General features: G+C 45.8%; 4 protein-coding genes and 1 long non-coding RNA gene across 13 annotated transcripts in view; 3 read left to right on the top strand and 2 right to left on the bottom strand.

Moving 5' to 3' along the window:
• The window catches only part of PGLYRP2 (peptidoglycan recognition protein 2), a 23601-nt gene extending 95 nt beyond the window's left edge, over positions 1–23506 (top strand). Inside the window, exons 1-3 of the mRNA XM_078682094.1 lie at positions 1–437; positions 5496–5790; positions 23247–23506. The exon at positions 1–437 is cut by the window's left edge and continues 95 nt beyond it. Of these exons, the coding sequence (XP_078538220.1) occupies positions 253–437; positions 5496–5790; positions 23247–23255 (489 nt within the window). The 5' untranslated portion in view covers positions 1–252 and the 3' untranslated portion in view covers positions 23256–23506. The remainder of the gene's footprint in view (positions 438–5495; positions 5791–23246) is intronic.
• An 84817-nt stretch (positions 23507–108323) lies between these two features.
• Positions 108324–394419, top strand: RASAL3 (RAS protein activator like 3). Of its 2 annotated transcripts, none has more exons than XM_078682087.1 (18): positions 108324–108888; positions 185035–185153; positions 272434–272515; positions 296706–296803; positions 297922–298004; positions 308417–308555; positions 315558–315656; positions 323858–324418; positions 326026–326170; positions 328314–328458; positions 338127–338363; positions 348366–348567; positions 354437–354540; positions 357308–357635; positions 359698–359823; positions 370700–370887; positions 372125–372206; positions 391849–394419. In XM_078682087.1, the coding sequence occupies exons 1-18, from the start codon at positions 108435–108437 to the stop codon at positions 392008–392010; spliced, it is 3354 nt and encodes a 1117-aa protein (XP_078538213.1). In that variant the 5' UTR covers positions 108324–108434; the 3' UTR covers positions 392011–394419. The 2 variants fall into 2 exon arrangements, with proteins under 2 accessions (XP_078538213.1, XP_078538205.1); XM_078682079.1 differs by having other exon boundaries at positions 357305–357635.
• Positions 139321–140571, bottom strand: LOC144793355 (uncharacterized). The gene has a single exon (XM_078668187.1). The coding sequence runs from the start codon at positions 140569–140571 to the stop codon at positions 139321–139323; it is 1251 nt and encodes a 416-aa protein (XP_078524313.1).
• A 64543-nt stretch (positions 394420–458962) lies between the features above and the next one.
• Positions 458963–554360, bottom strand: LOC144823496 (uncharacterized). Its single transcript, XR_013608805.1, has 4 exons — positions 554102–554360; positions 526489–526552; positions 510064–510192; positions 458963–459092 (listed from the first exon to the last, which is right to left on the bottom strand). It is a non-coding gene; the product is annotated as an uncharacterized LOC144823496 (long non-coding RNA).
• WIZ (WIZ zinc finger) overlaps positions 533720–576716 on the top strand; it is a 731163-nt gene continuing 688166 nt past the window's right edge. For all 8 annotated transcript variants that reach the window (XM_078681999.1, XM_078681984.1, XM_078682013.1 and 5 more), the window contains exon 1: positions 533720–534021. The gene's annotated coding sequence lies outside the window, so the exon portion shown is untranslated. The remainder of the gene's footprint in view (positions 534022–576716) is intronic.

Genomic DNA, 576716 nt, shown 5'->3' with positions numbered 1-576716 from the left:
GACGATATTTGAGAAGAAGTGGTGTGGGAAAATGAGGAACTATATTCAGTGAATGAACTATTGTTTAGTCATAGCCAGTGAGAAGTCTGTGGCGCTGCAAAGAGTGTAGGTGGCCAAGAGAAACCAACTGGTTCAGATGGGGCACCGGGATCTCTCTATACGTTCTTCTCTGTCCAGTCACTACATTTGCTCACCATTGTATAATCTAATTATGTTTTTTTTGCAGAGTGTCCAGCTGTGATTCCACGGTGCATGTGGGAGGCTAAGCCCTACAGAGGAACTCCTACTCTTCTCAACACACCGTTGGCCTTTGTGTACATCCACCACACCTACGAGCCCGGCCAGCCATGCCTAACGTTCGCACAGTGCGCGGCAGACATGCGGAGCATGCAGAGGTTCCACCAGGATGACCGCGGCTGGGATGATATCGGCTACAAGTGAGAGGGGGGCTGGTGCACATGGGTCTGAAGGGAAACACTGATCCATCAGGTATTGTGAGAGCAGAGGCTAAGGTTTTCATTGCATCTGAAGCTGAGAACCTTACCTGGCCATAGAGGAAAACATGAGGCACATTGATGAGCATGGAGCACGCCTATGGCTTCCGTCCAGCAATGCAGCCAAGGGGGTGTGGTTTCATGGACTGGCAATATCCTTGAGCCAAACACTCTGCCAGGACAATCAAAGAATAGCAGAAACCAGACACATTGGTACTGTCTGTGGCCACTAGACTTCTTTAGTAGTCCGGCGTTAGAAAACAACTGCCTCTGGAAAGATGTGCATGAAACACGTTGGCAAAAATGGAACTTAAATAATAATAGGGGGCACTTTGTCCAGCAGGACAATGTCATTTTCTTCAGGGTTGTACCTACTGGGATCAATTTTGTCTTTGTTTACATTAATGCAACGTGGTTCATTCTTGCATACTCACCTCCTATCTTCACTATTTTTGCTAAAGCCACCTGGAATCATGCAATATGGCATCATCTGCATATGGTTAAATTGATACATAGATTTTGGGGTGGAACTGCAGCGGTTTGGAAAAAAGGTTCAAGTGAGTGTGCAACCCTAGCGAAGACCATTTAAGGTCTTTGTTTCTGACATCCTAGCTGCCAAACACAACTGTTGCTAACAATTTATATAGGCCCTGACTATGAGTAAGTCGCTGTTTTCCATCCCCTGTGCAAACTCCTGTTTGCACAGGGTTTGGATTAGAGAGTTGTGTTGTGTTTAACGCAGCCAGTAATTAATAAGTGTGTTAAATATCACACCCTTCCTTGAATTTCGACATCTAAAAATTTAACAGGTGAAAAGTGTACGGCACTTACTGTACCATGCAGATTCTGTTGAACCAAAATCCACATTTTATTCCCCAAATACTCAGAATAGGAGCTATTTATCGCACTCATAAATAGCATAATCTTGGGTATTGTCATTTGTGAGGTATGATAAATAGCACATTAATTCCGACGAACTTGGATTCCGGGCCACAGAGTGTGGTTTGGGTTCGCCCTTTTCAATTATTGGTTTTCTTCTACCAGCCTCTTTCAACCACTGGCTTGAGACTTTGACAATCATTTCTTGGCTCAGTCCAATGGACTATTCATATCTCACCTAATGTTATTGGCAGTTTGTGTGTCCTTCCACCTCCACTTCAGCACTTACCCAGAACTGCATGAGGAAATACTTTCCAACTATACCCCTCTCTGTCTGCTTCTGCTGGCTCCCTCCCTTGTATCTCGCTTAATCTGCTAAAGCAGCATGTGTTAGCACATTAATTGTAGACTTTGCCAATGCTTGTTGCTCTCATTTTTTAGGGAGACAGACCTTTCCTTATGTTCCTTCTATGTAATCCTTCTTCTATGACTTGAGCCAATCAGAACGTTGTTTAGCAGAAGTCCAGAATTTTTATGCCTAGGCCCTCTTTCCAAGTGTTATTATCTGTTCTGATAGGGCCGGTAACAGGAGTTACTGACCCCATCAAAATTATGAGATCCATAGTCGCTCTAAGGATCTTGTGTCTTTCACCAGAGGGGTCCACCTGGTAAAATCCTTTTAATTCACATAGGACACATAACAGAAGTTACTGGCCCCCTGGAGCTATGAGATCCATAGTAATTCTGCTGTTCCTTCAGGTGGAGTTCCTGGGGGAATACCAGGGGAAAATGAGGAACTGGTGCTAAAATTACAGCTTCCCCTTATAATTCCTAATTTCTGAGAGGAGCCTCACCATCCCACCTGTATTCCCTGGTAACTCTGTGGTATCCCAGTAACTCCTGGGGCAGTGTTGCTGGGGGAAATAAGGGTATTTTCTTATTGAGGTCATTAGTGTCTGCCATAGTACTACCATTGCCCAGTGGTCTGCATATTAGGGCAAGCCTAGGACTCCTGCATTCTGTATTGTGCTGCATGGCAGCATTTATATGGCGCTTACTACACCTATGTTGGTCGACGAAGTGCTTGCCTATTTGGGTATCATGCTACACTGACTAGGGTACTTGGTCGAAAGGGTGGTGTATTTGATCCTTTATGGGAACCGCATCCATGGTGTGCCTGAGGACCATCAAAGTGCGGCTACAGTGGGTTGTATGGCAGAGCCACACATGCCGAAACTACGTGTCCCTTAACAACGCAGTCTGAACAACAACTGCATCGTTACCACACTTTTCATTAGCATGTAAGTCATTACAACAACTTCCCTTAGGGAAGCGCTGGACTTTGGAACAGAATATTTTACTATTCCAACTCCAATCTGTGTATCAGTAGGGAAGGTGATGGACTTAAAATCCAACACCAATCAAGCACAGAGTTCCCTAAAGCAAGTTGTTGTAATGATTTGAGTGCTAAAGGAATGCGTGGTAAAGACTCAGTCGTGGTTCACACTGCGTTGTAAAGGCACTGTATGATTCAGACTGCGTGGCAAATGATGTTTCCCCTATAGTGCTATGGGACGCCGCGCTTAGCAGTGTGATGAATAAAGTTTTAGAGATAGGTGCTAAATTTATAGTTTTCAGTAAACTTACGGCTTTAAACAGGTTTGTAAGTCTCTTTATGGTATTCTTATGATCACAGTCCACTAAGCTGGCAGCCACTCCAGGTTGTCAATCAATCAATCAATTTTTATTATGGTTTAGAATTCCGAACAATTCCACATAAAATGCATAATTAAAACACGTTTCCATACACCAAAAAATTCAATTAAAATTACAGATTCTCATTTTCATTTAAAAATACATGAGCTTTAGGTAATAAAGTTGCCGTATATGGATTGTTACCAATTTATGCAGATTGTTTAAGCTAATTCTGTTCCAAAAGCATTCATTAAAAGAGAACAATTTTTCTATTCACTAAACTATACTCTGCGGTGGTCAACTTAATTACAATGCAGATGGTCTTTCAACATATACATGCTTATTTCAGTTACAGCACTCTATAGTTTATCGGAGAAACCTGATTAAGTAAGGTACGCAGAAAAAATTAATATAAAGTTATAATCTAAAAATAAATATCAAACAACACACGACATTGAAATGATGTACATGTTTGGTTGTAAACATAAGAGCCTAAACTTAGGGGCTGACGTGCAAGTGCTCTGTGCATCTTCTTTTGGAAACGCTATCCCAACTAATACTAGCAGCAAAAAGTTTTTATAAGGTGCGCAATAAAGTGCTAATGCTCTAAGCATCCTCTATGGAACACTCTATACCAACAATTAACTAGCAGCAAAAACACCAGGTTGTCCATTCTGAAATTTTTAGTTTAAAGTTTATGGTCCTCATCAGGCATAGTTTGGAGGGAGAAAAGGGGGAGAGATCTGCTGGGATAGTCTTTGTTCATATCATCCCATAACTGCTTGTATTTGTGAGATGTCAAGAAGCGGTCATAGAAAGTAGCTTGTTGGAAGATGCAGTGGTCCTAAATGAAAGTCCTCCATCAGCCAGCGGCTTGAGGCAGATCTTTGTCATTTGGGAGCGTAAGCATGTGAAGCTGCATAAGAGTACTACTATGCAGTCTGTATCAACTACAGGCCCGCCCCCTGAGTGTCATGGTATTAGTGACGGCCAGGAGGGTTATACATGAACTGACATTGCTATATACTACCTAGGCTAAATATAGGTCAGCCTTGGACAACTTACCTGGACATAGAAAGCAGTGTATATTTCATCGTTCACCAGCTACAAAGAACACAACAATAAATGTAGGGTCAATTAGCTGTTATTTTTCACAATTCTTGAGTTATGTAAAGCTAGCGAGGAGTTCTGTTGCATCATATAGGGTGAGGTTGCAGTCCGAGTGTGGCGTAAAGCAGCATGAGGCCGCAGCCTGAGTGTGGAATCCTATAGTTTTGGGTTTGCTGTCCTCATTGAACATCACAGATGATAATACCGCAGGCCACGCCCTCTGGAACACTGCTGAGTCCTGGGTAACAGATGCAGACTGAGCTGGGGCTGTATGACCGTAAGAGCGCACAGTCTATGCGCGCCGGGCACAAGCAATGGACAGTGTGCCCCATCAGGGGCGTAACACAGGACCCTGCAGCCCGCGCAGTGAGGGGGGGCCCTCACCCTAAGGGGGGCCCCGTCAGCACCGCACTTCTGCTGGGGAGCTCTAGATTGAGTCCGGAGGCGGCCCCTTCACGTACCCTGCAGGGGGCCCCCTCAAGGTTCGTTACGCCACTGTGCCCCATTACTGATAATGTGCTGCTCCGAAACTCACGCTGCCAAGGGGGCAGAACGTTAGTGCTGACTGAAGCAGCCGGTCCAACTTTAATAGTGCAGGTGGCACCTGGACTGGAGTTTTAAAGGGGACAGAGATCCCCTGTAGGCGGGTACAATGAGAAACTTTAGCCCCCTCAAGGTAATGCCTGGGGGGGTAAGGGGACTACAATTACTCCCTTCTGAAGGGGCGCCCTCAGGTGGCTCACTAACTGTGTGCCACCTCTTTCTGGTGCATAGTCAATGCCCCTGTGCCTCTGCGCCAATGTCCATAATACAGCACCTTGCAGAGGCAAAGCATTCACTCATTTGTGTAGGGCCATGCCCCCATGCACACGAGGGAATGCCTTGTGTATTACACCATGCTCACAAGGACCCTCATGTGAGTGAGCATGTGAACACGCACATGCACACACACAAATTTAAATTAGAGATGCACCTTTCACACATCAGTGCCCGGGGCGTAACAGCCCCCCCCGCAGCGATCAGTGCTCGTGAATAAACAGCCATGGAGAGAGTGGCTGATGCATAGTAGACGTGCTGCCGAGCAGAGCCAGCCTTATACCTAAAGCAAACTGTGGGATGTGTGGAAGAGTGCTTGTGCCTTGTATGCATAGCTCACCACCGGCTGTCAGGAAAAGGTCGAGAAGCACTGTGTCTGTGTAGCTGAGTTATGTATGTATTTCAGACTGACTCAGCTCAGTTTCACCAGCTGTGATTTTATCTTGAAATGCCTCTCACAATGTTATTATGTTACAATAACAGAGTGTTCATTTTTTACAGCTTTGTGGTAGGGGCTGATGGGTACCTTTATGAAGGCCGCGGCTGGACATGGCAGGGAGCCCACACCAAGGGCCACAATGCTGTGGGCTACGGCGTCAGCTTCATTGGGGATTACACCTCCCAGCTCCCTCCGGCCCACGCCCTGGACCTGATGAGGGACCACTTCCTGCAGTGCGCTGTGGGCGCTGGATACCTACTTCCAGGATACACCATATATGGCCACCGCCAGCTGGGGCAGACCACCTGTCCAGGAGACGCGCTCTTTCACGAGATCCAGACTTGGAAGGGATTCCAGGTGAGTCCATCTCCAGAGTAAAATAGGAATCACTTCTGGTACAGGCCAGGCCATGCATAGCCAAATGCTTGAGACTGAAATGTGTTCTGAGGTAACATACACATCATCAGTGTATTGTTTTGCCTTGTGAATGGTGACACCACACATACATTGCAGCCATTTCCTTTCAAAGGACGGACTGCATAGTTGCCAACATTTGGAAACAAATCCTGGGACACTTTGCAGCACAGGGTTGCTGCAGATAGAAAGTTCTTGTTTGTGTACCTGTGTGTAATAAAGAGGAACAGTTTCTGCAACAATATTACCCGGGACAGTCTCCAACTTGCCAGGACTGTTCCTGCAGAAGGGGACAGTTGGCAACTTAGGGACGGGGCTGGGTCTTATCATGATTGATGATCTGCTGTGTGTGCATCACATAAGTATTCACTGCTTGCTGGTCCAAACAGCTAGGAAACAGATAATTGAATGAACGAGCAAAGGACCCAGCACCCTAGAAGAGCAGGAATAGCATGTTTTGCTTGTTTTGAAGGGCGTCAGGCATTTTACTACGTCCAGTTATGAAGTAGGCAAAACGTAGATCAAACTACTGCTTTTAGACAACGTTCACAGTTTACAAAGCAAATATTGAAGCAAAACAAAAAATGCCGTTCCCATTTCAAATATGAAGGACAAGTTTAGGTTCAGGCATGATATATTTTGTCTCTTCTGTGTTCAACCAGATCCACAATCTATTGTTTTAAGCTTCGCCATGGTTTAAGACTGCATCAGGTACATGCCCCTATGCTGACCTCCATTCTACAATCACTGCACCTACATGAAAATAATTAGCACACACTCACCAACAGTTTGACCGTTAGTCAAGGGCATAGCCAATTTTGTGACCCACTGCAAAAGGGGATACACCTTTTTCTAACCAGATACAACAAGAATAGAAAAAGGACATGCCAAGCTAATGTATCACATGCTTGGCGTTAGTGCTGCTTCTCTGAGTGTTCCTAAAACAAACGTAACCTGAGGTGAGTAATGTAAGAGACTACGTACGACCTGAGCCTCATCAGGTGAGTTGATCTTTCCCAACCTCGTCGCCTAAACTTTCAAGTTGGAGGGCAGGGTCTTCATAGCAGCAGCTAGCGAGGACAGGAATCTTCCTGTTATCACTGGCACAGATTGAGCCCTTTTAACAATGCCAGAGGCGAGGAGGAGCTTCGCGCGCAACCAAGATGGCCGCGTGAGCAGAGGGCTCCCGAGACCCTCGCAACCTCCCGCATCTATCCTGACAATTATCCTGATTACGTTGACGGGTTATTGAAGATGAGCCATAGCTGAGGCGATAACCGTTGTCTAAATTTGAATCGGACCTCCGGAACCGGAATAATAACGATTTGAATATTGCGGCCTGCCCCTCGGAGTTGCCCGGAGCTCGAGTTGGCATGGTGCCCGGGCAGAAGTTGAACAACAGCGGCCTCAGGGGATACGGACTGTCGTACTGATTTGGACTTTCACTTTCGCTTTTGAGGCTCCAGTCTGATCCTGTCTGAGAGCGTGCCTATGCGAGCCGAAAGCTATTGGACTGCGTGGCGTTCATGGGTGCTGTCCTGTGTGTGTACACTGGGCCTGGACGGGCTGTGCCCTCTGGTTTCTGCGGATAGTTTGGTTGCGGTCCCGGTGGGGCCATTTTCTCTCGTTGCCCACTGCTTCTGGGGGTCTCCTAATCCATGATGGCGGCCAGACTTGATGGAGACAGGCAAAAGTCCAAGATCACTCGGCGAGGTGGATATACCCAAGCAAACAACATGGATCGGTATGCCCAATCTAAAGGATGCCCCAGTGGACCGAGTAGATCACTTGGAAGTACTGGGGAGGACCCGGCCTCATCGGCGGAATTGACTTTGCAAGACATCATAGGCGCCCTTGACGGGAAGAAGGCCTCCATCGGCAAACAATTTGAGACTCTTGCCCACAAGCTGGACACTGTTTCGATCGATGTCAATTTGATCCGCACAGATTTATCCAAAACTAATGAGAAGGTCAAATCTTTAGATCTGAAGACTTCCAGCCTGACGGGCGATGTGTCCGACTTGCAGACGGAGGCCCGCAACCTGCGAACCTCCAATGATCTTTTTGCCCGCCGGTTGGAGGACTTTGAAAGTAGGGCCCGGCGTAACAATGTACACATTATTGGTGTCCCGGAGAAGTCGGAGGATCCGGCGGCCGATCTCTTTGTTGAGGATCTCATAACTAAGCACCTTGCACCTAAAGGACTGAGCAAGTTCTTTGCTGTTGAACGCGCCCACAGAGTACCGGGTGATAAACCGAAGTTGGGTGCCCCGCCGCGGCCCATCATCGCCAGAATCTTTAACTTTAGAGATAGAGACGCTATCCTGCAGGCTTCGCGGGTGGGTGGACCCATGAAATACGAAAACACCACTGTAAGTTTCTACCCGGACTTTACACAGACAGTCCAAAAGCAAAGACTAGGATTTCTGGGTGTTAAACGACGACTGAGGGAGATGGGACTGAAATACGCAATGCTTTTTCCAGCCAAGTTACGCATTGAATTTGAGGAACGGACATATTTCTTTGATCGTCCAGAGGTGGTGGGAGACTGGCTCGACACCTTGCCTCACCAACGTGGCCGGGAGGAACATTCTGGAGGAGCGGAGGGCGGACCGACGGAGCAGGAATAGGAGCATTGTTTCCGGTCTCTGAACTTTGCTGATAGCCCAGACTGTAGTTCGATGACTTTTTATTGTATCCATTGATGTGTCATACCCGGGGTGGCGAGGCGATTGATGGGACTCTTTCCTCCTTTGGGGTTCTTTTTGTAGATTAGTTTGATGTCAGGGCGACAGGCACACTGCAAGTTGGGGTGGCTATTTAGTCTTACGCAGGGGTGCAGGGAGGGGGGTTAGTAACGGGGTTTTGGTTCGGGGGTGGGGGGGTGGTCCTATGGGTGTGTTTTGTTTCCGTACAAGGCAACGTATTGTTCTATCATTTGATTTGGATGCTGAGCTCCGAGGGGGGTTGGATCTACTTTCACTTTTGGGATGGGGGGTAGGGGATTGAGACTAATGAGTTGGAATGTGAATGGGTTGGGGGACAGGATAAAACGAGGGGTGGTGCTACAGCTATTGAAACGGCTTTCCCCTGACGTGGTATTATTGCAGGAAACACATTTGATCGGTAACACCTGTCATGCCATGAACCGGAGAGGGTATCGTCTGGTTGCTCATGCGGGGTTCTCCTCTGGATCCAGAGGGGTGGGTATCCTAGTCAGGAGTACTCTCCCCTTGGAAATAGATGCAACAGTCCTCGATGATAGGGGGCGCTACGTAGCTCACTGGACGATGGGAGGGTAGAATTGTATCCTTTCTCTCTGTTTACGTCCCCCCGGGTTTACAATCGACAACTTTTGCGGACTTGGGGCGAGTAGTATTGGGACTTCCTGAGGGGACTCTGGTCATGGGCGGAGATTTTAACTCTGTTGTCTCTGGTAGGAAGGATCGGCACCCACCCAGGGACCTCACAGGATCACAGAATTGGCTTAGCGGTTTTATAGATACACTGGGGTTGCTGGACTGTTGGAGATTGCTCCATCCTGCCCAGAACCAATACACTTTCCACTCGGGTGCACACGGTAGCTTCTCCAGGATTGATTACATCTTGATGCCAGCTGCGCAGGCCCCTTCAGTTACTGAGGTTCGACATCTGGCTCGGGGAACATCCGATCACTCTCCTCTGTGGCTTCGGATGGAGTCGAGTGTAGGTGCAGAGGGACGAGTAGCCCCGATCAATCCATGGTATTTCCGTAACCCTAAGACCCGCGCTGCGTTGGTCAAATCCCGTGACCAGTATTTTGTTGAGAATGAGGGATCAGTGTCTTCGGCAGTGTCGCTCTGGGAAGCTTTTAAGACTGTCATCCGAGGTCAGGCTTTGTCATTGATTGCTGGTGCTAAAAAGAGTATAAATGAGGAAGTGGTTGGCCTTGAGGCAGAGATTATTGAACTGGAGCGTGAACTGGAACTGGGTGTCACCCGTGGGAAGATGCATGTTTTGCGTCTTAAACAACTTGAATACAAGGCTTTGGTGACGGATGCTGCGAAAGTCATGAGCAGGGAGCAGCAGGGCCGATTGTATGATGTCGGGGATAAAGCGGGTAAACTGATAGCTTGGTTAGATAAGAAAGAGAGGGCGAGTCGTGTGGTTCTTGTGATTGAGAGAGTGAATGGTATGCGTGTGACTGAACCCGAGGAGATAGTACAGAGTTTTGCGGAGCATTTCCAGGAAGTGTACTCCCCCGTATCTGAGAGGCCGGAGGAAGATTCACATTTATTATTGCGCGACATCGCATTGCCCAGTTTGTCTGATTCCGATAAAGAGTTGATGGATGAAGTAATAACCGCTGATGAGGTGGCTCTCGCTATCCGTTCTATTCGTTCGGGGAAACCGATGGGTCCTAATGGTCTCCCCATTGAACTGTATAAATTGCGCCCGACAAAATGGCGCCGTATCTTCGTGACATGTTTCTAGAATCGCGAGATAGGGGCTCCCTTCCTCGTGATCAGCGTCTTGCGACCATTGTGGTGATTCATGAGGAAGGGAAGCCAAGAGACCGCTGTGCCTCTTATAGGCCGATATCCCTCCTTATCGCAGAACCCAAGATTCTTGGTAAATTATTGGCCAACCGTGTAATAAAGGTGATTAGTGACTTGATTCATCCGGATCAATCCGGTTTCATTCCGCATCGTAATACAGCCCTGAATCTGCGACGTTTGCATGGTGTCCTCGCGAGGACTGCGTCATTGCGTGAGCTGGCCATCTTGGCTTCCTTGGATGCCACAATGGCTTTTGATACTGTGGAGTGGCCATATTTGTGGGCCGTACTTGCTAAGTTTGGTTTTGGTCCTGGCTTTATTAGCTGGGTGAGACTCCTCTATGAGGACCCGTTGGCGCAGATTGTGGGGAACGGTCGGGTCTCCGAGCCTTTCATTCTCGGGAGAGGTACGCTTCAGGGTTGTCCATTGTCGCCGCTCCTGTTTGCCCTCGCCCTTGAGCCCCTTGGTGCCTGGATTAGATGGGAACCGTCGATGAGGGGTATTCAGTGGGCCCCAGACTTTGAAGATCGTATCTCGCTCTACGCAGATGATATACTGCTGTACCTAACGTCGCCCCGGAAATCATTAATTGTTTTGTTTGATGTCCTCACTTCTTTTGGTAGGAATTCTGGCCTAGTTATCAACTGGACTAAATCTTACTTGTACGTCCTCTCGGGAGATGTCCCCCTTTTGCCGCGCGGTTGTCCCATCCAGGTTGCACAGACGGGTTTTAAATATCTTGGGATTTATGTATCGTTGAACCCAGTTGTCCGATATGAACGGAATTTGCTCCCACCGCTAAATCGGTTAAAACTAGACGTGGTGGGCTGGCGCAAGCTGCCGCTTTCGCCGCTCGGCCGTGCGGCGCTTTTTAAGATGATGTCATTGCCACGCTTTCTGTATGCTCTTCAGAACACCTTTGATGTAATTCCTGCGAGCTATTTTCGGGCGGTGGAGGGTCTACAGAGAAAGTTGATCTGGGATGGGCGATCGCGTATCGCCCTCGCCAAGCTGACGCTTCCATGGTATGATGGTGGTATCGCTCTCCCTGACATCAAACGATATTACTGGGCGTCTCAATTGGGGGCCATTAATCATGGTATGTATGGTCCCGAATTGAACCCCGCGTTTGCAATGAACGGTAGTCAGACAAAATATCGAAATTAAAATATCGATATACAATAATATCGATGTTTTAATATCGATGGTATAGTATATCGATGTGCCATAATATCGACAGACAGAATATCGAGATTAAGGTATGTATGTTAGTAATATCGAAATTTTGTTGTTTAGTGTTAAGTATTTTATTATGTTGTTTATATGTTTGCTAAATATGTTTAGAAATGTATGTTTGAAAATTAGTAATTATGTTAACATTTTGCGTTTTAGTATTAGAGCGGGTTGTGGGTTTATAGGGGAATAGGGTGGGAAGTAATTTAATAATAATTAAATAATTAATATATATTTTAACTATTTTTTAATTAATAATTAATTTGTAATTGATTAAGACTAATTAGTTAATTACATTAATTAGATTTATTGTGGTAATATATTTAATTTGGTGTTATTGTTAATTAATAATTAATTGGTAATTAATTAATATTAATTAGTTAATTAAATTAATTAGATTTAATGTGCTAAGATATATAATTTATTGTTATTGTTAATTAATTGGTAATTAATTAATGTTAATTAGTTAATTACATTAATTAGATTTATTGTGCTAATATATTTAATTTAGTGTAATTGTTAATTAATAATTAATTTGTAATTAAATAATATTAAGTAGTAAATTGAAATAATTAGAGTTAATGTGTTAATATGTTTAATTTATTAATTTTTGATATTGTTAATTAATAATTAATTGGTAATTATTAATTATTAAGTGATTAAATGATTTCATTTATTTATGTGTAGTGGGTTGTGTGTTTATAGGGGAGTAGGGTGTTATATAATTACATGTAATTAATTAAAGAGATTGTATTTATTTATTGGTATTTATTGTTAATTAATTGGTAATTAATAAGTGTTAAATAGTTCATTTATAATTACATTAATTTAATAATATTTATTGTTATTAATTGATTAATTGAAACTTGTATTAATTGTGTTTTTTTATAATGTGTAGTGTGTTGTGTGTTACAGGGGGAGTAGTGTGGGAAGTAATTTAAACCCTACGCAATCCAACGCTTTCCCTACTGTTGCACCCTCTGGAGTGGGAATAGTAATTTTTACCCCTACGCTATCTAACGCTTTCCCTACTGTTGCACCATCTGGAGTGGGAATAGTAATTTTTACCCCTACACTATCCTACGCTTTCCCTACTGTTGCACCGTCTGGAGTGGGAATAGTAATTTTGACCCCTACACTATCCAACGCTTTCCCTACTGTTGCACCCTCTGGAGTAGGAATAGTAATTTTTAACCCTACGCTATCCAACGTTTTCCCTACTGTTGCACTCTCTGGAGTGGGAATAGTAATTTAAACCTCTACGCTATCCAACGCTTTCCCTACTGTTGCACCATCTGGAGTGGGAATAGTAATTGTTACCCCTACGCTATCCAACGTTTTCCCTACTGTTGCACTCTCTGGAGTGGGAATAGTAATTTTTACCCCTACGCTATCCAACGCTTTCCCTACTGTTGCACTCTCTGGAGTGGGAATAGTAATTTTTACCCCTACGCTATCCAACGCTTTCCCTACTGTTGCACCCTCTGGAGTGGGAATAGTAATTTTTACCCCTACGCTATCCAACGCTTTCCCTACTGTTGCACTCTCTGGAGTGGGAATAGTAATTTTTACCCCTACGCTATCCAACGCTTTCCCTACTGTTGCACCCTCTGGAGTGGAAATAGTAATTGTTACCCCTACGCTATCCAACACTTTCCCTACTGTTGCACTCTCTGGAGTTGGAATAGTAATTGTTACCCCTACGCTATCCAACACTTTCCCTACTGTTGCACCCTCTGGAGTGGGAATAGTAATTTTTACCCCTACGCTATCCAACGCTTTCCCTACTGTTGCACTCTCTGGAGTGGGAATAGTAATTTTTACCCCTACGCTATCCAACGCTTTCCCTACTGTTGCACCCTCTGGAGTGGGAATAGTAATTGTTACCCCTACGCTATCCAACACTTTCCCTACTGTTGCACTCTCTGGAGTTGGAATAGTAATTGTTACCCCTACGCTATCCAACACTTTCCCTACTGTTGCACTCTCTGGAGTGGGAATAGTAATTTTTACTCATACACTATCTAAAATGTATTTAGCTTTTTTATTAGTATTATGTTGTTATTAATTGTTATTTATGTGATTATTTTATGTATATAAATGTATTAGTAATTTATTTTTTTTTTATTTTTTTATAAGTTATGAAAATAATTAATTCAGAGTTAATATTAATAAAAAAATATATTATGTATTATATATTTATTAATATTAATTTGTATTACATTATGAATTAATTTTAAATATTATAGTACATTTTTAAATATGTTTATTACATTTATAAGTATTATTTTGTTAATATTAGATTTTTATTTAATAAAAAAAACCGATATTTTACAAAAAACGATATTTTTGTCATTCTATATTTTTTTTTCGATATATTTGCACTTACCTTGTTAGGGATAGGATTCCTATATTTTTGATTTGGATAATTTTGTTCCGATATTTTTGTATATCGATATTTGTGATATCGATATTTTGTCAGACATTCGCAATGAACAGGTGGTTGTTACCAGGGGGCGATTATTATAGAGCGCTCTATTCGAGATTGGCCGGAGGGAAGCTCTCGGGGCCTACAAAGATTGCGGAACGGGTATGGAACTGTGCAAATAGTGCGATGGGTTGGAAGGATCGATTGACCCGAGTGACCCCGCTTTTTGCTTCCGAGAAGCTGGGTAACTTGTGGAAAACGAAAGGATTTGAGAAATGGGATATGATTGGTGTTAGTAAGGTGAGTGACCGCTGCGTTAAGGGCAAGATTAAAACCTTTGGGGAATTGAGTTCCAACTGAGGGAAAGGGAATATTTTTGGTATGCTCAGGTCCGCCATGCCTTGCAGTCGGTTTTTCCTGAGGGTGTGAAGATTCCGGAGTCCTCTCCGCTAGAGGATAGAATACTGGACGGTCATGTACCAGATAGTACTATCTCCTTGATCTAGAAAAAACTGATTAACGATCGGACTGATCTGTTGGTGCAGCTCCGGGACGTGTGGACCAGAGATGGCCTTGAATTGAATGATGAGGATTGGCAGTCTGCGGTCTCTTCTCCTAAGGAGGTTGCGATTTCTGCCCGTCTTCGGTTGGTGCAGGTTAAAATCCTACACAGAATTTATGTGACTGGCCCCCGTTTGCTTAGAATGGGTTATTCAGAGGATGGATTGTGCAAGCCTGGTTGTGGGCTGCTTGGGACGTTTCTGCATATAATCTGTGAGTGTCCTGAAGTAGCTGCTTTTTGGACCGGGAAACACAATAAGATGAAGGAAGCTACCGGCGTTGCCCTGCAGCCCGAGGCCAGACGTTGTCTCCTGAATGTTTGGGAGTCAACTGACTATGATGTAACGCAGATGCAGTGGGCGACCTTGGGAAATATGGTAGCTAAGAGAGACATAGCGCAGTTGTGGGGTTCCCAAAGGACGCCCATGGTTTAGGCATGGATGGAAAACATGGATTGGTGCATGTTCAGGGAGAAGACGGTCTATGTGGCACGAGGGCGACCTAGGAAATGGGGTAAGATCTGGGGTCATTGGAACATTTACCGTGGAGACATTTGCACTCCTCCCCTTGTGGATATCCCTGAAGTTCCACTTTCCCCCTGACCTGCCATTCCTTGTATTATATCATGCATATTTTGTTTGACCTCGTCTCTCCCCTGCTTCCCTCTCCTAATATTGTTCGTATACCTTACTGTATTGCTTTTTCCCTCCTCATTTGGACAGATATCCTACTGTATCGTGTTTATTGCCTTGTTTGTTTATTTAATTTTCAATAAAAAGAAATGTAAAAAAAAAACAATGCCAGAGGCTCCACTGACCTTAATCTGTGACCGCTCCCTAGTCCCCACCTAACCTCCACCTATGATACAAAACCAAAACCACAGAAATTCACCAGTTATAATTATCTCAAGTAACTGTAACTCACGCCCAAGGTGATCATGACACGCTCCCACCGCCATGCACAGTCTCATTATCAATTATGTCATTTCAGATGTTACTGTCATGCTATCAATGAAATCGTTGATCATGCCATGAGTGATGTAATATGTGGGGTAATTTGAAGTGCATGGCGGGGGCGAGTTGTAGTTATCTTAGGGCATGATTTATAGTTGTTTGAGATAACTATATCTGGTGAATTTAGAGATTCTGTTAGTTTCAAATGGTATGTTTTAACTGACATTTTCATTTAACTAGAACGTCCCTTTAACCTTTATTTTTTCAGTGAATTCCTAGGGTTTTTACATAAAACCCTCGAACTTACCTGCACCAGGACCTGCGTCCAATCCGTGGGCTGCCAACCCCAAGCCGTGCACACCCTTTGTCTGTGCATAGCACAAGGGTTTACACACGGCCTGGCAATACCACCCCCAGGGGGCCTCAGGGTACCCGCTGCCACACCGGCTCCCTTGTCAGCACTTATCCTGGGTGTCAGCAAGAGCCAGCAAATCTTTTTTTAATTAAAAATGTTGGCAAAGGGGCATGTGGCCCCCCTCACTCAAGCGTTTACATGCCTTGGGGACCCCATCTCCCGCAGCTGTATTATTTTGTTTGGAGAGTAGGGCATGCGTTCCCCTCCCTAAGTCTTTAAGGCCCCGGGGTCCCTATCCCTCAGACATTTTTATTTTTATGGGGAAAGGGTACCGAGGAACCCTATCCTCTGGGGCTTTTATTTAAAAAAAGGGGAGGGAGCGTGCAGCCCCCTCCCTGAGCCACAGCATGCCCCAGAGACCCCATACCCCAGGTTCTTTTTTCTTTAAGGGGAGGGGAGCGTCTGGCCTCCCCTTCTCCTAGACTTTGGGGGCTCAGGGACACCATCCTCCATGGCTTTTATTTCTTATTAAGGGAAAGGTGCACACAGCCCCCCTCCCCGAGACACTATGGGCCCCTGGTATGCCATTCCTTGGGGCCTTTCTTATGTATTAAGGAGAGGAGGATTTAGAAATGCCCCTTTCCAATCCAATACTGGCCCCGGGGACCCCATCCCAAGGGGCCTTTGGTGGGCGCCTCAGTGCCTACCTGGAGCTCCCACAAAACACTACGTTGGAGGCTGCGGGGGCAGCTACAGTGCCCCAGCGGCCCCACCGTATCCCTGCATGCACCCTTTTGTAGTGCATCGGGAGCTGGCACAACTCCCCCAAGGCAGGATCAGCTGTTTGTCTATGCTCCCACCGGGCGGGAGCAATCTTTGTTTCTCTACCTACAAGGGCCCGGGCAAGGAAACACATATCTGCTCCCACCTGGTTGAATGCTCCTGCCGGGTGGGTACACTCATGCCCTCTCTGTTCGCACGCTCACAGGCAGGGAAACTGAATGAATGGCTTTATTTCGATATAAAAATATCATAAAAGCAGAAATACAACAATTTTAAGATCAGTAAGAACAGTTACATTCTGTTTACAGAGATAAAATCATGTAAAAACAGATAATACAAGCATTAAATAGTCACAGAAAGCCTATTCAAACGAATTAGCCATGCCCATTTAAAAAACTTAGACACACCACAAGCAACCAGGGTGCGAGTGTCAGATTTTAAAATACGCAGCGCCTCTCTATACTGCCGAGTACCTAACTGTCTGCATAGGGGTTTGAGCCATCTCCGCCTTGGCAGTACATATGCAGGACATTCAAAGAAGATGTGGGCGACCGACTCTACACATGATGGGCAGGTCGCACAGGATGAGGAGCGCAGGTGAGAAAGTTTCCAACGGGCAGTAAAATCGCCTACAGGTAGTGTCCCTACTCTGAATTTAAAATACAAGGCCCTATCAATTGGGTTGGAGATAATGTCAAGATAGGGTTAGTAAGCCACCACATCCTTCATCTTCACAAATTCATCTGTGGATTTACAATGTTTCACATCAGTGGAGTTGTTACAAAGGATCCGGCTCCAATACAGCTTCTTGAGAACAGCTTTGGGGGGGGGGGGCGGTCCTTGCTTCCCAAGCATCCCAGAGACCCAAAGCTCCTAGCAGCCGTTTCACATCCCTCAGCCACTTGATCTTGGACCAGCCCTCCAATGACATGACCTCTGCTAAAGCCTCTGCATAGGAGGCCCACTCGGGCACTCGCCACAGTCGCGCCCAGAGCAGCAAAGGGCGAATTTGGGCTTGATCCTTGATCGATCTGCAACACAAGTCCATTAGTATGGGTACTGTTGGGGTGCTCTGCGGGAGAGCCATCAGGTCTTTCAGAAATTTACTCTCTGATCTGGCTAACACTTCAAGATTACATGTGCCCCACAGTTCTGCCCCATACAAAGCAGCACTAACCCCTCTTGCTTTGTAGATCTCCAAGACTGGGGCAATAGGCTTAATTGTGGAGGAGCGTTGCTCCTTGAGTAAAGCGCCGCCCACCCTTTTGTGGCTTAAGAGCATCTTTTGAATGTGCGAGTTCCAATGCATTGAGTCTGAGAGACGGATGCCTAAATAGTCAAATTCAGACACCCTCTCCAGAGTCACGGAATTCAGCACCGGGGGGCGGCCCATTTTTTTGGGCTGATTCAAAACCAGGAACTTTGTTTTGTTGGTGTTTATTAACAGGACCCTTTGCGAGCAAAACTCCTGGTAACTATTAAGGAGACTCTGCAGGCCCACGGGGGTCTTTGAAATGAGGAGGGTGTCGTCGGCAAAAAGCAAGGTGGGGATGCGCTTGCCCGCCAGAGAGGGTGCATCTGCAGGATGTTTTAGCAGATGCTCCACCACTCCGTTCACGTAAAGAGAGAACAGTGTGGGGGCAAGCACACATCCGTGGCGGACACCTCTTTCTACTGGGATCCTGCCGTTTTTTTCGCCATTCTTGCCCCACCGCACCTGTGCATAGTTATCAGCATGTAACCTGACCAAAAGGGACAGGATATACGAGGGCAACCCCATCTCAGACAATACTCTCCATAACCCCTCCCGTGGTACTAGGTCAAAGGCAGTCTTCAGGTCTATGAAGGCCAGATAAAGACTGCCCTTGCCCAGCACCACCACCTTCCAGTAGAGAAGAACCAGTCTGAAGGCCTGTTCTATAGTCCCTGTAACGGAACGAAATCCGGCCTGAAGGTCTGATAGGATGTCATTCTCGTCTATCCACTGGAGGACCCTTCCCAGTATTACTTTCCCCGCTACCTTTTGGGATGAATCAATTAGGCTTATGGGCCTATAATTGGCTGGGTCGTCCCGGCACCCCTTTTTAAATATCGGGACGACCTCAGCCCCTATCCAGGACTCTGGGACAGGTGCACCATTATTGATAGCATTTAGCAAGGATGAAACCAGCTTTCGCCACACCTTCGTGTTGGCGCGCAACAAATCCCATCGGGCCCAGCTGCTTTGAGGGCACCAGCGACTTCATTACGCTTTCGACCTCTCTTGGGGTAAAGGGATCGCCCAATGTGTCTCCCAAGGGGTCGACTGGCGAGAAACTACTGTGAATGGTCGCCGGGGAATGCCCCTCCATGGAGGTGTAGAGGGACAGAAAGTGATTGTACCATGTGTGGGCTGAAATGTTACACGTGATAAGGGTACAGTCTGGTCTATCCCTTGTCCTTATCAGATTCCAGAACCCTCTAGCATCTCTGCCTTCACTTGCTGCCATTAAATCAGTCCAGTACCTATCCTCCCATTCTTTCTTTGCTGCACTGATGGTCTGTTTGTACTCCTTTCTGGCGAACCTGATCTCCACCGGGGATTTGCTTTTAACAGCTAAAATCAGGGCAGATTTTGTCACCCTACATTTCTTGGTGAACCAGCCTGGTTGGTTCTTGGGTCTGTTAGCTCCACCCACTGCGAGAGACCTATTTGAGAGTAGGAAGAGATTGCCCAAGGTCTTAGTTATATTACAAAAGAGGCTTGACACTTCACTGTTCGTCAGGGCGGGAGAATCCAGAATAGACAGAGAAGCTACTAAAAGAGCCTCCATGGCTATCATTCTCTCCCCATCCATAACTACTTTGCTCCATCTCAGGCGCCTCCCACAGTTAGAGGGCCGTACTTCCAGAGTGGGAGACGATTTTGGCAACATGTGTACTCCCTGCTCCCCACCCCACAAGGGGAGCAGGGCCAAAGAGAGGGGGTTATGGTCGCTATCGGCTGAGGTAAGGACTACCATGTCATACACAAAAGTCCAGAGCTTAAAGTCGAGGAGAATATAATGTATCCTCGAGGTGTCTGAGGTCGTCCTCCCATTCGCTGCCCTCAGACCAAATTCCAGGGCCAGGGAATTAAGTTGTACAACCCGCTGGGACCACCTCCGGATAGGCGGAATAGTTAAAATGGGAATACCTCTCTTAGCATCTTCATCGGCAGTGTCCAGGATGTCTTCCGTCGCCAGGGGCTCGAACGTACAGTTGAAGTCCCCGGCGACCAGGACATGTGACCTGTCAGGGCACTGCCTAAGAAGATCCTCCAGGCCTGCAACAATGGGGGACTGAGATCCTCCTTTCGTGCCCCTAGCATAGATGTTGATAATATCAAGGGTAAGCCCTCTCCTGGGCCCCTTAAGTGAGATTCTAAGAAGGTCAGGGGAATTAGTCTCGTGCTGCAGAATTTGGCACCCAAGCGTGACATCAACCCATATAAGAAGACCACCAGAGGGGCGACCCTTCCCTGAAGAGGGGGGAACTGCTGGTTTGAAAAACGTTGCGTACCCCACCTTGTGGCAGGACTCCTTGCTCCAAGTTTCTTGGAATATGCAGATTGAGTGAGCCTCCACTAAGGAATTCCAGTCAGGTAAATCCAGCTTCCTGGTGATACCTGCAACGTTCCAACTAAGAATCCTAAGAACAGGAGCCACCACGGCCGGCCCCCCTCGGGGCTCAGTCCTTAGGGCACCCGCCCTCCCCGGAGTAGTTAGAGGAGAACCCTCCCTCGTGGGCCCACCAATGCTAGTTGCGAGATGAGTGGGTATCAGATCCGACAACTGCCTGGGGCTAAAATTTAAAGCAATAGGAGAACTATCTGGATCAGACTGTGATGGAAAGTTAGGACTGGTCGCCACACGTTCACTAGAGCGCAGGGGCGCTGTTGGGGCGATAACTTTAGGGGCACTAGGCGGGGGATCTTGGTTAAACATCTCGGCCCTGATGACAGCATTCTGTCTCTCCTTAACCAATCTCTTGGTTCTGCACAGTACCGGCTCACCTCTGCCGGCAACTCCGGCCTTAAATGAGCAGGTCTGTGCAGGACCGGTGGTATGTCTCATCACCTGAGTTGGATCGCCTACACTGTCCGGGAGTCAGTCGACTCCCTCTAGGCCCGAGAGGGACTCGAACCTGTTGAACAATGGAGGAAAATATGGGAAATGAGACACCCTATCAGGAGGAGGACCTCTAGTGTGGTTACTCCTCCGTGGCCTAAGTGTGTGGAGAGGGGGATCACTGCATCTTTGGTGGTAAAAATATGGGAGACCTAAGATTTGAACATCACCCACTCTTCCAAATCTAGGTTCTCTACAGATAAAATCTACCACCCACGGGTCCCTAAAGTTGATAATGACGCAGTCACCTTCCAAATCCTTAGGGCAGTAACCCACCCAGCTAACTCTTCTAACGTTTAAGATCTCAGTTTTGGACTGGGGAGGGGAGAGCTCTGTTCTTATTTAGCCAAAAAATGACTTTGTTCTTTAACTCCCTAGATGTTTCAGTTTTCCCTTTCCCCGATAGTTGTAACTCCAGTCAAAATGATAGTATAAGGGGCGGACTCTGGTGGAAGATTAACACAAGGCAGCATCTGCTTAGCACATTCGTTGCCCTGTGTGCCCCTCCCCGAGGACTGTCTGTCTTTGGCAGGTACATGGGAGGCTGGCTGAGCTCTTGAAGGCGGACCTTCCTTAAGGGACCTGCCCTTGGCAGACGTCAAGGGGTTATTACCATCAGAGGATTTCTCCATTTGTGGACGTTTTAGTAATGTAGACGAATGGTTATTAGCAACAGTCGGGGCCATCCTCGATGTAACACTAGACCCCTTTTCCTGGCAACCCGTGGGATTCTCCATTATGTTGTCAGGGGCTTTTGCTAATTTTCCCAGCATAATCGAATTGGCTGTAGCCAAATTCTCTAACTGGTCCAGTTTGGAGTTAATCAACCTAGTGCGTTCCAATAAGGGTAACATCAGGGATGTAATAAGAATTTCTATTTTGCCCAAAAGCTCTTCAGCCGTACTATGGGTCGAGCATAGGTCGTGTAGATCCGTAGGGACCTCAGTGGGATTTTGTGAGAATGTTGGGACAGAATGGGGTAGAACTGTATTGTGGCTTTTTTTAAAAATCTTTGCAACCCCCCCCTTGATGTGTAATGTCCCCTCTTTTCCTTTTACTAGTTTTGGGATTAGATGGGCCACTCGCGGGTAAGGATTCTAATACAGGGCTGGATGGTTTGGACAAGACACCGATGCTATCTGATGAACTATTTGTAGGTGAACAAGATATAGAATCTATATCAAAGCTGCCAACCACAGCATCCGGGACCATGGACGCCAAATCATTGCTTAGGTGGTAGTTATCAATCGGAGCTAGGTTACTTGGGGGTGGGGGGGAGACTACCAGCCCAATTTTGCCCAGAGACGAACGTTTGCCCGATAAAAGATCAATGGATAAGCGTTTCTCGGCAAAAGCAATTTCCTTTTCAAGAATACCTGTAGCCCGCTTAAAGAAATGATCAAGGGTTCCGGTTACCACCCCACTCTTTGTTGAGACTTGTACAATTCTTTCTTTCCCGAAGTGTAAAGACATGGTTGCTGCAGGGCACAAAATTGTGAATAAAAAAGTTACTCCTTGCTCTTTACCAGGGGAATTGATGGAATTGGCCAGGACCCCCTGTGGTACTGGATTAACTCTACTTGGTCCGTGTATCAGATGAAATAGAAGGGGCCCAGCCCAGCCTCGTCCTGCCCCGGACGGCCACAGACGGGCCCGCCCTTGGCCCGGGCTTAGCCCGGCTGCTCCCACGCGCGACTCGCGGGGCGAGAGGCGCTCCTCGCTTTTCTGGTGCCTCCTGGCGCAGTGATGGCGTCAGGGACGCGACCTGGCCGCCGGGGCACCTGGGGGTTGTAGTTCGGGCCCCCGCGGTAGTTGTAGGCTGTGTTGCGGCCTCTGATGCAGCCGTTCCCCACACGGCGCCTGCTGGAGCCCGCTGGTGCAGAGAAATGCTGAGCCGTTTACCTCACGGCAGGATGTAGGTACGTCCGTGTATTTTAACAAGTGTCAGGCAGGGAAACTACTGTGTCCCATGGGTGGGCTCACCTGAACACAATTAGTGAGCCAGCCCCAGGGATGGGGTCCCCGAGGGCCGCGTACCTTGCGTACCTCTTTCATACACCGTCCTACACTTCATATATAATTAGCTAGCTTTTGCAGTCTCTTTTTCATTCCTTCCTTCTCCTCTTATCACTTTTCTCAGATTTTCTCTACTTCATTCTGTCACTTTTCTTCTTTTCTCATTTGCTTTAAGTCAAAAGTTTGCTTATGAAAAAGAAGCCCTCATCCCTGTAACCTCCAGCACAAATTCAGCACTGTGTAAGTCAGCCCACCTTGGCATGTATATGGTCAGCAGAACTGCAATAAAACCGATAAAGGGTTCTCAGATGAAAGCGCCAGACCTTCAACGCTCTTATTTTGTGCATTTCTTCTGATAATGGTTGCCTTTTATTTCTGCTGCAGGAGGTGTGAAGAATTCAGAAAAATATCCCCAAGGCGAGAACAAATCCCATCCGACTTGGCCTCGTTGCCTCAGCCGCTCGATATTTTATTAAATGTTCAGCTTTCTGAAATATCTGCTATGTACTGATCTGTGCAAAGTAAAAATGACTTCGTGACAAAGACATTGAAAGAGTGTTTTTTTAATGCCAATAGTAATCCATGCTAATTCAATGTTTCATAATTTAGAAATGAAATTTCTAATAACAATAAATCTATTTTGCCCATAGGTTATTCACACAACGTACTAAAACAGCCCAGCAAATAAACACCACTGCAGAGGGACGCTGGCAAATCAGTCCCAACTGGTAAAAAAATAACCTGAGACACAGGGAGGTAGACAAGGCAATTGGTCTGTGAGTGCCTGGGCACACCTCCATTTTATTGTATCTCTTTTTTGCAGTTTTATATAGTGCGAACTTGAGCCGCAGTTGTTGGAGAGCTTTATATGAGCACCCGTACATTACACAAGGACACATTATGTTTTTAGGCACTGGGACAATAAATAATTTGCCTAAAATCACAAGATGTAGAGCCAACAGCGAGACTCCAACCTGGTTCCCCAGTTCGAAAGCTGGAAGCTCCGGCCATTAGGCCACATCCTCTCCCCTTCTCAAGGATTTGGTAAATAGGCGCTAACACCAGTCCAGGAACATCTGTATGCATAGATGTGTGTATGTAAAGGTATTTATTTAAATCAATCTTAGATGGGTTCAGTGGAGCACTTTGCAGGGCAGGATTGGGGTATAGCGAAGGGATACAATGCATGGATGTTGACTAGGGGTCACCAGGAGTATCAGCTGCTTCCAGTGGCTTACATTTTTGTACTACTGGCACTGTCCATGCTACCCCAAAAACCAGGGGTCATGAAGGCAGAGTCAGGAACAGAAACAGCGATGTTTACATTCTATAATCCGCACCCCCTGTCTGTTTAGTCCTTCAGTAGCACACAAGACGGTGTGTAATTGCTAAAGATGGGGCATAGGGTTAATTCCTTGATGTCATCAAAGGGTCAAAGAGTAATTGGTGTCACTGCTGCTATTCCTGCCATTTTGGTGAATTGCTCTATGCAAGAGTACAGGACGGTGAATATTGCCATGGGGAAGAGAATATGGGTTAATAGCAGCATATTAAATGTATCTTGTGCACGGAAGCCATGCTGGCCAAAGTTACCGACGGTCTCAGACTCGTCATGGAAGGTGGAGTGGCAGCCCTGATTTTATTGGACCTATTGGCAGCTTTAGATACCATCTCTGACTCCATCCTTCTAAAACGATTGACGAATGCTGGGTTCTCAGATCAAGTGTATGACTTGTTCTCCTTATTTCTGCCAGAATGATTCCAAATGGTGGCTTTGTCGGAATATAATTTCTCACCTAGACTCATCGACCTCGAAGTTCCTCAGGGCTCTGTTCTGAGTCCAAATCTTTTTAATTCATATGTTGCCCCTCTTGCGCCTCTGATTGAACCTTTCAGCATTTCGTTTTCTACCTATGTCGATGGTATACAGATGATTGTTAGACTGGATGGTAATTCAGTCGATGCAGCACTTAACCTAAGATATAGGCCCAGATTCTCGTGACTGTCAGGCAATGCTGTGCAGCACCCAAAAGAGGCTGTGAAGCGTTGCATGACAGGGCAAGAGCAAGAGAGCACCATATTCACAGAGATATGGCAATCTCTTCCTGTTATATTTCATATCGGTACCCTGATAAAGGTCTAGGAATCATCGTACACTTTCCCTACATCATCTCCCTGTCATTTCATATGAACGAGCCTTATAAGGACATAACTCCAAGTAAGGACAGACTGCCTTGTATGGACATAAACTCTTATAAGGACTGTAGCCTTTTATGGACTAAACCTTTCACCTAGTTCCATGCAAAGGGTGGGTTTTTCCCAATCAATATTGCTAAGACGTCATTGTTAGCACATATGAATAATTTATGAGTACACTCTACAGGACGCCCACTTCACCTCCCAACGCACAAGGTTTAATCTCCAAGGTCATCCTCATACTAAATAATGGGGAACATACGCACAAAGACTGTATAAAAACAGCAACTCTTGCTATCAGTAAGCAGGAGGGAACCAAGACTTCAAGGCCGACACACTAACTAGAGACGCTGCGGCACCGGCATGTCATTGCTCCAGCTGACAGTGGTATGACGATCCCTTGCGGGGTGTCCAGCTCAAGTCCAGGACGAAGTCCCACACACTCACTCTTCAGGTATGGGGGTTCAACTAAAGCCTAGTGGGATTCTTGGCTCTTAGACTTAGGCTCTTAGACTTAGGCTCTTAGACTTAGGCTATTTCGCACCTACTTACATGCTAGATGCACATAGGTACATCTATACAGGCATCTTAGGAGTACGCACTTTATTTTATGAATGCATTTTATGTTCATGTATCTGTTCATGACTATTGCAAAATGGTAGAACAATACTATTCCTTTTTAATCACTGTACTGCTAGTTCTATATCCCTGCTACTGTGTTACAGTTGTAACAGCGCACTTATTTTACATGAGAAGAACAACGGTTCAATAAATTCTTATTGTAACCTGCTCAACTGTTTCTTCTGTGAATCTCTCTGAGAGCAAAACAAGCAAGCACAAGTGACTGAGTGAAAAGTAGTATATTGTTTCCACGAGTCTGAGGTTATGTTCTGAAGTTGCAAAACCGAATCTCTCTGATAACAGGAGATTCTAGTAGCACAGCGAGCTAGCTAATGCGAAAACATAGGCTGACATATTCGGTGGGGGTGTACCGACTCAGTTTGCCACCAAGCCCACAGTATATGTTATCCGTAAACAGCGTAGGTCCTGCATGGAAGGGTACTATAGGAACTACACTACACTCCCCTCTCCATAGCATTGGCGCTGATTTCATGCACCAGGCACACACCTTAGTGCCTTAGCTCTAGGGTGAGTGCCTGAGCCTACCATAGGTTTTGTACTGGAAGAATAACCTTCCAGTAACAAATACTATGGGGGAGATTTACCAAATCTCCACGTAACGCAGCATAACCTCCCACGAGGCTGTGCTGCATTGCGCAACAAGGAAGGAGCAGGAGATCGACATATTTTTAAGTATATGGCTCTCACCTCCCCTGGCGCTGGCGCAGATTACAGCTGCCGTGCGCCATGCATACACCTTAGCAGCATAGCGCTAGGGTGTGTTTGTGTGTGTGTGAGTCTAGCATAGGTTTTGTACAGGAAGGGTACCCTTCCTGTACAAAATACTATGCCTAGACATGAGGGAAAGCTTTTCACACTTTGTATGCGTGCTGCACAGTACACCATTCATGCAAAGTTGGAAAAGGAAGGAGAAATGAAAACATTTCTCTTTCCTTACGCCTAGTTTAAAAGGGCACAGTTTTCTCACGCTAAACCCAATCTACTGAATTTAGTAAATTGGGTTTAGCGTGAGAAACCTTGGGTGGTTGCATGGGAACACCCATGCACCACCCTTGGTAGGCCCCCATGGCACAAAGTAATGTGAAGCAGCACTAAGCGCTGCTCCGCATTACTTTTCCGTTATTTCCAGCATTAAGCAAGTTTAGCGCTAGAAAGAAAGATTAAAAAAGATTTTGCACCATTTTGCGTCACTTTTATATCACAAAGACAGCGCAAAATCTTAGTAAATCTTCCCCTATGTGTAGACACACTTCAAAGTTTTTCTTACTTTGTATGTGTGCTACACAGTGTAGCACGCATACAAAGTCAGAAAAGCAGGAAGAAATTACATATTTCCTTTTAACACCTGCTTTCCAGCTGTGTTAAATGTTGGCACTAAACCTGTATGCCAATGTTAGTAGCTAGAGTTTAGCGTAAAAAAGCATAGGTGGTCGCATGGGAAAACCCATTCACCACCCATGTAATTGACCAGTGACGCAAAGTAATGCAAAGCACCGTTTCACGCTGCTATGCGTTACTTTTCCATACAAACCAATGCAAATACCAATTTGTGTTGGTTTGTTAATTCTAAAACAAGATTAGCATCAGGTTTGCGTTAAAAAGTTACACTAACCTGACGCTAAACTTTTGAGAATATGAGCCATAGTCTCCAGGAAGTGGCACCCTTGGCTGGACCTTAACTCCCTTTCTTTGAATGGTAAAGAGACGGAAATCATTATATTCGGATCAGAATCTACCTGGGCAATGGATTGGTGGCTAGAAATGGTGGGACCTTTGCCATCTTTCTCATCCCATGCTCCTAACCTGGGGGTGATGATGCATAAAAAACTGAATTTTACATACCATTTTAAAGCCATCGGTTCCACTGGTTTCCATCTCATATACAATTTTGAAAGTCCTTCTTCGAACGCCAGAAAGGATTAGATACAAATACTTATTATATCAAGAATAGATTACTGTAACTCCTTAATGGTTGGTTCCCCCAAACATCTTATCCTGTGCTTGCAGCTACTCCAAAACGCCTCGGCCAGGAAAGTCTTGGGATTAAGAAGAGACTCATCTATCTCACAGCATTTAAAAAATATGGATTGGCTGTCAGTTCAAAAGAGATGCTACTTCAAGACGTTATGCCTGTATCATAGGTCCACAAGTCAGAATCCCTTTATGACATGTCTTTTCCCCTGGTGTACGTCAACCCAGGATTTAGGATCCAAACACAGTTGTCTGGTTAAAAGTCCTAGAGTATGGAAATCTAGACAACGAGGCCGCTCACTGGCGACAGTCACTTCTAGAGCAGGGATCTCCTTGAAGTTGGATCTTTGTTCGCAAACTAACCTGCTGATTTTCAGGAAACAGCTTAAACCTTTCCTGTGAAGGCATAGTCTTCAGTCAGATGGATAAATTGAGGATAGGCTAAATATTTGGGATTCTACATTCTGCATCTTAACTTCTTCATGTTTTCCTCTTTCTGGAACTTGGAGGGCACCCCCACTGTTTTTCCTTATAAGCGCATTAACACTTCTTGTGAAGTAGCAGTTTGCACTCTATAAATGGTTTGAATTAATCAATTGAAAAAGTGTTTTCCAATCTTGCCTGATTGCAGGAGTGATGAGGCGACCCTTGAGCTGTTTCTTTACACACACTCAGATACATTCAGATGGAGAAAGGGGCAAGTGCACAGGTGCTCCTCATCAGCTAGGGGAGCTAATCAAATCAAGGTGCAAAACGTTAAAAAATGAACGAATCGAGATGCATCGATTTATTTTTGTTCTTCTGGAGCTGTCTCTCCTAGGAATCCAATATGACGAGGACTTTAGTCATATATTTATTTATTTATTTATTTATGCATTTTTATATCGCATGAACTTTACCAGAAGATATCAGAGCATTTTACAATAGAACCAGTTACATTACATAAGGACTTCAGAGTACATGAATTACATAAAAAGATACAAACAGATAAATTGTAAATTCACATAAGAATTTTTAGTAAGTACATAGGTCTACTGCAGATACTAGTGGTTAGAGTTACATATATACAAGTTGCAAATTCACTCAAGGTTACATTTTAAGTTGAAGCGATTAGGGTTGGACAAATATAAATTACATATTTACACAGCATGATCTTCTCACCATTGCTGGGGTTCTTGTTTTCAGTTTTACATGTAGCTTGCCTTTACGGTCAAATCTTTCTAATTATTTCATCTAATCTGGAGTTTGTCATGTGATCAGCTATTGCCAAATTCATGTCGATAATTCTCTCCAGTTCCTCCAGGAGTTGGTTATTCCGCAACTCTCCAGCAGATGGCAATGCTTCCTAGAAAATAATCAGAGACAACACTCAATCCAGTTGTTCGGTGAGTATTTCGAAGGAGGCCTAAAGCTCGACGTAGAATGCTAAGCATTTGTGGACAATACAAAAAAAACAAGCACTGTCAAAGCCAGTAAATCGCGGACGGGGACAAAGATGGGGAGCAGAACATTGAAAACTGCACGTATCGGGGAATCTGAGAGAAAAGAATGAGAGTGCAGGGAAACGCATGCACGCCCATGGAACAAAATAAAACCAAAGGGGCAAAATTAGGAAAAAGTTGCACAGTGCAGCGCAGCAAGTCACCTTGCTGCCCTACGTAACTGGGAAAAGACAGGAATGCACCGTATTTAAGGCATATGGGGCATTCCTGACTTTTCCCCTTGCGCTGGCACACAACGGGCAAAGATGACAGAAGGGGGAAGAGGAGTAGTGTGCACTGTAAGCATGCATGTTGGTTTGGCCGCTGTCTAAGGACAGCCAAACTGACATGCACACTTAGAGTCCACCCAAGCTGTGTTGCACAGCCGGGCGGAGAAGAGACACAGGCTCTCAGGCCCTGAGCGAGCGTTAAACCAGCCAATCACGGTGCTGCTCTCATGCTGGTAAATAATATTACCAGCATGAAATCAGCATCTTGATTGGCGCCTGGGACCCTGAGCAGTGTGCACCAGCCAGTAGGGAATTGGGAGTCGGGACCGGAGCATAAGAACACTGAGACAGCGGCCTGCAGCGGTAGGTAAGTACTTTTTTTTTTTTGTTATTTACCCATCCACATCCCCCACCCTGCCGCACCACTTGTCATTGTTAGCAGCTGCCACTGCAGGCATCCTAGCACCATGGTGCAAGGGTGTCTGTGCTGTATACAGGATTGTTTTTGTGTGTGGAAGGGACACCTTGCTGCACAAAAACAATCCTGGGAGGCATATTCCTCTTTCTATGTGTGTCACAAAATGCAGTACACATAGAAAGAGGAAGGAATGAGGAGAAATAAAGATATTTCACCTTGTTATGTCTCTCCTGGAGAGGCGTATCGTTTTGGTGCATTCACAGGTTAACACGGTCTTGTAAATCTGGGAATGCATAAATACCCGTTGGAGCTGCATGAGAACACCCACACAACTCCCATCGAATGCCTTCCCAGGGCAGAATAACGCAACACATCGATTTGCGCTACGTTGTTTTACTCCAGATTTTTGGAGACACGCAAAGTGGCTTTGCATGGCTTAAAAAATCTGACTTAGTAGTTTGTGTTACGCATGTGCCATTTTGCTTGGTGCAAATAGCACGTAACCCTCTCATAAATATGCCCAAAAGAGTCAGTTCAATAATTCAGTAGAAGTATACAACTCCACTTAGCATAAAACTGAGAGAAACAAGTACCCCAGGGCAGGACAAACACAAGAATATCGAGGTCATCCTTCAAATTAACCCCTTCCATGCTGATGACGAACCCCAGCCGTCACGCTCCACGGTGCTCGTGTGCTGATGACGGCTGGGGTTCGTCACGGCCCCGCCCTGTTCTTTTGTTTACCGCATAGCGGCGGAATCGGCCCAGCATGGAAGGGGTTAAGAGCAGACAGCTAACATTGACAACAAAGCCATCCAATCAAGAGGTACCGTTTGATCCAAAGCGATCTATAAGTATATATTTATGTATTGGACACAATAAACCAGCATCCAAATAACTGCCAGGACCTAAAACAAATAGTTTCCAAATTACTGTAAAAAACATTTTGTTGTCGCTGACAATCTAAAGAGGCAACAGTCTAATACCACAAACGTATCAGAAACGGAACCATATATTAGCACAGGCCTGAGAAAACTGATTCCTTTGGTACAATAGCCAGAACCAAAACCTTGCAATACTAGAGCAGCGCACAAGGAATAAACCTGTAATACTGCAGTGCCGCCGTCTCCAGAGCAGTGTAATGCCGCACAACTATAGGCTACAGCCTTGTCATAACCTGAACTGTGTAATACCACAATGTTGCCGCACTGTAATTCCACTGCCATGCCATAAATAGTGACATTACAGTCCTGTTGCTTGTGCCCCACAATACCAAGGCGCATCCCTCACTCGAACACTTCAGTACCACAGGCCTTAACCAGGACCATGTAATATCAAAGTCCTCCATTTCTAAAAACATGTAATACTACAATGTTATAATAGTAAAGAACCTTCAGTACCATAGACCAGTCATACCCTGAGCCTTGTAATGCCACAGCACAGCCATTCCCAGCACCATGTAGTACCACACTCCTGAAATAACCAGAGTCCCTGTAATAACACTGCCCTACAATAACCAAAGCCCCTTAATACCACCCCCTGTCATAACTCGAGGGCTGTGAAATACCACAGTCTTGTCATAACCAGAACCTTTCAATAACATAGCCTTACCATAAACAGAATATGTATTACCACAGCATTGCCATAGTCAGAACGAATGTATGTCATTACAACGCATGCTTTCACAACGCATGCCTTTACCACGCAAGTTTTACAACGCAAGTCGTTACAACGACTTGCGTTGGGGGGTGCTGGATAGTGAGTAGTTTAATTTACTATTCCAACTCCAGTCCCCGTGGATAGTAGGGAAGGTGTTGGATAGTAAATTTAACTATTCCCTATCCTAGAGCGCCCCCCAGCGCAAGTCGTTGTAATGACTTGCGTTGTAATTGTTGCGTGGTAATGGTATGTCATTGTAATAGTTGCGCTGTAATGGTTGTTCACCGTCAGAACCCACATCCCTGTCTATTTTTATTTTATTTTATTTTTGTGTTTTATAGAGCGCAAACTTGACCCGTGAAGGTATCAGAGCGTGAGGTTGTCAGAACCCTGTATTAACCTGTAATACCGCAGTCTACCAACAAGCTCACGACCAGGAGAACAGAGACCGTGAGCAAAGGCAAGGCGATGAGAGACAGTAAACCCACAGCCTGAGGAAGAGAAGCCGCAGTCCATGGCCAGTCGTTTCTTAGACTGCCTGCCGACATGGAGGATGTGTGCACAGGGCCCTCTTTCAAGCAATATCCGTCTGTGGCTAAGGAATGTTAAAAAGCAGAACTGTGCCTGGTTCCAGGGAACACCCTCGCCTCAGAAGAGAGCTGTCTGACACGTGGGTGCGCCGTCTGTCCCCCCCACCCCGCTCACCCAAGTGGATGAGCTGAGTCTGCAGATAAGAAGACAGGGCTGTGCGTAGTACCCTAGGGAGGAGGGAGCAGAGCTGCTTACCCCTAAGCTTGAATGTGATTTATTTGTTCCAGGGGGGTAGTGTAATGATTTTAATTAATCAAACAATAAAAAATTAACTTGAACTTGTGATTTATTTGGGGCACAGCTGCATTTCAAACTCCTGCGCTTCAACAGTTTATCTAGGCCACACTCCCGCACCCGAGAGGTTCATCTAGCCGTAGCTGAATTTCCTTCCTCTGCTCTTGTGCACTTTATTAGTGTCAATTCCTGCCCCTATCTTTGACAGCTGTTTGTTTAGACCCCTTTTGCCATTTTCCATCTTTGTCACCCAGTGTCCTCATTTAAAGTATAGCTCAACTTCCCGTTTCAGCACTTGAGCACAGGGGAGTAGCTAGAACATTAAAATACTCCCCACTTTGAACCCAAGCTCTGATGGCATTAAGCAAGAGAGGCATGTGAGCCTGAACCTCCCTACAAGAGCTCCCTTGTCTCATCCATGTAAGAATCGATCTGTTCATCCTTTCACACTTCCATCCACCTGCTGACATCAACCATTTCACCTTTACATTTTTTCATCCATCCTTTCTTTTGTCCGTCATTCACCCTTCCACCTTTCCATCCATCCAAACGGCCATTCCATCCATCCATACGTACAGATATCCATTGTCTATGCTTGACCCATGTGTAAATCCATCCACCTACACAGCCATCATTGACGTATCCATCCCTCAATACATCAGGGGCGTAACACAGGCCCCCGCAGCCCACGCGGTGCGGGGGGGGGCCCTAGCTCCAAGGGGCCCCCTCGGCACTGTACTCTGGCCGGGAGAGCCCCTGATTGAGCCAGGAGTGGGCCCCCCTAAGTACCGTGCAGGGAGGCCCCCTCACTTTTCGTTACGCCAGTGCAAAACATCCTTTCATACATCAGTTAATCCTTATGCACTTCCATGCATGCATCGTCTCCAATTTCCATTTACTTTGCCATCCACCCTCTCAGATATCCATTTACTCTGCTATCCATTCGGTCATCCCTTCAGATCCCAATTTATTCTGACATCTTTTCAATCCGCCTACCGATCCATCCTTCCTCAGCTTTCTTTTAATTTTGACAACCTTTCACCCATCCATCAATCCATCCTTCCTCTCAGATTTTAATTTACTCTGCCATCCATCCATCCATCCCAGATTTCCGTTTACTCTGACAACTTTTCACCCACCCATTCATCCTCTCAGACTTCCATTTACTCTGCCATCCTTTCAACCACCCACCTACCCATAATCTTACCCAGTCATCCACCCATCCTCTCACCCAATTAATCTACCCATCCTTTCACCCACTCATCCATCCATTATTTCACCCTTCCATCCTTTTACCCACTTATCCATCCAACCTTTCACACACCCATCCATCCTTTTACCAACTTACCCTTTCACGCACATCCTTCCAATCTTTCATCAATCCATCCTTTCACCCACTCATCCTTCCATTATTTCATCCACCCCCCTGCTTGAGTAAAGATACCCTTCCTATCACTAAACTTTAGCAACTGTATGTATGCATTTGGTATTTATATAGCACGAACACAGCTGAACAACTGTAGAGCAGTGGCAAGTTCCAAAGTCCCCACCACCATGTGATTGGAGAGGTAGCTGGTTTCTGAGAGTGAAAGACGACTGTAACTAGAACATGATGTAATGTTCTTTAAAGAGCTGTATCTTCAGCTCTTGCATGAATTGTAGCAGGGTTCGGGCAGTCCTGATGGATATGGGGTTTCCAAACTTTTCATCTCAAATCAAAGGTGCTTAGATGAAGACAGCCTATTACCCTGTTTTTTGTGGGTGGTATTGCCCTTCTTTATCTTGTGCAGAGAGCAGTGGCGGCCTGCACGGCTCGCAGGTGGTGAAGCAGGGGTGGGCTCATGGGGGGGAGTCGCGGGCACAGGGGAGTCGTGCGAGGATGCACAAAACAAAAAAATTAACTCACCTTCCCGCCAGGTCCCCTGTCTCTGCCACATGCCTCAGCAATCAGGACGGACAGCCAGGCCCCATTGACCAATCACAAGGCTGCAATGCAGCCGTGTGATTGGTAGGCACCCAGGCTCCTCTGACCAATCACAATGCTGCAATGCAGCGTTGTGATTGGTTTTGAGCATCCTGGTTTACGCTCAACCAGGGCATTCCCTGGGCATGTTCTCCATGCAGGCTGTAATGGAGTCTGCATGGAGAAGGGGGAAAGTCCGTATGACTGGTTTGGGCGGCCCGAGAGGGCCGCCCAAACAGTCATTGCGCACTTAAGAGTGGGCAAGTCCCTCCTCCCCTGCTCTGAAAGCAGAGCAACCCTGCCCACCCGCCCGCAAAGCAGCACAAAACACATAAAATGATAACTGAAAGTTATCATTTTAAGTTTTCTCATCTCACACTGCTTGAAAGCAGTGGGGGTGACGCTCCTCCGCCATAGTGGAGGAGCCCCCACTGGCCGAAAGGCAGACTGTATAGTGACCTTGTCAGTCAGATAGACATGGGTGCTGGTTGTGAGGTCTTTGCAGATGATGCAGCTGGTTTTCAAGGTGGTGTGTGCCGGCAAACAGAGCAAGTGGAGGTCGTTTGAAGCTTATCTAGACCATAGCTTGAGTGCATCATTTTTCCATAGTTGAATTTTCCACCGCTGCACTTGTGTACAGTTTATCTTAGGTCCTAGCATCACTGCCCCTCTAATCTGCTTTATCACTCTAACTAGGACATAGCCCCACTGACGCAACTCTGTGCTGGTGTGCAGTTTATCTAAGCCAATGATTGGAAGCCTTGTCTCTCTGCCTGAGCTGTTCTCCTAGGAAATACCTCTGCTGCTCCAGTTGGCGCTCGAGTATGATTTGTGCTCAGAGTATGTCTCCAGACCCAAGACCAAAATGCAGTCTGCAAAATAACCCTCTCAAGAGATTCTGGGCCTCATTTATGAGAAGTGTTGCATCGCTGCATGAAAGGAGCAATGTGATACTTCTCAGTATGCCCTCCTTGCAACATGATCGATGAGTCATATTTACAGTATGATGCATCATTTCGCAAGGAAGGACAGATACGTCAGTATTACTGATGTATCGATCGCGCAAAAGTGGAGCATTGCTGGAGTTGGAAGATTGACGCAACTCCAGCAATGTTCCCCATGTGAAAGGGCCTGTGTCAACCCTATGCGTGCCATGAGGCAGGCGTAAGATATTGACGCATTGGCGTCCTAGAAAGGGGGCAGTGAAATCTTATAGATTTCACTGCATCACTCCTATGACCCTTTCTTGCGGGGGAACGCCCACCCTGCATACATTATACCTGACACAGGTATAATGTAGCGCAGGGGTTTACGAACTGACACATCTGCCTAGATGCGTAACTTAGTAAAAATGGCGCAACATGGTGCATTATTTACGGAGACGCTGCGTCACAAAAAGTGAGGCAATGGCAGCGGCGCAAAAGTGACGCAGGGGTGATGCAGGGTCTCATAAATAAGCCCTTCAGTTCTTTCGGAGCTAACGGTCTGACAGGATCGCAATCACCCTGATGCTTGTCTTTTTTTAACTCATTTTTTTTTTTTTTTTCCAAAAACTTTATTGTCAGGAATACAGGATACATATTTTCAATAACATAGGCATTTCACGTTCTAGTATCAGTTTTTGCATATTGAGAAATAAAGGATAAAATAGACCGTACTACAACATATGACTTTTGTTACCTTGAGTATGGCATGAGGTTGTCAGAATCAATTACTACATAGAAAGCATTCAGTTCCATACCTTGATGGTAACGGAGAAGCAGAGTATTAATAGGCACATGTACCCGTCCCTAACAATTTCAACGTGTAGTAAACATCAAAAAACTATAAAACCCAACTAAAGTCATCACTCGACAATGAAGCACATATTCTCACAGTCAATGGTAGGCCTCGTCATACATTCTTCACTGTATCCCAGGTACAGTGGCAACCCGGTCCCTCCCCGCACATCTCATTGTACGGTGTACGTATCCATACTGTTTAGTCATCGTCCTCTTCGGACTCCGAATCCTCACCTTCCGGCAAGGGTGCACACGGCTCTCCCCTATATTTGTTCCACGGTAACCAAACCTTATTCCATTTACGGGGGCAAGCCCGTAGCACATAAACTGCCCTTTCCTTCACCATTAAGAGGTCCATATATCTGATCCAGCCAGCCACCGTAGGCAGTTCCGGGGCACCCCACTTTTGTGCGATGTCACGTTTCGCCACAGTCACAGCTAAAGTAACCCACAGCTGTCCATACCTGTTCAGGTCAGTAGGGTCCCAGATGTTCAACAGGCATTTACGGGGTTCAGGTAGGACCGACACTTCTATGGCCTGAGAGACTGTGCGCATGATCTGTCTCCACACTTCTTGGATTTGAGGGCATTCCCACAATGTGTGAAACAGAGTACCTTCTTCCCCGCATCCCCTGAGGCAGTAAGGGTGTGGTGCCCTTTGTATTTTGTGGAGAAGTGTTCTGGTGTAGTAGGTGCGATGTAAGATCTTGAGTTGCACTAAACGGAACCGTGCCGATATGCCTACCTCTCGCGGCGATGCAAGGGCTTCGTTCCACTCTGTGTCATCCATCTCACCCAATTCCTCAACCCACCTCTCCTTAAGCTTCCGAGTGGGCTCTGGCAGGTTGTTAATCAGTTTTTTATAAGTGAGAGAGGTCGCTTTTTGCTCCATAAATTCCGTCAGCAACCTGTCCTCTAGGGGTGACGAATCAGGGAGTGTGGTTTCGGGTGGAATTGCCTGCATTAGAGCGTGCCTGATCTGCCCATATCGGAATGCCTCAGTGGAGCCCATGCCATATTGTTGTTGGATTTGTGTAAATGCAATCACCGCGCCCTTGTCCCAGAGGTCCCCAACCACTGAGATCCCGATGTGGTCCCATTGCGTGAAGCCCCTACATGACCGCAAGTTACCCAGCGCTCTAGTGTCCCACAGTGGCGTCATCCTGGTTATCTTCCCCTTCCAGCCCAGTCGGGATTGTGCTGTGTGCCATAGTGTCGCTGTATGAAATGTTGGGCCGAGTAGGTCCCTCACACGCGACGGATTGTATAACACTGCAAGCATGCCGTCTGTTCCCAGTTGTGCCCAGTCAGCCTTGTATGCGGGGTCCCCCCGCGGGGTGTGTATCCAGTGATTAATTATTTTAAGTTGGGATGCCCAATAATATAATTGGAGATTGGGTAACGCAATCCCTCCCTCGTACCAGCTTTTCACCAGTTTTTCCTGCGCTATCCTTGCTGGGCCATTGCTCCACAGCAAGCTGGAGAGCAGTGCAGCAACCTGCTTAAAATATCGCTGGTGCACTATATATGGAGAGTTTTCCAGCACATATAGGAACCTCGGGAGAGCCATCATTTTGTACAGTGCCGCTCGCCCAAGGAGGGTTAACGGTAGAGTAGCCCAGTATTTAACGTCTGCACGTAAGCGCGCAAGAGGTGGCAGTAGGTTTTTGGTATAAAATTCCGCGGCATCAGTGGTAATGAAAATTCCCAAATACTTAAAGGAGGTGGTTGTTACTGATAGGGGGCATTCGTCATGTAGAAGTGGGTTCGGGCCCTTAAGTACGTATATTATGGATTTGGACCAATTCAGGGTATACCCTGACGCCCGGCCGTGCCCATCGCACAGCGCCAGTAGGGCTGGGACTCCCTCGGTTGGATTGACCATGTATATTAGCATATCGTCCGCATATAAGGAGACTTTGTCTTCCCAGCCGCTCTCCCAGGTAATGCCTCGGAATAGTGGCGTTGCCCTAAGCAGAATTGCCAACGGCTCTAGCACCAATGCAAAGAGAAGGGGTGACAGTGGGCACCCCTGCCTAGTTCCGCGCCCCAGTGGGAATGGAGGCGAAATGTGACCATTCGCAGCCACCTGCGCGACCGGTGACGTGTAGAGCAACCGCACCCACGCAAGATATTTTGGGCCGAAGCCCATGCGGGTCAAGACCGCGAATAAGTATTCCCACTCCACCATGTCGAACGCCATTTTGGCGTCCAGCGATAGAATCACAGCTGGGTCCGAGAGTCGATGTGCCCGAGCCAGCACCCCATGCACCCTCCGTAGGTTCAGAGCCGTACTCCTGTGTGGCATGAAGCCCGATTGATCGGGGTGTATCAGAGTACTCAGGTGCTGGGTTAGGCGACTGGCTAGGAGCTTCGCCAAAATCTTCGCTTCAATGTTCAGTAAGGAAATGGGCCGATAGGAGGTGCATTCAGTAGGTGGTTTGTCTGGTTTCGGGATGGCTACTATCGTGGCCGTGCGCTGATCGAGTGGGAGCAACGCTTTCTCTACGCTGTCAGTGTACATATCCAACAGTGGGCCGGCCGATGCCGAGGCATTCGCTTTATACCACTCTACAGGGATCCCGTTGGGCCCCAGCGCTTTGCCGGACTGTAATGCCTGTATCGCCAACTGGATCTCATCCTTCGTCAAGTCCGTGTCTAGTTCTTGTTGTGCAGTTTGTGGAAGCTCAGGGATATTGATGTGTCCAAGCGAGGCCAGTGCCTCCTGTTCCGTGACGGACCGAACCGGGGTGTATATTTCTTGAAAGTAGCCTGCTAGGGTGCGAACTATGTGGTCCGGGTGTGTCTGCAGCCGGCCCTCACGATCGTATAGTCTCTGTATCCCTCTGTTAGTGCCGCCCCTTTTGTCCAACCACGCCAGCATCTTCCCGGCCTTATCTCCAACGTCATAGATTCGGTGTGCGGTGTTTGCTAAATGACCCTGAATGATCGTCTTGAGGTGCGCCCGGTGTTGCTCCTGTCGTAGGTGTAACGTGTGTGTGTTGTCAGGGGTGGGGTCCGACATGTGGGCAGTGTTCGCTGCATGGAGTGCCAATTCCAAGTTAGCAAGTTCAGCATTGGAGTCCCTCTTATGGCCAGTGATTGCCGCTATGGCTGCGCCGCGCAGAACCGTTTTGTACGCCTCCCAGAGCACCGTGGGTGAGGAGACTGTTCCCGCATTTTCGCTAAAGTAGTGTTTTGTGGCCAATTTAAGTTTTTTCCTGATTCCAGGGACCAGTAAATAATTAGGGTAGATCGGATATGTTCTAGCGCGCTTCTTTTCTCTGGTAGTAAGATGGATGGATATTGGGGAGTGGTCTGAGATGCCCCTGGGTAAAATTTCTAGCTTGTCTATGGACCCCAGTCCCACCCCCAAAAAGAAGAAGTAATCGATACGTGAGAGGCTGTTGTGTGTGGATGAGTAATGCGTATATTGAGTCGCCGCAGGGTTCAATTGTCGCCATACATCTGTGAGACCCAGCGCGCTCAGGAAGCCAGGAAGCGTGGCTGCTCCCCTCGGGCGTGCCCTTATGGGAAAGGTGTCCAGTAAGGGGTCTGTTATAGCATTGAAGTCTCCGCCAATAATTATATCACCCTCCGGGAGGCCAACGAGAAAGTGCCCAAGCGCTGGCAGCGCTGTAGAGTGTAGTGCTGGGGGGATGTATACGGACACCACATTGAGGGTTTTCCCCTCCCACTGTCCAGAGAGCGCAGCAAAACGCCCCTGATCGTCCGTCTTGTGACTATTAACCATAAATGATGAGTTTTTTTTTAGGAGTATCCCAGTGCCTCTGGAGCCCGTGGTGAACTCAGCATGTACCGCCATGGTATACCCGCGCCTATCAAGTGCCTTGCATGTAGTCCCTACCAGGTGTGTTTCTTGAAGCAGGACCAGTTCAGGCCCCTGGCGTTTGATGGTCTGCAATACCAAACCTCTTTTAATTTTATCCCCCAGTCCTCTGACATTCCACATAAGCAGTTTTAGCGGTGGCACCAGTGTCATCGCAGGGGCGCCCTCAGTGCGCGCAACTTGTGTATGTTGTGCCATGTAGAGGCAAGACCAGTGATACTAATGTGCAGCAGTATGGTGTTACCTGCATGTAGTGACACGTTCCGGAGTGCCGGGTATGGACGGCCTGTAGTGTGACTGTGTGTCTAACATAAGTAATGTACGTAGTGATGACCAATAACCATAACAATAACCAGAACCGTAACAGTACTACAACCCTCCCCAACCCCCTCCCTGCTCCCCTGCACCACGGACGAAAACCCGCCCGCATCCCCAACTTGGCAGAGTGCTTAAGTCCCTCCCCGGTCATCTTACTTGCTCGTGGGGTTGGTGAGACCCCTACAGGCACCGGCCAATGCCCGCCCTACTCAGCTCCATCAGCGGCAAGTCCCCAAGGGCTGCAAACCTGCAGTGTCTCGGACATCCCAGTGCGATCAGCCCCTAACAGGTTGTCCAGAGTCAAATGGGTCCCTCTCAAGATCAGAATCCAGCACTGTCACATCTTCTCCATTCGGGGGGTCTCTTGATGGTTGACTCGTCGATTTTCCGCTGCGTTGACGCTGTCGGTCTCTGTGCGGCCGCTGGGGTTGGCCCACCTGCCTCCAGCCATCCAGCCATTCTCTAGCAACCTCAGGCGTGTCAAAGAACCAAGTTTTCCCTTCGGCCACAATGCGCAGCTTGGCGGGGAATAGCATGGAGTATGGCAGGTCTCTGTCTCGCAGGGCCTTTTTCACTTCCGTGAACGATTTTCTACGCCTGGCCACATCCGCCGTGTAGTCAGGAAAGAATGCTAGGGTTGAGTTCTGGATCCGGACAGGTGGGGAGACTCTCGCCGCCTAAAGGATCGCGTCCCTGTCTCTAAAGTTGAAAAGCCTGGCCAGTACAGGCCACGGAGTGGCACCCGGTTTGGCCGTACCTCCAGGAACTCGGTGCGCCCTTTCAACAGAAAAGAAGTGCGAGAGGCCTTTAGGTTTTAGCTGATTTTTGATTAGGTCCTCGACGTATAAGTCCATCGCAGCTTTACCCTCCGTCTCTGGCAGGCCAAGGATTCGGACGTTGTTTCTCCTGGAACGCCCTTCCTGGTCGTCGAGCTTCTCTCGCAACTGCTTAGTGATTCTCTCCATGCGCTCCATAGCCACTTGTAGATCCGAGGTATCCTCCACGAGCGATTTGGTGACTACCTCCACTTGCGACACTCTCTCCGTCATTTTCTGGAAGTCCGCCCGCAGCAGGGTAACCTCGGTGGAGATGGAACCCACAGTCGTTCGGACCTCGTTGAGAGTTTTCATAATGTCCTCTAAGGTCACCTTCGGAACGCCACTCGGTTCCGGAGTCGCGCCAGCCGAATGGCGGCCATTATTCTGTGAATGGGCATGCTGGCCGTATGCGAATTTGTCAAGCTTCGCCTGGGTCGTCGTGCTCCGAGTACCTTTTCCAGCCATGCCGTCGCGACGATGAAGGAACGATGGGCACCTGGTTGCTGGGTAGGTCCTGGCCTATGGGCTGCGGAATCCTCCTTGGTGTCAGGTCTTGCTGCGTGTGCGCCAGACGGTTCAAGGGGGTTCGCTGGGGTCCACCCAGGGCCGAGATGCAGCGTATCAAGTGATCGTGGCGGCCAGGACGTCGGTCTCCGAGGACCGCAGGTGTGGTCTGTGGCGGGACTACTCCGGCAGTCAGCGTGTAATATAGCGCTGCCAACTGTTGCTTTGTTGCGCCGCTGTAGTGGGTCTTATCATGGGGGGGGGGTCCCCTGTGCAGTGTCTCTATCCCCTAAGGTAGATGCGCCAACGCAGGAGCGTGTAGACCAACAGGTCCCTGTGCAGGTCGCCTCCGCTTCTCACACTGAAAGCCGCCTCTGCGCCAGGATGGTGAGGCCGGGACTCGCCTCTCCGTGCAATTGGGGTGAGTCTCGTGTAGTCAGCAGTGCTGGGAGGTGGCGGGGGCTCCGGCTTTCATCTCCTTACCCCGGCGGAAGAGCGGCGGGTTCAGTCGCTCGGCGCCTCCAAAATGGCGCCTGTCGGTGTCCAGTGAAGGATTCTGCCCCTGCCGATGTGTGACGTGCCCCCAGACAGCGCTTGTGTTAGTCCCGGCCTGTAACGCTCCCCTGGGCCACACAGGGGGGGAGAGCCGGAGGCGCGGCGTTGTCCCGCACCTCTCGCGGCAAGAAGGCAGCAGCGACCGGTCAGTGTCTCAGTGCCCGGGCCGGGGATGGTCGACTTCCGCCCGGGCTCCACGGCCACTACAGGCCGGTGCTGGCAGACAGATGCAGGCCTCGGATCGCCGTCCCAGGACGGAGCAGTTCCCGGCGTCAGAGAACCACCGGGGTCGGGGCAATCAGCGCCGCTCGGGTCCCCGAGCCGATGTCGCTCCTTCGAGCGGGCAGAAGTCGGATGGATGTCCGGATAGTTAACGCGGGCCGTTGTGCCTGTAGGAGCTCCCTCTTCAAGCTACCGCCATGCTCGGCAGTCGGCCACGCCCCCAGCTTTTTAACTCATTTTTAATGCTGAAACATCCAAGCATACACGTAACATACCGTGATTTAATGAAGTTCTATGCAAATATAGGCACAGTTTTCAAACTCAGGTGCTTTGTTGTGGCATTGAAATAAAACAAGCCAGAGAAAGACAGCTTGCATGAGTCTTTCTAAGAGGATAACAGGAGGCAGTTGTGTGATGAGACGTGTCCTCCTGTCGCACTTCGCCACCTGTTAAATTGTGAGTTACAGCACTTCTTTTTAATGTCTCTAGCCATGCATCTCCCCAACCTGTAACATCTAGAGAGTCATGATCAATTTACATATAACTATAATTTGTGTTAATAGTGGTCTAGTATCACCCATTTGATTCAATCTGTTCAGATATAAATCCCATTCCTCACATCCCTGTTGCACCATTAGCTAATACAGCTAGGGCCACAAACTCTGCCTTTACCCATTGACATAGCTCCGAGCACCATCCAGTCACGGGGCGGCGCCATCTTATCAACACATTGCTCTTTATCACTTAGCTATTCAATAACGCCAAATATGCCAATTTGCACCCAGCTGTTTGCAGTTTCAAGCTTTTGTTTGCAGTTTCATAAATTTTGCAAATGCATTTGAAGGTGCAAGAGTTGATTTTATGTCAATAAAGAGCATTACGAACTGTGCCTATGCTAACATGAGGGTGTGTTGACACTTTTCTCCATCTTGCACCAATGTTACAACTACTATGTGATGACTAGTGCTGATTTCTGTTCTAAATAGAGTATGGGCAGTGTTCACTTGGGTAAGCAGAGAGTGTTCTCAAAAAAAGCCTTCTCGTTGTATCGAATCAAGGACGCTTCTCACTGTCCCAGGCGAAAGCTAAAACAATGTATCTGTTTAACTGTTCAGCTTCAACTGTGCGAATGACAGAATCTCAATGTGTTACTATCATGAGAGAATCCTCAAATGTATTCTGTAATAAAATGTTTTTTCAGCTTGTCTCTTATTGGTGCAAAGCCTGAGAACAATGTATTCCGACCGAATGTATGAAAATCTTTGTCAAAAGCTTAAAAAAGTGTGTGGATTTCTGTAACCCGTGAGACCCCTCCCCCTCCCTTAAAGGGTGAATCTATGCCAGATTTTTTTAGAACTGCACTGATTTGTACTTACGATTTAGAATCCTGTTCTGCTAAACTTACTCATGGAAACTTTATTATAATCTGCCTATTAATTTTTATATGAAGCATTCAAACAGAAATCTTTTTCTATCATTCTCATGAGAATGTTTCAGCCTTGCTATATGGATTCCCCTAATTAGAATTAGTGACGGCTCCAGTCGGGGAGCACCAAAGTACATTTTGGGACTACACCGCCCCCTGTTCCAGCCATTGGCGTGTCCCATGAATTAGAATTTCAGACTGATTTGTGCGCCGACAAGGTCACAGTCCAGTATGTCATACATCTCAGGCATAACTACAATGGGAAACATCCTTTACAACGAAACTTTTACAACGCACTACCATTACGACGCAACTTTTACAACGCAAACCATTACAACGCATATCGCTGGGGGGCGCTCTAGGATAGGGAATGTGTTTAATGTACTATCCAACACCTTCCCTACTATCCACGGGGACTGGAGTTGGAATAGTAAATTAAACAATTCACTATCCAGCGCCTAAAAGCACTATGCGTTGTAATGGTATGCGTTGTAAAACTTGCGCTGTAAAGGTAGGCGTTGTGAAAGTATGCGTTGTAACGTCATACATCCAACTACAATATATGCATGAATCTGCGCAGTCAACTTACGTCTCAGGCATCTATCAGGGGAATCCTTAAACATTCTATGCAGTCTATTCAGGGTGAGGTATGCACAGTGCAAGGCATTAAACTGTAATAATGTAAATCAAGCATTCAGTGCAACAATACTGGGGTAGGCCACTATATATTCCAATCACTAGCAGATATCAGATCTCTTATGTTGTTGGAGGAGCATAATTTTGGCTCCACCTTTTCATGTTTGACTAGGCTACATATATGTTTACGTTTGGCCTTATATATTTGTATGACTTAATATTATTAATGTAATGTAGTGGGCTTGAACAGTTACAGAAAATGCATTCAATGTGTAATCTCAACATTTATATGAGTGTGCATTTAATGATTTCCCTTACAGTAACAATGAATTGCTTTTCGCACAAATGAATAATATTGCAATTCTTCTATATTTGCGTATTCATATAAACAATACTTTGCATTTATTTTAAATATATATATATATGTATCTGTAATCATGCATTTAATCGTGAAGTGAAATGCCTGCCGCACTAAATTGACCAAAGGCCTTTATCATTTGGATTTCTTAATGTTGAACTTTTAGCGTGAATGTTTGCTTTGGATGCAATGTTCTTCTTTGCCGGTGCATTTGCAAGACCTCCTGGTTAAAGAAAGGTACATTATATGGAATAGAAAGTAAGGCTCAAAAGGACTATCTTTTGGCAAGGACATGTTCCAGTCCAAAAAACCAAGCACTGCCCCCCAGCACAACAGGATCACACAGGTTATGGTATATGTTATGTTATAGGAGCCTTATAACGCGCACAACTACTCAGGAGTATCCTGGCGCGAAACGGACTCAGACGTGTGAAAGAGGAAAATTAAGAGAAAGCTTGATTAAAGAAGTGGGTTTTGAGAAGTCTTTTAAAGGCGCCGAGATCCTTCGTGTGGCGCCTTTAGGGTGCAGTCAGGGAGGGAGCATGGGACCCATACAGCAGGCCTAGCAGCTTGTTTAAGCAAGGTGAGGCTAACTCCACACAATAAGTCAGTTTTTTTTTTTTTTTTAAATATATTTTTATTGCAGAATCAGGAATAAACACAACCAACAAGCCAACCCATACACCAGCGGTACCCATCATACAGCACGATAGCAACACAATACACAGCCGATTAGCCCACATCCCGGAGGCTGGGCGGCGCGTCAATGAGTCAGCTCACCGGAGGTACCTCGGTGCATGCCCTATTCGGGACACAGGTCAAGTGTAGCACTTCGTTTCTGCTTTTATCCCAGAACAACCAACCCACCCCCTCCATCCAATCCTAGGCCACTCCAATGTCATATCACGAAATCAACACGACTACCTTCCTGGGCCATCCGGTTCCGGGAGGTCGCCGCTGGCCGGCAAACCACCCCCTCCTACAACTCCTACTCTGAACCCTCCCCCTCAACTGCTGCTAATGCGGGCATCACCATTCCCCTCCTGCTCTAGGTTGACAACTATCAGGAAGTTGTAACAAACAAGTAGTCACACGGAATCCCTGTTCATAACTGATCAGTGTCGTCGCCTTCAGTTAGGTGGTCCCTTAATGCCTGCACCACCAACTCCCATGACCGTGCTAGGTCCAAGCTCTTTTCATTACCCGTTCTAGTCGCCTGACGCATTCGTGACACACTCTCACAGCTCGACCACTTCACCAATTCATTCCTCCACCTCCGTACAGACGGCCCTTCTTTAGACTTCCAATGCCAAGTGATTTCTCGCTGCGCCAGTATCAGTCCCAACCCAATGAATTTACTCGTTACCTTGGTCTTTTTGGTGTGCGGGAACCAGAGAAGCAGGCACGTGGCCATATCAAAGTCCACCTCCCGATCTGTGACAGCATTCAAGAGGTCCCCCACCTCGGACCAGTAGTCCCCCAACCTCGGGCAACCCCACAGCATGTGGTCAAGATCTGCCTCAGGTTCCAAACATCGCGGGTACATGGCATCAAGCACTTGGAAGTGACGACGTAACCTCTCCGGGGTCAAATATGCCCTATGGAGCACAAAATAATGCACCTGTTGGAATCTCGCATTCCTTGTCTCTTTCCAGGCCCTGTGTAGCACCTGACCCCAAACAGAGTCCGGGATTGGCCTACCGATGCTGGCCTCCCAGCGCGATTTCAACTCGACCAACGGAGCCAGACCTTCGTTTAGCATCCTATTGTGTAGGCAGGTCACCGCCTTGACGGTGCCCGCAGCCATCACCACATATTGGCACACCGCCGTCACCTCCGGTTCAGCCAATCCGCCCCCCCAGTGCTTCTGCAGAGCCGCGACAACCGCCGCATGCAGCAAGAAGGTACCACTCGGCAGGCCGAACTGCTCCTGCAAGGTCTGGAACGGGGCCAGCGTCCCATCCACATAGAGGTCGCCTACCATCTGCAAGCCCAGGTCCTCCCACTCTAACAATTGGGACCAATCACCCCCGTGCGGTAAGGCAGTGAGCATTCCCAACGGAATCTCCGGGGCGTACGGCCGGCGCTTCCCAGCCCTCTTCATGTACCTGTTCCAACACAATCTGATTGTCCATTCCTCCATCGTGACTTCCCTACTGGCCAGTCTCTGTTGCATCACGATAGACGACAAGACATGCCTCTGAACGCCGACCCCCCGGCCATCCTCGGGCCCCCTGAATTCTCTGGCCACGTTCTGCGTCAGGACCTGGAGCTGCGCTGCCAGATAGTATAACTCGTAGTCGGGGACGGCCATCCCTCCCTCACACTTGGGTCTCAGCAGGGTGGTCAATGCCACCCGTCTGCGACCGTGGCCCCAGAGAAAGCCAGTCACCAACGTCTTCAGCTCCCGAAAGACACCCTGCGGGATCCACACCGGCAGCGTTCTAAAATAATAGAGAAGTCTCGGGAGTGCCACCATTTTCAACAGTGCCACTCTGCCCAGTACAGACAGCGGGAGAGAGGCCCAGAAGTCCATACTGCCTCTCAGCGCCCTAATACAGCGCCCCACATTCCCCTCAAGGAGGTCCGCCGTGTCATGGTAGATGCGCACCCCTAAGTAAAGAAAACAAGAGGGTTCCCACACTACCGGCCTCGTGAGCTGCGGGCAGAGCGTGGTCTTCCGCAGCGGAAACACACAAGTCTTAGTCCAGTTCACCCTGAGGCCTGAAAGCCTCCCAAACCTGCCCAGCATATCCACCGCGCCTTCTAGAGCCCTTCCAGCGTCCGCCAGGTACAGTAACAAGTCGTCAGCGTATAACGATATATAATGCGAGTCAAGTCCCTGCACAATCCCGTCGAAAACAACTCCCGTTCTCGCGTGTGTCGCTAAGGGTTCCATCGCTAGAGCAAAGAGCAGAGGGGATAGCGAGCAGCCTTGCCTCGTGCCCCTACAGACCGGATAAACCGAGGAGACCAATGTCCCTAGCCGCACCCGCGCCTTAGCCGATGAATAGAGCACTCTTGTCCAGCCTCGGAACCCCTCCCCAACCCCGAACTTCAACAGCACACCATCTAAAAAATCCCATTCCAAACTATCAAACGCCTTTTCAATATCAACCGTCAGCACTACCGGGCCTGGATCCGCCAAGGCAGCACTATCAATGACCCCAATCAGCCGACGGATATTCATCGAGGTGCTCCTGGAGGGGATGAATCCCGCCTGATCCCTATGCACCAAAGAGGTCATCAGTGGCAGGAGCCGGGTGGCCAGGATTCGGCTCAAAATCTTATAATCCACAGTCAGCATAGACAACGGACGAAAAGAAGCGACATCTAAAGCATCCCTGCCCGGTTTCAGCAGGGGCACAACCAGCGCCTCCGTCATAGAGTCAGGCAACCGCCCCAGTTGTTTCGCCTCCGCATACACAGCCTGCAGCCTGGGCGCCAGCACTTCCATAAATTTGGCGTAGAACTCGATCGGCAACCCATCCACCCCAGGGGTCTTGTTCCGCGCCATATGGCTAATCGCCCCTCTGATTTCGGCCAGGGTGACAGGGCCCCCCAGATCCCGGGCCTCCTCCTCATCCAATACCGGCAAAGGGATCTGATCTAAATAATCGCCAATGTCCGTGGCTTCCACTTCGAGGTGGCTGGCATACAGACCCGTGTAGTAGGATTGAAAGCGCTCCAGGACCGCTGACTGCGAGCAAACCACCACCCCATCCTCCTGTCGCACACTCAGAACCGGACAACCCCTAGGGCTCGGATCAGCCAGCTTCGCAAGGAGCGTGCCCACTTTATCACGTTCCTCATGCACTTTCACCGCATACAACTTATAGTCATAGCACCGCAATCTCTCCGTCTCAGTCGCCACCGCCTCCTTAGCACGCAGCAGGCTGTCCTGCAGCTCCGGCTTCTCTGGACGCTGCTGTTCCACCCCTCTCAGCACTTCCTCCGCTTTCGCAAGGTCAGTCAGCACGGTTCCTCTCACAGTCAGAAACCGGCCCATGCATATCCCCCTCACCACCACTTTCATCGCGTCCCATTCATTCGCTCTGGTCGCCGTCGACCCAGCCATGATCGCGAAGTAGTCGTCAATGCTTTGTCGGACCGTGTCGCAGAACACTGGGTCATCCAGCGTCTCCGGGCGAAGTCTCCATGTGGGGACCGCCGATCTCGCCAACTGCCATTGCACCGAAATCAGCAGTGGGTTATGGTCCGAGATGGTTCTAGACAAGTACTCAGTGTGCCTCACCACCTTCGCCAGAGACTCACAACACAGCACCGAATCCAATCGAACATGCAGATCATGCAGCGCTGAGAAATAGGAGTAATCCCGAGTTTCGGGGTGCTGCGCCCTCCATACATCCACCAAGCCCCACCTCTCCTGCCAGTCCCGTCTATGGGTCGCAAGCCTGCGCACTGGGGAGTCCACCAAAGGCGGGTGTGACCTGTCCAACAGCACATCCGAAATGGAGTTAAAATCCCCCGCCAGGAGGATAGGGCCTGCCAAGTAGTACGCCAGTGAGCGCGACAAGCTCTCAAAGAAGTGGGCCTGCTCAGCGTTGGGGGCATAGATGTTACACAGCACTACTTCCCTTCCACACAGCCGTCCCTCCACCACTACATAACGACCCTCCGGATCTATCTTCTGACTCGTGACTTGGAATGGCGTGCCCGCTCTGATCCATATTAACACCCCCCTGGCAAATGCTGAGTAAGTCGTGCCAAACACCTGACCCCGCCACCTCCTCTGTAATGCCCCACATTCCTGCTGTGTCAAGTGAGTTTCTTGAAGCATTGCTATCTGAACGCCCCGCCTCACCAAGTAGGCATGTACCTTGTGGCGCTTAACCATAGTACGAATACCCCGGACATTCCATGTGATACATTTCAAATTAGGTAACGTCCCCATAGAGCATCAATCCCAACAGTGGCGCATGCCAATAAATGTGACCCGCATCGCAGCAATTGTACAACCCCTTCAAAACATACCCCGCAACTCCCACCCTCCCCCTCCCCAGGACAGGGCCTAGTAACCCAGCTTCAGCCCCGTTCCAAACCTCAAACACCCCACACATCACACTAATCTGTGGTCGACACCACAGAAGACCTTAAGGGTCTGATGGGGACTATGGAGCCCCGAACCAGGACGACAGAGCAACCACCCCGCGCCCATAGCCCCGTACTGCCGATGCAGCCCCATACCTGGCAGTCCAATAGAAGTCAGGAGCGTCCAGGCCATACAAAAAGTTCAGCTTCCACAAGCCTCACCCATTAAAGATACCATCTGACGTTTGTGGAGTAACCTCCGGCCCCTGCGCTCCCCCCACCTCCGAGTCCTCATCGCCAGTCTTCACACCTTCACTCTCCGAAGCCGAACCCCTGGAGGCGTCCTCTTGCTGCGAGCCCATTATGCTCGCCGTGGCCTCCACCGCACTCCGTCTATCGGCCATCATTTGCGCCTCTCGCTCGGCCCGTTGACGCTTATTCCGGGAGCGGATGCGCTGCGACTTCCTGACCCTGATCGGTTGTTCTCGATCCCTGGTTGACCTGTGTGCCCGATCCGTCCCTGCTCGATACAGTTCCAGCCAGGACCAAGCTTCATCGGGTGTTTGGAAAAATTGAGTCTTGTCGTCAACGATGATCCGCAGCTTGGCCGGAAAAAGCAAGGAGTATTGAATCCCCTCCTCTCTCAGCTCTTTTTTCACCGACAGAAAGGAAGCCCTGTTCCGCTGCACCTCCTGCGTATAGTCCGGAAATATTGTCACCTTGCTGTTGTCTACTTGGAAGGGCCCACGATCTCTCGCCTTTTGGATCAGCAGATCCCGATCCTTGTAGTGCAGCAGTCTGGCCACCATCGGTCGGGGCGGTCGGCCCTCCAGGGGAGGCTTCGCGGGCACCCTATGCGCTCTTTCCAGGGAGAAGAAGGGGGATAGGCCCTCCGGCGCCACCACTGTGCGGAACCAGTCCTCCAGGTAGGCCACTGCATCACCCTTCTCAATTTTCTCCGGAAGCCCCACCACCCTCACGTTGTTCCGGCGGTTGCGTCCTTCCGCGTCCTCCACCCGACGCTCCAAAGTCGCCAGTCGATGGACAACGTCATCAAGTTTATGCTCCGCCGTGACCACCGCCGGTTTCAGCTCCTGGAGCATTTGTTCATTGGATTTCACCCGGTCAGAGAGCTTGGCGTGGTCCGCCCTCAGCAGGCCGAGCCCGGACGCCACCTGTGCAATATCCTGGTGCAGCTCATCCTTCGTAGCAGTGATCGCGGCTAAGATTGCATCAAGGCGGAGGTTGAGCCTCTGTTCTTGTGTTGAGGACTCTGTTGGGAAACCGCCAGTCACGTCCTCCGGCCTCCCCTTCCAGATGGCTCGGCGTCGCCATTACCCTGCGCGGCCATCTTGTGCGCAGGTATTCAGCTACTCGAGCAGCCCCTTCGGACAAAGGCTAGGCCCACCAGAAACGCCCAGCGGAGCACCCCAACTAGTGCGGCTCACCAATCCTCCGGACAAGCGGGAGCTCGCGGCGCCAGCCGTACCCCATGCACAATCATCCGACAATATCCAGTCCGGAAGTGCACTCCTCGCTGCCCCACAGTCACTCATAAAACGCCCGCAGGGCCCACGAGGGCTAGGGGGAGCAAATTCCACTGAAGAGGCGGCCAGTGAATCAGACGAGTCCCTGGGCAAGCCGAACTCAGTGCCCCCGGCAACACTGGCCCCCGTGATGCACCATGCGCTGTGGGGCTCAGCACCACGCTGTCAGCCCGGCGTATCCTTGCCTTCCACCGGGCGGGTCCCCCGCCATGGACCGGGCCGACGGCCACCTCCTAGTCTGCCCGTGTCCCGGGATGTCCAGGCGCCTTGGGCGGCCGCCCCCCCAGTGCCCCACCAGCTCACTGCACACCTCTGTGTCCCGTCGGCCCCTACTGCGGGCCAGCCAGTGGGTGGGCGGCCTCCCAGTCCAGCAGTGCCTCTGCCGGTACAGCGCAATTGCAGGCTCCGCTCTCCTGCCGTCCTAGGATCGGGTGGGGGAGGGGCGTCACACTCGCCGGTAAATCCCCGCCGGCCTCCTCCGCAACGCGGGGCCCGCTCCTATGGCCCACCGCTCTGCTCGCCGCCGCACGAGTGCCCCGCAGGAGCCTGCAGCTGCTCCGGTGCCCCACACCGCTCCGCTCCCGGAGCTCTCACGCAGTCGGCGCCGCCATCTTTGCTTTGTTTGCTCGCCAGGTCGAGCCAAGCACCAGGTCCGCCCGCGCTCACCAGCCAGGGTCCCGACCGGAGTCAAACGCTCCTCAGTAGGTCATCGGCCCCTCCGGACCACGATTCCAGCCGCCAGGCGACCCGGGGCGACGTTCAGCAGGAGGAAAGACGGGACATGGCGCGGAGCAACTCGCTCACGCAGCCATCCCGGTCGGCGCTGAAACCACGCCCCCCACACAATAAGTCAGGTTATCCCATCCCCTCCTAAGCCAGCCATTGATTGCGACCAGTTGTTAGGCCAGGTAGTAACAGTAAAGCTCTTCCATGCCCATCCTACCATAACAGGAAGGATGCTGGCAACTCACAAACGCCACATGGGGTGGCCACTGGCCCAAAGGAAGGTACTTATAGTTGAAGCAAGGGACAACCAGTACCGAGGGTTCGGAATCTGAAAGTTTGAAAATACATATAAGGACCTGGGTAGGACCATCATTTTAAAGACGGATACTCTCCCTAGGAAGTGCAACGGCAGGCGATCCCACCACTGCAAGTCATGCTTCATTTTGGTAACCAGTGGGGTCAAACTGAGAATCAAGGCCAGGTCTAAAAGGCACGAAATGTGAATACTTATGTATTTGAAGGACAGGTGGCACAGGGGGATTGTGGACTGCCATGAGCAGGTACTCGCATCACCAGCAATGGGGACCAACAGGGATTTTGCTTCATTAACCCGTAGGCCAGTCACATCCCCATAAATCTGAAGGATTTCCAGACATGTTGGACCTGAGGCCTGGGGGTCTGCAAAGAAAACCAGAAGATTGTCTGTATGTAATACGATATGCTCCTCAGGACCACCATCCCAGGACCACACTTGCATATGTGCAGCACACTGGATGAGGAACGCAAGGGGTTCAATCACCAAGGAGAATAAAAGAGGAGCCATGATGGGTGCCTCAATGATTAGGGATGGAACATGACAAGATATCGTTGACCTGAACCTGAGCAGCAGGGCAAGGGTATAAGAGTCCCACCTAGTAACGAAGGGGGGGTCCTTATCCTATCCGCTTCAGCACTATTTTCATGAAGGACCAGTCCACGGTGTCAAATGCCTTCTCAGTGGCTACCAGGAATAGAGCTGAGGAGCGGTGAAGGCGATGGGGCTGGTTGAGGACCAACTGGACCCTACAAATACAGTGACATGTGCCCCGGGCAGGCCTAGCACCACATTGATCTGGATGGACCAGACAGGACAGAGTACGGCAGAGCCGGTTCGCTAGGACCTTGGCAAACACTTTTAATTCAGCCTTATGGGGAGATATAGACCAATAGGAAGAGCACCTGTCAAGCGGTTGGCCCAGCTTAGGAATCAACACAATCGTGGCCTCATCCAGGCCACCGACAAATGCACTGCTGTGTGACTCCTCCTTCTACATTGCAAGCAGATGGGGGAGCAAAAGACTGTAGAACCTCTGGTAGTACTCAACCGGAAACCCATCTGGGGTAGGAATTTTCCCTGACAGCTCAGTGAGCGCTTCCCTATCTCTTTGATTGTGAGCAGCTGGTACAAGTCTGCAGCCAATGACAGAGGGATTGAGGGCAGCGGGATCTCCTGCAGCACCGGTTGCATCATGTCTCAGGGAGAATGGGGTCTATTCGCATATAGTGAACCATGGTAAGTCACAAAGACTTCCGTGACGTCAAGAGCCAGTTTGTCCACCGGTGTCCCTCATCGGAGGCACCACCCTAGAGGCGGCATCCTAAGTGGCCAACCAGTAGATCAGCCTACCCGACTTGTCACCATGTTCGTAGACCCTCTGTGCTGAGGCCCTCCAGCACTATTGTGCCTCCTCTAGCAAAATCTGAGTACCACTCGGTAGTCTAGCTCGGTGGAAGGTCGTCTCAATGCCCATTGCTCCAGGGAGAGCATCTGAGCCTCTAGGTCCATTGTCTGCTCCATCCTTCGGGCTTCTTGGCACTGAGCATCCCACTTTAACCAGGCCTAGTGAGGTGGATTTACTTGCTTCCCACATTGTACCCTCTGACTCCACCGTGCCCACATTGAGTAGGATCAAATTTCAGCCTCAATAAAATCAGCACATGCGGAATCCGTGAGATACCAGGCTTTAATCTGCCACATAGTCCTTAACACAGTGAGGGTCCGACCAATCTGTAATGAGAGGGGGACATGATCTGAAATACCCCAGGGGAGGACCTCAATACCTGAGACTCATACAACATCCATCGTAGAAAGCTAGTCAATGCAGGACATGGTTTTATGCGGCAGGGCAGGTATGGGTAAAGTTGATTCATGGTGGGGTCATGTATACCACACATAGCAGAGCCCCAGGGACGAAACCGAGGCCATCAACTGACATGAGCACGCCCAACACAGCAGCCGGGAGGGAACAAAGATGTCTAGTTCAGAGTTGGAACCAGATTAAAGTCGCCCCCCACCACAGTGACACCATGTGGAAGGGTCAGAAGAAGGGCCCCAAGGGATTGCAACATGCAATGCAACTGAGGCTATGGTATGTAGAGCAACAGGAAGTTGTAGTGTTGGCTCTCCAGCCGCCCCTCAATCCCCACATACATTTCCTGGGGGTCCACGTGGGACGCAGACACCACCAATGGGAATCTCCTGTGCAGCAAAATGGCCACCCCGAGAGCCTCTGGAGAACCTAGCATGATAGATCCTGTCATACCCAAGCGACCCAGGAAAGGAACGTGTGTGCCCAGTATGTGAGTTTCCTGTAGCATGATGGTCACGACCAGGCATAGCGGAGGATAGCAGAGTTCCTAATGTGATTCAGCAGGCCTCTGACATTCCAGGATAAAACCCTAAGCATCATCATCAAGATGGAAAAGCAGTCAGGCCAGACAGGGGTGACATTGATGGACCCCATGGGGCAAAACCTCAAGGAGGTCAGCAGTGCTACTCATGTAGGCCTCACACGGCCTAAAATGCTGAAAGTTGACTAGTAGTTTTGTGATCAATCAATCATATCATTTGTAAAGCGCACTACTCACCCATGAGGGTCTCAAGGCACTGGGGTGGGGAATGCTGCTACTGCTCGAAAAGCCAGGTCTTGAGGAGTTTTCTGAAGGTCAGCAGGTCTTGGGTCTGCAGAAGGTGGATGGGGAGGGTGTTCCAGGTCTTGGCGGCGAGGTGGGAGCACGATCTGCCACCGGAGGTCGCTCTTCAGAAGCGGGGGTCTGAGGCGAGGGCCAGGTGGGCGAAGCGGAGCTGGCGGGTGGGGGTGTAGAAGCTGAGTCGTCTGTTGAGGTACGTTGGTCTGGTGTTGTGGAGTGCCTTGTGTGCGTGAGTGAGGAGCTTGAAGGTTATCCTCTTGTTGACCAGGAGCCAGTGCAGGTGTCTCAGGTGGGGTGTGATGTGGCTGCGGCGAGGGATGTCGAGGATCAGGCATGCAGAGGCGTTCTGGATGCGTTGGAGCCGTCTCAGGAGTTTGGCCGAGGCTCCTGCGCAAAGGGCGTTTCGGTAGTCTAACCTGCTGCTGACGAGGGCCTGGGTGACCGTTCTTCTCGTTTCAGTGGGGATCCACTTGTAGATCCTGTGGAGCATGCGGAGGGTGTTGAAGCAGGAGGAGGAAAAGGCGTTGACCTGTTTAGTCATAGAGAGGGTGGAGTCGAGGATGACCTCTAGGTTGCATGCGTGGTCGGTGGGTGTTGGAGCAGTTCCCAGTGCGGTCGGCCACCAGGAGTCATCCCAGGCCGAAGGGGTGGATCCGAGGATGAGGACCTCTGTCTTCTCCGAGTTCAGCTTCAGTCGGCTGTTCCTCATCCATTCAGAGACGGCCTTCATTACTTCGTGAAGGTTGGTTTTGGCGGTGTGGTGGTCCTTGGTGAGGGAGAGGATCAGCTGGGTGTCATTGGCATAGGAGATGATGTTGAGGTCATGCCGACAGGCGATGTGGGCGAGCGGTGCCATGTAGATGTTAAACAGAGTTGGGCTGAGGGATGAGCCCTGGGGTACGCCGCAGATGATCTCGGTGGCTTCGGAGTAGAAGGGGGGAAGGCGGACGCTCTGTGTTCTGCCGGAGAGGAAGGAGGTGGTCCAGTCCAGGGCCTTCTCTTGGATCCCGGCGTCGTGGAGGCGTGTTCGTAGTGTGTGACCCTGTCGAAGGCGGCTGACCGGTCCTGGAGGATGAGGGCCGTTGTTTCTCCATTGTCCAGCAGGGACTTGATGTCATCAGTTGCGGCGATGAGGGCATTCTCGGAGCTGTGGTTGCAGCGGGAAACCCGGACTGGGAAGGGTCCAGGATGTTGTTCTCCTCGAGGTAGCAGGTCAGTTGTTCATTGACGGTCTTCTCAATGACCTTTGCCGGGAACGGGAGCAGGGAGATGGGCCGGAAGTTATTGAGGCCCTTGTGGTCCGCCTTGGGTTTCTTGAGTAAGGAGTTGATCTCGGGGTGCTTCCAGCTCTCGGGGAAGGTTGCTGTCTCAAAGGAGGTGTTGATGACTTTCCAGAGATGAGGCGCGATGGATGTGCTGGCTTTGTTGAAGATGTGGTGTGGGCATGGGTCTGACGGAGATCCGGAGTGGATGGTGTTCATGATCTTGATGGTGTCGCCGTTGTTGATGTTGGTCTAGGAGAGCAGGCGATTGGTGCGGATGGTGGTCGTGGGGGGCGGAGATCTCAGTGGTTGTTTGGGCAGTCGTGGCGTTGAAGCTGTCGTGGATGTCTGCGATCTTGCGGTGGAAGAAGGTGGCCAGCGAGTTGCACAGGTCTTGAGAGGGTGGGACATCGTTGGTTTTGGAGCTGGGGTTGGAGAGTTCCTTCACCTGTTGCTGTTGTGCGCATTGTTGTCTAGGCGGTCTTTGAAGGAGGCCCTTTTGGCGGATCTGATATGGTGTTTGGTGTTTGTGGGTGGCGTTCTTGTGGGCTGCATGGCTGTCCGGTGTTCGTTCACGGAGCCAGATCTTCTCCAGCTTTCGGCAGGTTTGCTTGGAGGCCCAGAGGTCTTCAGTGAACCAGCTGGCTTTCTTGTTGGTGTGACTGTTGGAGGATTTCTTGATCGGGGCGAGGGTGCTGGTGCAGTCGTTAATTCACTGTCTGAGTTTGCGGGCGGCGGTGTTGGGTTCGGTAGGGTCGACGGGTGGGCTCTGGGCGAGGGTGGTAGTTAGCTGGTTTTTGGTGACTTTGCTCCAGCAGCGGTGAGGCATCTGTTGGGTGCGGTGGTGCTTGGTGGGTTTCTTGAAGGTGAAGTGGATGTAGCAATGGTCGGTCCAGTGGAGTTCGGTGGTGTGGTTGAAGGAGACGTGGGGGCTTGCGAAGAAGATGGGGACAAGCGTGTGACCGGCGGAGTGGGTGGGTGTTGTGATGAGTTGTCTGAGTCCGAGGTTGGCTAGGTTGTCGATCAGGGTGGTGTAGTTGGTGTCGTTGTTGTGCTCGAGGTGAAAGTTTAGATCCCTGAGGAGGATGTAGTCCCTGTAGGCGAGGGCATGTGTGCTGACGAAGCAATGGAGTCGCTGTACTGTGGTCGGGGGCTGGGGGGTCTGTAGATGAGGGTTCCTCTGAGGGTGGTGTTGGGGTTGGTGTGGATCTGGAAGTGCAGGTGTTCGGCGGTGCTGAGGGTGTCGTCGGTGTTGATCGAGACTCTGAGGGTGTTCCTGTGGACAATTGCGATTCCTCCTCCAGCTCCATTGGTGCGGTCCCTGCGGGTGATCTTGTAGCCTTCCGGGACGGCTATGGCTATGTCGGGTGCCGAGGCGGGGTTCAGCCAGGTCTCCGTCAGGAAGGCGATGTCTGGGGAGGTTAAGTCGTGTGGGTCCCAGAGTTCAACGCCGTGTTTGCGGGCGGAGCGAGTGTTGAGAAGTATGCATCTGAGGTGGTTGGCTTCTTTACTGGTCGGCAGCATGGTGGGGAGGATGCTTGTGAAGCTGCAGTTCCAGCAGGTGATAGCTCCGTGGGTGCGCTTCGGGGCAGCCAGGAAGCAGGTGTGTGATCGTCCGGTGTTGAGTGCATGGAGGGTTCTGGCATCGTAGCGGTGTCGGGCGTCGTGTCGTTCACGGGGTCCAGGGGTCCTGGTGCTGGGCGCGGTCCAGGCGCGGACGGGCGCAGGCGGCGTTGCCTTAGGCACGCCTTTGGCTCGCCAGCGGCACGGCCGCTGCACGCGGCCTCCATTTGAGGGGATGTGGGAGGGAGGAGTAGCTGGGAGGTGGGAGCGGGGCGGCGAATGGGTTTGCAGCGGGGGCGGGCTGCAGGGATGCGGCAGCGGGAAAAACAGGCGGGCCGTGGGAGAACTGGGCACAGGAAAGAAAAACAAGTTTAGGCAAGAAAAGAAGTACAGGCACAGAGGAATAAAAACAAGTCTGGCAAGAAAGCATGTACAGGCACAGGGGAATAAAAACAAGTCTGGGCAAGAAAGCAAGTTAAGTACAGGGGAATAAAAACAAGTCTGGGCAAGAAAGCAAGTACAGGCACAGGGGAATATAAACAAGTCTGGGCAAGAAAGCAAGTACAGGCACAGGGGAATAAAAACAAGTCTGGGCAAGAAAGCAAGTTAGGCACAGGGGAATAAAAACAAGTCTGGGCAAGAAAGCAAGTACAGGCACAGGGAAATAAAAACAAGTCTGGGCAAGAAAGCAAGTACAGGCACAGGGGAGTAAAAAAAAAAGTCTGGGCAAGAAAGCAAGTACAGGCACAGGGGAATAAAAACAAGTCTGGGCAAGAAAGCAAGTTAGGCACAGGAGAAAAATACAAGATTAGGCAAAAACAATACAGGCAGAGCCGTGCAGCAGCGTGGGGAGCGACCTGCCTGCGAGCAGGGTCAGAAGTCGACCTCATAGCAACAAAAAGAGCACCCAAAACCCTTAATTCCCCCACCCTATACTTTTACCCTGCATACTGTTAACAATCAGAATGAAGGCTAACTACCCCTACAGACCTTAAGGTCCTCCACAACAATAGGACCCTGTGGCCTGGCAGCAATCAAATATATAAAGTCCCACAAAAGACCTGCAAGGAAAAGCAGCAAAATAAAACAGCACCAACCAATGCAGGAGCTCAGACAAACCCCACATACACATACTACACAACCCCCCTTACTCCCCAGCATTAGTGAGTCAAGATCAAGACTGGGCCCCTACACGGGCTCACGGGGGAACACCAGGGACATCATCATAATCTCTGTTTCCGAAAAGCTCAGGTGTGCTCGTCAAAGAGCTGTCTGGAGCATTGCCCAGCAGTTCCACACTCCTTCCATCAGAACCAGACAGACCCGAGGCCCATGAGGGTGTGGGCGAGTCCTCCGTGAGCAAGCAAATTTCCTCCTCCAGGGTCAACCTAGGGGGGAGACGCAGGGCGCCCTCCATGCAATATATCTAGATTCTCCTGGTCTGTCCAATCACCGAAGTTCCCTCTTCTCCATCGCCCACTCCCAAGTCTGTTCCGGGGTATCAAGGAAATAGGTGTCTGAGTTGAAGTTCACCTTCTGCAGCATCAGAAGAGGGGCATATATTGCAAGTTAAGTGCTTGGAGTTTCTATCTGGCCTCTTCAAAAGAGTGCCTGCGCTGCTGGACTGATCGGTTATTGTTAGGAATGATCATAATCCTGAAACTAAATCTATGTCCAACCGTGTCTCACGAAGGACAGTGTCCCTGCCATGATAGTTAAGCTGGTGTGCAATGAGTGGGCAGCCAGGCCCCAGGAGGGGGTCGACGGGGCAAGGACCTATGTGCCTCCTCCACTACAAACTAGGGCGAGAGCTTATTGGCTGGGATCCATGAACGCAACCCCTCTTCCAGAAACTGCTCGTTAGCAGTTTCCGTGCCCTCAGGAAATCTAACAAATGGAGATTGTTCCGCCTCCGCTAGCAGTTTTCGGCATCTTCAGTCCTGTTCTCATGCTGTTGTTGAAAGCAGTTAGGAGACCTAGAGTCTAAGGGTGGCCACCTCATCCTCCACCGTGGACATCATGGTCTCCACCTCTGTTACACAGCCGTCAACATTGTGGAGGTCCTGACGCAATAACGAAACATCGGCACGCACCACACCCACCTTAGTCTCAACTGCCTCTCTTGAGTCTTGGATCACATGAAGGATTGTGATGAGGTCTGAGTGTGCGGGAGCAGGTGTAGTCCCTGGGCTCCATCAGCAGTCCTAGATGCGACGGATGTCGGCTTGGTAAACTGCTCAATCTTTGTTTAGGCCGAGGCCAGGGGGGGGGGGGGGGGGGGGCTCTGTCTCGTCCTATCTATACCGAGACATCTCTGACTGGAAGAGAGGCAGGTTGCACTTCACCACCTGTGGCCCACTTACCCCAAGGAGCTGCATGAGTAGCCAGGGCAGCAGCAGTCACTTAAGGCTGTCGATAGCAATCCATGCGAGGACCAGGGAGAGCAGAAAGGTTGGTCACCCGCCAGAAGTCATTGTACCTCAGAAGCAACTTATAACACTAGTCCCCACTGTCGGAGCAGGGCTCACACACGGAGATGCCAAAAGGAAGCTCGAAAGGGGGGATGGGGGGGGGGGAGGGGAGCAAACAGGCAAAGTCCAGGAGGGAAGGGGCAGGCATAGCATAGGTAATGTCAAGGTAAAGCTCAGGAGGACAGGTGCATCCCTTACATCTGGTCAACAGCCAGTCACATCCGTGGCCCGGGAGGAGGTGAGATGGAAGGTGCAGGGGCCCCGTCCAAAGATTTAGGGCAGTGTCACAAACCAGGTTCAGGGTGGAACAAGTATTATCAGCAAGGAGCTATGGCAGCCCCTGTTCTAACATTCTCCTCAGCAGGCCGCGTAAAACGATGAAGAGGGGTGGGGGACGCTGGGTGAATGAGAGGGACTCCCAGTCTCCAATACATTGGGCAGAAGTCATCCGTCAAGGCCAGGCCGAAGCCCAGCCCCCTAACAGCAGTGCATCGATGCCCCGGGGCCTCACCCCGACTCGGAGGCCTCAGCAGCCCCGGCGCCAACTTTGCTTTAGTCCTATGAATCGTCTTTAAGGAAACAAGGGCCACCCTACTCACATGGAATCAGTTTATCTATTATGTAATGAGGAACAGTGGTTCCTGTGGACAATGTATACAATATATAGTGATAAATAGCACAATGGCAATATTCATGGGTGAAGAGATGTCATACAGAGACACAAGAAACCATATACAACAAGACACTTCTAAATATAAGCTGTTTATATAAATGCGCCTTCAAACTATTCAAGACAAGTGCATGGTGTTCCAAGTGAACGTAGAACCTACATATCAAATTAGTGACAGATTGTGACTTAAAAATAGGTTTCAAGAATACAAAAACGACCATAACAAGAATATTCAATAATTAATTACAGTCTCCTAGTACAATGGTAGGTACAAAAATGGCAGTGGCTGGGGAAAACGGCGTACACTCAATACTGGTACAAAATCAATACTCAATGTTTCAAAGAGCCACCGAATCTTCCTCAATTCGGAAAAGAAAACTTCTCCTCAATGTTTCATAGAAGTCTCCGAGCACTCAATGAGTCAAGAATTAATAAATATATTTGTTGTAATGTCCAGTATCTTTTATTCGAACATACAGGCTTTCTTTTCACATTGCCATTATCAATAACGTTCTTCGTCACAAATATCACTCCTTGCCATCAATACAACTCCTTGCCAACACGTGTTTCGTCTGTTTGAGTTAAAACAAGACTTCATCAGGGCATTCCAGTAGTCTCTAATATACTTATCAATTTGAGAAATATTGTTTCCTATAGGTCATCAGAGTATCAAAGTATCTAGCAGCTGAATATAGTTAATGTAGTAATGATTGATCAATGTTTCTGCAACTTAGTGGGTAGAGTCATCCCCGCCGTGTAATCTGTCCATGGCGTTTGTGAATTGCACAAGTAGACAAGATAGGGGAAAGCAGAGTGAGACCATATTTTAGGCATACTCAGGCAATGTAAATGGGTGATTATGATTACAATTTGGTGATTATAAGAGCAGAAGTAACATGTAATATTCCATAAACATGGTTTTAAAGTTTTATCTCCATCACCCCTTACCATAATTTTTATTGACACAAACAAAACCCTGCCGAGCTGGCATTCAATAGGCTGTCACAGCGATCGCAGAGTAGCAGGAGACTAATGCACTTTTCCGTGATCCCCAGCCATGCCTGCCACACCACACCAAACATGGCTGGTAGCGCGCACTTGAACTCTATAAATCACTACCATAGCTGCCCGTGGCTCGAAGTCATTCTACGAGCGGGGACGGACTTTGGCAGTTCTCATTCATTTGATTGTATCACTTTGAACCATATGCTAGGCTGACTACAGCGGCCCCACGCACAGTATATTCTAGAGGAATCCTTTATCTTGTGAAACCGGGAAGTCCCTCTGGACCTCTCCTTCACTTACCGCAATGCTGCCATTTATTGGTAACAGAATGACGGGGCATGTTATCAAGAACGGCGTTAAAATTATCACCGCTTAAGCGTCAGGAAACTGCAGGTAAAGCGGCGATAATGGGCTTGATAATATGCCCTTGAGAATTCCAATAGAAGCCCATGTTCACACCAGAACGCCGTTTCTTGATAATATGGCCCGACCTTCCCTCTCTTCGTATTTATCTATTTTTTTTTTTTCATCTCTCTTCTAGACAAACATCCTTAAACACGGATTGTTGTGTTCTCCAATTTACGGATACTGAAAGTAACAACCAGTTAGCCTAAATGACTGTCAGTCCCCTCCCCTCACAGGGGTAAATTTTACTAAGATTCAGGTCTGCACTAATTGCTCCTCCTAGCACCACAATGAGGCTCAATGTCACTTTTTATTTTCCCTCTCCAACTAGTGCCCGGCAGGGCCCCATGTAAGTATCTCACTTTTTAACTCACTTCCTTGTGATGTACACCATACACTCTGACAGTGGATTCCTAATTTCAGGAATGACCACCAGCCTATTAAGCAACACTTGACCTTTTTCATGCATTCTCCTCCTTGGACTCTATACTGATGCCTTGGTTATCATTTTTCAGGTGTCCCTCCATGTTAGGTCCCTTATTGATGGTGGGGTCGAAACGCCGTAGACAAAATCATAAAGCAAACCATTCCCCAGCCCCTACCATTGTCCTAGAAGGCAGTAATTAATTATTGAATATTCTTGTTATGGTCGCTTTTGTATTCTTAAAACCTATTTTTATGTCACAATCGGTCACTAATTTGATATGTAGGTTCTACGTTCACTTGGGACACCATGCATTTGTCTTGATTAATTTGAAGACGCATTTATATAAACAGCTTATATTCAGAAGTATCTTGTTGTATATGGTTGTTGTGTCTCTCTCTGACATCTCTTCACCCATGTAGTCCAATGAGTGGCAGTCTCCCTCGTTGCTGTCCAGCAGTCTCACCTGTTCCTGGTCCGCAACTGCGTCCTACAGACCCCCACCAATGCTGGATGTTGCATCCGCAATCTCCAATGCACCGCAGCTGGTGCGCCCCTGTGCAGGCCGCCATCTTGGAAATGATTGCAGCAATGAGGAGCTCCTCTGGGGGGCCATGGCACTGCCCAGTAGCTCCCACGCCGCAGCCGTCCAGCTCCATAGCTGAATTAGCCCTTTACACTCAGTGTAGAAAAGTCAGCCCATATCGCACCCGATGCCCAGGCCGCTGGTGCAGGGCGGCTCTTCGTTTGCATCTTGAATAGCTACCAAATAAAGAGACGGGCACTGGAAGTAGGAAAACAAGAACAGGGTTTATTACTCATGAGGAGAGCCTGTCCTTTGGGACACTCGCATAGTGTCTTCGGGAGGTGCTCTAACAAGTTTCTCTGAGGCTTCGTCTTTTATACACAGGTTTATGGCACACAGGCATCCTTTATTACAATCAACACATTGTATAGTATGGAGGTATTCCAACACGTGGCTACAGTAGGGCCCTTATTCTCCATGCAAATAGGAGGGGGCTATCATGCGGCTGAGTGTCCTGCTGATTCCATTGGAATGTGTGTGCCTGATCGAGTCTCAGGGGGTGGGGTGGCCATGATCAATAGTAGCTTCTTCCAAGAGAGACGAGTGCATAAAGTAGTGGGCAATAAACCGTATCCTCGGGCTAAGGGATGACCAGCGGTCCGTGCAAACATTCAGGCTCGGAGGAAGAGGTCATCAAAGGAGGGGTATTCACGGAGGGACAGGAGGTGTTGGTCAGGCGCGGGGTGCGATTCTTAGGGACAGAGTCATGCGGGAGGGGTGGGCTCATGACTCACGCATGTGGGAGAGGGGGCAGTCAGGGTGCATGGGGGAATGCTTGCAGGGTCAGGGAAGTGCGCTGATGAGCGATCGTGAACAGGGAGACCATGGTACCTAAAATGGCTGTCATGTACATGTGTGCATGGATCTATGCTGGCAGAATAACACACTCAGTGCTTTCGCAATATCCGTTCTGCTTACAACAAGGGGTGCTATGAACACAAATGAACGCCGCTTATGTACATACACATTTGCCATTTTTAACAGTCGCCGCTTTTTACATAAGCAAGTTCAATTTCTACCTAGTCGATGTGATTGGCGGAATGCAATACATGTTAATTTACACCTGTCGGGTTCTTCATACAAGCCTAGAGATCGGCATAATGTTTAGTCGGTGTAGAACCAAGAAAAATGTTCCGATACATAAAAATCAGCTTCACATTTTCTCTCTAGTGACATCAACATACAGGAAGAATGCTCTGATACCTTCCGACTTGTCAGTACTATAGGGGATTTTGGAAAACTAACCACATGAGTGACCGACGAAACATTTCTTAAAAGGCAATACAAAATGGTTGAGGGAGGTATTCAATTCGATACAAGTAATTTAGTCAAGGGGCGAATAGAAAGTTCTGGAAAGGGGGAGGGTCTTTGTCGCAATGTCTTTTAACAGAGTCCGTCTTCTTTTGTTGGCGCTGCTGAGCACCGGCGGTGGAGCTATAGGTCCAGCTCGGATTCGTCCTTACACGTTGCAGGGTGCGATCAGTCCTCTGCTGTTAGATCACAGTCCTGTTTCCTAACTTATTGTCTTAGGGGTGCCTTATGCTGGGCACCTGCGTGTCTTTCCTTTTCCGTGACAAAATCCCAGTCCATAGTCAAATTTTATATGAAAAGAGTTTGTTGAACAATCGAGGGAGGAGAGGGCGGAGTGGGGCCAGATCTTCGAACACACCAAGGGACCAAGGGAGCAAAGGACAATGAGCAGGCAGGCCCATCAGTCGGACTCAAAAAGGGACGGGAACTTCAGGCACGAGTGGGTCAGCAAGTCGAGGGCTTCAAGGCAGCCCCTTATTCCTTCATCAGCTGAACATGAAAGTTGTGCCTCGTCCCGCGTCTCGTTGCTCTGCGGCTCCACCTTTGGTCGTCACACGTGCTCCATGATCTGTGGCCAGGCTGTGCGTCACGTCCAGCTCCTCTCCTTTGGCGATTGTATCTTTAAATGGGTGAAAAACAAGTTGTTAGACAAACTGGTCGGGAGAACAGATATACATCTCAATTCCTTCCCTATTCCTGAGTAGGTGGGGGATAGGTTCATCGGTCACAGTCAGAGGTCGTTATTTATGGAGTCTGTAGAAGGGCATTGCATATTGAATTCATAGACTTGTTTGGCGTTCATTCGCGATATATGATAAGAGAAATTGAACTTTTGTACACAATGTATTACGTTACAAAAAATCGAGTCCTTATGGAGAGACTCGTTCTTCCCTTTAACCCAAGTATCGACAATATCACATCTCCCTTCGGGGTTGGCTAATTCTTGCAAGCAGGGGCGTTATCATAGGGTTGATCGGGGGCGCGTGGGTGCTTTTGGACAGGGAGCTGGGGTCGATCGGGAGAAGTGGGGTACTCTGGACATCCGCACTTAGGTGCAAGGGGGTGGGGCAATCGGGGCATTTGGGGATTGCATTTCTAACGAACTGAGAAACAGAAGGCCATTGACGTTATAGTTCCCTTATAAAAGGCCAGATTTAGGGGACATTCGTCGTCTTACCTGTCCTTTCCTTCATTACCAACTCGGGTTCTATCGTTTGCAGAAAGGAGAGGTAGTAATATGGCAAGTCACAATCGCTTTGGTTTTGGTCAATTTTGCTGAACCTTTTTTTCGTTCGAGAAAACCTAATAATGTTTTGTGCCGGAGGGGCACAACGTCTTTATTTTTGAAAAGAGAAAACGGGGTTTTTTTGGAAAGAGAAAAAAAGAGAGAGAGAGAGAGAGAAAAAAGAGAGAGAGAGAAAAAAGAGAGAGAGAGAGAGAGAGAGAGAGAGAGAGAGAGAGAGAGACCGCACCCTAACTGGTCCACTCGGTACACGTATGACACGGGGAGAGAAAGAGAGACGTGTACAATAATGGACCGTTCAGTGCGCGTGCAACACAGAACAACAGGGGTTAAGTAGCACGGAAACACAGGCAGAAGGATGACGTAGATTCATGCATCACGTACATACAAACTCAGACGGGGAAGACAGTACATGTATTATACACAAAAAAATCCAAGACAAAACATGAAACAGTTATTGGCCAAAATTATCCCTTTTCTGTATGCTGTGCATTTTTATCATCCTAAGCTCTTTTTACCTTTTTCTTATCTTTTATTCGTCGGCTGCCTCTTACTGGTGGCTTTGATTGTACACACTTACGCCTTTGGCAACTGGTCGTGAACTAACCTGGTCGGGCTAATGCTCACGGAGGTTTATCCGAGTCATTCTTAGCAAGTGCGTTTCCAGGCTGAGACAACAGTTGGTGTCAATTGGAGAGCAATGGGGCAGCTTTTAGTTATGTGTCTATGAGGATGCGGAAAAGGAGGTAGGAGGTTTTCAAATATTGGCAATATCCCTAGTCCTCTCGGCGGAGGATACTTGTGTAACCCCTACCTCGAAATATACCCTAAACTTTTCCCTATTTAGTTAAGCGTGGAGTGATTAATCATGTGTGCACGTTATTTTTGGTGGTATTATTCGGAGTGCATGGGCACCATAATCGAACGCCTTTTTCCCGTCTTCTTCGTCCGCCAGATCACCATTTTCCTTCTTTGCATTCCTAATCGATGTTCCAAGGTGACCTGCAGAAAGAGGGAAAAAGAAGGGGCGGGGGCAGCATTTAAGAATACAACAGCGCGCATAAACCCGAAAAGGCTTTTACTTACTACATACGCGGTCTATCTCCCCGGAGCGCAGTTCTTGCTAATTCGGCATTTAAGCCCAGATGAACCTTTTAGTGTGCGAGAGATGTTTATCGGAAGCCGGTGGATAGCATAGGTCACCCAAGTGTGGTATTACAGATCGTATGTAGGGAGGCCAGATGGCACTCTTTTGGAGCGACTTAGGGGCATTTTAGTACAATCTTTCTGATACAGGTAGCATATAAAGTATAGACTGAATTCCAGGATCTTTTAGTGGTTGCTTTAAGCTGTACAAAAGTGTGCAAAGTACATACAACAAAAACCCTACCATTCATTTTTGCAGTATCTCTGCGTACTATACCTTTTTAATCTTTAAACAGTGGTCATTTATTCGAAACTTACTAATTCACACGTGACAACTACGTTTGCTTTTTCCAAAAATCTTTAATAAGAATGTCAGTGCAAAAAATATGGGCCTACAACCCCGTGTGCCGGCCACGGAGCAGGCTAGAACTGTAGATGTGGGAATACTTTATTAGAAAAACTTTTAGTGGAGTCCGTTGTCGTTTATTTCATAAAAAGTGCGCCAAGTGCAATAAAAATCATATTGAATCTTTAGTGTGAGCGAATATCATAAGCATCGAAATTTCGAACTTTCAATAATCATGATGCGCCAAATTCAACAACAATTCATTGTCCGAATGTTCAATTAATACCCATCTGATGTCAATTTACCGTCTGAACACATAACCAGTACCCATCCAATATCAATTCTTTGTTCGAACATATAACCCGTACCCATCTCATATCAATTCATTTCCCGAACTGACAGTACACATCCTGAATCCATTAATTGTCCGAACATATAATCTGTACACATCCTATATCAATTCATGTGGTTAAAAAAAAAAACCCTTCATACATATCTCATGACACCAGGGCCGAACAATCGGGGTACAACAAGGAGTTGAAAGTTTCATTTGCATCGGCGCCATTTTGGGTGCAGTCAGGCAGATTCAGGCATAGTCTAAATCTCTACTAAGTCATGGTTGGCCCAGAGCTTCCTTTGGCAGTCCAAAGTTCCGTTAAAGGGAAAAAAAAGGGATCGGTGGTTTGAACCATCAGTCAAAAGGGGAGGGAGGCAACAACCTTTTTCTACCGGGTCATACTGTGCTTTCGCCGGAACTGATCCGAACTGTAGTCTGCAGGATTCTAGTCATTCAACCTGAGGCTGGCGACAGCATGGGAGCGCCGACGTCCTGCGGCTACATTACCGTCGTTCCGAGGGCACTCATGGCAATCATTCCCCATCGGGGGTATTTGAGGGAGTCGGGGACTCCCGCGGCTCCTCTAGAATCTTCAAGGTTGTGGAGAACTATGGTGGTGGAGTCAACTGGTGGCCGGGCCATTCCTTCGTGCTGGGCCCGCTCTTGCCAGGTCGATCGCCATTTTGAAAGTTCGGCAACTACTGGCGATCGCGGGGTCAAAGGAGCGGACGGGCTCCACCCTGTCGGGCGAGGCGTTGCAGTATCGCCACAGTGGAAGAACCCTTATCCGGGCGCCTGGAGCGCTGAGGGTGCAGCTGGGAAGCCTCCCCTGGGGAGGCGGGAGAGGCCTGTTCGCACCGTCTCTCCCTCCCAGTGCACCCCACGGCGTCTCGCTTGACATTTGTTATGGCCGGACCAGGTGATGAGGACGAGGGGGGGGGGGGGGGGGGGGTGGGAGGCATGTGCAAGACATCCCCCCCCAGAGTTGTCGCAGCCATTATACAAGAAAGAAGTGGCGCCTGGCGTGTTGTTGCTGCCATTACGGAAGAAAAAAGAAAGAAGTGGCGCCTGGCGTGTTGTCGCTGCCATTACGAAGGAGAAAAGGAAAAAAATGTCCCGTCCGTCTTTGGGCCGGGCTTCCGGTGGATGTCGGCCGGACGCCCCTTGCTCTGGCCCCATAAACGGGTTCCTTGGCTCATCGGCTGCAGCCGGATCTCGTCGGCCCCAGCCCCCGGCCGTTGGTGGCCGGGCCGGGAGAGAGTGTGGCGGGACTACCTGCAACTCTCAAGGGCCACCGCGGCCGGACTGGGAGAGAGAGGGGAGGGTCGAGGACATAGACATTCCCCCCCCTGCAACTCTCCGGTGTTGTCAAGGTAATCCCCTGGCCGGGTCCCGCGGGCCTCGGTATCTCCTCCGGCTACACCCTACGTGAGGATCCCCAGCCGACTGTTGGCAGCAGGACCCGCCCTATATGTGTTGTTTCCGGCTGGGCGTAGCCGTAAACTTGTTGCACTTTGGAAGTTTCCAGAATGGGGGCGGATGTTCTGCTGACTTGCATTTTCCCCAGTTTACCGTTCTTATTTCTAACGTTTTCTTGTTTCTTAGGGCATTAATAAGTTTTATCATTACGTATTGTTATCGTTTCTTTGTTTGTTATTTATTAAAAAGTTCATCAGTGGCCTACTGGTTTCGTTTTCCTATTCCTCTCTTTCCAGGTCGTTTCATGCTAAAGTTTCTGTTAACAGGATACAGTGATCACTTCGCTATTATTGTATATGTCCTTTTTACTAGGGGTGCTTTCTGGTCGGACCAGATGACCTTCCTCTAGTAAATGGTCCGGGTGAAACTGGCGTATCAACCAGTGGGGAGTAGATAGGCATGACAGATTACAACGGGGGACAAAGGTCCGCATTACCTACCCTTCACTACTTGCAAAGACTAGAGTATGGCGACTTCTGTGCTCGTTTGCAAAATAGAGAATACCTCCAAAAGAACCAATTCCGAACAGTCAATGTTCGGTCAATCAATCAATCAATGAGGAACGAAATAGGTACGACGTGTTAAAGGTTTGCGTTACCTACCCTTCACTCTCTGCAAAGGGAGAGAGAATATTCCTATTCTTCCCCGTTTGCAGGCAGAGAAGATTCCTAAGAGAACCAACTTCGAACAATTCAATGCCCGATTCAATCAATCAATCAATGGGGAGAAAAAAAATAGGCACGACGTGTTAAAGTTTTGCGTTGCCTACCCTTCACTATCTGCAAAGATTAAACAGAGTATGGCGACTCTGTGTTTGTTTGCAAATAGAGAATCTCCCAGAAGCAATCAATAGGCAATACTAGTATTTTCAAACAATCAATCAATTTCGCAATTTGTCGTGTGTCACGACCTTATCCAGACCGGACCATGTGGGCAGTTCTTCGCCTTCCTTTTTCCAGCGCCCGATCGTTCTCTTTCTCCATGTTTTACCGCAGCATTCCTGTGGGATTCCAGTCAGGACAATAGGTCACTTGAGAGAGGTCCGTTCGGAATCGGTGAAGCTCATTCAATCGGCAGCCGGACGAGGGCCCTCTCAAGGCAGGTATACTCCAATCATTTAGATGTTCACCCCATCGTCTGGACCTCTCTTACCGGACCTTATGTCGCTGATGGGCCCCGCGTTTGGGACGCCAATTGTAGAAAAGTCAGCCCATATCGCACCCGATGCCCAGGCCGCTGGTGCAGGGCGGCTCTTCGTTTGCATCTTGAATAGCTACCAAATAAAGAGACGGGCACTGGAAGTAGGAAAACAAGAACAGGGTTTATTACTCATGAGGAGAGCCTGTCCTTTGGGACACTCGCATAGTGTCTTCGGGAGGTGCTCTAACAAGTTTCTCTGAGGCTTCGTCTTTTATACACAGGTTTATGGCACACAGGCATCCTTTATTACAATCAACACATTGTATAGTATGGAGGTATTCCAACACGTGGCTACAGTAGGGCCCTTATTCTCCATGCAAATAGGAGGGGGCTATCATGCGGCTGAGTGTCCTGCTGATTCCATTGGAATGTGTGTGCCTGATCGAGTCTCAGGGGGTGGGGTGGCCATGATCAATAGTAGCTTCTTCCAAGAGAGACGAGTGCATAAAGTAGTGGGCAATAAACCGTATCCTTGGGCTAAGGGATGACCAGCGGTCCGTGCAAACATTCAGGCTCGGAGGAAGAGGTCATCAAAGGAGGGGTATTCACGGAGGGACAGGAGGTGTTGGTCAGGCGCGGGGTGCGATTCTTAGGGACAGAGTCATGCGGGAGGGGTGGGCTCATGACTCGCGCATGTGGGAGAGGGGGCAGTCAGGGTGCATGGGGGAATGCTTGCAGGGTCAGGGAAGTGCGCTGATGAGCGATCGTGAACAGGGAGACCATGGTACCTAAAATGGCTGTCATGTACATGTGTGCATGGATCTATGCTGGCAGAATAACACACTCAGTGCTTTCGCAATATCCGTTCTGCTTACAACAAGGGGTGCTATGAACACAAATGAACGCCGCTTATGTACATACACATTTGCCATTTTTAACAGTCGCCGCTTTTTACATAAGCAAGTTCAATTTCTACCTAGTCGATGTGATTGGCGGAATGCAATACATGTTAATTTACACCTGTCGGGTTCTTCATACAAGCCTAGAGATCGGCATAATGTTTAGTCGGTGTAGAACCAAGAAAAATGTTCCGATACATAAAAATCAGCTTCACATTTTCTCTCTAGTGACATCAACATACAGGAAGAATGCTCTGATACCTTCCGACTTGTCAGTACTATAGGGGATTTTGGAAAACTAACCACATGAGTGACCGACGAAACATTTCTTAAAAGGCAATACAAAATGGTTGAGGGAGGTATTCAATTCGATACAAGTAATTTAGTCAAGGGGCGAATAGAAAGTTCTGGAAAGGGGGAGGGTCTTTGTCGCAATGTATTTTAACAGAGTCCGTCTTCTTTTGTTGGCGCTGCTGAGCACCGGCGGTGGAGCTATAGGTCCAGCTCGGATTCGTCCTTACACGTTGCAGGGTGCGATCAGTCCTCTGCTGTTAGATCACAGTCCTGTTTCCTAACTTATTGTCTTAGGGGTGCCTTATGCTGGGCACCTGCGTGTCTTTCCTTTTCCGTGACAAAATCCCAGTCCATAGTCAAATTTTATATGAAAAGAGTTTGTTGAACAATCGAGGGAGGAGAGGGCGGAGTGGGGCCAGATCTTCGAACACACCAAGGGACCAAGGGAGCAAAGGACAATGAGCAGGCAGGCCCATCAGTCGGACTCAAAAAGGGACGGGAACTTCAGGCACGAGTGGGTCAGCAAGTCGAGGGCTTCAAGGCAGCCCCTTATTCCTTCATCAGCTGAACATGAAAGTTGTGCCTCGTCCCGCGTCTCGTTGCTCTGCGGCTCCACCTTTGGTCGTCACACGTGCTCCATGATCTGTGGCCAGGCTGTGCGTCACGTCCAGCTCCTCTCCTTTGGCGATTGTATCTTTAAATGGGTGAAAAACAAGTTGTTAGACAAACTGGTCGGGAGAACAGATATACATCTCAATTCCTTCCCTATTCCTGAGTAGGTGGGGGATAGGTTCATCGGTCACAGTCAGAGGTCGTTATTTATGGAGTCTGTAGAAGGGCATTGCATATTGAATTCATAGACTTGTTTGGCGTTCATTCGCGATATATGATAAGAGAAATTGAACTTTTGTACACAATGTATTACGTTACAAAAAATCGAGTCCTTATGGAGAGACTCGTTCTTCCCTTTAACCCAAGTATCGACAATATCACATCTCCCTTCGGGGTTGGCTAATTCTTGCAAGCAGGGGCGTTATCATAGGGTTGATCGGGGGCGCGTGGGTGCTTTTGGACAGGGAGCTGGGGTCGATCGGGAGAAGTGGGGTACTCTGGACATCCGCACTTAGGTGCAAGGGGGTGGGGCAATCGGGGCATTTGGGGATCGCATTTCTAACGAACTGAGAAACAGAAGGCCATTGACGTTATAGTTCCCTTATAAAAGGCCAGATTTAGGGGACATTCGTCGTCTTACCTGTCCTTTCCTTCATTACCAACTCGGGTTCTATCGTTTGCAGAAAGGAGAGGTAGTAATATGGCAAGTCACAATCGCTTTGGTTTTGGTCAATTTTGCTGAACCTTTTTTTCGTTCGAGAAAACCTAATAATGTTTTGTGCCGGAGGGGCACAACGTCTTTATTTTTGAAAAGAGAAAACTGGGTTTTTTTGGAAAGAGAAAAAAAGAGAGAGAGAGAGAGAGAAAAAAGAGAGAGAGAGAGAGAGAGAGAGAGAGAGAGAGAGAGAGAGAGAGAGAGACCGCACCCTAAATGGTCCACTCGGTACACGTATGACACGGGGAGAGAAAGAGAGACGTGTACAATAATGGACCGTTCAGTGCGCGTGCAACACAGAACAACAGGGGTTAAGTAGCACGGAAACACAGGCAGAAGGATGACGTAGATTCATGCATCACGTACATACAAACTCAGACAGGGAAGACAGTACATGTATTATACACAAAAAAATCCAAGACAAAACATGAAACAGTTATTGGCCAAAATTATCCCTTTTCTGTATGCTGTGCATTTTTATCATCCTAAGCTCTTTTTACCTTTTTCTTATCTTTTATTCGTCGGCTGCCTCTTACTGGTGGCTTTGATTGTACACACTTACGCCTTTGGCAACTGGTCGTGAACTAACCTGGTCGGGCTAATGCTCACGGAGGTTTATCCGAGTCATTCTTAGCAAGTGCGTTTCCAGGCTGAGACAACAGTTGGTGTCAATTGGAGAGCAATGGGGCAGCTTTTAGTTATGTGTCTATGAGGATGCGGAAAAGGAGGTAGGAGGTTTTCAAATATTGGCAATATCCCTAGTCCTCTCGGCGGAGGATACTTGTGTAACCCCTACCTCGAAATATACCCTAAACTTTTCCCTATTTAGTTAAGCGTGGAGTGATTAATCATGTGTGCACGTTATTTTTGGTGGTATTATTCGGAGTGCATGGGCACCATAATCGAACGCCTTTTTCCCGTCTTCTTCGTCCGCCAGATCACCATTTTCCTTCTTTGCATTCCTAATCGATGTTCCAAGGTGACCTGCAGAAAGAGGGAAAAAGAAGGGGCGGGGGCAGCATTTAAGAATACAACAGCGCGCATAAACCCGAAAAGGCTTTTACTTACTACATACGCGGTCTATCTCCCCGGAGCGCAGTTCTTGCTAATTCGGCATTTAAGCCCAGATGAACCTTTTAGTGTGCGAGAGATGTTTATCGGAAGCCGGTGAATAGCATAGGTCACCCAAGTGTGGTATTACAGATCGTATGTAGGGAGGCCAGATGGCACTCTTTTGGAGCGACTTAGGGGCATTTTAGTACAATCTTTCTGATACAGGTAGCATATAAAGTATAGACTGAATTCCAGGATCTTTTAGAGGTTGCTTTAAGCTGTACAAAAGTGTGCAAAGTACATACAACAAAAACCCTACCATTCATTTTTGCAGTATCTCTGCGTACTATACCTTTTTAATCTTTAAACAGTGGTCATTTATTCGAAACTTACTAATTCACACGTGACAACTACGTTTGCTTTTTCCAAAAATCTTTAATAAGAATGTCAGTGCAAAAAATATGGGCCTACAACCCCGTGTGCCGGCCACGGAGCAGGCTAGAACTGTAGATGTGGGAATACTTTATTAGAAAAACTTTTAGTGGAGTCCGTTGTCGTTTATTTCATAAAAAGTGCGCCAAGTGCAATAAAAATCATATTGAATCTTTAGTGTGAGCGAATATCATAAGCATCGAAATTTCGAACTTTCAATAATCATGATGCGCCAAATTCAACAACAATTCATTGTCCGAATGTTCAATTAATACCCATCTCATGTCAATTTACCGTCTGAACACATAACCAGTACCCATCCAATATCAATTCTTTGTTCGAACATATAACCCGTACCCATCTCATATCAATTCATTTCCCGAACTGACAGTACACATCCTGAATCCATTAATTGTCCGAACATATAATCTGTACACATCCTATATCAATTCATGTGGTTAAAAAAAAAAAACCTTCATACATATCTCATGACACCAGGGCCGAACAATCGGGGTACAACAAGGAGTTGAAAGTTTCATTTGCATCGGCGCCATTTTGGGTGCAGTCAGGCAGATTCAGGCATAGTCTAAATCTCTACTAAGTCATGGTTGGCCCAGAGCTTCCTTTGGCAGTCCAAAGTTCCGTTAAAGGGAAAAAAAAGGGATCGGTGGTTTGAACCATCAGTCAAAAGGGGAGGGAGGCAACAACCTTTTTCTACCGGGTCATACTGTGCTTTCGCCGGAACTGATCCGAACTGTAGTCTGCAGGATTCTAGTCATTCAACCTGAGGCTGGCGACAGCATGGGAGCGCCGACGTCCTGCGGCTACATTACCGTAGTTCCGAGGGCACTCATGGCAATCATTCCCCATCGGGGGTATTTGCAGGAGTCGGGGACTCCCGCGGCTCCTCTAGAATCTTCAAGGTTGTGGAGAACTATGGTGGTGGAGTCAACTGGTGGCCGGGCCATTCCTTCGTGCTGGGCCCGCTCTTGCCAGGTCGATCGCCATTTTGAAAGTTCGGCAACTACTGGCGATCGCGGGGTCAAAGGAGCGGACGGGCTCCACCCTGTCGGGCGAGGCGTTGCAGTATCGCCACAGTGGAAGAACCCTTATCCGGGCGCCTGGAGCGCTGAGGGTGCAGCTGGGAAGCCTCCCCTGGGGAGGCGGGAGAGGCCTGTTCGCACCGTCTCTCCCTCCCAGTGCACCCCACGGCGTCTCGCTTGACATTTGTTATGGCCGGACCAGGTGATGAGGACGAGGGGGGGGGGGGGGGGGGGGGGGGTCAGAGGCATGTGCAAGACATCCCCCCCCCAGAGTTGTCGCAGCCATTATACAAGAAAGAAGTGGCGCCTGGCGTGTTGTTGCTGCCATTACGGAAGAAAAAAGAAAGAAGTGGCGCCTGGCGTGTTGTCGCTGCCATTACGAAGGAGAAAAGGAAAAAAATGTCCCGTCCGTCTTTGGGCCGGGCTTCCGGTGGATGTCGGCCGGACGCCCCTTGCTCTGGCCCCATAAACGGGTTCCTTGGCTCATCGGCTGCAGCCGGATCTCGTCGGCCCCAGCCCCCGGCCGTTGGTGGCCGGGCCGGGAGAGAGTGTGGCGGGACTACCTGTAACTCTCAAGGGCCACCGCGGCCGGACTGGGAGAGAGAGGGGAGGGTCGAGGACATAGACATTCCCCCCCCTGCAACTCTCCGGTGTTGTCAAGGTAATCCCCTGGCCGGGTCCCGCGGGCCTCGGTATCTCCTCCGGCTACACCCTACGTGAGGATCCCCAGCCGACTGTTGGCAGCAGGACCCGCCCTATATGTGTTGTTTCCGGCTGGGCGTAGCCGTAAACTTGTTGCACTTTGGAAGTTTCCAGAATGGGGGCGGATGTTCTGCTGACTTGCATTTTCCCCAGTTTACCGTTCTTATTTCTAACGTTTTCTTGTTTCTTAGGGCATTAATAAGTTTTATCATTACGTATTGTTATCGTTTCTTTGTTTGTTATTTATTAAAAAGTTCATCAGTGGCCTACTGGTTTCGTTTTCCTATTCCTCTCTTTCCAGGTCGTTTCATGCTAAAGTTTCTGTTAACAGGATACAGTGATCACTTCGCTATTATTGTATATGTCCTTTTTACTAGGGGTGCTTTCTGGTCGGACCAGATGACCTTCCTCTAGTAAATGGTCCGGGTGAAACTGGCGTATCAACCAGTGGGGAGTAGATAGGCACGACAGATTACAACGGGGGACAAAGGTCCGCATTACCTACCCTTCAATACTTGCAAAGACTAGAGTATGGCGACTTCTGTGCTCGTTTGCAAAATAGAGAATACCTCCAAAAGAACCAATTCCGAACAGTCAATGTTCGGTCAATCAATCAATCAATGAGGAACGAAATAGGTACGACGTGTTAAAGGTTTGCGTTACCTACCCTTCACTCTCTGCAAAGGGAGAGAGAATATTCCTATTCTTCCCCGTTTGCAGGCAGAGAAGATTCCTAAGAGAACCAACTTCGAACAATTCAATGCCCGATTCAATCAATCAATCAATGGGGAGAAAAAAAATAGGCACGACGTGTTAAAGTTTTGCGTTGCCTACCCTTCACTATCTGCAAAGATTAAACAGAGTATGGCGACTCTGTGTTTGTTTGCAAATAGAGAATCTCCCAGAAGCAATCAATAGGCAATACTAGTATTTTCAAACAATCAATCAATTTCGCAATTTGTCGTGTGTCACGACCTTACCCAGACCGGACCATGTGGGCAGTTCTTCGCCTTCCTTTTTCCAGCGCCCGATCGTTCTCTTTCTCCATGTTTTTACCGCAGCATTCCTGTGGGATTCCAGTCAGGACAATAGGTCACTTGAGAGAGGTCCGTTCGGAATCGGTGAAGCTCATTCAATCGGCAGCCGGACGAGGGCCCTCTCAAGGCAGGTATACTCCAATCATTTAGATGTTCACCCCATCGTCTGGACCTCTCTTACCGGACCTTATGTCGCTGATGGGCCCCGCGTTTGGGACGCCAATTGTAGAAAAGTCAGCCCATATCGCACCCGATGCCCAGGCCGCTGGTGCAGGGCGGCTCTTCGTTTGCATCTTGAATAGCTACCAAATAAAGAGACGGGCACTGGAAGTAGGAAAACAAGAACAGGGTTTATTACTCATGAGGAGAGCCTGTCCTTTGGGACACTCGCATAGTGTCTTCGGGAGGTGCTCTAACAAGTTTCTCTGAGGCTTCGTCTTTTATACACAGGTTTATGGCACACAGGCATCCTTTATTACAATCAACACATTGTATAGTATGGAGGTATTCCAACACGTGGCTACAGTAGGGCCCTTATTCTCCATGCAAATAGGAGGGGGCTATCATGCGGCTGAGTGTCCTGCTGATTCCATTGGAATGTGTGTGCCTGATCGAGTCTCAGGGGGTGGGGTGGCCATGATCAATAGTAGCTTCTTCCAAGAGAGACGAGTGCATAAAGTAGTGGGCAATAAACCGTATCCTTGGGCTAAGGGATGACCAGCGGTCCGTGCAAACATTCAGGCTCGGAGGAAGAGGTCATCAAAGGAGGGGTATTCACGGAGGGACAGGAGGTGTTGGTCAGGCGCGGGGTGCGATTCTTAGGGACAGAGTCATGCGGGAGGGGTGGGCTCATGACTCGCGCATGTGGGAGAGGGGGCAGTCAGGGTGCATGGGGGAATGCTTGCAGGGTCAGGGAAGTGCGCTGATGAGCGATCGTGAACAGGGAGACCATGGTACCTAAAATGGCTGTCATGTACATGCGTGCATGGATCTATGCTGGCAGAATAACACACTCAGTGCTTTCGCAATATCCGTTCTGCTTACAACAAGGGGTGCTATGAACACAAATGAACGCCGCTTATGTACATACACATTTGCCATTTTTAACATCAGCAGGGAGGGAAATTAAAGTTGCTGCTAGGCAGGAAAGGCACCGATAGCATTGAGACCACAGGAGCCAACTTAGCTCACGGCCACCATCTTGGCCGCTGTGGCCACTCCCCCTAAGAGCCCCATATTTTTTTGTTTCACTTTCAGTATATGATAAACATTTCTCAACATCTATTAACATAGTTTCTCAATGTCTGGAATGTGTGCAATTTGCCTTCCTCCATTAGGCAACCGAAGGTCCTCACAATTGCAGTCTCCCAAGCTTTTCATCCGCTTTCCTAGTTAATCTATTGCAAGTAGGCATTGACCATATCAGTAGCTGTGGGGTAAAAGGCATCCTTATTCATAGTGTGCAAAACCATTCTGGTCATTCAGTATCGCATGATCCTCATTAGCTTCACATATTTAGTGTATTTTGTACACTGTTTAACCAGACATTATAGTAGGCCTCTATCTTCATAACCATACATCCTGTATGTCAGATCTGCATTAATAGTGCCCAACACTCCCTAGCCACCCACTGCTGCTGCACACTGTAATACATTAGAGTTCCGTGGTTGCAGCTCCAAGTCCTCCATCCCAAGTAGGGAGTTGTAATTTCTTTAAGAAGCATCTGTGGTACTGAACTCCCCAAATCAGGTCTCACAGCATACCACTGATTCTACCAAACAAACCTTTCAGGAGTTTTACTGGCATTGCAGCAAATAGATTTAACAGTTGTGGTAGACTGAGCTATGCTGCCTTATCCCCTTATGGGGAGGTTTATCCTGGGCCCAGTTAATCCTGCTACCCCCTCCCCCCACCCCAGTGTTTTCTGAATATTCCCATCAATTAAATCTTCTTCTGCTCTATACACATATTCTCCCAAGTAGCCAAGCATTGATTTATCAAACCCAATATATGAGATCATTGCAGATTTGGGGGAAGCTCGATTCAGTTGTTTCAGTGAATAAAGACAAGCCTTGTCTATGTTGATTTTCAGCTCAGATACTTCCGCAAAGTTCCATAGCACCTATAATACCACATCAATGCCCACTATCGCTCTTCTCAGGTAAACAGAATGTCGACTACATACAGCAAACTAAACATGTCTCTTGGTCTATCGATATCCCACAGCATTCAGAATTTTGGCTAAATGTTGTTGCCAGCGGTTCCAGAGCCCGGGCAAATGAGAGGGGAAAGCAGACAGCCCTAATGTGTTCCCCTTCCTGCCTCCCATTTCTCTAATATTATCCTACCCATCCTATTCCTAGCCGTTGGTCGACTATGCATTAAATAGATCCATCTCAACATTTCTGTTCCAACTCCAGGGTTTGCCAACCCCCTAAAAATATATTCCCAATTCGGAGTGTCAAAAGACTTCTCCATATATATGACATCATAAAAGGTGGTGTGTCTCTCTGTGGACACTATTCCAGAACACGGATAAGGCATTCAATGGTCATAGCTGTGCATCTACTGGGTATAAACCCTGTATGGTCATTTTGAACTTGGTCTGTCTTCAGGGACATTAGCCTGTTGGCCAATATCTTGGCCAACACTTTATGGTCTAAGGTAAGCATTGAGAGGGAGCCATACACTTTGTCTGTACTGGGTCCTTTCCTACCTTGGGGGTCGCCACTATAATGGCATTCTTGTTGTTAGTGGTAAGGCCCCAATCATGCAGGCCGGCTCATACAATTTCTGCAGTTTGAGAGCCAGCAACCCGGCATACGCGGTATAAGATTCAGCTGGGAGTCCATCCCTGCCAAACGCCTTCCCTTTATTGAACCTTTAATTTCTTCCATACTGTTAGAAATTGGGTCTCTAGTTTGCAGAGGCATGCACCCTGTCCAAGTAGGGACCACATTCTCAGTCAGGGTTGGTCAGAACGCTAACCTAAATAATCCTCTGCTCACCCTCCAGTAGCTTTTCACAGAGCAGGCTGGCTTAACTCAGAAGGCAATGTGTAAAGTATCTGTATAATAACTCATACAATGACACAGTAAATACCCCACAAAAAGACCCCACATCAGTGTAGAAAAATAGAGAATATTTATCTGAGTAAACAAACTCAAAACAATCAAAATCCATCAAGTTGTAGTTGACATATTGACGGTTGTAGGAATAAATGCAATAAAGTGCTTAGAAGCAGGTTAATTCAGGTGGTGAGGGACAGGTGCAAATTCAAAATTCAGCCAGACTGCGATGGAACATGGGCTGGCTACAGGGACCCACTTGGGCCCGCTGAACACAGTACCTTAGATCCTGGGGGGCAGATCCTGGGGGACAATCTGCTCGGCGAGGCTGGGCGTATTTCGGCATTGGTTCCAAGAGACTGTGCGGCGAGGCTTTGTGCTGCTTCATGTCGGACTTAGCAGAAACTCAGCTGCAGAACCCACTTCAGAGGCCCAGAACTTGGAGGGTATTGAGTTATAACGGGGTGTACCCTAAAAACTCATAGACCTGGGTTAATAAGTAAGTACAAGGAAAAAGGTCAGAGTTTGCACAATTATTCATAAATATTCTGTATTACTTCGAAAAAACGTTCACCACATACATGTATCATTATTCATTGATAAACAACGTGAACAATAAAGCTTGCAATATTCAAAAACTGATTGTATTTATTCTTACAATCGTGTAGGATATAATTACTACATCACAAAAGTAACTTTTACTCTGTAAAGTTTATAAGCGTAATTTTCAAATCATTACAGCGATGGTGCTCTCAGTGAAGAAAGGAGGGGAAGTGATAGGGTTTTGTGACGGACTGGGTAAAGGTAGTGTGACATTGATAGCATCACATTAAAACCAGTAGGCCTTTAAAGTAAAGTTAGTACACATGTTCCTTAATCACATCACACATAGGCTAGACAAATCCATTGCGTTGAGTCCTATAGCGTGTTGGGTTGGTGTAGTCTACATTTCGACCCCTGTATGTGTGTAAGGGTTATTGTTGCCTCATGCTGGGGTCTTCGTGTTTGAATATTGCAAGCTTTATTGTTCACGTTGTTTATCAATGAATAATGATACATGTATGTGGTGAACGTTTTTTCGAAGTAATACAGAATATTTATGAATAATTGTGCAAACTCTGACCCTTTTCCTTGTACTTACAGAACTTGGAGGGGGCACCTCAGGCAAAGGTAGGACTCACAGAAGGCAAAGTCCAGTAGCATCAACAGAACTGCAGGAAGTATTCTGCGTCCCTGAGACTTCGGAAACAGGAAGCAAGCTAACAAGCCCTTGGAGATCACTTTGGAGGAAAGGCAGATTTAAGCTCTTCTTCAGCAGAGTCAGAGAACCACAGGCAGCAGGGCAACAACCTGGCAGCAGTCCTCCAAGGAAAACAATCCAGTTGAGTCCTTTGAGCAGCACCACAGTTATTCTGATAGAGATATGGTGTAGGTGCAGAAGTACACAAAAAACAAAGAGATTCTATCAATGAAAAGGGGCAGTGGTGTATATACTTTTTTGTTTTTTACAGTGGAAAAACAGTGAGAGGAGCTCTCCTTGCGGGTGGCAAATGGAGAGCACTATGTGTTTTTAAAAATACCCCTCACACACTAAGAATCCCTTATTGTCATGCTTCATCATCGGGGTCTTCCCGTCCCTCTACGGGGCGGGGCGTGCTTCGACCTACGGACTACGCGGGAGCACTTGATTCGTGATGGTAGGCTATATGTGGTGTAAGGGTAGTGATAGGTGATGAGTGATATGGGTGTAGGGACCTGAATAAGTGAATGCAAAAAGGGGTTTAAAAATTCCCTGGCTAGTGTAAAAAGATTGATTTAATGGATTCCCTAGTTGGGAACAGTAAAAAGGGGGGCGTGGGGTAGAACAAATTGTGTTAACTACCTGGTCGACATGACATGTTTCGTAAGTAGTCCCCTACTACTTACTCCTCAGGACCTCTAGTGATCCCTACTGAAAAGTACTCAATTCTGAATAAGTATGGTATGCCTACAATCCTAGAACCTAATAGCAAAAATAGGCTAATAAGTTCTGCTGCTGGGCTTGAGTTGGCCCACAGAAAATTTAAAAAAATGGGGTGACCTATTGTGGTCCAGTTAATTCATAAGTGGTGTGCCCCATGAGCCTGCATCCTGGGGTACAATATCTTGCGGTCTAGTGGCCGCTTGTGATATTGTAGCGTAAATCCTACCCCGCGGCAGCTCCGTGGCATGGTTAAGAGGGTCAGAGACCCATTACTTATACTCAAATGTGCCTTTGATGTGGGGGAAACTTCAAAGAGTGGTTTTGAAGTGCCAGGGTACCCCTTTCAAAACAGTCCTGTCTGCCAGATTTTCTACGAGGATCACCAGCCTTTGTGTGGGGTCAGATCATTATTCTTTGCTGTCCCAGTGTGAGCCCCTTTTCCTCCCATCTGCCCAGGCCAGCCATCAGAATGCAGATTGATGCCAATAGGTGTAACCACCCCTGGCCTTTATGTGTTTATGGCTGTATGAGAGGACTGCATGAATGGGAACTGCCACCCCATCCGGATGTGTATTGGGGACATGCTGGAGCACAGAGAGCAAAGTTAAGAGCAGAAAAATGCCCACTCTCTAAAAGCGGCCTTTCTGCACTAGTATTGTTAAGTCCAACCTTACCAGCAAAGCGCATTTATCACTACTATTCCACTCATACCAAACATGATAAGCCATGTATCGGGTCTAGAGATTCATCAGTCCAACAAGTACCGACTTGCACCCACCTGGGTGATCCACTATTGAACTACAAGTGCCAGAATCCTGAGGGGCGATCCGGAGGAGGGGCTAGCGGTGTGCGCTCCATTGCGGTGGTTTCTATTAATTGGCTCCCTTGAGCTTTGAGCCGACGGGCTCCTGGATGCTGCCCTGCGTGCCGGTTCGGGCATCGAGGCCATTGACGGTTGTTTGGCGGCCTTCTCCTCCACCCCTAACCATTTCTCTACTGATGAGGGAAGTTATCCCGAAACCCGAGCCATGTCTCGGGCGATACCCAAAAACCCGGGACATGTATCGGGTCTAGAGATTCATCAGTCCAACAAGTACCGACTTGCACCCACCTGGGTGATCCACTATTGAACTACAAGTGCCAGAATCCTGAGGGGCGATCCGGAGGAGGGGCTAGCGGTGTGCGCTCCATTGCAGTGGTTTCTATTAATTGGCTCCCTTGAGCTTTGAGCCGACGGGCTCCTGGATGCTGCCCTGCGTGCCGGTTCGGGCATCGAGGCCATTGACGGTTGTTTGGCGGCCTTCTCCTCCACCCCTAACCATTTCTCTACTGATGAGGGAAGTTATCCCGAAACCCGAGCCATGTCTCGGGCGATACCCAAAAACCCGGGACATGTATCGGGTCTAGAGATTCATCAGTCCAACAAGTACCGACTTGCACCCACCTGGGTGATCCACTATTGAACTACAAGTGCCAGAATCCTGAGGGGCGATCCGGAGGAGGGGCTAGCGGTGTGCGCTCCATTGCGGTGGTTTCTATTAATTGGCTCCCTTGAGCTTTGAGCCGACGGGCTCCTGGATGCTGCCCTGCGTGCCGGTTCGGGCATCGAGGCCATTGACGGTTGTTTGGCGGCCTTCTCCTCCACCCCTAACCATTTCTCTACTGATGAGGGAAGTTATCCCGAAACCCGAGCCATGTCTCGGGCGATACCCAAAAACCCGGGACATGTATCGGGTCTAGAGATTCATCAGTCCAACAAGTACCGACTTGCACCCACCTGGGTGATCCACTATTGAACTACAAGTGCCAGAATCCTGAGGGGCGATCCGGAGGAGGGGCTAGCGGTGTGCGCTCCATTGCGGTGGTTTCTATTAATTGGCTCTCTTGAGCTTTGAGCCGACGGGCTCCTGGATGCTGCCCTGCGTGCCGGTTCGGGCATCGAGGCCATTGACGGTTGTTTGGCGGCCTTCTCCTCCACCCCTAACCATTTCTCTACTGATGAGGGAAGTTATCCCGAAACCCGAGCCATGTCTCGGGCGATACCCAAAAACCCGGGACATGTATCGGGTCTAGAGATTCATCAGTCCAACAAGTACCGACTTGCACCCACCTGGGTGATCCACTATTGAACTACAAGTGCCAGAATCCTGAGGGGCGATCCGGAGGAGGGGCTAGCGGTGTGCGCTCCATTGCGGTGGTTTCTATTAATTGGCTCCCTTGAGCTTTGAGCCGACGGGCTCCTGGATGCTGCCCTGTGTGCCGGTTCGGGCATCGAGGCCATTGACGGTTGTTTGGCGGCCTTCTCCTCCACCCCTAACCATTTCTCTACTGATGAGGGAAGTTATCCCGAAACCCGAGCCATGTCTCGGGCGATACCCCAAAACCCGGGACATGTATCGGGTCTAGAGATTCATCAGTCCAACAAGTACCGACTTGCACCCACCTGGGTGATCCACTATTGAACTACAAGTGCCAGAATCCTGAGGGGGGATCCGGAGGAGGGGCTAGCGGTGTGCGCTCCATTGCGGTGGTTTCTATGATAAGCCTACGCCCCTGGGATCATGAATTATCACTTAGAAGCATATAAGGGAACTTCCAATACCTAGTCTATGAGAGGAGTGGGCCTCACATTAGTGAAAAATGAAATTGGGTGCCTTTCACTACCAGGACTTGTAAAACATGAAAGTACAGGTCCTATCTTTTACTAACATAGAACCCTGCCTTTTGGGTTATAAAGGGCCTTCCTTACGGGTGACTTATATGTAATAAAAGGGGAGTTTACGGCTTGGCAAGTAGCATTAAATGCCAAGTCGAAGTGGCAGTAAATTGCACACACAGGCACTGCAGTGGCAGGTGGCCTGAGACATGGTTAGAGGGCTACTTATGTAGGTGGCACAAGCAGTGCTCAGACCCACTAGTATCATTTAATTTACAGGCCCGTGGCAAATGTAGTGCACTTTACTAGGGACTTATAAGTAAATTAAATATGCCAATTGGGTATGAGCCAATGTTACCATGATTTAGGGAGAGACCACGTGCACTTTAGCACTGGGTAGCAGTGGTAAAGTGTGCAGAGTCCTAAAACCAGCAAAAATTAGGTCTGAAAAAGAGGAGGAAGGCAAAACATTTGGGGTGACCCTGCAGAGAGGGCCATTTTCCAACACATACCAATTGGTGATTCCAGTTCCTCAGCCTGCAACTCATTCAGAATGCCACCTGCTATAGCTTGCAGGCCGGTATGCACAGCATGCCCAAGTCCCATTTAGATTTACAATTATAGGTGTGTCGTATGAAAGCAGCCTAGTCATATGGTATATCTTCAGTAGGGATCCTGCTAAATGTACAGTAGCACCAGATCCAATCGGGATTGTGTTCTCCTGAATAATGTGTGTAGTCTGTAGCATGTCTTACAGGTTTCAGTTAGTTAACCATGCCACCATCTATCAATGAATTTGTCAGGGACTCTTTTAAAGTCCCCACCGCATAGCGAAGCAACGTGCACTCCGGGCACCAGCTGCTCATAGAGAGAGGAGTAAAAGTCACCCAGGTCAGAGTTGGACTCATAGATTCTAACCATTGTGAGTGTTTTAAAATCTTGAAAATCATCAACAAAACCAAATCTCCCATTGGGATCCATATCTACTTTTTACGCAGCATATGGTGTGCCCTGTTTAATCCAAACCAAAGCAACCCTGGCAAAGGGCAAGTACACTGTGCAATACAAATGCCCTTTTCTCTGATTTTACATCTTTGCTCCCTCTTATTTTCCCTGGTGTGTTTCTTGCAGACATGAAGTCTATACCACACCGACATAAGGTGGAGTATATTTTATATCCTTAAGTCATGTTCCCCATACCACGAACATTCCACGTCACAATCTTGTATTTATGTACATTTGCATTAGCTATTTAAGTCAATATAACATCATTTCATACAGAAGAATGACCAACACAGGGAATATTCCTCATTCAGGTAAGATATCCAACCTCAAGTGACAGCACCACACTTAATTAATGCCACATATGTAACACGCCACAAAAAAGACAGCATATGTTTGCAAACATGCATGTAACAAATGCAGAGCTTGTACATTTCAACAATCTAAAGGCTCAAAACCAATATAGTAACCAGTAACTTTGAAACAACAGTTACCCTTTAGACCTCTTGTGGGCCCGTGTAGGACAGCAGAAAGAAACACAAGAGTGAGAAGAAAAGAGAAGGCATCACAAATGAGAGCACCCGTGCCGGTAATAGAAAGTTGTGAACTAACCATAATGGCAACATCTTGTTTACAACATACAGACTACAGATCCACTAAAGTCTTTTGCTATCATCAGAACAGATCATTTCCCAATCATCCCTCCTTTCCAGGTACCCCTGCAAAATTCCCAGTACTAGTCAAAACAAATCATCAACTATTTTCGGGGTCACAAGAGCTCTCCTGTCAAGCTCAAATTCGGAGTCCCCAATTTCAACACTGGATCCATTTTCCACATTCTCCAGATCTGATTGTTCATTATGTGATTCTTGCTGTATGTTTCCATTTTAATATTTTTTCTATTATCTTCCATTGTTCAGACTTGGCTTGGTTGGATGTGGGTTTGCTTTCCAACCGTCTTGTCAATCTGTTTAGTCTCCTTGTGTGTCTAACACACTCCCATGGAGAGTCTAGTTTGACTTTCCTTTCCATGGCTTTATTCATCATCCAGGAAAAGGTGTCCTTAGGCAACATAAAATAAGTGCAACATCCCATTATCAACAACTCTAAGCTGAGCCAGAAACACCAACATGAATTTGAGGAGAAGTATTTGAAGGTTCTTTTTATCCTCAATGTAGGAAACTTGTTTTTTTCTGGAATCTAACCGTGTAGTCAGGAAATAAAAACACAGTACACCTCCCTACTTCGATTGCCTTTCCCTTGTGTTTGCATCCATAAGAATTTTGAAACCACTGGTCACGAGGAAAGAATTGGTTTTCTGGAAGCCAATGCCACTCTGTGTTCTCTCTCAATTGAGAAAACTATTGATAGGCCCCTGGAGCACACTCGGTTTACTGACCATTTTTCTAAAACTTGTTAGGTGCTGGGGCCCTCTACATTTTCTGGTAGCCCACAATCCTGATATTGTTCCTTCTGAATCATCCCTTTGCTTGTTGTTCCTTCTGAATCAGCTCTTTCCATCTTTGGCCCTTTGTTCCAGAGTTTCCATTTGTCTTCTAAAGTCAGTGAAATGTTGTTGCAATTCCTGCAAGCTGGGTCTTGTACTAGCCATTGCCGATTCCACCTCCATCAGCCTATGTGCAAACTTTGTCTGCTCAGCTCTATTGAGATTTACGTCTATAGCTGTACCATCCATTTTGGTTCCTAATGCTGCTCGTTAGGCTGTTATTGGCTCCAGCATTGCTTCCAATTTGTCAACGGGTTGCAGAGGCATTACCTTAGTGGTTGTTGGCCTTTCTGTTGTATGGCCAGTGGTGGACCTTGCATGTTTTTGCATGAATTGCAAGCTGCTCTTTTGTTTTCCCATCTCAGAAATTATTACAAATGTACACTTAGTTTCTGCTTTGCTGTCCTGCAGCAACAGTACTACTGATCAGCCCGCAAGGTCCTGTCTACAATGATCCAGAAAACAACCAGTTTGTTTAGTTAAATTGAATCAAATATCAGTTTTTCCCCTGGCTATCTCTTGGGGTTGCCATTTCACTGCAAACAGGGGGGTGGAGCCAGAAGATGTTTCAGCACTCCAACTTCTCCAGTTCCGCATAGGTATGTAGCGTAAATAAAGAATAGCCCAAGATTCCGAACAAATCTCAAACTTGTAGCTTCTGAGAATTCAAGTCTTCACCGCCCATGCACAGCTCAGATGTTTACAGGAATGCACACAGTGACTGGGGGAAGGTAGCAGGCACACTTTAATAAGACACCTGAAACCAATGTGTATTCAGGACAAAGTGGCGGTTTCTGTTATCTCCAACACTGGTCCTTAATAGCTCCTGCGGGGTGTGACATCCAATTTTAGAAATGATGGGCCTCATCTATAAGAAAATGACACCGCACTGTGCCGCAACACATTTAGCTGCACCGTGCTGCACAGGGATGAGTCTAATTGACAACAATACAACGCATTCCCGTGATTTACCCTACTCTGGTGCACCATTGGCTGCCCTTGCGCCATTGCCAGTGCAGGCACCCTTGCATCATTTTGCAAGGGTGCCTGCACTGCGGGGATTATTGTTTTGTGCAGGAAGGGACACCTTACTGCACAAAAACAGTCATTAATTGCATTTTCCTCTTTCACATAGAAAGAGAAAAGAAAACAAGGAGAAACAAAAATGCTTCTCGTCATTACACCATTCTTTGGTGGTTCTGACGCATTCTAAGTTTGACTAAATGTTGTAAATCTGGGCATGTGTCAATTTTCATTGATGTTGCTTGGGAACTCTCCTTTCAAGCGGAGTAATGGGTGAAATGGGCCCATATTTACAAGACCATGAAAAGTCATGCAGGGTGACTTTATGATGCCTTGTAAATATGGGCAAGCCAATTGTGCTGCCAGTACCTCAAAAAAGTAACACACCGGAGGCACAATCTGCTTGTAAATAAACTTGCTGCCTTTGAGTAGTGTTCCTGAGTCTACAACAGGACAAGGCAGGGAAATGGAGCATTTCTACCCGTAACTCAAGCTGGCGTGCAGGGCGGGCCCACCACACAGGTCACACGGGCCAGTCCATCAGGGCCGCTTAGCTCACTGCTGGCCATGCGGGGGGCTGCCTTTAGCACTTAAACCCACGATTCAGTAGTTAGTGACCGGCCTCAGCTATCAACCACCATATTCCACTGTCTCACTGAGGAGGGCAGATCTTAAATTCTTATCTGGTCATTCTCTGAAGGCGACGCATTGGCAGATATCTTCACTTCCACCTCAGGCTGAGTAGGGCCGATCCCAAGGCTGCGCTGAGGTCAATCTCTCTCCATAGGCCCCAGCTTCCTCTTCATCACTCCAAGTGGGTTGTGTTCTGCTTACCCCTGCTCCATTGTTCAAGTCGCTGGCAGAGCCTAATGGAGAGTGTCCGTTACGTCCATGAGGCTTGTTGTGTCAGGGTTATATTGCACGGTGCAAGAGCTCTTTCCCCGAGCAACTATGCTGCCATTTTGCCCAGACCAAGCACCCCCACCTGCTAGTCGTGTCATGCCCTGTCAGGATGAACTTATATAGCATTTCAGAGTATATTAAGTACAAGACAAATAGCCTAGTAGATGGAAGAATTGAGCCGGTGAAGGCTGAGCAGCTGAAGCACTGAGGAAGCCCAATATGGAGGCAATTGTGAGTAAAAACTTAAGACAATCACTAACAAGCATTGGCATAGCCAATAGGTCTCGCCTTTGGGACCTTATAAGTGTTTAGTTATCCAGCACAAAATCCTTGGTGCAACAACATCAAGTGCTGCATGGCTAAACACTTATAAGGTCCCCAAGGCGAGACCTAATGGCTATGCAACAACATCAAGTGTTGCATAGCTAAACACTTATAAGGTCCCAAAGACGAGATATAATGGCTATGCCAATGCTTGTTACTTTTTGAAATGACCTTGTCGTGAATATATACTGAATACAGCATGTCTTGAAGAAACCGCTTAAGCACTGCCTAGGCAAGACCTAAAAAGCACTCCAAGAGGCTCACTCGTCCTTGCATGTGCAGCTGAACACCGGTAGCCATTCTGCTGTTTGTTTACGTTGAATTTATTCTTCCAAGTTGGCCAACAGCCTTTTTTTGAATGGCAATCTTTTTAAAAAAAAGAAGAAAATAGGAGTGGGACAAAGAAATAAGCAAGCAGCCTATTAGAAGAGTCATGTTGCAGGAACCTTGGCAAAATCGTTTCATTTAAAAAAAGGTAAATAAGTATAGCGGAAAGTGAAGTGGGAGCAAAGGATGAGCAGACAAGCAAGAACTCAGAGCGCAGGCATATGAGAAAAGTGAGCAGATGGGGAGAGGGAGAAAAACAAACAGATGCACTCCCATACAGTACTAAAACGAAAATAAGGAACTTGTTCCCCGATGTCAGCAGTGGAAGGATACAGGTCCTCCAATCAGAAACATAGTAAAGCAATAATGCTCCAGGGATGGGGCAAACAAAAGAATATGAAGGAAGGCATCAAGACAAGGGGCACTTAACTAAGACAGATAAGAAAACTATTAAGTCACAAGGAAGGGGCAGATGCCAAGCTCTCTGTACGTATTGTACTTTAGACCATACGCTTTCAGGAAAAGGCAGCTAAATCTGACTTTAATTGAGACCTAAAAAGGAGGTTTGTCTACCATAGAACAAAATGAAGAGTAAGAAGGAAATGTTTAACGATTGGATCTAAAAAGGATGGACCACATTGTCATACAAAAATCAATGCAATAAAAATAGGATAAGGGTAGGCAAACGCTCATACTATGTACCTTTATATATAAGAAGGAGTGTTAAGACATTAAAGAGGGACATTATGACATTGCAACCTTCTGACATTAAACCAGGTGCACATGGACATAGCTTATGAAGATAATTGGACACAGACCTGGATACATTTGAATTAAAAGGAAGGAAACTGATATTAGGATATACAAGTCTAAAAAATATAATATCATTACTGGAGTAGTCACATCAAAGAACCAAGGAGTGTTATGCGCTGCACAAACCGTGGCTGAGTGCTGTGAAAAATGTTAAGATTGTCCAGGAGTATAATGAGAAGTTATTAAAAGTGAGAGGATTCCAGCATCAATTTTTTTTTTACTAAAGTAGAATCATTAAATGTGGTACACCAAGTAATAAAAGTTCATATTAGAGGATGAACCCTAAAGGGGTTGGCAAAATATGTCCTAAAAATATATCAAGGAGAAATGTTTGCAGTAGAGCACAACTCTAATATGTGAGAAGGTTAAAAAAACATATATAAATACATATATCTGAGCTTTGTAGACTTAAAATCAAAAATGAAATACATAGGTGGACGTCTATCCATTATATCAAATATAGTTGAGGCGCTGTCAATAGTGTGGTCCTCATCTGAATGCCCAGTATTTTGGGTGACAATACCGCATCCAGTAAATACAGAAATCTGGGGTGCAGTATTTTCCTCCCCATTCCAAGTTTGACCTCACATTAGTGCTGTAATACTGCATGTTTTCTCAATATTTAGAGTTTCAAAACTGTGCATGTGCACTATTTTCTTCACACCGATTATGCAAGCTTTTACCTGGCAAATTGGGATGGGTGAGAAAAGTGATAACTTTTACCACAACGTAGAATTACGATTTGGGTCCAAAACATGTTAGCGCCTATAGAGGGATTACCTCGCCACTGAAATGAGAGGCCTCAAGCAGTGGAAACATTTCCTACTATTCTGTTCGATCTGAAGCATAATATCAGTTTGCACAACGTCCTATGTCGAGACATCAAACATTTTTTGTTGCACCAAAAGATGAATACTGACTATGTGGGGGCCTTTTGGATTAGTGTTCGATTCTGCTATTTCACAAAGAAGTTTCATCAACACTTGAAGGATAAATAGAAGGATGCATGTTTCAAGATCTCATATGAATGATTTCGAAAATGTAAAAAAGAAATAGCACCAAGTACTGCTAGCGCTCAGAAATGGGTTTGACGATCAGAAAGGAAAAGTGCAAAAATGTGGAGGAAGTAACTTACTAAGGGCACACAGTGTCCAAGGATGGTGCCAGGAAAAACAAGCATTGGCCGCGCAGCCGTAAAAGTAACGGCTGTGCGGCCATGAAAGCAAAATTGATTGCGATCTCGATCAAAGCGAAAGACGCGAGAACAGATGGCGGCTGTGTGCGTGCGTGCACGCTCGCGGAAATGCAAGCGCTAGGCCAGCCAGTCGCACTTTGAAAACTCACCTACTAAAGTCTCTCCGAGCAGCGCATGCGCTGGCTCAGCGAGACCTAAAAAGGATGCAGGAACACATATGCCTTTGGTACTGCTCTTAAAAGAGGATATCACTGATTCTCATTTAATTCTCTTACTGAAAGATTCCAGTAGGGGTGTCCCTTGAGTAAAGAAGTGAGTTATGTCTGTCGGGATGAACATGCATGCGTATATTACCTGCTGAACTCAATGTACCCGATTGAGGATGATTGGTTGGGCATCTCTCAATTCTAACAATACAATATCTAGAGCATTTTTTAAGTCTGGTTCAGAACCTCAGGTATTCAAAACTAATCATACAAATAATACACACATACTTATACATACAGAGGGGCTTCGGTCAACCCTCTCCATTTACTGGTGTACTTGTCATTCATGTTTTGCTTCCACCCATGACAAATGCAGCCACATGCAATTTGTCAGCCCACTTAAGTTTTTGGCTCTGTTTCACTGTGAGTGACGGTATGTTGTTTATGTACATTTGCACATCCACCTACAAATGAGCGTGCTCCGGTGCCAGAGCTGGTTGTCCACTCTTTTCCTTTTAGCCTTCCTGTCAGATCTTTCTTTCTCCATTCTAGGCATAGGGGCTGATTTAGCTCATGGTGGCCTTTACTCTGCCAATCAGGGTGGCAGAGGACATTACGTCCTCCAACCTGAGGGACAGAAGATGTACTGGGCCAGCAGTGATCTCTGTGAATGCACTGAAAGCTTGCTGTGCGGCTGCCGTCTTTTAGGTGCCGGTGCATCAAACTTTTTGTTTTTCCAAATTTGTCAAAGCAGAAGTTTGTTTCTAAAACACAGAAAACTAATGGCCCCCACAACCTTTTCTGTGTGTTTATTTGGCAGTGACGACCAGAAAAGAAATTGACATAAGACTGTCAGCAGGCGGTCTAATGTCCTTACTCTGATGGCCCCCTACTCCGACAGTAGACTCTGCGGGACACTACTGTCAGAAAGCTGATGGTCTGCCCAACTCAAAATTGAGTGGGTGGTCTAAGGGTTTTTCAGACAGGGTCTCTGTCATGTTTGTTACAAAGTAACCAGTCAGACAAACTCTAAATCATACCCTTAGTTCTTAGGTCTCACCTGAGACAGCACATGCGCTGTTGCTTGTGAGGCATTTGTTAGCTTAAAGTGGGCTTTGAGCCAGCCCATTCTTAATCATTGGTTGGCTTCATCGTCAATTTTATTTCCATGCTTTTGTTTGGTTAGCACATGCTGGTGTTATTTTCTCTCTGTGTGTTGGTCCCTTCCATGGAGCATGCTTAAGTACTGCTTTTGTTTTTTTTAGAGGAAGTACACCATAATACTGCATCCTGCTGCAAACACTTCACTGTGACAGCAAATGTATTTTCATATTGTGTGTGTTCATTATATTTTTCTTAATTTTATTGCTTTTGTTGTATAAGAGACAACTAATTTTGTGTTGATTTTGCACCCTCCCTCTGTCCCTCCATGGCTGTGGCTTTTGGCCCCTATTTCCGCTACCATACCATACTATAATATATTATACAATGACAGGCTATATCATACCATACTATGCAATGCACAGCAGCCCGCTGCTGTACAACATGGCTGACAAAGTTAATAGATCTCGCATGGTGAAATCTATTGGATTTGTCAATTCTTGTTTTTTATTATTTTCTCTTTAGAGCGATGGTCGCTTACTTTTCAGAGCGGCCTCTAGCTCCCAGTGCTGCTGGGCCACTGATTTCCGTCTGTTCAGAAGAAACACGGTGACCCGCCTGGGACAGTAAAACAAAGAAATATTATAGACAATAACTTTCAAGATTGCTGACTGGTGATACAGTTCTAGCAGTAGTGAAGTGTCACATGATATGATGCTTTATTGGGCCGAGATTCAATAATTCAACTTGTATGGTCAAAAAACATTTTCTCATTTGGTCCGTGCCTGTTTATTTTTTAAAAACACTTTCTGTGTGTTCAATTATAGGTTTCACCTCAACAGCGCGCACACACTGTCAGCAAAATCTATTGTTAATAAAGCAAACTTGAAAATGGGCTTAGGGTCCACCTATTATTTACCAATACTTACCATTTGTTGGTTTCCATGTCACTCTAGTTTCCTTGCTTCTCATTGGTTATGCATCCTGCTTCCTTCCCGACTGCTAGCCCCCTTCTTCTTCCTTCCCAGGGCTTCTGTCCATGATGTGGAGCATTCATCTATCATAGCTTCCTGTTTGCGGCCAGTTGTTTGTTTACTATTAACTGTAGTGTGACAAAGAAGACATATTTTTTTTTTAGCAATAAATTGTGAATTTAAATGTTTTTCACTAAAGATGTTTTTATAATTGTGACTAATTGTTTTTAAATGATGCATAACATGATTCCAGTACTGCACTGATATTTTAACAAGACTTTTAATAAATAATTGAAATTTTAAGCTCATGTGTGATAATGTGCCCCTGTTGAATAATTGTTACAAAGAGTTTTGTAAATTTGGTAACCTGCACAAAGACTTTCTTCACATTGAAGGGTAGGTCGCTATACAGTTTAGCGACTTGCCAGGATCTTTCCATCCTCGAAAAAAACTTTTGAAAAGGAAATTTGTTGTTTTAATATTGTGACCCATTCATTTTCCAGTAAAAGGGTACCTCCCTCCATACTTGGTTTTCCACTGTATATGACAGCATAACATTGCTTCCCAGGTGTAGTGGTATTTGTTTCTTCTTCGGTTTTTGAGCAATATCACTGGTTTGCCTGGGGCTAGTTACAATGAGACTCCATTAAGTTATGAATATTAAGTTATGCTCCATATATCTTGCTTGTGACACTGAGCCGTTCTGTGACCCAGAGAGTCCAGCCCAAGTCTTTCACTCTCTCACTGTCTCTCTCTCTCTCACTGACTCTCTCACTCTCTCTCTGACTGACTCTCTGACTCTCACTGACTCTCTCACTGACTCTCTCACTGTCTCTCTCTCTCTCATTTACTGTCTCTCTCTCTCTCACTGACTGACTCTCTCTTCCTCTGTCTCACTGACTAACTGACTGATTGACTCTCTCACTGACTGATTTACTCTCTCACTGACTGACTCACTCACTCTTTCAATCTCACTCTCACTGACTGACTCTCTCACTGACTGACTGACTCTCTCACTCTCCAACTGACTCACTCTCTCACTGGCTGACTGACTGTCTCTCTCACTGACTGACTCTCTCTCTCACTGACTGATTGACTCTCTCTATCACTGACTGTCTGTCTGACTCTCTCTCTCCCACTGACTGACTCACTAACTGTCTCACTGACTAACTCTCTCACTCTGTCTCACTGACTGACTGACTCTCTCACTGACTGACTAACTCTCTCACTGACTGACTGACTCTCTCTCTCACTGACTGACTGACTCTCTCTCACTGACTGACTCTCTGTCACTGACTAACTCTCTCTCTCACTGACTCTTTTACTCTCACTGACTGACTCTCTCTCTCTCTCACTGACTGACTCTCTCACTCTGTCTCACTGACTGACTGACTGACTCTCACTCTCTGTCTCACTGACTAACTGACTGACTCTCAATCTCTCTCACTGACTGACTGACTCTTTCACTCTCGCTTATCCTACTAGTTTGCATTCATACTTGCTTCCTCTACTTCATTGTTTTGCCTGTTGTCAGTTCCCTCAGTTGTTTGTGTTATACTTTTCTCTGACTATGCTCTGTATTCCTTGTGGACTACCCGTGTCTAACTGTACCTTGGCTTTCCCACTGTATATCAGGGCCGGACTGGGAACACAAATCGGCCCTGACAAAGTGCTGGGCCGGACCCCAGGGGGTGTTGGGGGTGCGGCCGAGCAGTTTGCCACAGCCGGTTTTGTTACAGCGGTCGATATAGCAGCTACGCTGCAAAAACGGCCCTGTAACAAAATCGGCCCCCAGGGGCCCAAAACCGGCCCCTGACCCTGGCGGCCCACCGGGGAAATGTCCGGTGCCCTATACGGCCAGTCCAGCCGTGCTGTAAATGACAGCACATGTAATAGAAACAATGGTTCCAGCGGAAAGTTAAGCTAGTCTATAATGATAATAATATGCACAATCGCAATCACAAAACGGGTTATGGTGATGTTAGAAAGAAAGAGGGCCTTGCAGACTTTGTATTAACATTAATTATTTTTTATCAGAATTGCAAAATTCAAACTGATATATACACAAACTCAAAAAAACAGTGGTGCTTTTGTGTCCCCAAGTGAAATGGAACCATAAAACAGAAAGTGAAAAACATGTGATGTGCACAACTTGGTTTCCACAATAATTTTTTTAGGGACGACCAAAAGTGACTTGGTAATAATTCCAGCTGCTGTATACAATAGTCAGAGCTGTTGAACTGGTTTGCTTTAAAATACAGTAGACAACGTTTCGACCCTTCCACATTACAGGGTCTACTCAGGACCAAGGGATATGGGGACAATCTAATGATCAGAAAAAGAAAAAGACAGCATACGCTTAGAATGCTATATGCTAGCTAAAATCCTTTTGAAGGAATGTGGTGGAATTGAGAGTACCTGATGGCGATTGCTCAGCCTCATAAAACAGTGAGATAAGTGAGACACCGGTAACGTGAGAGAAAGGAAAAGGGGATACTCACACGGGGACCCAGTCGGGTGCTGCACATGTGAGAATACAAAGGCGGTATTAGTTAATAGGCTAAAAGTTATGAGGCAGTGATAAACTGTTAGCTATCGAGTAACTGGCTATCTTACCCCGTATGAGAGACGGACTGGTAGGCTGACAAACGGTCTATTCATAAGTTGCTCAATCTCGGTGGATGGCAGATATGCATGACCACCTGAAATGGTGAGCACGGCGTGTATGAGTATTCAACATTGCATCTCTGAATATATGACCACAATAATATAATATGTGTGCAAGCAGGCTTACCACTTAGTATAGTAGTGATGGAGCAGATTCTTCAACTAATTGAAACAGCCGCGGGACCAATCGTGCCACGGGAAATGTATTACTCTGTGGAGTAATGCCAAAGGTTAATGATAGCCCAACTCCTTCCCATAGTCATAATTAGAATGCAGTGGCGGTGTGTTAATTACGGTGACAGAGGGGGCTTGCAGCGCTATAACTGATACAATGGGTCCGAGGCATGGCATTAACTAACTTTACAACCCGTAGCCAAGGAACTATAAATGGCTGGGGATGTGGACCGCCACAAGTCTATAATGTGGCAATAATATGGGTGACAAGGCGCGTGCTGGCAGCGGGGGCCGCCATGCAGGAAGGGCGCTCACCTTTGGAATGAATCAGCGAAGTTCTCTCAAATCGATCTGCATTGATATAACGATAAAAGTGCACTATCTGTGATTTGCCTTATATATTTTATTCATACATCGTGGGCCACATTTCTAACAATACTTAACTATAGGGAAACACTTATCTCCTATACATTTCCTAAAAGCACAATTTAGGCAAAAGAAAATTAAAAAGATACATTGTGCAGGTATTTACAAGAAGATTTATAGAGACAGTAATAGAGTGGAGTTATTTTGTAGGTGGGCTACATCAAAGTTAAATCAGTTGTGGGGGGACATTAACAGCCATAGCGTGCACCTAGGGCAAATCTTCGAGGGTGTACTGAGTCCAATGTGCTATGTTTCCTCTGAGCAGTGTTGCTAGAGAATCATAGTTGCATCAACCCAGTGTAATTACAAATCCCCGCCATTCTTCGGCGAAATTCAATCCATGAGTTATGGAGTTGGTTCTTTCTATCCAACGGCATTCCAAACATTGTAGGATTTGTGTCATATCCTCACCTCTTGTAGGGATGTTGGCTTTCTCAATGACGCCGTTTAATCTCATCAGGTGTGTAGTTGGCCTCAGAGAAATGTGCTACCAATGGTGCACTTAAGACTGTACACCGTATCCGGCTTCTGTGTTGCCCGATGCGTGCTTTGATAGGCTGTTGCGTCTGTCCTATATATGGCAGGGTGCACGGGCACCATATACAGTAGACCACATTTCGTGTGTTACAGTTAAAAAACGATTGGAGGGTATGTTTTACATTATTGTGTTAAAAAAAAATTCTATTAGATGTAAAGGGGCACGCAACCCAGTTGCCACAGCGAAAATGGCCCTTTATTTCAGGTAGGTTCCACGCTATTGCAACATATTTGTTTGTTGTGTCATCTTTTCTGTAGAGGAGTGGATAAGGTGGCCTTTAACATTTTTACCTCTTTTGAACGCAAAGAGAAGTGCTTCAATGGAAGAGTCAATACTTTTTATTATGTGCCAGTTTTTCATGATCAAACTACGGAACTTATTGGAGTGTACTCCAAAGGTTGTCACACATATAAGTTTGTCCATAGACTTTTTTTCTTTGGGCTTTAGCAATTCTTCTCTGGGACAGAATCACGCTCTTTTTAATGATCGTCGGACTATCCTATTGGGGTATCCTCTTGCCACCAATTTGGAATTGAGTATTTCTGCCTCTGCCATATAATCTTTTTTATATGTGCAATTTCTGTGTAAACGCAAAAATTGACCAAACGGTAAACCGTCTCGCAGTGCTCTTGGATGCTGGCTTTAGTAAGATAGGAGGGTGTTTCTCTCCGTGGGTTTTCTATGCAAGGACGTAAATAAGGAGCCATTCTCATATTGTATCTTAAGGTCTAAGAAGGCAATACATGGTGGAGGTGAAAGTCAAATGTGTCTGAATGGTGTTCAAATACCTCACAAATTTGTCAAAGTGTGTAGGGGTCCCAGACCAAATTACATTTTTTTTATCAATATATTTTTCTAACATCTAATGTTGGAATGGTAGATTTTGTTAGCAGTCAAAAACAAATTTGTTTTCCACATCGTTCATGTAGATATTTGCCAGGTTCAGCGCAAAAACGGCCCCCATACTAGTGCCAGAACATTGCTGGTAATAGACACAGTTAGATACAAAAAAGTTGGATTGCAAGGTGATACGTAGTAGCGAGACGATGTAAGAAGTGGGTACCTGCAGTGGCCTTGGTCTTGTTTCTAATAAATCCTCTATTACCTTGAAGCTTTTGTTTTGAGGGATATTGGTATATAGTGAGGAGATATCTAATGCGGCCAGCCAGTCTGTATCTGTGTTGTAAGGTAAGCCATCTACTAAGTTAATCATAAACATAGTGTCTCTAACATATGTTTCTTGTATGGGCACAAACTCTTTTATAAAAAAGTCTATGTACTTGCTGATGGGTTCCAGGACGTACCCACATCCTGATAGTAGCGGTCGCCCTGGGGGATTAGTAGTGCTCTTATGGATTTTAGGTAGAGTATACAATACTGGGGTTCTGGGATTTTCTGCAATTAAAAATTCTAATTCTTTCTGGCTGATATAGCCCTCATCTTTGCCTTCAGGGGTAATTTTCAAGATTTTTGTTTTGATATCAGGTAATGGATTTGTGGTCATTTTTTGTAATGTTTTTCTTCACTAATTTGTTTGTTGTTCTCTGTATCGTAATCTTTCCTATCTTGAACCACTATTCCACCCCCTTTATCGGCAGGCTTTAGAATTATCGAATTGTCGTTTTTTAAGGACTGTAAGGCATATCTCGCTTGAATGGTTATGTTATATGGTACAAAAGAATGGCTGGTTTTTAGACTGTCTAGTTCTTCCAGTATGATTTTCTTAAATGTCAACAGTTCATGTGGCATCATGGTGTTTGGTGGGGTAAAAAGTGGATGATTCATGTGTCATTGGCTCCTTATTCTTAAAGAATAGTTTAAGACGTATTTTACGAAAAAACTGAAAAAGTTCAGTTTTTAGATCAAAGAAATGTGTACGCTCAGTTATGACAAAGGATAGTCCCTTACTCAATAATGATATTTCAGGTGACGACAATACATGTTGCAACAGGTTGAAGATAGGAATGGCCGTAGATGTGTCTGTGTCCTGACTTAGTATGGTTCAGGGCCCCACTGATAATGTTTCCACCTGGTTTGTCGCTCTCCTGCATATTGGTACCATACTTTCCCTTTGGTTTTCCCACCGCGGTCTAAAAAAGGCTGTCCAGAATGGCCTTCTGAGCGTCTGGGACCTGGTTGGGCGTCTGAGTCGTCAAAGCCACCAGATGATTCAGAAAAGGTGATGGTCTGGTTTCGCCTGAATCTGCCCCTGGTGTTCTGTCTATTTTGGGGTCCTGCTGTTGTGTAGTAGTCTTCCCTCAGGTAGGGGTACGCTCTCTCCTTATTAAAGTTCTTGATATCTTTTGTCACCTTGTCTGCTTTCTTTTTCAGTTCAAATTTATTGAAGTCCTCTATTGTCTTGTGCAGTTTGTCCAGTAGTGTCTTAGCCTCTGCTACACCGTCCCCACCCAGTAACTCTTTTTCTAGATCTGCAATTTCCTGTATTTCTGCTTTTGCGTGTTCTAGGGCTGTTTCCACCCATAACACCATCCAATGGCGTGAACAGATGTTTGAAATGTGGCTGAAATTACAGCACAACATTGCTTCCCAGGTGTAGTGGTATGTTTCTTCTTCGGTGCTTGAGCAATATTAATGGATTGCCTGGGGCTAGTTACAATGAGACTCCAAGTCGCACAGAGATTATTAAATTATGTCCATATATCTTGTTTTTAACACTGCGCCGTTCTGTGACCCAGAGAGTACAGCCCAGGTCTTCCACTCTCTCACTGACTGACTCTCTCTCTCTCACTGACTCTCTCTCACTGACTGACTCTCTCACTCTGTCTCACTGACTGACTAACTGACTGACGGACTCTCTCACTGACTGACTGACTCTCTCTCACTGACTCCCTCTCTCAATCTCTCTCTCTCTCACTGACTGACTCACTCTCTGACTGGCTGACTCTCTCAATCTCTGACTGACTCTCTCAATCTCCGACTGGCTGACTATCTCACTGACTGACTGACTCTCTCTCACTGACTGTCTGACTCTCTCTCTCTCACTGACTAAATCTCTTTCTCTCTCACTGACTGACTCTCTCACTCTGTCTCACTGACTGACTCTCTCAATCTCACTGACTGCATGACATCCTCAATCTCTCTCTCACTGACTGACTGACTCTCTCACTGACTAACTCTCTCGCTGACTGACTGACTCTCTCACTATCTCTCTCACTGACTGACTGACTGTCTGACTCTCTCTCACTGATTGACTCCCTCTCTCACTGACTGACTCTCTTACTGACTGACTGTCATTCTCATTGACTAACTGACTGACTCTCAATCTCTCTCACTGACTGACTGTTTTACTCTCTCACTGACAGACTGACTCTCACTGACTCTCTGACTGACTGATTGACTCTCTCTCTCACTGACTGACTCTCTCACTCTCACTGACCGACTGACTCTCTCACTGACTGAATTACTAACTCTCTCACTCACTGACTAACTGTCTCAATCTCTCTCTCACTGACTGACTCTCTGACTGACTCTCTCACTCTCACTGACTGGCTGACTCTCTCACTGACTGACTGACTGACTCTCTCTCACTGACTCACTCTCTCAATCTCTCTCTCTCACTGACTGACACTCTGACTGACTGACTCTCTCAATCTCCGACTGACTGACTCTCTCACTGACTGACTCTCTCACTGACTGTCATCATTCATCATTATTAGCTTTATTCGATTTTTCAGTATAAAAATCATAAAATCAGCAACAATACATAAATGTACACCAATGCATTTCATTTCATAATAAATAACATCTGTTAAAATGGGATTTAAATCAATAGGATAAATCAGCTCATCATTGAAGAACAATTCCTTACGACGTATAATTAAAAACAGTCATGACAATATACGTGCAATAGCACAAAGTATCAACAGGTTAAAAAAATGTCTCCCCGCCCGTTGGAATAATTTCCTTATTGTTTGCGTGGTTATCACAGGATTGGCATTCACGGTTTTACCGATACATCAGGTTGTCACTTGCTAGAAGCAAATTATTATAACTTTCCATGCTTATTGCTATTGTGCATTGATTCAAATTGATTAGATGCGAAAAAGCTACTACCATTCAGTGCACAGACGCTCTGCCCCTAGAATAATTGTACCCTGTATTTGGTCTTAATAAAGGGGTGTATGACGCACTGGGGTAGAAGTCATGTAAATCCCAGTTGGATATAGGGCCGTCACCTTCTTGAGGCCGCCAGGTTTGCAGGTACGGGACAATATGTGGGTTCCTAAATTTAACTAGCACTAGATCACCAGGAATGTCTTTTGGAAGAGAGCCTAACCAGCCCACCCTTCTGACACTCACTATTCTTCCATTAAGGTTGGTTGGCAAGAGTCTATTTTTTGCTAACCAAAACATAGCCTTATTTAATAGATCTTCTTGTCTTTCCACTTTACCGTATGTGGGTGCTGGTACTCCCGAGAGGACACACACGAATGGTGCGGCCTCCGGTGGTAGGTGTATGTAAGGTGCTTTATTAAACTCTGCTTTAGGAGCGGTATGCTGTGCTAGTACGGGTTTAGAAGAGATCTTAGGAGCATTTGGGGCAGATGTATTGAGGGCTAGTGGCTGAATTTGGACATTAGTATTTTGTGTAGTTGACGTAGGTGCTTCGGAGCCAACAGGTGGCTTTGAGCAGTTAGATGTTACGGAGTTTTTAGTGGGTGGCAAGTTGGCCTTGATCATTTCTTCTAATCCCGTTAGCCTATCCCCTAAAGTGTTTAGTTTTTCCACCAACGGCAATGTAATAGATTTGACCATTAATTCGATCTGGGACAATAAAACCAAGTGGGAGGGAGGTACTAGATGGTCTAATTCTTCTGCAACCTCCAAGGTTAAGGGGAAATTAGTGATGGACAATGAGGGACTTTTGTACAATTTTTGTAGCTTTGGGTGTTTCCCATTGTGTTTGTCCCCTTCGTGCTTCCTTTTAACGGATAAGACCTGGGGGAGTGCTATGCTTTGGGTGTTAGCTTTTTTAGGGGATAGGGAAGCTTCCAGCGGGCAGTCGTTAGGGGATAATGTACCGATACTATGTGCAAGACAAGGTAGGGCACTATTTTGTTCGAAGCTCAGTTCCACTGGGACATACCTAGTTTTGCACAGAATATTTAATTCCTCTTCCAATGAGAGGCTTTGCGCAGTACCGGCTATAAATGAAGGTAAATCTTGGCTAAGTGTGCTATCTACTGGCTGGCGGGAAGCATTTTTGTCAATTTCTCTTGGAATGGGCAATATTATCCAATTTGGGTGGTGAACTTGTGTCTCATGGCACGAACCCCTCTGAGGGATGGTTTTTCTGTTGATCCCTTTAGGAGACATAATATGGCTTGGTTAGGAGTGGGATGTGTATGGGTAATACCAAGCAGCGACAACGTCAGGAAGTTTTAGTGTACATAATTTAAAAGTCCATGAGTAAAGTCAAATATTAGGTAGACCACAAAATATGGAGTCCAAGTCTTTTTACCTCCTCATGTGGAAAGGCCAAGAGGGGTGGCCCGTCCCGTCCTCCTCAGGCCTCTGAGGGCCGTAGAGGGCCCGCCTTTGCCCGGGCGTTGACCCGCGCGCGATCCCGCGACGCGGGGGCTGGACTGCTTTTCAAGCGCCTCCTGGCGCGAGATGTCAATGGGCGGCGTGTCGTGCCGCTATGGCGCCTGGGTAGTGTAGTCTTCAAGGAGTCTGTAAGGGCCGGTATACCCCCCCTCGCTCGGCGGCCGCGGATGAGGCTTGCGGCGGCTGAGGGGAGGTATGGAAGGAAGATGCCCCCCGCCGAAAACTGCAGCAACAAAGGTATGAGCCCCAAAGAAAGTGATGCCCCCCGCACCGCCGGGGCTGGACTGCTTTTCAAGCGCCTCCTGGCGCGAGATGTCTATGGGCGGCGTGTCGCGCCGCTATGGCGCCTGGGTAGTGTAGTCTTCAAGGAGTCTGTAAGGGCCGGTATACCCCCCTCGCTCGGCGGCCGCGGATGAGGCTTGCGGCGGCTGAGGAGAGGTATGGAAGGAAGATGCCCCGCGCCGAAAACTGCAGCAAGAAAGGTATGAGCCCCAAAGAAAGTGATGCCCTCTCACTGACTGACTCTCTCTCTCTCACTGACTGTCTGACTCTCTCTCACTGACTGACTCTCTCACTGACTAACTCTCTTTCTCTCTCACTGACTGACTCTCACTCTGTCTCACTGACTGACTGACTCTATCACTCTCACTGACTGCATGACTTCCTCAATCTCTCTCTCACTGACTGACTAACTCTCTCGCTGACTGACTGACTCTCTCACTATCTCTCTCACTGACTGACTGACTCTCTCTCACTGATTGACTCCCTCTCTCACTGACTGACTCTCTCACTGACTGACTGTCATTCTCATTGACTAACTGACTGACTCTCAATCTCTCTCACTGACTGACTGTTTTACTCTCTCACTGACTGACTGACTCTCACTGACTCTCTGACTGACTCTCTGACTGACTGATTGACTCTCTCACTGACTGACTGACTCTCTCTCTCACTGACTGACTCTCTCACTCTCACTGCCCGACTGACTCTCTCACTGACTGAATGACTAACTCTCTCACTCACTGACTGACTGTCTCAATCTCTCTCTCACTGACTGACTCTCTCACTGACTCTCTCACTCTCACTGACTGGCTGACTCTCTCACTGACTGACTGACTCTCTCACTCACACTCTCTCTCACGGACTGACTCTCTCACTCTCTCTCTCACTGACTGACTGACTGACTCTTGCACTCTCTCTGTCACTGACTGACTAACTGACTCTCTCACTGACTGACTGACTGACTCTCTCACTGACTGGTATACCGGTACTATTTCCCAACCTTCACCCTCCTGTTATTTATGCCCCCATAACAAAACAAAAAAACATAACAAGCAACCATTGGGACAGGCAAATAGAAGTTTCCAGCATTAAAAGGACAAAAAAAAACTCAAGACATTATTTATTGTTAATACTTTTTTAATATGGTCGTTCAGTTGTACATAATGCTTTCTTGGTCATATATAAGGTAACAAAAATGCTTCTGACACTTCGTTATTATAACTTTTCAGCATGCTGCAGACTTCTGGCAAAGTCAATATCTCTGGCTAAAAACTTATAAGGTCCCAAAGGCAAGACCTATTGGCTATGCCAATGCTTGTTTAGACATATTGCACAGCAGCGCAGGCTGCTGTGCAATATGGCTTAAAGAACAAAATCCACTTTGACAGGGTCAACGCTGGCAGCATCATAGTGCTTTTTCCCATTACTTTAAGCAATATTGCACAGCAGCCAGCACTACTGTGCAACATGTCAAACAAATTGACAAAGCAAATAAATATTGCATAGGTTAAACCATTTGGCTTTGCCAATGCTTCCCTCTGTTGCGGGGTGTGCTACTGTTTGCTAAATGTCCCTGAAACTCTTGTTTTCCGTCCCAGTTATCTAATCTCATCTTATTAATGGCATCCTCTTTTGTTCTCCCTGTTACTGCTGGTTTTGCAGTGAAAGTTTCTTTTCTGCGACTCTCTGCGCATGTGTGTGATCACAGCAGTGGTGAATTGTTGGGAAACAGACAGAGACTGTGGTAATGCACTCTAGATGTCATACAGCATAAAGAGTGACGTGCACTCCAGTTATTAAAGATGATATAATACACTGGAATAACCCATCTGTCGGGATTAATCATCGTCAGCTGGAAGGTTTTCACATCACATTGTTTGTCGTCCTAAGAAAACCTTAAGGAGGTGGGTTTAAAATGACAGAACTGTCCACACACATTTCCAGATGAGCTTAAAATGCAATTTCCAGCCACTGCCTCTTTTTAATAACGCCAAAATGCAGCTCTGCTTCAACTCTGCAGTTTCTGTAGATTGAAAGATTGTCTAACACACACATGCACTGCGCAAAAACCAATAACTTTAGAAACGTGTAGTATTAATGATATACTGTTTTATTAACTAAGAATTTGTGTGAGACTGAATTTCCAATTTCTTGACCAAACCCGAGATTTAATATTAAAAAAAGGATTGTAGCATAGTAAGAGGCTGAGTGACAGCAGCCGATGGGTTTTTGAGATCTGGCCTCACAGTCTAGATGGTTACAAATAAAAAATATGCGTATGTGTGAAAAACATACCACACCAGAAGATGTTCAAGGCCAGGCCTATAGGCTTTGGCAGTGCTTGTTTTGCTAGCCTCACCTGTTGTATCCATAATCTCAATTATCTTGTGAGAAAAAACAAACCAAACGAGATCACTGTGTCCGTGTTTAGCAAAGAGCCTCTTGTACAAACATTTTTTCACCCCCTGTTTATTGGCAGTTACAGTTGGCATCTCAAGTGGCCTTGAGGGGAACTTTCACAGCCATGATTAGACTCAATCTGAGCCCTGCACAATGTCCACGCTGTAACACTTGTGAAATTTCATGGGCACTCAAGGGGTCTGATTCACAAAGGGAAACGTACACTTTTGCATGTTACTTTTTTTGGTATTAACAAACTAGGAATTAATAGTAAATTTACGACTGCGGAGACAACCTATCTTTTATGTCCTGAGTTCCCCGTCTGACTGTGGAATCTTCACAGTCATAATCTTACTATTAACTGGTAGTTTGTAAATACCCCAAAAATGTAAACTTACACAAAAGTGTAAGTTCACCTTTGTGAGTTAGGCCAGAGGATCGTGCTTCAAACAATGACAGCACATATGCGACCCAAATCACAATATGGGGTGGTGTGGAGGCCTCTCCTACCAGGATCCAGGGACAGCTTTCCACAAATCTTAAGAACAGAACCACATAGGGCAGTGAGACAAATTCACGGGTCGCTAAAGGCCTACAGACCCTCTTGGAGAGTTCCTTTGCTCCCTCCTTTCTGGGATGAATGGACATGGAGCTATCAAGACCATCAAATTGAAGTTTAAGCATAAGATGCCTGTCTCGCTACGCCTAAGGCACTAGCTCTTTCCTTGAACCAAGGCCGGTGCTTGCTTTAATGGTGTTGCTTCTTCTAGTGGTGGTCACCTCACGCTACCCACAGCCACAGTCCAGATGTTTCTAATTTGCTGCTGCCGCAATGGACCCAGGCATTCCCCTCAATGAAGTGCCATGAGATTTGCAAGCTACCCAGATAATGTAATACCAGCCCTTTGAAGTCCCAGGTGCAGTGTATTGCAAGTTCTTTTAGCTTCAACAGCCAATTGCAACTCCAGTTTAGTCTTAGATAAGAACCACACAGCATATATTTCTGGCTAATCAGAAGGATTTATGAAACATGCCAACCCACAGACAGACGCAGGCCACTAGCCCCCTCGCTCGTATATCCTCCCACCCTGTGGCTTGTATGGTAGATGAACAGCACTAGAACATGAGCTGAGATCCTCTTGCTCTGTATTCCAAAATGTGTTTCAATGAATTGTAAAACTGCTCAGGACAGCATGGAGTCTTAAAGGAGGACAGTGGAGGGCCTGAAATTATTAAGGGGTGGGTGTGTGTGTGTGTGCGCGCGCACAGACACGAAGCCCCCATGTATAAATAAAGCAAGGATTGGGATAGTGTCTGCTAACACAGTTCTTAAAGCACATCCAACTATGTCCTTATACACATAAACACCTAAAGGCACAATGTATTTAAATAAAAATACATATTCAGACCGGTAAGTAATACTACATTCATAGCTGACTTTTTCATAGTTTTAAGAGTAATTTGATATCTAACCTCACCAGAAAGATTATTCATGAGATTTGTAACTGCATACCACATCATGGGAGAGGGGTCATGAGCACTATATTTGGTGTGCAATGTATGGTTTGTATGGCTTTTGTGCGAGCTATGTATTGCTTTGCTAACCATACTTTGCAAAGTTCAGAAGTTTTTCAGTTTTAATTTCCAACCAAAACTGCACTTAAACTGTTTGTTTCTGGTGAATTTCTAAGGTGTGTTAAATTATTATAACCAAAGCTAAACATAGCTTCACTTTAATCAGTTTTTTATGTGTGTACACAGACACACACACACACAGACACACACACACACACACACACACACACACTGTCTGTGGTACAGCAGAGTGGTTCTTTGGGAGTCCTGCAAGGAGCTGTGTGAGATGAGCCAACCCTACTGAATGTTTGAGCAGATTGGAGCTGCGAGGGTTCATCTGCACCCAACCCAAAACAATACCAAATATAATGTGAAAAAGAAGAGCCGTCTCAGGAAGTGAGGAAACCTCCCCCTGCTTCCTCCTTTGAGAAAAAAAACAGGTAGAAGAACGCGAGAAATACAAACCACGAAACTCAAAGGGCACTGGTTTCCTTTCGAACAACAAGTCGGTGGCCCCCATCTTGTGGCGCAGCAGCTCTCGTCCGTTACTGCCCACCATGGAAGATCAGATCCAGCCAGAGGAGGCGGACGGGGCCTGCCAGGCTCAGGCCAAGCCCGAGAACAATGCCCTCCTGGACGCCTACAAGTGGCAGACGACGGCCGAGGGCCACAGGGCGACGCAGAGCCCCACGGGGGCTTCAACTCAAGGCAGCAGAAAGTGGGGCAAGCTCCAGAGCTGGAAGCGGTCGAGAAGTCACCCCAGCACCAACAAGGCTGAGGAGAGCGCCTCCACTCCTGCGGGCAGCAAGCAGCTGGAAGCCACCGCCGTCGCCAAAAGATCCGTCTTCCGCAGGGCCGTCTCCAACCCTGTCAGAGTCAAGGAGACGGACCAGGAGCAGGAGACTGGCGGAAGAGGCGACCGGCTGAGGAGTTACTTCCGGTCCGTTTCCCAGCGGCTCCTGAAGAAGAGCGCGGCCAGCCTGGGCCCAGAGCAGCCGGCGGCGGCTGAAGGTACGGCGGGGGCGCCCCGAGCTCGTGAAGGGAGATGGAGCTTCCGCTGTCTGAGAGGGGGATGAAGGGGGGCCGGGACTGCTAAAGTGGAGGGGTTGAGGTTAAAAAGACCAAGGGACAAATGAGGACGGTCAATTAAAGGAGGCATGGACCTCTGACGAGAGAGGGCTACGTGATGTAGAACGGCCTAAGAAAAGGGGGTAATGGAGACAGGGACATCTGAGATGGGGGTGAAGGCGGCCAGGGTGTTTTGTGGAAATGTAGAGGGGGGCATGGGAAGGCAGGGGCTGGTCAGAAGAGGCAGGGGAAGGAGGGCGTCTCTTTTAAAGAATGGTAAAGGAAAGCGGCGACTGCTGAGGTTACGGAGAACAAGTGCTGCTGAGGAGAGTGAGGAAGGTAGATGAGCGCAAGGCTGGACTGCTAAGAAAGGCGAGGAAGGAGCGCAGGGAATGCTAAATAGAGTACGTTATATAAGAATAGTATGTCTTCCCTGGAGACAATAGGTGAATGAGGGTGAGGGGGGTCAGAAATAGATGAGTAAAAATATAGGCCCGGGCACACTAAAGAAAAAGTGTCCCACGTTTCCGGATTGCGCCTTTTTGCAAACCACTGCTTCAGTGTTATTATAAAAAGAGGGAGGGTGTTTCTCTAAAAGAGGCATCGTTTTTTAACTTCACTGAGATAAAACAAAATGCATCTATTGCCAGGGCTCTTTGTTTCACGGCTTAGTTCACAATGGTGAACCACACCTTGTATAAGTGAGGCCACTTCTGCTCAGGCCCCCTGCCCATGCTCAATCTGTATACATTATTGGTCCAGCCCAGCGAGAGCCCGGGAATTACACTTCTGCCCCATTGGTAAAAGGGAGGTAATAGAGGACCATCTGCCCCAGAAAGGCCGATCAGACCACCACTAGGCCGCTGGCGCCATCTGAACAGCGCAAACAGAGCCCAACTCGGCCACCACGCTGGCTAAAAAAGCAGCCCACGGCTGCAACTCAGATATTGGCCATTGCCCGAGTTTCCGCTTTAACAATCCGACCCTGGTAGGGGGTAAACAATTGCATGCTGAGGAGAGGGCACAGAAGTAAAGGAGTGTGGGGGCTGCAGAGGAGAGAAGATGTAGTAAAGGACTGCTGGGGAGAGGAGAGAGTAAAGGGGGAGAGGTTGTGTTGAGTAAAAAACAAAGAGAAAGTTAACAAAGGCAGAGAATGCTGAATAGAGAGTGAGAGTAAAGAAGGACAGAAGGTGCCAAGAAATAGTGTAGAGCAGTGGTTCCCAAACTTTTGACTCCTGAGGACCCCCACTGAATCACTACTGGAAGCCGGGGACCCCCAAGCAATTTGTACAATTTAAATTTCTTTTTAAAAACACCTTTTGAAGCAGAGGCAATTTCAAGAGGGAGACAGCCTGAATTGGGTCTATTGGCATGGACACATATGCATACAGCAGTGTATTATTTAGTGGTACAAGTCTCCTGCTCTCGGCCATAGCAGCACCTCTACATTCTCATTCCAGAGCCTTGGAGTGGTGACCCTTCCTTACAGCAACAGGTTGAATGATTGTGAATTATTAACATTTTTACCTATTCACAGTTTAAGAAGGTCTAAAATATTATACAATTATGAAGCATTTTATAATAAAGACATGCCCCAAGGAGCAAGGAATATTGTGAAAATTCTAACAAGATAGTGCACAAAGCGATGAGTCCAGTGTACAGAGCAAATTCAGGGTTTATATTAGGAGAGATGACAGGAAGGTATCTGCACAGGAGGCATATTGTTTCAGCAAGATCATGGAACAATGCTATGCCAGTTACCATAAACCCCGGTTAGACATAATCTTTAGTCACAGAGAGAAGAACAACATTTTACCACATAGGGGTGAGCAGTGCAGTTAAGGCATATTTCAGAGAGGCCTCGCGTGGCACCTGACATGACCCTCTCCTGTTAGGATGCCTACTTCCCCGTCCCTTGCCAACAACAAACTGCAAAGGCTACACAGAATAAGAGCTTGATATGTCTGATATATGAAAGCTTGACAGCACACATAATTCACCCAAGGGCTTGTGGAAAGTGAGCAATCGGACAACAGCACGAAAATCCTACTGCTGATCCTGGCTGCATCTATTTTTACCTGCCTGCCAAGTAACGGTAACCTATACACATGTGCCTTTCAACGCTTTATTGCTTTTATTGTATTGCCTGTATTTTCATTGTTGTGTCTGTGACTGCTGTGGTCTGTCTTCCCCCGCTGCCTGTACGTGGTCCGTGACCCTTTTTCTTCCCTCTGTTCCCCTCGCTGTCCCCGTGCTCTCTCTGCCCTCTGTTCTACTCGTTTTTTGTGCCTTTCTGCCCTCTGTTCCACAAGTTTTTGTGCCTTTCTGCCCTCTGTGCCACTCGTTTTCCCCTCGTTTTTTGTGCCCTTCTGCTCTCTGTTCCACTTGTTTTTCCTCGTTTTTTGTGCATTTCTGCCCTCTGTTCCACTGGTTTTTTGTGCCTTCGGTTCCACTAGTTTTTCCTTCGTTTTTTGTGCCTTTCTGTCCTCTGTTCCACTCGTTTTTTGTGCCTTTCTGCCCTCTATGCCACTCCTTTTTCCCTCGTTTTTTGTGCCTTTCTGCCCTCTATTCCACTCATTTCCCGTCGTTTTTGTGCCTTTCTGTCCTCTGTGCCACTCTTTTTCCCCTCTTTTTTTGTGCCTTTCTGCCCTCTGTTCCACTCGTTTTCCCCTCGTTTTTTGTGCCCTCTGCCCTCTCTTCCACTTGTTTTTTGTGCCCTTCTGCCCTCTGTTCCACTTGTTTTTTGTGCCTTTCACCCCTCAATGCCACTTGTTTTCCCCTCGTTTTTTGTGCCTTTCTGCCCTCTGTTCCACTTGTTTTTTGTGCGTTTCTGCCCTTTGTGCCACTTGTTTTTCCCTCGTTTTTTTGCCTTTCCGCCCTCTGTCCCACTCGTTTTTCCCTATTTTTTTGTGCCCTTCTGCCCTCTGTTCCACTCGTTTTTTGTGCCTTTCTGCCCTCTGTTGCACTTGTTTTTGTGCCTTTCTGCCCTCTGTGCCTTTCGTTTTTCCCTCGTTTTTTGTGCCTTTCTGCCCTCTGTTCCACTCGTTTTCCGTTAATTTTTTGTGCCTTTCTGCCCTCTGTTCCACTCGTTTTCCCTCGTTTTTTGTGCATTTCTGCCCTCTGTTCCACTCGTTTTTTGTGCCTTCTGTTCCACTAGTTTTTCCCTCGTTTTTTGTGCCTTTCTGTCCTCTGTTCCACTAGTTTTCCCTTGTTTTTTGTGCCTTTCTGCCCTCTGTTCCACTCGTTTTCCCCTCGTTTTGTGCCTTTCTGTCCTCTGTGCCACTCTTTTTTCCCTAGTTTTTTTGTGCCTTTCTGCCCTCTGTTCCACTCGTTTTTCCCTCGTTTTTTGTGCCCTTCTGCCCTCTGTTCCACTCGTTTTTTGTGCCTTTCTGCAATCTGTGCCACTCGTTTTTCCCTCGTTTTTTGTGCCTTTCTGCCCTCTGTTCCACTCGTTTTTTGTGCCTTTCTGCCTCCTGTGCCACTCGTTTTCCCTCGTTTATTGTGCCCTTCTGCCCTCTGTTCCACTCGTTTTTTGTGCCTTTCTGCCCTCTGTTCCACTTGTTTTTTGTGCCTTTCTGCCCTCTGTGCCACTTGTTTTTCCCTTGTTTTTTGTGCCTTTCTGCCCTCTATTCCACTTGTTTTTTGTGCCTTTCTGCCCTCTGTGCCACTCGTTTTTCTCTCTTTTTTTGTGCCTTTCTGCCCTATGTTCCACTCGTTTTCCCTCATTTTTTGTGCCCTTCTGCCCTCTGTTCTACTCGTTTTTTTGTGCCCTTCTGCCTTCTGTGCCACTTGTTATTTCCTTGTTTTTGTGCCCCTTTTGCCTTCCATTCCACTCGTTTCCCCAGCCGCCGTGCCCCCAGCGGCCCTGCCCCCCTGACTGCCCATTCGCTGCCCCCGCCTCCCGATTGTATTTTTGTGGTCTCGCCGGCCCTGCGCCAACATTCACAGCTCTTGTGTGCTGTGAGGACGCATGGGTGTTTCATTTTTCACTACGACGACAGGCACTCCTGGGAATATCTCACGGACCCCTGGGGGTTCTTCGGACCACAGTTTGGGAAACACTGGTGTAGAGGGTGCCACAGACTGCTGAGAAGAGATGGGAGGGGAAGGAGGAAAGGGTTACTGGAGAGCAGCTACTGCTGAGGAGAGAGTAAGAGCGAAAAGGAGAGCAGGGGCTGCTGAGAGTAGAATGGGCAAGAAAAACAGGAACAGATAAGGAGGGAGAGAGGTTAAGGAGGGCAGGGAGTGGATTGTTGAGGAGAGATGGTGGTAAGAGAAAGTAGGGGAATTTGACGAGAGAATTGATAAGGGTGGGCAGGAACTGCAGGGAAGACAGAAGTGGTAAACTAAAGAAGGGACTCCTGAGGATTCAGAAGAGAGAGAGAGAACGTCTGCAAGGAGCTATAGGCAGGGCACTGTGATTATGCAGCAGTGTTGGAGCAAATTGTGCGACAGGGTTGAGTAAATTATGCAGCAAGAAAGGGCAAATTATGCCGCATGATGTAGCACATTTTACTTCATTACTTTGTCATTTTTACACTTGTTAACACTGTCTGGGAATTGGTTGTACCTCATTAGTAGAAGTTTAACACCCACATTTAGCAATAAGCAACAGAAAGGTGACCAGTCAACCATTGCAAACGACCTTCCGCTGTGCAGCAACACGTGTCACTGAGTTTTGAGAAACTTTCTAAACGTTGAGCTAGAAGGACATTTTTTTTGTTAAAATCTGCAGATTATGCTCCAGATGATAGATTATGTGACAAATGCAGAAAATCAATAATTATGCAAAGAACGCTGCAGCTGCACAATCACATAATTACAGTGGCCCTAGCTATAGGGAAGAGATTGGTGGAGTATAGGAAAGCAGCAGCTGCTGAAGATAGAGCAAGTAAACAGAACAGGAATGTTTGAGGAGAGGGATACATGAGGGCAGGGTCTACATGAGAGGGTGCTGGAGGAGAGCATACTCAAGAGGTTGTAAGGGAGAACAAGGACTGCAAACGATTATAGAGGAGGGCAGGGACAGAGCGAGAGAGAAAGGGTGGAGAGAGAATGCAGTGTTATGGCCATAGCTGTCGACTTTGGAACTGAAGAACCAGGATCCAGTCTCGGCATCGCTCAATAGTCTCTGATTCTGGGCCAATCAGTTATCAGCAATGTGATAAATGATAGAAGAGAATTCACCTCATAATGTTTATAGAGCGCCGGAACGCACGTAATGTCTGAGGCTGAAGAAATATCACCAAACACTCTCCGAGATGTCACTTTCTGTTTGTTTTGAGAGTGTGGGGTACCACAAGTAATGTCAGTACATTGTCCCTTAAATAAACTGAAATTAGTAATATAGAATCAATCCCCTCCCTGAGCCAGAAATCAGTTCAGTGTAACTGATCCTTGCCTTGAGCTGGTAGCAGTGATATGTGGCCAATTCCTTTTTTGCAGAAGTAATAAAAAAAATCGATAAACGACTCCTCCTTGGAGCTCACACTCAGTAATTTGGAATCGATCACTACTGTAAACCAGGTATGGAGCTGATTCCTTATCTGAGATGACTTCAGCAACTTGTACACTTTGTGCATTACTCCTTCTCTGATCCAATAATTAGTAATATGTAATTGATTCATTCTCTGACCTGGGACTCGGTAATCTATAACTGATTCTGCCTCCATGTTGGAAACATTGACCTGGTGTTTTTTTTCTCTGAGTCAACAATCAATAACATTTAACTAATTTATTCCCTGGGCTATGAATAGCTAATCTGTAACCACCTAGTTCTTTGAACTGGGACTTAGTGATCACTAACCAATTTCTTATATAAACTAAGAATCAGTAATCCTAATCCTTTCTTGTAATGTGTAAACATTTTTATCCTCTAATCTGTGCTGCCTGCGTAGCCTATCACCCAGAAGTCCTATCATCCACTTCTTTCAGATGCACAATCCACAGTGTGCTTGTGCAGCTCATTTATGCAGGTGTGGCATAAATCATCGAGTGATTCCGTGCTCAGCCATGTTCTATAATTCTGGTTAGAGGATGTGGTAGAGCTAGCTGTCTGTCACTTTATTTTCCAGTGGTTAGCGTTTCCGCTGGCCCACCTGTGATTTTGGTCTTAGCCACATGCCACTTCACTAGGGGACCATCTGGTCTGGTTGAGATCTCTCTCACTCTCTCTCCTTTTGGTTAAAGCAAAGAGGAAGTTACATAGAAGCCAGGGCGACAAGGCCTGCTCAGCGTCAGAGCAATTGATACATGGTTCACAAAACACGGCAGGATGTTACACCTAGATCTGGGTTAAAAGAGAAGGCTGGCAAGAGAAAAATAATATGTTCAAATTATAAATGTCAAGCAGTCTTCGACACTCAGCTGTCTCTCAGAGCAACGGCTCATAGCTGTCAAATGTTTGCTTAGGTTTAACCAGCAGCTCAGGTTTGATTTGTACACGAGGTGGGCTGAGGTAAAATAGGTTGAGCTATGACCTAAAACATTCCTCTATGAGAAGAGAGACAGGCAAATGTGAGCCTTCAGCTGTGACACTTGCAGACCTGTTCCCACGCGCTGTGCTGACACAGCAGTGGTTCGAGGTCTGAATGTGGGAAATTCATCGCCACAACTTGCAGCAAATAAATCAGCATAAAACAAAAAAAAAGAATCATTTTTTGTCTCAAAAAGAAAAGCAATTGTGTTTTCTCCATCACACCGTACCACGCCTGTACCTGGGAGCGAAATACGAGGACAATTTTTATTTTATCCTGGGTTTAATTTGTGAAAACGTTAGTGCCAAACACTTCTCAGGATGCCACTTGCATCTTCCACCACCCATTGCCCATAACAACAAAGCCACTGCCAGTATCAACACAACTACTAACAACACACTCCTACTAGTGGGACAATTCAGACTGTTCCAGGCCCCAAAGCAATGAGTGTCCTGGACGTCTTGTATTATAAATGTTTATTATATATTGAATTATTAAACACTGTCGATTTGCTCACCTCAAAATTATACAAACAGTGCGACCATGTGGTAGGACTGCCATATGTATCAGTGTTGAGAACAAAGGGCCACATGTACAAATCCTATTCCCGATCGCAAACGGGTCGATCATGAGCGTCAATTCACCAAAATGCTAGGGGTTGTGGAAGTGACATCACATACTCAGTGACCTCAATGACATCAAAGGAATAGACATCATATGACCCTTGACAGTGATTTTTTCCCCCTGGAACGCTTGTCACAGTTCATTAACAGCACACTCGAACTTTCCTACACCCCTTACACTCATTCTTATTCATTCTCACTAGCTCACTCGTATTCACTCCTAATTTCCCACATATTTACTGACACTCAGGCCTAGGTTTACTAACACTTTGCTCTGTATTTGCATCACTTTAGTAATGCAAACCCGGTGCAAAGTGTTAAGGTGGGATTTACTAACCAACACAAATCCTGCTTTGCACTAGAGAGTATCCCAAAAGTAATGTAAAATTGCTCTATGCACTGATTTGCATTATTTTGCATCACAGGGGTGCTCCAATGGTGGTGAATAGATGTTCGCATGCAACCACACATGGATTTAGATGCATTGTACTGGTGCGAGCCTGCCGAAAGGAATATAAGGACTGCCTGGCAAAAAGGAAAGGAAATATGAAGGAAGAGGCCTGGAAAGAGTTGATAGACTCTAGTACCTTGCGGAGTAGCTCCAGGTTCAGGGCATCGTGAACGGCCCCCTTTTTGATCAGGATACAGTGAGGGCCCTTGATTCTCACATTACGGAGGAGGAATGGGAGCTCCATTTTAAATCAATGTTTGAGAGCCCTATGGACCCCCCTCCAGAGGTTGGTCGTGATGTGAATGCCCCATAGTGAACTTTGAATTGGGTGAGGTGGTGGAAGATATTTCAGGTTTAACAAGCAACAAAGCTCCGGATCCGGACGGCATCCCCCCTTACCTAATTAAGTCTGACCCTTTATTCTGGGCACCTATACTTGTGGCAGTGTTTAACGCAGCAGCAAAATGTGGGTGCCGGATCTCTGACATAATATCGAGGGACATAATATCGACTATCAAAAATATCGGCGACAAAATATCGACAGACAGAATATCGACTTTGTATCTACAAACGGGTAAGTACAAAAATATAGAGTAAAAAATATCGTTTACAAAAATATAGTTTATAAAAATATCGACTTTATTAAAAACAATGTTAAATTAAATTAATATTAAAAATTAATTACTAAAATATACTTAAAAATACTTAAATTACCTTATAATAATTAAATAATGAATGAAAGTTATAATTGTTTTTTTTTTAAAATCATATTTGTTAAAAAATATATATATAGTAACATAATATAATTAAATAATATCCAATATTATTACCATAGGATAGCGGAAGTGTAAAAATTACTATTCCCACTCCAGAGAGTGCAACAGTAGGGAAAGCGTTGGATAGCGTAGAGGTAAAAATTACTATTCCCACTCCAGTAAGTGCAACAGTAGGGAAAGCGTTGGATAGCGTAGGGGTAAAAATTACTATTCCCACTCCAGTGGGTGCAACAGTAGGGAAAGCGTTGGATAGCGTAGGGGTAAAAATTACTATTCCCACTCCAAAGAGTGCAACAGTAGGGAAAGCGTTGGATAGCGTAGGGGTTAAAATTACTATTCCCACTCCAAAGAGTGCAACAGTAGGGAAAGCGTTGGATAACGTAGAGGTAAAAATGACTATTCCCACTCCAGTGGGTGCAACAGTAGGGAAAGCGTTGGATAGCGTAGGGGTAAAAATTACTATTCTCACTCCAAAGAGTGCAACAGTAGGGAAAGCGTTGGATAGCGTAGAGGTAAAAATTACTATTCCCACTCCAGTGGGTGCAACAGTAGGTAAAGCGTTGGATAACGTAGGGGTAAAAATTACTATTCCCACTCCAGTGAGTGCAACAGTAGGGAAAGCGTTGGATAGCGTAGGGGTAAAAATTACTATTCCCACTCCAGTGAGTGCAACAGTAGGGAAAGCGTTGGATAGCGTAGGGGTAAACATTACTATTCCCACTCCAGAGAGTGCAACAGTAGGGAAAGTAAATACTTCTTATATTATGTAAAAAAATATTAATTAATATCTATCAAAAATTAATTAAAAGTAATTACCAATTTAATATAATATAATAATTAATCAATTAAAATTACAAATTACAATTAATTGTTACTATTAGTTACCTATTCAAATTAATTACAAATTAACAATTAATTAATTAACAATTAAAAATGAATTAACAATTAATTCAAATTAAATACAATTAAATAACTTAAATTATTTAATTAATTATGAATAAATTATTTCCCACCCTATTCCCCTATAAACTCACAACCCGCTACAGAAAATAAATTAGTAACATTAACATATTTAGCAATTTGTGGAAAAGTAAATTTTGCCATGTTCTGTGTCCCTACGCCTCATCCATCATATGTTATGTGTGCATGACCAATATGCATATGTTATTCCCCATGTCCGATTAAAGACGCAATTACAGTTGTGTCCACCTCTGGTATGTCCTTTCCCAGTCCTCGTGAATACTACGAATATCAGGCCTATGTAAAGTTACGTTGCCACGTTTCCCAGTGTGCACGTTATTCCATTATAAAATCCCCGTTTCTAGGCCTCAAAAGGGCCCGGACATCAGATTCAGCTCCTGTCTCCTGAAAGCCTTGCTGAGGAGCGATACAGCCCCCACCTGTATCCTCGACCCTTCACTTACTTCCTGCCTCGCAGTACCCGGTGCAGCTTGGCTCTGCCTCTGAGTCTGCCAAAAGTATGTTATAGTTCCAGTTATCAGTTCAGTCCTCCTTCTCTGCATTCCTAAGCTACTGAACTGCATCAATAGTTTCCGTCATTGTCTAGCCTTCTCGTCTCCACGTTAAGAGAAATACTGTATTTAATGGTCATTTAATATTCTTCATCACGCACTACATGTAGAATAATGCATGGTCCAGTCTTAGAATCAAGTTAGCTTTTCCCCTCATGACTTCTAGTTTATATCAACATGTTCCCTAAACATCAGATACTAGATAGGGTTTAGGTACATGTCGCTCCGACCCTCCAGACTCTAGTCTCTGCTCCTAGCACAGAGTTCATAGCCCCCAGCCTCTCCTAGTAATACGTCATTGCCAGTTTACGCGCACCATTAGGTTAGAGGTCCCGGCTCCTTAGGTAGCCCCCTCCATGTCCCCGCCCCATTCATGACATATTCTGTTACGTTTGCATCACATGTCTATGTATACGCCCTGTTACACCCATTTTCACCCTTATCTTTCGCGACTGCTATTGACCACACCCACTGCTCCGCCTATCCTATGTACTGTAATGCAACTGTTTTAGTATATATGTTCGTGTATTGTTATTAAAAGTCAGCGCGCTCATCCCAGATCCTGCCCCGGCAGCTGCCGGGCCCTGCCATCCTATTCCTGTGCAGGTTGTCCTGTTCCTGTCCTTATGCTGTATTAAACCTGCAAAACTCCTACTACCTCGAATCTTGACTCTTATTTATTGAGCTATCTGTTATTCATTTAAGCATTCAAAAATAGAGGTATTATTTATTTATTTACCACATAATGGCGCCCGAACAGGGACTTGCCCTTTCCCCACGCGTCGGTGAAGCCACGCCGACCCCCTGACCCTCTGCAGTCGTGACGGAACTCTTCTGCGCACCGGCAGATATTTCTGCTTCAAGTATCCCTCAGGCCCACGGAGGAGACGGAGGAGGCGGTCCAGCATCCAGACGAGACGGTGGAGGAACGCGGCGAGTCCCGACCAGAGCCCAAGCCGAGAGTCCAAGGTCCGAGGTATCCGGAAGCCCACCCATAACAGAAGTCCGAAGTTCGTCCGTCCGGCGTCGAAGCAGTCCAGTCCCGTCCGAGGCCTTCCGTTCTTGCTGCCCGGTGAGTACCGTTGCTGGGGTAGTATCTAGACAGGGTCAGTCTAATTGACTCTGGTCCGTGGGTTGGTGGTACACAGACCCACAAACGAAGTGTTCACTTCGGTGGATGCGGGTCCTGACGTGTCTCTGTATGAGACCGGTAAGTTTCGTACTGTTTCAGCAGTGCATCTAGTTTCTGTTCCAGTCAGTTCTGTTCTCGAGAAAATTCATGTATTCTGTTTTCCGTATTCCAGGTAGTATTCTGTTCGAACTGTTATTCTGAATGTTATTCATGTATTTTAATGTCGTGGTATGAGTGCGAAGTGATTATCGTGTTTATTGTGTATTGTATTGTGTCCAGATTATAGTTCAGTCATGCCACTCTTCTCAAAACTGCGTCAGTTAAAAACCAGAAAAGGTCTGTTAGAAGCAGCAGTTCCTGTCCCGCCTAGGGACAGTCCAGGTCATTTTATGTATCAGAAGCATGGCATAAGCGCCATATTGTATCTAGATTTATGGGTAGAGTATACCAAACAGTTAGAAGAAAAGTATAGATGGCCTGTATCAGGCACATGGGATGCCGAATGCATCATGCGAGTAGAAGAAGCATTATGGAAAAAGAAAGCCAGACAGTCACAGAAAGATGCCATCGAGTTATGGCGCAAAGAATCTCATAAAAGAACCGAAAAAGAAATCAGAAAGTCAGAATTAAGTAGAGAATCCTTGGAACGAGCCCAAGAAAGGGAATTAATCGAGATTGGTGAACGAGTTAAAACCGAACAGTCAGACAGACAGAGGCATGCCCTCATCAAGGGTATGTATCCTCTTCTTGCCGAGGGCTTGCCAAAAGCGACCCCAGAGGCATCCAGTAATTTCCCGCCACCATTAGTTCCGACCAAGCTACGTCACAAATCCACCGCAGCTGATATTTTTATTTCGTCCTATTTGGACGACACAGTCCCCGAATATGCAAATCCTGTCCGCGCTCCGCCTGTCCCTGTAAATCAGGCACTTCCCGCTCCTCCAGACACCGGAGTACCTGTTACGGTACCCCCGGTCCAGCCCGCCATACAAGTCCAGCCTACAGTTCCATTTCCCACTCTGCCAGGACGTAGAGCCTCAGTAGACGACTCCAGTCTAGGGGCCGCAGGAGGAGCTACTCCTCAAACCCCGCCGCCACACAAGCGTTTATCGGCACTCGAATTACATGCTCAAGCATCACAGCGTACTCCTAAAAGTAATAAGTCTGTCACAGAAATCAGACAAGCCCTTGGCGAATGTGTCTATGACGCAGTTCCAGGCGAGTATAATATGGTTTTATATTCCGTACGCGTAAGGAGGGTGACCGAGTATCTAGTCACCTTACCGAATATGAAAGAAGATCTAGACAGAATATATCGTTTCATCCGTACAGGGGATGATCCAGAAAGTATTGGCGAGATTATGTCCCAAAGGAAAGCCGAGATCCAGCTCATGATATTAAAGTTCCTGATCAATTGTCTAATAAGAGAACAAGATTACCCGTCTAAAGATCCCGCCGAAATGAGAATCCTGACAAGGTGGAGTGATAATATAGCCGAGGGTAAGCACAAGACCGTCGGTGCTATGGAGAGTATGTACAAGAAAATCCGTAAAGAGATAATAAAGATACACGAACAACGTAAAGCAGCACAAGTAAGTGAGAAAGAAAGTAACTCCGATACTGAAGAGGTAGACGACGAGAATCCCGCCAGAATAGCGTATGTAGGAAAATCTAGATTTCCAGATCGCCATTTACGCCTAGAACCCAAGTTTATTTTTCATCATTCAGCACCAGAACAAGGTTCTCTAGAACAAGTATTTCAAGCTACCGATCACATTTTGAAATCACGAGTCGGTTACAGTGAGTTAAGTACTATGCATGAACAAGAACTAGCCCGATCAGCAGTCCGATGGATTACTGATTCTACCACTTTTCCAGACGAAATAGTGGCACAAATGTTTCTGAAACTGCCCCCAGCCGAGCAACGACTGGTGGGTATGTATATGATTCAGCACCTCATTACTCTGTATGAGGGTCAACACTCTGATCCAGGTCCGTTACATGATATTCTGAACGAGTTACTCCAGTACAAATGGAGAGGTCTAGGTACCGATTTAATTAGTGTCATTCTAGAACAGCGTCACAAATATAGAACGTTCTTGAACCCGCATTTCGTTCATGTCTCACCTCCAGAAAATAAATCATTTTACATAGACAGACAGAATCCGTTACGAGAAGTCCACCCAGTCAGAGGGACGGGTGGCGAAATGCAACGAGTGTTTGTATACACTCCAATATCAAAGATGGAACTTCTTGAAATGAAGAAATTAATTCCCTGTCATGATAAAGATCCAGCGGGGTTCCATCGAGAATTAAAAGACATGCTCCGTATGGGAGAATACACTTACCCAGATATCATTAAAATGTTAAAGGTCCTGTTACCCGCAGGGGTGTATGAAAAGTTAAAGGAAAAAGAATGGGAGGTGGGAGAGAAAAAGATCGATTGGACAGCTCTAGAAGCTGAAGACAAGGCACGAGTACCAGGTACCGGTCTTGGAGATAAATGTAAAGAATTACCAGAATTATTGATTCAAGTTTTACCCAGATTATTGACAACGAGAAAAGAAGACTGGGATGCAATCTCAGCCTGTAAACAGAAACAAGATGAAGATATTAGTGATTTTTATTCTAGGTTTGAAAAATGTTTCAGTATCAATAGTGGTCTCAAGACAAGTAGTGAGTCATACCCTCACCTTTTTGTTACCAAATTAGTCGAGAATTCAAGTCCACAAATTAAAAATCGAGTTTTGAAAGTCGAAAGCACCTGGCAAGCAAATACTCCGTCCCAAATGCTCCAGATGCTTCAGTATCACCAGAATAGAATCAGGGAAGAGCAAGAACACGAAAGAAAACGTATGAAAGACACGAAAATGAAAGTGCTAGTTGCACAATCTATTCCTCAAGACAGTCAGAAGAGGGGTCCGAATCAAGCCAGTCATCCTGCAGCTCCCGTTAAAGGGAACTGCAATTATTGTAAACAGCCAGGTCATTTTATAAACGAGTGTGCAGTTCTGAATCATAATAGTCTCTACTGGTAAGACTAAAGATAGACCACGTCCGCCTAGACAAGAACAAGTCTCACAGATTCCTCAGTCACAGAATGCACTACAGACAGTTACAGCACCGCAGCCTATCGCTGCAACACAGCATGTTACACAGCAGATGTACCAGTATGCTCAGTCCGAGTATCCAGAGTATCAGCCATATTCATGAAACAGCCTAGAGAGGGAGGTAGGCTTGCCTCTCATCGAGATACCTGTAGATCAAGAAGGTCCCTATTCACAGTCAAGTATTAGGGAAAGACAGAAAGTTTCTGATTGATACAGGGGCAAGTAGGACCACAATTAGTCACGCCGAAGTTCCAGGGGCTCCGCTCTCAGGCTCAAGAAATGTTTCCCTTGGATTTTCAGGAAAGCCAATAGTTAATGAGATATCTAAGCCAGTTACTCTGGAAGTAGGTCCATTGTCCCGTACTACTGATCTGTTACTTACTAAGTCATGTCCAGAAAATTTGTTAGGCATTAAAACACTGAAAGAATTAGGTGCAGTTATTTGCTGTTCCCCGGAGGGAATACGTCTGTTCCTACGTGACTTTAAGGGTCACTATGTATTACGAGATTTTGATTCAAGATTGTCTAATGTTCCGCAGCATTTATGGGCGCAAGGTCCAACTGATGTAGGTTATATGCAAATCACACCCTATCGTGTGACTCTCAAGCCAGGTGTAGTGTTACCACGAATCAGACAGTACAGATTGCCACCTGAGGCTGTAGCAGCCTTATCCAAAATTATTGACGAGCTCATGGCTCAAGGAGTAGTTGTAGAAACTGACTCCAATGTATGTAATTCTCCGATCATTCCAGTCATGAAACGTACTGATCCAAATGCACCCCCAGTATATCGATTAGTGATTGATTTACGAGAGCTTAATAAATGTATTATTCCTCAGTACCCAGTAGTCCCAGATATCTCTTCCCTATTAACAGCCATTGATTCTGAAGCCACGTTCTTCACTGTCATAGACCTCAAGAATGCATTTTTTAGTGTTCCAATTCATCCAGACAGCCAGTTTCTTTTCGGATTTTGTTTTAATGGAAGGAGCTATATGTTCACACGCGCTCCTCAAGGTTTCACAGAAAGCCCTAGTATTTACAGTCAAGCACTCAAGAGACAACTAGACAACATTCATATGCCAACTGACACTGCCCTGCTCCAGTATGTCGATGATCTACTGATCACAGCCCGTTCCGAACGTGCTTGCGAGCGAGCGTCACTTACAGTACTGTATTTCCTAGCCGAGATGGGGCACAAGGTGTCACCTTCGAAGCTTCAATTCTGTGTCCAGCAAGTGGTATACTTAGGACACTTGCTGTCCAAGAGGGGAAGGCAGTTGACACCCGACCGTATCCAGTTAATAGCGAGTCTTCCCCAGCCCAGAACCCAGAAGGAGGTACGTGCCTTTATCGGCCTTACTTCTTATTGTAGACAATGGATTCCCCAGTATGCATTTCTAGCCAAGCCACTGATACAGTTAACGACACAGGAGGCAGCCGTATCGACTGTCCTCCCTTGGACATCTGAACATACACTTAGTTTCAATGAGTTAAAGAAAGCCCTATGTCAAGCTCCAGTTCTAGCAACACCGCACTACAGTAAGTCTTTTACACTTTTCGTCACTGAACGCGAAGGTACAGCATTATCTGTCCTCACACAAGATCAAGCAGGACAATATAAGCCCTGTGCTTATTTTTCGAGCACATTAGATCCTGTAGCCCAGGCTCTGCCTGCGTGCCTCAAGTCAGTTGCAGCCACAGCACTAGCTATCAGACAAAGTGATTCCATAGTATTAGGACACTCCCTGACAGTACAGGTTCCACACTCCGTGGAAGTTCTTTTAAACCGAACACAAACTCAGCACCTGACAATTGCACGTTTAACAGGTTATGAATTGACACTGTTCCAGCCACACATAGAAATCAGACGCTGCAACGTTTTAAATCCTGCTACACTATTACCATCAGTTACTTCGAATTCTGCCACACACGACTGTGTGGAAATAGTTAACATCATGACAAAGCCAAGACAAGATCTGACAGATATTCCATTACCAAATCCAGACCTGACACTTTATGTGGATGGTTCATGTATGAGAACAAGTACAGGAGAACTAGTCGCCGCGTATGCAGTGACTACTGACACTGAAGTTATTGAAACACACCGCATTGACACCCTGTCTGCTCAAGCAGCGGAGCTAGTTGCTCTGACTCAAGCCTGCATACACGCCAAGAACCTGAAAGTTAATGTTTACACCGATTCACGTTACGCATTTGGAGTTGTACACGACTTCGGAGTGCTCTGGCAAGAGAGAGGTTTCATGACTTCTCATGGAACCAAGATTCAGCATGGTCTCCTTATTCAGGCTCTGTTAGATGCCATACATTTACCGACATCTATCGCTATCATGAAGTGCAAAGCACATACGAAAGTTACTGACATTATTTCCCAGGGTAATGATCTAGCAGATCGCACAGCCAAGCTTACAGCTCAGACACCAGACATTCCAGTAAATAAGACACCGACACACACTCCAGATCTGACTACATGTATGACAGTTAAGGACCCTACTCAAGATGTCATAGATATCCAGTTACATGCTACTCCCGATGAAATCAAGAAATGGTCCGAACAAGGAGGGGTCCAGACAGATCAAGGATGGGTAACGAAGGGTAGAACCACATGGTTTCTCCCCGACTCTATGGTTCAAGTCATTATTAATACCGCACATAGTCCAGCACATTTAGGAGAAAAAGCCATGTTAGACAGTATCCAGAACATTTGGTTCAACAAGCATTTACGAGCTGCAGCCAAGCAGAAAGTCCGTACCTGTATGATATGTTGTCAGTTCAATCCAGGTAAAAGTGTCCCGGTGGAACAAGGTGGATTCCAACCTCCTGACCACCCTTTTGAAGTCCTCCAGATGGATTACATTCAGATGGAGCGATGTCGAGGTTTCAAGTATACCCTTGTAGTTGTATGCGCTTTGTCCAGGTGGACGGAGGCATATCCAGTTCCAGATTACACAGCCGCGACCACTGCCAAGCAGTTGGTTCGTGAGTTCTTTCCCCGTTATGGACTCCCTAGAGTCGTATATTCTGATAACGGCCAGCCATTCTCATCTGAACTCATGAAACATGTGTCCCTTTTGTTAGGGTACCAGTGGAAGTTCCATTGTGTACGCCATCCTGAAGCAGCCGGTCTGGTCGAGAGACATAATCAGACTCTGAAAATCCGTATCGCAAAAGTTTGTAAAGACAAAGGTGTGGACTGGCTAGTAGCTCTGCCAGTCGCTTTGTTTTATATGCGCATGGTTGCACATTCCAGATCAGGTCTGTCCCCGTATGAGGTCGTTTTCGGCCGGCCCCCTAACATGTGGGGTACTCCTAGACCCCGAAGTATTACCGATGTTTCATGTAATATGCTGACAGATTACCTAGCTTCCTTGATGTCTGCCCTCAACTCATGTCGTTCACAGGTTGCCGCCGCATTTCCAGACAATACCGAGGTGGCACCGCACGAGATCGTTCCAGGCTCCTTGGTGATGATCAGAAATTTTGACAGATCAAGTCCGCTGGAACCACGTTGGAAGGAGCCACGTCAGGTCCTCTTGACCACCCGTACTGCCGTCAAGTTGGAAGGCAGGAAGGGGTGGGTCCATCTTTCTCATGTAAAACTTTTCAATGGATTGAAACCAGTCTCCAAGAACATTTCCAAGGATTCCCAAGATTCTAAAGACTGCCAAAACATTGTTTTAAAGGACTGTCCCGCAAAAGACATTACTACAACCCCTCCCTTGTTAGAGAAAACTCCGCAACAGGAGTATAAGTTAAAGCTCAGGTCTAGCAAAATAAGTCAGTCAGTTTGATTGTATAAGTCCTCCCCTAGGTGAAACGGTTAGACTGTTTCTGACATGTATAAAATAGACCCCCATAGTGAGAGAGTCAGTCAAAGTTCAATCAGATGTATCGTTTTTCTAAGTTTCATATTATTCATCAGCATTATGATTTCCTGCATCAGCTATGCGTTCTATCTGTATTTTCTAGTTCCTCATGTAAATATGTCTGCTAATGCTACAGTAGAGCACACGTTTAGTGATCTGCCTCCTCACGAATATTCTTACCGCCTCGCTATGCGCAACAACTCATTTATCCGTATGTTACATTACTCACACCAGACCAGCAATGCCACTAATTGTTGGGTGTGTGGTCGACTCCCCCCTTTCCAGACACCGAAGGGAGTTCTGCCACTCTTTCCTTATCCTTTTTCACATAATGGTTCGTGTGGAGCATGGTCCACGTTAACGTCATCCGCAACAGATATGTCTTTTCTTAACAGTACATGTTTTCCAGATAAGCAAGGTTTCCCCCACAGAACAGGTTTAGATCTAGAAAATGAAGTTTATAATTTAGGTAATTATTCGTCGAATTTCATGGTCCTGAATGTTCAGTCTGATACTACTCCAGACTCACCTGCTATTTCAGTACTACCAGTCAAAGGCGAATTATGTGTCCGTAGTTATGGTTCTGTACACGTAGGACATAGTGAATGTACTACTGTTATCAAGTATAGTGACAGTGGGAAATCTATTTTTAAAGCTTCACATCATTCTTATTTTGTTTGTGGTCAAACCGCATATGTTCATCTGCCCCTCGATTGGGAGGGAACCTGTTACATTGCCTTCCTACTGCCACCTGTTTTCCTAGCCCCACCTGACTACCATAGGAATTCCTTCCTAGTACATACTAGACACAAGAGAAATCTCCCGATTGTCGATTATACTGAAACCGCCGCAGAACAATTCATTGATATAGATAAAGGTGTTTTCCCTTATTTAGGTACAGTTGTAAATAGTAAACTAATCCGTAGGTTAACAAGAACCCTTGAAGCAGTAGTAGATGAGACTGCCTCCGCTCTAGGTAACCTAACCGAAGAGCAATCCTTTATGAGAATTGTCGTTTTACAGAATCGTCTCGTCCTTGATGTCATACTGGCCGATAGGGGCGGGGCCTGTAGAGTTCTCGGATCTAGTTGCTGCATTTTCATTCCAAATAACGCGCCGTCTGTTTATTCAGCTATAACCAGACTCCATAAAATTGCCCATCTGTTACATCAAGACCCAGGCACCTGGACATGGTCCGGTTGGTTCTGGAATATAATTTCCGCATGGGGATGGAAATTCCTGTCCTTTCTAGGTATTGCAGTAGCGATCATATTTAGCTGCTGCCTCTGTATACAATGTGGCCCTGCGATTTGCAGCATGTGTGCTACCTCTTGTATTCCTAGTCCTAAGCCCCGTTCTAAATCCCGTTCCAAGACAATTCGAGACGAGCAAATGGTACTGTATGAAATAATAGATGATATCATGAATATTGATGTTTCCTGATGGAAACGTAGTGACAAGGAGGGAATGTGGAAAAGTAAATTTTGCCATGTTCTGTGTCCCTACGCCTCATCCATCATATGTTATGTGTGCATGACCAATATGCATATGTTATTCCCCATGTCCGATTAAAGACGCAATTACAGTTGTGTCCACCTCTGGTATGTCCTTTCCCAGTCCTCGTGAATACTACGAATATCAGGCCTATGTAAAGTTACGTTGCCACGTTTCCCAGTGTGCACGTTATTCCATTATAAAATCCCCGTTTCTAGGCCTCAAAAGGGCCCGGACATCAGATTCAGCTCCTGTCTCCTGAAAGCCTCGCTGAGGAGCGATACAGCCCCCACCTGTATCCTCGACCCTTCACTTACTTCCTGCCTCGCAGTACCCGGTGCAGCTTGGCTCTGCCTCTGAGTCTGCCAAAAGTATGTTATAGTTCCAGTTATCAGTTCAGTCCTCCTTCTCTGCATTCCTAAGCTACTGAACTGCATCAATAGTTTCCGTCATTGTCTAGCCTTCTCGTCTCCACGTTAAGAGAAATACTGTATTTAATGGTCATTTAATATTCTTCATCACGCACTACATGTAGAATAATGCATGGTCCAGTCTTAGAATCAAGTTAGCTTTTCCCCTCATGACTTCTAGTTTATATCAACATGTTCCCTAAACATCAGATACTAGATAGGGTTTAGGTACATGTCGCTCCGACCCTCCAGACTCTAGTCTCTGCTCCTAGCACAGAGTTCATAGCCCCCAGCCTCTCCTAGTAATACGTCATTGCCAGTTTACGCGCACCATTAGGTTAGAGGTCCCGGCTCCTTAGGTAGCCCCCTCCATGTCCCCGCCCCATTCATGACATATTCTGTTACGTTTGCATCACATGTCTATGTATACGCCCTGTTACACCCATTTTCACCCTTATCTTTCGCGACTGCTATTGACCACACCCACTGCTCCGCCTATCCTATGTACTGTAATGCAACTGTTTTAGTATATATGTTCGTGTATTGTTATTAAAAGTCAGCGCGCTCATCCCAGATCCTGCCCCGGCAGCTGCCGGGCCCTGCCATCCTATTCCTGTGCAGGTTGTCCTGTTCCTGTCCTTATGCTGTATTAAACCTGCAAAACTCCTACTACCTCGAATCTTGACTCTTATTTATTGAGCTATCTGTTATTCATTTAAGCATTCAAAAATAGAGGTATTATTTATTTATTTACCACAAATTAATCAATTAAATTAAATTATTGGCAATTAAAATTTAATTAATACCCATAAAAAATTGATTACCAATTAATTCTAAAAAAATACCAATAAATATTTTTACGTATTTAATTAATTATAAATAAATTACTTCCCACCCAATTCCCCTATAAACCCACAACCCGCTACAGAAAAGAAATTAGTAAAATTAACATAATTAGCAATTAATCAATTAATTAACATTAATTGCCAATTAAAATTTAATGAATTACCAAATATAAATTAATTACAAATATATTAAAAATGATTACCAATATATAAATTTACATATTTAATTAATTATAATTAAATTACTTCCCACCCTATTCCCCTATAAACCCACAACCCGCTACAGAATTAAATTACGCAAAATTAAAAACACAAAATTCATTAATTAAAATTAATTATAACATAAATACACACTTTTCACTCATATAATAACATAACAAACACTATAAAGAATTCGAAATTATTAAAAATTCAATAATTTTAATAACCTATATTATATACTTCGATATTTTAACTTTCTATATTTTTAACATTGGATATTACATTACTTACCTTCAAAACGATATTTTTGATGTCTATATTCTGTCCATTCGATATTTTGTCCAGCCTATATTTTGGACTCGATATTATGTCCATTCGATATTTTGTAGTCGATATTATGTCTGTTTACCGTGGGTGCCCTGAGTCTTGGGCGACCTCCACCATTGTCCCTGTTTTCAAGAAGGGGGACCGGAATAGTACCTCTTGCTATAGGCCTATTTCCCTTCTTGATTCAGTCGTCAAGGTCGTGGGTCGTGTAATCCTGGATAGATTGTCTGGCTGGGCGGAGGAGCGTAAAATCCTTTCAGACATCCAGTTTGGGTTCCGTCCTGGGCGTACCACGGTGGCTCAATGCCTCAACCTCTCCCTAATACTGAGTAAATACACAGTTGCTCAGGTACTGTATACCTGACCTGTCCTCAGCTTTTGACTGTGTAAACAGGGGCAAGCTGTGGCAGGCCACGAGGGCAATGGGGGTAAAGAATAGCTTAGTCAACTTCCTGGAAGATCTGCATAGGACATGTAAGGTTCTCGCAGGACCTCAGGGTTACCAGGGACCTGGACATCAAAAAGGGAGTTAGACAGGGATGCATAATGGCCCCATTCTTATTTCACTTATACATAAATGATTTGGACAAAGTCTTAAGTAACCTGGAGGTAGATTTTCCATATGTGGGGTGACGTGGACTTCCTGTTCTACTATATGCGGACGATGCCGTCCTCATAGCGAGGACGGCATTAGGCCTCCAGACTCTACCGGAGGCTTTCTCTAGCTTTATGTCCGATCGGGATCTGGCCATCAACCACACGAAATCGTATGTTATGCAAGTGGGATTGCGCCCCAAAAAAAGCTTCCAATTTAGGGTTGGCTCTTCCCCCATCCCCCATACGAATGTTTTCTCGTACCTAGGGGTTCTCTTCAATGACGAGTTACAATGGGGGCCCCAAATTACCAAGAACTGGGGGGCCTTGACTAGGGCTAATGCGGCAATTTTTAATTTTGCCACCAAGATAGGGAGGAAACCAATAGGTGCCATGTTAAAGGTATATCAGGCTAAAAGCCTGGCTATTGCCAGTTACTGGAGTGAAATCTGGGGTCACACGATGATGAGCCTCTTACAGGTGGCAGAGAACACATTTTTAAAGCGCCTGATGTGCGCCCCACAAAGCCTTTCTGATTTGTCGGCCCACAAAGAACTAGGGGTTCCATTTTTGTGTGATACTCTAGCCTCGCGCCCTATTATATTTTGGTTAAAATGCTGGCTGAATGCCGAGTGAAATCTTACTCCATAATGAGGGAGTGTTTGACTCTGCTTAAAGCACTTCAAATTCCATGGCTTAATTATATCAAAAGAAGCCTGGAAGAGATAGGACGTGTAGAGCTATTTCATAAGCCTGAAACAATCACCAAGAAGGATGTGGAGTCAGTAAAGTTAGCCTATCTGTCTTTAAGGAAACTGGATAGGGATGAGCAGTAACTCAAGATAGTAAGTGTCTGCAGGTTCATAATGCTCAAAACAACCCCACTTACGGAGCCCTATCTCCTGGGGTCTCTTTCCACACGCGAGAAGTTACTCCTAACCAGGTTCAGGATGAATCTCTTCCATCTTTCGCTGGCTAGACAAAGGGCTGTCACAGAGGTCATGTGTTAGCGTCCTGTGGCTGCGACGGTTTGTCTCCACAGGATTTGTTGCACTTTATGTTGTTCTGCAAATTTTACTCTGTTCCACGGAAACATTTCCTGGTCCCTATCTTAAAAAAAAGTTGAATTTTAGACAAGCTCGCCCAGCCCTCTTGTACTTACAACTATTGAATGATGACTGTTTGTTCTTTGTTGTGGGGTATTTCAAATCTATAATGAAATCAAGGGCTTGTATGGATGTATATGTGGGGACTGTTGGTCTACAGACAATTCATAGTATGTTGACCTAGCTTTCTTTGAGGTGTAAATGGAAAGCAAGCCCATTTTTAACTTTTTTTTTAACTGTTATGATGTTTTATGGGGCTTTTGGTCCTTATGAATTAGTAGCTTTGTATATCTTGATACTCTGGCACCTCACACTTTATATCGAGTAGTACTTTTGAGTGGGCTTGTTTTTCACAGTGTTTTTAATAAGTCTGAATCTTTCTAGGTATTGTACATTTTTTACTTTTATGGTTGCCTTTGTGTAACCGAATAAAGTTGGTTTGATTTGATTTGAGATGCAAATCCCTATCTACAAACATTAGTAGGCAGGAATTTGCACCAAAATCTTGCGACTTCTCGAGTCATGACTATCAGCATTGTGCTGCGGCAACAAATGATGGCCAGAATGCTGAATAAATCACACATTCTCCCCAAGTCAAGATCTGGATTAAATCCATTGTTCTTTTGCTCACCATGCCACCCCAGTTTGGACCCAGCCATATGCAAATCAGTCTTGACCCTGTTCCTCATGGAACAGTCCAGCCCGAACTGCCAAACCGAATCCAGTTTAATTTGGAAAAAGGGGATCCCTATATGTCTAATAGACTTGCTACACATAGGGAAGATAACTAGTTTAGGTAAAGGTCTATAGCTAAGCTAGTATCTCATCCTGGATCCGAAATGGCTGCCACGGCAGTCGCAGCTGCCTGAACCTGCCCCTGCGGCCTTGATTGAAGCTACACCTGTGACTGCATCACCGCCTGGGGCGGTTGGGAGCTCCGGAGACCGCTTGACCTGTGGTGCGGGTCCGGTCCTCTTGCTGCTGGCGGCCTTGGGAGCCCGCACTCCTCTCTGGAGAGTATCGCCCGGCGGCCCTCCCCCCGGCGGCTGAGTGCTCCTGCGGCGCATTGGCTGGGCAGGCGCGATCGGGGCCCTCGCTCTACTTCAGCCCCCGTCCTCCCTAACAAACCTGCAGTGCTGGCTGTCATTGGACGCCGCGTTGTCTGCTGACGAACCAGGAACGCTGCCTGTAGTGTTTCCTGCCGCTACAGCACCGGCGGATCCGACGGCGAGAGGCGTGGCCCTGACCCGGTGTGGTCCCCTCCAGCCCTGCTGCGGTGCTTCCCCCTGCTGTACGTGCCTCGGTGAGTCTGCCTGCAGCAGCGGCTGTCTCCCTTTGCCGCAGCGCCCCACACCACTCGTCCGAGGTGCACCACCCCCTTGGGAATCCTCCCTTCTGCTGCGTCCCAGGCCCCACAGCGCCTTCTACTGCCATTGACTAACACGTCTGGGCCCACTCGCCTAGACGCGGACGTGGCCTGGCTCTTCCATTCGGCCTCAGGCCCATAGACCGCCACGCCTGCTGTGCCTCCTCCACAAGACGGCTTGCCCTCTCTGGCCCTCCCACCCTGCTGAGCCCTGTATACTTTCCTCACGACTGCAGGACCCGCGCCCGCTATTGTCGCGAGGCGCCCCCCTGCTGGGGCCAGCACTGCTCCTGCCGATAAAGTTGACTGTCCTCGGGACTCAACTTTGCTCGCCTGCCAACTCCTCATTGCTGATCATATATGACAGCGGTCGCCCCTACTGACTGGCTCTGGAGACCCTCTCTCGCCTATACAAATCCCGCCTCCCTCCTATTACCTGCGCATCTATGTTTGTGGCTGGACTAAGGATGCTCTACTATTAGCCCACTCAAGCTACCGCTCTACACCACTTTCACCTTCCTAACGCCACCAGTAGGACCCACCACCGTCATCATCTGGTACAACGCCAACTCTGGAATTTGCGGCAAGTCACCAGTGATTGTTTCTCGGCTGGCCCTCACGCCTGCCTGCGAAGCCCCAATAACTGTCGCACTCCGTGGCACCGCTCAACGTCAACCTAGTGGGCGCCTCATCGTCTGCCTTCCCCTGACTGGCAGCGGACGCCATGGGCAAAACGGACGGCAAGCAGCCTAAACTCACTTTTGAGGCCCGCAAATCGGCACGTGGAGGGAGAGCAACCTGGCGCCACCGCCCCTGATCCACCCATCTCAACTGAAGATTTGAAAGAACTCCTCCTAATCATGCAATCTAATCTGACATCGATAGAATCCAAAATGGATGCGATGAACGCTCGCATGGACTCCCTCATGCATAAGTGCGAGCGACACGAAGAGCGGATCAAAGAAACGGAGCGCCGCATCTCTGACCTGCAGGACACCTCCACCACAGACAAAACACTCGACATAGAAAAAGTCTTGAGGGTCATAGCTGCACAGAATGAAGATTTAGAATCTCGCTCAAGACGAAAAAACCTGCGGATCCTAGGGGTACCAGAGTCAACCGCCATGGACAAAATGGAGGACAATGAGGAGTGCATGCTCACAACGACCTTTGGCAGGGAGGCCTTCTCGTCGGTCTTCATTTTAGAGAGAGCGCACCAGTCCCTGGCACCCCTGCCCTGTACCTGGAGCCCCTTCTAGCCCCATCATTGCAAGGCTCCTTAACTACAGAGACCGGGACACCGCACTGCGACTCGCCAGGGAGCACGGTGAGGTGCACTTTGACGGCGTTCAGGTGTCCCTATACCCGGACTTCACCATGGCCGTCTAAGAGGCATGTAGGAAATTCCTGTTGATGTTGAGTAATGAGCCCATCTCTCTACTGGGAGCATGCTATGGACGTTGTGCAGCACCTCTAAATGTGATCGACTCGATCAGTCGACCGCTTGCTATGTAATACCCTTCATCAAAGTCAAGACGTCGAATTCCTGATGGACCTCTTCCATGGTGCGAATGAGGCTACCCCACCCGAAGACTACACTGCAACATTTAGGACAAGATGAGACCTTTCACTATTCTCCCCCGAGCACCCTCGCTGATGGGAGGTGGTTCTGGTACGTCCTCTGGCCGCTACCCACTCAGGGAACCCCTATTTTGCTTTGGTTATCTAAATTTGCAGCCCTGTATCTACCCTCCCCTGTTGGGAGCATGGTACATGAGGCATTGGGGTAGGGAGGGAGGGAATCACGTCACAGCAGGATTGGGCTGCTGATGTGGGTGGGGGAGGGAGGATAATTTGTTTACTGCCACTTACTGTTAACCTGACACGACTAGATGTTACTGACACAATTGACCTGCTCGACCACTACCTGATGCACACTAGAGAAATCATGACATGTCATCATGGAGAACCGATCTAGCTCCCCTAAATACAATTTCTTGACATGGAACGTGAGAGTTCTGGTAGACTCTCGCAAACGCCGTCACATCCTTTCCTATCTGGACCAACACAACATACATTGCACTCTGCTCCTGGAGACACATCTTAGCCCCACGACCTCACCCTCCTTTGCTTCCCGATCGGCAACCAGCCGATGCTTCTCCTCATACTCCATCAAACTGATCAAACACGCTGTAAGCGTTTCTCTTCCTGGCGCTTAATTAACCCTTTCAAACAGTCATTGACAGTAGCAACATAAGCTTTTATTTCAGCGTTTTAACAGGATAAATCTTTCATAGAAACTCAGTAGCAATTCAACAAAGCATATCGGGCAGGGTCGCTGGAGTTCAGGGAAGCAGTTCTCGAATTCTCTTGTCTCGGGCTTACTCTTCCTTGCAAGTCACTCGCATCGACGTTCCCAAAAGGCAAACAGAAAGACACTACAGTCACGAACTGTATAAGTTCTTAACGCTCTATGCATGCACCCGTCACCAAGATTCTGGGACACCGAGGCTAGGAATTTCCTAACTTGGATGAAGGGTAAGGGAACCAGGGCCACAGGGAGTGAAGAAAAGAGTGTTCGCATGCAGCGTGCACAACTTTATTTATGCCACAAGCCCAACAGTCCTGAGCCCTCCAACCTCCTCCTCCACCGTTCTCCCCACGTCACTTGCCTGGGGCTACGGTCCCTGGTGACCGTAGCATTGGGTATCGCGGTGTCCTGTTGCTCGGTGGGACAGCCGGATACGAGCACGGTGTGTGTTGGGGAAACCTCCCGTAGGTCAGCTCCGCCGTTCCGTCGACTCCGTGCTTCCTTCGTCTCGGCTCTTTACTCCGATGTCACGAACTTCGTTGTCCGATCTCTGGTACTGCGTAGTCCCGGCCTCTCCCCTGCCGTTGTCCGACGCAGCTGTCTCTCCTCCGGGTCTCCAATCACCAGACGGCCCCCACCTGAACCAACGGTTCCCTTTTAACTCCTGTTCGGGCTTCTTTTCCTCTTGTGCGCCGTAGACTAGACCGCTTGATGTCTCTGGTTGACGTGGACCACTGGACACCATCTTGAAGTGCTCATTAACCTGGGTGATAGGGTGCTCTCTATCACATTGCCTCTCTTCTGGAGATGGACGATCGGGCCATTCAGCTGTCGGAAATCTGGAGAGATAATCTACATTTCCTTGGAACTTTCCTGGCATGTGCAGAGTCTGAAATGAAAAAGGCTGTAAGGCTAAAAACCATCTTAACACTTTAGCATTGGTATCCTTGTGGGTGGCTAACCAAGTTAGAGGAGCATGATCGGTAACTAGAAAGAAAGTTCTGCCCAGCAAATAGTATTGCAAAGATTCCATTGCCCATTTGATGGCCAAGCATTCCTTCTCCATGGTGGCATATCGGGTCTCCCTCTGGAATAATTTGCGACTCAAGAACAGTACTGGCTTAAGCAATCCCTGATTATCGGGTTGAGATAATACAGCTCCCAGTCCTTTATCTGAGGCGTCTGTTTGTAGAACAAAGGTCTTTTTGTAATCGGGACAAGTCAAAAGCTGGGCTTGACACAAGACCGACTTTAGGGTTTCGAAGCTCTTCTCTTATTTTGGACCCCACCCAATTTTTGCTCTTGAAGGTTTTCCTCTCAATAGGTCTGTGAGAGGGCTGGCCACGTCAGATAACTGGGGAATGAATCTTCGATAATATCCAACCAACCCTAAGAAAGCTCGTACTTCTTTTCTGGTGGTTGGTCGGGGAATGTTTTTGATAGCTTCCAATTTGTCTACTTGGGGTTTTAAGGTTCCCTCACTTATGGTGTAGCCTAAGTAATTTATCTGATGAGTACCCAGAGTGGTTTTCTTTGGATTTATGGTTAATCCTGCCTGAGCCAGAGTTCCAAATACATTTTCCAAATGTTTGAGATGAGTTTTCCAATCGGGGCTATACACAACAATGTCATCCAGATAAGCCACGGCATAATTGTGATGGGTTTTTCGTAATATGTCCATAAGTCTCTGAAAGGTAGCCGGGGCTCCATGTAGCCCAAATGGCATCACTTTGAATTGATATAACCCTGAGGGTGTGGAGAAAGCTGTCTTCTCTTGAGCTGTCTCTGTTAGAGGTATTTGCCAATAGCCCTTGGTTAAATCAATGGTGGACATCACTCTAGCCTCCCCCAGTTTCTCAATTAGCTCGTCTACTCGAGACATGGGATAATTGTCAAATTTCGAGTGAGCATTCACTTGGCGGAACTCAATGCAAAAACTGATGCTGCCATCCGGTTTTGGTACCAAAACTATGGGAGATCGCCAATTACTTTGGGAAGGTTCAATGATACCTGCCTGTAACATCTTCTCTATTTCTTGTTCTACTGCCTCTCTCCTAGCCTCAGGTATTCGGTATGGTCTCACATTCACCACTCTTCCTGGAGCGGTAACAATATCATGGGCTACCAGGGACGTCGTTTTTCGTCTATAGTCAATTGAGGACCCATAGCTGGTCGTTCCTCCTGTTCATCCCTCCCCATCTCCTGAGGTAACTCTAAGGGAGTGATGGTCACGTGATTTATGGATTGGACTACTTCTGTCTCTGGAGATCCTGTACTTGGTTCCTCCCATTTCTTCAGTAAGTTAATGTGATATGTCTGCCCCACCTTATTAGTGTGTGGTACTGCTACTCTGTAAGAAACAGGGGTAACTTTCTGGGTAACGGTATAAGGGCCTTGCCAAGTAGCCAATAACTTCTTATCAGAAGAAGGGAGTAAAATCAGGACCTTGTCTCCTACCCTCAATTCCCTTGGCTGACTTGTTTTATCATACTGCTCTTTCTGTCTACTTTGTGCTTTGTCCATGTTTTGGTGCACTGTATCCCATAGGGTAGCTAATGTTTCTTTGAGGGTCTGCATATATCCTAATAGCGGTTTCCCCTCATCCTCTTCCTCAGTCCACTGCTCAGCTGCCATGTCAAGTAAAGTACGGGGTTTTCTCCCAAACAACAGCTCGAATGGAGAGAATCCCGTGGATTTCTGTTCGTGTGTCCTAATAGCAAAGAGTACCAGAGGGAACTTTCTGTCCCAATCCTTCCCTGTCTCACTTATTAACTTCTTCAGGATGGTCTTAATCGTTCGGTTGTATCTTTCCACCAAACCGTCGGTTTGTGGGTGATAGACTGCCGTCCTAATCTGTTGAACTCCCAAAAGGGAACATACTTCCTTCATGAGCTTCGCCATAAAAGGAGTTCCCTGATCGGTCAATAATTCCAAAGGAAATCCTACTCGTGAGAAGAACGATATCATAGCCTGAGCCACAGTCAGCGTAGTCATGCTTGTCAGAGGTATAGCCTCCGGATATCTTGTTGCATAGTCCACTAGCACTAAAATATATTGATGCCCTCTGGCGGAAGGAATTAACGGACCTACGAGGTCCATTCCCACACGCTGAAATGGTACATCGATAATGGGTAAGGGACAAAGGGGTACTTTCTTGTCTCTGGAAGGATTTACCAACTGACATTTTGGACATGTAGCACAAAACCTCGCAGTTTCCCTATACACCCCTGGCCAGTAAAATCGATCCAGCAGATACTTCAAAGTTAACTCCTGCCCGTAGTGACCCCCACCCGTCTGGTTGTGGGCTAATTGCAAAGCTTGTTCCCGAAAAGCTACAGGTACCAATAACTGTTCTACTTTTCCAGTTGCTCCCTCGCTCACTCGATACAGTAACTCTTGTTTTATGCAAAAATAGGGTCCTACCTTCTCTGAGACACTCTCTTGTACTTGACTCCATGCATTCGTGAGGGTGCTGTCATCTTTCTGAGCTGTACGGAATCTTCGTGCAGGAGTATCTCCGTGCTCTGGGGAAGAAAGCAAACATGAAGCTAAGGACTGACATGCACTGTTATATCTCTCTTTGTCTCTTCTCTTCTCATTTTTGGATTTCTGCTCTCGGTCTCTGGGTTGAACTATGTTTTCACTAACAAACGGAGCCTCCTGTAGTCATTCCGCTCTGGCTTCTTGCTCTGAGGCTTCCATTAGATAGTCATGAAATTTAGGCAGGTCTGTTCCTAACAAAATAGTTTCAGGAAGTCGGGAACCACTCCCACTCTCCAGACTTGTGGATAACCGTCTATTTCAAGAAAGACCTCGGCTAAAGGATATTCTTTAATGTCTCCATGTACACAGGACACTAGAACAGACTCTCCCTCACACAGAGAATTCAGGGGTATCAAGTCTTGTACTACTACCGTGTGGTGGCACCCGGTGTCTAACAGAGCATCAATAGGTTTCCCATTCAGTCTGATAGTTTTCTTGTGCGTTTTTCTACCTTGACCTGTGACCAACACCCGCCCTCGGGACCAACCCACTTCCATTGGTTCAGATCCATCATTGTTTAAGGGACAGTTTCGGGTTATATGTCCCCACTCGGCACATCTAAAGCATTGTGGTCCTACCTGAACAGGAGAGTTGGGTTTTGGAAAAGGTTTTTGTGGGGTTCTAATCGTAGGAAAGGGGCGTTTCTCTACATTATCATTGGAAGCTCGTGGGACAGGTTTGGGAAGTATAATGGGGGTCCTTCCAGCAGAAGCTTTGAAGTCGGGGGACCTGTGATATGCACAAGCTAGCTCGATAGCAGATTGGGAAGTTAATCCAGGATGTTGCTTTAACCAGGCTCTGGTATTCACCGGTAACGCCTCTAGATATTGTTCTAGAAAAACTTGTTCTGTAACCTCATCCATGGTGGCAGTACTAGGTTGTAGCCACCGGCTTCCCAAATCTCTGACTCTGTAAAATAATGCTCGGGGATTGTCACCTGTGACCCACTTCTCCTTACGAAAACGGGCCCTATAATATTCTTGGTCACACCCTAGTCTTTTGAGGATTGCTTTCTTTATCTCTGGGTAGGGAGTTACTCCAGCTGGATTAGCTGCTTGGTACGCAGCCTGTAGTTCCCCAGATAATAATGGTGCTATATATTGTCCCCACCTTTCTACCGGCCACGTAGCGGTGGTAGCAACCCTTTCAAAATTGGTAAAGAAGAAGTCAGGATCTTCTCCTTCTTGGAACTTTTGTAACACATTACCGGGAATATTGGGGTGGACCCGGGCATTAGAAATTACATCTGTAAGACGGAGGATAGCCGTGTCTTGCACTTTCTGGTTACTTGTTAACAATGTTGCTTGTTCTTTCAAAGCCGTCTGAAACGCCTCCCTTTCTTTTCGTGCATGCTCATTCTGCTGCTCAAACACTAACTGCAAATGTCTCTGACCCTCCGCCAGCTGCGTTATCATATCTTGCACAGTCACTGGTTGCGTCATTTTGTATCAAATGGCGATATCCCACTTCTGACACCACTGTAAGCGTTTCTCTTCCTGGCGCTTAATTAACCCTTTCAAACAGTCATTGACAGTAGCAACATAAGCTTTTATTTCAGCGTTTTAACAGGATAAATCTTTCATAGAAACTCAGTAGCAATTCAACAAAGCATATCGGGCAGGGTCGCTGGAGTTCAGGGAAACAGTTCTCGAATTCTCTTGTCTCGGGCTTACTCTTCCTTGCAAGTCACTCGCATCGACGTTCCCAAAAGGCAAACAGAAAGACACTACCGTCACGAACTGTATAAGTTCTTAACGCTCTATGCATGCACCCTTCACCAAGATTCTGGGACACCGAGGCTAGGAATTTCCTAACTTGGATGAAGGGTAAGGGAACCAGGGCCACAGGGAGTGAAGAAAAGAGTGTTCGCATGCAGCGTGCACAACTTTATTTATGCCACAAGCCCAACTGTCCTGAGCCCTCCAACCTCCTCCTCCACCGTTCTCCCCACGTCACTTGCCTGGGGCTACGGTCCCTGGTGACCGTAGCATTGGGTATCGCGGTGTCCTGTTGCTCGGTGGGACAGCCGGATACGAGCACGGTGTGTGTTGGGGAAACCTCCCGTATGTCAGCTCCGCCGTTCCGTCGAGTCGTCGACTCCGTGCTTCCTTCGTCTCGGCTCTTCACTCCGATGTCACGAACTTCGTTGTCCGATCTCTGGTCCTGCGTAGTCCCGGCCTCTCCCCTGCCGTTGTCCGACGCAGCTGTCTCTCCTCCGGGTCTCCAATCACCAGACGGCCCCCACCTGAACCAACGGTTCCCTTTTAACTCCTGTTCGGGCTTCTTTTCCTCTCGTGCGCCGTAGACTAGACCGCTTGATGTCTCTGGTTGACGTGGACCACTGGACACCATCTTGAAGTGCTCATTAACCTGGGTGATAGGGTGCTCTCTATCACACGCGCACTCCCCTTTACCCTCAGTGGGGCTTACGCTGACCCGCTGGGCAGGTACAGTATTCAATGGGGAGCTGCTCAATCCATCACGCTTGTATCCTGCTACGGCCCGAACACTGATGACCCCGAATTGTTCTGGGTCCTCTGGGGAAAAGTTCTAGATTCTGGCTCCACCCACGTGGCATGGGGAGAGGATTTTAATGTCACTCTCGATCCAACGCTTGATCGTTGGCACCCGCAACCCCATCACTACTCTACTGCTCACCATACTCTTAACCAGATCATTGCAGACCACAGCCTTGTGGATGCATGGCGCAGCCTTCACCCACTGAACAAAAAGGGAACCTGCTTCTCCACTGTCTACTTCTCCTGGTCCCGTATAGACAGCTGGCTTATCTCTATAGGACTAATCCTATGGCTGCTCCACTCTTCCCATTTGCCACACACCTACTCTGATCATTCCCCGGTCCTTCTCATCCTTGCGCCCCCTCATGGAGAGTCCCCATACCTGTATTGGCGCCTTGCTGCACAGGCCCTGCTGGACCCTGTATTTAAAGCTGAACTCGAACAAGAAATCGAGGATTTCTTCTCCTGAAATGACAATTCGGTGGCACAATACTCCACAGTATGGGAAGCCTTCAAAGTCACCGTGCGCGGAATCTACATGGCCAAAAGCAGAGGGATATTGAGAGACGCAAGTTACACCCACCCTAGAGTTACATACGTGCCTGCGAGAACTACTCAATGACTATCAAGAGACAGCCGAAAGGGAATGTAAGTACAGAGGGAAATATTTTCAAGCTCGCCGGTACGGGGAGAGTGAGAGACCGGGCAAAGCCATGGTAGCCCTGATTCGTCCCCCTAGATTCTCCAACACCATATTAAAAATCACGGATGAAGAAGGACACACACGTAGAGACACCTCGGAATTCTTGCCATTTTAAACACTTTTACAGCACTCTGTACACATCGCACAGAACACACCCTGCCGACTTCACCCCCTTCTTTGACGACACAGCGATTGCTTGGCTTGGGGATAACCAAAGGGAATTCCTCCTGGCCCATTACGAGGACGAGGAGATCACTGCCGCCATAATGCAGCTACAGTCTGGCAAAGCCCCTGGCCCAGACGGCCTCCCAGCTGAATTTGACAAAACCTTCCACCATATCCTTATTCCTGTCCGGCAGCATGTCTACGAGGAGGCTAGAGAGACGGGTATACTCCCCCAGACAATGCGGGAGGCGCTCATAATATCCCTACTGAAACCGGAAAAACCGCCTGCGCACTGCGACTCCTACAGGCCCCTCTCCCTATCAACGGAGACGGCAAAATATTAGCTAAATTAATTGCAAATCGCATTAGCCCCCTCATGACTGCCCTGGTCCTCCCTGACCAGTCGGGGTTTGTGCCCAGCAGAGGCACCCCTCATAATCTTCGTATGCTATTTGCCGTCCTACAAGACATTGATCCTGATATGAACGCGGTGGCTGTCTTCCTTGACGCCACCAAGGCATTTGATTCTCTTGAGTGGGATTATTTAGCGTGTGTCCTCCAACGCATGGGCTTCCCCGCCCCCTTCCTGGCATGGATCAACTTACTCCACACAGGCCCACAGGCTAATGTTCTGATTAATGGTACCAGGTCCTCCCCCTTCACCATAGCCAGAGGCACAAGGCAAGGGTGTCCATTGTCCCCCATTCTTTTTGCCCTAGTCATTGAACCACTGGCCGCCAAGGTTTGCTGACATTATCGCGACCATGCCCTCATTTACCCACGTATAAAGAGATCCTGATCTCTTTAAAAGGCCGACAACCTCACACTCTATCTGTGAAACCCGGAAGAAAGCCTCAATCCCATATTACGGCTGCTCATCCTATTCGGTCACCTCTCTAGCGTTAACATTAACTGGGAGAAATCTTAGATCTTCCCTCTCACTGCGACTACTCCACGGTTCACCCCAGATTACCCCCTTGCATGGTGTGAGTACACTATCAAGTACCTTGGGATAGTCATTACTCGTAACCGCAATGCCTTGATGATGGCAACTATGGGCGCGCCTTGGACCTCCTCACTGATAAAATCACCAGGTGGATCGCCATGCCAAAAACGCAAATTAAAACGCAAATTAACACGGTCACCTCAGCCTGCTTCGCGAAACTTCGCATGATTAAAAAGATTTTTCCTTATCTCCCTTTAGATGTCCGTAGAACTATTACTCAGGCCCTCATCACATCTCATTTAGATTACGCCAACAGCCTATACGCTGGTGCCCCTCAATACTTGATTGATCGTCTCCAGATCGTGCAGAATGCGGCAGCTAGACTGATTGGAAACATCCCTTACCGTCAGTCGGTTGCTTTTTATTGCAAAGAGCTTCACTGGCTCCCCATTGCAAGCCGCATTCAATTCAAGATTCTCACCCTCGCCTTTCGAGCCATCAACGGTCTAGGGCCAGGATATCTGAAAAAGCGAGTGGTAATATCTCAATCAGTGAGAACCCTGAGATCCAATAATCTACGTCTCCTGACTGTACCTCGCTTTCGACGATCCAGAATGGGCGGCAGAGGGTTTAGCGTGACTACTGCTAAACTATGGAACTGTCTCCCACCTGACCTCAGGTTTTGCCCTTCAGAATCCCTTTTCCGCAGTAAATTAAAAACGTGGCTCTTCTCTAGAATATGATCCTAGTCCTCCATTCCTCCTGCTTCCCCTCTTTAGTCGTGAGTACCTGTTTTAGCGCCGGGACACCCCTTCGGGGGTAGCTGCGCGCTGTATAAGCTACTTAAATAAATAAATAAATAAATCTCCATGGCCCTGAGAGCTTCACTTATAAAGATGGTAATCCTCCCCAAGCTGCTCTACCTTTTCATCAACATCCCCTATGGCCCCAGCAGACACTTCTTCCAAGCCCTGAAAACTCAACTCATCTGCCTCATCTGGGGAGGTAAACAAGCTAGGCTGCGCTGGGACACTCTCACTCGACCCTTTAGTGCGTGTTTTTTTTTTAGATCCCTGACCTGGAGCTGTACTTTAGTTGTGCCCAAGCCCACTTTGCGGCATACTGGATGGACACACCAGTATATGCCTCACTTAGCAATCGAGGAAAGCTTCATGGCTCCAACCCCCTGCTCTGCATATTTAAGCGCATCTGCCATCCCGCAACGACTCGCTTTTCCCATGGTATGACCTGGCCTCCAAATCACCACATTCTATTCCCCCTTGCTGCCTCTCCGAGACCGACTGGACCTTCCGGTCGCGCATGAGGGAGGCTGCTGTCTCCTTCGAAAGCTTTCTATCAAGACATGGGGTCAGCTCTACATAAACGGCACATTTCGCACCAGTGAAGAATTCTTCAGCACTACCATATCCACTCCCCTAAAACGCTTCTACTATATCCGCCTGAGGCAAGATGTCAAAACTCTCACTCTGTGCTTCCCACAGGAACCCCCTCCACTGCCTCCACTGCATAACCTCCTGGAGAAAGACACCCTTGCACATGTTATTTCGTTGCTCTACCGCACCACACAAAAAGACTGCATTCACAACCCCCCTTTGGCTAGGACTCGTTCGGAGGAAGAGCTAGAATCACCCATTACCGATGACCAGTGGTCATTTTGCTTTCAACAAACCGGGAAAATATCCGCTAGCAGCCGGCTGCTCATCATTCCATTATAGGTACTTACACCTTCTTTATTATACACCTATGCGCCTGGTGCGCCTTCATCTCCGTGACACTGATCACTGCAACCGCTGTGGGAGGGAGCAGACTTCAGACACTTGGCCCTGGACTGTCCTCCCATCCGACGATACTGGACGGAGGTGTTGGGGGCGCTTGATAAAATGACTAGACTGCACGTACCAGAAGACCCTTTGTCACACTATTAGGGTACACCGAAGCACTGACCGCCTTGCTGCGGAAATACATCACCCTGGCACTCTTGCTTGCAAACTGAAGAGTGGCCTGCAGATGGGGCAGGGGAAGGGCTCCTAAATTGAAAAGCCGATTGAAGGATCGCTTATACTGCCAAGAACAGCTGCACACCTATGCCGAACTCCTACCGCCCTCTTCCCGCCCTAGAGACATTTGGACTCCCCTACAGTCATATCTCCTGGAGCAGGCCGCCATCGCTGATCCAGCTACTGAGCCTTACCCGGATAGCTGATGGGGGCCGAATATGACAGTTGTGTCAAATCATAAATGTCCTAACCAGGTCGCATGGACCGCAACTCACTGTTCAAGCCTGAGCGGCCTATCTCATCTACTACGTAAAGCTCAGGTCTTATCTATACTGTATGATTGGTCAATATGCGATGTCGGCATGATAAGTGGTATTGGTTATTGTTGGATATTGTCACCTATGCTTAAAATGAATAAAGAAAAAGAAAAAAAAAGAATAACAAATCTGGGTCACAATCTCACTCACTCCCTGTCACTAACACCCACTCAGTATTGCTTACACACACAGACACATGCTCACACATACACAGGCTCTCTCACATAAACAAACTCTCATCCACAAGCATGCACATATTACACATTGTAAACCATTTTTACTGCCGCCAAAGGTATTTCACTAATAGTGACTATTCCAATATTATTCACTATTAGTATAATGAAAAATGCACAGAAAATAAGGAATGCAGTGCTGTCGCTATGTTCTTACCACCTCTGAGGCCAGGTGTTGCAGAGGCAGTGCCAGGTGCCACAAGGGGCAAGCCAGTGATCGCAGTTGCAACCCCCTGGCGACCCCTAAATGACATCCATGTGGCCAATTCGCAAAATCGGCCCATTTGCTACTGGAAGAATGCTTTATGAGATGTGAAAACTTAAATTTTAATTCAGTAACCTGTTATCAAATTGCAATTTGGGTTTTGTGATTTGTATTTGGAAGGGGCGTGTTTTGTGCTTCCCTTCCAAGTACTGAATAGAAATGGTATTTACCAATGTTTAGCAACGGAAATGCAGTCGCAAGACATTAGCACTTTAACACCAATTTAAATTTGGTGGTAACCCATTTGCAAAGGGGAAGGAGTCCCCATGGAATCTCTTCTGCTTTGAGAATGGTGGAAAGAATAGTTTAGATGAAAAGAAAACTTTTTTTAAACGCATCCCGTTTTCCTTCAAGGGAAACGGGCTGCATTTAAAAAAAAGATTGCTTTTATTTAAAACCAATCACAGATATGGTAGTCTACTGACCTAGCACACCACTATACTTGATTTTTGCGATTCCCAATCAGTGGAATACAGAGACCTACCTCATTAACAATCATTACGTAGGTCCATTTACAACCCACTGGGAATCACAAAAAAGTTTAAAACTCACTTTAGTACATTACTGTTTGCAATTACCAAATAGCGATTCGCTAAAATTAGCTATTTGGTAATCACAAACACTAAAGCGCTGATTTTATCAAATATATCGAAAGGGGGTTTTCCTGCGATAGACTGGTGCGTGGTTTGAAAGGTTGAATGCAGCTGTTTAACAGAGTATGCACGGAAATATTAATGCATGCACAACTGTCAATGTATTTTCGCTCCAAGTAAAAAATAAAATAACAATGACACACCAAGAGGCAGTCATCCCCGATGGTTAAATTAAAATTGATCAAAAGATACACTACTGTAACGTAGTGTCCATGTGAATCGAACATTAAAACTTATACATAAACAACCTATCGCCTGTTATATTGTGCTGTGTATATTTCCCAATCTTAACAAACCGGCACAGAACATTGAGTGCTGTTTATATATAGCGCTTACTACTGACGAGGCGCTGAAGTATAATGAATTTGATTTGCATGACTTTTCTTTTTGAGGTAAAGGGTTTATTTTCAGTTTGTTTTTAGTATTTTATAGGTTTTTTTTTAGACTTTATTTTCCCTTTTATCATTTGTACAGAAACAACATGTGTGATACATTGCAGAATGTGGGTAATAGCAGGAAGAAGAGCCTGCATTACAAAATACATCCTAGCATGTGGAGAGATTAAGGAACGTCGTACAGGCAAAAGGCGATGACAATGTAGACATGAACAAAACATCAGAAGATCCTGTTATAAAACTGTGATACATGTGAAGCCGGGGCCTTCTCCGGCAACGTAGTAGTGACAGTGAGAGCATAAAGAGACCTGAGGAGAGAATAACAAGAAGAAGAAAAGAAGAAACAAACAGAAAGCATGTATGTAGGCATTTGTAACCCAACAACATATCAGCCGACCCCCTCGGGGACAATACCACTCTCTGGCTGTGACTGATAATCAGCGTTTTCCTTGGCAATGTAGGCCCTGTATGGGCCCTAAATGTCCATCGGTCTGGACGCATTAGGGATCTGAGTGGAGTATTCTTCACAATTAATACTGCAGAAAGCCATGCTGCCAAGCCACGATCTCAGCGTTGGGGATCGCCTACCACCCCATAACAACGCAACTTCCCTCTTGGCTAACAAGAAGCCTAAAGGAGCAAGTTTCCTGACAGCTCGGGGGAAGTTGGCGACATAGCCCTGTAAAGCGATTTCGGGAGTGGGAACCGGTTGCATGCCTAGAATGTCCCCCAGGGCACCATGTATCTGAGACCAATAATCATGAAGGTTGGGGCATGTCCAAGAGAGGTGAGCAAAGTCGGCAAATGGAGCTTTGCATTTTGGACAGTGGTGGGGCCTGCCAGGGTCGATTCTGTGTGAGCGTGCTGGGGTATGGTACAGCCTGCGGAGAAACTTAAAATGAAGGAGTTTGTGCCTACTATTTAGGGAAACATCTTTAGTAGCTCTACAGCATTGCTCCCATTGATCGTCTGTGATAGGTTTTCCCAAGTCCTCCTCCCACGCAGTGCGCACCCTTGAGTCAGAAACAGGAATTGATTCGCTACACAGTTTGTATAATTTGGAGACCATATGCGCCCCGGTGGGGTATTGGATAAGGAGCGTCAGTGGGGGAGTTGGTTCCGGAGCCAGTGGGAAGGTAGCAAACGAGGCCCTGAGCATGGATTGTAATTGAGTCAAGATAAAAGTGTCCATGAAAGAACGCTCGGAAAATCGGGAGTCTTCTGAGATAGAAAAGGCGTGGCCCTCAGGGAAGAGGTCACCGATAGTATGAATGTGAAATGTATCTAATGTACGCGTGACCACTGTTTCCCCTATTATCGGGAACCAAGAGGGATTGGGCAATGGCAAGGCCGGTGAATATAGCTGGGTGACATCCAGTAATCTGCGCAATCTGTCCCAGGCCCAACAGGTGGTCGAGACAGTCTGTATGTCCCGAGGGTCACGCGGGAAACCGGTAGGGAGGACAGTGGAAAGGTGTCGAGGGAGCACCAAATCGGCCTCTGGTTTCAAATATAGGATACAAGCGTCTGGATGGAACCAGGAGTGTGCGTAGCAACATTGTGCTATTAGGAAATATAGATAAAAATCAGGGACCCCAAAGCCTCCTCTGTCATAAGGAAGGGTCAGAACCCACCAGATGACCCATGGAGTCTTACCTCACCATACCAGACGCAATAATAAAGAACGCAACTGAGAAAAAAAGGTTTTGGTGAGCGAAACCGGAATATTGTTGAAAAGGTATAGGAACCACGGGAGGACAATCATTTTAATTATGGCAATTCTCCCAGTCATGGATAATGGAAGACATAACCATCTATCTATCTGGGTCTCCAGTGAGCTGATTGCACTGCCATAGTTCAATCTAATCATGGTGGTGGTATCGAGGTGGATGTGAACGCCCAAGTACTTGACCGCGTCCTGGCACATTCAAGGGGGAAGGAGCAATTCCAAGCGGGCGTGCTGAAGGTAAGCAGAAAGATAACTGACTTGTGCCAGTTGATGTTGAGACCAGAGAATTTGCCAAAGAGAATTATTTCTGAAATAAGAGGTTCAAGATTAAGTTGGGGGAATCCTGACATATAAAATCGTATCGTCAGCGTATAGTGAGATTAAGAGAGGGCCAGTGCGGAACTGTAATCCACGATGTAGGTGTTTTTCTTGAAAATGACGGACCAGGGGGTCCATCGCCAAAATAAAAAGCCATGGGGACAGTGGGCAGCCCTGGCGCGTGCCTCGAGACAATGCATGATGCATACTTGACAACTTTCCAAGACAAAAATTAGGCGAATTCTTGCATGGAGCTGATGACACCCTCAGTGGGTTTAGGACGTACTGGGGTTATTTAAATGGTGCTGATTTTATAAGGCTGAAGCAGCACTTTACATTGGGGTTGGTGGTCATCCCTCAATGCACTTTTCAAAGTTGTATTGGAAACAGAGCACATTAAAGTAAATTGGACCTGTATTATTGGCCAGAAATCGTTTCAAATAAATATGATCACCTAACTGGGTGAGATCTGCTCCAATGAATTGTAGCAAACTGAGTAACTGTACATTTAAAAGACACACTGGACTAATGCTATTGACTAGAACTGAAACAACTTAAAGATTATTTTAAGACGGGGTTGAGGTGTCCCCCCACAAGAACATTCTGTGTAAAATTAGGTTCTTTTAAGTGTATTAAAACAAGTAACATTGGTCATAATTAAGGCTTTCAGTTTTCCGTTTTTACTGTTTTTTTACAGATAAAAACAGACAGAAAACAATCTATTTTCTGCCTGTATTTATTTTTAAAAGCGGAAAAGTACAGAAAATGATGCTTATTGTGAAACTCCATGTAGTCCTTGCTAAGCAGATAGATACCATGTGGATTTAAAAACAGGGTGCAATTCCCTTATTATTATTATTATTATTATGATTTTGAGTTTTGTATTGTGTTAACTAGACCCAAAGGTTTTAGTCCCTTAAATACAGCATATGTTAACATATATTTGTGTATAATGCTAATATTTACCTGTCGGTGGAGTGTTTTGTTATGTAAGGCTGCTTAATTTGCTAAAATGCGGAAGGCATCAAAGTATGAGTGCATGTTTATTTGCTAAATAAAGGTGAAATATATCATTGTGCGACTACATTTATTCTCAAAACATAAAATAGGTATGGATAAATACCAATACAATGGTCCCCAAAAAATTATGGATAAATACAGACAGAAATGTTAAAACAATAAATAGCATAAAATCAGGAGGTCTAGTTATAATTGATATGGTTTAAATATTTCTTTACAGAGTTTGGATGTGAAAGCAGGATCTCCCCTAAGAACCTTCTAGTAAATGTCATGGGAGCCTGTGCATTTTATTACACACCGGACCAGTAAGATTGATCATAACTGGATTCCATGTAAAGCCCGCCTTAAGAGAGCTTGGCCCATACACCCACCCTCACCTCCCACTCTCAAATAAAAAAACTTAATTGCAAAACAGAAGGAAGGCGCAGGTGGGAGAAGCAAAACCAAGGTCACAGGTGTAGGGAGGAAATAGGGAGACAAATATAGGTGAGTGCAACATGCAGGGAGCGGGGAGTAGCCAACCTGCGAAAGAGCAACATGGAATGCAGGGGTAAAGAAGTGCACAACAGAGACCGCCCAAAACTCAAACTCCCATAGAGTGCCTAACACAAAAGAAAAAAGATGTTCGTGAAAAGCAAGCACTGGAAGCCACAAAGGCAACCATTTTAAAGAGATAGAAAGAGGCAATGCTCGACACCAGGGGCAAACACTAGAGTGACAATTTGGACACGAATAAGAAGCAAGCAAACTAGACTCCCAAGGAAAGCCGACCAATGTTAAGCAACGAGCAGGCTCCAAGCCCCTGTATGTTCTTTTTTTTCTCCTCTATATTTTACTTTATTCAGCTGTGTAGGCACACAAAACAGGTACATATCCAAGTCTTATACACTCAAATTTAAGAATAATTCCAGATTTCAGGGTCAGTCGTTAAACATACAGAAAACCCATTCCAGGTCCACAAGGGTATCGATAGAGATAATCATCCTTACAAACCAAACAGCTATAGCAGGCACATAGGTAAGACCATATGGAACAGGCATCAAATCCCTACATCATAGTAACAACATCTTGTTAAATTCCCCGTTTTAGTCTATTATGCATTTGTTACGGTACACAGGTAAGACCGCAGTGCAGACCAAAAAGCTCTAGGTCTTGCCGTGCTAGTAAAAGTTGTGGAATAAGTCTTTGGCCATTCTTTGTAGAGGTTCATATCTGTAAGCCAGTCGTGAAAGCGAGGGATCTTGAACCCCCTCATTTCATGGCCACTCTGCGCTTGCCCAGCACCACCGTCGTAGCAGTCAATTTACGAAATTCCTTTGGAATGTTTTCACACAGCCAAGCAGTGCTGTGCTGGGGGTAATCTGAAATTTGTGTCCCCTCATATTTTCCATAGCATCTATTACTTTCACCCAAACCACAGTTACTTCAGGACAGAGCCACACCATATGCATAAAGTCTGCCTTTTCGACTAAGCATCTTTTGCAACTGATGTATCTCGTGAGACCGTACCTGGCCATGACCATCAGTGTTAGGTATACTCTATTCTGAAAGTTAGAATGAATTAGTATGTATCAACCCTTGAACGGCACCTCCCGTGTTGACTGGCAAAAGAATGTCCTTATTGCATCAGTGATGTCTATTCACAAGTCCACAGACTATTGTTCTTGCATCCGGGAGACCTCTACCTCTATATCCACTTAGTATAGTCTAGTGATTAATTTGATAAGTCGATCATTGGACAGCAAGATTCTTTAGGAAATGTCAGACAGAGTGTGTGTGCTGCCTGCCGACCCTCAAAACAAGTAATGGTGTCTGTTAGCGTATCGGTTATCTCCCCCAGATACTTCTGATATGTCCTAAATACATGATCTGTAAATAGATCCCTCAACGTGTTAATTTATTTGTTATGGAGCTGTGCCATTACGGTGGATGTACAATCTATCTGCAGCAGGTAATAATGTTTGATAAGAATGTGGGGTGAGTAAATTATGGGACGTTACATAATGACGGCAAGCGAGACAAAGCTCATGCAACACAGTTCACTATATGTATCGCTCATGTAGGTCTAGTGATTTGGAGATCCGGGGTACCTTGTATCGGAAGTAGGTGCATCAATCCCTTCTCAAGCGTATCATGCTGTGCATCTTGGCTATTGTGAATCCAGCGATGGATGAATTGTGGCATTAAATATTATGTTTCAAAGTGTGGTGCTGTAAAACCCTCCTCCATCATATGAGAGTAGTAATTTGTTCCAGCTTATTCTAGATTGTTTACTTGCCCATGCCAATTTTATCATAAGCGTGTTCAGCTGCGTACAATATGCCTTGTTGAGAGGGATGGGTATATTTTGGAACTTGTATAGCAGTTTTTGCAACACCACCAATTTCATCAGTGCAATCCTGCTTGGTAATGACAGCAGAAGTTTGATCCATTCGTCTAACAGTGGGCTGCGGTTCATCAGACCTTTCCTGTATTTTCCTCATAAAATAGATTGGATATCTGTTTACTATAACGTATGCCCAGGTAACAGACAGTTTCTGTCTCCCACTGCAGCAGGTATTCAAGTGTAGGTTTGTGTTGTGGTGTCTATAAGGGAGACAGTGATCGATTTTGACCAGTTGATCCATAATACAGACCAACAACCATAATGTATAATCTCACATGTGATTGGGTTCAAATTCACAGCAGGATCTTTCACCACAAACAGAGCATCATCTGCATAAATCAACATAAGGCTATCCCGAAATTCCAGATAAACACCCTGCTGATGATGAAATTCCCTAAGGATATAGGCTAGGGGCTCCATAGAGAGCCAACAATATTGGGGACAGGGGACAGACTTGGAGTGTTCAACAACTAATCTGAAATGCAGCAGAGAGCCCACTGTTTACCATGAATTGAGCCTGGGACTACCAATAAATAAGCTTGACAAATTCAACATGGCATTCCCGAGTCCCATTCTCTCCAGAACTCCTAGCAGAAAAATTAATTCAACAAGCACCGGTATGTTCTTGATGAGACATAATATGTCTTGCAACAGACAGTGCATGCACAGTTTAGTAGGCGTTGACCTAAAAACAGTCCTATTTGTTCCCTCATCCCTGAATGTACACTTACAGCCTACACCATGTTGGATGGCAGGAAGTATTTTCCTGCCCTATCAGTCGTGTTTCTCCCACCCCAGAGCTGTTTTAAACCATGAACAAAGTGGGCAATTGCACAGGACCCCCACCATCCTAAGGGGCTCCCGGTATAGCGATTAGGGCAGTTAGAACTCACTCCATGTCCTCTCTTTTTCTATCTCAACCTCTCTCCCTCACTCTTGACATCTACTTCTGATCTGACTGTGTCCCTCTGCTTATCCCTACTGATCACACAACTCTGTACCTTCCTAGCTACTTCTTTCACTCTCACCTATTTCTCGCTCTATCTTCCCTTTTGCTCTACTTATCTCACCTCTCTTTACCTCTCAGTACTTCTGTCTATTTTCTTCAAACGTACTCCAACCTTCCTGCAAACATATTGCATCTGTCTCTACATCCACCTTTAATTTCTACATTAACTTTCTCTCTCTACCCTCTATCTTGTTGTAAATTATTTCTCAATCTCTGAATATCGCCCATTCTCTTTCCCTCACTTTCTCTCTACCCCTTTCTTTGACTATCTCTATCGCCTCTCTGTAACACCCTCTACAGATGTTTCTGTTCCTCACCTATGTCTTCTATCTTATACCTCTCCCCTTATTTCACCACTTCAACCACACCCCTGTTTACTTCTCTCTACATAGATTGACATCTCAACATCCCTACCCCTATCTCTGTCTTTATTCTGTGACCTCACCTTTATCTACCTCACTTCTCTTTCTATACACTTTTCTCTATTTCACTTCTCCATCTCTCAGGGCCTCATGTCTCTCTTTACCAATCTATTCTCAACTCTACATCTCTACAACAAGGTCCCTCCTCACTCTATTTCAACTCTGTCTACCTTACTCCTCTCTACTTCACTTCTCTCTGCATATCACTGATCACCTGTCTCTCATCCTCATCTATCTTTACCTCACCTCTCTACCTTACAGTTCTCTCACTACCCTATGGTTCTAATCCACCGATTTCTCACTCTGGCTACATAACCTTTCAATTTAACTCACCATTCATTCACTACCTCGCCTATCTACCTCCCTTTTTCCTCTCTTTCTAAATGTTTACTCTACCTCGCCTCTCACGGCCTTACTGCTTTTTAACCCCTTTAGTGCAGGTGTCGGCCTTTGGCTGACACCCATACTACCTCCCAAGTGTGTCTGTCAGCCATTGGCAACTAGGGAGGCACAAAAAGGCCCTCTGGTGCTCTGCACCAAAGGGAGTACTTTATTATTTGTTAACCTCAGGCAGCTCAGAAAGAGCTTCCCAAACAGGTTAAGTCTTTTGTTATGCTTTAGTGTAATGGCGTTCAGCGCACAGGGCGTGTTTACTTCATTACACTAGATTGAAAGTTAAACAAGCCTTTGTGCTCGTTTTACTTTCGCTCTATTAGTGCTCGAGGGGCATATCTCAGCCCCTGAACACTGATTGGGATGGGAGAGGTATAGTTGGAAAGGGGAGAATCTCCCCTTTCCAATAATGTCTCTGCCCAGTGAATCCCAGCTTGGGTATCGCTATAGGAGTGCGATCCCCAAGGACACCATGGACCATCCACAGGACACCAGGGACTTTGGGGGAGTGGTCTCTTGTATAAGGGCTTGTGCTCCCACACCCCTATAATAGAACAATATTTCTGCCCCTCTGGAGGGTAGATGGGTAAGTACCCCAGATCTGCCCCCTGGAGAGGCACAAAGCCCGCGAGACACCAGGGACTATTGTTTAAAAAATATATAGGGATGGGGGCGTTTTGGCATGGCCACGTCCCCCCCCCCACAAAAAATATCCTTCCGGCCTCTCTTATTAATAACTGTAGATACAAAGATTTTAGCTAAACTTATTGCAAAATGCTCCTTCCCATGTTCCCTTTCATGATACGACCTGAACAGGTGGGACTCATGTCAATTGGGTCCACTTCAGACAATTTGTGAACGCTATTGGGGAGAGGGTGTAGTCTTGCAGCTCTGATCGACCTCGTAGCTGGGGAACCACGCTCAACATCCTGTTATTCTGGGCAAATCACTTAATCTCCCTATGCCGTACAAAAATTAACGTGTCCTTCTGTAACGAAACTGGTGCTCATGTAAAGCGCTCCGATACCCGATTTCTCGGGTCTAGTTCGCGCTATATAAAACTATTTCTAAAAAAAATTGCACTACCACATTAAGTCGATCCTGCGTTGGCAGTGGCGGTGGTATTTCTTGATGCGCCCAAAGCCTTTGATTCTCTAGAATGGTCGTATCTCTTGATGGTGTTGGAGAGGATGGGTATTGGTAGGAAACTGGTCCGGTGGGTCACGCTTCTTTGCACAGAGCCTCAGGTTAGGATCAGTGTTAACAGTCTCTTTTCCTCCCCAATTGCAATCACTAGAGGAAAGCCCCTGTTACAGATTTTGCATTAGTGATGGAAACACTGGAAAACATCATTCCCACAGAGGAATAGACATAGTTTAATTATATCTTTGTATGCAGAAAACATCCTGTTGATACTGAAAGATCCCGACAAAAATCTGATTCCGGTGGTGGGGGTGAGTGTTGCCTTTGGGATTCCGTCAGGTTTGCTGATTAACTGGGGATACGTCTATAATTAGACCAGTGACCGAGAAGACTGAAATGCTCAGATTTAGGTGATCCGATACAATAGCAGACGAAGACTATACACAACCTGGGTATCTGGTTTCATCTTGATAGTGAGACACTGTTCTGAGAAAACTATAGAACATGTGTCTCTAAATTTGAACAGCATGTGGACAGAGGGATGAAACTTCCTTTATCTCGCGCGAGTAGGGTGGCAATAATGACAATGGTAATCCTCCCAAAATTACTATACCTCTTTCAGAACCTTCTGATACCACTGTAAGGTCCGTTACTTTCACAGTTAACAGCCCTAATGACCGGACAGAGCTGGGCTGGCAGGCAGGATAGAGTAGAGGCACCCCCCTGGAGGAAGTAATTTGGAGGTCAGGGAAAAGGGGGGGAAGAAAAAGTACAAATTAATATAAGTATATCCCTCTAGACCTATATTTCTTTACTCTTGGCTAAGATAAGCTCATACTAAGGGCACAGAAAAACATTGCTCTGCTACAAAGAAAGATTCTTTTGAAATGTTTTTTAAAATTTTTGTTTTTTATCTTTTAGACTGAAAACATTGCTTTATGAATTACAATCTGTTTTCAACCGTGTACATGGCTTTTTTGTATGTGTAAAATAAAATAAATTACATTTTTACATTTGATTTATACAACCATCTAAAATGTCATTCTATACATACATTGAAAAGATACATGAATATAAATCAGTTAGTCCTAACAATGCAAAAAGATCATTACCAAAAACCTCAATTTATACTACACAGTTTTATCTTCACAGTACAAGTTAATACAAAAATCACTATTAACAATCCCCCAAACTCAATCATACCTCTACACTCTATACTTCCATATCACATGCACCACATACATACACATTTCATACCCCACCAACAACGTACATACACAGATAACTCCCTAGGGGTGAGAAACTCAACGCTCTAATGCTGTGTCGTGAGTGGGGTATCCCATACACTCTGGTCAACGCGCGCTTCAATGGTTTTTTCCTTTCTCATACCATCTTCTTCAGGACCTGCTACTTCAATGATTTGTAACTGGTTGAAGTAAAAAGAGGGGGAGGGAAGAAGGAAAGCTTATATTAAATGGCCACAGATCTTTAAAAAATCAGTTCCAAAAAAAGGGAGGATGTCTTGTCATATACAGCCTGATTCATGAAGCGAAATAGCGCCCGCAATCGCAGCGAAAATGCAATTGCGGGTGCAATTTACGTAATTGGCATTCAAGAACAAAATAGCGAATTCGCTAACACATAATAGCGAATACGCTAACACATAATAGCGATTACGCTATAATAGTCGCAGATTCCCGGTAGTCGAGCATTAGCGATACGGAAAAAGCGACCAACCACGGAATCTGCGAAATAAATAGCGAAACGCAATATATTCTCAATCGGCATTCATGAAAAATCTACAATTGCGAAAAACCCCAAAATCGCAGTTTGCGCGGCGCAAATTAAGGACAACTCAAAGCAGGTGGTAACCATAAAAGCCATGAATAAGTAAAATTTGAAAAACCGTTGGCCAATCACCAACAGGTTCAGGCCTGACCAATCACACATAAGGACATTCAGCAGCAGCATTAGGCGTTCCACAATGCCAGGAATGTACATGGTGGTGAGGCGGCGAAGGCTACAGCGAGCAGCACGGAGGAGACGCATGAGGCAGGAAAGGATTTACCGCCAGCGGGTCACCTTGCTGGGCCAAACCAGAGAACAGATATTTGCTAAATACAGGCTGAATGGGGAAATGATCATCTGGCTGATACATGAACTTGACCCCCTCATGCAGCACCCAACAAGGCGAAACAATTCGGTGCCTACACATGTGCAGGTATTGTGTAGCCTGCACCTCCTGGCCTTCGGGAGTTTCCAGGGCATAGTAGCGGCTGCTGGGGGGATATCCCAGCCCACCATGTCACGCTGCCTCCACACTTTCGTTGACGCCATGCTCACCCAGCTCCACCGTCACATCACATTTCCCACGAGCCAACAGGAATTGGACTTGACAAAACTACAATTTTACAATGTAGCCCATTTTCCCCATGTCCTTGGCTGCATAGACTGTACCCACGTCGCCATCTGCCCACCAGCTGCCACGGAGTATATGTTCCGCAACAGAAAGTCCTACCACTCCCTCAACATACAGATGGTCTGCAATGCCAAGACCATCATCACTGACATTGTCGCCCAGTACCCAGGGAGTACCCATGACTCCTTTATCTTCAGGCACAGCGGACTCCACACACGACTGCTCAGGGGAGAGTTTGGGGAAGGACACCTACTTGGTAAGTACACTTTGTCGACAATGTCACATTGCTATGAAGTAACTGCGCTGCACAGGCAATCAACATCTGCTCCTCTCATTCAGGTGACAGTGGCTACGCCCTACGGGAATACCTCCTGACCCCTTACCTCAACCCTGCCACACCTCAGCAACGGCGCTACAATGTTGCGCACATCCGGACAAGGAACTGTATAGAAAGGACATTTGGCCTGCTCAAGAGCAGGTTCCGTATACTGCACAAGACAGGTGGGGCCATGTATTACAGTCCTGCTGTGTGCTGCCGCATTGTGGCTGTCTGTGCAATGCTTCATAACATTGCAACCAAGTGCCGGATACCTGTTGACATCTCAGGCAGTGAATCAGAAGGGGACGACCGGCCACCAGCACATGCGCACCATGCACGCGGGGAGAACCCAGCTGAAGGCCACAGACGTCGCAACCACATCACAGAGAACAATTTCTAGCCCACCCTCTTCCCTCACCCCACAAATCACAATTGCATGCAAAATGTAATGATTACACAACGCTAATGTGTGCTGCAAAATAAATATATTTGTTTCATTCACAAAAAATGTAATCAGTACAACTATTTACTACTAACAGTATTCCTTCATACTGCAGTGTCAAATGACAGGGCAGGCTTATAGTCAGCCTGTGCCAGTGATTGTCTGAAAGAGTCAATTGCGCCTCCTGCGCGTTATGCCCAAGCGCCTCTGAGGCTCTTCCTCTTCCGGGGCACCTGTACCTGGCGTTGCCCTGGTGCTGCGCCTAAGTGGCGGGACTAGTGTGGCAGATTGGCTGCTGATGCTGGATGCCCCCTCACTGCCATCGTCACCCCCTACAGTGGCAGGTAGAGCAGGAGGGTGTAGTGCCGTAACCGCCGTGGTGAGGTGCTCCAGGACCCTGGTGATGTCCTCACAGCACTGTACAAGTTGGTGCTGCTGTGTTAGTGACCGCCGCGACAACTGTGAAGTGGCATTTGCAGCCACATAATTGGACCTGCTGTAGGAGGCCAGCCGGCTCATGAGCTGGTGGTGGCGCCGGCTTGCTGCACTGCGCTGCTTAATCATCGCAGCAGTGTTGGCCTCCATGGCTGCAGTCATGCGGCCCATGGCCGCCGTCATGCGGTCCATGCGGTCTCCCACTCCGGCCACATTGCGCCCAATCTTGTGTAGCTGGAGCTGAATGGCACCTTGCTGCTGTGACTGGCGCTGATGAATCCTCAACATGCGTCTTTCGACGCTCAAACAGGCATGTCTCTGTCCATTGCCCCTCCTGCTGATTGCAGCAGTGGTGTGATGGCGAGACCTCCCACGCCTGCTCTGCTGGCCTGTCACTGTGGCTGGCCGCTGTGTTGGCGCTGTCGCAGGCCCAGATGTTGTAGCACCAGCTGCAGGTGGTGTCACAGCAGGCGTTGCTGGTGCGGCAGGGACTGGAGGCACATTAGTGGCGTGCCTGGCTTTGGCTGTGGGCGGTCCGCCAGATGCAGGGGGCACAACGGTGGGGGTCCTGGCTTTGGCTGTGGGTGGTCCGCCAAATGCAGGGGGCACAACGGTGGGGGTCCTGGCTTTGGCTGTGGGTGGTCCGCCAGATGCAGGGGGCACAACGGTGGGGGGCCTGGCTGCTGGTGTTGTTGCAGCGGCAGGGGCTGGTGCCTGGGTTTGCGGTGGATAATCCTCCTCCTGGGCCTCCTCATCTATTTGCAGCCTTTCACTGTCGCTGCTTTCTGCGCCACCTGTGAGGGTAAGTGGATACTCATTAGTTGCATGTGACTGTCAGACGTGCTGATGTTTCATGCATGCTGGGTGACATTCCCTGGATGGCTGTGGATTTGCGTACTTTGGAACCTGTCTGGCTGCATTGTGGTACTACTACATTGTGGACAAACTACATCTCCCACAATGCTTCAGGGCATTTCCTGATGCGCAACAAAGGCATGACTAAGGGACATTATGTGAGCCTATTTGGTCAGGGACGGTCATAGGGGACAGGGTCGCAGTCGCATGCCACTTACCTTGGGTGTCTTGGGTGGGGCGGGAGGAGTCCAGAAGTGTGACGCCAACGCACGCCTCCCTCTCCAGGGTGTTCTCCACCTGGTCCTCCAAGGGTGTGTTCGGAGGGACTGTAGGTCCGCCACCTCCAGTGCCCGATGACTCTCCAAGGCGCTCCGCCACCCTCTCCTTGGCACGACCTCGGAGGTCATACCATCGTTTCTTGAGCTCCTCCAGTGACCTATCGGCCACACCCACGGAGTTCACACTGGAGGCTATTCCCAGCCAGATCCTCCTTTTGTCTTGCTCCGGGACCTTCCGGGAGTCTTTCCCAAAGAGTTTGTCGTGGTTGGCCACCACCCCTTCTATCAAATTTTCGAGCTCCTGCTCAGAAAACTTTAGCTTCCTCTTCCGCCCTGTGCTGTTGCTGGGGCCAGGAACATGTTCCTCTGACATGGCAGCAGAGTAGTAGGAATTTCGCAATCACCAGAATAGCTGCTGCTTTCCAACTTGCTCCCTCGAGGTCTGCCTCACTGTGGTGAATGGGGGTGGGAACTGCCTGCTTCCTGGTTGTGATGTCATCACTGAGCTCGAAAAGCGACTTCCCGTTTTCCCGATCGCGCGAGATTGCGATTCGCATTCCCGATCGCACGAGATTGCGATTCGCATTCCCGACGCAGGTAGCCGGAAATAGCGATTATTCTGCGATTATCGTTAGTCGCTAACGGATTTTGCGCCCGCGTGCGAGTCGCTTTTTTTTTCCGGTAATCTTCATGAATTCTGATTTGCGAGTTCTCAATAGCGGTTCGCATTTTATCGCTATTTGAGACTCGCAAATCCCGTTTTCCATGAATCAGGCTGATAGTTCTTCGGTATCACTGCTCTTGTGTACAGGAGAGCTCTTTTCTTTTTTAATGGCAGTGCTCTCAGGATGAAACGGACAGTCGGTCCAAGGTTGTTTGGTCTTTCGTATTATTATTTGGCGTCTGTTGGTTCTCTTTGTGTTTCCACAAGTGTGTCTTTTTCCTCTCTCGGTGTTACTCTACTTCCAACTGCATATAACTGCTTCTGAGGCGAATATTATTTCTCTCTGCTGTGCTTCAGCTCAACTTCTAATTTTCTGCCAACAGCGTGACCTGCTACGAGTCTTTCGATCACATAGTTTAATTATATCCTTGTATGCAGATGACATCCTGTTGATACTGAAAGATCCCGACAAAAATCTGATTCCGGTGGTGGGGGCGAGTGTTGCCTTTGGGATTCAGTCAGGTTTGCTGATTAACTGGGGATACGTCTATTATTAGGCCAGTGAACGAGAAGACTGAAATGCTCAGATTTAGGTGATCCGATACAATGGCAGACGAAGACTATACACTACCTGGGTATCTGGTTTCATCTTGATAGAGAGACACTGTTCTGATAAAACTATAGAACATGTGTCTCTAAATTTGAACAGCATGTGGACAGATGGATGAAACTTCCTTTATCTCAGGCGGGTAGGATGGCAATAATGACAATGGTAATCCTCCCAAAATTACTATACCTCTTTCAGAACCTTCTGATACCACTGTCAGGTCCGTTCCTTTCACAGTTAAGAACCCTAATGACTGTACATGGCTGGGCTGGGCTGGGCTGGCAGGCAGCCTAGAATTGCTTTGACAAATCCAATACTGCCATACGGGAAAGGTGATTTCTCCGCCCCTGACTTTGAGCCTTAGTAACTGATGGCCAAGGCCCAATTAGCAACTCCTAGCTCCCTGATACTCGCCAGTCGTCTCATAGCAATTTAGAGACGGGTCTCATTACCCCTCTTCAACTCAGCAGTCGTGGTCTTGGCACTAGACCCTGGGCCGAAATTCATACGGTGCACCTCACGGCCTGGATCTGATCTTGACTGGTATTGGCTATACTGACATGTACTCACCTCACAGCCCCCTTGCTGATCACCCTAGGCTGTTGATGATGTCTGAATTCAGCATAATCCAACAATTGCTCAGTAAGGCCCTAGAGGAGGTGACAGGTCTGTTTCCTAGCGGACAGTTCCGTTCATTTGAGGAGTTTCTGGTGGGCTCCCCACCCTGTTCCATGCAGACTTGTTGGCTATGGGTACCATGGGGAAACATCCTTTACAACGCAACTTTTACCACGCAGTGCCTTTACAACGCAGGTTTTTCAACGCAAGTCATTACAACGAATTGCGCTGGGGGCGCTCTAGGATAGGTAATAGTTTAATTTACTATCCAACACCTTCCCTACTATCCACGGGGACTGGGGTTGGAATAGTAAATTAAACTATTCACTATCCAGCACCCCCCAACGCAAGTCGTTGTAACAACTTGCGTTGAAAAACCTGCGTTGTAAAAGCATGTGTGGTAAAAAGCATGCGTTGTAACAACGTACATCCGGTACCATGGGTTCTTGGAGAATCTACAAACCCAATATATCCCCACACCCAGAAGGATTTAGCGGATGTAATGATATATTGCTTTTGAAAATCAGCCATTGTTACAAAAAGTTACAGGTGACAAAGTTGTCGCAAAGTGCTGTTTTTTCCTACTCATTTTCAATATTTCTTTATTTTAACACTTAGTTTCTTTGAGAAAGCCTTGAGGGATCTACACACATGACCCTGTGGTAAATTAAAACCTTCTCTATTTTTCAGAAATCTAAGGCTTTTCTGGATCACCCATGTGTTTCACACTGGTTTCCACTGCAAAGTGGAGGTAGGTTGAGAGAACAAAAATTTGAAAAAAGGGGCTACCTCTCTGAAAAATGCCAAAACTGTGGTAAAAAGTGCTTTTTTTGTTCAACTTAGCATTTTCCTGAAAGCTGGGAAGATGGTGACTTTACCACAGCAAACCATTAGTTGATGCCATTTTTATGAAAAAAATACACTTTTATCCAAAGCACTTTTTTCCTCAAAAACTCAAAATGTAGCTATATTTTGCCTATTTTCTCTGTCCCCTCCAGGGAAATCCACAAAACTTGGGTACTTTTAGAATCCCCAGGATGCTGGGAAAAACTGGACACAAATTTGGTATTGATACCTTATGGGGAAAAACATGATGGAGCCCTAAGCACAACAAACAAACCCAAATAGCCAATAAAGGGCTCAGCACAGGGGGTAGCCCCAGCAGTTAAGGGGTTAACCGCACCTCTTTCACTACCTCTAGCTATTTCACTATCATTTCCTCATCTCTCTCTTTACTGCCTTTTCTATTTTAAATCACACTCTCTTCTTCACCTAACCCTCTCTTTATACACATCTGATAAAAGCTCTGAGACAGATAGGTTGTAGAAGAAGCTTTTAATGGTACAACCATCAACAGCAGAAGTTACAGCAAACTGTATTCTCAGCAATTGGAATGTAATCATTCTGACAGTGATGTCACTGTTCAAGACACTCTTAAAGATACAGCAACATAACACATCCCTTATACATAATAAAAGAACGAAATGAATATTGATAAAATTACAAAACAGCATAAAAGGAGAAAGAATAAAGAGTAACAGTGAACATTAATGCATCATATAATCACTGAATATAAGAACAAAGAGTAACAGTGAACATTAATGCATCACATAATCACTGAACTTCTTGGGAAGCTGTAAGGATCTCCTAGGAGTATTCCTTTGGTAACTGGTGGAAGGAGGAACATTGGGAATACTGGGAATACAGGGAAGTTTGGGACCATCACAGCAATGATTCTTGATATCATCACATCTGGCCAGTTTAGACATGTTCCAAGTGCAACCATTGTCTAAAGTGACAACATTTTTCTTAATGAAAACAATGGTGAAAGGACCAATAAAGTTCGACACACCTTTGTGACCAAATTTCGGTTTTTTCACAAGAACATTGTCACCCACATTCCATTTCCTGTGTTTGACAACCATCCTCGTATCATAGCGTTGTTTGTATTTCTGCTGATAATTTGTCAACACAGCTCTCCTTCTCACTTCCCTTTCCACATTGTCCTCAATCAGTTTCTCCGGAAGCCAAGTTGGATTTAGCTTTGAACAAGCTAATCTACCTCTCAAAGCCTCAAATGGAGACCTTTGCATAACAGCATTGGGAGTCGTGCGATGTGCCCACCACGTCTCTCTTAAAACACTGCTGAATGATGTCTTTGACTCTAAAGCCCTTTGAGCACAACTTTTAACAACTCTATTCATTCTCTCCGTGAGACCATTAGCTTGGGGAGAGTAAAGAGCTGTCTTCTGATGAATAATACCGAGGCTTTTCAGGAAGTTGTCCATCTCACTGGAAGTAAATTGTACTCCATTGTCAGTGAGTAAAAACTTGGGAACACCCTCCGATCCAAACACATCTTTCAAGAATTCAATCACAGTTCTTGAGTTAACTACACTCATGCATTTAGATACAACCCACTTTGAAGTGTAGTCAACCAATAAAACAACATATCTCTCATGTGAGGGCATAAGTTCAAAAGGGCCGGCGATATCTAGGCCTAATTTTGTCCAAACAGCTACGGGAACTTCCACAGGTGACAACGGGGAGTGACTGGTGGTACGTGACTTGTCATTCACCGCACACAAATGACAATCTTTAACTACAGTTTCCACCATGCGATCCATTCCAGGCCACCAATATCTTTCCCTGATGCGAGCTTTCGTCAAATTTCTTCCCAAATGTCCCTCATGAGCCAGGTTGACAATCCTCTCTCTCAATTCACTAGGGGGCACAACTCTATCACCCCTCATTAAATTTCCTTGGAAAAAAGTTAAATCATCTCTCACGGTCCAAAAAGGTTTTAACACACTTTCTAGAGTATCATAATCCGGCCAACCATTCCTGATAACATTCCTTAGTAATTGAAAGACAACATCATCATTCACCTTACGTGACCATTCCTCTTCGGAAATGGTAGACTCCAAAACCCAATTTATACACGTGGTAACCTCTGTGACACAATCTCTATCTATGGGAAGACGTGATAAGCAATCAGCAGGTTTGTTGTTCAACCCCGGAATATACTGCACAGAAAAGTTGAATTCTTGCAAACCTTCATTCCATCTTTTCAATCTTGGCGTCATATGATCACTTTGATGACATGAAAAAATTTGAACTAGAGGACGGTGATCTGATTTAACTACAAATGGTATCCCCCATAAGTAAAATTTGAAGTGACATATAGACCAATATACTGCCAACGCTTCTCTTTCAATGCAAGAGTAATTATGCTCAGCTTCCTTTAGGGCTCTTGAAGCGAAAGCAACAACAACTTCTTCACCATTAACAACTTGGGAAAGCACAGAACCTAATCCTTTAAGGCTGGCATCGGTAGTTAATATAGTTTGGAGTTTGGAGTCAAAATGACCTAGAGTTGGCATCTCACCAATCTCTTTCTTAACCAAAACAAAGGCTTTTTCGCAATCACTAGACCAAGAAAAATGTACACCTTTTTTCAAAAGGGACCTAATGGGCTCAACGAGACTAGCAAAACCTTTAACAAATTTGGAATAAAATTCCGCCATCCCTAAAAATGATTTGACTTGATCCTTATCCACTGGAGGAGGTGCCTTAACAATACTCTCAGCTAATTCTAATTTGGGCTGAATTCCGTTCCCCGAGATAACGTGTCCCAAATACGTGACAGACTCTAAGCCAATACAACATTTTTCCCTTTTTACTGTAAGTCCACTCTCGTTTAATTTATCTAACACAGATCTCAACACTTTGTCATGCTCACACATGTCTACACCATGAATCAAAATATCGTCCTGAAAGAACATAACATTGGGGAGACTGCCCAAAACCATTTTCATCACCCTTTGGAAACATGCGGCTGCTGAGGCTAGGCCAAACGGCATTCTTAAAAAATGGTAAGCACCCAGAGGTGTAACAAACGATGTCAAGTGCCTGCAGTCCTTATGCAGCACAACTTGATGGTAAGCAGAAGAGAGATCAAGAACACTAAATACCTTTGCTCCCTTTAGGATGCTGATACTTTCAGTTATGTTAGGCAAAGGCTGACGGTCTACCCAGATCCATTCATTCAAACCGCGAAGATCCACACACATCCTAATTGATTTCCCACCATCCTTGGGTGCTAGAACCACTGGACTCAACCACTCTGATGATTCGATCTCTTCAATCACTCCTAAGTTTTGTAATTTCTCAATTTCAAGTCTAAGTGGCTCCAGCATCATGTTAGGTACTTTCCTGACTCTGTGTACACATGGTCTGGCAGATTTTTTAAGGATAATTTTATGTTCAAATCCTTTCAGACACCCCAATTTGTCAGAAAAAACATTAGGATAATCGTCAAAATATTTACTAGACTCACACACAAGATCTATCTGGGAATGAAGATAACTGGAAATAAAAACTTTCATCAGCATGACTTGATTTTTTGGTTCTTCAGCTCCCGGATTAAGAATAATCCCTAAATCATGTTGATGCCGCCATCCCAGGAGATTGTCACCTCTGACAGCTACATAAACTTTCCCAGATATACACATACCATTAAAAGAAATGTTGGCCACAATATATCCTAAGATCTCTATTTTTGACTTATTGTAGCTAAGGGGAGAGATATCAGATGGTAATAATTGAACATTTTCCAACCCAACTACTTCATCCCAAATCTTATTACCAATTAATGTAAAAGGAGACCCAGAGTCTGCCATGAGCTTAAATACAAATTTGTCAATTTTCACATCACAGAATGGCATAAAAATACGTTCTGTGTCGACCATCGTGTCATTAACATTGGACACTACAAGTGTACGCACAATATCAGAGGTTGGCTCACTAACTTCTCTCTTTTTCCCAGATCTACATACACGTGCATAGTGTCCTTTGATACCACAGTTATTGCAGACACTATCTCTAGCGTAACAATGGGGAAAATTAGAAGAATGAGAGAAACTCCCACATCTGAAACAACGCATCTTTTGGTTACTTATAGGACGTTGTTGGCGAGAGTCACGCTCCTTAGAGAAAGTGGACTCTTTGGACGAAGAAGGGCGATTATCAAGAGTGTTTTTTTGGGCAAACGTCTTTTGGATAGGTTTGCTCTTAGAACTTACACTGACTTTAGCCACTTCTTCATGATATTCACTAAACAGTTCATCATCTTCTAACATATGTACAGAGTCAGAAACTTTCTTTTTTCCATCACTGACAGTATGACTATCATCCTCTTTATTTTTTCTTATTTCTTTTACCCATGTAGAGGTATTCTCCATACCTTCCACTATGTCTAAAGCTTCTTTTAATGTAGGATTTTTGGATAATAACTTCTCTTGAACTCTCGAACTGTTCGTGCATCGAACGAGTTGATCTCTAACTAGAGATTCGGATAAATCACCAAAATCGCAAGTTCGAGAGAGAGTTTTCAGAGCCGCGACATATGTGCCCACACGTTCACGAGAACCTTGGACACGAGTAAAGAACCTATGTCGTTCTAAAACAACATTAATCCTTGGACCGAAATACTGTTCCAACATAGTCATAGACATTTCAAAAATGTCTGCAGGTTCTCCATCAGCCCCACCAACAGGTATGCTGTCCATACTGTCGTAAGTGTGTCTGCCTTCAACTCCTAAATTGTGCAATAAGATGGCTTGTTTTCTAACAGCCGAAAACTTTTCTCCTCCAATGGCAACTAAGTACGAATCAAATAGGTTTCTCCACCTCTTCTAAGGAAGAATGGGTTCACCCTCCTCCGAAAGAAATGGAGGTGGTTGTGACATGCTAGACGTGGTAGCCATAGTGGAGAAATAATACACTTACTCTAATGGTGTCTTAATAAAGATAAAAGAATAAACTCAATTAGGAAATAAAATATTTGCAAATAACAATTATAATCATGTAGACAGAAATGAAGTACAATATAGAAACTGAGGGTGATCCAAACCTTAAAGTGCACAATAGCGTGAAAATATTAATCCATACATATCATTATAATTGTACTTGATGCACAACCATGTGCATCGGTGTGGAAGATAATGATTGATGACGAAGTTTTTTGTTTCGATGTATTGCGCTGCTGTGCGCATCAGCGTGGGCAAAACGAAGTTCTGTTTTGGGCTGCTGTGGTTTAAATGGTTGATATGTGCACTGTGCGCATCGGTGTAGTCCAATCCGTTGTGAAGGTAAATAATGTGCGTTGCCGTGCACATCGGCGTGTTACTGTTTACCAAGGAAATCCAAAATGGCCGCTGCGTGGTGATATCACGCGTAGGACGTCAGACGCCAGACTTCAGAAGTCAGAGTTCACAGCACTCGCGTAATGGTACACGCTCGTCTTAGGCTGTCAGAGCGAGGAAGAGAAGGTTGATGACACTCGCGAAATGACACGTGAAACGGGGACACGCGATGGCACACGCGATACGATTCAAGTGGCAACAAGATAGCGGTAAGCCTCGAGGATGAGGTATTACTAGTGACAGTACCTGTTTTTTTTAAAGTTTTGTATGTTCTCCGTTGGGGCCAAAAAACAGCAAGAAGGCAGAGTAAAAGGCACAGTAAAGTCTGTCACAGTAGGAGTAGAATAAAAACCATGTGGTTTCAAATGTAGATCAAAAACGATTGAGTCAATTTAGTGTTTAAAGTCTTAAAAAATGTAATCCAATCTAAGAAAGGCAATAAAGTTAGACTGTAGAATAATGATCCAGATGGTAGAAACCAAGTCCATAATAAGTATGCTGTGTCCAATGTGTCCAATGCAATCCAATAGTCAGAAAAACGAAAATTTGAAAATCCAAGTCCAATACAAAATTCCAAAGGTAGGGGAATTGATGGTTGTAGGTGCTTGTCCCCAATCAAGCCTTGACCCTCGTCGCCAGTGATAAAAGCTCTGAGACAGATAACTTGTAGAAGGAGCTTTTAATGGTACAACCATCAACAGCAGAAGTTACAGCAAACTGTATTCTCAGCAATTGGAATGTAATCATTCTGACAGTGATGTCACTGTTCAAGACACTCTTAAAGATACAGCAACATAACAACATCCCTATCTCATCTCTGTCTCTACCTCCCTCTCTTTCTTTCTCTCTCTGTACCTCACATCTCTTTCGGTAACTCACCTCTCTGTCACTCAGATGTACCCCTTTTCTATCTACACCTTATGTCTCATTCTTCATCTCACCCCTCTGTAATTTTCTCACTGCCTAACAACTCTCTTTATCTAACCAGTCTAATCAATCCAACCTCACTTCTGATTTTGCCCCTCTGCACCTCATCACGCTCTCTTTTGCTCTCATTTACCCATGTATTTTCTTGTCACCCTCTGCGTCTCTATAATGTACCTTTCTTTCTATTTCAACTCTCTCTCAGCCTCATCCACTGGTGTACCACATCCCTTTCCCCCTACATTTCCTTTTCATTGTATGACGGTCTCTCTACTGCTCTCCCTTACTCTACAACCTTACATCTCTCAACCTCATTTCTCTTACTCAGCACAGCCTGGGATCTATGTCTAGCCAGAGAAGTGTACATGTAGAAAGGTGTGAGGAGGGAAAAGGCACAGGAATAGAATTAAGGACACATTTTTCAGATGTTCCGTAGTGGAATGGGAAAAATTCGCAGTGCACTGCTTTTATTTTCCTTATTGTAGCAAGAATAGCAGTTGTAAAGCGGAAATGTTTGTGATTATGGATATTTGGCAAGGAAAACTTTAACATCATGGGTAATGTGCATATTTGTTTAAATATTATCCTCTAGAACTTCATCAAGTCATTGTGACAGTGTCTTTCCTATGATGGAAGTAAACAGTCTGGGTAGGCACTGAATTTAGCGTAAAATGAAGTTGCTAGGCAAAATATACCTAGATCCTGCCACACCAAGAAATGGTTTCATCAACGAATATTCATGCCGTATTTTGGTACTATTGGCAGGCGAATGCCGGACAGATTGAACTTTTGCCTGTTTTTTAACATATAATTCAATAATATTCAACATCATGAGGGTTGAACTGGCAGAAAGTGGGCAATACATTACAGGTTGTTCCCAACAATGACACTACTTATGAAAATCCTTTGTAAAGTTCTTGCATTGTGGTTGGGCCGGTGATTCCCCGGCTGGTCAACGCGGATCAATGTGGTTTTATTCCAGGCCGGAACACCACCATAAACATTAGGCGTTTAATGCACATTATACATGAAGTAGAGGGCAGAGTGGGAGAAATAGCCTTAGACTCCATTGATATTGCCAAGGCATTTGACACTGTGTATTGCCTAATTGCGGTCCTTGAGGCAATGGGCTCTGAACAAGGTTTTCGCGATTGGGTGAGATTGCTCTACACAGAGCCCACAGCAAGGGTCAGACCTGGCAGTTTTGTGCTCTGCACCCCTGAAGATCCAGAGGGGCACACAGTAGGGGTGCCCTTTGTTGTCCCTGCTGTTTGCTATAGCACGTGAGCATTTGGCCATAACGCTCTTATGGGAAATGGCAAGGTGGCATATCTGAGTGGGAGGACTGGACCATTTCATTTCACTTTACGCTGACGATACACTCTTCTACCTGATGGATTCGAGGGAGTTGCTGCCATTATTACTGGAACACCTGGAAATTTTGGTGACATTTCAGAGTTGCGAATCAATCCAAACAAGTCTCTGGCGTTCCCCTTGGGTGAGATGGCAACACAGGACCCAGCTACACTCCCAGCTTTGCCATTGCACTGGGAAACTGACCAGTTCTGTTATTTGGGAATCCAGGTGTCACACTCAGCCCAGAAACTGAAACAATGTAATATTGACCATGTGACAGATGGTATAGTTCAATCAGTGCAATTTTGGAACACGCTCCCACTAGCTCTAATGGGATGAGTAACAGTGGCGAAGATGGTGTTTTTGCCACGCAGCCTAAACGCTCTCCAGCACTCTTTGGACACCCTACCACGAGCAGTGTTCAAGCGACTACACTCTTTATTGGCAACACTGGGGTGGGCAGGAGGTAGAAGCAGATTCTCCCGGGAAGTTGTTCATCTACCCAGAGAGGATGGTGGGCTGGCATTACCCGTCCTGGAGTTGTACTATCTAGCATCCCAATTGCAACATGCAGCACAATGGTTATCGGATGGAGAAAACTGGGAGATGGAACTCCTCTTAGACGATTCCAGGTAAATGGAACTGCCGCAACTGCTCCATAGTGGTGGGCGAGGTAGTTCGGCAGTGCCATCCATAATCAGGCACACTGCCTTGCTATGGGAGCGTGGGGTGCAAGTGGTACTAAGACCAGCAGCTTTTTCACGCAAGTTTAACTTCTGGGATCTTCCAGAATTCTGCCGGTTGACTACCGTGGTGGACGTTAATGCTTAGAGGGGGGGGTTGTTTGACACTGGGGGATTTATACCCCAATGAAGCTTTCATTACGTTTGAAGCAGCTGAGGAGGCCTTTGATGTCAGCCAGGGTCAGTTCCCACTGTACGCAAGTATCGTAGATATAGTCTAGGATATCTGGCCAACAAATCTGGCAGTCTCAATCCCCTCTGACATGTTTAGTGCACTACTGGACTTTGGTGGGGGTAGGCATTTAATATCCCATCTGTACAAGGCCATGATTGCTGCTAAACAAAGGACCACATTTCAGGCTAAACTGGCCTGCGAGGAGGAAATTGGTACTCCACTAGAGGAAGCACAGTGGAAGGGTATTTGTTCTCTGTTTAAACACGGGACCTGTTATGCACTGTTTAAACTTGAACATTTCAACTACATACACCGTACATATATCACTTCGCTCCTGTTGCACAGAATAGGCCCTACTAAGACAGATGGATGTCCCAGGTGTCAGGGCGGCCCAACCACCATCCTCCACTCGGCTTGGCACTGCCCACTGGTGTGTAATTTCTGGGACCTAGTCATCCAAAGACTGGGGTATATCGAGGGTCTTACATTAGATGCAAACCAGACCAAATGTCTCTTGAGAGACATAGAAAAACAAAAGGGTAGGAAAATGGAATGGAAATGTATGCAAGTTGCCCTGCTACTGGTAAAAAGACAGGTTGCCATCTTGTGGATAGTTCCCTAAGGTCCTAGGGAACAGAGTTGGACGAAGGGTGTTAAAGAATGTAGGGCAGCAGAAGAGCCCTGTCTTCGTCAGTGTATAAGGGATGAGTAGGAGGCAGACAATTTACAAACTTGGGGCATATTACCTAGCAGGGGTTGAACAAACAGGGGAAGGACACGAAGACCACTAACAGGACTCTGATGCTTGAAGACACATTTTTTACCCGTGGAAGGTGGGACGTGTATCTGGGGAGAAGAGGCTTGGACGGTGCTCACTAAAGTGATGTTTTTGTCCTAATTGATTCACTTGTACAGAATTCCTACTGCTGTATAACACATGTGGAGAGATGGCTACATTCTTACAAAAAGTTGATGGTACAGAATTTGTGATGTATTGTATGTTAAAATGCAATAAAATAAAATCTTTTTTTTTTAAAGATGCCACTGTTTCCTCCCACACCACAGTTCTTGCCAATCTTGTTATAGGCTTTTCACTTAAAAGTGGCCCGACTTCAGTCTCACACACAGTGCACGAGGCAGAGGTCGGGAAGTACCTATGGAGGTGGCGTCTCACTTTACAACACTGCGATTTGAGCAGTGCCTTCCCGGCTTCCCGCTTTCTGTAAGACAGTGGTGAATACCGGGAATTAACAGTTTGCCTGTCGTCATATTGTTGCTCGTTGGAGAGAGTTAATGCTCCCAGAGGCAGGAGAAGGTTAGTCCCACTTGAGATCACAGGAGGTCCTGACGTCCGCAATTAATTGTTTCTGCGAGTGAAAGACTCATTTTGCAGGTGTTGAATCGAGAATGTGAGTGGCATTAGTGCGTAAATTGAATGGACTCATTTGTGGGTACTGGGACTTATGTTTCATCATCATACTTTGACTGGGAACAAGAGAGAGAAAGACAAACAAGCTTTGAAAATTCAATATGTCTCGCCTTTTAATAAGTTAAAGCCTTTGCTTTGCTAATGGTATTGTATAGCAAAGCAAATGTCTTTAACTTAATTAAAGGCAAGACCGATTGAACGATTTGTATATGCACAGATACACATACAACGATGTCAAGACACAAAGCAAATGTCACTTTACCTACACACAAAAATACACACAAGCAAACATGCGCACATGCACGCACACAGTCACATATACATACACAGATTATACACACACACACACACGGAAACACGCATCTATAATGGACAAAATACACACTTAACAGTCATTGTGAAATAAGTATCTGCGGCATGTAAGGGGTGAGGCCGGGGATATATAATAGATGAATGTGATGGAACAGGTGAAGAGAACCATTTCATACGTCGTGACACCTTACACTGACCCCTCTGGGTGGCCTTACCATGAAAGTAGCTGCAACCTCCAGCGCAGGACAGAAGAATCTACATCATACATTGCTTGGACTCTCTGTGGAGGTCTATAATAAGTAGACCACTCGAAGTTAGGAGGAGGTAAACTTCTTTATTAGACCCAGAGCGCCGGGAAACACCGCTATACTTTGCTGCGGTCGGCGCCTTACTAAAATGGCCGCCTTCCGCTTCCGCTAGCGCCCTTCCGGTTCCGGCCAGTAAAAGACTAGACCGTCACCACATATCTCCCCCCTTTATGCAACGTTAAACCATAACTACATCTTACAGTTAGTCCATCTCAAAGTCCTTGAACTTCTCAGGCATCCTCACGCATCTTCCAGCTCTCGTCGTTTTCATTCCCTCACTTTGTGCTCCACCTTTCCCTTCTGTTGTCCGTCCCACGGTCCTTGCCTTCACGCTGATCTCCCCAGTTCCTTTTTCTCCTCTATCTTCACCTTTCTCTTCCTTAGGTCCTCTGACCTCCTCGTGCTCACTCCCCATTCCACCTGCCACTTGCTGCATGCCTTCTTCTACTTGCTCGTATCTCTGTCCATTACATCCTTCCTCATTCGTCTCCACATTCTCTGTCTTCTCGCCTCCATCAGTTCCCCAGTTCAAAATCTTTCTACATTTAGCCATCCTGTCCTGCGACCACACCGTACCATCGCAGAGCAGTGCAGATCTGGCGTATGGTTCTAGTACCTGTAGGGGTGGGGTGAACTTGCTTTCCCCCTTTCTTTTGAGCGTAGCTACTTTCACTCTCACCCAATCACCTCTGTCTAATGTCACTCCTTGGACACTGTGTCGTTTGTTGAAATGTTCAGTGTATGTTTCCTGCGCTCTTTCCAGGTTTCTCTTTACCACCGCTGGGGACCATTTGCTCTGTACAACCATCTTCCTCCACACAGCATTGTCCTTTGTGAAGGGTTCTCTTCCCCGTAGCACCTTGAATGGGCTGTAACCGGTGCTACCAGGTGTGATCCGGTAGGCCCATAACATTTTTGGCAACTCCTTCTCCCAGTCCAATCCATCGCTTATGGCCGCTTGAATGGTGCCCATGATCACCCTGTTGAAACGTTCAACTTGCCCATTCCCTGATGGATGATATATAGGCGTGTGTTTGACCTCTATGCCGTTTCTTGACACAAACGCTTCCCATTTCGCAGACGTAAATTGTGGTCCGTTGTCACAAATGACCACTTTCGGAATTCCTTCCTTGAGAAACGCATTTCTTAAGAATGATATGACGGCCTCCGTGTCCATAGATTCCTGCACATCAATCTCCGGCCATTTGGAGTACTTGTCAATCAACACTACCACATATTTTTGTATTCCTTCCGTGTTTAGAATGGGTCCCATTATGTCGACGGACACCATCTCCCAGGGTCCTTCTGGTATAAGGAATCGTCCCAATGGAGGTCTCATAACACTCTGTGATTTGTCTGCCTTGGCGCACGATTCACATTGCCTTACGTATCTCTCCACCTGGGAGTCAATGGCTGGCCACCAGTACATTTGTCAAGCCAGGGCCTTGGTCTTTGTGATTCCCTGATGTCCTTCATGCAGCAATGCCAGTAAATGGTCTATCACCCCTTGGGGGGGCACCACCTGGTCGCCCCTTAACAGGAACACGGGATTCTCTCCCAGTGACATCTCGTCCCGCACTTCCCAGTACCTCCGTAATGTTTCTCTGAGATGTCTCTTCTCGGGCCATCCATGGACAACGTACCCTTTTATTGCTTCCAGATCTTCGTCCAATTTGTACGCCTCTTCCCATTCTTGGGCACTAATCACACCTTCCATGTCCTGAATGGTGGCCACCACATAACCATCCCAGTTCGGGGTCCCTTGCACGTCGGCCCCTTCCTTTGCTGCTGCCCGACTCAGGAAGTCGGCCACCTTATTTTGTGGCCCTGGTATGTGCTCCACATCATACACGAAATCCAAAAGTCTCAGTGTCATTTTGGCTATCCTGGGAGTGGCGTGGGCATGGCCACATGATGTTAATACTTTTACTAAAGGCTTGTGGTCAGTTCTCACTAGGAATTTTGCTCCCACAAATACTGCTGGAATCTCTCCATTCCCCATACTACCGCCAGCATCTCTTTCTCAATGACGCTGAACTTTTCCTCATTCGGCGCCAAGGACCTCGAAGCAAAACTGATGGTAGACATCTCTCCCTTCTCCGACTTCTGCATCAGCACAGCCCCCAGGCCTTTTTCACTGGCGTCGGTGGTGAGGACGGAGTCAGCATCAGGATCAAACCCTGTCAAAGGTATCGTCGTGCTGAGTTCCTACTTCAGCTTGGCGAATTCTTCCTGTTCTGCCTCGTTCCATTTGAAGCCATTCCTCTCCTTCAGTAGTTGGCGCATGCTGTGAGTTTTTGTGGCAGAGTTGGGAATAAATTTGCTGTAGTACTCTGCCATCCCCAGGAACGATCTGACATCCTCCTTCTTCTCTGGGGCTGGCGCGTCCAAGATTGCTTGCATGTTGGCCCTCTTTGGCTCTATACCTCTCTCATTCACCTCATGTCCAAGGTACGTTACCGATGGCACCCCTAGTTTGCACTTGGACCATTCTGCCGTCAATCCGTTTGCCTGCAGTGTGCGTAGTATCTGATGCAACTTATCATTGTGTTCCCGTTTGGACGCTCCCATGATCAGGATGTCATCTTGGAAGAACTGGACGCCACCAATTTTCCTGAAGAGCCTATGCATGAGGTTTTGGAACACGGCAGCTGCAGATGCCAACCCAAATGGCATTCTAACAAATTTGTAGCAACCAAAGGGGGTGATGAAAGACGTGGGGTGGCTACAAGAGGGATGGAGTTTCACCTGGTGGTAGGCCGAGGATAAGTCCAACGTGGAGAACCACTTAATGCCTTTCGTTTTTGCTAACATCTCGTTGATGCGGGGAAGAGGGAATTTGTCGACCAAGATGTTTTTGTTCAATTCCCGCAGATCGATGCACAGCCTCACCTTCCCATTTGGTTTCTGGGCCACCACCAAGGGCGAGAGCCACTCTGAGCTCTCAATGGCTTGTATCACCCCGCTTTTCTCCAGTCTGTCCAGTTCCGCCTGGACCGCCTCCCGACATCTGAGCGGAATGTTCCTTACTTTGTGTACAATTGGCTTTGCTCCCTCCTTCAACTTGATGAGGTGTCGGTATTTGACCAGTTCACCTATTTGCCCCCCGAATACCTTGGGGTACTCCCTGCGCCATGCTTCGGTGTTGCAGTTTTGTTCCATGTCCATCAACAGAATCTTCTCAACTCCCCTATGGGTTAAGTTGTATCCCTAACGCACCCTGGTCCTTCCAACTGAGCACAGACGGTCCTTTCTCCGCAACGTACAACTTGCACATGGCCTGTCGACCCCTGAACTCAAACAGCAAAGGACAGTATCCTAACATGGGTATCCTCTGCCCCGTGACTGGTCGTAGATCCATAGGACGTAGTTCTTCCTTCACCTTCGCCACGAATTCTCTGTCCCACACTTGCCGTTGTATTATGGTGATGGGTGCTCCGCTGTCCGCAATCATTTCTATGGGCACTCCTCCTATCTGCATGTCCAACTTAGGTTTGTCCGATTCTGCGCCTCCTACATCTAATATTTGGGCATCGATGTATAGAAACTCTTGCTGGTCATCCTCATCCGTCCGGCTCGCCTCTTCATCTTGTTGTTCCTGGTCCACATACCTGATTGTGGTCCCTCTAGGCTTACGACGACATACCTTCTCGTAGTGACCGAAAGTACTGCAGTACGCACATTTCGCCCTGAACGCAGGGCATACTTTGTCGTTCCCCAAGTGCGCTTTGCTCCCGCACCGGTAACAACTTGGCTTACCACCTCTGCCTGCTTTCTGGGCTGTTACTCCGGACGGTTGTGGACCTCTCTTGTTGTCTTGACTCCTCGTTGTGTCTTTCTGCTTGGTCTTCTCTCCTCTATAGTTAGTCATGATTCTGCAAACCGTCTGAGCGCCCCCAGTGTCTTTTCTAGCTGCTTGCGCACACCTTTTAGACATCTCCGCTTTCTTCACAATAGCCCAAACCTCCTTCAAGGGTGCATCGCCATTCACCCACAACTTCTCTTGGACGTGCGTGCTCGTCGTGTGCATGGTGATTTGATCACGGACGAGCTCATCATGGAGGGGACCAAATTTGCATGTGAGGGCCAGTTTTTGAAGAGAAGCCACATATTCATCCACTGTCTCACCTGGTCACCTCCTCCCTGCTTCCTGTGGAAGAAACTGTGCCTGTCGATGGCCACGCACACCACGGGTCTGTAGTGCGCATCCAGATCTGAAATGGCGTGGCTGAAAACATCATCATCGTTATCGTCTCTTTGTCTTTTCACAATGGTGTCGAACACTCTGATACCTTCCGGCCCCAAGTTGTGCAACAGAATTTTTAATCTCCACTTACTTGAATAAGCTGCCCCACTTTCCTCTTCAAGCGCCTCCAAATAGTTCTGGAAGTACCTTTTCCAATCTTCCCAGGGCGTCGCAGGCTCTCCTCTGGAAGGAAGAAACGGTACCATCTGCGTGAGGGATGTGGATTGCGCTGCCATTTTCTTGACTAAGTTGGGGTTAGCCGGGGCTGGGGTGTCGCGGTTGGGAGGACTGCACGGGGCTTGCCGTGTGTCTGCGTCCGCCCCACTGCCTCCGCTGGTCGTCGCACTCCCTGACGCTGCAGCTGTAGTTTGCTGGGGCGTGGCCCTGTTCCACTGTCACTCACCGACCGTCCTCTCTGGACCAGTTGCTCCGCCAGCTTTGCACGGAGCGCAATGCCACGAGGTAGAGTGCCTCTTCCCGCCGACCTGCGAGGAGCCTTGTCACCACGCTCCCCTCTAGCTCGACTGTGCCTGGGGCAGACTGTGCAGCACCCTGGGATCGACCGTGTAGACCGTATGTGTGGGCCTGGCACGTCCGGCCACGCTACTGCCTATAGTCCTTATCAATCAGGGTGGAAGCTGCGCGTGTGCTTAACAGCATATCCCTTTCCGATCCCTTCTGGCTGGACTTGATGTTATTTCTGTGTATTGATATTGCTCCGGTGGCCCTAACAGGCTGTAGGCACCGCTGGGCTGTGTGCTCTCATTACCGGCTGTACACGCCGTCCTCTGCCGCGCTCCGGGTCGGTTGGACGCCCCTTGCACGGCCGGGAACGTCCGTTGCGTGATTCTCGATGCCACGGTGGGCTCCGTATAAGCCAAAAGCCGCCGCGGTGTGCACTCCTCGTCGCCACTGTGGAGGTCTATAATAAGTAGACCACTCGAAGTTAGGAGGAGGTAAACTTCTTTATTAGACCCGGAGCGCCGGGAAACACCGCTATACTTTGCTGCGGTCGGCGCCTTACTAAAATGGCCGCCTTCCGCTTCCGCTAGCGCCCTTCCGGTTCTGGCCAGTAAAAGACTAGACCGTCACCACACTCTCTCCACAACCTCTGCTTTTCCCGCGTGCTTGTGCGCCCTTACTGCCCCAGTGCCTTCACAGCTCACTGAGGTGTCCCCTTTTGGCACGGCCTGCCGACCCCGGCGCCCCGTTGGCTAGGACGGCTGTCTGTAAGCCATTGTCCCACAGCCTCTGGAATAACTGCGGAAAAAGAATAACCGAAAACTCCACACCCATGCACACCTCGGCGAAGTAAAAAAAGGGCACAGAAATCTCTTCAGAGCTAGCCCTGCCCACCCCGCCGGCCCTGCTATTGTCTGCTCGGAAGCATAGCTGGTGAGGCAGGAGAGAGCCGGCAAAGCAGGTTCGGATCCAGGTGGACCCACCCCTGACGGTGTCCCGGTGCTCCAAAACACAGCCGCGGCTCTGGCCACTCACCAGAGATTTACAGCCTGATTCATCAAGCCGAAATCGGCTCGCAAAGGGCCAGATTCTGAGAATCTGGCCCTTTGCGAGTGCTATTTTTGCATTTGGGATTCATCATCCCATATGCAAAAATCGGTAATAGCGATTTCGCTATTTTGCGAGGAATTACATTTAAGGAATCTCTATTTGAGATTCCTTAAATGCAATTCATCATCCATTTAAAAATTGCGAATTCGCAAATTTCGGCCCGCTATTTACCGCAAGGTCAAACCTCGTGGTAAATAGCGAAAACTTGCATGTTGCACACACACATGTCCTTTGGACATGTGTGTGCGCAACACCTGTTTCAATTTGCATTTAAGGGGTGCTACAGGGTGTCCTTTGGACACCCCTGGCACCCTTTAAATCGCTATCTTATTTGCGATTAGCTAATTGCTAATCGCAAATAAGGAATACTCCCAATTCATTCCAATGGGCCTTTTGGAATGTGTAGGAATCGCAATTCTTTATGCAATTTCTACATGAATCCCGTTTTGCAAGTCCTTAATAGCGATTCCTTATGAATCGCTATTAGGGGCTCACAAAACGGGAGATTGATGAATCAGGCTGTAAATGCGTTTCCACAAGGCCGCCGTCATCAGGAGCTGCTCGAAGGGGGTCGCCTCCCTTCACATGGCTGGTGTCTGGGTTGGTTCCGCGCACACCGATCGCTCACCGAACATACAGCCTGATTCATCATTCTCCCGTTTTGCGAGCCCCTAATAGCGATTCATAAGGAATCGCTATTAAGGACTTGCAAAACGGGATTCATGTAGGAATTGCAAAAAAATTGAGATTCCTACATGTTCCTTATTTGCGATTAGCAAATTGCTAATCGATTAGCAATTAGCTAATCGCAAATAAGGATGCGATTTCAAGGGTGCAGGGGTGTCCAAAGGACACCCTGTAGCACCCCTGAAATGTAATCTACATTGGTGTTGCGCACACACATGTCCAAAGGACATGTGTGTGTGTAACATGCAACTTAGAAAAATGCATTTAAATGCATTTTTCTAAGTTTTTGCTATTTACCGAGAGGTCTGACCTCTCGGTAAATAGCGGCCCAAAATTGCATTTTCGCAATTTTAAAATGCTTCAGGAATTGCATTTAAGGAATCTCAAATAGAGATTCCTTAAATACAATTCTTCGCAAATGTGCGAATTCTTAAATAGCGAATTTTGCATTTGGGATGATGAATCCCAAATGCAAAAATTGCACTCGTAAAAGGCAAGATTCTGAGAATCTTGCCCTTTGCGAGTGCAATTTAGCTTGATGAATCAGGCTGAAAGTTACTTCCCTTTCCTCTGGTCAGACGGCAGGCCAGGCCCTCGCTGTGACAGGTAGGTGGGAAGGGAGGGAGGGCTCGTGTTTCAAAGTTTCCTGTGGTTATCGGCACATAGGTAGAAAAACGCACAGCCTAGACATGAGACAAAACTGCACAACTAACAAAAATACAATTACATTTAAAAAAACACCTGACAGGCTTCACAAAAGCACTCCGGCTGACTGCGAAAAACATGGTTGCGGAAGGTCGGGGAAGTCGCACAGCTATAGAAACCTGCCAAACCCTTTCCCATGAGAAACTGGGAGCTCCTAATCCTGAGCAACCTCTCTTAATGCAAGACAAACAACACAGAAGAGGGAACAGAGGGTGGTCTCCCGGTCTGGGGTGGGGTGCCTGATAGAGGAAGAGGCCGGAATGTACCTGGAAACGTGTCCTGAAAGTGCTGCTGTGCTGTGCTCCATAGATGTGAGTTTAGGGGCCCCAGGACGGAGGAGGCTTCGGGACTGGGCTCTAGCGCTGCGAAGTACTGGTTGGACGAAGACTGCAAGTGGGGGGCGTGAGGCCCGGTCTGCCGGCTCGCGCTTATTAAGGTGAGATCTGTGGTCACAGAAACAAGGAGAGGCTCCGTTACTAGGATATTGCTGACTCAACATCCTGCACTTGCACAGCCACACGGGTAAACAGAAACCTCCATACACACACACACAAGACAGAAGGCTGGCAGGTGTAAATATGCAGAGGCAAGCGCGGTATTGCAAATGCAGGCATGTGTTTATTCTCGCATCGCGCTTTCACTTTAAGTGAAAGCGCAATGCGAAAATAAACACGAGGCTGACTTTGCCGAAGCCGAATGAGAATAAAAAAGTGCGTACCACCTAATGAGGGAGAGAATGTCACGCCGCTGGTAAAAGATCAAATCCCGGTGGGCGTGGCCAAAAGGAGACAAGGCGGCAACAAGGAGGGACTAAGAAGCCTCCTTTACAATCAGAAGCCAGCGTTTTGCATTGAAGATGATGCTGGCCAATTAAAAAGATGGGCGGGCTTTAACTCCGCCTATGAGAGCTTCGGAATCTGTATTGATTCCAAGAAGATCTCAAATGCCGAGAGCAGCGCATGCGCTGCTCTCGACAGGCGACACCTAAAAAGACAGGAAGAAGGAGGAAGAGAAAGACAGAAAACAGTAACAAAGGATGAAAGCTGGGATGAAAAAAGTACCAGCAAGAGTGAAATAAAGGGTGAGAGGATGGATGGTGATGGATGAAACAGGCATGATGTGGAATCACGGCTTGACAGTCTTACCATTCAATAACCTTGACATTCAGGAGCACAGGATGCAGGTTTCTGAGAAAAACGTTGGGAACCCTGCACTTACTTTAAAAAAAGAGGAGGGCAAGCCAATATATTTGCAGGGCGAGCCGAACCAGAGCTGAGCCAAGGCTTGGATCTTACCTGAAAATGTGTGCTATGTAAATCACACAAAAAACGTTATGTAAAATATGATAAAGTCACTTTAAAATTCAAAAATGTGTATTTCTACAACATGTGAAGCTTTGACATTAATAGGTCACATTAGAGCGCTGCACTGAGAAGTACTAAAAGTAATAGTTTTTAAAGGGGAACATCCTTTACAACGCAACTTTTACAACGCACTACCATTACGACGCAACTTTTACAACGCGAGTTATTACAATGCATTGCGCTGGGGGGCGCTCTAGGATAGGAAATAGTTTAATTACATCTCCAACACCTTCCCTACTATCCACGGGGACTGGAGTTGGAATAGTAAATTAAACTATTCACTATCCAGCGCCCCCCAACGCAAGTCGTTGTAACGACTTGCGTTGTAAAACCTGTGTCGTAATGGCATGCGTTGTAAAAGCATGCGTTGAAATGTCATACATCCGTTTGTAAACATAAGCAATTAGTGCACTAAGAGACCAGACAATTGTCATGTAAAGCCTGTATGTGGCCCAGATTATTTTCCAGGTTTTCTGGTTTCACTTATTTGCCAAGAAATGGGTACCTTTTTGTCTTTCCTTATGTTAAGTCTTTCTTTTTACCTCTTTTTGCATTTTGTATTTAGAATGAACTTGACCTAAAGGCGAAATTGGAGTGCTTTACATGAGCACCAGTTACATTACACAAGGTCACATTCATTGCTTTTAGGCATGGAGGGATTAAGCGATTTGCTCAGAATCATATGATTTTGAGCTCATGCTGAGACTTGAACCAGGTTCCTCAGTTTCAAAGTTGGCATCACTGGCCGTAGTGCCACATCCTGGGTAATGGAAGGATGGCAGGCAGAAGCGGCATGAAAGCTCGACTCGATATGCGCTAGAGGTTCCAGCAGGACCTCCAGCGGAGCCAAGCTCGGCTCGAGCTTTCAGTGGCTCGCCTAGCTCTTTTAAGCACTGAGTGACATCCACACATTATAGGTGACTTGACCATGCATGATGATGGCTCTGGAATCTCAACTGGAACTTCATACTACAAATTATCGAAGTAAGTAAGGGTTTCCACTGTAGGTCCAGATGGATTCACACTATATTTTCAGAGCAGTGGTGGACTATGTATATGTATTTGATGTACATATCCTAAAAATCTGGCATGGATTCGGCCCTCCAGGATCTATGTCAGAAGCCCCAAGCATACAGTCCCTATAAAAAAGTATTAATGGCTCAAGCATAAGTGCCAAAATGTAGGGCTTTGGCGGACATCAACTAAAACTAACATACAAGTGGGTTTTGAAAAATAATGTCAACACACAGAAAATTGCGCTGATACAGATTTGATTTGTAAGGATAGAAAGTGGGTGTAAATTGAAATAGTGACCGTAACAAGGTTCTGAATATGTACTTTAAAAAAAAATTGATGTGTGATGTTACAAACAACTCAATGACCCAAAACAACTTCTACTTGAACTTATTTAAATTAAATTGTTTAGGTTTACTTAGGACTGCAGATAAAGTTTGCAATTGGCAGTACATTAACTCCCTACTTTAAGGTCTGAAGGAATAATAATTTCCCAATCAAGGAAAATATATTTCTCATTCACAATGAGATATTTTTTAACAGGTTTGAACACTTAAAATGTATTTTTTAAATATAAACTAATATTTTTAATATTTAATACCATTGGCATTTTGAAGTTAGGTCATGGTCATGCTTTCTTTCTTTGAAGCTGGAAAATGAGGTCTTTTTCACCTTAATCTCCTCCACCCTGTTCAGATAAGGCAGCTAGATTAGTAGTGTGCCTTCTCGTGAAACTTCACTGCTGATCGGGATCTGTGGCTATGGTAGTGGGTTCCAAAACTAATCGAGTTATGTGAATCTGCTTCTCTCTCTTGGAGGCACAAATCCTTGCAACTTGCTCGAGCCATTTCATCTTGCGGCCCACGTGATCCTGAAGGTCGATGTCTAGAACCTTCTAGATGTTTTTAGATACAGTCACAGACATTAGAGCCTGAAACTACAGTCTCAACGACCATCAGGTTGTTAATTATAGAGTGACACGCTTAGGGGCTTGGCCGTCTGTAGAACTAAGTAGAGATGGCTCAAAGTAGCAATGTGTGCCTCATGCGACCAGCGCATACTACTTACGTTGAATTGTCACTTTTTTTGTGCTTTGGTCACCTGTGCCGTAGACCATGCATTATGATCTGGGCAAGTAAAAAAAAAACTCCCATTCAGAGAGAAAAACCTCGAAAAAACCTAACTGAATGAATCACAGCTCAGCCGGGAAAAGTTCTAAAGGCCCTGACGACAGTGCATAAAACCTACTGCAGCACTGATCTGTTCAACACATTCAGTACGGTGTCAATACTCTACTGGCAACCAGAGCCAGACCTCCACATGTGGAAGCCATGAGTTGGCCAATACCTCTGCAAGGCAGACATTTTTGGGTCAGGCGGCATACCAACCTGGCTAGCACTTCAGAGGCATCAGTCTGTCTCCGGTTTTCCTGTAGACCTGCCAATCTCTGTATAATAAGGTCAAGGGGGAGAGGGCGGGCATAGATGCATTGAGTAAAGGTTGGCACTGCTAGTGGAATTCTGAATTTTTCTAGACGTAGTCGTAGTTGGCACTGAACGTTGTAAGTAACAATGTCTTCTTATCTTCTTTCAGATAAGCCTCCAGCAGTCCACTGCATGCCCCTGACCCCATCTCCAGAGGTCAACGTGTGGGACATCTCCAATTTCACGCTCCTGGATGGGCAGCTAATGTTGACCAACAGAGATGAGGAGGTAAGATAGGTGCTAGTATCAAGGCGGCAAACAGAATGATCATTCTGTCAATCAGGCGGTACTTATATAGCGCTGCTTATCACCTGTGAGAGTATCCAGGCACCGTGCTAAGGTGTCAGTCAAAGAGCGAGGTCTTGAGTTCCTTCCTGAAGTGGGTCACGAGTTAGAGGTATGAAGGTAGAGGGAAAGGGTGTTATAGGACTTGGCAGAGAGGTGGAAGAAGGAGCGTCCTCTGGTGCGGCAGATGCATTGTATCTGTGCGAGTTGTGCAGAGCGGAGGTTCCTAGGAGGTAGGTGGAAATTCAGGCAGGGGTTCATGTAGGCGGGTCCCTGGTCATGGAGGGCTTTGTAGGCATGAGTCAGGAGCTTGGATTGGCATCTTTTCTGGATAGGGAGCCAGTGGAGGATTTTCAGGTGCTGTGTGATGTAGGTCCTCTTTGAGGGGTTGAGGATCAGTCTGGCTGCTACATTCTGGATCGTCTGGAGTCCTTCATAGGGTGCGTTACCATGGACCAACCAGCTGGTGATGAGGGCCTGCGTCACAGTTTATCTAGTGCTAATGGGGAGCCACTTGAAGATTTTGTGGAGCATGCGTAGAGTGTGGAATCAAGAAGAGGAGACGACTTTGACCTGACGTTTCTTGGAGAGTTTGGTGTCCAGGATGATGCCGCGGTTGCGGGCGTTGTCTTTCGGAGTTGTGGTGTGTCTGAGTTCCAATGTCCCCCAGGAGTCGTTGCAGAGGGAGGTGTGTCTGCAGAAGATCAGTTTTGTCCATGTTGGGGTTTAGGCAGTTGTTCTTCATACATCTAAGACTTTCTTTATACAGTTGTGGAAGTTGGTCTTCGTTGTGTTGGGGTCCGCTGAGAGAGAGAGGACGAGCTGGGTGTCGGCAGCATAGGAGACAATGTTGATGTCATGGGTTCTGACAAAGTGCGAGAGTGGTGTCATGTAGATGTTGAAGAGGTTTGGACTGAGGGATGAGCCTTGAGGGATGCCGCAGATGGTGCACTTGGGTTGAGAGATGAATGATGGGAGAAAAATTCTCTGCGTGCACCCGTGAGAAAAGATGCCATCCATTTGAGCATGTTGTCTGTGATTCTGATCTGGTGCAGTCAATCGATGAGAGTGTGGTGGGAGACAGTGTCAAAGGCTGCGGAGAGGTCGAGCAGGATGAGGGCGGCTGATTCTCCTCTGTTGAGTAGGGTGCAGATGTTGTCTGTTGCGGTGATCAGGGCTGTCTCTGTGCTATGATTGGCTCTGAATCCTGATTGGGAAGGGTCCAGTAGGTTGTTTCTCTCCAGGTGTTTGGTGAGTTGGAGGTTGATGGCCTTCTCCAGGACTTTAGCGAGAAACAGGAGCAGTGAGATAGGATGGTAGTTCTGGAGCTCACTGGGGTCTGCAGAGGGTTTCTTGAGGAGGGGTGTGACCTCTGTGTGTTTCTAGGCATCGGGAAAAGTGGCTGTGGGGATGGAGGTATTGAGGATGGTGGTGAGTTGGCGGCTGATCTAGTCTCTTCAGAGGTTGAAAAGTCAGTGGGCCATTCAGAACAGTCATAGTAACATTTGTAATTTCTCTCTTTGGTCATGTAAATAACAATGTGTCCCACATGTCCACATTACACCTAAAGGAACTGAGGTGTGGTTGGGAGGTGGCAGTCAGAAAAAAAGCTTCCCCATCAATACCCATGTGATTTGCTTTACACTACCAAATAAAAGAAATTCAGCACTCCCCAGCAGAGGCATTTGGCAAAGCAAGAAAACACCTGGAATGGGGGGGGCTCCACACTCACCAAATAAGGCACGTCCAAAGACAGCTTCAGAATAAATCATTAGGTTTTATTAGTGCAACACTTTCTAACAGAAAGGTTTTCCCAGATGTCAAATGAATTAGATAAAACAACATTTAAATATAAATATACTTATATATATGTGCAAACCAATAATAATGCAAATGCATGGGATAAAACACAAGCAGATAATTATGGTAAAACACATGCAAATAATAAACACTTAGAAATCAGAAACATTCACAAGTGAAATGCAAGGGAGTAAAACACAAGCAGATAATAATAATAGAAAATTCACAAGTGACATGCAAGGGAGCAAAACCTAAGCAAATAATAAATGTATAGGAGAATAACTGTATGTACATAAATATATAGTTAACAACAGAAATACTTCACAGGCTGGTCACTCAGCACTCAGGCAAAAAACACATAGAGAAATAACTATATAGCTATACATATGTCTCCATACCAATGATTAGAAAAAATAATTCAGCAGCTGCAATATCTCCATCTTAGCCCATACAAGACGGAGGGATCCCACATTACAGAACCTGGGGTCAAGAGACTCCTCAAGCCTGATGCGTCTTCCTTTCAGGAGAGAATCCAGTTTTCGAGCCAAGAAACCCCAGTTTTTACATTATTCTCAATGCATGAGAAGACACCCTCTACGGCAGGGAAACTTACTGGTACTGGCCAAGCTCCTGCAAGCATTCCAAGGCAAAGGATTTCTCACACATTTTCCTCACATTCCCACACTACATGTTCCAGCCACTTAGCTTAGTGAAGCTCGATAAAGTAGAAAACATCTCAAAGAGTACAAAAACACCCTCAAAAAGGAAAACAATCTTGAACGCGGATAATCTAAATAACCATGAGTAATCTGAGTCCTGCTTGTGTGTGCAGAAATTAGGTCAGACAGAGTCAGAATTCAAGATGGAATTAGGTAGGGCGCGTTAAAGATAATAGTTAAAAGTTCTTTTCACAATGTACAACATAATGCACATTTGTGCACCATTGCCTACAGCACTATACTCCGAGACAGAGAAGTACATTTCACACATTCCTCTCTCTCCACGATTTCAAACGCACGTCCCACACGTTCTGTTCCACTCAAGGCTGTTTTGAAACACTCCTACTCTGAAGCTATAAGGAGACACAAAATGAAATCATAAGTTAAAATGCAAGTGCACAAAAATTATGTACATTCCAGATGGAGTAAATTAAAATACAGAGAGTCTATTAAAACAATGATAGTCAAAAATCATCACGTGGTCCCAATACATATGAGTGCATATAGCACTACAACATGTTGTGCCAATATCTACATATACCTTTGTCTGACTGGGGCCCATGGTGTGCATGTTCATGCCTAGAGGAACCTTAATATAGCATTGTTTGGGAGAGGCTTGAACTAAAGCTCTGCTATTCTTGTAGTTAATGTGGGCACCCCCCAAAGACTGACTGGTTCTTTAGAACACGCTACCCATTTTCATACTATTAAACTTTCAGTATCAATCTGCAGCACAGTTGGTATCTACATGGTGTATTTGTGATTATGGAATGTCAGTGTCTGTACAAATTAGAGCTGACTTTAAGATAGGGTGGCAACTTTCCATTATCACTTCTCGGCACACATGCATGTGTGGCGACACATTGGGCATACAGAGACTTTGTGCACCTGTTAACATAGAAAACTGACAACGTTCTTTTGGGGAGCTGGGGACAATGAGTCATGTAGCCCTTTATTAATTGCCTTCTTCTAAATCAGGGCATTTTAAAAGATATAACCCAACCCAAGATTGATATTGTAATCTCCTTAGTACATCCTGGAGTAAGCCTTGACTGCTCGCTACTGAAACCTTTGAGAGACAAGCTGTGAAAATGAGCAACTCTGATATCAAAATAGACAATGGAATGAAATAGTCTTAAGCTTTTAAACACCAGTGGTAAAGATTAGTGCCAAGCCTGCATACTGCCCAGTAAACACCTTCTGCTACCGGACCTGGTTCAGTGGCAACCTTTTAGCTAAGGAACTAGGATACTTATCATATAATCTCAGCTTTATCACTTAACCTAAATAGGCTAGAAATAAACACTGTCTTCTAAAGCTGGGCAGGGCCCAGTGCACAGTGATAGCTCCCTGGGAATGGCAGCCCCTTCGCGTTGCCATCAAAATCACTGCCACCCCAGCTGTGGTCTATTCAGCTGGAAATGCAGAACTAGAAGACATGGTTTATAATCATGGCCTCCCATTTGGCCAAATGGTGTGCTTTTGGGCACTCACTTATTTAATGTATTACTCTGCTCCCTTTTTGGCAAGATTGTGAGTATTAAGCATCAACGTAAAAGCTATTAATTAGTTCGTGTGTGTTTAAAAATGAATTTAATTTGACCTAGGGAAGGAGAGACGTGCCTAGTCTAATGATATATTCAGCAAAAAGCAATACGGTGGTAAATGCATAACGTTTTCAGCAAGAAGCAGCTAGTACTTACCAAACTGCTTGATCCTTGGCAAAGCATACTCTCCCTGTGCTTCTGTCCACGGATCTGACACTGTGTTAGCACTTCGAAACAGACTTAATGGAAGAAATAAAAATCAAGGGCATATTTCAAGGACAAGTCCCCAGCAGTGGATCCATACCCAATTCAGTGCATATTCAGTGCTATTTATCAGCAGATGGCTGGATTTGCATGTCAATAAATGAACGTACCCCTGAAGCTGTATTGTTTAGGACCTGTCTTGCTCCAAGCCACCAATAATAACCTCTTTCACAGCTCATAAAGAGCTGCAAGAGTGAGAATTGTTTCTCTTTTTGGAGAGTTAAATGTGGTGGGGAATCAAAATGTGGGACTATGGGCATTTCGCAGTGCCTCTGTGTGGGCAGCTTGCCAGAAGTCACGACTGCAGGACAAAAAAAAAAGCATACAAAATATTTTGGACCCGATTTAAAGTTTAGTGGACAGAGTAGTATCTCTGCCACCCTGAGGGTACTCCACCTGCCAGATTTAGAGATGACCTTGGACCCTTTAGTCATCTATGTACACTGAAGTGAACCAGCATCATGGTGGTTCCTTTTATTGAACTAAAAACGTGGTGGACAGCCGTATACCAAAGTTTTGACATTTTTAAAAACAACACTGAAGTGGGAGTTTGGGTTTGAAAAACGAATTATCTCCACACTCTCGGAGTTTTTTTTTTTTTAAAAGATCTTTATTGTCAAGACGGCATATTATACAATCATATAAACATACATAGATCTCGTTCATGTAGCATTGGCATTTTCAATCAAGAGAATTGGAGAAACAAAAACATGTCGTGATCCAACAACTTACGGTTGCTACCTTGATTTGTGCATGGGGCATTCTTAAGATTCCGCGAAATACAGGTTTCAAGTCATACCTTCATAACAGTTCCTCACGGCAATCCTCACGTTTCTTACTCGTGGTAGGTTTACCCGCTCCTAACAGGTCAATTTTAAGCATAACAAAAACAATTAACCCAACTAAGGTCATCATATGGCAAGAGGTAATTCCGGATACGGTCAGTAGTCGGCCACTCCACACATGCATTACTAGTCCCAAGATAGCTTCGCCACCCCGCACCCTCTCAGCCCTCCCCAGTTCTCAGTGTGTGGACTCAGTCCATCTAGTCGTCATCCTCCTCAGACTCTGAATCCTGGCCCTCCGGCAATGGTGTACACGGTTCCCCCCTATATTTGTTCCACGGCGACCATACCTTATTCCACTTACGGGGGCAAGCTCTCATCAGATATACTGCCCTTTCTGTTACCATTAAAAGGTCCATGTTCCTGATCCACCCAGCCACTGTAGGCAGTTCCGGGGCACCCCATTTTTGCGCTATATCTCGTTTGGCCACCGTTACAGCCAACGTAACCCACAATTGCCCATACCAGTCCAGGTCAGTAGGTTCCCAAACGTTTAACAGGCACAGACGGGGTTCTGGCAGGACTGACACTTCCATGGCCTGGGAGACAGTACGCATAATCTGCCTCCATACTTCCTGGATTCGTGGGCAATCCCACAGGGTGTGGAGCAGAGTACCCTCCTCCCCGCAGCCCCTGAGGCAGTATGGGTGTGGCGCCCGCTGTATTTTATGTAGGAGTGGTCTAGTGAAATAAGTGCGGTGTAGAATCTTGAGTTGTACTAAGCGGAACCTGGCCGATATGCCTACCTCCCGTGGTGATGCAAGCGCTTCGTTCCATTCCGTCTCGTCCATTTCGCCCAGCTCCCCAACCCATTTCTCTTTGAGCTTCCGTGTGGGGTCCGGTAAGTTGTTAACTAGTTTTTTATATGTGAGAGAGGTAGCCTTTTGTTCCATAAATTCTGTCAGTAGCCTGTCCTCCAGCGGTGATGAGTCTGGGAGTGTGGTGTCAGGTGGAATTGCCCGTAGAAGGGCGTGTCTGATCTGAACATACCTGAATGTCTCCGTGGGGCCCAGTCCATATTGCTGTTGGAGTTGGGAAAACGCAAGCACTGTGCCCCCCTCCCAAAGGTCTCCTACCACTGAGATCCCTATGTTGTCCCACTGTGTGAATCCCTTACATGACCTCAAGTTTCCCAGCGCCTTAGTGTCCCACAACGGTGTTGACCTGGTAATTCTTCCCTTCCACCCCAGACGTGATTGTGCTGTGTGCCATAGTGTTGCTGTGTGAAATGTCGGGCCTAGTAGGGTCTTAACTTGCGAGTAGTTGTATAACACCGCGAGCATGCCTTCCGTTCCCAGCTGAGACCAGTCTGCCTTATATGCGGGATCGTCCCGCGGAGTGTGGATCCAGTGGTTAATTATTTTAAGCTGGGATGCCCAATAATATAATTGAAGATTGGGTAACGCAATCCCCCCCTCATACCAGCTCTTCACCAGTTTATCCTGTGCTATCCGCGCTGGGCCATTACTCCACAACAAGCCAGATACCAGTGCAGCGATTTGCCTAAAGTAGCGTGGGTCCACGATATAGGGGGAATTCTCAAGCACATACAGAAACCTCGGGAGAGCCATCATTTTATACAGTGCTGCCCGCCCAAGGAGGGTCAGCGGCAGTGTAGCCCAGAATTTAACGTCCGCACGTAAGCGAACTAGAGGCGGTAGCAAGTTCTCTGTATAAAATCCCTTAGCATCAGTAGTAACGAAGATTCCCAGGTACTTAAAAGAGGTGGACGTTATTTTTAGGGGACAGTCGTCTTGCAACAACGGGGCTGGGCCCTGGAGCACGTATATGATGGATTTGGACCAATTCAGGGTGTAGCCCGACGCCCTGCCATGCTCATCGCACATTGCCAATAGCGCAGGGACTCCTTCGGCGGGATTGACCATGTAAATTAGCATGTCTTCTGCATACAAGGAGACTTTATCCTCCCATCCTCCCTCCCAGGAGATGCCCCCGAACAGTGGCGTCGCTCTGAGCAGGATTGCCAAGGGTTCCAGCACTAGTGCAAAGAGAAGGGGCGATAGCGGGCACCCTAGTCTAGTTCCCCGCCCCAGTGGGAATGGCGGTGAGATGTGACCATTCGCAACCACCTGCGCGACTGGTGACGTGTACAGTAGCCGTACCCATGCAAGATATTTTGGGCCGAAGCCCATTCGGGTCAGTACAGCGAACAAGTATTCCCATTCAACCAGGTCGAACGCCATCCTAGCATCCAGGGATATTATCACTGCCTGGTCCGTAAGAAGATGTGCCCGCGCCATCACCCCATGCAGTCTTCGTAGGTACAACGCCGTGCTACGGTGCGGCATGAAACCCGACTGGTCTGGGTGTATCAAGGTGTGTAGGTGTTGAGTCAGGCGACTGGCTAGGAGTTTCGCTAATATCTTCGCTTCAATGTTGAGTAGGGAAATGGGTCGGTATGAGCTACAATCAGTTGGTGGCTTGGCTGGTTTGGGAATGGCCACGATCATGGCTGTGCGCTGGTCGAGTGGGAGCATTGCCTTCTCTACGCTTTCAGTGTACATATCCAACAGGGGTCTTGCCAGCACTGAGGCAGTCGCTTTATACCACTCTACAGGTATGCCGTTGGGTCCCAGCGCTTTGCCTGATTGTAATGCCTGTATTGCCAAGTGGATCTCGTCCTCAGTCAGGTCTGCGTCTAGTTCTTGCTGCGTTTCGTTGGACAGCACTGGGATATCAATGTGACTAATCGAGGCCATCGCCTCCTGTTCCGTGACGGACCGCTCCGGGGTGTATATCCCCTGAAAGTGGCGTACTAAGGTGCGTACTATTTGTTCCGGGTGTGTCTGTAGTTGGCCCTCACTGTCGTACAGTCTCTGTATCCCTCTATTACTGCCGCCCCGTTTGTCTAGCCATGCCAACATCCTCCCGGCCTTGTCCCCCACATCGTATATTCGGTGTGCGGTGTTTGCTAAGTGACCCTTAGTGATTGTTGTCAAGTGAGCCTGGTATTGCTGTTGTCGGAGGTGTAATGCATGAGTAGTGTCCGGGGTGGGGTCTGACATGTGAGCAGTGTTCGCTGCGCCAAGCGCCAGTTCTAAATTCGTAAATTCTGTTCTGGAGTCCTTTTTATGTCCAGCGATTGCCGCTATGGCAGCGCCACGTAAGACCGCTTTATACGCCTCCCAGAGTATCGAGGGTGAGGAGACTGTTCCTGCATTTTCGGTAAAGTAATGTGTCGTGGCTAGCTTGAGTTTCTTCCTGATCCCAGGGATCTGTAGGTAGTTGGGATATATCGGGTATATTCTGGCACGCTTTGAATCTTTGGAGGTAAGATGTAGTGATATCGGGGAGTGGTCTGAAATGCCCCTGGGTAGAATCTCTAGCTTATCTATGGAGCCCAAGCCTACCCCTAAAAGAAAGAAGAAATCAATTCGTGAGAGGCTGTTATGTGCGGAGGAGTAGTGCGTGTACTGATGTGCTGTGGGATTGAGTTGACGCCATGCATCTGTGAGGCCCAGTGCGTTCAGGAAGCTGGGAAGAGCAGAGGCCCCTCTCGGGCGGTCCCGTGTGGGAAAAGTGTCTAGCAAGGGATCCGTTATAGCATTAAAGTCCCCCCCGATGATTATGTTCCCCTCCGGAAGCTCTAGAAGAAACTGCCCCAGTGCCGGCAGTGCAGTAGAGTGCAGCGCCGGGGGGATGTATACTGACACCACATTAAAGGTTCTTCCCTCCCATTGGCCAGAGATCGCCGCAAAACGTCCCTGGTCGTCCGCCCTACGGCTGTGAACCAGAAAGGGTGAGTTTTTCTTAATAAGTATCCCAGTGCCCCTGGAGCCCGTAGTAAATTGAGCGTGAACTGCCATGGTGTATCCGCGTCTATTTAAAGCCTTGCATGTATTCCCTGCCAGGTGTGTTTCTTGAAGTAAAACCAGCTCAGGCCCGTGGCGTTTGATGGTGTGCAGTACCAAACCCCTTTTTATTTTATCTCCCAATCCCCTGACGTTCCACGTGAGTAGTTTCAGTGGGGGCACTATTGTTAGTGCGGGGGCGCCCTCAGTGGGCGTAGCTTGTGCTCGTCTTGCCATCCGTATTTAAAACCCGTGACTCCAATGTGCGGCTATGTGGCGCTATCTGTAAGGAATGACGTGTGTCTGTGTGCCAGATGTGGATGGCCCACAGTGTGACCGTTTTCTTTATGGAAGTAGTGATGACCAATAACGACAACCATAACAATAACAGTACAACTTTCCCCCCCCACCCCCTCCCTGCTCCCCTGCTCCACGGACGATGACCCGCCCGCATCCCCAACTTGGCAGAGTGCTTAGTCCCATCCCTAACTATCTTACTTGCTCGTGGGGTCGGTGAGTCCCCCACAGGCATCGGCCAATGCCCGCCCTACTCAGCTCCAACAGCTACAAGGTCCCAACGGCAGCAGATGTGCCGGTCCATATGTATCACAGTCATTCAGCCCCTAGCAGGTTGTCCTGAGCCGAGAGGGTCTCTCTCTAGATCCGAGTCCAGCCCCGCGGCTCCCTCTTCAGTTGTAGGGCTATTGGTTTGGTGCTCTGGCGTCCTTCCGTTACGCTGGTTCTGGCGGTCCCTGTGCGGACGTTGGGGTTGGCCCACCTGCCTCCATCCATCCAGCCATTCTCGTGCCACCTCCGGTGTGTCGAAGAACCATGTCTTGCCCTCGGCCACAATCCGCAATTTGGCGGGGAAAAGCATCGAGTAGGGTATGCCCCTATCGCGTAGCGTCTTTTTCACTTCAGTGAATGATTTCCTGCGCCTAGCAACCTCCGCCGTATAGTCCGGAAAGAAGGCCAAAGTCGAGTTCTGAATTTTTACAGGCGGTGCGACCCTTGCTGCCTGCAAGATGGCGTCTCGATCTCTGAAGTTAAACAGCCTGGCCAGGACAGGCCGAGGCGTTGCTCCCGGTTTGGCCGCACCTCCAGGGACCCGGTGCGCCCTCTCAACAGAGAAAAAATTGGACAGGCCCTTTGGTTGTAGCTTGTTTTTGATAAGGTCTTCTACATACAAGTCCATGGCGCCTTTCCCTTCCGACTCCGGAAGGCCTAGGATGCGAACGTTGTTTCTTCGGGAGCGCCCTTCCTGGTCATCCAGCTTGTCCTGTAGTTGCTTCGCGACCTTTTCCATTCGCTCCATCGCCACTTGCAGGTCTGAAGTGTCTTCAATGAGTGATTTTGTGACCACCTCTACTTGGGACACTCTTTCAGACATCTTCTTAAAGTCCGCCCTCAGCAAATTTACTTCGGAAGAAATAGTGCCCACCGTCGCCTGTACATCAGTGAGCGTTCTCATAATGTCCTCCAGGGTTACTTTCTTCGCCCCTTCTGTGTCCGGAGGTGTACCAGTGGAGTGGCGCCCGCCTCCCTGTGAATGGCCCTGTTGACCATATGCAAATTTATCAAGTTTTGCCTGCGTCGTTGTACTCCTTAAGCCTTTGCCCGCCATGGCGTCGCGTTCTCTGTCGTGCGGCCCGGACCCCTATATATGTCCAACGCAGACTGCTACGTGTGGCCTGACGGGATTCCCACCGTCAGCAGTCTCTCGCACCGTTAGTTACAGTCTTCCAGTTCACCGCGACCGAGGGGTCGTATTCGTTAGAGGACCTGTGTCCGTGCGGCTCACCACATGTGTACACTGCTCCCCTGCGTGCTGCAGCACGCTTACCGTCCGTGCCTCGCGGTGTCTTCCGTGCCCCCAGGACAGGTAGTGTCTTGCAGATAGCGGCAGGATCTCGCTGTGTTTCGAGCCGCAGTGCCGGGGGTGCAGTATCCGGGAGGTCGCAGCCCCCACCAGTAGTGTAAAATGCACAGCACACGCTCTCCCAGGGTAGCGCCCGCTGTCCACGGGACAATGAACAGCGCCAGCCCCCCAGGCGGGCTTGAGCCAGTGGTCGCTGCACGGATCTGTGGGCGCGCTGCCGTCTCACCTCACAACCGGGGCGGCGATATCAGCCTTCCTCTCTCCCCATAGATGGCGCCGCCGATGAACAGGGATTTCCCCGCTTGCGTGGGTGCTCAGCCCGTCCGGGGTAATGCAGCCGATGTCGCTCTCTCAAGGGTTCCGCCTGGCAGCATGAAGCGTCGGAGCGATTCTTTTCTCCGGGCGTCCGCAGGTGCCGGGTGAAGTCAGTGCGCCTCAGCCGCCCAGGGCGCACTTCCGCCCGGGTCCGCCTAGTACGCCAGCCCGGTGCTGCCGGGCAGTGAAAGGCCGCAGCAGTCCGCCTCCGATTGGAGCACCTCTCGGCATCAGATGTTCGCCGGGAGCGGGTCGGTGCGTGCCGCTTGTTACCTCCAGCCGATGTCGCTCCTTCGAGCGGGCGATGTCACGGATGGGTCTACGGATATGTGGTCAGGCCGTTATGCCTGCGGAGCTCCCTCGTTAAGCTGCCGCCATGCTCGGCAGTTGGCCACGCCCCCCCACTCTCGGAGTTTTATTGCTTTGTTTCCTGTCCCCCACCACCAGGGTTTCCAGCTGATGACAGACAGGAGAAATTAGGTATTACACCATCAGCTCTAGATAGGGCACATGCAGCCCCTATGCGGCCGGGCTGTTGGAGAGAGTATTCTGTCATCAGAATCAACAGAGTACTAAATATCGCCCTGAGATTGTAGACAAATGAACATCAACATTCTTACAGCAAAACGATTTGAGTAGAACTATTCAGATATTACAGTTGTCAAACATTAGATTAAATAGGAGCTGCGAGGATCACTGATTCATGTTCGACATTTACCATATCTAAAATTACAGTAAATCAGGTTGGTGCCAAATAATATCAATGCATTGCGGTCAATGGTGATTTTGACACAATAAAAACATGTATTTAGGGTGCGAAACTCAGAGGTGGTTTTACCAATGGGATTCACAGCATTGATTAAAACAGGAGAGGAGCGAGAGGGTGGAATCTGCAGATCAAATGCACCCCATCAGCCCATATTAATGCTCTGACCGCAGAGAGAGCCTGTGGCAAGTGCTTTGCAGTTCTGAGGCACTATACGACAGAGAACAGATCCCGGTGAGGCGAGCCGACCACTGATCAAAATAGCAGCCGCCTTGATCAACCACTTGGGCGGCGGACTGGGGGACCCTATGTGTGATTGGGGAGTGATGTCCTGTTGGTGGCTTGGCAGCTGTGGAGTGGGAGCTGATCCCTCCCCCCCGTGGCCCCCCTTTTTAGGTCGAGCATTCGAGACCTCTTGTATATACTTTAGTATATTCTTATATGTGTATGTACTTTGTGGGCTCTGGAGATCAGCCCTAGGACTTGTCCGCTTAGGGACTTTTTTTCCTGTTTGACTGCCACTATTTAACTGTTTTGACAGAAAACGACCAGCAGAGGTCAGCAACATACCCGAATCCCTTTAGCATTCTCTAGATTCCAGTTCATAGAAATTGTCTTCCACAAGCACTCGTAGACAATAATATTTTTTTCAAATCATATATTTTCAGTGATATGACCACCGAAGGCCCTGATTTTATATTAAAAACAGTTCTTTGGACTATACCATTTCACACTGAAAGGTCATATTTCTCTCCATGTGTTCCCATACCTGGCGTGTCATGCAGTTTGGTGCTTACTTTCCCTCCATGTTAAAGATGCCGACCAACTGCATAAGGAAGGGCAGTGTAGTGTTGCCAGGGGCCTGGCAAGACGGGCCTTGGAGTGGTGGTTGCCCGGAGAGCCAGGAAGAGCCGGGTTGCCTGAAGTCTAAAGGAGGGGATCGTCAGTGATCGCCTGCAACAGGAACTGTGTGTGGCACACCTGATTCCTGCTATGAAGTGTTGTGGAACCATGGCACTGGATCTGCAGAGCCAGGGAAGCGGATAGCTGCGGTAGACGTGGTGGAGGCAGACCCAAGGGGTCAGTCCTGGACCAGATCGGTGCACACCTCCCCCGCAGCCGTTGGGAGTCATGGACCTGATGCAAGGGTGAGCGTGGTGCCGGGGACGGTATATTAATATTTGTGCTCCAGCTGTCCAGCTCCACACATGCTGTACTGAAGCACGTTTACACCATCCCGCTCCATTTTGGCCTTTGTGCTGGGAGACTGTGTAGGTGAATGGTGCCACCCCCGTCAACTGCTTAGCCAACAGGGCCGGACACTGGGTCTGATGCCTGATCACAAGTGAAGCCGCCCCTGCAGATGGACGATTTAAGGGGAGAGAGGAGCAGTGTGCCTGAGCCTCAGACTGTCTCTCACCTGCCTTGTTGTGGCTCCCCTAGGGTCTGTGATTACCATTACATATGTAGACCTCTGGATAAACATTGTGCTAGAGATATATGAGCAAAGTTGAGGAGGCCTTTTCAGACGTTTGCGATAGGACTGGAAGAAGAGATCCTTGTGGTGGTGGTAACGGACCCTTCTTAACCTCTGCTAATCCTGAGACAAAGGTCAGTGCTGGCAACCTTGTTCTGTCTGCCGTTATATACGGATACAATTGGACGTGGAAGTGTGAGACCCTCTGCGGATTTCAACCTCCACATGGGCTTGTGGTGGTGGCCCGCCACACCCGTTTTCCTCCGCAGGGATGGCGAAAGATAAGGATCAGAAGCAGAGCCAACAGGGGAAGATCGACAAATACACTAAACAAGTGGACCCGCACACTGAGAATGCGGAGGATGCCCACCCAGACAACACAGTGATACTGGCCCCAATCCATCAGTCCAGGTCGATGTTGGAGACTATAATTGTTGAAGTGGGTGTCGAGGTCTCCCTCCTCCTGCAAGACCTCCAAAAGGTCGCTGATAGAATCACGGCAACGGAGGAGAGGATAACTAAGCTGTAGGATACAGTGCATAGCACTGGTAAAGACCTGGCTGTGATGAAGGCCCCCACCAAGGACTTGCTATGGAGGGTGTATGCTGCCGAAAATTGGGCAGTGTAATTGTGGGAAAAGCTTGTTCATAGATGAAAAACGTGATCCCCACGAGCACATAAGCGCGCACATGGACACCACGCTCACTGCTACATACAACACATCCTCCTCCTAATTTTTTTTTAATTAATCCATAACGTAATCCTTGAATTTCTCAGGAAGATGATGCCCACGTTTCCTCCCTGACAAGTCATTGTCTAAACGAGAGCAACGAGGAACCAGTCTAGGAGAAGAATTGTTGTGTACATCTCCTGAGTGAGAAATTCCCTTGAACAAAGAAATTCTATATTAATTCCAATCACTTCCTCCCTCAACTCTTACTGCATTTTTAAACACTTCATTAATTTTCTTTGGATCAGCCCAACATTGTGAACCTTGATGAACATTTTCTTTTTTTTTTAAGCGAACAAGATCTCCAATAACAATTTTTTGTTTACTTCCACAACCTCTTTTTTTGTCCATATTTTGTTTCATTTTCTCTTTGTAAGCATTGACCCTATGTTTGACAACATCATAATCAATAACAATCAATTTATCATCATTCACACATTTATTTAGCCACCATGGCACTAAACATGTGCTTGGTTTGCGTCCCCTCAACTGTTCAAAAGGACTAGCTAAAGTGACAGAATTTGGAGAGGTCCTATATGCTAGTAGCATAGATTGTAAAGCATTATACCAATTGAGCCCCCCCTTCATGGACAGTTGAATAGCCTCCTTTACCACACGATTAAACCGTTCTACCTGACCATTAGCCTCTGGGTGGAATACAGCTATTTTCCTATGAATTATGCCACATTTTTCAAAGAACAACTCCATTTCTTTACTAATAAATTGTGGTCCATTCTCTGTGACAATTTCTTGTGGGATACCTTCCCGGCAGAATATATTATCCAAAAATTCAATTACGCTTTGTGAACTTACTTCTTTGACCATCTTAACTTCGGGCCACTTTGAGAAATAATCAATTAAGACAATGCCATAAGAATTATCCTTGGGTAGTACATGGAAAGGGCCAATAATATCTAAACCCAATTTCCTCCATGGCCCTACAGGAAATTCAACAGGATGTGATTCTGCAGACAAAGGTACAGCCAATTTATCACTATTTGAACATTTATTGCACTGACAAACAAAATGTTCAACTGATGAATCTATTCCAGGCCACCAAAATGACTCCTTTATACGTCTCCTAGTAAATGAGATCCCAAGATGACTCTCATGACCTAATTCCATAATAGAATCCCTCAGAGCAAAAGGGGGAATAATTTTATCTTGTCTTAAAATTAAACCATTCTCAATAGCTAACTCATCCTGTATTTTCCATTCTCAATAGCTAACTCATCCTGTATTTTCGAAAAACTCATCATTTCACCAAAGAGTTTCCTTAATTCTGGCCAACCTTCCACAACATATCTCTTTACAGCATTTAATTCAACATCCTTTTCCATTTCTGAGCTCCAAATATCCTCGCGAAGAACAGATTTCCCACCATGTATCAAGTTCACATCATGAGCAGTGAAAGCAACTTCACAATCATCATCCTGATGAACATCTTCGCTGACCACAGGTAGTCTAGACATACAATCAGCGTGCATGTTTGCTTTGCCTGGAACATACTCTATGCTAAACCTGAATGATTGTAATCTCGATGATAATCTGGCTAAGCGTGCAGACATAGATCTACCCCCACCAGGAGGCATTAAAAATACAGTACCCCACAGAAAACTCCTAAAAAGCTCTGCACCCCAAACGCAAGCAAGAAGTTCCCTCTACCATAACTTTGCATTTTTTTCCTGGAATGAAAGGTTTCAAACATGGAGAATGAGTAATATATTTTTTTTAATTTTCAAAAGCTTCTGACATTTCACCTGACCATATAAATGTAGCATTTTTTTTAAGAAGGCATCTAAAAGGATCAACCTTGGCAGAATAATTGGGAATAAACTTTGCATAAAATTCAGTCAATCCAAGAAACGCAACTAACTTTTCCTTTGTAGAAGGCACTGGTGCATTGATAATACTTTCAATGTGTTTTGTTTGGGTCTGATGTCATTCCCACTAATTGTGTGTCCTAAATATTCCACTTCCTTTGCTTTTATTTTGCACTTGTCTAATCGAAGAGTAAGACCTTTTCCAGATAAAGCTGCAATAACATTATGCAAGCCCCGGTCGTGATCATCATCGTCCCTCCCATAAACCAAGATGTCATCCTGGAAGGCAACTGCAACTGGTAAACCTTCCAGCGTCTCTTTCATTAACCTCTGAAACACTGAAGCCACGCTTGCCAATCCAAAAGGCATACGACAGTACCTAAAAAGGCCTTCAGGTGTGATGAAAGCTGTGACATTTTTAGAATTTTCGGACAAAACAACTTGGTGGTATGCGCTTGCCAAATCGATACATGAAAAAACTTTTGCATCAGCTAAAGAGGACATCATTTCGTGTAAATTTGGAAGAGGATGAGCATCAACCCATATGGCACGATTCAGGCTGGGCAAATCCATACACAACCTGAGTTCGCCTGAAGATTTTACCAAAATCACTATGGGAGAAACCCATGGAGAAGACTCTATAGGTTATATAATGCCCTCATTGCAAAGATTCTATAACATGTCTTTCAATTTATCCCTATAGGACATAGGAACATTCCTTACTTTATGTCTAATAGGAATAGTATTCTCATGCAACTTAATCACATGTTCAAAACCTTGGTATTTCCTCAATTTACCACTGAAAACACCTGGGAAAGTTTTGATCAAATTGTCAACAGAAGAATCCTCACGCTGATTGAGTGAGTCAATTACAAAAACGGGGGGATTGGCTCTGGGATTGAGTTTGATGCTCAAATCATGTTGGTGTGGCCAACCAAAAAGTGATTTCTCTGATTTAGCGACATAAATTTAGCTAAAAGTATGTCGTCCAGAGAATTCCAGGTCAGCAGAAAAACAACCAATTAAATCAATCTTGTGTCCAGTGTAACCCCCAGGAGACACATCAGGTTGAGAAAGAGATCTATTGGGCCAATTCTCATTAAAAACCTTAGCAGAGATTATGGAATTCCAAGCACAAGAATCAACTAAAAACCTTAAATCAATTCCATCAACATTGATGATACATGAAGGAAACTTTGACACTTCACCATCACTGCAGATATTAATTACATTATTGATCTCATTTTCATCATTGTCATAAACGGCATCATCATCATTTGCACACTGTATATAATTTACCTTCCTGGAGTTGGTCTTACAAAACTTACTAAAATGTCCTTTCTTATTGCATTTCAAACAAATCTTATCGAAGGCTGGACAAACTTTAAAGTTTGCTAGGTGACTATTGCTGCCACATCTGAAACATAATAGAGTAGGATTGCGTCTTTCAACTCTTGTGTTAGAATTCTTACATTTTCCATCTATTTTGTTCGATGAATTGACCCTTTGATTGAAAATTTTTCTTTTGCTTGTCATTGGAATTGGATTCCTTGTTGATAGCAAACACATCAGATTTATTATTCCCTCTAATCTCTTTTACAAACTTCTCCGAATGTTCAATAGATTTTGCAATGTCAATAGCAGCGTTTAATGACAAGTCAGACGTGGACCACAACTTTTCCTGTACTTTTTTGCTGTTAGTATGCATTAATATTTGGTCTCTCAAGACTTGTTTATATGAAATAGGTTCAAAGGCACATGAGGCTGCAAGAGACCTTAACGCTGACACATATGGGGCCGATTCCGATCCGGTAAAATGCGCTCCGAATCGTCGTACGGAGAGTTTTTTCCCCATACGAATCGTACCCGTAGACGTCCCGTACGTACGACGAAGTACGATCCGTACCAGGTGCCAAACTCCGTACGAGTCGTACAGGACTCCGTACGACTCAAATCTCCGTACGAGTCTCACTCGGAACCGGCTGTACGCGACATCACTACGGTTCGCGGCTGGTTTTTACGACCCAGCAAGTACGATTCGTGTCGGGTACGCGCCGTACGACCCTTTTCCTACGGGAGCCGAAAACAGTCGTAAATGCAGAGTTCGCGCCGAAAAAGGTACGGAACGCCCCCCCCGGGTACGGCACGTACCCCCCATGATCGCAGGGGTACGCGCCGTACCCCTGTGATCATGCGGGGTACGTGCCGTACACCCAGCGTACATGGGGTACGCACCATACCCCATGTACGGTGGGTGTACAGCACGTACCCCATGTACGCTGGGTGTACGGCACGTACCCCGCATGATCACAGGGGTACGGCGCGTACCCCTGCGATCATGGGGGGTACGCGCCGTACGGTGTGTAGGTGATCGTGCGCTTTTCCGTACGAATCAACGTGTACCGTACGAATCGCGTCCGGGTCGGCCGATCGGGATCGGAATCGTCCGGTCGTACGGCGTCCGTACGAGTCGTACGGAAACGGCTCCGGATACGATTCGTACGGACGGGGATTTTACCGGATCGGAATCGACCCCATAGTCTTCAGTTGACTCATCAGGTTGTTGTTTCCGTGAATAAAATATGAATCCTTCCATGACTACATTTTTTTTTCCAAAACGCAGATTAAGTTGTGAAGAGGCTCTTTTAGACCAAATCACCCTAGACAATGTTTTAATAATGACAACTTCCTTTCAGGCTCGCAGTCACCCCCTTCTAAAACCTCAACATACGCGAGAAAAACTGGTTCCCATACCTCCGATGACATTGGAGGTTTACCAGATGAAGTAAGGAATGAAGGAGGTGGAACAATACCTGACATATTGAAGATGATATAATAAATTGAAAGCACAATACAATATAAGTGAATAAACATTCTATAAAGTACATCTATACATGCAATTTTTAATAATAAAAATAATAATAATAATAATAATAATAATAATAATGGTAAAGAAATATCAATGTAAAACCTCTTTTCAATACACTGAATAAAATAATTACCTTCCTGAAACTGTTTTCACAGAAATAAGATGATAGCTGAAATCAGAAAATAGGTCCACAAGGTATTTGCTTCAGAAAAAAAACGTTATTATAAATATATTTGCAGATTTAATATTTGCAGAGTTAATATTTGCCGCGTACACAACTTTGCTGGTTGCTACGAGTTTTGCTGGTTGCTAGGTAGCACGTTGTATGTTGAAAAACAAAATGGAGGCACGCCCGCAAAGCAAGCGTGATGACGTTTGAGTAAAATGATGAAGAGATTACGTGCTGGAATGCTTTGCACTGGAACACTCTAAATGATGCTGGTCGCTGGAATACGACTTCAACAATAATGTAAGAGCGCTATGTGCATACGCGCTTGAAATTATGCTGCATATAAGAATAAACTCCGCGTTAATCTGTTTACTTTTTTTTTTAATGGGAATGAACGATTCACTGTATGATGATGCAGATAGTCACTTTACTCCAAGAATATCACAGCAGTCACTGAAGCTAATCGCACGCACTTATCAAGGCGTGAATGTCTTTGAAATTGTCTTCGCAGAAACGCTAGGTATTGCTTGCGCAAGACTCATTCCAAGTAATATTTATATCTTCATTTCCTTTTAGCAGAAAGTTACAAAAGCACAGTTCAAAGTCATTTAGAAGAAAAGCAGAGCATGTCTGTACTTACAATGTCTTCTCATAAGAAAGTGATGTGCTTGAAATCGATATAGTAGTTAAAGGTATTCCGAGCAGCCCAAAAAAAAATAATCCAATAATGATATCCGATGGTAGGGGATAAAAAAATAATAATATATAGAAATTCTCAATGATAATGGATGGGTTGATCCCCCTTTGTCGCCAATTGTGGGAAAAGCTTGTTCATAGATGAATAAAACACAGAGAATCAAATCAGGTCCGGGGGCAGTTTATTGCATCTCTTCAAGTCGGAAGGTCAATTCATAATGACCATAACGGACACACTAACTGACCCCGTAAACCCCCATGTATTCAAAACACAACATGTTTAACAGAGCGTGACTAAAACGTTACTAACATACAAAAGATACACAAAGGAAAAACATGATCTCCACGAGCACATATGCACGCTCGTGGAAACCACGCTCACTGCTACATACAACAGCAATATTTTTTGATTTATGTGGTTTCCAGAGGGAGTGCAGGGCAACTACGCCTTCTTAGAATGTTGGCTCTGTGACATCTTTACTCGTGGCAGTTTCTCCACCTGCTTTGTCATCGAACACGCTAATAGGGCGCTGACCGCCAGGCCAATGCCAGGGGCCCCATGCGGACACTGATCACATGTTTTTAAATTTCCATGATCGAGAAATAATCCTGAAAGAAGCATGGCAGCTCGGGACACTCAAACATGATTCTTCCACGATAATGCTGTTCCCCGACTATTCTAGAGAAGTGCAAAGGCAAAGAAGATCTTTTGATGCTGTCAAGGCCAAACTCCGGGCGATGCAACTTCAATACAGGCTGCTTTTTCCTGCCAAAGTAAAAGTACTGTTACGTGATAAGGCGCACTTCTTTAAAACCCCTGAGGATGCCTGGAAATGGATTGAGGAAAGACTGATCCTTCGTCCTTTGGAACGAACCCATACCGGAGGCCTTCGGGAGGAACATATCTGGGGCCTGGCCAAAGGTTTGGGCATTGAAGGGCAAGCGATGGAGGCAATCATGGCGAGGCGGGACCAGATCGAGAGGAGGATATGGCGAGAGGGACTTATCGACTGAACGCTCCTCGGAGTCGGACACTGCAATACTGAATCAGGAAAAGTCATGTGATGATCAGGAGGATTTGGAAAACTCGCCTCATCTACTGTCTGGGGAAGAACGGAACGGCACTCCAAATGACTATGTACCAAATACTGTAACTGAGTTGTGCTGAGTAACTTGATTCTCTAAAATGTTGCCACAGGTCTGCAGGGTCAGATGAAGTGCGTAGATGCCTCTGCTCTGGCATCGGGGAGATTGGAGGAGGTCCGCGGAGGAGCTCAATGAGGGCGTAAGGTGGATAAGTGCACAAATCTTAATGCCTTCTTTGCCTTATCCCCCCCCCCCACACGCACAGATTTGTAGTCTGGGAGTATTTCATTTGTTTAGATTAATAGCGTGAGTGAAAGGGCGGCCAAGCCATTTATTTAGGGAGGAAGAGGGGAGTACAGAGTGTAAAATAGTCAATAAACGTAGGTGGGGAGGGTAGAGGATGCAGAAGTCTGCCTTTTCTATTTTCAAGAGCCGCTAAATGAATGGTACAGGTGAGTAAAGAGTGACTGGTATGGTGTTTCCATTTGGGTCATATTGAATTAGTAGGATTTCAATTGTTTTTTGTTGGGATGGGGCTTTAGACGTCACTGACCTGCCCGTGATGCAGTTATCTGTTTGATATGGGGGTGAAAGCACACATGGGTGGTGAGGGGGGTGGGGAATGAGTGATTTGCAGATTTTTGTGAGTCATTGTTATTGTCTTCTTGCGAGGGTTTTGGTACTTGCAACAGCTCTGTATCTAAATGATTACATATGTGGGTGAGAAAAACCCAGTTGAAGTGAAAAGATGACTGAGCAAGAGAGAACAGACCAGGGTATGACCTTTGTATTGTCCTGGAATGTAAATAGACTAGGAAATAAAGTGAAGAGGGGATGGTCACCAGTTACATTAGGATATTGAAACCAGATGTGGTGTTGCTACAAGAGATCCATTTGATAGGATCCCATAGCCGAATACTCAATAAAGGGGCCTACATCACGCTTGCACAAACCAATTTCACTGCAGACTCATGAGGCGTAGCGATCCCGATTAGGAAGATGCCCCCCTTTAATGTTAGTAAGCAGTGGATAGATCCAGATGGGAAATATGTGGCAGTACGGGGTATCTCGGTAGGAGGGATGTTACACTTATTAGTCTTTATGGTCCCACACAACTGCAACAAATTACCCTAGAAAAAATAACTGAGATATTACTAGGATCTGACTCTTCCTTGCACATAGTGGGGGTAACTTCAATGATGTCATGCTACCTAGACTATATAGATCAGGGTCCATATATGGGGAGGCGGACACCCTCTGAGACACATCTCTAGCTAACTTTGCACACACGCTGAGACTCTTGTCTCCCTGGCGCAGACAACACCATGACAAACATCAATACTCCTACTTCTCAGGTGCTCATAAAGTTTTCTCCAGACTAGATTAAATATTCGCCCCAGCTGGAGAGATAGCAACACTACCTGTGGCGGAGTACCTGGCCAGGGGGACATCCGACCACTTGCCATCCTGATCAGACTAGGAAGCTGATCCAGATGACCAGCCCCTTGATGGAGACTGAATGCTTGGGAGCTGCATGACCCACAGTTCTCCAGAGAACTTAGGGTAGATATGGAACTTTATTTTGAAGATTATAATGGCTCGGTAGGCTCGGCAATAATATTGTGGGAGCTTATAAAACGGTTCTAAGGGACAGAGCCAAAGATGTCATAGCGCACAAGTGGAAAAAAAAACATAAGATATGGAGGAGAGTAGAAACAGAGTTGGTGGCTCTTGAAGGTGAAATAGGTCCTACGCCGGAACCCCCAACTATCCATAAAATTGCAGTCCTACGGGAGGAATATCGCACCCTAACTGACAAGAAAGTTTGAGCCCAAATCATAGCCACACAACATAAACTTTACAACACAGGGGACAAGGCGGGTAGGCTCTTAGCGTGGTTGGGACTTAGAGAGTATTGTGGATGAGAGGAATAACACAGTCACCTCCGATATGGAGCTAGCTCAAGTATTTGCCCGCTGCTATGAGGCACTTTACAAAGCACACCCACTGGCCACCGCTCACAGATAAAAGCTTTTCTGGCAGGAATCTTGATACTGATCCTCTCACCTGAGGACCATACGATTCATGAAGAAGATTTTTCCTCTCAGAGATCACCGTAGCCATTTCCTGACTCCGGTCGGGCAATGTCGCTGGCCCTAACGGAATACCAGCTGAGTTCTTCTAAGACAATGCCCGACTCCTAGCACCTCATCCGCTGCAGCTTTATACAGCTACCAGACACGAGGGAAGGCTACCATCAGACCTTCGAAAAGCCTTGATAGTGGTAATTCATAAATCTGGGAATCCGGCCACACGCTGTGGATGCTACTGCCCAATATCATTATTAAACGGTGAGACAAAACTATTAGCGGCAATACTGGCCAAGAGACTGGTGATTGTTATCTCCTCCGTGATCCATGCAGACCACTCTGGCTTCATGCCCGGGAGGTCAACCAGATTTAATCTGCAGAGACTATATAACTTGCTTGAGACAGTTCAAACTAATGAAGTCCCACATGTTTTTATTTTGTTAGAAGCTGAGAAAGCATTCAATACTGTCACTGGTCTTTTGTAATGCAGATACTGACCAAATATGGATTTGGCCCAAAATTCCAGGCATGGATCGGATTCTAATACAGGAACCCGGTAGCAGCAGTGAGGGTCAACGGAGCCCTGTCGAACGAATTTAGAATTGGTAGAGACACTAGACAGGGATGCCCGATATCGCCCCTCCCATTCACCCTAACCCTGGAACCATTAGCGTGTCAGATCCATGTTCATCCTAATATTAGGGGCTTCCAGGCAATAAAAGAGTTTGATGAAGACGAGAACATTTCAGGATATGCAGATGACGTCCTCTTATATGTCTCCCACTCAGCAGATACTATCCCAATCATACTCCAGGTATTTTAAACATATTGGGCTCACTCAGGCTATGTCATTAACTGGGACAAATGTGGTGGGATTGCAAAGGGCTTCAAGGGTCTGCCCCGTTGACTACGTGCAGACAGGAAGGGTTTCATATACTTAAAGATATTTGTCACCCTAGACAGAGATCGCAGTTTGGGCCACAACCTCCGCAGGGTGAATGCTGAGTTCCAGGCGGACATAGATGGAGGAAACTGCCTCGAAGGCTGCTAGGACATGCAGCAAAATTTAAAATGATTACCCTCCCCAAATTCCTATATATGCTTCAAAACAATTATTATACTATCCCCGATGACTATTTCAATAAAATCAATGGGGAACTCTGCAAACTGCTCTGAGACTGGGGACATCCCAGGATTACACTACAAACCCTACAGAGAAATCAGTATAACGGAGGCATTGCCCTCCACGATATCCATTCCTATTACAGCAGCCCACTTGATAGTAATTAATGAATGGCGATTTATGCCTGGGGAGCATCTTACTTATCGGATTGAAAGACAACAATTCCAAACTAAATCCTATATGCAATACTTATATGGGGGTCATGTTATGCAGAAGCTTTTTCCGGTAATGCAGGTGGCCATCGACTCGAGGAATAGGACTAATGGAGTTTTGGGTGGGCCAAAAGATATACCCGCGAGACCCCACTGTGGTTCGAAATGAGGTTTATGGAGCTTGGTAAACTAGGAGGCTTTAGAAGCTGGGATCTTATAGGCATTCCTAAATTGGGAGATCATTTGGGAAGCGGTGAGTTAACCGCTTTTGCCTCTCTTCAGTGCCACTATCAGATAAATTTGACGCAACATTACAAATTTGTTCAATTGAAATAAGCATGGTGGGCCGAGGGCATAGAAGCAACAGACATTCCAGAATGTTTGCCTCTAGAAGGATGGCTATTTCAGGGGGATCTCCTAGAGAAGCAATCTCTTACACTAACAAAACTATAAACAATAACATCCCCAACAATTTGAGAGAGAAATGGGAATCCGATCTGTTAGCATTGGATACAGTTGAGTGAGAGATGGCCTTGATGCACCCAAGGGAAGCGTCCATTAAATCAAAACTGAGACTGAGACTGAGACTGATACAGCTAAAATTGTTACATATAATCTTCTATGACAGGGTGAGATTACACACGTTTGGGAGGGCAGAAACACCAAGTCGCCTTAAATGTGGTGAACAGAGAGGGCCGTTCCTCCACATAATATGGGACTGCCCTGTTATTCATAACTACTGGAGACTAATCCTCGACGAATTGGCAGAATCCTCAAGGTAACCCTGGAAACAGACCCCAAATACGTGCTTCTACGTATTCCTACGGAGATAGACATCCCGAGGGCCCAACTTCTCTTCTGCAACCTGAGTTTGGTGATAGCTAAGAGAGAGATATAGCTGGAAAATGGGCCCCTCCTGATCCATCAACCCTGTAAGACTGGAGAAGGGGACTGGACCTCTACAGGGTGTCAGAAAAAGTCACATATCGATCCAGAGGCTGCCCTAAGAGGTACATTAAGATATGGTGTCCTTGATGTAAATATCACGCCATAGATACATTTGATAAAGTAACTGAGGCTGAGTCAGACTGATCACCGACTATATTGCTGTAACTCAGCACTATCACTTGCAATGTGTGATCTACAAGAAGGTCTGATGTAAGAATCAGATACAATGCATCAATGTAAGTGTTTTATTGTAACTAACTCAATGCAAGTGGCTGTTTTTTTCTTTGAACACACAATACAAATATTTTTTTCAAAAAGATGTTCATTCTACTCCAAGTTTCAATTAACTGTTTTTTTCACAGTTTATAAAGTTAGCAGGCTCACCACTAATTACTAAGGCCTCGAGTATGAGTGCCCTGGAAAATTGCAGTGTGTGCAGTAACATAACTCCTGTTAAGTCCCAAAGGCATAGATCACACCCCTGCAGTTGTCCCCAAGCAAATTTCAGCAAACCAAACCTGCTGATAATAATCAGGGATAAAATAGCCAGTAAATAGCGGAACATGCATATTTTAGTGCAGTAAGCCACATACTCTGCATGTTATTCCCTGTAAGGACACAGGCTTTTCGCAGGCTTACCCCACTCTCCCCCCCCCATTTCTGATTACTGGTTACTGGTGAATTGGTACTGAAATGCCCTGAGCCCTGCTAAACAAGACTCAGTGCATGTTTTCTGACCCTTAAAATGGTGTATGTTTAATTGGCCTGTCCCCAGTTGGCATAGCTCAATTTACCAATAAGTTCCTAGTATATAGTGCCAGGGGTACCTAGAGCCTGTAAGTTGAAGTGGCTCTCAGGGACTGCAGCACTTGTTGTTCCACCACGAGTGTGACAAGGTAAAGCTCACAGTCTGCCACTGCAGAGCGGAAGGGCAGTTTAAAACTGCTAATTCGACTTTGACATTTATAAATGGTAAAGCCAAAACCTCCCATTTTAATATAAGTAAGTCACCTCTAAAGTAGGTCTAACAAGCCTTAATTCAATTCAATTTATTTTATTATGTTTTGGCTCTCAACGAGGGCCACATAAAATTCACAATACAAATTACATAGCAAAGGAAAAATACAATCAACACACACGAAACTAATTGCATCCATTGACAAATAGACAAAAGAGAGCAATGTCAGACCTCTCCTAAACACCTTAATAAATAGCTAAAAAACTTTAAAAAAATTAAAAATGTGGAAGCAAAACATTTCATTTGGAGGACAGTATAGAGATTGTAGAAAAGTATTCACATTAAAAATACCTAGTCGGGGGGGGAGGAGCTTGGCGGGCATCCGAGATGGCCGCTTGAGCACAGCGCTCTCCGGACCCTCGCCGCTCCCGACATTTTATCCTGGCTGAATCCTGATTTCTTGCAAGAATTCGTGTAGGGGACGTTTGGCTGATTACCCTGGCACTTTTCTGAAATCGATTTGGATCTCGTATTCCTGAGATATGGTGCTCTGAACTTTTGGGCTCCGCCCTTGAGGTGCGCCCGGGACGGGGTGCGGTACTGTAGCCGTCCTGCAATTGAACAACAACGGCAGGAGATCTGGCCTTGTGGGTCCCCCCTTCCTAAGTTTCGGTTTCGATTCCGTTCCGACTTGGGCCACGGACGTGGATGTCGTGTTGCGACTGAGACTTGGAGGCAGATCGGCTGTTGGGCTTTCATGTGACCTATTTGCTGGCTTGGCGACCTCTACCCGAGTTGTGCCCCCTTTTTATGTACTTTTGATCCTGTGCTTTGGGTGTCGGGCCCGTCGAACCTGGTGGCTTGTCCTGTGACGCATCTTCAAAATGGCGGGCAGAGGGGACAGAGAGACGCGCAAGACAAAAACACCTCTGCGCGGAGCTCCAGTTCAATCAAATGTCATGGACCGTTATACCCATTCTAAGGGGTCCCCCGGAGCTGCCCTGCCTGGTTCTAGTATAGCGTCCGAACGAATTTTGGAAGAGTCGGCGGAGCCCTCCCTACAGGATATCATGGGCGCCATCTCGGGCGTGAGGGAATCCATCGGCCTGCAGTACGAGGCCTTGGCCCACAAACTTGACACCGTGGCTATTGAGGTGAATCTGATTCGTGCTGATCTCGGCAAGACGAATGAGAGGGTACAATCACTGGATATTAAATCCTCTAGCCTTACGAATGACGTCTCGGAGCTCCAAACAGAGATTGGAAATCTCCGTCGGGGGAACGACTTCATGACCCGTCGCCTGGAGGACTTTGAAAATAGGGCGCGTCGCTGCAATGTTCGCCTGGTTGGTGTACCGGAAAACCCTGAACCTCACTCGGTGGATCTCCTGGTTGAGGATCTGGTCTTGAATCACTTGGCCCCTTCTGGTCTCACAAAATTTTTCACGGTGGAACGTGCACATCGTGTTCCAGGGGGCAAAGTCAAGCCGGGAGCCCCGCCGAGACCCATTGTAGCGAAGCTTTTTCATTATAGAGACCGGGACGCTATCCTGCAGGCCTCGCGGGCGAAGGGCCCGGTGGCCTTTGAGAATGCTACGGTGAACTTTTACCCGGACTTTTCCCAACAGGTTCAGAGACAACGTATGGAGTTTCGTGGTGCCAAGAAACGTCTCCGGGATCGGGGTCTACGTTACGCCATGCTCTTTCCCACTAGACTCCGGGTTGAATACAATGAACGTACCCTTTTCTTTGATCGGCCAGATGCTGTTAATGACTGGCTGGACTCATTGCCTGACCGTCCTCCTGAGACAGACTCCGCCGCTCACCCTGGTGGTGCCGAAGGTGGTGTGGAGATCTAACTGTTCGGCTCTTACGTCTTCTTTTGAATACATTCTCAGGAGTGTTGGCCGGCGTCCCTCTACAATGTGATCGCACTGTCTTTCGTTTGTTATTTTTGTTCTTGCTGAGGTCGGAGGGTGGATGGAACGGAGACCTTTCCTCCTCCGGGGTCTTTGTGTAGAATAGGGGTTCTTGGGCGACAGGCACACTGCAGGTTGGGGTGGCTCTTTAGCTTTTTGCAGGGGTGCAGGGTGGGGGGTGTTTCTCTTCAGTTTGGGGGTGGGGGGTTGGGAAGTTTTTTCTTTTCTGTGTGTTGTTTTCAAGGCGAGTTGCTCCTGTGTTTGCTGCTGTTTCTGATGTCTAGCTCATGGACGAGGGGTCTTGGCTCGGGCGGTTGGGATGGGGGGTAGAGGGTTGAAATTTCTTTCCTGGAACGTTAATGGCCTAGGAGATCGTATTAAGCGCAGTGTGGTCTTAAAATGTATACGACGTTTGTCACCGGACATTGTTTTCATGCAAGAAACCCATTTGATTGGTAATGTTTGTTATGCAATGAATAGATGGGGCTACCGCCTTGTGGCGCACTCGGGGTTTACCTCCGGATCTAGGGGTGTGGGTATTCTTGTTCGAACCTCCCTCCCCCTGGCTATCGATGAGGTGATTCATGATGACCGTGGGAGATATACTGTCCTGGTGGGTAGATATGAAGGCCGCACCCTATCTCTCTTCAATGTTTATGTTCCCCCGGGTTTGCAGGCCTCTACTTTTACTGACTTGGGCCGTGTTTTGTTAGATCTCCCTGATAGCACTCTCTTCCTTGCCGGTGATTTTAATTCGGTGCTTTCTGGCCTTCACGATCGCCATCCCCCTAGAGATACCCCGCAGGCTCAGCAGTGGTTGGGTGGGTTTTTAGATACCTTTGGCCTTGTGGACTGCTGGCGACTGTTGCATCCTACTCAGCTCCAATACACCTTCCATTCTGGGGCCCATGGCAGTCTGTCCCGGCTGGATTATTTCCTGATGCCCGCAGCCCAATCATCGGCGGTTCGCGAGATCTTACATTTGCCGAGGGGTATTTCTGATCACTCGCCGCTCTGGCTTCGTTTTGAGGTTGGGGTAGAGGCGGCGGGCCGAGTGGCTCCCATTAACCCTTGGTATCTTTCCTCCCCTGGGACTCGTACCCTCTTGCTCAAGTCTATGGATGCATATTTCCTGGAAAATGAGGGGTCGGTCTCTTCGGCTGTGTCCCTGTGGGAAGCTTTTAAAACTGTGATTCGTGGTCAGGCCCTTTCCTTGATTGTTGAAGCTAAGAGGGCAGGGAGGAAGGAGGTGGTGGACCTTGAGGGGGAGATCTCTGCTTTGGAGGACGAGTTGGAATCTGGTGTCACGCCTGAGAAACTCCATGCCCTGGGTCTAAAACAGTTTGCATATAAATCTCTGGTCACTGACGCTGCAAAGGTGATGTTTCGTGAACAGCAGGGCAGACTGTACGATGTGGGTGACAAGGCGGGCAAACTCCTAGCGTGGTTGGACAAGAAAGAAAGAGTTAATCGTGTGGTGCCCGTGATTCAGTCTGCGAGTGGTGAGAATGTGATTGATCCGACCGCCATTGTTGATCGTTTCGCGGAATATTTCCGTGTGGTATATGCTCCCGTGTCTGTGAGGGATGTTGCTGACTCCCGCCTTCTTCTGCGTGATATCTCTTTGCCCTGTGTCACCGACGTGGACCGTATTGCTTTGGACTCCCCCTTTACGAATGATGAGATAGCCAATGCACTTCGATCGCTCCGTTCGGGCAAAGCACTGGGCCCGAACGGTTTGCCTATTGAGTTGTACAAATTACGCCCCGATAAGGTGGCGCCGTATCTCCGCGCCATGTTTCTAGAATCTCGTGAGCGGAACATACTTCCTTATGATCAGCGTCTGGCGACAATCGTCGTCATTCCCAAAGAGGGTAAACCGCGTGACCTCTGTTCCTCGTATAGGCCCATATCCCTATTAAATGTTGAACCTAAGGTGTTGGCTAAACTTTTGGCGACCCGTCTCCTTTCGGTTCTTGGGGAGTTGGTCCATCCGGATCAATCTGGCTTTATCCCGCATCGCAACACTGCTCTGAATTTACGTCGCCTTCACGGCGCGCTGGCGAGGGCGGGGCTTTTGACTGAACCGGCCATCTTGGCGTCCCTGGATGCCTCGATGGCCTTTGATACTGTGGAGTGGCCCTATTTATGGGCAACACTTGAGAAATTTGGATTCGGGTGCGAGTTTATTAGCTGGGTTAGGCTGTTGTACGCGGAACCTCTGGCGCAAGTTGTTGTGAACGGTAGAGTGTCGGCCCCCTTCTCCTTGGGCAGGGGTACCCGTCAGGGTTGCCCCTTGTCCCCTCTTTTGTTCGCGCTCGCTCTTGAACCGTTGGCGGCCTGGCTCCGTTGGGAACCGTCCCTTAAAGGTATTCGTTGGGCCCCGGACTTCGAAGACCGCGTCTCGCTTTATGCAGACGACATCCTCTTGTATCTTACTTCTCCTCGCAAGTCTTTATCTGTTTTATTTGACGTTCTTGCGTCCTTTGGCGCGAACTCAGGCCTCGTCATCAACTGGTCTAAATCCTGTGTATACGTTTTATCTGGTATCTTGCCTCCGTTGCCGAGTAGACTTCCTCTTCAGGTGGTCCGGGATGGTTTCAAATACTTGGGGGTTTTCGTTACCTTGGATCCGTCCCTTCGTTTTGATCGTAATCTCCTTCCCCCGTTGCTTAGGCTCCGTTTGGACGTTGCCCGCTGGCGCAAACTTCCCCTGTCTCCACTGGGTCGGGCGGCCCTGTTTAAGATGATGTCACTACCGCGGTTTCTCTACGCTCTCCAGAATTATTATGATCCTGTCCCCAAGACTTATTTTCGGGAGATTGAGAGCCTTCAGAGGCAACTTATTTGGGATGGGCGACCGCGCATTGCTCTCGCGAAACTTTCCATCCCGTGGTACGATGGGGGCATGGCGCTCCCCGATATTAAGAGATACTACTGGGCTTCCCATCTGTCCGCTATTAATCACGCTATGTTCTCTCCGGGTCGTAATCCGGCGTTTGAGATGGATAAACTTCAGCTTCCGGGAGGGGACTTTAATAGAGTGCTCTATTCTCGCTCCGCTGGACGCCATCTTGTGGGACCTACTTTGACTGCCTTGACAGTGTGGCGTGCTGCGAATGTGAGCCTGGGCTGGGAGGATCGCTTGACGTTGGCGACGCCGCTTTATGCTTCGGAACGTCTGGGCGGTCTTTGGTCTTCCAAGGGTTTTGACCGTTGGGACTTGATTGGGATCTCTAAAGTGGGGGATGTATATTCTAAGGGTTCTGTGCGCCCGTTTCAGGCCCTCCAGGCTGACTACGGCCTGAGTAGTCGGGAATTCTTTCGTTATTTACAGGTCAGGCACGCTTTGGTTTCGGTGTTTGCTCCTGGTGAGATTCCGCCTGACTCTTCCCCGCTTGAGGACCGTATCCTTGACGAACATCTTCCTGATAGCACTATCTCCCTGATCTATAAAAAGTTGATTAACAATCGGACTGACTTATTGGCCCGACTTCGGGAACAGTGGATGGGAGATGGGTTGGAACTTGATGATGAGGATTGGCAATCGGCCCTCTCCTCTCCGAAGGAGGTGGCTATACCGGCTCGACTCCGTCTGGTCCAATTGAAGATCCTTCATCGGGTGTACGTGACGGGACCGCGACTGATGGTGATGGGCTTTTCCTCCGATGGACTGTGTAAGCGTGGGTGTGGTTTGCGTGCTACTTTCCTGCATATTCTTTGGGAGTGCCCGATGGTGGCTGCTTATTGGGTAGCCGTGCTTGATCTGATGACTGTGGTGACAGGGATATCCTTGCGACCGGAACCCCGTCGCTGTCTTTTGAATGTTTGGGAGCCCACGGACTATTCGGTGGCGCAGACTAGATGGGCCACCCTGGGCTATATGATTGCGAAGCGAGATGTGGCGCAACTCTGGGGGGCCTCCAGGCCCCCTGCCCTCTCGCAATGGGAGGATAATATGGATTGGTCCATGTTCCGTGAGAAAACTGTCTATGTGGCCAGGGGTAGACCCAGGGCATGGGTGAAGGTGTGGGGTCAATGGAACGAACACCGTGGCGACATTTGTACTCCTCCCCTTGTGGACACTATCGAGGTTACCCTATCTCCTTAGGCTAGCGTTCCCGGAATCTTCATATAGGGACTGAGCTGGTGTCTCCGGCTCTTCCCCCCTTCTTCTTCCTGATCTCTGCCCCCCTCCCCCCCCCCCACTCCATACTCCTTAGTGCTTAGGTTATTACTACTGCACCTCCGCTGCTGTCCCCCCCTCGCGTCCCTTGGGCTGACCTTCAGTGATACACTCTCGCCTTTCTATATGTTTGTTCTTTCATATATATAAAACCTGTTTTGGTCCTGTATATAATGTGGAGTATTGCATTGTTGATTGACGGTTACCTCTGCGGGCATATGTGATATGTGTCTACTCCTTTTTAGCGGCTGGCCCGTGTGGTTGTAGGCCCATCCTTGTACATTTCTGCTTGCTCAAATAAAGGTTTTTAAAAAAAAAAAAAAAAAAAAAAAAAAAATACCTAGTCGAAGACATATTGGTTTTAACCATTTAAGCCGCAATGGGCGGAGTGCAGGGCAAATCAACAAGACATGCATACGATCCTGAATACTCAAGTTACAAAAATTGCACATAGGAGAGGTTCCATACCATTTGGATAAAAGTAAATTTAGGGGCAGTAAATCATATCGTAAAAGAAACCATAATCTGCGAACACCATGTGGCATATTCCATGTGGCATAGGGTTGGGCCAACTTCATAGAGTAAGAATTAAGGAGGAGGTCACAACCCCCTTTTTCTTGTATTGTATTCTTATCTGTTTGAAAACATAGTTCCCACAATGCCTGTTTTAGCAGGAGTTTTAGCTGTGTCGATGAGTGAAGGAACAAAACACTTTCATCTAACTTTAAAAATTACACAGCTCTTCTAAAGTTCCTTACTAATCGTGAGAACTCTTTAAAGTTGCCCAACAATTCATTTTTAAGGAGGGCTCTCATCGACCCTGATTCGGCTCTAGCCAAGCAAACCACCCATCTTACCAGGGCACATAGTCCCTGAACCCAGCTGCTCCTAAGACCGAAATCGAGCCTACATGCGGCCAAAGAACACGCGGTGTTGAGGGTAGATAGGGATCTTAAGAGTTTCCCTTCAATTTTATGACAAAAATCCCAATGCTTCAGCTCTATGAGTTCTATGCCATATAATATCGTAGCAGGAAGGCAGGGTGCCATTCGTTAAAAAGTGGTATATATATGTATGAAATTGTTGTTATAGGCGCATTGGCAAGTACAGAGTTATAGGATGACATCTCAGCCTTGCTAACTTCTGCATGGGACTACTAACTTTGTTACTGTAAGGTATTAAAACAAATCAGTGCATTGAATACGATTTAATGGTTATATCGAATTTAATGTCACTGGTGGGAAAAGTGCAACTTTAGAAGTAGTCACTTTAGTTGCCCGAAGTCTCCAGTGCCCATTTACTGTTGTGCGTGGGTCTTTCCTGCATACAGTTTCTGCCCTCCTGGGGAAACATGCTAATGGCTACCTTGAAAGGAGACAATAGAAGACTGCACTGGAGAGAGGTGTTACCCCCCCTCCTACAGGAACCCACATGGGTGATGGCCCAAAATGCGAGCTTCAATGGAGAAGACGTCTTTGAAGGGCAAATTGATAACACTTGGAAAAGGGGCTGCTCTATTGTCTAGGTAGGCAGGCTGGCACTAGGGCCAAGGAAGGAGAAACAGTTGCCAAACCTGTTTTCGAGGGACGTGTAGCCCCCTTGGTACACATACATCTGGGTTGGGCTAAGAAGCTCCCAACACCAAAATAGAGGTTCTCCCATGTTGGAAGTGGGCAGAATGGTGCATCTTGGGACAGCCAAATGCCACACTTCACAGAAAGTGGTCATCAGGAGGGAGGGAACCTGGCAGCCCATTGGCTACTGACCGCATTCTACCCTAAGCGCATTTTGTTTCTGAGCTTAAACAGGACACCCCTGGCACCCAGAAGTCAGATCTCGTCTGGACAGGAAGAAGGAACAAAGAAGGACTGCCCTGCTGCACCAGTGTGTCTGTGCCTGCTGTGTCCTGCTTGTGGAGACATCATATTCAGAGCTCAGCTGAAGCCAAATACTCCAAGTGTCAGTTGGCTGACCTCCTGTTCGCAGCACAGGGAGACAACAACTGAAGAAGCCTGCTAAGAGCAAGTGGTAGCCCAGATCCCTCAATCACCGCTCCTTGTCGCCGTGCAGCACAAAGGACCAGCACCCGATGCTCAGACCTTGCACCCGAGTCTGCTGCATGTGATGTAGTTGTCAGAGTGCTGTTTGGTCGCCCAGAAGGCAAACTACAGTCCAGGGAGGATTTGGATGTGACCGCAACACCAGATGACGGGTAGCCTAGTGGCGACTAGACTTCTGCTAGGCTCAAGAGGAACTCAAGGGAAGTCAACCCCTGTAGCCAGGACCACCTTGCCAAGCCAGTGAACTGAAGAGTAAATCACTACATTTATATCACAGCTCTGACTTCGACCCCAAATCCCACAATGAACAATCCCTTATTTTCTCCAATAGCTATGCAGTATATAAATAATTCTTTTGCTCCTCATTCATTCCTGAAAGCCCACATTCCATATCTCTCTCTCTCTCTCTCTCTCTCTCTCTCTCTATATATATATATATATATATATATATATATGTCTGAAAGGTTTCTCTCTCGATCACGCCAGAGAAACACAAAAGACTCGCACTCCAGGGTCCGTGTGAAAAATTGGTTTATTGGCGACGCATTTCGACCAGGCGGTCTTCTTCGTTAGCCAGCCACATAAACTTACAATCACCATTTTAAAGTGCACAAGTGAAAAAGTGGAAATAAACATAGGACCACATTTTGAGAGAACTACAATTGAGGTAAAGAAAAGACTCTGTTGTGCAACTGCTTCGTAAACTTAGTTAGTTAATACAAAGACACTTATACTTCCGTAGGCAAATGTTAAATTCATGGCATAATGCAAATTACTTCGAGATCTGTCAAACTATTACGGACAAATTGAAAAGAAAAAATTGAATGAATTTCATGAATGAATTTCGGCCAAGTGGCCTCGTTTAAACAAAAGAGAAGCAGTAATTGTTAAGTTCACATGATCAAGCTCAATAAAATTACAAAGAGCCACATAGATATAGGCCAAGTGGCCTTATTTCACCTCTCGGAAAGGATTGCCACAATATAAACTGTATTCTGAATATAGGTTCTCCAGGAGAAATTATGTGCGTCCTGGCCAAGTGGCCAATTGTCCTCAAACAGTGGGATCTACACTGTTATATCGATTATGTATACATATACACATATATTTATATTTCTATATAGTCACTTAAAAAAAACAAAGGTTAAAAGCATAAAAGCAATGTTATAGTTAGGTGAGAATTTCAGGGACAATGTAACGTTTTATGCTAAAAAAACACTGAAATTCACCAGTTACAGTTATCTTAAGTAACTATAGCGCATGTCCTAAGTTAACTATAACTCACCCCCGGCATGTACAGGTTTCTCATCAATAATTTTATTGCAAATGCTGCACTGATATTATCAATAATGTCACAGAAGATGTTATGAGTGATGTAATATGTGGGGCAATTAGCAGTGCATGGAGGGGGACGGGGTCCCTGGTGCCCTATTAGGGCTTGGTTGGGGGGGGCTGTACTCCCCCTCCCCTTGTTATAGACAGCAGCTTATAGAGGGAGAGCACGTGCCCCCCTCCCAAAAAAACAATATTGTGTGCCACCCCAGGCCCTGCCCCACCTCAGGGTTTTTTTTAAAGATAATCACTGGAACCTGCACTATATTTTGCAGTGGTTTCGCAATTTTGCTGCAAAATTAAACAAAAAATGTTTTTATCCCTAGACCCTGCTTGACAGATCCCCCCCGAAACATTTCATGCACAAAGGAGGCAAAAAAAATGTATATATATATATATATATATATATATATATACCGGACTGCAGAAAGCTAGATCTTTACCAAGAAAGCATATGATATGATTAGCAGAGAGGACTTTTTTTCCTGTTGGCCAAGTGCTCTTGCAGGAGCTCAAGTTCTGATTGGCTGGCCACAACATAAATTGAAATGTTGCATTTAAACATGGTACACTGACAGACTATCGATGTAAAAAATATAGAAGTAAAAAATATCGACGAAAAAATATAGAATGCAAAAATATCAAAACAGGTAAGTACAAAAATATCGGGGGGGGAAATATCAATGTTAAAAATAGAGCCGTACAAAATATCGATTTTTATATGTATATAAAATAAAATAATAAATATTAAAAAATAAAATATATTAAAAAAAATAAAGTGGATTTAATATACATTTTAACAAATATAACAATTAAGCACACATGCATAATAATCAATATATATATATACTTCTTTACTTTAAAACAATTAATAAACTATTAATTTTAATTTATGTTATAATTTTAAAATGATATACAAATATAAACATATATATTAATACACCCTGGTACAAATCGGCACTCACGGCCTTAATAGTATGGGAACACATTGTCTCCAGTAGTGGGGTAGCGGGAGATCTGACTGAGAATATCCCATGGAGATACTCACTTATTCAGTGCACACAAGCTGTATATAATGCACCATTTCTTAACAGCGCGCTATGTGAACAAGGCCGCAGTCTGGCGGCCGGAACGCGTCATTGGGACTTATGATCTTTGAATAAACTACACTTACCTGCATCCTTGCTTACAGAGGAGTCTGTATCCTGGTTTTGCGATGGTCGCGCTTTGGGATTTTGTTGCGGAGATATATATCCTCATCCTCTGCAGAGTCATTGAATTACTTTAAACAGCGAACCTGTACCAAGACAGAGGCGCTGTCATCAAAAGCTGTGCCTCAAAAGACTGTTTGTAAAGACTGAGGTTGGTGGACGAAAGTATGAGGCATGAAGATTTTCTTTAATTAATTACATCGAGTTTCCCACCCCACTGCACGGAATCATTACTCTGCGGCATTATGGGACTGCTAGTCCCCTATTATTCGCGAAGAATGACAAAGTGCAGTGAGCCAACCACCACTAGGCAAGGTGGAGCTAACAAGTGATTAGAGTGGGAGAAGAGATGTCGGGACTGAAAGCATTTGAGAAAGGCGTTCAGCCGAAACCGGTCATGCGAACCTGTTTTAATAAATTCCTGAAAAACGAAGCCCGGCTGTGTCCTGCTTTATCGAATCCAATGGAGGAGATGTTTGAGCTGATGTTATTGTGTTTCCTATAACGCAAAGGCAGGACCCTTTCTGAGAAGCGGCCAGCAAAACATGGGAACAAACTGATGGTAACCGTTGTAGCGGAATATTTTCCTGGCCCTCCACCTCATCCTCTGCAGAGTCATTGAATGACTTTAAACAGCGAACCTGTACCAAGAGCGGAGGCGCTGTCATCAAAAGCTGCGCCTCAAAAGACTGTTTGTAAAGACTGAGGTTGGTGGACGAAAGTAAGGGGATGAAGATTTTCTTTAATTAATTACATCGAATTTCCCACCCCACTGCACGGAATCATTACTCTGCGGCATTTCCCCTGTTATTCGCGAAGAATGACAAAGTGCAGTGAGTCAACCACCACTAGGCAAGGCGGAGCTAACAAGTGATTAGAGTGGGAGAAGAGATGTCGGGACTGAAAGCATTTGAGAAAGGCGTTCAGCTGAAACCGGTAAAGCAAACCTATTTTAATAAATTCCTGAAAAAAGAAGCCCCGCTGTGTCCTGCTTTATCGAATCCAATGGAGGAGATGTTTGAGCTGATGTTATTGCGTTTCCTATGACGCAAAGGCAGGACCCTTTCTGAGAAGCGGCCAGCGAAACATGGGAACAAACTGATGGTAACCGTTGTAGCGGAATATTTTCCTGGCCCTCCACCTCATCCTCTGCAGAGTCATTGAATGACTTTAAACAGCGAACCTGTACCAAGAGCGGAGGCGCTGTCATCAAAAGCTGCGCCTCAAAAGACTGTTTGTAAAGACTGAGGTTGGTGGACGAAAGTATGGGGCATGAAGATTTTCTTTAATTAATTACATCGAATTTCCCACCCCAATGCACGGAATCATTACTCTGCCGCATTATGGGACTGGTAGTCCCCTGTTATTCGCGAAGAATGACAAAGTGCAGTGAGCCAACCACCACTAGGCAAGTCGGAGCTAACAAGTGATTAGAGTGGGAGAAGAGATGTCGGGACTGAAAGCATTTGAGAAAGGCGTTCAGCCGAAACCGGTCATGCGAACCTGTTTTAATAAATTCCTGAAAAACGAGGCCCCGCTGTGTCCTGCTTTATCGAATCCAATGGAGGAGATGTTTGAACTGATATATATATATATATATATATATATATATTACCTACTGGCGATAGCCAGTAGGTATATATAGTTAGGATTTTTTCCTATGGGATTTTTGAAAATTCTATGTCGAATAACTTTGGCGTTTGAGGACAGAATTGGCTGAAATTTTCAGGAAAATGGAACATTTTGTTTCTGAGCAGCCCCTGAAAATTTGGGGGGGTTTCGTCAAGGGGGGGCCGAGAAAAAAGGGGGGTCCCAAAACGTGTTTTTACCATGCAATTTTCCATAGGGCGGTTGGCCTCACTTTTAGCCCGAACGGCTGAATGGATTTACATCAAACTTGGCAAAATTGTAGGGACTGGTAGCCCGATGTGACTTTGCTATATCTCAAGATATAGGCTCCAGTGGTTTTTACGAAAATTAACTTTGAAAAATATATATTGGGCTACATTGGGCTATATATATGTTGGAGCCCAAATGTAGCCCAATGTAACCCAATGTAGCCCAATGTAGCCGAAAGATGGCCACCAGAGACAAAAAAAAACAAATGTAGCCCAAATATCAGCCAGATGTAGCCCAACTATAGCCCAATGACAGAATGTCCCAGAGTGTTCTAAAGAACAACTAGAGTGCTAACAGTCCTACTTATTACAAAGGTATGGCACACCTGAAGCCATCTTGATTGGAATAAAGTGGTAACTCTTAAAACATTTAATTTAAAAAGGAACAAAATGAGGGGGTTCATTTTGCCATAGAAAGTATGATTAGCGAATATATGACGAAATCCCGCATACCATCAGTCCGCAAAAAAAATCCTGCATGTACTATTAGGCCACAAATTAAAATAACGAAAACTTTTAGAACGAATATGCCTTTAGCATACACTAAACAACTAAACTACCCTAAACCCTAAAACACTACCCCCAGCATGACCCTACACTACACAAACAGTACAACACTACCCTAAACCCTAAAACACTACCCCCAGCATGACCCTACACTACACAAACACTACAACACTACCCTAAACCCTAAAACACTACTCCCAGCATGACCCTACACTACGCAAACACTACAACACTACCCAAAACCCTAAAACACTACACCCCAGCATGACCCTACACTACGCAAACACTACAACACTACCCTAAACCCTAAAACACTACCCCCAGCATGACCCTACACTACACAAACACTACAACACAACCCTAAACCCTAAAACACTACCCCCAGCATGACCCTACACTACACAAACACTACAACACTACCCTAAACCCTAAAACACTACCCCCAGCATGACCCTACACTACACAAACACTACAACACAACCCTAAACCCTAAAACACTACACCCCAGCATGACCCTACACTACGCAAACACTACAACACTACCCTAAACCCTAAAACACTACCCCCAGCATGACCCTACACTACGCAAACACTACAACACTACGCAAAACCCTAAAACACTACACCCCAGCATGACCCTACACTACGCAAACACTACAACACTACCCTAAACCCTAAAACACTACCCCCAGCATGACCCTACACTACACAAACACTACAACACTACCCTAAACCCTAAAACACTACCCCCAGCATGACCCTACACTACGCAAACACTACAACACTACCCTAAACCCTAAAACACTACCCCCAGCATGACCCTACACTACGCAAACACTACAACACTACCCAAAACCCTAAAACACTACACCCCAGCATGACCCTACACTACGCAAACACTACAACACTACCCTAAACCCTAAAACACTACCCCCAGCATGACCCTACACTACGCAAACATTACAACACAACCCTAAAACACTACCCCCAGCATGACCCTACACTACGCAAACACTACACTACCCAAAACCCTAAAACACTACACCCCAGCATGACCCTACACTACGCAAACACTACAACACTACCCTAAACCCTAAAACACTACCCCCAGCATGACCCTACACTACGCAAACACTACAACACTACCCTAAACCCTAAAACACTACCCCCAGCATGACCCTACACTACGCAAACACTACAACACTACCCTAAACCCTAAAACACTACCCCCAGCATGACCCTACACTACGCAAACACTACAACACTACCCTAAACCCTAAAACACTACCCCCAGCATGACCCTACACTACGCAAACACTACAACACTACCCTAAACCCTAAAACACTACCCCCAGCATGACCCTACACTACGCAAACACTACAACACTACCCTAAACCCTAAAACACAACCCCCAGCATGACCCTACACTACGCAAACACTACAACACTACCCTAAACCCTAAAACACTACCCCCAGCATGACCCTACACTACGCAAACACTACAACACTACCCTAAACCCTAAAACACTACCCCCAGCATGACCCTACACTACGCAAACACTACAACACTACCCTAAACCCTAAAACACTACACCCCAGCATGACCCTACACTACGCAAACACTACAACACTACCCTAAACCCTAAAACACTACCCCCAGCATGACCCTACACTACGCAAACACTACAACACTACCCTAAACCCTAAAACACTACCCCCCAGCATGACCCTACACTACGCAAACACTACAACACTACCCTAAACCCTAAAACACTACCCCCAGCATGACCCTACACTACGCAAACACTACAACACTACCCTACACCCTAAAACACTACCCCCAGCATGACCCTACACTACGCAAACACTACAACACTACCCTAAACCCTAAAACACTAGCCCCAGCATGACCCTACACTACGCAAACAGTACAACACAACCCTAAACCCTAAAACACTACCCCCAGCATGACCCTACACTAAACAACCACCACAACTCTACACTACACTAACACAACACTACACTACACAACACTACACTACACAATCACTAACCCACGAAAAAATTAACACAAACCCACTTACCTCTCTCGTCATCGTGGTTTTCACAACGCAAATGCATTTACCATACATGCCTTTAAAACGTAATTCTTTGTAAAGGCATGCGCGATAAATGCACATGCGTTTTGAAAAAATGCGGGATAATGGTATGCGAGGTCAATGAGCTTGCGGGATAATGGTATGCGGACTGAAAGTCTGCGGGATAAAAAATGCGGGAAAATGGCTGCAAACCATGATTAGCAGCAGACTTCCCTGGTGAGCACTAGCTTTACTACAGTGATCTAATGAGCAACTAGAGTGCTAACATTCAGAATTTATGGCAAATGTGTGACACATCTGAATGCCTTCTTGATAGAACCAAAGTAAACAAGCATTGAAAATGCAATAGATCTCGCCCTCGTTTAAGTTAAAGCCATTCTGTTTGTAATGAGGTGGCTTTTTAGCTTTGCTTTTATTAGTGTTTTTAAAACTTTCATGTAAATAACATGCATATGTATGCATATATGTATATGTATGCATGCATTTATATTTATATAGATATGCAGATTATATATGTTTATATATGTATATTACCTACTGGCGATAGCCAGTGGGTATATATAGTTAGGATTTTTTCTCTATGGGATTTCTGAAAATTCTATGTCTAATAACTTTGGCGTTTGTGAACGGAATTGGCTGAAATTTTCAGGAAAATGGCACATTTTGTTTCTGAGCAGCCCCTAAAAATTTGGGGGGGGTTTCGTCAAGGGGGGGCCGAGAAAAAAGGGGGGTCCCAAAACGCGTTTTTCACATTCATTTTTCCATAGGGCGGTTGGACTCACTTTTAGCTCGAACGGCTGAATAGATTTACATGAAACTTGGCAAAATTGTAGATATGGTTTGCCCGACGTGCCTTTGCTATGCCTCAATATATGTGCTCCAGTGGATTTTGAGAAATTAACGTTTAAAAAAAAAATATATATCTGTGACAGCGCTCCGGTTAGCGCCCCGGTTCGCGTACCTGACGCGTAACGGAACTTCGCGAAGCGAAGCTGATTGGCTCTCCGGTGTCTGTCAACATTCTAAACAGTCCAGTTGCGATTTTACGCCGTAGAGGCGCGTCCCGGTACGCGAACCGGGCAGCTCACCGGGCAGCTAACCGGCAGCGTAGCTGTCAACATTGTAAACAGTCCGGAGCGGCCGCGATCTTGTCTCTCTGTAGGTTCGAGAGACAAGATGTGGTGAAAAAAGAAGGGGGAAATGAAGGAAAGGGGGCAAGGTAAACCCCTCCTGACCCCCTAGGATTGATGAGGGGGATATTAAAGTCCCCCGCGATTTTTCGCGGTAGAGGCGCTTCCCGGTACGTGAACCGGGCAGCTAACCGGCAGCGTAACGGGAGTCCGCCATCTTGTGTTTTTGTAGCGTTCGGTTCACGTACCGGGTAGCGTCCCGGTAAGCGTAACAAGGGAAAAACCAAGAGAAACAGTAAAAAAAATGAAGGGAATAGATTTCCAGCAAACTTGGCAAAATTGTAGGGATTGTTTGTTTGATGTGCCTTTGCAAGGCCTCAAGATATGTGCACGTGTGGATTTTGTCTAATTAAGGTTAAAAAAAATATATATATCTGTAAGCGTGCTCCGGCACGCTTACGTTACGGGTTTTGTTTGCGCTGCAGAGCCGATACGTCATGGTTATGCGACGCGTCATGAGGCGTCTCACGTGGCTACGTGATACGTCACGTAATAAAGAATATATTTTACAGCTATAGATATTAGCTTTTAAAAAAACAATGAAATTCACTGAAAAAACCATAGGTTATAGACCATATATAGTTAGGAATTTGCATTTACAAAACCTTGAAAATTCACTGAAAAAACCATAGGTTAGAGACCATATATAGTTAGCTGGACATTTTATTGACATAAAACCAATGAAATTCCATATATAGTTAGTTGCACTAACTATATATCGCGCACCCGCAATCCACTGCTGATGATGTCACATATTACATCATTCATGACATGGTCAGTGACATCACTGATGACATCACTGATGACATCTCAAATGACATCACTGATGACATCTCAAATGACATCACTGATGACATCATGACACACCAATACCAGTTACTACATACGCACTCACTGATTCCTACGTCTACACACACATTCACTCATTCACCCATACAATCACTCATACATACAGTCACTCATTATTACAACACTATCATATGCACTCATACACCTAGTCAGTCCTGTGAAGAATCAATCACACTTCGATTTCCTCATCTATACAGTTAAACACAGAACACCATACTTTTTCACACATATACTAACACATACTTACTCTCTTATACAATCACTGATACAAGTACACATTGATATGCACAGAGTCACACACCTCCCAGCCAGCCACACACACACTCAGTCTTCCATACATCCACTCATTCTTCAATATGTAAAACATATTTAAACTTTACAAAAACACACAGACACTAGATGATGTCATCAGTGATGTCATTTGAGATGTCATCAGTGATGTCATCAGTGATGTCATTTGAGATGTCATCAGTGATGTCACTGACCATGTCATGAATGATGTAATATGTGACATCATCAGCAGTGGATTGCGGGTGCGCGATATATAGTTAGTGCAACTAACTATATATGGAATTTCATTGGTTTTATGTCAATAAAATGTCCAGCTAACTATATATGGTCTCTAACCTATGGTTTTTTCAGTGAATTTTCAAGGTTTTGTAAATGCAAATTCCTAACTATATATGGTCTATAACCTATGTTTTTTTCAGTGAATATATATATATATATATATATATATGTATATATATACCAAACAAACCTCCAGAGGAAGTGAAAAGCCGCACACAAGTAGTATATCCGTATACCTTGTTCACGGTGAACAAGGTATACGGATATACCGGAACGCGTGGGTTAATCTGTACTGGCTTCTTAAAATGTATTTATTTATTTACTTTTTGGAAAGAATAATACTGGTGTGCAGCTTTTCACTTCCTCTGGAGGTTTGTTTGGCATATTTTGCGATTTGGTTCAACCGCATTAGCAACGCACCTTAGAAACAGCGCCTGGAGCCGGTGAAAAGGAACCACCTATACATATATATATATGAGAGGAGATTAAAACCTACCTTACTGCAGCCTGGGGTCCGTGTCTTCTATTGCAGGAGTGTTTGCAGTGTTTGGAGACTTGGTTTTCTATATATATATATATATATATATATATGAAGAAACCTCGCTCTTCAACACGATCTCATCCGCAGGAGACAAACAAGACTGAAACCCAAAGTAAGTGCTATTTTAGTTTATTGCTTGGAAAATAGCTCCTCCATGACGCATTTCGGCAGCTCACCTGCTTTGATCACATGACATGACTACTGTGATTCACCATTTTAAAGTGACAGTGCCCAATCACAGAATAAATAGACATAGAAGAAATTGCATTTCGTACACAAAACACATAATATTAGCATCAATGCTTGATATAAATAGTGTTTAAAAGATTTTAAAATATTATTCACTCAAGTATTTTTATACATAATTTTGTACCTTAATGTCTAATGTCAATTACAAATGCCGTGATTTCCCATGATCAAATGATCTATGAAATTCATTGCTCAAATGCAAAAACAGCATTAGTCTTATGTCTCATCTGTAGATTGAAATACTTAAAAAGGTGCCCTAAATATAATTATACATAAATACCCCTAAAGTGCTAAAATATAAAGTGCTAGTGCAAAAAACTATTTAAAATTGTATCCTAATTGATTTGTCCAAAACCTCCTATTTCTGACTAATGTCCTATTCAATATGGTCTTGGTAAATTCAAAACTTTAGGAATTATAATAACAACAAATGGGGCGTGGCTTAGCCAGCGAACGAGATGGCCGCGCTGGGCTGAAGCTCTATGTAACCATCCGGCATCTCCAATGTATGTAGGCGGCCCAAAATTTGCACAACGACGTCGGACCAGCGCGACACCCGCTAGCGTGATCCTGGTACAGAACCCGGCCCGGATACAGTGATTATCCAAGAGTGAAAATCTGGAGAGCCGCGTGGGCGAGGCGAACAAGATGGCGGCCTGGTAGGCGGCTCCAGCGTAGCCTCCCGGCGGCCGACTCTCGGCTCAGCGACGCGGACAGAAGTGGTGCGACCATCCGCTTGCTGCACTCGTGCTCCCACGCAACGCCCAGCATCCCACATCCGGACATCGGACATCCGCCAGGCTGCCACTCTGCTGCCTGGAAGTCAATTGAGGCCGCGGCTGAGGGGGAGGGGAACCCGCGAAGGAGCGCTGTCCCCACAGCCGAAACATCAGCACAAGGTGAGCCACAGTTGATCCTGAGGGCCTCCGGGACTATCCAGCGGCAGCGTCACTGAGTGGATGCCCCCCCCTCCATTACTAGTTGCCACTGACATAACATCCATATCGCCTGCCTGCGCTGCAAGGACTCTGGGCCCGCTACGCCACAAGCGATTTACTCCCACCTTTTGGGACATTATATGCACTGTACCTGGGAACAAGCGCACTATCCTACACAGCGCTAACCACTCTCGCGGTTGACCATACCTCTATTGCGAAACTGTGAATACAACTGCGTGCAGTACTCGACCACTTACCAGCGCGGAGCGGTTCCCCCGCACAGGCTAATACCACTAGAGCCACGGTCAGCCAAAGACTCAAACGGCTACAGTCCAACTGAACATCACCAACGCACAGCTTAAGATACTCGCCCCCCTGCAAAGCCCGCCCCAGACTGGAGCGGCATGGGCCGCAAAGATTTGAAACAAAGCCAGCTCTCATTTGAGAAGCCAGCAGACGCAAATAAGAACCCACCTCCCAGCATGGCAGCGGGTGCCCCACTCCCACCCACAGCTGCAGAAGACACCGGCCAGTTGGGCTCCTTACTCCAGGAGATGCGGGCGGGATTCAAGGCGCTAGATGTCCGCTTCAAAGCCTTAGATAAGCATATAGCGGATCTTGGGGCAAAAATCCAAGTACACGGTAGGCGCCTGGACGTGGTGGAGTCACGCCCATCTGACCTGGAAGACGGCATGGCTCAGTCCCTGAAGAGAGTAGACAGGATGGGGAATACTGAAGGAAGTGGTGATCAAAAACGAGGACTTAGAGTCCAGGAGTCGACGCAACAACATCCGCCTTGTGGGCGTGCCGGAGACCACAGCGACTGGGCGAATGGACACCCTGGTGGAATCCATCCTGGTGGATCTTTTTGGGAGAGAGGCGTTTACCCCGAGTTTTGTGGTGGAGCGCGCCCACAGATCTCTCGACCTCAGACCTAACCCCGGCCTCCCGCCAAGACCCATCATCACCAGGATAATGAACTTCAGAGACAGGGACACTGCGCTGCGGATGGCCAGAGAAAAAGGGGAGCTCTCCTGGCAAGGTTCCAAACTGTCATTGTACCCTGACTTCACCACTATGGTACAAGATGCCAGGAGGAAATTTCAAGGGGTTAAGGCCACTCTACGGAATCTGGGATTGAAATATGGCATGCTATATCCTGCCAGGTTACGAGTGGAAGTTTATGGCCGCTCCCGTATATTTGAAAACCCAACGGAGGTGCAGGAATTCTGCCACACCTACAAGCTTAACAATAAAGGCTCACCCGACGATGTCACCTCCCCCCCCTCTGAGTGGATCTGATGCCAGTGCAGACCTGTTTTCTGCAACGGGCCTCGGCTGACTGTCCGATCAATGTACTTTCCCGCCTCAAAAGACCCTTCATAACATCCTATGATAAGTCGTACTATTAGTTCTTGATTACTAGATTGCTGGATAGCGAACGTCCCCCTATTTGGTGTACACCTATAGATTGTGTTTATAACGTTAGCATATACCATATAAGAGTTGTTTCACAAAAATGCCAAATGTTTTGGGTACTGTGGGATCATACTGGTAAATGGGCATTGCCTTCCCGACTGGGCGAGAAGGCTGGGTGGGGGGAGGACGGAAGGGAACTAATGTTTTTGCATTGCACTGAGTTTGTGTTCTATTTACTCACAGACAAGTTTGTTAGCTGCAGACACAGGCTATTTCTCCTTATCATTCAAAATATGCAGATATGGCGCGGATAGGTTGTAACACAGGCCCCTCCAGCATTACCCTGGTTACGTGGAATGTTCGGGGTTTAAATGATACCCGTAAGAGACGGCAGGTTCTGCATTACTTGGTTCGACATAAAGTTGACATTGTATTGATACAGGAGACCCATCTCCCTCCTCAAGACCGGTCCCACTTTGCATCTTCATGGGGTCCAAACTGCTATTTCGCCAATTATAGCAACTATGCTAGTGGAACAGCCATCCTTATACATAAGCGGCTCCCCTTTAAATGTCACTCTGTTGTACACGACAACTCCGGTAGATTTGTCATTGTAGAAGGCACACTGTACCATTATAAAATTGCGCTGGGATGTGTTTATGGACCCAATACTGACACTCCTGATTTCTTCCATTCTCTCCATGCAAAGTTGCTACAACTGGGCTCCACATCCCTATTGATTGGAGGGGACTTTAACGTTACATTTGATCCTGTCGCGGACAGCACATCGCTAGCCCCTGACCCAAAACCAAGAGCACGCAAAGCTCTACATTTTATGTGCGACCGCCTCTCACTGTTGGACCTGGGACGGATCCGTGACCCAAACCACACTACCCACACGCACCACACTGGCGCAAGCAACACCTGGACGTGACTTGTTTATTGGCTAGCCTCCCCTGAGTTCTCCAACTGGTTCCACAACATACAAACATTACCTAGAACTTACTCTGATCACTCTCTAGTGCTATTGGGACTACTCATCCCCCGCCCGGAGGGGTATGAACGACAATTGAGGTTCCCAGCTGGAGCACTAGATGACAAACTATTCAGACAGGAACTGACTACGGCCATAGAGGACTACTTTGACATAAATACGGGCTCTGTAGATTGTGCAGCGATACTATGGGAGGGCTTTAAGGCTTACATGAGGGGAGTATGCATTTCGAAAAGTGCCGGGGTACTCCGTGACTTACGCACCACACTCTCCCGATTAGAAGCTGAACTGACTACACTTGATGCAACACAGAGGGTAGCTGCAGACCCAGGGTACGATGTGAGAAGGGCTGCTCTGCTTCTGGAATATAGGGCGGTTGCAGACAAGGAAATACTATACATGGGAAAATACCTTAGCGCCAAGGTTTACGGAGAGGGAGACCGCCCCGGTCGGATCTTATCCCAGATGCTTAGGCCGCCCTACGCAAAATCCTACGTTACAGAATTGCACTCCACTTCAGGGAACAAGCTTACGAACCCACTGCTGATCCAGCAAGAGTTTCTGTCCTATTTCAAAACACTATACACCACCAAACTGGGGCCTGACCACACTGGCCAGGAGGAATACCTATTGCAAATAGCATTAGTTTATCTAGAGAAATGTATGCAAGATTTCTTAGCAGAACCCACAACAGCTGACAGCACACATGAGGCCATTAATACCCTAAACACATCCACAGCCCCTGGATTGGATGGGTTCACAACCCAGTTTTATAAAGCTTACAGGGACCTGCTGACCCCGCATTTGTTAGATGTTTATGCCGAAGCCCTGGAGACACAAAAACTCCCCCCTACCTTGAGAGAAGCCGTTATTATATTACTTCCAAAGCCCGGCAAGGATCCCCTTCAATGTAGCTCATATCGCCCACTATCATTGTTGAATTTAGATTACAAAATTCTTGCGAAAGCTTTGGCATGTCGCCTCTCGTTGCTCATGGAATCTATAATCTCCCCTGCCCAGTCGGGGTTCGTCCCACACCGCTCCACTGCTTTTAATCTTAGAACTTTGTTTAATACCCTGCACAGACTAGACCCGGAAATGCCTGCAGCGGCGGTCCCACTGGATACCCAAAAAGCTTTTGACTCCCTAGAATGGCCCTTCTTCCTTTCCATAATGCGACGCATGGGAATGCCTCAGGGCTTTATAGCTACTACGACCTTTCTATATACACAACCCACGGCTAGACTCTGCCTAAATGGCACCCTTTCTGCCCCTTCACCTTATCACGCGGCACGCGGCAGGGTTGCCCCCTCTCTCCCTTTTGTTTATCTTAGCAATGGACCCCTTGATTAGACACATCCAAGAGAAACACTTCCATAGGGGTTTAGTATTTAGAACAGGTCCATTGTTAGTCTCCCTATATGCAGATGACACAATTCTATACATCCACGACCCACAAACAAACCTTGACCCACTACTCAGAGAGATCTTCTGATTTGGTACTTTCTCTGGCCTGGGGATCAACTGGCCTAAGTCAGTTATTTTTCCTCTTACAACAGGGACACCCCGATGTACACCGGAATTTCCATTAGATTACTGACTCGGTGAAGTACTTAGGGATCCATATTCATCGTGATGCCGAACAGATAGTGCGCCACAACTACGGGGTGGCAATATCACAATTGGAGACACGAATCGACTCCTGGCTTAAACTCCCACTCTCCATAGTAGGACGCGTAGCCTTGATGAAAATGATAGTCCTTCCCAAATTCCTATATCTATTTCATAACATTCCAATCCCTCTCACCAACAAGTTCTTCAGTACCCTACGGTCCCTATTAATTAAGCTGGTTTGGGGTAACAAGACGCCTAGGGTGAAATGGCAAGTGATGACACTACCCTATGATCGAGGTGGATTTGGGGTCCCTGATTTACACTTCTTATATTATCTGGCAGCACAGTGTAGTTTCGCACATGCATAGTATCATCCTGATGATAGATCATCTACCTCCGTCCTGAAGCTGACTTTGTCCTCCCTGCATCGCTCACCTCCATCTTACCCACTGGCATCCCTAGAGACCCGAGAGATATACAGCCCGTTTACACCACCGGTTGGGCATGGCTCAAACTGAGCAGGATCACCCACACATAATCTCTGTACTCCTCCTCCCTGCCCCTACCGAATACCCACCTATTACTTATAACTGGTGAGAAATTAGTGCAAAGAACCTGCGCCAAATTCAACATCCACAAACTGGGGGATCTCTTCCCTGCAGGCCATATTTTTGATTTGGAGGATATGTCCACATTTGCAGAGGCTACGTTCATGGACAAATTTATCCTGGCCAGGTTACACGCAACATTGCAAAACAAATTTACAGACTACCACTTGGAAACCCCTTCACCCCCCCTTACATTGGTTATAGACATCAACAAGGGGTTACATCTTATATTCCAGTTGTATAGAGCTTGCTCTGACGTAATACCAGTGGACGACGTTAGTGTGTGCTCTGCCTGGGAGGTAGACCTGGGTGGTCCCATCACGGACGAGCAGTGGCTGGACTGCTGCAGGGTTACTAGAACGGTGTCGTTGAATAGCAAACACAAACTAATACACTTTAAATTCCTGCGTAGACTTGATGCTACACCTGCCCGCACACACAGGATAGACCCCTCCAGACCACACTCCTGCCAACGCTGCCAGGCTCCGGAGGCGGACTTCTCGCATCTAGCCTGGAGTTGCCCATGGATCCACGATTTCTGGGTGGATGTCCATAGGCTTCTAAGCAAAATGATTCAAATCCCGATGGACCCTTTGCCCGAGATAGAGTTGCTGGGGTATGTAACACAAATCCCCTTGAAAGTTCGCAGATTCGCTGCCCTCTCCTTACTCCTAGCTAAGAGGGAGGTCGCAATATGCTGGGGAGGCAAGAGAGTACCAACAACAGCTCCACAGCTTGGCGTCCTGCTCCACAAAAAAGTGATATCTATGCCAACACTGTGCCGGCGCCTTGTAGGCCCAAAGATATATGGGGGCCGTTCCGAGATTTCCTAGCCTTACAGCAGCCAGTCCCCCCTGCGCAACAGGAGCAGGGTCTAGAACCGACGGGAGTGGGGTGACAGGTACTTGTGTATACACGGCATAATAGGATAAAAACAATAAAATAACCAAAGGGATGAAAAGGGCGGAATGGGCGAATGTTGGGTTGGGAGGGGATACCTTCGATTGTAATTCTGCCACGCCGGCTACTGGTGTTTCTTTCTGTTAAAAGGCATTGGTTGTGTCGTGACCAATATTGCGCAGATATGTTGTGCCTTGCTGACTATGCTGGAATGACCATGTTGAAATGTGTTTCCTATGTACTGCACTTGAACTCTGTGCTCTGCTTTCTTGTTTTCAAAACTGCTAAAGAAAGTTAAAAAAAATAATAATAACAAGAAATGCTGAGATGAGGGCCAAGAAAAGAGAGATATTATTATCCTATCTATTGGTTACATTTCATAAGTAATTGATTCCCACTATTGTACTAAAAACCAATATAAATATGTATCTAAATATTAAATACATAAAAATATCAATAAATACAATCCAATTACTAAAATTCCCCATAAAAAAATCATTCTAAAATATACTAATTTCCTTAAGGTGATGTCCAATATATATTAGGTTATCAAACAACTTATTAATAAATTGTTTAAAACCCCTAATAGTATCAAAAAAGTTAAATAATATGAATTCAAATTCCTCTTCGAAGGTTAGGTCTCAGTTGGATTGTAGTATTTTAATAGTTTATATGCAGTATATAAGACCAAGTTATCATGATAAACCCTAATCCAGATAAGTATATAGATCTTCACTTGTGTTAAGACCCCCTGGATGTTTAGTGTCGAGCTCCAGAATATATCTAGTTTCAAGGCATCTCAATTTTAGTTCACGATCCCCACCTCTCTTTTGAGGCGGGAAAGCATCAATAACAAAATATTTTAAATGCTGCAAACTGCTGTCATGATGCACCTTGAAATGCCTTGCTACGGGGTAACTAGGGTCATTGTTGTTAATAGCCCTTATGTGTTGCAGAATGCGCTTATGAACAGATAATTTGGTGCTACCTATGTATAATAAATTACAACTACACTGCAAAACATAGATAGCATAGTCTGTCCGACTTGTAAGATGTTGTTTTATATCCTCTACACTGTCACTAAAAACAGTATAATATGTAGTTCTGTTGGAGCCATATTGGCATGCTTTGCAACTGGAGCCTTTAAAGAAGCATTTCCTTGCTATCAGCCATCCCCCCTGTTCTTGCTCTTCAGGGCTTTTCTTTACTAATGCATTGGCCATTGATGCTGTTTTCCTATACGTTATAGCCGGATATTTAGGGAGTAAATCCCCAATGATTGGGGCATCACGAACTATTGGCCAATTGCGTCTTATGATAACTCTTAACTGTTGTTCCTGTTTTGAGTATGTAAGGATAAGTCTAGTAGGCTCCTTAAGTTCCTTCACTCTGTCAATGCATGCTATCTGGGACTTTCTATTATTCTGCAAAAGATCTTCTCTAGCACGCCTCCTAGATTTAGCTATGGCGGTTTCGGTGGTTGAAGTGTTATAATCAATGTCTAAAAACGGCTTCTTAATTTTCAACTGTTTTATTTTCAAATCCTGTTTCTCACTACATATTCGGCAAATACAAAGCATCTCCCCATACAGGATGCTTTGTATCAGATGCGGAGGATGTGCTCTTGTCGCATGTAGCATAGTGTTACCTGCCGTATCTTTACGGTACAATGATGTAGTCAGAGTGTTATTGACTATATTAATTTGTACATCCAAAAATGTTACACTCTTGTCACTAATACTGGAAGTGAAGTGCAAATTAACATCATTGTTATTCATGAGTTCAACAAATTCTTGGGCTTCATTTTCTGTTCTGTGCCATATAATTAACAAGTCATCAAAAAATCTAAGCCAAGATATAACGTTATTCATGTAAATATTTTCAAATTGTCTTTTGAGGACCAGCTCCTCCCACCAGCCCATGAATAAACAGGCATAGGTGGGGGAGAAGCTGGCCCCCAAAGCTACACCCTGTATTTGTTGGTACATCTGGCTTTTGAACATGAACAAATTGTTCTCAAGGCAAAACGTCAGCATATCCATAAGCATTTTGTTGTGTTGTACATATTTAAGTGGCCTATTCGCTAAAAAATGTTCCACTGCTTTAAGTCCATCTTGATTTCTTATGCACGTATAGAGTGAAGATACATCGAGTGCCATTAAGTACCTCCCTTTTTGCCATTGTATATCCATGATTTTTCTTATAAAATCACTTTTATCCTGTACGTACGATTTAAGATTATGGATATGTTCCTGTAGAAAGAAATCAATATAGCGTGACATGTTCTCTAAAAGTCCATTACATGCCGCAATAATAGGTCTTAGAGAATATGAGAGGTACCCCTTGGTATAGTCAAGGGAAATGAGGTACAAAACCTTAATAAAAGACAATTCCCTTGGCAAAATACAATGTGGTGACAAGTAGTTGGATAAACACTTTTAAAAGAAAATAAACAATATACTTATTCAGTTGGTACATTTATTCTACACATAGCATGTTAAAAACACAAGATAATCAATAAAGCACAATTGTACATAAAAAGAAATCTTTTGCTAAAAAACACAATTACTATTTCTAATCACCGTAGCTCTTGTACTGATGTCATAGAAATTTCTAATCAATGAAAATTATTAAAAATACACAATTTCTAATTATGACCAGCATAAACAGATGAGACAATACAATAGTGTGACGTAACCCCTTGTCAAGTACTAATACACATTCAAAGGAAAATCTGACACCTCCTGCTTGATGTATCTATTTCATAAACATTCTACTAGGATTGGTGTTTCCTTGAATTGTGCCAGACCCTGCGCCAACGCGTTTCGATGGTATTCTCTGATTATACACCCATCTTTTTCAAGACTCAAATTCTTGATTGTCTTTTGTACATTTAATACACAACTGTTCATTGTAGTCCTTGTATTGTATATTCCATAATTTCCTAGGTGATATGGTGCTTTCCGTACCCCTTTATGAATCTTTCCTCGTGTCTCCTTGGGCGCTAGTCTTAATCAATCCTCAGTTCGCGCTCAAAGCCTGTTATTCTTTAGGGTTTCTTTGGTATCACGATAAGAAATCAGAACCAGCATTTTTTGAATGTATCTTTCCGAGGACGGATCTTCTCGGTTTAACCGTCGAGTCCTCCTAGTCCACACTTTAAGTTTTATCTTTCCCCCGGATCAAGGTCGGAGTTATCACGCTACTGCTCACGTTTAGTGTTCCAAAATTTAGCGTTCTAAAGACGTTTTTTCTCAATGGGCCGTCGTTTTCCTATTGTCTGCACCTTGTCGTATCCTCATGAAGCTTATTTCTCTGTTGGGAATCACCCATTGCCTTTATTTATGCATCTAGAGCATCTATTTTTATCTGTAGTTCCCCCCAATCGCTTTCCGCGTACTTCACTAATATCTGGACCAGTCTCCGCGACGAGTCCAGATTAGTTTCCGCCCATTCAGCCATCATCTGGGGGTTTGGGGTGTCATACCTAGGGGCAATCATTATTCTTAGGTCCCTAGGTATCCTGCCCACATCCAAATATCGCTGTAATGATTTTGACTGCCACCACTTGGTCTGCTCTTGGCGCATCAATATCTCCAAAGTACGATATTTTTCTTTTAAGCCTTGTTCCCCTCCACTTGAATCATTGTTGGCACCTCTATTATCGCCAAGCTGCATTGTCGTTGGAGAGTCCGAAAACATCTCCTCCGCAGCTGATTCCCGATTCCGTAACGTTGCGGCGGACATTTTCCATTCAAGATAGCCTGGCTGATGAGGATTATGAATCCGAAACCGGTCCCAGGATGCTTGTTTCCGGTCCATGGAAGACATGGCTTGGCAGTTCGGGCTGGACTGTTCCCATGAGGCACAGGGTCAGACTGATTTGCATATGGCCATGTCTGAAATGGGGTGGCTGAGTGGGCTAAAGAATGGTGATGGATTAAACCCAGATCAGTTGACTGGGGGTGAGTGTTTGATTTTCTCAAACGCTCCATCCATCATCCCCTTTTGTATCGCTTTGTTCGCCATAAGTGTGGCAGGGTATGCTCAGACGTGAGTCCCTTGTTCACTTGGCCACTGGATTCAAGATAGCCTGGCTGATGAGGATTATGAATCCGAAACCGGTCCCAGGATGCTTGTTTCCGGTCCATGGAAGACATGGCTTGGCACTTCGGGCTGGACTGTTCCCATGAGGCACAGGGTCAGACTGATTTGCATATGGCCATGTCTGAAATGGGGTGGATGAGTGGGCTAAAGAATGGTGATGGATTAAACCCAGATCAGTTGACTGGGGGTGAGTGTTTGATTTGCTCAAACGCTCCGTCCATCATCCCCTTTTGTATCGCTTTGTTCGCCCTAAGTGTGGCAGGGTATGCTCAGACGTGAGTCCCTTGTTCACTTGGCCACTGGATTCAAGATAGCCTGGCTGATGAGGATTATGAATCCGAAACCGATCCCAGGATGCTTGTTTCCGGTCCATGGAAGACATGGCTTGGCAGTTCGGGCTGGACTGTTCTCATGAGGCACAGGGTCAGACTGATTTGCATATGGCCATGTCTGAAATGGGGTGGCTGAGTGGGCTAAAGAATGGTGATGGATTAAACCCAGATCAGTTGACTGGGGGTGAGTGTTTGATTTGCTCAAACGCTCCGTCCATCATCCCCTTTTGTATCGCTTTGTTCGCCCTAAGTGTGGCAGGGTATGCTCAGACGTGAGTCCCTTGTTCACTTGGCCACTGGATTCAAGATAGCCTGGCTGATGAGGATTATGAATCCGAAACCGGTCCCAGGATGCTTGTTTCCAGTCCATGGAAGACATGGCTTGGCAGTTCGGGCTGGACTGTTCCCATGAGGCACAGGGTCAGACTGATTTGCATATGGCCATGTCTGAAATGGGGTGGCTGAGTGGGCTAAAGAATGGTGATGGATTAAACCCAGATCAGTTGACTGGGGGTGAGTGTTTGATTTGCTCAAACGCTCCGTCCATCATCCCCTTTTGTATCGCTCTGTTCGCCCTAAGTGTGGCAGGGTATGCTCAGACGTGAGTCCCTTGTTCACTTGGCCACTGGATTCAAGATAGCCTGGCTGATGAGGATTATGAATCCGAAACCGGTCCCAGGATGCTTGTTTCCGGTCCATGGAAGACATGGCTTGGCAGTTCGGGCTGGACTGTTCCCATGAGGCACTGGGTCAGACTGATTTGCATATGGCCATGTCTGAAATGGGGTGGCTGAGTGGGCTAAAGAATGGTGATGGATTAAACCCAGATCAGTTGACTGGGGGTGAGTGTTTGATTTGCTCAAACGCTCCGTCCATCATCCCCTTTTGTATCGCTTTGTTCGCCCTAAGTGTGGCAGGGTATGCTCAGACGTGAGTCCCTTGTTCACTTGGCCACTGGATTCAAGATAGCCTGGCTGATGAGGATTATGAATCCGAAACCGGTCCCAGGATGCTTGTTTCCGGTCCATGGAAGACATGGCTTGGCAGTTCGGGCTGGACTGTTCCCGTGAGGCACAGGGTCAGCCTCATTTGCATATGGCCATGTCTGAAATGGGGTGGCTGAGTGGGCTAAAGAATGGTGATGGATTAAACCCAGATCAGTTGACTCGGGGTGAGTGTTTGATTTGCTCAAACGCTCCGTCCATCATCCCCTTTTGTATCGCTTTGTTCGTCCTAAGTGTGGCAGGGTATGCTCAGACGTGAGTCCCTTGTTCACTTGGCCACTGGATTCAAGATAGCCTGGCTGATGAGGATTATGAATCCGAAACGGGTCCCAGGATGCTTGTTTCCGGTCCATGGAAGACATGGCTTGGCAGTTCGGGCTGGACTGTTCCCATGAGGCACAGGGTCAGACTGATTTGCATATGGCCATGTCTGAAATGGGGTGGCTGAGTGGGCTAAAGAATGGTGATGGATTAAACCCAGATCAGTTGACTGGGGGTGAGTGTTTGATTTGCTCAAACGCTCCGTCCATCATCCCCTTTTGTATCGCTTTGTTCGCCCTAAGTGTGGCAGGGTATGCTCAGACGTGAGTCCCTTGTTCACTTGGCCACTGGATTCAAGATAGCCTGGCTGATGAGGATTATGAATCCGAAACCGGTCCCAGGATGCTTGTTTCCGGTCCATGGAAGAAATGGCTTGGCAGTTCGGGCTGGACTGTTCCCATGAGGCACAGGGTCAGACTGATTTGCATATGGCCATGTCTGAAATGGGGTGGCTGAGTGGGCTAAAGAATGGTGATGGATTAAACCCAGATCAGTTGACTGGGGGTGAGTGTTTGATTTGCTCAAACGCTCTGTCCATCATCCCCTTTTGTATCGCTTTGTTCGCCCTAAGTGTGGCAGGGTATGCTCAGACGTGAGTCCCTTGTTCACTTGGCCACTGGATTCAAGATAGCCTGGCTGATGAGGATTATGAATCCGAAACCGGTCCCAGGATGCTTGTTTCCGGTCCATGGAAGACATGGCTTGGCAGTTCGGGCTGGACTGTTCCCATGAGGCACAGGGTCAGACTGATTTGCATATGGCCATGTCTGAAATGGGGTGGCTGAGTGGGCTAAAGAATGGTGATGGATTAAACCCAGATCAGTTGACTGGGGGTGAGTGTTTGATTTGCTCAAACGCTCCGTCCATCATCCCCTTTTGTATCGGACATTTTCCAGAAGCAGTAATTGTCTAACAATAAAGTTCCATCAGGTCGCCTAACCCACTTTTCCTTTTTCTTTTGGGGCAGACTCCTCACCTCCCCACCTGCTGCTCTAATTGCAGATGCCTTCGTACCTCCGTACCTGGTTTCGAGCTGGTTGTTGCAATGCTTCCTCCTCGCTAAGCACAACTCCTCCGAGTCCGCTCCACTGGACGAGCTCGGCTCCATGCCAACCACCTTTCCGCATTTCCGTTTCCCGAATGTAACCAGGTCGCTTCCGGGTCAGCAGCTCCCTCGAAGCCTCGAGGGTTACCAGATCCTCCAAAGCTACGACTTTACCATCCACGGAGCCAACTTCACGGAGAGGGGGTCCACTACACCGGGGAAAGTCAATCCGGTGAATATATGAAGAAACCTCACTCTTCAACACGATCTCATCCGCAGGAGACAAACGAGAGTGGACCCAAAGTAAGTGCTATTTTAGTTTGTTGCTTGGAAAATAGCTCCACCGTGACGCGTTTCGGCAGCTCACCTGCCTTGATCACATGACAGCGTTACCCACTGTGATTCACCATTTTAAAGTGACTGTGCCCAATCACAGAATAAATAGACAAAGAAGAAATTGCATTTCGACATTTAAATAGTACACAAAACACATAATATTAGCATCAATGCTTGATATAAATAGTGTTTAAAAGATTTTAAAATATTGTTCACTCAAGTATTTTTATACATAATTTTGTACCTTAATGTCAAATGTCAATTACAAATGCCGTGTTTTCCCGCGATCAAATGATCTATGAAATATACCAATAGCATAAACTCTATAAAAAAAACATTCTATTATAAATTAAAACACACTAAACTATTGAAAAATCTTTAAACTTAAATGTACTACTCCAGTCAGTGCAACATATGGGAAAGTGTTGGATAGCTGAGGTGTAAAAATTACTATTCCCACTCCAGTGAGTGCAACAGTAGAGAAAGTGCTGGTTAGCAGAGGGGTAAAACATACTATTCCCACTCCAGTGAGTGTAACAGTAGGGAATGTGTTGGATAGTGGAGGGGTAAAACTTACTATTCCCACTCCAGTAAGTGTAACAGTAGGGAAAGTGTTGGATAGCGGAGAGGTAAAACTTACTATTCCCCCTTAAGCCAGTGCAACAGTAGGGAAAGTGTTGGATTGCGTAGGGGTAAAAATTGAACCCCCACTCCAGTGAGTGCAATAGTAGGGAAAGTGTTGGATAGCGGAGGGGTAAAACTTACTATTCCCACTCCAGTGAGTGCAGCAGTAGGGAAAGTGTTAGATAGTAGCAGGATAAAATTTACTATTCCCACTCCAATCAGTGCAACAGTAGGGAAAATGTTGGATTGCAAAGGGGTGACAATTAATAGTCTCACTCCAGTCAGTTTAAAAGTAAAAACAACAAAATATTTAAAACAAAAATAGTTAAAAAAACAAAATAAATAACCAATTTATAAATATATTAAAAAGTAAAATACAAATATATATATATTTTTTTCAATTCAATAAAGTCTTTATTTTGATTATTCATCATAAACGACAGAAAAATAAAATTACAAAAGTGTACAAAGCTCAGAATTCATCATAAAACTGTCTAATAAAAGAACCATAATTAAAAATATAAATAACAAAGATACTTTAAAACCATACTAAGAAAAGATTAAATCTGGTATAATCACAAGACTTTATATGAAGACAAAAAGGCAACGCCTATAAAAATGCTCAGTCAAGCCAATTAATACAATAATTCATTTAGCTCAAAGAGCCCACTCTTTTTTCCCGAATAGCCCAAGCCCAGCTCAGAAATTTGGACACCCCAATAACAGCAGTGTCATTGCAGCCTGTTTTTAATAGCCTTTTGGCGGCCATTGCAAGACAGGTGCCCAAGGATCTACATATAGGTTTGAGCCACTTACTTCGGGGGAGGTGGTAGGCTGGACAAACATAGAGAAGGTGGTTAATATCTTCAGTATGCTCGGGACAAAACGGACACATGGGACTTGAGCCGTGGGACCATTTACTAATACATTTCCTTGTTGGAAGAGTCTCGACACGGAACTGATGGTAAAGCTTGCGATCTCTAGGTTTAGTTATTAGATCCCAATAAATCACAGTAGGCTCTGGTTAAAGATGAACGGGTCAGAAACGAGAACCACTCAATTTTAATGAGGTTCCAATATGCGGCTTTAAATGCAGATTTGGTTGGAAATTACCCAGTTTCAGGGCACTCCCACAAATCTCTTATCCCCATACTGCTAAGCAGGGATTTAATACTGCTTAGCCATACGATTTTATTTGCCTTGTCCAACCCCCTAACTTCAATCAAGCCCCTGGCGAATAAGAAAAGTTCAGGAGTGATCCAGAGTCTTCTCCAAAACGCCAGCATCCTAAACCGGGCAATATCCTCAATTGGCTGGCAACCTAGGTCTAGCAAAAGGGGGATCCGAGGGGTTGATTTGGGGAGGCCTACAATAGATCTCAGAAATTTATTCTGGGCCTGTGCTAACTGGAATAAATTACACGCGCCCCATATCTCTGCCCCGTACAAAATAGCGGGAATAATTTTGGCGGTGTACATTTTGACAACTGGAACAATGGGCTTAGTAATTGATAAGCAATGTTCCTTTAGCAGGACCCCAGCTAGTTGGGAGTGCTTCAACACCAATAATTTCAGCTGAGGAGACCAGCTCAGTCTATCGCCAAAAGTAACTCCCAGGTAGGTGAAGACATTGGTTTGCTCCAAGAGTTTCCCGCTCATGAAAACTCTTGAAGAAACTGGCCAAGCCCCGTGAAGGACCATAAACTTTGTCTTCTCAATGTTTACTAACAGTTCATGGTCGTGGCAGAACTCCTCAAAATGAGACAGAGCTAATTGGAGCCCCTGTCTCGTCTTGGATAAAATCAGCGTAGTGTCCGCGAACATGAGAAGGGGGACTCTTTGGCCTGCTAGCATGGGTGCATCCGTTGGCTGGTTGTCAAAGTACCGCACCACCCCATTGATAAAAAGGGAAAACAGTGTGGGGGCCAGCACACAGCCTTGCCTGACACCCTTTCCCACTGTGAATTTGTCGTTAACCTCTCCTGGCTTTCCCCAGCGGACTTGTGCAAAGTTGGACCTATGGAGCCTGACCACCAGAGCAACCAGTTCTTTGGGCATTCCCAGATTCAGCAGAACATCCCAAAGTTTAGATCGTGGGACTAAATCAAACGCAGATTTTAAATCCACAAATGCAGCGAAAATCATGCCCTTACCTATCAGAACCTCCTTCCAGTAGAGCATAACGAATCTAAAGGCTTGATCCAATGTCCCCGTATGGGGACGAAACCCAGCTTGTAACGGGGAAAGGATGCACTCCTCGTCCATCCAAAGCTGGATCCTGCCCAAGATGACTCTCGCTACAACTTTCTGGAGGGCATCGATAAGGCTTATAGGCCTGTAATTGGCCGCAGCAGAACGATCACCCTTCTTATAAATAGGGATAATATCTGCGCCGCAAAAGGACGATGGGATCGGCGCTCCCCTAGCTATCCCATTAATAAGGTTCGTAATGTAGGGGATCCATAAGTCAGGGTCCTGCTTGAATAAATCCGCCGGGATACAATCAGGCCCCAGAGCCTTACCACTAGGAATGACCTTCAAGACTGCCTCAACCTCTTTTGTATTAAAAAGCAGAGGTGAATCTGGGAGGATGGGAACGGGGTCGGGAGCCTTATTGTTGTTATTATTCTTGAATTCGGCTTCGAAGAAGGCAACCCAACGATGGGGCTCTACGTTGTTAATGGGAATTGTTGAGTGTTCCCGTTACCCCATTTAACCAGTTCCCAAAACCGGGTCATGTTTCTACCTTTGCATGCTATCCGAAGATCCTGCCTTCGCCCCTCATCCCAGTCCCTCTTAGCCTTTTTCAGGACAGATTTATAAGCCAGACGGGATTGTTTAGTAATACTGTGGTTCCTTGCCTTAATTGCTGCCACTAACTCCTTGTGGGCGGCTCTACACGTGTCATTGTACCACGAGTTTGGTTTCAAGGTGTAAATCTTTTTAATTGGCTTGATATTTATAAAATAGTTTTTTAAGCTTAAAAAAAGGTCATTATGGACCCTAGTTATGTGAGCCTTGCAGTCTTCCTGAATTTTAAAGCTGTTAAATTTCTTTAACGACCCAGAGACAAGGGCCCTGATCTCTTGCACTTTCTTTTCATCGATAGCAACCTTGGCCCAACGTACCCTCCTCATGTCATTGGCCACAATTACTTGGTTAAGGCCGGGCTCGGCTACAGGTTCGCATGGGCTACAAAAACTCATATCCTTCAGTGTAAGGACCAGAGGGTTATGGTCACTCTCGGGGAGACTTTGGACTACCATATCTTGAACTAAATGCCAGAACTCGACTTTCACTAGGATATAGTCAATTCTACTTTTTGATCGGCCATTATCAAAGGTCACCTCTCCCCCAGCATCGGACCCTGTTCTACCGTTTGTTGCCCTTAGACCCCATTCTAAGCACAGCCCTTTTAGTTGTAGGGCTGCTTCAGACCATATTTTAATGGGGGGAAGATTCAGTTGGGAAATGCCCCAAATTTCATCCACCTCAGCACTGAGACTACTATCATCACTATCTAAGGGCTCAAAGCAGGTATTCGGCCAAGAATGACTCTAGGGTAGAAACAACCTGTGAAGATCTCCCTCCCGAAAGGCCTCTAGCATATACGTTGAGCAGGAGCAAGTCAAGACCTTTAACGGATTTGACTCTAATAGCTTGTATATCCGGACTATCCAGTACTAGCTCCTCTACTGTGATCCCCTCGCACTGCCTAACCCAGCACATTAGACCCCCCAGTGGCCTTCCTCTGTGCCCTCTTAAAGCTGGTTTTGTAAAATTTAGGTAACCATCATGGAACACAGGGTTAATAGACCACGTTTCCTGGAAGGCCCAGATATCCACTCCCTTGACAAAAGAGGCCCACTCATCAGAGGCCGCCCTTGATTCTAGGCCTGCTATATTCCAGGAGGCAAGAACCAAGGTTGGCCTCTGCTTATGAGGGTCAATCTGGCCGTTGCTTGTTACTTCAACCTCAAGATGTTCCTCAGGGATCGGGACTACATAGCGTGTGGGGCTAGAAAATACATTAGCCAGTGGTGGGATGGGGCTATCGTGTAACAAAATGGAAGCATCACCTCCTAAACCAACCCCTCCAACCAGATTCGCCTGCGGATGTGAACCCTGTTAGTCATTGACTTCAAGCGATGAAAGGACCTCATAACGATTATTGAGCTGGAATGTAAGATCGGGTCTTAAATAATCGTTTTGAGGACCTCCTACTCCCCTTTGTCTAGGATGGTTGCTCTGTTTGGTGAAAGGCAATTCAGACCAATTCCGTGGGAGCAGAGGGATACCTGTGGTAGATCGAGGGTAAAAATAACTCAAATGAAGCGTTTTAATCATACCCTCCCTACAATATTCCCTTCCATCACAGATAAACCTAACTGCTCTGGGATCTCTAAAATTAACAATTATACAATCCCCTGCCTGGTCCTTACATCCACTACCCAACCAGCTCACCCTCCTTACAAGTAATATTTCGCCGTTGATATGGGCAGGGAGTGGTCTAAAGTTACCAAGCCAAAAAATGACTTTGTTCATCAGCTCTCTGTGACTTTCCATCTTATCATGTGGAATCTCGGGTACTCCTGCCAGAACCACAGTATAAGGAGTCCTCTTCCACCACTGTGGATCTTTCCGATACCTTCTTGTCTTTACCCCCCAATACTTCAACTCTGTTGCCAATTGGGGGATTTAACTTGCTGGGCTCAGCATTACCCCGGCTGACAAATTGGGAGGTGTGCAAGGGGGGAATAGGGAGCTTAAGATTGGAACTAACTACAGGGGTTTCACCAAGAACTATCACTGGCCCTCCCTGGACTGGATAATTGGGGACTATCACACGGTCCAAGCCTTTTTCTATAACAACAGAATTAGCCTCCACAATTTTTTTTAATTTCCCCAAGTTTTCAAGAACTAATTTAATTCTTTCAAAGAGGGGGAGCATCAGTGACTTCATCAAGTGCTCAATCTGGCCAAATAAGTTGTCAGGGAGCTGTGCCGTTAGCGACAGATGCTGAACCAGTTCGGGAGGCTGCTTCCCTCGAACCTCACTAGAGTGAGACGTACTATCTATAGCGGGCTGGAAGAATGTAGCAGCAGCCCTACTAGAGTTGGAGGTTTTAATAACTTTCGGGCACCTGCCCCTTTGTACACCCCGCTTCCTTTTCCCCCGCTTGCTGGGTGCGGTGTGTTTTTTTTTGGAGCTAACCTCAAATAATGGACTCGTAGTGGGGGTAGCCACTGTGGAGCAATCATCAGATAGGTCAATAGCCTCCACCGACCTACTAGAATCCATCCTGTTTTCTACCAGGGGGGTATTGGAACATAACTGCTCAGGGGTAACTACATCCCTTATAGTGCCGAGAGAGGAACGCTTGAGAAAAGAGGGATCGTCGACAATCTCTTCTCGGTGTAAGCTATCTCGCGTTCCAGCACATTTGCAGCCCTGGTTATGAATTCGTCCATGGTCCTAGTTATAGACCCACCTGTGCAGCTGGTCGCACTTTTTTTCCGTTTCCCTACGGTCGACATCTTAACAGTTATAACACAGATAAACCAGTTACAACAGACAAGGGATATATGCAGAACAATATATCACTCTTAGCTGTAAAAAGTTCAAGCCACAACATATAATACACTTCACCAGCCCCATCTACCAGAAGCAGCTATCGGGCAGCTAATTAGATCAACGAGAAGTGAAACTAACCCACTGACCCGAACTAATGGTAATATCAATCCACTCTATGTTCCAAGACTTAGGGGGGTGGCCCAGCCCGGCCTCCTCCGGTCTGTGACGGCCTTGGACGGTCCCGCCCTTGTCCCGGGCTTGTCCCGGGACGCTCCAGTGCAGCGGGTACCTCAGTCTCCTTTTTATGACGTGTAGCTGCCTGTGGGCGGGGCTGACAGCCGAACGCGGACCAGGTGTGATGGGTCAGACAGAGGCTCCTGGTACTTCGAGTCCCTGTCGTCGTTCAGCGCTCGCTCTCCTTTTCCCAATCACCCCAGAAGCCCAGGCTGCAGGAGAAGCACAGGTAGGGACACAGTTCTCGAAGCGGCACCCGCGGAGCGGGTGCGGCGAGTCGTGGGTTCCGAGAAAATTCACCTTTCCTCCCACAGCGTTTAGGACAGAAACAGCAGGGCTCTCCTTACACCTCGTGTCAAAGCGGCTCCCAGAAAGCAAGGGCTACACGGAGATTAAATGTATGTAGCTGCCTGTGGTCGGGGCTGATATCCGAACGCGGACCAGGTGTGATGGGTCAGGCAGGGGCTCCTGTACTTCGAGTCCCTGTCGTCGTTCAGCGCTCGCTCTCCTTTTCCCAATCGCCCCAGAAGCCCAGGCTGCAGGAGAAGCACAGCTAGGGACACAGTTCTCGAAGCGGCACCCGCGGAGCGGGTGCGGCGAGTCGTGGGTTCCGAGCAAATTCACCTTTCCTCCCACAGCGTTTAGGACAGAAACAGCAGGGCTCTCCTTACACCTCGTGTCAAAGCGGCTCCCCAAATATATTTAATATTACAAATTTCAAAAAAACATATTATAATGTTGAATGCTTTTGACAAATACCTACAAATATTATATAAAATAAAATAACAAATAATTTTCAAACAAATAAATATTTTAATTAGATATTATTTAGAATCAAAAAACATTAATTATTACATAAATTTACTTTTTTTATTTCCTGCCCTATAACACCACACAATTCACAACCCACATGTAAAATGTTCTTACATAATTAACGTAATTAATTATCCATTAAAGAAATATTAATTAAAAAACAAATTAAAACTCATACAAATTACTAAACTTCCCATACTGTACACCTATAATCCCCACAAACCACTGGTAAAGTTAAATTGTAAATACATTAATTACACAGTTAAAACATATTTTCAATAAAAAAACTAATAGTATACCCTTTACCCCATAAAAGTAAAACTCACACACACAAAAATATAAACTACACTAATTAAATATCAATTAATTAATTAACATTAATGATCAACAAATTATTAATTAATTAAACATAAATTACTTCCCACACTTTACCCCTATAGACCTCATAATACACACCTACAATTAATTACACAAATGCCATATTTAATTTTCAATTAATTAGTTAATATAAATTAATAACTAAATATTATTTAATTAAATATCAATTACTTTACACCCTTTACCCCTATAAACCCCACAACCTGCACCTAAAATGAATTACAATCAATTTCCATAATTAATTTGTAATCAATTAATTAATATTAATCAAGAGCTAATTATTAATTCATTAAAAATGAATTACTTCCCACCCTTTACCCATAAATCCCACAACCAACACCTAAATAAAATCACACAATTACCATAATTAATTATCAATTAATTAGTTAATATAGATTAATAACTAATTATTAATTAAACATAAATTACTTCCCACCCATTACCCCTATAAACCCCACAACCAGCATCTAAAATGAATTACACAGTTTCCATAATTAATTTCCAATTATGTAATATAAATTAACAACTAATTATTAATTAATCAAAAAGAAATTACTTCCCACCCTTTACCCCTATAAACCCCACAACCCGCACCTAAAAAAATTACACAATTACCATAATTGAATATCAAATACTTAATTAATATTAATTGACAACCAATTAATAATTAATTACAAATAAATTACTTCTGACAATTAACACTATAAAATCTCAATTAAATAAAAAATAATCATTACATTATTATAGTTAAATTACTTCCTGCCCTATTCTCCTATAAACCCACAACCCGCTACAGAACTTAAAATAAAATTGATAACGATTAAAAATTTAACACATATATTAAAAAACATAAACAATACTTATACAAAAAAACATACATATCATTTAAAATATACTCTAAAATACATAACACTAATTAAAAAATCGATATTTTAAACAGCTATATTTTTGCAAACAATATTAATGACTTCTATATTTTTAAAAACGATATTTCTTACCTTAAATTCGATATTCTTGGCCACAATAGTCTTGCTGTCGCTATTTCTGAATCATGATATTTCCAACTCGATATTTGTGTAAGTCGACATTTCCGATATTCTGTCTCAACACCTTTAAACATATAAGGTATGAGGGGGCAGGCCAGGCGTACCCTGACCCCCAGGACCTTGTGATGGGTCTCAGAGGGACACTCCGGGCCAAATTTTAAAAAATTTGGGTTGCCACAATCCTGCAGGGCTATCACAGGATCTAGCGTGACCCTCTTACTCCTGCAAGAGTTCAGACGGGAGCCCAGGAGCTTATTGTGGAGTCCCACTTTATCGTAAACCATTAAAAAAAAAGAAGTAGGGGCCCGGACTGCAGGTCTCAAATAGATACACTACTAAACACAGTTCCACTAGAGAACAAGTGTCCAAGGGAAAAGTTTACCTACCCACTACAGATTCAATCCCCAATTCCATACTAGTACAAAACACAAAAAGAAACTGGTGGTCAAAGAAAGACTAAAAGAAGAAAGGAAATGCAACCGCTGAACAAACAATCTCCAACACATGTTTTACACCAAGGACAATTACTTATTCATATAGACCCCTTACACACTAGGAAAGTGGCTCTAAGATTTCCATCAACTGCCCTTCGTGGCCAGTGTCATAATCTGGAATTCCAGCTTTCCTGCCACAGCACCTCATGAACAAGAGAGGTGCCTCTGTGGGTTGAGTGGCATACCCTTCAGTCAACAGGAACCTATTAGGTCACCAGTATAGACAGTATACGCCTATGATCCTATGTACAAGGCAGTCAATGAAAGGTTGAAAAAGTGCAGTGCAAAATAGTGTGAAAATTTAAAAAGGATATGGAGGCAAACAAACACCTTTATTCTAACCTTGCTTCCAAACCTATTAAAATAAGTGCAGGAACGGCTTCTACCAAATATGCCGCTATTTCTAATCGGTCTACTAGTTTCAGCCAGAATGGGCCTCTCGCCCTGCCTTTCTTCAGGACCCTATCGAATATAAGCTACTGCAATATTTATTTATTTATTTATAAAAACATTTGTAAAGCGCGAAACGAAGGCCCGTGGGCATCTCGGCGCTAAGTAACTGCAATGTTTAGCCAGCAAGGGGGGACTGAGGTTCATTGGTTAAAAAGCCAGGTTTTAAGGTTTTTGCGGAAAGACCACAGAGAAGGACTGGTCTTGATAGAATGGGGCAATGTGTTCCACAATTTTGGAGCGGCTACGAGAAATCTTCTGTCACCCCAGTTGACAGATTTAGTTCGGGGGACCACCAGTTCCAAGGAGCTGGAAGAACGCAGTGTTCTGGACGGGCAGTAAGGGGTTAGGTTCTGAGTAAAGAACACTGGTCCGGCATTGTGTAAAGCCTTGTATACTAAACACAGGGATTTAAACTTAATCCTTTTCTTCACCGGAAGCCAGTGAAGTTGTCTTATGGTGGGTGAAACCGGTTGGTGTTTGGAGATTCGCCCTAGGAGCCTGGCGGCCGCGTTCTGGATAGCCTGCATTTTCGATAACACTCTCTCCTGGGCACCTAGAAACAGAGCGTTACAATAGTCTAGGGTGGAGAGTACCAGGGAGCTTACCAATGTTTTAACGGTGTTTTCAGGTAGAAAGGGCAGAATTTTCTTAATGATCCTTAATTTAAAGAAGGCAGAAGAGGATATCTGGTTGGCATGTGGTAAAAAGTTCAGACGGTTGTCGAACACGACTCCCAGGTTCCTCACTTTGTTAACCGGGTCTGGGGGCTGGCCCATAGGTGAAGGCCACCAAAGGGGGGACCACTCCGGGGAGAGATTGCCAAAAATTACAACTTCCGATTTGTCGGTGTTTAATTTCAGGCAGTTGTGTGCCATCCAATTCCCGATAGCCACCATGCCCTGGTTGAACAAATTGGCTTTCTGAGGCCCGTCATTTTTGACGGCAAGGACCAATTGAGTGTCGTCAGCGTATGACGTGAGGCTCATCCCGTGTGCCCTGATGACATTGGCAAGGTCCGACACATAAATGTTAAAAAGTGTCGGACTAAGGGATGAGCCTTGGGGGACTCCACATGGTAGTGACAGGGGGAAAGATTCAAAAGGTCCTACAGTGACGACCTGGGTCCTATTGGCCAGGAAGGAAGCAAGAAGATTTTTAGCATTACCTCGAATGCCTAGGCTCTCGACACGGTCGACCAAGGTGGTATGGTCGACCGTGTTGAAGGCCGCTGAGAGATCCAATAGTATCAGGACAGCAGTGCCTCCCGCATCCCGGATGGATCTGATGTCGTCCGCCGCTTTGACCAAGGCCGTCTCAGTTCCATGGAACCGGCGGAAGCCAAACTGCGATTCGTCCAGGCATTTGTTTTCCTCGATAAAGGCGGAGAGTTGGGCGTTCATGATTTTTTCCACTATTTTCGCTAATAGTGGGAGACTGGCGATGGGGCGGTAACTTTTAAGTTCTTCTTTATCAAGGGTAGGTTTTTTGAGAAGCGGTTTTATCAAAGTTTTCTTCAGGGTCTCGGGATAAATACCGGTGCTAAACATAGAATTGCAGATATCGGTTATGGTCGGTAGAACTGCATCCATAATTGGCCGCAGGACCTTCAAGGGACAGGGGTCCAGGGCCGAGCCCGATTTGATGGAGGATACAATGTTTAGCACCTGCGAACAAGTTACCTCTCTAAACTGAGGGAAAATTGGTCCATCAAGTTGAGTTGATGGCCTGTGGGCAGGGATTACATTATTGGCAAAAACACGGTAAATGTCTTCCACTTTACTGAAGAAGAACTTTGATAGAGCGTCGCAGAGAGTTTGTGACGGGGGAGGTGTGAGATCCACAGAGAGACCAGCTAATTGTTTAGTCGTCTCATATAGGGATTTATTTGAATTTTGTGCAGTTTCTATTTTGTTGCAGTAATACTTTTTTTTTGCGTCAAAAATAAGATGTTTGTATTTTGCTACAGACTCCTTGTACAAGAATTTGGCTTCGGGAGTGTAATCCTTCCGCCAATGTCTTTCTCTGTTTCGACACTGTTGCTTTTGTGTACGCAACTCCACCGTATACCACGGGGCCGAAGGAGTGGGCCTGTTGCGTGACCGTTGTTTAACTGGGACCAAGTCTTTTGCTGCCGAGCTTACCCAGTTGTGAAATTGGGAGGTAGCATTATTAGGGTCGTAAGATAGCGTGGGGAGGGTGTCATTGAGCAAGGTTTTCAACCTGCATACATCTATGTCATCCCATGCCAGATAGGGTTGACGGGGATTGGGGTAAGGTTTGTTGACCCGGGGGTCGTCCACTTGTAACGATGCCAAGATGAGATGGTGGTCCGACCAAGTTAAGGGGAGAATTTCTATGAGTTGGAGGCCCGTGGCGTTGGAAAAAATGCCATCTAACGTGTGACCTCCTTCGTGCGTAGGGGAAAGAACCAGGGGAAGTAGGCCAAAGGTGGACATGTCAGCTAAGAGCGTAGCAGTATCAGAATTGTCAGGCACGTCAAAATGAAAATTAAAATCACCTAGAATAGTGAAGGAGTTGTCCAGCGCGGATGTTTCCAGAAAAGACCTATGAGCCCCAAGGAAGTCATTCCTGGGTCCCGGAGGTCGATAGAGGAGGATCCCTTTGAAGGTGTAAGATGGGGACAGTTTGATGGCAAATTCTAAGGCTTCACAGGAGGTCTGTGGAATCATCGTGTACCTTACAGTATAAGTGTCACGAGCAATGATGGCAATACCACCACCTTTTTCTTGGTTTGCCTATCCAGTCTATAGGTGGTGAACCCCGCTGGAACGGCTATGACTAGGTCCGGGTCGGACGCTTGGCCCATCCATGTTTCTGTCATAAACATGATATCTATTTTATGATCCCGGATCAGCTCATGGATGTCTTGACTGTGTTTGCCAAGCGAGCGAACGTTCGCAAGTGCGATGGTGTAAGATTCCATGGAGTAGCGCTTGCCACCTCGAGATGATTTGTGGGTGGACGGTATCCTGGTGTGACAGCCTGGGCAGTATACTACTGGACTAGTGGACAAAGAGTTTGGGTGAGATATGACACATGATTGACTAGTCGTAGGTCGAAGAAGCTGTAGCTGGGCAGCCGAGTATTGGATACGTGGGGAAGGAAGGGGCAGACCAGGGGGGGTGGCCCTAGGCCCGGGCCAGGCGCGGACGGGCGCAGACGGGCTTGCCTTTGGCGCGCCCGATGCGCGGTCGGGCGAACCAGTTGTTAATATACACTGTTGGGCGGGGCGGGAGGAGGGTGGGAGGGGCGCAGAGCAAACCGGCCAGCCTTCCCAGCTAAAGATGGCGGCCAAAGTAGTGGTGAGAGCTTCCCAGCTCCTGAGTCCAGCGACGCTGTGGGAAGATAAGGTACCAGAGCCTCGGCGAAGTAATCTCGCCTTGAGGTGGGGGGGCGGGAATCTAAAATAGCACCTAATAAAATATTATACAAATTTTAAAAACGAGTAGTAAATCAATCGTTTTTTTCCACAAATAACAAGTAAACAGAGCAGACCTCCGGCTTCCGCCTCAGAGGGAAAACATTGTCAGATATAGTGAAAAACATGTAAACACAAATAGTGATTTGATCAAATACCTCCATACAGGCAGGATGAACTTCACGCCTATAAGAGATAATAACACAAAATAGAATTGAGACAATAACGATTAAAACAGCAATTGCATTCCTCTACCTCATCTACAAAGTATCAGGACAGATGCACTCACCTGTCCCGTGCGAGGTAATGGCCTCACCTCACCTGGTATCCACTCAGGTATTAGGAGACCCCACCCTGTGAACAAAATCAATGTATTTCCTTCAGTTAGAGTCTCCTCAGTCATGCCGCTGGAATCATTAGAATCAAGCACCCTGTCACTTCACGCCTACTTGGCACTATCATCTTGTAATACCACCACTATACCTGTGGGATCCCGGCTTTGCAGATACCAAAGCTGGCCTATGATATGTACAAGGAGCTGTATAGTATGTTAAAAGTGAGCGATCCACTCAAAGTTCTCAAAGGTGCATCTCTTGCTTCACCTGCCGTATGAGTCTGTCTATAGATCAGCACAACCGTGCGTACACTGTAGCAGCTTGTGTTCTATAGGATTGACCTTTGTCAGACCCACAAGACCATGGAACTAATCATGTCACTAAAAATGGGGACACCTTAAGAAGACCATCGTAAAACGAACAAAGTCCTATTGCGCTGAATATATACTGATCATAACGTGCTCCATAACATTTTCATGACACTGACGTCCAGTGCACTTACCTTTCCGTCGGTGCCTCGGTCCCGACCCAAGTTCGTGGGAGGTACCGAGGTATCGGGGAAAGCCGTATTTACTAGGCGGCATCCTCACGCACGTAGCCCACGTCTCCTCGCGTGGCGTTGCCTCCCTGAACACGTAATGATTTCACGTCCGGCGCCATGGACTACAGAATGACATCATAATCAGGCGTCTAGTAGTCCCGGTATTCGTAGTTCTAAAAAAGTCACACAATGGTTTACTTAAAACACTCGTACCTGAACACAAAGTAAGCGCCATAATTCTAGTACATGTTTGTAGTTCTCAGGTCAAATTTATATCTCAGTACCTGTGCATAAAAACGGTACGGTCTATTCTGAAAAGATGAACTACATAATGACCTCATCGAGTGTCAAACTGTAGTTCCTTAATGTAGAGCCAGAAGAGATTAAAACCTTTATTGACAAATACCAGTATCGACACTGGTAATACTGGATCTACCCCTCAAAGAGAGATATATTAGAAGACCAGGAGATGTAATATGTACTAGTTTCTTGATTTGACAAAGTATTGGTCATTCAAAAAAAGGAGGATTTTTAATTCTATGTATTATAGGTCTTATATTCAATGAATCTATGTCCCGATTGTCATTAAAATCAAGTGTTGCCAGAGCAAAAAAAGCAAAGTGCCATTAACTCGTGGCCAGATAGTTTCACCGCAAATAATGTAATCACACTCTTTATACAGTAGGTTTAGGATGCTTCACAAACTATACTGTTAGAATAGCAAGAAACATGGTTCTAGTGATAGTGATAACATAAAATGCTGGGTGGAACTACAAAAGGGTCCAGGGAATCCCATCATTCAATCACCGGGTGTTACTATGTAACTTAAACACCCATTTCTGTTCTTTCTGGAAAAGGAATTTAGCTTTGTTGCTAACATGAGGTGGTATGTAAGGCTTCTCCAACACCGTCCAGGAAAAGTCATCTGGACTGTGATTGAACTCAGTGTAGTGTCTCGTTAGTTTGGTATTGCTCTTTCTACATCGGAATGTACTTTTGTGTTCTGACATACGCAGGCGCACCTTGCGAGTTGTCATTCCGACGTATTGGTAACCACACCGACACTCTATTAGATAAATCAACTACCTGCTGTTACAATTGGAGAAACTCGATTGTATCGAAGGTTTAGATGTCCCAATGTTTACTGTTTTTGATTGCCTCGTCTGGGGGCAGACCGCACGGATAATGACCTTGGATATGAGGTAAATCCCATAACGTATTGCTTTTACTTGGAAATGATTGTCTTGGGCGTGTATGTACCAAAGCATCACGTAAGTTGCGCCCCCGCTTGAAAGCAAAGAGAGGTATTGGTAGCCTCTCTTTCTTTGCATTCAAGAAGCGCCAATTCTTACGAATACATTTCTGTATACCGTTACTGAGGGTACTGAATGTGTTGACAAAAGTCAAACGACCCAACTGAGGTTTTTCAATCTTAGCTTCCAGGAGGGCCTCTCTATGGTTGTTTGAGGCACGTTTACAAGCCTGCTTGACCAATCGCCGAGGATACATTTTGTCATAAAGCTGGTTTGAAAGATTACTCGCATGATGTTTGTAGTTGTCCATTGTTGAACAATTGCGTCTCAGCCTTAAAAATTGGCCAAATGGTAAATTGTCTCTCAATGACTTGGGGTGTTGGCTATCGTATCGTAATAGTGAATTGCATGCCATAGGTTTAAGAAACAATTCACTTGCCAGTCCATTCGACGTTACATTGATGGATAGATCTAGGAATGAGTTTACTGGACTTGTTCAGTTGATGGAAATACTAGAACCACTTTCCTAGTGTGTAAGGGGTCTATATGAATAATTGCCCTTGGTGTAACACATGTGTTGGAGATTGTTTGTTCAGCGGTTGCATTTCCTCTCTTCTTTTAGTCTTTCTTTGACCACCAGATTCCTTTTGTGTTTTGTACTCAAATAGATACACACTATGGCCACTCCATTATATCTCACAATGACAAGCAGATATGAGATGATAGTAACAAAGTCCATCCCAGCAGATCTCCCCAAAAGTTGTTCGTCTTCAAATCTATGCCTGCTCAGGACCATAAACTCTACACAAGATTTCTCAGAATAGACAACCGAATGTAGTAACCAGAAAGTGGACTATGATCTTAAGTAATACCACAGAGGTTGCTACTCAAATACGTCAACCGTGTGCCTATCTATCACTTTTCTTCATCCATCACACTGCTAAGCGCCACACCCTATCACATGATAACTGTACCTCGGTGGTCATCATGCATGACATGGAAATACTTCACTTACAAGATCAAATCAAAGACAACACCCTCCTAATAACACACCCTCTTTGGTGTAGCTTGCTGCCAATATAGGCAAGCACTTCAGTGCCCCCACACAGGGGTTGCAAATGCTATATAAATGCTACAATGCAATACAATACAAATATTACAAATTACTGTATGCAGCTAAGGTACATTTGCCTGCACCTGCACAGTAATAAAAAATACAGATTGGTGCTGATCAACCCTAAAGCTTAGCTACCACAAGAGGCTTCCACAAAAAGCATATTTGATAAAGAAGTTTTGTAGGGCAAAGCACTCAGATAAATGTGTTCATTGATTAATACTACAAGCACTCCAACTGTTCATGCATTATCCTTAATCAGAGAGTTTAAAACTAATCAATTCCCTTGTAATCTCCAAATCACTCTAAATACTTCTCCATCCATTATATTTATTCCTCATACAAAATGTTTAAAAACAGGAATCAACCCAGCCTATGCGTTTCTATCCCAACTGGAACTTCATCAGAGTTTACAGATGTTTGTTTTTTCAAGAACTACCATTACCACAATGTATTTCTGCTGTATACTAAAAAGCTCAACAAACCCAAGCACTTGTTGCGAATTTCAAAGCTCATAACATGCTTCCTTACAACTCAATTGCTGGAGGGTGCGGGTTGCTGGCACCGAGCAGATCTGTGATCTGAAAAAAGCTGGCAAGTTTCCCAGGACTTTGCATGATGAGCTGCTCCAGTGCTGGCACACGCAGCCCATGCCCGCCAGCAGTTGGTGGACCTGTTCAACTGTTGACACTACAGCAGCAATGAATTGTGGCGATCATGGTTCGTGAAAAATAGAAAACTTTAAACCCTGATGAAATTCCGTTGGCTGGGCCGATTCCTTAAAAAAAATGTATCAAGAATAAAAATATTGAAATACAGGATGAAGATGGATTCAAAGTGATTTGTGGACTTCAAGTGAATTCATTAGTCTTAAGATCTTTTGCTGAGGATCATGTATGAGCAGTTGGGGGACTTCTACTATTAGTCAAAGAATAATTGAATATGAGTGCTTCGCATACAAAGATTTTTAAACAATACAATACAATGTGGGATGCCAAGGGATGTAAGTGTGTCCCTTACCTCAGCCCCTTGTCAATACCCATTTATTGCCAGTTGCACCCTCACTTCAATGCAGGGTTTGCAAGTCTTTACTTAATTTCAGAAACCTTCTCAACTAGCCTAGTTTCTGTTGAAATCAAATATATACACACTCATCCAGGCAAGCAATAAATTAAATGTTCTAGTTAAAGTAGTTGCTTTTGTTACATTCCAGAGTTAGGACCATGTACCACAGTAGCTTATTTCTTACATTGCCCTCATAAATAGCATTTCCAGCTGTGACCTTTGCATACATTTGCATGCACGACAATGTTGGGTTCGTTTTTCTGAAACTAAACTTGTTTTTATATCTAGACTAGCAGCCCGTCCCGACGTTATCCAGGAATCCCCGCTGTTACGCTGACTCTCTTCAGCCTCTTGAGAGTTCAGTGAGTGACAGCGTGCACGCGACGCTGCGCATGTGTGAAAGAGCAGCCTGTTTATTTTTTTTTATCCCCGCTGGTACGCTGACTCTCCTCAGCCCCCGCCAGAGCACCGCTGGTACGCTGACTCACCTCAGCCCCCGCCTGAGCACCGTAGACGCTGCGCGTGTGTGAAAGAGCAGCCTGTTTATTTTTTTTATCTCAGCTGGTACGCTGACTCTCCTCAGCACCCGCCTGAGCACCGCTGGTACGCTACTCACCTCAGCCCCCGCCTGAGCACCATAGCAATATGTTATGGTGTGTGGCGGCTCCAGAACGCATCCAGGATTTCCGGCCCATTTTCCGCGAATGCCTTGGCCATCGCTGTATGCCCACGCCCCGTCAGAACGCACACGCCCACAAGGAAGTAGTGTGAAGGCTTTGTTTTTCCGCGAATGCCTTGCCCATCGCTGTATGGCCACGCCTCCGGCAGAACACACACGCCCACAAGGAAGTAGTGTGAAGGCTTTGTTTTTCTGAATGCCGTTTTGATGTCGGAATGCCGCGCCCATCGCTGTATGCACACGCCCCAGCACACCGCCCCGAGCAGAACTCCCACGCCCACAAGGGACTACTTTGCCCCTAAGGTTCTTTTACCCTTCTAATGTATATGGTGGTCAGCTGTATAGCCTATGTCCATCTACTGCAACTGTCCTTTCCAATGCTGTATTGGGTGTTATGATTGATACTGTGGTTCCTGAGATTACCCGCCTCAAAGGTTTGGGCTCTCTTTATAATATTAGTATAGATATAGATTCGCACAACATTATCACAACACCCTGAACATCATGTACAAGGCTCGTTTCACACTACGTACAAATGTCATCACTATCTTCATCCAAGGGGCGACAGGGCTATCTGCATATCTATAACATCACTAGTCTATGAGTAGATCACAAGGCTGCTTTCTAATAGAAAAGATGAGTATGCTGATAGATTAGGAGAAGACGTACTTCCACTGACACCGAGGGTCCTTGCATGCTGAGAAATCACCACGCAGTGGTCTGAAATCTTGTGAGGGGTGTCCAGTTCATGACCAAGATGGAGTCCTTCACTCTATCCCATCAGGTAATGGGGTTGGATCGTCCCTTGGGGGGATTCTTGGCTCGAAACCAACACACACACTAGGTACACTTAGAGTAGGGTTCGCAAAGTAGGAGTACGCTAGACTACTGCCTTGTTTTATATGCTTGCATATATACATTGCATCAGCACCATGGTAGAACTATATCTACTATTTACGCTTTTGGTGTTTGTAATCACGTTTCTCTTCCAGGGGATACTCATTAATAGTCATAAGCACTGAATAATCTCCGCCCGTGAGCGGGAACCCGGAACATATAACAAAATACATATATATGTGTAAATATACAATAATTAGTACATAGTACTAAACCAAAATATACACATATACATATATAAACACATAATATGCAGCTCAACATAATGTATAGGCTAATAAAACCTTATTACACACTTTCTGCAGTATGAAAATACTCCATACATCAATGCAATAAACAGGCTAGAGCCTAGAAATGCATTTCATAACATAAATACCCTTTATTTTCATCAAAGAATCTGTTGTAAAAGGCAATTAGCCTAACAAGGCTGCATATGAATAAATGTCTGTGTACAGAAAATCAGACTGGCACCTCGCCTTTAAGGCCCCAGAGAATCTGAGCACTTTGCCTTTAAGGCCTCCAGGAGCAACCCTGCTCCCATCATGCACCACAGGTGACAGTTAGGTCAGTTCTTTTTTCCGGCTTGTTCTGTGAGGAACCTGGAACTTGAGCTGGGCTAAATTTGACTTTTTTCAGTCAAAATTTGGTTTTTTCCTGTCTTTTTTGACAAGATTTAGTTCTAGTGGTGGTTTGCTTTTATTTTCTGACTAAACTGTTGGAGTTTTTTAGTCAGTTATGCCACCTTTGTTTTTATAAATGTCCTTCCTGTGGGAAGAAAATGTCAAAGTCTGATCCACACGCTGTTTGTGTGGTTTGTCTTCCTTCTTCTCATAAGGTTGAAGATTGCTATCATTGCCTTAACCTTTCCAGCAGGACTTTGAGGGAAAGGGAGAAGATGCGGCTTCTGGGTCGTTTGGAGAGAGAAGGAAAGGGGCCTAAAAGCTTGATTTCATTTGGAAGGCCCTCTTCTCGTGAAAATCGTCGAAGATCTGCGTCTCCTGAAGCTTCAGCCAAGAAAAAGCATCTTCAGGAAGCGTCGACGTCGACAAAGGTTCGTTCAGCGTAGAGATCTCCTTCAGGCTTATCGACGCTGAGGCAAGATAAAGCTCCATCGGCGTCGAGGACATCACTGGTGAGGCAGAAGTCGACGCCGATGCAGTCGCCGTCGAAGAGTCTCTCGACGTCAAGACATCTGGTGTCTGTTGCGGTAAGGACGATGTCGGGGGTACGGAGTTCGACGTCGAAGGAGAAACATCACTCGACGTCGAGAGAGAGACAGCATTCGATGTCGAAGGATAAGCAGCTCCCGACGTCGAAGGAGAAGCAGCGCTCGACGTCGAAGGAGAAGCAGCACTCGACGTCGAAGGAAGGTCGACGGTCGACGTCGAAGGAGAAACGACGGTCGAGGTCGAAGGAGAGACGACGGTCGACGTCGAAGGAGCGGTCGACGTCGAAGGAAAGACGAAAGATGTTAAAGAGAAAAGTGACGTTGACAAAGAAAGTGAGATCAACGTCGAAGGATGTTGCGACGTCCAGACATGAAAAGAAGAGGAGATTGGAGTCTCCATCAAGACGTAGTTCGAAGTCTAGACATGCTTCAGGCTTGAGGCATGAAGAGAGAGTTTCAGTGGCTAAGTCTCCCCCACCTGCTGAAAGGTCGGCATAGAGACATTCGAGATCAGACTCTCGGACCTCCCATAGGTCTTTGTCGAGGTCTGAAGTAATTCCACTGCCTTTGGTGGCCTCTACACCTCAAGACCAGCAGGAAAAAGTTGTGCACCAGGATTCTTCGGTGGTGGCTCATTCTGGTTCGACTTCAAGGCAGTCGTTGTCAGAGGAAAGGCATATAGTTCCCAGAGAACAAACTCCATCTGGCTCACCACGATCTGAGCGGAGTAGCTCTTCAAGGTCTTCCAAATCTTCACTGGGAATTCAGATTGTGCAAATCTCGCCGGAGGGCTCTCCTGAGCGTGCAGCACAGCCAATTAACATGTCACCGAGATGGTTGGAAAGCCTACGACACTGGAAGATGCAACCGACCGCTAATCTAACTAGTATGAGAGTTGCGGATACACAGAAGGTTGTGGTTCCTAGGAGGTCACGTTCTAGGACTCCAGTAAGAGGAAGATCTTGCTCTAGAGAACGCAGATGGCAGAAGTCTGTTACTCCTGAAAGGCGAAATAGGTCTCCTACATCATCTTCCTCATCGTCATCTCCGAATAGAAGTTCGTATAGAGACTATTCTCCTACTATATCGTCAAGTCCCCCTTCGAGGGTATCCCCAGTGGATGACTTAGGCACCTTCAACGATGTGTTATGTTGTGGAGCAAATAAGTTCAACATTGTGATGGCAGTTCCCCAAGTGACATCTTCGGTCATTTTTGAGACTTTGCATCACAAGACTTCTGCTAGACCTCTTCTACCTTTGGTTCCTGGTTTGTTGGAGCCTGCTATGAAAACTTTCTTGACTCCAGCCACGGTGGGTTCAGGCCCTTCTAGAATTTCGAAGAAATATAAGGCTCCTGACCAAGATCCTTTATTCTTACATTCTGATCCGCCTCCAGACTCCCTTATAGTGGCGGCAGCCAGGAAAGCGCATTCTGCAACTTCTGTTTCCTCTGCTCCACCTGAGAAGGACAGTAAGAGCATGGATTCCTTAGGTCTGAGGATGTGTAACACTGCTGGGTCGGTGATGAGAGTGGCCAGTGCAGCAGCCTTAATGGGCCGTTATGATCGTCTTTTGTGGGACTCTGTGGCTCGGTTTGCAGACAAGCTTCCAAAAGAAGATCAAAAAGACTTCCTGGAGATTGTAGGCGAAGGAAGTTTGGTTGCTAATCAAAGTATTAGTGGAGCTGCCGACTCTGCGGATCTTGCAGCGCATGGCTATGCGCATGGGATTTGTTCTAGGCGTTCAGCTTGGCTGCGTCTTACTGGACTAAAACCTGAAGCCCAGAGGAAAATGGTCAACTTGCCGTTCAATGGGTCTACATCGTTTGGGTCTCATGCAGACGATGAGATGGCAAAAATGAAGGTGGAGTTGGATACTCTAAAGGCTGTAGGCCTAGAGAAGAAAAGAGAATTTAAACGTCGAGGAACTTTTCGTCCCTACGACAAGAGGCCTTTTCAACAAAAGAATCAACAAACAAGTTGGTCCTCGCAGAACCAGGGCCAGAACCAACAGAGATCGCAGTTCCAACAGCATCGCGCTGGACGAGGTAGAGGAGGAAATAGACAGCAGTTCGCTGCTGCCAAACAACCTCAAAAACAATGAAGGGAGTCTTCCTCCTCAGCCGTGGACCACTCAGGTAGGAGGAAGCATTGTGTCATTCTTAAACGAGTGGAAGCAACTGACAAAGTACAAGTGGGTGATTGGTATCATTCAGAACGGTTACCATCTCCGTTTCAAAAAGCCACCTCCTCTCATTCCTCCAAAGAAAATGTTACATTGGAATGTGAAGCTTTTACAAAAAGAAGCAAGTATACTTCTAGGAAAGAAAGCCATAGAGAAGGTTCCTCCTCAGCAGAGAAATCAAGGCTTGTATTCACGGTTTTTCCTAGTGAGGAAGAAGGGTCCAAATGCAGAATTCAGGTCTATTCTGGACCTAAGGCTTTTAAACAAGTACATTCGGAAAGAGAAGTTTCCGATGCTAGCGCTTCATCATATCTTCCCCCAGTTACATCAGGGGGACTGGATGTGCTCCATCGACATGAAAGATGCCTATTTTCATGTTCCCATTTCCAAACAACATCGCAAATTTCTCAGGTTTCAAGTGTCTGCTCATCACTACCAGTATGCAGTGCTTCCATTCGGCCTGAAATCAGCGCCCAGAACATTTTCCAAATGTATGGCGGTAGTTGCGGCCTTTCTTCGAAGGAAAAGGATTTTCATATATCCGTACTTAGACGACTGGCTTCTGAAGAGTTCGTCCCCATCTCTCTTGGAGGAGCATCTGTCGATATGCCTCCACCTCATGTGCAGGCTGGGTCTTCAAGTCAACTTCCAGAAATCTATCATGAATCCGACACAGCAGATCCATTATCTGGGGGCCCAACTGGACACAGAAAGAGAAAACGTGTGTCCTTCGGAGGAGAGGTGGTTATCGATCAAGTCCAAAGGTCATCTTCTTCTTCAGACCAATTACCCGACAGTTCGGCAAGTGTCCTCTCTCCTGGGGTCCATGGCCTCTTGCATCTTCATTGTTCCAAACGCAAGATTGCACATGCGTCCTCTGCAGCAGTATCTAGAAGATCAGTGGAAGCAGAGGACGGGATGCTGGGAGGATCGGATTTGTCTCCACCAGTCTGCCAAAGATTCCATTAGGTGGTGGATGAAGAGAACACACTTGATGAGAGGAGTGCCTTTTCATCAGGACCCTCCGACGCAGACTCTGATCACGGACGCCTCACTCCAAGGCTGTGGTGCTCATATGATTCAGAAAAGGGGGTGGTGATGAACAGAGTGTCTGAATTAAGCAGACCACTCTTACCCAGTCCAAAGATCAGGGCTTGATCCATCACCGTTATTTAGCTCACTGCCCCATCCCAGCTCAGAGCCTGGCTATATGCAAATTAGTCTGTCCCTGGCCCAGTGCATCATGGGAACAGGGCAGACCAAACTACCAAGCCAATTCTTAACCAGAAAGGAGACAAGCTTCCGGGGACCGGTTTCTGCCATTCCAGGCGTCGTCGGCCCGGCTTGCTTGAATCCTGATGGAGCAGTGAGCAAGGGACTCATGTCTGAGTATACCCTTCCACGCTTATGGGGGACAAAATGATTCAGAAAAGGGGGTGGTGATGAACAGAGTGTCTGAATTAAGCAGACCACTCTTACCCAGTCCAAAGATCAGGGCTTGATCCATCACCGTTATTTAGCTCACTGCCCCATCCCAGCTCAGAGCCTGGCTATATGCAAATTAGTCTGTCCCTGGCCCAGTGCATCATGGGAACAGGGCAGACCAAACTACCAAGCCAATTCTTCACCAGAAAGGAGACAAGCTTCCGGGGACCGGTTTCTGCCATTCCAGGCGTCGTCGGCCCGGCTTGCTTGAATCCTGATGGAGCAGTGAGCAAGGGACTCATGTCTGAGTATACCCTTCCACGCTTATGGTGGACAAAATGATTCAAAAAAGGGGGTGGTGATGAACAGAGTGTCTGAATTAAGCAGACCACTCTTATATGCTCATATGGGCCCTCTGCAGGTACAAGGGCTATGGTCAGATTTCGAGAAAGGATATCACATCAACCTGCTCGAACTCAGGGCTGTCTATCTTGCTTTAAAGTCTCTGGCTCCATCTCTACAAACTCGGTCCCTCCTGGTGCAGACAGACAATACAACAACAATGTATTATCTAAACAAGCAGGGGGGTACCAGATCCAGAACTCTGTCCTTAGAAGCCCAGACCATCTGGAATTGGTTGGTAGCAAGAGGCTTGTCAATAACAGCTGTCCACCTACCAGGGTCTCTCAATTCGCAGGCGGACAATCTCAGCAGAGACTTCGTCGAAGCTCACGATTGGGTGCTCAACGAAGAAGTCGTGCACAGTATTTTCCAGTCATGGGGAACACCAGATATCGATCTGTTCGCAGACGTGGCAAACACAAAATGCCCCGTCTTCGCGTCCAGATTTCCCCAGAAAGGGTCGCAAGGGAATGCCCTTTTGATAGACTGGTGTCAGAACTTACTGTACGCTTTTCCACCAACACCGTTGATACCGGCAGTAATCAACCGAATGTACAAGACCAACTCCAGGATGATTCTGATTGCTCCCGAGTGGCCTCGCCAGTGGTGGTTCCCAGATCTCCTTCAGTTGTCGGAAGTGCCACACAGGAGGTTGCCATGTCGCCCTGATCTTCTGTCCAAGCAGAAGGGGCGAGTGTTCCATCCCAATCTGTCATCTTTACGCCTGGCAGCATGGCTCCTGAAGTCGTCCAATATGGACACTTGCAGCTGAATCCGGATTGTATGCACATTCTGAAGGAGGCAAAAAGACCTTCTACAAGGAAATCCTATGGATTCAAGTGGAAACGTTTTTTCCTGTGGTGTCAAAATAATGATCTTGACCCGATTCATGGTCAGGAACAGGTGATTTTACATTATCTGTTATACCTCGCAAGATCTGGCCTGCAGTTTAATTCCATTAAAGTCCATCTTGCTGCAATCACAGCCTACAGAAAATCGCCCACTCAGACATCCTTTTTTAGGATGCCTGTGGTGAAGGATTTTCTGGAGGGTTTACGGAAGGTGTATCTACCAGTCAGGTCTCCTTCTCCACCTTGGGAGCTTAATGTGGTGTTAACCAAGTTAATGGGTGCTCCTTTTGAACCTATACATAAAGCTTCTTTGCAACACTTAACTTGGAAGATAGCGTTCCTTGTAGCCATTACTTCTGCTCGTAGAGTTAGCGAGATTCAGGCTCTGTGTTGTAAAGAACCGTTCACTGTCTTCCATGCAAATAGGGTGGTACTCAGGACGCATCCTGCTTTCCTTCCCAAGATAGTGTCGGATTTTCATATTAACCAAACCATAACATTACCTACTTTTTTCCCAAAAGCCTTCTAGTTCTGCTGAGAGGGCTCTGCATTCTTTGGATCTGAAGAGAGTCTTAAAGTTTTACTTAGACTGGACAAAAGCTTTAAGAAAGACAGACCGTTTATTTATCAATTATGGTCCTACTAACACTGGTTTGGCAGCATCCAAGAGATCTATCTCTAGATGGATTGTGTCATGTATTCTTCTGGCTTATCAGCTAGCACATAGGTCTTTATCAGGAAGACCTAAAGCCCATTCTACGAGAGGGAAAGATTCTACCACAGCTCTTCTTAGGAATGTGTCTATGTCAGAGATATGTAAAGCAGCAACGTGGCGTTCAGTGCACACGTTTACACGCCATTATTGTCTTGATTCAGACACACAGGCTGATGCGCAAGTTGGTCAAGCATCGCTCAGAAATTTATTTGCTAGTTCTAGCTGAACACTGTGTTAGATTTGTTGCTATGCTCTTTTCTGTTCGCCCGCGTCTTGTGGGTATGAGCTTGCTACTCTATTCAGTGCTTATGACTATTAATGAGTATCCCCTGGAAGAAAAGGATTAGTTACTTACCTGTAATCCTAGTTCTCTTTCAGGGGTATACTCATTAAAGTCATAAGCACCCTCCCGCCTCCCCGGGCGAGCAGTAGCATTGAGGTTTTTTCAATATGTATTAGTTTTTAAGTGCAGATTCCTGCTAAAGTTTACTGTACCGTACAAAAGAACTGACCTAACTGTCACCTGTGGTGCATGATGGGAGCAGGGTTGCTCCTGGAGGCCTTAAAGGCAAAGTGCTCAGATTCTCTGGGGCCTTAAAGGCGAGGTGCCAGTCTGATTTTCTGTACACAGACATTTATTCATATGCAGCCTTGTTAGGCTAATTGCCTTTTACAACAGATTCTTTGATGAAAATAAAGAGTATTTAAGTTATGAAATGCATTTCTAGGCTCTAGCCTGTTTATTGCATTGATGTATGGAGTATTTTCATACTGCAGAAAGTGTGTAATAAGGTTTTATTAGCCTATACATTATGTTGGGCTGCATATTATGTGTTTATACATGTATATGTGTATATTTTGGTTTAGTACTATGTACTAATTATTGTATATTTACACATATATATGTATATTGTTATATGTTCCGGGTTCCCGCTCACGGGCGGAGATTATTCAGTGCTTATGACTTTAATGAGTATACCCCTGAAAGAGAACTAGGAGTACAGGTAAGTAACTAATCCTTATCTGCTTCTGTCTACTAATCATTGCAGCACACATATTTTATGCAAGAATAACTTTGGTTCAATAAATATTATTGAAAACGTCCTACTATCTATTCTCTGTATATTTCTCTGAGAATAAGTGAGCACAAGTGACTGAACAAAAGATTCTGTACTGTTTCCACGATCCCTGAGTAGTCAGGGTTGTCATGTTAAGTGATTGCCAGAAAACCATTTGCTCCTTGGTAGGTTAGGGGGGGCTTATGGGTGTACTGTGAGCTAGCTGGTCTATAGACCTGCGGGGTGTCCAGAATCATTTTTGACACCAGGCCCTTAGTTTATGTTGTCCAAACAATGTGCATGTCCTTCGGATTGGTAGGAACTACACAGCATTTTTGGTTCCCTCTCATTAGCATAATTGTAAGAAAACATATGTCAGGTGCTCCACTCCACCAAAACAAATAGAATCCTTTAACTGCAGCAGTGCAGCCTAAATTCCCTGACTTGAGGCCCTGCACTCCTTGAGCTGGAGCTGTGCACTCAATGACCCTTAACCCGGGGCTGTTCACTACATCAACTATCCATGGAACTGTGCATACCCTGATAATTAACCCGGCGGAGCTGTGCACACCCTAACCCATGGCCTGAAGCGTTACACTTTACGACTATTAACCTGGAGATGTTTGCTAATACTGATCTTCTGGAGCTGTGCACACCTTGACTCCTGGTCTGGGCTCTGGAATTCCAAACCCAACAGCTGAAGTTGGAGTTATGATTTCCCTGACCAGGAGTTGTGCTCTTACATACATCTAGTCTGGAACCAACCTGTGACAATCTGTGGGCCCCATAGAGCTGCAGCTGTTTGGAGTTCAAGCAAGCACTTATTTCAATACACCAACACGAATCACAAGTCCAGTTGGACTGAGACCCATGCACGACCCACTAAGCAATACTGTGCAGGTGGTGTTTTCTGCTCACAATTAGTTCATTTAGATGAGTTCAGGCACACAGTGGAATGCAAAACCATTTTTCTTAAATGAATAACATTCTCAACATAGCATTAAGAAAGAGGATAACATTCTAAAATATTTATTTCTGAAACCCAAGTCTAGTGCACAAAATATGAATGGTACCCACATAGAACGAGAAACTAAATGTAGAAATGCATGGCATGGCCAGTGACAACAAGCTGAACAGTCCTAACATGGTTAACAAGTTCCTAGCAACCTAACACCCCGTTTCTATTTCTAAGCACTATGCTAACATTTGTAGAAAATAGAAAGCCTATACATTGAGGTCCTCATTTATGGGGATTTGGTTTAGGGCAGCGAAGCAAGTCTGCTTGTTGTGCTGCATTATGCCAAAGTGAAAGGACAGGAATGCACCGTATTTCTGCAATACGGTGCATTCCTGTCCTTTCCCCCTGCACTGGCGCCGTTTCAGCAGCTTAGCGCCAACGCAGGCATCCTTGCACCATTGTGCAAGGGTGCCTGTGATGTCGGCAGGATAGTTTTTGTGCCTGAGAGGTGTTTTCTGCTTTCTATGTATGCTGCAGAATACAGCACATATAGAAAGAGGAAGAAACTAGGAGAAATAAAGTTATTTCTCCTCGTTACACCTCGCCTCGGGAGGCGTAAGGTTTTGGTGCTTCCTCAGGTTTACATGTTCTCGTAAATCTGAGGAAGTGTCAAAATCCATGGGTGTTTTGTGGGATAACACCCTGCAATGCCCATGGAACACCTCCTGAGTGCAGACTAAGGCAAATAAGCGATTTGAGCTGCCTTGCCTTACCCCAGATCTATTAGGCCATTCAGAGTCATGCAAAGTGGCTTTGCGTGGCCTCATAAATATGATTTCAAAGTTTGTGCCGCTGTAGCGTCACAAAAAGTGGTGCTCTGGTGGCGCAAGGGTTAGCAAATATGCCCCTGAATATCTAAAGGTGTATCGCTTTGCATATGTTTTCTTAATAAGAAATAACTGTTTAGCTTTTCTCTATCTGTCACAGTGTTCATGATAAACCCCAATGCTTTCATTAGCCAAGCATCCATGGCATGGTTGTCATTCAGTAAGCTGTTGGTATGCCCACAACATATGGAATTTGTTTCTTAGATTGATATAACAATACAAGCACATTTAAAAAAATTTCATTGTTCAAATTTCTTGGTTTGTTTTCTCTTTTGTAGAACACATACAGAACGCGGAATAGAACTGGAAGCTGCTTGTCGGGGTCCAGCCTGCAGCATGCATGCAGCCTGGACAAAGTTGGTGAGTATGATCTCCAAAAGCAAGCATGGCTACTTGAAAGATTTGTATAGCCCAAGTCGTTGATGCTCAAGCATTGGGCAAGCAAGTCTTCAGTTGGGCAGCACAGTGGGATTAAATGCCCCTGTTCTCACACTCCCAGATCTCACACTCTCTCTCTCCCCAGGCAGACATTACTTATGTGCCCTTCCAGGGCCGAGTGCAAGCTAGAGGGGTTTAAGTGGATCAATGAAATCCCTTTTTTAGAATTAAATAAGAGAACAGTGGTCAAACAGTGGTGAAAGGACCTACACGCATCATAGTGCCCCATCCCAGTCAGTCATCTTGTCTGTCTTTTGGACCTTCATCTGAAACGATGATGTGCCATCATGAGAGGCAGGTATCCTCACCATGTCTATAGGGCCCCTCGCACTTCCATTTTCTGTGGTCCTACCAGGGTCAAAGATCGACAGGAGCTCCATGGGCTGTTAGCACCCAGAAGCTAAATATGGAGTCTAGACAGAGAGCTGACGTTTCTCCCTTCTTGGCACAGAATGGACATTCCTGATCTATAGTTAGCATTCTTTCTTCTGCCAGAGAATTTATTACAAATTACCTGACACATTACTAATTGCCATTCCTGTCTATACCCTGCGGAGATGACAGAATCCATCTTGATGCCAAAGAATCGCTTGGTCCTGTTCCGACACCAAACCAAAAGCGAACCAAGATGAACTTTATCTGGATTGTGAGGCGAATGCTTTTTTTGATTATTTTTACCCTTCTGCTCCCACACCCGTGTGTACCCCGCCCCCCCCACACACAACCCATCCCACCTCCCACCCTGGAGAACCCCCCCCCTTATTTCCCTGGAAAAAACAGGTTCTGCCTGACTGCTGCTATACACAAACTGCTCCGTAATTTAATTGCAATCTCTACAATTTAGCTTTCTCATTTACTTAAGTTTCTCGTTTACTCTTCTACAAGCTATTACCAATGACTGTGATTCAAAGTGCAATACTAGATGACTACTAAAAGAAACATACTCTATAGTGTGCATAGAGAGCTAGAGAAAAATTAAGGTTTTTAGGATTTTAAGTTCCCTAGAAACTCTTCCGCTTCTTGGGGTGTTTTAATAAAATGCATTTTATTATTTAACATGATTTTCAATTGTGCAGGGAACTTTAACAGCACTGTTGCCCCCAGCTTCCTAAAATCGTCCATTCTTTTCCCCAGCTCCCACTGTCTGTCTAGGGTCGTGCGAGAGAGGTCGGATCAAATCTCGAATGAGAAAGAAGAGTCTCTTGACTTCAAAGATTTCAGCTTGAGAGCCGTTGTTAAAATGTCCTCTTTAATGGAAAATGTCAGAAAATTAACTAGAATCTTCCTAGATTTTGTTCTGTTAGGCTGTCTTCTAAACGGATCTCGATGGATTCTCTGAATATCTCTTTTTAGATCCTCTTCCGTGGCGTCAATCTGTATTGTGTCCTTAATGAGGGAGATACCATAAGATTTAAGGTCACCCCCTTCTCTTCCTTCTGGTATATTTAAGAGTCAAAGGTTATTGCGCCTAGAATTATTTTCCAATATTTCCATTCTTTCATGAAGGGCGGCCTCTCCTCTTTTGAGTGCAGAGATATCCGATCTGACGTTGCCCTAACCGTCTTTAATGGATCCGACCTCACTCGCCAGCACAGTTGTTCTTGAGCTTAGATTGACAAGCTTCTTCTCCAATGATTCACAAAACACTCGGATTTCCCCCGATTTACCTCTGAGACCGCAAAACCCTTTTTGATATCCATGGCCATTGAGGTGAAGAGGGTTTCCCAGGAGGTCCCCGACCAGCATCGCCCAAAGGTACCACTGGACCCAACGTGTCTCCGCAGACCTCAAGACTTTTTTCACCTCCTTTGCCTCCTTTACCCAACTCCCCGCTCTTTTTTACTACCTCTGCATATTAGCGAAGGCTAATTGGTTATCTGCAATGTTAACCGATGTAGTTGTATGATTATCCACCAAAACCCCTTGGTTGGCTTGCAACTCACTCATCTGTAACTCAGGCCCAGACGGATCCGCGGACACCCCCGATGGGGAGTCCACCACCAAAGGGCGGTCTGGTATGGGATTCGGCTGAGCGGGTGCAAGAGTAGATACTGACGGGGGTAGGGGGAGACTTAACTCCATAGTAGAAGGTGGAGACAATTTTGTTAAATCGGAGGACACCAAATGTACCCTTAGCGCACTCTGCTTCTCTCCCTGCCGTTGCGGAGTCTGGAGATGCCGCCTCGACAGTTCTTGTTTCTGCCGCCGCTGTCACTGATGCTGCCGCCTCTCCCCCAGTTGCAGCAGGCGTCTCCACTTTCCCCTCCAGCGTGGCTGCACCGGCACTCATCTCACGTCCAGTGCTGGCTCTTCCCTCCGTCCTCCCGGATCCACTCTGACCGAGACCGCCTCGCAACAAACCGCGGGCAACAAACTCCCGGCCCCGCCCCAGCTTGACCGCTGCACTAAAGCAACACGGGAGATCCAAGCCCGACTCCTAGCACATATAAAGTAAGTTTTAGAGTTTTAAATATGAAGTAAAAGAGAGTTTGAGTTTTTAAGTCGTTAGAGAGCATTTATAGAGTTTTTTGGAGCCACCATAGCCCCTTTAGCACGATGGAGCAGCAGAGTAGTCGGCGCAGGCAAGCGGCCGCTCAGCTTACGGCCGCCATGTTCTCGCTTGACTACCTTGGTGTCGGAACAGGATTGGTTTGAGTATGTCTCAGGGTTTTAGTCCCATTATATATCTGCCATGAAAACATTACGGTGTCTATCTTGGAACATTAATGGTCTACGACTCAAAAGTAGGAGTGAAAGAATCCTACAATATTTAAAAGATTCACCAGCCCAGATAGTTATCCTTCAAGAAACCCACCTGGTAAACAAGGAAATGGATGATATTTGTGGGAAGCTTAGGTGGGTGGAACATTACGTCTGTTCAGACCAGACAGCTAACATCAGGGTGTGGCTATTATAATAAAAAAAACAAGCCAATGCATCTCTACAAGAAGTTAGAACTGACTCGAGTGGTAGGTGGGTGATAGTGAAGATTCTGGCAGAAAACGTCCCCTTGACAATTGCTGGGTATTACGGTCCCAATCAGGATTATCCATCAACGCTAAAAACCATTTCTTTTAATCTCTTGCAGTTGCCGGATTCAACTGTTTTAGCAGGGGATTTTAATATTGTTCTGAATCCAAAATTGGATAAATCAACTAATAGCAGGGCAACAATCCCCTCAAAATCAAGAGCATTTTTAAAAATAATGATGAAGCAATATGATCTTAGTGACATATGGAGAGAGAGATCAGGATCACAGCTGAGGGTATCTTTCTACAATAAAAAATACAGACATAAGTCACGAATAGATTATATCCTGATTAGCAACGATTTAAGGGACCGCACACAGAATATCGACTATTTAACCCCTCACTTGTCAGACCATGCGGCTGTCTGGATTGACAAATCTAGCCAGTAGCCAACAACCAAGGGTATGGACGTTTGACCGCACACTCCTCCTAGACACAGCAGTCACGGTTTTTCTGATCCAAGAGGTGAAAGCCTTTTTAGATATCAATTTAGGCTCATCAGACATAATGGTGGTATGAAACGCATTAAAATCCTTTCTGAGAGGCCTGATCACAAATAAAATTGTCTATAAAAATAGATAATACAGGCAAGAGATCACTTCTGTGGAGTCCCAAATGAAGCTATTGGAGGAAAAAATTAATCTGGTATCTGAGCAGGAACAAGACCTCCAAGAGACATTAATGGCAGAATTAGAGGCCTTAAAGGTTCGGTTGGAAAATTCAATTCAAACGAGAATTTCCAATAGGTGGGAGGTGAGTAAGCTCGCCCACTTCGAATACGGAGAGGGGCGGGATGGTTGTTAGCCTGGAAAACCAGAACTGACAGAGTCAAGAATCATATTAAAGAAAGATGACGGCTCCAAGTTACTAACAAGTAAAGAGGAGGAGATGGGAGAGATATTTCACGCTTATTTCGAAGGGTTATATAAAGATGAAAGTGACTCTGATTTAAAATCTGTTCAAGGCTGGCTAAATTCTATCGAGCTACCTGGACTGAGTGTAATGCATCAGGAAAGTATGGAGGCTGGAATTTCACATCAAGCGATAAGGAAGGCTCTTCTGGACAAGAGGAAGGGCAAGGCAGCAGGGTCGGATGGCCTTCCTGCGGAACTATACAAGGATTTGACCGAGGTAGTTACCCCAGTTTTGGCTGAGATTTTCAATAAAATCCTGTTAGAAGGAGCCCAACCTCCAGCTACCTGGAGGGAAGCAAATATCATCCTAATCCTTAAACCAGGTAAACCTTATATAAACTGCAGCTCATATAGGCCGATATCCTTGCTAAATTCCGACTACAAAATCTTTTTTAAAACCTTGGCGGATAGACTAGGGAACATAGATGGGGAAGTGCTCCATTCTGACCAGAAGGGATTCATCGAGGGGCGAAATCTCTTTAATCTTACACAGGATTTTATTGGCGCTATAGATTTTGCATCCACCTTTTCTCTACCCCTAGCAGCAATGACTGGATGCAACCAAAGCTTTTGATAGGGTGGATTGGAAGTTTTTTGGGGCAGTTTTGGAAAAGTTAAAATTTGGGCCAAAATGTTGCCTCACTATCCGCCTTATCTATAGCGAACCATCTGCCAGAATGGTGCTAAATGGTAAAACCACCAGACCATTTAAAATTGAAAGGCGCACGAGACAGGGCTGCCCCCTGTCCCCCCTTCTTTTTGACCTCTATATAGAGCCATTTGCTCAGCGACTTAGAGAGGAGCCAGCTATTACATCATTTAAGAGCGGTTTATGGGACAGGAAGGTAGCTCTGTATGCCGATGACATCCTTATTTTGGCATCAGATCTGGATTCTTCTTTCCCTAGGGTGATTGAACTTGCTAGGGATTTTGGCCGGGTCTCTGGGTACGAGGTTAATGAAGATAAAACTGAGATAATGACTTGGAACTTGCCAGTGTCCTGATACCAAACCAAGAAAGAGCTACGTTACTTAGGAATAAGGATTGTTCCAGAGGTAGACCAAATACCTAAAATTAATTTCAACAAACTTTTGAAGGAATCTCAAGCCCATATGAAAATTTGGCAACATCTACCTCTGTCTATATTGGGCAGAGTAAATCTTATAAAGATGTCTATCTTGCCGAAAATCACGTTCCTGTTTAATACCATCCCTTTGAACTTTGGGAAAGCATTAATCGATAACATTCAGAAATCCATTAATTCTTTTGTTTGGGCATCTAAAGCTGGTCTGGCTCTTCCGGATATTCAATATTATGCATGGGCCTTCCAGCTGTCATATTCTAGAATGCTGCTAAAAAAAAACGATTCATCAGGTAGAGGTAAAATGTTCCTGGCCACGTTGGAACAACTGGGGCTTCCTCGAGAAGGTTTTATGTTTAAATATGGGGACAAAAAATGTTTTTAAGAAGGTCAGACTGAAGGTCCTAAGTGGTATGGCCCAAAATTGGGCAAAGATAAAACAATTAATAGGCTTTGAATATTATTCGAGGCTTCCTCCTATGTGGGACAGCCCGGGAACCCCTAGCTGCTAAAAAGATCAGCTGGCAGCCCCTTTAAAAACATCCGGAGTAGTAGTATGGGGGGACCTTGCGGTTGGTGGATCGCTACTGCCATGGGTAACTCTAAATGATAAGCTGGCGGGCAGTCTGTCAAGGTTTAAATACCTGCAGCTATTGAGCTGGTCTCAGAATTTGAAGATCCCATTAGGGCAAGGGAACCCCCTGGAAGACCATCTAGTTAACAAACCAGTAGGGAAGAAAGAAATATCCTTTTACTATTGGCCTATCGAAGAGGCTATTGATGGCGAATTTAAGCTGGCCGAGCAATTATGGGGGGAGGCTATTCCGGATATTGATTGGGAGTCCCTTTGGCTGTCTTCATACAACACCCTTTTTTTGACCGTAAAGCCAGCGTGGTTGAAGAGAAACCACTATTTTACACATAGGGCTTACTTCTCCCCGGCAAGGCTCTCTAAAATGTCCAAAGCCCCCCCAGCCAAGGGTAAAAAATTCAACCTGGAAAGCGCTCCGGATATACACATGTTCTGGGCTTGTCCTTCATTGGAGGAATTTTGGAGCAAAATTGAAGTCTCTCTAACATCAATCCTGGGGAATACGATACATATCTCCCTTGGAATTTTTTTTGGGGCATCTGGAGGGATATTATTGGCCCGGATAGAGACTTTTTATTCTTTGCAATGCTTTTGCCCAGATGTGAAATTTGTAAGAGATGGGCTGAAGTAATATCTCCCACACATTCAGAGTGGTTGTCTTCTTTATATAAAACCTCTAAAATGGATTTGATTCAGTTGAAAAATTCAAAGAAAAAGATCATCTGAAAAATACGATTAAATTGGACAGCAGTCTGGTTGTGTGGCCCATTTTTTTGTATCCTATGATTAAGTCTCAGGCAGTGTCTAAGTTTGTGACGACCAGTGACACTGGCCCTTGGTTTAGCCCTAAAGAGAGCACAACCACCCTCCTCTGCAACAATGGGAGGTCAGCAACTAGGATGAAGTGGGTATGTTGCTGGTAGTGCTGAGGGGCAAGATCGAATTGTTGGGCCTACCTCTCCTTTTGGAGTAATAGCGGCAGCCTATGGATTTCATGTTAGCTGTGGTAAGAGGCGAATGAGGGGAAAACAAATCGCTTGGTATTCCTTTTCCTCCTAGAGACAAAGTCATTGTTGCAGTTATTTTGAATGCCGCAGCATGCGCTGGCAACAAGCCACCCAATCATTTGTTTACTTTCCAGATATTCCACATAATAAATTGTGCCACTCCTTTTTCCACAGAGCAGTGTGTAGGCTTTTCATCAGTTTCAGGCATGCCATGCTGGTATTTTGGGACACTTGCTGTTAATATTTTGTTGGCATTTCTCTGAGGACATGGTATTTCATATACTCTCCCCTGTTTCATGCCGTCTGGTAGGGTGTTTCATTTAGACTTTGGGGCATTTCACAGATGTTTTGGAGTTATTGTTTGGTGATGTAATAGGAAACTCATGCCTCTAGGGCTTGCACTTGTTCAAACATAATTTTGGTAGAATACCTACAATATAGAACAATTATTTCTAGTATCTGAGCTTCTAATCTATATTGTGCAGAGTTGGCATTCCTTCTTCATGACAGTTGCTTTAAGATTCTCTCTCTTGGAGTACTGTGCCTTAAAGGTAACCAAATCACATTCCCAGCACTCTTTCTTAATACCTCCATGACTGATGAAATTGATATAAACATGAGTCTGGTAAAGAATTCTGGAATTATACAGATGGACACCTTGCCACAACCAGACTGACTCTGACCTAAACATCGGAAGGGCGATTTGGATGAACAAGTATTCCACTGGGGTATGTTGCAGCAGGATTCACACTTTCTTACATGGCTGCTGCCTCAACGCCATGTTGTCCTACATTTGCCGTTCCAGTTCCAAGATGTGCCCAGTCACTAAGATGCTGCCAGTGCTTACTTTTCCAACATAGCAAACACGAGGAGATGTTGGACGGAGCTCTGAAACTTTTCTGTCACTCACCCCCAGTCACAGATACGGGTTAAATTCATCATCGTTCTTTAGCTCACTTCAGCACCTCAGTTCAGACCCAGCTATATGCAAATCAGCCTTGACCCTGTGCATCATCGGAACAGTCCAGCCCGAACTGCCAAGTCAGATCATCCCTGAACCGGAAACAAGCATCCTGGGAGCGGTTTCAGGGTAACACCCCTCACCAGCCAAGCTAGCTTGAATCCAGTGGCAAAGTGAGCAAGGGACCCACGTCTGGGCATACCCTGCCAACTTAGGGTGAACAAAGCAAACACAAGGAGATGATGGACGGAGAGCTGAAACTTTTCAGACACTCAACCCCAGTCACAGATCTGGGTTGAATCCATCATCGTTCTTTAGCTCACTTCGCCACCTTAGTTCAGACTCAGCTATATGCAAATCAGTCTTGACCCTGTGCCTCATGGGAACAGTCCAGCCAGAACGTCCAAGCCAGGTCTTCCTTGAACAGGAAACAATCAGCCAAGGACCGGTTTCAGGGTAACACCCCCCCTCAGCCAGGCTAGCTTGAATCCAGTGGCAAAGTGAGCAAGGGACCCACGTCTGGACATAGCCTGCCAACTTTGGGTGAACAAAGCAAACACAAGGAGATGATAGATGGAGCGCTGAAACTTTTCAGACACTCACACCCAGTCACAGATCTGGGTTGAATCCATCATCGTTCTTTAGCTCACTTCGCTTGGCAGTTTGTGCTGGACTGTTCCCATAAAGGACAGGGTTAGGACTGATTTCCAAATGGCGGGGTCCAAACTGGGGTGGGGTGGTGTGTTGAGCAAAAGAATGATGGATTAAACCAAGATCCTTGTGACTGGGGGTGAATGTTTGCATTGTCCAGCATTCCGTCCATCAATTGTTTCTTTTGCATATGTCGCCCTAAGTGGGAAGGGTATGCCCAGACGGGGGTCCCGTGCTCACTACACCACTGAATTCAAGCTAGCCTGGCTGATGAAGGGTGATGCCCTGAAACCGGTCCCAGGATGCTTGTTTCCAGTCCAGGGAGGACCTGCCTTGGCAGTTTGGGCTGGACTGTTCCCATAAAGAAAAGGGTCAAGACTGATGTGCATATGGCTGGGTCCAAACTGGGGTGGTGTGGTGAGCAAAAGAATTATGGATTTAACCCAGAATCTTATGACTGGGAGTGAATGTTTGCTTTGTCCAGCATTCCCTCCATAAATTGTTTCTTTTGAATATGTCGCCCTAAGTGGGAAGGGTATGCCCAGACTTGGGTCCCGTGCTCACTACACCACTGGATTCAAGCTAGCCTGGTTGATGAAGGGTGATGCTCTGAAACCAGTCTCAGGATGCTTGTTTCCAGTCCAGGGAGGATCTGGCTTGGCAGTGCGGGCTAGACTGTTCCCCTAAAGAAAAGGGTCAAGACTGATGTGCATATGGCGGGGTCCAAACTGGGGTGGTGTGGTGAACAAAATAATTATGGATTTAACGCAGATCCTTATGACTGGGAGTGAATGTTTGCATTATCCAGCATTCCTTCCATCAATTGTTTCTTTTGCATATGTCACCCTAAGTGGGAAGGGTAGGCCCTGACGTGGGTCCCGTGCTCACTACACCACTGGATTCAAGCTAGCCTGGCTGATGAAGGGTGATTCCCTGAAACCGGTGCCAGGATGCTTGTTTCCGGTCCAGGGAGGACCTGGCTTGGCAGTTCGGGCAGGACTGTCCTATAAGTACCAGGTTCAAGACAGATTTGCATATGGCTGGGTCCAAACTGGGGTGGTGAGGTGAGCAAAAGATTGGATTAAACCCAGATCCTTGTGACTGGGGGTGAATCTATGCATTGTCTAGCTTCCCGTCATCAATTGTTTCTTTTGCATACTTTTCCTACATGGCTGCTCCCACCACAAGTCACCAGAGAATACACCTGCTGTAATTTGAGAATCCTGTAATGGGCAGAAAGGGTTTTAGTGGCACAAAGGCCTTTAATTATTCATTCCTACGTGTCTCCCCTGCAGCCCCTGGTAGTTAATCTATCTGCCTTTCTACCCTGTCCATGGATCCCACCAGACCAGGCATGTGTCCACTTACTCCATATCTATTCTTATGGGTGTTCATTTGTGGACCGACAGCAATGCATCATCAGTCATTGGGAGTCTTCGGCTGAAAATGACCGACGTTGTTATTGTAGAATGCAAATAAGTGAATGAAAGTCCAATTTTTGAAGCGACCGCTCTGTATACCTTTGGGCAACAACTATGAGCAACTTGGAGCAAGAGTTTAGGCAAACCCACCATGTGTCATAATAATGTGGTACGACCTTCCATTTTCTATACCAACTACTATAATGTTATCAATATTAATATGTTGCTGCAATTTCTTTATCTGTTTGAGGCACTCCACAGAAATATTTTGGTTAGACTGTTCCATCTTCTTGAGTCACTGATTTAAATTTTAGTTGGGTTGTAAGGTAATTGAAATGGCTACAAAATAGCTATAACTCCCAATTATCTGAGAAGGATAGGGCATTTAAACAAGGAGATTTATTATTTGGATGGCAGGAGCAAAAAGCTTTCCGGCTATTTTTGGATACGTCAAGGCAATCACAATTAACTGATATTTTGGTGTTCAAAGAGTAGAGCTATAGGTACATATTCCAACATTTGAGTTCGCCCTGTGGTTAAGGCATGGTATGTCTAGAAAGGAGTAATTCTGTCCTGTAACTCCAGTTCTTTAGTAGGGGTATCTCTGTTATAGTCATAATCTAGGGAATAGTCCCGCCCATGTGCGTGGACCCCGGAGCAATCAAAAATAATCTCTTACAGTGTCAAAAAATGCAGGAAATGCATAGACACTTAAGAGAGAATTTAAAGACAGATAATGCAGCCAAAAAAGGCTACACTGTCCAGTACTTCAACTAGAAATTCCACCACAAAATCCACAAAACAGCAAAGCCTGTACAGATTTCCCTTGCTTAACAGCAAAATCCCTCAGGAATGATAGAGAGAAGAACCTGGACAGACAAGCCCCATAGGCTGCCATTATGTGGCTTAAATAGGATACTGTGCCTTTAAGGAACCTTCCAGAACCTTCTCTCAGTATCCCAGAATGCATAGCAGGTCCAACTTAGTTTCAGTTCTTTTTGAAGGCGTAAAAAACGCCAGACCTGTAGCATTATGCACCTGAACAAATCTCCACCGGGGAGGCGGGAGGGCACTTATGACTATAACAGAGATACCCCTACTACAGAACTGGAGTTACAGGACAGAAACTACTCCTTCTGTAGTAGGGGATCTCTGTGTATAGTCATAATCTAGTGAATAGAATGGCAAGCCCATCCCCACATCAAGCGGCGGTGGAGAGCATGAAATCACGCCACTATTGTGCGAACAAATTCCGCAGCGAAGCCTGCCCAACCTGAGCGTCTGCCCTGGCATCAATGTCCAGGCAGTAATGCTTAGCAAAGGTATGGACCGACTTCCAAGTGGCCGCCTTGCAGATCTCTGCAAAGGGAACATTACGAAGCATAGCTGTCGTGGCAGCTTTGCCTCTGGTGGAATGAGCCTTAGGTTTACCCCCTAAGGTCTTATTAGCTTTGCAGTAACACAATTGTATGCAGGACACAATCCACCTCGAGATGGACTGTTTAGAGGTAGCAAGACCTGTCCTGACTGAGCCATAATTAATGAACAATTGGTCTGACCTACGAATATCTTTAGTCTCATCAAGATAAAACTTCAGCACCCTCCTCACATCCAGGGAATGTAAAGACCTTTCCGCTGGAGATGACGGATTCTGAAAGAACGTAGGCAAAGTGATATTCTGATTGATATGAAAATCAGAAACAACCTTGGGAAGAAACTTAGGGTGAGTACGCATAACAACCTTAGCAGCATGAAAAACAGTATAAGGTTCTTGGCAACACAACGCCTGAATTTCACTCACCCTGCGGGCCGATGTAATGGCCACGAGGAACGCCGCCTTCCAGGACAGGTGCTGCAACGAAGCCTTATGAATAGGTTCAAAGGGCTCCTTCATCAATCTGGACAGCACCACATTCAAGTCCCACGAAGGCGAAGGAAGCCTGACAGGAGGGAATACTTTCTTCAAGCCTTCCAAAAAATCTTTGATCACAGGGATCTGGAAGAAGGAAGTCTGTGAAGGGCCTTTCCTGTAGGCAGTCAAAGCAGCAAGATGAACCTTAATGGAATGGACATTAAGGCCCGACTGCGCCAGATGCAGTAGATATAGAAGGATGACATCTTCCTTGCATGTCGTAGGGTTAAAGTTCTTAGACTTGCACCAGATGCAAAACCTCTTCCACTTGTAAGCATAAGAAGTCCTAGTGGAAGGGCGTTTAGCCTCCTTCAGTATGTCCATACAATCCTCTGGGAGATTCAGATGGCCATATGGCACTATTTCAGGAGCCATGCCGCCAAACTCAAAGACGAGAGGTTGGGGTGCACCATCCGCCCCCCGAACTTCGTGAGAAGGTCCGGCCTGCACGGCAGCTTCATGTGAGGAAGGAGAGACCGGTGAAGCAGGTCCGTGAACCACCACTGTCTGGGCCATTCCGGGGCAATCAGAATCATTCTCGCCCTGGATTGGGACAGCTTGATGAGAACCGCCGGAATCAGGGGAATTGGTGGAAAAGCGTACAGAAAGCTGTTCGACCAGTTGATCCATAACGCGTTCCCCAGCGTCCCCGGCTGGTAGTACCTGGAGGCGAAGCCTCGGCATTTTCTGTTTTCGGCGGTGGCGAACAGATCTACGTCTGGAGTCCCCCACCTTGCGAAGACTTCTCCCAGAACTTCGTCGCTTATGACCCATTCGTGGTTTTCCTGAATGAGTCTGCTCAGTTCGTCTGCCTGAACATTCTGCACACCTGGCAGGTGGGTGGCTGTTATCGACAGTCCTCGAGCCAGAAGCCAGTGCCAGATCGCCTGCGCCTCCTGCGACAGAGTGCGCGATCTCGAGCCCCCCTGCTTGTTGAGGTAATACATCGTTGTCGTGTTGTCTGTCTGAACAAGCAGAGAGTTGGTCTGAAAGGACGGGTGAAAAGCCTTCAGCGCCAAGTGCACAGCCCTGAGTTCCAGGAAATTGATGTGGTACGTGGCCTCCGTCTGGGACCACGTCCCTTGAATCTGCAGGTCTCCGGAGTGCGCTCCCCAGCCCTGGAGAGAAGCATCCGTCACGATAGTCTGTGTGGGAATGTCCTTGTGGAAGGGAACCCCTCTGAGAAGATTCTCCTTCGAGCACCACCACTTCAGAGACTGAAGAGCATGTAGAGACAGTCGTATCTTGTCGTCCCAAGATCCTCTCCTCTGGTCCCATTGATCCTCCAAGCACTCCTGCAGCGGTCTCATGTGCAGCCGCGCATGTGGCGTCAGGAAGATACACGAGGCCATCGATCCCAGCAGAGAAGACACCGTCCTCACTGTCGTGGATGGAGTAGACATGAGAGCCTGAGCCTTCCGAAGGAGTGATAAACGTCGCTCCTCCGAAGGAGATACGCTTGCTGACAGCGTGTTGATGGAGGCTCCCAAGTACTGGATGCACTGGACCGGAGTCGGGACAGACTTGGACATGTTGATGTGCAACCCCAGCTTGTTCAAGAGAACGCACGTCCTCTGGAAGTGTGCTGGAGCTTCCGAGAAGGAGGAGGCCTTGATCAACCAATCGTCCAGGTACGGGTAGACAAACACCTTGTTCTTCCTCAGGTGTGCCGCTACCACTGCCATGCATTTTGAAAATGTCCTGGGTGCAGACTTCAGCCCGAAGGGAAGCACCGTGTACTGATAGTGATTGGTGCCGACTTGAAAGCGCAGAAACTTCCTGTGTTTGCATGCAATAGGCACATGGAAGTATGCATCCTGTAGATCTATGGCACACATCCAATCTCCTCGTTGCAGCTGAGGGTAGATCTGATGCAACGACAGCATGCGAAACTTTTCTCTGCGAATCCACTTGTTTGCCTGTCGCAAGTCCAGAATGGGCCTGAACTCGTTCTTGTCCTTCTTGCGGACGAGAAAGAACCGAGAGTAAAGACCACTTCCTCTTTGAGACAGAGGTACGTCCTCTATCGCCCTTTTTCTCAGCAGGATGTCTGCCTCCGCCTGGAGCTCGCGCAGCTGGTACTGCGAGCTGACCGGAGGGATCGATGGAGGAGGGCTGATGAACCGAAGACTGTATCCATTGCAAACAATATTCAGCACCCACTTGTCCTGAGTAATTTTTCTCCACTCTGCCAGAAAAAATTGAACGCTTCCCCCCACCGGAGCGGGTAACGGACGAGGGGGAAGTAACCGCTCAGGGTCGAGACCCGGCCGGGCCCTTGGTCGCGGTAAAGGACTGCTGTCTACCTCTACCCCCTGGCGTTTCTGGAAGGGCCTTCTGTACTGCTGCTGTTGCGGCTGCTGCTGATGCTGCCCAGAAGACTGTCCCCTTCCTCGACCCTGCAACCCGAACCGTTGCTGGAACTGGCGGTAGGGTTTCTTCTCCTTGGGCTTCTCCAGGCCCACCGCCGTCAGGGTCTCAGCCTCGGCCTTCATCCTGGCCATTTCATCATCCGCGTGTTTCCCGAAGAGGGTATCTCCGGAAAACGGCAGATTCGCCACACGTTGTTGCGCTTCAGGCTTAAGGGACGTCAACCTGAGCCAAGCATGGCGCCTCTGGTTTATACCGTGGCAGTATCCATGCACGGACAGCAGGGAGATATCTGCCGCGGCACTAATGGCCTGGTTAGAGACCAGCATCCCCTCCTGGACGATCTCCATGAAGTCCTCTCTGCGGTCGCGAGGAACGAGGTCCGCAAACTGCTCCATCGAGTCCCACAGCGAACGGTCATATCGCCCCAACAGAGCCGAGTCACTGGCGGCCTTCATCGTTGTGGAGGACGTCCCACACTCCTTCCGTCCAGCCGAGTCCATCCAGCGGCTCTCCTTATCAGGAGGCACAGTGGATGCAGGGGAGGTGGCATGGAGCTTCCGAGCCGCTGTCACGATCACGGAATCCGGTGTTGGGTCCTTTCTCAAGAAAGCTGGGTCCGACTCTGGAGCTCTGTATTTCTTGATGAGCCTGGAGGGCGCAGACTTCACCACCGCCGGTGTTAGGAAGAGCTGTTCCGCAGGCTCAAGGAGCCCTGGCACCAAAGGTAGTAGGGGGCGAGACAGGTGTTTCTTATGTAATGTCTCAAAGATCACAGAAGTTGAAGGCGTAGGAGCTGTAACCTTGATCCCCAACTTCGCCGCCCCACGCAGGAGAACCTCCTGAAACGTACCAATGTCATCTACTGGGGACACCCTAGTCTCCGGTGAATCAGATAACGTTGGCGAGTAGGAACGGGTCCCCGAGGTAGAACGGGACCGGGACCTATGCCTCCTATGGCGATGCCTGGATCTCGATGAAGACCTGCGACCACTCCTAGATCTGTCTAGATTTATATATATTATAATCTATCGTTTACCCGAGCGAGACCTAGATCTCTTGGGCCTGGGCCTGTCCGTAGGCCTCCCCGGGTCAGACGCCTTAGGCTTCGGGAGAACCTTCGACTTAGGAGTCTTCTTCGGGGGTGTCGGGTACTTGGGTACCGACACCGATCTCGGCGGAACCGGTGGAGGAGGCGTAACCGGAACCGGGACCTTCGGAGCCGGCAAGGGAGGCAACGGGGGAGGGGTCGGAGCTCTCGGAGGCGGACCCCTGGGTAAAGGAGGCGGAGTAGGCTTCTTCGGGGTATACACCACGGAATACGCCGTTCCCGGCGAGCCACCACCATGTCCAGACTGCGGGGAGCCCCCCACAGTCCTGGGCCTGTCCTGACGACCTCCTGACGCCGAAGACCGGTGTCCAAACATGGAATGTGGGTCCTTCGACGGCGATCGGCCCTTCGGCGTCGACCGTTCCACACTCCTCGACGTCGACCGGTGTCTACGCCTCGACGTCGACCCCGACCAGATGGATGAACCGCGAAATCTCGACGACGAGCGATGTCGCCTCGACGGCGACCTGGATCTCTTAGATCGCCTCGACGTCGACCTCTTAGACCGTCTCGACGTCGATCTCTTAGACCGTCTCGACGTCGACTTCCTCGGCGCCGGAGACCTCTTCCGTCTCGACGGCGACCCTGACGACGAGGATCCCCTCGACGACGATGACTTCGACGGCGAACGGCGGTGTCGCCTCGACGGCGAGCGCCGACGCCGGGTCCTCCGATGTCGTCCACTCGACGCTGACGTCGACGACGAGGAAATCGACACCGGCTTCGACGGTGGCCTGAAAACGTCCCTCGACGTCGACGGGCGACGTTTTCTCAACCCAGAGCCCTGGGGAGACCGGGAACTGACCGTGGACCTTCCTCTCGACGTCGTGGTCATAGCCACTGACCCAGACGGAGATTTTGGACGAGAGCCGGACTTCCTGCCCCTGGGGAGCCCCCCAGAGGCCTCAGCATGGGCAGAAGGATCCCCTCCTGACCCACCTCGAGCCTTCAATCTTCTTTCTTCAAGTCCCTGAAGTCTGATTTTTCTCCTGTCCTTCGGGGTCCTTCCAGAGAAGCCTCTACAGATCACACACTCCTCAGGGATGTGGGAAGAGGGAAGGCAGAGGATACAGACCTCATGGGGGTCTGATTTGGCCTTCTTCCTGGAGCACTCCGGGCATTTATCAAATAATGCAGGCATTATTGACAATAAAAGAGTGCAGAAACCCAAGAAGAAAGTCACCAAAGTACTCTGAAAGCACAAAAATCGAATTTAGTGCAAAAAACACCAACAAAACCCTTGAAAAGGGAGAGCTCAATGCTCCAGGGTCCTGCTTGCAGGAGCCGGAAAAAAGAACTGAAACTAAGTTGGACCTGCTATGCATTCTGGGATACTGAGAGAAGGTTCTGGAAGGTTCCTTAAAGGCACAGTATCCTATTTAAGCCACATAATGGCAGCCTATGGGGCTTGTCTGTCCAGGTTCTTCTCTCTATCATTCCTGAGGGATTTTGCTGTTAAGCAAGGGAAATCTGTACAGGCTTTGCTGTTTTGTGGATTTTGTGGTGGAATTTCTAGTTGAAGTACTGGACAGTGTAGCCTTTTTTGGCTGCATTATCTGTCTTTAAATTCTCTCTTAAGTGTCTATGCATTTCTGCATTTTTTGACACTGTAAGAGATTATTTTTGATTGCTCCGGGGTCCACGCACATGGGCGGGACTATTCCCTAGATTATGACTATACACAGAGATCCCCTACTACAGAAAGTCAATTGTGTACCTCTTACTCATTTCCAGGCCTATACGAGGCGTGTTGACATTGATGCAAGAAGCAGCTTTCGGGAAGCTGAACAATGCTAGAAACCACTTCCTGCAAAGAGACCGATAACTCTGAGTCCACCCCCTAACTACAGGAAAGCATCCACTGCGAGCTTCAGATAAACCCACATCAGCAGAGACAGAGAGAAGGACAGGGCTCCAAGCAGAAAAAAGGTCGTGTGTGCTTCATGTACTGGTTTTAGTGTTGAATCAGAGCCTTATGACCAGTTCTTGCAAGAGGTAAAGGGGTCCTTAAAGAGGAAACTGTAATCCATCAAAGATCAAGTTTCAAGTTTAATGTTTATTGCTTGATTAATTAAAATCATCACAATACCCCCCCCCCTACAAAAAATAATAAATGAGTTTCATCTACTCACGCAGCTGGAAATGTCATTGTGCAACGTTCATAATCCATCAAAGATATAATATACAAGTAAATGCTTTTGCATAGGTTGAGTGCCTACTTTTGAAGGTATTCAAAGCTGTACTCCTCTACAAATTTCTTACAAGGACTATGATATTTGTTCTTTCCTTTCTCTACAATACAGTACTGCTTCAATAGTTGTACACTACACCTAGTTGTTTGCAAAGTTTGAGTCAAAACTTCGGATTATAAAATCTCAAATTAACAGGATAACACCATGTTATAGCCTCTAAAAAGACAACCAATCTCAGCTGTAAGTCATTAGGTGCCGATCTAAGAACCATACAAAGGCTCATGGCCATGTTGTGCCAAGTTCTCTGATTTAGGAGTGTGGCCCTTTTTGACATAGACATTTACAGTGAAGGCTGAATACATACATGTGAATCAAGAGACACATATATCGCCATGCACACTGCCAGCCTGTCTGTTGTTCCCCGTCGAGCCTGCAGCAAAGATGTTTCATCCTGTGGCTGTCCTGCCTCCAAAGCCTGGGAGGATGGCCTGCCTTTAATAAAGACTCAATAACTCCTGTGGAACCTCTGTTTGCAGGCCCCCTGTACCGCGAGTGCTCTGAGACGAAGAAACCTGACACCTCAAAAACCCTCTGCACCCGGTCGCCCCGGCCCGAGGAGACGAGAATCACCAGCGTCCCCACATCCACTAGCATCGCAAAACTTGAACCCTACTGTTGGTTCAGCTTGACTGGCCTCACAGTCGAAACCTGCAGCCTCTATTCACGCACACTGATCCCCAGAGACTAACATTGCACCAATGCTATATTGCACTGCTGCACCCAAGTGCCGCTGGTGGTGACCCACTGGTGCTGCCTTGGAACTTGCCTAATACCCACCTTAAGTCCCAAAGATTAGTCTGTAAATCGCTGTACTCTATCTGAATGCCAAACTTGTTTATCCTCCAATAGGATGACGTTGCAGCTTCTGAAAAATGAACCGTCAACTTTTTAACCGAAAAAGTATTTCTCTTGAAAAATGTACTTACCTGATCATATTGATTCTGGTGCCCAGATATATATAACGATACGTGGTATTTTTATAAATGGGTGTGGATCTCGCTATTGAGTCGTGTGCATATAGATTTTTCTTTTTCATGTGTGCATCATTAGTTGACCATTGTTTGCATTTGCAGATGTCTCAGAGTCCTCTCTGATACACCTAATGCTGCTCGACCACACTACCCCGTAGAAGAACTCCTTCGGATTGCTAGAGCAAGCTCCTGCCCATTCATGAAGGAACCCCTGGACTCTTTGCACAATATGCCTCACTTTGGTATATCATATAAAGAGTCAGCTTCCTACACCTGACTAAAAAGAAAACAAAATAGTTTCAGCTCCAAGCTACTGACCAATCACCTACACATTGACTACCTGGAGGAAGTCCAAGGCCGAACAACCAAATTAGTGCTTTGGCAGAGCAGCCTGACTATTGAAACTCGGTGACTGGTCCAGTGCACAGCTACTATGCCACTCATCTGCTGCAGTATTTCTGCTGAGCAATGAATAATCCACCACACCTCTGTAACAGAAACATTTAACCATGAACACCAAGCCAGAAAAACAATAAAACAGAAAACAACCCTTTTCTCGTTTTTTAAGTTTAGGGATATTATTATTGGTGACAAAAACGCCAGGCATTTTTTAAATGCTGTCCTAATTGAAAAGGGTTGGAACATTTTAAGGCATAGACAAAGTGGTCATCTGCCCAGGGCCCCTACCTGCCAAGGGCCCCACCAGGGAATGTAAACTTGCTCTTTATCTAGCTCACTCTCTATTTCCAAATCTCAGCCTTCCTCCTCTCTATCTATTTCTACTTCTGAGCCTCTCACTTTTTGCCAGTGGCATATTAAGGATTTTTGGGGGCCCCGGAAAGACACATTTCAAGGGTTTTTATGTGAACCCCGTTTCAGAAAGTTTGTTTGGCAACATACAGGCTTCAAAGAGCAGAAAAATTACGAACAGGGGGCCCTGAAATATGTCTTGCCCGGAACCCCACAAATCCTTAAAACAATACTGCTTGAAACGATGATAGATCATAGTATAGTTGAGTGTGTCTTTTATGACAGTACTGTAATGGTAACATGTATTGCTTTTTGGTTTATGTATCTCATATTGGGTAGAACACTGATCTAAATGAACTAAATAAGCAGTCTTGGTTGATAAACCGAAAACATTTGAGAAGTTAATGGTCCTCTCACTGACTAAGCTTATATTAGTTTGACTAAGCTTAATATAGTTGAGCATTTATTTAGGAGTGCTGTGAGGCATCTGTGAGATCCATTTGAATGTACTCTCTAAAGCCAATGAATCTCTGTGATAGCTGCTTAGCACGGCCACTGAACATTTAACCTTAAAAATCTATACTGTCAAACTCCATAGCTCTAAACATTTTAAACATGAGACAGTGGACTAACTGTAATGCAAATAACATTTTCACAAGTCTGTACAACTGAGGTAGAACGTATGTTAAAATTCCACCAGATCTCTAAAAGGTGCAACAGAAATTTCAAACCAAAAACAAATGCCATTTAAGCACGTGAAGTCAAATTATGAAGATGTGGAGATGAGAATATTACATTTATACTTACCTTTGTAATACTTACATACACAAGCTTGTGGGAGTTGATATTTTGAATTGCATATTTTGGCAGAACCATATTAAAAACGTGATCTTCTGCTAAAACACCCAGCTTCCTCCCTGCACACCCACCCATAAAAGCAGTCAGTGGTCCAAATTTGGTACATATGGCATTTTTAGCTGGGACACAACATTTTTTTTTCATTAGGTCGGGTCTGGGCAGTGCATGCGCTGCGCTGCAAGCCATGCCGTATTGGAGTATGTACTTATAGCCCCGCCCACTCTCTGCCCATATTTGTCATTTGCTCGTGTCATTGTCCTTGTAAAAGCTGGCTTCTGATTCGTTATCAGGCTTGTTCATCCCTCCTTAGTACCGCCTTCTCTTCATTTGTAACCTCCCATGAGGACTAGCCCTTTTACTTCGGTTGTTACACGATATGTCTTTTTTAGTCTGTAAGCACCATTTTCTTTAATGAGTTTCTCTTACTGCAGGAGGGCAGGAGGATCTCTTGTGCGCAGTTGTGACCACTGGCTTGTTTATAGATCTCGCTTTTATGAGAGTTTAAGCTATTGGCATTGTGAATGACAAAGTCTTTTATTTGTGTTTTAAAAACCAAAACATAAATAAAAGGCATGGTCATTTACAATGTCAATAGCTCAAACTCCCGTAAATGTGAGACCTATTGCATTGCAGATGCTTGTTTTTCATTTGTTCCCAGATGATCATTGGAAGTGATGTGACATGGTTAGTCCAGATTTTCCTACAATTCTCATACTAAAGTGACAGCTTCCACTCTAATGTTCAAGTTCGAAAATTTGTATAGCGCACTACTCACCCAGAGGGTCTCAAGGCGCTTGGGGGGGGGGGGGGGGGGGTACTTTACTTATCGAATATCCAAGTTTTTAGTTGCTTTCTGAAGGAGAGGTGGTTCTGTGTAAGGCGGAGGTGGGTGGGGAGAGAATTCCAGGTCTTGGCCGCTAAGTAGGAGAAGGATCTTCCCCCATGGTGGATCTATGGATGCGCGGAATTGCGGCGAGGGCTTGATTGGACGAACGTAGTTGGCGGGTGGGGGTGTAAAAGGACAGTCGTGTGTTGAGGCATTCGGGTCCTAGGTCGTAGAGGGCTTTGTGTGCGTGGGTGAGGAGACGGAATGTTATTCTCTTGTTGACGGGGAGCCAGTGGAGGTCTTTCAGATGACCGGAAATGTGAGCTTGAAGGGGGATGTCAAGTATGAGTCTGGCTGAGGCGTTTTGGATGCGTTGGAGTTTTTTCTGTAGTTTGGCTGTGGTTCCGGCGTAAAGGGTGTTTCCGTAATCAGTCGGCTTGTGACCAGTGCGTGGGTGACCGTCTTTCTTGTTTCGGTGGGGATCCAGCGGAAGATTTTTTTGAGCATACGTAGGATGTTGAAGCATGATGATGAGACGGTGTTGACTTGTCTGGTCATCGAGAGGGAGGAGTCCAGGATGAAGCCTAGGTTACGTGCGTGGTCCGTAGGTATGGGTGCGTTTCCCAGGGCCGGTGGCCACCATGAGTCGTCCCAGGCAGCGGGGGATGAACCTAGGATGAGGACTTCCGTTTTGTCCGAGTTCAGTTTTAAATGGCTGTTCTTCATCCACTCGGCTACTTCTTTCATTCCTTCGTGTAAGTTTGTTTTGGCGGTGTTTGGGTCTTTGGTGAGGGAGAGGATCAGCTGGGTGTCGTCTGCGTAGGAGATGATGTTGAGGTTGTGTTGGCGTGCGATGGCTGCGAGGGGACTCATGTATATGTTGAAGAGGGTGGGACTGAGTGATGATCCTTGTGGTACTCCACAGATGACTTCGGTGGCCTCTGATATAAAAGGGGGGAGGCGGACTCTCTGGGTTCTTCCTGCGAGGAACGAGATGATCCAGTCAAATGCTTTTCCTTGTATTCCGACTTTGCTAAGGCGTTGTATGAGGGTGCTATGACAGACTGTGTCGAAGGCTGCGGAGAGGTCGAGTAGTATGAGGGCAGCTGTTTCTCCGTTGTCCAGTAGGGTTCGAATGTCGTCTGTTGCTGCGATGAGGGCGGTTTCGGTGCTGTGATTGGCTCGGAAGCCGGACTGTGAGGGGTCAAGGGATTTGTTGGATTCGAGGAAGGCGGCGAGCTGACTGTTGACGGCTTTCTCAATGACTTTGGCAGGGAATGGAAGGAGCGAGATGGGGCGGTAGTTCTTAAGTTCAGTGGGGTCTGCTGTGGGTTTCTTCAGAAGGGCGCTGAGTTCGGCATGTTTCCAGCTTTCCGGGAAGGTAGCGGAGTTGAAGGAGCAGTTGATGACGTCACGGAGATGGGGTGCGATGATGGAGTCTGCTTTGTTGAAAATGTGGTGGGGGCATGGGTCGGTTGGCGATCCCGAGTGGATGGAGTTCATCAGGCGGATGGCGTCTTCAGTGGTGATTGGGTTCCAGTCGCAAAGGATGTTAGAGGGCGGTTTTGGTTCGGAAGTGACTGGAGTGGACTGGTCTTCGGATTGGTTTCCAAAGCTGTTATGTATGTCGGCGATTTTGTTGTGAAAGAATGATGCTAGGGAGTCGCAGAGGTCTTGGGAGGGGGTGATGTCGTTGGTGCCGGCGGTGGGGTTGGTAAATTCTTTGACGATGTTGAATAGTTCCTTGCTGTTTTTGGCGTTGTTGTCAAGACGATCCTTGAATGCTGATTTTTTGGTGGATCGGATCAGTTGGTGGTGTTTGCGGGTGGCGTTCTTGAAGGTGGTCAGGTTGTCAGTGGTTGGGTTTTTTCTCCAGGCTTTTTCGAGGGTGCGACAGAACTTCTTGGATTTCTTAAGGTCGTCGTTGAACCAGGGGGCTTTTTTGCTACCTTGCTTGGTTTGATGGTTTTTCAAGGGTGCTAGTTCGTCGGCGCTGTGGGTGATCCATTTTATGAGGTTGGTGGCAGCTTGGTTTGGGTCCGATGATTTGGTGGGAGGGTTTGGTAAAGCGATGTGAAGAGCTGGTCGGTGGTAATTTTGTTCCAGTTTCTTCGGGAAATAGGTTGTGGGGGGTTGTGGGTCGTGGTCTTTTTGTAGTTGAAGTGAACGCAGCTGTGGTCAGTCCAGTGGAGAGCTGTGGTGTGGTTGAAGGAGATGTGCTTGCTGGAGGTGAAGATTGGGTGGAGCGTGTGTCCGGCAATCCCGAACTGTGAACACCTGCAACTAATATCTGCAACTCACTAACAACGCAAGACCAAGAGAGACATGTTCACCTTCTGACTAGTGAGCATTGAGGACATCACTGTCTTTGACTCACACACCTGCACAAGGACTGGTAGGGAGAGGCTTCCAGAGAATGCAAAAGGTCTACACTTGTTCCTCAATCAGAAGAACCAAAGTCTTAAGCACACTCAGCAAAGCTGGATCGAGTCTCAAAATCAGTCTTCCAATGAGACATCTCCACCTATGACAGGGTGTACTATAGGTCGTGAAATTTGACTCTACACTTAGAGACAGCTGCATTCACAAGAGTTTGAAAAGAGCCCTTGATGTCCAGGTACCTACTACGTATGGGTGTCCAATTAAGAGCTATTCTAGTGTCGGAGAACATTAGTAGCCCTTGGGACAGGGTACCTGAGCACTTTACATACATTAACGTTCATCATTGGTGTTGGAAGTCAAACTTGTAGTATAAATAAACACGAAGCAGGCGTGAAGAATGAGAGGAGGTTTATTTTACATCCGTTCTTCATGTAAGTTCAGACGAGAATGCCCAACCTCCTAACCACAGTACTGCCCCAGAATTCTACATATTCAAAGCACAACAAGATCCCCAACCCCAGAATTCTACATATTCAAAGCACAACAAGATCCCCAACATTCCCAATATACACGAGCTGATCACGAGCCGTGACATAAGCAGCACGCTCGTGACAGCTCGCATTACATAAACAGTTCCCAACAACTGGGGCATTAGAAGTTGTACAATTTCAAAATAAAGCGAGAGTTTAGAGAGAGATAGAAAACCAAATCTATATCATGCTATATTTATGTAATTAAGATAAGAACGAAAAGCAACAAGGAGGATAACAATATTTCCTGCCTCTCTGTGATTTCCACAAATGCTGGTTTGATATATAGGGAACATTTCTGTTATTAACACAAGTAAGAATACGTGATCCATCAGTGAGTGAAATGTGCAAGCTGTTTGTGAGTGCTGAAAAGGAAGACATTGGGCCGCACAATAACAGCTCTTCTGGAGAGACAGCTGATTTCACAGTATACAATATTATTCCTTCGCCTAGCGGTGCCACAATTCATCTATGTTCATTCATATATTCCACAGAAACAGCCTCCACGCTGAAGACTTTGAATGGTCCAAAGTTTCCCAGAGAATCTCTGGATCAAGAAATCATTTCTGTGAATCAGCCAAACAACGTTAAGGTAATGTCTGTTTTGAAAACATCACTACTCAAACAAGTGTGCATTACAATCCCTGCCAGCCAGAGGAGATTAGCAGAATAATGTCTTAATGGCACCAGCTTTGGTCACTGGTCATACTAATTACCATACTTAAGTGGTTAATTAGATTGGTTGGTAAAGAAAAATACTCCTATCTTTTTAAGGAAAGGCTAAATCCGGAGCGAATGCACCCGCTGTAGCTTCTCTACTATAAGTATAGTTTGCTGGAGTAAATCCAGACAGTGATTCTAGTCAAATTTCTCACTTTCACCACAAATTGGAGAATTTGTTGTTACAACCAGACTCTAAATCAGATCCTTAGCCATCCATATTTTATCAAAATGGGATACTCTGTCACAAATGTGGAGGTTGTCCTGTCTGCTACATTACAAGTGCATTATAGCCTACAGCATCTACAATATGGCAGACAGGATATCTCTCATGTACTGTAGTCTAAATAATGCCTTTAGTTATGTTAAGAGGTGACTGTGATCAAATGGAAGAGCCTAGCTCAGAAGATGATGGCAATATTTGTCCAGGAATCAATCTGCCACCAAGATCCACCATAACTAATATATCGGATGTAAGTTTGATCTGCATGATGAGATGTATTCTGTATTGTTTACAGATGTTCAACCACATTGAGCCATAACTAGTTTATCAGTTATCACAATGTATGTTCTTTGTTCTGAGCCCCAGCAGGTCAAGTTCTGAGAATGTTGCTTTGCTCAGTGAATATGCAAACAATTGACTGTGTGTGGCTATTTCGGCTTTCTACTACATCTGTTTAACTTGCTTTGTTTTCAGTACTGGCAGTAGAGCCATCGTTACAAGTAAGTGAGAAAAATAACTTATCCTTCCACCCTTTTTACCATTTTCTGTGGTTCTGGTAATTCTGGGAGTAGGAAATAACAGGGGTCCCTGATTTTAGGAAATAATATTAGCTAATTATTCACGGTACAGTGTATGCTAAGCCTACAACGCATGGACACCGTGGTAAAACATCTCACTGATACAATATGTGAATGTACCTTTTCTTACCAGGAGTAACCTCCATGGTGTTTATTCAGCCGAAAACTAAATTACCTTTTTAATTTCAGGGGTTACTTTTGAAAAGGACAAAAAGAAAACGACCTCCTTCCAAGCTGGACTTGTCAGCAACTTCCTTATCCGATGGCGAACGGTAAACATAACTGCTTTTTAGGCTCACAATATTCAGGGTTTGTTCAAGTCTTGTCTTCTGCCCAACCTTCTCCAGACTAAGATGATACAGAGACGATAAGCTGCAGTGCGTAAGGTTGAAATGCAGCAGAAAAGGCAGGAGTCACAGCCAGACATGCCTATTTACCAATTTGTATGGATCATAATTAGTGACTTTTGTTCATATTGATAGCAAGAGCCATGCCTTAAGTGTTTTCCAGAATTGGAAGTGAGTGACAGTACCCCTTCTTTGAGTAGGCATTGAATTCCAGAGCTTGCTGTCTGCACAGAGAAAGAGGCTCTGCCAAGTTAAGCCTTTCTGAATGGCGATTCACTCAATAATGAACAAGCTTTGAGTGCAATGATCTTGTTTGGTGGTAATATTGGATTTTTTGTTGGCGGAAGAGTGGGCCAGTCCCATGGATTGCATAATGAGCTATTCTCGTTGCTGTAAAGATGATCTTTCTAGCTTTTGGGAGCCAGCGTAGGGAGACAAGTCCAGGCGTTATGCAAGTCTGCATAGGTAGGGTAAGGAGCTGTCTGGCCAATGCATTTTGAATCGTCTGTAATTTATGAAGTTTTAGTAGTTATGCTTCTTAACATACTCCCTTCGCATAGTTAAGGTGGGAGCAAGTGCAGCACTCTAAAGAAGACTGGCACTCACCAATAGCCTTCAGCTGTGGGTTTCTTATTCTTTCTTTATTTCGGCCGATTTGGCCATCAAAGATAGGCAAAATAAAACTTTTGAAACAATATAAAACATCGCAAATATGCAGGAACACATGTTATACAGTATAAAATCATTTCACCTTGAGAAATAGATACTACTAGAGTGAAAACCGATAAAAGACCATACGTTTAAAATTTTGATCTTATAGTTATGTGAACAACTGCGACTTTAAAATACGGGTGCGAGTATGCCATACATTTGTTAGGAATTTAGCTAATGCAAACACTGTTGGACCCGAGACATCAGTTTTTAAAATTCTGTACATCGGGAGGTACTCCCTACAACCAAAGTTTCTGATGAGTGGTAAAAGCCAGTATTTCCTTGCGGCTTTGTAAGTAGGGCAAAACAAGACCACATGTAAATCACTTTCCTCAGCACAAATGCACGCCGGGCATTGCTTGGTAGAGGGCAGTCTTGACCAGGAGCTAGTAAAGGCCCGCAGAGGCAGTGTGCCATATCTCCATTGGAGGAATAGTTTCCTGGCCAGCACGGGTGTCATACCATCCAAAACCCTCTCCAACCTGTATAGATCCTTGCTATGCATGAATGCAGATGTTAGTGACCCCTCACCCTGGCATTCCATGACCCTAGCTAGTTTCTGCTCGTGGTAAGCGTTGGCCAGGACTCTTCGTGGAATCCCTAGTGAAGCATTAGCTGGATCGGACCATAGGTCGGGGAACCCTAATCTCACACAGGACTTTTTTATCCATGGGATCTGTAGAGCTTTGGGGTGGATTAGAAACTCCCTCAGTTCCGCCCTGTAGGTAGAAAGTTCTTCACTACTCCATAACCTTCGCCAGAAGGCTATGGGCCTGAGACCCAGTTCATCTGCTATTGGTCTCAGTCCCAGGTCCATCCTCAAGGGGACAATCGGTGTACTAGACGGGAGTGCAACTAACTGTCTAATAAAATTGTTCTCAGTTGTAGACAAACTGTGGGAAGATTTGTGACCCCACAATTCCGCCCCATACATGATAGCACCCCTGGCCTGTGCCTTATAGATCTGGATGACCGGCGCCAATGGACGGTATGTGGAATTTGTCATCATGCGTGCGATGCCACCTGTGGTCTGCACTAGTTTAAGGTTAGCCCTAGTCTGGTGTGTTCCCCAGGACATGTTTTCATTCAATGTTACACCCAGGTATTCAAAGGTGGAGACTCTCTCTAATCGTGATGATCCCAGTATGGGGTTCAGGCGTGATCTTTTGGTTGGGTTCAGGACCATGTACTTTGTTTTTGTAGCATTAATCTCTAGCCCCCTTTCCGTGCAGAAGGACACAAAAGAATCGAGGATCCTCTGTATCCCCATGGTGGTTTTGGACAGCAGCAAGGTATCATCTGCAAACATGATTGCAGGGACCCTGCTGCCGTTCAGCTTCGGGGCATCAGTGTATTCAATGCCGTTGAGATGGGCGATTACCCCGTTGACAAAGAGGCAGAACAGGGTCGGTGCCAATACACAACCCTGCCTAACCCCCCTGTCAACGGGGAATCTGTCCGTTAATTCCGCAAGCTTCCCGCATCTGACCCGGGCGTAGTTGTTATGATGGAGTCTCTGTAAAATTGTCAGAATGTCCGGAGGGACCCCCATCTCAGCCAGAAAGCTCCAAAGTTTCCCTCTGGGCACCAGGTCGAAGGCCGCCCTCAGGTCCACAAATATTGTGTACAAGCTGCTTCTTAACATACTCCCTTCGCATAGTTAAGGTGGGAGCAAGTGCAGCACTCTAAAGAAGACTGGCACTCACCAATAGCCTTCAGCTGTGGGTTTCAAGTGAAACATGACTCAGTAACCCTCCTAGTGTATTCTGTTCAATGTGGTCCATTTGGCAAAATTGCAGTTCTTCCAGTGAAGCAAAGCTTATGTAGGGTTCTTCCAAAAATTAAAAAACATTTTTAGGGGCGTGGCTAAGATGGCGGCTTAGCAAGACGTGTTCTCCGGAGGCTCCCCGTCCCCGTTCCCCAGACCGGGCCTAAAAGCAGACCGCTTCGTCTCTAAGCACCTGTGCCGACAGCCGAAGGCACACAAGACACCCACGGGGTGACCGGGGGCCCCGACGAGACTCGGGGAACGGAGGAGTGACCACCGAGGCGGCGGCGGGCCGATCGGTGGCGCGGGGAGCAGTGATCCGGCTCCTGCAGTGAGGGGAGCGAGCGGGCCCCACCCCACGACCACGAGACTGGGTTGCCGCGCCGGGAGTCCCCCCGACTGGTGCAGTGGTCCGGAGGGGGCAACCGCAGGAGTTCGTCCGCGGGCCCCAGGGAGGCGGCCCGCGAAAGGAGGCACCTACGGAGCCGGCGCTGGGAGTCACTTGAGGCCTCGGCTTGGGCCTACTCGGCGACGGCGCGGCGGCCACGGGCTGCGCCCAGAGGTGAGAAAAGCGGCGTAGCAAAGTCAGGGAGCATCACTCCGGGGGCGACTACCAGGGCCTCCAGTGCCCAGAGAACCTGACAAAAGTTGCAAGGGCCACGCTTTCGGCAGCAGCGTCATAAGGCCTACTATAGCTGGGCCACCGGCCGGTGCAGGGGCGCCGCCTAGGAGGGTGAGCGAAGGAGGCAACCTAGGGCAGCCAAGCGAGATCGGGGGGCACTAATCGAGCCCCCGGGGAGGGCCCCGGACCAAGAGCTGTGACAGACCGAGGGGCCCTAGCATCGAGAGCGCGAGCAATACACCACCACGGCCGACCAAGGTCCATGACCTGGGAGAAGGAGAGGAGAGGAGCCACTAGAGCCGTAGGACACAAAAGAGGGAGCTGAGGGCGATTACAGCAACCCCGGAGGGGGCCTCCAGGGAGACTACCACTCGGGGGGCTGACTTGGGGGAGGTCGGTGACCCCCCCCCAGAGGAGCACAAGGCGGGACCGGACTCTACAGCCAGGGAAGCAGCTCGGGGGGCATAACCCAGGCTCCCGGTGCCGGACAGAGACCAGGGGCCGTGGGGAAGAAGCGCGGCCACGGGAACACTAGGGTGCGGATCGCCTCAGAGTGCCACGAGACTGCGCGGCCCGGGACCCGGAGCCAAGGGGCACACGACCCTCGATGACACATCACGCTATCACGAGGCATCACCCCACTGCACGCCTGCCATAAATTGACTGTGATGCCGCTGAACAACGCGTCTCGGAGAGGAGACGGCAGGACTAGCCAGGGAGGAGAAGATGGCTTCCTCCATTCGTAAAGGGAGCCGCACCATAACCGAACTGCTGGGCAAGGGGCCTTCTAAAGCCGACAAAAGCCCTGACAAACCAACTCAGGCGCCCCCACCTAAAGAGAAAGATCGCGACGAGGGGGAGGCCCCGGCGACCAAGGCATTCATGGAGGCCCTCTTCACCTCTCTTAAAGAAGACATCCAAACCCTCAGACAAGAAATGGCGGGGGATTATAAAGAACTGCGTCGGGACGTTGATGACCTTGGGGAGGCCGCAAATGAGCTCGCGGGACAAACCAGGAGTGAAGAAATGGAGCACTTGAGACAAGAAATTATCAGGCTTAACGAGCAACAAACTGACCTCCAATCCCACACAGAGGACCTCGAAAACCGCTCAAGGGGCAACAACATCCGGGTCCGAAATGTGCCGTCCAAAGCAGAGGGGGACGATATGACAGGATACTTACAAACCCTGTTCCGAACAGTACTCGACGAAAGCGAGGACTTTGAGATCCGTATTGAAAGGGCCCATCGGGTGGGCCCAGCTCGCCGAGCTCAGGGTCCCCCGCCGGACATCCTGGCTTTCCCGCCAGATTACCCTCTCAAGGCACGCATACTGAAAGCAGCACGTCTCAACAACCTCTTCGCTTTCAGGGCCACGCTGTGGAACTTTTCCAGGACCTTTCAGCTATCACCCTACAAAAGCGAAGATCATTCAAAATGGCCACCGCCTTCCTCCGCAACGAGGGGGTCCCGTACTCTTGGTTGGGGGCACCCCTTTAGGTTGATCTTTAAATGGAACGGGGCCCTCCACCAGCTGCGATCCCTGCGGGACACCTGTACCCTATTGGGCATTCCGCACGAGGAAGACCGACCGGACGACGAGGAGGGGGGGCAATCATCAGGGGCCTGGTCCAGATCCCCTCGGGCGACGAGCGACAGGTGGCAGAAGGTGAGAAGAGAATGCCCCTCCAGGAAGAACCTCAAGCCGAATCCAGAAACAATGGCACAAGAAAAGGCTGCAGCGATTCAGGCGGTCTCCAAAGACACTGGCGCCGACTCTTGAAAGCCAGAAGTGATGGTCATGCTCAGCTAAGTATGGCGACACGATTTGGGGACGGGGGGGGGTGTCGAGCCGCCACTGCCACATAACCCGTCCATTTACACATATACCACAGGCCTGGACAGACTTTACATAGGCCTGGGAAAATGTTCAACAGTTGGGGTTCTTTGTTTGGGAATATGCTTATATTGTTCTTATAGGGTGTATTGGGGGATGGGTGGTTTGGATACCGTACTAATTCTCACCGTAAGTCCTTTGAGGGACATATTGTGGACTGTTTATGAAGGGCACCGGAAGCGAGGAACTGACACGGGTGGGGATGTGGGAGGCCTCATCAACATCAATGGGGGATCTGGGTGGCGAACGCGGGAGGGGTTGAGAGGAGGGGGCTCTCCACAGGGGAGAACGGGGCAGAGATCAGCTTCTATAGAGGAAACAGCACGGTTTGACTTAATATGCCGCTTACGATAGGAACCTGGAATGTCAAGGGGCTTAACTCCCCGCAGAAGCGCCAGAAGGTCTGGAAATATATTCTGGACCATCATTTAGATATAGTGGCTCTACAGGAAACTCACCTGTTGAAAACTGAAGACCACCGTCTTAAACATAAAAAATATCCCCTCATCTATAAAGCCTCGGCTTCCACTAAACAGAAGGGGGTAGCTCTCCTCTTTAGCCCGGGCGCTCAGTTCCAACCCATGGCCACTCAGGGCGACAAAGATGGGAGATGGCTGATGGTCAAAGGACGTATGAAGGGTAAGATGTGCACTTTTGTAGCACTTTATGCGCCCAACACTGGGCAAAAGAATTTCTTGCATTCACTGTTGGGAAAGGTGACCGACTTTGCAGAGGGCCTCTTATTCCTCCTGGGAGATTTTAACCTGGTATGGCACCCAGCACTTGACAGCACGCACACACGTCGTTCCGACATGGGCACTTTCCCCGAGTCCATACAGACACACATTGGGGACATGGTTCTCCTGGACACATGGCGAACCTTATACCCACTCACACGAGATTACTCCTTCTTTTCACATGTGCACCAGTCATACTCTCGACTGGATTACATCTTTCTAAGTCAGTCCCTGCAGGGTAATCTCCAGGATGCTACGATATTGCCCATTTCGGTGTCTGACCACGGTCTGTACACAGTGTGTCTTTCATGGCTGGGTAACGCCCCGAAACCGGCGCGTTGGTACTTCCCGGAAGCCTTAACGAGGGACAAGGAATCGATTACACAGCTAAGGGAGACTATCACAGAATTCTTCACCTTTAATAGCCCAGACGAGACCTCTGAGTATAACACATGGGACACCTTCAAGGCGGTTTTGCGAGGCAAATGCATAGCGCTCAACTCAGCCCTGAACAAACAACGGGCAAAAGAAAGGGAAGGCTTAGAGGAAGAACTAGCGACTGCTGAGCGGACCCACAAGCTTGCACCCACTAGGCAGACACTTCGCACACTCACGGCACTCAGGGGCAAATTACGGGCCATATATAATAATAGGGCAGAATTCACCCTTCTCAAATTACGCAACCTGTCCTACACTCAGGGCAACAAGGTGGGGAAACACCTAGCCAGACAATTGAAGGACAAAAGAGAGAGGGAATACATAGGGGGTATTCAGGACAGGTCAGGGAAGCTACTCCATAGGGACGAAGACAAGGCGGGACTTTTTGGGTCCTTTTACAGCTCCTTGTACTCAGCTGACACTCTTGACACTGAACACCAGCAAGCCTTCCTTAAGGACTTGCCAATCCCACAGGTCTCCCCAGAATGGAACGAAGCTCTCATTGCTCCTATCACTCTTGAGGAAGTACAAACAGCTATTAAAGCACTGAAACCCCATAAGGCACCCGGTATTGATGGGTATACCGCGGTCTTTTATAAGACTTTTGCGGCGGACATTAGTCACCACCTGGTCCGGCTCTTTAATCGGATGGCCTTGGACGGCAACACCCCTGACTCTATGGCAGGGGCGGTGATCTCAGTGATCCCCAAGCCGGGTAAGGACGCCACTTGCTGTTCTTCCTACCAACCCATTGCCCTCTTGAACATTGATGCAAAGCTGTACTCCTCCATACTGGCCAAGCGACTGTTTGAACTCATGCCACTTATTATTCATCCCGATCAGTCTGGCTTTATTAAGGGGCGCCAAACACACGACAACACCCGTCGTATCGTCCACTTAATCGAGAAAGCTAACAAGTTTAAAATTCCTGCGGTCCTAGTCGGCCTTGATGCTGAAAAAGCATTCGATCGAGTTGATTGGAGTTTTCTATGGGCCACGCTTACGAAATTTGGCTTCTCCTCCAAATTCATAACAATGCTCCAGGCCAATTACAGACACCCAAAATCCAAAGTCTCAATCAACGGCGTGCAATGTACCTCATTCTGCCATTCCATGGGGACCAGACAGGGCTGCCCCTGTCCCCTCTGTTGTTCGCCCTCAGCATAGAACCCCTAGCTATAGCGGCCAGGGAGCACCGGTGAATCCCATAGGATCTCCCTCTTCGCAGACGACGTCCTCCTCTTCCTGTCTAACCCGATGGGTTCACTCCCACGCCTACAGGAAGTACTTAGCTCCTTTGAGAAAGCGGCGGGCTTCAAGATCAATCTGGATAAGTCCTATATACTTAACCTTACCCTCTCGCACGTAGAAACCTTACAACTCTAATCACTAACGCCTTTAGCGTGGGCGCCCTCTTCCATACAATACCTAGGGGTGCAACTGACGCCAAAAATAGAGAAACTGTATGCAGCTAATTTTCCTCCAATTCTCTCCCGCATTCAAACGGATCTGACGAGATGGAAACCACTCTTTCTCTCCTGGTTGGGACGCATCCATGCTATAAAGATGACACTTCTCCCCAAACTACTATACCTATTTCAGGCACTCCCCATAGAACTAGAAGAGGATTTTTGTAGGCGCACGAAAACTATGATCCTGCGATTTATTTGGCAGGGATGGCGGGCCCGTTTCTCCTTTTCCATGCTTCAACGTCCACAGAAGGAGGGGGGAGCAGGACTTCCCGATCTTAAACTCTATTATAAGGCGGTCCAACTACGTATACTGGTCGAATGGTCGCAAAAGGAATCGGAGAAACATTGGCTCCACATGGACCGCAGTATAGCAGGTCGAACGATATGGGACTTGATCTGGCGCGAGAAAAGGGACAGACCCCCAAATGCATATCTTCGTACCCCAACACGCACTACTCTTAGGGTGTGGGACACCGTGGCAACGAGGGAGGGTTGGACGTCCTTCCCCTCACCACTCACACCTATCCACTTCTCCTCTTTATTCCCCCCAGCGCTCCTAGAGGGGCCGTTTAATGCTTGGAGGGAAGGAGGTTGCCTCGCACTGACACACTTATTCCACAACTATGACCCCCTTACCTTTGAGAACTGCACAAGAGATTATGGGGGGGGGGACCGTGAGCGATACCATCACGCACAGCTGTTACACTGGGCTCTCGACCCACGGATCAGGGAGTGTGCCACCAGACCTCTCACCACGTTTGAATCACTCCTCATTAAAACTAAGTCCATGAAGGGGGCTATTTCGGCTATATACAAGCTCTTACTCTCCACAGAGGCTACCCCCCGTCCACGATATATGGCCTGGTGGGAGGGGATGGCCCAGCGCGACATTTCAGAGGAAGACTGGACCCATCTATGGACAGATATCTTCAAGTTCAATCAGTCCACAGCTCTAAGAGAAGCCCATTTGAAAATAATGATGGACTGGTACTTATACCCGTCTAAGCTAACTAGAATCTTTCCCGGCACGTCGGATCGATGTTGGAGGGGGTGTGGCCTCTTGGGGGACTTCCAACACATCTGGTGGGACTGCCCTTCCATTCGGCCATTTTGGGAAGAGATCCTGGCGCAGGTGAAAACTATCCTGGGGTACCCCGTCCCGACCTCAATGACAGAGGCCCTACTTGGCATTAGAGACCCTATGCTAGAACATCAAACTAGGGCCGATAAGAGAATTATGTGGCTATGTCTGGGGGCTGCCAAGCTGGCTATAGCGGCAGCGTGGAAGAAGAAGGAAGAACCGGCGATGTCCCTGTGGCACTCCCGCCTGTGGCAACTGATGAGCCTGGAACGCATGTCTGACATATCCCAACAGGACTTTAAAAACTTTGATTTCCGATGGGGTCCTTTGGTCTCCTTCCTCTCGAAGGGCCTACCTTCGGCGGTTTGCCCTCCCACACTCAGGGCCCTTCATCTATTCGAACTCTGAGGTACACTATACGGTCGAAACTCTATTGTAAAGCAACACCACCACGGGGGTGGGGGGGGAGAGGGAGTTTGGGGGGGATGGGGGGTAGGTTGGGTTTTTCCTTTTTTGTATCGTTTGATTCTTGGTGTATTACCCACTTTCGAGTTTCCTCGAGCTCTTCGGGGGCAGCGCTTGCTGGTTGCACATGCTGGCAATTGGTCGGAATGGGGAGCATAGAGGGAGTAATCAGCGCAGAGACACTCATGAGGTGACATTGCTCCTGATGATTATCCCTCGTGATGGACATAGTGACTGCACCCCATCTCCCTCGAAATTGAACCCTACTATTATGCTGCGGATAAGGCTTGGGTACACTATGGCTATGGGGAGCTTCGACTCTCTACTTATCAGTAGGTGTGAATAATGTATTTTGAATTTCGGAAAGCCCCTGCGAGGGCATATTGGCGGATTGTGCCTTGAGTCTATGTTTTGGAAAAAGCAATAAAAATTCCTTTGATAAAAAAAAAAAAAACATTTTTAGCTAGATACCTATTCATGGTGGGAGAGTACCTGGATGATGTTAGTTTGGATCTTCTGCAAAATGTGTCAAAGACTTCTCATAGGCATGTATCATCCCAAGGTGATACAAAGATATTATGAATGTGTTTGCCATCCAAGATGAGATTCTAATTAGATGAATGCATGGGTCATCTTAAGATGGTATATAGTTACTATTATTCTACGATGAAACCCAAAACTACACATCAATGTCACTAATGATACATTGATAATAATGTATGTTCCACCCCAAGTCAATAGATTATATTACTGCATGTATCATCCCAAGAAAATATATATGTAATGTGCCTTCCTAATATGATACATAGATGTTAATGCACATACTTGTCAAATAATTGCCGTTTGTGTTAAGGACCATAGCTAGCTTCAATGTTAGCCAGATAGCTTTCTTTATTGAATTTAACTTCCATGGTTTTCTGACGTGTTTCTTGACTAAGACGAATTGAAGCTAAGATGGATGGCTTACAAGGAAACTGAGAGAATCTGCTAAAGGTTGAATTTCTCAGAAGTTTGGCTCCACTGGCCTTTCAGATGCCCTGTCCTACTTGGAGAATGGCACAATATTTCGCTAGTACCGTTACATCGATATAATGCATTGAAGTTCCCATTATGGCTCAGTGACCAATTTCTCTCCCCTTGTATTTAGGTGCCAGAGTGTGCACAGCTCACGCGACTCTCTCAACAGTCCACTGAACACAGTGGAGATGCTGGACCTGAGCACAGAGAAGGACGTTGTCATCCGGCCCCTGCACAGCAGCATCCTGGGTGAGAAGTTCTGTTTTGAGGTAGGTCGCACATCAGTGCATCAAGTCAGTCCGGTGTCATGATCAAATCTGACAGTTCAAAAGCCTTCATTTCATCAGGGGTATTCAAGACTGAAAGGCACATGGCACCTGCCAGGGCATAAAAAGAAAGTTGACGAGGCAGGTCCTCCAAACTGGCTCTTTAATGTTGCTGCACCTGTGGGCAGCTACCAAATAAGTACATAGATACAACTGCATTTTAATACTTTCACTGCTCATCCACTATTGTAACATCTTGTACCTAGGCACCAACAAGTCAAACATCCGTACACTCCAGTTTGTCCAAAATGAGGAAGCTAGGCTGCTTTTTTCCCTTCTGAAGTTCTGCTGTTTTTGGTCTTCTCCACAAACTACATTGGCTTCCAGTGGAAAAGAGCATTCATTTTAAGACCCTGCGTGCTCCCATCCTGTCCAACCTCTTATCTCGCTACAGACTCTCCCACCTTCTACACTCAACCGATCTTAATTTGGCCATTGTGCCTCGAACCAGGAGGGCCAGAGCTGGAGGCCACTCCTTTCGTTCCAAAGCTCTTGTTCTTTGGAAATCACTACCTCTTTCCATCCGTAACACTGAACGCCATCTGTACTTCAGAAAATCTTTGAAGACATGGGTTTTCTCCATCTAATTGCCTGTCTTTTCTTTCTGATAGACCTGTAGCTACAGCTTTTCCACCTTCAAGATCCTGGGGCCAGATGTATGATGCTTTTTAGCGTGCGCAAACGGGTCTTAGACTTGGGCCCATGTACAAACAGTATTTTGCGACTCGCAAATAAATTGCGACTTGCAAAATACTGTTTTGCGACTCGCTATTAGGAAGGGGCGTTCCCTTCCTAATAGCGACTGAAAAGCTATGTACCAATGTTTTGCGACTGCAAGTGTGGTCGCAAAACACTCGCAAATTACCACCTACTTCAAGTAGGTGGTGATTCATTCACAAATGAGATGGGGTCGCCAGGGGACCCCTTCCACTTTGCAAATGCATGCAATATTATTTTTAAGGGCAGGCAGTAGTTCCAGGGACCACTGCCTGCCCTTAAAAAATTAAACGAAAACATTTCATTTTTTTTTAATGCATCCTGTTTTCCTTTAATGAAAACGAGCTGCATTTTTACAAAAAAGAGCTGTTATTTTTACAAGCAGTCCCAGGCATGGTGGTCTGCTGAGCCCAGCAGGCCACCATCCCTGGGAGGGCCTGTCATTTCCAATGAGCTCGCAAATTGCGAGAGACTCATTAATATTCATGAGCCTCGCAATTTGCGACCCCATTGGTAATCGCAAACAGTGTTAAACACACTGTTGTACATGCCAAATAGCGCCTCACAAAGTCACAAATGCGATGCAATTTGCGAGGCGCTATTTGGCAGGTCGTACATCTGGCCCCAGGTCCGGTAAGCCCCGTTGTTGGGGTAACTATGCACTTTATAAATCCCCTTAACATAACACTCCCACAACCACTGATCAACCGTTCTTTTTGTCAGCTCTGAGAACATTTTTGACAGGCCTAAATCTTACTTTTAAATAACAAGTCACTTCTAAGTAGGCCTTAGTGCCCTTAAAAGCAGGCTGATATTTGAAAGTAAGGCATGTGAAAGTTAAGGTTGAACATATCCTTACAGTGAAATATCCCCGAAACGATTTTCACTGTAGCAAGATGGCTTCTTCCGTAGGGAATCATTGGGTAACATTGTTACATTTATTAAATGCTAAATTTGGATGGATAGCAGCTAGAGAAATATTTCCAACACTCATTTTAATAGTTATTCAAAATGCAATTTAAAGGTAGAATCGGGTTTTGGCTAAATATTAGGTAACTGGTACTTTTAGAAAGTTTCAAGTTTTGTGCCTAAAGCTTGTAAGCCTTCAACTGTTATCTGGCTCCCCATTAGTGACAACAGTATTGCTCCCAGGGGGCATATGGCTTGAGTGTTGCAGGTGCTGGCCTTCCCTTGACAAGATGGCCTGGGGCCTCTGCTCCAGGACTGATTGCACTTCAAGGAAGCCTTCCTGTCACAAGCAGATGAAATGGACACCAGCCCTGCCCCCTCTACTTTTTTTACCTCTAGCTAACTTTGCTCCAATGTCAGTCAGGGGGCTGCAGGGGTTGGGGGCTGGATGCTCTCAAGAACTGGTTTGAGGTGACTACAAGTGAGGGTTTGCCCATTATTATAGCCACATCTCTGGGTGGGCACCGAAGCTCTGACCAGAGAAAGAAGGTTTCTGCCATATTGGAATGTGACAGAATGCTGTGTAGGAGGGTTATGACAGTGGTGAAAGGATAATGTGGTATCTTAAGATTGGCCAGGAGTGTCTGGCATCTAGAACTTTCCACCCATACATATAAACTCCTGCACAAGTAGAGCAAGACCCTGGACCTGCACAGCGACGACACCAGATTCATGGACAGCTGGAAGGACAAGCCACCTGATGCCCCTATTGGACTAAGGACTTTGCCTGCAGCTGTTCCACAGGACTAGTTGGGTTTCTCAGGAGCCAGTGGTGGTGGCACACTTGGATCCAATGAGGACCAGTTGGGTGAAAATCTGGACTCCGCTGCCCCACAACTGCCCCACATACAGCCAGGATTCTCTGCAGCTTGGAAGTGAGGGCAGGAGGGTGCTCTGCTGGCTGGTAACAGGCGGACTACACAAGGTACTCCCACCAGCAGGAGAGGAGCACCAGGAGAGAAAACTGCCACAGGGAAACATTGAAAGCAGCTCACTCCAAAGTGCAGCCTGTTAGAGTTCAGGAGGCTTGTTTGAAATGCTCCTTGCATCTAGAGCTAGCCACCAGGAGCAAAACAAACCCACGATTGTAAAGAAAGATCCAACAGGGCCTGAGTTATGGTCCTTTAAAGGTTTCAACTTTGACCCCTCTTTCCGGTACAATGATTCCGCTATTTCTTTAATCCCCTCTACCCCAAGTTGGCCAGCACCCAGGGGACAGTGCAACGCTCAAACATATTTAATAATTTATCTTGGGAGAGAGCGTGCATGCGGCCCACTAACGAGACTTACTGTTGGCCCTAGGGACCCCATCCCCATGGGGTCCTGTTCAATAGTGATTGGTGCCATGAACTTCCATCTCCAGGCCATGGCTTGAAGAGACAGGGAAGAGTGCCACTGTACCCCCTCCACTAAGTGGCGGTGTGCCAGCCCCTGTTCCATGTGCCCTTGTTTATGGGGAGCCGGGAAGCTACTGCAATCCACACATCCTGCTTGTATGAAGTGGGCAGGGAGAATAAAGCCGTCTCCTCCTGCGGCGGCAACTAGTAGTGCCGGCCGGGTGGGATGCCGGCAGGGTAGTGCAGGAGCGTGCTTCCCACGCTGCCACAAGACCCATAAGGGAAGCCACAAGCAATGGGTGCCCTTGGTGGGACTGGGGTATTCAGTGAAAAAAGAAAGACACAGTGAAGCGGTGCTATTAAAATAAGTCGGAAAAGCTGCTCATTATTTATTCATTGCTCCCAGTTGGGAGTGCCCCATAACGCCAGTACAGGAAGGTCTTCTTCTCTGTGACGCCCCAAGGAGGGGCAGTGGCACCACCAACGTAAATTGTTTGGAGTGAGGCCTGCAGGGAGTGCAGCAGCCCACCAGGATTGATTAGGGAAATTAACCCTAATTCTCCCAGGTCATAAAATGTGTGACAAGGGGAGACTTTTTCAAAATACTACTTGGGCTAGATCTTTTGCTGTCCAGCTTAGGAGTGTGAGGATCCCTAGTAGTGGATCATATGGCTGCCTTTTACTTGGTTTCAATTGTAAAAGAAAGACTCAGGCACATGTTATTTTGTTTTGCAATGCGTTACTCAAACTACTTTATGAACAATGATTGCTGGTAAATGTTGCAATCTTTTTGGAATAATCAATGTCATTGTTTTAAATGTTGAAACCTAATATACGGTTACTCCTTGACAATGTCAATTGGCTTGCCTCATATTTTAATATGGTGACCCCTTGATAAAGCCAATTAGTTAAAATGACACCCCTTTATATTGTGATATTGCATCTGGTATAGGTGGGGTGTACTGGAATATTTGGGGTCATGACCCACTTGGGGGTCAAATGTGAATTCAAATGGACACGAAAGGTAAATCCATCTGCCTGATGTATATATTAGTAAATTGATGTGTAGGATTTAGTGTGTGTAATAAATGTACTTTGTCTTTTTCAAAGAAAAAGCACTGACTATGAAATCATTTATTGAGTGTTGTTGTTCTGTGCCAGCAAATGGAGATTACTCGCACCCAGCACCTCCCTTAAGGAGGTCTTGGGCTGCTCTGCTTCGCTACCCTGTCAGTACGTAGACAATAATGGAAGTATTACTTGGACAGGACTCACACCCTGCATAACTAAAAATCCAATTTCTTACTAGCATCAAGCTTAAGTTTTGATTCAAGTTCATTAATTGCCAATAGATCATGCTATTAAAGCATTTTCTTTTTGCTAGGAGGCTCAAAAGATGAACATAGAATTTCTCTCTGGACCTCTGTGCAGGGGAGAAGTGAATTTTAGGACTAAGGGCCCAATTTAATTCTTGGGGGAAAAGATACTCCATTGCAACAGTGACAGAGTATCCTTACTGCCAAGAATGCAGCAAACCCGTTAAATTTAATTGCAGATAGGCCTTAGAGTTAATCACGGCAGGGACTACTCCATCTCTGCTGTTATTACCCACTCCAACAACCCTGTGTTTAGTGGCTGTCGGTGTTTGACCTGTCATTCTGCCCACCTTATTTAGATGGGTGAATTGACAGGTGATATTTCACTGCCTGCCACCACCCAGGGAAACACTGGCGATAAGTGACAGTGAAAACTGCTAAATGATCCCCTCGCCATGGGAGAGAAGCATAGAATTTTTTACTTTCAAAAAAGAAAATCTAATTTTGGGTTTTTCTTTTTGAAAATAAAAAAAGGAACCTGTTTGGTACAGGGCTCCACCCTTCTGACAGAGCCCTGTACCCAGTGCTTAATTTGAGCCTGTGGTTTCCAATTTAGAGTTGAGCACAACAACAGTTGTATATTAACTCAATATACATTAAAAAGTATTAATATCTGCTTCCCTAGCTGTTCTTATAGCTTTGGGGGCCTGGACTAGTCTGGATTGTCACACACTTTTAGGAGTGTGATGTTTAGTAGTTGTGCTGGTACTGTAATTAGCAGGCCTGCCCACGACAATGGATGGTGCAAGCTGACGTGGCCTCCTGAGGAAGGCCCTGGCACTTATTTTTATTTTTTTATTTTTACAAATTAAGCACTGACTGCACCAAACAGAAAAATGCATTAACAGGAACCGCTGTGATGGTGGTTTCTTCCAATGCATTATAAATGACCACCAGTTAGTCGGTCATTTACAAATATATATCAAAATTTGACGAGTGGAGTATTCGCCACCTGGCAGACTTAAAGTCCTCCGTCAGGCCAACAGAGAATAATCCGTCTGCCAAAATCTAAATAGAGCCCTACATTTTTGGCTCTTCAACCAGGAGACCTAACAAAGACTTCTCAGCTTAACCATATGTAGTCCTAGAGGCACTCTTGTGGTCTGACGCCCTGTGATGACCTTTGACTATCATCATTTTAATTGACTTTGGTTTATTATTGTATCCTAGCCTGAATGTACAACGTCCTGCATATGCCTTATTTCTCTTAAAGGTTTTCTTTCTTGTAATCTTGCAGTCTTTCAGTGGGAGCTGTCACGGAGTAGGACAGCCCTGCCAAGAACAGAACATGTGGGATGTGCATTTGAAAGCATGAGAGAGACAGAGGTGTGGAATGTACTTTTTGGTCTCAAAGTGCAGTGTTATGAGCAGTGGTGCACAAATGTGCACTGTGTTGTACATTGATAGATGAAATATGTGATGCTATAGGGAGTGTGAACAAATGAGCATTATGTTGTACATTGGCAAGTATTATTAAGTTCTTACTATTGGCTTTGACATGGCCTCATGTCATCCTGAATTCTGACTCTGCCTGGCTTGAGCTTTTTCTGCGCACACAGACACGCTTGCAAGTTGTTTGGGTTAATCACGTTCAAGGATTGTTTTTGTGAGAGATTGTTTAATGTACCCTGGAAGGCTTTCGTGAGCTTCGTCAAGATAAAGGCTGGAACATGCGAGAATGTAGAGGGAGCGTGGGAACTCCTTCCTGCCGTGGAATGCTTGCCTGGAAGCTGGCCAGTTCCAGTAAGATTCCTTGGTGCAGAGGGGAAGACTCTTGAAACTTCTAGTGTGTGTTTTGAGATTATAAAGCTGAGGGTTGTTGACTTAGAAATCGGGATTTTGGAATCCGAATGGGGACAGATGCTTGCTTCTACTTCGGTACAGCAGAACCCTGGTTGCCAAGGCTCTTATCCCTGGCTGTTAAATCCCCCAGTCAGGAGTGGGGTAAGATGCAGTGTTTGCACCAGGTGAAGTGTTGAGTTGTGATTATTGCCATTGTGATGTGTGGCCAGTGACTTTGATCATTTGAGGTGTTTTCTTTGTGATTCAGTGTATATATCTTTCTTTCGTTTTATCTCATATTATTTGCTGCTTGTTTATTCATGTTATATTCATGCATTTAACTGTTGCATTTACCAAGTGTGTTATTATTGTTTGCATATAAATATATATCACTATGTGTATTTGAATGTCGTTCGTTTTGGCATCTGGGAAAGCCTTTCTGTTAGAGAGCATTGCAAAAATAAACCCCAAGCCATATTCTAAAAAGAGAGTCTTTGCATTTTGTAAAATAAAACCCTTTTGTAGGTGGTGTTGTGTTTTACGTTTTGCTTAGCTTTGTTCGCGCCACCATGTGGGAAATTCTGTATTATCTGAAAGGCGGAGCAAGACACCATATTATGTGATCATAGGCCTACCACAGGACCTTACTGTGTCTCTGTTCCCTTATCAAACAAAACATGAATCTGAGGAAACATACTAACCACCAATGGTACACATTGTATGCAACTAAATAGTCTTTACTTTCCTTCTTTCCATCACAACAGGTTATTACTTCAGAAGGCAGCCGTTGCTTTGCATGCACATCAGTAGAGGAGCGCGACAGATGGATTGAAAATCTCCGAAGGATCGTTCAACCCAATAAGGTGACTCATGAATATGCTTAAAGGAACTTGGAGCAAATGTTTGTGTGTAGCAGGCAAAACCTGTAGTACTGTTGTGTTCCACATTTTATAGCATCCTTTCATCATCCACCAGTCCAATCACCATCAATCACCCAGGAAGCTCACTGGTGAATTTCAGCCCTATAATCACCTACCCAACTGCAAGAGAAAGCCTTCACCTCAAGAGTAAAGTTGGGTTCCAGTGTGAAAAGGCATTACTTGCTGGTGATGCAAGAAGGAACATTTAGTTATTGACTCATTTTGTGATTTTTGTAGCTCAAATAACATCCCCAGATGTATGTCCTCAGAGGTGTACAAAAGATTCACTGAGAGTAAACTTGATATGTGAGAATTAACTGTATCAGAATGGTAGACTGTGCAAGGGGCGATTTTGGGTAGAGCAGTTGAAAAGTAACAACATTCCGGAACTAGTTTCTGGGTAGTACATAGAGCTTACCAAGTTACAACAGCACTTCTAAGGTGAAGAAAAATAACTGAACCAGGATAGTGAAGTATATTCAGGTGCCCAACTGACAGGAGATATTTTTGGGGCAAGGACCACACCTGAACTAGAATATAGTACTAAATTTGGGTGCCCAGTTGACATTAGCCAACTAGATTAGAGGAAGATTATTGACTGGGGTCCAGTTACTATGTTCAGGTGCACAATTAACAGCAGCTGTGAGAGAACTTTACTGCACTGGGACCCATGGTCTATATTTGGGGACTGTTCTAGGGTGGGGCAACATTACTACCCCAAAATCATGCTGAAATCTTAAATAATAGTTTCAGTGCTTAATTTGATTGGGAGGTTGCATGTGGAGCCCATCAACATACATTTGTTGAGGCTGGCATATATTTTTCCTCATCAGACCTTATCCAGAGCAAGAAAGAGAAAAACTGCAAAGGGGTAAAGAAAGAGGAAGAGAAAGACAGAAAAACCATGGGAAAGAAATAAAGTGTATGAAAAAGAACCTGAAAGAGTACAATAGAGGGGCAGGGAGTGTCTGGTAGTGGATAAAAGAGGCATAAGGTGGAATCAGGACTCCACAGCCTTGGTATTCAGCGCCCTTGGCAGTCAGGGGTTCCGGCCATGGCTTTTGTGTGCCACTTTGTGTCCCAGCACTTCTTCTTTTGCAAATTAAGCACTGAATACTTTCAACCATAACAAAAGGGCAATGTGAGCAAACTACTGCTAGCAAAATACAAACCGTAAAGTGTGTGTCTGCCTCTCACACGTCCTCATTCACCATACTGCTAAATGCTGCATCCAACAACATGATAACATCTGGGTGGTCATTACACTGATATCGAAACACTCAAAACATAAGGCCTGATTTAGGATTCGACCAATGGTGTAGTGTCCTTAGGAATGGTGGAAGACATTACCACCACCTTTCGGATGGTACTCTGCAAAATTTAGTGATGACTGCCGGCCCAGCAGTTATCTCTGTACATTTGAAAATAACCTCGTCACAGTAGTTCCTTTCAACATACTTAAAATTGGTGGATAGCCGATGTTAATTTCGGCAGCTGTCTACTAAAGTGTTTGTCATTCAGGAACAAACTCCCAAAGCAGGAGTTAATTTCGGAAAAACAAAAAAAATGAATGACCTCCCCACCCTGGGATTTTATTTCTTCACACAGGACAAAAAAGACATTAAGCCTCTAGTCCTTTGGACTGTCGAAGGTAGCATTCCCTCTATGCAACCAACAGATCTCTGTCAACGGAATGCTTTAGAACCACCCATCTCTAAATGAGACATGAAGATCAAGGCTTTGGTGGCAGGATCTCCGGCGAGGGGTACCGCGGCGGACGGAAAGACCATCCGACGCTTTTCCGCCCGGTCGACAAGTCGACCGGGCGGAAAAGCGTTTAATATGGTGGCAGTGTCTGCTAGACACTGCCATCCATATTAGCATGGGGGCGGAAACATGCCTTTCCGTGGCGGCAGCATGCAGAATTCTCTTACGGGCCCGTTGCGGGCCCCCAGGTTATTGATGGGGGTTGGGGGTACACATGGGGGTACCTATGGTATCCCCCTGCAATGTCATGGACATGGTGGCAGGCACCTCGCGGTGCCTGTCACCTTGTGCATGACAATGCACGCAGTGCATTCCCAGCATTGTGGTGGGTGGTGCCATGAGCAAAGAAAAACCAAAGGTGGTGATGGACGGAGCGTTGACAATACAAACACTCACCGCCAGTCAACTGATCCGGGTTTAATCCTTCACCGTTCTTTAGCTCACTCCGCCACCCCAGTTCAGACATGGCCATATGCAAATCAGTCTGACCCTGTGCCTCATGGGAACAGTCCAGCCCGAACTGCCAAGCCATGTCTTCCCTGGACCGGAATCAAGCTTCCCAGGACCGGTTTCTGGCATTACAGCCGTCTTCAGCCGGGCTTGCTTGACTCCAGTGGCAAAGTGAGCAAGGGACTCACGTCTGAGCATACCCTGCCAACGTAGGGCGAACAAAGAAAAACCAAAGGTGGTGATGGACGGAGCGTTGACAATACCAACACTCACCCCCAGTCAACTGATCTGGGTTTAATCCATCACCGTTCTTTATCTCACTCCGCCACCCCAGTTCAGACATGGCCATATGCAAATCAGTCTGACCCTGTGCCTCATGGGAACAGTCCAGCCCGAACTGCCAAGCCATGTCTTCCCTGGACCAGAATCAAGCTTCCCAGGACCGGTTTCTGGCATTACAGCCGTCTTCAGCCGGGCTTGCTTGACTCCAGTGGCAAAGTGAGCAAGGGACTCACGTCTGAGCATACCCTGCCAACTTAGGGCGAACAAAGAAAAACCAAAGGTGGTGATGGACGGAGCGTTGACAATACAAACACTCACCCCCAGTCAACTGATCTGGGTTTAATCCATCACCGTTCTTTAGCTCACTCCGCCACCCCAGTTCAGACATGGCCATATGCAAATCAGTCTGACCCTGTGCCTCATGGGAACAGTCCTGCCCGAACTGCCAAGCCATGTCTTCCCCGGACCGGAATCAAGCTTCCCAGGACCGGTTTATGGCATTACAGCCATCTTCAGCCGGGCTTGCTTGACTCCAGTGGCAAAGTGAGCAAGGGACTCACATCTGAGCATACCCTGCCAACTTAGTGCGAACAAAGAAAAACCAAAGGTGGTGATGGACGGAGCGTTGACAATACAAACACTCACCCCCAGTCAACTGATCTGGGTTTAATCCATCGTTTTTTTGCACTCCACACCACCCCAGTTCAGACATGGTCTGACTAGGACGCTTGATTCCGGTCCAGGAAAGACATGGTTTGGCAGTTCGGGCAGGACTGTTCCCATGAGGCACAGGGTCAAGGCTGATTTGCATATGACCATGTCTGAACTGGGGTGGTGTGGAGTGCAAAAAAACAATGGATTTAGGCCCAGATCTCTGTACTGGGGTGAATGTATGACATTGTTCTGCATTCTGTCCATCAACTGTTGTTTTTGCATTTGGCACCCCGAGTGGGATGGGTATGCTCAGACGTGAGTCCCATGCTCTCCACACCACTGGAGTCAAGCTATCCTGGCTGAAGACGGCTGATAGCCAGAAACCAGTCCTAGGATGCTTGATTCCGGTCCAGGAAAGACATGGTTTGGCAGTTCGGGCTGGACTGTTCCCATGAGGCACAGGGTCAAGGCTGATTTGCATATGACCATGTCTGAACTGGGGTGGTGTGGAGTGCAAAAAAACGATGGATTTAGGCCCAGATCTCTGTACTGGGGTGAATGTATGACATTGTTCTGCATTCTGTCCATCAACTGTTGTTTTTGCATTTGTCACCCCGAGTGGGATGGGTATGCTCAGACGTGAGTCCCATGCTCTCCACACCACTGGAGTCAAGCTATCCTGGCTGAAGACGGCTGATAGCCAGAAACCGGTCCTAGGATGCTTGATTCCGGTCCAGGAAAGACATGGTTTGGCAGTTCGGGCTCGACTGTTCCCATGAGGCACAGGGTTAAGGCTGATTTGCATATGACCATGTCTGAACTGGGGTGGTGTGGAGTGCAAAAAAACGATGGATTTAGGCCCAGATCTCTGTACTGAGGTGAATGTATGACATTGTTCTGCATTCTGTCCATCAACTGTTGTTTTTGCATTTGGCACCCCGAGTGGGATGGGTATGCTCAGACGTGAGTCCCATGCTCTCCACACCACTGGAGTCAAGCTATCCTGGCTGAAGACGGCTGATAGCCAGAAACCAGTCCTAGGATGCTTGATTCCGGTCCAGGAAAGACATGGTTTGGCAGTTCGGGCTGGACTGTTCCCATGAGGCACAGGGTCAAGGCTGATTTGCATATGACCATGTCTGAACTGGGGTGGTGTGGAGTCCCAAAAAACGATGGATTTAGGCCCAGATCTCTGTACTGGGGTGAATGTATGACATTGTTCTGCATTCTGTCCATCAACTGTTGTTTTTGCATTTGTCACCCCGAGTGGGATGGGTATGCTCAGACGTGAGTCCCATGCTCTCCACACCACTGGAGTCAAGCTATCCTGGCTGAAGACGGCTAATAGCCAGAAACCGGTCCTAGGATGCTTGATTCCGGTCCAGGAAAGACATGGTTTGGCAGTTCGGGCTCGACTGTTCCCATGAGGCACAGGTTCAAGGCTGATTTGCATATGACCATGTCTGAACTGGGGTGGTGTGGAGTGCAAAAAAACAATGGATTTAGGCCCAGATCTCTGTACTGGGGTGAATGTATGACATTGTTCTGCATTCTGTCCATCAACTGTTGTTTTTGCATTTGTCACCCCGAGTGGGATGGGTATGCTCAAACGTGAGTCCCATGCTCTCCACACCACTGGAGTCAAGCTATCCTGGCTGAAGACGGCTGATAGCCAGAAACCGGTCCTAGGATGCTTGATTCCGGTCCAGGAAAGACATGGTTTGGCAGTTCGGGCTCGACTGTTCCCATGAGGCACAGGTTCAAGGCTGATTTGCATATGACCATGTCTGAACTGGGGTGGTGTGGAGTGCAAAAAAACAATGGATTTAGGCCCAGATCTCTGTACTGGGGTGAATGTATGACATTGTTCTGCATTCTGTCCATCAACTGTTGTTTTTGCATTTGTCACCCCGAGTGGGATGGGTATGCTCAGACGTGAGTCCCATGCTCTCCACACCACTGGAGTCAAGCTATCCTGGCTGAAGACGGCTGATAGCCAGAAACCGGTCCTAGGATGCTTGATTCCGGTCCAGGAAAGACATGGTTTGGCAGTTCGGGCTGGACTGTTCCCATGAGGCACAGGGTCAAGGCTGATTTGCATATGACCATGTCTGAACTGGGGTGGTGTGGAGTGCAAAAAAACTATGGATTTAGGCCCAGATCTCTGTACTGGGGTGAATGTATGACATTGTTCTGCATTCTGTCCATCAACTGTTGTTTTTGCGGGTGGTGCCGTGAGCACCTCCCGTCACAATGCTGGGAATGGAGGGTGCCACCGCCACGGTGGCGGTGGCATCCTAAGCGCCGGTGCGGGACCGCCGCAGCACTGGCGGCCGGTCCCAGCACCGCCTGCCCGCCATCCTAATGGACCCCCAAAAAGGGTCCTAACATTACAATCTTCCAAACACACACTCCAAACGTTGTAGCATGTTACCTTTGGGGTCAAGCCCTTTAGCACCTCACCTAAGAGTATTAAGTGCTACACAAATGCTACAGTACAATATCAGAGTACATTACACAAATTAAAAGATAGTGCATTATTTGTGCGTGAGGCTGAGCTCACTGTTGCACCCTTGGAGCAACAACTGTTTTTAAAAGGGGGAATTCAGAGGCAGAAAAACAGATGTGTCATACAATAATCATATATTTAGAATCAAGAAACGTAAAAATGGAATAGAAAATCTTTCCTGCCACTTTATAGTTTCTGCAAATGCTGGTTAGGTAAAAGGTAGAGCGAAATGTGCAAGTTGCTTGTGCGTGCTAAAAAGAAATATCATTAAAAATATTGTTATGTATTTTACACCAGTTTCTTAATATCAACAATTCTTTATGTATTTCAATTACGTTATAAAAATAATAAATATACCTAGTATTTCCTGAGAAAGTGGATTGTTGTTTTTATTACAGGCTCCACCAACAACGTAGCCCTATACGCCCAGCCAGCCCTAAACACTCTCCAATTTCTAGACCTGTTCATGATTACAAGATACGAGAAAATGCATTTTGATTTCGCGTTTTCTTAATATTATTTTAGCAATACGTGTAAATATCTCACCCACATGCATTTTCCAGAAAAGTTCACTACGGGGGATACTTTAATTTTCTTTTACCGAAGCACTTTGATTTTGTCTTATATGGGCACAGGGCTTTCCCTTAATCAGACCACGACAGGAAAATCGAGAAACCTGTCAATTTGCACAAATAGTTCTCACATTTAAAAAGTGCTTCTTTGCAGATTAAAAACTGATAAAAGCCACCCATCCCTTAAAGGAGATCTGGCTACCTATTCGTTTATTTTGCTTGTCTACGTTACCTTTCCAGAAACTTCTGCAAGCTCTGGTCAATCAGACTGAAGTAACTTAAAAAAACATCTATTGGCTGTATGAGCCGCTATGTCCAGTGGTAGGGACTGAATTGTATGAGCCTCTATGTCCAGTGGTAGGGACTGAATTGTATGAGCCGCTATGTCCAGTGGGAGGGGCAGAATTGTATGAGCCGCTATGTCCAGTGGGAGGGGCAGAATTGTATGAGCCGCTATGTCCAGTGGGAGGGGCAGAATTGTATGAGCTGCTATGTCCAGTCGGAGGGGCAGAATTGTATGAGCCGCTATGTCCAGTGGGAGGGGCAGAATTGTATGAGCCGCTATGTCCAGTGAGAGGGGCAGAATTGTATGAGCTGCTATGTCCAGTCGGAGGGGCAGAATTGTATGAGCCGCTATGTCCAGTGGGAGGGACAGAATTGTATGAGCCGCTGTGTCCTGTGGGAGGGGCAGAATTGTATGAGCCGCTATGTCCAGAGGGAGGGACTGAATTGTATGAGCCGCTATGTCCAGTGGTAGGGACTGAATTGTATGAGCCTCTATGTCCAGTGGTAGGGACTGAATTGTATGAGCCGCTATGTCCAGTGGGAGGGGCAGAATTGTATGAGCCGCTATGTCCAGTGGGAGGGGCAGAATTGTATGAGCCGCTATGTCCAGTCGGAGGGGCAGAATTGTATGAGCTGCTATGTCCAGTGGGAGGGGCAGAATTGTATGAGCCGCTATGTCCAGTGGGAGGGGCAGAATTGTATGAGCTGCTATGTCCAGTGGGAGGGGCAGAATTGTATGAGCTGCTATGTCCAGTCGGAGGGGCAGAATTGTATGAGCCGCTATGTCCAGTGGGAGGGGCAGAATTGTATGAGCCGCTGTGTCTCCTGTGGGAGGGGCAGAATTGTATGAGCCGCTATGTCCAGAGGGAGGGACTGCCTGCACGATATCTCTAGGACATAGGACCTACTGATGGCCGCGCTTGTTCCCTTGACCTATCCCCAAGCTCCTCGCTGTACTCATTGTACCCAAAAACTGTGACTGGCTGCTCGCCATCCATTGTGTTCTATGACTTGAAATGAGGAATACCTAGGGATTCTGATTGCCATGTGACCCATCCGACTGACTCACACCCAACATTTATTTTAAATGTGATAATATTGAAAACCCGAATGTTTAGCCATGTTCAGGCATAGAACTTATGAATTCCACGCCAAAAAAAGTTAACTGAAGGATCGACTTTGGTCCTAATTCTAAGCTGCACTGTTCTCCATGTCCCTTGCTTGAGTCAGACTCACTCAACTTATTATTGCTTGTTTGGACACTTCCCTGTCTACTTTGTCCTCTCTGTGCCCTGCCTGAGTCAGCCTTTCTCAACAATGACAGTGGCGAATGAATGAGTACGAGGCACCTCAGTATATCATTGCAATTTTGAGATGGTCAGCCTAAGACAATAGTTATTAGGTTAAACAATAAATTCCCTTAAGTTTTAGACCTTATAAGACATCTGGCCATCCCTTATTTTAGGTGAGCAATAGGACAGCTCAGATTTACTCTTACTGAAGGTCTTTTGTCTCAATCAGGTGGTCATATGGATATACAAATGTAATTCCCAACATAATAATAATTCATAGAACCATCATTGTTTCTTACTCGATATTAACTCCAGTTTCTATTTCTCTGCAAGGACAACTGTGAACGAGTCGAAAACACCCTGAGCTTGTGGATTTATGAGGCAAAGGACATCTTGCCAAAAAGGAAATATTTCTGTGAACTGCACCTGGACGGGTCCCTTTATGCCCGTACCACAAGCAAACTCAACCAGGGCACCATCTTCTGGGGAGAGCACTTTGAATTTGAAAACCTCCCCCCGGTCAGCGTGGTCTCCATACATCTCCTGCAAGAGGATGAAAAGAAGAAGAAGAAGGATCCCAGAGATTCGACACCAGCGGGTAGTGTCACCATCAAGCTGTCGGACCTAGTTTCTCGCCAACATGTGGAGAAATGGTTCCCGGTTTGCAAGGCAGCACCCAGCAAGGAGAAACCTGTGGCACCTTCCATACGAGTCAAAGGCAGGTACCAGAACATGAGAGTGCTTCCCATTGTGCAGTACAAGGAGTTTGCAGAGTACATTGCCTTCAACTACACCGAGCTGTGTACTGAGCTTGAACCAGCAATCTCAGTCAAGGATAAGGAGGAGCTGGCCAGCTCCTTGGTTCATGTTTTACAGTGTACTGGGAAAGCCAAGGTAAGTGCTAAAATAACTCTTTTTCCCAAAGACTACACACTCAGTTAACAGGTCATCCTCCAGGATGTGTGACTTCTTAACAGGAAATAGGAGGTTTTTGCCTTCTTATTTCATTAATTTAAAACGATTATACACCAATTTTACTTTTAGCCTTGTTCCCTTTCTAAAAAGTGTATTTTCCACATGTATGAATTTTGAGAGGGTAAAATGTGTGAATGTTGCAATCTGATATTTATACTGAAAAGTGAGTGAATGTTTATTTTTGATCTGAAGATATCATCCTATCTGAAATCTTTCATCGAGGCCAAGGAGAGGACATCTTTACAACTAAAAAAAACACACACACCTCGTAATACCACCAGGGTTGCATTACTAAAATTTAAAATAAGCGGTACTGGTCATGAAGGTTCCCAGATTCAAAGATATGCAGTCTTCTGGCCAAATCAAGGTGTTTTTATTCACAAATCTTGCATAGAATTATTTTCACTGGTGCTGTTATAGTTTGGTTTCTTCCCTATCTCTTTTCCGATGCTCTTTTACGGCTTTCATGGAAGGGTCTTTGTCCACCCTTTAAATTGAATGTCCTTGCTGATGGTACTTAGGTCATGTTGTCCAGGATATGTAGGTGAAGTCATGGATGGAGTATCCCCATCTCCATCCTTTAATGCTTTAAAACAGAAATAGTTTTCTTTTCTGCATCTTCCTATATTACTACATCTGATTTCATCACCTTTCTCTATCTTTGATTATTCATGCTCCCTGAGTTGTTTCCCACTCTTCCCTGGCTTTTCAAGTACAAACTCTATTGATATTAGATACATGTGCCTTTATCTGCCATAATCACCTACAAGTCTTAAAAGGCAAACTCTGGTATTACCTAATGTCTATCCTTGCTAGCTTCATATTGGACTTCCAAGTGTATTCTTCACTTCTCTGTTTTATATGTTTTACTCATTAACTTGCACTGAATCCCAAGGTGTAGCTGCTTCTGAATGGCCAGAAAGTTATTGGGGCCCATTTTGAGTGAGCTGGAAACTTGCCCAATACCTGAACCCCTGGAATTACCGATACTGCGTTCATTAGTAATTCCAGCAGATGGAGAAACCACAAGAGCAGGTATTGGTCTTAACCACTTGGATGCTAAGGCTATTTGTTGTCCTTCATGTAATTTCCATTGAAATCAATGGAAACTCCATGACGAGCTGAGCTCGTCATGAGCGTCGAAGGGGTTAATGGATTAATTGAGGTATGTTGAATTACCAGGGAAATCGGGAAATCTGTTTTCCTAGGTATTTCATCCATATATTTTGCTTGTTTTCCGGATGAGAAGTGCCTGGATGAAACATTAAAAACCTACTTTGTTCCTAAGAGTTTTGTAATCCCAGTATAATCCTGAGGGGGCCAGAAATTAATGCAGGGTTAATCGGGCAATCGTAAAGAGGCCCAAAATATTTTCTGAAAAGAATCATCAGCATTCTTATTAAGGTGTGAATTTCTGGTCTCTGTCCTAGTTTATTTGGTGAGACAAAAGTTCTCCTTTCAAAAACCCTAAAATTTGTCCACAGTATTTTGACTTCTTCGTTTTGTTTTTTGACTGGTTATTTTAGGCGTTCCTCATAGACCTGGGCATAGCCGAACTAGACCGCTTTGATGTTAAGGAGTCGCTCATCTTCAGAGAAAACACACTGACGACGAAGGCCATTGATGAGTACATGAAGCTCGTTGGACACAAGTACCTGCTGAATACCCTAGGTACAAACATCACTGATATGGTTAAACAAACCATCGTGCCACGGACTATACCTTGTGCCATTGTAAAATATATGGGATTTACAAAGAAGTTAACGGTGTTAGAAAATGCCAGATGTTTACAAATAAGGGGCCTGATGTACAAAACAATTTCCTGGCCGCAAACCCTGCAATTAAAAAAATCTAACTGTTTTCAACCACGAAAGAGTGTGTTGGAATATACAAAACCTCCTTTTACGAGTTGGAAAAGTACTTTGGGCTCATAAAAGGAGTGGTGTGGCCCAATTAAATCGCCTATAGGAGGTGGTGTAAAAGGGTATCTGCTATTTGGAAGTAGCAATGGAATGTGACACCTCAAAAGCAGTGGTATTGATTCGGAAGGGGGAACCTGTCTCCATCTGACAACTTCCACTTTAGGAATCGTTTTGGGTAGCAGTCTGTCTCCTCTCCCCAAGCCTGCTCTAATGAGAATTTTTTTTATTTTTTATAAAACATCATCTGTCCCTTTAATAGACACAGGTTGCTTTAAAAAGAAAAATCTTTTCTGGGAAAGTAACTACAAGGATAGTCAACTGCTGTCCCTTGCAGGCCATTATGCCTGCACTTGCAGCCATTAAAAGAGAGCTGCAACAAATTGTGGCCTGCCTAATTAACCTTCATTCGAACCTCTGCGAATGTACAATTTGCAATGTACCCTATTAGTAAATAACTTGCATCGCAAACTGGTTGCAAGAGGATCTTTGTACATCAGTCCCCTGTTGTAGTAAGAGTAGCTGCAGCTGTTGGTTGGCTGTTGGTAACAGTCCCCGCAATCAGAGGGCACCACGTAGAGGGACAGGTAATCTTATACTTTTGCTGAACAAAGACGCCAGCCAAATTTCAAGTGGAGGTAGGGTGGTCAGCTAGGTGAAGGACTGTAAAAAAAAGAGAATTTTTCAAGAAATTGATTCACAGAGAGGTGAGATATGTTCTCCCATGCCTCTTGCCACAAACGTTCCCTAATAAGGTAAACCTAATTCCAAGTGTGGCAGTCGCCTATGGATATCCAGTAAAATTTCAACCCCAAAATATTTGAATCACAAATTTCCCTGATGCAATAATCCCGACATGCACCTAACTACATTTGCATACCAAAATATCGAAATAAAAATGATTGGGAAATTTCACCATCATGCACAAAGGGCCATATGTATCAAGGTACCAATTTGCGATTCTGTAATAGCGATTTTTAAGAAATCACTATTTCAGAATCGCAAATTGGTTTGTATCAAGAAAATTGCAAATTTTTTAACGATTTCTTGATATTCCTTAATAGCGAATTCGCAATTAAGGAATACTTCCCATTCATTTCTATGGGCCAGGAGGCCCATAGGAAGGAATGGAAATTTATTCTCAATTTGCGATTCGCAATTTGCTAATCGCAAATTGAGAATAATTTCAAGGCTTCATGGGTGTCCAAAGGACACCCTGTTGCACCCCTGAAATAAGCATGGGTGCACATGTGGTGCACATACATGCCCTAAGGGCATGTATGTGCTTCACATGGCACTTTGAAAAATGCCAAAATTGGCATTTTTCAAGAAATCCGCAATTTGCGATTCCTTAGGGACAATTAGCAATTTTTTTTAGCTTCATACATTGCATTTAAGGAATCGCAAAATTTGCGATTCCTTAAATGCAATTGCAAAATAAGGAATCGCAAATTTTGCGGTTCCTTATTTTGCACCGGATTTTCAGTCATACATCCCATTTAGCAAATTCGCATTCGCAAAGGCCGAAATTCTGCGAATTTCGGCCTTTGCGAATGCGAATTTCTATGATACATATGGCCCTTAGTCTCAAACATACTGGACCTGAAGTTAGAATAGTAAATTAGCCTGCTCCAAGAATATATGAAAGGTATCTTAAAAGGGGAATTCCATATTGCTATCATCTAATGTGAATGTCTTAAGTGCATGTTGCAACTACTTGAATCGATTTTTGGATGTAAACGATTGTGGCTGATGTTCCAAGGTTTTGGAAAGGATGAGAATGTGCAAGATTGAAATCCGAGCTAGTAATGGCATAGAAACCAAGGTACATTTATTGGCCACTGCTTCTATATGGATAGATTCTAACCAACCCTGTGTACAATATTTACCCTCAGGAGAGTTCATTCTCCAGCTCTATGACTCAGAGGACAGCTGCGAGGTGGATCCGAGCAAGTGCCCGAGCAATGACCTGTCCGACAACCAAAACAACCTGCGGCAGAGCTGCGAGGAGGTGTTCAGGAAGATCACCGACTCATGCTAGTAAGGAGGAGGCAAGCATAACTCTGCCTTAGAGAACCATTGTAGGTCACCTGCACGGGTTGGATGTTTTCTACTTCACCAACACAAGTGACAATGTGCTGAAGTATAAGGATGATTACAAAAAGGGGGTGGTGATGGACAGAGTATCTGAGTTAATCAGAACACTCCTACCCAGTCAACAGATCAGGGCTTGATCCATCACCGTTTTTTAGCTCACTGCACCATCCCAGTTCAGAACCTGGCTATATGCAAATTAGTCTGTCCCTGGCCCAGTGCATCATGGGAACAGGGCAGACCAAACTACCAAGCCAATTCTTCACTGGAAAGGAAACAAGCTTCCGGGGACCGGTTTCTGGCATTACAGCCGTCTTCGGCCCGGCTTGCTTGAATCCTGATGGTGCAATGAGCAAGGGACTCATGTCTGAGCATACCCTTCCACACTCATGGTGGCCAAAATAATTACAAAAAGGGGGTGGTGATGGACAGAGTATCTGAGTTAATCAGAACACTCCTACCCAGTCAACAGATCAGGGCTTGATCCATCACCATTTTTTAGCTCACTGCACCATCCCAGTTCAGAACCTGGCTATATGCAAATTAGTCTGTCCCTGGCCCAGTGCATCATGGGAACAGGGCAGACCAAACTACCGAGCCAATTCTTCACTGGAAAGGAAACAAGCTTCCGGGGACCGGTTTCTGGCATTACAGCCGTCTTCGGCCCGGCTTGCTTGAATCCTGATGGTGCAATGAGCAAGGGATTCATGTCTGGGCATACCCTTCCACACTCATGGTGGCCAAAATAATTACAAAAAGGCTTGGTAGTTTGGTCTGCCCTGTTCCCATGATGCACTGGGCCAGGGTCAGACTAATTTGCATGTAGCCAGGTTCTGAGCTGGGATGGTGCAGTGAGCTAAAAAAACGGTGATGGATCAAGCCCTGATCTTTTGACTGGGTAGGAGTGTTCTGCTTAATTCAGATACTCTGTCCATCACCACCCCCTTTATGAATCGTTTTGGCCACCACTAGTGTGGAAGGGTATGCTCAGATGTGAGTCCCTTGCTCACTGCACCATCAGGATTCAAGCAAGCCGGGCTGAAGACGGCTGTAATGCCAGTAACCGGTCCCCGGAAGCTTGTTTCCTTTCCAGTAAAGAATTGGCTTGGTAGTTTGGTCTGCCCTGTTCCCATGATGCACTGGGCCAGGGTCAGACTAATTTGCATGTAGCCAGGTTCTGAGCTGGGATGGTGCAGTGAGCTAAAAAAACGGTGATGGATCAAGCCCTGATCTTTTGACTGGGTAGGAGTGTTCTGCTTAATTCAGATACTCTGTCCATCACCACCCCCTTTATGAATCGTTTTGGCCACCACTAGTGTGGAAGGGTATGCTCAGATGTGAGTCCCTTGCTCACTGCACCATCAGGATTCAAGCAAGCCGGGCTGAAGACGGCTGTAATGCCAGAAACCGGTCCCCGGAAGCTTGTTTCCTTTCCAGTAAAGAATTGGCTTGGTAGTTTGGTCTGCCCTGTTCCCATGATGCACTGGGCCAGGGTCAGACTAATTTGCATGTAGCCAGGTTCTGAGCTGGGATGGTGCAGTGAGCTAAAAAAACGGTGATGGATCAAGCCCTGATCTTTTGACTGGGTAGGAGTGTTCTGCTTAATTCAGATACTCTGTCCATCACCACCCCCTTTATGAATCGTTTTGGCCACCACTAGTGTGGAAGGGTATGCTCAGATGTGAGTCCCTTGCTCACTGCACCATCAGGATTCAAGCAAGACGGGCTGAAGACGGCTGTAATGCCAGAAACCGGTCCCCGGAAGCTTGTTTCCTTTCCAGTAAAGAATTGGCTTGGTAGTTTGGTCTGCCCTGTTCCCATGATGCACTGGGCCAGGGTCAGACTAATTTGCATGTAGCCAGGTTCTGAGCTGGGATGGTGCAGTGAGCTAAAAAAACGGTGATGGATCAAGCCCTGATCTTTTGACTGGGTAGGAGTGTTCTGCTTAATTCAGATACTCTGTCCATCACCACCCCCTTTATGAATCGAAGTATAAGGATGAGGCAGCCTGGGCGCAGTTGAATGGGGAGGTATCCTTGAGACCTACTGCACCTACACAGATCCTGTCCAATCAATGAAATTAACAAGGAAGATTGTAGAGCAAAGTATCTTCCCATTCACTTGCTACAATTTTTCAGCAAATTGTGGTATACCGCTAACTTGCACTAGGATTCATCGAAAGTTTATAATGAGCATTAGAAACTGCCTACATATGCTAATTGTGAGTTCGAGGCATGTGGGCTGCTGAATTCATATCTATAGCATAGATCGCCGCCTAGTGTTGGGTCCGGATGATTGCACATTGTTGTCCTGGAAGAGTCTTCGAAGTATCACGAGATAGGTGGCTCCTCCCCTGGACTACAGTGCGCATGGGCATCGACTCCATCCCCAGATTGTTTTTTTCCACCATTGGGTTCGGATGTACTTTCGTTCTCTCCAGTTCGGAATCGACAATATTCTCGAGGCCAAAAGGCCTTTTTCTCTTATCGTCGGTATTGTTTGCGTTCGGTGCCCGGTTCTGTTCGGACTCGCCTCCCGAGTTTGACATCCAGGGAGTCTCGTGACTCTTTGGTGCTCGAGGCCCAGTCGGCGCAGCAAGACCCTCGACGACGCGACATGGAACGGAGCCCGTTCAAAAAGTGTCCCGTGTGTGGATCGAAGTACCCACACATCGACGTCCACCCGGTGTGCAACAAGTGCCTGTCGCCGGACCACGATGAAGCCAACTGTATGGCTTGTTCACGATTTCGTTCGAAGAAAACGATTCGGCTTCGGCGCGTGGCGCGCATGGAGGCCCGGCAGTCGGCTCCGGCACCGGTGGACATCTTCGACAGCGAGGAAGCAGATGAACACGACGTTCAGCTGCAGATTTCACCTCCAGCGGAAGAAGTCGACTATGACTATCAAGTGGATGTCAAAGGCCTACCCGTACAAGAAGTCGTCGACGAGGTAGGAGACGACGATGAGGCCTATGGGGCCATGGAAGATAGCTCAGAGGACGAGCTATGCCCCGTTTGAACACTTACGAAGGCTCAGGTCGAGGGATCGCCTATCGGCCTTACCCAAGACCTTCTACCAAAATCCACGGCCCCGCCTCCCGGCCCGGCTACGGACACTTCGACGGAGCCTCCATTACCGAAAACGAAACCGAAAGTGAAACCTTCGGTGTCCACAAAACCTAAAGTGGTTCAAGCGCCTTCGAAACCGAAACCTTCTGCTCCACCGTCGACACCCTCGTCTTCCGAGGTGTCGGGACAGCCCAGGACGAAGAAGCCTGTCGACCCGGCGAAGTTGGTGAAATCCGTCCAGCCAAAGCAGACCAAAGGCGTCGAGCAGAAGCCCAAGAAGGCCGTCCAGCCTCAGTCGACCAAGGGCGTTGAGCCGAAGTCCGGGTCGGGCGTCGAGCCGGAGCCAAGCAAGGGCGCGGAGCCGAGGGCCGCAAAGGGCGTCGAGCCGAAGACCAGCAAGGGCATCGAGCCAAAGGTTGGTGCCCCTAAAGCGGTTGCCCAGGACGCCAACACGGTCAAGCCTCGGACCGAACAGCCCAAGTCATCGATGCTCGAGTCTTCCCACGTTGCTGGACCGAGGTCGTCTGTCATATCGGCGAAGCCGTCTGCTTCCTGCACAAAGCAGGTCTCGGACTCCCTCAAGCGTATCAGGGACAAGGCTTCAGCAGAAGACCCCAAGACGCCTTCCGCACCGAAGCAGTCGGTCCCCACCTCCAAGTCATCGACGCCACTCCTCTTCACGTTGCCGCCGAAGGTGGCACCGAAGGCCTTCGCACCACGTGCGGCGCCCGAAGCGAAATCGCAGAGTGCTGTGGGCTCGACGCCTACTCTCCCGGCTGGAGGCTTGACGCATCGACCACCATTAATGGAGGAACAGTCGGAACGTTTAATCGATGCCGACACGGGGAAGCTTACGCTTTACAAGTGGAAAATCGCGGTGACGACGCCTTTGGAGTCGTATACCATTCCTTTGAAGCGCAAAAGGCCTGCTTCTGATTCACCGGTCTTAGTAGAACCACTAACTCCTCGGACTCAAAGAGTTGCCACGCCCTCGCCAACTTATTCCGATGCCGAGGATGCTGGGGATCAAGATGAGGAATACAGCTTCCCGGCCCACACACATCCTGATGCACAACAGGACGCATGGGTGGACACAGGTGACCAGGGGGATCAGCAACCCGCCCTTGACCCTCAGATATACAATATCAAAACATCTCCCACTGAGGATTCTGCGGCATTCAATGCCTTGATTGAAAGGGCGGCTAAGAACCACGACGTTGAACTGCATGCTGACCCTGTGGAGGTGGACTTCCTCTTTGACACTTTTTCAACAGCTGAGAAGACTGTGAAAACCCTCCCAATGCTGAAAGGGGTCCTCAAACATGCTGTGGACATTTTCAAAGAGCCCACAAGGGCAAGGGTGGTCAACCCTAGAATTGAGATAAAATACCGACCGGCACCTGGCAATCCCACCTACATCAAGGGCCAGTTGCCATTGGACTCCCTGGTCGTTTCTAATGCCCGCAAGAGGGCGAATTCGCAAACCACTGGTGAAGCTCCTCCCCCGGACAAAGAGTCCAAAGTGCTAGAAGCATCGGGAAAGAGAGTAGCAGCTCAGGCGGCCAATATCTGGCGTATCTCTAACACGCAGGCGCTCTTGGCACGGTACGACAGGGCACACTACGACACACTAGAGACCCTGTTGCAACATCTCCCAGACCAATATAAGGAGGCCGCGGAGATGCTTATCCAGGAAGGGAAGCTCATCTCCAACGCTTCAATTAAGTGTGCACTAGACGTTGCGGACACTGCAGCCAGGGCAATTAACACCAGTGTGATGTTAAGACGACAAGCATGGCTCAGAATCTCCGGATTTAAGCCTGAGATCCAAACTACCATCCGCAACCAGCCAGTTAACCCTGACAGATTATTTGGTCCTGAGGTGGATACCACCTTGGAAAAAATAAAAAAGGATACAGAGACTGCGAAGTCCATGGGAGCTCTCCAATCCCAACAGTTTTGGGGGAGCACTTTTCGTCGCTCAGGCAATAGGGGTGTTTCCAGAGGCCAAATGTCCCAGCAAACACAATTCAATAAAGGTGGGGCGCAATCCTCTTACCCCAAACAAAATAGAGGAGGTTATCGGGGCAACATTGCCAAGGGCAGAGGCAGGGGCAACAACAACTCCCGTTCCTCCGCCTCCAACAAACAGTGACGCCCTGTCACTGCCCCCCGACCATTCCACACCTGTCGGGGGGAGACTCCAGCAGTTCCTGCCAGTCTGGAAATCCATCACCACAGACAGGTGGGTCAGGAAACTTATCCAGTTCGGTTATTGTTTGGAGCTCACATCCACTCCACCCAACATACCACCAAAACACCGTCCTATGTCCACAGAGCATTTGCACTTATTGCAGCAGGAAGTTCTTGTCATGCTGCAAAAGGGCGCTATAGAGCTCGTGCCAGTGGAGGAGGAAGGCACAGGGGTGTACTCCCTGTACTTCTTAATCCCAAAGAAGGACGGGTCCCTCAGGCCTATTCTCGACCTCCGGCCCCTAAACCAATACATTCTCTCGGAACACTTCCACATGCTAACGCTGCAGCAGGTTCTTCCGTTACTCACTCAGGGGGACTTCCTCGCAACCTTGGACCTCAAGGATGCTTACTTCCACATTCCACTCCATCCATCACACAAAAAATACCTCAGATTCACCATTCAAAATCGGCATTATCAATTCAAGGTCCTTCCTTTCGGAGTGACCACGGCCCCCAGAGTGTTTACCAAATGTCTAGCGACAGTGGCGGCGCACCTCAGGAGACAACACATCCATGTCTACCCTTATCTGGACGACTGGCTGGTTCAGGCAAAGTCGGCCCAGCAGTGCGCCGCCGACATGTCCCACACCATTCACCTTCTTCACAGTCTGGGCTTCTCCCTGAACTATCCAAAGTCGCACCTTCAGCCGGCCCATGTGCGGCAATATCTAGGTGCAACAATCAATACTCTGGCAGCCACGGCTCAGCCAACTTCGGCGCGGATCACCAACATACAGTCGCTAATCCAACAGTTCAAACCGCTACACTCGCTTCCTGCGAGAGTGTTCATGCAGTTGATAGGCATGATGGCCTCCTGCATTTTCATAGTCCCGCACGCGAGGTTACATATGCGTCCGCTCCAGGAATGCTTAGCGCATCAGTGGAATCAGGCTCAGGGACAATTGAAAGACCTAGTGTTGGTCACCGGTCGGGCATACAGCTCTCTGCATTGGTGGAATCCACACAACCTTTGCAAGGGCCGACCGTTCCAAGAGCCTGTCCCACAGATCACCCTGACGGCGGACGCGTCTCTCCAGGGATGGGGAGCTCATGTACTCCACTACACAGTGCAGGGACTATGGACAATACAGCAAAAGAAGATGCACATCAACTACCTAGAACTGATGGCAATCTTCATGGCACTGAAAGCATTCAAAGTACATCTGTGCAACAAGGTCGTGTTGATCCGGACGGACAACATGACGGCCATGTACTACATCCAGAAGCAGGGAGGTACGCACTCTCCACAGTTGTCTCATCTGGCTCAGAGCATGTGGAAGTGGGCCATTCAGAGGAACATCTTCCTCATGGCGGAACACCTCCCAGGCACGGACAATCAAATGGCGGACCTGCTCAGCAGGTACAGCCACCAGATGCACGAGTGGGAGATACATCCATCAGTACTCCGCCCGTACTTCCAGCAGTGGGGTCATCCACAAATAGACCTGTTCGCCACAAGGGAAAACGCAAAATGCCAAAGCTTTGCCGCCAGGTTCCCTCACCCACAGTCACAAGGCAATGCGATATGGATGAACTGGTCAGGCAGATTTGCGTACGTTTTTCCCCCAGCACCTCTCATACCGCTGGTGGCAAGAAAGCTAAAGCAACACGCGATAACACTCATCCTGGTTGCTCCAACGTGGGCACGCCAGCCATGGTACACCACGTTTCTAGAACTCTCCGTGGTACCGCATCAAAGGCTACACCTCACGCCCAAGCTTTTGACGCAGAGCCATGGCGACATTCAGCATCCAGATCCGCAACAGCTCAACCTGGCGATCTGGCTCCTGAAGTCTTAGAGTTTGGCTACCTTGACTTGCCTCCTGAATGCATGGATATCATACGGGAGGCAAGAAAGCCCACCACCAGAGCCTGCTATGCAGCAAAATGGAAGCGGTTTGTCATTTACTGTGCTACACACAACATCAACCCGCTAGATGCATCCACTCCCAACATCATCTGCTATTTGTTACATCTTTACAAATGCAATCTAGCATACGCTTCCATCAGGATACACTTATCCGCCATAGCGGCTTATCTCCAAAACAGGCAGCATCTCTCCGTTTTCAGAGTGCCTGCCATTAAAGCCTTCCTAGAAGGCCTGAAGCGGGTCATCCCTCCCAGGACCCCGCAAGCTCCTGTATGGAACCTCAATGTGGTCCTCACCAGGTTGATGGGCCCACCTTTTGAACCTCTACATTCCTGTGAGATTCAGTTCTTGACATGGAAAGTAGCTTTTCTCATTGCCATTACGTCTCTACGACGTGTTAGTGAGCTACAGGCGCTCACTGTACAAGAGCCATTCATTCAAATTCACTCCAACAGGGTGGTGCTGCGCACTAACCCTAAATTTCTTCCTGAAGTGGTTTCCAAGTTCCATGTCAATCAGACCATTGAACTGCCCGCATTCTTTCAAAACCCAGAAACAGTTGCCAAAAGAATGCTCCACACTCTTGATGTCAAACGAGCCTTGATGTACTACATCGATAGGACCAAAGACTTTAGGAAAACACAACAACTCTTTGTTGCCTTCTCAGCCCCGCACAAAGGCAACCCCATTTCCAAAGCAGGTATAGCCAGGTGGATCGTTAAGTGCATTCAGATTTGCTATCACAAGGCTAAGCGCACTTTAACGGTCCCTCCAAGAGCCCACTCCACCCGAAAGTTGGGGGCCTCTATGGCTTTCCTTGGTAATATCCCTTTGGAAGATATTTGTAGAGCAGCCACATGGTCTACACCACACACATTTACTAAACATTACTGTGTAGATGTGCACTCCAAGCAGCAGGCAGCTGTAGGGCAGGCTGTTCTCAAAACGCATTTTCAGACTTCTGCAGCTGGCACAGGCGGCCGCCATTAATGGAGGGACTGCTATGTATTCTATGCTATAGATATGAATTCAGCAGCCCACATTCCTCGAACTGAATATGCTACTTACCAGTATGCATCTGTTCTTGGCATGTAGGGCTGCTGACATTCATATCGCCCGCCCTCCTCCCCGGCGCCTGTAGCGGCTGCAGACTTTTTAACACTTACTCTTAGCATGGCCATCGCTTACTCTATTACACTCCATCTTTGCCACAATGGCTAAAAACAATCTGGGGATGGAGTTGATGCCCATGCGCACTGTAGTCCAGGGGAGGAGCCACCTATCTCGTGATACTTCGAAGACTCTTCCAGGACAACAATGTGCAATCATCCGGACCCAACACTAGGCGGCGATCTATGCTATAGATATGAATGTCAGCAGCCCTACATGCCAAGAACAGATGCATACTGGTAAGTAGCATATTCATTTTAGCTCCTCCCACTCATATGTTTAGACACAGTCACAAACGCGTTGTGTTTCATCATCTTTTACTCGCATTAAATGCAGCTTTAACTCCACTCTTGTGCAATTATCAAGAAGTACAGTAATAGTTGGGTTGGTAGATGACATAGGAGTTACACTACAGGGGTCTGCTGGATTTTACCGCTCTATCTCAATGTGTATATATATATATATATATATTATATATATATATATATATATATATATATATATATATATATATATATATATATATATATAGAGAGAGAGAGAGAGAGAGAGAGAGAGAGAGAGAGAGAGAGAGAGAGATAGACAGATATAATATATAAATATACGTGTATATATATATATATATATATACATATATATGGAGAGAGAATATATGTGTAACTGTATAATGTGTTAATAAGACTTATCCATGTAATTCGTGTGCACATATATATGTGTATATATAAATATATATATGTGTGTGTGTGTGTGTGTGTGTATGCATACAGATGCGCACTCATATGACATTTATTACCATTATTTATAGCAGAGAGAGGTCACGACCCACAAGAGACGAAGCCTGGAGTGAGTAATGATGCCCCCTAATGGTAATAAATAACATATTACACTTTGCGCATCTGCATATAGGGTTTATGCTATGCCATTGTTTGGTTCATGTATTTTTGTTTTCACAAAAGGTTTTTAACCAAAATCTGGATGCAAGGAGTTGCATTTGTGCACGGTAAAGTCACACAGAAGAGATATTGTGACTATTACAAGAGTTGTTTCTCTGCGTAAAGCAATTGTTCCATGCAATCTGTAACTTTCCATTTATATGTTACATTCAAAGCACACCTTGGGATATAAACATGTTTACAGACCGGTGCACTCATCACATACACACCTCTTCTTCGTAATAGGAACACCCGAGAAAGTGCACAATGGAGGCTCTGATGATAAAGTGGCCTTTCCATTCCATGTCTCCATTATAGCTCCTTCCCAGCTGAGCTGAACGAAATCTTCGCCACGTGGCAAGAGGAATGCTTCTACCGCCAGAAGGTGGAGATTGGACAGAGGCTGATCTGCGCCTCGCTGTTCCTGCGCTTCCTGTGTCCAGCTGTCATGTCGCCCAGCCTTTTCCACCTTACGCAGGAGTACCCTAGCAGCAGCACTTCGCGCACACTGACTTTGGTGGCCAAAGTCATCCAAAACCTGGCTAACTTCACTAGGTACGTTTAGACGGATAGGACGCGGAACCAGAAGCAGTACTGGAAATCAAGCCCTGAAATGGCAAGGACTTTATGGGCAAATTTTACTTAGGCATTAAACTCAGGTGAAAAGCAGGTATTTTATCTTATGTGTACATAATGGTTTTGCAACCAGCAGGAGGTATGTAGAGGTAATTCGAAATACGAGCTACCAAACCACTATAGTCATATTATCGACTTACACTCAAGGCTATTGCTATTACCCGGGTCAGGGCTCCCTGGGATATCTTACCAAACAACCTCAATCTTTTTAAACAGTATAGCAAGCTAGGAAATGTTAGGGAGCTCAGGGCGAGGTTTATCCATCAGAAGAAGGAGAATGTGCTACTGCTGTGTCCTTAATTAGTACATAGCCACACAACACTATGGTGTAATTTTCTGTAGACTTCATCTCCAAAGTAATGAAAAGACAGTTTGGAATCAGGTCAGCGGGTCTGCACAATCCTTGACCACTCTTGAAGGGTTCGGCTCCTTGGTGGAGCATGTGGTTGTGGATAAACTCATTTGTATTTGGAGCGCTGGTTGTGGAAGAAATGCTGTGTCGTTCAGGGGCACATTGGTTTGCACTGTAGGGGAGGGGGTATCTAAAGAGGTTTGCTCTTGTGTATTTGTGAGGATTTGGTTCTTAATGAGAGGTTGTATGTCACAACACCATTAGCAAAAATATTGTCTGGTATACATATTTTATCCTAAATATTGTTTACGAAAATATCGTCCTACTGTGCTATGATGTTGTATTTTTAACTCTATTGAGGCAGTTTTTTTGTAAATTATATTTAGGTCACAATAATTAAGTAAAGCAATATCTTGGTAACGACATTTTGGTACCATACCTTCACGAGCATGAAAATACAGGGCAAAATGGCAGGGGAAACCCTTTCCACTTGATGTGTATTCCCGTTTAAGCAAACTTATACAATCGGCATAAAGAGGTCACAGTTACCAATGCCCTTTCGAGAAGTAGTTATCTTGCCTTCAAACAAAGTCTTTCCCTTCTACATCAGTTGTCTCAGAGGAGGCTCTACAGGGCTTACACAGTGGTGGATTAGAACATTTTGGCAGGCAGTCTACTGTGTATTCACTAATAATCACACCTCTGCCCACGGCTCCTTTGGACTGTGTTTCTCTTTGGGTGGTTCCACCCCTTTTGTGCCATCCGCAACGGGGCTGTGTTATGTTATGTTAAGTATGTTTATATAGCGCATGGCTACCCCAGCAACAGGGCGTCCCAGCGCTTGCAGACAGGCCAGACGACAGAGCACAGCGGAGGAAATAAACTAACAGTTTGGCCGGCAACTGGAGTGCTGGGAATCCTAAATGGAGGAGAATAGCCAGGTTTTAATTTGTTTCCGGAAGAGCTGATGGTCCTGTGTGGTGCGTACCTCTGGGGGGATGGTGTTCCAGAGCATCGAGGCCATGGACTTGAATGATCGTCCCCCTGCTCTACTCCTGCGAACCCTAATGGTGCGGGCCAGATGGAGTTCTGCGGAGCGAAGGGCACGAGTGGGGATGTAGAAGGTACAGAGTCCCTGCAGTATCTGTGTGAAATGGGGTATCTGGGGTGTCGGTCAATTCATCCATATGTTGGCAATGATCAGCTGTGGGCACAGCCATCGTCAAGAGCAAAATTCTGCCCTCAAGGAGGGGTTCCTTACCAGAGCACAGTACAACTGTCCCTACTGCTATCCCATGAAGTCTTAAACAGGATTAAACTCCACGTGTAAATGAGTTTCTTTCGGGCGAGTGTTTTTTTTTTTAGCTCACCAGACATTCACCTCTTCAGTATCGATTCTGTTCACTAAGTAGTAGAATGCATAACCTAAACCATTGACTACACCATTGCAGGTAAGGTGATTACCTAATGATATTCGTATTCTCGATTTAAGTTCTCTTCCAGGGATTTCCCATCAATATTCGTAAGTGCTGAATTGTCCCGTTACACAGGGGATACTGGAGCATTCTAATTAAGATCTATAACTATATAGAGATACGCAAAGCTTTTTAGTAGAAAAGTGTGCTTATATGGGAAAAAAGCTGTCTTTACTGCAGGCTATAATGGGAAAATTCAAAAATTTCATTTGAAGAAATAAGCCAATTCAACCAAATAGTCACTACATTAATGAAATGTGACCAGAACCACCTTTTATAAATCTTTTTTAAAAGGGAAAAGGAAGGCAATAAACGACTATATTAGGCTGCCATATACATGAAAGCAAAAATAGGACAGTGTCTTACCAGGCCTCATCTTTACTCTAGTTTCCTCCTGTACCCCACAGGTGACAGTTACGTCACTTATTTTTTTCTAGCTTCGGGTAACTGGAACCTTGAGCACTGAGCTCAAAATGTTTGCTTTATATCTCATTACAAATCTTTCCAAACTTTTCCTCAATTGCTTCACCTGATAGCTTGTGCAAGAAACTTTATTAGACAGAAAATGTGTATTTTTCTTGTCAGGATGTCTTCACTTGTTGTACAGTGTCCTGACTGTGGCAAGAACAAAACCCAGTCAGACCCCCATGATCTATGTATAGTGTGGTTTCAGGAAAATATTTACCCCTGAAGCCTGCAGCTACTGCCAAAATATGTCTAGGAGGACCCTAAAGGTGTGGCAGATGATTAGGCTACACAGACTCCAGCAGAGGCTCCAGGAGGCTGCATCAGGAAGATCTGAGAGGCAAGGAGAAGTTCGTCCTCTCTAAGGACACACCACCAGGGATAGATCCATATAGATATACTATCGGAGGAAGGGGCGCTGTTCCTGAATGACCTCGAGATCTAGGACATCAAGATGTGTACAGTACCCTCTTGTTCACAGTCGATAGGTATGCCACCAGGTAAATCAACATCAAAGTGTAATCCAACTTCCAACCACCACAGATGTTTCCCGTCAAGACCATCGTGGGTGTCAATGCCAGATTTGACATTGACACCCAGGTACCACATAGCCACTTTCGACATAGACATCACACCTACAATTAGGAGTAATGAAGAACTTAATTTTCCTCGAGGGAGGTAATTCTGAAAGTTGTTTTATCATCAGCTGTCATTTTGGAGACCAGTCTCTCCACGCTTTTCTCCAGTGCTCCTAACTTCTCCAGTGCCTTTGACTTCACCATATCTGCCAAGGTCACCAGTGGCCCTCAGCCGTTGCCGCCTTCTGCTCATACTAAAATCTCAAAGCAGAGAAGTCCGCACAAGTAGACAATATCACACTCTAGGACTTGTTCTAGAGGAAGGCCCGATTTCATTCTAGGTGCTCAAGATATTCCAGCAGAGGGTCTGATTCTCGTAGCCCATGCACAGACACAGACTGTGTCCCTCTTGGTCTCCTGATTCTTCTGACAATTTCTCCACCAAGGATTATTGACCAAACCGTCCTGTGTAAATCTCCCCTGTGGAAAACATAATGAACTCAAACAAGGTTTTGGTCAGAGTAGGGACCTAGTTGAATATTCTAATGCATGTTTCTAAAACATTTGCGCCAGTGATTTTTGAGACCTTGCTGTTATTCCTGACTCCAATATCAGTAATTCTGCTCTATCTCAACTTCATGAAAAGTAAAAAACCACTGAATCTAGACTCTCTGCTCCTCAAAGAGAGATCTTCATCCGGATTCTGTCATTATTTCAGTAAGCCGGAAAATCTCAGGTTTATGGCTCATTCCTCCATTGTCCTTCAAGACAAGGAAAGTAAACAAATGTACTCAGTCAGCAAGAAGATGTGCAGCAATGCGGCTGCAGTAATGAAGACTACAACTGCTGTAGCCTTACTGGGCTGATATGACAGATCCCTTTGGGATGCTTTTGCCAAGGTTCACAGAGAAGCTGCCAAGGAAAGACAAGCCATATTTCCGAGCAGTCCAACAGGAAGGAATGCACAGCAACAGATTTTTCTGACTTTGCAGACGATGGATATTGTCATGGGTTAAGGTTGCGGCTTGCTTCATGGCTAAGACTCACTGGTTTCAAGTCAGAAGCACAACAGCTAATTTCAAACCTTCCATTTTCAGGAAACTCCCTGTTTGGTTCTCGTACACCAATGATGAACCGAATTGAATGAAGTTAGAGATGTAGACCATAAAGGGTGTGGGCCTGCAGAAGAGGAAAGAGTATTGAAGGTGCTACAGGCCATTTGATATGTGTTACTTTCCTCTGAGAGATCAAACCAGTCTATGGTTGCACCAACAAAAGCAGCTCTAGCAGAGGCAGTCCTAACATGAGAGAAAAACCATGAAACGGAGAAGCGAGCAACTTTCGGAGATGTCAAGTAAGCCACCACTTAAGCAGTGACTTCTCCCTTCCCCCAATCAGTCTTGTAGGGATAGTATTGTAAGCCTTCTAGAAGAATCGCAGAAAATAAAAAGCAAATGGGTCTTGAATATTGTTCAAAAATTATATTCACTAAGATTCAAATCTCCTTCTGTTGTGCCACCAATTAAGTCTTCTTAGCATCACCAAGAGTTACTTTGAAATGAGGTGAACACCTTACTAGAGAAACTTGCGGTGAAGGAGCTCCCTCATCACAACAGCATTAACCCCTCCCATGCTCGTGACGGAACCGTTCCGTCACGAGCCTCGGGTGGGCTGTGCTGGAACTGTTCCGTCACGGCCCGCTCACTGCGCATGCGCGGCGCGAATTCCGCGCCTGCGCTGACGTTCTAAAGAGCGGGTGGGGCCGTGACGAAACTGTTCCGTCACAAGCACAGCTCACCCGAGGGCCGTGACGAGCGGTTCCGTCACGAGTATGGGAGCGCCGGACGGCCCCGCCTCCCCCTTAGCGCTGCGGCGGAATAGCCAACGCAGCGAAGGGGTTAACAAGAATTGATTCCTGCTACTTTCTGGCTCAAAAGAAAGGTCCAAATAAAAAATTTAGACTCATAATCGACCTGGACTACAAACAAATAATGAGGGCTACTAGCCTTACATCAAATTTACTACCAGTTACATCAGGGAGACTAGATGTGTGCCCTAGATCTACAGGATGCCTATGTTCACATCCTCATAATATGGGAACATCTAAAGTGCCTGAGTGTTGTGGTAGGTAAGGATCATATCCCATTTAAGGTCCTCCATTTTGGGCTGAAATTGGCACCACAAACTTTCTCTAAATGTATTGCGGTTGTTGCAGCACATCTCTAGAGGCCAAAGATCATCATCTGCTTCTATCTAGATGACTAGTTAATAAGAGCTCCAACTACAGAAAGTGCTCCGAGTCCTTTCACTGAGGCTTCAGACATCCTGGGTCAAAAGGTATATATAAAGAAATCCACTACAACTGTGGTTCAAAGAGTATGCTATTTGGCCGTGATCTTAGACACGCGGGGTCGCAAGAGAGAATCCTTCGAAGGGGAAACTTTCATCTATCTGTCTGGAGTCTCTGGGAGTGATGGATTTCTCCTGAAGAGATTTCATTTTCTTCAAGATGTATCAACCGAGACAATAGTCGTAGACACTTATCCCCAAGGATGGGGCACACACATGGATCATCTCTAAGCCCAAGTTACAGGGTCAAAAAAGGAAAAATCCTATCATATCAACCTGCTGGAATTAAGAGCTGCCAATCTAGAATTAAAGTTGTTTTTCAGTCTATTAAGACAAAGTCTCTGCTTTTTCAAACAGACAACAAAAATGTATTATTTACAAAAGCACATGGGGGGGGCGTGGGGGTACATTTCAGGCCTCTGTCCCTGGAGCACTAATGAATTGAAGATGGCTTATAGCATGAGACTTACACATCACAGCGGTTCCTCGGCCAGGGATCCAGAATGCAGAAGTGGACTCACTGAGTTGAGCATTTCAAGACAACCATGAGTAAGTTCTCAATGACAAAGTAGTGCAAAGCATCTTTGGCAACTGGAGCAAACCACAAATAGACATGTTTGCAAACACAGAACAAAGAACATGTCCAGACATGTGTAAATTTACTCTTACCCTCAAGTAAATTTACTACATTTGGCAGTTTATCATTTTCAAGTGTAAATTTACTCCAAAGTGTAGATGTACATGTCTCCACCACCTGAAAACCAGGTTTTAGCCGGGCTACTGCTTGTCACTTTTCTCACATAGGTGATAATCTTCGCCACCTTGGTGAAGATCTCCACCACTGTGGTTTTGACTGTGGTGTTGACCTCTGCCACCTTGGTGGAGATCTTCACCACTGCAGAGGAGATCTTTGCCACTAAAACGGAGATCTCCCCAAGGGAAAGAATGGAAAAAATTATTAACGTTTATTCATTTTCTAAAAAAAATATTTTATTTATTTTATTGTAAATACATTAACATAATTATTTTTTATTCTGTAAGTGATAAAATAAAATCATAGAGTACATGTTTATTAATTAATTTACAAATATACATGTATTTAATAAATATTAATTCATTTTTAAACAGAATACAACACAATCTACATCACAGCTTATTAAATGTAATTAAAATGTGTGTCTAGTTAATAAACATGACATTTCAATCTTTAATAAAAGTTGAAAAATGTAATTAATTTTAATAAGTTAACTATTAATGTGAATGCAAATAAATATATTTAATTAATAATTTTGCATAATTTGTAAGCCCAGAAATAAATTTACACATGATTTCAAAGTCAAAATATTTTAATTATTTTAACATTATTTCCTAAAGAGTACTAGATTACGTCCCTGCCTCCATTATTTCCTATGAGAATGTGTTGCAGTATCTGCGAGTGGCCTTGTGAGTTGCTGGATGTACTCTAAAGGCTAGCTAGAGTACATTTACTACTTTTTTGTCATTTTTAGGCAGTGCGTAATTTGAGCCAGTGGTTGTAGGTGGAGCACACCTGCACTCTGTTTTTTGGGACCGAGACTCAATTTCTATCAAAAGACTTTGACACAGACCAAAAGGGACAATGTAAAAGGAAAGGGGAAGAGAAAGAATGAAAAACAGTGACAAGGGCAGATAGAAGACAGGAATATAAACGAACCTGCAAGAGTTAGATAAAGGGAGAATATGACAGTACATGAAAGAGGCATGGAAAGGAATTGCGACTAGACATCTTTGGTATTTGGCAAACCTGACATACAGCCACAGAACTGGTGAGCTTATGAGAAAAACTTTAGGTCTCTGCACTTATTTCTTGTTTTTTTTAAATAAGCACTACCTTTAGGGCAGTGGTAACTTTAGATGGGCAGGTTGTGAATAGCAATGCTCTTACTCTTTTGTGGATAGGTGTTTGATTTAACATGCCCCTCCCTAAACTCCTCATTACCCTTCCTTATCCCACTACTTATGTGTCCCCAAACACTTCCCACTTGGTAGTAGATTTTCCCCATGTCCACACCAGTCCATCTAATCCTGTTCACATTTACTATTAAGTAGTAAACTTACATGTGCAAAGATCTCCCTATTAAAAATATATGAGAGGTGGAGGTAGAGATTTCCACACATAGGTTTGTGAAATGCATTTTGCAATAAATAATAATAAATCGTACTATTGTAGATTACTTGACATGCTACAAAATGCAGTATGTAAATCAGGTCCATAGTTTCCAGGGACTATCAACCAGGGTCAAAGGGGAATTTCCTTTGGCCATACTGGTCAGAGAGAGGTTTCTGTATGCTTTTCCTTCCATTCTATTGATCCTGAAAATGGAGATCAAGCAATAACATTAAAAAATCCAAAATGATCATGATAGCAACGGAGTGGGTGCATCATTGGTGGTTCACAGACCTCCTTCATCGATCCGACCAACCACACAGAAAGCTGCTGTGCAGACCAGATCTCCTATACAAGGTAGATGGCCAGATCCTGCATCCCAACCTTCCATCATTGAACTTAGCAGCCTGGCTCCTGAATTCGTACAGTAAGATATTTAAAGTTGCCACAGGATTCTATGGACATTTTACGAAAAGCAAAGCATCCTTTCACCAGAACATCATAAGCTTTCAAGTGGTAGAGGTTCTGAATATGGTGTATCCAGAACAACTACGGTCCCTCCAGATGTTGGGAAAAAGTGGTGATTCCTTACTGACTTCATTTAGCAAGGTCTGAGGTCCAGTTTCATCACTTAAGCTACAACTTGCGGAAGTCACTGCCTATAGCACATATCCTTCACAAACCTCCTACTTTAGAATTGCTGTGGTTAAAGACTTTTTAGAGGGTACTAGGAAAGTGTTTCCTCGAACTAGAGCCTCATCTCCATCTTGGAGCTGGTGCTCTTGTTCGAGTCTGCACACAGGCCCTCCTTACATCATTTGTCTTGGAAGGATGTCTTTTTGGTAGCTGTTACCTCGGCTCACAGAGTTGGCGGGATTCAGGCTTTGTGTTCTCAGGAACCTTACACTGTATTCCATAAGAAGATGGTGGTGATGAGACCTCATCCAATTTTTATCCCTAAGGTGCTCCCAGATTTTCATGCCAATCAGTCCATTTCCCTAGCCGCCTTCTTTCTGAACACTTCTATTCCAGCGGAAAAAGCCCTTTACATGTTAGACATGAGAGAGTTTTGAAATTCTACATAGGGGTAGATCATGAGTTTCACAGTACTGGCAGAATGGTAAATCCGCATTTGAAAAAAATAATGGTACTGTGCAGTAACATCACTAGTACTGTGGAATTATGAGTTACAACACATGGAATGGGGAATTACATTGAGAGACCAGATTTACCAATTGTAAAACCAGACAGAATTTCTAATATTTGGGGATTTAACGCATACATTTACAGCCTGCTCAGAGCAGGTAGTAAATATATACTGCAGTCTCTATGTGGGGTGGGATGTATGTCATTACGACTCTGTGTTTACACCGCGTTATCATTACAACGCAGTTATCACAACGCAAGTCGTTAAAACGACTTGCGTTGGAGGGCGCTGGATTGTGGACTATTTTAATTTTCTATTACAACTCCAGCCCACGTAACAGTAGGGAAGGTGTTGGAATAGAAAATTAAACTATTCCTTGAGCAAGAGCGCCATCCAGCGCAAGTCGTAGTAATGACTTGCGTTGTGATGGCTGTGTCGTAAAGGCCCCGCGGTATAAACACCGCATTGTAAAGGATGTTTCCTGTGAGGTGTGGTTGGAAAGAAGGGGATGTGGGAAATAAGGAAGAGAAGGGGAAGCTAAATTTTGGCATGGCTGAGCATTTTATGCTCCCCAGTGAAAGAATAGAAATGGGGCAAGGGCCTGGCTGCTTCTGCAGCCAAAGCCTCATGCAATGATTTTCCCAGATAGAATTACCGCCTGCCAACATCAATTCTGGTGTTGCAACATCAGGGAAACTGGAAGCAGGAACACTGGCCCACTCAAAATTAGGGAGAGTGGATTTCCATATGATAATTCCACTCTGTCTGAGTCATTATTCAGGGCTTTAGGATGAAAGATAATCTGATCATCTGTTTATAAATTATGCTCTTGCAAACACCGGTTTACCTACAACAAAATAATCCATCTCAAGACAGATAGTTTCTTGTATTTTAATTATTGTAAATTCAACTAGAGGGAAAGCTGCTACAGTGGCTCTGTCGGGAAATGTACCTGTTTCAAAGATATCGAAAGCCACTACATAGAGGTCCATGCAAACATTCCTGAGACACTACTGTCCATATTCGCACTCAAGAGCTCATTGCCACGTAGGTCAGGTCTCAGAGGAATTTGCTTTTGTGATGATTGATGCCTTTTTGTTTTCTTAACTGCTTTTTATAATGGGATGAGTTTCCTATCCTATTCAGTGCTTATGACTATTGATGAGGATGCTCTGGAAGAGAAGGAAAGGTTACTTACCTAGGTAGTTCTTTTTCCGGGGAATCCATAAGCTATCCTCCCACAACATCAGACAAGAATGTCTACTGTTCTTTATTACTGTTCCTCTTAGAATTCGGTCGGTTTCATGAAAATGCCTCGAGACATCGTAATTGTTGGAGCACAATGAAAATATTTTGTTCATGCAGTCATTTTTTCCTTGCTAATCTTTCTACCCTTCCTCTTCTGGCAGGTTTGGTGACAAAGAAGCATACATGGGGTTCATGAATGAATTCCTTGAGCACAACGAGGAGAACATGAAGATGTTCCTTCAAACCATCTCAAGTCGGGAGAGCGAAATGCAAATGTCCACCTACGATGGTTATATCGACTTGGCAACTCAGCTGTCTGTCCTGCACTCTCTCCTGTTTAGTATATTCATTACTATAGACCAGGTAATGAATCTGTCCATTGCGTCTACTGCTATAATCATATATTCTAGGGCCCCTGTGTTAGTGTAGCCTTATTTAAGTTGTAGACTTAGAACCACTGACAGCACAGACGATTAAATCAACAGGGAAAGAAGCATTGCAAGCGCATTTGCTCAGTAAAATGCCCAAGAAGGTCCTGACATTCTTACACTCAAATGAAAAAACTGCATGTAGGGAAATCCCTATCGTGCAGTTCGAGTCCCTGTAAACATTTGAAAGATATAGATGACAATAAAAAAAATTAGAACTCGAATCAATGAGGTAAGCCTAGATAGTACTGCTTCCAGGGTCAACAGTGATCCAAGAGAACTGTTGTCGAACCATCCTGAATGTTTACCCCAAAATACCTAGCAAAGTGTTAGCCAGTAGACTCACTCAGGGTTGGTCCATGAGGATCCGTGCGGATTTGTGACATAGAGGAAAACGCTGTGTAATTTACATTGACTGTTGAATGTTCTTCATAGAGTGGGCATTGAGGAGGAGTACACTGTAGTCCTGTTAGACATTGAACAAGCTTTTGACTCTGTTTGGATTGCATGTGGAAAGCAAGGTGATGGTAGGTTTAAAGCAGGAATATATCTGGCGCGTCAAGCTGGTGTATACCTGGCCTGTGGTGAGAGTTTGCAATGGACGTATAATATCAGAAACCTTTGAAATAGAGAGGGACACAAGACGGAGCTAACCCGTCTCCCCTCCTATTTATGCTAATAATGGAACTGCTGGCCTTCAGATTGCGAGGGGAAGGGTTTGGACATTGCAGAATACAGGTAGGGGCTGCCAATCACATGGGGTTGCTATATGCAGAGTACTTTGCCCCAATTGGGTGAACTTTGCGGCCCTTGTCTGATTCATTGCTGTGGCTCGATGGTCCATTGGTGAAGGCAGACCTTAGATTTCTAGAGTCAAAGATTGAATATTGGTATGTTAAGGATGTATGACGTTACAACGCAGGCTACTACAACGCCTGCCTTTACAACGCGGTTTTTACATCGCAATCCATTACAACGCATAGTGCTTTTGGGTGTTGGATAGTGAATAGTTTAATTTACTATTCCAACTCCAGTCCCCTGGACACTAGGGAAGGTGTTGGATAGTAAATTAAACTTATTCCCTATCCTAGAGCGCCCCCCCAGCGCAATGCGTTGTAATGGTTTGCGTTGTAATGACCGTGTTGTAATGGTAGTGCGTTGTAAAAGTTTCGTTGTAAAGGTTGTTTACTGTATGTTAATAGTTGTCATTCGGTCCTCGGTTAAATTCTAGACCACACTAACATTATCAGTCATGGCAAGGAAGCTCTGCCAAAATGTCTTCTTTGCTGCGTTGTTTGCACGTACTTCAGGGAGCTATGCATCTTATCTCACAAACAGTGTTCAAATCTCTGGATCAGTTATTGGTGGAATTGATCTGCGCAGACAGGAGAATCAATCTTAAAGTTGCTACCCTGAAGCGTAAACTGGAGAAGGGTGGATTAGAGGTCTCAGATATGGAGTTATATTATATAGCCACCAATGACAGCCTGCTGTACACTGGCAGGGGGAGGGTGAGAACAGGGAGAAGAGACATTTGATAGAACACATGGGGACGAGCCCCAACCAAATGTATTATTGAGAGGCTGTGTTTTAAGATAGACATATATAATATGGTACAGAGTGGTTAAGACAGTATTGAAACCTCTGTTGTTTGTGCTGGATATGTCACTATGGAGCATTCATCCATTCAGCCAAGTTGCCCATAATATGGCACCAGAGAGCTGAAAGTAGGGAGTTTGTCTGTCTTTGGCAGATCTGTATCCCAAGAAGATGTTTGTGACGCAAGAAAGTTTTGGTGTTGGTAGTGGACAGTTTTTCAAATATTCCTGTGTGGCTCGTACCTCCAGAGGTATATGGATCCGATTTATGGAGTTGCCTGAACATACATAGACGTTGACAAAGATGCTAGTCATGCCACAGTGTGGAACACTGGTCTCCAATATTTATAGGGCTGTGAGAGCAGAAAGGCCCACCAAGACATTAAAGGTAAAGGAAAAGTGGAAAATATATTATGGGGAGGACCTTACTCATAAACAATCATTGGCAGTGTGCAGGGAGGTTACGATGGTGTAGAGTAATGTAGTCTTTAAATGAATTCAGTACGACTACGTTCATATGGCATATCTGGTTCCAGCAGACCTGAGTAAAATTTAACGAGACAGTCCTCTAGGTGTGTTTGGTATTAGGCAAAGGGAGACGATTTTTTACAAGTTATGTGGGACAACCAAACGACAGATTTTGGGTGGAGATTGTGCAAAGACTTGGAGGCAGCGTGGGAAGCGGGTGGCCCCTATGATGAGGAAGTGCCTGCTGGGCATAATACCAAAAGAGAAAAAACAGATATGTATAAGTAAAACGAATCTCATTATTAGGGAGAACACTGGCCAAAAAAAGGATTGCCTTACAATGACTAGTCCTAACCCCCATCTATTGATAGCTGGGTCCGGGACATGATGGAGTGTGCCGTGACAAAGGAAACTCAAATAAAGAAAGTTGATGGAATGTGCTGACCTGAACAATTCCCTCTCTGGTTCACTAAGTACACGACCCCCTTAAATACAGACAGCAATGGATATCACTCTCTCTGTCAGTAAAGGGAGCAACAAGGAGTGGCGGGTTAAAGAGTTGGCTTCCTAGTCCGGGAAGGGGAAGGTATTGTCAAAGTGCAGAGCCCAGCTCTTGGTGGTGGGGGGAGGAATATCCACTTAATAATATGGCATAATATATGGCTGACCCGATGTATACTGGCCAACCCACGAGCTACTCAGTAAGCCACTTGGCAAAGTTGTAGGATGACAGGAACCTAAGACTACTGCGGTCATCGACATGGATTCTAAATGTGAATTACACTGGGTAGATGGGTGGTAAAAGAAAAAGAGTAAAAAAGAAAATATGGGAATGAGAAACTTGCCTATGGTTTGAGATAACATTATTGTTTGAATGCTGATGCTCAGGTGTTCCTAACGGAGTGAAACAACACTCAATGATTGATTGGTGAAATACATAGTGGCGGCTGACATTTACTGAGGGGCGAAAATAATATTTTTTTTTAATCCACTTACTTGAAACGAACCGGACGTCCTCTGCACCGGACGTTTTCTTTCTTCCACTGCAAAACGACCCCCAGAAAACTTCCTTGACCAATCCTGGCATTGCTCTCTTGCAGCATGAGACAAGCACCCTGTTTGGAGCTCCACAGCGCTCTGGAAGCCTGCACTTGATCTAACCCAGCTGTTGAGATGTTTAAAGTGCATGTGCGGATAGCGTCGCAAGACGGCCAGCCAAAAAGACGTGCGCACTTTAATCAGTGCATTGACAGCCCCCCCTTCTCCCTGCAGATGTCACTCAACAGGCCCTGCCCCGTCCTGGCGCTCTGTTCTGGACGGGGGATGAAAAATAAAATGGTAATTAATTACCATTTTATTTTTCATCTCTGGGGCTTTGTGGATAATTTAAGTGGAGCAACGCTCCTACGCTCCAACGGAGGAGCTGCCCTTGGAAATACACAAGGTTACTGTTCATTAATCACAATTGTATTGGTGCAAGGTGCTCAGACTATATGTAAAAATATAAATAAATGTAAAAAAAGATATAATTAGAATGCCTTTCGAATGGTGTAAGAAATATAACACTGCAGCATGTTACAATGGTGAAAAGAGAGGATATGCAAAAAAAGTTACGTTTTGTGGGGAATATTGCAAAGTTTGAAAACGTCACAAATTTAGCAAAGATTAGGTTTTGTAAACCGTCAGAGACAAAGTCTGCAAAATAACAGAAAATAAACCAGAAAATTACGTTTTTGTAGAGTTTTTGCAACACAACAATGTAAACAGTTTTCACTTATTTTGCTGAAAAAATAAAATAGGTAATACACCTACTTCTGGAGAGTGCTTAACACAGACTGAATGTGCCAAAATGTTTGAAACTTCAAAAAATGCAAAAACCTGACCTTCCTTCTATGCCGTAAGTGAAAATACAACCATGGCCACATTAAAGGATTATTCAGGTGGAAGTAGTGCTTGAAATGGGCAGGTACTCTGAGGTAGTTCTTGCAGTTCTGTGTTTACATTTAAAGCACTGGGTGGAAGGAAATGAAGTGAAATCTTTAGCACCACTCAGAGATTAACAAAATTCTCATTCCACACTAATGGGCTGCAAAACGGTACCAGACTTAACTGCATATAGGAAGAAGGCATGGAACTGAGTCATCAAAATTGTAAAATTAGCTCTTTAACTAGAGCAAAGGACATAGAGACCATGGACATTATTTATGGGTCGCCAGGGGTGGCAGCTGCTGGCCTCAGTGGTGGCAAGGGCAGTGCCAAGAACAGAATGTGTGCCGTGCCGTGATGTGCACTTATTGTTTTTGTCGGTTCCAACGGAGACCTGAGGCTTTTACATTATTTGTTCCGTAAAACAAATAGCTATCGCAGTGCAATGTATACACTGCTAAATGAAATTAAAAAATTAAATAACGACACTTTGAAAAAAATATTTTGTTGATTTTTATTATAGTGAAGTTATGAAAAGCATGTGTTTAAATAAAACCATCACTTCTGTGCTTCGAATGACTGATTAACTTAGCTAAGGAATAATATAGTTCACATTCAGTAAGTATATAATCTAAATCAATTAATACAGGTGGACAAAACCACTATTGTTTTTTTTAAAAATCTTTTTGTTAATCTTTATGAAATTTGGTAGTAGTTTTTTTATACACTAGCGAAATCATTACATCATGATAGTGTTATAAGTACAAGGCAGAGAAAGAGTTTATTTACTATGTCTATTAAACCATAAAATCATAGTAATGCAATAAATTCCTTTAGAAGATGTTCACAAGATCATATCTTTTTTCATTACTATAATACTTCCTCCTCGTCAGTAATTCTTCCATATATTTGTTTTTCAGTAATGCATGACTTTAGGCCTGACTATATCCTACAACCCCAACAGCCAATGGGGAATACTTTATCCCACTGATACACATATGAAAACCATGCAATATTTGCAAACATCTAAGTACAAATTGTAATTCACCACAAGAAGGTATTTCAGAGTTATGACACACATGTCCTGTACAGACTTGTATCGTTACACATATAACAAGCATTAGGTCTGGCTTTACTGTGCCAACGCCTGTAAACCCAGACATTCACAAAAGTGTGTTGCATGCACAAATGTTTTTTATCCCATTAATCACACCCTAATGGCTTTGCCAACAATAGGGAAAACAGCAAAAAAAAATGTTTTTGTAGAGAATGCATACGGGAGATAAAGTAATGAACGTGACAAACAACTTGATGATTGCCCTTGTCTGGTGTAAAACAATCCCTCGTGCATGGCAATGGGAACAGTAGCTGTGAGAGTATTACTCGTCTGGGCATAGCCAGAGCCCACTGTGCATATTTTAAGGAAGGGGGTACCAATGCACTTGGCAGATCCTGCGCTGTCGAGACAGACCTAAAAACAAACCTGGGTTAGCAAAAAAATCACTAGGCCTATCCCCTCAGTTTAAAATGGCGCGAACTTCAGGTTCCAAATGTACAAGCTATCTTGCAAGAAAGGCAATGCACTTTTGATTTCAGACAAGGTTCTGAGAGAAGGAACACCTGCAATGTCAGGGCACACTCCATTCCACCTCAGGCACTTCTTCCACACTCCCTGATTCAACTTACAGAATTTGGGGTTCCCTCTAACAGTTTTCTTGCTATGACCCCACCTGTAACTGAGGAAGGTGCTTTTCATACACAAACTAGCGATGTGAAGGCGGTAACAACTGTATTATTACTCTTGGTCAACAGCAAACGAAGGACCGGCTGGAGCCACTTCCAACCATTCTTCAAGCCATCCAGGAAGGGACCCCAGTTCCATCTGGCATCTGTACCAACCCCAATGGATTAAGCAGGTAAATTACGCTAGTTTGTCATTCATTACTCCTGTAATAGCATTTCACAAAGTTCAAGAGCCCTTATTTCAGGAAAAGTTAAAATGTGATGATACTTAAATCTTTTCCTGATTACCTTGGTAAGGAAGTGTTAGTGACTGAATGCGCTCATGTTGCACTTATGTTTTAAAAAAATATATATAGAGGATCTTGTGAGTATTTTTAGAGAACCCACATTACTAATGAATGTCTCTGGGAAGCCGTCTCTCCACTTTGTGCAAACCAGACTATTTTATATGGAACTTGGATGTTGTGCAAACCTACAAATACAAGTTAGAAATTACATCTGTTATTGCAAACTTCAGTTTCTTATTTCACTGTCAACAACACATATAAATAATTTGATCTAAGTGTTACATCAGAGTTGAAATCTGTACCGAGAGCACTTCCAGGAGCAGTGCAAGAGCAAACCAGAGACTTCACACATTCAGAAGCAGTGGCGTAGCTGCACACTTTGTCGCTCATGGCAGTTCTTGCCTTTGCCGGCCCGCGGCAAACGCTTGTAAGAGCGTGGGGGGCGATGCCCCCCCTAAACTCGAGCCGTCTGGGGCGGACGCCCCCTTCACCCGTTACACCACTGTTCAGAAGGGAAGGAGCACTCCTTGCATTGACAGGTCTGATGGCTTAGTGGACTAATGCGACCACTGTAGGGGCCTGTTTTCGACCTCTTGGTCACAAGTTCAAATCCCAGCGAGTCCACTCAGCCTTTCATCCTTCTGAGGTCAATAAAATGAGTACCATTGAGTTGGGTAAAAATAAACATTCGTTATTCAGCGCCAAGATACTCTTAGGTGAACATGCGCATTACAAATACATATGGTATGTTGCCTGACAGCACCTTGTTGGACATTGTGCTCAGTTCATGGATGACCACCCTTGCCACTGAGACTGTGCTGACACCTCTGTGCTTGTGGTCACCCAGGAGGGTGTTCCATGTACCTCTTGGAGCGTGGAACATAAAATATGATAGCAGGAATGCAGAACTCAACACAGAGCAAAGGATATCAAACTTGGGCTTTTTCTATTGCCAAAAGAATGCCATGAATTCCAGAAAACGGGCATGGACAAACCTAATAGGCAGCCCTTTTCAAGATGATGGCCTGTCCATAGCTTGTAATAGCCCCTTTTACTGTGATATCAGCTACTTTTTGAAGCATATATAAAGGAGGTAATCACGAGAAGACGATGGTCGTAACACATTACTTCCCTCATTTTCTTGTCACATCCTTTGCTCCTATTTTTATGTGGCTTAGAGCAGTTGGAACTTCTTCTGGAATCGACTTCTGGATAGCACAGTAGGTTTTTTCCCTTCCCTGGAGTCAGGTGATCAAGAAAGGACTTTACAGACCTTCCCATGGACAGTAAGAAGGAGTTTTACTTGAATTACTTGGCTTATGTATCCACAAAGGTTTTATCCATGACTCCAATCAGACAGATCATGAACATATGTGCATGTAACTTACTGTTTGACGTGAGATGTCATAATTTTCTCCTCTTTCTTCTTATGCTCTTTTTTCCAAATTTGTATGTGATGGCATTTAAACACAATCAAGTGATATTGACTTTTTCCATTCTTGCGATACATACATTTTTCCTTCTCTTCCCTCTCAAATTTTTATTATCAAGTTGACTCCCTATCAGTAGTATCCCTATATCGTTAACTGCACAATTACCTTTGTATAACTGAGTGATGGAAAATATGCCAAATTGGAAAAGGAACCACCATGCCCCATATATTGAAGGTGTAAAGTCAGAAGAATGAACTCCCATGTTGGATCGAACATCCTATGGTTGACAGACACACTCTTATCAATCACATCATTATCAAGTCAGACAGGAATCACCTGAGATTCCAGCGTAAAGATAGGATGATGCACCACTGAGCTTGGACCTGCCTAAGTGTTGCTTCGGCCTTAGCCCGCTCTCAGTATCTTGGGAAACGCAGATTTGGGATGTATGGCATCCAGTTTTCTTGTTAAGTGTAGTTTCATGCTCTAGATCTGGGACTATAGTTCCTCTATGTTGACATCAAAAAACTCCCCATGGAAGTTCAGAATAGACGTAATGACAGTTACTTTATGTTGTGCATTGCAATTGACACTAGCTCTATATTGACTCAGTAATTTCACTGATTCTCTTTTCTGGAGCTAGCAGACACAGCTTAGCCTTTTGATCCGAGGCATTGGTACTTTTTGATCTATTACAGCATTTTTATGTAAGTTGTCTTATCCCATTCTATATGCGCCACCAAGTTCCACCAGAACACAAACTTTATTGTTCTAACATTTGCATCTTTAGAATATTGATACTAACACATCCTATGCTTCGAAAATGCTTAACAGAATTACAATTACCCAATAGACTTGGTACACATTTTATCACTCATCAGAAGGTTGAAAGCAAAGCAGAAGCAGTCTATGGGACTCAAGCTTGTGTCCATTGCACGGAGATCGCTGCAGCTGAAACATTACCTCCCAGAGTTCTCTCCGCATCAGTGACTATATTGACCAGGAACGCCATAATGAACGGTCTGAGGTGTGATAGGTCTGCTGACGAAAACACTGGTTTTGGAGTCAGTAATTGCTTTGTCACTGCATATTTCTGAATCTCTGTACATTAGGTGTACTTTGTTATTTATTAAAGACAGAACTGAAGGTAATGGACACTGTAAACTCTATAGATTATCCCTTCCCTCACACATTGAGTTCCAACTCTTCTGTTTCAGCAGTGGAGAGAACGAGAAGCCTGGGTTCCTGGCTCCCAAAGACCTTCCTAAACATAGCCCCCTGGTGACGAAGAGCATATCCATGATGAGCATCCAGAAGAACAAAGGCCGTGAAGAGGAGAGAGCCTTCCACGGATTGGTCACCTCCCAGAGCTTCACTAAGACCAGGAGACATATCCACAGGACTCAGAGTGTGCCGGCCGGTAGCCGGGACAATCGGATGCAAAAGCGCAGTAGTACTGAGCATCTACCACAGCTGCTCCAGAAAGAAGGTGCCAGAAAAATAGCCTGCCTTCAGATATCGCCCCCAGGGTGTGTGAGCATGCCTCAGGTAAGTGTTACCACATTAGTGTCCACGTTGTAACGACCCATCTATGTGACAAGATCCCAGGCTTGGTTCCATTCCTTGTGACAGCATCATCTAGAACAAACATTCTTGTCATGTTCACCAACGTGAAAGCATGCAAGTGGCAGAAGAAGGTTTACCGCCCTCACCCAACATTTTCCTGAGCGGCAGCACCCATCCCTGGAAAACATTTTTGAAGGGTTACTACACCAATTTTCATAGCATACACTTTGGGAGTGTCTTCATGTAAGCACACCAAGTTAGCTGGTCATCATCCTCCACCCCTGTTTCTCCTTGCCCTGTTTATAGGATGCCCTTCCAATGTTGATTGCACATCACATGATCTAACAAGCTTCTGAAGGGGCACTGATACAACAAAGCCAATACTCTAGAAACATTGAAACTGACCCAGTGAAAAAATAAATAAGTGATGGATAGAATATCTGAATTATTCTCAAACACTGGTAATTATTAGGACCACAATTCAATGTATATCTTTTCCCACTATGCCCCTTCAACCAGTGACCAACCATGTGCAAATCAACTTTGGTCCTGCTCTTAGAAGAACAGTTCAGTCCAAAGTCCCAGGCCAGATCACCTTTAAGAGGGAAAACTAACAAGCCCATGCTGGCTTCAACCTTGTTGTCCCTCGTCCGTGAGATGCATCTTTATTCCATTGTCCATCCTGTTGTCTTGGCACTTCTGGGTGGACTATTCCCATTAAAAGAATGTACATACTGATTTGTATGAGGCGGACATTTGTCTAAAGTGGCATGATGGACAAAAATGGTGGACAGGGATTGCCAGTGACAGATTATTTCAAGCATTCCATTCATCACCTTGTTATTGTTGCAGCAAGCTCAATACCAAGTCCATCGTTCATGCTAAAAGTAAAGAGCCTGTCTCGTCGTTCTTCAGAAAAGGAAAAGAAAAGGCTGATTGGTCTGTAGTAATTAGAGATTATTCTTGACAGGCTAATGCCTCTGAGTGGTCGATATTGGCAGGGAGAGAAAGTCACAGGTAAGTGAGACTGGTACATCTTTCATTTGACAAAAGTAAGTACACTAAAGAATTGTTTCAATTCCAACAGCTTTTCTAATAGCAACCTGTTTTAGTAAGTGGATTTCCCTTTGAGTTTAACACAGAATGCCCTCAATATCAAAGTAAAACCGGAATGAGTTGATTAAGTATGTCAACATACAAACATGTAATAATTATTTCAGACTGATGGCGTTTGCACTTTGTAATAATATAATAGTGTCTACTCAAGATTCTAAACTAATCTGCTCATTTTTCTGACATGGTTAGAAGATTGTCCCATACTATTGATATTATATAATCAGCTTTTGGATTTGGAATATCTTCACATAGTTATAATATGCCAGAGACTAGATCACAATAGAAATATAAGAAGGTAACTTCATGATTTTGATTTCAGAAGATCTTATAGTTGTGATGTTAAGAGATTGATTCATAGTTAATGATATTCTTAAGATTGGCTCACCTGTGTGGATCATCAGAGTCACAGATGTTTCTGATTTTAAAAGATTGGCTCCTGGTTCTAATGGCACAAGACACACAAAAGATGGCAGATGGTCCCATCCTAGGCCTATTCTTAGGGGATTTGTTCATGTATCCTTTATAAGACGATTGTCTCATGGCACCGATGTCAATGAAATGGTCATGTTTCTGGCATCAGAAGATTGTCCTACAGTTTTAGTGCCAGATCAATGTATACATTCAATGTCAAAAGGTGTAAAAACCAACACATTGGTCAATGTGACTATTGATAAATTTGGGTGTGGAGTTGAGGTTTGGTGAAAGCAGTGACTTTGTACCTTCCTTACTGTTTTAAGTTTTAACTGACAAATCTTATCATTACTTTACACATATTTTTCATAGAATTTCACTTTGTTTTATTAAGCTAAGTTTGCTCGCTCCTGTAATCAGATATGGATAGCAGCATCAACGTTTACAAGATTGCTCCAGCACTGTATTTTGTCTGTTTTGAACAAAATAAAGACAGCAGATGTATGCATGTTTACAGGGGCGGCCAAGAGTACGACAGTCAGCGTCTTTGCCCAGAAGGAAGTCCACGGTCCCCTGGTTACGATCTTCTGAAGAAGCAGGACAAGCCAACAAGGAGATGGATCACTGCTGGCCATCCGAGCAGGTAAGGGACAAGTAGTGTAGTCACAGCAAGGAAATACTCTACAGACAATGGACGTATAGTCTCCGATAACTAGAGGACACATAAAAAGATCAATGCACAGAAATATAGTTCAGCATTTAAAACTGACAGAAATGAACAGTGTTTGAATTCTTTTAATCAAAGTGTGAATCCCTTGAGTGAAAAGGAATCTACTACTTTCTTCAGTGCTTTTTTTTTGGTAACGGTTTTCAGCATGCACAGTCTCTACTCAAAAGCAATAAATAGGGTTAGGATGACCTTGGTCGAGGGACATTCATCTAGTAACTAAATACCACCACCAGGCCACAGTGCGTCTAGGCGGCTCCTCCGACTCCAAGGTGTATATGAAGGGGAATATTGTGTTTTTATGGGTAAAATAATTAAAAAGACTGATATAGTACTATGTGTGATATAATGTGACACGTGAATGGAACATCAAATGTCAGACAATAATAGAATGAAAATAAAACCAATGTTATAAGATAGCTGTTACAGTCCATTCATCAAGTGTGTGTGCAAATTTCCAAAGAATGTTTTTATCGCAACCTTTGCAAAGTTATTTTGCAAAATTTCACCAGCTTCACAGACATAAGAAGTGTTATGCCTTTCCAAATTTGCATGAAAATCATGATGTGTGCACAACAGAAGAACCATGGGGTCAACATAGAACACCTTGACAAAGCACGTCCTACTGTGTTTTTAAATTAGGCCATGTGAGCCATCCATTTCCCCTACACCTTCCCAAGTTTTTGGGGCACCCCCTAGATTTGTAGATCGCCCCCTCAAGTTTAGCAGCCCAGTCCGTTGCCGCTCTCCAACTCACCAGTGTTGGTGAGATGAGCATCAGTGCTTAGCAATGTCTTGTTTGGCCAGTACCATCTCAATACCCAGGAGAGAGCGGTCTCCCCTCGAGCCTACAAAATCATCCAAAGTACCAAGCAGGGCAATTCTCAGAGAGGGCTCCTCGGCGTCTCCAATTACCTGTTATATCTCAGTGAACACCCTCTTCTAGTATCTCCCAATAATGGGGCATTCCAAAGTCACATGGTCGAAATGAGCCTCTGTGCACTGGCAACGATAACATGTCGGGCAGCCAGCTTATTAGCCTGCCACAAACTGGAGAATATCACCAGTGCAGTAGGAGAAATGCACGCATCCCTCCAGTCTGGCTCATCATGGAGACCCACCCACTGCTCCCATCTTGCTTTTAGGTCTCGGAGGGGGTTGGGGCAATTGTTAACCTGGGACCTGTATATGTAGGAAATTCCTCCACTACCCATGGGGTCCATGTGCCTCTAGTGGGCTGTATTCAGTGTCAGTCTCCACGAGTCTGTGGTGAGGGTGGGTGCAGGTAGTGAACAGAAGATTTGGGATTTGTGTAGAGAGTATTCCTCTTGGAGTTTATAAAAATTCGTTAGGCGAGAACCCTGTCAAATGCCACACACTTTGGTAATACCGGTTGAGATCCGATTTCTTTAACCCATTGAGTTTTGACGTGTGGTGTAACCAATTAACTGTCCAGAGGTGGGTTTCAAGAGTAATTTTTCAGTCCCAGCCAATCTATTTTAGCGCTGAGTGCAAACCCCAAGGACCACCCGGTGTTGTCAGGGAGGAGCTGGGGAATCAGCCATTCATGAAGTATGAATGTATTTCTCAACTGATTCACGCGACTTCGAGGCATAATGCCATCTCATGCCAACCCTCACTTAGCCAGTCATTCACTATCATGAGTTGCAAGGCCCAGTGCTATAGGTGAACCCTCGCCATACCCATACTGCCATTGAATGGGGACTCAACATATTTGCCATACACCACTCTGGCCGGGCGATTAAGCTAGAGGAAGAAGCGGATTTTGGTGGTCATTTTATAAACCAGCCCCGGGATATTGGTAATGGAAAGTGCTGAACTGTGTAAAGGATGCATAGGAGCATGATCATTTTAAATAACGCCACTCTGCTGAGCATATTCAGCGAGAGCCAGGACTATGTGGTGAGGGTTGCTGAATGTTTGGCCATTAGAGGGGCTAGGTTTAAGCACCAAGTGACGCTGGGCTCCAAGGCGATATACACCCCAAAGTGATTGACAGTGGTACCTGCCAGTCCACCATGCTGAAGTCACCCTTTAGTGGTAACAAGAGGTACTTAGTCCAGATGATCTGCAGGCTGGATGCCTCACCATATAGCATCAGCATTTTAAGTAGGTGAGGGCCCATGGAGGTCTACATCCATGTAGAGTGCTATCGCCACCTCCTAATCAAAGTCCCATATCTGGACATCACATCTCACTCATGTTGCCAGCGATTCTACAACCAGGGCAAAAAGAAGGGGAGATAATGGACATCTTTGGCGGGTGCCTTGTCCAATCAAGAAGAGGCCACAAAGGGTACCATTGGCAAAGACATGCATCCTTGGTTGTAAGTATAGGACTTTTACATAGGATCGAAAGCTCAGATTGAAGGCAGTTACATACATGAGTACACTCTCCATGAAGGACTAGTCAACTGTGTCGAAGGCTTTAGCAAATTCGATCAGCATTTGGACGGCAGGGCCTCGTAGGTCTGACAGGTGGGCCAGCTCCATCTGTACCCTGTGAATGCACTATCTGGCATGAACCCACTCTATCGCCAAAATGTGACAGTAGTGTGAGAAGTCTGTTGTCCTACATTTTAGCATAGATCTTGAGCTCTGTGTTAGTTAGGGATATTGGACGATTTATGGCACACCAAACCGTGGGATGACTTGGCTTATGTAGTACCACAATGGTGGCTAAGTCCAATTCCGAGAGCAAATTCCCCTTGGTATTTGTCTGTGGGTACATATTAAGAAGCAGTGGCATCTGGAGCATCGCAAACCTTTGATATTACTCCACCGGGAATCCATCCCCTCCCGGCGTTTTTCCAGTGTTCAGGTCACATAGAGCCTGCTAGATTCCATCAGAGTGCAGGGGTTTTCAAGCACTTGATGGTCAGTCAAGTGAAAGCGTGCCAAGGGAAGGTCATCAATAGGGGTGTGGGCTACTTCTCGGGGGGGTCGCAAGCCACATATAGAATGCAGTAATATGTTGCGAACGTTGCTGCCATATCTACTGCTTCAACCAGTCTCTCCTCTCGGGCAATGACTACCGATGTGACCATATGTGAGGCTGTGTCTCTCGTCACTAGCCAGTACAGCAATTTACTAAATGTGTCGCCCCATTCGTAAACTCTTCTAGTCGAGGCCATCCAACACTGGCATGCCTCATCGAAAGATTACTGCCGGAGGGACACCCTGGCCATATTTAGGCATAATTTTGTCTGTTCGGAGGGGCACCTCTGGTGGAGGTGCCACAGGTTTATGATGTCAGTCTCTAGGCCAGGCATAGGTTGGCCCTGTTTCCTGTTCCCTGCCGCTCATTGAGGCTCTTATTATGTCCCATGGAGTGGCCTTTCCGTCGGCCCAAAGCATGCCATGGAAGGAGACTGAATCTTTATTGATCTACAGTGTTTCATTTCTTGGGTTAGAAACTTTGTAAAGGGAGCGTTCATGAAGTATCATGCAGACTAGGTGATTTCCCCTGCTCGGGGATCCAATGTGGAGTGTAACAGGAGCATGGTCTGAGATGCTCCAGGGTAAGATATAGGACCCAGATGTTCAGGTCAGGTCAGATGCTAGGAGCAGGAAGAGGTTGATGCGTGATGATGTTTTATGTGCAGCCCACTTTTGGGTGTAAGCCAGATCATGGGCTATACACTCTCTGTGCATCACAGAGTCACAGGTCAGCATTTCATCCCCTTCGGTTTTCCTCTAACACTACCTCCTGATCCCAAGGGTGACATGGAGTCTATTACGGGGTTCAACACATCATTGAAGTTCCCCCCTATGATGGAAAGGCCCCAAGGTAGCCCCAATATCAAGTTCCGGAGCGTCACTAAGGTGTCTTTACTCAGGAGTGGAAGGGCACACGTGCTCAGGAGACAGATGGGGAGCCCCTCAAGGGAACCCTCTACCGCAACATATCTGCTTGAGGGATCGTATGATACTAGCAATATGGCTAGCAGGTAGGCTTTGTGAATAATGATCACTATCCCTTCCCCCAGAAACCTTTTGTATATCCAGAGTGGAACATCCTGTTCTATTTAAGACTCAGGAGGGTGCAACTATTCCCCAACAAGTGTGTCGCCTGGGGAAACAGAAGAGCCGGGGTGTGCACCAAATCTCAGGACCGCAGCACATTTAATACGGCCATTTACACTCCATGTCATGAGGGTAAACTCTTGCATGAGATTGGGGAAACTTTTGTGTAGTGCATGTGGGCCCCCACTGCCCTGGCATGGGGGAAGTCCAGGGTGAATGACGCAATATAGGGCCATGGGAGGCGGTTGTCGACCTGCATAAGACTGTTACAACCACAACAACACCCATGAAGAGGAACAGGCCCAGTCAGGAAAATATAAATAACTCTCTTCCCCTCCAACTGCCCTCGTCCCCATACTTCTCCCCAGAATCATCTGTTGACCCCCCAAAACAGAACTAGGTTGTAGTCTTAATTGCATCTCACAACGTGAACCAGGCAGTAGCAGCTTGGTGAAGGATATAGTGGTGCTGAAGGGTAATTGCAGATTTCTTCAGTAAAGTGCTCTCAAGCCCGTAGAAGTCTATGAGTCAAAGAGTTGAGGGGATGGTGACCTCTTGGAGGTGCGGTAGTATCAGTGTTATGAGCCCAGTCGGGTAGGGTATCATCTTGAAGGATGGTCACCTCCTGTACATTGTTTGCCGTCTTCTACAGGACCGCCTATGACCCCCCACATGCTGCCGCCTGGCCAGAAACAGTCTGATCTTCCGTGACGCCACAGGGGAGAGTCTGATTGCTCCAGAGGTTTTCCTGATCCATTGCCCAGTCCCAGGCAGCCTCCGGTGTGTCAATGAAGAACGCTATGGAGGCGTGGATCACCCTGAATTTAACTGATTACAAGAGCATATACTGAAGTTAAGGGGCCTGTAGTTTCTTTTTGACATTGTTGAAACATTTCTTCCTTTGCTGCACCTAGAGAGAAGATCAATATTATGCATTGAGACTTGAAGACAACATCCCCTTCTCAACATGCCTCTCACATGGTCATGTCTTTGTCCTTATAATTGAGAATCGTTTCAATGAGAGGGCACGGTGGAGCACCAGGTGGAGCTTCTGTGCTAGTGATCTATGGGCCCATTTGATTACAAAGCAGGTGGACAGACGGCCTATGAGCACCACGGATATAAACCATTGTTCAAGGAATGTCTCCAGAGCGGAGACCTCAGTCCCATCGTCCGTATCAGTAACCACTCCGTCACTATCACGGTTCCAACCCTGGCCAGCCAGTGATCGTAATTCCACGGGATCGAAAAAGGATCCCTACGCTCCCAAAAGAGAGTACCAATTCGAAGATTAATTCACCTCAAGACTAGTAAACTCTCTAGTGGGAGAGAAGAGACAAAATAAAGAGAAGGACCACTCTGGTCTAAGAGTAGCAACAGCACAGGATACCCAGTCTGAATTCTGGGAGACACATAAAGGTCCAAGCCTGTAGGCACACAAAATAAAATAGCTGTTAATCGCATAAACTACCCCCAAAACTCTAAAGACAAGATTTGCTTTAATGTCACTTAAGCGTTCTTGGTGTATTCCCAAATGCTCACCTTGGATCAGCCTTTACATGAACACCATACAAAATAAATCTAATAAACTTGCATATAGTCCGCCACGAAGTAGCCATGTACAAAATGTCTCTTCAAGAAGGTAACAACAAAAATTTGTAGAACAAGACGTCTTCGTCAGTGCACTGACCTTGGGAATTGCAGGTCACGGGTATTTTGCCAAAAGAAATTAAAAATAAAAGGTAAGCCTCCATTCTAAATTCACCAACAAGAACGGGTTGCAATTAATCCTCATGGACTCTTCACAAAACAAGAAACGAGGGAGGAAGAACACTTGCGAGGCACGAAGAGAGCCAGGCAATAGTGGGTCGTTAAAAAGAACACTCTTAACGAACCTGCCTCCAGGGTCCTACCTGTGAGGGGGGCCGCCAGAGGTGTGATTATATGGGAACGGTCCTGGAGTGTACCCTGGAGGCCGTGCCAAAGTCCAGGCAGGCCAGGGGAGTCTGGCTATGTCCCTCCGCCCGTCTGTCACAGTTCGCCTCCCCAAGTGTTGTGAGAGTTTTGAGCTGCACTGCTCTCCTGGGGTGGGGACCGTTGCTCAGCATCTTGTGGCCGTGCGGTACAGGATCTCACTCCAAATGCAGTGCCTAGTCCAAGGAGGGCCAGGATACCCCACCTTCACCTCCAGTCTACGGGATTATCACTGAGATGCACCTGCCACCGCACACCCATCATCTGGCCTCCAGTTGCAGGCAGGGAACTGCTCTCAGCCAATTCAATGGCCTGGACAGGTCACAGGCACCATCTTGTTCCACCGGCCACCATGGCCGCTGTCTCTCATGGCAATTGTGTGCAGATGGCGAGCCGCTCTCCCTGTTCCAAAACTGCCCGAGGATTCAGTTGGAGCAGTGGGGGCAACAGTTGCCAGCCAGGGGTCCCTGTTAGTACCGAGGATCATCCGATGAGCCACTCAGGCACGGGATCTCAGAGAGGAGCATCCACCATCTTGGTCTACTTGGCCACGCCCCCTCCTATGTGCAACAAATTACTCACAAAAGAATAACTTGTATAGAAATATTCTGCCTACAAATTTCCAATGTGCATAGAAATATTCAGCAAAAAGTAAATGTGATGTACATGATCTTGCAAGGCCTGGGAAACACTTTACATGAGCAAAGGCAAGCTTAAAACAACAGGGAAAAAATCCAAAACTTAAAACTTTGCTGATGTACAGAAATGCACACATTACTAATTAATTGTGACCATACAAAAATTATCACAAAAGTAAAAAGTCCTGGAACTTTCCTAACAATTTTCATCATACAGTCACAGCTACCACTCAACTTTCCAGTTCACAGAGGGATGAAGATTCAGCATCCTACTTGTCAAAATCAAATACCAAATTTTCCCTTGATTACGTCTGCACTACCGACTGGAATCTGACCCCAAAGTGCACCAGATCCTAAAACACAAAGTGCTCCCAATCCTTCTCATGCTGGCCATTACTATGTGAGCATGGCTGACATGGTCGGAGCACAATTTGTGAGCTTCGATCCCTGCAATGACATTAAGGTGACCAACATCGCAGTGGACAACCATTCCAATCCTGAGGTTGGTACTGAGAAAACTAGGGGCACACTCACTATCCTTTCATTGGAACAAAGGTTGTTCAGGAGACTGAGGACTAGAAGAGCCAGCAGCTGCCCCCTTACCTTGGGGAAGAGCAGTCAGTGAGGTTTGCGGTGCAAAATCAGAGGGGCATAACCTTGGATCATAAAGTAAGATAATTTTGAAACTGTTAGGGTAGCACTGGAAGTAATGTGAGTCAGTGAGGGAAGCACACCTACTGTGGTGGAAGACTTCGAGATAGAAAGAGCTGCTTGGCTAGGGACATTAGCAACATAGGAGACTGGGGATTTCAAGGGAAATGATCTAAGGGCACTGGTCTGTCCCTCTGGCATTAGGCAGCACCAAGGTGCAAAAACTGCAGCGCAACAGGGTAAACTCAAAGGAGCAGTAAACGCTCAATTTGAATGATCCTCCTAGGCTCAGGTCCAGTGATTTGGTGCACCACCACAAGTCACATGAGTACCTACCAAGATGCTGAAGAGGAGGTTCAGCAGGACAACTAACTGACTTTGTCGGATAGTTGGATTCCCCTTCCTAGGACCGCGATGCCTCCCTTGGCAGTCATGGGCAGGAAAATCTAATGACTGTTGCATAGCAACTGTTGCTACGACCTAGCAGCCCAATGACAGACCGGACACCCGATCAAGGGTTTTCCAATGGAACAGCCTTCTGAGGCTTTGCTAATGGTAGCCATGCACTTAGTCTTTCTCTAAATGAAGCAGAATAGCAGCACTGTGTTCCAACATTGCTGATAAGATGGTAGCCATTGAACCTATATGAAAGTGGTACTGGGTATTGCTGGAGGGCCTCACTAGTAAAGTACTGTATATGAAACTTAAGGAGGCTTCAGTCAGTGGCGGACCATTGAATGGAGGCTACTACCACTGTGCACGGCTTGACATCCTTCAAGGATATTGCGATGGATGAGAAATTCTGTTGATAGTCTCTGAAATCCAACAAGTGAATCGGCTCTTTAATGGATCCAGGAGTTCCCCCGTTAGTGCAGACAGAACGTCTACCAATTGAAATGCTCAAGCTGCAAGTGATTTTGCTGGACATAGAGAAGAACGCTGGCCATGAGGTTGTGAGGTCGGTATATAGGCTTCCTTCCTGAAACTAAGGAAAAATTACCTCAGAAGTAAGTACAGTCTTAGTATCACTTCATTCAGTGGATTGGAGAAACAAAATGAGGAGAACAGCAGTCAAGAATTAAAAAATAGTCCAGATGAGGGAATGCTTTCTCAAATTCTTTCCCAACATCACCCTAAATACTTTGAAAAGGAAGAAGGCATTGATGGACATAACTGATACAATTAGAGTCATTGGGGCTGGTAACTTCAGTCATCTATCCTACAAGATTGATTGTGGTACATGAGGAGAAACATTCCACCCTCTCCCAGGTGAACACGGCAACAGCCTTACTTTTTGGTTTACCGGCTCTGATGGGTAGAACTGAACTGCAGACTACATTAGCTTGTCAAGGATTGTGGTTATATGGGCTGCGGAACCTCTCATGGGGTTTGTGAAATTTGTCGCTCTGCTCCTCTCTCCCTCCTTTCTGGCCCTTTTTGGCTTTCTGTGTTTTTCTATTTGATATGTTCTGGGTTTAAAATCTGGGGGCATAGGGCCAAATGTATGAAGAAACCGTTTTGCGATTCTCTAATTGCGAATCCTTGTGATTCGCATTTATGAAATCGCCATACGGCATGTTTGAAAGTGTGTTGAACACTTTCTGCGATTCCCAGTGGGTTGCAAATTACCTATCTCATGAATATTAATGAGGTAGGTCGCAATTTGCGACCCATTTGTAATTGCAAAAATCATCACAAGGATGGTGGCCTTCTGAGGTCAGCAGACCACCATGTCTATGACTGCTTTTACATAAAGCAATCTTTTTTTGTAAAGGAAAACGGGATGCCTTTCAAAAAACAAAATTAAAAGTTTTCCTCTCATTTTTTTAAGAGCAGACAAGGGTCAGTGGGACCACTGCCCACGCTTATAAATGCTTTCACAAACATTCATAAAGGGGAAGGGACCCCTTCCCTTTTGCGAATGGGTTACCACCAACTTGAAGTTGGTGGTAAAATGCAAATGTTTCTCGACCGCATTCACTGTCACAAAACATTCATACATACCACTGCAATTCGGTATTTGGCCCATTTGCGAAAGCAAAATTGATTGATACATGTGGCCCATAGTGATTTTCATTTCTTTAAGATTTTCGGAACTATACCTTGATTTCGGGATGGTAAAAGTAAAGAGATTTAAACCTAAATGAGGCCTGCGATATCAGAGTTTGACAGGTGGGAAGCTCTGCCTTTCTGCTGCCATGCATCTTTGCCACCCAGAGATTTCTAATCTTTAGAATATGGCAAAAAGGATTTATACACTAGAATGCTGTACACTGACGTGACCAACGTAGGTGTAGGAAAGCCTAGTCCAATTGAGTTTCTCAGGATAACCAGGATTTCCATCTAGAGTTATTGTATGTAAATTTATCCCATGTGCATATAATAACATTTGGCTAAAACCCAACCCCCCAGTCCCCTCACCTCCGGGCCTACACTTAACAAGAATGTATAAGATGATAATCTGGCTCTATATTCTTTTCACTCTCTTGACTGACTTCCAGCCTTTCACACATAGGTCCAAACAGTGCGGCTGACTACGCACACACAACTGAAAGTAACGCCCAGCGCAAGTAATTCCTCTTGCTCTGGGAGAAAAATAAAAGTTTAGAAAAAAAACCCTGAGTATGCAACAAACATGGCATTCATTAAATGAAATCCAATCACAGCCAAAACAATCAGAATTTAATAGTTTTCTCTAAATATGGATCAAATCACGTTTCTCTCAAAAGTTCACAAGATCCATGGATTTTCTCGAAGTTTCCAAATTAAATAACATACATTTTCCTGAAATTGAAAGTCCGAGTATTTTTTTTATTTTCCTTCACTTGGTAATGAGTAGATTAAGATGAACATTACATGTGCATCCTACTCAAAACTCTTCTTATGATGCACACACGATAGTAGGTTGGAAAAAGCCATGTCACTGGCCATGTTGTAAGAATTATATGTAGCAAGGAGAGCCTGAAGTCCCCAACCATGTGACATTACTACTGGGCAGACAAACAAGGGAGCAGCTCAGTAGTGTAGCTAGACCTTTGGCCGCCTATGGCAGCCCCTGCGTTTGCCCCTCCGCGGCAGCTCCGTGTAAGATTGGGGGGAGGGTACTGGCGATTCCTGCGATTGCCGCACCAGGACAGCCACAGGTAAGAGCGGGGGGTGCCACCCCCAAAACCTGCTGCCTGGGGCGGACCGGTTCCCCCCCCCTTTGCTACACCACTGGAACAGCTATCAGTGAGGCAGCAGGTGCAGTAGACGGAAACCCAGAGGCCTGAGAGACCCACTGAGCCCTGAATATTGCTGCATTTTATGACGTCAACAGTAGTTGGAGGACCCGTTGTCTGTGCATGTGTCAGGCCCATGGCACCCTTGCTACGTCGCTGCAGCCAAGCTGTGCAATCTTGCTATTTTATCATAGAACAGGGCACCTCTACAGATAACCTTTTAGGACAAACATGCTAAAAACCTTACACTGTGTAATTTCAGTACACAAAGCAAATCACGGAGTTGCAGAACGAGCTGCAGGTGACCAAGGAGAGGCAGCAAAGCTTGGAGGCCCGTTTGGAAGAAATGCTGGGACAACTAAAGGCGCTGCACCAGCTTCATGACAGCCAGCGGAGACTAAGTGGCCCTCTCAAGCTAAAGGAAAACCACCTGGAGCAAAGATATAGCAGGTAAAAGGGGATGGGCATGGTAAAGTACAACAGCGTGCCTTCACCATGGTATCACAAGAGCAATCATGCACAATAGTATTCTATTACCAGAAAATTTGAATGAAATTGGCAGACGGGTACTCCATTGCAAACGCTACAGAGTACCCTATCACCAAACTCTTACTCTGCCGCCTGCCTCATTTAGAGAGGAGTGGACAGCTGTAGCGGCTGGTAGGGGACAGTGGCAGGGGGCGGGGGGTAGGAACAGTAAGCACCTAGGCTTCCAGACTTACCTAGTCAATCACAACGCTGCTGATTGCAGTGTCGTGATTGTTCTGAGTGCCGTGGTTCTGTGTTCAGAGAGGGAGTGGAAGCTTGGGCATGTTCTCCACCTAGGCTATAATGCAGCCTGGGTGGAGAACATACTAAGTTTGCATGACTGTTTGACTGGCCCAAGACACCTGGCCAAACAGTCATGTACACTTTAGTGCAGCAGCAGCCACTCACTCCTCCTCCCTGTGTCGCGAGGTGCCTAGCTCCACCCCACCCTAACCTGGAGGCAACACCAATACAAAAAATGAAATGATAATAACGTTAAGTTATTAGCATTTTCCTTTTTCTTTGCTCTCGTGGGGAGATGCTCCTCCACCTTAGCTGGTGGACAATAAGGTTTCGCTCGATGGAGCCCCCATTGGCTTCGTCAACAGAAAGCTTCCTCCGACGGCTCAATGGTGTAGGGACTATCAGAGGAAGGGCATTACACCACCTGCCCTTCTTAGGATGGATGGTGTAATGTACTTTTTTTCTGTTCATCACCGCCTTGAAAAACCTAGTGATGAGAGGCAGAAAAACACAGTAATACCTCCCACACTATGAGAGAAACCTCACAAGGCATGGGAGTCATTAGGTTATCGTAGTTCAAAAATAAACTCCCAATTTGGCTGTTTCTTTTCGAAAAACAAAAAAAATTAAAAGTTTGGTGGATGGCCGTCAAGATCGGTGGCAGCAGTCTACCACATTTTTTATTGGGACCTTGAATAGAACTGTCATGATGGCAGCTCCCCACTCACTCGGTCGGCTGTCATCTGTAAATTTGACAGGTGGTAGTCTGTCATGATGGCAGTGATAATGTGCTCCGCCACAATGAAAAATGGAGTACCGTCCATCAAACTCAAGATCAGGGTACATGTGGTCTAGATTGGGTAAATTTAAAATTAACCATCACTCCTATTCAAAGAAATGTTCCTTTCCCTATCAGGCGTGCCTCCGCTGAAGAGAAGAAGAGAGGGCAACCAGAAGAAGCACCGCACTGTGACACAGATCAAAGGATCACAGGCCTGGTAAGTGAAGCTGAAAAGCACATGCAAAAATTAACAAGAAAAACAGAAGAGCATGTCTCAAAGTGGGATAAATCCTTTAGGAGAAATATACCTGAAAGTGCCTTGTGGAAATACACCCACAGGGCCTCTTATAGAAATTGTACCTCAAACAAGTTTATTGGAAGAAAGGCCAAGTATCTTTTATACAATCAAAACATAATTTGCACAAAGGCAGTGGAGCAGCTTTATATTAATTGACTTCAAAGTGCTTTCTGTCATACAACCTAACGTCAAAATACTTTCTAGGACGACAGATCCAGCACCTGTCACACATACTACAAAAAAGTATTTTAGTAATATAGTATCTTTAATATCTATTGTATCCCAAAACACATAAGTGACACATTCATTTCAAGAAAGGCAGAGTCTGTCTCTACCTCCCTCTTTTGTTTTACTTTTTATTTGTTAATAATCAACAAGAGCAATTCATTGAGCTCACTGGGCATTCATTTTACAACTTAGATGATCAGGAGAGGCAAGGCGAGACAAAGAAAAAGGGAGGAGTCCATGCACAGCCCAGTCATTGGGAAGGTGACAATGTATCTAATCAGAAGCTTTACGTCCAGGCTCCAGCCCAGAAACCAAAAGCACCAACCCCACTTGTCTTATGCCATGGTGGCTGTGGAACAAGCCTTGTAATGTTGTAGTGCTGGAAATGTGAGAGTGTTGCACAGTTTTGCTTCTTGTAGCTAGTTCTTCAGTGTAATTTTAAGGCCCCTGAACCAGGATATGTTAGCTTCGTATTTAGCTAACAGGTGTAACATGGCAGCAGTTCTCCTTCCTCAAAGGTCCGGGACATGTCCTAGTAAGGTCACCAGTGGGTCAGCCTGTATTTCACAATCTATGATATCTCCTGCAGGTGTGGTCAGTAGTTCAGCCCATCTTATTCGGCAGAGCTGGTGTGAAACACACTCTGCAGAGAAATTTAAAATGTAGTCTCTTGTGTCTATAATTTAAACCTATGGTGATCCTCTGGGAATAAACAGACTACCCATTTATCATCCAACCAGCAATTTCCCAGGTCGGTCTCCCCATGTTTCACGGCTGGTATCAATGCATTTGTTCTAGTTTTTTGTGCAATGTATATATCTAACCCTGGGCTCTTTCAATTGAATCAGTTTCGTCAGTGAAGCAAGCTCTTGGAACTTAGTAGTATGTCTCATTCTATAGTGGACAAACATGCTCTCTCCTTAAAATGCTCTATAGTCATGAAACGTCCATCATTATAAGTGTGTCCCACCTGCGATATACCTCAGTGAAATATTTTCTTAATGACTGCTGTTGTCCAAGAGACCAGTATCTGGCGAGTATAGTTGAGCATACCCAAAGTGTTCATCCAATGTATAACGTAACCTGTTAGTGGAAGCTATAGTATTACACCTATTTCTGGAGTTTTGTGCGTAACAGTGCCGTTTAGAAAGTTATTTATCCACCTAGTCTTTCTCCACTACTATGTGACACTTAAGGAGGGGCAGATAATGCCAGTACATTGTGAAATGTGCCTGTGAAGCGAGAAAATAGGTTTGCAGATTCAGTACTGACAAATTGCCCATCATAATGCAAGGTCAGAATATACCATCCCAGAAGAGCCTGTTTCTTAGTCCTTATCAGTCTGGTGAGAATTGTCTGGAGTTTAGTAATAAAGAGATTTGGGAAAGGGATCAGTATGTTGGTGAACAAATAAAGAAATTTAGGGAGGACGACAATTTAAGTTTTAATGAACATTTGATTGATTTTCGCTCCGTGCACTATAGAGTAACTGCAGGAGGGTGGCCCCTTCCATAGCTGCATGTTCCAATGTGAACGCAGGGTCCGATGGCGAAGTGTACCACCATTCACTGATGATCAGCAAATGAGAGGCGACATAGGAGGAAAAACGTCAGCAGCTGTTGATTGCGCACAGGTTTGGAGCGCCACCCGAACCGCTCCACCATTCCAAAGGAATTTGTTGTGGATGGCATTAATATTTGCAAACCAGGATCTTGGTATGTATTATGGGAAGTATTGTGACTGGTACAGTAATTTAGGCAAGGAGACCACCTTAAAAATCGCTGATCGCCCGTACAACAAAAGCAGGAGAGGACCATATCGACGTCTCATCTCGGAGAACATCGAGAAGGGGATTAAGGTTGTGAGCCCATGAGATCTTTGGGCAGGACGATATATAGGCACCCAAGTATTTAAAACCCCCTATTGCTTGGGTCAGTTGGGCCGCCCATTTATCACTACCCCGATTGCCACACACTGGGCATAAGACTGATTTGAAGGGATTAGTGTGAAGCTCAGTGGTCTTGCCGAAAACTCAGAGGATCTGTAGGATGCGTGGTCCCGAAAACCAAGGGTCCGTCATGAAAAAGAGAGCATCGTCCGCATACAAGGCAATACAGTCATAATGCAACCATATCCACTCAAATCCCGAAGCACTGGATCCCTGCGCACCCAAGCAGCCAAAGGTTCCACTGCCAGGGCGAATAAAAGGGGGGATAGGGGGCAGCCCTGCCACATGCCGCGACCGTCAGGGAGGGGAGCCGAGGTGTGACTGGCAATGCGCACTGAGGCTGTGGGGTCCGTATAAAGCAGTCGAACATATGCCTGAAACGCAGGCCGAAATTAATGTCCTTCAAAAGCTGGTAGAGGAACTCCCAGCTGAGGGAGTTGAATGCCTTGTCGATGTCTGCAAGCAGTATAGCCGCAGGGCACCCCAGCTTATGGGCCATCGCCAAGGCATTATGAACCAGACGGATGTTGTGTCTGGTGGCTCTGTGTGGCATTAAGCCAGACTGCTCTGGGTGAACCAAGCCCTGTATGCAGTCATGCAGGCCATCAGCAAGATCCTTACCCAGCAATTTGGTCTCAAAGTTAATAAGGAAAATAGGTCTTTAGGAGGCCAGCTCTTCTGGAGGGCAACCTGGCTTCAGAAAAAGAACAATCTCGGCCTGCCGCCAATCTTGGAGCATCCGACATTGCTCAAGCGCTTCATGTAGTGCAGCTAACAGATGGGAATATAAAGTAGACATGTGGAACCGGATGAATTTCATGGGGAATCCACTGGGGCCAGGGACCCGTCCCGGGCGCAGTGCCATAAGTGCTGCACTTAATTCATCGCCAGAATAGGGGCGTCGAGCTGTTCTCTAATCTGGTCAGTAAGCTTCTGAGGGGGAATATCCCTAAGGAACTCCGCTATCAGGGCAGGCGATAGCTGCTCCTTGCGTGCCTACAGTATAAAAAAATAATGTGAAAATTTGGCAGCAACCGCCCTCTGAGGACGAATGTAACGCACCGTCTGCAACTCGGATAATGGGGACAGCAGTCAGGGACCTCCTCACCTGACACAACCTGTGGAGCATAGTGCTCGATTTGTCCCCCCATTGATAGATCCGTTGTTGCGATTCCAACCAGATCTCTTTATCCTCTTCAATAAGGTGGTGTTGTAGCTGTTGCTGTATTTGTAGTAAGTTACGATGGAGGGAAGGGCTGGGATAAAAAGTGTAATGTGTCTCTAGGGATGTCTGCTGAGCCGTGAACTCGACCCATTAGGTGTAGCGCTTGCGCTTTTCATTTGCACAGTAACAAAAGTTCACCCCTCGGATTGTGGGCTTTAGGGCTTCCCAAAGGAGTGCCTTAGATGAGGCGGAGGCAGCATTTAAATCTATGTATTCCTGGATCACCCCCATAAGTGTTTCTTGGCAGTCCGGGTCTCAAAGATGCCATGAGGAAATTTGCCACCTTAATGGGGGTTTTCGAGCTAGGGTATGCAGTTTGACAGAGACCGGAGAGTGATCCGATAGCCCCCAAGGGATGTGGGAGGCCTGGGAGAACCTGTGAATGTAGCTGCTTGGAGTGAATAAATAATCTAGCCGGAAGAGGGAACCGTGAACCACGGACAAGTATGTATAAGCTGATTCAGCCGGGTAATATTCTCGCCAAATGTCTGACCAACCCAGTGTGGTAGTGAATGCACATAATTTCGATGTATCTGACACGGGGCCAGTGTCAGACCCACGCCTTCTATCTAGTGAAGACATGACGTTGTTCCAGGCTTCCCCCAAAAGTGCTATGCTGTTGGGTAGGTCACCCCAGAGGCGGGAAATTGTACCTAAAAATGTATTCCTTAAGGGCGGGTGCATAAATGCTCCCAATATTGATGTTTGCCATATATATCGTTCCAGATACCCGGACTTACCACCCCCCTGGGTCTATCCAGTGTTTCGTGTGAGTTAAAGGGGCCTGACGATTGATGAGTATAGTCATCCCCCATGATCCCCAAGTAAACTTAGCATGATATTCCCAATATTAGCCAAACCGGGCCAGGCATGGAGCCTTGGTGCCCAAAAAGTGCATCTCCTGGAGGAGCAGGATATCGGCCCCATAGATCTTGGCCTGGCGGAGAATAGCACCCCATTTGACTTTGTTGAGCAACCCCCTAACATTCCAAGACAACACTGTCAGATCTCCAGGCGGGGAAACACTAGCCTGTACGGCCATCAGGTGTTATTTGCATCAGTGGAGTACCTTGTGCAGCGGGATTAGGTGTACGTGTCTGCGCTAGTAACCAAACCGCCCAGGGACCCCATGGGCCCTCCCTACCCCCCTGATACTGCCAAGAACAAGGAGCATGTGTCAAGGCGAAGGGTGCCCTCAGCCTCCAACAGGGGAGCCCAGAGCCCCTCCCCCAATGGATCCCAACTTTCCCAAGGAACTTCAACATGAGGGATGAATGTCTGACTGGTCAGTTGCGGTGTGTTTTGCCCATGCCAGCTCAGTGCAATTATCTATGAAGTGTTCCAGATGCCAGAGGACTACAGTTTTAATCAGGACTATTCTGTCTTACATTGACAGTGGTGATCATATCCAACTGCCAACCTGAGTTGACAGTTTTTGAACTGCAGGTCCATAGTTAACTCTGACAACTACTTCCTCAAAGCTGTGCATTTGAATCCCTAGATATCGAACTCGTTCTCTGCTCCACCTTAAAGGGTAATCCAGATCAGTGCCTCAGTACAGAACATTAAGAGAAATATTTCAGGTTTACCCAAATTAATTTTAATTCTCAAGTACATTGTAAACTTTCACAGATCACCTGTGAAGGATAAGATTCATGATTTATTACAAATAATAATATATAATCATCATACAGAGGTTGTATTCATTATCTGTTGGTACAGGACAGTCCTCTGAATGTGGAATTCCCTGTTGCATGCCACGAGCTACATTTATCTAAAGTAGTGGATGCTAGCTGGGCCTGTCTTGTATCATTATCAACCCAAGTCACATGAGCTTCTCTAACAAGTGTGCAATTTGCGTTCTTTCTTGTGAGGTGCATAGCTTTTCATAGTACCTGGTGAATATCTTAAGAATGATCTCAGCGTTACTAGTCTGTCACCACCTTCTCCATTAATAACCACTATTGTGTTTTATTTATCTGGCTTCCTAAGCCAACAGGTAAAAGGTCCTGGCAGGACACTTTCCATGTTGCCTCAGCTGTGCATCCTTATCCAAAAAGGTCACTTCTCTGTCAGACTTGTCCCTGAAGACTGCAGTGTGCCTCAGTTTATATCTGCCCCAATGTCCTGTTTGAAAACACATTTTATTGTTTTATCGCACAACAGTCATGCATCATCTACTCAATCCCTCCAAACCCATCCAGCCCCTTCATGGTAACAATAGGTCTTCATAGGATACCAAATCTTCTGCTATAGTCCGGGTCTTGCTGCGATTGATGACTACACAGTTTGCACTTAGTGTCAGGCACTCCGATGCAAGATCTCAATGAACCATTCCAACCATTAATTTTGCTATCTCCCCACTTAACCCCTCACCCTCCCTCTCCCCAACCTACTGCTCCCCCTCCCCCCTACTTCCCCCTCCCTTCCCCCCCTGTCACCGGTGTGTTCTGTAGGTCTGCGGATGTGTTGCGCAAGAAGCCTGACTTACTGCTCTTGACCGAAACCTGGTACTGTGATTCTTCCCTCCCTGTCCTCTTGGCTACCCTCCCCCCTTCCTACGTCGCCTTGCGCGCAGATCGCTCGGCGGGCAGGGTTGGTGGTGGTGTGGCACTAATCGCCCGATCCGAATTGAATTTTCAAACCCTTCCCTTTCCCCCTATCCCCCCTACTGAATTTCTTGTAGCCCGCTCCCTCTCCTTCTCTCCCCCTATCACCTTACTCCTAATGTATCGTCCACCCCAGTCTTCGTCTCTGTTCTTACCGGCACTTCAAGACCTACTGGCGAATTTGGTGATCAACTACGCCTCAGTTTTGGTGCTAGGGGATTTTAATTACTGGCCCTCGGATCCCTCGGAGTGCACTGCTTCGAAACAGTTCACTGAATCTCTTTCTTCTCTAAACTTGGTCCCGCACATTACCATCCCCACTCATTCGCACGGTCACATACTGGACCAGGTTTGGTCCCTTAATCTTCCAGTCTCCTCGGTGACAATATCTCCCTGTCCCTGGTCTGACCATGCCCTTATTGCTTTTTCCATCTCGTCCAAACCTGTATCCAAAGCCCCACGCGCCAAAAATACCTGGGCGCGGAATTGGAACAGAGTCGATCTCCCCTCTTTGTTTTCTCTACTTCGAAACTCCACTCCCATCCTCTCTGATCTCTCATCCGACTCCCAAGCCAATGCCATTAATACCTGGCTGACTGGAGGTTGTGACTCAGTGGCTCCCCTGCGTCGCATCTCCATCCGGCGACCTAAGGATTCCAACAGGTGGTTTAACGACCACCTAAAAAAGTTAAAACTAGCCACCCGACAGGCAGAGAGGCAGTGGAGAAGAAGTTATCACCCCTCATTAAAAGCTCCCTACCTCACTGCTCTGGCCGAATATAAAACCGCAATTCTCTCCGCAAAAATGTCTTACTTCTCCACCAAAATAATGTCAGCCGAGAACAAACCTAAGGAAATATTTGGCATAGTCAATGACCTGGCTTATTCTGACAGAGCTTCACCCCAGAACCCTCCATCTCAGTCACTATGTGATCAACTCAATGCTTACTTCTTAGAGAAGATCGATACCATCAAAGCCAACATCCCCCCTCCTTCGCCCGCATTTGTGGATCCCTCCCCTCCTATTGTCCAATGTCTTCTCACCTCTATTCCCCCCCTCACTGAGGCAGGATTCCGGGAGATGCTCCCCAAAGTAAAGTCGGGCTCTCCCGCAGACATCTGTCCGGCACGAATCCTGCAACAAATTTATTTTTCTTGCGCTGAGCCCCCTATTGCTTTTCTCAACCACTCCCTTGCGCAGGGAGTAGTGACCCCTGCGCTCAAATCAGCCACCATAGTGCCCATCTTAAAAAAGCCTGGCGCCGACCCGTCCATCTCAGCCAATTACCGCCCCATTTCCCTGCTGCCCTATTTGGGCAAGGTGCTGGAACGCCATGTCACCGCAGCTTTCAGCACCCACGTAGAGGCTAATGGGGGATTGGCTCCCCGCCAGGCTGGCTTTCGCCCCAGGCACTCGACAGAATCAGTTGTGGTTGCGGTCCTGGACAACCTCAGGAAGGGTATGGATAATAACAAACATCAGGTGCTGGTACTCCTCGATCTCTCTGCCGCCTTTGACACGGTTGACCACACCATCCTATTGTCCCGTGTCAAGGCGGCTGGAATTGAGGGTTCAGCCCTGATCTGGCTGTCCTCCTTCCTGAGGGACCGCACCCAGGCGGTTCGGCTAGGAGACCTCACGACCACTTCACTCCCTGTCACCTGTGGTGTTCCCCAGGGTTCCTCTCTTTCCCCTCTACTCTTCAATCTGTACATCTCTCCTCTTATTTTTGCTCTTCAGCAGCTGGAGGTCACCGTGTACAATTACGCCGATGACCTCCAGCTCATCTTTGATCTGTCCTCTTCTTCCCTCTCTGTTTCTAACTTTCAGTCTTCTATGACATTTATCAGGGATTGGATGAACCACAACCATCTCAAATTGAACCCGGATAAAACCGAGTTGGTTCTCACCGGTGGTTCTTCCAGTCCCTGGAATTCTCTCTTTTGGCCCCCCATTCTTGGTCCCCCCCCCACCCCCTCAACTTCGGTCAAAACACTGGGTGTTAAAGTGAACAACCAGCTCACCCTTCATTCACAAATCAGTTCTGTAGTTTCCTCCTGCTTCCTCACTCTCCGCACCATCCGCACTGTCTCCCGTTTTTTTTCCCCTCAGGCACTCAAGCAGATCATGGCCGCACTGGTGATATCGCGGCTGGATTATGCCAATGCCCTTTACAACGGCATTCCGGCATACAGCATGCGGAGGCTCCAGATGGTCCAGAACCAGGCGGCCCGGCTGGTTTTTGGTCTCCCGCGATATCATCACTCTACACCGCTCCTTAGGGAGCTTCATTGGCTTCCCGTCAAGGAACGCTCCCTCTTCAAGACCGGCTGCATGCTCTTTCAGGCCCGCCAAGGCACTGCCCCGGCCTTTATTTCCTCGCTAATAAAAGAATATGTTCCCACCAGAGAGCTCCGCTCTTCCTCCAAATCTCTCCTCCAAATCCCACGTTTCAAACGGAAAAAATGGGGCGGAACCAACTTTTCTACCTTAGCCCCTACATTTTGGAACTCCCTTCCTGATCACCTTCGCCTTGCCACCCACTATCTCTCTTTTCGGAAAGATCTTAAAACGTTTCTTTTCAAACAGGCCTTCCCCGTGTAATCTTCCTTTTTTTCTCGACAGGTTGACTTTGCCTCTGTTGCCGACTCCCATACTAGCGCCAAAAAACCGTACGGTGCACGCTGCGCTTTATAAATGTTTTAAATTAGAAATTAGAAATTAGAAGTGTGTTGACCTATATGCAGGATTCCCACATTGGGTATTTCAGTGTCCTTCCTGCGCTTGGCCGTTTCGCTCTTGGGCTTCCTGTGTCTGTTGATCCGCCAAGTATTGTACTAGTGCACCCTATGCCCTCGCTGTGTCTAACGCTTTCTCATTGTTCATGCGTCACGCCTGTCTAAGCCGAACTGCGTCCTCTGCACTAGCCCACTTGAACAGCTCTGCCCTCCACCTTCTACTGCTGGGACCCTCGCTGGATTTCCAGTGCATTGTTATTTCTCTTTTCGCCAACACCAAACCCATATCTACAAATGTACTCGTCACTTTTGTTTTGGGGGTATGCGGAAACCAATGTAGTATGCACGTGGCCATATCAAAGTCTAAGTCGTGCTCCGTAATTATCTGCCCCAATGTCCTTTCATCCCCATCCTGGGTGAATTTCCCTCCCAACTCTTTCAATTTCCCCTCTTACCTGCCCAATGGGACTTGCAAGGATTTCAGTACACCAACCTGTTTGGAGATGCTGTCCCCTCTTATGATCACTTGAAATGCCTCTCATAAGGTACAGTAATGTTGAACCTTCCCCTGGTTAGTGTCATGGCATATTTTGATAGCTGTGGATATGTCATGCATAAAGACTGCATTCCCCAAAGCACCTGATGGAAACCTCTAGACGCTGCCAATACATATTGATGTTGGTAAAGTAAGTTGGCTTTAAACAGGGAGTGGTCAGAGGGCGTAAATTTCATATGCTGTATATCGATCATACAGAGTAGCTAGTGCATGGAATATAGCCATAGATCTATTCTGGATAGAGAACCATATTCAATGGAATTATTGGCTCACCCTCATGTGTTGCTGTCCAGACATCCTTCAGTCCTAACATTGCCATATAAAATAATACGGCTCTTACAGACAGCACTGAGTGATTATGGGTCTAATTCAGCATATCCCATGTATAGTTAAGCGTCAGGTTAAAGTAACATCCTCACAGTATATCATGCGCCTCAAGTCAGCCTCAGGTATCATAGATATCAAATAGGTTGGGGAGTCGATGTTATGGTCATATACATTTATCAGTGTAATGTGTGTGTCTAATTTTGTACCAGTAGGCAATAGGTATTGCCCGTGCGGATCCACAATGAACTGCCTGCGTTTAAAGTCACCAGATTTGTGAATTTTGATAGCTGATTCACATGATTATGAGCAATAGGATGCACACAATGTATCGGTAGCACATTTCACAACAAATAGGGAAGGTTTATCAAGTAGTATGTGGGTTTCTTATTCTAGGGCCACATCTATCCTGTGTCTGTCTAGACTTGTCACAACTTGTATGACAATTTTGGAGATATTCAGCTCTATCACATTCCATGTTGTTAGGGTGTATGGCACATTATTATGTGTATGTTGTACGTGCATTCATCTGTGGGTGTCTTTTCTCTACAGTATTATATGTGGTCACTGCCACCCTCGCATGTCCGTCCGGAATCCTGCAAAGCCATAAATAAAACCTTAACAAGCCCTGAGTATCTACCCCCAAACCACGCTGACCACTTCACCAATCAGTGAACCCAAATATTATATAAATTACTCTTCAGAGGGTTAGTAAAAAAAACAAAAAAGGTAATGGGAGGAAGGCTTCCAATACATCGAACTATTGGCAATAATTTGGGGTAGCATTTTAACCCATCGTTCTTTTGTACACCATGCGACTTTAGTTTGGACTCAGTCCTAAGCAAGCCAGTCTTCACACTGCTCCAGTAGGAACAGTTTACCCCAAACTGCCAGGTTTCAGGGTCTTCCCTGATTTGGAACACAAGCAACCAAGATCGGTTTTCTTCCTGATTAGGCTCATCAGTGGCCTGCCGCTTGGTTCCAGTGGCAGAGCGAGCACAGGATCCATGTCTGGGCACACCTTTGCCACTTAGGACAGCACATCAAGCACACAAAATGTGATGGAAGTAATGCTTGCTGTTTTTCTAAACAGTGACGGTTGGGGTAGCATTCCAACCCATCGTTCTTTTGCCCACCATGCCAGCTCAATTTGGACTCTGCCATATGCAAATTAGACTTCCCCCTGCTTCAATAAAACCTTCTTAGTGTTTGATGTAATGGCGTAAGTGGCCAAGGATAAGCCCAGACATGAGTTCCTTGCTCACTGTGCCACTGGAACCAAGCTGCACCCGACTGAAGAAGCCCACTGGAACCAAGCTGCACCCGACTGAAGAAGCCCAATCAGGCCGAAACCAGTCTTCAGTTGCTTGTATTGTGGTTCAGAGAAGACCTGGCTCCGCAGTTCGGACTGGACTGTTCCTATTGAAAAAGGACTGAGGCCGATTTGCAAATAGCTGGGCCTGATCTGAAGTGACATGGTGGGCAAAAGAACGCTGAGTCAGCATGCTCCCCGAGCAACTGCTAGTGGTTAGACAAAGTGCAAGCATTTCTCCCATCGCCTTTTTGGGTTTTTGGGTAAAAGCTAAACCAACCCTGTATTTCTATCACCCCGCCCACACTGACCACTTAACCAATGAGTGAACCCTAACAATAAAACTCCTAAGTGTGTCACAACATAAGCATTCCACGCCATGAATTGAAGTTTGAGCTCCCAAACCTCGTAGCCCGTTGTGATAACAAAGACTATTACTGTGAGTTTCCCAGCTTAGTGAAAACTCAGTAGAGCACCGTGCTTGCCATGTAAAGTCTAGTACTGACAGAAGCAACCTGGTTGCTAGAGTGTGGGTGGTAAAGGAAATACAACAGGTAGTTCATAAGCATGCCCATAGCCATCAGATCGATTGTCCCTTCTCCACATGGTCAGCCACATAATCGGTGAGCCAGCATCATCACAGTTGTAATCATTATCATTAAGTATAATTTTCTCCCCCCAACCAGAGTCGTCAAACATTGTTGCATCTTTCTTGGGAGGTCTCCACCCTCCATTCTTCCTGACATTGTACTCTCAGGAGGGCTGGGTGGAGCATTGCAACTCACTATCATAGAGCTTTTCCTTGACCTCACCCAAGACTATTCTAGCCTCCTGAATGGCTGGAGTTAAGTCAGGTTATATAAATATTTTGTCGCCTAGCAATTGCAAGTCTCCTGCTTCCCAGGATAGACACAGCACAGCATTACAATATCAATAGTTAATGAGGCGTACAATAATGGGTCGTGAAAATACACGGAGGAAGGCCTAAGTGTCGGCGGTCTGAGTGCCCTTTTCATCATCAGAATTGCTGCGAAATTATCTCCTCCAAAGAGGTTAACAAGTAGTTTCTCAACAAACAGATCCAGCCTGCCTAGCTACATCAACTCCACAAACTGAATAATGCATATGTTGTTTCTTCGGATGGGTGACCCCCAATCTTCATTCAACCTCCAGAACTTTTCCCATGTGAAGTAATTTCTCATTGGAGGAGCGAATCCTCTCCTTTAATTCATTTATTCTTCATTCAACCATGTCTATATTAGTGGTACGTCTGTCAAGATGTTCCTTCATTTGATCCAGCCGGAAGTTTAATGTGACACTATTTTCTCATTAATTCATTGCAGACTGCTTTTCAGTTCAAGTGGGAGGGCTCTTGCGTCATCTTCTCAGTTAATGTCAACTGCAGGTCGGTCAGAGTTGACTGTGTGCTCAGCTGCTTGCCCTCCTCATTCTTGACATTGCTTGTGAGGTGAAACTGAGGGGAGTAGCTTCAAGGGGTTTTTGGGGTGTGTCACTCCCCCAATTAAATATATTCTTGGCTTGGTGTTGGGTCTGGGGGCCCTGAGTCGGGTCTGCTATGCCTGTATAGGTTTTTCTTGTCAGCTTGATTTCACAAAGAGATTTGAACTTGTTCATTTTTTGGATGAAGAATTTAAATATATTTAAAATATATTTTAAATATATTTAGGTCCAGATTTACAACATTTTGCATCGGTTTATCTCATTTTTTTGACACAGCCGGACACAAAATTCTTTTTGGTATTCATAAAGCCATGCAAATGTCAATAATCTTAGCTTTGGAAGAAAAGGTAATCCAATTACTGTGCACCTGGAAGGTGTTCCATGGGTGGTGCATGGGCATTCCTGTGCATCCACCTAAGGATTTTGATGCAAACCCATATTTACAAAGAGCTGTAAACATGGGTTCTGTAGCACACATACAAATCTGGACAATTCTCTAGTCCAATGTGCCAGATAATCGAGCTACACCAGTCTCAGGTTTCCAGGCATGCTACTGGCAATCAAACACCCAAAAGGTGATGGGATGAATGCTGGTAAACAGGCTAGCCACAGGCAATCCTGCGGGGTATCATTCCAAACCAATTTATTTCGCCCTCGGTGCCCCTTCAGACAGAGTGCCTGATTTAGGATTTAGCAGATGAAATAAAGGAAGATAGGGAGGAGGAGGACATTACTGCCTTTATTTCACCCACCAAATTTGGACATGTCTCCCAGCCCAACGGACATCTCTATACACTGGGAGGAACTGCCATCGTGGTGGTTCCCGTCAATGTAGGAAAAGTATAACGGATTGCTCCATCAAACATGATGGAGTTTGTTTTACAAAAGAAAAAAACTAGTGATCCCCACACCCATTTTCTTTTGAGGATAAATTTATTTTTTATCAGCACTCACCACCCGAATACCATGCAGTGATTGGCAGTAACAAAAGCCACTTGAACGTGTGCTTTAATCGGGCGGAGAGCTTATTTTTGATGGCACCTACTACGTCGGGCCATCAAAGGAAGTTTTATAGTGGCAGAATACATTTTTTCACCTCAGAATAAACCTTGCGGTCTGCCCGACTCAAAATTGGGCAGGTGGACCTTGAGTTTGGCAGACAGGGTACTCCATCACCTTTGTAACAGAGTACTTGTATGCCGACCTGTAAATCAGCCTCAGAAGCCCACCTAATGCAAATCAATACTGACCCTTCTTCTCATGGGAACAGCCCATCCCAAACCTTGGTCACATCGCACATTCACCCTGTGGCAATTGCTTTATTAGTTAGGAAATTTGAGATTCACACACCGGAATCTCAAAGACTATCGGCCACATGCATCAATGTTGCCGTTTGCGAATCCTTAATTGCGAAAATTAAGGAATCGCAATTAAGGATTCGCAAACGGCAGTGCATGATTAATTCGCATTTTTTTAGCGAATCGGTATTTTTCCTTAATTGCGATTCACAATTTGCGAATCGCAATTAAGGAAAACCCTTCCCATTGATTCCTATGGGCCAAGAGGCCCATAGGAATCAATGGGAAGGCATTTACAAATTGCGATTTTCAATTTGCGAATCGCAATTGAAAATGCAATTTCAAGGGTGCAGGGGGGGTCCAATGAACCCCTCCCTGCACCCCTGAAATTAAACTTAAGTGCAATTTACACACACACATGTCCCAAGGACATGTGTGTGTGTAAAATGCAACTTTCAAAAATGCATTTTTGTGCAGGTTTGAAGGTTTTCGGTAAATTAGCATGAGGTCCAACCTCATGCTAATTTACCGCTTCCAAATTGATTATTCGCAATTTAAAAATGATCATGCATTGCATTTAAGAAATCTGAAATTGCGATTTCTTAAATGCAATCGCAATTTTAGAAATCGCAACATGATTGCAATTCCTAAAATTGCGAAATACATGATGCATTCCAATTTTGATCATTGCATTCGCAAACGGCCGAAAATTGCGATTCGCACCGTTTGCGAATGCAATTATCTTTGATGCATGTGCCCGTAAGCTACGTACCTTGAAAACTCCATTTTCATCTCTTGCTTGATAATGTCAGACTGGCTTGAGTGATGACGCATAGACTATCGTTGCTCAGTTGGCCAGGTGAAGTCCTTGCACCATACAGCAGAGGGTGATTAGTTGAATAGTTAGGCGAGGTCAATCAAACAAATATATGTTGTATTGACCAGCTTTATAAAGGGTTGCCATAGGAATCAGAGTCAGCAGCCTGGCATACAGCTTACAGGACCAGTTGGGAAGTCTCAGCTAGATCCCCTCCCTGAAACATCCAGGTAGCGCGGTTTCCATAGCATGTCAAGACGTGTATTAAGCAAATGAGTTTATTTAGACCATCAACTGCAATAGTAGGCATCCTGCACCTCTCCTCACACCGATCAGGTTCCTCTTTCGTGGCAGCAGCTGCTTTAGCCTCACTATAGTAGTGTAGAGTAGTAGGAAAAATACAATTATTGCAGTGGCTGAATATTGTGCGGTATCAAAGGGGCAGAAAACCCAGGCGCATCCCGAACCAGGCTGGCCTCAATCAGCAGGAAACAGTCAGAAAGCTCCCCAGTCAGCGTGACTCAGCAGTTTGCATCATGTTGTGGCTGCCATCTTTTGGCAGTGTTATGTCCCATTGTCTCACTGCAAAATGCAACCTTGAGTGAAGGCAAGGCCTCAGGCCTGCCGGCAGCCCCTGTCGTCCTTTGGCCCTGCTCCATCCACCCGGCACTCATCGCCTGGTCTTCAGGTTATTGTACCACCAAGATTTGCCACAGTTTCTCACCTACTCATCTTCTTTCTCGGTGCAGGTGTAAAGTTAGGTTGAGCAAGGAAGTTGTAGTATTTAAAAGTATTGGATAGGCGGGGACTCAGAGCACCTCAATATGTGGCCATCATGAGTTGGCTAAGACCACCTCTCTCTTCTGCATCTACGTCTCACCATAACCCTATGTATCTACCTCTAATGCTATATGTTAAATCTATTTAAAAAAAAATAAACTTATAATTATGACCACACCTCACCCTATGACAAGATGGGAACGGGTGGGCTTGGTAAGCATGCACAAGGCACCACAGAGTAGACAAACTGTAGTCGGTGGCGCCAGGTCACATTTAAATTAGTGTACCTGGCAGGCGTAGCTCAGCTCCAAATCCAAAGTCAGGAAAAAGAGCCAATTCATACTCTCAGTGCATACATGAAGCCTCGGATCCTCTCAATTATGCTGCCTTAGAAAAACAACACAAGTAAGCTTTAGGAAAAAGTAAAAATCTAGTCATTCAGCTCTAGTTTTTCCTTCCATGTCTAATTGCTCCCCTCTCTCCTCTGCAACATCAATTGTAACCTCGGTGCTGACATCTATATTGTCATGATTACATAGCATAGTTCAGTTCTGTGTATGGATTTAAGCCTCACCACTTGTTGCAGTCACCAGCCGCCACTGACTTACCGACCCTAAACCTAACCATACGTTAAGCAGATGTGAATTAATGTAAATGATTTGCAAATGATTTCCTTTTTTTACCCTGATACTAAATACTTACAACAAAAGTTATTTTTCTGATCATTAGGATAAATATGCTCTGTAATATAAAGCCAAAGTAAGGGTGCTGTCAAAATAAAATTAAGGAAGTAAATGTCAAAGGGCCCTGCTATGTCAAAACAAGAAGGAAAATGCCACGCAGAATAAATGAAGCTAACTAAAGGGACTACTCCGTAAGAGAACCTTACATTAAAAAACTGTATTATAAAGACCCAATAAAAACACAACACGCTGTAAGAAAATGGTTTGGTCTGTCCCTGTATGCATTTATTTGTGGTATTATTTGTAGACAAGGTAGCTTTTCTTCCGGTAAACTCTCCAAACGCACTCCAGAGAGACCAATATAGATGCGTATTCTGAAGAAAATCAAGGCGAAAAACATAATCTAAGACCCATGTACATGTGGTCTCTGTTGACTTAAGTGGATTGCTCTATCACCGCATTTGGGTTGACCTTTCAGGTTTATGTATGTGTGGTGTCTACAGACTTCCTTGGGTTGCTCCTCTGCCACTGCTATGTGTATTCCTAAGACAATATATTATCGCTGGCTGTAAAATGCCCATTCCTATGGAACACTTTCTGCTGCCCTTCCAATGACACCTCAGAACATGTACTGTGGCTCGTTTTCTACTCTGCCATTCCTGTGTCGACTCCTCAGAGCATATGCCATAGCTGGTTGCTTTAAGGCTACTCCTTAGTTGCTCCTGAATAGATACCTGAGTGAATATATAAGTGAATAATGCCCATTTCAGTGGCTTTGCCCCGTCGCTTCTTAGTGGATAGAATGTACCATGCCTGGATGTATGAATGTGCATTCCGATGGGCTGCTCCCTGCTACACCTCAACAGACTCCATAGGCATATATTGTGTCTGGTCATGTTAAATTTGGGGGTCTCTAGTTGACACAGGTAGGTACTTGTGACAAGTAGGGACCCTCTCCTCTAGTCAGGACAAGGGGATTACACTCCTAAAATAACCCTTGCTCCCCCTCTAGGCTGCTTGGCGTGGGCAGTCAAGGCTTATTTCAGAGGCGTTGTAAATTAAGCAGTTGTGACCACATACAGTAACAACACTACAAATGGACACCACACAGGTTTTATATAAAAAAATAAGTAGACTTTATAAAGAGTTACCACAAGACCATAAATGTCAAAAATACACACTATGATTACTTTAAGATGGTAGATTTAAGCTTAGTTCAGTTCAGTTCTTCGATGCGACACTGCGTCAATTTACCTCAAGTTGCGTTACGCTTCCACGACAAGCAATGTCGCAGCGATGGGAAATGCGGCAAAGTCAGGTGCAAAGAAATAAAGACGTGAAGATCTTCCAGATGCGGCACGCTTCTCAGGCATACGAGAAGGCCTCGGTTCGATGCGTGGACTGCAGTGGCAACGCCCTTACGAGGCGACGGCAACAGCTCCAGCGGCGACGCTCTTCTCCACGATGCGTGCAGCTTCCGCTCAATGCGACAACTACAGCAGCGACATCCAAGATGCGATGGCAGCACCTCCGACTGCGGCGCGCTTCTCCGGGATGCGAGGTGCTCTTGGTTGATGCTGTGCAATGAGACAGCTCCAGCGGCGACACGCTCCGACCTCGTTGCGAGATTCTTCTCCTGATGCGGTACAGTGCGACAACTACAGCGGCGACACCCTCCTTCTTCGGAGATGCGACTGCATCAGCAGCGACGGCAACACGCTTCCTCTTCATTGCGGCACGCTTCACTCCGATGCGGTGCAGTGCGACAGTTCCAGCGGCGATACCCTCCTTTGGAGTTGCGACGGCAGGTACAGCGACGGCGACACGCAGTTCCTCAGTAGGTCCAAAACAGCAGGAGGCACTTCCACAAGAACTCTGGGGGGCTGGGGGGTGAAGTCTGTTGTCCCTGAGACTTCAGCAGAGGCAAGCTCTTTTCCAAGCCCTTGGAGATCCTTCACAATTTGAAAGCAGAGTACACAAAGTTCCTTTCTCCTTCATTTGGCAGTAAGCCAACCACTGCAGGCCAATCCCCCAAGCAGCACTTCAGCTTGAGAATAATCTCTCCTCAGTTTCTTCAGGTTCCTCTCCTCAGTAAAGGTTTATTCTTGTAGTCCAAAAGTGATCTAATTTCATGGGATCTGGGTCCCAATATTTATACCCCAAAGTCCTTTGTTCTCTGAGTGGAGAGGGGCCTTTGCCCTGTCCAAACCAGTTCTGAAGCACTCTGTTTACCAGACTTCTCCTCTCCTTTCACAGTGCAGGGCAGAAACATCAGACGCCCCACAGGAGGTGGAGCCAGCATTGTGGAAGGCAAGTACAGTCCTGGAGCACTTTGTTTACAGGACTCCTTCTCTTCTTTCAGTGTGCTGGGCAGAGACATCAGCCACTCCCCAGGGGGTGGAGCCAGCATTGTGGAAGGCAGGCACAGCCCTATTCAAGGTTCAGGTGCAACTCCTTCCTCCCATCTAGATGCAGATCTCTCTGTTCACCACTGGGTGACTCAGCCGGTCTCTTGGCTTTTCCAGTCCTATCACCCTCAAAACCATACATAGGAATACACAACCTAGCAGAGGCAGGTTTGAATAGTTAGACAAGCAAATACCTACTTTCTAAAAGTTGTATTTGCAAACACAGAATATTAAAATAAACTTTACTAAAAGATGTATTTTATTATTCTGAGTTCAGGCATTCTAAACTCGAATTTCTACCATGGTCTCTGAGACAGTTAGGATTATAAAATGTTATAACTCTAACAGCCCATTCTGGCCTATGGAGAACAGGTAGCCTTGCAATAGTGAAAAACGAAAATGGCTGGAATTCGCTATTAGGACATGCCACACACACCAGGGCTTGTCCTAATTTACAATACGGAGCACTTGCACTGTGGCACTGAGTAGCAGTGGCACAGTGCCCAAAGCATCCAGCACCAGCAAAAATACATGAGGCAACAGCAAAAAAATGGAAGGGAGACCCACGCCAATGGTGCCAGGTCTAACAGGTCATATAATAATGTGTCCCTCCTTTGCTCTCGGGTGGACACATCACAACATATGGGTTGGTGGGGGAGTAATACCCCTAACTGTTGGGCGGGTCTATGTGCCGCTCACTGAGTGTAGTTTAAGTTGTATGATACAGACCATTCCAACTACAGACGGGAGCCGCATGAGTGGCAGATTCTATTCTCACACTTTTCTCCCAAACCCATGTACAGACACAGCTAATCACCTGCTACACCACAGTTATGAGTAGTCTGTGCCATACATGTCTGAAACAAGCTCCCTTCCGACGTGATGCACTCTGCACATACAGGCTATGAGACAGACACACACCCTCTGCTATGCGTAACACTCCCACAGAGTAATATGGAACTCGTCCGCAATGAATGAATGAAGCGCCATATAAACCAACTATATTAAAATACACATACACAAATCAGCATAACAACATTCATGAATACACAAACACCTCCAGAATTCGGCAGTGCAGCTACTGTGCATATTGTGTTAGAGCTGCATACTGAAATAAATAGCACAGGTTAAGGAGCCTTTGTCAAGTCTAATGATGGTCTGCCTGTTTTTTAGGAGGAGCGCCTATCCATCTTGGAGAGAGAATACACACTGATGTTGGCCAGAGTGAACAACCCTGAAGAAGTCGCCAAAACACTGAACCACGTTCTTCCAAACCAAATAGACGCTTCCACTGTTGAGGTCAGAGAAAATGGAAATGGCTCCTTAAGCATCTGAACACATGAAGACCACCATGCAGCTCAAAAAAGGACATCTCCGCAAACCACCACCATGGCCCTGACTCAGTGTCTGTAGTATTCTGTTCTATTTTGGTGTTTTTGTACAGCGCATAGCTACCCAACCGGGCCTCCCAGCGCTAAAGACAACACATCTGCCAGATCACTAGATGTACTTAAAAATTAGTAAAGAGAGACTAAAATAGATGAGTTTTCAGAAATTTCCTAAAACTGGATTCAGACTAGTTAATTCTGAGGACCGTGGAGAGTATGTTACAAAGTTTGGGGGCAAGGTAGGCGAAAGAGTGGCCCCACCTTGTCTTGTTAACCCTATGGACTGTCAGCAACTTTAGAATACTGGACTGCAGAGCCCTCCTTGGGATGTAAAGATGGAGAAGTTGCTGTATAAGCAGTGAGCTTCTCCCGTAAATGGCCCGATGGGCAAGGCACAGTGTGTTAAAATGGATTCTCTTCTGCACCGGAAGCCAGTGCAGGCCTGCTAAAGCTAATGCAGCTGACTGGTGTTTGGGGATATTTTTTAAGAATCCGAGCTGCCGCATTCTGGGCATCTTGTAGTATTTTTTTATCACAGACTTGGAGCTACCCATATAAAGGGAGTTTCCATCATCTAGGAGTGAGTAGATCAGTCCCTGCACCACCACTCTCATCAAGGAGAGTGGTAGCCATTGTAGCAGTTTTCTTAGAGTTCTCAGAATTCCAAAACTGGTTTAGGCGAGTTTACTTGTCTGAGTTTACATGGAGAGTTTGTTATCGACCTAAAAACCCAGGTGTTTGAGTGCTAGGGTGGGTTGGGGAAGATCACCAAGGTGGTAGGGCTGAGAAAGTTCTTTCCACCTAGAGAGGTTGTTTCCAACAAATAGTACTTCCGTCTTATCACTGTTCAGTTTTAGGCTACTTGCAGACATCCAGTCTGTAACCTCCTTTTGACAGGAGTTTAGTTGGTTAAATATCTTTCCAATCTCTGGATTGTGAGATATGATGATCTGCGTGTCATCTGCATAAGACACAAGTGCGAGGTCATGTGCTTGTTCATGTGTCATCAGAGGTAGAACAAATTGATTGAATAATGTGGGCTTAGGTAGAAGCCCTATGGGACCCCCCATTTTAAGGGGTGGCTGGCAGAGAAAAGAGCTTCTTCGCAGACCTGGAAGCAAATATTTTCTAGGTAGACTACAAACCATTTTAGTGCAGACCCAGAACTTTCGCCTTCCTTCATACTCTGAATAAGGATCAAATGTGAGACGGTGTGAAAGACCAAAGGCAACGCTCAGGTCTAGAATTATCATGGCTGCTGAGCTGCCTTGGCTAAGGATTGACCAGGAGAATGGCTTGAGTTTTCAAATAGCCAGAGAGGTGTTTGTTCACATGATGTTCTAGTACTTTGCTCGCTACCAGAAGTAAGGAGATTGGTCAGTAATTTTCTGCAAGTAGAGGATCAGCTGTGGGCTTTTTCACTAAGGGTTCAACAATCTGAGTTTTCACGCAGAGGGAACATTGTCACTGTCCAATGAGTGACTAAAAATGTCAAATACTGTGGACAGGAGTGCATCTGATTTCCTGTTGAAATAGGACCTGGAAGTTGCTTGTTGTTTTGTGCATACTTCAATGAGGATTTCACCAAAAAACAAGCAATTCTTTGGGCTAATATTTCTTGGAATTTTGGGTAGAGGGATGATCCACTCTGATTAAACTATGACACCATTTTAGGCCTTAAATTAGGATGAAACAGTTGTGGTTTGTTTCATGGAAGGCCTGAATTTGTATGTGAATTCTGCCTAGTTGATAGAATTAGAAAGCTAAAAGTGGTAGGTACCTCAAGTAATGCATTGGGGGACTCCATCACAGTTGGGGCTTGCGTATAGTTTTTGAGTATAATAGGTGCTTGGTGCAACAGAAACCCACATTACATGGGCAAGGTTTCTGAAGGCACATGCGTCTTTTTACTTTAATAGCCCTGGTAAAATTGACCCGCTTGCCCACCTGGTGACTGTAAAGTATGCACTGGAGAGAGTAAATACTTAAATGGGATAAACTGGCACTTTTTAAAATTGCCAAATATTAGGTTTCCCCAATGACTGTGGCACCCTTCAATTACCACTTCTTTCAACTTTTGGTTGTTGAACCACCTCTGTCTTTCTTTGTCCAACCCATGTCTTGGCTCATAGCAAGTTAAGTTTTAAATCCTATCCTTTTTTTAAAAAATTACTTTTTTTCAATCATTTAAGTGACTTTTTTACGTCGTGTTTGCTAAGAGGAAACATTGCATGGCCATAAAGGTGATAAGACCTCAATGTGACAACAGAACCAGAACCATATTCATGTCCAAGGCTCCTAATTTGTACATTTTAGGGTGACAACCATTAAGCATAAATAAAATGTCAAACTTTTACTGTATTGTCAAACTCTATTGCATAAATTCAATGGTTTGAAACGTCAACAATCAATGAAGATGTATCTTTTGATGAGATCATACCTCACTGCACATTGAAAGTGCAGCTCATTCACAACTTGCACACCCTGGATTCAGTCTTGAGTCTCTTGTGCATGTCAGTCCTCAGCTGCTGGCATGTCATAACACAAACCAGTATCTCTTATGCAGCTAATTCTGGGCTATAGATGAGGGAGCTCTCTCTGGTGCTACTTGACTGCTCCGAAATGAGATCTCGAGTGCTGTATACTCTGAGCTGCTCTGATGGCCGGTCTGTTAATCGCCACAACGTCCAGGCTTTCTCAATATACCTAATCTGTGGTGGAGAAGACCTGATGGTTGGCACATGCCAGTATTAACTTGCATTACTAAACTTGCTGGTCGAAGTTCTCTCACCTAACAGGCTGAGCAGGAGACCTTTCCTTATCCACAGGATTATTTATTCTGCTCTTGGCCAGTCAATGTTGAAACTGCTTTCATTGCTGCCTTGCTCCAGCTATTGTAATTGTCAGCAGAACTCATACCTATCATGCCCAAATGACATGGACCCTAATGCAAGAAAGGAAAATAGGCCCATTACACCTTAGGTCAGTAATAAAAGAAATTGGGGTGCAGTGCGCCCCTCATACCCCTTAGCCCAGTTTTCACTGTACTTTCTACACTGATGGTAACCATCGGTCTCAAAGACCCTCATTCTACCTGCCTTTCCCTCTCACATCCCTCTCGACATCCCTGTCTTCCTTCCACCCCACTTCTCTCTATCGCTTTCTTTGTCTCTCTCTTCCCCTCTCTTTCGTCCTTATGTCCTTCCTCTCTTTTCTCTCCTTGCTTGACTAAAACCTTCTCTTCTCTATCTCGTCCTCTTTCCCTAAGTTCTACAGCATCTTCTTCCATCTCTCCGACAACCTCCTCTTAATCTACCTGTCCTAACTCCTTCCTCCCTTTCTCTAACACTATCTTATGTTCGCTTCCCTTTCTCTTCCATCTCCTTTCTCGTGTTCTTTCTCTCACAACTCTATGGCCCTTTCTCTTCCTCTTTCCTATTCCCTTTTGCTCATCCTTATCTCCTTCTTTCAGTCACTTTTTCCTTTCCTTTCTATCTTTCATCCTTTCTTTTCTTTCATCACTTCTCTTTCGCCTCCATTTCACACATCCTCCATGCCTAATCCATCCACTAGTCTCCCAACGAAGAGTCAACACATTGCTAGGCCCCAGCTAGGCTGCATTTAAATCTTTTACCGCAGGTAACCTGTCATCAAACTGCAGCCGGTACAGGGTGGGCTTGGGCCTCCCACTTGCCTCCGTGCCATGGTGCAACTGCACCAGCTGCATCACTTATAGCTACGCCTATGAGATATGGCAAAAACGTGCCCATACACAATAACATGGTGATCACAACCAAGCAAAGAGCAGAAAAAACCCACAAACTAACTTGATGCTCATACAAGCCAGGCTTGTAGGTGTGGGAGAGAGTAAAAACATCAACCTCCACCTGATGGACCAACACTGTATCAGAGACACTTAGAGATCATTGCAAACGTTCTAGAAATGTGTTTAGACTCTGGAAGAGAACGGCATGATAACCATCAGCGATTTGATAGTGGAAAAACTAAGTGGCAACACCAATATGTCTATAATCTGGGCTTTCTTCCAGTCTTTGATTCATTTACAAATATTGAATACATGTACCCGTAAGATCTTCATTAGGAGTCCGCATTAGCATCCGCATCACTGATTGTAATAGTCAAGTTTAGATAGCACACTAATGTAGTTAGGCAAGTAACTGAAACCATTGAGGAATGGTGGCAGTCGTCGAGTTACCTAAGTGCAGAGGCATACAGTAGGGAAAGTGAGCTGTTGGAAAGCCACCATAAACCTTAATGGTATTGACAAGTAGTGCCTTTTACCCCTCCCCCCTCAATCATTAAAATGTCTACCTGTAAATATTGTCAAGTGTTTGGCTACTGTATATTAATGGGTGCCCCATTGTTTTCCATTAGGCTCAAAACTACAAAAAAGTGTAAACTGTAATGTCTCTGTAAGCACTGGGGTTCCATGGTTAGGACTCCCTGCTATCCAGGTCATGCCTTCAGCTTCTGCCACCTCTTCCACGTCACTGCTGCTTCCTGGGTGAGCAGCATAAAGGCAAAGCTATATTACAAGCTTTTTCCATTTGGATTACTCCCTTGTCAAAATGCAAAAAGCCCTTGGCGGTGACCAGCCACTTGTGGTGAATGGGAGGGTGGAACCCGCAGGGATTCGAGTTATTTACAGCACTGGGAAGGCTGTGTTTAAGACAGGAAGACGCCATGCAGGGCCTGAATTACTTCTTCTGTGTTACACATGGCATTCCCCGTGTTGCTGTGCTATTCCACCAGCGACACCTGCAATAAAATCATTTTTTCTTTACATCACATGGCTCTGGAGGCCATTGATTTTGCGGGGAGGCGGGATGTGGGGGCTTCCACACAGGCAAACCAATAACTTCAATTGAAACTGGCACTTCCACCAGACTCATACCCTGGGGCAACAGAGACAGAAAGAAAGAGGAGCAGAGAAAGTGGAGAGGGATAGAGAGATGAGAGAGGCTGGAGTGAAAAAGAGATGCAGGGGAGAGCAAAAGAAAGAATGGGAATAAGAACAAGAGGGAGAGACAGCAGGAAAGAGAAATGGAGAGACAAATGAGGCTGATCCAGAAAATGAGATAGTGTGGAATAAAAAAAGAATTCCTTCTCCTCGATAATAAAAAGGTTGCATCCATCTCGTATGAGCCTTTGCAGCTTCAACGGCTTAACGTCTGCTCCTGCACCATCAGTTAAATCATTGGGATTTACCATTGTTTTCTCCCATTTACAAGATTTCCAAAGCAGCAAATTTCCATCTACATGTGTTAATAAGACAAGTTAATGAATCTCCTGCAACTTCACGAAACTTAATTGGCGGCTCTTGTCATTATCAAACTAGATTTTGGTAACGCCTTGAGCCATACATGAAAACTGTCCTCTATATCTAGCTGAAACTTGAACCAACTCGCGAGAATCCAAGGGCCTGAGAAGCAAAAACTCTCTGTTGCTAGATGTGCACAAATTTAAACCATCACTAGCACAAAAAGAATCATTTTTTGGAGCAGCTGTTCCTGCAGGTAACTCCCTGCTTGTGAACTTTAGAAAGCTCCTGCCTCCTGCTACTTTCAGGAAACACCTCAAACCACAGCTATTCAACCAATTTCTATCCCAGTGGATGTCTTCATCAATAAGAGAATGCGACTTGATAGTCTTTTCGACATCCAGCCTACTTACTCTGCATGAAACCTTTTAACTGATAGGTCTGTATATATTTGAGGATCTTTAACTGCGGTGAATTCATTCTCCCCTTACATATCTTGTTCTGTCTCTTGTATTATTTTGATTAGTTATAAATAAGGCCCCCGTCTACCTCCCTAGTCCAGTTGCACTATATAACTACTTAATATGAACAACAAAAACTGACTGAAAGAGAGTGAGTGAAAAGGAGATAACGTACACAAATGTGTGATTAGAATTACTTGTGGGGTCATGAAGCAAAGGGAGAGGAGCTGGCTTACATCGTAACTTGTGATTATACTCAGACGTGGAAAACATTTACATTTTAGTGGATAGGTACATTTAGGACACAATATACAAAATGCTAAGCATTTTGCATGTGTTATACAGTTTGAAACGGGCATGTCTTCTGAAATGGACCTGTTTGTTGCTGGGTCATGTGTAGGGTAAAATAGTATCAAAAATAATAGAGTCAATACACAGAATGACTTATGGCCTGTCTTCCCCAGCACTTATCTCCAGGGACTGCCACATTTGCGGAGTACTTTATGCCACCCTGGAAGAGAAGAAGTGTGTGTGTGTGTTTTTTTGTTTTTTTTTTACACACAATGATTTTTGTAGTCTCGGCTCTTATTTTGGCTCTTAGAACCAACACCAAAAATGACCTCCAGTTTGGCACTGGATTGGCTCAGCCAATGAAATCTCTGACTCTGTTGGCTGGTAGTCTGCCGTCTGATGGTCAAGATATCTTAGTAGCAACAATGCTCTCCTATTCTCCCACTGAGCTTCTAGCGCTACGTGGATCTTTTTCTCTATGTCATCATGTTTTTCCAGGAGGTCGCTTGCTCAGGAAGGGTTGTGCTGAGTGTGGCTGGGCTTTGCCGAGGCAGCAAGCTGTTTTGCCTGTACACCCGTCACCTTATTTTTCCTGTCATCTGCTTAATACTAGATCTCTTGGTAAGCACTCTACTGACATTTGGAACTTGATATCGGATTCAAAAACTTCCTGCCTATTTTTGACGGAGACCTGGCTTAATGAATGCTCTGGTCCCGACATCGCCTCTGCAGTCCCTCCTAATTATACCATCTATAGGAAGGACAGAGAGGTGGGTCGCGGTGGCGGGGTGGCATTAATTGCCAACAAGAGTCTGTCCTGTTCAACCTTCCCGGTGGACAACATCAAGGGCAGTGAAGCCTTGGGCTTCACTCTCAAATTATCTTCTCGCCATACCTGTACAGGGATCATTATCTATAGAGCACCTGGCCCCCTGGGCTCGTTCTTTGAGGACCTACAGGTGGCACTCTCCGTAATGTGTTTAAGATCTGAGCATTGTCTCCTATAGGGAGACTTTAATCTCCACATGGATAAAACTGTTGACCCTGACACTATTAAGCTTCTTGATATAGTCTGTCCGTTGGGCTTGTCTCCTTTCATCAGCAGCCCGACTCATACTAAAGGCCACACGATCGATCAGATCTTCTCTACTGGATCTTTAGAAGCCTCCCCACGGCGTCCTGTTCTTTGGTCTGACCACTTTTTAATAGATTTTTGTATTTCTATTACGGTCAAGCCCAATGTCAGAGGAACGGAGGATACTAAGAGGCTGTCGCGGCCTTTCCACCGAGTGACGGCAGAAATGTTTTCGGCCGCCCTTGATCAATATCCCTGCTCCCTATCAGGGGATTTGGAGCTAGATCTAGAAGCTGTCCAGAAATGGCTTGAAACTAGATTTGAGGAATTAGCTCCTGGTAAAACAGGCAAACCGGAGAGCAAACATATCTCGGCCCCCTGGTTCACTCCTCTCCTTGGCAAGCTGCGCCAGGATTGCAAGAGGGCGGAAAGAGTTTGGAGGCGTCGATATGATTCTGAAGATAAAATCAAATACAGGGGACTAATTCGTCTCTACCACAAGCAAATCTCGGAGGCAAAAAAAAGTTATCTCGAACATAGAATTGACGTAGCAGATAACAGGAGCAAGGAAATCTTTGGAATTGTTCAGGAATTCATTTCCCCTGCTGCAAGCTCTCCAAATCACTCTTATACGGGAGCTTGGATCTGCCAGCTTAGTGAATTCTTTATTAACAAAATCAAGCTCATCCAAGATTCCTTTCTTAGTTTAGGTCACGGTGCTAGAGCTTGTCTTCCGAGCTTTTCACCTTCACTTTTAAAGGAATCAGGGGCGCTGCTTTCGGACTTCCCGGCTATGTCTTTGGCCTCCTCCCTTGAACTGCTAACCCGACTCAAATCAGGCTCGCCGCTGGACCCTTGTCCTGCTACCTGCCTCAGAAGGGTTGCCCCGGCAATTAACACTCTCCTGAACCCACTGCTCAATGCCTCCCTTACATCTGGTGAGGTACCCGCGGCCTGGAAGCACGCCCTAATCCTACCGCTGCTAAAAAAAACAACATCAGATCCCCTTGTTCACGCGAATTATAGACCAATCTCCCTTCTTCCAGCCATGGCTAAGGTGATTGAGAAACACGTGCACTTCTCTATTACCCGCTTTATAGAGAACAACAACTTGCTCCACGATTCTCAATCAGGTTTCCGTGCGAATTACAGCACGGAGACAGCCTTGCTAGAGATAACTGATGCCATTCGAGAGACTCTGGATGGTGGAGGAAAGGCGATTTTGGTCATGCTGGACTTGTCGGCGGCTTTCGACACCGTCCCCCATGTCGGTCTCCTGTCAAGATTACGGGAGATCGGTTTGCGGGGGACGGTGTTGGAATGGTTTAAGTCATTTCTTACCAACCGCCGTCAAGTGGTCTGGGCACCCCCGTTTTCTGCTGAAATGCCTCCGCTGGAGGTAGGGGTCCCGCAAGGGTCCATTCTTAGGCCCTGCCTGTTTAATATCTACATGGCTCCTCTGGCGGAGGTGGCGGAGGTAGCAGAGTCTTTTGGTGCCAGATCATATCCTATGCTGACGACACCCAGCTACTTTTCACGTGCAACCAGGGTGAAGACTTTGACGGCAATCAGATTAGGGAGTGTCTAGAAGCCGTGTTTGAGTGGTTTCAGAGACATAGCCTGAAATGCAACTCTGATAAGTCGGAGCTGCTTTTCTTTGGAAGTCCTCCGAATCCTGAGTGGAGGTCCTGGTGGCCAAAGGATATGGCACCGCCTGGGGAAACCTCGCTAAAAGCCAAAAATCTGGGCATCCTATGCAATATAGATCTTTCTTTCAGACCCCAAGTCATAGGACTGACTGGAAAGTGCTTTGGCATGTTGAAGATGATGCGGAAATTCCTCCCCCTAATATCTCTTCAACATAAAAAAATAATCGTTCAAGCCCTGATAGGTTCGCGGCTTGACTACGCGAATGCCCTCTACCTAGGCCTCCCCAAATATCTCTTAGCTCGTTTGCAGGTTGTGCAAAACTCGGCCGCTAGAGCTATCTTTGGACTGCCGCGAAGGGCACGCACGTCAGAGCTGCTTGAGAAACTGCATTGGCTTCCCATCGCCAAGAGAGTCACTTTTAAAATCTTGACTCTGGCCTATAAAGCCCTTCATCACATCGGCCCTAAGTATCTCCGGAAACGGATGGCTTTTTATGTCCCAAAGAGAGCCTTGAGGTCTGCATAACAAGCTAAAGCTATTGTCCCCATAATCAAGCGAGCCCGTACTGGAGGCCGCTCTTTCCGTTATCTGGCCCCTTGCTGTTGGAACGAGCTCCCAATTGCTCTGCGATCGATGTCCAATCTGCTCCCCTTTCGAAAAGATCTGAAGACGTGGCTTTTCGCCCAGTAATATCTTTGCCACCTGTGTAGAGCACTGTGTTATGTACTAACTTTTTTCTCTTTGCCAAAGCGCCGGGACACTCTTGTGAGTAGCCGTGCGCTATAGAAGACATAACATAACATAACATAACTTGCCCACCTCTACAATTCAGATTATTTGTATTGTTGATGCCAACCCATTAATTTCTCCCATTTCCATTGGCTTAATTTTAATTGTAATTGTAACATAAACTTATATAGCGCAAAAACTGTCACCCTACGGGTATCCCGGCGCTGCTACTTACCAAGTTGTCACTGGGCAGACCAGATAGCCTATTTGCTGATTTAGAGAGCTCACTTTACTCATCCCTAGGGAAGAGCCAAGTCTTTAAGCTTTTTCTGAATGGGAGTAGAGATTTAATTTGTCTGATGTTCAGGGGGAAATCATTCCAGAGTCGTGAGGCTACTACACCGAATGCTCTGACACCCGTCCTGGTCTTTTTAAATCTAGTGGTGGTTACCAGACTTGCACTGGAAGAACGGAGATTTTTCCCAGGAGTATACCAGGTGAGTTTCTCCTGCATGGGCATTGGGCCCAAACCATGTACTGCTCTAAATACAATACAGAGGGATTTTAATTGGATTCTCTCCTTGATGGATAACCAGTGGAGGTTCTTTAAAGCTGCAGTGGTTGAAGACCTGCGCTGCCTATTTAATGCCAATTTGGCTGCTATGGACTGAATCCTCTGCAGCTTCAGTAGCACTGATTGTGGTGCTCCCGAGTATAAAGAGTTGCAGTAGTCCAGTCTACTTAAAATATACTCCTCACTACTAAAGGTCTAGTAGCACTAGGCAGTAGTGGGAGAATCTGGCGTAGTGCTCTTATCAGAGCACCGCCGACCCAACGAGGAGCAGCCCAGATGATGAAGCATGACACCTGAAAGGGTGTGTGAGGGCATTACAATACAATATATGGATTCTCAACTCTAACACCCCTCTGGGGTATAGTTGGTTCCGGTCTCCCTGACTCCTAAGTCCCTGACTTTTGAGGAAAAGCATAATCTTATATTTGAATCTTGACACTGGGGCCCTTATGCTGGACCTCTCTTACTCTCATGAGAGAGTAAAAAGCCCCCTTGTCCCTTACTTTGCATACATATTACTTTCAAGGCTCTTCAAATTGCAAAAGGCTTTAAACTTAGCCAGCAAATGTTGTAGTCCCATTGGTGCGCTCAATATTAACAGAGTATCATCGATGAAGAATAGGGCTTTTATTAAAATGCAATTTATTTTGGGAGAATCATGTTTGCAGTCCAAGAGGCTTCAATTACATTGGTAATATAAAGGAGGAAAAGGGTCTGGGCTAAAAAGCATCCCTGCCGCACACTTCTATCCACAGGGATGCCTTCTGTAAGTTCCCCCTGCCTGCCCCAGAGCATCGGCGCGTAGTTATTTTCATGTAAACTAATTATAATTGCATCAGCGTTATTAGAACAAAAGATGTTTGAGGACAAGATCGAATGCTGCCCTCAGGCCCACAATGGCAACATACAGTTGGTCATTCTTTAACTTGACATATTTCCATATGATTCAAGATAGCCTAAAGGATTGGCCAATAGTTCTGACTTTAGCTTCAAAGTCAGCCTGAAAAGGATGGCTTTTAGGCATTTAAAACAGACTTTAGGTTGGACAAACTTCCTGCTACACTCACTATCTTGTCCCGCTTTCTTCTTTTTTTGGTTCAGCTTTTGAATACTTCCACAGGATGTGAGATTCCTTTTTCGTACACTATTATCGTTTGCACAGTTTTAATGCTGGGCAGAGATTTTTCTATAATCAATGTATTTCTCACCAGGACTGTACTTACGCGTTGAGCGCACTCTGACATGCAGGTTTGGAAGTGGCTGGCCATGTGGGAATTGACTGGAGCAGGAAGTGGTCCCTGTGCATACTAGAGGAAAGATGTTTCTAATAGTGACACGCCTGCACTGGCTGCAATGGTATTAACTACATAGGGGCACCGCCACACCGAGTGGGAACATGCAACATAAGGACATACCTAAGCAGACTGCGAGGGGCACTGGATAGTCACATATAGTAGGGACACCCCCAATGCAAAGTGGGGAGGGACAAGTCACACCAGGACAACCTCATACAGATTAGAATAGGGAATCGTGACTTAGAGACACCTCTCAGAGAGTGAGGAACTGGCCAGATAGGGACTCCCCTACACAAGCATGAAGGGTGAATGGTCACATATGGATACCCCTGCGCAGGCTGGAAAATTAATAGGCCATTTAGTGTTATCCCCAAGTAGGTTGAGTGACTAGCCCCTTAGGAACAACCCCACGCTAGATGAGTGACTGGCCACATAGGGAAACTCCGACACAGGCTGGAGAAGGGACAGGCCACTTAGGGAAACTTCCAAGTAGGTGGCAGGGGGGTACTGTTATGTTTTGTTAAGTTTAGTAATAACATTTAAAATTAGTATTAAAGGGCACATAGGCAGAAGCTTCTTTGAGATCAAATAAAATTCAACAGCTATGCAGAATGAAATAAAATGGTTCAGCTAGGCAGGCAAAACAGATGCAACAGCTATTGGGTAAACAACATCTTTAGCAGGTTATGGAAGCACAGGTAGGTGAATTTACCACAGTAAGTAAGAGGGAAGCAAATGTAGTTGTTCTTATTTGGCGCCAGAGAGGAGAGCAAGGAGGCAGAACAAAGATGCCTGTCCTGGAAGTGCCACTTAAATTTGATGACGCAAGAAGGCATCTGACTAGGTACTATGACTGTTTTTGAATGAAATATTGGGGCCAGTGGATCTAGGCCCTCGCTTTAGCGGATTGGTGGACAGCTGTTTCATAAATACTCCTGCTAAAGTTGGGGCTAACGGATGTACATCAAAACAGTTCACCAGGGGCAGGGCACCAAGACTGGGGGGGTCCCTTCTCCCCATGTTGTTCAAACAACTTGCCAATAGGATTAAGGTTAACAATAAACTCCATGGGATTCACATGGGACAAGGCATCCACAAACTAGCTACGTACGCCAATGACATTATGGTCTCGGTGACAAACCCCAATTCCTGCCTGCTTTCAAGTCAGAACTAGAAGAATATGGCACGGTTTCCGGGTCCAAAGTCAGCACTGACATCTCAGGCTCTTCACATTTCACTTCCTAAAACCGGGTATCCAGGCTCTGGAAACAATCTCTTTTTCAGCGGTCCACACATTCCATTCCCTATTTCTGGACATGGATTGACTCAACGCTAGAACACATGGCCCGTGTAACTATGACAGTCTAACCAAAACACTCAATAAGGCACTGCAGACTTGACACATGGAGGGTTTGTAGTCAGTGGTAAATTCGTGAAAAAATAAGTGCTGGGTCTCTCGTCAGGAGGCAGCTTGCAACCAGTCCATTTGCTCCTAATAGGGCCGCCTAATACAGAACTGAATACTAACTATGAAGCCCTACAAGTGGGGAGAGGATGTGGCTTAATGGCCAGAGTGGACGACTGTGGCGCCTGGAAACCAGGTTCAAGTCTCGGCGTAGGTTCAACATCCTACGATTCTGGTAACATCACTTACTCTCCCTATGCCGACAAAAAATGAATGTGTACTTAACAGGTGCTCATTAAAAACCTCCAATACCTTTGAGTTGAGTTTGTGCTGTAGCATTGGTATTGACGATTAAATGCCAGTGCTGAGCACCGGATACCGCCAGCTCAAATTAAGCATTGGTTATTGTGGATAAGTCGTATAGCCGGGGGTAAAATGGCGTCCCTCCAACGTGCCTCCTCTACATTCTCCCTGTTTTTCCGCTCACAATTAGAGGGCCTTTCCCCATCATAAGATACAGACTCTTTATAGAAAACATCATCTGGGTCGGGGAAAAACGCAGGATTGCAGCACACGTACTACAAAAAGTCCACAGGGAGGGTGGAGTCGTATTCTACTCAATATCAAACAATAGTATCAAACCACAAAATTAAGATACATAGTTGATTGGACCTAATCCGAATCGGAAACACACTAGTGCTTAATGGTTTAAACAGTTGTGAGAGTAAACATTGGTCAGGTCCCATAAATGCATAAAAAAAGGTAGAGTTATTACAGTTGTAAATGACAATGTCTTTTACCTATGTGTTTAGGTTTGGAGTGTAGTGGATGTATGAAAAGAGACACAGCTGCAGCCTTGCCTATAGGACTTAGAATGAGGAATTACAAACGAGACCAGAGAAGCAGGTAGCAGCATTATGTAGAGGACTTTGAATGAGGAACTATCGACGGGACCAGAGAAGCAGCTGCAGCACTCCCTAGAGGACTTAGAATGAGGAATTACCACCATATACCATACTTCACATTAAAACCTCATTACCACATGGTGCATAACCTCTAGGGAAAATTTCACAACCCATTCGCCACTTTTCACACCGCATAAAATAAAGGAACAATTACAATTTAGCAGCAAGCTAACGACCTGCCATTATTTCATAGAATTCTTTTTCGGGAACAGTGGCGTTCTCCTTTTATCTGCAATATTTTAGAGATCTTCCCCAGTGTAACAGGGCCAGACCTTTGAGAAAGTAAGTGCAGTTTAAACAAGCATTTGCAATGCAATAGGTCTCGCATTAGGAAAGTTTGAGCTATTGGTATTGTAAATGACACATTTTTCATTTATGTGTTGGGTTTTGAAAATAGCGAAATTAATAGCTTTGTGATTTACAATGCCAATAGTTATAACTTTCGCAAATGTGACACCTATAGCATTTGTAATGCAATATGTGTTGTATTTACGGGACTTAGATGTATTGATATTACAAATAACAATGGCTTTTAATTTTTTTAAATAATTAATATTAAATAAAAGTTATTGTAATTTATAATGGGAATAGCTTAAACTTTTTTAAATAACTTTTGTGAATATTATGTTCAGTGTATTTTATTGTGACGAAAATAAAAACAAGTGACACACTCTGGGGAAAAACACCTGGACGTGCCGAAGTGGGATATTTATTGTTCATCTGGTGCAACTGAGCCCCGACCCTGCCGCTTACTATTTTAGCCCACGATCGGGTGGACTATCAGGCTGCCCCAAGACAACCTCGAGGAGCAGAGTATGTGTGTAAGGGAGGGAGGACAATAGAGGCAAGAGGAGGAGAGAAGGGGATGAAGGGGGTAAATGTAAGGGATGAGGAGAGGAGGTGCACGCAAGGTAGTGGCTGTCTGAGAGGGAAAGGGTTTGGCACAGGGGGTGAGGGAAGAACGGAGATGTCAGGTTATAGATGGGCTTAAATCAGGGCTGAAAATATAGGTATAAGGACCGTGGGCAAAAGAGCGGGTGACTTAAGCTAATAAATGGTGAAAAGAAGAGGCTTCTGACGGTAGAAAAAGACATGGTAGACGAGGGAGAAAAAGAGCACAAGAGAGGCGGGAGGGAGCACAAGAGAGGCGGGAGGAAACACGGTAGACGAGGAGACAGGACAAGGGCGGGCACAGAGCAGTGTTACCAAGACACTTATTGGGAAATGTTTCAACCCACGCACTGTGCTTATAAGGTTGCCAACTTGTTCGCTGGGGATGTTCCATATGCTTTGCTCGAAGGCTGCCGCAAACCCAAACACACAGCACCTACAGACTAACAATGGCACAGCGCGCTAAGCAAAGTGTTCCTGACGAGTGAAATGCGCATATCATATAGTATTGAAGTATGCCCCTGCTGCAAATGCGTACTTACCTCGTTTGGTGCGCTGAGCCATTCAGGAATTTAAATACTCCCTGTATCTCCCCGGCGCTCCAGTGCTGACACGCTCCGAACAGCATCTACTCTTAACCCCCGCGAGACAATTTAGCTAGGTGCGCCCTACACACTAAGTCAGTATTATTAGCTGCGCTGCTCGCTCTAAGCCTAGAAAGCATTGGCCAGGATGTTTTTCTTGGACCCACGGCAAATGCACAATACCACCCATCTGCTTCAACTTCCCTGGAAGGATTGCTTCCAAAGCCAGCTAATTGGGCATTGGGTACACATGATCTCAAAAGGGCAGGGCAGAAAACGAGCCTCTTGCTGTCCGCACACAAAAGAGAGGCAGGTATGGGGAGGCCCAGCACCGATTGCCCCGTTCACCTGAAGGAGTTCAAACTAAAGTCAATTATTGACTTCTCCACCTAGAACGGGGGCTCCTGTAAACAACCCAATCCTGCAGCACACACCGGAGGCAGTAAAACGCCCCCACCTCTCACGGGGAACCCTCTTGCCTCACACCACACTGGCAGAGGGGCAGCAACCCTCCTTTACCAATACGCCGCCCAAACGCCACTGACCCAGGCCACTTCGTAACTCCCCTCTCCAACACACACATATGCAGGCACCACATGCACAGTGTGCATTTCGGTAAAATAACCGGCTCCTTGCCTTCAGCCCCCGACGAGAGCAATTGCCTGCTCACCTTCTGTGGGTGCAGACCCCTTTTGTTGGCGCCCTGGGCTGGCGGGTGCGCAGAGAGCCCTCCTCTCCTCGAAGTCATACTTCGCGTGTTTGCAGGTCACGCTCCAGGGGGAGAGAGTGTTGTGGGCGGTAACGAAGACTAAGTCTCAAGGGGACTCAAATACACATGCAGGTCGCGCCACCCTCAGACGTTTAACGGGAGGAGAAGACAGCTACACAAAGTGCGCAGGCATGTGTATTTAGGGCAGAGAAACAAACGAAAAAGATGCCTAGAAAACACACATTTTCTCAGAGTGCTTAAAGACAAGCTGCGAGCGTGCGCAGACCGAAAACGGAAGTTCGGGAGCGTCACGCCTGTCGTGGGGCGGGACTTCCGTTTTCCGCGAGTTGATGACCCGCAGTGGCTGCAGAAGACAGGACGGAGTGGCGGCGATGCGGTGAGTAAGGCTTAATTGTAAGGGGGACGGTGTGGGGGGGGAAGAGGGGGCGGCGGGGGCGGCAGGGGGGGGTAGAGGGCGCCGGCGTGTGTATGCGTGCAGAGGGGGGGGGCTGGCTGTGTCTGTGTTGCATGCGAGGGGCTGGGAGTTCGTCTGCGCAAGCGCGGCTCAGACGCGCGCTCCCGCGGTCAAAACTGAGACTGCAAAAGCGCGCGTCTGAGCCGTGTCCACATTCCCAAATACGGGTAGCATTAGGTCTGAAGCAGACACCCTCAATGCTCACGCATTGAGCGTAGGTCTGCTCGACCTAATGAAGCAGACACCCTCAATGCTCACGCATTGAGCGTAGGTCTGCTCGACCTAAAAAGCATGGCATAATCTCGAAGATCATCATTCCTCATTCATAAGAAAAATACCTCAACAACTGTTTTCACCCTTAGAAATGACCCACAACCACTACATCCCCAGACAGAATGAGTCTCAAAATCATACAATTATTTAAGGCAGACCTTCACCTACCTAACATAAAAAAACAGGCCAAAATCTGAGCAGTGTACTCCAATTGCCACCGACAACAAGCAGCCACTGACTACAATTTAGTGCCATCAGGCATACAAAAGCACCAGCATTATGCACAGAATCACCTTGTCAACAAAATGTCCAAATGTGGTCCCTGAAACGGGCACAGTGAACACGGACAGGTCAACAACTACAGAAGAAAGAAAGCATTTGAGTGGGGCCAGGATTAAGCCTGGTAGATCCTGTGAAGGGAATAACGTGAAAGGACTACAACTCCCATCATATGCAGCTGCTTGCACAATGGAGTCCTTGGAAAGCTGTTTAGTTACTGAAAACAAAGGCTCTGCTACTCCATATATTTAAACACATAGCCAGAAAGACAACAAAAATAACTAAACGTTTAAAGAAGGCCAAAGAGAGAGATAGAAAATGCTCAAATAACAGGACTGAAAATGATGGCCTGAAAGGAGGAGGAAGAGGATCAGTCAGTCCTGGGCAAGGCTAAACATGGGCTGCTAGAGAGAGAAGTAAAACACTAGGAACATTGGAGCAGGCACGCAGGGGCCAAGGCCGGTCAATGGGAAAGAGTAACAACCTTCTAACAAAGAGAGTATAATAATGCCTACAATTGGAATTGGATGAGTTCTTTGAGGCTATGCTAAAACTGTTCAAGGAGTGGAATGGTCAGACTGGAACCACACTCTCAGGGGTGATGAAGGGAAAAATAGAGAGGGGATGCTAATTTTAATCTGACCTTGCCTACGTGGAGACTTTGCTTGTTTTCCTGGGACCAGCATCTCAGCATCTCAGCATCTCATCATCTCAGCATCACCGAGATGGGACCAGCATCTCAGCATCTCAGCATCTCAGCATCACCGCTCGCCGGCTCAGGCACACAACCTTACAGGGACTAGTTTGGAGTCTAATTTGGTAGAACTTCGCATAGACTCTCAGGTAGTGACCCCACACGACCAGAAGAGGGGGAAGCGGGAGGGGGCCATTCCCAAATGTAAGCATCCAATTACCAACCTTCCGGATGCTAAGAAAGTCAGTGCTATAATAGCAGGGAACACTAACATTGATGCTGGCGAGAGGGTTAGAATAGCAGAGTTGAGTGATCCCGGTAGGGAAACAGTTGGGCATACATCCGGGGCGGAAGTAGCTCAATCTGAGATCGCAAGATTACCCTTGAATATCTTGGACGATACTATGCTGGATAACCCCATGGCTGATATCCTTGAAGACAGCATTATAACCGACAGGTCGGGAGTCGACAGAATAGAAGTTACAGATGGGGTGGAGGAACCCAGAGGCTGTATCATAACATAAATTATTAAGACACTACTCGCTCCCTTAGAAGCTAGGCTTCATGGTATCGAAAAATTGCTCCATGATATACACAAGGATATAAGGTTCCAGGATAGGCCTTATGCCGACAGGGCAACTCATGCTACTGCTCTAGTTAGCAAACCCCGGTCTGCGGGTAAAAGCTCTGTAGTGGTTAAAAACAAGACACCTAAGAACCCGGTATCGAATCGCCCTAACCCTGTGAGTATTAAAGAGAGTACTCAACCCCCTACATTAAATAAGACCATTGACCAAGGTAACCCAAAAGGTCCCGTTACCCTTATCCCAAAAGCCGATTCAGCCCCCCATGATAAAACTATGATTCTGCGAAACATTCACTTACCACCGGATGCCTGTCCCTATGTGATCATTTTGACAGGGGTTACGGAACTAACCCCCCCCAAATTTAGAAACTTTCCAGGCGCTTAAAAACAAGGCATGTCACTGGCTGGCCAATAATTACCCCCTACCTTCAAACCTCTGTGGCAACATTCTAATGGTTGACAGAACGCCTTATGTGGGTCCAAACAGGAAAAGATCACAGGGGGATTGTATGTAGTGACTTTTGAAGATCCCCGCATTGTGGAATACATTTGTCGAGGAAATCCACGTAACAGCGGTACTCTAGTAACGGCCAGGCCTTGGTCCTATTTTTATATGCCTATCGAGCAAAGGGACAATAGATGGAGTTGGCTAAAGGACCCCAATGATCACAGAAGAGCAAGGAGGCAAGAGGCGCCCAGGGACATGAATCCCCATAGTTGGGGTGGGGGTGGGAGGATGGGTGGAATTTAGTTCAGAGAAGAGGAGGAAGGCATAATTATAGCAATAGATATCAGGCAGATAGTTTTAGGGGGAATGGTATGATTGTTGGTTATCCAAATAACCACACTCAAACTCCCCATGCACCAGATTACCTCTGTAACATTCCGATGACGAACCGGTATGACTGTCTGTCTGACTTAGGTTGGGTGGATTGACAACAGGAGAGCACGGCGTCAGGATATGATAAAGGAAACAGGATCATTCACGTTTCACCTGCAAAAGTGGCCCGGGAGATTGGGGTCCCGAGTGTGGATATTGGGGTATTAGCTCCGGTTGCCCGGGAGCTTGATAAGGGCACGGATTTAGCTATTAGTGCAAACAGTCAATCAGTAGGTAGGGAAGCCATTAGAGGCAACAGAGACATAAAGGTGTTAACCTGGAATATTGCTGGGCTAAGGAACAAAGTTGATGATCCTATTTGGAGGGGATTTATAGGTACAGCAGACATCATTGGCCTACAGGAGACCTGGGACACAAAGAACTTACTCACCCTGGATGGCTATACCACCTATTCTCTCCCAGCAGTTACTACCACTAGAGGAAGAGCTAGGGGTGGGCTGGTAACCCTAGTGGCGGCTAACATTCTGGGTACACACACGGTGATCGCCTCAGGTTCGCCCTACTGTTTGGCAGTTCAAATTGCTTGTAAAGGGGCACATAATGTTTTAATTGTAAATTTCTATAACTCCTTCGATAGAGCTACCCCAACCAGCAACTTGACAGTGTTAAATTCCTTTTTAGCAGAATACAAGGAGCTGACGGACTCTCAATGTTCTATAATATTATTGGGGGACTTTAACATCCATGGTTGTCCAGATAAATGTCTGTCCAATGATGTATTTGCCCACAGTGAACAAAGTGATCTTCACTTAGAGCATACGGATCAGGGGACCCTATTAGAATATACCCTGGCCGAAAATGGTTTGACGTTACCCACGGGGGATGAGGTGGATATACCCACTTTTAAGGGAAATGGAAGTGGATCAACCGTAGACTTTATTTTTATAAGCTCAACCTTGGGGGGTAATATTGTAGGCTATTTTCCTGTTTGGTCTCATTTTAGCGATCACAACCCTGTTGTTTTATGTGTGAGAGGCGTCCTTAGTACATCTGAGAGCTCATTGAACAGGGTTGATAAACAAGATATCCGGGCAACAGACCAGGCACGAAGGATTAAATGGTGTAAAATTATTCCTGAGGACTTCTCAAGTAACCTCTCCAATATTAGAGGGGAGGTGTTGAGGATAAGTATGGATGAGGAAGCTGGGGATATAGAGGTAGTGGAGGCTTATCTAAAGGTCTGTCACCAGGTTATGTCTGATTTAATGTGTTCTGGTAAGGCTAAAGACTTAGGGACAGTCGGCTGGTTTGATCACAACTGTTCAGTAGCCAATCGTAAACTGAAGGAGGCTTTAAAGAGCAAGCCAGTCGACAGACAACGTGTGGCCCTCTTAAGGAAAGCTTATAAAGCAGCAATAGAACAGAGGAGATGGGAGATCAGGGAGAATGCCTGGGCAGAATTGACCTCCATAGATGTGATAAAAAACAGTGCCAAATTTTGGGCAGTGGTCAACCAACCTTACTTTGCTGACTCTAGTAACAATGTTTTAGATTGTGGTATTCAGGAAGACAAGTGGCTTACCCATTTTAAGTCAGTTTACGAACAGGTGACTATAGGGGTTGATGGCTCAACCTCGTTGACTAGTCATCCATATACTTTAGTGGTGAATGAGGGTGAGGTGGCTGAAGCCATCAGTAAAATGACTAGCAATAAGGCTCCTGGCCCTGATGGCGTACCAGCTGATCTTTTTAAATCCAATATAGCAATATGGTCTAAAGTTTTATCCAATGTTTTTAACAGAATTTGTAAAATCGGTATCCCAACGACCTGGTCGCAATCGGTCATTGTTCCAATCTTCAAAAAAGGTAATAGAGGAGACCCGGGTAATTACCGCCCAATTTCCCTCATAGACTCCGCAGTGAAGGTCTTAGGCAGAGTGGTTCTGAGTAAATTAACTGATTGGCTTGAGGAAACAAACTCTTTGTCAGCATTACAGTATGGGTTTAGGAAGGGGCGCAGTACGATAGATCAGAGCCTCAACTTCCAATTGCTGATCGGAAAGTATACCTCAGCGAAGCAAGGTTGCTTATATATTGCATTTATGGACCTGTCCTCGGCATTTGACCGAGTGAACAGGTCCAAGCTATGGGACTTGCTCTTCAAAATGGGTATGGATGAAAACATTGTATACTTTTTAGCCAATCTTCATAGGGACCTCACAGCCACAGTGAGATATGCTCGTAAGGGGAATTGTACGGGTAAGATATGCATAACCAATGGGGTTAAGCAAGGCTGCATCTTAGCCCCCCTATTATTTACCTTATATATTAATGGGCTGGCTAGTGTGCTAGGAGCAGCTTGTAAGGATATCCCGAGGGCAGGCAAGTTTACCCTCCCCGCATTATTATATGCGGATGATGCCGCCCTTTTAGCGCGCACGCCTGTAGGGCTACAAAGCCTTTTAAATTCCTTTTATGAGTTCATGTCCTCTTTGGACCTTAGCGTTAACTATACTAAATCCCATGTCATGGCTGTGGGTACAAAGGGCAGGCGTAGGAAGCTGATGACACTCCACTGCAATGGGAACAGGTTATCAAGGGTAACTAGATTCCCATACTTGGGGGTGGTCTTCGACGACAGTTCCACCTGGCTTCCCCAACTGTCTGAGAAAAGAAATGCTTTTGTCCGATCCATTTTTGCAGTTCTGGGCTTCTCCCGCAAACTGGGGGTAAACCCGCTACAGGCAGTGTTAAAGGTCTATGCCGCCAAATGCGTTTCCATAGCCATGTATGGTGCAGACTTATGGGGATATAAGAACGCTAAGTTGTTACAGGTGGCAGAGGATAAGTTTTTGAAGTCCATTTTATCAGTACCACAATCAACCTCAGGTTTCATAGTGCACCAAGAATGTGGGGTGGAATACCTAGAAGACCGGATTGCCATCGCACCCCTATTAAAGTGGATTGCGGTTTGGATGAATCCGGAATTGGTTGTGAATCACGAGATCCTGAGGGACTGTCTCGCTTTAGAACACTGGGAATCTATCCCATGGCTAAAATACATCCAAAAACTTGCAGTCTCGTTAGGCCGCCCAGAACTATTCGATGAGCCGTCCAAACTGGTTAAGGGAGATATGAAATGGGTCAAGACCACATATGGGCTGCACAGAGGGATGGATAGAGAAGGCCATGAGTTGATTAAGCCAACTGTGAGAGCTCATCAGTTGGTTGTAACAACGGACCATGAATTAGAATTATATTTGAAGGTGGTCAATAATGCTAATCACAGATACCTACTAACTAAGTTTAGGCTGAACAAATTCCATCTCCTTCTCTCTGGGCGCCCGTGTTGGACTAAGAACTCAGAATTAGAATTGTGCACTTGTGATGGACTGTCGATTATGGACACTGCTCATTTTATGTTCTTTTGTGGTTATTTTAAGGACATCCGGAAAAAATTAATTGTACCCCTACTAAAGGATAAAAGGTTTAGACAAGTGAAACCGGCTTTATTATATCTTCAACTGCTGTCTAATACGTGGGAAATTGTCAATGTTGCTACATTTTTAACTATAGCCATGAGACTAAGGAAAAAACTAGTTAGTCTGAGATAACATCTTTGCATGGTTTACTTTTAGAAGTTTCTTTTTAATAATGAGTTTATAATTAGTCGATCAGTATATGTTCTTAAAAAATGTATATATGAATTTGGTATCTATTCTGTATAGTTTGTTTCTTTTTTATACATGTTGTGCTGTTTGTTAACCATATTGCAATTTGGTACCTAGGTCCCTCTTTTTTCGGTACTTTTGTATACTTTTGTGGTTTTTGTAATGAACCGAATAAAGTATTTCTGACTGAGAGAGGAGGGCAGGTGGAACAGAGAATGGGTGTCCAACAGATGTGTTAGAGGGTGGTGTGGATGAATATGGGGGGAGGAGAAGGTACAGTGAAGTGGGCACTGGATCGGGCAGCTGTAGGTAACACCAGCACTCCTGAGGAGGAGTCCTCGGCAAGTGCATCAGCAGTCAACAGGCCCATCACCACACCACCCAGCGATATGGGGGCATCAGGGTTCATTGAGAGATTCTCACTGGCACGGCATATTCCACTGGAAGTTAAAGAGAGTGTGGAAGAGAGAATTCATAGATAGTTTCACTTTACTGGAACATGTACACAGGGGCACGGATACATTCAAGGGCACCGAACAAGGCAACGAGAGCAAGGATAGAAAGGGGGTTAGGCCAGAGGAGAATATTGTGAACTGATTGCACCGTTAATTGGGTACAACCAGTCTATTCATTAAAGGTTCAGGCGTTATGAGGGAATGAGTTTGCTACAATATGATTTAGTCTTTCACCAACGAATGGAGGTGACACCAAGCATATCTTGGGATCAGAGAGTTGCTGATGAATGGATGGAGCAGATGAGGTCCAGGGCAGGATATGGGGCAGCGTTATCTGGGGCAGGATTGGAATTACAGCAGTGGCCCACACCACCATGGGGGCATGGACTTCAAGTAAACAGCACGCCAGAACAGGTCCTGGCACACACTCAGTCAGGAGTCGCTCAACAACTGGTGGCGGGCGTACAGCAATCACAGACAGGACTGGTTCAAACTAATCCTACCATCTCCTGGACGTCCACTGAGGCCATTGGGGTTCTCAGCACCAAGGACTTGGCATTGGCCTAAGTCATCAGCCTTCCTTAGTTGGCCTGGGGCACCACCACGTTTGGATGGGTTTAGCTCAGCAGCAAATATTCAGAGGGCAGGCCCAACAGCAACCATTAGGGGTGGCAGGACGACAGATGGTACTTGGGGTGCCCAGCCAACAGCTAGGTAATGTTTTCCAAATGGCTGCCCTGCAGGATGGGGGCAGTCCCACCACGTCGTCAATGGCCAGCTGAAATTGCAGTTCAGCTGGGGTAGGGACCCACAGTTGTTGACATGGTTGGGACTGATATCTGGCTTGGTTAAGGCCCCACCGATGCCACAGGTTGATCAACCTCATGGGGATTTAGCAGCACTGCCAGTTACCCAAGGCACAGTTCAGTTACAAGCCAAGGACAGCTGATTAGGGTCACTTTCAGCCACCTCAGTGGTAGGTGCAGTCATTTCAGACATCCAAAGTGGCAGAGAGGTTCAAGCCCCTGGTTCGGGGGAGATTACATGATCACCTGCCGCCTGTTCAATGCAGGCAACTGCACTTGGGGCGTGGCACGAAAATTCCAGCATGGGTGCTCTTGGTGCAGGGGTGGCCATCCGGTCTTTCTTGCAAATCCCATGCCAGACCTACACCAAGCACCATATTCAATAGACAGCCATTGCTTTGGTCCATTAACAAAAGGCCCATCACCAGTTCACTTTGACATTCTAGCCACACTTATTAACGAAAAGAAGAGGAGAGGGAATCAATTTTTGGGGCTTTTAAGGAGGGTTACAGAACCCCTTATTCCGGCCCATTCTCAGGAAAATCGTCTAGGAACCTCCGCTCTGCAGAGGTGTTGCCAAGCACAGTGGCGGAAAAAAATAGAAAAGGAGTAACCGTTAGGTAGTCAAGCAGGTCCATTTGACACACCTCCCCTGAAGAATGTTATCATCTCACCACTAGGGATTGTTTAAAGGAAAACTATACTACGACATGTACATGCCCATGAGATGTTCAGTATCATGCACCTATTTCAAGACATTTCATTTGTTTTTGGAGTGGGCAACAAACAGGGTACAACCAGAGGGTGGCAAGCTCCATTGCCTTGAGGATTTCTTGTTTGTGGGTAAATCTAAAACTTTTGACTGCGTTCAAGCGTTTGCGGCTTTCAAGGTCATCACTCAAGCATTAGAAGTGCCTTTGATAGCAGGGAAGACAGAGGGCCCCACAACTAGGTTGACATTTTTGGGGATCGAGCTGGACTTCACACAAGGTGTGTCACGCCGCCCAGCTAGAAAGTTACAGGATTTGTAGCAGCAAATAAGAGGGTGCTAGCAAGTGAGAAATCAACATTAAAAAATATTCAAGAGTTACTTGGTGAGCTCAATTTTGCTGATAGGGTCATTCAGGTGGGCAGAGTCTTTTCAGGAGGGTTAGCATGTTCAACGGCAGTCATTACTAGAAAGCATTATTTTATACAGTTGTGGGTGGGGCTAAAAGAGGACCTACGGATGTGGCTGTCTTTTTGCAGGTTTCAATAGAGTTAGAATGTGTCCATCACCATGGACAATGAATGAGCAGTTGCAACTGTAGACCAATGATTTCAGGCGTGGGGGCTTTGGGGCAATATTGGAAATGGACTAGTGTACCAGAGCAAGGCCAGCTTCATGGCACAAGTCTGGCCAACCAGGTACCCAGGGCCTGTGTCCCTTCCCTAAAACTGTGTTGAACCTAAAACCCAATTGGCATCTCTGGCCACCTGTCTACCCCTAGTAAATGGTACCCTAGGTACCCAGGGCATGGTGACCAGAGAAGACCCCCCAAGGGCTGCAGCACTTATTGTGCCACCCTTAGGGGCCCTGTACCCTGACACCCACACAATGCCTTTCCAGGCTGAGTGTCTAAGTACAGAACTAAACAAAGAGTCGACATGGCACACATCCCTGTGTGCCACGCCCACAAGACCCACTGCCCTGGCATACCTCAGTCACCCCTCTAGCTGGGTGCCCTATGCCAGTGGTGTGGGCACAGGTGCATGAACCCTGTGCCCCTACAGTACCCAGGGCCATTCCTGGGCACTGTAAGTGCAGTGCTGCCATTAAGAGTATATGGTGCTGGGAGGTCGACATTACGAACTCCACAGCACCATGATGGCCCCACTGAAGACTGAGAAGTTTGGTATTAAATTTCTCAGCACATTAAACCCGCACTGATGCCAGTGTGAGATTTAATGTAAAATGCACCAGAGGGCATCTTAGAGATGCCCCCTGAAACCTAACCTACAATCCCAGTCTGGACTGAGAGGCTTCCTAGGCTGCCCCACAGCAGACATGTTGCTGGACCCCTGGGTGGAGAGCCCCCGCTCTCCTGAGCGTGCAACAATGCACATCCTGGCTGAGGTGCTAGGTCTCCTCCCCCAGGATGGGCAGGGGGAAGCTTCAAAGGCCTGCTGCCTCTGTGAATTTCTCCAGACCATTTGCTGTACCCAGCAACTGGCCCCCACCGGTTCTGACCCCCACTCTGGCGGGAAGACTGGCGGGAAACCCAACGTCAGGAAGGGGGGTGTGCGATCCTGTGCCAACCCCACCCCTCAGGTGGGAGAGGTGAGGTGAAGCACGACCCCAGGCTCCGACCATCTTGAAGATGGGGAGCCCTGTCCAATCACAGCTATGCTCCTGCCCCCTCCCACAGGAGAGTTACAGACTAGGGGGTGTACCTACCCCAGGACAGGGACCTATTGGTCCTTGCCCCTGTCCTACCTGTAACGCCCCTAAATTCAGTATTTAGGGGCTCCCTGAACCTTCCTTCCTCAGATCCCGATAGGAAAAGAAGAAAGATCAAGAAGAAGAAGACCCACCGTGCAGCTGCTAACAACAGGACGACCCCAACTGACTTGGCCCCAGCCCTACCGGCCTGTCGATCCTGGAACCTGCTCCTGCTTAATCCCGGCGACTCCTGCGGACAGCAACCTTGGGACCCCCGGAGGACTTGCCTGCCTTGACCCTCTTAAAGACTGGGACTCCCGTAAGCAGAGGCTCTGCTTCAACAACCATACCCCTGGTGCCAGCCAGGAAGCAAAAGACCAACCCACTCTGCACTCGCCGAGCCCGGCCTGTGCCCGAGTGATCCAAGACCACAAGGACGTCCCTCCGGCGACTGGGACCCGAAGTCCAGTGCCCAAAGACCCTCCTCGACGAACCAGACAACGCCTGCAGCCTCAGAACCAGGGACCCCACCAACCACGACCAGTCGAGGGTAAGATTCCCGACACCCAAAGACACCCCTGCACCCAGTGCCCTGCGGCCCCTTGTGCCCTCCTTTGGGGTACCTACCTCTTCTCCAAGATCCCAACTTATCTCTCGAAGTGGTGGTAGCACCTGAAGAATCTCCGTCCCGAGTCTGTAGCCTTTGTTCCCTTTTTACCTTTTCCATTGCATAACATTGGGTGCCCGATGGCTCAAAAGCACCCTGCACCCAGCCACCCGAGTGCTGCTGGAAGTGCAGCTACTACCCTACTCTACTTCCCCACTTGCCCTGTGTAAGTGACCAGGAGCTCAGCTCCCACAGCCACGTGGCCTGCTTGCTTGCAGCCACCAACAGAAGGCCCCCTCCCCTCTATTGGATAACATTGGGCCTAAGTACCTCTGCATCCGGCTGCCCTTGTGCCGCTGAGGGTGTACCAACTGTACCTACCTGACCCTGGGGGACCCCTGAGTCTATGCCCAGAACCTTAACTTCACTGGTCGAGTCCTCACCTGGAAACCGATAACCCACATTCCTGCCATAGGATAACATTGAGTGGTACCGATAACCCACTTTCCTGCCATAGGATAACATTGAGTGGTTTGACTCTAAAAATCTTCTAAGTGTGAAGTTTTGAAACTCTAAAATATTCCTATAAAATCAACCGAATACCGAATTCCGAAGTACTCACCTGTGATCAGGAGAGAAGCCAGTACTGTATCTTGCAGCCCAGTACTTGTAACCTGAATTTTCTCCATAGGAATCCTGTGTCTGCTTTTCTATGAAATTTCTTCTAAGTGTCTACTTTTGAAAACTTGAAATATTTCTTAAAAATCGTACCTACTACTGAAACGTAATTACTTACCTGTCTTAAGTAGAGATCCCAGTGCTGGACCTAGGGGCCCAGTACTGGATTACAAAAGTAACAAGAACGTACTTTACCTGTAACCTGAATTTTCTCGCATTGGATAACATTGCTAGATTTTCACTGAAAAGTTTCCAAGTGTGAACTTCTGAAATACATTTATATTCCTTAAAAATCATTGCAATAACCAAAACGTTTTTACTAAACTGTTTTCAATTTAGACCCCAGGACTGAATCTAGGATCCAGTCCTGGAATTACAAAAGTAATTAAAAAAAGTAATCAACTGCATTTTTTGTAGAAAAACCCATTGAGCTCAATGTTAGATTGTGTTTAGAATTGTGTTGCCTGCTGCAACCCCTGTACCTGTTGTGTTTACAAAGTTATTTCTTTTCTGCAAAGTAATTACCTGAGATCACTCATAAATGAGAAAAGTATATTTTGATACCTGTTGGTTCTAAAAATAAAACAACTATATCTTTTGATATAAAAACAATTGGCATGGAGTTCAGTCTTTGAGTGTGTGAAACCTTTTGCTGACTAAGGGACCTATTATGATTGCGGTTTTCCCGCATCCTCCGGGCCGGCGGAAGCCACCGCCGGCCCAGAGGATGCGGGAAAACCGCCACGGAGCCTCGAAAGACCCACCGCCATATTAGGATGGCTGGTGGGTCTGGCATTCCGTCCACAGCTTTTCCGCCACGGTCGCCTTCCGACCGCGGCGGAAAAGCTTTAACATGGCTGGCGGTGTCTATCAGACACCGCCAGCCATATTAGGATGGTGTGAAAGACATGCTTTTCCGCTGCGGCTTTTCCGCCGTGGAAAAGCATACGGACTTTCACTTCGCTGGCCCGTTGCGGGCCCCCTGGGTGAAGGTGGGGTGGGGGGGTACCTATGGTACCCCCCTACATTTGCGTGCACAAAGGAGCAGGCACTGCACGGTGCCTGCCGCTTTGTGAATGCAAATGCGATGCATGCATTTTTAACCTTGCGGCGGGTGCAGCTTGAAGCTGCACCCGCCGCAATGTTAAAGATAGAGGATGTGACCGCCACCCTAACGGTCACATCCTAATCTGCTCGGAGGGAACGCCGCAGCCCTTGCGGACGTTCCCTCCTGCTCAGGGGTCGCGGACGGACTCAAGTCCGTCCACGATCATAATCGGCCCCTAAGTGTGTACAACAAATGCTTTACACTGTCCTCTGGCACTGCCTTACTGCTCGACCAAGCTACCACTTCTGAGAGTAAGGTCAGCCCTGACTTTAACCTCTGTTATACCTCTGGGGTTGGTATCTTCTATACACACAGTACCTTATGATATGATATGATATGATATAAAGGCTTTTATAATGCGCTCTATTACTAAGAAAGTATCCTGGCGCGGAAGGTGAGGTTGTTCAGAAGGCGAGAAAGAGTTAACAGCTATAGGGTAATACTAAACAGATGAGTTTTCAGCCCTTTCTTAAAGGCCGTGATGGTCGGGGCAGCCCTAAGAGGGAAAGGGAGAGCATTCCAAGCCATAGAGGCCCTAACCGACATAGACTGGCCTCCTAGTCGGGAGTACTTAAATCTAGGCACAACCATTTGACGCTGATTAGCCGAGCGGAGGCAGCGATTCGGAAAATACAAGACAAACCTTTTCCTCAAGTACACAGGACCAATCTGATGGAGCGCACGGAAAGAGAGAACAAGTGTTTTAAACATAATCCGGTGGGCAACCGGGAGCCAATGGAGGCTGCGTAGGGAGGGGCGGATGCTAGATCTCCTGGGCAATTTGAACAGAAGTCTTGCGGCCGCGTTTTGGATGACCTGGAGACGTTGGATCAGATAAGCAGGTAGGCCACTAAACAGACCGTTCGCGTAGTCTAGCCTGGAAAGTATTAGAGCACGCAACACCGTCTCTTTAGCCTCTCTCGGAAGGAGGGGGAAAAACCTACGTAAGGCTTTGAGAGTGGCAAAATATACTCCCGTAAGTTTTTTAATATGGTCCTCAAACTTAAGGTCATTCCCAAACCAAACCCCAAGGTTCTTTGGTGGGCCACCCATGGATTTAGGACATGGCAGATCACGTGGCCATAAGAGGTCGCTGAATTTATCAGGAAAGGAGCCATAGAAAAGAGCCTCAGACTTGTCTTCATTACACTTAAGCTGGGCAAGTGCTAGCCAGCGGAAGACCGATGAGAGGCAGAGTTGGACCGCCAACGTATCCAAATTGTCCTTTGGCCAGGTGAACAAAAGTTGGGTATCGTCGACGTAGGCCATTATTTTGGCCCCCAGATGTTCCGCCAAATAAATCAAAGGAGTTAAATAAACATTAAGAAGCAGGGGGCTCAAAGTAGACCCCTGTGAAACTCCTGCAGTGAGTTTCTTAGGTAGAGAGGCGTGTGGAGGCATCCAGACCTGTTGCGTCCTGTTGTCCAGAAATGACGTCAGCCAGTCTAGTGCTAGTCCAGAGATGCCAACGGCAGCTAGTCTAGTGAGAAGTAGGGTATGGGGCACCGTATCGAAGGCGGCAGAGAGGTCTAGTAAAATCAGAACCGATCTGCCACCTCCATCAAGGCACTCCCGGATTGCCTCCGACATCTCGACTAGCGCCGTTTCAGTGCTGGAAGCAGCCCGGAACCCTGACTGAGCTGGGTGCAGAGCCTGAGATGATTCGATAAAATTATCCAACTGTCTAACAGCAATCTTCTCACAGACTTTTGCCAAGGCTGGCAGCAGTGAAATGGGCCGGTAGTTGGAAGGAACAGCCGGATCCAGCCCGGTCTTTTTTAGAAGCGGCAGCAATTTGGCTTGCTTCCAACAAAGCGGGACAGTTGCAGAGGAAAATGAAAGATTAACAATCTGGGTAACCTCTTTGCCTACTGTATCAGCCACCCCCCCTCAGCCCCCTCCCCCCGAGAACCCTGGCTGGGCAAGGGTCAGAGGGGGACCCCGACTTCAAGGCCTCAAGTACTGCAAGAATGTCAGACTCAGAAGATGGAGAAAAGATAACAAACTGCTCAGCTGAATTAGGCACCGGGAAGGGGGTTAGTGCTGAGGAGGGCATGAAACCGTCACAGACGACGCGCAAGTCCTCTTGGATCTTGGCAATTTTGTCTTTGAAGAAAGAGGAGAGCTCTTTGCACCAATGATCGGATGAGGGCGACAGAGGTTGCGCAGCACATGGTGATAGAAAGCTCTTAACAATTGAAAAGATTTCCTTGCTGTTATTGTTTGCTTTTTCAATTCTCCCTGCATAGTAACTGCTCTTGGCAGTTCTGATAGCAGCATAGTAATCTTTTTGAGCCGCACGCAGATCACTCTTTGCCTCTGGCAGGTAGGCTTGTCTCCACACCCGTTCGAGTTTCTTGCATCCCAGTTTCAATTCCCGTAGGGTGTGGGAAAACCATGGTTTAGAGGGGGTAGACCGCATCCTACGGATACAACCTTTATTAATGGAGGCAGCAGACCCAAGTTCCACCCATGTGTTAAAAGTACTAACCGCCACTTCCACCTCCGAGGTCAATATCGGACGGGTTCGAGACAAAGATTCAGTCAGGGTGACTAAGTTGATCCTCTGTGAATGGGCAAGTGGAGGGGTACTCTCAGTCTCCGTAGCTCTATCTAGAGACCAGGAGAACCTGATCAACTCATGATCCGACTATGTCACGCTCTCAGAGCGGGCCATGACAATATCAAAATTAGAGCAGACCAGGTCTAGAAGGTGGCCGCCCACATGGGTTGGAGTGTCAACCCATTGTTTGAGGTGGGCCATAATAAGGCTTCACCTAGGCGAGTGGCCTCAATGGAGTCTAAGACATCAACATGGTTGTTAAAATCCCCCAGAAGGAGATACCTTGAAAATCTTAAGGCACGCGGTATTATGACCTCTTCCAGTGCCCCCACAAAATTCCCAACATATCCCGGAGGCCTATACACCAGTGTACCTCCTAAGGTGAAGTGTGAGTTAAGCACCAGGGAGAAATGGAGCACCTCCGCACCCCCCAGCTCGTCTTGGGGCTCACAGGAGAAGACCCAATGGTCCCTATAGATCACGGCGCCGCCGCCCCCTCTACCGAGTGGGCGGTCTGCCCTCGTGATTTTAAAGCCCCGTGCAATAGCTAACTCCACCACCAGGGCACACGAGTCGTTTAACCAGGTCTCAGTGATAAAAAAGAGATCAAATTGCTTCTCCGCCAAAAGTTCAAAGATGTCGGCAACGTGCTTGACCAGCGACCTGGCATTAATTAACCCCGCTCTAATCAGCAAGGGGTCTGTGCTTACTCCAACAGGGCAGCTCAATTTGGGATGGAAATGAAAGTTACATACAGGGCACACCCGAGATGAACTATCAGCCACCCCCCAAGGATTTCCTTCCCCACAACTCATGACATTCAACGTAATGAGATCTTCGTGTGAATACCTTAAAGTGGTAGGCTGTATTTTCCTATGTAAACAGGCAGGGGGTCTGGCACTAAGCACGTCCGGAGCACAGACGGGCACAGACGGGCCCTCCTTTGGCGCTCCTTCGGCACGCAGAGGGCGCGCCCGCTGCGCGTGGCCGCTGCGCATCCTAAAGTGCAACGCTATTTATGACCCAAGCCCCTCCCTCAGCTGGACCGCTAACTCGGGTCCCGCAGGGGTCCGGGACTCACACAAGATGGCGCCCGACCTAGCCCTCCACAACAATCGGCACCAAGAAGCCGCGGTGGAACGGGGCACAGGGAGACCGGGTAAAAGTGCTCAGGAGATTTAAAAAGGTACAATTAATAACATGAACACACAACACAATTTTTAAAATCAATTGTTTGTTTTTTTAAAAGGTAACTGCCAAATACAGCGGGGTACAAGTTAGAGCAGAGGAGAGTCTATCGCAATCTGCTCGCCTTCGAAAACGAAATATCAAGGTGCTGCCACCACCCTGAGCAATCGCCCAGGCCCCCGGACACGGGATCTATTTATGACCCAAGCCCCTCCCTCAGCTGGACCGCTAACTCGGGTCCCGCAGGGGTGCGGGTCTCACACAAGATGGCGCCCGACCTAGCCCTCCACAACAATCGGCACCAAGAAGCCGCGGTGGAACGGGGCACAGGGAGACCGGGTAACAGTGCTCAGGAGATTTAAAAAGGTACAATTAATAACATGAACACACAACACAATTTTTAAAATCAATTGTTTTTTTTTTTAAAAGGTAACTGCGAAATACAGCGGGGTACAAGTTAGAGCAGGGGAGAGTCCCTCGCAATCTGCTCGCCTTCGAAAACGAAATATCAAGGTGCTGCCACAACCCTGAGCAATCGCTATATATACTGGACCTTACTTTGGTCCAGTATATATAGAGCCACTTTCTCACAACAGGGTATGATGCCCTTCAAGGAGGAGTTCTGGGAACTAATGTGCTAGAACTCCAACTACAGAGCATGGCGGAAAAGGGTCTAGATGTTGGAGCACGGCAACAGTATCGGAATTACATGGAGAATTTTGCTGACATTGCATCTGGGTTTTTTAGTGCAGCAGATGATTTTGAGGCATTGGTGGTGTGGGTCAAACTGTTTGTTGTGTGGGCCGGGGGTGAAAGGAAATCCAGGTCTTGGGTCTCAGAGTATCTGGCAGCAATAGTATACAATGCAAAGCTAAAGGGTTTGGAGGATCCTAAAAAGGGATTTGTTTTCAGTCAACCCTTGAAAGGATGGGCTATATCTGAAAATAAGAAACAGAATACCAGGTCACAAATAGATTTTCTAACGCTAAAATTATTCATTGACCACCTACCCTTAGTGTGCCACTCACACTTTGAGACTATCCTATTTAGTAGAACTTTTTCACTTGTCTTTTTGGGGCTTTCCAGGTTTGCGAACTGGTGGCCAGACCCAAAGATGACCAAAGCAAAAGGGCCCTTATGGGTAACGATATCTGCTTGGGCCTGCACAGTGGCCTTACGAGTCAGGCAATCTAAAACAGATCAGATGGGCAGAGGACAGATTAGTACACTGAAAAATATGGAAGGAGACTGTTCATATTGCCCGGTGTCATGGTACCTGAAGGAACAGACAGGGGTCGAAGGTGAGGCATACCTTCTCATCCTCAAAGATGGGACACCTTTGACAATATATCAGTTTAGAAAGGTGTTGGCGGCAGCAGTTGAGATAGCGGAGCTCCAGCGGCAACACTTTAACCGACATTAATTTCGCATTGAGGCGGCCAAAACAGCCTTCCAGGATGCACTGTCTGCAATTGCAATTAAAAAATAGGGAGATCACATGTTGGGAGCCGCAAAGCAGACTGTCGCCCTATATTGGAAGAAACCAGAACCGCCCTCCATCAATGTATGGAATATATATATATATATATATATATATATATATATATATATATATATATACTTTATTGTTTAGTTAATTAAAACCATAACAAAGCCAAAACGAAAGAGAATTGAGCATTACGATAAAATAAATAAAATTCTTCATAGTGCAGTTTAAAACGCAGAATTTAAAATGATGCTGGTAGGAGCTTTATCAGATTCATCGTCGTTAATGGTTAATAATACTGATAATCTTATTTTAAAATTTCAAGAGCTTTCAGACGCTTTTCAAAGGCAATCAAGAACTTTATGAGTTTGCTTTTAATTATAGGGTCTGTTGAATCTAGGGCACCAATAATGGCCGATCTACAGGTGTGTGTACCTTTGGCCCTAAAAATGTTCTTTAAAAAGAGTATGCGCTCCCGGTTCAGTGTTTTGAAGTGGCATATAATATGGATTATGTCTTCTTTTGTAGTGCCACATAGTCGACAGTCTTTTGCTTCTGAGCGTTTCCAGGCAGGTTCGTCAGCCAATGTTGGTAGTTTGTCGAATCTCACTGCCATCAGCCTTTTTTTTATAAACACAGAATACGTTGATGCTAGATAGGTAGCCGAGGTGAGATTGTTGTAACTGTTAATCACGGTCCATGAATGGGAGCGGGCGGCAAAGATAGCTTTATCCGTGATTAGTGAGTGGAATTTGGCCGCTTTGTTTAGTAGCTGTTTAAAGGACGTGAATGGCAGGTTTTTTCCCCACAGGTTTACGGTGCATGTTTGCTCTAGAGCGCCAATCAGATATTTGTTTGCTGCGGAGTTTTGTTGGTTTTCTAATTCCTGCCATAACAAGCTGTCCAAGGTGTTATTTATGGAGTTAGTTTTAATTCTATACCATACTCTAATACTTGTGTAGAGTCTTCCCAGTGACTCATTCATCAGACCAAATTCTAAACGCGTCTGGGCGGGTGTGTCAGGAACCACACCATTGCATCAGTCCGGCATATGGACTTACACAAATCATTAAAGACACGAGTGACTGTAAAACCCCAATTAGTCAATCTCTGGTATGATTTAAGGTAGAGTTCGCAGTCACCTAAGATGGCCGCCGCTGTGGCCACAGAGGTTTGAAAGCGCATCACACAGTCTAGTTGATCCCAGAAGTGCGCAAGATTCTATCTGCGCACTTCAACTGAAGTTCGTCACAGGAGACATCGTTCGTTTGAAGCTCTGTGTTTATTTATCATAACGGGAGCTTACTACTTCATAGAATAGTTTAGTAGCAGCTATAGTTAGAGCAAGGCATTATCGAAACTCAGTCCGAGTTATTTTGAGTTCCCCCCTGTTGGTGACGTAGCTTTTAGAGCTATGGCACCGGTGGGCGGGCATTGGGAACAGCGTTGATTCTGCTCCTGCAAAGAACTTGGCTTCCTGACAGGGTGAAGCTGAGCGTGGGAGTTGTAAGACCTTCTTTTTTTTCATATTTATTTTTATTGAATATAACACAAGAAAGAAATATACACATCAGGTGTCATTAGGGGAAATACATTCCAGCTGGGGACGGGCAAATAAGTCGAAGAAATACATTACGATCATAGGCACCGAAAAAAGGAACAATACCAGCTTAAAGCTGAAGCAGAACAGTAAGATGCAAATGACCACAAGTACGTCGCAACAGCACCCGCCCACCATAAATACAGGATATACGACTTGAACATATGACACTCAGATATGATGGTCAAAAGATCAGGAGAATATGCCACATTTCTTGTGAAGAGAGGAAAAGGGAATAGGAAGGTCATAGAAAAAAATAAAGGAAAAAAAAAAAACCACAACCCCCCACCCTACACCCCTGCCGATGGCTACGACCTAACCCCACTAGCAGCGTGCCTGTCGCCCACTAAACTACACCCCAAGGAAGGGAAAAGCTGGAGGAGGAGAAAGGTACAAAACGATACGGGCTCCCAGATTCCCATCTCCCCACCAGAGGCGGACATCCCCTATCGCAGCATTGAGCAAGTTATAGCAATAGAATTCAATAGGGGAGCCACAAACAGAAAATGGACCATCCCGCCCGGACCCCAGCATCACAGAGGTAGCAAATCCCGTTTCGAACATAGCAGTTACACAATACTCAGACAATCAGAATCCCATCTAGCCCTCGCTCCCACAGACACCACCCGTCAGAGCCAAAAGAAAACATAGGAAAGTCAGCCCTGGCCCCGACGATCAATTACGCAGACCCCATCAAATACTATCAGGCCGCTACGAGTCTTCATGCGCGCCCTGACCATTCGAACCGCCATCACAACAAAAGCATCCAAAGACAGAAACGGATCAAAGACACCACAGAAGGAATGATACCAGGATGATACCAGGATAAACGCTGACAAAGTTCAAAAGTCAAACCAGGTCCACTGCCCAACAACGATAAGTCAGCAAAGCGTTTTTGAGCATTCTCTGAAAGAGGCAAGGTATAAATCCGATAGTCCGTGGAGAAGACAAACTGAAGTATAGAAATGGTCACATCCATCCCTGGCGGTATCGACAGAGGGCCAAACACACAGACAGTACTTTTGGGCTCGCTCGCCGCCATCTTAGGGTCGCGAGAAATTTCCAAATCCGACATCCGCCCAGGGTCCTCGGTAGCAATCGAAGCTTGCGCCGCGGGTAAGGCATCCCGGCTCATAACCAACAAAGGATCGGAGTCCGGTCTCCGGCAGATGTGATCGACCGTTACGATCATCCTCTGGAGGGTGGCGGTGACTCGTTTGCAGAGCTCCCCAATGGCGGCCATTACATTGTGCAGCGACGGTGTAATTTCGGCCCGCTCCATCGCCCCTCAGTGAGCGACCGGGCGGGTATCGGAACCCCGGAGGTCGACTTCTCCGGGGCACAAGGCAGAAGCAATGCAGATGACAACTGTGGGTGCTACCAAGCACGATCGCAGTACCGTCGCCGCCAACGAGGAACCAAGCCCATCAACCCCGGGAGCTCAACGGGGCTTCCGGGCGGCGGATCCCCGGTCCAAGCAGCCGATATGGAAAGCCGCCGTAGTTGCAAAAGAAAGCTGCCACCAGGTCACCATCCAAAACGAAAAGGAAAGATGCCACTTCAGGAGACCGGAACCACTCACGTCCCGCGGCCGATGTTGTTCAACTCCAACCCGGCCGGGTTAGAACTCGAGGCCCCGGCTTCAACTCTGAGTTAGGCCAAGAATGGCACACAACGTATCTTCGCAATCCAAGCAGCTAGAGATTCCGGCATTGCACCTTTAGAGTCAGGCGCACTTCATCTGCACGGGAGTCCGGTGGGAAATCAGGATGAGAGTCAGGATTCATGAGCCTCCGGTGGAGGTCGGTGGAGCCGGGAGCTTATGCGGCCATCTTGGTTGCTAGCGTAGCTCCTCCTCCTGTAAGACCTTCTTGTAGATTTTTGTGATAAGGCTATTTAAGGTGGTATCGTCCTTGCCCTGCATGGCTATACTAGCATAGGATAGAGTTGGAAGTACTTTGGTTGCCATCACTGATTGTAGTGGTTTCAGCGAGGGGCCTTCCAACTTTTTTGCCAGTGAGCTAAGTGCGAATGTTAATGCTCCGGCTCTCTGCTTCATGTATTTTTTTTGGGCGTTTAGAGTGAGCTTGTCATCGAGGTAGTATCCTAGGTATTTATAGTTTGTTACTCTTTCCAGTGATTTTCCCTCAAGTGAGATGTTAAGTTGCACTGTGCGACGGTTGGTTATTGACATAGTTTTTGTCTTAGATAGGTTCAGAGCAAGATTATTTGCCGTCAAAAATTCTGACGTTACTGCCAGTAGTCTGGACAGGCCCACTTTAGTTAGGCTCATAAGCACAATGTCATCGGCGTAAGCCAAATGGGTAAGATGAAAATTGCCAAGTTTCGGTGGGTGCGCATTGCAGATGTTTAAATTTAACGAGAGGTCTGAAATGAATAGGTTAAACAGCTGTTGTGCTAATACGCAACCCTGTTTTAATCCGATTGATGTGTATACTTTTCTTGAAAGGTGTGATCCTTCCCCTATGGACCAAGCTTTTAGCTTCGCCCATAATAGCTTGCGATCAACGCTATCAAAGGCCGCCTTCAGGTCGATAAAACAGAGGTTCAGGTCCTGTTTCGAGCGCTGGCATTTTTCTGCTATCATGGTTATTGTTAATATGTTAGACGTCGTTCCGATGCCGGCTCTAAAACCAGTTTGGTTTATTGGGATTATTGCTTTATCATCTGCCCAATTTACTAGGTCTTTTAAAAGGAGAGAGACAAAATATTTAGCTTCGATGTCCTGGAGTGTTATTAGGCGATAATTTAAAGGGTTAGCTCGGTCTCCTCCTTTGTGTATTGGGGTGATGATAGAACCTTTCCAGCTTTCTGGAATGTGGTTATAACTTTGAACATCAACAAAAAGTTCTTCGAGGTGTGGGGCCCAAAAGTCTGGTGCTTCCTTAAAGGCGATTTGTGGGATGCCATTCGGGCCCGGCGCTCCATTACTTTTTCCCTTTCTGATGATGGTGATAATCTCATCAGCCGTGTACCAGCCGTCTGTGGCTTCAGTAGGTGGAGTTGTCCTTTGTGCCATTGTTGTGCGGTTGGTGTGGTAATGTTCTTCGCAGCTGTTTAAATGTGGTTCCGCTGGTCCCAATATCTGCGCAGGAGTATTTCTTTGGTTTTCTTCAAATTTTGTCGACTGGAAGGTTGACCATACCGTTTCTTGAATATTCGAGGACAGTGCGTTTCGTGGCCTTGTCAGCTGGTTTATTATGTTCCAAAATTTACTCGAGTCCTGTAACTTAGAGCTGGCCAGTAAATTAATCCAGAAGTCGTCATTTGCCTTCTTTTTCTGCTCCCAAATCCTTTTTTTATATAATTTTCTTTGGGCAAGAAAAATATTCAAGTAGGTCGGGTCGTTCGCTTTTGATTGCAGGTTTTTTTGGCTTCTCCGTAGGGCCCTTCTTTGTTCTTGTAGTGCCAAGGGCAGTTTCTTTGTCGGGTGCTTAATTTTTGCCGCTATTTTAGTTGGTTTCATTTTTTACTTTAATTTCGCAACAAAAAGAGACTAGGCTTGTATCTTGTCCATTGTAGCTCTGTTTGTCTCTTGCAGAGCGTCCTTTATTATTGAAGTCCATTTCAGTTTGTTCGAACTGTTCCAGTGTATTCGTTTCTGATTAATTGTTCCTAGATGGCCCTCCAGGGAATACACCGGTTGCAGTGTATCTGCAAAAAAGTTGAGTTTCAGATGTTGCATGCTACGATCGCTCATTGTTGTGTATTCGATGTAAAAGGTGAGTACTGGAGGGATCAATGGAAAACTTATTATGGTAAAATCCAATGTAGATTGACTATCAGGGCCGTAGAACGTTTTCTTTGGTGGATTGTCTTTCACAGTCCTGCCATTCAGTACTCGCATACCTAGGTACTCTAGGTCTGTTACTAAGTGAGCAGCTAGGCTGTCCTTTCGACTCTTTGTTGCGCCTGTTGCCTGCTGGGGGACGTCCCAGAATATGTTATCTGAGGTTAGTATCTCGTCTTCCTCTGGTGTGTAAATGAGATTGGAGTTAAAATCTCCCGTTAGAATGATGCTCCAAGTTGGTTCAGAGCTTCGAAGATTTAATATTTCCTTGCATAGTAAATTGTTTTTTGTCTTTTTTACTTGAAGATTTGGTTGGGTGTAATAATTGATCAGTATTGTTGTTTTATGACCGTACTTTTTCTGGCCTGAGAATTTAATTAGCTGTAAACTTGGATCCGGCGATTGGAGCTGTTCTGTCTTGATTTTAAGAGCAGTAGGCACATATACCGATAGGCCGCCGATTGCTCGTCCGTAGTTTTTAAATTTTTTCGCTGGCACCATGTAGTGGATATAGCCCGACAATGCAGTTTCTTCCTGCAGCCATGTCTCTTGAAGGGCAATTATATCGGCGTTGTCCCATTCATCCAAGGCAAGACCGTCGTCCAGCAGTCTTTTTGCGCCAGCTATGTTCCATGAGATAATATGTATGTGTCAGATCCCAGTTGGTTACAGGTAGCACTGTCTCAAACCCTTTATATAAGGTCAGTTCTGGGTTCGCGTTTTCGCTCTCTGCTTGCAATTGGAGACAGAGAGTAGCGCGATTCTGATGCAAGTCATCCCACTGATACACTTCCTGATTGTGCCACCGTTCTAGAACATAGGCGTTCCAGTCTAAAAGTTTCTGTCGGCCATTTCGTGCGCTCGCGTGTTTCACGCAGCGCACTTCAACAGTCATTTTCTGGCGGTTGGACGCGTCTTTTGTTGCGCGTCTTTAGAACTGCTTCTGTCCCCGTTCCGAGTCCTTCGGAACTGGAATTCCCTCAGAGGTTTTCACAGTTATCATTTCCCAACTCACAGCGCTTCTTGACAGTGAGTTTCCCACTCGTTCCTGAGTTCCAGCGATTCCGAGAAGATTCCTTGCCTATTTGAGTTTCCGGTAGGAAGAGAATCATTTATCTTTGATGTTGAACTTTCATGCTGGCGGTAAGAAGCATCTCTTGTTAAAACCGTCATTTCCTGAATTCAGCAGCTTCGTGTCCTAGAGACTTTATTTCCTCATTCTGGTGTCACAGTGTCTCCTGTCTATTGCCGCTGTATCCAGTGACTTAATGGTGGCAAAATTAAAGACTGCTTCATGTATATAGTGATTCTCCTCGAACTTCTGAACTAAGCTCTGTACAAAAGCTCTGTGTCAGTTAGCAGCATATGCAGCCAGCATTCAGGAGAATTGAAGACGTCAAGTATAGTAGGGTATACTTTATATGCATATGAATGATACAATATTATACCACCTTATTCTTCAGTGTATTGAGTATCTACATACCTTGTGGAATTCGTTGCTCCTCTGAATGCTGAATCCTTCATTAAAAAACTATTGTGAAAACATTAAAGACAACTTACAGAGAGGGGCAATGTCCACACACAAAACAGGTACATATTAGAAGGGTAGTTGAGTGTAAGAGAACCAGAATTGTGTTGGAACTGTAGTAATGATTTGCTTACTGTTGCAGGCGTAATTCTACCTGTCTGAAGAAGTATAGAAGAACCTTGTGTGGCAGTCTCTCTTTGTTTATCCACTTCCCCTTTCCCCCTCGTTCCTGGGCTTAGAGTTCTCTGGGTTCAGGGGTGTTTGGGAATTGGGAAATTCTCTTCTTAGAAAGCTCCTTCCAGCTGTCTGCTCCCACGGATTCAAAGGAATTCAGGTACACTTCTTGACAGATTGAAGTGCCCGAACATTTCTTTCCGTCTGAGCATGATGGCAGAAGGTTTTGATGTTAAGGCTCTGGCATCCATTCTGGAGGAGTTACAAAAACAGCTTAGTGAAACCAGGGAAGAGGTCAGGAAGTCCAATCAGGAGGCGAGTTATTTAAGGCAGCGAGTAGAAGAGCTTTCAGTGAGTCCCAGTCCTAATTTTGGGGGGCTTAAGTCTTCAACCTTTACACCTTCTCCCTCGTCATCGTCAGCTTTAACTATGCAGGTAGTCCATGCCATGTCCCCAACTATTCCGTTGGCCCCTCCAGAAAGATTCCAAGGAGATCCTCACAAGGCTCAAATCTTTTTGACACAGTGCTCGCTGCATTTTCTCTGTAAACCAATTTTGTTTAAGGAGGATCAGTCAAAAGTGGCGTTTGTGTTGTCTTATCTTAGTGGTGACGCGGCTGCGTGGTCCATGCCTCTGGTCTCCTCTAATGATCCGGTTTTGTATAAGTTTGAAGATTTTAAGGCAGAATTTTTACGAATTTTTGATCGACGCACAATCTCACAGACTACTGATAACGAGTTATTGGACCTGAAACAGGGTAACAGGGAGCTCGTGGCTTATCTGGCGCAGTACAACAAGTTAATTGTAGAAACTAACTGGCCAGCCGCGAAGAGAGCGGCTATATTTTACAGAGGTCTAAAGGATGAGTTGAAGGATGGTTTAGCTCAAATCCCAAAAAGACCAACGGATGTTTCTGAGCTCATAGATCTAGTCCTACAAATTGATCAAAGGCAAGCAGAACGTCGCAGTGAAAAACGTAAAGACATTAAGCCCTTCCCGCCACGATTTGATCGAGTACGTTCTGAACCACTCAAGAACAGTGAAACTAATGCTGAGGAACCCATGCAGATTGGTACGGTCCGAGGTCCTCTCTCTCAGAAGGAGAGAGAAAAGCGACGTTTAGGCAAACTATGTATGTACTGTGGTCAGTTGGGACATTTTGTCAAGGAGTGCCCAAAGAAGCCTAAATCCAATTCATGGGTAAAAGACAAGCTGCACCAGTAGACGGAGTTGCACTGGTGGGAGCAGCCCAAGAGACAACTCCCAAGCCTCAACTTTTGGCAAATGATTTGCAAACGGTGGCTCCACACTTGATTTTATCCTGTACTATAAAGTTTGGGAAAGTTCGTGAGGAAAAGGTTTCTCTGATGTTGGATTCCGGCGCAACTGGAAACTTCTGCGACATACAGTTTGCAAAATTGGTGGGTATCCAGTTTGAAAGGAAATTGAAACCAGAACCTGTGCGAGCAGTGGATGGCACAGAGTTATCATGTGGCCCTATAGTCTTCGATACTGAGGTCATTACAGTGGTGGGTCCCGGTGATCATCGGAGTTACATCAGTTTTAACTTAATTGACGCTCCGCAGTTCCAAATGATTTTGGCTCTGCCCTGGCTCACGGAGCATAACCCTCAGATCGATTGGGCTAAACGTACGGTGGAGAGGACTTCACAATTTTGTACTGAACACTGCTTTCATGTTCAATTGGATTATCCTCAGACGACCATGTCTTCCAGTTTGGCAAATCAACAACCTATGATCTGCACTGTGGAAGTCCCAGAAATTCCTGAGGTCTATCTCGATTTAAAGGAAGTCTTCAATGAAAAAGAAGCACGAAAATTACCTTCTCATAGGGAGTATGATTGCCGCATTGAGTTGGAGCCAGGGGCACCCTTACCGTGTAGTCGCATCTATGGTCTATCGGAACCGGAGAATCAACATCTTAAGGAATATATTGAGCAGAGTCTAGAGAGTGGGTTCATTCGACTCTCTCAGTCGCCAGTGTCTTCCCCCCTCTTTTTCATTCCTAAGAAGGACGGAACCTTGAGAACTTGCATAGACTATCGGGCCTTAAATCAGGTCACAAAAAAGAATCGCTACCCATTACCTCTCATTTCCGAGCTCCTTGATCAAGTGAAGAGCGCGAGTATTTATACCAAATTGGACTTGAGGGGAGCTTATCATCTGGCACGAATGGCTGAGGGAGAGGAGTGGAAGACGGCATTTCGCACTCGGTTGGGGCTGTTTGAGTATCAGGTAGTGCCCTTTGGCTTATGTAACGCTCCAGCCGCATTCCAGCATTTTGTAAATGATGTTCTACGAGAATTTTTAGATCGCTTTGCCGTTGTCTATATTGATGACATTCTCATTTTCTCAAACAACCTGGAAGAACATGTTCAGCATGTTCGAGTCATCTTGGAGTGTTTGTTAAAACATCATTTGTTTGTAAAATTGGAAAAATGTGTTTTCCATTCTGCCAAAGTGGAATTTTTGGGCTTTATTCTATCCCCTGAAGGCGTCAACATGGATGACTCTAAGTTGGGAGCAATAAGGTCTTGGCCTGCTCCAAAATCCATCAAGGAGATACAAAGTTTTTTGGGATTCGCCAATTTTTATCGGCGGTTCATTCAGAATTTCTCTGAGAAAGTAAGCCCAATTACTCGTCTACTGAAGAAGAACGAACGTTTTGTTTGGGGAAAAGAATCTGAAGAAGCCTTTCAACTGTTGAAAGAGGCCTTTGTTTCAGCACCCGTTTTGCAGCACCCAGACTTGAAGGAACCATTTTTTGTGGAAGCGGATGCTTCAAACTTGGCTATTGGAGGCATTCTCTCTCAACGACAGAAACAAACTGGTCAGTTACATCCAGTGGCCTATCATTCACAAAAGTTATCCACTGCAGAAATGAATTACTCAATTGCAGATAAGGAACTTTTGGCAGTAAAAGAGGCTTTCAAGATTTGGAGACATTATCTGCTTGAGCTAAGCATGTGATTACTGTGTTCACTGACCATCGCAATTTGCAATTCTTAAAATCTGCCAGAACTCTCTCACCTCGTCAGTTGAGATGGTCCCTTTTCTTTGCGGATTATGATTTTGTTTTGACATACAAACCTGGAGCGGCGAATGGAAAGGCGGATGCCCTTTTGCGTTTAAGTTTGGGTGATGTGACTGAAAAGATGGCAGAGGGCTATATCATTCCACAAGAGAAGATTGTCGCTGCAGTAGTTGAGGATGATTTGGAAAAGCGTGTCAGAGAAGCCTTCCAAAGAAGTGAATTCACAAATTGGATATCAGAAGGTCCTGAAAGGGAAATTAAGGATGGGAAACCATACTTTCAAGGGAAGTTGTTCGTCCCAGTTGAAGAGTTACAGTCTGAAGTCATTCAACAGTTTCATGATCATCCGTTGGCAGGTCATAAGGGAGCAGTTAAGACCCTTGATTTGGTGAAGAGGATATATTTTTGGCCAGGCATGGACGCGCAGGTGAGGCAGCACATCGCCACTTGTGAGCAGTGTGTGAAGGGGAAGAGTTCTAGACAGGCCCCACAAGGTTTACTTATGCCCTTGCCCGTAGCTCCTTCCCCATGGCATACCATTTCAATGGATTTTATTGTAGAATTACCATCCAGTCAGGGATATTCAGTAATTTGGGTGGTGGTGGACCAGTTCTCTAAAATGAGTCATTTCATTCCTCTAAAAGGTTTACCCACAGCTCCTCAATTGGCAACCTTGTTTGTCCAGCATATTGTTCGTTTGCATGGAATTCCAAAGATAGTTATTTCCGATCGAGGATCACAGTTTGTTTCTCGATTTTGGAGGTCTTTCTTGAAGGGATTAGGAGTCGACTCTCGTTTGTCCACCAGTTTCCATCCGGAGACGGATGGACAGACGGAGAGAGTTAATCAGGATTTGGAGCAGTATCTTCGCATGTATTTGATGGATCAAGAGGGAGAGTGGCCCTCTCTATTGAGTACAGCAGAGTTTGCTTATAATAATTCTGTCCATTCTGCTACTGGTTACTCCCCATTCTTCCTTAATTCTGGTAGACATCCCAAAATGTTAGTGGGTAGAGTAGAGGTTGAGGTCCCAGCGGCAGAGGAGGTGATTCAAAATTTGCATAAGACCTTTCAGTCAGCTTCAGCTAATCTCTCAAAAGCAAAGTCAGATTATAAGATGTAGGCAGACAAGAAATGTAAGGAGAGTCCAATTTTTGAGGTAGGGGATCTGGTTTGGGTTTCCACCCGTTATATGCGGTTGGTTGGGAACAGGAAGTTTCAGCCTCGATTTGTGGGTCCCTATCCAGTGGTGAGAATGGTAAATCCAGTCAGTGTTCAGTTGGCTCTTCCCAAGTCCATGAAAAATCATCCCACTTTTCATGTTTCCTTAATTAAACGAAATCCACCTAATCTCAGACGTTCCCTTCCTCCAGCTCCAGTTCAAGTTCAATCTGCAGAAGAGTTTGAGGTGAAGCGAATTTTGGACTCAAAATGGAGAAAGAATAGTTTGTTCTACCTTGTAGACTGGAAAGGTTTCGGTCCTGAAGATCGATCGTGGGACCCTAGCAAGAATGTTCATGCTCCACGATTGGTAGCAGAATTTCACAAGACTCATCCTCTGAAGCCTAGAGAGGGGGCTTTGGTGGGGGGTACTGTCAGATCCCAGTTGGTTACAGGTAGCACTGTCTCAAACCCTTTATATAAGGTCAGTTCTGGGTTCGCGTTTTCGCTCTCTGCTTGCAATTGGAGACAGAGAGTAGCGCGATTCAGATGCAAGTCATCCCACTGATACACTTCCTGATTGTGCCACCGTTCTAGAACATAGGCGTTCTAGTCTAAAAGTTTCTGTCGGTCATTTCGTGCGCTCGCGTGTTTCACGCAGCGCACTTCAACAGTCATTTTCTGGCGGTTGGACACGTCTTTTGTTGCGCGTCTTTAGAACTGCTTCTGTCCCCGTTCCGAGTGCTTCGGAACTGGAATTCCCTCAGAGGTTTTCACAGTTATCATTTCCCAACTCACAGCGCTTCTTGACAGTGAGTTTCCCACTCGTTCCTGAGTTCCAGCGATTCCGAGAAGATTCCTTGCCTATTTGAGTTTCCGGTAGGAAGAGAATCATTTATCTTTGGAGTTGAACTTTCATGCTGGCGGTAAGAAGCATCTCTTGTTAAAATCGTCATTTCCTGAATTCAGCAGCTTCGTGTCCTAGAGACTTTATTTCCTCATTCTGGTGTCACAGTGTCTCCTGTCTATTGCCGCTGTATCCAGTGAATTAATGGTGGCAAAATTAAAGACTGCTTCATGTATATAGTGATTCTCCTCGAACTTCTGAACTAAGCTCTGTACAAAAGCTCTGTGTCAGTTAGCAGCATATGCAGACAGCATTCAGGAGAATTGAAGACGTCAAGTATAGTAGGGTATACTTTATATGCGTATGAATGATACAATATTATACCACCTTATTCTTCAGTGTATTGAGTATCTACATACCTTGTGGAATTCGCTGCTCCTCTGAATGCTGAATCCTTCATTGAAAAACTATTGTGAAAACATTAAATACAACTTACAGAGAGGGGCAATGTCCACACACAAAACAGGTACATATTAGAAGGGTAGTTGAGTGTAAGAGAACCAGAATTATGTTGGAACCTTGTGTGGCAGTCTCTCTTTGTTTATCCACTTCCCCTTTCCCCCTCGTTCCTGGGCTTAGAGTTCTCTGGGTCCAGGGGTGTTTGGGAATTGGGAAATTCTCTTCTTAGAAAGCTCCTTTCAGCTGTCTGCTCCCACGGATTCAAAGGAATTCAGGTACACTTCTTGACAGTATGTTATTATTTGCTGCTTTGTATCTTTCGGGGCGGATCGGTCAGTTAGACCGTTTATTGTTTAGTATGCTGGGAAGCCAATTCCAGGAATCAGTTGTGGTTAACGATTCCCCTGCTTTGACTAAGTCCGGATCTTTGCACGTAAGTTCTGACTCGCTTCTGCCTTTGGCGTTATGTAATATAGAATAGACTGTTTTTTTTGGGACAAGGTCCTCCGGTCTCCTTGTAAGTTGCATGCCGCTATTTATCTGTAAAGGAAGCGGGTATCTTGGGGCGATTGGCTGTGATAGTTGAATGCCCCATGCTTGGAATATCTCCGTTTTCCCTAGAATAGATTGCGCTATGGCAGCTGATTTCCATGTTGTCATTGTTTGTTCGTGCGTTGTTGCATTAGTACTGGTTAAAAATTCAACCCGGTCTAGGTCAGACGATTTGATAGCGCTTAGGTCCTTAATTTCTTTCATCAATTTTAGGATATTGTTCCTGTTTAGGATATTGTGTCTGCCTTGGGTCATGTACTCTGGGGTAAAAATAATTTGGCAGCCAACGTTGTCTGCTTTGATGGTGTCTGATATTGGCTTTGTAGCTGCCTCTTTGCTTGACCGTGACGTTTCGTTGTTAGTAAAACCATCAATGTATGTTTCGCTCGCTTGTGGCCACGGTGGCAATGGAGTTACTCAAGGCGCGTCTACAGCTTCGGGAAGTCAAATTTACGAAGCTGTGGAAACCGCTGGTGGAACACCTGGGACGACTAGAAAATGCTAGACTGCAACCACCAAGACCCCCTACAGCTTTTTGATGACGCAGTACACCCCACTGACCCGGAGGGTTTTGGAACCCACTGACTAGGTACTCAGTACAATACCCCCAGATTGCTTCAAGACTTAGATATCTCCCTTTTCGGCTCACTGGTCAATGCTGACGCCCTCGACCCCCCCCCCCCCCCCCCCCCCCCCCGGCATGTCGTCAGAGGCAATGTCTGCTATAGCTAGAGTAGTGTTCTCCAGCGGTGTGAAAAGACTCAGAAGATATACCAAGGCACCCCCAACCCCGCACCCTCTGCTACACAACACCCCCTCTTTCCCTCTATCCCCTTCCCCTTCTTTTTCTATACATCTTGGTTATGTCTTTGTTTTCCTTTTTTTGTTTTTGTTTTATCTTTTATTGTTTATAATTTCCAGCACATGGATACATTAATGACATCGTAACTCAGTCTAGGCATGTTCATTAGAGAAAAAGTGCTAAACTATTAGACGGTACTTTTGCCCTGCAGCATCATGCCACCACTGCTAAACGATTGGAGCACTAAGATGCTAGTAATAGAGATTTGTGCAGCTGCCACTGTCGTTTACCACTGGTATGATAAGAAAGGAATGTGTAAAGCGATGTCACCGGACTGCCTAGGCCCGCTACGCTAACACGGACTGTGATAATATGAGGCCCACGGATTCTCGCTCTCACTCCTTCTGTGTTGCCTTGTAATGGATGAATGACGTTACAACGCAGGCTATTACAACGCCTGCCTTTACAACGCGGTTTTTACATCGCATACCATTACAACGCATAGCGCTTTTGGGTGTTGGATAGTGAATAGTTTAATTTACTATTCCAACTCCAGTCCCTGTGGACACTAGGGAAGGTTATTGGATAGTAAATTAAATTAACCTATTCCCTATCCTAGAGCGCCCCCCAGCGCAATGCGTTGTAATAGTTTGCGTTGTAATGACCGCGTTGTAATGGTAGTGCGTTGTAAAAGTTTCATTGTAAGTGATGTTTACCCCTTGTAATGTCTGCATATTACTGCATTAAATATTATGATGTGTTTACTTTTATTGCTTTCCCTTATAAATGCCAATAAAAACGTTTTGAAACAAAAAAAAATAAAGAGATGAGGATCTGATAGGTTCGGGAATAATTATACTCACAAACAACTGCCAAGTAATGGCCAACTAGGATGGCTCTTCGTGGAGGGACTTTATGTTGACTTTGGCGCGATGATGTATGCTGAAAGAATGTTTGACAAGTGTAATAAACTCATTACAATGGGCTCATACTTCACTCCCCCTGTCTGTGTTTTGTGTTCTACTCCATAGAGTGCAACCTGTGTGGGTCACGGGCACTCTTGCGTATCCAGGGCGGTGGAAAGAGCTGGCAGCAATGGGGGGAATTCCAGCATTTCTGTTTCAACGCACAAGGGTGGAATGGTTTGAGAAGCCAAGGTTGCAATGGAGAGAATTGTCAAGTGTCATTCAGGCATGCCGTACTCTTGCAAGAAACCCTGACGTTTTGATCATCCACTTGGGTGGTAATGATCTCTCCGCTATGGGTAGGGAAACTTGTTTCAGACTATGAAGGAATGCCTCACTGACCATGGATGCCACGGAAGTGGTTTGGTCTGAGGTCATTCCCAGGAGGTCAATCAAAAGGGTGTACAGAGTTGTGAAGGAGACTAAAAAGCCTCATGGCCAAATTCTTGCTATGGACGGGCTTAGGTGGGATCCAGCATAGTTTAATTAATTTGCTACAACAAGATAATTACAGTCTGGATGGGGTGCACCTGTCGGATTTTGGGATGGATGGATTTTTACGGACCGTAAAGATGACATTGAATGCAATGGGTTTATGTAGATTTGAAGAACTGAGGCACACCTATGGCTGAGGGGGGCCTGACCAGCACGGAAGCTCCTGGCAAGGCATGGAAGGTCTTACAATGCAATCCTAAGGAAAAATGACAGGTGGCCAGAGGGGGAACAGGCCGCAAACAGATGATGGTCAGGACCCAGGTGGTACTCGCAGGTTATCACAATGGCCTAATAGGTTGAACCGGAAGAAAACAACCAAGGGCAGAGTCTGCAGCCCAGACAAAGTAGTGGACAGGTGACCGGGTCACCTTGCAAGAAGGGGGGGAACTTTCATCCAGGATATCAATCCATTCATGGGCTGGAAGCAGACCCTTGCCAGGGGGAAATGAATAGTTACACCCGAAAAATGAATGGTCATCTGGTGGACTTGAAGCAGATGCTTGCCCGGAAAGAAAAATTTGGTTACCTTAGAAGTGAAAGGTCACCCGTCTGGGTTGGAAGCAGAAGCTTGCCCAAAAGGAATGCTATGGTTACGCCGGAAGGGGAGGGTCATCTGGCTGGGCTGGAAGCAGACACTTGCCCGGAATAGGAGGGAATGGTTATACCCAAGGTAATAGGTGACCTGAGCTGACTGGCCAACACTGAACATAGGGCATAGTGCTTGTTGCCATGGGAAGGCAGGCACAGGCTCATTGGATAAAGAAAGGAATGGTGGTTGAAGGATTGCTAGTAGGTTAAAAATTGTCTAATAAACTGAAGTCTCAATTCTTCCATAAAGGTGAAATTGAGTGGTCTGAGTTTGTGGGATCCGGGAGGTGGGGGTGCCACCACTATGCAGAGATGCACCGCCAAATAATTGTGATAAGTGCATGGCATGAACGAAACATAATGCTCACTTACCGTTACTCTGTGACTTACTTTTTCCCCTCACACTGAGGTCTGAACACATCCTCATTTGCATTTCACTTGAGATAGAATTGCCGTTCAGCAGAAAGTGATTCGAATTGAAAGGCACAACTTCATCACAGATGTGCCTGGAAACTTTACAGACAAGAAGTGTAGATCTGTTGATGAATCGCCCATGAAGCTCCAAAAGTGGATTTGCACGCATGGGATTGATTCCAATAAGAACATGGTGGCTCCCACACAGGTCGCCAATAACAGATGTAATAAGCTTACATATGCAGGAGCTGGTAAGCTCAAAATGTCAATATTTAATTATAGAGTTAAGGCAACCAGAGTACAGTGAAATACATAGCGTGGAAGGGAACAAAACTGCAAATATGGAAGAAACTCTATGCAGGGACAAACTAAGCAAAAGCAGGAGTCATACAATAAATGGAAGGCTGCCAGGCACCATCTTCCTAGTTCTTAGCCTTTTTATAGTGAACAGGAGGAGCTGTGCTCCTTCTACTGGCCCTGACCTGGAACTGTCTTTTCTTAACCCTCTGTGTCTTCTTGTGAGCCAGCCACCAAGAGCCAGTACTTCGCGGCCTCTAATCCTTCCCTGTTTTTCATATACCTCGCGCTGTCAGAATCAGTCTTGCACTTTAATTTCTTTCCCTGTTTTTCCCTTGATGAAAAACTGACACTACGTCTGAGATTATTTTCCCCTCTTTTCCTTTCTTTTCTTTATAGGGGTACCTAGTATGAAGTGATACCCCTTCCAAGCTACAAGATACTGGAGGCTCTTTCGGTGTATTCTGGAGTCTAAAAACGTCTCAGACTCATATTCATGACCGATCTACAAGAGCCAGTGGTGGAGCTTAAGAAGGTACTAGTCTAGTAACCTTGATTTGGATACATGTACTAAAGGATGGATCTTTCGTCTACAAAGTAAGACCATGTGGAAAGCGTAAGCCCCTACCCACTGTTTGATCTGAGAAGAGTCTACAAATAGGGGTGAAAACTTGGGATGGGGCCCTGGAATGGAGGTGTGTTTGGTAAAGAGCCATACTTGATCCCCCATTTTACAATAAGGGGCATATCTTCTATGACGATCAAAAAGTCTCTTGTAGTTTGCTTTGTCCATAATAAAATGTGCAATAGATGATCTGTGCGTCTGATAAAGCTGAGTAATGCCGTAACATAATATTTGATAAGGATGAATAACAGTGCTTAATTTGAGCTGGTGGTTTCCGGTGCACAGCACGGCACTTAACTGGCAACACAGCACTTATGACAATCTGCCAAAAGGTGGTGCTGTCTGTCCAATTTAGAAATGAGCCCAACAACAGTAGTTTATTAATTCAATATACACAGGGCCACTGGAATTATGCGATTGTGCGGCAGTATCGATTTCCGCATAAATTGCCACATAATCCATCATATGCTGCATAATCTGCAGATTTTAACAAAACAAAAATGTTTTTCTATCTCAAAGGGTTCAAAAGTTAGTGAAAATGCAGCGACACATGATGCCGCACAGTGGAAGGCCCTTTACAAAGGTTGACTGGTTATCTTTCTGTAATTTATTGCTATATTTGTGTGTCAAACTGTTACTAATGAGGCACAACTGATATCCAGTGTTAAAAAGCTTCAAAATTACAAAATAATTAATTCATATTATTATAAAATGTGCAGCATTATTTTTCTTTTCTTGCTGCATAATTTACTCAACTCTGTGGCATAATTTGACCCGCCCCTGCCATATAATTCCAGTGGCCCTCAATATACATTAAAAAGCACTAATTCCTGCTGCCTAAGTCATTCTTATAGTGTTGGGTGCCAGGAATAGCCTGAATTGTCGCACTTGTAGAAGTGTGATGGTTAGTAGTTGTGTTGGTGCTGTCATTGGCAGCGCTGGCAGGGGCAATGGGTGGTGCAAGCTGCAGTGGCCTCCTGACTAGGGCCCTGCCACTTATTTTTTTTGCAAATTAAGCACTGAGAATACTTTCTCCTAGTATGAAGCTTAAAGTGCAAAAGAAAGGTGTCTACACCAAAGCACTATGTAGACAGTTGTTATAGGGCAATTCAGCTAAAGGAACCTAGAAAGCTAAATCCTAAGGATGTTCCATTACAAAACATTGCAAATATTATTCCACGGACTGGTTGAGTATCTCGGTCTGTCCATCAGTTTGCGTGTGGTTACTGGTTGACTAGTATTTCACAGTACCCAAATATTGTAGCAGGTTCCTCCAAAATGTAGCTATGTACTGGATTCCCTATCTGGAATGATAAGATCTGGGAGCCCATGTAATCACACGATCCGTGTCAAGAAATGCTGAACCAATTCCCAGCTTATTAAAATAGTCACCCAAGACTGTAGAGTAGCCTTGAGATGGTGGCAGATCAACAACGAAAACCATAGAAATATTTGCCCATGGTCAAGAAGGAATGGATAACAGTTTCAACACTCTTCCTGAGTTCCAATGTTCACTTTTGGCTTGGGCACAAACGGCACAGCTTTTGAGAATCTATATGAGATCTTTTCGCACCAAAGGCCACCAGAATTACATTGTACTAGCTCCTAAGTCTTGATGATTTGATTCCCATATGCCCTGCTGCCGGGGAATCATGAATCCTTACAAGGATAGATTTCTGCACGGCTTTCGTAAGAATGAAAAGGGTCGCGCATTTTTTTTTTGTTGAAATTACAAATAAAATAAACGTACCATTGTGCCGGGTCCCGCGTCTGCCCTGCTGCTCTTCTCCAGACGGAAGCACAGCCAGGCCCCACTAACCAATCACAACGCTGCAAAGCAGCTTTGTGACTAGTAGGCCCCCAGGCTACCCTGACAAATCACAACACTGTTGTGATTGGTTTTGAGCGTCCTGGGTGGACGCTCAACCAGGGAATGAGTGCCTGGGCTTGTTCTACACGCAGGCTGTAATGCAGCCTGCATGGAGCAAGGGGAAAGTGAGCATGACTGGTTTGGGTGGCCCGAGAGTGTCGACCAAATGGTCATTGAGCACTTAGGACAAACCACTCCTCCCCTGCACTGCTCCAGGAGCAGAGCAGCCCCGGTCATCCACCCGCCCGGAAAGCAGCACAAAGCATAAAATGATAATAACTTAAAGTTATTATCATTTTATGCTTCTTCTTTGCACTGCTTAAAAGCAGTGGGGGGGTGCGACGCTCCTCCCACATAGCGGAGGAGCCACCACGCTCCTCCCACATAGCAGAGGAGCCACCACTGAAAACAAGTGAAAGAGTATAAATTTAACCGTAGCCGGATCTGTTTGGAACAGATGAGGTTGATTTAAAAAAGGAGTTTGCACTGAGCAAGCAAAGATTGAACTTTTCTAGGCCCTCCTGTACATTTATGTGGTAATGCCAAAACGGAGACGCCTATTAACCAAGGTAAACCATACCTGGAATTTGAATCCACAATATTTTCTGCCACCACCATAGTGGGATTCTCAACCCTCTCTGCATGTGGGTTCAATACTAAGAGATTCATTGTATTAAACAAAAAGCTTTGCTCTACGACAGCCATCTCAAACTCCTTCTGAATCTTATTAATCGCTTATGTCATAGCCAGAAGTGAATTAATATCTGAATCCGTGCTCATATGTGGGCCTGGCAAATTTTCAGAAATGCGCCCCTTACCGAAAAGGACAGCCAAGTTCTGGACTCAAACTATAATCCACCAGTCTCCGTGTAAGAGCTTTGCGGGAGATGGAATGGTGGACTAACCTCCCAGATCGGTCCACAGCAGGGAAAGTGAAGTAAATCCAGGGACAGTGATACACAACTGCTCTAAACGTATCCCTATCTTATCCCTAAACACACCGATCAGAAAGATAGAGCACGAGAGAGAAAGACAGCAAAGCCACACAGGTTCGAACCAGGAACCCCAAAGAGTGCTATAAAGGGACAAGGAGTGGCTGGTACTAGAGTAATGAGGCATGAGGTGGATTTAGGACTACCAGCATTGGTATTCGGCACGTAAATGTTTATTTGCTCCAGGCATGGGCCTCTGAGCAGAGCTTCGGGCACCCACTCTCTTTCTTTTATAAATTAAGCAATGCTTATCCTTACCCGAACAGTGTCAGCGTGATGGTCTATGCAGTGGGATGCTGATGTGGTGGAGTCTCTGTATTGCTGTTGTTGTAGTCTTTATATATGGGCATGTTGATGTAGTAGTGAATGTGGTGTAGCAAGGAGTAAATATAGAGGTGGAGGCTTGTAGTGCTCAAGAATGTCTTTATTATGCTGGGCTCATAGACAATATAGGCCTAAAGATGCAAGGAGCTCGACTTGTGCACTATTCTATCCTCTCACGCCTCTCAGTGGAATAGACCTCATAACTTCTCATAAATTTCACTTCCTTTTAATGCTGTCACCTTATTGGATCTTACTACACAGGACTAACCCGAAGGCAACATTAATGTGGGTCTTAAGTAGTATGTAGGTGTTTAATAATGTTGTTGAATCTATGTTGTAGTGACTGACGATCTAGTAATGTCTGGGTAGTGGCATGCTTATGTTGCAGACTCTGTGTAATGGTAAGTCAATGCAATGGAGTTGATGTAAAGCTAGGTTGAAGTAGTGGGAATTATGCAGTAGTATGTTAATATAGTCCATTCATTGTAGCGGTACAATTTAAACTTAATGGTGTTTGTAGTTGTACGTCAATGTAGTGAGTGGCAATATATCTGTGCTTGCATAGTGTCACTGCAGTGTAGTTAATGTTGTGGTAATTCCTATGTAGTGATTTTCAAAGATTGGTTTGCACTGTCCCTGAGAAGTGGGAGAGAGGGATGGATAGGGAACTCCTCGATAAATGGTGACAGAAACGACAGACAATAAGTCTAATCACTGACAATCGCTCGGGGTAGTACTCCAGCCCATTATATTTTGGTCCACCTTATCACCTCAGATTATCCCCAGCAGAATGCAAATCAGTCGTGGTCTCGCTCCAATAGGAACAGTCCCACCCAAACTGCCAAGTAGCCTCTGAACAGGAACACAAACAACCCAAGACAGGTTTGGTCTGATTGGGCCTCTATAGTCGGGTGTAGCTTGGTTACCAGTTCAGGCTGGACGGTTCCTATTGTAGCTGGGTCAAGAATAATTTGCATATGGCTGGGTCAATGTCATTTTTCAGCGTGCTATTTATCAATCAAAACCCGCCATGCAACTATGTCCCAGCAGCCATAAGCCAATCTTCCTCGGTTTTCTTGGCCTTGTGGTATTGCATTATACACGCTGCATTCACTTTCTAATTCTGTTAACCAGTAGAAAGTTGCGACTAGAATTCGGTTGCAAAACAGTAATACATACCATATGGATTTGATATTTGGAAAGGATGTCCAAAACACGCCCCTTTCAATACCGAATCGCAATTCACATTTTGTACATTTGGGCCTGTTGTATGAAGCCAAATTGGTATCGCAAACTCTGAAATTTGCAGAATTTCAGCGGTTATAATAGCAATTTAGGCAGTGTGCAATGTAGCACACAAAAACCCATCGCAAAATAAGGAATCGCAACATTTGCGATTCCCTATTTTGCTAATGCATTTAAGGAATCCCAACTTGCGATTCCTTAAATGCAACGTAGGAAGCACACAAGTTGTGCGATTTTGGCTTAAGGAATTGCAAATTACCACCAACTTCAGGTTGGTGGTAATTTGCGATTTCTTTGAAAAATGATTTTTTTTTGCATTTTTCAAAGTACCATGTGGTGAACATACATGCCCTTAGGGCATGTACTTGCGCCACATGTGCACACATGCTTATTTCAGGGGTGCAACAGGGTGTACTATTGACATCCTTGCAATCTTGAAATTGCATTCTCAATTTGCGATTCTCTATTATGATTATTATTATTAGACTATTAGCTCACTGAAACAATACAAATAACAATTATTAGAGTTCCAGAAGTTAACAGGAACAAAGGCGAGGGTGACTGTACTTAAATATATATATATATGCCAAACCTTCTCAAGAGCAAAACATGAGATTACAGGGAACTGACTCTCTGGACTGTATCACATGGTGAAGAGAGGCAATAAGTATGGAAGAAAAGAGGGAAACAATTGCTCCGCACAACATCAACAAACACCAGATGCGTCACAAGATGCGGCTCATTCCAGCACAACAAGGATGGCAGCGACGTGACTCCAATCCGGTTTTAGCAGTTGGTGCTGGTAATGGCTAATGGTTGTAAGGAGAGAAATATTAAGTTATACACGATATATTATTGCATAACTACACAGTTAAATATTAAAGTAAATGCATTCACAGACTCTTACCGGCTTCTCCAATAGAAGGGCAATAAGTAACCTCGAGTTACCCTGGGACCCGCTACGGACGTCTGCAGGCCCAAGAAACAAACATAGGACTAATCAGAATAGGCAAGAAGGGGGAATTCGAGTGGCATACGTGAGGGTCCGAAAGAGGAAAACAAAACAAATGTGAAGGAGACCAGGTGGAAACCGAAGCGAAAAGTTGGAGCCTTATAATGATAATGTTGTAAGACACTATTCCTTCTTGCTCACACTTCTTATATTGACCTGGATGTAATAGTGTGGCCCGAACCCCTACCAAACCCCGTTCTACCTCTATCTCTCAGCGACCCAGCAGCCATAGAACCATTTCCCCCAGTTTCCATTGCCTTGTAATATAGTGTAATACACGCGGTTTCCTTCTAAATACACTCTGAACTTTCTGAATCTGTTAATCAGTGGGAACTGCACTGACCAGTAGCTTGATGCTTGACATATAGCTACAATTAACACTAATATTAAAGTATTCCATGAACCCTTTTTACAAACTTTGCAACAGCAATAGCAATAGTGTTGTTATGTTAATTGGTATTTGTTAAGTGCACATACATTGTAGTTTCTTGGAACTGAGGAATCTGGTTTCATCTCTATAGAGTCCAGTGGCGGCTCCTCCGCTAAGGCAGAGGAGTGTTGCCCCACTGCGGAAAACGGAAAAATAAAATGACAATAATGTATTGTTATTGTCATTTTATTTATCCGATTGCATGCATTTAGCGGCCTGTGTGCAATGGAGGACGGGGCTGGGCTGGCCAGAGAAGGGGAGGAGTGGTGTGCACTCCCAAAGTGCGCATGAACTGTTTGACCGGCCCTCTTGGGCCCACCAAACAATTCATGTGCACTTTGCATGTTCCTACCAGGCTGCATTACACAGCCTGGTGTGGAACATGCACAGGCTCCCTGTTTCAGTCTGAGCGCCGATCCACAGAGCTCAGACCGATCAGAAAGCTGCATTGTAGTGTTGTGATTGGCTCAGGGGAGCATATGTGCTGAGTGCTTCCTGCTGCTGCCGGACTGCAGATAGGAAGAAGGAAGAGGAGGCAGCGGAGGCGGCGGCCGGCCAGCCATTCCAAGGTAAGTGTTTTTTTATTATTGATCAACCCACCCTACCACCTGTGTCCAGTAGCAGCTACTACTGATAGGGCTGAAGGATGCGTTAAGATGGAAAACAAAAAGTCTTTAGGTGACATCTAACTAGAAGAAGGGCAGACTAAGATCATAGAGCAAAGGGCATGGAGTCGCATGCACTGCTGTAGTGACAAAGATAGTTTGGTTGCTAAAAAAAAGCTGCGGGAATATTGGGCAGTTATTAAGTACCAGGTCTCAGGTTGCGTGAGGTTGTTGTACACCTCAAATTTAGAAGTGATAACGTTCAGTGATGATTGCTCGATAGCACAGTGAGCAACGCTCATGACCGACCAATCTGCAAATCAGCCTGGACCCTGCTCTAATGGGAACAGTCCAGCCCAAACTGTCAAACCAGTTCAGGTGAACTGTTCCTATTGGAGCAGGACCAAGACTGATTTACATATGGGTGGGTATAATCTGAGGTTGCATGATGGGCAAAAGAAGAATGGATTGGGATGCTGCCCCAAGCAATTGTTAGTGGTTAGACGTATTGCATTCCTCACATCAACTTTATTTGTGTTAGATGTAGCACCCTTAGTAGCCAAGGGTATGCCCAGGCAAGGGTCCTTTGCTCACTGTGCAACTGGAACCATGCTAGACTCGACTGAAGAGGCCCAATAAGGCCAAAACCAATCTTGGGTTGCTTGTGTTCTGGTGGGCCTGGCTTGGCAGTTCGGGCTGGACTGTTCCTATTACAGCGGTAAACGTCGTTTACAACACGGTATTTACACCGCACGACCTTTACCACGCTGCCATTACAACGCAAGTTGTTACTACGACTTGCGCTGGATGGCGCTGTTGGTTAAGGAATATTGTAATTTTATATTCCAACACCTTCCCTACTGTTACTTGGACTGGTGTTGGAATATAAAATTATAAAAATCCACAATCCGCGCCCTCCAACGCAAGTCGTTGTAACGACTTGCGTTGTAAAATCTGCGATGTAAAGTACCGTGATCAAAATGATCGCGTAGTACTATCATACATCCATTACAGCAAGACTAAGACTGATTTGCATATGGCTGGGTATGATCTGAGGTTGCATGATGGGCAAAAGAACAATGGGTTGGAATACTGCCGGGCGATTGCCATGGGTTAGACTTATTGCAGGCATTCTTCCCATCACCTTTTGTGTGTTAAATGTAACACCATTAGTACCTTAAATCAAGAGAGGGAGGGAGAAGCAGAGATTCATTTGGCTTCTGTCATGTATATTAGATATCAAAGGAGAATGAATCACATGTCCTTTGTATTGCCAGGTTCTTGGGTTCTCCTCGTGTAAAGACCCTCATTCACATCAAACACACAGTGCGGTATATCTTGGTTCTCCGCCCTGTTGGTTAAGTGAAAAGCATCATCATTGGGTCTTTTTCATTCACTTGAGTGTTCGGTTCTCCAAGTGATATGCTTTCCTCCACCTGGAGGGAGACCATCTGGTTTTTTCAACAGTTGTGATTGGAAAGTGCAAGGGTGTGTTTGGAGTGTGGTTAAAATTACCTCCGATCCTCAGTGTGTTCTTTAGTTTCTCAAGGACGGGGTACGGTTAAAAGAGTAGTTGGTGCTAGGTGGAAGAGTTACTGTTCCACAGCACCTAGTGAAGGTCATGACTGTTCGACATTTTTCAGCCCCTTGGTGCCCCTACACAGGTCTCTGGGCCTTCTTCAGGACCAAGTTGTAACAAGCTACCTCGCAGTAGCGAGTTGAGAGTAAGTAGTTCACTTACCCTTCTTCATCGATGAGCCCACTCGCTCATCTTCTTCTGTGAGTTATAGATGCATCTTTTGTCTATAACTTGGAGTGAAAAAGACAGTGTAGACAAAACAACAGCAGATACCTGTACCTGCGGCCCCTAGTTGCGCTGATCAGATCCTTTGGCATAGCGGTGACGAACTACGCAGACGACACTCAACTTGTCTTCTCACTTGAGGGCAAGGAAGCAGTGACTCTTGACACCTTCCACCGCTGTATGCTCGCAACTGCGGACTGGCTGAACCAGAATTCGCTGCAGTTTAACAGCTCCAAGACTGAAGTCTTACACTGCACCACTGATCGCATCCCTAGACCTCTTCCACCGGACTTCTGGCCACCTTCCTTCCAAAGTACGATTGGGCCTACCACCTCGGTCCGTAATTTGGGAGTGATGTTTGGGTCCAATCTTCAACTGGATGCAGCGGTTAATAAAACAGTAAGCACTTGCATGGGACTGCTTCGCATGTTGAGAAAGGTTCTCCCGATGCTTCCTAAGGACAGTAGGCCTGAAGTGGTAAGGAGCATTATTGTAAGCCGTTTGGATTATTGCAATGCCCTATTTCTTGGAGCACCAGCCACCCTGATAGGAAAATTACAACGGGTGCAAAATCTTGCAGCCAAATTGGCACTTGCTCGCCGCCGCTATGACTCCTCTTCCCAGGCATTAAGGGACCTTCATTGGTTACCGATCCTTCAACGGATCGATTTTAAATCTGTATGTATTGTTTTTAAGGCCCTCCACGGACACGGCCCAGTACCACTTCAGAATATGTTTCATTGGTACACTCCGTCCAGATCCCTTCGCTCGGCTTCCGCTCATCTTGTTGTGGTGCCTAAAGTCTTGAGAGCTCGGCTGGGTGGCCGTTCTTTCAGCTTTACGGCAGCCAGATTATGGAACACTCTTCCGCTTGAATTGAGAAGTACACAAGACCTTGCCTCTTTCAAGAAAATCTTAAAAACACATCTTTTTCCTAGGACTGTATCTTCTTAATTCCTAATTTCCAGTAGAATGTTTTATCAGGATTTTCATCAGTCAAAGCGCCAGGATACCCGTGGGGTGACAGATACGCGCTATAAAAGATTATAAATACATACATACATACATTACAATCTATATATTGATTCCTCAAAGAATTTGGAAAGATGTTGTTTACGTATATAAATCTCTGAGTGCTACTGGACATTGGACAACTTTACATTAAAACAGGGAGGCTGGAATTCAGATGTTACACATGTTTGTAGTCAGTTGCGTGGAACCTAATAAGCTATGTAGTTAATAATATCTAGTGTAGAAGCAAGTGCTGGGTTGGGAACACGTACTATGCGCAGTGCTAGTGACAATGTCTCATATCTGCTGTGGATGTAGGTATTAAAAATGTCGTTTTTCTTAAAAACAGGAACTAAAATGTTCTGTAGTTTAAATGGCTATCTTCTATCGGTGTGAATAGGAGTAAGGAACAGGACAATTTTGTCGAAGTGCCTTACTCTTCATTCTTTAAGCTATTCTGGTAGTCGCGTTTGTGCGCATTTGTGCGCAGTGCTTATAGCAGAAAAAACATGTACAGACGTGTGTTGGTAATATTTACACTATGTGCGCAGGTACGGGTTAAATAAATGTCTAGATAGCATTTACATTAGATCTTTGCAGTACATATCGTGCGATCGTAAGTTCTGAAAAGGGTGCCCTTTGTGATGACGAGACAGAGAACCTTGGCATAGAGATGATTATTCTCCCTATGGGCGGTTGTTGCTTACTTTTCATTCTTTAAGCTCTTGGGGCTACTCTGGTAGTCATGCGGTGCTAATGGCTCAAAAAAGTTTACAGACGTGTGATGGTAATTTTCACACCGCGTGCACAGGTAAGGGTTAAATTAATACTGTATAGCAAGCGTTTACATCAGATCTTATCTGTACGCATTGTGCGATCATAGTTTCTGAAAAGAAAAGGGATAGAATACCTTGTCATGGAGATGATTATTCTCCCTCAGGGACGGGCGGCGGGACTCGCTCTGTTTGAGGAGAACGGAGGTCGAATAAGGACGAGCATTAGGCTAGCAAGCAGGGGAAGGACATTCAAGTCTTGAGTTAAAGTCCTGTCTGCAACTTGGTTACGCGGGCAGGACGAGGATACTATTTGTAACTAGTGGTTAGTATCAGAAAAGGTTGGCATAGTTGAAAGACTCTGTCATTTGACTTGGGCCATACGAATGTTAGATTATAAACGGCATGTAGGTTCTTAACTATCCTTAAGATGTTGTTCCAAAATTCAACATTAAAGAAAAATATATTTTTTATGGTAAACGTTTTTGAAAACTGAGTGATTAAAAACAAAAATATAAAAATGACTAGTATAGTTATAGTAGTTTGAGGGATTATTTGTTAAGGACGGTAGTATGCCTCTAAAGTTCTCTTATATGGACCTTAGTTTACTGTTATTTTGGGACTCTTGTTCATACTTTGTGTTCTCCGCATAATTGAAGGTCATTTTGTGTCATCATTCGGGCCCTGATTGTCCTACGCTGTCAGTTATATAGGAGCTTAAGTCCATACTCCATGTTCAACGCGTGATTGAAAGCCATGGTATATTATCGTTCAGACCACGATCATAAGTCTTCAGATGGTATACCCACCATTGCTCCTTCTCAAAAAGGATGCCCCTTAGCAGCCAAGAGTATGCCCCGACGTAGGTGCCTGGCTCACTGTATCACTGGAACCATGGTAGACCAGACCGAAGAGGCCTAAGTAGGCCAAAAAACAATCTTGGGTTGTTTGTGTTCCGTTTGAGCGACAAACTGGCCTGGCAATTTAAGCTTGACTGTTCCTATTGAATAAGCACAAAGACTGATTTTATATGGCTGGATATAAGCTGAGGTGACATGGTGGACAAACGAATGATGGGTTGGAATGCTACCCTAAGTGATTGATAGTGGCTAGACTTATTGCAAGCATTGCTCCCATCCCTTTTTGTGTGTTTGATGTAATGCCTTAAGTGACCAAGGATATGCCCAGATGTAGGTCCCTTGCTCATTTTCCTACAGCCAATTGAAGAGGCCCAATCATGCTAAAACTGGTCTTGGGTTGCTTGTGTTCCAGTTCAGAGAGGACCTGGCACGAGAGTTTGGGCTGGACTGTACCCATTAGAGCAGGACCAAGACTGATTTGCATATGGCTGGGTATAATCTGAGGTGGCATGGTGGGCAAAAGAAGGATGGAATGGAATATTGTCCTCAGCGATTGCCAGTGGTTAAGACTTTTTGCAGGCATTCCTCCCATCATTTTTTGTGTGTTTGTTATCGGATGTAGTGGAAATTCCAATGTAACTCCTCCCGTGCAGTGGACCCTTGATGCAGTGTATTCAAAGTAGAAAGTGTATAGGGAGGCCACTCCCTGGCCCAGATGAACAAGTTACTTACCTTCGGTAATGCTCTTTTTGGTAAAAACTCTATCTAGCCGCAGACTCTCCACCTTTTGAAAACTCCAGATGTTAGACTGGACCTGGAAACTTTATAGCAGTACCTCTGCGCGCCCAAAGGTGGCACTGTGCGGCTCCGCAGTGACCCTATTCCACACCAGAAACTACTCGTGGGACCAAAATAGGTACCACTACTGCGAGCAGATATCAGTTACTTTCGAGACTGTCCATGTCCCGAGACACAGAGTCTGAACAACAAATTAGTAGACAATGTGAAGATTCATAGCTTTGGGGTCCTCTTAATGGATAGAGTTCAATCACAGAAGTGTGAGGATCAGTGAGGAATCTGCAGCTAGTTAGAGTTCTACCAGAAAGAGCGTTACTGAAGGTAAATAACTTGTTCTTCTGATTGAGCCTTCTAGCCACAGCTCCCTCACATTTTGAATAAATATTAAAGCAATACCCATTCAGGGGGTGGGTCTGTGAATGTGCTCAAACCAGAAAGTTCTGTAGGACAGAGCAGGCAAAATGTCTCTATCGACTAACCTGACTGTCCAGGCTATAGTACTTTGTGAACGCATGTAGGTACACCTCCATAGCCACCTACAAATGTCTATGACTGGGACTCAATGTGGCAATGCAGGGATAGCAGCTTTGGCCGTGGTAGAATGAGCACGCAGTCTTTCTAGAGGCTGCTTTTTGGCCAATGGGTAGAAGATCTTAAAGCAGACCATGATCCAGTAGGATGGTTCTCTTCTGAACTGTCTTGCCTTTTTCGCTCTAAAGAATGTCACAAATAACTGACCATCCACCCGGTGATCTTTGGTATGATCTATGTAGAAGCTCAGCGCTCTCTTGGGGTCAAAGCAATGGAGTCTCTCCTCCTCATTGGAGGCGTGACGCAGAGCATACAACGCTGACCGACTTGGAACAGTGTCACAACTTTTGGTAGGAAGGTTACCCTGATCCGCGGAACCAGTTTGTCTGTAAGTAAGTGTATGTTGGATTGACACAAAGAGACTGAAACTCACTCACACGCCTTGCTGAGGTGATGGTGATGAGGAACACTGTCTTAATAGTAAGGAGCCGTGAAGTGAAACTGTGAAGTGGCTCGAACGGAGCGCACAGCAGATAAGTCAGGACCAGGTTAAAGTCCCATTGAGGCATAACAAAAGGAGTAGGGGTAAACGTGTTGCAGCTGTCTAAATCACATCACAACCTGTGACTTGAACAACGAGGGCTGATATGGCGAGAAGGCTGAAAGATAACCATTAACTGTGCCCAAAGCAAAGCTTTGACGGAATTGAGGCAGAACAAACAACAACAAAAAGTCACTTAAGTTGGCCTGGAGGGGGTCAATCTGGCATGTGCGGCACTAAATCATAAATCTGTCACAATGACAAGCCCATACAGTTTTTGTTGAGGGAAGCCGGACTGCCAAGATGACATCAACTAGCTCTTGAGGAAGGATGAAGGTGTTCAGCTGTTGCCGCTTAATTTCCAAGCATGACGGTGTAAATTGTGAAGGCCTAGGTGCTGAACCCTGCCTTGTTGCTGCAACAGCAGGTCCTCCTGGAGGGGCAGCCTGATCGAAGGACATGTGCTCAAGCCCAGGAGGTCTGGATACCATAACCTTTGTGACCAATCTGGAGCTACTAGAATGACTTGGGCCCGGTCGGTCCTGATCTTTTCTTTTTTTTTAAACTCTTTTTATTATCATAGCTCATAAGACCATTCAATGACAGATAGTATCCAGAAGGCATGACAGGCAATAGCTGTACATTTAACCAATAAAGACACAGGAGCACACAAGTGAGATAGATCATTGCTGTAGTTAGACCCACGACCCCCCCTCCGATTCTCTGTATTTCGACCAGGGTCCCCACACTTTCCTTCATTTCTTAATGCAGCCCCTACTTTTATATATAGTCTCTTCGGCCCGTCGGCACAAATCAAGGTCTCGCCTCCACTTTTCCCATTGCGGAGGTGTCTGTGACCCCCAGCTCATGCAGATGTTTCTTTTCTCTACACCGCCGCCAAAGCTAGCCACAGCTCTACATATTCGGACCAGCCAGTATCCCCTTTGATCATGAGCAACAGCCACTTTGGCTCCATTGGAACTGTATCTCCCACCACCGCAGACATAGTGTCTGAGACCTTAGTCCAGAAGGGAACTATCTCGTGGCATTCCCACAGTATGTGATAAAAGGAGCTCTTCCCATGGCAACCCCTCAGGCAAAGGGCTGACTGGCTCCTACCCCAGGCATAGAGGTGTGTGCGGGGATAGTAAATGCGATGTAGTATCTTCAGCTGCACTAAACGGAACCTGGAGCGAATTGCAATTTCACACGGACTCTGTATGGCATCTTGCCAATCATCTTCATCTATGGTGCCAATGTCCCGGGCCCAAGTTGCTCGAAGTGCCAACAGGGGGGCCGGCATGTTGTTGATAAGCTTGCGGTAGATGGTGGATGTGGGCTTTTCTAAAATGGGGTCTAATAACAGTCTGTCTTCCATGGGGGAATATTCCGGGAGTGAAACGTCGCTGCTTATGTGTGAGTGTGGGGCATGCAGAAGTCGTATGTCGTGGTAGTGCTGTGAGTCGTGGAGGTCGTATTCTTTCTTGAGGTATGCAAAGAATCGAGGGGCCGTCCATTTCCAAACGTCACCTAAGTATTCTGTGCCTATTAGCTTCCACCCCTTGAAGCCTGTCAACTGTGTCACTTCTCTCAGTTGATCTCCGAGCCAGAGAGGGGTCCTGCCTGTTAGCTTGTTTGTCCATCCCAGGAATCTGTTTGCTTCCCTCCAGCATTTAACCACCACTCTCATGTGTACAGGCCACTCCTTCCACACTTTCCTGGCATAGAGAAGGGGCTCGCTATTTCCCCGAGGCATACGCAATCTATCGACCCTGTAGGCCGGTTCAGAGCCGTCCGTGTAAACCCAGTTATTGACAACTTGGAGCTGTGAGGCCCAGTAATACAGTTTGATGTCTGGAAGCACCAGTCCACCATCATATACCCCTTTAGTGAGCTTGGGCAGTGCTATTCTCGGGTTGCCCCGTCCCACAGCAGCATCCGCACCGCCTGCGATATTCATGTGAATACTCCCGAAGGGATAGGGTATGGAGTATTCTGCAGGATGTATAAGAGACGCGGCAATGCGAGCATCTTAAATAATGCTGCCCGGCCATGAGGGAAAGAGGCAGAGATCTCCAGTGACTCACAATGGTCCAGAGGCGAGCCAGTAAGGGATCTAGATTTCTGGCCAAGAATGCATCCTTGTCTCTTGTAACAAAGATCCTCAAATATTTGAAAACCGCCTGTCACCACAGGCGCTGGGCACCTGGTGGGGATCTGTGGGGGAGGGCACCTGGTGGGGATCGGTGGGGGAGGGCACCTGGTGGGGATCCGAGGGGGAGGGCCCGACAGTGGGAAGATCAATTGATTGTGTAGCCAGAATAGCTGCTGAATAGCACGAAGAGATGTAGCGCCTGCGCTATCGAGTTGTATGGTCTGGCCATGTAGAGCACGATATCGTCAGCATATGAAGAAATATGCTCTTTCCACTTGTCAGTGAGTGCCAAGCCTCAGAACAATCTGTCCCTCCTGATCCAGTAAGCCAATGGCTCCGGGCCAGGGCGAAAAGGAGGGGGTAGTGACAAAAACTCCTAGGCAATGTCAATGAAGCAAACAATATACACAGTATCTATGACATTAAGAAGACCAAGGAAGACGGAAAAAATAGATTCAAAGTTGTTACCATTTTAATAATTTCTTCTCATATTATCTAAACAAATGATATTTATACAAAACATTTAAAAAATGAAACACAATATGTAACACATCACATTTAATCAATATGTATAAATAAAGGGTTAAAAAGTGGCAATATCTTTATTAAATCGAAGCGCGTTTCGGCGTATACAACGCCTCCTTCAGGAAAGCCACACAATTATCTAAAAATAAAGAAGAAAAAAGAGAACATACTCAGATTTCACAAATTGTTATCTGTGTCTTGACATGTGTTCTCAAGAAAAACATCTATTTAAACAATTTGTATCTCTTTTTACATATATCCTAAAAAACACAAGGTGTATCAGTAGCAACAATCTATGTACATAATCTGGCGGTCTTCCTATGTATCACACATCACAATTTTATATTTATCTACGGTGCTATATCTGAGTGCTCAAAAATGAACCTTAATGAAAGAGTTGGTGGATGTTCTTGATTCTAATAAATGGCTGAAAGATATGTATGTATCACCATTATTATGGACCTGTATAATGGGGTCTGATCATCATTAATGTACATGGTAGCTGCTGTTTGTATAAGCTATCTGTATAGTTCCATTTAAAAAAAGAAATGTATTGAGATTTTAACTCGTAAAATATGCAAATGAAACCAATGAATCAATGTAATAATTCAATAAGATCATCAAGAGATAAGGACTGTACTCTGTTCGGTAACAGTGTGAACAATCATCATGGGATAGGGTATGGAGTATTCTGCAGGATGTATAAGAGACGCGGCAATGCGAGCATCTTAAATAATGCCCCCCCGGCTATGAGGGAAAGAGGCAGAGATCTCCTGTGACTCACATCGGTCCCGAGGCGAGCCAGTTGGGATCTAGATTTCTGGCCAAGAATTCATCCTTGTCTCTTGTGACAAAGATCCTCAAACATTTGAAACCGTCAGTCACCACGGACGCTGGGCACCTGGTGGGGATCCGTGGGGGAGGGCTCCTGGTGGGGATCCGAGGGAGAGGGCCTGCCAGTGGGAAGATCACGGATTTCGCCCAATTGATTGTGTAGCCAGAATAGCTGCCGAATAGCTCCAAGAGATGTAGTGCCTGCGTTATCGAGTTGAATGGTCTGGCCATGTAGAGCACAATATTTTCAGCGTATAAAGAAATGTGCTCTTCCCACTCGTCAGTGAGTGCCAAGCCCCAGAACAATCTGTCTCTCCTGATCCAGTGAGCCAATGGCTCCAGGGCCAGGGCGAAAAGGAGGGGGAACAGAGGGCAACCCTGTCTGGAGCCCCCCCTGAGAGAGAAGACTCTGGATACAGCTCCATTGACCCTCACCCGGGCCGTTGGTTGCTCATAGAGCAGACACACCCAGCTACAGAAGGTCGGGCCAAAGCCTAGTTTCTGGAGCACCATAAACAGATAAGGCCCTTCAATGCTATTGAACGCCATAGAGGTGTCCAATGCCATCAATGCAGTCTGAGTGCACCCCATGTCTTCGGTCATGTATAGTACCCCAAACAGACGTCTCAAGTTTTGGCTGGTGCTCCTATGGGGCATACATCCCGACTGGTCCACATGCACCAGGTTCGGGAGAACAGTCACCAGCCTGTCCGCCAGGGCCTTGGCCAGGTCCTGATCTTTTTGAGAACTCGGGGTAGGAGTTGTTTAGGCCAAAAAAGCATACGGAAGTCTCAAGTTCCACACGAATTGGAATGCATTTCCCCGCAAGAGATACCTTGGAAACTTCAGCACGCTGAAGTGCTGACATTGCATGTTCACAGTGGTGGCGAATAGATCGAGCCAAAGCTCTCCCCATTTACGCAGAGACATTGCGCCACCTCCATGCGGAACTGCCATTCGTGGCCTTGTAGGGGTCGACAGCTCAGCCCATCATCCCGGTCATTCAATGATTCCAGGTAGTTCACCACCAGGAAAATCCCCTGGTGGCCCAGCAATTTTCCAGAGGCGCAAGGCTTCATGGCCCAGGGTCCATGACCCCACCCGCTCTGTTTGTTGTAGTACCCCATGGCTGTCGTTTTAACCAGAAGCACCTGTACCAGCCTCCCCTTGATGGGCTGAAGGAAGGCTTTCAACACCAAACAGATGGCCCTCATCTCCAGAAGGTTGATGTGGAGTCAGGAGTCTGCCGGAGACCAAAGGCTTCTGATCTCCACCTCTCCCAGATGGGCGCCCTAACTCAGAAGCGAAGCATCGGTCACCACTGTCTGTTCCGGGTGGTGAAGGCAGTGGGGTCTTCTACTTACCCAATCACAGTCCAGTAACCAACACTGCAGATCTTTCGCAGTCTCCTCAGAAATCTAGATGTGGTCGGAGAGGTCCTCTTGATGTTGGGTCCATTTGGCCTTCACATCCTACCGCAGAGGCCACGTATACCACCCGGAGTGCTCGACCAGCAGGATGGAGGAGGCCATTAATCCCAGCAGCCTCGCTGAAATCCAGGACTAAGGCTGGGTCCACCTGGGGGGGCGCTGGAGAGACCAAAGGGAAGCACAGTGAAAAGATAGTGTTCGTGTCCCACCACCACATGTATCGCTGATGTGCCGGCAGGGCAGGTATATAGAAAAAGGGTTTCTGCAGGTCCAACACAAACCATCCAGTCTCTAGGGTCAAGAACAGACAAGACCTGGACCCAGGTGAGCATTCATTTTTCCTTCCAGATTAAAGCATTGAGACGGCACAGGTCTAGAACAGGCTGAAGACCTCCGTCCTTCTTGGGGACCAGAAAGTAGAGGGAATAACAGCCTACTTCTGGCGCTTGCACCCGTTCAACTATCCCTTTGGCCAAGAGGAGGGGGGGGCAGTGGTAGGTGTGGAGGGGATAAAAGGAAACATACGGTGTAACCGCTCCAAACAATCTCTAGCTAAGAATCGGTGGCCGTGTCCCTGCAAAGGCACGCTAGAGACGTTTGGCGGGTGGGGCTGCAGGACGGCGGCGATAGGATGGGTGGCACAATGACCTTGGCTGTGAGTGCGATGGGCACCTCACCTCTGCATCAGAATAGCTGTGTTCCCTGTGGGGGCTGGACAGGCTGGTGGTAAGGGACATCTCGGCCAAAGCTATGAAAGGAGCGATCGAACTGTTGTGGTTGGCAAGGTGGGGTGGGGTTGAAAGGCCCAGAGAGCGAGTGGTAGCCCTGCTCTCCTTAAAAAGATCAGGAGCTGAATCAGCTTGGTTTGTGAACAGGTGAGCCACATCAAAGGGTATGTCCATCACGGATGACTGGACATTGCCAGAGATCCCAGTCGATCACAGCCATGCATGGCGGCGAATGGCAATACTGGTGCCTATGGCACACCTAATGCAATTAGTGGTGTTCAAGCAACAATGAATCGGGAATTTGGCTACATCACGTCCATCTTTAATAGCCTAAGAGATCACAAGGCGAAGGTTTGTGGGCACACCAAGGAGGACTTTTACCACAAAATCCCATAGGGGTGGTAATAGCAGCTGAACAAACAGCTAGTGTTAAAAGAGCAAATGGCCAAGCTGGCAGAAGAAAAAACAGGTCAGCCACATATTTCCACTCGCTTAAATTACCCATCAGGGGGAGTGGTGGGAATTTTATTGAGATTAGAGCGACTGGTGGCAGCCTGTACCACTAGGCTTTCTTGTGAGGAGTGCTGTGAAAGAAAAGCTGGGTCGTCTGGAGAAGGGTGTTGGAACCTACCAATTTGTCAATTGACCGTTGGGCCGCAGCACGGTTTGGCCCAAGCCCCAAAAAGATATCTGTTATCACTAAGTTCAAAGGTAGAAGGTGCGCCAAAGATGTCTGCGCTGGTATAAGGACCTTAGTCTAAACATTCGTCTTAATCTCCAAGGTGGGAAGCTGGAGGTCAAGAACTTGAGCCGCCATACACATCACCATGGCGTAGGAAACAAATTCCCCTGTGGCTGATCCAAGGGGAGACAAAAGACCTGTTTCTGGGGAAGTATCCAGGCCACTTGACTCCTGTGAGTCCTCGTACCAACTGTCATCCTAGTAGTGCTGAGCAAATTCATCACCTGGTTCACAGTCATGATCCAAATCAGTACCAAAATGGAATATAGAAAGTATTGCCAACCTTGTGGTAATTCAAGTGAGGGAATCGGTGCCTCTGGCGGTTTAAGGCATGACATCAGACGTATGCTGACTCGGCATCTGGGAGAATAATCTGGACTGCCTCCTCAGGAGGTGAAATTGGTATCGGTGTGTGAGCGGGATAGAGGAAGGCAAGGACAACTGTTCTTTGTATGCAGGTTCTTTATTAAGGCTTAACAAAAATCTCCTCCTTCTTGGGCTGGGACGATAGTAAGGTAGGGTAGCTTCTGGTTCGTCTTCTGGTGAGGGGCAGCTCTTCGGGGACCGACGTCGTCTCTCCAGGTTGACTCCTCGCCCGTACAGAAACCCAGAAGAAAATAAAAGGCTGTATTAGGCAATGTCCCGTTACCTAAGTTGTAAGGGAAGGGGGAGTGTGGGAAGGCACACGGTGCTGTACACAAACACGTAGGTGTGGGTGGTGCACAGGAAGGGTATGTGCTCAGGAAGAGGGGATCTGGTGAGGGGATCGGCTCACACTCTTCTCCCCGCCCAGCCCGCAATACGCGATCGTACCTGCGTGAGCCACTCTTCTCCTGAAGAGCGGCTGGGCGGCGCGTGGGGACGTTGGCCTCCTGGCTCCTCTTGTCTCCTGATCCCGATCACAGCCCTCTTCGGACTTCGCTGGGGTTCTTGCTCTACTTCTCTCGACTCCGCTTCACTCCGCAAACACCGTCTCTTCCTCCGCTTCACTCCGAGCTGGTGACTTGCACACTCTTCCAATGGGGTTCCACGTTTTTACGTCGTCCTCTCCGGTGACATCATTGAATGGGGTTGGAACGCCTGCTAACAACGCCCAGTTAAAGTAACATGGCTCAGTTTCTGTTGTTGGAATCATGCAGGGAGCCTGTATTGGTGGCGGACACTGTGGAGACATAGACGGGGAGGAGCTGATACCAAGACTACATGGTGGCGACCTCCCTCTCATAGCGTCTGTCCTCCCTTCCTCATCACATACCACCCCCCTAAGATTCTCCCGCTTGGGGAGAGGGAACCTAGAGAGGTAGTCAGCATTGTTATTATACACACCTTTTCGGTGACGGACAGTGAAGGAGAAGGGTTGAAGGGATAGGAACCAGCGTAAGACCCGAGGATTGTTTGAGATGTTCTGACTCATCCAAGTAAGGGGTGCATGGTCTGTATAGAGAGTGAAATGCCTTCCTTCTAAATAATATCTGAGTTTGTCTATCGCCCACTTAATGGCGAGACACTCTTTCTCGACAGTTGGGTATTTTAGTTCTCGTGGAAAGAGTTTCCGACTGACATAAAGCAATGGGTGTTCTACACCATCCGGCGATTCTTGTGACAACACAGCTCCAATTCCGTACTCGGAGGCGTCTGTGTGTAACAGGAATGGCCTGGTAAAGTCAGGAATGGCTAGTACTAGGCTAGTGGTTATAACCTTTTGAGGGCGGATAAGGCATGTAGCATGGGTGCCGTGGGGGTGAGGAATACATCAGGTTTGGTTCCCTTCTTGAGGGTGTCGGTTAAAGGGAAAACGAGGGGATAAACCTGTGGTAATATCCTATTAGGCCGAGAAAAGCTCTCATCTCCTTCTTGGTTTTGGGAAAGGGGGTTTCTGAAATGGTTCTCACCTTCTCAATCTGGGGTTCTATTAGCCCATGACCTAACAGGTATCCGAGATATCTTACTTTGTGGTATCTAATGCGTGACTTCTTGGAATTTATATGTAATCCAGCCTGCGTTAGTGCTGTGAGGATGGAGTGTATATGTGATAGATGGCTCTCCCAGGAGGGGCTGAATATGATGATATCATCCAAATAGGCGGAGCTATATGCATGATGATCCTGCAATACCTGGTTCATAAGACGCTGAAATGTGGCGGGGGCTCCATGTAGTCCAAAGGGTAGGACATTGAATTCATAGAGACCTCCGGGAGTACAAATGCGGTCTTTTTCCTGTCTTCCTTCCGGAGGGGAACTTGCCAATAGCCCTTTGTTAAGTCCAGGGTGCTGATGTACTAAGCCTCCCCAGTTTTTCGATGAGTTCATCAACACGAGGGATCGGTTATGCATCGAAGGAAGATACACGGTTAAGGGCACGGAAGTCCATGCAAAAACTAGTGCTCCCATTGGGTTTCGGGACCATTACGATAGGGGAGCTCCACTCGCTTCTAGAGGGCCGAATGACCCCCAGTTTTAACATCTCCGTCACTTCCTTCTGTATGTCTCCTCTCCGAGCTGCAGGGACCCGATAGGGTTTCTGTTTGACCACAACCCCCGTGTTGGTGAGTATTCTGTGTTCTATAAGAGAGGTCTGCCCCGGTTGATCAGAGAATATGGAAGAAAAGGGTCTGAGTACGGCGTGTAAACCCTCTAGCTCAGACGTCCTTAGTTCCTCGTTTATCACCAGGTCGGCCACCGTTGTGTGGTCTTGGCACTGTGTGGGTAACGTGAGGGTCACCTCGTGAGGTATCGGTCCCAACCATTTCTTTAGGGAGTTTATGTGGTAAGTCTGGCTCTTGTGTGGGTTTATCCTGAGTCTATAGGAGGTGTTCCCTACAGAACCCAGGACCCTATACGGGCCCAATCACTCAGCCTGGAATTTCTTTGTAGATGAGGGTAGTAATACCAGGGCCCAATCTCCCTCTTATAGGGTCCTCCACTTCTTCCCTGTATCATAAGCGAGCTTCTGCTTTTTCTGGCTATTTTCTAGGTGAGCATAGGCCAGATCTCTGATCTTACCCAACTGATTTTTTAAGGTTTGGCTATATTCTAGGAGGGTCCGGACTTCCCCTGGTTTTTCGTTCTCCCAGGCCTCCTTTGTCATTTCCAGGAGAGTCCTGGGTTGTCGCCCGTACAGAAGCTCGAAAGAAGAACAGCCCATGCTGCTTTGGATTTGTCCGCGAATCACATACAATGCCAAAGGGAGCAACCCATCCCACTCCGTCCCACTTACAGACAACATCTTTTTCAAGGTGGTTTTAAGGGCCCCGTTGTATCGTTCCACCAGACCGTCGGTTTGGGGGTGGTACACGGAGGTTTTGATGTGTTGCAGGTCTAGCAGTTTGCAAACTTCTTGCATTAGACGGGAAACGAAGGGGGTACCCTGATCCGTCAGGATTTCTTTTGGAAACCCGACATGTGAAAACAGTTCTATCAATTTGTCTGCTATGGTACGGGAAGTGACGGTTCTTAGGGGAAATCCCTCGGGGAACCTGGTGGCATAATCGACCACTACCAGCGCATATTGGTTTCCCTTTTTAGTCTTCAGTAGGGGCCCTATCAAATCCATTCCGATTCTTTCAAAGGGGGTGCCAATGATGGGGAGGGGTTGAAGAGGGACGGCGGGAGGCCGGTGAGTGTTTCTTTTCTGACACACAGCACAGGTTTGACAGTGTGTCTTCACGTCGTGATAGATGCCTGGCCAATAAAAATGGCGAAGGATGTTCTGGGTGGCCTTTTCGGCCCCTATGTGACCTCCCAAAAGATGTGTGTGTGCAAAGAATAATATTTGGTCTCTGAAACAAGTGGGTACCAGTAACTGAGAGGATGAGGAGGCGGAACTTTGTCTGTACAGTAGGTCGTCCCTGATCAGAAAGGTAGGATATTGTGTAGAAGGAGTGTCTTTTCTACTGTGTGCTTGTTCCCATGCGTTAAATAGCGTCCTGTTATTCGCCTGCGCGAACTTGAAGTTGCGGTCATTAGCCCAGGGTTCGGGGGATAACAAAGCAGGTGTGCCTACTGGGATTTTTGTACTGCTACTAGGGGGTGGATGTTGTTGTAGGAGATGGGTGAAGAGCTCTATGAAGTTGGGATTGTCGGTCCCTATGATCAGGTCCTCGGGGAGGGGCTCTAGCACGCCTACTTGTACCTGACAGGTGATCCCCCTTTCTAATTCTAGACACATCCTGGCTATGGGATACTGTCTTATGTCCCCGTGAACACACTTAATATATACCCATGAACCGGGGACTATCTGGACCTCCCTTACCACGTTTCCTTTGACCACTGACTGTTTACACCCCGAGTCAAGGAGGGCCTGCACCTGCTTCCCATTCACCCCCACACTCAAATGGTAAGCTCCTCCCATCTCTGCCGTGTAGAATACCGGTTTTGGGAGGTATCCCACCTCCAAGGGTTCCTCTGGTGGGGGTTTCTTCTGGGGGCCTCTGAAACTAGGCAGCTCTGGTTTCTGGAACCTGTGAGGGGGTAGGTCCGGGCTGGCCCTTTTCTTATCATGTTTTATCCCCATGGGCCTGCTCTTTTTTGGTTCCCATGGGTGTCCCTTTGGTTGGTCTCTCGCAAAGGTTGTGGCCATCTCCATCGCCTGCATGGTTGTTATGTTAGGGTGCTGACGGAGCCACTTCTGGGTGTTAAAGGGGAGTGCCTCCAGGTATTGTTCTAGATAAATTCTATCCATGATCTCCTCTTTTGAGGACACCGCAGGTGTGAGCCATTTATCTGCCGCTAACTTTAGGCGATAATACAGCGTCTTGGGACTTTCTCCTGGTAGTCCTCCCTCCCTTCTGAAATGAACCCTATAGGCTTCCGGGTCAAGTCCAAGATGGTCTAGTATTACTCTCTTGATAGTAGCGTAGGGAACGTCACCTGTTGGATTGGCTACCTGATAGGCCGCTTGTGCTTTGGCCGACAGGAGGGGAGCCAAGAAAAAGGGCCACTTCTCGACTGGCCATCCACAAGCATAGGCAACTCTCTCGAAATTCACTAAGAAGGCGTCTGGGTCTTCGCCCTGAACGTATTTTTGTAGAGACACCCCTGGGGGAGGGTGACCGCCTGGTTCCCTCAGTGCTGGCCGACTAGGGTCGGTTATGTACTTTTGCAGTCCTTCTAAGTGAGCGGTAACGGAAGTCTTAAAGGATTCCCTATCAGCTTGGGCCGACGTAAGATGTTGCTCTACCGCCCAACCCAGCTGTTCCTGTCCTTTCACTAAATGTTGCAATAGGTCCTCCATCTTTGCAGTACAGACGGATTCCTCTATGCCCGCATTCTCCACCACTGTGAGCGGGATAGAGGAAGGCAAGGACAACTGTTCTTTGTATGCAGGTTCTTTATTAAGGTTTAACAAAAATCTCCTCCTTCTTGGGCTGGGACGATATTAAGGTAGGGTAGCTTCTGGTTCGTCCTCTGGTAAGGGGCAGCTCTTCGGGGACCGACGTCGTCTCTCCAGGTTGACTCCTCACCCGTACAGAAACCCAGAAGAAAATGAAAGGCTGTATTAGGCAATGTCCAGTTACCTAAGTTGTAAGGGAAGGGGGAGTGTGGGAAGGCACACAGTGCTGTACACAAATACGTAGGTGTGGGTGGTGCACAGGGTATGTGCTCAGGAAGAGGGGATCTGGTGAGGGGATCAGCTCACACTCTTCTCCCTGCCCAGCCCGCAATACGCGATCGTACCTGCGTGAGCCACTCTTCTCCTGAAGAGCGGCTGGGCGGCACGTGGGGACGTTGGCCTCCTGGCTCCTCTTGTCTCCTGCTCCCGATCACGGCCCTCTTTGGACTTTGCTGGGGTTCTTGCTCTACTTCTCTCGACTCCGCGAACTCCGCAAACACCGTCTCTTCCTCCGCTTCACTCCGAGCTGGTGACTCGCACACTCTTCCAATGGGGTTCCACGTTTTTACGTCATCCTCTCCGGTGACATCATTGAATGGGGTTGGAACGCCTGCTAACTCCGTCCAGTTAAAGTAACATGGCTCAGTTTCTGTTGTTGGAATCATGCAGGGAGCCTGTATTGGTGGCGGACACTGTGGAGACATAGACGGGGAGGAGCTGATACCAGGGCTACATGGTGGCGACCTCCCTCTCATAGCATCTGTCCTACCTTCCTCGTCACACGGTGTCAACGTGCCTGGGGTTGGTGTGGGTCGTGCCACCGGAAACAAGGTCAGAACAAGAACCGGAGGCAAGATAGGCTCGGACGGGTTAGCTGACCTGCCGGCAGTATCCCAGGTGAAAGGCCTCTTGGCTTCTTGGGGCCCAAAGGCACACCAGAGGAAGTCAGTAGATACCCAAAGAGCTGGAGTATGGCTGCGCAGAACTGCGCAGAAATGTGGCGTGGCATGGCTGAAGTCCCCAGAAACTCGGGTTGTGCTGGAACCTATTGCGGGATCAGCTCTGAAGTCGGCCAACTTCAGGAGAGAGATTGAGAAAAGTGGCGCCATCCCAGCACCTGTCAGGTGAATGTAAGTGGTGTGAGGGAGCAGAATCTTAATTTGTGTTCTTGTGTTTCTTAAACTTACCTGAGACCCTGGAACGTGATGATGAGTCACCCCTGGAGCGCCTCCTTCGGATCTAGGAACGTGGCGGATATCGAACTATGGATAGGGAGCACGACTTAGAATGGTCCTGACAAGGAGTCTTCTTACTCTTGCAATTTAAAGTTTCACCTAATGTTCCCTGACACCCTTCAGGTTCATCAACACGCAGTCACTGCAGGCCTGGGAGTTGTGTCTTGACCCCAGGCACACCTAATGAGGGTCTGTTACAATCATTTGATTCAGACCGACCTTGTAGGGCTTAAAACCTGTAGTTTTACAGGGTGACACCACTTGCACAATGAAGAATGAGGTGGGGAGCTCTGGAGCCGTGTTTGGTAGAGTGGAAAGAAAGAACGAACTGATGTCAGCTCGCTGGAGTGGCGCCTACATAGGCCCAGCATGTCATTTCTGGAGTAGAACGGCATATGTGTGGAGCCACACTGCACCACCTTCCGGCACACATAGGTACTGCTAAAATGTATCCGGATTCAGTCTGATGCCTGGGAAATATTCAAAGGTGAGGAATCTGGGGCTAGAAGTCTCTAAAAATGTTCTGGCCATCCAAGAGAAAGAAATAAACATGTTGGACTTAGCAGAGCATATAGAAGCTTGTCCATCTGGGAGCCTGCCACTCCCAAGCCTTTTCGATAACTTGGCTCTCTAAGCTTAGAGCTCAAGGTAGGGGAGTTAATAATTCAGCCCATGAGGAGTTTAGCGTTTTAATCACAATTGTGATGCTCATGCGCTGATTTTGCGACCTGGTTCCTAACTAGAGCAAAGTTGTTCTTCTAGGACCAGAGAGTGTTTGGTTCTTTTCCTAGTTTCGATGGTACACCACAGATTGTGCTGGAGAATCATCCATTACTACTGTTTGAAGAGAAGCAACAGGGATTGGATGAGTGGTTGAAACCAGTGAATGATGTCTTTATAAATGTGGTTTTAAAGGCCGCCTTTCCAACAGAAACGAAGACGAATTCCATAGGTTTCAACTATACATAGTCCACCTCTAAGCAATCTCTATTCTAGTGGCTGTGGCTTAGGTCAACTTTTTATTTTTTTAAAACATCATATGCTGAGTCTATTGGTTATTTGCTATACCAATTCTATGTGACCTGAGCTAAGATCAGGTGGGGACCTTAGTCTAAAATACTGTCCTACTCAATGGGGGACCATTCATCATCAACAGCTATGACGTTCAGGCTTCCACACTCCAGTATGTGTTGTTGGGAGATCGCTCTTGTTTAACGCTGGAATCTGGGGATCACGGTTCGATCCCCGGCTCCGGCGGCAGGTTAGCCCAGCACCATGTGACTCCGGGCAATAGCTTGCTTAATCTTCCCGACGGCCCCCAGCGCCTAGAGACCCTTACGGGTGATTGTGCGCTTTACAAATGTGGATTATTATTATTATTATTACCCATGTACATACAGGATCCCTTTCATTTCAAGCGGTTAGCATTTCGCACACATGGAAGGGTGGGTGAACAAAAGGTGAGTAGAAGATTAAGCAGTGATTGAGGTGGTCATGGGAATGATCCTGGAGTTCAATATCATGAAAAGGGGGAGATGTTGAGGAAAGCAGCGGGAGCACTAAGGAGTGATTAACAGCGTCAGAGTTGTTAGGCTAGATAGCTTCTGTGAAGGCTCCTTGGAAAATCTGAAGTCACACATGTCTGGCATTTGGGAAGCCAAGAGCCCTGTAGTAAAAAGGTGTTTGTTAAGGGAGGTGAGCAACAGGCCCACGAGAGGTGGTAGCGTAGGATGGTTTAAGTCAGGAATAGATAGTGTGAGGGTAAACTCTATGGTATGCGTCTAGACGACTGGCAGGACTGAAGGTAGCAGTGAGAATTGAGGATTTCTTTTAGGGAAAGGTGATTCCTCCTCATGTGGATTAAGGTGTGGTTAGAAGTTTGATATGAAGCAGGGGAGGGCCAGTTGGAGAAGGCTAGTTTTATGTCGGGTATAAACGATGGAGGAGTAGAAATAAGCAGCCAAGGCTTTAGTCAGCGATGAGGTAACCAGTAAAAAAGGGTGCAAAGGGCAGCAGACCTTACATTGAGGGATTTACGTCAGGGAATGTGGGAGTCTGGGATTGCTGTTATTTACAGAGGAGGGGGTAGAAGCTGTGGAGAGTGACGTTAGCATGGGTGGTCTTAGGAATGGACGGTGTTGGTTTGTTTGGGACAGTTGCACTCAAAGTCTTTTGTGTGAGGGAGACAGTGAGAAGTAGAAAGTGGAAAGAGGTTTCTATTTACGCCTTGATACTAGTTACTGTAGGCTGTTCAACATGGCTTATCGGCCCACCTGCTTTAGTTTCGTTTACTTGTTGCGAGTTCCTAGCAAGTTCAGCCCTGATGAAGTCATGGTATTACTTACCCAATGGCCAAACACGTGTTTGGCTGATCTTTTTAAGATGAATTCATAACACCATTTATGTTGGAAACTTTCATGGAGTGTATGAAAAGCTCAACTGTTTTAAAGACCTGTTGGGATTACATACTTATTGATGACTACATGGATTAAAAGTGGATTTACTACCATCTACTCTGTTTGGACATTACACATTTTGTACATTTGGAGTGCTCGGACTATCCACTGTATATTGTATGCCCCTTTGTTGAGGAGTTGTTTTGGGTTGTATTGTAACTAAACTTTGTCCTTGAGCACCGTGTGTGATACATATTCTATCAACTTTCCCTACACTCATTGCAGAGCGCCTACTGTTGCGAACCGGTTATCTTATCCTTATACAGATCCCTGATAAATTCAAAGACATTACACAGGTAGACATGCAGTCACTGGTGAAGCTGCTGGTTATACAAAAAAAATACATAATTTTATTTGTACATGGTTAATAAAACCTTTACAAAGCAATTAGAACATTGCTAAAAAATTAGCTTAAAATTAATTTTATACAACTTTCTAAAATCTTAAAATGTACTTAATGTCAATTTATGGTCATCATTGTAATTAAAGGTTCATAGCTTCAGGGCACCGTATCAATGATATTCATTCTGGCTTTTTTATTAATCTGTGGTCAACGTGCTCTTCTGTTTTTTCGCTACTAGTTCTAAAAATGTTGTGACCCAACAATTTCATTTTGTTTTGGTAGGGTAAAAGCACAGTTTGACCGTCTGCCTGCATGTTTGGATACCATGTAGTTTAAATGATGGACGTAATAAATTGTACCGCAGGTCCTTTAATTTAGGGCAGATGCAGATTACATGGATGATATCTTCCTTGACAGCTTTGCACAAGCAACAATGTTGCGGGGAGTTTTTTCTTTCCCAAGGCGGCAGATGGAGGGGCAGCTGGAATTACACCAAGGCGTAATTTTAAAAACTTTTCTTTTCTCTTTAGATTCATTCCAATGTTAAGATACTCTTGAGGTTGCAGTATTGCATAGTCCCGGAGTGTAATCCAGCTGTGCGCTCTTTTGGATAGTGTCTTCTTATCCTCAATAGAGGAAATGATACGTGCTGATTTTTTCGAGATTTTTAAAAAAAGGCAAAAGATCAGTGAGGGTGCTCCAGAGGTCTGACAGTCCCAAGATTTGGAGTGAGTCAAATAAATAGTCTCTGGCAGAGGATTTTCGATGGCGGAGCAGCTCTTCCCATAAACTTGAGTTTAAAGAACAAACCTCAGCGCTCCGAAACTCGTACCAGGTAGTGACATACACGCTCCGTCATTCCAGTGTTTGTTTTAACAGACCAAATTCAAGCCGAATTTGTGCTGGAGAAACATATCTTGGTAGATTGAAGATTGCTCTGTTAGAGTTTGCTATCACTATATCCAATAGCGCTGCATCCTTTCCTTGAAGGGGTTCGCTCCCATATGTAAGGGTTGGTTGTAGCTTTGCTCGCAGGATCTGGAGCAATGGATTAAGCGTAAAGTCGGGAAGCTTAACCTTTAGAGATTTTATCGCCAAACAAGTCGGGGTTCCCTTCCCTCGTAAACTAGTTCAAGCTTGAACGAGTTCTTATGGTCCAAGATTACTCCCAGGTATTTATAGGTGGTTACCAAATCCAGCCCTTGTTCATTTAGATGCTAATTGTTTTTCCTTTTTTTCCAATAATTCACTGCCATGACTTTAGATTTGGCAACATTTATTTGCAAGCGGTTCCTTTCCGAGAAGGTCTGAGTTACATTCAAAAGATGTTGAAGGCCGATCGGAGTTCGACTGATTAAAACCAGGTCGTTCTCATACAACAGGTTGGACAACTGAGTTTTTCCTAGTTTTGGTGCATGACGGGCAATTATTAAGTTCTCCTGACCGGTCTGCAAGAAAAAGGTTAAATAAAAATGGCGCTAGAACACAGCCCTGTTTAAGCCCTTTTGTTGTTGGAATCGGTTTGGAGAGGTGTGTTACTGCTCCTAGTTTAACTTTGATCCAGGTGTTTGTGTGCAATAATATCAGTTAGTCTAAGAGTCGTTTCGGTATACCCCAGATTTCCAGTTTCCGCCAGAGTTTATTTCGATCGACGTGATCAAAAGCGGCAGTATAATCAATGAAACACAGGAAAAGGGGAGTTTTGTTCTCTTTTGCTGCATCCATCAACAGGGTCAATGCCATGATGTTTGTAACGGTCCCTTGACCCTGGCAGAAGCCTGTTTGATTAATAGGGAGGATGGAATTTTCAGATGCCCATGTTGTTAACTCCCCCAATATGGTTCCTGCAAAATACTTGGCCTCCACATCTATGAAGGCAATACGGCGGTAGTGATTTGGAAGTTTTCTGCTGCCCTGTTTGAAAATTGAGCTTAATACTGATCCAAACCAGGAGGCCGGTAACCTCAATGTGTCCTTTATGTTTTTGAAAAATGGTGTTAGTGCTACACTCCAAAATTCAGCATCTGATTTATAGAACATTGTTGGGATGCCGTTTGGACCAGGGGCACCTGTTGGTCTACCCCTAGCTATTTGCCTCTTGATTTCTGCTGATGTGTGAGTGGAATGGTCAATCTCAACAGAGGCAGAAGAACTTAAATCTAGCTTTAAATTACCTACGCAGGGAGGTAACATGGTTCCTCTTGGGTCTGGGTCTTGAAAAGTTACCATTGTGCAGCCTTTGCTTTTTTTTCCTCTGCAAACTACTTTACTGGGCCCTTTTGTCCCTACTTCTTCAAGATGCTCCCCGTTGTCAGCGAATGTGTTGTTAAAATGCTTGAAGAGGTAATTTGTCCATGCTTCCTCTGTTATGTTGGAATTTAGGCCAAGATGGTCTCGATTCTTTAGTCTTTTGATCATATGCCAAAACCTTGAGCTGCTTTTCTGTTTAACTTCAAGAGGAGCTTGGCCCATAATTCTTCATTTTTTCGCTTCTTTTTTTCCCCATTTCATCCTTTTTAGCAGTTGTTTTGCATCACGTAAAACTTTTTGTAAATCTTGATTTAATGGGTCTTTTTCATTCACTGATACTGCCAAGCTGTTGCCGCAATTTGCCCTGACGCCCGCCAGCCTTCCCGGAGACTTTCTGCCCTCGGTTGAGCGCCTTCCCGCCTCCCGCTGCCCGACTCCCCTGTCATCTCGGAGTCCTGGTGGCCGAGTGGAGCGTGGGACGAGGGGGGTAAAGAAACCACACTCCCCAGCATCCCGAGCGGCGCACGCGTCATCTGCGCGCCAGGAGGCGCTGAAATAGCGCGTCACCCCGGTCGAGGGGTGGAACACTCACTGATACTGCCAAGCTGTTGCCGCAATTTGCCCTGACGCCCGCCAGCCTTCCCGGAGACTTTCTGCCCTCGGTTCAGCGCCTTCCCGCCTCCCGCTGCCCGACTCCCCTGTCATCTCGGAGTCCTGGTGGCCGAGTGGAGCGTGGGACGATGGGGGTAAAGAAACCACACTCCCCAGCATCCCGAGCGGCGCACGCGTCATCTGCGCGCCAGGAGGCGCTGAAATAGCGCGTCACCCCGGTCGAGGGGTGGAACACTCACTGATACTGCCAAGCTGTTGCCGCAATTTGCCCTGACGCCCGCCAACCTTCCCGGAGACTTTCTGCCCTCGGTTGAGCGCCTTCCCGCCTCCCGCTGCCCGACTCCCCTGTCATCTCGGAGTCCTGGTGGCCGAGTGGAGCGTGGGACGAGGGGGGTAAAGAAACCACACTCCCCAGCATCCCGAGTGGCGCACGCGTCATCTGCGCCCCAGGAGGCGCTGAAATAGCGCGTCACCCCGGTCGAGGGGTGGAACACTCACTGATACTGCCAAGCTGTTGCCGCAATTTGCCCTGACGCCCGCCAGCCTTCCCGGAGACTTTCTGCCCTCGGTTGAGCGCCTTCCCGCCTCCCGCTGCCCGACTCCCCTGTCATCTCGGAGTCCTGGTGGCCGAGTGGAACGTGGGACGAGGGGGGTAAAGAAACCACACTCCCCAGCATCCCGAGCGGCGCACGCGTCATCTGCGCGCCAGGAGGCGCTGAAATAGCGCGTCACCCCGGTCGAGGGGTGGAACACTCACTGATACTGCCAAGCTGTTGCCGCAATTTGCCCTGACGCCCGCCAGCCTTCCCGGAGACTTTCTGCCCTCGGTTGAGCGCCTTCCCGCCTCCCGCTGCCCGACTCCCCTGTCATCTCGGAGTCCTGGTGGCCGAGTGGAGCGTGGGACGAGGCGGGTAAAGAAACCACACTCCCCAGCATCCCGAGCGGCGCACGCGTCATCTGCGCGCCAGGAGGCGCTGAAATAGCGCGTCACCCCGGTCGAGGGGTGGAACACTCACTGATACTGCCAAGCTGTTGCCGCAATTTGCCCTGACGCCCGCCAGCCTTCCCGGAGACTTTCTGCCCTCGGTTGAGCGCCTTCCCGCCTCCCGCTGCCCGACTCCCCTGTCATCTCGGAGTCCTGGTGGCCGAGTGGAGCGTGGGACGAGGGGGGTAAAGAAACCACACTCCCCAGCATCCCGAGCGGCGCACGCGTCATCTGCGCGCCAGGAGGCTCTGAAATAGCGCGTCACCCCCGTCTCGCGGGACGCCGGGCGAAGCCCGGGCCAAGGGCGGGCCCGTTCTAGCCCGTTCCAGACCGGGTAAGACTGGACTGGGCCACCTTATTAACATTATATTTTGTGGGCCCCCAACAAAACATATCATCTCATTTTGTTCACTCTGGACTCTCTTCGAAGTGTATCTGTTTATATAGTTCTTGATAATTATGTCTCCCAGAATAACTAGAAACAGCAAAGCTGCGCATGCCGCCCAGATTATAGGTCCAATAGACCAATTCATTGCCAAGGCAAATGATGCCATCAATCAGGGTGTGCTCCTGTTGGAAAGGAGGGTCTCACAAGACCTAGCTGCAGCCAGGCGCTCCTCACTGGGCCTACTGGCATCTGCTGTAACACCGCAACGCATCCTAGCCTCAGACTTCCAACACGAGACCCAAACGGTTCCCGGGATAGTGGACTTATCGGTATCTACCGACCTTTCCACAACACAAATATCACACACCTCTGCATCCCGTCCTTCCCGTTCACTTGAGAGAACTCCGATTCTCTTTTCCAACTCGGAGGAGAACCCTCCATTTCCTAACACTAGGGGACAGCGGGAAGGTGCCATCCCAAAAAGGAGAAAAGACCAAAAGGATAATAATAACCTTTCCATAAATATTACTGATTCACACCAGGTTCTCCTGCCACAATTCAATGAAGACTCTCCCTCATTAGTTCATCATTTATCCCAACTAGAATTATCTCAACAGCCAAATGTCTTAACAAAGCCAGAAATAATAAACCCGCCACCTGGCATTCTCAATCCTGTTTCGACTGGTAACATATGCAGTGGGCGGGATTCCCCGCCACAAGATTTACATACTTTAGCCCCTATAGAGGCCTTAATTAAACTGCATCTTAAACCCATCGAATCAGCGTTATCAAAGATCGAGAAACTATTAGTTATACTAACATCTGAACTAAAAACAAAGAACAGCTCGATCCCTATGCCTTCTTGTACTGTGGCCCAACAACATAAGCCAAAATCAACAAAGCCCGGGGGTACAGTTCCCCAACAAACCCCTCAAGCCCCCAAAGTGGTGACCACCACAGCGGTGGTCCATCAAAAGCCTGTCCCCATAACTAATACTAAACCACAGCAATCAACAATCAATACTGCTGCAAAAAATTCTGGTATCCCTTCCCTCTCTGGTCCTTCTGCCCAAACGGGCAAACCTACTAGTTTACCAATCACACGACCTATAGCTAAAACTCCAGCCTCCAAAAATGCGGCTTATAATATAAGACGTAACGCAGCACGCTCTGTTCACCTCCCCCCAGAGGCAACGCCGTTTGTAGTTATAATGACCGGGGTTCCAGCGTTGCATGTCAACTCTGAAGAACCTGGATGGTCCCTAAAAAATAAGGTGCTCCATTGGTTGTCTATGAATCGCCCACTTCCCCCTTTTGCTAACAACAGAGTTGTCTCAGTCCGTAGACTCCCCTGGGTAGGGAAAGAGCAAAAAACTATCCCAGGGGATTGCATTATAATAAACTTTGAAGACCCCCAAACTGTAGAACATATCTGTCCATGGGGTGATCAAACATCTACCGAAGGAATTGGTACGAAAAGATTAGCTTTCTTCTACCCTCCTGCCCAGTCCCTACCACCAGCCCCAGAGTGGAACTGGACTCAGGTCGGGAACCGGAACAAAAATCCGGACTGGATAAATTGGCAAGGGCAAGGTGGTAGAGCTGCCATGCCTTCTTTGGACTGGAGGGGTGTTCCCACTTACAACAGGTTCGACTGCTTGGAGATGGTGGACTGACCACCAATAGCTAATGTCATGGATGATAGGAATTTCTCCCCCACAGGGCCTCCAGTCCCGATACCATCAAGTTCTCCCATACTCTCAACTTTGCCGAATGAAACAACGCCTTTACCAATTTCGGCAATGCAAATAGACTTAGTGGACATACATACTTTCCATCACGTTGGTTCTCAGCCTTGTTCCACCACTACACCTGACAAACAACGAGAGAGTCTGCTCTCTCCACCTAACACCGACCTTAGCTCATTACGAAACACACCATCCCTAAAAGGAAGGCCTCCTTCTACCAAAGGAACATCGTCAGCCTATCTAGTGCCTATATTATTCTGGAACGTAGCTGGTCTGCGACCCAGAGTATTATCGACATCTTGGCTGGCTTATGTTAACTCCTACCAGATTGTGTGCCTCCAAGAGACATGGACTGTTGATCCACTGCACGTAGAAGGTTATCTAACGTTCCACTCACCGGCCACCCCATCAATACATGGCAGACCTAAGGGGGGTCTTGTGGTATATATATCAAACAAGCTTGACGTAAAGAAAATTTCTGTTCAGTGTTCTACCTCGAATTATCAAATTCTTTTGATTACTTTTAAAAACGGTATGTCATATAGTCTTGTTAATTTTTACAATAATTTATCTCCTGCAGAATGTGTCAAAACTGTGTCCGCAATTTCACTTTTTTTAGGCGAACAACGAGCTAAGCACCCATTAGCTATGTATAACGTAATTTGGGGAGGGGATTTCAATGTACAGTTGTGCTCTCATTATAAGAAATCTGATTGTGGCCTCCTAGATGAAAACGACTGTCCTATGACACACTTCACTCATTCCCCTGTAGGTGAATCTTTTAATGATTGTTTAATGTCGTTGGAATTGTCTTATGCCAACGAACTTGTAGATCCTCCCGTGCAATTTAATCCTACTTTCCACGGCAGGGGATGTTTTAGTACCATAGATTTTATACTTTGTACATATTCCTTAAAGGGTACACTTTCCCAGTTTAGTACAGGATCAGAAATTTCAGGTGATCATTTCCCCAACACATTAGTACTAAGGCTAGCTATGAGTGTTCCCCACCCAACAAAGAATAGCCTACTGACCCAAAAGTCATTGTCCATGGACCAAACTAACGGCTATTCCGTGAAATGGTCAAGGATAGATCCAGCAGTAACATCAAGCTCTGTGATCTCTAAAGCACTCCCATGGATAAATACATGTCTTGATGAGGTATCCTCCTCAGAGCAAATTATTTCTAGTTTCGGGGAAATCCTGAAAGTCATTCAGAAGGTTCTATTTCGAACCTGTAAACCGGGCAGCCATACGGAACCAGGCTGGTTTAATACGGCATGCCGGAAAGCTTTAAACGCCCTAAAGAAAGAGCTCCATAATCCAATTAGAGACCAATCTAAAATAACTAAATTAAGATCTGAATATAAGCAGGCCCAAACAAGCTGTAAAAGAGACCACAAAAATAAACTATGGGCCCAATTACATGAGAGCTGCAATAGCAAGGACAGCTCTCTATTCTGGCAAGTAGTAAAATCACCTTTTCTACTTGATGGTAGCTCACATCAACACCTGGATGTAGCTGTGTCTGCGGACGAGTGGGTGACACACTTTTCTAAAATCTTTAGTGACCCCCCCTCGTCAAGCACCGCGCATCCTACTCCAGCGAGCGAACCTCATAAAAAAGGGGTCTATCCAATTGACCTCCACTTCACTCTTGGAGAGGTCATAAGCGCACTATCCTCTTCAAAAACTGGAAATGCCCCTGGTCCAGACGGTGCCCCTTTAGATATATTCCTATCAAACATCGATTTATGGTCTCCAATAATTACCCAACTAATGGCGGCAGTTCTAAATAACGGCCTTTTGGACTCTTGGTCCTCCTCCATACTGCTCCCAATTTTCAAAAAAGGTGAGAGAAATAACCCCGCCTGCTACAGGCCCATCTCCCTCCTGGATTCACTGGGTAAAGTCGCGGGCCGTCTAATTCTGGATCGACTACAGGATTGGGCGGCAGAAAAGAACATCATCACGGACCTACAGTATGGATTCCGGGAGGGACTGGGTACTGTTGAACAGGCCCTAAACCTGACACTCTTAATAGGGAAGTATGTTGGGGTAAAACGGGGCAATCTATTCATGGTCTACGTCGACCTCAGCGCGGCGTTTGATTGTGTAATCCACGCCAAGCTGTGGTCTATTCTGGACGAGCTGGGCGTTGATCCACCCCTTATCAAGTTCTTGCGCGAGCTTTATACTGACGCCTCGGCTTGCGTAAGATTTGGTACGGGTGGGGAGTTAACACCCTCTTTTCCAATAAACCGTGGAGTAAGACAGGGCTGTGTCCTGGCTCCCTTTCTATTCAATTTATAAACCAATGGCCTGGAAGCAGCCATGCTAGAAGGGAGCCAGGACTTACCTACCATCAATCAGCGCCCTATCCCAGCACTTCTCTACGCTGACGATTCCGTAATTTTTGCCCGGACCTTAGTACAACTTCAGAAGCAGCTGGACAAATACTGTAACTTCATGCTTTCGCTTGGCTTAAAGGTGAATAAGACCAAGACCTTTGTCATGCAAACAGGGCCCAAAGTAAAAAGCTCCAAACATCTTTGCATTGAGCAACCAAAACTGGAACGCGTTAGGGAATACCCTTACCTGGGCATCTTAATAGACGACCAGTTAACATGGAAAATGGCGACGGTAACGAGGAAATTGCTTTACCAACGAGCAACTTCTGCCCTCGTCTCATTTTCGAGAAAAATGGGTAAACCAACTCCCCCTGTATTGCTCAAAATTCATCAAGCTAAATGCCTGAGCATCGCCACATACGGAGCCGGTGTATGGGGCTATGTAAACACCCCTGAATTACAAAAAATTCAAAACGGCTTTGTCAAATACCTGCTGGCCCTCCCACGGAGTGCCCCCACTTACGGTTGCCACATAGAGCTTGGGATAGACTACCTAACTGATTACATCAAATGTCAACCACTGCTCCTATGGCACCGTATCTGGACAAAGCCTCAGTGCCACCTTACACGTGCCCTGATTTCAGAATGTCTCGAGATGTCGTCCTGGAAAAACATCCCATGGTTGGCGTACGTGGTCAACTTCTTGAAAGATCTCGACCTTATACAGTATGCCATTGAGCCCTCAACAATCAATGAGATGAGTAGATAATCTCTGAAACATCATTGTCTTAATCATTTAAGGGAACTCCGTATGTCTGGAGAAATATCGAAGCAATCCAACGCTCATATTTTGATGGCCCAAGTGTCCCCAAGCATACAGCCCTATTTATCATATTACATATCCAATCATGAAAAGTACCTATTAACCAGGTTGCGTTTTAATCTGTTTTTTCGATTGGTTACTTTTCCAAATACGCTAAACTGGTCCCATGAATTGGAAAAATGTCCATGTGATAAAGTCTCCCCTCAATCAACCATGCATGTACTACTGTTTTGCCACTATTATGCTGTAGCACGCAGGCGTTGGGTCTTACCATTGTTACGTCAAATGGGGTTGAGGACCTGTCGCCCGGCGTTTCTAGCTTTGCAGCAGCTTGATACACAATATGTGGCAAAGAATCTAGCACTGTTTTTGAAATCTTGTATAACTACTCGTAAAGCTCTAGAAACGAACCCTAGCTGAATTTTATGAATACCTGTACTAACTTTCTAAATGGACTAAAAGTGTATTTTCCTTATTTTAGTTTTTTCACCTTTTTTAAGCGTAATAATGTATTAATAACAACTGTGATTTTATGATGAAATGTTTACATATGACGTACTTTTTATGATTAATATAATGGTTAATCGAATAAAAGATTTGAATTGAATTGAATTGAATTGGGTCTTTTTCATCTGTCTCAATGTTCGGTTTAGGATCTGCTTTTGGATTTTCATTTCTGGAGTAGGTTGCGTTTTGGTCAATGTTCCCATTTGATGCGTTAATCTATATGATGATCCTTTCAATAGTTTCTCATCGACAGCTAGGATGAAGTTTTGCCATGCTTCTACCGGTTTACGAGAGATTTTCCGTTTGCGTGTAAAGAGTTTTTGACTTAAGACATATAGTACTGATATTGCTGGGATTGCATCGAAGCCGCTTAAGATTTGCGGCCACTTCGATATTAATGCCTATGAATGGTTCGATCTTAAGAAGTGATTTGACTTTTATTGTTACTTCTTGAATCAAGTGGTCGCTATGTTCGCTGGTCCCAATCTTAAACGCCAATACAGTACCAAGCACTTTTAGGGATGTGAATGTATAATTCAAATGAGAAGATTGCTGTTTTAAGTGAAACGTTGTGATTGGTGGGTCGTCCTCCGGGAATCGCCCGTTCAAGGCTCTTAAGTTAAGATGTTCTAGCTGCCGTAATAGGTTATTTGAGCAATTAATGGATTTCTTAATGTTTGGGGAGCCCTGGCTTGGCACTTCCCATGCAGCATTAAGTTCTTGGTCAATGACATCACCTTCCCCAGAGCTAAAAAGATACATGTTAAAATCGCCTGCTAGAATAATATAATCAGAATCCTCTTCATCCAGTATCTTTTTTGTAGATTCAATCAGTTCTTTGGCAGCTTTCCGTTTCCATTTGGGATGAATGTAAGCGTTAATTACTATAACTTCTTGTCACTGGCTATTTAGCCAGAGTGCGATCTTTGCCGCCTGCATAACGCTTGGGGTGTTATTTGAGATGCTATTGCTGAGATCTCTCTTATTATTACTATGGAGGCCATAATCATTAAGCCCGCGATCAGCGACCGAAATCGGAACACTTTTTTGCCGGGATGCAACTCCCAGGCCTCTTGCAGCAGTGGCAAATCAAATGCGTTTAAATATTGTAAGAATTCCGGATCCTCACTTTTACTAGCTAGGCCGTTGATGTTCCAAGTACATATCTTAATTTGTGTGGAGTTGTCCAAGGCATGATTGAAGTTGCTCTCTCATTGTCAATTTGTGTGGTCTGCTATATTAATGGTGTATATATTTGCCTCCAGTTTTGTGAGGCTGTTGGCCAAATGTGACGTAGGTCCCTTGAGTCATGTGCTTGTAGAAAGATCTTTGGGTCTTGGGGGTATGCTCTTGGGGAAGTGCTCCTTGCTCCCTTTAGTACTGACTTGGTGTCTTTCCGTAAGGGTGTCCCAGTAAGGGGTAATAAGGGTGTCGGATAGGGAGGTAAGTTTTCTATTTCAAGTTTTATCCCCCATTGCTTAAACGTACTCACTTCCTTCATGATTTTTTGACTGTCTCTGTGGAGTTCCAGGTTGCTTTGGTTATTTCCAAACATTGTGAGTTATTGTTTGGCTGGAACTCTATTCGAAGAAGATCAGAGGAGCCATTGTTTTCTAGATTTGTGATCGAATGTAAGAGCCTCAGTATATTTCCTCTGTTCAATATATCATCACTGCCACTGGTTATACAAGATATTATGCAACAAGAATAAGAAAATATCTTAAGAGCAGCAGTTTGGCATGAGTGTATCATCTTCATCCACTCCCGCACCATCAGCTGATGGTTTGGGCGGTAGAGTAGGGTGTCTCCACAAACATCCCATATGATGAAATTCCGCCAACATAGGGTGGTTTGATGGGAATATCTCAGCCAATTGCTACTCTTCCATCCACTTGCCTCACAGTCTTTTTGTGCTATCACTTACTCTAGACCTCTCATCCCCTTTTGGTATTTAAGTAGTTGTTGTAGGAGATGGGATGATAGGTCTCTAAATATATCTCCTTTGACACTCCTTACATTTTTGGTTTTCAGTTCTAGAGCAACTTCGTTGCGGGTCATTATAGCGGTGTGATCTAAATTTATTTCACTCGCATTCGCTCTTCTCACCTATTGCTGTGACTTGGTTGATTGACCATGGCCGACTTCATAGGGCTGGCTTTTGATGATGAGATGATGAATTCCATCTTAGAAGACAATCCGAGTTTGTTAGACTCCTTACCTGATATGACGGTCGCCAAAAAGGACGACTGGTTGACGCTACTAAATTTAAAGAAAAATCTCTCCCGTATTTCCATACATGGGATAATAATGGCAGAGTATCTCCGTGGCAAATGCTCTCCGACAGGCCTGATTGTGACTAACACCCCACGGCTCTTTTTGACAAACAAGGATTTCTTACGTGATTGGTCACTCATCGCATGGCGATGCACGCGGGACTGGTTGATTTTGATAATCAACACGGCTAAGAAAACAGCTCATAGCATTCTAATTGAAATACAGCTGCTAGAGGGTCAGATCAAGACTACACTCACCACCCCTATTTTCAAAAAACAACTAGATGAGACCAATAAAGTCAGTAAAGACTATAATGATAACATTCTTTTTTCAAAACTTGAGAAGTGTAAGAAAGATCTGGCACGGTTCTCAATGACCAAAATCTTCCCATACACCAGTGATGACTGGGTGGCCCCAGACTTCAACACCAAAGGGAGACGTTATGGCTCCAACTATTCTTCCTCAGTATCAGATCCTGATTCAGATTCTGATAATACGGGGGCGACAGCTCCGCATTTTAAGAGAGGGGGACAACAAAGAGGCTCAAATAGAAGGAGAGGCAATAGAGGTTTCTATCAGAATCAAGCACAGTGGTGGCCACCCAATCCATGGGGTTTTCAACCACCTTATACCCATCCCATGCCTACTTTTCCATCACATCCCCAATTCTACCAAGACCAGTCTTTTTTAGGACAGGGACGAGGTCGCAACTATGGGAGAAGGAGGGGACAACAGCAGGTCAATTGGGAGATAGACCAATCCTTCCCCCAAACCAGGAGTCGCAGAGCAGCCCAGGCAGCGCAAACAACACCGACAACATCAGGAACTTGATAGTTAACCTTAGCTCGAGAGAACTAACAACAGATGAGGTATCTGTATTAGGTAAAGGTTTAGGCTTTGTTCCAACCAACAAGGGAGATGCTTTTGAAACACGCTGTGAACTAGAAAAGTTTTTCAGAAAGGTGCGTCTACACTTCTTCTTTAACAAAGACAAAACTGACTCTACTGAGCGGCAAGAATTATCGACCAATACAGGTCTACGCCCCAAGTCTGTCTTCACACCATTGGGACATCAGATTCCTTCCAAGGTGTCTGCGTTTGAACAAGCGGTGACCCATGATGTCATGGCTTTATTTGACAGTGAACACAATTTTTTTCATAACTTGTCCAACAATGAAAAAATTGCTATGGCCCGCCTTGCAGCCGATCAGACCATCATTGTTAAGCCGCCAGACAAAGGCGGGGCTATCGTCATCTTAGACATGACTTCCTACCGACAAGAATGCTTAAGGCAACTTAACAATAGTGACTCATACCGACGCGTTGCAGTGGACCCCACCCCTCACCTACTCACTGAAATTAAAATCATGGTGGAGGAAGCAATTCCGGAAGAGTGGATAACACCACATGAGGCCAAATTTCTAATAACAGACAAGCCAGTGATGCCTGCCTGTTATTGTCTGCCGAAGATTCATAAACCGACACGGCCCCCACCTGGCCGTCCTATCATCTCGGGCATAGGCTCTCTGTTGGAGCCACTGTCCACCTTTGTGGACTTTTTCTTACGACCCCTTGTAAAGGAGATGCCCACTTACCTGCAAGATACGGCCGATGTTCTGAGACTATTGCCACAAGTGAGGTTCGACAGCGATACTGACCTTCTGGTCAGCTTCGATGTCGAGTCACTATATACTTGTATTCCACAGGCAGAGACCCTTGAAGCCATCAGATCCCTACTTGCCGCACGTGACCTACACAGCATCACTCCAGTAAGTTTTATCATGGAGTGTGCTAGGATGGCAATGATGGAGAACCACTTCAAATTTGAGGACCAGATCTACCTACAGACCTCTGGTACCTCCATGGGCAGTATTTTTGCCCCGAGCCTCGCCAACCTTTACGTACACCAGTTTGAGCAGAACATCGTGCTCAACCACAGCAACCCGTTTTTCCACCAGGTGTTGCTGTGGAAACGATATATAGACGATATCCTTGTGGTGTGGCGAGGTACGGTCTTGGAAGTGGAGTCCTTTCATGATTGGTTGAACCACCAGAACCAATATCTCAAGTTCACCATGGAGTGGAGCAAACAGCAATTGCCCTTTCTAGATATTCTCATTTTTCCACAAGAGGGTAACTTAGCATGCGAACTCTACAAAAAACCAATGGCAAAGAATTCGCTCCTGTCTTACACCAGTCACCATCCGCGAGCCCTACGGGACAATCTTCCTGTAGGCCAGTTTCTCAGAGTGCGCAGAAACTGCTCATCCAAGACCTTGTTCGACAAACATGCACGGATTCTATCTAGACACTTAGAGGATCGACAGTACCCACAACACCTTGTACGCAGGGCATGGAAGCGTGCCTCCAATAATAACAGGGATGCCCTGCTAGAAATAAGAACTACTAAAGAACCCCTGGATAGACTTACATTTGTTAGTACGTTCAGTGTCTTGTCAAACAAAATACAGAAAACTGTGCAGAAACACTGGGGCATCCTGAACACAGCTGAAACGACTATAACTCCACCACTTTTCTCTTATAAAAGGGCCCAGAGTATAAGAGACAGTCTAGTTCACACAAGACCAAGATTGAAAAAACCTGAACTCCAAAATACACTCTGGAACACTCAGCCAGTACGTGGCCATTTTCCATGTGGTACCTGCAGTACGTGTCCACAGACCTATAAAACAGATCAGGTTGACATAGGCACTGGTAAACCATGGATACTTCGCAAACACACCAATTGCAACACGGAAGGGGTCATATATCTGATTACATGTCCATGTTCTCTACAGTACATTGGACACACAACCAGAAAAATGAAAGTTCGCATCAGTGAACATAAAAGCACAATCCGGTGTCATAAGCAATCGACCTGCCTCACTAATCATTTTTTGGAAAAGAAACACAAAGTGGAAGACCTCAAGTGGGTGATCTTGGAACACCCCTATATTCCACCTCACATCAGTGACAAATCTAAGTTCCTGTTTGTCAAAGAGCAGAAATGGGTGTTCAGGCTTCGTAGTGATAGCAGAGGGCTGAACGATTCCATTCCTTGGATCTCCATATGAGTTCCACTGTAGATACACACATAAGTGACCTATTGCGTAATAGTCCATCAGTTAATCAGATTTTTCCACCCCTCACGTATTGGTACAGCAGTATTGGTAAGGTGTTTTAGGATCATCCATAACACATAGGATCAGCCTGGGGCGGATACACAGTCAGCAATTGGTCTTGACTGTATCGAGCATCTAACTGCCCATCCAACACACGATCAGCTCAAGGCAGCTAGATATCCATTCAGCTTTTTATGCTGTAAAACTGTACTTAGCCTGCAAATCCTACTAGACATTAGGCCTAGAATCGTCACCATCTCTTGTCCTTTTCATGAACAAATCAACCGCTCTCATTTATAACACTCATGAGAGGATTGACAGACTCTAAAATAACGAATTGAGTACAGCATTATACATATACAGCCATGCTGCTTAACATTGCTGTTGACCGCGTCGTAACATAATGCGCAAGCGCGTACGATCAGTCAGACCTCGAACTGCGCATGCGCGTCTGGATAGTGCACTCTCCAGCGCATGACCCACTTACAAGGAGCGCAGGGAGCCTAATACGCGCATGCGCAGGTGCAAGACAAACGCGGAGCCCATTGGTAATTCATCTGATTACCAATTACTACGCTAACGAGCGGCGCAATCACCGATTAGCGGCAGTATTTAAAGGAGGGGCCCTGTTCCGGTCGGTACCTCCACTTCCTCTCGGACGCCAGAGAGAGGTACCGACGGACAGGTAAGGCCACCTCCGTGCTAATTGGTTTACAGAGTCAGCTTATTTTGGCAGCCTTAGATCTCTATTCGTGATTCTAATCTTTAGTCTAAAAATGTACATTTGGCAGTTCCTCTCTTGCTGTAGTGAGGTACTACAGGTCTTAAATCAATTCATTAAATTAAATCAATTTATTCAAATATGATTGTCCAGCTCCTGAGAGGTTGGGTGATGGTCTCTGTAAATCAAATCTACAGCTAATGGGTGTTGATAACAGTTGTTGCATCAAATAGCAGAAGGCATTTTATTTGTTATATATTTTGCTTTCTTATGTACTTCAGAGCGGGGCCTCATATTCCCGAGCGGTTGCCGGGTGAGGTGAGGTCCACTTCCTCGCAGAGCGGGGTGAGTATTTATAGACATGAAATTTGTTCTGTGAATAAGTAAGTTGACTTATGTGATAAACGGGACACTCTTTGACCCTGTTTATGTAGTGTTGCACGTTTTTTCTGTGAGCATGCGGTATATACTCTAGATGCACATAATCTTGTTTATATATTGTTTCAGGATTGTAAAAGAACATTCTTCCTACGCATGGACATTGGGGCTCCAAGTTCATGGTAGTTATTCGCATCTTGAATTATGCAATTCTTTTCTCACTTTCACATTTTGCTTTGCAAAACACTTGCACTCCAGTGGCAGTAGCTTACCAACTTGGTCCTGATGAAAGCCTGACTAGACGTCTATTTAGGCTGAAACATGTTGACCACCTGCACAGCGCCATAGTGTAGTCATTAGTTCCAACTACCTGGCGTGTTTTTAACATTAACACTCAGACTTTCTTTAATAAAATGTTTTTGTCTGAGTCGCTAATTTTAACTTGTTCACTATAGCACTGCACGTACACTTTCATCACCATCTTAAGAGCAGCAGTTTGGCATGAGTGTATCATCTTCATCCACTCCCGCACCATCAGCTGATGGTTTGGGCGGTAGAGTCGGGTGTCTCCACAAACATCCCATATGATGAAATTCCGCCAACATAGGGTGGTTTGATGGGAATATCTCAGCCAATTGCTACTCTTCCATCCACTTGCCTCACAGTCTTTTTGTGCTATCACTTACTCTAGACCTCTCATCCCCTTTTGGTATTTAAGAAACTCAACCTTCTGCTCACTCTCTCTCCACCTTCTTTGCAAGCATCCAACCTCCTCCCAATTTTCCTGTTGACCTATCGACCCTCGAAACCCCCATTACCACCCGCGAATTACACACCGCACTCCACTCCCTTAAGAAAGACAAAGCTCCAGGTCCAGATGTGTTTACGGTCGAATTCTACCAACACTTTGCGACCCTTTTGTTACCCAAATTACACTATCTCCTCGATTCCTTTAAAGCCAGGGGTGCATCCTCGGGCACATTCTCAGATGCTTACATTTGCATTATACCCAAGGAGGGGAAGGACACTCAGCATTGTAAAAATTACAGACCAATATCACTTGTTAACATCGACTACAAATTATATGCCAAATCTTTAGCCATCAGATTGGATCCTTTTCTTCCAGAGCTCCTCGGTCCCGAACAATCTGGATTTGTCAAAGGTCGCTTCATCACCGATAACACCAGACTCCTATTCAATGTCCTTTCTAAGTCATCACGTTTTAGTGATTCCCTAGCCGCAATCGCCTTAGATGCTGAGAAGGTGTTTGATAGAGTGGAATGGACTTTTCTTTTTTCTGCATTAAAGTGGTTTGGGTTTGGCCCTAATTTTATTTCCCTCATCTCCTTCCTTTACACGAACCCCAGAGCAGCGGTTTGCGCCAATGGCTTAATCTCTTCCTTTTTTATTCTTGGCAGAGGTGTTCGCCAGGGATGCCCTCTTTCCCCCTTCCTCTTTAACCTGGCCCTAGAACCTTTCCTCTCTAAACTACGTCAAAATCCAAATATTCATGGTTTCCAACTCTCCCATTCGCATGTTAAACTAGCTGCTTATGCAGATGATATTTTACTCCTCATATCCAACCCCTCTGACTCCATCCCCGCGTTCCTTGACGAAGTTAACGTTTATTCTCAACTTTCTGGATATAAACTGAATAACGATAAATGCGAAATTCTCCCCCTTACCAAATTCACCTTCAAATCTGATTTTGCTGCATTCAATTTCACGTGGAGACCGGCTCACATAAAATATCTCGGTTTGCATATAACCCCTTCTATCTCAGATACTATCTCACTCTGCCTTAATCAATGTACCCAAAAACTATCAGACCTTACTTCCAGATGGCACCCCCTTTACCTCTCCTGGTGGGGTCGTCTTGACACCATCAAGATGATGTTATCCCCAATCGTCCTCTATACCATTTCAAATATTCCTGTCTCCATCCCTGCCAAATTCTTTAATAAAATCAATACTACCCTCTCCTCCTTTTTGTGGTCTGGTAAGAAACCGCGTATGTCTTTGCTTCGATTGCGCCTCCCCAAGTCAGAGGGTGGGGTTAATTTCCCAAATTTCCCTGCCTATCACAAAGCTTTCCTCCTGAAACAAGCTTCCCTCTGGCTAAAAGACCCTACCGAGCCTCTCCCCCTTTGGGTTGAACTTGAACGTCTCTCTCTCTCCCCTTTTTCTTTTGCCGAATACCTCTCCTTTTCCCGCAAACCTCAGTTTATCTCTACTCCTATCCACAAATACACTGCTAAACTACTCTTAGCCTCTTCTCCGGATCCTCCCTCCTCTGTTGCTGACTTCCTTAACACCACTATTTGGTATAATAACAGCATTCTCATCAACCAGAAACCATTTTATTGGAAAACTTGGAGGCATCGAGGCCTAATCTGGGTTTCCCAACTCTTCATTGGATCTGTTTTCAAGTCCTTTTCTATCCTTAGCCAAACTTTCTCTCTCCCTTCCTCCTTTGCCCGCAAATTCTTCTTACTCAGGAATGCAGTTATGCCCGTGTATGATTCCCTTTCTCACTCCCCTCTCCCCACTGTATCTTTTAACCCAACTTCATCACTCCATTCCCTACTACGCTCAGGCCCCACAGCTTCCTCCATCTACCATTCCTTTCACAAACCTCCATCACCCCGGCCGAAATCCACAGTAGAAGAGCAGTGGGTATCTGAATTTGCCATGACCTGGTCTACCTCCCTTTGGGATAAACTTTGGACTAAGCTCCGCAAGTCCTCTAGGGCTGCCTCTCTCACACAAACACTTTTCTTTATTTATAATCGACTCCTCTTTACGCCATCTCTCCTTCACTAGAGGTTCTCCTTGGTTCCGGATCTTTGCTGGTCCTGCTCCACCCCCAATGCTACGCTCTTTCATATGCTTTTTCTATGTCCCCTCACACACACCTTCTGGAATCAAGTATGGGACCAAATCAATACTATATTTCAAACTTCTATCCCCTTCTCTCTTAGTGATATTTTTCTTGGCACACTTTCCTCTTCCTGGGCTAATGTTGATTCAAATGTTCAAATTATTGAATTGTTACTAGCTGTTGCATTCCAACAGATCACTGTTAATTGGAAGAATTCGAATAACATTACTTTTAAAGCTTGGTGGTTTAATGTATGTTATAATCATAGACTTGATACTGCATTTGTCTATCCACTTAATCTTGCCCCGAAAAGACACGCCCTATGGCTTCCCATCACCCTATACCTTGATGTTTGTGCTAAACGCCCCTCTCACCTACCTCCCTCTCAACAAGAGGTTTCAAAACCCCCCTAAGTTACCTTTCGTTCCTTTATTTTCTTTAGAACTTATTTTTTCTTACATAATATCTATTGCCTTGTCCTCATTTAGACAGCCTCATATATTTTGTATCTCTAGCCTCATTTTTTTTTTTTTTTTGCTTATTGTTGTAACCTAATTTACCTTACCTGCTTGATGATATTGCATCTCATTTCTCTTTCTGTAATGACACCTTTTTTACTCTAATAAAAATTTTACTTGAACTTAAAAAAGAAAATGTAGAACTTTGGGCCTCTTGTAAAAAACACTTTTGTAGTCGCAAACCCCAGAAATAAGAAATTACTGATTACTAGACACCTCTAGCAAGTCGGAAAAGCAAAGTGTTTTTCTACTTATCCTAAATCACAGTTAGGAAGGGGTGAAAGGGGTAACCCCTCCCAATTATGATTTCCAATGACATGGATCAGTGATTTCGACAACAATTGTAGTTGCATCATTGATCAGATATTGGCACTCAAGTGCAGGTGGTATCTGATTAGAAAAGGGGACGCTGTCCCTGTGAGATAACTTCCCCTCTGAGAATTGTGTAGGACAGCCTTGTTAGTAGCAGACAGAAGCCCTGGACCCCTGCCTGCTCTTCCAATGTCTTTGCAGATGGGAAACGTTTTTTTTTTAATAGTTCGTTTAAGGAACACAGGCTACTTTAAAACAAAGTTTCAATTTTGGGAAAACAAATACTGGGATTGAAGTCGGGTACCCAATTGCAATGGTTCCCAAATTAATATTCGTTAGGTAGGTAGTTCTGCAACGTGACCTATAGTAGACTGGTCGCATAGCAAAATAACAGGCAGGTCGCAAAAAGTACAGTGCATAATTTGCAGCCGCGATAGCTAATTTGCTGAGCAAAATTTGCCTCAATTGGGAAGCTTTCTATCTGGGAAACTTTTTGGTGGCTTAGTGGGGGAGAAAGCAGTGGTCATGAACTTGTTTTATTTTGTATTTTCTGTAATGGCCATATGCTGCTTAAAACAAACTGGTCCCCGTTTGAGAAAGCAAATGAGAGGACGGAGGTCTTCTGTACCTTGCAAGCCTCCATCCTCAGGAGCCAGTTGCAGTTTGCTACCTTCCTAATTTATAGTCACTATGCGGTAATTTTGTGACCCCAAAAAATGTACAATTTGTGATGCAACCTATGTATACATAGGTCATAAAACAAATGTCATTCCCATTCGAAAAGAGTTCGTGTATACCTTGCACATTCCTGGTTTGCACATGGGAATAGTCCATTTTCAACTGTGAATGGTGCAGTCCTGTGTTTGTGTATTATTGTACATTCTAGAACATGCAGTACAAGAATGTTTAAAAGGAAGCTGAGAGAAAAGACCATTAAATGGGGTAGGAAGTGGTGATGTTAACAAAGACATCGACATGTGGTCAGTGGAGAATGAAGAGGTAGAAGCGGCATACGTAGTAAAGTTAATCCTAATATTTCCTAAAGAACACCCTCCTGTTTGGTCTCATTACTTTCTGGCTGCAGCTGTAATTGTACATAATTGTTTGCTTGGCAAGCATTCATTGCCTCAGGTGTACCAGGTACATATGTTACAACAGCAGTCTGAAGATCCGGAATGAAGATAAACAGGAAGTTGCTCAATTTTGGAAAATGCAGGCAAACCTTTCGACCTCCGCGGGCGACTGATAAACTTCAGGAAAGATTTTTCTTCAAGCCTAGAATACGGCCTGGTAAATATCAAAGCCTGTGAGAATAATTCCAGCAGGTGGATTCTAAGCTCGAATTTCAGTGCAATATATTGGGATCTAGGGTGGTGCTGATGCCTAGTCTCTTCGCTGAGCACTGGTGGGCTTCATAAATGAAGAGTCATCGTCTAGGAGTATGAAATTGCTTTAGAATTCAGAGACACCTGTGATAAAGCCAGGGCAGAGCCAGCACTGCTATATGGTCAAGTTAATTCAAATTCTAATCCTAATGGATTAGGTCTCCATTCTGCCAGCCAGCGTGTGAGTATCTGGGGTCCATAAATAAGACCTCGGAGAATTCTCTGTGTAGATCCTGTATATGGCTCATTCCCTCTTTCTGATGGGGTCCATTCTCCCCATAATCGAGGTATGGGTGGGTTGGGTTCCCTAACACGCATGACAAAGGTGTTGCTATGGAGAGCAGAGCTGGCATGAGTGCTTACTAAACAACTGTGCAGTAAAAAAATGTAAACTTGTCCCTTTTCAGAGTCTTGAGTGATGGTTTGTGCTAACCCTCTGCTTGACCATTATGCGGTTATAAAATGTGTGATTCTACTCAATGTGACTCTAATGATGTGAGTGCACAATATCTAAATTTACGTTTTTATGTACAGCAGTTGTGCCTTTACACCACACCAGAACGAGGATATTATCAGAGAAAATATATACCGGATAAATGTCCCCCTACAATACATTATAAGGATATTGCAAGTCATCATAACCATATAGAAGAAGGAGGCTACATGATGAGTTCCTTTATGAGGATAAGAAAATTCAAGGTGACTTGTAATACTCTTATTTTATTTTTTACTAAAGTGGGTATGTTATTCCCTGAAAAACGGCCATTCCATCATGTTTCCAATAAAACTTTTACATCCTTGGGATCTTTATGAATTGACTGCATTTTCCACATAAGGGATATTATAGTTTGGTGAAAATTTCAGTTGGGTTGTTAACAATGGTCTTGTTTCAGATGTTGTATTGATTTAGCAGTGATGTAATTGAACATGCCATTGGTGATGTAATATGGGAGATAATTAGCAGTGCATGGCCAGGGTGTGAGTTATAGTCACGTTAGTGCATGAGTTATACTTACTTCAGATAACTAGAACTGGTGAAATTCATTGGTTTTATTTGTTTAACACGGTATGTTTTAGCTAACATTTTCACATAACTAGAACATCCCTTTCACCTTTTTCCCCAGCGAATTTGTTTAGTAACATATTATGATATTTCCTAACTATAAAGTGGCAGACATTTTGTTTTCAGTGAATTTCATTTTTTTTGTTACATAAAGTAAACAAGCATTTACAATGCAACGGTCTCGCCTTTGCAAAAGTTAGAGCTATTGACATTGTAAATGACAAAATTCTTATTTATGTGTTGGTTTTGAAAATAGATAAATAAATGGCATTGTCATTTACAATGCCAATAGCTTAATCTCTCGCAAATGCGAGACCTATTGCATTTGCACCCACACACACACACACACACACACAGAGAGACACTCACACACACAGAGCCGCACACACACACACAGAGCCACACACAGAGCCAGCCACACACACACACAGAGCTACACAGCCACACACACAAACACACACACACGCACACACACACACACAGCCACACACACAGAGCCAGACACACACACAGATCCACACACACAGCACACTCAAAGTATTTGTTATTATATACATGTGTCTTCTTCTACTTGAAATCAACCTATAGATATCCCGTGCTCTTTCCTTCATGCAAACCAAAAGTGACCCTCAAATTCGTGCGCTCCTGCTTTCCGATAGGTCTACATAGCTAAAACCTAATGAATATGCATCATACTTCATGGCTGTCCAAAGTCAATATTCATTCACTGATAAAAATAGATCTCTGGCCTTGCATGGTGCTGAAGAAGAAGAAATGGCCGCCTCGGCTGTCTAGCAGTCATATATGCAGCTAAGAATCCAACATGGAAGCGTTCAGTTTGCAAGTCGCAGAGGCCACGAATAGAACTTCCGGCCCAAACTCCAAAAGCAGCCTTCTATCACAGGGGGCCTTGGGGGCATCCAACATACAGGTCACACGCCACTACTGATTACAGAACTGCAGTAACCGACAGTTCTCCATCAGTTCGGAAAACTTCAAAATGAGGAAAACCTTGTTCTTGAGCATGGACTGTTATAAGCGCTGATTAACAGAAAAAGGTGAACAGGTAAAACAAGGAAATAGAAGAAAAGCGATAAGGAAATGAAGGGTGGTGCGTGAGGGGTGGGGAATACAGTAGAGTAGGCAGCACTAGAGATGCTTGGTTTCCATGGCAGTAGATGTACAGGCTACCGGCAGGTGTAGAGGAGCTTGGGAATGGAGAGGGACTCAGGAGGGGGGGGCACCATGATATTTGAGTGGATGTGCCTGGGTAAAGGTAGGGTATAGACATAGATGGTCTAGACAGTAGAGGTATGAGGATATAAGTAGAGGTTCTAGGGTTAAATTTAGGTGCAGAGGTACAAGGCCAAAGGCACAGAGAGGTAGAAAGGAAAAAGCAAGGGAACATGCACTAGTGGGCAGAGGGGCACAGGTACTAGGGTATAAGTAGTGAGGCAGGTGGTAGTGCATTGGAAGGGTACTGGTAGTAGAGTAAGGGTTGAGCAAAGGTACTACGGTATGAGGCAGCACTTGAGGTAAAAGGGTACAGGCAGGAGTAGAGGCAGTAGGGCATAAGCTGTGGCACGGTACAGGGTACTGGCATGGGCAAATGCTTTAGGGTTAGGCAGGAACAGTATATGTAGAGGAGGTGGGTTTAAGCAGCAGGCGAGGTTGTGGGGGTAAGCGGGAAGAAGTAGGGGTAAACGTATTAGGGTATAAGCAGGGACAACGAGGCCTGAAGCAAAGAAAAGATGTATTTGAGGGGCAAGGGTCTTCGGTTAACAGGAGCTATATAGAGCGCATCATGGAGAGAAAGATTTGGAAGAATGAGGCACGGGGGTAATACCATAAAAAAAGGAAACGTATAATGTTCACAATCCCGAGAAAAAGTAGTATAGAGATTATTTCGACCTGAAGAGATGCCAGAGGACAGCAAGGGCCTAGATTTTTACCTGTGGCAGCAGCCGCAGGGGCCCAGCAGTGCAGCAGCAGGAGCAGGAACCCGCGGAGCTCCATGGCGCACAGCTCTCCCCACTCTGGGCCGTGCAGCACTCGGTATCGAGTTAAGAGAGCTGCGGGGCGCGGCCGCCACCAGGCAAAGTCCAGCCCAAGTCAGCGTGAGCCATGCGGTCGGCCTCCCTGCCCCGGGCACCGCTGGGTGAAACGAGTTGAGGGATGCCTTATCTATCTTATCCAGAAAGGAGTTAGTACCAGCCCTGGGAAGGACCGCCCAGCAGCATCGATCCAAGGTCACGCCGTGGCCTCAGGGTCACAAGTCAGTGTGAAGCGCGATATGACGGTGTGTGATCTTGTCGCCGAAACCAGAAACGCCGCAAACAATCCGCTCTTTCTCGCAGAGAATTTCCTAACAAATAATGACACACCGTTGCCCTTCTAAGACATAGGTGTGAGTGTTGAAAGCGGAAATACAGTGATTGCCAGGGACTACATGTGGCAATCACCTGGCAGCAAGATTCACTTGAGAAAAAAAAACGCACACGGCTTGTGAGGAATTCTCAGCATCACTCGGAGAAACAATAAGGCCTAGTTATATAAACAGTAATTAATTGTCAGTTGAATGTGACCTGTCTATTCTGAATACATCCTAACTGGCAAAGGCTGCAGGTACCGGGACAGGAGGTGGCAGTGAGCCCGCGGAGGAGAGGACAGAGCCGGTCTCGGATTGCAATTGAATTTATATAGCACTTACAACCCCTGACGGGACTCCAAGCTCTTTTCGGCGAGTAACTCAAACCGATTAAGTGCGAGACATGTGCATCGTGCAATCAGACGTGCCATGCTTTAAGCGGGGATACTCACCGCCCCTCCTGCAGCCGACATCAACAGACCACGAAATGTAGCCACAAACAAGAAAGAGAAACAAGCGCTCGCCCGTCCTTTTGCGATTGGGGGGCGTGTTTTTCTTTCTTCCCTCTTTTCCATTGGCTGGGATGTAAACAACCGGCGTGTTTGACTGTTGTTTAACATTCCAGCCAATGGAGAAGAGGGTAGAACAAAACTAAAAAACACGCCCCCCAATCCGAAAAGGACGGGGCTTAGATGGAGAGAATGACGTAACTGAGACCTCTTCTCCAATGGCTGCCTGCCGTTTAGGAGGCCAGCCAATGGAGAAGAGGGGCGGGGTTTACCCTCGCTACTCAGAGTCATTAAATCTCGCCAGCGAGACTGCGCATGTGCGCAGCCTATGCTAGCCCAGGCCTAAAAAGTTGATTGGCGTAGCGTAGGGTGGGGTTGAGAACAGGGCTTAGCCTTTGACCGGGGAGGGAAATGTGGAAGAGCTGCCAATTTCACACCATTACTGTCAGCCCACAAACATTGGATACTGCCCATCCACCACTGGCCTACGACCTTTAATGCTTTGGAACGTCCGCCCAATTTATGCAGACTTTTCTTTCTTGGGCCTTTCATGCAAGGCATTGTGGACCCAGGCAGTGAAATCAACAATGGTCCCCATGTCTGGGTCATTGTTTTTTTCTAATTGAGAAAAAAAAGTCTCATTGTGGGGGCCAGTTCCCGTAAAAAAAACACTAACTAGACCGCAAAAGCAGGTGGCACACCTGCCATTTAGTTTTAACAAAATTGCTCCCCGCGAACCAGTGGAACCCCTTGCACCGGTTTTCATCAAAACAACCCCGATCAGAAAAGTGGGCATCCCTCCAAATGGCGGATAGTCTTTTGCAAGAAAGGCAGGGGCAAGCGCCTTTTGCTTGGAATGACAGGGTTTTTGTCCATTTTTATTTAGAGCGTCACATCTGTTACATATTATTAGTGCCAGGACCTGTTTTTTAGGTCGATCCTAGGGCAGCACATGCACTGCTTGCTCGACTTTTAGTAAGGGGATTTTCAAAGTGCTACCCACAAGCTTGCGTGCATTCTCGCGTGCACGCACGCAGCCGCCATCTGCCTTTCTTATCTCTTCTTCCGCATTGCTGCCCATTACTTTCACCTTTATTGCTTGTTTTCTTTCTTATCAGTGTTTTGAAACTTTTTAAGACATCCTGGTGTTGGGCTTTGGAGCAACTTTCATTGGGTCTCTCTGTTTTTGGTTAAACAGTTTTCATGGTGGAGTGTGAATGGACCAGTTGTCCGAGTCAATTCAAGTATCCCGTGGTTGCTTCATTCGCTTCCTTTCTGTTAGTTCTGTGTGATTAATTCGAGGCGGGCAGCTTTCTTCAAGATGCTCGTGGTCTCCAAAGAGGCTTGTTCTATCCCTGTGCATGTCGATCACATCCCTTCAACAGAAACAATTACGGCTGACTAGTCATTTCTTCGATTTTTAGGGTTTGCACTTATTGACTGTGCGGTGGTTTTCCCATTTGTACTTGGGTGAAAGTTTATACAATAATAACAATCCCTGTCTCTCTCTCTCTCACATACACTCTGTCTCTCTCTCTCACACACAAACACTCTGCCTGTCTCTCTCACTCTCTGTCTCTCTCTCTCAGAGACTGTCTGTCTCTCTCTCTCACACAAACCCTCCCTCTCTCACTCACACTCTGCCTGTCTGTCTCTCTCTCTCAAAGACTCTGTCTGTCTGTCTCTCTCTCTCACAAACACTCTGCCTGTCTCTTTGTCTCTTTCACTCACAAACACTCTCTCTGCCTTTGTTCTTAAAAGTGTCTGAGTTAACCCTAAAGTGTGATAAAGCGGGGTGAACCCCGTTATCATCATTATTATGAAACAACGCTGATGAATGACGTATGATGCTGCCAGACGTGGCATCTCTTTGCCAAACACCGCCCTGCATCTTCACGGATTTATTCCCAGAAAGTTGTTTATTAAGTGCAAACATTGGACTGCTTCATGTATCAGATTCCTTTTTATTGGGAAGATGGAATTACCTTCCTGGATGGGTTTTCCACTTTAGAACTGCTCCGCTCTCTTTATCTGGCAGAAATATATTTACCCAGACACCTGTTCCATCAAAGTCTCCGTTCCACTGACATTCAGCGATAAGCTGTATCTTATTAATGGGGCAATAGCTACCAAATCTAAAGGCCTGCTGTCAATCAGGTTTTTTGGGCTTGCTGTTGGAGTGGCTGCAGTAGTTTATATAAGAACCGAATTTTAAAATTCGAATTTGTTAGTTCGACTTTTAATACTTTTGAAATAATAAATTCGACTTAACTTCAACATTTCGTTTGTTTAGGCTGTGTTTTTGTTTAAAAGTTCAATGAGTTTAACCCTATTTATGCCCGTTTTCTGGCCCCTCATTTGACAAAACCTGCTTTTCCGCCCTATTTTTTCTGTGATTGCTCAGCGCTAATCCCTTTTCATTTTTTAGGCATCTCTTGTGTTGTTACTCGGGGCCAGATGTACGACCCTGGAAAGAGCGCCTCGCAAATCGCGAGTCTTTTGTGACTCGCAATTTTGGAGACGCTATTTCCTATGTACAACAGTGTATTTCACACTGTAAGCGATTCCCAATGGGGGTCACAAATAGAGAGGCTCATGAATATTAATGAGCCACTCGCAATTTGCAACCCCATTGGGATTGGCATGCCCTTCCAGGTATGGTGGCCTGCTGGGCTTAGCAGAACACAATGTCTGGGACTGCTTTTAAATAAAGCAGTTTTTTTTAATGCAGCCAGTTTTCCTTAAAGGAAAATGGGCTGTATTTAAAACAAGCACTGGCATAGCCAATAGGTCTCGCTTTTGGGACCTTATAAGTATTTAGTTATGCAGCACAATATCCTTGGTGCAACAACATTAACTGTCGCATGGTTAAACACTTATAAGGTCCCAAAGCTGAGACCTATTGGCTATGCCAATGCTTGTTTGTGTTGCCACCGGCAGACGGAGATCCATGCCTGTTGAGAAGAGGACCAGAGTTTGGTCCACATGGCACATAAACTGCTGTCGCTGTGACTAAGAACTGTCCGGGACCTGCCTTGGTGCACAATTAACACTTGCCGGTTTCCTCCACACTTGCGTATGCTGGTTGGCTTTTTTGTGCGGTCTATTGGTTGTGGTTTCCAACCCATGTGGTGGTGTCTGCTTCTTGGGGATATATTTGCTGCATCATCCCTTTGGTGTCATGTGTCAACATGAGCAAGGGGGAGGAAGGGTCCACCTGCAGAGCAGAAAGGAGTTACAAGAACACAAAAGTAAAAACTCAGACATGGTAGTTAGAGGATGGGGAGGCCAGGTAGTGGCTGGCAAGGCTGACACATCATCCAAGACTTGTAGGTTTGGCAGAAGGTATGGAACAATCAGAATAATGGGACATTTGCATGTGGGACAAATTAATACGCAGAGGTAGAAGGAACAAGTTGCCTCACAATTGCTTTGGTTGCTTGGCTCCCTTGCTCAATCAGTTTGTTCATCATTTCAAGCCTTCCGATTGGTTTTATTCCTCTGCTCTCTGCGTTTTCCTTCCTTCCATTTCAATTTGCCTTTTGTTGCCGGTCCTTGTGTCATCTTCGGGCTGTCTTTACATGAAACCTGTTTGTCAAAGCAACACTGCAGTTTACCAGAGTATCTTGTTGCTCCTGAGTTCGGGGAACATGGTCTTCGGATACTTACTGTGTTCGTTGCCCGCCTTACCCATCAGAGCCCCCGGGTAAGGCTGCCTCTGTTCATGCCTAGCAGAATTGCCACACTGAATGAACCCGCACAGATACCTATACTTCCCTTGTGTGTGTTTAGATCATTAGACCAATATGCTGCCATGAATGTGTGAGTTTCTCCAATCTGAGTCTGTTGAGCCATTCTGAATATTTGAGAGACAAAGTTGAGATGAACAGTGTATTTCTCTTATTCCCTATCCCCATTTTCCTGGGTGACAGCTCTCTATTAGTGAAGGATTGGTAGATTTTCATCAGAGCCAGCTCTCAAACCTCCTCAACAGCCACAGTGGGTCCTCACATTTGGCAAGTTGGCAGCTAGGGGGACATGAGGGACATGAGGGAAGGGCCATCAAGATCTTCTGTTAGAGCACTAGCTCAGCTCAATAACACATTTTCAAAATGCCTACCAGTCCCATTAAATGACGGCTACTGTTCAAAATCTAACCTTATTGAAGCCCGGGTCAAAGATAGCCACTGCATTTCCTGTCACATTATTACTCTTCCTGTTTCTTAACACACTATTAAAAGAGAACAAAGGTATCAAATACCTGCACTGCAACACAGTCAAAAATCTATTTTCCAATGAGTTCATCGCAGCCTACATCTATTGATTAGTGTTATTTTTTAGGTCTCGCCTGAGCCAGTGCATGTGCTGCTCGGAGAGACATTTTGTAAGCAGGTTTTCACAGTGCTACCACAGGCTTTTAGTTGCCTCAAGCTTGCGTGTGCGCTTGGGTGCACGCGCGCAGCCGCCATCTGTCTTTCCTCCTTGCCATCTTACTTGCGATCACTTTCGCGCGCACCATTTGTTTGTTCTTTACTTTTGCTACAATTGCAGCTGGTGCTGCGATTGTAGCTACATTAAAAGTGTAGCGCGGGTGCCGAGATTATAGCAAAAGTAAAGAAATAGATGCTTTTTTCTTTTCTTTTGCTATAATCGCGGCACCTGCGCTTTACTTTTCGCATTAAAAGTGAAGCGCGGGTGCCGCGATTATAGCAAAAGTAAAGAAATGAAAAAAACATCTATTTCTTTACTTTTGCTATAATCGCGGCACCCACGCTTCACTTTTAATTTTAAAAGTAAAGCGCGGGTCCCGCGACTATAGCAAACGTAAATAAATATATATTTTTTCTATTTCTTTAGTTTTGCTATAATCGCAGCACCCACGCTTTACTTTTAACATCAAAAGTGAAGCACGGGTGCCGCTACAGTTGTTGCTTATTTATTTTATGCAACTAACAACCATTGACAAAGCTAATAGTCCTCGCTTGTTGTAGGTATAATGTTACGCATGTTATCATATATCTGGATGCAATGACAGAAACAGCAAAATACCAGTCAGGCAGCACACTATGCTAAACACAGATTTTTAGCTTATGTGTTTTAAGCCACGCTCTTAATTACACCGGCCACGCCCCTTTGAAACACCACTAGTTTTTTCATCCCACTTATAGCCCACTGTACCTATGCTCTGGCAAATGGTAGAACGCTGTACCACGAAGGTATGAGTTCAAGAGGTTATGTGACCTTTTGAACAATAGCTAGATGAAGGGGAGCGTATGAGTCGATGGCTGCTTTGATACATTATCATTTCACTAAGCAACGGCGTGAAGCAACGGCGTGAAGCAGCTAGCTTCTGTGCACTCTTCTCTCTGAAAGGGAAAAGAAGGGGGAGGGGTCGCAGCATGGTACTTTACAATAGTGTGGGCAGCCGACCATTTGAAAGGCATTACTAAAATTTGTACCTCTGCATCTCCACAGAACAGCACTTTAGTATGCAGATTCCTTCTTATTAGCGCCAAGAAACTACATGGCTTTGACCACTACTCTTTACACCACTTCCCCGAAAACCAATAATTGTTCTTCCCCAGCACTGCTGGTTAGGTAAATGGGAAGTGTGAAGGTAGGGGCTGTAGTTTTTATTGCTCAATTGAAGAAGTTTTTAGACAGGGCTTTTCCTTTTGTGTGTCAGACTATGGCTGCTTTCGGATATTTCTTTTTGACGTATTAAGTCACGCTTAAACTCCCCGCTCCCTCTCAAAACATCTTAATAGTCATTGCGAGTCCCAGTTTTTAGGTGTGGCTAGAGTAAGCTTCAGCTGTTTGCCAATAGGTCTGGCAAAACACTTATAAGGTCCCAAAGGCGAGACCTATTGGCTATGCCAATGCTTGTTTCTCTTGTTCGTCTGCTCCAGCCTTTTGGGGACCTTTCTGTCTTGTTTAGTTGTTGTTAAATGCACACCACACTGTATATTAGTTCCCTACACACTAAACCATAAACACCGTTTCTGGTGGGTTTTGAACTAGTTAAATATTTTGAGTTGTTCAATCATCAGCTATCGTGAATATCAACATCCTAGAACATACACAATAAAGTCTATCAGGACACCAAGTATTCATGATTATTACTCTTGTTAAGCAACAATCATTCGTATCACAGTTCAAACTTAAATAGTCTCAAAGTCTTTCTTCATGATTTTTTTCTTTGTCTGTTAGTATTTTTTCCACATCCAAAAGTTCAGACAAACAGGAAAACACTTCTTACCAACATGTGCTTCCAGAAAATGATCTCCATTAAACTTCATTGCGGTCTTCAATTATTCCTTTCAAAGGAAGTCAGACAAAGTAATGTGTATTGAAAATTGTGCCTTATTGACGCTACTTGAAGGCTTCCAGGTTCAAGCAAAAACACAATTAGTCAGTAGTGTAATTCAAAGCATTGTGTTTTCTGAAAGCACAGTGGGAAGAGTATTCCATCTTGCATCTCGTTTTCCTTCTTGATCTCAGACCTTCTTGCAGTTCTCTTCAGTTACTTGTGCCCACAGGTCTTTTCTGTCCTATGCCTTTTTCCTCCAGTTCTGGAGCTACGTCTCTTCAGACGATTGCTCTGTACACATCTAAATAATTGTGTACTCAAAAGTGGCTTCTGAAGTGCTTTGTTCATACCTGGGGCAGGCCAAGGTGAAGATAAAAGAATAACTGACATGCCCATCCATTGACACTCCTGAAGATGCTTGCTTTGTACCTCCAAAGTATTTTGACACACAGCGTGTGCTTATCAGCAGTCACTTCTATTGCATTTATGGAAATGATCCATGAACAAATCAAACAATCAATATTTCCATACTATAGATGAAAGGTATTACTTGTACATTCCGTCTGTGGACTTCATCGAGCACCCCAGGTCCAACCTCTATAAAGGGTTTTACTGCTAAACCTGATTGAGACAAAAATCTGCTATAACATTGTGAGGGAAGGGCAACTGTATTTCAGACTTCATATGAGCTTTATTCTTTGCAGGGAAGTACATATATACACTGTACAGATCCAGTTCTGCTGCTGTGGGAGCGCCTTGACAAGTGCTGTCTGTGGTTGGGGAAACTTTGCTGAGCTTAAGAATAACTGCAGGATGCATCAGTTCACTAAGACAATTAGCCTTTAAGTAGTTGGTATTGGTCTTCCAGATGTCAATATTTGATGGTTCATTGGAATAGGTTTGGGTTGCTACACCTTTGTGGCCATAGTCTTCCTGACAGCTTTCGGAATGTCAGGTTCAAAACATCCCACTTCTAACACCATATGTGGACCTATGTGGACCTAAATGTTCACATATGGAATGGAGGTTATAGGTTTCTTCTTTTTTACTTTATTAAATCAGATATCAAGTGGGTAGCACCCTTAAGCCAGTAACAATTTAAATTGAAAGGAAATGGAAGATGTTAAGGTATGTCTCTTTCTCTTTATGACCAACCCTTCTAGCACCTCACACTCCATGTCAAGATGACAAAACATGGAATTCTGGCTCCACTAGGAGCAGTGCTAGTATCCACACTTCCCTGAACCCACTGAAAACTATGCAAAATGTATGCATGCCGACCATCAGTAGATGAGGGTAAAGGGGAATATGACACGAGATAAATAGCTACACTGGATATGTTTGGCTCCTGTTCTTACTGCACACCTCAACTTGCTCTGCAGAATTGTTCAAATCTACCACAAGAAATAATTATTTTAGTATTTTGTCAGTTAACTGCAGTTCACTATTCATACTAAGGTTTATTATAAACCTTTTGACAATCTCTGTCCAACCAATGTTTTATGGGTGGTGAAAGTTCTATGACATTTTAAATATGAAAGATAGCAAAGGCTTTTTTTTTAATGCAAAAAATTACTTGAGCTGCCATCAGGTTTCTATATTTATAACTACCTTTATTCAGTTGTAATCAAGTATATTTTCTAAATGATTCTCAACATGTGTAGCTCATGAGCTGTAACATATTGAACAGAAATGAATGTAATGCTATGCATTCACTTTCTCTCCACTGGCAAGACCATACCATACATGATTCAAGTAATAAAACAAAGTCTGTATTACAGGTTGAGAATTCACTTGTTATTCTTGTTCACAAATGAAGTAAAGTTTGCAATCTTAAGAAGGATGCCATCACTACAACAGAACTAGCAATCCTTGGAAGGATGAGTCCAATACTAAGGTTTAAATTGAAGCCTAAATCCATGATTGCAATTGTTGTCCAAAATACTTCTCTGAATTCAAAAAGCTCATGATCATTCCCGATGAATGTCCAATTCCAATCTCCTGGTAACAAGGTTCCAGCTGCAGCAACTAAGTGATACAATTTCCTAGCAAGGAACTCTCTGAAACACAAAAAATGTATACTCAGGGTCATAGGAATGATGTGATTCAGCGGCCATGGCATGTTCCGCAGACTTGTGGATTTGCCTCCATTTGCCACGTAATCCATCACCTGCTGCTTAAACTGCAGATTTTAACAAAAAAATTGTTTTGAGCTCATACGGACCAAAACTTTTTTTTAAAAGTGGCGTCACGTGTCCGAGCACAGTGGAAAGCCCTTTCCAAAGGTTGACTGGTCATCTTTCAACTGCTTATTGCTGTATTAGGGTGTTCAATTGGTACAAAAAAGTGGATTTTCTGCCTGCAGTGTTATTTTGTGCAAAAAGAACAAAATAATTAAGTAATGCCATCTCAAACTGCAACTTTACACTGCATAATTGCCTTTTGCTGCTGTGTAACTTAGTCAACCCTGTCACACAATGCGGTCCTCCCTTGACGCATAATTCCACTGGCCCTACGCATATTCTGTGGATCTATAGTTCCCTCCACCCTTGCAAGTCTAGCAAGAGTACTGTGGTGCTCTGGCAAATGTAGTTTGTCTGGCTCTGCTTGCACATTTTGCAGAGAGCAAACATCGCACCAAGTGATGTTCACGCTCCACATGTACCACGGATATCCTCTGCAGGAGAAATCAAGAGCACCTCTGAAGTTTGTAGAAGTGCAGTTTCTTGCCACGCCCCTCCCAGCATACACAGGAGAGTATGGGCCACAGATCATGGCACACCTCTTGCCTCTGTGAATGCAACTCACTTGTTATGGAAGAGAAAACAAGGAAGCCAAATATGTTTTACTCTTTTTATGACCAACCTTTGGCCGACTGGTAGCTCTTTTTTAAAATCCTATCTTCCACCTAATCTCCTCCCCTCCTTTCACCTTTCTATTCAGAATAGGGGGGAAAGGCTGTCCAACTCCCTTCACATAGGATTTGTAATGGGTGGATCAAGATTTACCTCTCACACAATACTGCTAGGGTGAATCCTTCAGCCTCCATCCTTTTCAGTCCCTGATCCCCCTTCCTACCTACCTATCTCTCTGGCTCCATTTTAGGATGTTGCAGTTGGATAAGCATTACAGTATCTAATTTAAGCGGGAGACTCATAGTTTTTAAAGCCAAAAATGGCTTTATTTTAGGAATCCCCCGCCTAAAATTGACTCTGCTTTAATATATGTTGTTGGGAAAAATACATCCAAGCATTTTTTCATTTGTGGTTTTATGGATATGACTCAACTTCTCATTTTTATTTAATTTAAGAATAGCCACAGGTTGAGATCAGGGCACAGCACACAGGTGCATGGGTTTAGTCTGCCTGGAAATTTGAGTCAAGGCATGTGTGGGTCATTGCTTACTTTTTGACAACTTTCGCAGATTCGGATGATTCTATCCAGATTCAAATACACACTTATTCTTACATGGGGTACAATATGTTTCCGTTAATCAACAGCAGATTCAACTGTAATGTTTAATGAAATAATTACCACACTCCTTGACAGCTTATAGGGCCATGACTATAACATGGGTGCGGCTGTGGTGAACTACAATTCACTATTTTTAGGTATCTTAAAAGGATACCAGAGAGGTCATGGTCCAGTCGCTGACCAAGATGACTGGGTGATCACAGAACTCTGACAGCCAACAATATTACAATATCTTTGCCATTCTGCAACCAGCTGTGCAATAAGAGTGGAGCAGGAGATCACACAGACTGCTGTTGACCAGCTTGCAGAGGTGTCACATTGCCTGTGTGTCACTACCTCCTCATGACTGCTCCGGGGTGGCCTATTAGTGGTGTGCCTCGGAGGCCCATTGGAGACAGGGTCCGCCTGTGGGCCTGAGACCATGCACACCCCACTGTGTTGATCGGGCATCATTGATTGTCCCAGAACGAGGGGGTGGCAGACTTACATACCTGGATAAGAGGCTTCCTGGTGGGACCCGGCCATCACATTTTCATGCTGCCGACCAAGGAGAAAGCACCAGATGAGATATTAAAGACCTGGGTGCCGGGATGAGTGATATGTGTGCTTTGCTGCTGTGGAACAAAACTTACACTGTGGAGCAGCGAACTGTCTAAATTGTGACCTCATCTAACTTCATATCAGCAGTAACGCCCAAGCATGATGTGTGTGGATTGCACCCTACCATCTGCCCATCCTTTTGACGCCTTGAGGCCGCTCTGAAGGCTCAACTGGCTTGATAGTTGTGGATAGCAGAAACGCTTGATCCCTGAGGCGCCTGCCTTGACTTCAGTCCCTGAATCAGAACAATATACCAAGCTACTTTAATCAGTTCATGGTGGGCTGCATCATATATGACCCGGAGGACGGTACAATCACATCTAATGACATCCTTCTACGTATGGAAAATCAGTAGCCCTTGTAAAGGCTTAAACATGGATCTTAATGCAAGCTTGCAGCATAATATAAGGATAACTGACTAGTTAGAAACAAAAGGTTTGGGAAAACCTAAAATCTTTGTAGAGAAGATATTTATCAACATCTTTGATAAGCTCCATTTTTCATGTGTATAATTGAGTGGGTACACCATGGTCTAACATCTCGCTTATGCCTGGGTGCGGCTTCTATACCCATATGGCTACATTATTCAATTACTGAGATCCAGATACAGCTCTGAGAATGGCTCGGGAGAAAGGTAAACTGGAACACTATGGTGCCTGCCACAAGGTGCAGGGATCAACAGGGCCTCCATCGGAGGCACTGCACCCATTGGGGCCCTGCTGGAGGTCCCCAAAATCGAGTTCAGACAGCCTTTCTATGTCAAAAAGGCTGGCACTGTAATCCCTCGGCCGGAAAGAGCTGCCCTTGGGATCACTGACAGCATTCTGACTGGCGGACAGGCTCTCTGAGCCCATCAGAAGCCAGTCAGAATGACCGGTTGGATTCCTTTTTGTCCGCTTCCATCGTAATGAGGCGGTTGGAAAGCACTCCAACCGACTTATTACGATGCGGTCAGAAAGGCTCTGACTGACAGTTGGAGTCTTTTCCAACAGCATTGTAATAAGGCTCTAAATGTTTATGTCTCTAGCAATGACTCCCCAATTTTTTTACGATGACATACTATCGCCATGTCATAAAAATAAAACCTCTTGTGGAGTAGATATTTTAACTTTTACCTTGACACTACACTCTACGCTAGACAGGCCAAAGAATCAAATTGCCCATAGGCGTTGCACCAAATAATGGATATGGAATAACTGGCATTGTACATCATGCCTTGCGTACACAGTGCAGCTTATAATGTGTTTCCTCCTTTTACTTGCCAGTGTGCGTCTCCTTTCAACGGATAGGTTACTGGCTCTGAGCTACAAAACTTTCACCACAGGGTACCAACACGCTATTGTCATGCTACTCAGGGTACCAACACGCTATTGTCATGCTACTCAGGGTACCAACACGCTATTGTCATGCTACTCAGGGTACCAACACGCTATTGTCATGCTACTCAGCATGTATTTATCTGTGATGTTTTCGTCTTTTTGTAATGCTTTTATGACTTTTGTCGAATAAAGCTTGTTTGGATTGGATTGGCTACTCAGCACTATTACTGTACTATTAGAGTGTTACTCTTAAAAGCGAGCACCGCCTTTTGAACATTTCCACGCACTCAGGCACATGCTAGACACAGCTTTTAATGGTGAAATTCGTATGACAATTACAGATTATTTCAAATTAAATGTACCCCAATATAGACAATATTGGAGGCTTTCAAGGCCTACGTACGTAGCATTTCTATTTAGATAAAAAACGGGGCTGGCATACTGAACTCTATTAGGCAACAGATGAACCAGCTGGGACAATGGTCTTGAAAATAAGTATGTCAAGTGGGCATATAACAGACTGATTACCAAGAATGATCATTCCTGCTATCCTACAGGGACACAGCTGAACACAAAGTAAAATACATCGGCAAAAATACACCAATTAGACGACCAGGGAGATCAGTGGTGCGACTGCTTGATTATCGGGGGCAGAAAAAAAATAGCAGCTGTCCATAAAGAGGATAGTAGTATAGTCAGCACATCTGAGGATATTCCGAGACAATTTATTTCATTTTACAATAATTTATATATACCCGCTTTAACAACAGATACACAGTATATATCTTCATATTTGGATGATGTGGACCTGGGCGAATAAGGAATAACAAGGTCCCATTTGTGGAACCCATTACTACAGCTGAAATTAAGAATTAAATAGTCTCAGTAATGGCAAAGCTCCAACGTATGATGGCATGCCAATCGAATTTAACAAAGAATGTAAAGTTTCCTAGCTAACGTAATGGAAAGCTTCAGTTCTATTAAAGGCGCAGAGGCGAGGATTATGCATCATTTCAACTCAAGCAGCTTTAACAAGCTTAAAAAATTGAATGACAAACAACAACTGAAACAACTACATTGCCTAGAGGTGTGTCAGGTACACTCTGTAAATACCCCAGTTACTGCCTGTCACTATCTGGCTTCACTTTCCATGCAACTTCCTCCGTTTCGCCATGTTGTTTTCAAGCGACCAGAAGTTATCTTCAGATCAAATATCCAGACTACTCCTGCTTGGAATCCGTCCTGTGAAAAAGATCCCAAATTAATCAAAAATGCCCAACATGCAAGGCCAGTCACATACCAAGTGACACCTAAGAACCCAGGTAAGAAGAAAATTATCAATAATCACATTAATTAACAAAGAAACAGAGGAATCAAAATCCAGTTACTAATAACTAAGGCTCCCTGTTTTCAGTTTTGACTGATTTTTACAGATAAATACAGACAGAAATGCATTTATTTTCTTGTCTGTATTTATTTTTAAATGTGGATAAAACGGAAATTGGGTGCTTTTTGAGTGATTCTAAATACACTTTGCCATGAGTGCCAGGCCAATAACTGTGTGGGTTGATAGGTAAGGGTGTTAAAAAAAGAAAGGAATTTTAGTAAAGAGGCTTAAACAGCAGTAGATATGCACACGGCTGACACTGAAATGTGCATATTTTCATATAAGTGCATTGATTTATCTTCTGCTGGTGTTCATATCACTGAACCCTGGCAGGCATTCAAGCATGACAACATATTTATTGGTTAAATAAATGTGGAAATATACCAGTTTCAGCTTTATTTTTTTCACAGAACCCATAATAAATATGGATAAAGACAGATACATTTGACAAAAAAAGAAATATGGATAAATAAAGACAGAAATGTAAATAAAAAAATACCATAAAACTGGGAGCTCAGCGTATAACTTACAGTTTACTTTAACAAGGGCAGGATTACAGAGAATACTGAAGCCAGATGGCATAATCCCAGCCTCCAAATCATTAATAGAGCTGAAACTGTCTGTGCATGTGGCAGATGGCATGTATGTGTGCCACATGTGCACCCATGCACTATTCAGGGGTGCAACAGGGTGTCAATGTGACACCCTGCCACCCTTGTAAGTCTTCCCCTTATTACCGATTCGTTATTTTCCAAATCGGTAATTCCTATTCATTCCTATGGGCCTCTAGGCCCATAGGAATGAATGGGAATTACCGATTCAGTAAATACTGAATCGGTAAATACCGAATATTACCGATTCGGTAATATTTACCGAATCATTAGCTGCATCACATTTACCGATTCCTAAATACCGAATCGGTAAAATTCGGTATTTAGGAATCGGTAATATATGATTACCTACATCTGGCCTAAAATGTTTTAAAGGTAGACCCCACCAATCAATCCAAGGCATTCCTGATATCTTCTAGTCCACCTCCCAAAACAAATGGGCCACAAAACTGGACATCTTGATGCCTGCCTCAACCATGACCCAGCTAACTAATTTCGTGATAGTCGGGCACGCCAAAGGGCTATTCTGATGGAGTTCAGGAATTATTAAACACCCAACAGTGATTTCCTTATGAGCCCCAAGATTTTGGAAGGATCCGGGGAAGGCTGGACAAGTAATAGTTCAGGAGTTGTACTTAGTGTGCCTGGCAATATTGAAAGTAACCCCAACCAGAGTGAAAATCCTGCCCGACAAATACAAACCCCTAACATTTGAGACCTATCTGCAGGACACCAACCAAAGCAACATTGGCAGCTTTGCTGAAAGTAGTTATTGTTTGTAGCTTAGAATATGAAAAGGCGAAGAAATAAATTCACCTCTCAAAGGGGAGAGTATCTGGATTAATGTAGCTTGGACAACCGGGTTCTTCTGAACAACTTGCAGATAAGGGAATGCTCCCTTGCCAGCAGACCTTCCAGGGGGAGGTGTACAGTTGAGCTTGCCGACCAAACAACATATCTCCACCAATCTATCCAAGGCATTCATGATATCGTCTAGTCCACCTCCCGAAACAAATGGGCCACAAAACAGGATGTCTTGATGTCAATCTCAACCATGATCCAGCTAACTAATTTTGTGATAGTTGGGCACACCAAAGGGCTTTTCTGATGGAGTTCAGGAATTATTGAACATTCCACAGTCATTTCCTTATTAGCCCCAAGATTTTGGAAGAATCCGGGAAGGCTGGACAAGTAATAGTTCAGGAGTTGTACTTAGTTAGCCTGGAAATATTGAAAGTAACCCCAACCAGAGTGAAAATCCTGCCCGAAAAATGAGCCACATGGAGTCTTCCTGCACCAGTTTGTGCGATCCCCCGCACTTCACATCTGTCTGAATTTTTCGTTTGTGGGAGAGAAGGATTGGAGAATTGAAGGTAACTTCCAGAGGAATTGGAAACCTTGAGGTCTCCACAAAGGTGTCCACCATTCGTAGAGGAACATATCCACTGCTAAATTTTCCGGATCAGGGCACCAACTGAAGTAATTTCCCAGCTGAAGAAACAAATAGGTCAGTCTCACACAGGCCCCACTGATCCACTTCTGAAACATCTGGGAGTCCACTTTTGGTTGACTGGGACCCTCCAGCTGTCTGGAGTTTCAGTCCACAATGAGACTAGCTGGCCCAATAAATGCTCAGTCACCTTTGCTGTCTGTCTAGGCAGTAGTGCCAAAAAACCTTGACCAGTTTGGCCATTATCTTGAACTTGCCCCCCCCCCACCGTTACCTGGCAGTTGACATACCTGACTTCCGAGATGTTGTCCATTCACAGAATGATGCAGCAGGTCACCTGGTTCTTTGTCAGGCTCTTGACTGCAAAGGACCTTGCCAGTGATTTTGAGATAAATGATGTGTAGCCTCAATGTGTCTTCTGACCGGCCCCACCCCACAAATGCTGGCATCTGATTCTATGATAAGATCTTGGACATTCCCAAAGCTTGCCATTCCATTCCAGGCTTCCATGTGGTACCGCCATTACTGGTAATCTCTTGGCTTCCACTGGACGAGAGATAAGCTCTGAGCACTTCAGGCCCTGCTTGATATGGACAGCTATCAGTATTTGCAGAGCGTGGTAATGGAGAGGGCCTGTGAGGATTGTTTGGATGGTGGATGACAAAAGGCCTACCACCTAGGCGAGCTTGCCCAATAAGAACCTGTCCATGGAGAGTGACTTCCACAGGTCTTATCTATTGGCATCCACCTTCTTCTTCAGAAGAAGAAGAGTGGCTGGGACTGAGTGGATAATGAAGCCCAAGAGGGCACATGCTTGGCAGTGAATCAGGTCTGACTTCCCCTCGATGATGAAAAATCCTTGGCTCTGAAGCAGGTTGATTGTGTCTGCTAGGTACATCTTAAAGCGATCCTGTGATTGGTCCATCTGAAGGAGGTCATTCAGAGATATTATCAACTTGAGGCCTCTGGCTCTGAGCAACTCCATGACAGCCAAGGAGCTGGTTAAAACACTGAGGCACTGATAAGAGGCTGAAGGGAAAGACCACAAACTCAAAGATTTGTCTTCTTCAGCTGAACTTAATGAAGCAGTGATGGAGTTCAAAGATGGGAACCACCAAGTATGGATCCTTGAGGTCAAGCTTGAACATCTAGTCATGCCTATGATCACGGGCATGAACCCTTTCTCCTTCTTCTCTAGTAGAAAAAGGTCAGTCAGGGAACCACACGGGTGCAGAGACGTGTACACTACAATTTCTTTGGCTTATAACTCTACCAACTCCACACACACTCTGTTCCTCTGTTCCTGAAAGAAATCCAGTGGGCAAGGTCCATGCCATTGGTTTAGGGAACCATAAAACTCTATGCAGAACCCTGCAATGGTATGCAACACTGAGGCGTTATATGAGCTTTTGCCTTGGTACAGTAAAAGCTGTCAATCCTCCCTCCAACCTCAGATACGGGGGGGAACGTTTGAAGACAGTTGAGGGGTCTCTCAGGAAATTAACTGCCCACCTTAAATTAAAGATCCACAGCCTCAGGTGCAGAGCCCCTCCACCCCAATGTAAATTGATACTTGTATAGCACACTACTCACCCGCAAGGGTCTCAAGGCGCTTGTACGAATACCGCTGTGGAACCCATCCTGGCTTTTCCTGTGAGGTGTCCACTCCTGGGCACCCCCAAGGTGGAGGCCAGGCATCCTTAGCGTTGTGGGGGCCTTTGTGGAGATTAAGCAAGCTATTGCCCAGAGTTGCAGAGTGGGACTCCATGATTGGAATATGCACTGAGGCGAGAATTATCAGGCCCGTGGAATTTTGAGCCCAAGACCCGCCGAGGCGGGGAATGGAACCCTGGTCCCGGGCTAGACCTCTGCATCAGGGTCTGCCGCTCTAACCATTGAGCCACACTTCTCCACAAGGAAGTAAGCTGTGGATTATGGCTTTGTCCTGATACTATGGACTCTGTTTAAGGGCCTGGGACTGCTGGGATTTTTTGGAGAACAAGTGTCCATCAAGCTGCCCTTCTTTTGCCTGAGCGCAACAAAAATCTTTGACCCAAAAAACGCCTTTATTCAAGGGCACAAAGCCTGGTGTGAACTCCTGAAGAGATTTCAGACAATACAGAACTCAGCTGCAGGATCATCCTTGACGTACCCAAAAAAAAGAAAAATATTGCCCCATACCTCAGGAACCTCCACTGGCACCCATCCAAAAAATTTGCCAATTCAAGGTGTTGATACATGCCTACAAGGCCCTCCATGACCAAGGACCAGCATGCATCAACCACCGCTTTAACTTCTACCTATCCACCAGACACCTGTGCTTTGTTGTCCTCGTATACAATCCCTGCATCAGCTGAAGCCATAGTGGAGGACGCTCCTTCTCCTACCTTGCCAAGAACTAGAATGACCTTTCCCTCCACCTACGAACATCATCCTATCTCCCGAAAATCAGAAAGGGACTCAAGACCTGGCTTTTTGGCTGATACCAGCAAGAACGCAGTGCCAGGATACCCTCGTGGGTGATTAGGCAGACTCTACACATATCGATTGATGGACTTCTCAAGCTGCCTGTCCATAAGGTGGTCAGGCCCCTAGCTTTGGGTCTAATCACAATGAGCAACCAGTGTCTACGCTGTGTAAATATAGCACAGTTGGTGTTGCTAAGAAAATCAAACCGCTAACTGTGCCCTGCTCGAAAAGAATTAACAACAAGGGGGGTGGTGATGGACAGAGTCTCTGAATTAAGCAGAAAACTCTCACCCAGTCAAGAGATCAGGGCTAGATCCAACACCGTTTTTTAGCTCACTGCATCATCCCAGTTTCAGAACCTGGCTGTATGCAAATTAGTCTGTTCCTGTCCCAGTGCATGATGGGAACAGGGCAAACCAAACTACAAAGCCAATTCTTACACTGGAAAGGAAACAAGCTACCGGGGACCGGTTTCTGGCATTTCAGCCTCTTCGGCCCGGCTTGCTTGAATCCTGATGGTGCAGTGAGCAAGGGACTCATGTCTGAGCATACCCTTCCACGCTTAGGGTGGACAAAATAATTAACAACAAGGGGTGGTGATGGACAGAGTCTCTGAATTAAGCAGAAAACTCTCACCCAGTCAAGAGATCAGGGCTAGATCCAACACCGTTTTTTAGCTCACTGCATCATCCCAGTTTCAGAACATGGCTGTATGCAAATTAGTCTGTTCCTGTCCCAGTGCATGATGGGAACAGGGCAAACCAAACTACAAAGCCAATTCTTACACTGGAAAGGAAACAAGCTACCGGGGACCGGTTTCTGGCATTTCAGCCTCTTCGGCCCGGCTTGCTTGAATCCTGATGGTGCAGTGAGCAAGGGACTCATGTCTGAGCATACCCTTCCACGCTTAGGGTGGACAAAATAATTAACAACAAGGGGTGGTGATGGACAGAGTCTCTGAATTAAGCAGAAAACTCTCACCCAGTCAAGAGATCAGGGCTAGATCCAACACCGTTTTTTAGCTCACTGCATCATCCCAGTTTCAGAACCTGGCTGTATGCAAATTAGTCTGTTCCTGTCCCAGTGCATGATGGGAACAGGGCAAACGAAAAGAAGTCCAGCTAAATAAGTCTTTCAGGGCCTCAGCCTCCTCTGCCATGAGGAAGATCTCCATGAGGGGCCTGGCAATGTCAAGTAGCTCACCTTTACAGGCTCTCCATGACATGTTAGTCCTTTTATTGCGACCTAAAGGTTGCCAAAGTGCTATCTATTTCTGGCGTTTGGGCTACCATCTTTTCCAAGGAGGGGTGTAGGCATTCTGTATAATGAAGAACTTCTCTTTTCTACAGAGAGAAACACTGGTTTGGACACTGATCTTAGTGTGCAACTGGGGGTGGTACTGATTATTTAGCCTGATTAACCCCCACATTACCCTTCCTGAGAAGGCTGTGACTGCTCACCCTCACTCCTACTGAAAGTCAACTGCAGAAAGGGTTGTACTTGATCCACTTTGCAGAGCCATAGTAGGGCAGTCCCTGGGACAGCAGTGGTGAAAATCCTCAATCCCTATGGTTGTGGACCAGTAGCCCCTGCCTGCCTGTGGCATCCTGAAATGGTCTCCTGAATGGCATATGGCTGAAGGCGACATGCCTGTTCCATGTCTCCTGGCACTTTGATGATGGTCAGACATGAGTGTCACAGTCACCAATAAGGCCTGTCACTGTTCCCCGATGGCCAGTTGACCTTACTTTGAGGGAGAACGCAGCCAAGTGGCTCTGGGGCAAAACTCACCCACTCGCTTTCACAGCCATGGCAACAAAGTATTGCAGGAGAATTCCACATTGTGTGCACGTAGCCGCTCTCTGCAACAAACAGGTAAGACAAGAAAATGCAAGATTCCCCAACAATAAACTAGTTAAAAGCCTTGATGGGCAGGTAGTGGGGGTAGCAATACCCCAGACAAGGCATACATCAGAGGAGAGTGAAAACATGGCACCAGAGCAGGCAGAAAAGAATGCATGAGAAAAGAAGCCAAATATGGACTGTGACAGCCCCTGATTTGTGGATTATTGGAGTGTTCTGACATGCCTCAGGGAAATGTAGTTGATTTTGTTGCTATAAGTTCATCTATTTTTCTGAGTTTGTTATGGTTGCTGGAGTTTGAAATAAAAGAGAATGATGCATAATCCTCGCCTCTGTCCCCAATATAGAATTCAAAGACCTGTTGGCCTCTCCTCGAAGTCTACTGAGAGGCAAAAGGAAAGGACAATTTTCGATAACAAATAGAAATACCATTACCACAGCACTGTTGTTTAAACATAATAAGGATGATACATAATGGCAGTCTTTTCGCCCACTGATCCTGTTGAACAAAGGTAACAAATAATTAACTGGAATGATGCCCTGCAAACTTGTTCCGTTAAAGGATACATTAATCATTCCAGACCAACCCAGATTTATCTCTGGTAGAGCGTCAAGTCACAATTTACACTCGTTTTTGTACCACCTATCCACCAGCTTTGACCAGAGGTGAGGGCAGTTTTGGTGGTTCGAGATTTTGAGAAGACATTTGTTTTATATGAAAGGCCTTTTTTATTCTAGGTCCGTCACAGGTTGGACCTTAGTTCTGAAAAACGTAATCAAACTTCGCTCAACCATTCCTGTTGGTAGATTGAGATTTAATGGTTGAGTAAGTGCGCCTTTGACCATATGTAGGGATACCTGACAATGGTGTCCTGTTAGAAATGGGGGTCTCTAGTTGGCAGAGGTAGGTACCTTTGTCCAAATAGGGACCCATGCTTCTAGTCAAGGTAAGGGGGATACACACTTTAGATAACTCCTGCTCACCCCTTGGTAGCTTGGCACAAGCAGGCAGGCTTATCCCAAAGGCAATCAATGTGTAAAGTATTTGTACCAACACTCACAGTAACGCAGTGAAAACACCACAAATTGGACGCCACACCAGTTTAGAAAAATAAAATATCTGTATCTAAACTTAACAAGACCAAAACAACAAAAATCCAGCATACACAGTTAAAAATATGACTTTCAAAAGGTTGCAAGAACTTGTACCATAGAAAACTATGGATGCGTGACTTTTACACAAAGTACCTGTAGTTGAGTCAAAATTCACAAGGCCAAACAGCTGCAGATTAGGAAACAAAAAGATGCAGCAACTCCCGAGAATTTGGGGAGGCGATGCGACAGTCCAGCTGCACGCAGAGGAAGGATTGCGTCGAATCCAGTCTGTATGGGGAGTGATACGTCGATTCTTCATGATGGTTTCGGTCCGCAGGTGATGAGTCAGGAAAACTTTCCGCACAGATGCAATGCGTGGAAATCCGGGATTCGTCGGGGATCTATTCGGCAGCGTTGAGCGGCGCTGTGTCAATTTTCTTCAGCTGCGATCCCTCAATGCTTCGATTCTTGTGGGGGCGATAGGCGCTGCGTCTGTTTTTGCATTGGCACGGTGATACGTGGAAATTCTTATTGTGCTGAATCGGAAAAACAGCAGCAAGAAGAGCAATGCGTGAATTTTTACAGTTCTTCAAGTTTCTTCTTCCTACTAGCTCCCAAACAGCAGCAACAACCTTCAGAGGTCCAAAACTGGCACAGGCACCTCTTGGCAGGTCAGACCTCACAGCAGCAAAGTTCTGGGGAGCTGGGGCTGAAGTCTTTGGCTCCCTGAGACTTCAGAAGAGGAGGCCAGCACACACAGGCCCTTGGAGATATCTCCTTCCAGCAGGGGACACAGCACACGGCAAAGTCCTTCTCCTTTCCTCTGCAGAAAAAGCAACTGCAGGCCAACCCTACACAGCACACTACAAAGGGGCAATACTTCTCCCCAGTCTCTCCAGCTCTTCTCCTTGGCAAAGGGTCCTCTTGAATTCCAGGGATGGTCTAAAATTCTGGGGTCTGGGCCCCAATACTTATGCAGCAAAATCCGTTGTTCTCTGGTGGCAGTGCAGCCCTGTGCCCAGTCAAAACCAGTTCTGTTCTCTCTGGTGCGGCTTCCTGGCAGGAGGTGGAGACAGCATTGTGGATGGCAGACCAGGCCCATTCAGGTGAAAGGAAATCTCCTCCCCCTACTCTAAATGCAGTCCAGGTCTATTCAGCCCAGCCCGGACTCATCCAGACTCTCTGGAGCCACTGCCCATCCCCAGCCCCTGTCACTCCTAAGCCAGACAGTCAATACAAATCCTTGCAGAGGTACACTGGATGGCTAAGCAAGAAAATACCTATTTTCTAAAAGTGGTATTTTCAAACACAGAATGTAAAAATCACCCTTACTAACATATGGATTTTAACATTCTGAGTTCAGGCATACTAAACTTTATTTTCCTACCTCGCTCCCAGGAGTAGTTGTGCATACAAGATGTTATAAGCAACCCCCGACCCCTTCCCCCCCATTCTATCATTTGGGAACAGATAACCTTGCAATAGTGAAAAACTAAATTGGAAGTATTTCACTATCAGGACATGCCACACACACCAGGGCATGTCCTACCTTTCACATACACCGGACCCTGCCCACAGGGGTACCTTGGGCCTACCTTAGGGGTGACTGACGTAAGAAAAGGGAAAGTTAGGGCCTGGCTAGTGGGTGCACTTGCCAGGTTGACATGGCAGTTTAAAACTGTGCACAGACACTGTAGTGGTAGGCCTGAGATACCGTTTCAGAGCTACTCATGTGGTGGTCACAATCAGTGCTGCAGGCCCACTAGTAGCATTTGACTTACAGGCCCTGGCACACGTAGTGCACATTACATGGGGCTTACCAGTAAATCAAATATGCCACTCAGGGAGAACCAATCATAATAACAGTTTTCATGGGGGTCACTTGCACTTTGACACTGATCAGCAGGTGCAAAGTGCCCAAAAGCATCTAAGCCAGCAACAATTAAATCCAGCACAGCATCATAAATACAGGAGGAGGAGGCAAAAAGAAAAGGGAAACAACACCAAGGATGCCATGTCTAACATGTGCTCTTTCACCCTTATTTTAAGCCACTCAATTAGAACCACTGGGTAGTTGACTGAGGGAGTTTGATTCCCATAGAGGAAATGCTTTGTTCGCCAGAAGCCAAGAAAGTTCCTAATTTCTCTATACTCAGACCATAGCCTTCTACTTAATAAAAATCTAGCATTCACTTTCTCTTCAGTGACTAGGAAAATTACTAATTTTGGTAATTTTACTGGTATACTAATAACTGGCAAAAACCTGGGATTTAGTTTCTCATCCCTGCTATCCCGCAGGTTGAGCATAAATACTTCATGCAATGTCACAGTGACTTGATTAAATACCTAGGCATCCATATACACAGGGAGAGAGACGTTGTGATAACTAGGGCCCGTCTTGAACAAACTAAATACACAGGTGAACTGGTGGATCACACTCCCAATGTTATTGGCTGGTAGAACAGCTATCATTAAGATGGTGACATTACCTAAGTAAATATATATATTTGTTTACCAATATTACTCTACACTGTACAATATTGGGGTTGATCTAGGCTGGGAAACCGCCTCAACTAACCTGGAAAGCCTTGAGTAATGTTACTGTGTCACGTCACGCTTAGCTTGCACCCTGTACACCACGGCACGCCCTTACTTCCATACACCTCCACTGTTCATATGCATGTCCCCCTGGCTCTTCTGTTCCCCACCACAGATGCATGAGCCCCTGCCCTTTCCACTCCCTACCACAGATGCATGACCCCCTGCCTTCTCTTCCTGCTTCCTTCTACCCTTGTAGGTTGTTTAGGCCTCCATTCTGGGGCCTGTACTGTTGTGCAGGCAACTTCCATTAGGGCAGCGATTGCTATTAAACAGTTCCTTAAGTCCAGCAATAATCAGGTCGCCATCTTGGACACGGTCTTATAAATACTGGACCCATGCTTGGATTCGGACACTGCGAGAAAGAGAGCATCTCCACATTGAGTCCTACGACCTGAAACCCCAAAGAAGTCCACTACTTATCTTCAGTGCAGTCCAGATCTTCAGGAAGCCCGAAACTAGGAACGTTTGACTAAAATCTAGGGTAAAAAAACACTTGGACTGGGGAACAAACTGCTCTGGGCGGTGGTCTAGCCTACTTGGGGAGGACAACTCAATTAATTTCTCCATGGTTGAAATTTTTGTAATTACGTTTTAACGTCAGATTTTTCCTGATTCAAGGTCTGTAACTTCGCTTGAATGGCTGCCGAGGAATCTGGAATATCAGCCATAGCTGGCGACCTATACTGAAAGTGCTAGATAGACAGGTCCTGAATATCTATCTGATCACTTGAGCACAGATACATGTGAATCAGGCAGCAAAAAATGTGTGGCTTGGCTTTCTGTCAAGAACCACTCACCTGAAATGTTGTGCTTGCTGCAGGAGTGAAATGGGTCCCATCAGTCCCTTACTCCCCTGGGCATAACCAACCCCTTTATTATCGGATTGCCTTGTGTGTGCGGATTGGGTATGGATGGGAGAGGATAAGAAGCCTGCTTAAGTATTCAACTTATGTTCAGTCTTCCTTCTGAGGGGGATGACAGTGATTAAAATGTTATCTGTCTAATGTTTCCTTTTTTATAACTGAGCACTTAGCAACATTCTTTCACAGGGCTCTTGAAAGTAACATCCTAAAACTTCTTTTCCTACTTCTTTAATTTAATCCAATAGAAATAATTTGTGAACACACTAAACAACTGTTACTGTCACAGATTGTTTTCATGTGTTTTTAAAATTTTTATTTTATGGTTCAAAGTAGTCTCTTAGTTCCTTTGTATCCTTAAACTCTCAGAACGACCGAATCACTGTCTGGTTTCATGACAAAAATATATATGATTGCTTGAAGCGATTTAAGTTTTAAGAGTTTCCTTTGGTTCTTTTTTTATGTTTGTAATTAATTGACAATTTTTTTTTTTAAGTTAGTGTACTGACCTTTATTCGATGCTCTGTCTTGTCGGCATGAAGGCAGACGTAAGACACCAAGAGTTGTCAAATTCTGTGAAATGCTAAAGCGTAGCAAGACTTCAAGACTCCTAGTCAGGCAAAATGCTGGGCAGAAACATCCTCTCTAATGGTATAACTGAGGCCAAACATCCGACTCGCTCTAGGTTGGAGTTTAAGTAAGGCCGTATCCAAGATGACTGCCATGTCTCGTGATCACCTGAGACCTCCATCTAACTTTAGCAATATATTGCTAATCACACGCCACTAGATTACGGATAGGCAGTTCTTTCCTTAACTGCACAACATTTCTATATAAAAATGGACATTGATTTAAGAAGATTAAACCATGACTCCGAAAAATGAAATAAGATAATAGTTCCGTATGGACAGCTAGTGCACAAGTGGCTTTTTCTGATTGTAAGCTGTTTAGGTGTAGCTTGGTGCACATTACAAGAAGCACTATGTTATTGACGACCACCGAGTTCAGGGCTGTAGTTAGTTTATGGAAAACTCAATGAAGAGCCGCTCAAAAAAATAAAATAAAGAAACTAGAAAAATGTATTTGAAATTATAACTGCAATCTATACTACTTTAAAGTTATGTTTATTGTTAACTTGCTTGTAAGAGCCTATATAAATTACATTTTGAAATTATGCAATTATTTACCAGTTCTTAATGGGTATTATAATGTCCTGTCTCCATTGTTTTCTATGTGGATGTATTGCAGTAATAAACACCACAGAGAGATATAGGGTCACAGGGATATTTAAAGACTTGCCCAGGTTCCCATCCCCTTATACTACAATACAATTAACACAAAGAACCAGGGGTCTAAAAGCCAAGAATTTAGTCGACTGGCTTTAACTCCTCAAAGAGCGAGTCGGAACACAAGTCACACAAAAGCCCAGAAAAAAGAACCAAAAAGAATAAGAGAGCAAACATAGAGTGATTACTAGTGAGATCCAGAAGCAACTTATTGGATTCCCATCAATGTATCATAGTGATCAGTCTTATCATTTCATCTCTCGGGATGGTGTGTCTCTTGATCATAGAGACCTTCTACCATTCCAAAGGAAATTAGCTTGATTGGATCAAACCCAAAATCACTTAGATAAAGAAACATATAATGTGTTTCTAGATTTCAGATCACAAGGGAATTGAGTGCAGTGCAAAGCATAAAAAGTGGTGATTAAAATAGGGTAATGAGGCGAAAAGGAAAGACATGTTATTTGAATATCGACTCACCCCCTAATTTAAAAAAATAACAGTGCAAGGGGCAGTTTCAACAAATAACTGCAAAAATCAGACCAACATGTTTCAGCCACTTGGGAACAAAATCCCTCGGTTTCCAAGAAAGGTAATCTTTCTTTGTTAATCTCTACTGTGAATCCCAAGTATCAATTCCTGGTGTTGAGCCATTGATGGAACTGTAAGATTGACTCCCGATCTCCTCTCCACACTACCAACACGTCATCTATATAACGCTTCCACCATCGAATCGACGTGAAAAACGGATTGGCAGGTGTCAGCACATGTTGTTGCTCAAAGGAATGTACGTAAAGATACGTCAAGCTCGGCGCAAAAACGCTTCCCATGCTGGTTCCCGAGATTTGAAGGTAGATGGTCTCTTCAAATCGGAAAAAGTTGTCTTTCATGGCCAGCCTGGCAAGTGTCATAATGAAATGGACCGGAGAGATGGTGTTCAACTCAGCTTCCCCCAGGATGGACGTGATTGTCTCTAAAGTCTCATCCTGGGGTAAAGGGACTCTACATCGAAAGAGACTAAAAAGTCTCTCTCTGTATCATATTCAATATCTGGTATCATACGTAATACATCCTTCGTATCTTGTAGATACGTCTGCATTTTTTGCACAATCGGCCTCAGAAAATGATCCACAAAGGTGGATAAGGGTTCAAGAACTGAGCCTTGACCTGAAGTAATAGGTCTCCCAATAGGTCTCCCCGGTGGTGGTCTTTGGGGTTTGTGCACTTTTGGCAAGATGTAAAAATACGGCATGACAGGATGTTTAGTCTGCAAAAATTGTGCCTCGCGAGAAGTAATCCAACCCTCGCGGAGGGCCTCTTCCACCAGAATACTGATAGGCTTGCTCAATTTCTCTGTTGGATTCTGTGTCAAAGGCTCATGAGCTCTCCTATCACTCAATTGGCGGAGACACTCAGCCCTATAGTCGGTAGTGTCTAAGATCACGATAGAACCGCCCTTGTCGGCAGGTTTGATCGTGATGGTCTGGTATTGTGATAACATCCGTAAGGCTTGATGTTCCTGCCCAGATACGTTTTTATAGGTACTCTGATGAGTCTCCCATAGTTTATCAATATCGTCTTTGACTGCCTTCTCAAAGGTCTGTACCTGAGGTGGTACAGAATGTGTCGGTGGATAAAACGTAGACCGTTTCTTAAGGCCAGTGTTCTCATTCATTTGATCAGATTCTCCATACTGTTTATCCTTAAAAAAGTAGTGGAGTCTCAGCTTACGGAAAAATTGGCCAGTTCACATTGGAACAAAAATGGGTCCCCATTATATGTGGTCACAAAACCCAAACCTCTGTTCAGGACAGTTTCTTCATCTTTGCTTAACACCTTGGTTCTCAAATTCTCTACAAGGGTGGATTCGAGGAGGTCCCTGCTTGAGGTGGGTTCCTCCTGGTTTGACTCCGTGTCCCTGCGTGCGGACCCGTCGACTCGTCCCAGTGAACCTGCATTTGTTGGTTTCTTCTTTTGCCTTGCGACCTCCGAGGGCCAAACCCTAAAAAAGGCCGATTGTTATATTCAGTAGGGAATCCTGAGAAAGGTGCCATAGGGGGATGAAAAGGATGTGTGGATGAGAAGGGTAACCCCAAGGTGTTGGTGGCCACCATTGTTGCAGATGTGGTGAGGGGTGTCCTCTGTGGTTGTTAAATCTGTTGAATCTCCCCCATCCTCTAAAGTGTTGTTTAGGTGTGCCTGAAGTCTCAGAAACACTACTCCCCTCTGAACTAGAGCCTGAATAGTTGGACCCATACCTCTTACCGTTGTTCTTAAATTCAGGTGGAGAGTATGTATTAACTTGTGTAAGGGTAGACCCGTTCGTGTTTAAATTTAGCTAGACCTTTTTTTAATTTATCTATCTTAGTTTGTAAGATAGAGTCCTTAAATTCTTTTTATTAGACTCTTCTTGTTGTTTTCTGAAAAGAGTTGCTGTAATCGTAGTTTTAATTTGAGATTCCAATAATTGAATTTCAATTAAAATGTGCTACTCTTTTCGCTGTACTAATGATCCAAATAAGCCAGTCGCGCGTGCAGCGCCAGGCTATTAATGACCAATCTTTGAGAAAAGCCTTGTCATGCAAAAACAAACGGGGAGCATTGGTCACTTTTAAGCCTGGAGGAGCACAGCTGGCCCTCAAATATTCTGCCATAGCAGCGCCATGTACTGATGTGTGCGTGAGTGTGATTTCTTAAGAATAAGGACTTTTGCCCACTCATCCACTGCCCCCACTGCTGGAATGGGGAGTCCCTCCAAAATTCTTGGCATACTATCAAGTATTGATTGGTAAACTGTGCCATCATAAGCTAATCTACTGATTTCAGCCATCTTGTGCGAGTAATGTGAGTGAAATAGAGCAAAGAAGAGCTCCGGGAAACAGCCAGACTCAGGCTATCAAGAATCAACAAAACAATACTAACTCACAACTGTAGTTAGAATTAACTACTTAAATAGTGTAGTCATCTATCAAATCATGACCCACAGCCGTCAGCTGCTCAAAGACAACAATAAACACCACAGAGAGATATAGGGTCACAGGGATATTTAAAGACCTGCCCAGTTTCCCATCCCCTTATACTACAATACAACTAACACAAAGAACCGGGGGTCTAAAAGCCAACAATTTAGTCGACTGGCTTTAACTCCTGAAAGAGTGAGTCGGAACACAAGTCACACAAAAGCCCGGAAAAAAGAACCAAAAAGAATAAGAGTAAAAAGAGAGCAAAAGTAGAGTGATTACTAGTGAGATCCAGAAGCAACTTATTGGATTCCCATCAATGTATCATAGTGATCAGTCTTATCATTTGGTCATCCATCTCTCGGGATGGTGTGTCTCTTGATCATAGAGACCTTCTACCATTCCAAAGGAAGTTAGCTTGATTGGATCCAACCCAAAATCACTTAGACAAAGAAACATATAATGTGTTTCTAGATTTCAGATCACAAGGGAATTGAGTGCAGTGCAAAACAGAAAAAGTGGTGATTAAAACAGGGTGATGAGGCAAAAAGGCAAGACATTTTATTTGAATATTGACTCACCCTCTAATTTAAAAACAGAACAGTGCAAGGGGCAGTTTCAACAAATAACTGCAAAAATCAGGCCAACATATTTCAGCCACTTGGGAACAAAATCCCTCGGCTTTCTTCAGGGCCTCTGCTCTCAAACTTTGCTACTGCAAACGAAGTGTATGCTAACATAAGGTGAAAAAATTATGTATAAAAAAAGACTGTTCATAGTGCAAATACAGACATAATAAGAGGTTGGAACGAATACAACCTACTTGTACTGATCCTCCGCATCAAAGAATGCAGATGGCATATGGAAAAAATAAATTAAACATTACTCCAAAATAGCTCTCTTATTTGCTTGATTCTTCAAATTAGTGCTCGTTTAAAATAATTTTATATGCTCACCCAGCTTGACCAGGGACTGGACCTCACCTCACGTGGACCTGGCTCAGGAGATAGAGGCCCCGCTCTGTAATGTAAAGCAAAGGGAAACCATAGAATTATTGTTGGTTCTTTTTTCTGGGCTTTTGTGTGACTTGTGTTCCGACTCACTCTTTTAGGAGTTAAAGCCAGTCGACTAAATTAATGTATTGCAGTACCCGTAAGTGGCCATGTGTGGTGCTTGACTTACTCCAAGGTGGGGCTGGAGTACATTTACAACTGTTTTGGCACTTTTGGGGCTCTAGTAACTTTAGAATTGTAGTTTGTAAATAACTGGTATTAGTCATTTGAGTGTGTATGTTTGTATTAGTATGTCTCGCTGTAAACCACTTCTTAAATTTTCCTAAACCCTTCTCATTTGGGAGTAAGTATTCTTTATTTCCCAGCCATTCCTCCAAGTCCCTCTCACATTTACTACTGAAATGTAGGGCTATGTGTGTGGAGCTCTCCAAACAGACAAGATAACCAAGGCGCAGGTCTCCGTACATACATTTGGAATCAGTATTTTAGTCTATGAGTACTACTATTGTACTACAAAATGAAGCTTGTGAATAAGCCCCATTGACTGCTAAACAGACTTTTGTGGGACTTTTAAAAAAACCACAACCCATATACAAGAACTGAATAGTCAAGTATGACTGACAAACCTACACGTCACACAATACAGGAAATCTGCTGTACTTCACCAAAGTTAGCCTGCATCTACACTTAATTCAAAGACTTTGTTTCTCTGTGTAGTAAATTCCATAGACTTCGTAGTTTGCATCCAGAAAGTGCTACTTATCCTGTATGTACCGTATTATGTTTTGGATTGAAAAAAGTACTCACTTTTTTTTTTTTAAAGAAAAACACTGGGATGGAAATCCACTTACTCTGCCTATTGTTTGATTGATTGAGTTCAGACTCGGGTTTGCTCGGGAGATGCTTTGAACTGCTCATCCACAGTACTCTCCGAGCCAATTGCAGAAGGGATTATTTGGCCTAGTTTGCAGTGCTATTGTAGGATGGACCACAGAACACCTGTGATAAAATGCCCCAACCTCCACAGTTTAAGCCAAGTAACACCTGCTTGACATGTGGTCCCCCAAATGTGTCCTGACAGGGATTAACGCTGTAGTAGAAGAAGCATTGGCAAATCCAAAAGTTCTCACCTTCTGGATTTGCCAATGCAGACCTGGGTTTGCCAGTGCTTTCTGTTGATGCTGTTCAGCATTGGCAAAATAAGGGCAATAAAAGCTTTCTGCTGATGCTCACTAGCGGCAAAGAAAAGTGCAATGATGCATCTGTGCACATGCATCATCATGCATGCAAACGAATGAGTTGATCTGCAAGGCAGCCCCAGAATCACCACCCATGCATAATCGCTTTAGTTGCCGCCTTTCCATTAGGAAAATACCGGCCATTCGTTTACGTTTTAAGATTCTGCAATGGCCTGGACATATTACTTAAATACTACTTTATATAAAACTAGTTCTGTCTCTTCTCCAAAACAAAAGTATTTAAAAAAACGATTTTCCCTTTCTGTGATTTCTGTCTTTGCCTGTGGTTGTTACAGTTTAAAAAATTGTAGTTTTAACCTGCCTGTGATTGGATATTTTATCACCTGTTTTGTTGTTTTAAACTTGTGTTTTTTCCTGCCCATGATTGCTTCCATTTAACGTGCTTATGGGATTTGCAGTCCAAACTCTGTAGTTTTTCCCTCTCATTGCTGATGACTTTCAGTTTTCCCTCCAAATTTCTCCTTTGCTCTGTGCTAAGACCTGTATGTTAAAACAGTGTACCCCCAGCCACCATTTTGTGTTCACAGGCCAGTAAAACCAGCCCCCCACCCCGCAACAGGGATATTCTACATCAGAGGGTGCTTCTGTGAGCTGTTTAAACTGTGTTTACTAGGGACTGTGCACTTCATTTTGTGGCCAGTAGAGGGAGTAATGTTCTATTCAAACAATTGTGTTAGATTTCAAGTTAGTGAGGCCTTTACCTGCAGAAGTCCAAAGTGTGGGTTGAGCCTGTCTGTCTCCTAGGAGATTCTGAACAGGAAAAGCAGCTTCCAACTCCCTGGCCAGCAAACCTTGTCTGAGATCGCTGGGACCTTATATGGTCTGATATTGTTTGGTACATGTGTACACTGATTGGTGGTTGTATCTGATGTGTCTATTGGATTAGGGTTAGTGTCCTCATTGGTTGGGTATTTGAGTGTTCTGATTGGTTTCTGGGTCTGTGATTCAATCAATGTAGGGTTGGGACTAGGGCTAGGGTTAGGATTTCTATTGGAAGTAGGGACTAGGGTTTCCTGTGTTATTGGTTTATGGGGCTAGGGTTAGACTTTTAATTGGAAGTAGCGATTAGGGCTTCTGGTGTGATTGCTTTCTGGACTGGTTGGAAGTAGGGACAAGGGCTTCCTGTGCCATTGGTTGCTTGGACTTGGGGTGGGACTACTGGCAGGGCCAGGGCATCTATTGTACGTAGAGAATAGGGTTTTTGAACTGATTGGGTGCCTACACTAGGGCTAGGATTGGCTTAAGGCCCTGGTCTCCTATTGGTTCTTGATTTTTAGGGCTAGTGTTGTGATTGGATAGTGTTCGGGCTAGGGTTCCCATTGGCTGACAGGGTCACCTAATTACTAGGGCTATAAAATGCCAGGCTTAGGGCATCTCAGCTAAGGGGGGAGAGGACAAGGGCAGTTGCCTGTTTGAGCCTGTTAAGGGCGGAGAGGGCAGGGCAGTTGCCTGTTTGAGCCTGTTCGAGACTGGCCAGGGCCAGAAATGCTGCCGAATATACATACCTCCATTATGCATCTATATACTTTCAATGTACTTATGGATCTATATATTTATCACTTTCTTCTAATTTAGCATATCTAATGCACTTCCCTATTTCTCAGCCTATACTTCGCTCAATATATCCTCTACATCCACTCTCTCATTTAACCCCAAACCCCATACCACTACTATGATCCCCAAAATAACCCTTTCTAGACTCTCTCCTACTCTACCCCTCCTTGCATCATCTTACACCTCTTTTACTATACCGATCCCCCAAAACAAACCTTTCTAAACTCTTCCCTCTTTTCTACCCCTCCCCAACCCTTCTCAATCCAAATAACTGACTAACATATCCACCACTAAAATTACTTTCATGTTTCGCCATACTAATTCAACACTAATCCTGATGGGTTCCAGAGTAGCGTGCTACTGGCGCTTCAAAACCCCATCAGGAGTAGCAAGCTCTATATAAATACAAACCTCTTTCCCTTCACTATCCCGCCACCTACCCTTCTCTACCCAAATAACTGAATAACATATCCACTACTCAAATTACTTCATATTTTACTATACTAATTTTCAACACTAATCCTTTATGAGTTCCGGAGTGGCGTGCTACTCGCCAGAAAAGCGCTTCAACATCCATCAGGGGTAACAAGTGCTATATGAATGCAAACCTTTCTTCCCCTTTTATCCCTCCCCTATCCTTCTCACTCCAAATAACTAATATACACCACTGAAATGACTATCATATTTTACCATATTAATTCACCACTAATCCTCTATGGCAGCGTTTCCCAAAGTGTGGTCCGCGGACCCCCAGGGGTCCGTGACACATTCCCAGGGGGTCCGCAGGACTTGAGTGCCTAAGGTCATATAAAAACGAAACGCTCATGAGGTGTGAATGTACTTGGCTCCTGGGCGGCAAGAATGCAATACAATCTGGCCCCCAGGCGCACAGTACAGGAGAGGTGTTAATGTTGCTGGCGCCTGGGGCCTGGGCGGCAAGACTGCAGTGAAATCTGGACAATCACCCTTCAGCTAAAGGTGCAAGCTGAAGGGTGATTGCCCTTAAATTGTGTTCTTTACCTCTGCCCATCACCCAACGTCGAGCTTGCACAGCAGTGCGTGCGTTTCCTGTTCTGTTTGTTATCAGGCCCAGGGCATTTTGCTAACTGCTGCATGGCGAGATTGAAGAGCATTGAAGGCTGGAACTGACTGCATGTAAGTGTTTGATTTGTGTGTGCGTGTTTGCATGTGTATATTTGAAAGCAGTCCAAAATCTGTGAGGCATCCACTCAGGACTACAGCATACCAGATGAGTAATTATATGTGTAAATAAGTGCGCTTGTCACAACTGCACTGAAGTTAAAATGATTCACTGATTTTAATCTTTTTCTTTCGCTGACTGCAAAAGCTTCTTAAACCATACCCAGTAGTGACTGTATATTTCCAGGTACAATCTTATTTACTGATGACCCTTCCCCTTTACTTCTTGTCTCTTCATCTGCTGCACACTTGACTATAAATTAATATAACGAAGGCCTAGGATTTCATGGCTTGAGGATTGATGCACTGAAGCAGTTTCCACAGACAACCACTTTCTTCACATTCAGGCCTTTCTCAGTTTGATCCAGCTGAGAGTCAGAGGTTAAGAATAGCACTTTTGTAAACGTTGTGGTGGGGACTTCCCTGTGCCCTAATTTTATTTTAATTTTAAAAGTGTTATATAGCGCTAGCTTTACCCCTAGGTATCAGAGCGCTTTACATACCTTTTCTCTCCCTTTAAAAAGTGCAACAGTCAGTAATAGGACTGAGAGCAAGCCTGTGGAACAAGATGCTCACACCACACGTGGGAAAACGTGACATCTCCCAAGTGTCCCCGGTGTTAATGATCATTATTGAACATTTACACGTGGGTTTATCATGAAGAAAATACACGAGCGCGGTGAGAAGCATCAAGTCTACATTGAGAGCTCAATATAGCAAGCGCTCTAAAGCCAGCAGACACTTATTGTAAATCTGCCCCTTAATGCTTAGCCTGCACAATAAGGCCCATATTTATGAAGTATCTGAGTGGTCCTTGGGTCACGCAAGGGCAATGCAAAGGTTTCATTAAAATTTGCAAAGCCACACAAGGTCTGATTTGGGTGGAAATGCGTGGCTTTGTAAAGAAATGTGATGCAAGACAGTTGCTTGCTCTGCGTTATGTTACATTTCCATACATGGCATTTTCTGTGCATCCACCAAGAGATTTAAGTGTTTCCAGATTTACAAAGGTTTGTAAACCTGGGGATGGGCCAAAATGCTGCAACAAGGAGGGACATCTATATTTCTCCTCGTTATTTCTCAAATGCTTCTAAGGATTGTGTTGTGCAGGAAGCAAAGGTGGCTACTCCATCTGGGCAGAGGAGCGTCGCCACCTCCCTGGTGCGGGCACAGCAAAAGTGAAATATAAAATGTTAATAAAGTGGCTTTATTACTTTTTTATTTTCTGCTCTGCCAGCTGCCTCAGTCCCACACCCCCCCACCCGCAAACCAAAACCCCTTTCCACGCTGCTCGCTGTCCGATACCGCACTCATGAGGTGTTTCTCCAGCCGCTGTTCCGTGGCCCCTTCACGGTATATTCACAGCCCTCACACCCCACTTACCCGGGAGCGTGTATGCGACCCATGATGGCGGGAGGAGTAATACCTCTTACTCACCGAACCCAAACTGGCCAGATGAATCCAAGTCATAACAGCAGAGCACCCCATATCAACAATCTGCAAAACGTTGGTGCTGTTCAGAAAATGGTAAACAGCACAGCAGCGTCGTAATGCAAAACAATGCCCCTGTACTGCACTGAGCGGAATGTGATAGGAGCAGAGGAGTCTCCCGTGTGATGCCCAGATATGAACTGGCCATAGCTGCCAAGGTTTCAAATTGCTTATGTGTGACATTTTCATAATTTCGCTGTAATTTGGAGTGACATTCAACAACTATGAGCACAGTTCTGTCTCTCTATCTGCGGGTTTCCCTACAGGCCAGTCTGACAAACACAGCATAACAATCATTTAAAAGACGCAAAGGCGCTTCAGAACTACTGGCATTTACACTCGCATTCGGGTGCCCAATATGAAATCACTGCCACCCATTTTTTAAAAACAAATACATTGGCAGTCAGTTTATATGCATGAAGTTGGGGATTATCTTGCCCAAAGAGCACTGAAGAGAGTGCAAAACCAATGTGGCGATGGTCAGATCTTCGCATTACCAAATTAACACACACTGTACACACTTGGCTAGCTGCATCTCTCACTTGCGAGATACGTCTGATGCGTGATGCTTGGCTGCTGTTCCTGGCATTGAGCAGGGGCGCAGGGGATGCATGGATCTTCGGAAGGTTTGGGACTTTAAAAAGTTAGTAGCCGAGATGCAGCACCATCCTTCCCATTAAAATGTTTTGATTTTTGCATATTTTTCAATATAAAATAATAAAAGCTTTAGTAATGCAAGTATTTGTTTGGTGCGTACTTGTTTGTGTATTTTTTGCGAATTACCTTTTTAAATTTTTTTATTGAAAATTGCTTGGGGGTCCCCGACTTCCAGTAGTGATTCAGTGGGGGTCCTCAGGAGTCAAAAGTTTGGGAACCACTGCTCTATGGGCTTCCTGAATAGCATGTTTCAACCCCCATCAGGGGTAACAAGCGCTATATAAATACAAACCTTTTTTCCTCCTCTATCCTTCTGCTATCATTCCAAATCCATTAACTGACTAACCTATCCACCACTTAAAATGTACTTGAATGTTTCACTATACTAATTCAACACTAATCCTCTATGGGTCCCGGAGTAGTGTGCTACCCGCCAAAAAAGCGCTTTGACATCTCGTCAGGGGTAGTAAGCGCTATATAAATGCAATTACAATTACAATACAATATGTGCTGTTTTAAGTATGTATTGATAAGGGGACAAAATACCGGCTTTAGGTGATATGCCTAACACTTTACTTGCTGGGACATTAAAATACTGGTCATGCCAGTAAAAAAAAAGACAAAGGCAACGCTGCAACTCCAGTAGTAATCATTATGATGGTGGTGGGCAATTTAATTATCTGTTATAATTTTCGGTCCATCTGCTGGTGCACATATAGCACCAATGGTTGAACGAAATAGGGGGGTCTGAGTTTTCCAGTAAATATGAATTTCATAGCGCTAACACAGTACCAAGAGTCGGTGACATCATATCGGTATATTTATAAAGTGAAGAAATCGGCTGTACTTACATGCCGACACTTCTGACTCATCTTTCTCCCGTAATAAATGTAGGTTAATAGAGAAACTAAATACCACGTACTTTTATGATGTCGTTCCTATCTGTTCTCAATCACCAGAGAACCTGGTACATCAAAAGTACACTTTGAGAATGACCCAAGACCTGTACCTGTTAGGGAGCCATCTTATAGCTACCTCTCATACCGATTTTGCACATGCTCAGACTCGCCAAAGCACGTCAGACGGCCATCCAGCCACTGCCAACCAATACTTTCCTGCGGAACCTACGTCGCCACTCGCAAGATGGCTGCAGTTAAGCGGCCGGAGGGGTGACGTCACGGCCTGCACGGGAGCGAGCCGCGCTGCAGGAGGAGGAGGGGGGGTTAGGCCGGGGGAGGACGGGGTCTGCGAGGGGACAATGTACCCGGGGCTGCGGCGGCGCAGCAGGAGGAGGAGGAGTGCATGAAGCTAGCCGGTGAGTGTCCGCCAAGGGGATGTAGGGGGCCTCTGGAGCCACAGGCCATTCCTTCTGAGGATCAAAGGGAGGTGGTCTGAGGAAGCACCCTAGAGGGTGCAGGTGAGCACCCCACAGAAAGAGAGGGTAGACTGAAGACCAACCACCTTCTTAGGGAGTGAACGGGGTCTTCATAGCATCTCCCCTCCCAGAGAGAGGAAAGGGGCTGGCCGAGAGCTCAGCTCTGGGGCAAAGTGTGGGTGTGCGTGGGGGAGAGGGGGGTTCTCGTGGAGTGAAGGGGTGGGCACAGGAACACGCCCCCCACTCCCGATAAATGGAATGGGGGGCTGTAGGTGAGCACCCCCCGGAAAGGCCGCTCCTCCCCTATCAAGTGAAGGAGGTGGGCTGCCAGAGAACAGCCCCACGAAGAGATTGAGGGAGGCGGGCTGAAAGTCCGCCCCCAGCAGTGAGTGAAGGAGAAGGCCAGACACCAGCACCTCCTCCCTTTCACAAGTCGTGGTGGAGATGGACTAGATGATAAGCCTCAAGAATGATGGAGATGAGGTACGGGATGTACAGGACACCTCCCTAGTGCTATGGGGCGGTTTAAATAGTGTCCGGATGAAAAGAGAGGGAAGACCGAGTGGGGAGGACACCCCTCTGAGGGTGAAGGGAAGGGGCGCAAGGACACTTTCACTTGATTGATGAAGGTGTGGGGGTAAGAGAACTCGATGGTACTGGAGGCTAGCGAATTCCCAACAGAAGCGATGGTGGTAGATAACATCCCACCGTTCTTGGAGTAATAATACAAAGTGCCATGGAGCTGAGCTTTCCTCTGAAGGTGATGCGGAGGGAATTAACCCCTCTGAGGAATGTAAAGGGACATCTGAGGCAAGCCCAGGCGAAATAAAGGGTGATGCCGCTCATTGAGCCCCCCCAAACTGAAAACACGTGGAGGTAGGGGACATATAAGCTAACCCCCACCCTAGTGATGGATAGGGGGGTGGGTCAGTTGTCCGCATCCCATTTGAGTGGGGAGTGCCTTTTTTGGGAATAGGGTGCTTGACCTTTGGACTGCCAGGACGAAGCTAATAGTCTGGAAACAAGAGCATAGGTGTCATTTTAAAGTTGGAAGAACAAACGTGAGGGAATGGAGTCAGTGGGTGCCATTAGAGGATGCATATGACAGAAGCCGGGTGCTTTACTAAGTAATCGATGTTTGAGGAACACATTGATTACCGTGAATGTTGATGAAACTGTTCGGATGAAAGAACATAATTCGCAAATGTAAAAGTGGGGTGCTGTCAGATGTCTCACAGTCTGGCAGTGAGGGGAAACGTTGCTTGAGAGAAAAACCCGAGAGGATACTTTGAGGTGCTAATAGCTGTGAGGAAAATGTTGTGGTTGCAAATAAAATATCTTCCTAAACAGGATTTGAGAGAATCGTGAGTGTGCAGAAAGACAGTGGGAAATAGTAGGATATCGAGGATACTTTGAGATGTTATACGAAGGTTTGGTGACTGCTGGGAAGTAATGGATGCATTGAGTTGTTAGGATGTGGTTAATGTTAAGATGTGAGGAAAACCATGTGGCGAAAAGGAAACACTTGAGTAAAACAGACGAAGAGGGCTGAGGTTTAGTTAATGTTGAGGGTTCACCATATTAATTCGGATGTGGTGGACACTTTGGCTGTAAAGGATGTATTTCAAGGCCATTAAGCATTGCCAGTATATCTTTAGGATGTGAGAATATATTGATGTAATGTAAACACGGAGGTACTCTACTGGGTACACGAGGTACATTACTTTACTGCCACGTGTTGTGAGCAGCCATTGACGAGTAGGGGAACTTCGGGGTGTGTAAGACATTGGTGTGCCAGAAAGTAATTGGTTACCTTTTAGCCAGAGGCGTAGCTTAAGGGGAGGTGTTACACCCACCTAATAAATATATTTTGTGATAGTTGGGTGCAGGTGCTTTAAGTATGGTGAGGTGTCTGTTTGATTTCTCCATGATTTTTTCCACACACAGACAAAAACACACTCTCTCTGTTTGGAGATACTTCAAATTGTTGCTTATTTCACAAAATAATGTGCTTTCACTCACTTAGTACCCCATTCCTCTCCCTTTCTCCTGCCCTTTGAGCCTCTATAGTGTGCCCTGCTTGTCATAAAATGTATTTTAACACTATGTGCCAACGTGATTGTTGTGAAATCTGAAGCCCCCACACCCAAATCTTACTGACGAAGCTTTTAGTAGTGGTAGAACGATAGGCGTGACTAAAAATGTGTAGTTTAAAGGGAAGGGAAGTACTCGAGATCGAATAAGGGGTGCACGAGACTGTGTCTGACATGCAGAGAGGCACGTGAATGCAGGATTCAGAATGGGTGATTGCTCGCGCTATCTGCTTTACATTGGTTATCAGTAAAATGTGATTTCCCTGAAAATTGAGCTGCAAGAGCGCCTTGGAGTGGCATATGGAAGGTTGAGATGGAGGCTTGAAACTGGGGTGCAGATACATATACACACCTGAAGTGTTATGGTGGAGGTGAGGTACTGGTGCAGTTATCAGGGTGGCAGCGAAATTCTGCGCTGTATCGATGTCTCAGATATACAGCATTGCACAATCATAGGTGCTTACTAGCAAAGACTGATGATGCTGTCCTGGTACCCTCGGGCCGGCTGGGTGTGGAATTATGAGTGCGGGGAGGATGCCCCTCGTCTTCCTCCTTTCATCCCAGCTGCAGTCTTCCCTCTCTTCAGATCTCCGAAGCCAGGCATACGGAGATCTGAAGAGTACTTCCCCCCCCCCCCCCTCGCTGTGGCTGATGGTGGAAATTGTGCCTTTTTCTGGCTGCTCATCGCTCCTCGCAAGCCCCCACCAGCCGGGCAGGTCACCCGAGGCAAAGACTGTGTGCCTATTGGGGTGTGCTCCGTCTGGAATACCCACGCGCTCGGCTCGCTGTCGAAGCTGCGCCGGGGATATCCCCACACCTGCCAGGCGTCTAGTCAAAGTAACCGTGATCCGTATTGTTCTGTGATGTATTCGTAGCCGACCTTGCAATGCTAAGCACCCCCCCGACGCTGTATACATAATTATGCCTTCTCCGTTCACATTAGCGGCGAGGAAGTGTGCGGGCGCCGTGCCAAGATCCTATTTCAGGCGTTTAAGCGGCCGGGGTGCTGAAATCAGCAGGTGTTTACGGTAGCCCGTTAGCCCCAGGAAGCGACTGTAGTTGCTATGTCACGATGGAGGGCATGCGGTTCTTTTGATGGGGCCGTAAGGAACCCATATTTGTGGTCCGACGCGGTCTCTGGTTCTGTGATCTCGATGTGTTTGCCACTGGGAGGTGTGAATTTTGCACTACACACAGACAACTCTAATTGAATGGATACTTAACAGATGGTGTGTGAAGTCGAAAAAGTGCTGACCTTATTTGGTATAAGTCAGTCATTTAGGCTGTCGTGGTGTAAATATAATGATGTACAGCCCCTTTTCGTTTAAGGTCAATATGTGTAATTTATAATATACGAACGTGGCAATTAAATGTAAAGAATACTAACGGAGGACCTTCATTTGCTTTTTACGTTGTAGCCATATCCAGCGCGCGTTGCTCTTAATTTAAATCAGTGTTGCACTGTTTAGACAAATGGGCTTAACTCTTTGGGGCAATTGGCCAAAGAAGTACACCTCGAGTTCAATATTTATCTCTTTCTTGTGATTCCTAGTGCCACAAGCTACACGTGGGTGCTGTTTTATTACATTTGTTGAATGTTGTCAATGTCACGTTTGCCAGTATTGATTATCTAGTACACCCCTGGATTGTCACGGAAATTAGGAATTGTGCTTCACTTTTTCATTATGGACATACTACGTGCCTGGTTATTTTACTATTGAAATGCCAACATGTTACGCTGCATGACGATTAGGTTTTCTTGTGTATGATTCTGAATATTAATTGGCAGAGAGAATGTGCTTCGTTTTTCTGGTAATACAACGAAAGTTTGTGTTTGTGATGAGTTGTCAGTGTATGGACTTTGAAGTTCCTTGCCTGTTACAGTTACCTGTTTCCATGTAGGCATTAGAGAAGCATCTGTTTATATTTCTTTCACACAGCACCTGCCCAGAGAGGCTTTGTTTTATGCTTCGGACCAACACACTTGCTTCACAGTTGCAACTAAATGGAGCACACAGTTGAAAGCACTTCAGAAGACGGTCTAGTTTTGGGTTCCTGCTGTGCAGTGGCTTCTAGGTTGTGCTGGATCACTGCGTTCAATGGCATCACGCCTGCCGGGACTTCCTCCAGGGGTTTTCGTAGATGTTGCAGTTGGTTACAGCTTCTGAGGCGCTCTCCAGGAAAAGATCTCTGGTCTGCACGTGTGATGTGAAGGAAAAGAACTGCAGGCAGTGACAGAGAACAGTGACTGAGCTTGCTTGCTTGTTCCCAGTTCTGCTGAGTAATGTATGGTCTAATAAGACGTTGGGTACACTAAGCTCTTATATGATGAGAGGGTTGCCATTTAATCACCTACAGGGCAAACATCTTTGACAGTACTGCTAACCGTCTGACGTCACGTCATTTCCCTCATGCACTTTGAAATTATGTTAGACGGGCAGTGGGCTCTGCTACTTGTTGAGGCAAATGTTTAACTAGATGGGTGCTTTGGAATAAGACCCTTGCCTTTCGAATCTTGCCTCCTTCAGTGCTGCTGGCATTTATAGCAGTTAATCTGTTCCCCGCGTGCTGCTCTTCGAGAGAAAGGAGTGACCTTTGTTGGGGTAACAGCGATTTGGAGGTGATGGGTTTGGTGGTGAAGTTGATATTTGTCTAAAGGTCCTGACTACCAAATCCATTTGTTGAGATGTCTTTGGAACGAGGTGCAATTCGGAGTTTTTAACGTCTTTGCAGAGTTTGGATGATAATAGGGACTTCACGATCTTCTGTTCACTTATTGCGAGAACCCAGAAACTACAATTTTTTTAATCTGTAGTCTGCCCAGCATCTTTGCTTTTTATGGTGGTAGGCCTTGATCCTAAACCTTGTTTAGGTCTCGCCCTGCGATTGCAGGCCAAAGGCCTGCTGTCGCAGAGCGAGACTATTGTTATCATTCCGGCTTTCAAGGACTGAAAGGGAGCCGGAGAGGACAACAGACTGTCACGCGCACGCAGCAGCAGCAGCAGCAGCCTGCCGGGATCAGGTCGCGCGCATCAACAGGCTCTTCACAACACATGCACAACACACATACAGCCCCCCCCCCCGCATACACACATACATACATACAGAACCCCCCCATACACACACACACACACACACGCACACACACACACACACACATACACAGAGAACCCCAGGCGCTTACACGCACATCCCCTACCTCGTCTCGGCGTCTTCGCGCTCCCTTGCCCCCGCTCCTCTGGTGCGCGCGCACCACAGGTTTCGATTCCCGCGTCGGCTCCTCTACAGCCAATCAGGAGGCAGAACTCCTTTTAGAGATGCTCCCTCTCTGGTCCGCTACCATTTTTTTCTTTTTTAAACAGAAATCTCTCCGTCCTCACTCTTAATGACTTCAACTTCCGGCCGCGGATCAGTGTTGCCGCCGCAGGCCCAGTGGGCGGGCTGGTCTTCTTCTGGGGGGTTGGGGCTGTGAGCAGGCAGAGGCAGCGATGCGCGCGCAGATTTTTCATTTTAATGCGCGCGCATTCGCTTTAATCTTGACACGGCACGCCCCAGCATACCCACAAGGCCGCATGCACCTCACCACCGCACCGAGTATCCACTGGTGGTTGAACTTCATCGCGCCGCCGTTCAAAGAAGGGGGAATCGGAACCTGGACGACGTTGAGGTTGGCTGCGTTGAGGTGGAGTAGACTACTGAGGCAGTACATCGCTCTGCTCACCAGGTGAGGGTGAGGCATGGCCTTGGTCGGCCGCCGGCCTATAAATAAAGCTGCGCAATTAAAGCCAAATATTTTTTCTTTAGGGTTGCTTTCCTCAATGTGACATCTTGCATACGCACAGTTATGCACCACTATGAACGAACTCTCACCGTGTTCATTAGCGTCTTGTGTGGGTCCGGCTGTACACCCTTCTTAGCAAGATGTATCTCCAAGCCTTCTCCAATTGGTTACTGAGATGCAAATCATTCAACATGCCTAAAATAGTCTAGTTAAACATCGATTTTGATGGCAGGAATTTTTTTTGCAGAGTTTTATATAGCGCGAACCAGACCCGAACTGAATCCGGTATCAGAGCGCTTTACATAGTACCAGTTACGTTACATGAGGACACGCATTAATTTTAGGCACGGGGAGATTAAGTGATTTGCCCAGAATCACAGGGGGTTGATTACCCACAGATTTGCTTTCTGATGGGCGTTTTCCACACTCACCATCTTGCCACACTTTGCTATTGTAGATCTGTTTCCATGTTGGTGGTCCACCCCTCAGATCCATTTATCTCAACCATGGCTGCAATTTTGATGTCTGCTGTCTTGGGTTAGGTTTTCATGTTCTACAACAGGGATGACTGCTGACAAATTATCAAGCTTCTTAAGGATGCATTACTCTTTTTCCCTCCTCTGCCCAATATCACTCTGTCTCCCCAAAATCTTTACCCCGACTCAGAGGGGGCCTGAAAATATTCCACTGCCTTTAGGGCTTTTTTTTGGACATTGTACGTTGGAGATCCACTTCTCTTCCTGCTGCTGGTCTATTAGCTACCTATCAACAGTGTCTTCATCCAGCCCCCATCCACGGACTCCCAGTTTGGCACAGCCTTGTTCAAGAGGTTTGTTCTACTCTTGCAAATGTCCCAGTGCTGCATAAAGGACATGTAAAGATTAGTTCCCTCTACAGTGAATAGCGTAGGCGCAATCTCTGACCTTAGCAACCACACTTAGCAGCCAACTAAAACACTTCCTAGGACAAGGGAACCCAACAATGTCATCTGTGCTCAGCCATGTTGGTCAGTAAACCTTGGAATTGGAAATGAAAGCGTTTTCTCTTTTCTGAACACAATGGAGAGCCATTACCTCGCGCAGCAGGATTTCTTACCTTAAAATATTATAACTCTTGACAAGGTTATTCTCATAAATATTTATAAATGCAGTCAAGCCCCTCTCCGGTTGATTTTTAAAATACTGATTATACACGTTTGTTGCTTTATGGCCTATCTTTCAAGTTAAGAAGTTAGAATATTAATAGAATCTTCAAAACAATGCATATTTTAATTTATATGGTATTCTACAAGGGAGGAAGACATACGATTTAGGGCATGCATGGACAGGAACAATGTGAGGTAGTAATGTAAAACCTGCTATGTGGGACGATGGTTTGTGGTCTCTGGAGTTGGTATCTGCGAAAGTGGTGCAAAGCACAACACCATGGTTTGGGGGTCAAGGTTTTTATAAAGCAACTGATGCCTGTCATAACCCCCCCCCGACTTTCAGCTTCTTGTAATGTGCCTGCATTCACCATATACTATGCGGAAGGACTGCGCCATAATCAGGACTAACTATGAATATAAGATCTTATTTTTTGGGAGAGGGGCAAAGATCTGGAGCAGTCTGAATAAACACTCACACACACATAGAGATGTGGTGGTAGAGGTATTTCTAACACCAAGACATTCAATGCAACTTCATGGGGTGGCGCTCCTGCAGCACTGCTGGTGCCTCAAAGACACGATATAGTATGTTATGGAACCACTGATTTATGAATCCTGCTTTTTGTGCTGCCAATTGCTGAGGACAGATGAAACATACATCCTGTGCTAAAAGGGATAAATACATTAGTTTATATATTTAAATCAATATGTCACTTCACAAAACAATAGTCCCACTTTAGCTAATTCAAATTTAAAATTTCTGTAATGGACACATGAAAATGTTCTCAAAAAAAGCCCAAGAGATTAAATCAAGTAGGCACTTGAGAGGTGCGGTTATGGTGGTGAGATCCTGATTTCTGACAGAGCCTTTTGGTTTATTTTTCTCACGTAAGATATGTAAAAGTTGTATCTTTGAACTTGTGACACACAATTAGACTCTGCTAAAAAATAACACAAAGCACATTTGTACATACCCAAGTATTGTTCCCAAAATCATCACATAGAGCACTGGAATATTTCACATGTCCCTTTTTAAGGCATTAGTCATTTTAGCCAATTTATTCCAAAATTGTGCTGTAAATGCACTTTTGAGTTCATCTTTTTCAAAATGTTCGCAGAGTAGGTGGAACCTCCTATCAAAACCTTACTTGAGGAAGGCCCCCTTGCTGAAATTCAGAATGGGTATTACATCTGGCTTTCAGCAGTGTGAATTGAGAGTGTGGATGGCGCCAATAGATTAAGTGGGTGAAACCAGCGGGGGAAGTGGGAGGAGCCGGTGGAAAAGTGTGAGCGGCCTCCTAGAAACATTTGAGCACCTGCACTTAATATTTTACAAATTAAGCACTGTGGAAGTCCTCATAACACGTTCTGCCTGCTGCAAGCTTACACTTTTTTCACAAGGCAATTTCCAAACCACTTCTTTAATTCACAAAGTTCGGATTACACTTGACAATGCATTTACTTATGTTTTCAGTGCAAGTAAAATTCTTTACGTTGTGCGACATGTCTTGAAGTGTGTAGTACCTACAACCTTACGCATAAAAATTAGAATACATAAGTTACCCTCTCACCCTCACCCCCTCACCCCCACACACCCTCAACCTCAAACCCCTCACCCTCACAACCCTCTCACCCTCCCTCACCCTCACTCACCCTCACCCTCACACACCCTCATCCTCAAACACCCTCTCACCCTCACACATCCTCACCCTAACACACCCTCACCCTCAAACCCCTCACCCTCACACTGCCTCACCCTCACACCCCCTCACTCACCTCACCCCCACAACCCTCTCACCCTCACACTCACATCCCCTCACCCTCACACCCCTCACCCTCACCCACCCTCACACCCTCACACACCACCACTCACACTCTCACACACCCTCACCAGCATAGCATAACAAAACATAGCATAACAAAACACAGCATAACATAACAAAACACAGCATAGCATAACAAAAAAAAGCATAGGTTAGCAAAACATAGCATAGCATAACAAAACAACGCATAGGATAGCAAAACAAAACATAGCATAACAAAACGTAGCATAGCAAAACACAACATAGCATAGCATACCAAAACACAACAAAACATAGCATAGCATAACAAAATATAGCATAACAAAACAAAGCATAACATAACAAAGCATAGCAAAACAAAACATAGCATAGTATAACAAAACATAGCATAGCATAACAAAGCATAGTATAGCAAAATACAACAAAACATAGCATAGCATAACAAAGCATAGTTTAGCAAAATACAACAAAACATAGCATAGCATAACAATACACAACAAAGCATAGCATAACAAAACAAAGCATAGGATAGAAAAACTAAACATAGCATACCAAAGCATAGGATAGCAAAACAAAACATAGCATAACAAAACATAGCATAACAAAAAATAGCATCGCATAACATAGCATAACATACCAAAACATAGCATAACAAAACACAACACATAGCATAACAAAACATAGCAAAACACAACAAAATATAGCATAGCTTAACAAAACACAACAAAACATAGCAGAGAAAAACAAAACATATAGTAACATCGCAAAACATAGCACAGCATACCAAACACAACAAAATATAGCATAGCATAACAAAACAAAGCAGAGCAAAACAAAGCATAGCATAATACAACACAACAAAACATAGCATATCATAGCAAAACATAGTATATCATAACAAAGCATAGCATAGCATAACAAAGCATAGCATAGCAAAACATAGCATAGTAAAACATAGCACAGCATAACAAAAAACAGCATAGCATAACAAATAAAAGCATAGGATAGCTAAACAAAACATAGCATAGCATACAGCATCACTCAGCACCACCACAGCATCACTCAGGGGCACCACAACATCACAATGCGCCGCCACTGCATCACTGAACGCCACAGCATCACTCGTTCGCCATCACAACATCACTTAGCGCCACCACAGCATCAATCTGTGCAACTATTCAACAACAGCTGGTTCAAATATGTTGTCTTAATGTTTCAAGCTATATTACAAATGTAACAAAAAGATGTTAATATTTCACTTCTGTTCTTGGATTTTCTTAACAATAAAATACACTGAACATAATCTTCACAACAGTTATTTACAAAGTTTAAGCTATTGCCATTATAAAGTACAATAACTTTGATTTAAGTATTAATTATTAAAAACATTAAAAGCCATTGTTATTTGTAATATCAATACATGCAAGTCACGTAAATATGACACATATTGCATTACAAATGCTACAGGTGTCACATTTGCGAAAATTATAACTATTGGCATTGTAAATGACAAAGCTATTATTTTCGCTATTTTCAAAAACAAAACATGAATAAAAAATGTGTCATTTACAATACCAATAGCTCAAACTTTCCTAATGCGAGACCTATTGCATTGCAAATGCTTGTTTTAAAAGTGAGAGTGTCTGCAAGTAGTTTGACATCTTTTGCAGACACAGCTTCTGTATTTTGAACACCCCAAAACCCAGCTGCAGTTTAATAAAAAAAATGGCACAGTGATAATCCCCCAACAGTGACACAATCCAAGCACACGTGATGCTCCTCATACCCTCCAGACAGTAATTGTGGTTTGCACTCTGGAGGTGGTTTTCACTTGGGGGAACAGATTATGCTGCTAACAGCTGTTGAGTGTTCATTGTGGTTGGATCCTCCCATTTTAAATGAATCTCTCGAGTACAGATGCGTTTTTTTTCTTCCTGATTGTGCTACAGTGGAGACACTGATTCTGAAAGATAATTTAGCTTGCCGTTCCTTGGCTTTGAAACATGCTGTGAAATATGTTTATGCTGAACAGTCTCAAGGGAGCTTCACAACTGCATTCGGGTGGTGGTTGGTAAATGTTGATGCACCTCTGGGACCATGCATCCGGGTACGCCTACAGTCTGTCACGTGACAGGAGGGCATCGCTAATGGTCACTGGGGAGTGGAGGGGGGCGCGCTTGTGTTCTGGAATGAAAGACCCATTTACTTGTAGGCAGTCTCATAAAATAAGTGCAAGAACCCTGAGATCTGACACAGCTGAGCAATACTATGGAAAACGTATGCAAAGCTGGAGACCTGGTAGAAGATGGGTGTCAAGAATAAGGGGCGACCCAGTTTTCACTATAGTCCAGTGCTGTATACCCCATTCTGCATAAGATGTCTGCTTTCTTTTCTGTTGAGTGTGCCGACATGTTAAACTGTGGATTCTTTTTGTCTTGTGTGAACTAAACCTTCATATTAGCAATGAATGCACTCTTTGAGTTTCTCAGTGCTTTATAGTTTCCCCATTTTCTCAAAATAGCGTAAAATGCATTGGTACTTTTATTATTCAACTTTGTAAGTTAAAGCTATGACTCGAACCATCTTGCCAGGAAATGTGACTTTTCCTCTCATACCAAGGCTTTGAATGTTGACTGGCTGGTCTAAAAATCAGTGTTTCAAGTGTGCCAGGTTTCTCCAACTCGCTTTAGGCCAGTCAGGTTCCCTAGTGTACTGTAGAAGGCTTTCAAATTTCATAGCATTCCATTTTGTTTTTGAATGTTGTGGGAGGTGGAACCTCTAGTCTGTGTCAACATTTGGTTTAAAATCTATATATTTTCTGTGAGAAACTCTGGTTGGCGCTCTGAATGATGCACTTGCAACCTGAACTAACAGTGACCCGGGTCTCCAACCTGTTTTGTGTCAAGAGCTACTTATATTTAATTAAAGCATCCTGCACTACTAATATTATTAGTATTGTAACAGTGACCACATCAGTTGTCGCTACCCCATGCAAGATGACCAACAATGAAAACCATCAGTGCCTCAGGCAGGTTTGCCAGCAGTAATGCAAAAAAAAGGTATGCCAATTTGGAATGCCATTCCATGGATAATGCATAACAGGATATTAAATAATGTTTATCAAAACATCAGCGTAAAAAAGTTTTCTGAAAATAAACACCTTTTCATCTTGAATGCATAAGTTTCCATTTTGGCATACATATATCAGTTCAGCCAAACAACAACCTTTAGTTTATTATGTTGGGCTGCCCTCAGGAGAGCTACATAGAAGTAGCTTGAGAGCTACTAGTAGCTCACGAGCTACTAGTTGGAGAAGCATTATACAGTTCCACTCTCAAGACTAGGATGTTGCTGGCTTGCATTACAGTGGCAATGAGCCTTTCTGCAGTGTTTATCGAACACCATGCAACTGCAGACAGTCTGTTTATGAATATTTTTGCCTGAGTCAATATATGGGTTATTCTGGACCCTCCTGGCAGCATTAGGCGCCTTATTCCTGGTATGAATATCCAAATTCTACCATCATCAATAAGTCTTTGTCAAGCTAGAAGAATTATTGGTAGGGTCTTATGAATGGTCCAATTTGATCATGAAGTGATCTTTAGATTCTATAATTTTATTTGGATAGGATGTACCCAGGCCTTGGTAACAGAAGTGCAAATGTGCTTCATGCTTTAATTGTTATGTTATGTTAAATTCTCTTCTATAGCGCACAAACTCACCCGGGGGCATCTCGGCGCTTGCCTAGCAATATCTCAGAGGGGATAGAGGAGAGAAGAGGTAAAAGTTGTTTAGAACAAAAAGGCTTTCAGCTGTTTCCTGAAGATACTGTAAGCCTCCATTTTGCGCAAGTACTCGGGGAAACTCATTCCAGTACCTTGGCGCTAGGTATGAAAAGGATTTACCTCCCGATCGGCAATGCCTGATCCGCGGTACTTGTAGGAGACCCTTTTCTCCTGACCTAAGATGTCTATTAGGAACATACTTAATGAGTCTTTTCTGTAGATATTTACGGCCTCCACCTCCAAGTGCTGTAAAGGTGAGACAACAGATCTTAAAGAAAGATCTTTTCCTCACTGTTAGCCAATGAAGTTCCCGCAATAGAGGGGCCGAAGTAGTGCCCTATGTGCGATTTAGTACCAGCCTTGCTGCAGTATTTTGGATAACATGCAGTCTGCTCAGCAGGGTCTCTCCTACTCCTGCTAACAAAGCATTACCATAGTCCAGGCGACTGATAACCATGGCCTGGACCAGGGTTTTCCGATGGGAGGTGGGCATGAATGGGAGAATCTTCCGCAGCAGTCGCAGACTGTAAAAACACGAACTGGTCGTTGCGGCCACATGGTCTTTCATAGATAAAGACTGGTCCAGTTTCAATCCTAGGTTTTTTTACACATTGGGAGGGGGCGCCCCCAGTTGGACAGGCCACCAATCGTCCGACCAGCTGTCAGAGGCTTTGCACATGAGCATTAGCTCAGTCTTTCCGGGATTTAGCTGGAGACAGTTCTGCGTCATCCAACTTGAGATCTCAAGCATTCCTCTGGCAAAATTAGCTTTCTCAGCTCCTAAATCTGGGCCGATCGAAAATAGGAGCTGAGTATCGTCTGCGTAGGATATGATCTCAAAGCCTAATTGTTCAACTAGCCCTGCCAAGGGAGCCATGTACAGATTAAATAGAGTCGGGCTCAGGCAGGAACCCTGAGGTACTCCCTTGTCGAGGCTAAAAGAGTCTGACAGATACGGGCCCAGAATAACTGTTTGCGTTCGGCCGGACATAACATTTTTCAGCCACTTTAAGGCAGAACCCTAAACACCACACAATACCAGTCTCTCCACAAGCATTTCATGAGATATGGTATCGAACGCTGCAGAGAGATCTAATAATATCAGTATAGCCGCACCCCCCTTTATCCATTTATGTTCTTAACAAATCTGTTACTGCTAATATCGCAGTTTCTGTACTGAAACCCTTTCGAAAATCTGATTGAGAAGAGTCCAGAACCCAGAACTTCATTCAACTCCAGGTATTGGCTAAGTTGTTTATTAATCAGGCTCTCCAGTGTTTTAGCCAGTAACGGTAGGAGGGAGATTGGGCAATAATTACTGAATTCTTGTGGGTCAGCTGTAGATTTTTTTAGAATAGGGCGCACAAGGGCTTCCTTCCAGATTTTAGGGATGACCCACGATTTATATAGAAGAGTTGAACAGTTGGAGAATCGCGGGAGCACAACTGCTGGCTAACCGAGCCATAGTCCTAGGTGGGCAGGGATCCGATGGTGCACCTGATTTGGCTGAGGCAAGTGCTTTGGAAACTTCCTCCAGGGTCATCGGTTTAAAACAATCCAAAGTACTAACAGTCCTTTTTTTCAATTCCACCTGCCTGTTAGGGCTTACAGGCGTTTGTAAACTTCTTAAAGGAAAATTAGCATAGATTTTGTTTATTTTTTCTTGAAAGAAACTCACTATTTGGTTACAAAACGCCTTAGTTTCTACAAACAATTGCCTACAGGCATGGGGGGGATACAAAATCTTTTACAATCTTGAAGAGTGCTCTAGGGGTATTAACAGCGCCTTCGATTTGATTGAAAATAAAGAGACACCTTGCTTGTTTCAGGTTCGAATGATATGTAGCTAGGGCCTGTTTATATTGCGTCCTATCCTGTGTTGCCCTACTTACACGCCAAACTCTCTCCAGTCTTTTACATTTAGACTTTTCTTTCCTAAGCTCATTTGTTTACCAAGGGGCTGAGGGTCGGTAATGCGGGTGATCCCTACTTTTTTTCAGGGGGATCACTGCATCCAAAGCAATGGAAAATGCCTCATTAAAGTCCTCCAGAGTTAGCTCCTTTCCCTGCTCCCTTTTTCCTATTTCTAATAGAAAGATCTCCTCAAAGTCTCCGACTGAAAGATCATTCCAATACCTATACATACTACATTTCTTAGCCAAGTTTGGAATTGGCATCTCGGGAGCGCACAATTTGATGGAAAAGCTAATTTTTGCATGGTCAGACCATGTGAGAGGTTCTGGGGGGTTACAAGCTAACATATCTATAATTCGAAAAGACTAGGTCCAACATATGCCCAGCAGTATGGGTTGGGCCGATCACTCTTTGCGAAAGGCCCAGCATATCAAGAGTGGATACAAATTGTACAGGATTTGGCATTAAGTTGCCTGGTCGGTCTGCTTCCTCTTGCAATTGTGTGGGGAACAACCTTAGCATGGGTTGTTGGAATTTTAATATGTGAATGGCTCATTTATTGGGTACCAAGTTGTTTTCTTTATTTTACTTGCACAGCTTCAACGTGCCAGTTTGAGCATGTAGGGTCAATTTGATACCAATAGCATTCTGGTTGAAGAATACACTTGCGTAAAGAATGAGATGTTTAAGTAGGAAGTCATTCAATTGTAAGTACTGTTTGACATTGTCTGTGTGGCCACAGATCAATATGTAGTTGATTGAAGAGGTACAAGTTGCATTTGGACAGGGGAAGCCCCTCTGCCTTATGTGTATCTGTGGTCATCGGTGGGCCCTTTTGGCAGTTATCGATTTGCAGGAATTCAAATGCTTTAGGATCTGGGAAGATAATTTTCCACATTGTGCTGCCTAGATGGACTACATGCATTCCAGAGAGGAGAATACTGGTACCAGAGTATATGCAGCAGTGTTTTAACCCCTTGGTCTAATTGTTTGGGTCAGACATGACTCGAGGTTGCTGGTGGTACACTAGTTATGGGGTGCCTATTCCTGTGTTAGCCCTTATTCCAATTGGTTCTAATGATGAAAGAACTTGGAACGGGCTCCAGTACTTCTTCTGGATCTAGTGCACAACTTTGATTGTAGCATCACACCTCCTTTTGCTGCTGATAGTGTTTGTTGCTGTGTGATTTATTTATTTATTTATTTATTTATTTATTTATAATGGATATGTTGCTGCAGACAGAGATTGCAGTAGGTGAGGTTGGACTCATCTTGTTGTGGTTGGAAATGCCTGCAGTGCATGTACATCACATTTGATTCATTTTTGACCCACTGTCTCTGGTTTCATAAGTCGCTCTGTTTCACTTCAACAAAAGTGAGGAAACTGTGTCTTGTAATGATATTTTGTGAAATCCCATATTGCAATTGCCTCCCCTCCAACACCTTAAGTGTGACTTCTTTTTGGCAGATGGTGACACATTTGTATGAGACTATAGCTCAACAATGGTCAATGCAGTGGGTGGAGGGGGTGGCTTTTAGCTCTCACCTGGTTGTCCCTGTTGGTGATCGTCAAAACAAATTCTCATGGAGACCTGTCTTGGTAGTTGGTAGATTGGCAGCTGTCTTGCCACTGATTAGGGGTTAATTGGATAATGCAAGTAGGCCTAGATGGGAAAAGCATCCTTTCAGATCGAATCCCTGTTAAAAACAGGTTGTGTCAGAGATGTGTTTAGGCCGCCCCTTCCTTTTTAGCCTCTTCTTTGATTTTCCAAGAAAACTATCTTTAATAAATTCCTTCTCCCCATAAATCGGAGGTCATCACGTCCTTTACCTAATATATGCAGATGATCTCGTCCTCATTGACTATACACCAGTCGGCTTGCAATGCAAACCTAAAAATCTTTAAGGATATTATGAATGCAGCAAGCTTACAATTACAGAAAAAAACTAATACGTTTGTTTTGTTTTTTAATACTGTCCGCTTGGAGCAGGTCAAGGTATATAAGTATTTGGGCCTTTATTGCTCTCATAATCTGCGGTGGGATAAGCAATTTAGCATGCTAAAAACATTTCCAATGGCTATTACTATTGCCTTAAAGTGGTTTGATGCTCAGTATGGTGGATTATCAACGGATCCATTGAAAAAAGCATTGCAGGGTAAAGTGGTCTCTGAAGCGCTATATGAGGCAGAATCCCATATTTTCTGTACAAATAGTGAGAAGTTCTCAATATCTTCTAGACCTTCTTTGACATCAAATCGCTAAGTTTGCCAATTTATTTTATTTATTTATTTAGAAAGTTTTATAGAGCGCGAACAAGATCCTCACGGATATCAGAGCGCTTTACACACATAGGGGTTATAAAGACAAAAGAATAATTGACAAAGCATTTTGTGCAAAGATGAACAAAACGGTGAAAGCCAGTGAGTACCCATAGAGTCAAGGCGAAGGCAACAAAGGTGCCCAGGTGGTCTGGCTAATCATTGTCATAAAAGGAAAAATAGTGAGTCTCGAGATTGCCTTAGCCTAAATTCATGTGAATTTAGCCAAGAGGATCGATTTTTACTTATTTTTTGAAGGATGCCGTGGATGAGATAAGTCTGGTTTCTGGAGGGAGGGCGTTCCAGATCCTGGGCGCCATCCCTGAGAAGGAACGTTTATATGTTTTTTTCTTGTGGAATCTTTGTGGTTTCAATAGTAGATTTTCTGTGCTTCTTGTGGCTCTAGAGCCACCCGAGATTGTCAATTTCTGAGCGAGGTAACTGGGCGAGTTGTGATGTATAGCCTTATGCACACGATTTTCAGGTGTATTCTAGCGTTGTATGGCAGTCAGTTCAAGGATTTTAAGTCTGGAGAGATGTGTGAGAGTCTTTTTTGAGCCAGTGATGAGTCTCGTTGCAGCATTGATAGAGGCTCTTTGGGGTGCGGTTGTCGATATGGGGAGGCCACAGAGGGCGACACTTCCATAATCTACTCGAGGGATAACTAGAGCTTGGACTGCGGTCCTGAAGTCATTGGCTGGCAGGAAGTGTTTCAGCTTCCTCAGTGTATTGATTTGGAAATTAGCTCCCTTAGTTGCATTACTGATATGATGCTGCATATTGAGATTGCAATCGAGGGTTATTAATTATACTAAATCGATGAAGATGGGAAAGGTAAACCCCATACTTGCCGAAACGGCAAGAGTACATATCTTATCAGCAGTGAGGGCCTCCTTACTGTTCAAACATCTGTAATGTACCCGATTGAAAACCTGGGTGGCCCAGGGTCTTTCCCTTATTTTTTTTCTTTGATCTGTTTATTAGGTTTTTATATAAGCCATATGAATGACCGGCTTATACATTGCCAAACCGAACCAGTAGGCATCTCCAACACAGAGTATGTAGCACAGTAAAGCGGCAATATGAGCACATAAATAGCATTGATTCGGCTTCTTTAACAGAAACTATCTTACCCTTGGTATAACATGGGAGGGTCTTTACCTTATTAATCAAAAAGTTCCAATAAGAGAATCAAAAATCACATTTTACACATTTGCATTGATGTTGATTCGATATGGAGAATCCCCTTTTATTGGACTAGAATTTACCAAATCCTATGCCTTTGCTCATGTGCTCTTGGTGTGAAATACAGTACAACTTCTCATTGGTTTATATTTAAAAGAATGAAAAAAAATCGATCCTTTGTCCAATTTATCAAAAGGTACAGAGTCCATTCAAGGACAGAAGCACTAACCACTTTATTTGAAATGAAGAATTTTGTTGTTGCACTTGCAATTGCAAGGTTTATCAATGTTTTTCCGAAATCATAGAATTATAAGCAAAAGAATATACTGTGCTATTAATTGTACTGCACAGGCCGATGAGAAGCTTGGAGATCATTTAGTAGATGCGTGTGGTGTTGGTAACCTCACAATTCCTGCTCAGAGTTTAGGTTGATCGATTTAAAAAAATTAATTCTGGTTATTTATTGCAATTTTAAATAGAATTTTACATGCTTGGATTTTTTACGTAGGCATGTATTATTTTAAAAAAGTCAATCTGGTCCTAAAGCTCACAGGCACTTTCTTTTTTTGTGCTTGTTGGACTGTAAATAATTTTCTGAAAAGTAATGTGATTTACTGTTTATTCCAATGATGTGTACATACAACACGATTCAGGGCCACTTTCATGAACTCTTTGCATGAAGATGTTGTCTGTTTATGTTTTTGCAAATATTTATTCCTTATTTCTCTGAGATGAAATTTTGCAAATAAACTCAACTAGATGTAGATCTGGATAATCCGTGTCAGTATGCGGGTGCCTTTTGGATGCCATGACGAACATGTACATTAACTTTTCAGTACTAGTTGCACTACTGGAAGATTAAAAATAAAGCAAGGGGTGGAATGGTTAAATTAATATTAGCCACTAGCAATTACTCTGGCCCGAATTCCAGTATTCAATTTTTTGTTCACTGTGCCACTACAGAGAGCAACCATAAACAAGTTAGCTTTGACCTTGCTCCAGTGTGGTGCAGCTTGACTCCCATGGCACAGTGAGCTGCAACTCCACTCCCACAGCCCAACCACCCCCTCCGCAGATGACCGTAACCAGTAATTACTAGTCTAGATATCCTAGAACAACCTAGATTTAGGAGTCGGTAACTAAAAGATGACCTGCCTCATCTTGACAAAAGGTCTGCCACTGTATGGCAACCCATGTGGTAGCGTATTTCGTAACTTTTGATTCATTTCAGAAATGAACAATTTTTTGTTTAAATTATGCAGTGGATGGTGGATTACTTGGCAAATCCATAATTATGCAGAAAACTCCATGGCTGCAGAATCTCATAATTCCAGTGGCATCGACTATATTAAAAAAATTGTAGTGCAGTTTTAAGCTGCTTGGCCTCAGTAAATAAAGAACTGAGGTCCTGGTGAATTATTTTTACTGATTATGTATCGTTCTATAGTTTTCTTAAGTTTCGAGGCCGCTCTTTGATAAACTGTCTCTTACTATGGTGACCTCGGAAAGGGTCAAGAAGTAAATCACTGCTTTCCCACAGTACCACTTTAACATTTGAGAATATGAAGGTTCTTTTTATCAGGTAGAAGCGTTGTCCGTTTGATCTAAAAATGAGGGAAAACAGTAAGATGCCTAAAAACCCATCTTGGTACTCGACTTGCTGGCTGTGTATGGCGAGTTCTGACCCTGAAGTCCATGACATTTAAGTCCTATTTTTTTTTTAATTGGGTAGACTTACTTATTTTTGTAGAGTTAGGTTTTTGTTTTACTGGGTGTCTGCAAAAAGGAAAGACCCTAACTAACAATCGAGATGGAATCAGATCTCTGGTACAGCTCCTCCCTATTCACTTGCCACTCTGGTTGCCTCAGGAAAATAAAACACAAAAGGCTCAGACATTGGTTCAAGTGTAATGGTTAAAAAAATGAAGATTTAACTGTGGGTAGAGAGAGGCCTGGCTGAAAAGAGTAGACGAGCGCACTGCTTAGTTCTTACCTTTCTTCACTTGTTAGTACTGCCTTGGTCATGTTGGTTCTTGTTAACTGTGAAATCCGCGTACAAGAGTTTGTTGAAATTTATTATCCATCGAAAGCTGGCCTCTTTCTTTTCTGGCGCTGTGGCAGGAGACTGCAAATCCTGCGAGGAATTCGAAATGCTTCTTTCTACTCTGGCGACCTCAGGAATTTCAAGATGGAAGCCTAGTATTCCTGCCCCGGAGAAATTCTACTCCTCGTTGTTAAATCGACGGCCTTGTTCCATAGGGCAGCCCTTGAAAGAATGTAGCCTGCCTGGAAGAAAATTGCGTCGCCTCAGGCTGCTTTCCGTGTTGTGGTAACGCAGTTTCTTTCTGAGATGCCGCTGCAGGATTCTGTGAATCTGGCCCGCGGCCCAGTTTGCCTGTACTTCAGAACTGCCGCCAGTTATTTGAACACCTGTTTATGAAGAGCTAGAAGGCACACCTATGAACATTAACTGTTACAGCTTTTACTTCTTAGTCATCGATCACAACGTGAAGAACACGGCCAGAGGCGCCGAATTACACTCACAAATGTTACGCGTTGCATAGAAATATACACGCATATCAAGGATTTCTGCACACACTTGCACACTTTGATCCTTCCTAAACTGGCCTGTGGTTATATGCGTTCCTCCCCGATAATAAACTTGCTCCCCCAACACCACCCCAGCTGCACTAAGGACATTGATGGACAATGTGTATGAACACCCTGATTGGCATAAAAACACAGAGGGGGATCCTATTGTGCAACCCGTTTGTTAAGTTTACGCTTTATGGTGGACAGTTGTGTATTGTGGAAAAATAAAGCAGTCAACTAAATAAAAAGTCAAGAAAAAAAAAAATTTGCCTCACCAAAGCCCTTTATTTCACACCAGCAGGCCTTATGTGACACACCTATACGTCTCTCTGATTTCCCACGCTGCCATCCAATTAACACCAACTTCAGCAATAAAATAGCCTGTTTAATCTACTAAAACATACACCAAAATACATCTGTGTATATGGTTAACCTCTCTTACCCCACCCGGCCTTAGGTGGAGTGTAATAAATGAAAAATAGACGCTTAATGCATGCATTTTTATGTCTTCAAATATTGGCTGAATGTAAAATCACAGGCTCCGGAGGGTTTGATGTGATTGTCATTCTGTGATTTATATAGTGTGGTCCACAGGGCCGCTTCAAAACCACCTGCGACGGTTCTAAATTGGGGAAACCGCTTCTGCATACCTAACCTTTTTATCTGCATGGAGATCGTAGCTGAGGGGCCTTTAGCTAAAGTTCTGGCCTCTTACACTGTTCAACAGGTATTTTTGTTTTATCGTTTTTCTACTGTTTTTTTTCTTAGGCCATAGCATAAGGTTTTGAATTGGAATTATTTTACTCCTTAATTTTTGAAGCTAGGAGGAGAAAAATGACTTGGTAGGTAAAAGTATAAACTCCTTGGTGAATGCAGGACTTTTTAATTGGATAAAAACTTCACAAGTACATTTTTGTAGTGTTAATGTGTTTTATGTGTTCCTGTTTCCTTTGTAATTGGAAATTCATTTTGAAGATGTATTTCTCTTCTTAAAGTATCTGTTTGGATCAGAAGGGAACGTTATTGAGGGATATCGCTGGTCGTGCACTATTTTTGTCAGATTATCCGGGCAGTGCAGATGAACATTTGGACAAGAGTCCACTGTATCTGTTATAATTAGTAAAACAAACAATTACTGCCTTACAATTGATTTTATATATGGATATAAATCGCGATGGGCATTCAAGTAGGCTATCTTGGTGCTAAAGAAATTTTTTATTTTTAAAAAGAGCTTGTAAAGCGCCTGGTTACACTAGCTAGTGTGACCCCAGCGCGGCGCCAACGATGCTTATGGTGGTGCTAATAAGAAAACAGGTTGAAAATAAGTGGCTCTATATCTAGAAGAGCCATGTCTTCAATGTTTTCCGGAAAAGTTTTCAGATTGTTCCATCTGAAGATCCGCTACTGTTTAGCGGCAAGGTAGCGAAATGATCGACTCCCCCTCCCCCCCCCCCCCACACACTCATTCTTTTTTTTTTTGTTCAAAAGTTTTTATTGGTTGTTTCCAAAAAGGCAATACAGACAATATGAAACCATAAGAACATAGGAAAGAGACATAAAAAAGTTAAACAATGAAGGTAAAAATAGAATTTGAATGGGCAATAGCAGACATTAAGAAACAAAAAATGACATATCTTAGATTATGTGAGTAGCATATGTAGTATCAGTGCAATGACCCACAGAAGGTAACAGCCGCTGACTTTGGCAGGAGTTGGTGACCAGAGGATCAGCATGGGGAGATCAAGCAAAGTCTTAGTGTACGCATAGTGTAGGGCGGGTTCGTGAGTGTAGGGTAGGAGGTTCATGGTGGATTGTGTAAGCTAAAATAGTTATAGAGAGTATCCCACATTCGTCTGGTAGGAGATCACCACTGCGAATTCTGAAGTGATATATTATCAGCCCCTCTTAGATTGGTGACCCAATTTAACCAGCAGGTAAAGGAGACTTTGCAGGTGTCCTTCCAGTTACTGAGAATAATCTTGACCGCTGCAGTGAGGAGTAGATCTAGTAGGGCCCTATCATTGTCAGTGAGAGACCCGGCTTTGAGGAAGCCTAATACCAGGGTCGATAGCTCTCTATTGGGATTGTATGAGAATATGTTAGATAGAAAAGCAAAGATCTTATCCCAAAAGGGTACCACACATTCACAGTGGAGCAAAAGGTGTTCTAGGTCGCCAACTTTATCCTTGCAGTTTCAACAAACTGCATCCTCTCTGATGTGTGAGTGAAGACGCGCTGGTGTCCAGAAAGCTCTATGGAGCAGCCAAAACTTTGTCTGGGAGAGTGCTGGGCTGATTTTGTATCTCATGGTTGATGCCCAGGATTTGGACCAATCCAATTCTGATATTGGAAAAGAGGCGTGTGATTTCCAGAAGTGTGTGAGTTTATTGAGAGCAGAGTGGTGCGGGCGTATTAATTTATAGAGCCAGGAAACCTGGTGGCCGAGTCCATTTAGTTTAGAAAGGTAGTTCGGGAGAGAAGGAGGCTATGTAGAGAGTTTTGCTTTAGTAATCGCTGACTTTATTTTAAAAAAAATGGTAGAATTCTAGCGAGTCAAGGTTGTATCTGGATTGGACATCCTTGAAGGAGAGGGGGTAGGAGTCGCCAAACAACTGGTGGGGGAAATAGATACCTTTTTCAACCCATAAGTCATTGTGTAATGGTTTCCCCTATAAAGTAGTGTGTGGTTATGCCATAGCGATTCCATATTGGAGTGCCGTATACTTATGTCTAAGAGTTTGTCAACCTTCAGCAGAGCGATATTTGTGTTCTGGAAAATTGATTTTGAGCAAGTGACCGTGTTAAGGTTCACAGTTAGAACGGCCGCAGGAGAGAGGTTCCTAAGAAGAGCTTTCTCTATGACCAGCCAAACAGGGGTATTGTCGATGGGTGGTGCCAGCCAGTAGGGACCATGTTTGGGAAGGAATCCCGTCTGATACAGCTTGAAGTCCGCCAAGTTGACCCCCCCCAAGGACTTATCCAGGCGGAGTTTCTTAATGCTAATTCTTGCTTTTTTCCCCTTCCATAAGAATTTGGAGAGTAAGACGTCCAATTCGTGGTGGAAGTCCGGAGATAATATGAGGGGCAGCATCGCAATTCGATAGTTCACTAGAGGAGAGATCATCATCTTGATGGTCTCGACCCTCCCCCACCATGTTATAAATCGAGGAGACCATCCGTCCAGGTGGGTTTTCATTTTTTCTAGAGTGATGGTTTCATTGCGCTGGAGCGTCTCGAGTAGGGTGCTGCCAAATTCAATCCGAGGTATTTAATAAAACCAGTCTGCCATGAGAGGCCAGAGTTACCCAGCATGTCTCTGGTGCTGTAAACGTTCAGGGGCTTAACTTCTGACTTATCGCGATTCAGTTTGTATCCGGAGTGGGCGGAGTACCTCTCTATGGTGGTCATGAGAGTCTCGATGGAAGTATCTGGATTCTCTGTAACCACAAGGATATCGTCCGCATATGCGGCAAGTTTCACCCGCGTACCTCCGAAGTCCACCCCCATAATTTCATTGTTACGCTTTTTATCTGTGAGGAGAGGTTCAAGGGCCAAGAGAAACAGTGCGGGCGAGAGAGGGCAGCCCTGCCTAGTGCCCTGTTACAAGCGAAATAGGTCCAACAGGGTGCCATTTATGGCAATCCGGGCGGATGGAGTGGAGTAGAGGGCCATTACCATGTCAGTATAAGTCTTCCCCAGATTGAAAGATAGCATGCACTGTTTCAAGAAGGACCAAGACACCCTGTTGAATGCTTTTTCCGCGTCCAGGGTGATGGCAACAGAGGGGGTGGCTGTTATTTTAGCTTTCTCCAGAACGTGGCACCGTCATTTGGTGTTGTCGTTGGACATGCGGTATTTGAGAAACCCCACTTGAGAGCTACTTATCAGTTTTGGGAGGACTGCATTGAGTCTGTTGGCTAGAATTTTTGCATAGATCTTGCAATCCAGGTTGATAAGCGAGATTGGTCGATAATTTTTTGTTAAGAGGGGGTCTTTCCCTTCTTTCGGGATGACAATAATAGTGGCTTCACCCATTGATTTTGAGACACAGCCCTCCACGGCAATAGAGTTGAATAATTTTAGTAAGGTAGGACTGAGAAATTAATCAAACTCCTTGTAAAAGCTGGCCAAGAAGCCATCTGGGCCTGGGGCTTTATTGCTTTTGAGGGATTTGACAGAGGATGAGAGTTCTTTGTCGGTGATGGGGGACCCTAATGTAGAGCTGTCATCCTCGGAAAGTTTAGGGAGATTCAGTGAGTCTAGGTATTCAGAGCTCGCCTCAGTGTCTAATGTCAGCTTGTTTTTGTAGAGGTCTCTGTAGAAGGCTTGGAAGGTGTCTAGTATTTTGTTTTGTTTGGTATGGGTGGCATTAGTGGGATCTTTAATCAATGCTATAGTAAATTGCTTCTGCTTATGTTTGAGGTAGGATGCTAGCAGTTTCCCTGCTCTATTCCCCTCACATAGTTTGAGTGCTTTGAATTTATTTATCCTCACTCCGGCGCATTTGCTCACAATTGTATTGTATTCATATTTCTTTTTAACAAGTTAATCCAGTGTAGACTTGTTGTCTACGTTAGCAGAATGGTAAATTTCTTGTGATTTGATTTCTCTCTGTAGTGCGTCAAGTCCAGGTTACATTTTTTGTTGCTCTATGCTCCGATACCTATAATGACACCCCTAATCGTTGCTTTGAGCACATCCCGAAGGGTGGACGTTTTTGTATCAGGGAGGTCATTTAATGTGATGTATTCCTGAATGGCGTTTTCAATCTGCCGTTTGTTCTCTGGATCCGAGGTATGTCTTCGTTAAAGCGCCAACGCTTCGGGCATAGGATAGTGTGGGAACCTGCGAGTGTGGTGCTGATACAGGAATGGTCGGTAACTAGTTTGGGCGCTATGTCTGTTTCCTCTATGAGCTGTGTGAATGAACTAGAGAGTAAAATGTAGTCCAGCCTAGAGTAGGAATTATGTGTCGCTGAGTAAAATGTGTAATCTCTCATATCTGGATGTTGGAGTCACTATGAATCTCTAAGGTTACATTTGGAACAGATGCGTTTGAGTGTCTCATGTGAGCGGGAGGATTGGTATGTGCATTTAGATTGCTGGTCTATAAGGGGGTCTAGTGGGAGGTTGAAGTCACCGCCAACTACAATCAGGTCATCTTGAGGTAGATTCTCAATAGTTGTTGAGATGGATTCCCATAAATCTGGATTGTCACCGTTAGGCCCATATATATTTACCACATGAATGGGGTCTTCATCTCTCATTAGATGCGTGACTGAGAGCCTCCCATCCGTGTCGTGAGTGTGTGAGGTGATAGTAATGTTGGATTTTTTGGAGATTAGGTTGATCACTCCTCTTTTCTTATGAATGGCCGGGGAACATAGAGTATGAGGGATCCAGTGATGTTTTATGAACCCTATATCCTCTTCTGAGAGTTTTGTCTCCTGAAGCAGGATGGCGTCTCCTTTGGACTTTGCTAAATACTCGAAGACTTTTCTGCGTTTCACTGATGGTTAAGGCCTTTGACGTTCAGAGAAACAATAGTAAGGTTTTCTGCCAGGGTTTTAATCTGAGCCATTTAAGGGTCAGTGATCGCTAGAGGCATGAGCGGCATTGTGGTGGGTGCGGACGGGAAGACGGTGTCTCTGAACGTATATTACTGGAGAAGTACCTGCAGCAAGACATGGCTTCAACTATTTGCGGGTCCCTCCTCAGAGTGGAATACGTGTGGTGTCTAGTTTTGAGCCTGCGTGCAGTATAAGGCATACAAGATACTACATTCGAGTTTAGATCAACAAATAACCATAAATGAAATATGAACAAAAAGGAAACAGTCAAAGTTACATTTATCCCCAAACCCTGCATCCCCCCTCCCATCTTACCCCCCTCCTTATCTCCCCTTCCCACCCCCCTTATCACCCCCTTCTCCCAGAAAAACTCGAAGTCAGGAGCTGTAACGGCAGTATCGTCTAAAGGCAACACAGAGAGACTTAATGGAATAGTGTCTCATCAGGAGAAACGTGTGTAAGAGAACTACGCCACTCAATAAGTGTAAATGGGGAGCGGTGAAACTGGATCAATTAAGGCTAGAGGATACTCTAAAAGAGTGAAACTTATAAGCACATAAGTTACTATTACCACTTAATGTAAACTCGGAACGTGTATGAACATAGTGAACCGTGGTGAGTTTTATAAACTACAGAGCCCAGAGGTTTCCAGTGAACTGCATCATGTAGAGGCACATTAGGGCATGTAGACAACTCAAACAGAAGAACCATCAGCTGCCAACTTCTAGCGTTGGTGAGGAGCGACTGTGAGACTGTATGAGCTACAAAGCAGACAGGGTCGCAGTGCCACCAGAGAGCCACCGGGACTACCGAGTAGGAATATCTAATAGCGACCGGAGGGTTGGTAGGCAACATATCACATTGTGTCGTAACCCTTGCAGTGAGACCGGAAACACCCCGCAAGGGGGAGCAAGACATGTGATACAAGTGAGAATCACGCAATTGTGAGGCAACATCTTATACGGCATTAGTGGGCACCTAGTGATATGGACGACAATGCATTTACATGGAAACACATATTAAATCATTCTATCAAAAAGGTAGCGAGAAGACAGTGGATCACACAGATCAGGCAGTTCAAGGGATAGCAGCGTCATGGATATCGTTTTTCCGCTTGTTGGATGAGCCTCTAGACAGGTGGCGTGTAAGGTCTTGGGGATTTGTAAAGAGATGAGATCTGGCATGTTAGATGATCTTAAATTTCGATGGGCCTGCGAAAGAGAATTGAATATTCTTCGCCTTCAGTTTGTCTCTCAGTTGAAGGAATCCTTTCCTCGTATCGACAGTCTCCTTGGAGTAATCTTGCGAAATATTATGCGTTGGCCTTCCCAGGTGACGTGATGATTTTTCCTGGCGAATTGTAGGATGCCCTCTGCGTGCTGGTAGCGGAGCGGCTTACATATTATGGGTCGGGGACCTTTCCTCCTTGGAGCGTTATACATTGGTATTCTGTGCGCCCTGTCAAGTTCCATGCCGTGATGGAATTCAATCTCCGTGATCATCGGTATCCAGGCCTCAAGGAAGGCCAAGCAGAACCCTTCATCTTTCTCTGATTCCTCCGGAATACCAAAGATACGTACATTTCCTCTTCTGTTACGATCCTCCAATTCTGCATTTTGTCTCTTGAGTTAATTTGTGGTGCTCTGGAGATGTTTAATGACTTTGGAGGATTGGGAGGTCCGGTCTTCTACATCGCTTGGACGTTGTTCCGCCTCACAGATGCTCTTGTTCATAGTGCTCATGTCTGCGCGGATTGCTGTAAGTTCCAACTGCATAGAGTCAGTGTTATTTTTGTTGATTTAGCCAGATCATGGACCTCCGCTAGTTTTTTTAAAATCATGTCCATTGTGCTGGTCAGATCTGATTTGGCCTTAATTGGAGAGTCCCATATCGCCGGCTGTGGTTGTACTTTATTATTGTTGGTTCTGCTTTCCTTATCTGCCATCATCGGGCAGGGTTGAAGTGGTTGAGGTGGTAAACTGGGAGGCTCAAACTCTTCCTTGGAGGGCCTTGGTTGGCAGCCTCTCTCTTATTGTGACGAAAGTACAGACTCTATTAGTGCGCCCAGTGCAGGGATGTTGCACACCCAGTGTGTGCGTCTGCTGCGATGGGCAGGAGTACAATGCAGGAGTACAATGCAATGCAGCGCCTGGGTGGTGGGCGACGGTTGCGAGTGGGTGCAGTGACCCGGCGCTGAGAGTTGTAGGGGATCTATGGTAGTCTCGGTTAGCACCAGATGAATCAGTATTGAGCGCGGGGCTCCGTTGAGGCTCTGGTTTGGTGCTGAGTGTGACTCTGTCTTGCACTGAGTGAGGCTCGAATTGCCAGCACTGACAGAGTAGCTACTGGAGAACAACTTTCCTCGATTCACAGATGGTACAGTGGCAGCAGACACAGATGGTACACAGATGTTAGTGGAATGATAGTGATTTGGTGGAGGCAAGAATCACAGTCACTGTGTGGCAAGGCCAGCATTCAATACACCAGCATTCAATACACAGCCAGGTACCATGTATAGGCGGAGGTGCAGGGTCGGAAGATAGGGCTACCGCAGGGCTGCAGGGCTACCGCAGCACGAGTGTGTCATAGAAAGGTTCTAGACACTCACCGCATCGTTGCTAGGGTGCTGGGTCGCTAGTACATGATGTGGCAGGGTGGAAAAGGATCCGCTTTAGTTCGGTTGCAGGCTGGATCAGGTGCACTCTCTTCCTCTCGATTAGCGTGGCAGTCGAAGACCTGGACTCCCTAGTGAGCAGGTCGCCAAGCGTTGTAGATGCGCATAGGGTCTGGGCTTTGGGCTCCGGTCTGGAATGCTGGTGTCACCATTGCCGCCATTGCCGCCATTATTGAGTCAGGCACCACGATGTGTAAAACTCGCCTTTTAGCTGTCTAGCTGTCGGATGTTGGAGCTCCTGGTTATCGGAAGTTAGCAGGAGTTGTTGGTAGGCATGCACGGAGTCTGATAGAGTTTTCAGTGCTCTCCCTAGGCCCTGGCCTGAATTGTGAGTGCTGCCATTGCCGCCATAATCGCCATTGCTGAGTCTGGCAACCCGGTGCGGGGAGTCTCGCTCACTATCTGCTGGTGCCCGGGATATTAATCCACACTTCTTCTTAGGGGTGAAGACTGCGAAGGGTGTCAAAAAAGAATGGTATGTGCTCACGGAACACACTGAGGCAGCAACTTACTCGGTATTCAGGTCTGTCTCGGGTGCCACCGCCATTTTGGCTCTCCCATTCCGTGACCACGCATCACTCACACAATATCGAATTCGGTGTGTTTGAGGCCGTCAAACCAGGAAATTATGGTCCTGACGAGTTCTACAGGTCCCGGCGGGGTGGAAAGTGGGCTGTGTGTTCATCTTCTTGCAGATTATCTCCCAATTGCAGCGTTGAGAGCTCTTCTGTGTGCCGAGTGACGGATTTAGGCAGCCATTACCGCTGGGATTTAAACCTGTCCCGAGCCCCAGGATTGTACTGTTCTGGTCGGGGTGTAGGGGGACAGTAGGTTGTGTAGGTAGTTCAGTCCTTTTCCCAGCAGGATCTGTTGACTAATGCATAGGGCCTTGAAGAGAATTCTTTCCTTTATTGGGAGCCAATGTAGAGTGGCTTGGGCATCTTTGGACGAGGCTTTTCTAGGGAGCATCAGGAATAGGCGGGCAGCTGCATTCTGAATGTATTGCAGTCTCTGAACGCTCTTGCCACTGGTGCCTATGTAAAGCGCATTACCGTAGTCCAAGCGGGAGGTTACTAGTGCGGGGACTAAAATGTTCATGGCAGCTACAGGTAGCACATCTAGGGTCTTCCGAAGGTCTTTCATAATTTAGAAACACTTCCCGGCCACAGTCCTGGTGTGGTGGTCAAAAGAGAGCTTAGAGTCTAGCCACATCCCCAGGTTCTTTACTTGTTCATTAGGAGTGTGGGTGGTACCCAGAGTCTGCAGCCACCCCCTTGGTGACCATATTGAGGGAGCCTTACCCACAATCAGGACCTCGGTCTTGCGCTGTTCAATTTTAGCCAGTTGTTAGACATGCAGACTGCCAGCTCTTGTAATCGTGTGGAGAAATTGATGGCTGCTTCTTCATGAGATTGGGATAAAGATACTGCTAGTTGCATGTCATCCGCGTATGACACAACACTAATGCCGTATTTTTCAATGATGTCTGGCAAAGGGGCCATATACAGGTTAAAAGGTGTGGGGCTCAGTATAGAGCCCTGAGGAACCCCCTGATCTAACCTGATGTTCTTGGAGTAGTACGGTCCTTGAGATACTTGGAAAATCCTGTCCTGTAGGAAAAATCTAAACCATTTCAGTGCCAGATTGGTCAGTCCTCCTTCCTTAAGACGCTGTAGGAGTATAGGATGGGCGACGGTGTAGAATGCGGCGCTGAGGTCCAACAGAATCAATGCCACCGTCTGTCCTTCATCAACCTGTCTGCGGATGGTTTCTGTGGACAAAAGCAGCGCTGATTCTGTGGAAAATGTTGCCCGGAAGCCCGATTGCGTGGGTGGAGTAGGCTGACCTGGTTCATGTGTATTGTTAGTTGAGTGTTGACCGTTTTTTCTGCAATTTTAGCGAAAAAAGGTAGGAGTGAGATCGGTCATAAATTCTCCAGCTGGCTAGCGTTTGCCCCCAGCTTTTTTTTAAATGGGTATTACCACTGCCTCTTTCCTCCTTTGGGAAACCACCCCTGACTCAAATCAAAATAACTTGATTCGGTTATATTGCACAAATAACCATAAAAGTACACTAAAATCACATCATATAATAAGGAGAATAAAAGTACTATACAAACTATCCAAATTCATACAAATTCATACAATAGATTAATGACAGTTTAACACCATGCGCGCTAAGCGTTTTCCCGCTGTGCGCTGACTTTTGCGAAAACCCGCGGTTCATGACGAGCTCAGCTCGTCATGAGCGTACGAGAGGCGTAACTCATGACGAGCTGAGCTCGTCATGAGCGTCGAAGGGATTAAACAGTGATTGATTTCCATGAAATAAAAACATTTTTAAGAAATGCCGATCCTCGAGGTAAGTTATACATAACTTTTTCAGCACTTTCCTCGAGATCTGGGTCATCAACACGGGATCTTCATAATATTCTAAATGGCCAATATTTACGAGGAAGGTCTTAATGTACTGTAACCCCATCTTGTGGGCACAATCAAGATTTATCGCATTGCCCAAAATGAAGCGGTTAAAAGAACATTCCTCTGTGGTCCACACCCTGTGCCACAGAAGGACCGGTTGCACCTTAATGATGTCTTCCAGGTAAGGAAGGCCGAGTTCGACATGGCAATTATGGGTGGACACACTATCTGGTACTGATAATAAATATCTAAGAAAATTATTTTCAGTCACCTCGAGGATGACCCATTTGAATCCCCCCCAGATTCCCGCGCCATATGTGGCTATCGCCACACAACTTGCTTTATAAATACACAGGAGTTCTTCAACAGGTTTCTTCCCCATTTTTTTACTAAATGATTTCAGGGCCATTATGGACTTGGAGAACCGCAGTCTCCTACTTTTTACTGCGTTACCCCATTGACCAGAACAATCAAACAAAATACACAAATAGGGAAAAGTTTGAGTAAAATCTAGCGGTTTGGAGTCAATAAACATGGTTTTCGTTATCTTATTTGTACGTAAACCACAATTCATACAAAAAGTTATAGTACAATTGACTTTCAAATCCAAATTGGTCATAAAAGTGGTAAACTAAGTAATCATTTTCTGCATTGCTAATGGGGTCCTGGCCATCAGTACTGCATCATCAGCATAAATTAAAGCTGGAATTGGACGATTTAACGCCAATGGCATATCTTGGCATGCTTGCAGTAAAGTTTTTTCTAAATCATTGATGTAGATGGTAAATAAAAATGGGGCAAGGACACAACCTTGCCGCACACCCCTAGCAATGCTAAACGTCCTAGTACATTCGCCATTCTTTCCAAATCTAATAGAGGCCCTGGCACCATTATACAGGTCTCTAAGAAATTGAATAATATTATCCAACACCCCCAAACGCTCTAAAATTAACCACAGCTTACTGTAGGTAACACAATCAAAGGCAGATGTTAGATCTACAAAAGTTAAAAACATCCTACCTCCCTTGGCTTTAGTATATTTCTCTAGGAGTATATATATAAATTAAGGCACTGATCTACAGTGCCTATACCTTCCCTAAAGCCATATTGGTGGTCACTAATTATCTTATGTTTCTCTGCCCATATATGTAACCTATTAAGGATAACTCCCCCTCCCTGTCTACCACCCTAGCATTCCCTCACACCCCCCTTACGTCGTCAACCCTCAGCCCTCATCATCCCTCTCCAACCCCATCCAAGGTATTGACCTACCCTCCCTTTCCTTATCAACCTAACTGACCACTATCCTCCCTTTCCTTTCTCCCCTATCTTCCCAGCGCTCTTCTTAATTTTTTTGTGCCTATGTAATTATTATTACCATTTACTCCACAGTATGGTGTTTTTTGTCTTCCCATATTTATCCTCCTAAAGTCCCCCATATATTGACGTATTTGTTGTGCATATATAATACTGCTATGTTTTTTGGTCCTGGTGTTTTTACCTCCTGGTTCACAATATGTAAAGCGCTCTGATGCCCCCGGGTCCAGCCAGCGCTATATAAAACCTCTAAAATAAATAAAAATAAACTCTACCAATAATTTTGACTGTCGAGTCTAACAATGATATAGGGCGATAGCACGCGCAACTAGTCCTATCGCCCTTTTTAAATATAGGAACTATGATAGACTCGTACCAGGTCTGTACCAGTCCAGCTGAACAGGAGGCATTAAAAAGTCGAGTTAGCAGTGGCGCCCATAAGGTCATGTTATTCTTGAAATTGTTCACCGGGACACCATCAGGGCCCGGTGCCTTTCCCCCTAGGCTTAATTTAATACTCGAAATTACCTCTCTAGGGTGAAGTTCAAATTCATATTACTTTTTGCTAGAATAATCGTGCCCTGATCTGCTGTCTCATCAGGCCCTTCCTCTGTTGGAATGGGCACGCTATAGAGCATTTCAAAATATCTCACCCATTCAGCTTCTGAAATGGCAATTTCAATCCTTGCCCTAGAGTTATCCCTAAAGAATGGTGCATTTACTGCCTTCCAGAAGGCTGTCGTGTCTCGAGATTGAGAAGCTTCACATAACGCTTCCCACGCTTCCCATGCTTCCCTCTTTCCCTCTTCAGTACCTCCTTTCTCCTTTTTTGAGCCGTTTTATATGCTTTGCGGAGTTCCCTGATCAGAGTCTGATCCTTAACAGTGGTACTCGAGGCACATTTGAGGTTGGAATAGGCCTTAGTGCATGTCATGTTAAACCAGCTAGATCTATTTTGTTTGGGGTTTCTTCATTCTACCCAAAGACTGGCCTTTATTTGTGTGGTTATTACCTTTAAGTTATTAATTATTTCAGTGTTCTCAGCTGCCTCACCCAAACAAACATTAAAACTCGCTTCACAAGTCCTAATCAATTTACATAGGAAGTCTTCGGGGATTACCTTGGACCATTTCAGCGCATATCCATTTTGTCTTGATAATGCTATATTGCTAGGATAGCACCTAGATATGTTTTCATAGTCAGGGTCAAAATATGGACTTACAATTTCTACCCTAATGGGGAAATGGTCACTTAAAGGGGTTTCTAACGTTTTATAGTTTAAAACATTATCTCTGAAACATGAGGAAATCATAATGAAATCAATTGTCGTAAATACCCCTCTGCCGTTAAAAGTTGGGGAAAATGGTATCTGGTTGACACATCTTGCTAGCGAACCCCAAATCATTAGTAAAAACTATTTCATTCAAAAGATCCCCAGTTTCAGTGTGTTCAAAGTGTGTTAAATTCGTATCTTTATCCAACATCAGACCGCAGGTCCCCTTTTCTCCCCTTTTACACTGTGGACAGTTAAAATCACCCCCCCACACAACGACAGTCTCTTTAGTTTCCTTACTTAGCAAACTGTAAAAATCAGTTCTCCGGGATTTCAAAACTACAGTGATGTCTTCAGAGGGAACATTATTATAAAAATTCACAATCATCAAACAGAGTTTAGTATTTATATGTATCCCGACCATATGGTAAAAACAATTATTGCGAATAATCTCAATTTTTCACATTTAAAAAGGTTGGATACATAAGTGCAATGCCCACCTTTGGCCCTGCCTCGTAATGAGCCTATAGCTGGTGTGAAAATAGTTTTAAAACCGCTCAAGTGGTGTGCTTCAACCGCCCATGTCTCTTGTAGGCAGACAATATGATATTCATTGATAAGTTTGACACAGTTCTGGTTATCTAACTTGGCTCTCAGACCAGCAATATTCCAACACATGATAGACCAAGTACCCTTATTCATCTTAATAGTGCCGTTACAAGTAATCCCAACATCCTCAATATTACCAGTATTATACTCTTTGTTCAGTCCGGTATCCCTACTTTCTGATTCAGATACTATATCGGGGGATACTAAGTCCTTAACAACACTAGTTGAAAGAGATTGCTGGATCAAACCTGATGTTACATAGTTTCACGTTGCCATTTCAGGTAGTCGGATTTCAGAGGGTTTGGCATCAGGATTTTCCAATATTTGTCAATCTACACCCCCAAGCCCCGATAAAGATTCAAAACGGTTACTTGTTGGAACATTAAACTGATTTTCCAGTGAGAAAATGGGGCCACATCGCTGTAAGTTGTAATAAAAAGGCCCCTAAAAGTGGTAGATGAAGAGGGATAAAAGTAGCTTAGATCAAAGGAACAAATACCTCCCACGTTTCTATGATTGTAAAAGCCACTTATAAACTGTACCACACGTGGATCTCTAAAATTAACGATGATACAGTCCCCATCCATGTCCTTTGATCTATGGCCCACCCAGCTTACTCTGCGAACATGTAAAATGTCCCCATGTAGATCCGGTCTAAGTGTTCTGTTCCTACTTAACCAAAACATTACCTTATTTTTTAGTTCTTGATATGTTTCTAATTTATCATGTTTCAGCAGGAACACCTGCTAAAACGACTACATATGGGAATGAGTCCGGGGGAAGTTCTAGTCTTTGACGACTACCATATCCTATATCTCTATGTGATGATGTTTTATCGGATATGGTAGTTTTACTCGTCATCCCTGCGTTCTCAGAACTCCTTTCATCCCTAACTCCCTGTCCCTCTAACCGGCCCCCCTTTTTCTTCAATCTATCAGTTAGTATTCCCTCACATTTGTGCATGCCATTTAGTGGCCGAAGTGATTCATTAATTAATGTTCCTGTAGTCTCAAAGGGTCTAATTGGTTGTTTAACAGGGAGTGTAGTTATTATTCTAGGTTGAGTGGATTCAGACTCAACTAATTAACCTAAAAGTGCAGAGTTAGCCAAAGTTGCTTGTTCAAGTACCCCTAGCTTTTTACTAATTCTTTTTGATCTTTCCATTAATGGGAGGATTAATGATTTCACCAGATGTTCGATTTTTTTCTAGCAAACCCTCTATGCTTTTAGCCTCCATTATTAGTGACTCCGCTGTACTTGCACGAGGTGTTTCGAGTGGGGGTGCGGTATTCTGCGTTTTTCTATTATTGTTATTTAGGCTCTGAACCAGTTTTACCGCTGCCTTAGGTACTGTGACTTTGGTCTTTATAGCATATCCACCCTTTTGTAAATTCCCTCCTCGTTTCCTCTTAGCATTAGATCCCACAACCACTGAACGATCAGATAGATTAGAGTCAATGTTGTGGTTTTTCGTTAGTTGCTTCGATACACAAGGACAGGGATTAGTCGTAGTATGGACTAATGAGGAATCAGCATTTACAACAATGGTACTAGTGTCCAATATAATTGATTGATCATGTAGATGTTGATGTTGGGTTCGGGCATCACCCTGCAAATTGGTTAAAACCACTTGGTATGGGGATGGTGCTAAGGCTATATCACCAAGTGAAGATTGCCTCAAATACATGAGGTCAAGGGACAAACGGCGTTCAGTTATAGCGATTTCATGTTCCAGGACCGAAGTGGCCCTGGTAATGAACGCATCTAATGTTCCAGTTACCCCTCCTCTCCTCCATGGGTTTGTTGATATTTTCCCTTTCCCGTTTTTTACTGCCATCTACCTCGACAAATAACCAAGTATACAGAATTTTAGCACAAATTGGGCAAGTTATGGGGTCAAATACTTAGCAATGTTAAAATGCTATAAAGTCTTACATTAATAGCAACGTTCGAGGGATGGCCAGGTCCAGTCTCCTCCTGTCTCGGACGGGCTCAGACGGGCCCGCCCTTGCCCCGGCCTTCGCCTGGCGCACGCCCGCGGGCGTCCCGCGTGCCGAAGATAAGATGCTGATTAAATACACCTGTGGGTGGGCGTGGCGGTGTAGCCGGTCGTGGCCCCGCTGACTTCTGGGGAGCGTGGTTCTCACAAGTTCGTGTGCCCCTCTGCTGCCTCAAAGCGCTGTTTCTGCCACCAAGATTGCGAACGTTTCCCGCGAAGCGGGAAACGCGAGAGGTATTTCTGCACCTGTGGGGGGGGCGTGGCGGTGTAGCCGGTCGTGGCCCCGCTGACTCCTGGGGAGCGTGGTTCTCCCAAGTTCGTGTGCCCCTCTGCTGCCTCAAAGCGCTGTTTCTGCCACCAAGATTGCAAGTGTTTCCCGTACTCAAAAGAGAGTTTGAGGAGGTGCCTAATATAGGGGACCAGGATGTCCATGCTCTTTTTCACATTTTAGCGCAGAGAGACACAGTCTTGGAGTCTAGCCACATCCCCAGGTTCTTTACTTGTTCATTAGGAGTGGGGTGGTACCCAGAGTCTGCGGCCACCACCTTGGTGACCATATCGAGGGAGCCTTACCCACAATCAGGACCTCAGTCTTGCTGCCGTTCAATTTTAGGCAGTTGTTAGACATCCAGGCTGCCAGCTCTTGTAGGCATGTGGAGAAATTGATTGCTGCTTCTTCATGAGATTGGGATAAAGATACTACTAGTTGCGTGTCATCCGCGTATGACACAACACTAATGCCGTATTTTTCAATGATGTCTGGCAAAGGGGCCATATATAGGTTAAAAAGTGTGGGGCTCAGTATAGAGCCCTAAGGAACCCCCTGATCTAATCTAATGTTCTTGGAGTAATACGGTCCTTGAGATACTTGGAAACTCCGGTCCTGTAGGAAAAATCTTAACCATTTCAGTGCCAGATTGGTCAGTCCTCTTTCCTTAAGACACTGTAGGAGTATAGGATGGGCGACGGTGTTGAATGCTGCGCTGAGGTCCAACAGAATCAATGCCACCGTATGTCCTTCATCAACCTGTCTGCGGATTGTTTCTGTGGACAGAAGCAGCGCTGATTCTGTCGAAAATGTTGCCCGGAAGCCTGATTGCGTGGGTGGAGTAGGTAGACCTGGTTCATGTGTATTGTTAATTGAGTGTTGACCGTCTTTTCTGCAATTTTAGCGAATAAAGGTAGGAGTGAGATCGGTCAAATTCTCCCGCTGGCTAGCGTTTACCTCCGGCTTTTTTTTATGGGGATAACCACTGCCTCTTTTCTCCTTTGGGAAACCACCCCTGACTCAAAAGAGAGTTTGTGGGGGTGCCTAATATAGGGGACCAGGATGTCCATGCTCTTTTTCACATTTTAGCGCAGAGAGACCTGTTTGTATGCTATGCGCACATGAATTAGGTATGGGGGGGACACATCATGTGTAGTTGCTCGGAGGTATACGTATGGGTGGTTAGCAAACTGGCAGGGGTTCTAGCCCCAGGCCCCGACCGGCCGCGGACGGGCGCAGATGGGCTTGCCTATGGCGCGCCGGCGGCGTTCCCGCTGCGTATCCTTCCTGGCATGCGTCTTACGTAGTCCCCTCCCTCCTCCACACTAGACCGCTGACTGGGCCCAGACCGGGAGACCGGAAACACTACTCCTTCCTTCCCCCCGTTCAATCGGCATTGAAAAGCTGTGACGGACCGGGTCTGGAAAATGGTGCAGAGATGAAGAACCGTGAGTAATTTAAAACAAGCATTTACAATGCAATAGGTCTCGCATTATTAAAGTTTGAGCTATTGGTGTTGTATTATTTAGCAATGCCAATAGCTCAAACTTTAATAATGCTGCGAACCTGATGCAGAGACACGCATAGCAAAGCATAGGCATGTAGACGAAATGCACAGAAACCGGATGAGAGAGATGCACAAAGAGCGATATACACAAACTGAGGGTTAGAATGCGTAGGTTGTGGGATGAGGCAGTGAAAAACTAAGGAATATTATCGATCGTAAATTGAATGGCCAGTGCAGAGGTACAGCGACACAGGTGGCAAGCAGTGATGACAAACTGGGAGGACAGGGGGCAGACTAAGACAAGCGCTTGATGTGACAGAGGCAGCCAGACAGGTGGATTGCCCAGTTATGTATACGCATTCTGATATATTGTACGTACTTCTTTACGGTCTAAATACATCTGAATTCAGTCCATAAAATAGGAACAAGTACTCCTGTTGCTTATTTTAGTCTTTCAACCCAATTCGTGTTCTCCAATTATATCTGCGGTCCTGGCCGTTTGATAAGAACATCATTTGCCACTAACCATTCACTTTTTGAGCACTTTAATGGTTCTTTTTTTTCTTTCTCTAATTTAAATGTAATCTCAGCAAATTACTAGTAATTTATTTGCCCAGGGCACATAATGTTTTTGTTTCCACTGAGAGAACGATGTGTATTTATCCCTGTGCTGCATGTGTGTTCAATCATTTCGATGGCTGTACCCCAGAACTTGACAATACAATGTGTTTTGCCTTATTTTTACACTGATGGTGAACTGAAAATATTGAATTTAATCATCCACGCCGTAGGTCTCTCAAGTTGAGATTACTTTATAGAGTAGACATTTTTTGTTCAATGTCACCACGTATAGTACACTTTTATCTGTGATCTTGACAGTTGTCCGCATCTAGATTTGCTTTTTGTAGGTAAAAAAATACTGAAAACAAAGTTTCTCGAAGCAGCAGTTCACGTGTCTAGCGGTCATTTGCATTGTTAAAATAATCATAGTTTCAAATTAAGTGTGTGTGTGTGTGTATATATATATATATATATGAGTGTGTGTGTGTGTATATATAGTATATATATATATATATCTCCCAGTGGCTGTTGCCACTGTACAGTTAAGACCGTGTTTCCATTTGGAAAATTATTATTGCTTATAATTTTGACCACAGTTAGTGTAAGTTTCCAAATAAATCTGTTTACCCCTCTTCCCCCCTAATCTTTTGGCACAATACGTGGGGCTTAGAGGAGACATAGGAGAAAGATTAAAGTTGTTGAGCCACTACCAGTGAGCGCATTACTGAGAGGTGGAGTCACACAGACATTGGTTTGTTCCAGTCCTCCTCTGTACGCAGCACACTTTGTTTAAGTTTACTCCAGTTTGACAAACTTTTAACACAATTTTGTAAATAGGTGTGACTGCATCTAAATTTAGTCTTTGGGCGTTTCATGCAGCAGTATGGGGTGCAGTTGCATAGGGCTTTTGGTACACTTGCACTGCAAAAACATTGCTTAACATAGTTGCCCAAACGTAGCCTGCAGAGTCTTAATCTATCTTGAATTCAGCTTATTTCATGGACATCTGTAAATTAGTTTGTGATAGTGTCAAGAGAATGTGACAGTTGTTAACATAACTCCACCCACCGGCTTGGAGTCAAATTTTAAAATGGTGTTTCACGATCTGCAGAGAAGACCAGATCATTTTTAGCTTAGCCTATTACATGGCTAATAAAATGTGTTTCCTCGTTCAAGAACTGTGATTTGATGTGGTGTTTCCACAACTGCATACCTAAAAGGGATTTTACGCTTGGGGGAACATAACAATAGCGGAAGCTTTGATGGAAAAATTCCAAAGAGACCATGGCAGTGTCCCATATACTGGTACACTGTGTGGTAAAAGAACAAAAATGAGTTAGGATTATTTACTTGTTTTGGAAAAATAGTTGCACAGCACAAATCAAGCTTATTTGACCTAAACTGAAGTGATGCTATGACTGTGACCTGAAACATTAACACTACTGAGATTTATCAGTTGGGCAGCCACAACCTTTCTGCTCTGATTCTTAAATCGGTGAGATTACTGGGCTTTGAACTTTGTCTTAATACATCTGTTCGTTGCAAGAGAAAATAAAAGCCTTGTTAAAGTAACAAATTCAATAGTGAATCTGATCTTCTAACTAACCAATTGGGAGACATTATCTATCTCAATACACTACACTGTCTCTTGACTTCATACCATTCTGCAATCAAACTTCCATGATGACGCACCTCACCACAATTGTGGGAAAATGATTACCGGCAGTAAAGTAAAGATGCAGCATGGCCGACAGAATAAGTTTCTAGTTAGCACTGTGCCTCATACCTTTACTTTGGCTTCTAAGAGAACCCATTTCTCTCAGTATTTTATTGCTAACTTTTCGGAGCGCTTAAAAGCTAAGTATTGCAGTGATTTGGGCCTGCCATAGATGTAATTGAGGTATCCTGTGCGACCCCCGGGCCTCGGGTGTCAAAATCAATCCCAAGAACAAAAGGCAACAGTGTCTTCAAGTGACCGGTTTACTTTCTGCGACTTATACTGGGATTGGGACATTACTGTCTAGAAGCTGAAACATTTTTAGCAGTTCAATTTACACTCTTGTGACAAAATGAAATAATACATTTTTTTATCAAGTAAAAACTTCGGTATTTTGAAAATATTTAATGTTTGAACAGTCTTCACATTTCTGCTTCACGAGTGAAAGTGACTTGCAGATGAACATCAAAATGCATTAACAATAAGAAATAATGTTTGCCATTAACCTAGTCTATACTCAATGTGTGGTTCACATCAAATAGGTGAACATAAGTATATATATATTTTTAACACTTTTTGTCATGCTCTGATTTATCAATGCATTTGTCATTGAGGAATACTCGAAGTCATGAGTACTTAGATTTTCCCAGGGACCAAACAGTTTGGTTAGTGATGTGACTGAGGGCTGCATTGATATTCCCTGTCATAGCACGTCATAACCCTAATAAAGGTAAATTATACTTGATGTGGTATTTAACATACTTATTCGCGTAGTCATTACTTAGTTATTGCAGTTCTTAAGGAATTTCAGTGGCTCAGCTGTGATGTCAATCATTTCATGTGATGTTTTGGTGGTCAAAGGGTGTGATTTCAGTTCACCAAAATGCCTGGGGTAGCAGATGTTCCTTGTCTTGGTTTAAACATGTTTGGGGAATACACATAACTGAATTCTGCTGTATTCTTTTAACGTTTCGTTGGTGTTGCGAGTTGCCCGCAGACAAGTGACATTTTTTGACAAATCAAATGTTATCATATTCATATATGGGGGAAAATGTTGTTGCCAGGGCGACAGAGTACCTGAAATGTGTACCTTCATGAAGTTTTTGTCTTTCTACAAAGTGGTATTTTCTCTTAGAATAACTATAATTATTGGGCTACAGACAAACTACACTGAGAGCGATCTGTTAAATTGGGGTAGGTGCTAGAGACTAGAGTATGGCATGCATTCTGCAGTTAAATCTTTGTTAACTTATTTGGGGACTTAGAGCTACTGAACTCGCTGGAGGCTATAGTTGTGTTGTGACAATGGTTATGGGACCATGCCTTGGTTAACTCGCATAAATCCCTCTCTCTGGACTCCTCGATGTCAGCCCGCTCCTGTTTGGATGCACAGGTGGGCGTTTCCCCACGCACGCAGAAAGCATGTACCATGCTAGTTTGTTTGTGCGCTCACACCAGTTAAGCAAACAAACAAGGATGCAAATTAGTGTGCAATATTTTGATATGCGCCTTTAAGTTGTACTTTACCGTTGGTCGCTCTTGATCAGAAATGGATTTAGACAAATCTTTTGTTTGTATTTTAATGACGTGATAAGATGCAATGTCTGATTCAGGAAGCATTGGCATGTCTTCCTTATTGAAGGTCTGCTGATCCCTATGGTTAATTGTCATTAATACCTCTTGCGCTTTAACTGTGGAGTATAAAGGTCGAGAGCCCTCTCTTTTTCCTGCTTCTGATATGCACTTGCACTTTTATTCGTACTTGTCTTAGCCTGCCCTGACCCTGTTCTTTATCCGCTGCTAGTATGAATTGTTTATTTTAAGCATGTGATAATGTATAGTACAGTCTTTTCATACCGTTGTGTTTTTCCCTTCTAAATTGTAATGTTTGCTATGATTTTCATTAATCGTGCAGTTCGAATGAACGTTAGTCTTAGCAGACCTAGAACTGCTCTTGACTTTTCTTTTGAGCGTGCGTACACTGCAATGCTAGCATAGTGTGGTGGGATTGCACGTCTAGCCAAGAACTCTCATATATTGTTTGTATGAACACGTGCAGCATATGCAGAGCACAAAATCCAGGAGCCCGTGCAGTAACTTCT

The sequence above is a fragment of the Lissotriton helveticus genome, chromosome 1_1, assembly GCF_964261635.1.
Source record: "Lissotriton helveticus chromosome 1_1, aLisHel1.1, whole genome shotgun sequence".
Lineage (NCBI taxonomy): Eukaryota > Metazoa > Chordata > Amphibia > Caudata > Salamandridae > Lissotriton > Lissotriton helveticus.
The sequence above is the reverse complement of the archived record's forward strand: the minus strand, read 5'-3'. Positions and strand labels throughout refer to the sequence as shown.

What these genes read in the sequence shown, in the direction of transcription:
- RASAL3 (XM_078682079.1), top strand. Translation starts at nt 108,435, where the DNA reads ATGGAAGATCAGATCCAGCCAGAGGAGGCGGACGGGGCCTGCCAGGCT. An exon ending in GCAGCCGGCGGCGGCTGAAG is followed by an intron (nt 108,889 to 185,034) that starts GTACGGCGGGGG and finishes ATCTTCTTTCAG; the next exon opens with ATAAGCCTCCAGCAGTCCAC. An exon ending in GTACCTGCTGAATACCCTAG is followed by an intron (nt 326,171 to 328,313) that starts GTACAAACATCA and finishes ATTTACCCTCAG; the next exon opens with GAGAGTTCATTCTCCAGCTC.
- LOC144793355 (XM_078668187.1), bottom strand. Translation starts at nt 140,571, where the DNA reads ATGACGCAACCAGTGACTGTGCAAGATATGATAACGCAGCTGGCGGAG.